A 452845-nucleotide genomic window follows, 5' to 3' on the forward strand; every position below is an offset into this window, starting at 1 on the left:
GTTACCTTGGACAATATATAATCGTTATAACGCAAAGAGGTTCTATTCTTGATTAATTAAAATTCAAGGTTATACAATGACCTCTATTAAAATTTATACTCTTGTTTTAATAAATTATAAACTTGTAGTATTTTAATTGTCATTCAGAATTACGAATTAATAACTACTACATAGGCAACACCTATAACAACAATAATACTACATATTCTATTTTCCATGTTTTAAAAAAAATTTATTGATTCATTATGGAATTTATGTTCGAGTTGAGTAATCTATAAATCTTAAATTTGCTCTACATAATTCTAAAAGATCATGTATTTCAATGACCTAAATAATTGACCTTTGAATTGAAAAATATATGACGCAAAATTTTATGATAAAACGTCAAGCAAGAGATGTTCGGTTTATTGAAACGTTGAAATTTCCTCTTTCGGTAATAATGATTATATTTTGTGATAAAAAAAATGAAATAAACCATGTGGCATAAAAATGAGTCCGTATATAGCTTTATACCTCTAAACCTAGATGTCGCAAAGTGTTTTGTTTTATCTCATAGACTCTAGATGTCGGAGATGTATACTTTAGAAATTTTACTGAATTTGCAATGTGAAAGTTTGAAAGGAATAAATTAAACACTGCATTTCTTTTTTGCTATTAATAATGTTGTAATATACTGGGAATATATAAATAGTTAAAACATTTAAATTTATTTGAAATGAAATATTTAAATATCATTACTCATTATCATCATAAAAGTTTTGTTTATGTTATGAATAATCAAACAAAAGACAAAATGTCTACAACAGGTTAACAACTTATTCAAGAAATGCTATAATCGATATGTAAAATTTGTTCAAGGAAATTTAGATTAAATGATAGAATTGAGTAATTTCTAATACAACTACTGATAATTAATATATTAATAAGTTAAGTATTTTCCAAATAAAAATATCAAATAGCAACCGCGCACGCGCGTTGAAATTGTGATTCTTACATTGTTGGGAAATAGTCCAAGTTTACAAAAGTGGATCCACGGACGTTTTACATTTACATTTTCAAAGATAGAAATACACAGAATTATTGAATAAATTCATAAAATGCGACCCAATTCCTTATTTCCAATGTACTTTATATTCATTTTTCAAAGGTGTTTGAATTAAACATTTCCAAAAGAAACGTTGTAACCTTAATGTATTAAAGAGGGGAATTGAGATATGATGACCGAAATAATTTATTTGGACATGAAACAATTAAAAGATTGCGTGTAGGTGAAAATCAATACTACCGGTGAAGGATTTGCGCACATTTTCCCTTCATTTTCACCCACACATCTTCGGGTATAGAAAACGACAACGTGAAAGAGAATGAAAATTGTTGGAAGCTAAATCGCTGATCATTGTGTAGGTAGGATTGTGTTCGTAGAATAGAATTTTTATTTGATGGGGCAGAAATCGAATAAAATATCACAATATCCATGAAAATCGTTTGATTATAAAAGTTTTCCAACGATTTTATATATCTTGTTATCTCATAACCAAGAAGTTGCTGTTTTCTTTTCAATGTCTCTGTTCATTTTCATAAATACTTAACTCATGTACATTACCTTCAACGATTGTTTAATAAATTTCTCCATTTGTATGTTCTAAATTTCTCTAGAGAGCAGACCATAAGTAAGTGTAGGTGTTTTCTTATTCGTATAGGTACCGTTGAACTGAACTGAACCGTAAGTACGAACTGTCTAAACACGGTCATCGGGAGTCACGACTGGTGACTTTTCTTGAGTAAATAAAATGCATCTCTCATTGTTTGTTACTGTTACATGATAAAAGTATAAAAACTATAAACCAGAACATCACTAATCCATAAAAGAGTCTTCATTTATCACTTTAATAAACTCAGTTACTAATATTTATTATTTCGATACAATAATTGCTTCAAAACCAACACAAATAAATAAATAACTTTTTAGTATTTTCTTGTATCAGTTATAATAGGGGAGGGTTGGATAATACCGAGCCCTTAAGAGCATAAATAAAGGAAGAAACTCAAACTGGTTTGAGAATAGCATGCATTCAAAATAATACGCTATACCTAGGTCAATAAACATTTATTTAGGCATAATTCGCAGCCATTGTAGGTACATAACTAGGTATAGTGGATTCTTTGTGGATCCAGATTGAACAAGAGCAACAACGAAACCAGACTTCATTATTACGTCCGAATTCACCACATAATTTACATATGTCATTAGTATTCTCATTTCCTTTGTCTGAGCTTATCTCATCTTCATCGTCGTCATTACATAATTGTGCTTTCTTCACACTCTTCTCTTCACAGATTTTCCTTTTGCCAAAGCTCAGTCGTATTATTAATCGCACGGTATTATCCAACCCTCCCCTACTCAAGATCTTTTTATCGATGAGAGGTATTTACATTCATAAGTGTATAATATACTCCCTCAACTTTGTATGTATGTTTAGAAATAGACGCTTGTACGAATAAAAAATAAGTATTTTATAGGAATTGATGCTTGTAGTTTGCCAATGACGTTTATTTTCATAATTTATAAAACAATATCCTTTATTAGAAAATTAAAAACTTCCAGACCATAAAAGTAGTTTCATTGAATAGTGACGTTAATAAAAAACCCGCAACGTGTAAACATCCTTAAAAAGCCAGATTTTAAATCTATAGCTGATTTAATCATGTAAATATTTTTTTTGTTTAATGCTTTATACCAATACCTAGGCCAACACTTAGCGGGTCATTCATTCGTCCTTTTGGCGCGAGAAGCATTTCTCTAGTAAGTGCTGCTGTCTATAGGACATAAACGCATTTACAGAGTGAAGGTTGAGTGCAGGCAACGTTGTCATATCAGAAAATGTATCGTTTATTCTCTGATAAATAGATAAAATTAAATATGTTTACCAGACTTGTCTGACTCGATTGAATGATATGAGAAAATATCCAAATAACAACTGATTCGTTTATTACAATCTAAAAAATGTTTTGATTGGAATTTTAATGTATTTTAATTGATTACGTGGTTTTTAGAGTATTTAAAAATATCACTTATAATAAAATTGTTGAGACGGTTGTTTCACTCATATCGAAGTAAGACATAATTAAGTATTGTTATCTATCGATAAACAGTAATCATAAAAGCTTAAGAACAACAAAACCCGTTTGTCAAAAAATTATATGAATGAAATGAATTTTAAACAGAATTATTTCTATTATGGAATGTTTATTTTGTTTCAAACCACTGGGTATCTATTTTTATTTACAAATACAGTTTATAACTCTTATTACAATGTGATCTCTAAATATTTGTAAGCGGACTATTTAAAAAACATGTACCTATAGATGATATGCTAATCGTGTAGGTATCAGCTTCAATACATTATTTTTTCAACTATTTTCATGAAACAAAGGATGTTTAAATACCATAAATATTTATATATATAGAAGGATCATCAAAAAATACACGATCGTAGTTTTACACGGTATTAAAGAATGTATTAAATTGGCATCGCTGGTCCTGCTAAAGAAAACAAATATTTAATCAAGTATAAATTATGCCATAATGCAATGATTTGTTGGTTAGAGTGCGAGAATCCGATTTAATTTCGTGAGGATGCTGTCCATATACTGGTATAAAGTAAATAAAATTCTAAATTTTTTTATATTCAGAATATATTTCCGTTATTTTGAACAGGTTTGTTGATATTTATAGAATAAGTTTAATATCAATATGAGTAGATAATTATTATATCTTAATACAACAAAACTATTGAGTTCATTGTGTATTCAAATTTTAGTGTTTATAATTTTATGGAAATTTTTTACCTACTTCACAGTAGTGTGCAGTGAATATATTATAGTAGTGAATTTAATATCCTTTCAATTTAATTTGGCTGACAATCAAGTTCAATAATTTTGTTTTTTTGACATATTCAAATACGTTTATCGTTACATGTCATTCATATACAGGATTATACGAATGTTTGGAAATAGTTTCTTTATTTTTCTTTTATTACTCTTATGTTCTTAAATTATTTATCAATCATGAAAATAATCGTGTATAATAATAAGTTTTCGTGTATATCATGACTTATGCCCCAGCTTCGTTGACCTTGAAGTACAGCGAGACAAACCTAAGAACTACAAACTGAAAAGCAAAAAACTAGTAACGGATTATGAGTACGCAAGCTCATAAATGAATTGATCTCAAGGAAATTACTTAAAATAACATATTTTTAACAGAAAAGTACTAGCTTCCACTTCAGATTTGTATCATTGTATTGCTTTTCAAAATATCCGAATGCCTAAAAAAGTAGCATTTAGGATAAGGATTTTTCTTGCTATTTTTAATATTACAATGTGATTATTTTAATATTCCAATACAATACATTCCAAGTGTTGAATTTCTACAATGAAAATTTTACACATTTCTCATCTAAATATTAAAATCTAATCACACTTGAATACATGAAGTGCTATGGTATTTAATAGATAAAACGTAACAATCGGCAACGCTGTCTGAAGTACGTCATAAACTAAAATTAGTTGATATAAACTCTTCGTACTAGAGGTATTTCCAACAACTAAGTAGGATTGAACGTGTCATATTTTCAATACGGGAAAAATTACATCATATTATTTCGGGTTAAAGTTGAATTAACGGATGATGACAGTAATAAATAATGTCAGGAGTCGTGATCGATTTTTACCCAAACATTTATTATGTAGATGTGATTCATTGGCATCACGATGAATTTGCAGATGTTTGGTATGACTAAAAGTACAAGGCATCTCAAAATTATTACTCCATCAAATTTTACCGTATATAATCTATCTACAATTTATTGTAGATAGTATTTATTATACGAGGACGGTAAGAAGTACCTTATTACAGTAAATTGCGTTCAGCATCATCCGTGTTCATTTCAAGGGATGAAGCACTTTCAGAATAATAATTACGTAACTTTGATTCGTTCCTTTCATTTATTTTTCACATGAAAATAATGTTTAATTAACACTCGAACAAGTTTTCATTTCATGAATGTTAAAACTCTGTCAGAGTTACGAAAAATTTTGACAGATGACATCAGAAACATGACGGAAAATAACAATATAATCACCGTATTATAATATATAATCCGCATTTTGAGCATCTCGGTATTTATCCACACTTCATATTGAATTAGAAACCGAAGGACAAACATTTAGCTTCTCCATTTTATGTTAATCATTATGTTCGTTTCTGGTTACTTTGAGGAGGTTCGGTTTCGAAAAGGACGATTATCCTGCTCAATGAACGTGAGATTTCAAATCATTCACGTATTTTTAATGATATAATTTAGAATCACCAGACTTTTTCCTTTTCAAAAAAAAAAATTTATCGACAATGTGCAAATCTTTATTTTTCTACCTATGTTTCAGAATCAAAATAGGTTCTTTTCCTCCGTTCAACAGATGACCTGGTAACTGCCTTTTTTAGAGTCGGTTCTTCCTTTTCAGTCTATTATTTTGATTGTTCTTTTGTTTCAGGTGTGAATTCGACTTTATTTCTGTGAAACATTGCCAAACACTCGATGGAAACATCTTCACGGCATTGTTTTGTTCCATTGTGAGCAAACGCGGCACCCATCTTGCACAGATTTCTCATGTCCATGTCCATACTATATATACTGCTGGCTTACTTTCAGTCTACGATCATCCAGTAACGCTTTGTGGATTTTCTCAATCGTTTCTGGAGTCGTCGCCTGATTTGGTCGACCTCGACGATGCTGCTCTTAGTACGACATCCCTCCTCGTTGAAACTCTTCCACTCAATATTGTACTGTTGATTACGAAAGAATAGAATGTAGAATCTAGTTACGCTTTTATATTGTTTGGACTAATGCCTTTCGTACATACTAAACAGGTGCGTACAAAATTTCGGAAGCTATATAAAAAATTAGTTCAACAGTGTTGTTAATTTTTGCAGCAAACGGATATACCTCGTAGATGTAAGTTCCTAAAAATTTCATTGAAACAGATTTCTAAGCCAAGTAATTATAATTTACAAAATATCGATATTAAATAGACTGTCTACGGCATAATATTCCATCAGCTTCCGTTTAGTAAGGCCACAACTACGAATAATAAATAGTATAATGTAACGGAATTTACTTAGTGCTTACGTGCATCGTCCAGTAGATTTATATATTCTTCGTAGAGTCACTCAACCATAACATCTTTTGTAAATATCCACGTTCTATTAACAACTGAGATAATCTCTATTTTTGTTTTATTGTTTATAAATAATTTATGTACAAAATGATTTTTCGTATTTTATTAATATTCAAGTGCATCCGTCAATCAATTCTGATATAACAGTACTGCTATTCTGGAAGTTTTTGGAAGATACGGAAAAAGACTAAAAGCATTATTGATTATTAGAAATATATTTAAATAATTTAAAAATATTATCATGGTGTACGTTGATTCATTTCTTATCTATATGAAACAGAGATTATACAAAACAATATTATCTTCTGATAAATTGAGCAAACAATAGATTAGATAAAAAAATATTGGCGTTTTCCCAAATAATTAATGCACGGATAAATATTTTCCTATTTTATTTTTTTATTAACACTTTTTGTTAGCAAAATGATGAAACAATTCATAACCTAAAAGGCCGATTTCGTCGGGTGATGGTAATAGAGCGAGAAATGCCATTCAAAAAATCTGGCCTATCGAGTTACCGGGTGAAACATTCTTTTAATGATACTCCACATTGTAGCTGAAAAGATCATTTAGTACCAGGGCAAAAATGGTGCATAAAACTGCTATATTTTCGTACTGTAAATTTTTATATATGAGAAGTACCAATCGAGTAACTGTTTGTTTGTTTAATTATAGTACTTGCTAACAAAATAATCGAACTATTTCGAAACTGATTAATAAAAGCTTTTTAAAAATCTTTCGTTTATGCAAAAATGCATAAATAATAAAAAATGAGGCCTCTTGGGCCTGAGGCTCGGAGAAATCTGAGAGAAACTGTTTGTTCATGATGTGAAAAGTTTTTCTGGCGATATTGACCGCGGAAAAAGATTTGAGCAACGAATTTTCTTAAAATTTTTCAATGTAATTACGGCTACGGAATCGATGAAAATTTGTGGTAGTGTTTCCTTTCTTAATGACCATAACATCAAACAAGGTGAGGAAATGGTGCTCGAAAATCGTCGTCGTGTCGGTATCCGAGAGATAGCAGGGGGTCTCAACATCTCTTATGGATCGGTTCAACATATTTTGGTTATTTAATTCGTATCAGAAGACTTGAATCTTTTATAAAAACAACGGCAAAAGAGAGACTCAACAACGTAACTGAGAACCCATCAAACCGAACACCCAAAAGACGTGAAAGTCTATCGAAGTAATTTTCATCGTTTTCCTCAATTACCTTCGATTCCTCTTGAACTAGTACCTTGGGGTCAAACGATCAAGACGGATTACATCATAATTGTGACTTTTTTGCCAAACAAGAAAAGAGAGACATCGCTCAGTCACTGTATTCGTCAGATTTAGCTTATTGTGACTTTTTCCTGTTTCCGAAATAAAAAAATCTGCTTTGGTGAACGCGCTATATCCATTAAAGTCATAAAAAGTGATTCGCTCAAAAGCGATTTCGGCCGAGATTTACCAATTTATTGAAAATTGGATTTAGCGTTGGTATGCTGGTATTGGCTCAAAAGGAGCCAATTTTTAAAGCAACAATACACATTTGTCCAGGTCTCATTTGATTACGTGATATGAAATTGAAAAGAAACAATAAAAAGCAGGGTTAATATTTTCTGATTTCGCGTTCATATCATTATTTTGGAATGTATTGATGATATTGATACGCAGATTTTTAATCAATATCTACAGGAGCAAAGATAGAGATAGAGATATTTGTATTTCGGAGTTCCCGGCATACCAAACTTTCGACGCAAAACAAAAATACAACGGACGTCGTCTCCTACTTTCGGTGAATGAGTCGATGAAATTTATTTTTAGTATTCAGTTGACGTCACCGCCGTCCCGACGAACGCTGTCCTATGCCCTTCGACAAATATAGACGCTACATGCTGTACGTTTTGGAAAGTATTTACCTCCTTCCTCCTCGCTCGTTTGTGTGCGCTTGATTTGTATATATATTCAACTTAGTCATAGAATTACTGAATCGTGTGTCATCATAATAATATTAGGATGCGTTGCTTTGTTTCTTTCTTTCCGTTTATAATAAAAAAATTTCATTTTCAATTACTATCCAAGTCTGAGGATGTTCAAACTTCGTCGAAATCTCTAAATTTTCATTAAATATTTATATATTTTTCCATTCGCTTTCCGGAAACGATTTTACTGGAGAGTGACTTCGGAAAATGACAAAACTTTCGCTACGGAGATTATATGATCAGTTTTCGAAATGGTCCTGCTGTCAACTATCAAAATTTCATATAAATCTGACGGATAGATTAGTTTTCATATGAATATAAAGAAAATGGGTTTCTTTTTTCGGTGAATAATAAATTTTTAAATACCAAACACCGATCTACTGTAAAAATATAATCAGGTGACTTGGCTTGAACCAAACATCGTGTAGGGTTGCCAGGTTGCCAAACCAGTTTGGCCGAACATTGAGGATTTTGTGTGATTTATTAATAGGTACGACAAAAAATTGTATGTAAAATACGGCAAATCTTGTCAAATAATAAATAAAATCGGATGCCAAATCAGACTTTTTTAACTGAAAAATAATAATCAAAAACTTCTCTTTGAGTTACACAATAAAAATAATTAATTAATTTAAGGGCTCAGGTTCATTCAAAATGTATTTGTAAAAATCTTTACTTGTCAAATTTCTTTAATTTAATTCTACAACCAACATTTTGGCAACAGTGTTAACATGTAATCTGTTGCGTTCTTTCGTCCATTGCTGACCTATCAAGAAAAAAACTCTTTCAACGTTTGCGTTTTATCCTGGGATAGCGAAGAAATACTGACGAATAGTTAGGAATACTGTAGAGCAGCCTTGACCTATCATAGATTTAAAATAGGTCATCCATATCATGTGTGCTAACAGCTTCTTAAAATCAAGATTTTCTTTGTTAGTGTTCAGATTTTACAGTTGGTCATAATATTTGCTATCGTCAATTTTGACTTTGTATTGTGATATATCGGAAACTTGATTCCATTCAGGAACATCTTTTAAAGTCATCCATGTGAATTGTGTCTTCGTATAAATTTTCAGTCCAATAATGTACATGTTTTTAATATCCTCTTTGAACGCAGGCAACTGTTGAGAATTTTCTTTGTTCTCTTTTAATTTCCCAAAATGGAAGTCACTTTCAGTGGGCAAAAGTCTTGTTCAATTCTTGCATTTATCTTATTTATTATCTTAGAAGAGTTTTGCAAAACAGAAACATCACATCCTTATCTGTCATGTAGTTTTGATGAATGGCCATAAAAGGATGAAAAGCCCACTAATAGCCTTTGTCAATGTCTTTTTCAAAAAAATCTTTCAAATGTTTCTTTTCCTTTTTTAGGAAATACGACTTGGGAGTCTTTGGCCACGCCTGTTTGCGAAATGTAAAAAGTCTGGTTCCTCATCAACGACTGCAGTTTCTTCACCTCCAATACACCATTGGTATTCCAGAGCGTCCGTGATGTCTATAGTATGAATGTGGCATCTCAGATATGACCGTATCTGGCTATAATGCCAGTCGTCAGTCGAATTTCGCGCAAAAGGACCGTCCATGTGTACCTTAGCTTGTCTCATGTCAGGTGTTTGTGGGCAGACTATTAAAAAATTACATCAAGAATTGGTGAGTGAATCAACCTCATTGCCCTAGTGAATGAGCTCGACCTTGCCGCTGACACTCACCAGTTCTTGTGGGACACTACAGCATAAGCCCATCAGCCGTTATGGCTTTTATGGCTAGCTAGTGTCGCCACATTTCTCTTCTATTACCTAAAGTAAAAAAAATATATAATATCAAAACAAAGTACAATTTATAATGTTTAAAAACATATTTTTGTCGTTTTTTGCAATTAGTATATCTATTGAACAGTCTTCACAGTCTAATTTGACTTAACATAAATAATTAATTCATTTATTATCAAATTCAGAGACGCTTTGTTTCTTTCGTCCCGCCATTTGCTATTCGTCACAGAAAAAACTGTTTTTGTGAATGCTGACGTGGCGGGAATTGGACAGTAGTCCAAGTGAAATCGCTTTATACATATGTAAAAAAACTATCATTACTCTTATTGAATATTTGCTGCCATTTTTGTGAAGTTGATAGTTCTGCAAACCCATCAGAAGTACAAATCTGACTTTAAAGTTGGTTTAATGAAACATTTCTCCATAAAGTTGCGAGATAAAGTATTTTCGCGTACTTTATTGTTCTTATAAGTATAGAGTACAATATATAACGTACAATACTTTATTATAAAGTACGGGTGACTATACTCCGGCTTGGAAGATGGTGGAATAATCTCTTAGCTAGCAATATTTACTTATTTTTAATAATCCTTCGCAGAAACCGAAATTTCGCATTTTGGCGGATAAGTTTGAAACGCCCTGTATAAAGTATCGATAAATTGCGTACATGTAATTAAAGGGCAAGTTTTTGTTGTTCATTTATCATGATTTCATGTTGCTATTCTTGTTCAAATGGAGATATCGCTATACAATGTGGACTGGGATTTTTTCGAAATTAAAAAACTCGAAATATCTCGTAAAACTTGTACTTCCCTTCGATTTTCTTACGAATAGATAAGAATTAAAAATTTTCATACAAAACTGTACAGAAATTCAATATTTTTTCACAGTATATACAGGGTGTGGCGCGAAAAGCTGCGATCAAGAGTGATAACGGATACATTTAATTATTATCGAAATTTTGTATTTTGGCGGATAAGTTTGAAACGCCCTGTATAAAGTATCGATAAATTGCGTACATGTAATTAAAGGGCAAGTTTTTGTTGTTCATTTATCATGATTTCATGTTGCTATTCTTGTTTAAATGGAGATATCGCTATACAATGTGGACTGGGATTTTTTCGAAATTAAAAAACTCGAAATATCTCGTAAAACTTGTACTTCCCTTCGATTTTCTTACGAATAGATAAGAATTAAAAATTTTCATACAAAACTGTACAGAAATTCAATATTTTTTCACAGTATATACAGGGTGTGGCGCGAAAAGCTGCGATCAAGAGTGATAACGGATACATTTAATTATTATCGAAATTTTGCATTTTGGCGGATAAGTTTGAAACGCCCTGTATAAAGTATCGATAAATTGCATACATGTAATTAAAGGGCAAGTATTTGTTGTTCATTTATCATGATTTCATGTTGCTATTCTTGTTCAAATGGAGATATCGCTATACAATGTGGACTGGGATTTTTTCGAAATTAAAAAACTCGAAATATCTCGTAAAACTTGTACTTCCCTTCGATTTTCTTACGAATAGATACGAATTAAAAATTTTCATACAAAACTGTACACAAATTCAATATTTTTTCACAGTATATACAGGGTGTGGCGCGAAAAGTTGCGATGAAAAGTGGTTAACGCATACAGTTAATTATTATTGAAATTTCGCATTTTGGCGGATAAGTTTGAAACGCCCTGTATAAAGTATCGATAAATTGCGTACATGTAATTAAAGGGCAAGTATTTGTTGTTCATTTATCATGATTTCATGTTGCTATTGTTGTTTAAATGGATACATCGCTATACAATGTGGACTGGGATTTTTTCGAAATTAAAAAACTCGAAATATCTCGTAAAACTTGTACTTCCCTTCGATTTTCTTACGAATAGATAAGAATTAAAAATTTTCATACAAAACTGTACAGAAATTCAATATTTTTTCACAGTATATACAGGGTGTGGCGCGAAAAGCTGCGATCAAGAGTGATAACGGATACATTTAATTATTATCGAAATTTTGTATTTTGGCGGATAAGTTTGAAACGCCCTGTATAAAGTATCGATAAATTGCGTACATGTAATTAAAGGGCAAGTTTTTGTTGTTCATTTATCATGATTTCATGTTGCTATTCTTGTTCAAATGGAGATATCGCTATACAATGTGGACTGGGATTTTTTCGAAATTAAAAAACTCGAAATATCTCGTAAAACTTGTACTTCCCTTCGATTTTCTTACGAATAGATACGAATTAAAAATTTTCATACAAAACTGTACACAAATTCAATATTTTTTCACAGTATATACAGGGTGTGGCGCGAAAAGTTGCGATGAAAAGTGGTTAACGCATACAGTTAATTATTATCGAAATTTCGCATTTTGGCGGATAAGTTTGAAACGCCCTGTATAAAGTATCGATAAATTGCGTACATGTAATTAAAGGGCAAGTTTTTGTTGTTCATTTATCATGATTTCATGTTGCTATTCTTGTTTAAATGGAAATATCGCTATACAATGTGGACTGGGATTTTTTCGAAATTAAAAAACTCGAAATATCTCGTAAAACTTGTACTTCCCTTCGATTTTCTTACGAATAGATACGAATTAAAAATTTTCATACAAAACTGTACACAAATTCAATATTTTTTCACAGTATATACAGGGTGTGGCGCGAAAAGTTGCGATGAAAAGTGGTTAACGCATACAGTTAATTATTATTGAAATTTCGCATTTTGGCGGATAAGTTTGAAACGCCCTGTATAAAGTATCGATAAATTGCGTACATGTAATTAAAGGGCAAGTATTTGTTGTTCATTTATCATGATTTCATGTTGCTATTGTTGTTTAAATGGATACATCGCTATACAATGTGGACTGGGATTTTTTCGAAATTAAAAAACTCGAAATATCTCGTAAAACTTGTACTTCCCTTCGATTTTCTTACGAATAGATATGAATTAAAAATTTTCATACAAAACTGTACAGAAATTCAATATTTTTTCACAGTATATACAGGGTGTGGCGCGAAAAGCTGCGATCAAGAGTGATAACGGATACATTTAATTATTATCGAAATTTTGCATTTTGGCGGATAAGTTTGAAACGCCCTGTATAAAGTATCGATAAATTGCGTACATGTAATTAAAGGGCAAGTTTTTGTTGTTCATTTATCATGATTTCATGTTGCTATTCTTGTTTAAATGGAGATATCGCTATACAATGTGGACTGGGATTTTTTCGAAATTAAAAAACTCGAAATATCTCGTAAAACTTGTACTTCCCTTCGATTTTCTTACGAATAGATAAGAATTAAAAATTTTCATACAAAACTGTACAGAAATTCAATATTTTTTCACAGTATATACAGGGTGTGGCGCGAAAAGTTGCGATGAAAAGTGGTTAACGCATACAGTTAATTATTATCGAAATTTCGCATTTTGGCGGATAAGTTTGAAACGCCCTGTATAAAGTATCGATAAATTGCGTACATGTAATTAAACGCGATTTTTGAAAGATCATTTTTTGGAGAGTTTGAATAACATATTTCGTAATATTAATAATAAAAAAGTGCGAACTTAATTGGACGTGCTGGATATTTTTTCAAATTATATAGTCGAATGAATCATCTTTATAGCAAGATACCCTGTATATTTTTAATTTGAATACCTAAATACGCGTAATATAAATAAAAATCTTATTTCAGCTGACCTAAATAGTATGGTTTTAAGTTTCCTGTACACACTGTGACATTTATAAAGGCATTATTTTGATATTTGAAGAGGTTTGTGAGTTAAATGAAATAACCTGTTTACCTTGGGTGAGCTCACTATCGAGTAATGCAGACAGCCCAGCTCACATCACGTTAAACTCGATTTAATTTGTATTCTTTCCTATAGAGGCAGCAGTCTCAAAAATACCTTCATCGACTATCTTAAACAAAACCAGTTCATAATAATTATTTAATTGCCCGATTGTTGTAGGATAGATATATGTATACACATCGAATCAGGACGGAACTGCGGGCACGAGCTAAACATAAAATAAAATAAATATAAATAATTTTCGTGTTTTTTTTAATATTAAAATGGTTATACGAGGTGTTACAGAAGTTATAAAAAAACGCTTTAAAAAATTATAAAATTTTTGTCGATATATTTTTATTATTATTATTTTATTTTATACGTTTTTAATGTCATAAAATACACTTAAACAACCAGTGGTGTGCGATAGGAGGATACCATTTTAATATATTGATTTGTCTCAATTTTGATTGATCACAATAACGAAATCACTAGAAAGTTTCTATTTTGTGGATAAAAAATCATTTAGTTTTCGAAAATACAAAGACATAGCTTTATCAAACAATAATTTGCGGCTATTTTACTCTCTGAACGTAGATTATAAGTTTGTAAAACAAACTAACGCACTTCTGGCTTATTTTGTTTTGGTAAAGCCACCGGAATATGAAACTAATTATTTTTTTGACGTAGTAGTATCGATATAAATAGATTGTTTTATTTTTATCAACGAATTACCGGAAAATGTTTGGATGGAGCGTACTTATAAGTCTAAAAATATCTCGTAGAAACGCCTTTCTCCGTTTTCAAATAGTTTACAAATGACTGGAGTCGATTTTATTTTAGTACGTATCCATATGTATGGCTCGAGTTATACATTTCATTTATTATTATTAGTATATACATATATATAATACGGGAAACGGGATAAAAAAATGAAAACAAACAATCGTTGCTATTTACAAAACTACCATTACAGGGAAGTTATTGACAAATCAAAAAATCATTTTTTCCATTGAGCATTAACTATCGTTTTTATAGTATTTCGAATATTATCTTCTGTCAATTCTTTTTTCATTTTTTTTCCAGCCTAAAATAAGCCATTGCATTACCTACCTTCTTCTATTGAATTTATAAATTAGCGGCGAATTTTTGATTAAGAACCTCCTAGAAACGCATCAGGATAACCCTAATTGATCTTCCATCAGGTTTCCCTGTCAATATTCCTCGATACTTCTATTATCAAGTCACTCATTTTACACCATATAATTGGAGCCTCCTATGAGTATTCTCATTTTACTTTTAAAAATTGCTTATTCATTTGTCTGTTGAATTGAATATCAAACTAAAGTGTAAACTACGAGAGGTAGTTCGTCAATAATATAGAGAGACATTAAGATCAATCTAAACCAGATTTGTTGATAGAGAAATTTGTTTGTGTGAAACTCTTATTCCCATAAAAACCATAAGGAAAATCTAATGGGAATATGTTAGGTGGTCGTGATTAGAATAATCCAAGCCAATCCTGATGAGGCCCATGTGAAGTAATCCTGACCAGCACAACCTTATAAAGAAATCGTGATAAGAATTTTATGAGGCCACTATTGGTGATCTGCGTTACATCTTCATCAGGTCCTTGTCAAGTTATCCTAACATTTACCTTATCAGGCTGCAGATTTACCTGATAAGGTCCTTATCAGGTCCCCACAAAAATTTTTATCGGGATTGGCGCATCTAGTGATAACAAGATCATTCCAGAAGAGATAACTAAATGCTACAGTTTCAGAACATTTCATTAATCAATGTCCATCCACATTTTGTAGAATTATCAAAAGATTGTCTTTGATTTCATGAATTCGCATCAGCTCAACCATCTGGAATCTGTCTTTGCGACGGGATTTGTTTGGTAATTGTCTTTTTTGTTTAACCACGGACTCGGGCTGTTTTTCATCGCTAGTAACAATGGTACTAGGTTGGTTTTCTACTAATTCCGTTGTGACCTCAATATCCCACGTAGGTGGTTGACCAAAACACGAACGATCCTCAAGCGTCAAATCTCCACTACTAAAACGATTGAACCAACGCTGTGCCTTTCGTTCATTAAATTATTTTACATGTTTTCCTTGCTACCTCGGTATCTTCTGTTTCCAATAACTTCTTGACAATAGACGAAGTTTATATTTATCATTTTAAAAACATACCGCGTCTTTAACAAAGAGAGTGAAGCAATTGTACTCTAACTTAAGATGTCAGCTTGAGGCAGAGAAGTTTAAGGTACGCCTATGGAATCAATACATTTAATATCCCATGTATTCGTTTTAAATACTTTATATTATATATGTTTTAAGTAACAAATAGTCGAATATTTTGTCAAACGAATAACTGCGTAGATTTCTAGTAAGACCCATTTTACCTACATTCAATCTAACAGAAACTTTACAATCTTCTATTATTAACAACAATAAGCCGTTACTTTCACCTGCATTTAGAAAATCATATCCGATGAAAAAAATTACGAAACTAAATTAGAAATGTTCTACGTCGGTTCAGGAATCATCTCGAATACCGTTTATGTGGACTTAATTTTATTCATTATACCTACTCGTCTCTTGAATAATGTCAAATTAAAATATACATTTCACTTCTGATTCGATTGATATTAAGATTATTTTAAACATAATATTCTCCAAGAAGGACTACAAAAATTCGACCTCTCGGACTGGATTCAAATAGTTGGAACATAAAGGACAATTCACAACTTCGTCTTTATCGGAAAAATTTCCTGTTGTCTCGAGAAGTCTTCTTCATGAAATTGTGTCTGAATAGTGGCAGAATTCTTTGATGACGGATTGGAAATTGTGTTATTCTGGAAAACGGTATTTACTTGAGTTGCTCCCTTAGATCGTTGAGATTTGAAGCACCCCAAAGAAAATAAATCGTTTGTACATGAATCTGATGATTTGTAGTATTGAGAAAAGAAATAAACAATAGTGGTTGAAGCTCAAGACTAAATTTACATTTTTCCTAATTTTTCACGGACCTAAGTATCCAGCTCAGACGTTCCACCTCTCATTTTGTATTTTCATCGATTAGATTGTATATTTAGATATTTTGTACATGACATCTCATTGTTCTGCCTCCAAGATATGAAACTCCTCCCTAAACGAGGTATTTTTCTGTTTTTTGTCTCACTTCCTAAGATATTACGCTACTTCATCGAGGTTCCTAAGCCTTTTGCTGACATTCGCAGAGTTTTGCTGTCTCTCTCGAAGTGTGAAACACTAAGAAACTCCAACTACACCTGGGTGCGTATGAAATAGAAGACGAAGCTCTCTGGCAATTGAAGCCATCCCACATTCTAGACTTTTTAAAAGGAGTGGGATTAATGGATAAGCTGCAAATAGTTGGCTCTCCAGGATTTCAGCAAGAAAGAGGGACACAACAGATCCTTTGAGTCGCAGTGTATACGAAACCCCAAAACTGCTTTAAAGTAGCAGAGTTTTGCTGTCTCTATGGCTCTCTAACCTCTATCCACATTCTCTCGAAGTGTGAAACACTAAGAAACTCCAACTACACCTGGGTGCGTATGAAATAGAAGACGAAGCTCTCTGGCAATTAAAGCCATCCCACATTCTAGACTTTTTAAAAGGAGTGGGATTAATGGATAAGCTGCAAATAGTTGGCTCTCCAGGATTTCAGCAAGAAAGAGGGACACAACAGATCCTTTGGGTCGCAGTGTATACGAAACCCCAAAACTGCTTTAAAGTAGCAGAGTTTTGCTGTCTCTATGGCTCTCTAACCTCTATCCACATTCTCTCGAAGTGTGAAACACTAAGAAACTCCAACTACACCTGGGTGCGTATGAAATAGAAGACGAAGCTCTCTGGCAATTGAAGCCATCCCACATTCTAGACTTTTTAAAAGGAGTGGGATTAATGGATAAGCTGCAAATAGTTGGCTCTCCAGGATTTCAGCAAGAAAGAGGGACACAACAGATCCTTTGGGTCGCAGTGTATACGAAACCCCAAAACTGCTTTAAAGTAGCAGAGTTTTGCTGTCTCTATGGCTCTCTAACCTCTATCCACATTCTCTCGAAGTGTGAAACACTAAGAAACTCCAACTACACCTGGGTGCGTATGAAATAGAAGACGAAGCTCTCTGGCAATTAAAGCCATCCCACATTCTAGACTTTTTAAAAGGAGTGGGATTAATGGATAAGCTGCAAATAGTTGGCTCTCCAGGATTTCAGCAAGAAAGAGGGACACAACAGATCCTTTGGGTCGCAGTGTATACACACATACATTCTTCTTCTCCAATGCTAAGGTGTTCACTTCTATCTTACGTAAACAAGTTTTATAATAAAAAATGATGAGTTTTCTTGCTTTAAAGCAGTGATAACTATATAATACTGATCGATTTCGATTCTAATGAGTAGGAGAAAGATTTTATTTTGAAATTTCCAACAGCCAATATTGTATAGACAAATGGTTGAAAGAAGAAGAATCCCGGTATAGGAATAGTTATATTATTAATGCAAAAACCTGCTTTGGTGTTTTGCGATTCAATAAATTGACTATCCGTGTATGGATTTAAACAATTTAAATGCGAGTCTCAGACATGAACTGATTCATAAAATTTTATCAATGTCACACGGATATGACAAATCGATTATTCAATATTCTGGAAGAGTATTAATCAGTTCGATGTGTGCAAATTCCACCGCAAAACGAATGTTTTTGAAATGAATAATTAACTCGAAATTTGATTATATTAGTAAGTCAAAAGGAATCAAAGATTACTTCTATAATAAATATTTCCCAAAAAAAATAACTACTTTAGAAATGAGCAAGCACAAATTATTTTTTAAAACTGATTTCAAATAAGTGACAATAAGTCGCCTCGTACTAGTTTGTCATCTTGGAAAGTAGTGTACAGTTTTATTATAACCAATTTCATATTCTACTTAGCGAGACTTGCCGTTTCACCTTTGATTTATTGAACAAAAGATAAGTTATGTGCATATATAAATATGAGAATACATGATGCAATATTATATAGTGTAGCCAGACAAAACGTTGTTAAGTTTTTACAGTCGAACAACAGGTGGCATTAATAAATTGTGGCACCACTGTATTTGTGAATACTGACGTTTGACATTGTGAAGCCGATGACTGAGTAGTTGTTAGCGAACGTTCAAAAGAAGCAACTTTGTGCGTGCAAAAATAGAAATCACGTTTGGTAATAAAACGTCATTAGAGAAGACTATGTACAATTGGTTTGCAGAATATCGAGAAAGTCGACCAAAATCGGCCATACCGAATAACATTATTAAAGAAGATCGGCACGTGACTTACGTTAAGGTGTGAGAAAGATGTATTCCATATCATTGCCTGTATTCACCCGATTTATCGCCAAATGACACTTTTTATTGTTTCTCATTGTCGAACAAAAGATGCGCGGACAGCGATTCTCATCACCTCAAGAAGCCGAAGACATCCATAACCATGTTTCTATACTATTACCTTAAGAGTGACAAAAATGCAAAAATCTGTTTCACTTTTTGTAAAAACTTAAAAGGCAACCCTTGTCCTGATAGTGGAAGATCTTAATCATTAATATGGATAACAAATTCAAAGTTATTATTTCAATTAATTTTGAGACATCTTTCACAATATCGATCCAGTAGATACAACTTTTTGCCTAAATTCGATAATAATCTGTATTCAATATTATTCTTTACTATCCACTAACTACTCTTAACGAAAACATATTTTAAAATAAACGATTTTTTCATTCTTAACAACATTATTTAGCAGCATTTATCAGCTAAGTACTACAAAACCAGTTGTAAACACATGATTATTTTTAAGTTGCCCTTGAAAAATTAATTCGTCGTACATGTCCCCAGCAATGCAAAGCAAAAGCGAAGCATTTACGCCATCGTCGTCATCGAATCGAAGAAGAGAAAATAATACGGTACCTGAACAATCAACCCATTCGCCAACGCCGGCACCGGCAAAAGGTCACAGTCCAGATCTTGATTCTCGAGCCGAAGCAGGACCGGCTTCTTTCATACACTTTGTAAAATTGGTGCAATATTGTTAAATAAATTAATTTTTGCAAATGAATTGAAAGCAACCAATTCAGACTATCATAATTTTACTTTTTGGACCAATCAATTATTTTCAAGCTCAGTATTTAGTCCAAATTCTATTTTTTTCTTGGAAAATATTCAATAGAAAAAAAGACAAGTAGTTCGAAGGTCACCAAAATCCGATTTTCGAAATTATGTTGTTGATTCTTCCCAGGAAATTTACCTATAATAATTTTCTTGAGCCGAAGCAGGACCGGCTTCTTTCATACACTTTTTAAAATTGGTGCAATATTGTTAAATAAACAGACTTGAAAAAAAAATTATTTAACGCGTCGGTACGTCAATTAATTAATTTTTGCAAATGAATTGAGAGCAACCAATTCAGACTATCATAATTTTACTTTTTGGACCAATCAATTAGTTTCAAGCTCAGTATTTAGTCCAAATTCTATTTTTTTCTTGGAAAATATTCAATAGAAAAAAAGACAAGTAGTTCGAAGGTCACCAAAATCCGATTTTCGAAATTATGTTGTTGATTCTTCCTAGGAAATTTACCTATAATAATTTTCTTGAGCCGAAACAGGACCGGCTTCTTTCATACACTTTTTAAAATTGGTGCAATATTGTTAAATAAACAGAATTGAAAAAAAATTGTTTGTTTGGTATTATATACCTTCGATTTATTTAACGCTGGGATGTACAATAATCAAAAGTTGGGGTAAAACTGTCAAAAAAACGTCGGTACGTCAATTAATTAATTTTTGCAAATGAATTGAAAGCAACCAATTAAGACTATCATAATTTTATTTTTTGGACCAATCAATTATTTTCAAGCTCAGTATTTAGTCCAAATTCTATTTTTTTCTTGGAAAATATTCAATAGAAAAAAAGACAAGTAGTTCGAAGGTCACCAAAATCCGATTTTCGAAATTATGTTGTTGATTCTTCCCAGGAAATTTGCCTATAATAATCAGATACATACGTACAAATGGTAATATGGTATTCTTATAGGAAAATTAAACTAGGGTATCATAATTATAGCTTTTCATTTCTTAATTGCAAGAACTGGAAATAAATTTAGATAAATATTTTTCATTTAGAATATGGGGTTATATAAATAAATATATTCAAATCAAACGGTATAGTTCAATCTTTGGTAGAACTCTCGATATCTAAATTTTTGTCGTCTCGTTTATTACTCTTCAAGTCATTAGATATTTTGGAATTAGTTTTTGAAATATTAGCATCAGATGGTAGTCTGAGAGTAAAATCAAATTCTTCTATTTCCTTGTAAGTTTCACTAGTTGTAGGGTCAATTAATGAAGGACCGCTTTCTGCAGAGGAAATTTCAATAGAAGTAGAAAAGTCAGAAGAATCGGGATCGCAGTAGTTCATATTTGATGGAAGCTGGTTGAGTTCATAAAAGCTGGTCTTTCGTCGAGGAATCACCCGATTTGGTAACGGATCCAAGGTAAATAATGAACCAAAGTAAATGTGTTGGACAAGAGGAAATCTGGACAAAACCTGTAAAACATAAACTAATATCGAAATTCCTTTAAAAATCATTTACTTACTTACTTCATCTTTATACATTTTCAAAAGACCTTCGTTAATGTTCGTCCAACTGGATACGGCGCTGATGCTCCATAGTGGATAAGAATGTTGAATAAATTGTCCACTCTTCACTATATTGATATATTGGACGCAACTAAGAAACATGTAATCGTATGCGTATTCATCAACTATTTTTTGCTTCAGAAAACAAGTAGGATCCCAAGAATCATTTTCTAAAAAAATATAGAATTCATTCACTAAGATCCTGGTTAACTGGTCAACTAACTTATGAATTGCGAGCTGCCCCATATAAAAGGAACAAATTGGTAGTCATCTAAGCGCCAAAAACCACGACATCCCGCGGTCTCCATATTATAAGTTACTTGTAGTTTTCTCACTAAATGTAAATACCTAAAATACACTGAATAATTAAATAAATTTATACCGTTCGCTTCACAAACCTGACGAATATTTTGCAAGCTGCTGGTACTAGATCATCAATGTCTAAATAACCAATTTTGAAAAGTGCAAGTAAAAACATAATGAAAGTCAGTTCGTGTTCTGTTCCATAGTAAATTCGGTTAGAATTTCCGAATGCGTTCACGAAATACTTTTCTATTTCTAGTAATGCCCTAAATAAATAATGCGGTAACATATCTGCTATCAGCAGCACAGCTTCCTGAAACATTTTTAGTGAGATAAACATAATTCATATTTGTTTGATTATAACTCTTTGAAGTCTTGCATGCCAGTCTCTGTATGCTTCAGTTGAAAAGCGTTTATCTTTGACCGGAGGAATTTCATCTATCCATTCATCAAGAGTATCCAACATACTGTAAATTTTATCAACACATTCTGAAGCATCCTCACTGCCCATTGAATTGGTCTTCCCTCTGATATAATTATTCACGTTACAGATAAATTCGAATATATCCTAAAATAAACCATTAAATAATAATTTGTATATAAATAATATAGAATACTAACTTTATATGCTGGCGATGCTTCCCAACGTTTCATGTCCTCTTTTTTTTTAACCATTTTAGTCGGGGTGGTAAATTCATGATCATCTAGTACTGTAACAGTTTAAAACATGATGTTAAAAGCTAAAAATACAAATACAACTTACTTAAACCAGGATAATAACGTCGATATGTCATAACTTTTAATTTTGAAAATTAGCCTCGGAAGTATAAAATTAATGACAGATATAATGACATATTCTAAATTAATAAGAGATGCGTTCTGTTGATAAGATACACTATCAAGTCTCTAGTTTATAGAGCAATTCTATGAATTAATAAAAGCCGGACCTGATCGGATTCATGAAGTATGGAGTTGGTCTCGCGCAACCGCGTGAGGTGTAAATATTTGTCGTAGTATGTATCTACTAGAATTCACATATGTATTATGGTCGCTGGATAAGAAAGAAAACGACAAACTTCGATCGAAACAATCTGGCATCGTGAGACAGTGGAAGATACTTAATTGGACTTGATTTTATATAGAACCGTTTTAGGAGCTTGCATAATGAAGTTTTGAATCATTTCACACAAAAAAATATTATCTATATTAAAAGAAAATTAACATGTCATCGCCACGACAAATTATTACTAAAGACACGATTTTGATGTGAAAACAAAAATTATTGAAACATATCAGATTAAGGTGGAGTTGTAATTATACTTGGTGGATGAGATGTGACGTCATTCCTGTGATTTTTGATAATTATTTTGTAATGAATATCGATGGAAATCATTTTAAACTTCTTTACTTAAATATTGTAGGCAAATATTTCTATTGGATATTTTTCTTGGTACCTATATAATTATATCGAGAGGGCTTTTCTTTACTAACGACTCAGTACGTAGTCGAATTTACTAGTGGCAAATATTCACCAGTCTTAACTTTAAATATCAGACGAACACGTGCATGAATATATGGCAGATGAACCCCAACGCAATGACGTCATTCGTAGGGAGGGTTTAACTCAATAACACCACTTCGGGATGAATACAAAAGGCAAATCTTGTTGATCGAAGATGTTAGGAAATAATGATCTTTTGTAAACATATATAACTACTAGGACAATTTAATATTTCTGTTGAAACGATGTTAATATGTTTTTTTTTTTCTATTTTACCGATTTTATAATTTTGCTCAATAATTGCACTTGGTGACGAAAACAGATCTAATATGATGGAAAATTAATATTAAAATTAATATTGTTATGGAGTGCTTTCAAAGAATAATTTGAATAATAAATGTGGGACTAATTTGATGGCTTCGATAGGTAAACTTGGTGACGTAACAGAAGGGATTATTTGTCACCTGGAAGAAATATTAATATATCGACTGTTCGGATATGCGTTCTTCCTTTGTTGTTCTTAAAATTCAAGGTAAATCATTTAGATAATATGTAAATTATGCAAAAATTTTCCAAGGTCCATTTTCAGTAATAGTACATAATATTCCGTTCATTTATCCAGTAGCGTAACAGGTAGTAGAAAGTTCGATCACCATAACATATTTGCCAACATCTTTATTTTTGTTAAAGGTAGGTAAGACCACCCTGAAGGGAAACTATTTTCAAACAAATCTCTTCTTAAGAAGATTTTCGGTTCACTTCCGAATAGTGCCGAATAAGGTCATTAACCTCCTGTCAACTATTGTGAGTTAATTACATATGTAGATTTCTTTGGGTTTAAATTATCTAACAATAGTTTAAAATATGGCAAAACAAAACTTTGTTAAGCAAAGAGAATATTAATATTAATATTGAGAGAGGAGAGAGAAAGAGGTTAGGTTGTAGTAAGTAGACAAATATTGGACAAACGGCTGGGTTACAACCATCATCAGCAGTTATAAATCTGTTCTTAAATGTTTTCAAGCACCAACTGGCAGTTTATAGTAGCTGATATAAGAAGTGAAGTGGTTTTTTAGAAGAAAGCAAAGCATTATCTTAATATCTACTACAACTAGCGACTATCACAAGGACAACGAAGATCACTTAGCATTCTAGTTTTTGTCTGTCCTGCAACATGGCAAAGGAAGTAGTATGCATGACTTGCCACAATGACACATTGGAAAATTAGTTGAAACCTTTATCTCACACCGTCTTAAATGTCAATGTCAAAATTTTGACATCAGTTCGCCGGAAGTTCTTGCTACGCAACCGCACTTCTTCGACTCTTTAATCTTATCATATATTTTCAATTCATTTTTTTTATTCATATCCCGTATGCATTATCGTAAAACATACAACCACACGTTTAATATTGGTGAATTAAAGTCCAAGGTCGCCATCTATAATTATACTTGATGATGACGAAAAACTAGTAACGAAGTGCGAGGTAAATTTTAATTTAATCTAGAATATGTTTATAGTTAATTATATAACAGTTAATCAAATCGTGATTTTATAAATGTCAAAATAGAGTAAGGATTTTGACGTTTCGGATTTTTAAATGATTGTGTATACGTATTTGTGTTCTATTATGTCGTAGAAAAAATGGCGTATGCACCAATATAAGTTGAAACTATCAAAAAGTCATTACTCTCAAGAAGAACCACTCAGGGATAGTTTGTTTGACTCTATTAAAGAATTAACCTCCTATTGGGAAAAGTCACACAACTTAGAGGTTTACTAATACAAAATTCTCGCAGTTACCAGTAAGAATTTTTAGAAACTATGATCGGGTCAACCCCAAACTGAATGATCGGAAACTAACCCGGATATTTCTATTTCTACCCTGATATATCTGCGGGTGAATGCTGTCAAGTCACTGGTTGTTTCATTTGTCTATGGATTTTCGAACTTTAAAAATTATTCATTCCCCTTAAATTGTTAATTCTCATGAACAACGTCATTGATAGGCCATTTAGAATTAAACTTTAGTGCAAAATCCGTTTAAGTGAGTAAATCGTTGATTATTGCTAAATAATTATTAAACATAGATCTAAATCTCGATCTGGGTTACGATTGGCAATCAGTTGATAGGTGATATATATACTTGAATCTGGGTTATAGTTGTCGAAAAGTAAGAATTAAATGTTCTCCCCAGGTAGCATTTTATAGTAAGTGATAGTTTCTTATTTACGAGTACGCACCCTTCAAGATGATTTTCATTTTTTGCCAAATCTTTGCTTGTGCGTTTTCTATTGTGAAACCTAATATATTTCATCGATTAAATATTAATCCCGGATGATAAATAATCAGTTTATTGTTTTCTATACGAACTTCAATATGTCTAATGATCTAAATGTAACTAACTAACTTCGTATTTGAATCTTTATATCTCATTGCTTGCTGTCGACTTGCCTTGGGCACAGATATAAATATAATTGACAGCTGCAACCGTATAAGGTAGGTAGGAGTCTGCTTTCACCGACCATATTTTCAACAATTATTTTTTTAATTCGAGTATTTTGTTAGAATACTCTTTAGACTGTCCCACAAATACAGTACAAGTCAAATAGACAATTTGAAGTGAATTTGGAACCAAATTAAGACGAAATAATAACAAATGGCTAAAGAAAAATGGAAATGTAGAAAATATCAATAATAGAAGTAAGAGAACATGAAAATAAACATATGGACCTTATGGAATAAATGAAAATCTCCTATTTTTCACCAGAATAATTAAGGGGATATCAAGACAAAAAATTGAATAAATCATATTCCTACAAATTGTCTTTTTAGTTGATTTATTGGAAATGATGTTACAACTTAATTCACTAGATTAACATTTAAGAATATACTTTTTTCAGTGTACGTATAAAAAATGTTGCGATGTCGCCATAGCATTCCATTAAAATTCGACCTTAATTTCTATTAAAGATAGCATATTACGTGACCGCAAAATTTGGTAAACGAATAAGGATGGCGTTATAGATTTTCGGCATAAATAACAAGATTTACATGTGAATAATATTCATAAAATCGCATTTGGTTACGCTTTCCACTTTTATCAATCCACTATTATTATTATCAATCAACAACACAATGCACTTCGCTTATTTGCTCTACTCGCCTTTCACTGTGTGTATAGAGGTGGGCTAACGCCAGTTACGGAAGGACCTACAACATACAGCGTGACCGGATAAAAATAAGGCGAGTACGTAAAGACAACATTTTCATAGAAAAAGTTGTCTTTTATTTCATATCACAAACACCAACATCCAAACTTTAAATTCGGAAGAGTTTTTTAATATAATTCCAAAAAAGTAACCAAAATTGGCAAAATACGAAGAAAATTATGAGAACAATATAAAAAATGTCCAAATATAAAAGGAAAGAAAAGTAAATTAAGAAATAGGTTCAAAGCAAATATACTAGGATATATTAAAAAAGAAATAATCAATTGGGAAGGACAACAAACAACAACAAACACTGACCAAGTCAAAAATAAGCTATTTTGTGAAATTATGAAAGTTGTGTTATAATGAAAAATGTATTTACAAAGAAGTAGTGTCTAATTGTATAGCTGTGTCTAAATTTTAATTCCAATTTGTGACCAAATGTTACTTTTTGGCTTGGTTAGTTTTGGTCCACGATGCCCACGATGTAAGCTCCGCTCAATACGAGTAAATCTCGAATTTTTTATTAAAAATCCGACTTTATCCATCAGCATTCTCATTGAATCCACATCTCTTTCCATTGAGCATTCTTTTGTGGTCTGTAATCATGGAAAGCCAGATCTGGAGAATTTAACTCCAGTTTTCATAAATATGTGACGCGGATCGATACGACGGAATTTTTTTCTTTTGCATTTGAGGACTATTTACTTCTATTACTGCACTTAATGCATCTATGCATCCAATAACAGTATGTAATATTAACTGTTGATGGTTTTACCTTTACCTACAAAATGCCACGCACGTTCCCAAATCCTTGTGCTATTACATTGCCAACTGATGTTGGCTATCCACAGTGTACTCTCCATTACTCATCCATTGTTACGTATCGTCGGTTTTTCATCATTTAAAGAAAAACTTTCCCATGACAAATGCTCATCAAAAACAATAAATATATTATTATATCTTCAACCTTCCAAATCTCTCAAGCAAAAATTGGTGATCGCTAAAACCCTTACAAATGTACTTTTTTTTATATTTTGCAGTTGACCAGAGCCTTCAGTATAGTTTGTAGTTTTTCGACCTCAATTAAAGACAGCATACCACTTTTTGCCAATGTATCTGATTCTGAATAACATTCATCAAGCCGTTGCTTTGCTGGCACACCAAAAATTAAAACAAATGTAGTTTCACTTAACCTTTAATATATCGATCCAAACTAAACAAAATATTGTAAAATTACAACACGCATCTTTCGAAGCTTGGTAACCAAACTGAAACTGAAAAATATAGAGCGTAATTTCTTTATCAAAAAACAGTTTTTGCAGATAAATAATTATACGTAATTGTAGTAACCATTCGGTATTTGTTTTACCATCTCTAACACTTCTCAATTCAGACCAAACTAATTTCCATTTATCCAAGTTCATTTCATTTCAACCTTATTCTATTCTATTATTTTCTGTACAGGTTTGTACCTGTACCGAGCGCAACTATATGCACTTTATAGATACAGAAGTGTATGATAACCAGTTTGTCTCGTTAAAAAGTGTGTTCGGTTACGACTTCACCGAGTTTTATGGGCGTTTGAATCGTTAACTTGTTATGAAATCTCACATGGAACTTGTGTAATTTGTATTTAGCATCATTGTGTTTTGAGCAATGGTACGGTTTTTTATTAAATTTGATGATGAATAAACAAAAATAAGTCGTTCAATTCAACTTTATCTAAATGTTGGTGAACGCCAAACTCGCGGACTTGGAGAAAATCGGAATTTAACATGATTTTCGTCAAGATAGTTTCCATGGACACACTAAATGACATTTGGAATTATTTTTGGTGTTTTATTTGGTAAACTATTGCTAAAAATTTAATAGCAATCAATCATCATCGTCATTGACAAGATTTTTCAGTCCTACGTTGCTTTCGTCGGATTAAACTAATTACCCATTTTTAAAGGTAGGTTACGAGGGTTAATAATGTGGTTATAAACACAAAATATGTATACCAGGGCAAAATTGAAACTTTCATTAATTTGTTTTTGAACTATTAATTCTATAAGTGGACTGTATTAACTGGATTTTTTATCTTTATTTGCTTTTCGTTTCGGGGGTTTTTCTCTTGAAAGTGAGGTAATAAATCGACGTTGGCCCACACAAGAATTTCTCCATGAATCTGAAAAAGTAGTCTGACAGTGCAAGTTCTGAACTGAATGCTGAATGCTGGGGTAGTTGGAGTTCTATACCACCAAGTTCTTCGAGCTCTTTCCGCGCAACTTTTGCGGTACGTGGTTTATCATTGTCTTGTTGTAAGAAAACCCGCTTTTGATTAACTAAACCTGGATATTTCCCCGATAAAACATTCACCTCAGCTGTCCACTATATACCTCGGCATTGATATCTTGACCATCTGGAATAATTTCGAAGTACACTAAATCCTCATAATTCCACAATACAACAAGACTTTCCGATCGAATCTACCTTCTTTTGCGACGGGTTCTGGTAATTGCCCTTTGTTTAACCGCCGGTTTTCCATGTTGGGGTTGTTTTGATAAAATAAAGGAAAAAAGCTGTTTATAAGATCCGATGGTACTAGGCTGGTTTTCTATTAATTCCCTTGTAACCTCAATACCCCACGCAGGTGGATGACTTGAGCTCGAACAATCTTCAACCGTGTACTTTGTCTTCCCCTCAATTTCGCATATTATCCTTACTGCCACGGCTGCTTTAAGCTTTTGTTTCCAATAATATCTTAAAAAATACTCATATTCCATATTTATCGCACGATAAATAAGTATGAAATAATTGCACTCTTCATAAAATTAGAGATTAGTCAGTCAGGTTTAAATCGAGGCGTACAAATTTGCACATGTGAAAACCGAAACCCCCTGTGTATTATTATTATCGTACCTCTACCGTATATATAAATATTGATGAGTTTCCATTTAAAAATATGAAGAACCTCTGCAGAAAATAGTGTAATTTTATATTTGTAGAAGCTAACGAACTTCCGAGGGAAGCACTAAGTTATGATCGAAGGGGCTGGCCTAGTCAAATGAAGGGTTCTAGCACATATTTAATAAATAGTGTGACCCAATCTGCATCGAATGTTTTATAAATTGTAATTATTTGTTATACCATCAGAACTTCAGCACCTATTCGACAACTTATCCAATAATTTTTTTGTGTATAAGAATTGTTACGTAAGACTTATCAACCTTCAGTTTTAACAACATCGCACTAAACAATCCAATCATCTAGGCGAGTTGCTCAAGAACTCAGCCTTTAGAAAATTCACTTTCACTTTATTTTTTAATTTATTCTCGTTATAGTTTGCCAATATCGCGAGTTCTGTAGCATTGTTTGGGTGTTCGTTCTTGGGGTTATCGTTATCAATTTCTTACGACACGGACAGAATTGAGTATTTTAGTAAAAAACGTCGAAATTTTAATAAAAACCCAACGAGGAATTTCTGTTTATGTGTAATACGTATAATAGCATACAGAAATGTCAGAAATTCCGCAATACATTTGTATAAACACTCTGGACATTTCTAATATACTGGATTGGCAAAAAAATGTTGGCACCTATTCATACAATTGGCAGACTCATTGATAAGTTGATCGAGATCTTTCTTTGGTTATTTATTCCAAGCTACCTCAAACGTGAGAGGAAGCTTTGCTGAAATTTGTAAAGAATGCTGAAAATTCAACATCCTGTGACCAATCATGTCCCAGATATGTTCAATTGGAGACATATTGAACGATTTTGTTAGCCAAGATCCTCTACTAATATGAGATCCTGGCAGGGCCGGATTAAGATTTATAAGGCCCGGGGCTAAAATAATGACGGGGCCCCCTTAAGGAATTCGAAAACCCGGAAAAATTCTCGAAATAATATCAATACGTTAGATTTGTGGTATCAACACATCAAAAAATACAGAATGATGGGGCCCTCTTGGACCTGGGGCCCGGGGCTATAGCCCCCCCAAGTCCCTAGCTTAATCAGGCTCTGGATCCTGGATTGTCTTACGTTATTGATATTTGGCCCCCCTTCCTGAACGTAGCGCCGGTCTGTCATGTTGCTTCTAATATAAACCCTGGATGATCTGGATCCATTGCTAGTCGCACGGAATTCTCTCTCTATCCAGTGTGGATGATAGAAATTCCGTATTTGAGGATACTCCGCTACTAATTTCTGATTGGCCGTGCTACTAAACCGGTTTCTAACAGTCAAGATCCTCCAACTACGATCTTGTAACTCTGTGATCGGTCTACGACGTCCAATTCCTCTGGCTCTATTATTTAGTAAAGCTGGTAGAGTTCTTGACATTCTGTTTGATTCAAATAGAAAGATTTGCAATGAAGTTAACTAATTTTTAAAATCAAAGTGATGATAGGAATCAGCAACAACGAAAACTTGATAGATGGTATTAGAGATTCAACATTGACTCTAGTTTTTATATTTAGCTCTTTAAACCGCGTATGGGATACTTTTTTGTTTAAATTGGCGTTATCTTATCTGTCCTTAAAACCTTAGGTATTTCTCTTAGTGATATACGAACTTCAACAGTATTTATTGTAATCTAATTCGTAATTTTCAGTTCCAGTTTATGCACACTGCTGATTACATCACTTGTAGCGAATTGCATAAATATTTAGTTCTTTTTAGTTCAAAAAGAAACACAAACTATATTCAACTAAGATGCAATGAATAAGAGATTATTTAACAATTTAGGAACAAAGATTAGGTCATTAAACTAAACTCTTCCATTTAACCTATCTTATAATATCCACTCCATATGAGCTGTAGCCAAGAGGTTTTCTAATATAGATGAAGCAGTATTTTAAACGTGTCACTTGTTGGATTTTCTTTCATTTACATAAGTTTCCACTATACTAAGATATCATAGTACAGATAATACGATGACTTCTTTCTATACGAGGATAGTCCCAGAAGTACCTAGCCTGACTTAGTTATGGTAGTAGTTGCTTGAAAAATACCACTGTACTAGAAAGTACACAATCTATACAGTATATATTTAAAGTTTGAAGATGCCACGTTGTTTAGTATTTGTTTGGCAGCCATCAGTGAATTTGTAAACATGGAATGAAACAAAAAGCGTCGTGAAGATGTTTCCATCGAGTGTTTGGCAACGTTTCACAGAAATAATGCCGAATTTTTGCGCCGTTTCATAACCATGGAAGGAATGTGGGTCCATCACTTCACACCCGAAACAACAGAACAATCAAAAGAATTTACTGAAAAGGAAGAACAAGCTCCAAAGAAGGCAAAGACCGTTCCATCTGTATGCAAGATCATGACGTCGATTTTTTGGGATGCGCCTGGAATAATTTTCATTTTCTATATTGAAAAAGGAAAAATTATCAACGGCGAGTATTACACGAACTTATTGTAACGTTTGAGCGAAGAAATCGAGGAAAAACGGTCGCATTTGGCTAATAAGAAAATGTTGTTCCATCCGTTATTGCAATGGTTAAAATTAATGAATTAATGAAGTTTGAATTGCTACCTCATGCAATTTAGAGTGATTCATTTCCGAAATATTTTTTTCGGTGCTTAATCAAAATATTAATCTACATATAGAAAATAAACCTCAACAAGTTTGAGCTCTAATATGATTTTCAACTACTACTCGAAATTTTTGTATAATTCGCACTGATTCACAAATAGGAGTCGTTTAAGCACAGTTTTTTGAAAAAAATTTTTTTCTCCTATTGGTCAACTAGTGAGGTTTACACAAAAAAACTCTTAAAGGAATTTCGAAGAGAATGAAATTCTCCACAAGATACATCAAACTGATTTTAATTATTGTAAAAAGTGAGTATTAAAAATTTCGGTAATTATATACTTTCACGGTCACCTGGTCTTTTGGCTCTAGAAAATCGAAAAATGGATGGATTTTAATGATCTTGGTCTCAAAACATTTTATTTTACGGCGGATTTAAAAACAAAATTAGTAGAAATAGCTGGAATGAAAATTTTTCATAGTTTTACTGTTTTAAATCGTAAAAAAATTAAAAAAATTATCTCATTATCAGATAAAGTTCTTATATTTTTTTTTGTATTCTACATAAATTAATAAACAATTTAAAAAGAAAAAATTCAAAAAGAATGATTTTTTCAGTTTTTATAGCTTAAAATGAAATCGATGAAAAACAATCAATTTTCGTGAATAGTTTCGTACTATATTCTTCAATGTTAATAGTTTTTGGACTATTAAAAATCGAAAAATAGATAAATTTTATCATTTTGGTCTCAAAATGTTCCATTTTACGACGAATTTATGAAAAACACGGGGGTAGTGGCTGAATTTGCGGTTTTTAATAGTTTTAAACCTTGAATAGTAGAAAAACTTTTTTTTTTATAAATCCACCGTAAAATAAAACATTTTGAGACCAATATCATTAAAATCCATCCATTTTTCGATTTTCTAGAGCCAACCTAACCTAACCTAACCTAACCTAACCAAAAAACCAAGTAACCGCGAAAGTGTATAATTACCATAATTTTTTGTAAAGGATTATTTTGCAAAACCGTTTTTTCTTACGATTTAAAACAGTAAAACTATGAAAAATTTTCATTCCAGCTATTTCTACTAATTTTTTTTATAAATCCGCCCTAAAATGGAACATTTTGAAACCAAGATCATTAAAATCCATCCATTTTTCGATTTTCTAGAGCCAACCTAACCTAACCTAACCTAATCCAACCTAACCTAACCAAAAAACCAAGTAACCGCGAAAGTGTATAATTACCATAATTTTTTGTAAAGGATTATTTTGCAAAACCGTTTTTTCTTACGATTTAAAACAGTAAAACTATGAAAAATTTTCATTCCAGCTATTTCTACTAATTTTTTTTATAAATCCGCCCTAAAATGGAACATTTTGAAACCAAGATCATTAAAATCCATCCATTTTTCGATTTTCTAGAGCCAAAAGACCAGGTGACCGTGAAAGTATATAATTACCGAAATTTAAAAAAAAAAACTTTCTACATGCATTTTAAACGGCAAAACTTCCTATTCAAATTGTAAGCACTCAAACTTGGTGAGAATATTTTTTTCCATATGTAGATTAATATTTTGTTTGATCACCGGAAAAAAAGAATTTCGAAAATTAATCACCCTATCATGCATCCTATTTGCCAGATTTAGCCCCCTCGGTTTATTTTATGTTCCCAGACTTAAAAAAATGGCTCGGTGATCGAAGATTGTCCAATAATGGAAAGGTGATGTGGGCAATTAATGACTATTTGGAGGAGCTTGACGATTCTCATTAGCCAAAGGGTATTGAACTTATTGAAAACACCGCTGGGAAAAGTATGGAGCTAAAAGGAAATTAAATTTTCATTTAATATGAATCTAAATTACACGTATCATCGCTTATGTATTGCTACTTGATCAATTACATTCACATAATTCTCAGTGTTGTGATACAAAATTGCTGATAATCCGTCCGGGTGAGTCACTCATCGGGGTATGATTCAATCACACAATAAGTCTATGGAGCAGGTCCCCTTACCCTATTCTATTCAAAATGCCTGACCCTTAACCTTGAATGACGGTCTGTATATGAATCAATATTTTGGTTTTGTTGCATGTCTCTTTACGTTACTGTTAAGCCATTTAAGCTCCATCGACATATCCTCCAATTAAAATTAATGCGTCGGTATTTATATACGCGTTTAATTTGATTCAGGAAGTTAAAAAGTGACAAATTCTATCTTTTGAAAGTTTCAAAGAACTTTGTCACGTCGTAAACTCTTTTCTAAACAAGGATGCATTTTTATACAAATTCGATCAAATGTCTGAACCGGAAGTGAGAGAATTACACCCACTTGATCATCTTGAGGATGATCTAAAAGAAGAATGTGTTCTTATAAAAAAATTCTTGGCGTGTGAAAACCAAATGAGGTTAAGGTAATTGCACTGCAGCACATTTTGAACATCTCTATCCACACTGTATATTAATTTTAAAGAAATAAAAGAATTAGCTTCTCCATTTTATTTCATTTTAAGAATTACGTTTGTCATGTTTTTCTTACGGAAGGTAACAATAAAAATAATAAGTTGAAGAAAACAAGAATCCGCACGCTAGTTTAACTTTCTAAAGTTTGGCGCCACGTGATATTTTTTTCAGGATATTATTTTTTTTTCTACAGATCAGATACGACCTTGTGTATTGTATCTATCAACCTATATTATACTTCATTATCTTTTTTTTTTTATATATATATATATATATATATATAAATGAATTAAATTTGCCGAGGAATAATCTGACCTTGAGTAAAATAACCAAACGACAAGTCATCGTATATGTAAACAAACTACAAAAAACTATTACAAGTCGATTTGTTTGATCTATGTAGCTAACCTTGTTTTGTAGCATCGGAACTAGAAAAAGACAATATGCTCCATATTCATATCAACGTTGAAATGTCTGCCCACATGGTTAATCAATAAACAATAAATAACCTGATTTTACCAAAGTTTCACGAGATTATGTCTATAAGTTATATAATATTTAGAAACATTCAGGTCTCTGATTTCAAGACGTCGATCGCAGTCTTTCACTGCTACTATACGGTACTGTTATACTCAATTACATCACCAACTTACTGTATGTACATACTTTCGAAGACATTTTAAAAGAGGAAGAGGTTATGTGTATATACATATTATACGTACCTCGCATTAATGTTCAAACGGTACTTAATATTTTTCTCTGTTTCAATCGGACAATAGAAACTACTTTATGGTGATAAAACTACCGATAATCTCTAAACAAAATACAGGGTGTCTCGAAGTATGGATGGAATGAATTACGTCCAATAGTTCGGTGTAGAAATGATCTTGATACGCTACTTTGTCTAGATAAAATTCTAATGCTACATGCCGTTGATCTGTCAAATTTGATGTTTACATCCTTGACTTTTTTGTAACTTTTCAAATAACATTGTTGAAAACATATCTGTTCATTGGATTTAATGTATGTTCTTTATAATCTCTTGAATCTTTGTTATTGAATTTATGTTTTTTTGATATTCCATTTTGCTGCTTCGCTAAATTAAAATCGAAAACACTTGTAGTAAAAAGTTCGTTTATAACCATCACCATTTTGTCAAACGTCAAATTTTAATGCTGTAAATCAGTATAAACTTGTATAAAAACTGACAAGTCAGTTGATCCATTTTGGGCGTTTAAAACACGATTAACTATCGATAGATAAAAGTTTTTGCGATGTTTTTAATTGTTGGTAAAGATGTTGATCATGATTAAGAATCCCTCTAACTTTGGCACCGGATTTAATTGTCTTGAAATAGTGGTGGAGCTGATCTAGGACTACACTAAAATCAGGACCGGATTAAGATTTATAAGGCCCGGGGCTAAAATAATGACGGGGCCCCTTTAAGGAATTCGAAAACCCGGAAAAATTCACAAAATAATATCAATACGTTAGATTTGTGGTATCAACACATCAAAAAATACAGAATGATTTCCAAATGATGGGGCCCTCTTGGACCTGGAGCTATAGCCCCCCCAAGCCCCTAGCTTAATCCGGCACTGACTAAAATGCTTAAATATGTATTTATCTGGAACTATATAGGTATATTTTCCAGTTTTACTATTCTATTAGTATTAGCAGTTTTTAATTCTTAATTCCAAATCTAAATAAAAAAAATCCACAGTGGCAATACTACTTGTCATTATATAAAATTTGTATTCTTATCACATCAGGTGGAATACAATGATTCTATCACGTCTTGTTTGATTTTGTAGGTCCGTTGAAACTCGTAGATCGAGATAAATAATATTCGTCCTTGGTTAAGTTCAGGTTGTTAGTATCAGATGGTGGTAGTACTTATACAACTGCCAATTGGTATGTACATACAGTAGCGTTCAATGGTTTTTATCCATTAATAAAATCAAAAAATTGTTGCTGTGAAAAGTTAACAGGTAATTTCGATTAAATATTCACACTTTTCAAATATAAACAAAAATATATTCGAGATTGTGTTAATTAGTTCTCATGATCTGTACCTAAGACAAATTAATAAACAATTTAATAGCTCTCGGATAGTATTTGGTTAGGTTCTGAGATCTGAGGTCTTAACTATGCTTTCCTCGTCGAAACAACAATAATACTTTGTACTGAAGATATTAACGCTCCACATATTGGGGCCAGTGCTAGGGCCAAGACCATTCGTCCTAGGTGTGGATGAAATAGAGTTAACGCCAATTTGGAATGACGTTGGTGCTCGTACTAGAATTTAATAGTTTTGGTTTGATATGCAGTCTTATTAGAATCAAGACGTTCAAATATGTAAAGTGAATGGCTTCGTGTTGAAGAAAAGACTTCTATTTTGCAAAATTAAATTCAAAACATAGTTGTTAGCAGTTAATTTCTTTTCACGCCTAAACCTCTTAACTTTGGCCTGATGCAGAAAGAAATGAGCTTGGGCTCTAAGTGTAGACACTTTATTAAAACGTTCCACGAACATAATTAAGTTCATAGTCGGCGTAACTAACGCTCTCTCTGTATGACATGAAATTCGATTATTGTTGAAAGCCGGCCTTACACCAAGACGACATCTAGCAACTAGTAGCCTACAATAGTCTTAGGAAAAGTCGCCAGTCACACAAACCAGTACTAGTTGAAACTGAACAGAATAGAAAACGAATTACAGCATATACTGAAGAAAAAAATGGAGTCAGTATTGAAAAAATTTCGTAACGGAAGAAGATAATACAAGTGACAATGATACAATACTAGAATATGGAGGGGAAACTGTTAGAAGTGGAAAATAGTGACATTATCAAAAAAATGACACACAAAAATACAGTCGGGTCAGACGAATTAGTGAATGAAGTAATTAAATTGGAATTTCTGGACCGTTAATGATGTCCACATTTACCATAGACTCCCATTCCACTTTTTCAGTACCTTTCGTATGGTTATAGGTACGAGAAGGTCTTCTCGGAATATTTTTGAACGGAATGTAACCGTTGCTTCAAGTATATAGAGAAAATAATTTGAAGATCATTTGAAATGGCTAATTTTTTAAAAAGTACGTTATTTAGTTCTAGGTACAAAACACTTCTACTTCTAGATCAATATTTGGAACTTTCTAAAAGCTTTTTAAAGTTCTTTCAGTTTCTGTTAACTTTGAGGAGACTTAGGTAAAGTTGTTGGTTGTCCTCCTTGATAAACGTGATCTTCGAAATTAATACTTTATTCAGCGCGGTCAAGTGGCCTCAAAAAGTACCAAATTTATCTCGGAAAAATTTTTTTTTTCGTTATTTATGTTTAGTAGTGGCCTCCGAACCCAGGGGATGATTTACAATAACAAAACACAAATCCTTGCCTACGCAGTTATGTGGTACGTTTTGTTTCGAATAATTTCTTTAATTCGATTAATATCGTTAAAAAATTTTCATTTTTTTACTGTTACCGCGTATATTTCCTCCTCTGTTAATCATCTCAAGTAGCGCCTCTGATTTCGTCAACCGCACACTGAGTGGTAGCGCGTTAAACAGGCCGTTTTGTTGCATTTTCACCTGTTGTTTTGTAGTCCCGATGTGCATACACACATATACACATCCACATATTATCCACTATCCACAACTGCAGGTGCCTTGTCCACATTCTCCACCTGCGCTTTTCAGTCTCGTTTCTTGTTTGTACCAACCGTCACAGACTTCTTTTTGATACCTTTTTTTATCGAAATTAACAAAGAAAACAATGTGATTTCCGAATGTCAACTATACGGGGTCGTATGATATATTTAATATTTACGTGAAAGTTACGAATATTAATAGTTTTAAAACGTATCGTTTTTTTTTTCGTGGTGGAAATATCGTTTGCCGTTGTGGTTATAAATTGAATTGAAATCTATCGAGGCGAGTAATTTATTTTTATCCACTTGTTAATTTCGACATGACAATTCGCAGTCGCCGTCTTAAAACATTTGGACAACCACATTCAAATAATTATTAGGTTTCATCGGAGGAATATCCAGGCTTAGTTGATCGAAAGAGAATTCACTCACGAAAATACAACGCTAAACCCCGTATGACGAAAGTCATAGGCAGAACAACTCCTACCACATCCAGCATTTAGTCCCGAGCTTGCACCGTCAGATTACTATTTATAGTAGAAGTATAGAAAGTGTTGCGTGGGAAAAAATTTAGAGTTTAAATCACACATCTGCCATTATCACGACGAAACTTTAGTTTATATATTTTCTCGTGAGATATTTATTAAAAAACTATCAAGTACATGTATAATTTAATGAGTTACAAATAGCCTTCGATATTAACGTTGAAAGAATGCGAATCAAGATGCATATCGACCGACCATTTTCTACTCTCCCAACAAAACTTAATATTTATTGATCTTGGACGTATCTCATTCCTATACGATGAGTGAATTGAACTGGCGTAATACGTCAAACAGAACGCATTCACAATACTTCCCTAATCTATTATTCAGGGCGTCCCCTTTTAGAATAGAAATAGGCCAAGAGCTACATGAATAATATGGAAAATGTGACATATCATTTTATTTATTCCTGAATAAATTCTACATATATCCTATATTATTTTTACATGTTTTTCTCGATGCAACTCTACTTTTCCATTCTTATATTCCCCTATACGTATAAATATAACTATTGTGAACCCACTGCTTAACACAGTTCACAATAAATTGCTGGAAAGTTATTTTTATATTATGTTGAAGTATCCTCCAGCTATGTATTCACAATTACACTAATAAATTTGAAAAGCAATCGTGTGTCATACAGTGGTATATTTACTTATTTGTCCCCACATAAATTTGAAATGTTTTGCTAAAATGGGGGGCAATAAATCACTCGAGTTTATCGAAAACGCAAAAATAAGACTTAACTCAATCATCAAACCAAAATAAAAAACCTACTCAGAGAAGAAACTATATATATATATATATATATATATATATATATATATATATATATATATATATATATATATATGATTAAATTTGTATTTTTACAAATGGATTACTCGATCGGCAGGTTAAAACACTAAATCGCACTAAATGAAGACACAAAAATAAATGGTACAAGTACAATACGCAGAAGCAGATAACTCGTATACTGAATCATAAAAGTCACCGGAAGCAGGAAACGTACAACTGATTATGATTAATTATAAGCTAGTCAGAAGAGCCTCAAGTTCTTGAAACAAGCTTGCTTATCGGACTTTTTGAAAATCCTTGTTAGGATCTGATGTACCAATTAATTATAAAAAAATAGCGCTTTAATCGCAGAATCTAATACAATTATATTGTCTGCAGGTTTAAATGAGATTTTAATTTCGTTTCTTTTTTTTTTTTTTGTAAACTGGCCTAATCTTCTGGGCGTCCCCTATTTAAACCGATCTCGCTCGGCTTCAATCGGCGTGTGATTCACTGTCTTTATGACGTTATTCCATTACCATTAAAACCAAGATCACCGGTTTGTGTGAGTAATATTTACAAGGATTGTTGTAATATTTACTATACACCATTATCAAAACGATAATATGGCGTTTTATATTAAATTATAAAGGTAATGCGCAATGTGACTAAATTTGACGTAATTTACGAATTAAATAATATGAAGTTGATTACTTGAATTAGTTTGATGTCAGTATGATGTTATACATGGTTATACAGTGAAAATTATTATCCAATTTAATTCTTCTAATTAAATATTAAAAACAGCTTATGTATTAGCCTTTATTGTTGGTTAGGTTGTAGGAAATTTAAGCATGTCTTTAATCGTATAATGAATCGAAAGTAAATATTTAAGAATCGTTTGAAATTAGTGGTGATATAAGAAGAATACAAAGTCGCCATTTTTCGTATATACGACTTGTAAAGTACTGGATGATTAGTTTCACTATACACCGTGTGTATAGTGTAAAATTTTACAGATTCCTTTCCTAACTAAATTGTTACAATAAAAGGACCATTCCGGTTTTTTGTTTCAACAATAAGTTTCCATATTATATTCATATTTTGAATTATGATTTTTTTGTTAAAAATCGATTTTGTAGGAGAAAGAAAAAGACGTGGTCACAGATGAAACCTGAAAAATAAAAGCGTCACTCTACTTCTGTCACCATGCGGGCAGACTTACATATTATGCTGTCCTATTTCGTTTCATTGCCAGTAAAATGAGCCATACATCCCTTTTTATAAATTAATAATTATCTCATATAAATAAGAAAAAGTTGCAACCTAACCTAACAATAAATTTTGGTTCTGACAAATATTTATCAGTACCTACAAATAGTCAGAGTGTATAAAAATCAATAAACCAAAATATTATATTATTTTCGTCAGTAATTTCTCCTCATGTACTACTTCCATACCTGTATTATTTCTCTTGTAAATCTTAATACTAGTAGTAACAAGTGAAGATTGCCCGGAGGCCGATCGGTGCGAAGGAGGCGGTTAATATCGAGTTCTTCTTTTCTTTCTTCATACGAGCGACGCGATCGGTCGTTGACCATTCGGTGACCCGATCGGTGAACCGCACAAATATACTCATCGTCGAAGCGTTTAAAACGTTTTACCTACGATGATGATGATACGAAAGAGGCAGGCACTTTCATATTTTATTTTGTGGCGAGAAAATGTTCCATGTCGCTTTTAGTTGTATAGGGAATGTTTGGTTTTTTGGAGGTGGATGTGCATCGGTTAAAAGGAAGTCTAGACTCTTTTGAACATGTGTCGAACGATATTTTTAGAATGGTTTATCAGACAGAGTTGTTTTTTGTTAAGTAAAGCTGAATAAAATATTGTAGTAGAGACTGACATTGGTAACAAAAAATTGAAACAAGCTACTCTTTCATACCTTATTAAAAATGTGGTATCTACTATACATCAACTATAGTTCTAATTTAACAATTCAATTATATATTTTTTTTTATTAAATATTAATTTTTTTCGGCCTCAACAAGCAACAAGATGAAAATTTGGAATTATTGAAATGACATATTGAAATGAATAAAACTTAACCTATTTTTGTTTAAGAACAACATTGGAGAATCCAGCTAATTCCCGAGAACTTGAAGAACGCATTTGTATTATCAACAGAATTCCGTTATTTATATGATTAGTAAACGTGAAGGTGTTCTAAAAATATTACTGTGTTTGGCACATGAAACTATTGCCGAATATATCGTGTTAATACCAAAGTCATTGGTCGGGGCACATGACCGACTGCCGCATTGTCGTTATGATTAAGACTAATCATACTACATCTGGATGAATAATACTTGTTCATAAATAAGGAGGGAGCTATTAGTCACGACCACTCTCAACGCAAAATTGGGAAAAAGGAGTGCCAGAAGAACATCGCTGTACATATTCTCCATTTCCGATATTGTAAACTAAAATTATATTTAAATAAAGTGTTTTAAAAATAGATAATCTCCTGTATATACATATATATATAACAATTGTTTCATCGAGTAATTATTAAATGGGATTTTACACAATTCCATCAATAGCTCTTTGCGGATTTCATATTTTGGAGATAGTCTTGGGGAATTTTATGTATTCGACCGTTCTGGTTGACCTTGAACCTATTTACTCGGAAAGGCCGTGACGTCACCGCTAGGCTCCGTCGCAGTTAAGTTGTTGATACAGAGTGATGTCACATATTAAAAAAAATGTACAAAATTTTTTTATCTCTTGTTTTGACGTCTGAGATACGATAGACGATAGAGATTAGTCAAGGTGACTGGTCTAAACTTATAATTTGTTTTTATATTAGATACGTTATCAATATGATTTATCTAAAATATATGATAAACTTTGCGTGGTTTACAGTTACAATCAATAATAAAGTATTCGTTATTCTTTTTCATTATTAGTTTGGGGGGATCTGAGAATCAAATATGACGTTAGTTATTTTTTCAATATACTTGTTTTTTTATAATTTACTTCAATATATTTTTGTTTATTACGTTCTTAAAGGAAATATACAATATTAATTTGAAGAGTCACGTAGTGAGGGCGATATTTTTTAAAATTACGATTAAAGTAAGTCCAGCATAGATTTCATGCAGAATATAGACAATTATCACCATAGTATATGGAAAAAGTTATTTTGATTGATTTACTGATAGAGATATCAGATCCTGGTGTTAGATACATTGTTTTGAAAATGTTTCAACTGCATCAAGAAAAAAATTAATGAATGAAGGAATTATTCATTTTGGTAGTCTAAAATCGAAAATACGGCAAAATAAGAAAACATACTAATTAAAGACCCTTGTAAAAATGCTTATTTACATATCAATGTTTAGATAATACACTGAAAAGTCATCAAACCGATTACGCTATAAAATCAAAAAAATTTTGACAAAAAATCATCCATTCACATAAAAATATGATACAAGTAATTATTAATTTGAATAGTTTGCTTATTCTTTCATCGATTTAGAACAAAAAATTGTTTAATGAGCAGATGTTTTAATAGTTAATTTATGGCAATTAGTTTATATTCATTTTTAAATACTTGATGGGATTTAAACAAAAAAGCCAATTCATGTTGAGACATTAAATTGCCGATGAGTTACAAAAATTGAATAACCGTGAAATAAACTTCATGATCATTATTGAAATATACAAAAATTCAAAATACAAAACAAATATTTTAAATCGTAACTGCATATGGCACTTTTCAGGTCAACAATTTTTTCAAATGTATTTTTATCAACAAAAATAATGTAGAGATTGGTTTAACAATTATTTAAATACTTTTTTCTATTAAAAGATATTTTAGTACCACTCAGAAGTAAACGATTAAAATTTAAATGAAATAATAAGTTTTATTCCTTGAAAATGTCACTTACCTTTCCTGTTTCTTTTTTTTTATTTAAAAATATCAATAAACGAAGAATAAAATTAATAAAAAAACAAATATTAATAAAAAACATGTTTTATTTTTTAAACATATAGGTACCATATAATATTAATATGTACAAGAATAGAGTACTCTTAAAACAGAGCAACAAAACATATATACAAAATCTGCGACAGTAACCATGAAAATTTTAAAAAACAAACCCCTATCCGCCCTAACACAAAGACGACCCCAGGTAAAAAAATCAACCTCTGTGTATCCGGTATAAGTATGAAATGGAATGTATTCAAAACGGCAGATGGTCCCTTTTCGAGACCGATATTTAAAATGTCCATGGCCATGTCGTTTTTTTTTTACATAGACATTTTTATTACAAAAATACATACATCTCACTATCACAATGGTCTTGGTATTTTATATACCTGGCTCAATTCTCTTTACAAAAAACAAGATATTTGATATCACAACCAAACAAATATTAAAATTGTGTCATACCAAACCGGAAATAAGCTCTATTTATTTAAACAATAAAAAATAAACTGACACCTACAAAATGTTAATTTGTACTTTGTATTTTTTTCTTCTTCTCTTCCTCTCCGCGGGTATTTACAAGTAAATTGCCGAAAATATCAACATTAGCTAACTTTTAATTGTTGCAGTTGTTATCTATCCAACAGCTCCTGTATCAACTAATCATTCAAATACGGTTAAATTAATAGAAAATTTGCAAAGAAAATCGGTTGTCGTTGTTAAGGAGATCGTTTTTTATAACACAAATTACGAGTTTCAAAATTTACCTAAAAACACTCTCTTCTACAGAGTTCATAGTTACACTGTCATGGCTATAAATTGTCTTTGTTGCAAAGTATCGGGATTGTCTTTTGCCTGCGTTGAACACAAATCGGGAGTAGACATGGACCTGTTGAGTTTTCCATCGCCCATGCTAAAGCTGAATATGGAGACTAACGACGTAATACGATCAATTTCCATTGAAGACCCACCATCATTATTTTCTTGTTGTTGTTGTTGTCTGTCTGCGTCAATTTCTTTACTTACGGCATCAGATAATAACGTGGCGTCATCTAAAAACACTGAATCATCACTATCATCGTCCTGCTTACTTTTTTTTGGCAGAATAGATTGGACGGCTTCCTCCGTTTCCCATTCAGCAACAGCACGTCGTCTTTTTAAAGAAGGAGAGTTACTTCTCTCTCTTAACACATTCGAACTCTTATCTAAATCCAAATAGGTAAGTTCTGAGTTGTAAGGAGGGTGATTTTCTTTATCTTGATTCTCGGAACACTTAACACAGGTTGGTTGTTGAATGAGCTCGCTGGCAGACGATTCTTGAATAGTATCAGATGAAGAATTAGCTTCCAAACAAGCCTCTTCGGCGGTGAGTCCAACGAGTTCCTCGTGTGGAAGATTAGAACGAGATTGGACAGGCGCAGGTGGCCGATAATGAACCATATTGTATGCCTCCTCCATAAAAATGTACCGCGCTTTTTGTAACACAGTAGCAACAAGTAAATTTTTATGCAAACTTACACCACCACGATGAGATCTGCTCTGCGCAATTTTCGTCAGAGAGATACCGATTAACCTTTCAGCCTCACTTGCCATTGTAAACAATTCGAAACTATCACACTGCGTCGTTTATACGGCGACAAAATACGACTGATCCGCTTCTACGAACCAACTTTTCACTAAAATGCAGAGTATTTGACAATGACTTGTACTTATAGCTTCACGCTGTGACGTCACAACCTACTTTCAACGTGTCGTTCACCAATGAGACGCGTCCTTGCCGATTCGTACCGGGGTGATCCGATCGTGCGATGAGAATGCTTATCTAAAAAACACTCGTCGCAATTTCTTTGCGACGTTGTCAAGATTCACTTATAGCACAGTAGATCATGATAAATCAAATTTTCATTACAATAGAAACATGAGTCGGTATTTACTATTAACTATGAAACAATTTTATCTATTATTAATTAAAAATAATGATATAGTCACAAGCTTATACTTAGCTGGAAGCTTTTCATGCAAAATTATCCCTAACTTTACAAGAAAGATGGAATTTGTAATTGCTTTTGTTAGAGAGGAATATTTTACAATTCTTTATTACCTATTAAATTGAAAATACTCAATATTTTTTCCTTTATTTATAGAGATAAAGATGAAATCCAGGAATGTTTTTACTAGTAATTTTTTCTTATTAATCAGCTGCACTCATTACTACCAAGGGTCACCTGTAGATTGAAAATGAGAAGGTATGAAGACAAGAGAATACAACTCTATGCAGTTGTATATTTTACCTATTAATATATGTTTTAAAATAAATATTTCATACTCAATGTCTTAATTTTTCACTGTGTGCACACAGTCATTGAAATATTTTAGCAAATAATTAAAAATATACTTTTAATAGTAATATGATTGATTATATAAAACTGTTGTGACAACGTCGCAATTTGAATTTATGTCTCCTTGCAACTAGACCACAATCCGATCGGGCGGTGAGCGATACTGGTTATATTCTTTGAGCTCGTTATCTATACACACTTGCTTCATTTTGACCTTTATTAACGGTTACGATAACGTTCAATAGTAGCGGAAGTCGACGTCAAAAAATACATCTTGTGTGTACGCAAACAACCAGATTCTTTGTCTGATATCTACCTACTTACTTAATCGTATTAACGAATTATTGTATATAGAAATGCGAAATAATATTGGATTTTTTTAAAGATTCATTACCACCGAATGCGTTAATGATGATTCATTCGAAAGATAACAATGCAATTGTTGTTTTGGATCATTTAATAAATATTTGTCATGAAATGGTAAACAAATTGTTTGAATAAATTGCACATAAAAAGTTAATCTTAATTAGGTATTTGAAAGATGGTATGTACAGTTTGCGTTGTTAAAAATTTTAAGGCTCTGACCATTACAAGAATTATCTATAACAACAAATAAAAGGAATAAATAAACATGAAATGACTTCATTTTTTACTATTTTCGTGTAAAGAACCACTATTTATTTAGGAATTATTTATAAAGTAAGAGATTAAGCCAAAAATTTTTAATGGTTCTGAATATTTTTTGATAACAAGTAATCCTCAATGAAATTATCAGACCCTTAAGCGGATGATCACATCCTGTAAAAACGGAACAAAAATATATTTACTTTTCACTAACTTCTCAAACATTTGATTTAGTTGAAAATTAAATGAAAAATAAGACACTGCCAAACTGCGTGATATTTATTAATAAACATACAGATCTGAATAAAAAACTAATATTAGAATTTCATAAATAATGGTTAGATTTCAATAAACAGAATCAGTTCAGTTTCTATCATGACATATGATAGTGACCTACAATATACATTGCGGGAAATGAATATACCGCAACACACCATACGTAGTAGTGTAATATGTATTGCATACCTTACAAAACTAAATACTTATTTTTAATGATATGTATTAGAACATACATTACAGTTTCAAAAGAAGAAGGAAAGAAGTTTTTTGTAGTAAATTTATATATTTTTTTCTCTCAGTAGCTGATTATTATTATTAGTGATTTCTTTATATTCTGGTCTAGAAATTTGAAAAAACCGTTTTTTTTTGTATATTGTCAGAGCTTACACCCTTAAACGTATTTTTGAAAATTCTCATTATTTCCAGAGATACAGTAGATTTTGTAACTTAGCGTCTAAGTGATTGATATTTCAAGTTCTACCGATTCTTTTGAAATTTGGTGGAAATCTTTTTTATACATTGCGTCTGCCTTAGATTTTTAAAAAAAAATCGATAAGGAAGTATTTTTAAAAAATTCGAGGTCAAAAAAAGGGGCAAAAAATTGTTATCTCATTCCGACGCTATTTTGTGATTTTTTTGGCTAAGGTCAAAGTGATAGCGACATCTTTACATATTAAGAATTTTCCAAATTTTTTTGTTCCAGATTACTATAAGGGCTGAAATCATGTCAACCAGGATGCACAGTTTTTTTGTAACCCGCACTTTACCGGCCTGTAATTTATCGATTTCTTTTACAATTTTTTTTATATTCTTAAAAAGTCAATAAATATGTAAAACAATGGATAGTGAAAATGTTTTTCATTTTTTTCAATTTAGTTTAAAAAATAAAAAGTAGAAAAAAATTTGCGTGTGCAGAATCAACTCACAAGAAGAACGTTATCAAAAGCATTTGCAGGCATATCAGAATTGTATGAATCTAAATGGTGTATTAGAATGGAAAACAAGGATGTAAAATAAAATATATATTTTCGGGAATTTTTTTACTGGTTTTTACTATTCAATTTTATTATTGGTAAATTGTCCATTTAAAGTTACATATAAATCAGTTCTTTTACTAAATATTTATGTTACTTTGTTTGTTATAAAAAGTATTAATAAATAAATTTTTACAAGGTGTAATGTAACATAACATTGTTCTTAATTAATATATTTTTGTGAAATATTGGTAACATTTGATATTTTTATCACCATTTTATCCAAAAGCAGATGGTTTATTTAATATTGCGAGTCACACCGTGTAACAATGGCTTTTTGTTGAAGCAAATAATGAATCACTAGTGAATTGAGTTTTTTAAAATGAACTATATAATTTATGCTACATAGATAAGTCCAGGCAAATTTTTCCAAGTGAAAATACATGTTATACGCTTTCCATTTTAAAAGAAATGAGTATAGAAAATATGAACTGCGATAGTAGAGCAGTCATCAAACACACGTGAAATGGATAATTGAATGAAAACACTACAAGTGGAAGCGCAAGCATCATAATTTCTGAGGATCTCAAAAAAGCAATTTTAGGAAAGAAAAACCAGGTAGTAAAACAACTTATAGGGAAAGTTATAGGTGAAAACATAGAGTTTAAAACAATGTAGCAAATCTTGAAAGAGAAGAAAAAAAATGGGAATTTTAGAAAAAACAAGCAGATTGTAACTAGACCAATGAAAAAATCTCATTATACAGACTTACGCATTGTACTGTGAGGAACCATAAGCAAGTAATAGAGCGAGAAGAAACAACAAATATAAGTGCTCAAAGTATACTTCAAAACACAAAAGTAAACATTTTTGCATATAGTTTGAAGGAAAAACATTCCACAGTTTTATACAGAACTAAAAAAGAAGAATATATAATATCAACCATATTAAAAAAATACTTTTCCCTTCCAGCTTCGAATTACACTTTCATGAAAAGAGTGAAGGCTCATTCAGTTAACATTTCCTTTTAATTTGAAACCAGATTTTTTCGCATGTTTTCTATTTAGGTGTAACTTCATAGCAATTTCTTCACTAGAAAATTTCTAAATTTCCAATATGGAAACATAATCATGAATAAATATAATACTTTTATAAACAAGCTATTACAAACAGTATGAGTAGCTGCTTGATAACATTATTTGTTGACATAGCATAGAAAAAATACTGTACATATTAGGTACTAATACCACTACAGCAACATTCACAATTACACTACCTGGTGCTTCAATTTTTCCATTGGTCCTACTTGTTCATATTTGTCTCAAAGAAACAGACAGTGTCATTGTGTTAATGTTATATAGTGTTAAGTGTGAATATAAAAAATTCAAAGATGTGTTTTCAACGTGCTTAGAATAAGTCATAAGTCACATGTAATACGAAAAAAATTTCATAATATTAAAGGTTTTATCATAGCTCTTCATGTTTTATTTTATTATTTTTACTGTTTTTGTGAGTAGGAAATGCCCAAAAGGATGAAGGAAAACCTTTAATGTCCCTCTCCCTTTTAACAAATGCACTATAAGTAGATATACAATTACCAATGAAATGATTTGATTTACCTAAAATTGCCAAATCTATATGAGGATTTGACTCTGGATATTTGAAAATCTTAACTTTCATTCTTTGAAGAGCAATTTTGAGTTCCTCAAGCATATGATTGCTATCTGATGCAACAAACACTGATTTTATTGTATGATCATTGTTGTTATTCACTGAGTTGTTGATATTTTTTATAACACGCTTCAGCTGTCTGATTATAGTTTCTTGACTAGGTAGACACATATCTGCAGTTGCCGGTCCTTTTTCACTTTGGTAGCCAAGACATTGGGGTGCTGCAAAAAGACTAGGACTTTGTGGTATGTGCTGACATGCTCTTACCCAATCTATACCATTGCGTAGATGGATACCTACAAAAGCCCCTTTAGGAAGTTTATTCTTGATGAAAGAATTTGCTTCTCTTTCAATGGAATCTGACCATTCCAAGTACTTCTGAAGATGAATATTTTCTTGTTGTACTGGAAAACTTGCTGGTGCTCCTATATAACAAGAGTGTTATTTCTACATTTTGATCGAAATATATTGTTGAATTTATTACTTTACCTGTGAAAGCCAAAACAGGCCATTTACTAGGGGAATATTTTTCTCTCCAGAGATTAGTCATATTGTGATGATGAGTATCGTAATGAAGAGGACCATAAAATTCTGAACCTACAAAGTCTACATTATATGTATCCCAAAAAGGTCCAAATGGATTTCCTTCTTTAGCACTACAAGTGTCTCCTGTACCTAAAATGATTAACTATATCTCAGTTTGTTCCACAACTTTTAATAATAATTACCTCTAGCCATATAACAAAAAGATATTCTTTGATTTTTTGGCCATTCGAAAGGAGCTACATTTTCCATAAAATCTTCCATAGTTATAACTTTATGAAACTTCTTCAAGGGTTCCACGCGAAAATATGTATCAAACGGCACTTGGACTGACTTTGATTCCCCATACCTATACTCTACCCAAGGAGGAAGAACTAAAGTTCTATTTAAATGATGGGCAAAATTGAGAGAACCTAGGAAATGATCTGCTTGGTTTCCAAATCGGCCTAAAAATCATTATATAAAATGCACACGTCTACTGTGTAAAATGGTGTTTACCCATGCATGGACAATACAATATATAACCCAATGGATCAAATTCAGTTGTTTCGAAGTTATCATATAATACTAAAAATACAACAAGTCCTAAAATTACTTTTTTGCTAATGAGTGTCATGATTAAATCATTTTCAAATCTCTGTTGATTAAATCAATATTGCTAATCAGCTGGCGTCTGACAAGTCTCTATCTGTCACATTTTGTTTACACTCAAAAGCCTCGACCAAATGCCAGCTAGTTAAAACTTAAAATACTGACATTCAAATATATGAATTTAATAAGAAGAAGAAATTTTTCCGAATTTAGTTTTTGATTAAGTTATATCATACGTATCTAACAAAAATGTCTCAAATAAAATTATTTCTTAACAAACAGAACCTTTTGCGTCCAGCTACCAGGTTTATGTCGGATTGGGTACCTAAGGAAACAGTAACTCATACTGGGCAGGTTATAAAATTTAATTCACCTGATATTATACATTATAAACATATCGATGCTTATTTCAGAAATGGAGCTCAGATGATTATAGATTATCCAGATTTATAGATAGACCTAAACACGTTAACAAAAATTTTGCAATCAATCTCATTGCTGAAGTTCCCCCAAAACCCTGTAAAGAGCGTGTAGTTTGGTGTGATGGTGGCAGTGGACCTACTGGACACCCAAAAGTATATATTAATTTGGTAAGTTGTTAAATTGCACTACTGGACTACAAAATATAATTGTGATTTTTTCAAGGACAAGCCTGGAAATCATAGTTGTGGTTATTGTGGATTAAGATTTTATAAGGAAGATCATCACTAAATGCTTGTATATAGTTAGAAATAAATTTAAATGACTAATATATCCTAAAATACAATTAGTTTTATTTTCTTTATGTTCACTTTGCATTGAATTATTACTAGTAGGTTTTTATATGCTGGGAACTAAACATTTAATAATCAAATAGGCTTAAAAAGTTTAAAGATATCTATTTGCATTTTTTCTTTCCTCTGTATTTCCAGCTTCTTTATTTTTAACTAGTTTACTCATCTATATCATTACCTCCATGATTCATTATTGCTTTTAATGCATCTCCTAGTCTCAAAAGTTTTTATTAGACATAGGCTAACTCAATTTTTTAACCACATTAGTTTTTCTCTAGTATTTATGTCTTCCTTATCATCCACCAATGTGTATATACATGTAGTTTCCACTATGATGATGCTCTTAAAATTGTCCCATTTGATCTAAACTTCACTTTACTGTTTTTCTTTAGTCCAATGATGTTAATTTAAATAGTTTGTGATTTATTTTCATTCATAAACTAATTCAAATGTTCAATGATATGCAAACGCCTGCATATATAGACAGCCAAGTCTGACGTCACAGAGACGGGTGGAGCTCCAACTCCAAACAATTTTGTTGATAATGGTAAATGCCCATAAACAATTTTTCATTTAGTGTTTTCGTGGTTTATGTGATAAAATAAGACTTTTCAGTTGAATATATTGTTGAAGGAACATACTATTTAAGAGGTTTTTATTAGTTTTTTACCAGGTGAGTTAATTTAACATATTAATTCTGCTTTAAAACTTGTTAAGGTTATGTCTATTTTATTTTTGCAGTACCTTTTTGTTTGTTTTTTTTTTGCAGATCCTATTGTTGTTAAGAAAATAATGGCTTTTAAACATTTCCTATAACTTTCCAGCATCAGTGCTTTTATAGATGACTCAACAAAATTATAAAAAGGGGTGAAAACGCATTAGAGTCCAGTTATGTGAAGAAAATGGACTTTGGCTCTGTTTTCCAGGTAATCAGACAGAAATTATTTGCTAGTATGAAAGATAAAAGCTACAAGGTATCTATATATATTTTAAAAAATAAAAAATGTTACGTATGTATTTATACCTTAAAGGTTGTGATAATTATAGACTTTGACGATTCATGAAAAGAAAAATTTCTATATAGAACAATACTTACCAAAGTTGTTACACAATTAAATAAAAATTTTTGACATGTTTTTCAATGTGATTTTAGGTTATTCTACAGTGTTAGCAGATAGAGTATACAGTTGGAAAAATCTTTACTATTTATTTTAGACTGAAAAGCCACTTCTATACAAATTTTTGTTTGCTGAGGACATCAGGAAATTATGTTTTTTAATATAAATGTACAATGCTATTTTGTCAATAAAGATTTTTGAAACAAACTTCAGCTATTTTAAATTGCTGTATTGAATGTACTTCTTTAATTGGGGGATATTGCAAGTTTGTCAGGGCTGCACATAGTTGAAAGATAATTGAAATTTGTGATATATAATATGATGGAACTTGCTACAAAATATTATAGCACTTTATTCTCCTGATGGCCCGTTCGACATGAATTCTAGCCTTTGCAATTTGCTGAGTTTCATATACTTGGGATTCTGTAAACTGTGGTATTGTTACTTAAAAATGGAAGTATATTTAATGGTACTCTTGCAGGGAGAAGTTCGTTAATCAAGAAACCTTTATCTGCTAATATCAAATCTCCAGCTACCATCTGATCTAGAACCTTACTCTCCTCAACAATTTTTTTTATTAGATGTAGACCCTGGATAAGCCTTGCTAACAAAAGTGATTACACCTACCAACATTTTTCATGTGTTTTGGTGTTTGTATGAAATGTAGGTCAATCTCTGGTTTTCCATGCTTGCTGAAACTGCCGAATAAATTTCGGTGCAATCCAAAATTATGTGACCTACGAGGTAAATTCATTGAATTTGTGGTAATATGTACATTGCAAACTTATTTGGTAATGCATCACAAATTCATAATCTTGAATTTAAAATCTGTTCAAACATATTAGCTTTATATTCGATTGAAATACTGCCATTTGTAGAAAAAGCATGTTCTACAGCACTAATTGTGGTTATTTTTTATGAACACAAATATCTACATTAAAGTGATCTCAGATTATCTTTTATGAAATTTAATTATAATTTTTCAATGACAATGTTCTAGAAATTTTAGCAATAAGTTCTCATGTAAATAAACCTTCCTATAGAAGTTTTATTGTAATTTGACACTTTAGTCTTACTAGTTTAAAATAGTAGCTTTTAAGCCACTTAAACGTAAAAATAGTCGCACGAGATCGATTTGAGTAGCAAATAGTTACCATTGGGAACCCTAGAAAATTTATTTCAAATTATAATTCCCAGTTACTTAATGAAAAATACTGAATACTGTTTATTATATCAATGCTCCCAATTACAGTGTCTAATCTTTCTCAGTATCATATTCGGCTCAAATGACCACACTGTAATTTATTCCAGCTTCTCAAGGTTTAGGTAAATAATCAGAATTTTAAAAAATTAATTCTCATTTATTCTCAGTAACTCAATCTTAGTTATTCTATTTTACATATACGAAATAAATGTATAATCATTTTTAAAAAAACGTTCAAATATGAATAAAAGCTTAATCTATCCTTAAACTAAAACTTTCAAGTTATCGTCCTTCAACTGAAAAACAAAAAAATAGAATTTAGTACACAAATAACCTGAATCTGATTACATTTCACAAAAAATATACTCACTGTATGAACTAAGATCAATTTCATCAGGTAATTCTGTAATATTAACATCAAATCTATCTTGTACTTCATTTAAGATTTTAGCATCTCCTTCTTCAGAAACAAAAGTTATGGCGAGACCTTTTGTACCAAAACGTCCTGCTCTAGCAACCCTATGTAAGTATGTATCGGAATCCTCTGGCATATCATAATTAAATACAATGTTTACTCTTTCAATATCCATACCTCGACCAAATAAGTTGGTAGCTACCAAGATTCTCTGTAATAAAATATACTATGTAATTTAAAACTGCCAGATGGTTAGGTTAGTGTTGCAATAGTGATATCAAAAACAATTAAGAGGTTCATTAAGTAATAATTACTCCTTAAAACAAATTACACAATTTGGCCCTTCAATCCTCCATAGGTCGCTAGTTATTTGTCTGGAAGGTCTAAGTGAAGTAATAGTGGTTGTTGGTTAAGTGGTATTAAAAAGTGTATTCGGTAAATCAGGAGTTGAATACATGGACATGCTTTAACAAAGTTTATTTTATGAACTGGATCATTTGATTTCAAGGCTTAAATTGAGAAACTGCTGAAGCATCAAAAGGTGTTGGATTATTCAAGAGACTGGGAACCACAAAAAGGATCTTTAAATAGTTAAAGGGGACTTCACATTTTATGGTCTGTTGTACTCTGGAGGCATAGCCTTGGAGTTAAAGTGTTGCATTGATTCTAATTAAGCCAACGATCATGAGACAAGACGCTCAATATCTGGATTTGTTACTACTTGCGGTGGAGCTGCCATTACATGGATGAGTCGCAAGCAACTGAAGCTGAATATGTAGCTGCAAGTGAAGGAGCAAAGGAATTTGTGTGGCTGCGTAGATTGCTGAATGAAATAACAAGCCTGTCTCGGTTACCAACATTGCTTGTTGACAATGAGTACTATAAAACTAATCTAGAACCCAGTGTTGAGAGCCTTCTCACATATTTCACTTTACTTCACAACTTTGTTGTTTGCACTTTGAAATTAGTCTGTATAATTCCTTCCTGTATTCCTCATACACAGTTTTATGTAAATATTTCAGGTGATGATAATTAGACATCTATTATACTCACTAACCTTTTGAAAGTCTTTGAATTGTTCATAACGAGATAATCTTTCTTTTTGATCCATTCCTCTGTGAATTCCAATTGCTGGGAAATTCTGTTCGGTTAATAGTTGAGCTAAAGCTACACACCTCTGAACAGATTTTACAAAAATGACGACCTTAAACAAAGTAAATTCATTAGAAAATAATGAAATGTAATCAAATATTTTATATTAATTAGTTTTAGTCAGTGAGAGAGTTCAATTATTTCATTAAAATCAAAACAAAGTTATCATCATATAAAAAAATTAAAAAGTACCTTTTAAAAATCTCGTAACTTAAAATATAATTGACAAAACCTACCTGGTTGAATTCCAAGACATCGAGTAATTCGAATAATTTTTTATTCTTTTCATTTTCTTTAAGTTTTACATAATGTTGTTGGAGACCGTGCAGAGTTAATTTAGTTTCATCATCAACATACACTTCCATAGGCTGAATAAAAAAAAGTCACAAATATCACTAGAAAATTCCAACAAACTTTTAAATAAATCTTCAACAGGCATATTCTTCCAAATAAGATAACTAAATATATTGAGACTATATAGGTATAAATATGAAAACTGAGTCTTTGTTCATCTTACAAAAATTTTTTGAAATATTTGAAAACAAACACTCATGATATAATTAAAAGAAAATTTACCAAATGGGATCAAAAAGTCCAAAATTACATAAAAAGAGACAAAAGCCTGAAGAACAGGCCAATGGACATGAAAAATAACTAAAAAAAAGTATGAAACAATTCCCAGTTTCAAATTTTTGGAAGAATATGTATATATAGTCTCACATGTTTTTTTTTGAAAAATTGAATGAATGAAAATAACAGCTTCTTTCCAAAATTATCAAAAATTGAAATAAATTTGAACTTAACTAAAAAACATGTAATTTGTAAAATCAAGATTTCTACTTATTGAAAATTTGACACATGGACCTAACACAGTAATTAAAGTAAATTAGTTTCCTCACTTAGAAAATCGCAGGACACATCAACTTTTGAATTCAATTGTATGCTGTTATATAATTAGTGAAGATCCAGATGGTATAATTGTGTTTATTATGAATATCAATAATGGTGTGAAATTTTATTAACAAGAAATATCAACTACAAAATTGTGTAAAAATTTATAATAATTCCAATCCCACTGAATGAAATATTTGTTTATGCTTTAAATGTAAGAACTTTCCGAATGAACCATGAATTTTTTTGTGAGTTATATGGTGTTTTATGAAAAACTAACTAGAATGATTTGCATCATTCAACTAATATTTAAATAGTGCACAATCAAATACTAAAGTTGACATGTTCTAGTGTATGAAAAATTTATTCCCTTTATTATAATTCTATTATATTCTAATTCGAAATGTTCTCGTAAAATTATTCAAAATAAATATATCGACTTGAGTTATCACAGATGATTGTGGTATTGAAATTCTTTAATGGTATCAACAAAAAGATTACTGTGTAGAAACCAAATTTAGTCTAAAATTTATTAGCAGCAAATTTTTTTTGTTGTCACAAAAATCCCTAGAATTTAATATATACATCCCAAACTCAACTAGAAACAGTACATTATGAGAAAACATCTCACTACTAAAGCTGATAGTATATACTTTTTCTTCTAAAACCAAACAAGGAAGTGAGTAACTATTAAAGGGGTAGAAATATGAAATAGATATTCAAAGCACAAAGATAATAGGATAATTAATTTCATGCTATCTTTACATAAATTCATATGAATATCAAGTAGTTTTAAAGGGTAAGTGATTATTATTCTGTTTTAAGAAATGTTTTTAATTCAAACTCGAAGGTATACATGTATTTTATTGTAATGGGATGCTGTGAGGGCATGAAATTAATTTTCCTGATGCCATATATTCAATCAAAACCATTTGGAAGGATAATTGAAACAATAAAGTTTCTTAATTTACTCAATCTTGAAAGGTAGCCTAACGAACCATCAGTTCAAGAAACTAATGTAAGTACTTCTAGAGCACATTGTACATATATTAAGACCATTTAGTTGTTGAAAATACTAACATCCCACAGGAAAGTAAAAATAATGATGAGAATATAATTAAGAGGGAAAGAGAGATTGAAAATTCTTAGGTAGGATAAGGAAATTTTTTTATAGGAGGAAGATTTGTTGGAGTTGGTCCTCTGCAGGTCTGGAGAGGAGGAAAGCTATGAGTATTGGCCAGAAGAAAACAAAAAGAGAGCTCTAGTAAGTAAAAACGGCTCTTCTCGGTTTGGGGATTTTTTGTTTGTTTATTAAAAAATCTAATTGGGGAGCAGGTTACAGGGAAACTGTGGAAAACCTTAGGAAGGAAAGCCTGAAAAACCTGGATGCATATTAACAGAAATTTAGACAAAAATGGTGAAATTTGTAAGAGATCTGAATCCTATTAGACAAAATATTTATAATATGCAAAAATCATGATTTTATGTAAATGGAAAATAAAAGAGAAGTAATTGAGGTTCAAGAAAAATGTATCAGTACCTCAATTACTCTTATCTACTATACAAACAGACAATGAAATAAGATCTGCAGTTACGAAGGTCTTGGGTGAATCCATCGTACATACAGTTCAGTCGAAATCTCGCATCCCATCATCGCTGCTTCCATTGAACTATTTCCAAATTAAGCTTAGCTTCCAAAATAAAGGAGAACAGATCTCCCAATGGCATCAAAAACCCGGTACTGGATCTAGATTGATGTGTAAAATTTTTGTACATTGTAGCTCGGCCAAAACAACAAAACGCGAATCCCTTTAACGAAAAATATTAATCTTCACTATCTTGTGTCCTCTTCTTAGCCCAGCCCTCCCCAACCTACTCGTTGGGCTACAATGCGCTAACCGGACGCGAAACATCTTTATACAATTTTAAATTACAGTAGATTTCTATTATTTGAAAACTTTGATCCATTTTATAAAAATAATTTCTCGATCAAACTGTGCGAGTGGGTGCGTCATTCGAATGTTGTGTAGAAAAATAATTTAGAATTACATCTTGCATAAATTTCTTGCAAACTGGCCGAATTTCCTTGCTGAGTGTCGCACTAAACATCATTACTTGTTTTCCATGGGGCGTGTTTCTATATATTTCCTGGACATCACGTCGCATATCTACAAAAAATATCAACCACTTAACACAAGAAAAAAAAGATTTCAATACTTTTGTAATTTGAAAGTAAATTTGCACAAAAAATTTTTACTGTATATAAATATAGCTAAATATGGAAAATGGATAATACATAATCAACCATAGTCAAAATAAGTACAGTAATATCTCCCTATAACACTATAGATTGGGTCTGTGTTGCAAGAGGATCCCTGCACAACATGAAACAGTTTCCAATTCCTTTATTATGATGATTGAAAAAATTTAGGGGTTTTGCTTTTATTAAACAACTACTTATAGGAATATTATTTTGAATGCAATCTTCTATCTAAATCATGAAACACTTTTTTGTTTTTGTTATCAACGAATCTTATACACATGAAGATTTAATTAAGGTCTGCAACAATCTAGACATTACAGTACTTCTTATTTTACAAAATTGCTGACTCATTTAGTTTCAGATCCTTTGCTATTATTGTTTATTTCTTACAATTATTTAGCTGATCCAAAATATCAATTTTTTTGTTGTAGAGAAATAAATTTCTCTTTGAGTCACTTAATATGAAGATTGGTTATAAGAGTATTGTGTTATAAAAGGGATTACTGTATATATGTATAATCCAAAAATATCTTACCTAGGAGCTCCAACATTTTATCACATTCATCAAGGATGAAATGTTTCAGGTGTTTCAAATTCAATTTCTTTGATCTGACTAGAGCCAAAATACGTCCTGGTGTACCAACCACAATGTGTGGGCAATTATTTTTAAGTATTTCTTCATCTTTCTGGATTGGTAAGCCTCCAAAGAATACAGCGACTTTGATGTTTGACATGTACTTACTAAAACGTTCATATTCTTTACTAATTTGGAATGCCAATTCCCGAGTATGGCACATAACGAGTACATAAACAGCATTTTCAGTAGGTTCTAATTGTTGAAGTGTAGCTAACACAAATACAGCCGTTTTTCCCATACCAGATTTAGCTTGACACAGAATGTCCATGCCAATAACAGCTTGTGGTATACACTCATGTTGAACTACAAAACATATAATTATTAGTACAGAATATAAGCATACTTTCATAAATATTACCTTCTGAGGGATGTTCAAAACCGCAGTCAACAATAGCCCTAAGAATTTCGGGCCTCAGTAGGAAATCTCTAAACCCGGAACTGTGAATAGATACATAAGTACCCTTCAAACCTTTTTTCTGAACTTCAGTATTAGCTGTGTCGGGTGTAGTTTGTTCAGTATTTTCTTCATCTTCGTAATCCAAAAGATCATCAGCATCGGCCATTTCGTTATTTAAGTCTGAAAGATAAAGCGACATAATTATAAATGTTGTTGTATTTACAAACGTATACGTTTACAAATATGGCTGTTCATTCATTCACATTCTTTTGTTTTATCTGCACCGGCTTCCATTTTAATTTAAAAATATGTTTGTGGAATGAATGTACAGAAATCATATTTCATTTAAATTATTTCAAAAATTGAAATAACTTGAAGATTATATAAATAAAATCGGCTTACATTAAACTCACACGCAACTACACAATACAACGATATAAAGCTGGTAACCGGTAGAGGTAAAAAAATATACGTAATTGGAAAAGAAGAGATGTTTGACTGAATAGACATGCGTGTTACGACATCACTGGTGATGAGGTACAATAACGAAACGTTATTTAATCACTAGTAGCAATGGGAACCATCATCACATTTCATAAAATATAGCTAAAAAACTCATAACAATAGCTTCATTTATGGTTTCACCATATTTTCCCTTGATCTTTTTTTTTCTTATTATGCTTGATGTAAAAAATTCGGAATGGAAATGAAACCATTTAATATAATAGTTAATACGATATGTTGATTTCCAATTGATGTATAAAAATATTTATGTTAAAAGAAATATTTTTTCCTTGTCACTTTAGGGAAATTCGGTGTTATAGTTGTAGTTTTGGTACACACGCATGGTGAATTTGAAAAGTTATTGTGATGTTTTGGAGGAGTTATGGAAATTGCTGTTATTCTTGTTGTTACTTAGACTTATAACTCATTTATTCTTGTTTGTTTCTAGCATTCACGTATTATGTAAAAAGTGATGTATCATGAGCCACTTTCCATCAGCTTAAAGTTACCAGCAAGTTTTAAATGTTTTCATTATAAATAGCATAATTTTAAGTACGTGCTTTACTTACTATCAATAGAATTATCAAGGGTAAATATTAAAAAATATTAGAAAAAGTGTTGTGGTATTCCATTTAAATAATTATCTATATCTAATTAGCTTTCTGAATAGAAAACAAAATGATCTAAAATTTATACATTAATAGCTTACTCAAGTAAGATAGTAATGTTACTAGGGCAATTTTGGACTTTGTAACTACTATTAATCATTTCAAGTTTTGTTGTTGCTTGAAAAACACAGTTATACATAATATATTTTGCAGGCAAAGGCATTATTGGATGTTTTTATATTATAATGTTTGGTTTTCTTGTGGCCTATTAAATTCATCAATATATTTTTATATCAGGTTGAATTTTAATACATGACTTCAAAAATTTAGAGACTTTTCTCTACTATCTTCATGATTTTTCAGTTTTGAATTATTAGAGATTGAAATAATCAATTTTTTTGTAAATTGTAGGTAGATTCATCTATTTGGAATTAACGATTCTTCTCTACAAACATATGTTGGAAAAAGTTCTTTTGGTAAAATACATAGAAAGCATTGATCCTGAATTTTACAACTTATGAAAAAGTAAAAACAATATAGACAATGGAATGGTATTGTTTAACAGTTTTGACTTAGGGGATTTGCCAAAAAACAAATTCACTTATAACAATCAAAATTCTGTTACTAGCTTTCCTCTTGCTTCTTTCTCATGATATTTTTGTTTCTTGCTTATCCCCTTTTCATAACTTTATGTCATGCATTTTTCTAATTATTACTTCTCTTATCTTACTTGGTTCATTTCCCTGTATTCATTCTATAAACACAATTATTCCATATTTCCCCTTTATATTCTGTAATACGTATCTAATTGTACTATTTTTTCAAAATTTATTTTCTTGTTACCACTTCTATTTGGTAAATACATTATTTAATAATAAAACATACATTGTGTAACAAGAAATATGAAAACCGATGTTTTTAAGTTGGATAATGAATATTATATCTTGAAAACAAAATCCAGGAACTACAAAAAAAACTGACAACCTTTCAGAAATATCAATTCAATATAGTAAAACTGAAACATACAAGAACAGAGTTGTCAAAAAAAAGTTACAAATATGTCAAAATATGTGGGAATACTGTAAAAAATTGGAATAAAGAGGAATGTATAGAAAAAGGGAGAAAAGGTTATGGATATTAAAAGAAAAATGGTGTACTTTAATAGATACTCTAACAATGGAAACAATGGAAAATGTGGGATTAAAAACTAAAACAACCAATTTAGAAGAAGGAAATACTAAAGTGAAAAATTGAAGGATGAAGAAAAAATAACAAGTACGGATATATATACCAACAGATTATCGATAAAATAAAGAAGATACTATAGATGAAAAAAGTGAAAATAAAAAGAGATGGAAAAAATACTTCAATGGAATTTGAAAGAATATACAGAGAATTTTATCCCAAACAACAGAAGCTCATTGACTGTGGCAAATACACTAATAAAAGAAAAAAATAAGAGTTAATTACAGTAAAAAGGGACGAACTAAACCGATTCCAGGCAAATGTTGAAATAACAGCAGTGGAGTATGGAAACAGTATTATCAGAAAACATATAATGAAATTGAAATAGAAGAAGACGATATTAATAAAGTTACTTAAAACTATGAGAATATGCAAATGAATCTAATAAGCAGCGAAGAAGCGATAGAACGAATAAAGAAAAATAGAACATGCAGAAAACTGCTAAAGTAAAAAGACTGATATTGCCAATTACATATGAGGAAGAAATAAGAAAACACTAAATAAAATAAACATTATGGAATGAATGGGTTAGTGAAAGCTGCAAGAAAAAAATCCAATATTTCATGTCGTCACATGCTTCTCAGTAAAGCTCAACTCAACTATTTCTCTAAAGAATTTAAATACATTGTAAATCTATTTCTTTCTTCTGTTACTTAGGACTCACTCCAGGTAGTTGAATCTAATATAGTAAATGTGTTTGATAATATAAGAAGTCAACAGAATGACTTTCAATCAAATTTAGTTTTAATCGTGAATGATGAAAAAATCATTGGTGCATATTATATACAACATACTATAATAAATAGTGATTTATTCCAATGTATAATGATTCTTTTATTTAAAAAACCTATCAATTTTTTCAATTCAAATAATTAAATGCTGATTAAATTTCTGCTTGATAAAAATTTGACACTTGAACTAAATATAGTAGGGAAGCTCTATTAGGATTCCTTATTTTAGAAAGTCATAAAAAGTGCCAGTATAGGTCAACAGTTGTATATCTTATCTACATACTTCAATGGCAAGGAAATAGATATAAATGACAAATTTTTCAGTTCTCCCAAATCAGATTTTTAAGAATATAAATTGATAATTTAATTTATTATATAAAAATATTGTTGTCCCAATATTTATTAAAATTTTATATATAAATTACTAAATTGAACTGAATTAAATCGAGAGTCTATATTCCAACATGAAGAGCAAAAAAAGAATAATATATAGAATTATACAAAATAAAATTAAATATAAAAAAAACCAGTTCAATATCCCACTAGAAAAAGATGTTAATGCAATATTACTGGTTTTGATTATTTTTTAATTAAAATAACTATTAATTATTGTAGCTAACATCAAACTTTCGAACTAGTACTCAATTTTTTTTAATCGGATAACCCTTTGGCTGAAAAGCTAGTTATATTATGGAATAAAAAAAGAGGAGATATTTGACAGATTAAACTTCGCGTGATACGCACGAAATCGCTAGTGATGCGCTACACACTAACGTGATGTTATCTAATCACTAGTATGAGAGGAAACTCACATTTTGATCATTATTTTTCGCATAACAACTTACTATTTAATATTATAAATTTAACAATAATAAGAAATTATAAAAAGGCTCCATTTATCGCCCCTGTTATCGAATATCACCTTTGTTTTAGAAAATTCACTGATCTGAAAAAATACTATGGAAATTTTAAATTAATTAAAATTTTCAAAACGATAAAAATATTAAAATTTTGTGAAAATTATAACTGATTAATGCATTAGATAGAAAAATATGTTGAAAACCAATTGATGTTTGAGAATATTTAGGTGATAAAAAGAAATTTTTATCCTTATCATTTTAGGGAAATTCGTTGTCATAGGTTCAGTTTTGGTATCAATGTTTAGTGAATTGTGAAAAATGTCGGATACATTTTGTGTTTTCAATATATTTCCATAAATAATTGTCCGTATTGTTTTAATAAATCATCAAAATCGACTAAGTTTGATGAAATATCTATTCTGCATTTAAAGTATATTGATAAGCTACTTGAAAATACGAATTTTTATTGTGTAATGAATCCCTACGTCAGCGTTTGGTGAGTTATCTTTTGTTTTTTGTTATCCTGTTCCGCTATTTATCAAGACGTTTATTTTTTTGTCATCTCAGCATATATCAAAATAAAAAACATACAAAATACGTACTATTGAGCTACTTGAAATTAATCAACTTATACGATTGAATGTATATGGAAATTCACCTTAAGAAGAAAAAGAAATTACTTTAAATCAAGTTACATCATAATTTATTATATGTCTATTCAATCATTTGTTATTCATTTAGAATTTGGTTTCTAGTTTGATTAGTTGAATTCTTACAATGGATCAAGCACAAAGTAGTGCATCAGGAGCTGCTTTCCACCAGTTGAGCATTACAAGTGAGTTTTATAACAAATTGTATAACATTCAAGTATTTTCAACATTTTAGATAGATATTATTAAGCGAGGTTATTAAATAAAATATGTTGCTAATATCAGTGAGGCATAATTATGAATTGAAGTATCAATTTATTTTCAGTTGAATCAGCTCACTTGAGACCCAATACTCTACTGAAACCAACACCTTATGTGGAGATTTTAGTGGATGATAGAGCTCCGCAGAAGACAGAAACTGTCAAAACAAGCAGTTTACAACCCAAATGGAATGAAACATTTACATGTTTAGTTACACCACACTCAGAAATAGTGTTTGCAGTTAAAGATCATAATAGCTTTAGGAAGGATACAATCATTGGAGAAAAAAAGGTTGATTTGTTCATGTTATTGTGTTATTTTAATGGAAGATGTGATAATCTTGATGTAACTCTGGATTTGTTAAGTGAAGCTAAACAACCTGATTCACCAATTAAAGTTGGAGAATTGAAATGTTTCATACAGGTAAATAGTACTTCTATTCTATCTATTTTTTTTCATAACAATAGTAGTTAGTATTTATTCTATCATTCTAATACATTTTACTATTGCTGAAATTGAGACATATTTTCTTAATTATAATACAAATTAATATACATCATAAATATTTGTTTTGTAGGGATTAATAGTTGATATGGCTCAGTTGCGCTCAAATGAATCTTTACCATTGGGACAGAACAATACAGAACCAAGAAATGTTTTGAAAGGTATTAGGGCTCAAATTAGAAATCAGGGATCTGAAAATAGGATGCCGACATCAAATTCTTCAACATTGTCAGCTAGAAACAGTACAGAAAGATTAGAAGCAAGAAGAAATCAAGGAGTAGCACCAATGAGTTCTTTATCTGCATCCAACAGTACAACCAGTATACCTAATGGTAAGACTCCTATTCCGGCATATAACTTGTCTTTTGAATTACTGTATTGTATATTAACTTTGGTATTTTATATACTTTACCATTGAATGGATGATTTTTTGTTATTTTAAATAGCACTGGGTACATTTTCTTTATTTTGCTGAGTAACATGGAATCGGGAAATTTTTATAAACAAATTTTTTTGTAATAAAAACTAACCTCTAAGTCGAGGTTGACGGCGTGTTTGATTCATAACAGAAAAATACTGAAAAAAAGTGGAAAAATATATGATAAAGAATAGGAATTCTATAAGTGAAGTTGAGTCTTTCTATAATAATTGAAAGCACTGTGGAAATCTGCATATTTGGTGGTAACTTTTAATTTTCATGAAAGATAACCTCAAAAATGAAATGCGAGATTTGTAAACAAATCAAAGTTAAAAATAAGGACCTTTTTGATTGTGATGGATGTAGAGATGCAATATGCAAAGATTGTGGAGGGCTTACAGCATCAGAAGTAAAAGTTTTACAGCTTTCTTCCCGAGTAATGAAATTATACTGTCAAAAATGTAATAATCAAAAATCCTTGGAGTTATTCAATAAGTTATTATTGAGTAAGGAAACAATAATAGATGATAAAACAACAATAATTAACCTTCTACAAGAAGAAATTGATGAATTAAAAAAGAAGTTAGCTAATGGACAAGGTGATTACAGTCTGGCAGTGAAAAAACAGAAGGAAGAAGTCATAATAGTGAAACCAAAGGATAGTGCCCAAACAAGTGAATCTACAAAAAAGACAATAGAAGAAAAAATTAATCCCAGTGGTCTTGGAATTGGTGTATCAAAAATTAAGTACATACGAGATGGAGGAGTGGCAATAAAGTGCAATGAGAATGGAAAAGAAAAGGTACAGAATGTGTGCGAAAGCATTAAAACTTCTTTGGGTCATTCATATAAAGTAAATATACCCGAAAAGAAAAATCCTAGGATAATAGTATTTAATGTAGATCCAAAAGAGTTAGAAGATGAGGACAGTCTCATAGAGAAAATTATTTTACAGAATTTGATAAATACTGAGCTAGAGGAGAGAGAATTAAAGATAGTGCATAAAATTAAAACATACAGAGGAAACATGAATGTCATTCTGCAAATGGATGTACATACATACGAATGCATTGAGAATAGGAAAAAACTACATATAGGATGGAAAAGTTGTTTTTTCAATGACAGTCTAAATGTAAAGCAGTGCTATAACTGCTGGAAGTTTGGACATCTCGCGAAAGAATGCAAAAAGGAAACACCTACATGTCAAATATGTGCAGGAGAACATAAAGCAATTGAGTGTAACTCAAGAGATATATGTTGCGCAAATTGTAAATATGCAGCAGAAGTATTAAAAATACCACACATTGATAGTAAACATAAGGCATATGAAAAAACCTGCGAAGCGTATAAAAGAGTAGCAGAACAGTTACAAGAAAAAATAAAATATCCTGAAATACATAGAAGAAACAACATAATATAGCAACCAGGAACAAGTATCTTATATTTAAATATACAGGGATTAAGTACACACAAAACAGAGCTAACGTGGATTGCAAATCAAAATAAACCAAATATTATATGTCTTTCAGAAACTCACGTTACTCAAGATTTTACCTCAAATGAAATAGAGATTATAGGATATAACTCGGTAATTAGTTTTTCTACAAGTGCTCATACAGGAGGAACAATAATATACATAAAAAAAGGATATAGGTATAAAGAAATTCTTAATATAAGTGATAATAGAAATGTATGGATAACAGGAATTGAAATTGTCTTGGAAAAACAAAAATATTATCTATATTCTTTATATCACTCACCGAGCACAAGTGATGCAGAGTTCTTAAATAAACTTGATAACTTCATGGAAAACCTGAACCAGGATGCAATTATTATAATTTTGGGTGATTTCAATATAGATCTGGCAAGTAATCACTTTTATAGTATTAAACTTAATGATCTAATCGCAAAGCATGGTATCTACCAGCTGATTGATAAGTATACTCGAGTAACAAGGATATCATCCACAAAAATTGATCTTCTTCTCACAAACCAAAAGAATATTAACTACGAAGTACTAACAACCCCTAAAATTACCGATCATTCAATTATTACAGTAGATCTTAAAAGTAAATATATTGAAAAACGTAAAGAAAAAAGTTATAGAAACTACAAATCTATGGATGTAATGGGATTCCAACTTAAACTTATGGACATGGCATGGCCTCAGTCACAAGACACAAACAAATTAGCTGAATGTTTAATCGATAATCTACTATGTGCACTAAATCAGTTTGCTCCAGAAAGAACAGTGGTATATACGGAAAAATTTGGAGATAAGAAGTGGTGGAATGAAGAGATAAGTAATGAAATTAAACTAAGATATCATCTATATCAAAGAGCCATAGTAACAAAAGCTGATGAGGACTGGAACAATTATAGACAACAAAGAAACAGAGTTGTATCAATGATCAGAAATACGAAAACTAATTATTTCAATGATAAGATTGACTTGTTGAAGGACGACCCCACAGAAATGTGGAAAATAATAAAAAAACTTATAAATTCCAAAACAAATGAGGGACCTAAACCCGAAATAATATTTGATAATAAACGAATCACAGGTAAAGAAATAAGTGAACAATTTAACATATTTTTCCTAGACAGTATTAAAGAAATAGTGAAAAATAATAATCAAAATGAAATTGTAAGTAATATAGAAGTTAAATGCGTAATGGAAAAATTTAAAATTTTAGAAATGGCAGATCTACGAAAAATAGTAAAAAAGATGAAAAATAAAGAAAGTAATACTGATGGTATCACGGTACAAATATTAAAATACGGGTTTGAAGCAATAGGAGACAAATTTCTTAAAATAATTAACAGCAGCATAGAGAAGGGAATTTTTCCAAACTCTTGGAAGAACAGTATGGTCATCCCAGTTGAAAAAGTTAAGGGTACTATTAAATGAGGAGTTCAGGCCTATTAATATGGTACCACCATATGAAAAACTCCTTGAAATATGTGTTAATGATCAAATAGTGAAATATATTGAAGATAATAAAATCTTTACTGACTATCAGACAGGTTTTAGGCATAAAAATTCGTGTGAAAGCGCTTTACAAACTGTGATGTTTAATTGGAAAGAGGCATTGGAAGAGGGTCATCTTGTCGGTGTAGTTTTCTTAGATTTTAAGCGTGCCTTTGAGACAATCTCCAGGCAGCTACTATTACACAAAATGGAAAAATATGGGTTTGGATCATCCATTCTCAAGTGGTTTCAAGATTACTTAACTGATCGGACTCAAGTAACTAAGTATAATAATATTTCAACCGCTGCTCAAACCACTTATGGTGTACCACAGGGAACGGTGTTGGGACCCACTCTATTTATTCTATATATAAATGACATTGTTAAGGCTGTAAAAAAGTGTAGAATTCAGTTGTTTGCTGATGACACTATGATATATACTGTGGGTGATAATGTTGATGAAATAATACAAACACTAAATGAGGAATTCAGTAATTTATTTGAATGGTTGAATAACAACTCACTCAGACTTAATATAAATAAAACTAAATTGATGATTCTGAAAAATAAAAATAAGGTATTGACTCTCAATGCAAACAGTGTAGTTAAAATAGACAATGAAATGGTTGAAAGGGTAGTACAGTATAAGTACCTAGGTTGTATAATAGACGAAAATTTATCGTTTTCTGAGCATTATAAATTTATAACAAATAAAATTGCTAAAAAAAGTAATGTATTAGGACGTACGTCACAAAACTTGAGTTGCTGGTCTAAGTTAACTATTTATAAAACTATCATTGCTCCACATTTTTATTTTTGTTCCACATTGTTATTTTTGATGAATAATACCCAGATAGATATTTTACAGAAAAAACAAAATAAGGCATTACGTATGATTCTGAACTGTGACAAATATACTAGAATAACTGATATGCTAAAAACAACAAATCTTTTAAGTGTAAGGCAAATTATAACTTATAACACTATGATATTTATTTACAAGATGTTGAATGATTTAGTACCTAAACACCTACTCCAAAACTGTAAATTTGTAAGAGATATACATAAATATGATACACGGTCACAAAATAATTTTTATATAAATAGGGTATCTACTAATTTCAGCCAGAATAGCTTATTTTACAAAGGTTTAAAGCAATACAATAAACTGCCTGAAAGCGTCAGGCATTCGGGTAGTCTGTCGCAGTTCAAGAATTTGTGCAAAACATTTATAAGAGAGAATATTGTTATATAAGTGGTAGCTATTTTTCTGGAAGTACTGTATTTGATTTATTTATCTTCTTTCTGTGTGAATATGGAATTTTGTATATGTATATGTTCTAGCCAAGTGCTATTAATAAAGATTATTATTATTATTATTATATACTATATTGAAAATTCACTAGGATTCATTAAACTTTAGTCACACAAAAATCATAACTAGGTACAGCAATTACTAAAAATTAAGAAAAGATATGATGTAAATTCAATGGGAAACTGTCCATTAACATAGTTCAATTCTCTGAAATGAAAGAAAAACTTTAATTTCTGTGGTAAATTTACACTGGCAATATAGTATTTAATTTGTTTATTAAACTTGAAATTATTAATAGAAATATGTTAGTTAACAATCTTATCTATTCTTTTTAATCATTCGATATTGATAATGATTTAATTAATTGCCTGTTTAACAATTTTTATTGCCATAACTTACTTGAATAGAATTTTAAATGTTATCAACTTCTATTAACTAGTTCTCATTTATTCTGTTGCAATCTGTCTATTTTTTTAATCGATTTTGACTGTTACGGAGTTAATTTAGAATATTCTGATGTTATCACTTGAGTATTCATTTATTTTTGTATTTACAGGGAGTATTGGTCCTCCGGTGACAGTACCAAATGGAAATATTGTTCAGAATGAGTCTGAGGAAGCTAGATCAGATTCAGATCCTTTACCACCTGGTTGGGAACTCAGATTTGATACTTATGGTCGTAGATACTATGTCGATCATAATACTAGGTAATTTTTTGAACTAAAACAAAAAAAAAATAAGTCAACACATAAATTTCAATCCGTAGATCAACATCTTGGGAGAGACCTCAGCCTCTTCCACCTGGATGGGAATTAAGACGAGATCCTAGAGGTCGTGTGTATTATGTAGATCATAATACAAGAACAACAACTTGGCAAAGACCAAACTCTGAAAGACTACAACATTATCAACAATGGCAAGGACAGAGGCAACATATAGTTTCACAAGGTAAACATTTTCTTGATAGTTTTGCTCTTTCTAATTCAGAATATAATTTAAAAATTTTAGGAAATCAAAGGTTTTTGTATCCTCAACATCAAGCTGGACCAGTTGCAGGACCTTCAGTTATTGCTGATGAAGATGATGGCTTAGGACCTTTACCATCTGGATGGGAACGCCGTGTTCAACCAGAAGGTAAAATATTTTTTTTCCAAAAATAAAATCAAATGATTAATTTTGATAATTTGTAGGTCGAGTATATTTTGTGAATCATAAGAACCGTACGACACAGTGGGAAGATCCTAGAACTCAAGGGCAAGAGATAAGCGAAGTAGAGGAGTTACCTTTGCCTCCTGGTTGGGAAATAAGGTATACTGAAGATAATAAAAGATATTTTGTGGATCATAACACAAAAACTACTACATTCGACGATCCCAGACCTGGAGCTCCTAAGGGACCTAAAGGAGTCTATGGAGTACCAAGAGCTTACGAAAGATCTTTTAAATGGAAGATAAGTCAATTTCGGTAAGGTTTTCTTTATAAATTATAACATTTTCCTTAGTTATGAGTGCGTTTTCAGATTTTTGTGTCAAAGTAATGCCCTACCAAGTCATATAAAAATCCAAGTTACTCGCCAAACACTTTTTGAAGACTCCTTCCATACTATCATGCGATTACCTGCATATGAACTTCGTAGACGTCTCTATATCATCTTTAAAGGAGAAGAAGGATTGGATTATGGTGGAGTGAGCAGAGAATGGTTTTTCCTAGTATCTCATGAAGCTCTTAACCCAATGTACTGTTTGTTCGAATATGCAAACAAGAATAACTATAGCTTGCAGATCAATCCAGCTTCATACGTTAACCCTGAACATTTGACCTATTTCAAATTTATAGGTAAGTAATGACATTTCTATTATTTTTTTAAAACCTGTGTTATTATTTATATTACCAAGGTTGAATAATATCACATAGCAGCAATTCTGACATATTCCTGATGATAAAATCTTCAAATATGTTACTTTTACATTTACAAAGTATTTTTATCGCTAACATTTTGAATTTTAAAGTTACTGTTTCAATCACAGGAACAGGAAGAATTTTTTGTAGTGCCATGAAGTTAATGGATAGGAAGAAACTACAGAGGCCGTTTTGTGGCTTTTTTAATAATACTTTTCACATATTCTCTAGTTTCTTGTACATTCATCTTTCAACTAATTATAAGGAGAATTTTTAGTACCATTTGTTTGCCTTTTATCTTTCAATATCCTAGTGTTTTATTATATACTTTTTTTATGACTGTTAAAATTAAAAGGCTTCTTTTCATTCTCGTTTTTTTCTGTATCTATTAGTTTTGGATTATCAATGATTCTGTGATTAGAATGATTTAATTTCTTGTCAATTACAGGCAGATTCATAGCAATGGCCCTTTATCACGGTAGATTCATCTACTCAGGATTTACGATGCCCTTCTACAAACGTATGTTGGGGAAAAAACTAGTAATGAAAGACATTGAAAGCATTGATCCCGAATTTTACAATTCTTTGGTATGGATAAAGGAGAACGATATAGACGATTGTGGCTTGGAATTGTTCTACAGTGTCGACTTTGAAGTTTTAGGTCAGATTGTACACCATGAGTTGAAGAAAAATGGTGATAAGGAAAGGTGAGTATATTAATTGTTATTGTTAGTTTATGCATAACTGGTCTTCCTCTCAAAATAATTCATTGTACTATATTCTAGAGTAACTGAAGAAAACAAAGAAGAATACCTGACTTTGATGACTGATTGGAGAATGACTAGAGGTATTGAACAACAAACTCAAGCTTTTCTAGACGGTTTCAATGAAGTAGTACCTATTGAATGGCTAAAATATTTCGATGAAAGAGAATTGGAATTGTTGTTGTGTGGTATGCAAGAAATCGACGTCGAAGATTGGCAAAGGCACACCATCTATCGCCATTACACCAGAAACAGTAAACCAGTTGCATGGTTTTGGCAGGTGATGTATGATTGATTGATTAGATGACTCTTATAGTCTTTATGAAATATTCTTAACATATATTAATAATAGTGATGTGAAATGCCCAGTCAATTATAAGATTGACGAATTTGGTTCAATTTTTTTACTAAATCTTTATTTCTAACCCCTAAACAGTACAATGCTACTGGCACCAGGGCCTAAAATTTAACAAAACAACTAAAATATTTTAAATATAACAAAAAATAAAAATTAAATTAACAAATTTCTTATAATTTAGTAAATAAATATTTCAGTCTATGCTCAGGAAATAACTTTTTAAGTCACTGCACATTCTTTACACAACATTTTGTTCTGTTACTGTCAGCGGTATTCTGTTGTAGATTTCAATACTTCTGTATAAAGGCGAGTCTTGGGCTTTTTTTGTTCTTACAAATTTGTTCACTAGCTCTTCCTTTTGTATTGTGAGAGTGACAGTTTTTTAATTGCACTAGAGTTGTTTGTGTTTTTAGGTGACGATTTTTTAGTTGATATATTAACTTTACTTGTTCAAACTGTTTTAGTTTCTCAAAATTTAAAATGTTCGAGTTTCTATACAAATTTTCCCTCAGGGTGCTATATGGTAGTGAGTAGATTATTTTTGTACACTTATTTTGTAGTCTCTGTAATTTTTCTAATGATTTCTTAGGCAGATTTTCCCAACATGGTAGTTAAGTATGTAAGGTGTGGCACTACAAAACTATTATACATATAACTTCTAGCAATAGTATTTAATGAGTAGGCACATCTTATGGCTTCCAGCATTGGTACTATTTTATTTACGACTTTATCCACATGGGCACTCCATGAAAAGTTGTCAGAAGCTAATAATCCTAAATATTTATATACATTTGTCTTCTTAAGCTGAACATCTTCTAATGCTAATTTTAACTCAAAGTCTTTCTTCTGGTTGTGTTTTTTTAACATATACTCAGTTTTATTTATATTTACATTTAGTTTATTATGACACAGCCACTTATAGTATAACTGTAGACTGTGAACATAGAGTAGGTATTGCAGTGGTCCAAGTACTGACCCTTGTGCCACTCCGACACTAAATTTTTTCTTTTGACTTTCAGTTTCACCTATTACGGTACAGTACTGTCTATTTGTAAAGTAAGTCCTCATTCACTCATGACGAGTTCTCTGGAGTCCCATTTTGTTTAGCTTTTCCAACATTAGCTCTCCGTACACTGTATCAAACGCTTTCTGCAAATCAATATACACAGCCACATACTTATTTTTATCAATTTCATTGCTAACGTATTTAAGTGGGTCTATGGTGGTACTGAATGTGTCACTTCCTTTCTGAAATCCATACTGCTTTCTATCAAATCCAAAACTGCGCTGGACAAAAGTCACCAGTCTTGCTTTGATTACCTTTTGTACTATTTTTCAAAATTGTACTCAGTAAGCAAATTGGTCTGTATTCAAGACATCATCATTGGGACCCTTTTTGTATATAGGGATTATTTTTGCTACTTTCAGTTCTTCTGGAAATTTGCCACTTAACAGTATTTCATTGGTTAGTTGTACTATTTTATTTCCTATTTCATTAATCAAGAAGATCTTGCAGATCTTTTCCGTTTTTCCATTCTCAATTTTTTTAGACGCCATACCACAAATAATATATAATTAATGATATATTATTGATAAAATTTTCTGTACAATCTTTACATATCAAGTCTAATGACCTAAATTTTCAATAAAAAACCACAAATACAAAAAAAGAAAAAATTGTTTTGGATTGATATAATACGTTTTTTCAGGAAAAAAATAGGAAGTACAAGTGTGAAAATTAGGCAAATACTATTAATTATCAACATAAAATAATTGTGGTTGATTTTTGTTATGTTATTTATTGTATATTTTTGTTTTTGTAGTCTTATCTTCATTTGGTGGATGAAATATTTTGTTGAAATGGTGTGTTGGAATTTAAGATATGTGTACAGGACAACATCTGTCGGGTCTGCTAGTATTATCTGAAATCAAAATCGTACCTCGGCATCTAAAGATTTACTACTCTTGATTTCTTCTAATTTTTTTTAATGAAAAGAACAGAAAAATACTGTTAATTAACTCAAATAACAGGTTGCAATATTTTGTTTAATTTTAATCTTGATATTTTCAGTTCGTCAAGCAGTCTGATAACGAAAAACGAGCCAGATTGTTGCAGTTCGTAACAGGTACATGTCGAGTACCAGTAGGTGGTTTTGCTGAATTGATGGGTTCTAATGGGCCTCAACGCTTTTGCATAGAAAAAGTTGGCAAAGAATCTTGGTTACCACGTTCCCACACGTGTTTTAATCGTTTAGATTTACCTCCTTATAAGAGTTATGAACAATTGGTAGAAAAACTGACGTACGCCATCGAGGAGACCGATACGTTCGGTCAAGAATAATCATTCTTTCTTCTAATAACACTGTATCTGTACCTGATTCCGACATATAAGTCTTATTTCCATCTAAAAGTCTTTTGTTTCTGAACAATATTTTTTCATTGGGCGGGGAAGTATGTTTAGAAAGTGCTAAAGAGTTCATACAAAATAAGTAATTTATCTATGAAATACTTGAAAGATTTTAAAAAAATTGTTTAATTTATCATTGGTACATTAAAGGTGAATTCTAGTGAATTGGTTAAAATATAATAAAGAAATTAAGAAGCATCTATTCAAATAGAATTTCATATATAGTAAACCACAGTCATAAGGAAACATTTTTTATAAATGTTGTCCAAAAAATCCGAAATTCGTTGAATAGCTTTATATTAATACAAAATAAATTTATTGAAATCCTACAAATTCTTCTCCATGTTTTTGTAAATTAATTTTAACCTCAAAAAACTGGTAGACCCCACATTACCTCAACTTCTCTTCTATTTTTTTAAACGTATTGTTACTACGAATCCTTCTTCTCTTTTCCATTAGGTCATTTACGCATTAGATTCGGTTTGTCTCCCAAGGTTTCAATATCCCATTGTTTTAAATGTTTTGCCCTAAATTTTTCCGCTAGTGTCATCCTGCATTTTGATTATTAACCTATTTTTTCCATTTTTTTATGTGGCGTAAATTCACTAAATTTATATCCTTTGTTACTCTATTAATTATTCCTCTATATTCACCTGTCAATTCTAATGGCCAATATTGCACCAATAATTTTTTGATGTATTAGAATTGAATTTATCTTCCGAGGCTTTCTCTTTCTCCCGTCCTTTGAAAAGTTGAATGTAATAGTTTTTATTCAAAAAAATTTCCTCCCAGTTTTTTATGGTATCCTTTAAAATATGTTACATTTTTTCTTATTTCCTCATTTTTTGATTTTTTCTTATATACTTTTTGGTAAAAGAAAATGTTTAGCTCCACATAAATACAATGAACAAAAGAACAAAGGAAAATTGTTATCATTGGAAAAAATGGTATAGTTTCATAGAAGAAAGTGGAGACAAAGAAGAATCATTAAAAGAATTAGAGATACAAGAGAAAAATATCTGAACAGAATGGATAAGAATATAAGGAGGATTCTATCACAAATAGCAAAAAGAGGAAATTATTGCAAATGAAACCAATTCTTCGTATATACTGAAGTAATAGCAAGAGTATGGAAATAGTATTATCAAGAAATAAAAGATGAAGACAAAAATAAAGTTACTTATAACTTCAAAGGCACTTAAATGAATCTAATAAACAAAAATATGAAAGAATGAATGCAGATAATAAAATTATATTTTTAAATATACACATTTGTAATCATTTGATAGATTGTATGAATTCTTGAGCATTTAAAAATTTGGGTTAATGACTGACTTAAAATTATAAAACAATATTTAATATAATCTTGTTTTGTTTACATAGCAGAAACAAAACTTGGTGCCACTTATTATCACATATTGTTGGAATTTTTTTGTCATACTTTGAACATTAGTGATTTTTCTGTAGATCCTAATACAATCTCAACTATCTCGTAAATTATAAAATATTATATAGTGAAACAAAAGCAAGTGGAACAGATATTTACTATTCTGCTTATTTATTAAGCAGTTTTATTAATCTCAGCTGCCAAATATTTCATTCCATTCAAACTTAATCAAAAGCTGAGGATAATGTGTGGATTGAAAAAAATAAGTTTATCGAAATTAGATAACGACTGAAAGTTGTTTAAAACCTATGACTGATAACGAAAATCTTCAAGACTAAAAAAATGGAAATAAATAAGATCCGATAATTTCCACATGTGTTTCAGACTGGCTCAAGCATATCAGGTCAGGATGCGATTAACCAAAATGTATTTCATAGTTAATTTAAAATTCGGCTGTAAGAATAAAAAAATTGAAGGCTAATTTTTCTTTGATCTCACTGTGATTTTGCATATGTCGTAACAGCAACATTATTTTAAGAGTCTATGGTTTGGTTTGGGGTGTTTTCAAAAATGAAGGAATTTAAATTATTAAATTTCTTTTACTGCCTGTAGAATCAATTATACCTTATATTTTTGTCTTTTATCTAGACATGCTTGAATCTGGGCCAGATGTTAAGCAATAACAACCATTAGGATAGTTAGTTGTGACCTAAACATTAAATTCCTCTTTTAATCCTTTATGCAGAGTATAACACATTTCAGATATCTTTGAGTTGCCTACCATATAGAGTAATGAAGAAGTATAATTTTTAGTTTCTAAAAACTAGAAACTAAAAGGTCATTAACTCTTATGTATCTTAGTACAAATAGAATTGTTTGAATTGACAATGGAGTTGATGTTACATTCTCAGGGACAAATGTAACTTGTTATTCGTCGTCGTATATAACCAAGAATGTAGTTTTTCCATCAAAATACGTCACAATCCTGTTTAGAAAAAATTTTGTTTGTTTTCAAATATGTAAAAGAATCTCACATCTATACGGTAGAGTTTAAACATTATAGGTCAATCGGTAAAACCAAGCATTACAAAGTAATCAATTCAGTGACATACTTTAGTGTAAAAACATTACCATGCATAAAATATAAGACTGATCCTTACCTTTTACCCATGTGAAACTCTGTATTTAAGGTATTTTCTGATGGAATTGGGGATCTTTAAAAAATTATCAACTTTTGATTGAGTTCTTGTGTATTAAGCTGACTATAAGAATAATTTATATGACGGAACATCTTTGGGAAAGACTCATTGTTAAATGTGGGTTATTTCGGAAGTATTTTCCTTTTATTTTAACTCAGGATTCACTCCATTTAGCTGTTTAACTGTATTTACTTAAATGTGATATCTAGTAATATATTGGCCTATCTTTGGTAGTGAATGTATTTGTTACTATGAAAAAAGTTAGCAGAATGCTAAAATGTCGACAAATTTCTGGATAACTAGGGGTAATAAGCAGAATGACATTAGAATTCTACATCAGATATTATTTATGGAAATATTTCTGTCGTCGATATTTTGTAGTAACAAATTTTGATGTAAATATCAACTGTCCAAAAGTATAAATAGCGATTATTTTTTCAAATTATCATCATCATTATATTATTCAACTCAAAGCAAAACATTCCCGACTAATAATATTGAACTGTAGAGTACTTAGACTCGATGGAGAAGAACCAAAGGTTTTTATTATTTGTTTTCTATATACTGTATTTTCATTTATCGATATTTACTGTATATTATTTTAAACTCTGATTGTATAGTATGTAAATGATAAATTGTATTGTATGTAAATATCATGAGTGTATATATAGAACGTACTATAATAAATTATGATTTATTTCAGTGACAATAGTTCTTTTATTTTTAAAAAATCTAGTTTTACATTTTGATCCTAATAGTAGAAATGTCTGCAATCATCTACGTTTCTTCCATTTGGGTAGTAAGGCCCATTATGTAGAATGCGTTTCAAACAAGAATATTAGCAGCACAATTAAAAGTAAATATCAAAATAGAAAAAAGTATGCAGCTAATAGGGAATAAAAAAAACAAAGTAACAAAAGTTTTTTAACAAACTGTTGTTGACAGAATTAAAGGAAAAAGTGATAAAATTTGATGCTGGAATGTGTAAGTAAAGATGGAATTGAATAATAGGATGACATTGGGAAACCTATTGGTGAAAAGATGCGTATTTTCTTGACTAAATTATCTGTATAGGAAAATCCACAATAAAATATTATGGACACTAGGAGAAAAATTGCATACTTCAAAAGATACTCTAAATAATACAGCAATGGAAAATGTAGGATTAAAAACCACAAAAACCAACTTTGAAGAACAATATGCTTATGTAAGGTTCTAGATCTTGTGCCATTGTAGCCTGAGTCCCTCAAAATTCGAAGTTAAGTGAATAAAAGGCAGCAACAAAATTTACAAACTAACAAGAACGTTAAATTTATCACAAAACAAAATATTTACAACAGTGTTTAAAGCAATCAGCTGATACGATTGACATTAAGTTGGTTGCTAAAGTAATTTCTTCCTGGAATTGCAGCTTTCATGAAATAAAAATTTTACCAAACTTTTAAAGTTGCAGCTGAGCTTTTTATAACGATATACTGCATCTTATGTATTGCTACACGTCAAGTAGCTTTTATTAATTAGTACCAATGCTGTGCAAGCAATTCCAAAATACAGAAATAGTCCAATATTCAATTGTCGATAGCCTTGAGATTTTTCACTATAACCTACACATTCCAGTACTACCATTGATTATGCTTAGCTTATGAAAGAAGCATAACACTAGCTCCTGTATTTTAGTCTAAGTCATCTTTTACTCTAGATTCAAATTTCAGGTAAAAAAAAATAACTCAAATTTTAATATTATTTATTAAAAGTTGGTTTAGAAAATTAAAATTTTCTATATAATAAAAATTTCTGGGGTTAATTTTAAATGTTATAAAAATAAATGAACACAAAATTAAAACTGTCATCGTTACATACTATGTAAGTCTTGTCAAAATATTGGCTTGAAAATTAAAACGAGGAACATATAAATGTGTATAACAATGGTTGAAAGTTTGACATCTCCTGGTTAAAATATCTGGATAATTACTTCTACTCTTTGGAAGCACTAAAATTCAACTTAATTCATAAAATAATAAACAAAAATATACGAATCTAATTGAAATAGTAATATTGAAGAAATATCATAAAATATATATGAAACATAGAAAGAGCAGTCAGAAAGTACAAACTATAAATCAATATACTGAAAAACATCTGATGCATTATGAAAAAGAAAAAACAGCTACGACCTGAACTATATGTTCCAACAAGCATTCAACTTTTAGAATGGATCTAGAGCAAACTTGATTAAACGATTCTAATTAGGTAAATAGAGAAATAATCTATGGATCGACGAACGCTATCATGATGTATCTTGTCCCTTTGGTGACTGACAAACCTTCATGGAAGTGAGTTAACCTACCGGGATGCATCAATAACCAACCTTGTTTAGTATCAACCACACTACAATTATAACGAATGAATCTACAGCCGCCCCCTTCGTAATCTATTCCTCTCTTATTGAGGGCGATGTTGATAGTATAAGTTGAACTATCGTGATGTGGTCTTAACGAAGGTTGTTCATCTGGTCTATATCTGGAAGAATAAAAATACAAATAGGATATTTGAAATAGCTGCCTTCTTAAATATATTTTAGGTCACTAAATATAATTATGTCTTACACAAATATTAGACGACAAATTTGAAATTACCATGTCCATATAATTAAACTACATATTGCCAATTGAATTATTGTGAAATTAAATAACCAAATAACAGGGGCCGAAAGATCAACAGCAAAAATAATAATGAAGGCAATGAAATGAAAACGTGGTTGGGGAAATCATGTTGAAAGAATGCCATAATGTGAAATCAAACACACGGAAACCACTAGGTCCTCCACCAAGAAGATGGTATGAGGCCTGAAGCTCAGCGCCTCAATAGGAGGTCAGGAGAAGGGTAAATATTTGGAATTAAAAAGATATTATTTTCGCTGGCTTGTGAACTTTATCACCATTACAAATAGCTCTACTTAATACTGTTTGGTTTTTTCCACCCGGATTCTGATTTTTTAAAGTTTACAAATTTGTTAACGATGTGACTCAATGTTTTTAATATTGTAAGGAAATTTTTGACTTCATAGGGCTTTCAAATTATTGTTAAACTCGATAGTATACTTAGTGGTATGATTTGAAGCCTCTGGCAGCAGACAGGTAGGTGCAAACCTTCATATACTGCAACTAACTAGATGAAAGGAAAATATTCTGGTAGGTCTAATCACAAAATGATGGAGAGCCCAGATAATTAGTATTTTTAGTATAGTACTACAGTTTATTTGGATTACTTACCTCACAACAAAATTCATGAGGGACTTAGGTGGATCATGGTAGTATCCCAAGAAAACTTTCTCTTGCAACGGTCTGACGTACTTTTGTAAAAAGTATAACCAATGTCTTTCCCATCCAACTTGGTTCATGTGGATATCTCTGGTAGGTACAGCTTCATATCCTCCAGACAAACGATCATCTTCATTTTTACCCGACGACCATTTTCCAAAACTCTCCATCATATTAATAAGAGCTTCACAGAATCTAGTCGAAACGATGGGGAACCAGTAAACATCTGGACAAGGCTACCGGAAATAAAATTGAATAGATGTTAAATTATCAAAATATATTTTTACCTGTGCATCCTTTCTTTCGGGATTGAAATTATCTGGATATTCTTGATGTATGTATCTCTCTTCCCAATCTCTCTCATTTTCGAATATTTGATACATCTCAGGTTCTGTTCTCGTGACATCGAATGTATCAGCGTTAATCAAATGACCAAATTCAAGCCTGTTTGATACGTACATAAATACGTCCAAGTGCCGCAAAGTACTACAGAACGCCATGTCGGCATCTAAGTTAGGTCTGGTGTAGTTCAATTGAGTACGATCGAATTTCCTCAAGAGCGTGGAGTTGATAATGTAAGCATTTGAGATGAAAGGCACGTTCCACAATCCCCTGGAAAGTTAAAAATATATGAAACATAAAAAATTGACGAGTTTCTGTAGTTATATTTTTGTATATTATGACAGCATTAGTAAAGTTAGTCCATTTTGGAATGTCTAACACTCCCTGAATCCACACATGGCTCTCCTGGCGGATAGGAATACCATAAAATGGTATGTATGTATAATCATTTATTAGTATTTTAGAAAGAATATGATGTCCACCATTATTTAAATTTTCTAATGTTTTCCGCACGATTATTAATTGTTCCGCCTTTTTGAAAAATCGTTCAAGCATATGTGGCATTCAACGAGTAACAATTTTTGATACATACTCGGTAGGACCTTTTTTAAAATCGCTATTCTAGCTCGCGAAGGACTTTCATCATCAAATGCGCGTTTTAACCGTTAGGGGCGACTCAACTACTTAAGGATCGTGGCATTTAAAAATGCCAACTCCTTTTGTTTCGTGGAATGTCAAAATATACAGGACAAATACTCTAGAAATTATCATAAAAGTTCACCCTAATATTGGGACTGTCCTCGTAAATAGCCCACGATACACACAAATTGTTAATGGAATAAAAATTTTTCAATTTGCTGGGATAAACAATTTAAACTCGACATCCTTGTTTTATTTTAATAGGTCATCTAATTAGGTAATAATACTTGCAATTGTTGACCCCTTTCCATGGTAGAAATAATCAAAAAATCATTTGAATCGAGAACGATTTTGGCACGTCTACATCGCCATAAGATTTTTTCGCGTTTACTCGGAGATTTCTAAATCGCCACTTTATCATATAATTGAGTCCAATGAAAGGCAGGAGTACATTTGCAGTAATTGTGTGCGTTTGCATTTGTGTACATATTTGTGAAAGTGCGAGAGGAGCAGCCAGAGGTAAGTACAAAGGCGGAGCACTTAGTCCAGCGAGTTTCAAATTTTTTCCGACGATCCAAAAAATCATCTCCCGTGAAATATTCGTTTCCTACCATGCATTTTCTTAAGAAAAAATGACATATGTGAAATCCCAAAATTTGTGACCACGAACCTATTGGTTAAAAGAAAGACTCTACTGTGACATATCGACGAAACAATTGACTTGGTTTTCTGGAGTAGGCTTCAGAGTATCATCCGTGTTCATATAGCAGCTTTTGAAAGCAGACAACCACTAACAAATCATTCCTTGGAACCTCTCACCCTCAATGTCGTACACCAAATTTATTTCGGTTCAAAAATGAAGTTTTCTCATTTTGTACTAGATCGATAAAATAGCAAAGTGGATTCTTATTCCGAAATTTTACTATCAGGATGAATTATTTGAAATAAAATTAATTTTTCAGGTAAACTGACCAGAGGTAGAGGTCGTATTTACAGCTCTAGTGTTCCTGTTATTATCCAACACAGAAATCCGGCCGCCAAAAATTATTACGAAAACAAAGATGTGAGTGTCAAATGAAAGATTTCTTGATCATTTACTTTGTGCGATTTTTAGGGAGCAAAAATAATAAAAGCCAGTCATTTTGAATTGGATTATATGCTAGGAAGAAAGATTACGTTCTTCTGTATGGCTTCAGGTAAATTTCAGATTATAAAATATTTATCTGTAAAACTTGGCACAGGGAAAATGGATTTTCTCTGTATTGCTAGTTTGGTCTACTTTCTAGTTTATACGTAACTCATTAGACTATATCGGAAAAGTCAACATTAGTGGAAGTTCTACCAAAATAAACTAAATTTTAAAATACTTTACAGAAATAAAATTTTCTGGAACTTGAAGCAGCATTCAATTATGCTACTCAAAACAATTTTCGCATATTCAGAAAACCATGTACGAAATCCAAAATTTTAAATATCAAAAACTTTAATCTCTTTTATGCAAATTACCGCAAGTTTAAGTTTAAGGGAAATTGAGGCGTAAGGTTGTAAGTCCACAATTTAAACACAGGTTTTTATAATTACAAACCATGCAACTTCTACATCCATATAAAATGTACTAAGAAGAACTTAGGTTAGGATCAATGTATTGGTCAGCAAAGTCACCTGATCTGAATTCAATAAAAATACTTTGTTGAGCTGTTGGAGGTAGGTTGAAAGCACCGGAAACTTTGGGGCAAGGTTATCTAAAATGCCATCTCCACACATGGGCACCACAGGCGATCCAGAATACCGCTGGTGCATAGAGGAGGAAGAAAATGCAGAGAATGTCATCAATGAGTGCCCAGCACTCACACGTGCAAGGTTGTTTTTCCTAGTGAAACACGACAGGATTATCAAAATCCCTAAATGCTCAATGATTCTTGACCGCCCATTTTGGGGCAATAGAATGGAATAAAATTTATGAACAGTATAAGCAAAATAGAATTTTAAGTACGGGGATTTGTAGCGGGGTAGTTGTAAGGGCTAGAGGGGGTAATATTCAGTATTAATTAAAACACAAAATTTCGTTATTTGGTATAAATTCTACACCACTTTTCAAAATTCCAGTATGTTTTTATTCTATTAGTTAACGAATTACTATATATATATATATATATATATATATATATATATATATATATATATATATATATATATATATATATATATATATTATAAAGCCTCTAACTGACTATTTTTGATAGGTTATCCTAGACCAGAAATTACCTGGTTCAAAGATGGAATTGAGCTACTGTATCATAAATTTTTTCAGGTAATACATTAGTTAATGTAATAGGAAATATTTTTTATTATATATTCCAGCTTAGATCAACGTATACCGGATGTATTTCCTGTCATCTCAATACTTATATAATAATAATTTTTTAGTTGTCATAATGATAGAAACTCATTCTCACTCTTCAAATGAAAGACAATATTTCTTTCCTCAATCAATGTTTAGTTGAAAAAATTTTGTAGGTTCACGAATGGCCAATTGGAAATGATACTGTGAAAAGTAAAATGGAAATTGATCCTACAACTCAAAAGGATGCTGGGTATTATGAGTGCCAAGCAAACAACAAATATTCTATTGATTCTAGAGGATTCAGAACGGATTTTGTTATGATTACATATTAATTAGAATGTATAAGTTTAATTTTTTTTTAAAGTGTTTTTCAGATAATATAATATAAACATTGCGTTGATTATTTTCCTTTACCTACAAAACACAAATATTACTTTTAACATCTTCTAATTGATAGAATATTACAAAATATTTTGACTTTAAACTTTGAAATAGAACAAGTGGAAACGTTTCAATATTTAGGAGAAAAGTGACAAGCGGATAAAGAAAACGTTAATAGTCAGACTAATTTTTAATATTAAGCAAAAGACGAATAAAATTAAATCCAAACAATGGAGATCATGTATTTGAAGTCACAAAGATAGATAAAAAAGTTAAGGTGAGGATATTTATTATGAATACACAATACAAGACAGACATGAAAAAGGACGATAGCAGGAATACTGAAAAAGAAAGGAAGAATGACAAACAAATATTAAAAATTATCATTAGGCTTTATTTAGATAATAAATAAATACTGATAATATTTATTACCTAACACCACAAATGTGGTATGTATATGAGTTGATATACTTGATAGGAAACAAAAAAAAATTACATATAATCTTTCTTTTTGTATAATTTGAATATTGGACAATTGACAGACAAAAAAAAAGAAACAGAAATTTCATCTATCTTTGCATGTTAACATTAAGTCAGTCGAAGGGAGTGTGAAATGAATGAAAGCTTTGAGCAGGAATTCTGTAGAGCGGGGCTCACCATTATCAACGGGTCCAAAACAAAATACATAATTACTGTGAAAACACAGAAGAACTCCTCAGGGGGCTTTCGAAGTAGGCCGGTATAAGTTGTGTGGTGACAACTTGATATAAATAACAGAAACCTGTGAATACTTTAGTCTCCAGCGATTACTAAATTGGAGAACGAAAAAACGCACAATTCTATATTCAATATATGTACCCCAGTTTGGTGACAGAAGTCAAGAGGGCCAGACTCAAATGGTTAGGCTTGGAACGTATGCCCGAAAAGCTAGAATAATGAATAAAAGAAACAGAAAAGGTTATACGAAATTAATAAAGCAATAGAACACATAGAAAATACATTACTTCAAGTGTTATTATAAGCTAGTGAACAAAATAAATGAAGGGAACTCAAAAAAAATACCGCTGATACTTAAATACCTGAATAGTATAAAGGGCTGAGATGTTTTGTAGTGTAGTACAAAGTTAAAAACATATTGTTTCAGTTTTTTAACCTCTTTAACATAATAGTTTCGTTTTCCCTGTATATTTTCAGCATTTGAATAATTATCAATTAGGAAAACAACAATAATAATAATATGATTTATTATAGTGTGAAATTTATTTACCGGGCATAAAAATAGTGACCGTAGGGAATATGCCAATTAAAAATTTATTTATTTAATTTTATTGGATGAAATTGTCGCCAATCTGTTTTATAGCAAGGGGGACACTGTGGTTTCTTAACACCAAAACTACTTCTTCCATCTATGTCAAGAAAAGAAGATCACACGGGAGATGTATATTGAAAAGTCCGTTGTTATTTTGATTCTGATCGCTATTTTTGGGATCATCGAAGCTAGAAGAAGTAGAGGTAGGAGTAGAACTAAATCTAAAGTGAGTATATTATCATTAATATACAAGTTTATTGGGATTTTTCGTGATAAAACTATATAAAAATGGATAACTAAATGATGAATCTGTTTTTATGTTTAGTTTCAAATTGGTCTACCCATCACTGGAAAATACAGGGATCCCGAATCTGATCAATATTATAACAATAATAACGTAAGTTATTGTCATTTATTAATAATATTATTCACTTGATTTGTAACTAAAATTTCAGGGAGCAAAAATAACGTTGGCTTCACATTTTGACTATGAATATGTACTGGGACATAAAATAGCATTTTTATGTGTAGCTAGAGGCAACCCTCGGCCGCATATTACTTGGTACAAAGATGGCAGCGAAATATTCACACACCAATACTTGCATGTAAGTAAATTGTCACATAATCTGATGGGAAAAAAATTGACTCACATAATTTAATTGTATTTAGCTAAATATTCTCACAATTCGTTGAAGATGGAAATTTTATATAATTTTTTGTGTTGTAGATACACGAATGGCAAATGGGAAGGGACAAAATAAAAAGCAAATTAGAAATAGATCCAGCAACTCAAATGGATGCAGGTGTATACGAATGTACGGCAGATAATATGTATTCCATAGACAGAAGGTCGTTTAAAACTGATTTCAGCATTGCTTTCGATTAATATATTTATTATTTCAAGTAGAATATTCAATTTTATATACAGAAAATATATACTGTATAAAAATAATTTTGTGTATTCATTATTTCACAGAGGGCGCATATTATATTTAAAGATCAGATCATCAACTTCACTTGAAATACGAAGGCTGTTTTTTTTTCAACCTCCGATCGCTTTGTGCAGACGCTACGCGTGCACAAGGAAGCGGGCATGCGCTGTAGGCGACTGCGAAGCTCTCGCACTACACACTCCACCATTGTTGACATTCAGGCGTGCGAAGAAAACCTCAGATTCACCATTACTGATTTGTCTAAGGAATTTCCAGAAGTTTCAAGATCTGTTTTATACTCTACACTGTTACTAAACGGTTAGGCTACATTGGCGGCAACTTTCTTTAAAGAGGGTATTGAAAAGTTTGTCCAAAGATATGACAAATGTCTCCATCTCTTCGGTGATTATGTCGAAAAGTAACCATAAATGTACCAACCTTTTGGTAATAAAATTATTGTTTTATATGAACTTGTCTTTTATTTATAGCCTATCGGAGGTTGAAATAAAAACGGCCCTAGTAGGTTATGTCAACTGATCCCTTTAACAAAAGACACTTCGGCAAATCTTCCAAGATTATTAAATAATAATACAAATTATTTTGCTTTATTATAATAAATTAGGAGCTATTTGAAAAGTTTCACTTCTTTCTACAGTGAGATTGTCTCAATACTTTTCTTGTGTTTAATTGTTTTGTCCCCAGTAAGGGACCGATGCATAAATGTAATCTGCTGCTTTTGTATCATTTCTTGTACAATTTAGAGGTACTACCTTTTATAAGAAAGATTTAATGGGAACCCTCTTCCATTCAGTTTCAAAAGATATTAGTGTTTTTATTCTTAATCCTACAGCTGATCCAGTATGCTTCCAGTTGTCAACCCTTCAGAATCTGTAATACCTTGTATCAAGCAAATTTGATAGATATCTCTTCTTCTAATTTGCAGCTGCCTTTTCCCACCAGTTTCTCAATTGATATTAATTTGCTCTAATACATTTTTTCAACCAATAGTGGTCTTGGTGCCCATTTATTTTTTAGAAACTTCTTCCAGTATTGTGCTGGACTGGTATTTGGGTCCCTTTATTTAGCCAATTCATCTCATATCCTTCTACTATAGTATGCTCTGATATCGACAATAGGGTAACTATGTATTTACATTTAGCTCGTTAGCACATTTAAGCATTCCTAAATTTTGGATCTGATTCAATGGTATTTTTTCCTTGTCTGTTTTGATCACACTTCCAACCCACTTACTTCATTTTTTTATTATACTGTCTTTTTACCATTGAATGGTATTTTTTTCCTCGTTTTTTGATTTCAGTCAATTATTATCAATAGTATATAATCTCTGCAAGAAGCTTTACTTTTTCCGTATTCTGTGGAATTATCCAGTATAGCAGTAGAGTGGAGAGGTTAACAAAACCTCATGTTTTCATTGCTCCTGTTATACATAGGCAGGTTCTGCTACTCGTTGAGAGGGTTTATATAAATTAGTAAACAGTCCCAGAATTCTAAACCATATATGCAAATTTGGATTATAACCATGTTATGCAGTAATTTTGTTAAATTTGTCTCATAACCAATTTAAACAAATTTTTGAACAATGAAAAATTTTTATAACAAAATAATTGAGATTTTAAATGATAACAACACTTACTGTTTCTCATTATGTACAATATCCATGTAATCATTGGACCTGGAGTAGAAGCCGTCTTTGGTCAGTGCTCCCCAGAAATTGCTCCAAGCCTTGCCAGGTCTGGTTAACATAGGAGCTACGACAGTACGATTTTGTTCAATAAGAAGTTTTAACGTGAACGGATTGTCGATGTGTGCGATGGAATCTACAGAGAAGTATATCTCACATTTTTTCTTTTGACATATATCCCTGAAAATGAAACTCACATTTAAAGATAAAATTTGCGTATTTTATAACAATTTTTCCTGTTACTGAACGTAATAGCAGTATCCAGGGTGAATAGTACAAATAAACTTGATTGAAAACTGGGCTTGAGAGTTATTGAGAACTAATTTATTGAACTCCACAAATATGTGGATGAATATGACTAAAAAACCAAGGTGGTCTAATATAAAGAGCACTAAGAAAATGTTTAAAGCATGTAAATATTATTGAAAAATAATGAAGGATACTAGTGTTTGAAAAAACTTAGAATTTCAATTTACATTAAACTATTGCTAGTAAACGGATTTTAAGAAATAATGGTTACATCTTAAGACTATATTATGAAATTATGATTGATCCCATCATAATTTCCAAAAAGTTTAATCAATCACTTTATTTGAACGACTGAAATTACAAGCAAATACTCACAGTGATAAATCTCTTGCTGTCCATTCCGGTATACCATCGTCAGGGGTAATTTGTTTGAAAGATACATAATCTTTGCTAAATCTTTCCACAAAGCTTTGAACAATGTTTGTATGGAATTTTATCTGAAAAATAAAACAAACCACTAAAATCATCACAAAAGATATGATGATAAAGGGCTTATATTCTAGTTGGGACCTTTTCATGTTATAACAAAAATAATTTACAAAGTATTTAGGAATAAAAGGATCAATTTCAACATCCTAGAAATAAACATTTTTTATGTGTCAAGAAAATAAGTATACAGAGCTCAGTTAGGATTTAGGAAGAAATTTTAGACGTGAATTTAAAGCAAAATAAAAAAGCACAGTTTTTTTTCTTACATAAATGTTTCTTCTCAAAAAATGAGCAATAACAGAGTTAATAAATGAGATAGTTGTTTAGAACGGGTGTTAGAAGGATAGTTTCCAGAAGTAAAAGGTTCAATTGGGTTTATGATATTTTAAATATATCAGCTTGGTATAAATTTTTTTTTATTTCAAGGTACTGGATCAAAGTATTGAAAAAGGAGGATACTTTAAAATAGTTTAGTTAAATAATTTACCGAATTGTGGATAAAGAGATGCGTCCTATCTTTTGGATAATCCATGGAATACAATTTCTGTAACATTTCTTCCAAAAATGGAGTATTTTGCTCAATAAATACGGAAATAAGAACAGTAGGCCAATCTTTGGTGGAAATAGCTGAGAGATCAATCTGTCCTTTTTTACATAGTTTGCAACCTTCCAACGAATTCCAAACATTAGGAACATAGTTACCAAGATAATTTAGAGTATATTTTGAGTGTCCATTGCCATGTAAAATCAATGGTTCTGTACGAGAAACTAAATTTCTGATATAATATGTTTCTCTCTCATCTTCTTTTTCCTGTTTAGAAGCAATCTCGATTTCAGCTGAAACATAAAAAACGATTTACCAGGGATAAAAATATCTAATGGATGAGGACTGCTGGCACTCGTAAATTTAGAGGAATGAAAGAAGGTATAACTAAACAAAAAGAAAGAAAAGTTTTGGAGAAACTAATTTGATTTTGAATCTAATTATTCTCCTCGCAAATTCAGCTGTTTCCTTTTTATATGTATATCAACCAAAAGCCAAAAAAGTGTGACATCAGGTAGAGAGAAGTTTGCTTCAATACATTTATTCCATTGAAATGACAGTTAAAATTTGATGGTACAATTATACCAAAGATAAAATCAAATCTATTTGAAGAAAGTAGATAAAAAAATCACATACAGCAGTAGTCCTCCATTTGGTAAATAGGTTTCAAGTCGCTGTTCATTGCTTACCTGCTACCCCATTCAAATTTTGGAAAATTTCACTTTTATGATCCAGTTTCATTTGAATATCTTCCCTGAATTTTTTATCTAAATATGCTTTTGTGCAATATAGTTGATCATCATCGTCATCTTGAATATCTTCTCTTGTTAATAACTTGTAGATTTCAGGGGCATATCCAATGAACATTCCAGAGTTTAAAAACCTTTTACCCTCTGTCACCTCTGGATATTGGTCAGCTAAACTGGTATCTGGCCAACAATATGGTTCTGCACCAAAAAGAACTTTTGCACCTAATAAAGATGGACAAATCATTCTAAAAATAATGTAATTCAAATGTTATATATATATACCAGTTTTCTTGAATCTCCTAATAATATCATCTACTTTTCCTAAAAATATCACATCATAGGAGTCTGTGAAGAGTACCACTTTGTTACTATTTTTATGTTCCTCCAAGGCATTTTTGAGTAGATTAAATTTAAATCCACCCCCAGGATGTGTTCTAATATTTCCACCTTTCCATTCATGGCCCAGACCCAATATTTTCGGTTGTATGTTAAATTCATTGGCAGAATTTAAGTATCTATCAAAGCCATTGGTTTCTTCTGTTGCCACTGTATAGACCAGAATATCTGGAAAACGATTACAGATTGAGAAATACTGTCATATCTTTTGTTATGATATATTAAAAAAGTTATGATGAAGGCAGATAAAGAAAATTTACTACATATACACAAGACATGGAAAAAAAAATAAAAAATAGCAACCTAACCATATCAACAAATTTAACTTTTCAGACTAATTTCTGGAAATGGTTATGAATAATTGATAATTTATATCAAAGATTTTTTAAAGTGTGAATAACTAATCAACGCATGGATAAAAAAATTATGAACTGAAAATACTAAAGCTTTGATCACCCTGTAAACGAATACAAAATTGAAGATCAGTAATTGTTCCCACTTAATGAATACATATGATGTGTACAATTTCATAGATGGACTATTCCGATCAATAAATTAAATCTCTTTTCGACTTGTAAAAGAACATTCCAGAACCCGTAGCACAGATCGGATATCCAATTATAAGTATGCCGCACATATGTTTTTAAATGTGTACAATTACATCATTGGGTCGTTAACTTAAAAATAACAATATGATTAGAGAAACAGATCTGTACAGTTTCTATATTAAAATAAGAACATGTTTATTAATTTTTATCACTTTTATACGCACTATCATCATTCCTATCATCATTCGTTCTACATAAAATTGTGAATATTTCGAATTCTGATAACTTGGTGAAACATGATTATATTATCTATGTATTACATAGTTTTAATGCATACGTGACCAAAAGGAGAAAACTAAATTATTGAGTGTAAAAGGAAAAAAAAAACATTGAAATAAAACGTTCTTTTGTTCTCGGTTAAATTTGATACAAAAGTTCGTAACTATAAACAAATGTTTAAGAAAACAGTATACTCACCATTACTTTCTTTAGACCAAACATTTGAAAATACAAATAATAAAGTAAATACAAAACGTAATAATACCATTATGGTACAATTTTGATATGTACAAATCTACTTTAAATAAATAAAAATATTTCAAACTAATGATTGGCACTATAGCACAAACAGCCCAATACCTATTGGTTCATCTCGCTTACCGAATATGTAATCTTTTTCGCTCACTGTCTTTCTTTTGCCAGTATCAAGAACCTAGCGCTGTTGTCATAGCTTATATTTTATATCTGAGAATTTTTGCCGGCATTCTGTAAAAACTAGTTTTTACACTATTTCAGCTTTTATAAAATTTTTTTGAATCTTACGCAGCAATGTATTTTGCTTCTTCAATTCATTCCCTTTACTTTTTGGATCTAGTCTTGTGAAATATTTATTTTTGATGTATCATGGATAATTCACTTTGGTTGATTTTTACAATCTTCTTATATTAGATTCTTAACCATTTTGTTTGCTTAAATTCGCAATATAATTCTCCTCGCAGAGAATTCATAAGATGTTCATTTTCAAATAAAAAGTATTTGAGACGTTCTCAGATAAGATTACGGTATTTTGTGATATATTTTAAAATACGGCAACGTCTAGCATTATTTTGGTAATAAGTGAAAAGTAGGCAATTCCAAATACATATTTGAAATTTTGGTGGAAGAGAATGTTATAAAACTAAAGTAGGCAACAATATATACAATATACATGAGACGATTATATTATAGTTTTTATTAAATGATATACAAATCTATTAGTTGGTTAGATCTACTATGAACAATTAAATACATTTATATAGATGGTTTATCAACAAGTGTACTAAAATGTACGTAAAATCATCCTATACCAACTATTATTTTGATTTCTTTTTTAACATTACTTGAATTCACTAGTTTTTAATTTTTCTGTTCAAATATTGTGCAGCATACTCACCTTTATTTAAATTTGCAAATAAACTTGTATTATTCCCTTCTGCGCATTGTAGTTTATCCGCCTTCGTACATTCTAGTTCTGAAAATATTTTCAAATATTGATGTTATTTCAGCTATAAGAAAAATATACTTAATTTATTAAAACATGACTTAACTTCGAAGTTTTTTTGACAACCTTTTTCCTTAATCTATAATTGAAATTGGAGATATCAAATCTCGTGGTAGATAAGCTATTTTATTTACATTATTGATAAGAATTTGAAATGCTGACACAAAGCATTTATATTTGTTAAATTGTGATATATTCCAGTAATTGGTATAGCATGAAGCCACAGGAGTTGTTTCTTCCTCAGAAAATGTTTATATAAGCATTTTTTAGTTTGCCTTATCTCACCCCAATTCTTTAAGACGTAATAAGATGTTACCACATTTATGTGGAAGTGCAATGGTTAATGCACTTTGAAGATATTTATGAATTGGGAGCCACTTAAATAAATGTGTACCAATGAATTTACACTATACCTGAATGAATATTTGTGGAAGTGAATAATGAAATTAACATAATGCGTGACTCCTGCCTTTATTAGGATTGCATGTATGAAAAGAGTAAAAAAGTTTTTACGAAATCTGTTTTTTCTCACCTGCACCATTAGAAAAATAATTCAACATGCAACAAATCATAACAATGATTCTGTACATGATTCTGGGATGAAATTTGACATGCAACTGATTTACGTTGAGTAAAGTAAAAGTTTTAATCCACCAAAATCGTTCAACCAAAAAATTGTGCAACTCTGCAAGTTCATTCGATACGGAAATTAATCCATAAAATGAAATTTTGTTGAATTTAAACTAATCAACTTAAAACTAGAAACCATCGATACAATTTCTTCGAATTCAAACATAGAGATTTTACTTTCACGATTAAATGAATATTTCTATAATTTTTTTTAAGCAAATATTCAAACTAACTAATCACGTTCAGATTACATTTCCTCATATTTTTATAGAAAGTTTACACTTTCTTTCCTTTTACAGTAATACAGTTATACCGGTATAAAAAGGAAAATATTATGTTCATCTTTCGCAATTTGTACGCCACTGTACTTTTAACGACACTTTAATAAAATACAGTCCTAGCGACACAACTTTTGCATAAAACTTTTTTCAATTTAAGGGCAATAACAAAAGGTGTGTAATTAACGATAAATCACTCTATAGAAATGGACCTACCTACTCTTTCTCCCTTTTTCTGTGAAAACGTAGTAGCAGATTATTTACATTCAGGATGATGATAATATAAATTTGCGATTTTTTGTTACCAACTAACGAATTTTGTTTTTCCTGTCACTTAAAATATATGCATCATTCTGTTAATAATAATAATAATAATAATATTTTTGTGTTCCTTTGTCTACATTTATAGTACATGCTACCTACTTAAGTTTTGAGCTAGACAAATATTCATAATATTGTTTTGTTTTTCGAAATATTCTCCATTAATATCAATACATTTTTGCATGCGTTTGCATCAATTGTCGAAGCGTGAATCGCGTCTTCAGGTGTAGAAAAACGTTGACCTATTGATCTCCTTGAATAAGAAGATATGATTGGGTGCCAAACAGGGTTCAAATTGTACGGCGGATGACCCATCAATTCGAGATGTTTTGAGAGTTCAAAAAAGTTTTTCTTTGTATGAGAGCTCGCTTTGTTGTGGTGGAGAATGATTCGTCTTCAGAAATTGGTTTCTGGCAAACAATACTCGTGTGCCATTCAGAATTGACCGTTCGACGTTGCTCTAATGCAACGTAGCAAACTTTTTAGCCGAAGAACCAAATATGAACATTATAATAATTTGAAAGAAAATTGGTAGACAATTCTGCTTCTTTAGTAAACTTTTATAAAACTAAATTTCATATTCATTAATGGTAACAATGCTTGGATCTCTTTGAAAAGTTTGAGTAAGTCAGGTTTGTATGTTGTTGTTTTTAATTTTAGGGATGATTACAAGTTCTCATCAATTAGACGACTTCTCAGTTTAGTCTTGAAGATGTTCATACTTTCAATGATCAATGATCATGTCTTCCTTTTCCAGGTCATTCAAATCCAATCTTTTCAATTCAACTCAACGACTTTCGAATATTTAAAGTGCCCTATCTCCTTGTTTTATAAATCCACCAATTGAATTTCGAAGCAACCATGTCAATTTCCAAAGGTGTCAAATTTCAATACTGACATAAGCTAGAGTTGCTTTGCTCAGAAATGGTTACCTCATTTTTAAAATGATGTTTATCAAACAATGTTTCCCTGTCAAAATCCTGGGGAAAAATGGATAATTTGTTTTTGAATACTATTACTTTTTCCTTTTAGTTTACGATTAAGATGATATTTAGATGAGACTTAATGTCTACCATGAATTGGATCCTATGTATGATGATCTGTTAGTTCTGGATAGTGAACGCTTTTCTTTAGGACAAATGCTTTAATTAACAGAAAAAAGGTTGCAAAACGTTTTAAACCGTTCCTTCTTGATAACCAACGAACCTTGTTATGAAGCAAAAGATCAGCCTACTCACTATCCATTCCTATCCACTATCCACTTTCCTACTGGAAATGTTTGATACAGTGGTAAACAAGTATCTCGTCAATAATTTTTTCTTTAAAAATAGTAACAAACTCTTTTCTTACACCGGTCATACAAAATTATGTTTTTTCCGTGGATATTTGAGCCAGCGCCACACTTTAAGAGCTGAAGAGCCACATGCGGCTCTGGAGCTGCACTTTGCCGGCCACTGCTCTAATAGAACGGTGGCGACATGTCCAGTTATTTTGAAAAAATAGCTCGTATTGAAAGACCCACACAGTCGATTGTTGTTCATGCATAGATCCATGATTCGATGTCTGTCACAAACTACAAAAACAGTTTTCGAAGCATCGCGTTTGAGTTTTTTTCAATGTATGCGAGTGAACTAATGCCCAAGTATATTTTATATTTCTAATATAACTTTTGGGAAGAGTGAAAAGTCGTATTGGGCTAATTTTGATCAGTAAGGCAGACATAGAAAGACATAAAGCTCAAATCGAAAGCATACAGCGCGTTATCATCATATCATTAAAAAGAAAGCCGTTGGTCCATTTTTCAGGGGTCTCTTTTTACACATTTTCTTCATCCTCAACTGACACATTATATACTTGAAAATTATTTTACAAATTTCTATCGAACTCTATTAAAGGCATAGCTAATCAACGAAAATTTAGTCAACAGTTTATGAAGCAAATGATGATAATTATTTTAATTAACACTTTTAGTTTGTGGGGTTAAGGCTGAAAAGTAGAAGGAAGTATTTTTATTAAAGGCTATGAAATATAATATTGAGCAATGTGTGCATTTAACAAAATATAAGCCTGCGTAATCATTGAAAATAGGAAAAACGGAAAAACGATAACGTATTTTTGTACTTCTTATCAGAATTTCGCTACTTAAATAGCTTTCTGATTATTAATTGTAATTAGGAACACGACGAAATATTATAGTGTTTGTTATGTTTGTATTGTGATTAGTCGATTTCTTTTGAACTGAAAACTATTTATTTCTTAAAAAAAAAAGTGAGTTTTATAGTATTAAGGAAAAGAAAATATCCTACAATATTTTCCAAAATATCGTTCCCTGATTAAGACTATTTTGAGACGTAGAAAAATTAATGTTATAATAGAGGATAATGTGGCAATTTTATAGTACCTTCTATTAAATCAATTTATTAAGTTGAAAAAATTGTATTTTTGGCTTTCGGCTTCAACTTTGAACCATAAATAAAGTTTTTATTAATAATAAGAATGAAAATGCCTTGTCGGGGTGATCCTTTTACAGTCCTCTTGGTCGCCGTCACACTAGACCACGGAGACTCTTTAAAATTGAAGATTCCATCGGACGTCGCTGCCTTGAAAGCAGGGCTTGTTCACAAGGTTGAATCATAGCTGCAGGAACTTTTTATCGTGATTTTCTCCTCTATTCCACAAAACTTGCTGTCTATGTCATCTGTGTCTTAGCTGCAGTCTGATTTCTTCCTTCCTTTTACGTGTCTGCAGTCGTCGGCATCTTCATTGTCTCTAAGTCCCCCACGTCAGGTCGTGATGTAATGCTTCGATCTGTTTTGTTACAATCAGATAATGACATAATATCTAAAAAACTACGTTATTTTAAGACGCTACACTGTATTACATCGACAGCTGCGATTCAAGGTTTCGAAAATAATGGTTGAAATCATTTGCCTAATTTGATGTCTCTTTTAAGAATCAATATTGTATAAATTGGGTCAAAACATGCACTTAAATGGATTCTCCTTAATGTCTATGTACTTATTAGATTACAGTTAAACAGATTAGTAAAACTTACAGTATACCATGAGATTTCTAATCGAATGTAACGGCGTGCTTGTCTTTGTTTCCAGTAAAAATTTGAAAAAATGCCTCCTAAGAACGATCCAGAGATATTAGCTTTGAGAAAGGAGTTGGAGGAACTTTATAAAAAATTACAGGTAAGCCTTTACTTCGAATCTAAACAATTTGTTAAACTGAACTGTTTGTATTACTATGGTTTATATGGAACAAACGCAAAAAATTATTTATTATCTCAAGTCAAATAAGGTACAAGAATGGATTCAAGTTTTGCAAATTGATTCGATTATTCTAATAAATTGTCATCTCCCTACAACTTCTTCTAATAGCTTCACCTTCTTGTTCTATTGCTGCAACTTATATTTTTTGCTATTTTCTAATTTATCTGTGCTTCTGAGAACATTTATTCAATTTATCAATCTAACATAATAATGGTTTTGATTTTCTGAGTATTTATTTTACGCGATGAATCTTTTTAAATTTTTAAACTAGATCTAACACAACAGCACAGCCTGCATATGATAATTTTTAACGTATTTTCCAATATATTCAATGGAACTTTTCTTATTCGCAATAATCAATGGCTTCATAAATAAATAACAAAGGTAATAACTTATTTTCTGCGAATATTTCTCATTATGCTTTGGACAACTTGAACATCTATTTCATGTATTTTTCCAAAAAATCTACACCGTAATTGTTCCGCATTTTAGGCTTCCAGCCTCCAACATGCACTTTGTGAGATAAATTAGTTAGTAAATTAGGGGGTTATCTTGTTTTGGTTGGTAGAACGTTAAGGTCGAAATATTCTGTCGCGATCAGCGGGATTTTGACGTACAAAATCAACTAACTTAGTGAGGTAGTTGTTAATATACCATTCAGGATCTACAACTTTCCCTCTTAAGCTACCATTATACTAGGATGCTAGCATCCGGGATCCCGGACTGCTATTTTATTTCAATTTTTTGCCAGTCGTCAACGAATGAAGAGATGTTGTTGCTGATGTTACTAATTAAGAAAAGAAGGCGTCGTGCAAAAAAAAAAGTTTAGTGTGGACCCCTTTTAGCTGTCCGTCGTGTTCAAAGCCTGTATTTTACATTGTTTGATGAGTTGTGCAATAGTGAAACAAGATTTTTTTAAAGAGCTTCTAGGCTACATCCAAAGAGACATCTCTAAACAAGATACAAGATTCCTCAGACCAATTTCACCCGAAGAGAAACTAGTCATAACCCTGATTAAACTGCGTGCGCGCGCATATGTCAAATAGAGCGGCAATTACTGACTGATTTTTATTTTTTCTATATTTTTGTCGTTCTAAACCTGTTTTTGTTTTGGCGTCTTCACCATTTACATCTTCTCTAAGATATTTGCTATCTATGCTACTATTAATAAGTGCCTATTTTGTTTTACTATTATAAAGTTTCGGATATATTATTTTGCTCTTTTCATAAATTTTCTTGAAAATATATAACCAATTATTAGACATACACTTATTTTATTAGCTTGCGTTTATTATTTATTAAAGGAAGATCAAAAGAAAGTCGAAGATACTTCATTGGAGAAAGCATGCGAGAGCGTAGGTGCGGCCCCCAAAGTAAAGCTCACCACCAAAAAATTAATGAAGGGTCATTTGAATAAAGTTAATTCTATCCATTACAGTGGAGATAGTCGTCATTGCGTTACTGGTTCTCTAGATGGAAAGCTCATCATTTGGGATACTTATACTGGAAATAAGATGCAGATTATACCGCTAAGATCAGCTTGGGTGATGAGCGTTGCTTTTGCACCATCTGGAAATTACGTGGGTGAGTTTAAAGTGTCAATCAAACAAATCGGAATAAGAATATGATGAAGAAAACAGATTGATACAAAATAAATAGAGGAAATGCAGCAGTTTCATAGTTTAGCAGATAAAATCTCTATTTTTTTATAGCTTGTGGTGGAATGGACAATATGTGTACTGTATATGATTTGAACAATAGAGACTCGAATGGTGTTGCAAAAATGGTAAGGGAATTAGCGGGGTACGATGGTTTCCTTAGCTCTTGTCGTTTTTTAGATGACAAATCTATTATTACTGGTTCTGGAGACATGAAAATGTGAGTACCATCAAGTTGTTATTGTAATTATACTGAGATGTTTATTAGTATCTATTCGTGTGACCTTTTTTTACACTCACCATATGCCCACAACGAGGAAAGTAATTCGTAACAATATGACTATACTTTAGAGACAGTAGAGTCAATTTCTCACACTCAATATCTTTCTGGCAGTGAAAATAATAATAAAAATTAAATATTCAATTTTATTCCAAACAGTAATTCAAATGTATATTTGTAGAATTCATTGTTTTATCCCCTACAAGGGGTGTTACTCAACTAGGTCTTGAAATTTTAAATTTTAAACCGGAGATGTTCGTACTCCACCTGTTTAAATTCATCGTCGCTATCAAATCTTTCACATCTTAATTCGGTATTCAGCTTTGCGAAGAAAAAATAGGCAGACGGGGTCAGATCAGGGCTATATGGAGGGTGCTCAATATCTGTGGGGCCACATTCGTGTATAGTGATCTTGCCACATCTTTTTTCAATAATTTTAAACGCAAATTTGTAACTTTTTCTACAAGAAGTCGCGATGGTGAGTATGACTTGGAGTGGGTTTTGAATTTTAATCGATAAAGCCACCTTGAACTAACGAAATATGTCGGTTAGCTTGAATCGCTGCCGGAATATGTTTGTATCGCTAGCTTCCTCCGTTACCACACTGGGTTACATTAAGTAAATATTACGGTGGGGAACCACGCATTCTTTGGGAAAGGATGGAGCAAAAAAATCAATTATCAAGAAATAAATTAGCAACAAATTATGAGTCTGGTCCGAAACATGTTCTCCAAAATGGTTCTTGCAGCTTAATACACGTGAGACAAGCGACTAACGTCTTTATTGGCATAGTCATTGGGGCTTCGAAAACTATGAACTGAGGTTAGGTAGACAATCAATCAGCTATACTATGAGCGAGTTTACTATTGCAACATTGTGTCAATAAAAGACTTGGTCAATTTTTTTGGTAACTCAGGTTAGTGGTAGTGTGATCGATGTTAATTTTTAATAAATAAAACGGTCGAAAGATGAAGTAAATTTATAATAAATGGTGTCGTTATTTCGATATATTTTAGAAATCTGTTACACATCTCTATAATTGGTTCATCGTTTCTAAATGTTTATTATGTTTAATCAAATGATCTGGCAGACGCTGGAAGTGTTCTCGATAAAAAAAATCTGTTTATGAAATAATTCAAAAGTCTATTTGGATTTTACAAAAGTAAAGTGGGTCAATCACCGCAGAAACCAGACAATTAGCTAAATATTTTCGTGAACTTTTCGGTTATTTAATAGATATTTTTTTAGGCAGTGTGAAGTACGAATACCAGATGGAATACCAAGTGGGTGTTGAATAAAACAGATCGTTCTGATACATGCAATCGTAAATTTCGTAATATGTCGACAAAAATTGATTACATACGGTTTTTAGGATATTCGAAACATTAAATTTTCATACATAAAATATAAACTGTTTTTAATTTGAAAATTAAAATATTTTTTTAGTTGATTTATATGAATCTCAGACCATATTCAACTTTCTATCTATTTTGAATGACCTGTAGTACTTATTTTCAATAAAATTCGTCTACGAAATCGATTTTTAATGTAAAAATTTTTGGTCCAATATTTATATCGATTTTAAAAATCACAAAGCACTGAAATATATAATTATGTAGATTGTGTGGTTGATACAACCGCCTATTTGAAAAACTTGTTTTTAGATGTAAGTGGGATTTGGAAACTGGTAAAAAAATATCCGATTTCATTGCTCACAATGGCGACGTAGTCTCTATTAGTTTGTCACCTGACGGCAAGACTTTCGTAACAGGAAGCGTGGATAAAACTTGCAGATTATGGGATATCCGAGAAGATAAACCCAAACAAACTTTCTTCGGACACCAATCCGATGTAAATTCAGTATGCGTGAGTATTTTTTACGCTTTTATTCAGACGAAATTGAAAATGATTTGTATTTGTACTAAGCGGAAACGAATAAGCGTGTTTTGTTTTCAGTACCATCCAAGCGGACATTGTTTCGCAACTGGTTCGGAAGATAAGTCAGCCAGGATGTTTGATATAAGAAGCGACCAGCAGATAGCCCTTTATAAACCACCCACAGAGAACAGTGGATTCACTTCATGCGGTTTATCACTAAGTGGAAGAATTCTTCTTTGTGGCTCTGACGATAATAATATACACCTGTGGGATACCTTGAAGAATCAGCATAACGGTAATAATATCATAATAAACATCATAAAGCCCTATCATAATCTATTGGTTATGCAGCATCAGAAAAACCTCATTTTAAGATGGATCAATATTTCATTTCGATTTTTGTTAATTTTCCAATCATTTTCTTCTTTTTCGCGCTAATGGTATCCATTGAGCTATTCTATTTTATGATTTCCGTTAGATTTCTCTTCATCATAGACCAATTTTGTTATATTTTCCTTTCTAAATTCTTGGTTTTTATTTGCTTTCCTTCACATTCGAACCTGGATGTTGTTGCCTGTGTCGTTTCCATAGCCGCACAAAATCTTCGATCAAAACTGCAGTTAAACAGTTTTATTACGTTTAAATGAAGAATTTTTTTGTCGAATCTACTAGTTCCAAGAAAAAAATTCAGACTAAGAAATGTTTTTAAGCAAACAGGCATACTGAGTAAGATCAGATATTAAAATTTTAAGTTTCTATCTTTTTAAATGGACTAAAAAAGGAATAAAATCAAACTTAATTGGAAGCATTAGAAGTCTATATATAGTACCAACCTAAATAACGTCAGAACACAACATGAAAAACAATAATATTTGGAAAAAACAACGAAGTAAGACTAGGTTGCATATCAAGTCCGCTGCTATGCACGATAATCCTCAATGAAGCTATAAAAGAAATAAAAACGGGCACTGCACAACGTTACACTGACAGAAATATGCTACGCTGTTGACATGGTCATATTTACAGAGGTCGAAGGAACAATCACCAAATTGAGGTATTTCGGGAAGTGTTTTTCCCATCATCAAGGAAACTGCTAATGTCTTTGTATTTCTAATGTGACACCTGATTGAAGATTAGCGTTGTTATAGGACCGGATTGGAATTTTGAAAATTTTCGACGTTTCAGCCCGCACTTTGAAGCATTATCAAAACGGGTAATGATTATTGGTTGATTGGTAACAAGCGGTCCGATTCCGTGGTCCCATGCAGCCTAGTCCATCCCTTTTTTGGTTAATTCCGAGGCTTCAATCTGCCTACTCCTTGGAATCATCCAAAAAAGGGTGATCCGTTACGTGGAGTAGGCAGATTGATACCATGGAATCGGACCACCTTTTACCAATGAACGAACAACCACCCTATCTGCTTCCTCCCTTGATAAAGGCTTCAAAGTAGGAGCCGAAACGTCGTAAATTTTCAAAATCTTTTATTTTACATCTGCTTCATTTGTTTATTCTTCTTTCGAATGTTATATCTCATTATTTTTGTTTTTTCTTTTCAATAACTATGCAACTAAATTTCTAAATTCAGGATTTAATAGTTGTATTACTCTATCAACGAAACTAATAATCACTACTTTTATTATATTCGCAGTATATTTTGTTTGCAGGTACTCTTTCTGGGCATGAAAATAGAGTTACATCGATATCGGTTGCAGATAATGGAATAGCTGTTGCTTCTTGTAGTTGGGACCAAACCGTTCGAGTTTGGGGTTAATTTAAGTTTAAAAAATTTGGAAGAAAGCTGGGTTAGGTTTATTAATACTTTTTATTATACATTTCTAAAATATTGACATATGTTGTACGAAATACTTGGAATAACTAATAAATAAATGTTAATGTGTAATTGTTTCCATCCTATTTTTTCCCTCTCTTAAAAATTTCTTGTCCTTTTATTTATTTTTACTCACCTTATCAATAGTAATAATTTTTTTTATTGTGTATATAGATTTTTAAATCTATATACTAAAGCCATTGTAGAAAATTTTCTAATTTTGGAAAGAATAGTTGAGGATTTTTACGTTACTTTCAACATTTTATTACATCTATGTATTATTTTTTAATTGAAACAGCAACTTGCATAATATCTCGTCCTAAAAATCTATTTTCATAACTTTTTTCATTATTCTAGAAAAACTAAATTTACTTGATCAAAAATATAGTTGTTTGGGGATAGATAAAGAAAATGAAAGTCTTTCATCGATTTTCGATTTTAATACACAAACAACGTAAACAACTTATAAATTATTATCACAAGTAGTATCTTGGTAAATTACAACAAGAAACAAATGCAGTCTTTTTTAAATTGATTTGTTATTATCGATATCGGTTTTGGTAATATGACCCACCTACATTCACAGCTGCACCTTCTTGAATGTTTTCTGGAAGAACAGACAATAAAGCCTAGAATATGAAAAAATGATATGTATCAATTATGAACCAAATGAATCACGCAATTCATTTAGGAAACTTTTTCCAACAAAAAATAGTATTCTGCTAAATGAGCTATTTTCAGAATTAAAATTAAGTAGATAAAATTTAAACCTCACGATTTTCTCCTCATTCCTACTAAAGGATGTAATTTCTTGGAATTTCAAATATTCCTTATGATGAATCTGGTATATTGGCTGACAATATGCTAGGCTATTGCCATTACATCATCGCTGCCACTAAACTTTTTTCTTTTGTGCCCACTTTCCAGTATAAAAGTGAAGTAAATAAATAATAGCAACAAACAAATAATTAACCAAAATAGATTTAACGATCATAAATTTTGTCTGAGTTGAAACAACTCAACTAGCTCATATATTTTTATTTATACTTGAACCAAACAAATGATATGGATATAACATTAACAAGATATTGGATAAATTTTATCTAGCTTCATTATAATTCACAAATTCGATATTCTTATCAAAAACTAAGTATAATGTTCCTATCCCAAAACTCAATTTATTCCACAGTCTAATATAAATAGACATAGAATAATGAAGTAGATGAATATAAGAAAATCACAGAAATGTACATTGAAGTATTGTTAGATACATTTGTAATTACCTTTGACTCTTCATCTTCTGTTCCCATATATCCAACAAACATAGAATGGGTGCTATGTCCCCAAAGCAATACTACATCACCTGTAGTTTTATCTTTATGCAAAACCAGTGCTCCAGCTAACTTAATCCGCACATTTTGCAAATGCTTTGATCGTAAAAATTTATCATTCATAGTCTGATGAAGACACTCTGTTAGATATGTACTACTTTTTAAATCATCAGCAATTTCCTTGGCAAGAAGTGTTTGTACTAAGTGTTCACCACAACCTGTAGTACAAACAGCTACTGAATGTTGTTTGGTTTTTTCAGAACTGTCCGCCCAAGTACCACTAGCATACAAAGCAGCTTGCCCTACTCTACCAGGACGCTTTAAAAGTATACCACCTGTAAAGAAATTTGATGGAACTACTTATAGTATGTTTTATATTTTTTATAAAATACCTGAACTACAAGCAGCTGCTACTTCTCCATATTCATCAACACATACAGCTCCTACTGTATCTAATTGTCTCTGTTGTACTACCCGATCTAACATATTTTTATATCTAGTGAATTGTCTTCTAGCTTTTCTACTTACCAAATCTTCATGATTAACAATTTGCAAGCCGATTTTTTTTGCATATGCTAATCCTCCGTCACCTACAAGCAAAGAAGGTGGTATAAGGCCCAAAGGTAAATCTATTGTTTGTTTAATGCATAAATCATATGCTAAAGCCACGGGGTTTTTCACTCTTTTGATTGAGCCACAGCCTCCAAAGCTGAGAGTTTTACCATCCATTACTGACGCATCGTTTTCCACTATACCATCTAATGTTAAATTAGAACCAAAGCCAGAATTTGTTAAAGGATCATTTTCTAAAACTTAAATATGGATTGTTAGTTAAAATTCTGCATGAAATGATTGAGTCTTACTCATAACTGCTTCTCTTACAGCTTCTAAAGAAGTTCCACCATTGTCCAGCACTTGTATTGCTTTTAAACAAGCTTTATTGGTTAATCTTTTGTATTCTTTAAAAAGATCTGAATTATGAGTACCAGCTCCTAAGATAATTGTTGTAATTGACATTTTAACAATAAATATAGAAACTTACCGCAATGTACGGCTATAATTCCAACCATTTTTATTGAAAAAAATCATCAGCTTCAAATTTTTCCAATTGTTTTTCTAACCTTACTTTCTATGATGTTTAAATACTTTTCAACTTCGTGTATGACAATGATGTTTATGGTATTGCCTATGTTCCAGTTGACGGTTATTATTTTTTACAATTTTAAACATATTTTTACTATAGTACGATTATAAACATTTTTGTGACAGCAGTTATGACTCAATATTCGCTTGGCTGTTTTGTAAAATCAACATTTATGTTCCTTTGAAAATACTGGATTTATGATTTTTGATCTAAAATAAAATTATAACTATAACATTTGATGTAAATTAGTAATTTGTATTTTTAATGTAATTTTTAATTTTCTTGGCAGTGAATATTTCGTTTGATTATTTAGGCTATTAAAAAAATAATTTCACATGATTTTCTAGACAGGACCGGCTTAAGTAGCCAATTGTCAACACTGCTTGAGTTTTAAATGGACTTTACATTAGTAATAAAATAAATGCTATCATAAGACAGTACCGTTTCAGATAGTTTTTCCATCCATATATATGGATCACATATCACATCACGAGATAATAATTTTATATCTATTTACGTTTATAAACAGAAAAAATGTTATTGAAAAAAATGTAATCAATAGTATCTCAGTATTAAATTAAATTAAAAAAATATATGAAATATGGAGTGATAAATATAGTGGAACATTTTTTGATTGATATAAAAAACCGTGTCTCCTCGTTATGTTTATGCATAAAAATCATAGAGATATTACAAATAGAGGCAACGTCTCGTTCTAGTATAGGCACAGAAGAAAAAAGAAAAATCTCTGACCCTCTGTCTCTATGTAATATCTTTATGTTAAATAAAACTAATTTTCTCTAAACTGTACCCTTATCATATCACTATATTTTTGATTAAACTATTTTTAATGACTTATTACAGTGCAATCTAGTTTATTTAGACCTTAGTGCCATAATCCCATATAAATATAACGCTTCTTTCTACTTCCAAAATCGCTTTCTCATTCTTCAACTTTCCAAATCATAAGATTCAACAAGGTTCAGATGAGAGTTGAACGTAAAAATGATATATTCTGAGAATCTACCAAGATTTTATTTATTTTCTTTTCGTTATTTTCGCCCTCACCAAGAAACTAGTATCCCTTACCGACGTTTATGGGTCTTCTTAATTTGTATAAATAGATCACTCAATAAAACTGTCAACGATAACATTAGCCACTCTGTAATAATAGCGCATAAGTAGCACAATAGGGTACATTTTGGTGTCGCTCTTCAAGGGATGTTCCTTAAGCCACGCCTCTTATTTGCCTCCGGCTCCAAGACCACGTGTTCAATTCTAGAAAAAAACTGATCATGCTGCTAAATTGAGCGATCGGCATCGTTTTTAAAACAAATAAAATTTATTAATAGGAAAATAGGTTTATCGTGTCCAGCAACGTTTGTAAAAATAAAAATGATATCACAGCATGTTCTGAAGTTAATTTGACCGGTTTTACGGTGTTGTCGCATTCACAGAACGCAGTAACCATTAAGGATACGAAAATGACTATTTTAAAATAATTTAAAAGAAATCTTTAGTTATAGACAAACGTTACGAGCAGTTTTTACACCTACATACAGAAACAAGGATTTAATTTGGTTATGATTAGGCAAAATAGTATATTGTATTTATATGGCGCGGCAATACGATACAGAAATGATGAATGAAATGAATATATTCTCGAGATGTGGATGAGAATAAAAAAATTTCCTGTTCTATTTATTCCATGGCAACTTAGCTCAGATTAAATATTTGCAGTTATAAATGGATTTATTCCTATGCCATTCGGTTTTCCATTCCAATACTTTATCAAAAAATATTTTATATATATATATATATATATATATATATATATATATATATATATATATAAATATGTGAAATGTTATTTGATGTGGCAACACCGTTAGCTATGCGCAATAGTTGTATATACAATTATGTGTGATTTTTTATGTCTCGGATACTATCTCGTGAGCCAAATAGTTATTAGTAGTTTCCGTGAGAGTTTCTGTTTGATGCGCGAATTGTTCAACTATATTTCAGAGAGTTCACGCTGAACGAAAACAAAACTGTAGAACATCGCGCGCTAACTTGGCCATGTGTTCGCTTTTGAAAAGTTGACTGTCGTTGCGGCTTGAGACACAACTGCCTAGCCGCTCGTCGTGTTATTTCATCTTTTAGTGCAGCATCTGCTGGAGCAAGTACGATCGGAAAATATTTCAAGTGCGATGACATTGTAAGACTTCGCGAAAGAGAGAACTATTACATTTGTTTCCGAAGATGGGTGGACCAAACACCCCGAAACTTTTCAGTTTATTCACTTTGATGGTGATATGTTTCTTTGTGGGAAATTTATATCAAATTTCTGCTGATTCTAAGGTAAGATTTAGCTAGCGTTAACAGTTTCGCATTTCATGGTAACGCCGGCTAGATATAGAAAAACATTATATTTACTTTCCAAATATTTCTTTCTTGATATGGTATGTACTTATTCATAATTATTTTTTAAGGAAATTTTCGATTGAAAATATACTTTTATGAAGTGAATAGTTTTATTTGTGCAGTTTTTTTCAAATTGTTTTAATATTTTCCAAAATTTCAATATTTTTTTTAAAACGTGAGCTATATAAAATTTATCAAGTGTCGAAAAAGCAGGTCCTAATTTATAAAATGTATGTGAAAATTGCATATTGTTTTAATTTTTTCCAATTATTTTTTATTAATTTACGAGAAAATTTTTCCTAAAATGATTTTGACACGAATATTTTTGTAACTCACAAAAAGTAATATGCAAAATTAAAATGAATTTAAAATGTATGTTTATAATGTGAATTTTTCAAAAAATCAGACAAAATACATTTTTTGTCTTCAATATTTCTATAATATACTCTAATTCATTTTTTTGTTCCATCTTATTTGACAAAATTTCAGAGTGAAATTTTAAAGAACCACATCTTCCCAAAAATTTCTCTTATATATGAGATTTTTTAAATTTTTCTTAGATTTATTCTAAAATCACGTAAGTATATCATCACATTCGATATTACGTATAAATAAAATATTCATTAAAAATCTGTCTCATAAGGTGATACATTTTTCTTAATATAAAAATTTATATTCATAATTTCATCCGATTCTATTTTTCCCAATTCACAGTATTTTTTACCATGTTGATAATATAAATTTATATTGAGAAAAGAGGATTTATAATTAGATTATTATTTAATATTATTTTTGTCGATACTAGTAAGATCGAAATATAAAAAACAATTATATAATTTATTATAATTTGGGTTATCTCTTAATCACATTGACATTACTTTAATTTGAGGTCAACTGTTATATTTTAATAAATAAAAATTAGTGTTCGAAAATGTTGCAATTTGTCATGATAACGACTGATATTAACAAGATTATTAGTTTATTCATTCACGTTTATTTTTTATTACCATTCAATTTATCGAGACGATGAACTTTCCCAAAAATTTGTTAATTCACTTAACATTTTGTTTTTTTCTCTATATTCTAGAGATCTCTAAATACCAGATTTTCCATACACATTCTTCGTTTCTATACCGTTAGACATTTCCTGTATTGTATATATACAGAGCGCGACTAAATGTATGAATAAATTCATTATTTTGTTAATTTAAATTGGTGACATCAGCAGTTATGACGAAATGTGTAATTTTTCATTTGAAGGGTCTTCAGTACTATTATACCAACTAATTTTCATACGGGGAAATATAATATGCTTTTTTCCCAAATAAAAATAGAAGATTTTTATCAGCTATAGTTTCTGAGTTTGGGATGGTATAAAACAAAAAAAAAATATGAATTTTTACACTCTTCTCTGATGTATAGACTTTGCAAAATAATGTATCCAAAACCAGCAATAGTCAGATATCATATTCTTATCCCAGAATCCCAGAAACCCTATAAATACGCTCTCCCGTCTTTATATAGTTATAAACTGTTTTATGATGCCCAGTTTTATATGTAATGGTGGAAAGGTAATTTTGTTACAAGCTACTAATGAATTCTGGACTATCTTTTACTTTCTAGGCTCCATATTTTCTTTCAAAGGCCAGTTTTAGCTCACCCAATTCCTTTGTTTAGCTAGACCGTTCCAAAGACATATAAAACAGGGAAACTTGTGTTCGCCATTTTCAAAACAACATAGAGTTGCCACTATTTCAATTTCATCTCATTTCTATCAATAAGTTTTTGATATCTGAACAAAATATAATTTGAAAAAATAACGCCTTCACTATTAAAACTTATTCTAATGTCCCGAGGAAAAAAATTGTTTCAGTATTGGTGCTAAGAATTTTGAAGCATGTTTTGAATCTATTACAAGATCATTTATTCATTTTGGGAACAGCTCATTTGACCCACCTCCAAAATCTGAGCTTGGTCTTTGATGTCTTGTTCTAAAGGTTCAGGCACTAAAAAGTCAATTGACATTGGACGTTGAACACAACTGGTACTTGATATTGCCATTTAGCTCGATTTTTAGTGTTTAAACATAGTTTTCGGATAGATTGATAGATCTGGATTGTTCGAACAACGTCTCTTAGAACTACTTTTGACGCAAAAACTAATCGTAACACAGTAAATTACCTATCTGTAGCTGTTCAAAAAGTTTTAAGGGTAGATTCGATAAAAATAAGTCGTAAGTGAACTTCATAGATAAAATAATACTTTCCAAATGAAAGGCTTCAGATGACATCTACCTTGACAAAAAACAAATCGACGAATACATTCGTCTTGCACTTACGAATAACTTCCGTAGTAATTCTATTAACTTCGCCTTTAAAAGTTGATACCAAATCAAGCTGATTTTGATCCTAGTGCCCTAAACTTTTCATTATGCAGCCTTTAGGTAAATGAAGCATTTTCTGGAGATATTTCGGTATTATTAGAATTTTCTAAAATGTTCTTTTGTTGTGTTTGACATTGTGGTAACAATTAAGTCATCACGTAATTACATTTTTCGATACCTAGTTGTATTAATTGTATTTTCTTTTTCACACACATTTTACGATTTATATTATTTTCTATCATTTTGATTCATTTTTTTTGTCCACTGATACATTTCTTAGTTCACTTTTTTCATCTTTAGCATTTTTATAATTTTGTATGAAGACATTTCCATATATTTATAACGTTTCATATAGTTTTTTCAAAACAACTTCACCGTAGATCTTTTGGTTTTACGCACTTTTACAAAACAGTGTACAATTACAGAAATTCCAAGAATTAAATAAAAAACCAAAAGGTTTTGAAGTATGTACACAGATGAAACAGCTTCTAACTACTACCTTAGAAGATTGAAATACGTTTTAACAATAAAATTAGTTTCTAGTGGCGCCTATGAAAAATCGGAAGTTTATACTACATAAAAAATACCACTAACTATAATTCTATACGTTTTATTGTTTAGCGTAATATCAGCAAATTTTTTATACAAAAAAAAAAAGGATAAATCAGCTAATAATGAGTATTATATTATACCGTAATTTAGATACTCAACGTGTGAGTTATTGTATATTATTATCTTATCGCCAGAATTTTAACCCATTACGGTGTATGCTGCAAATTATCATTGGCGTTACTATATTGTTTATACCTATTATATAAAATTCTGAATTAAACTGTATCATCTCGGATCTCGAATACCGTTTCCAGATATACTTAACGGAACAAAACAGTGAAAGTAAAAAATAAGGATTCTGCTGTCGTCATCGTCGTTCTGCTGTTAGAATTGGTAGAAGTGGGGTATTACAGTAGATAATAATGTTATTTAAATATCATCTTTATATTGGAATTCTATGTAATGATTGAAGTTTTTTCCAAATTACTTTAGAAAAAGTTCGGGAAACAACCTTTGATAGCGAGGAAATATTAATAGATTATGAATTATTGACAATCACATTTTATTTGACAGATTATCACTTCATTGCTTTAAATCCATCTACGCTTTAGTTTCTTATGTATAATTTCTTCCCTACGATATAATTTATCAAATAAATCTTTGCATAGATGACCTCTGCAGGTCTTCTAGACCATTGACTACACTATTCTTCTCCAGTTTTTTCAGTCCCGCTGGACTTCTCATATTCCCCGAGCGCCCTCTTCGTATTCTCCTCCCTCCAGCCCCATTTAAAAAATCCTCTGCTGTGGCAATCTGGCAATGTGTCATCACCATCTTATTCTTGGTGCTCGAATTATTTCAGGCTTCTTTCTACAATATAATGTATTATATAAAATTAATTAAACATTAATATTTAATATTATTTTTGTCGATGATAGTAAGCTCGAAATATAAAAAAAATTATATAATTTATTATAATTTGGGTTATCTCACAATCACACTGACATAACTTCTATTTGAGGTCAACTTTAATAATTCAATAAATGAAAATAAGTGTTCGAAAATATTGCAATTTGTAATGATAAGGATATTAAAAAGATTATTATTCTATTCATTCACTACCATTCAATTAATCGAGACGATAAACTTTTCCAAAAAGACTAACTAACTTAATTTCTTAATTTTTTCTAATGACCTTCAATTCCAGTGTCTTAACCATCTTAATCTTTGGGCTCGAACTATTTGTGTTATTTTAGATTTTTTGTATATCATCATTAGTTCTCAATTTGTACTACTTCACTATATATGCTCTGTCATTTTCACACCGCATTATATTTCTCGTTTTCTCACGTTTCAAGTTTGTTTGCTTCCACTAAAATTAAATTCAAAAATCGCAAACTAAATAAACATTAAATGCAACAGGACGAACCGAAACATTTTATTTAACGCGAATAAAGGAAAGTTTTCACTCGCCCCTGTATATAATTTTTGCGGTCGGAACTCCCCGATACTTTTTATAGTCCTCCAAGTAAGAATTTATAAAATATATTCGCTTCTGCGTAGAGAAAATAAATCTTTTCGTATGCTTTAGTGATTAAATGATTCTCTTGAGACGTCTGGCATTACAGGCATTCCCGTATTAACTTTAATCTAATTTTTTTTTGCATTTTTTTGTCATTATTTTATTTGATTGTTGGTGAACGTCTAAAGAAAAGTTTGTATAAAAATTGCTTTCAATTATGCTATGCACTAGGAAAGGATCGGATAATTTAACTTTTAAATATTATACATAATTTAATATATACTTTAATATAGGTTTAATAAATCAGAAAATATAGAAAGGAAACTTAAGGGATAGGAAAAATAGACATCATCAGACATCGAACATCAAATGACAGTAGAGGTCAATTGACGTCAATTCACGTCATTCGAGGTTAGGTTAGGTTAGGTTTTTTATTTCATAAACCAAGAATTGTCAAGAAATAGTGAGGACAAAATTATTAACTAAATGAAATTATTAATATTCTTCTTGTTTTCTTTTTCATGGAGATTTTTGTTAATATTGTTTTTATTACTTCCGTTTTATCTGTCATAATTTCCTTCCTTGACAGTTTCTGCGTTAAATTTGTTACTTCTTCTGTACTCACGGCCATTCATTCGTTTGTAGCTAGTATTTACGGATTATGATAATCATGAATATTTGCAACAGTAGATCCGTTATTACATAATAGTTTTTAGTTTTTACGTAAGCAGGTAAGTTGTAAATAATTATAAATATTTATTTTGGACTATGAATGTGTCGACCAATGTATTTTAGTATAATAATATTCGTTTTTAGTTTTATTTTGTGTGTACGTGTGATGAGTATTCCTTACCCATATATTATGTAAATTGGACACTGTTATTTCAAACCACCAACCTTGTGAATTCAAGAACACACATTTTATATTCAAATGAAAAACATTATGAATATAATAATCCTTAAATTAAACGTTTATTTCTTCTCCACTGTTTTATAATTTATGGTTTTCGATATCTGTCGGCTAATGTTAAAATTCTACTGCAAAGGTCGAGTTATTCTTGAAGTAATTTTTACAAGGAAACCAAATCCAGCCTCACAATTTCTTCTGTCTATACAGTGTTTCGAAATAGGTAAAACGACTCTCTAGACGCTCTAGAGTTGAGATCTGCTTGGTCAGAGACAAATTTCCAACATAATTTTAGTTTTGAAAAAGTCTTGGGACACTTTTAAAAAAACTTTTCTCCTCTACTGTAAAATGCTTTTTTCGTGGTAAATTCGACGAAAAGTTCTTCATAATCAACATTTATATCACTATATTTAAATTCAAAATCATCCGTCAACAATAATTTTCAATTTTTTTTTTCACAAAATGAAAATTATAGAAAATATAGATAATAGTCATAATTAGTATATATAGTCCATAGCAACATGTCCGGAATCAAATATTATTATTGGAATAGAATAGAAAAGACACTTTCCTCTAAATATGTCTTCAAATTATTGCGAAATGCAGAAAAAGATTATTTTATTTCAATTGGCAAGTGATTGTACATTTTTTTGCATTGTAAAATATTGAGCCCTTAATTAACTGAACTGAACGTGGAGTAGGTAGGTAAAGGCCGTGCTCCGCGTTCCTAAGTGGATAGCCGTGCAACGTCCTTTCTGAAATTGGAGAAGCCTGCAGTGAGCCCTGCTGTTTAGTCCGAGTAAATATCTAACATGTTGGCCTGCTAGATCCTCAGACTAACAATAATGGATTTTTTGTATGGGGAAAAGTAAAACAAATAGTTTATCAGAAAAAAAATCCGAATGATAACGGAATATTAAAAAATTTTATCAGTTCGACAAATTGCAGGCAGTCTTTGCAAAATTCCAAAAATGTCTTGAAAAATGCGCAGAGATTAGTGGATCCTTACATTTAGAAAGTATTAGAATACATTGTTTCCGTCTTCACTCTTTCCTCAAAATCATGGACATCATCGAAGGCCCGATGCACAGAGCAGCGCAATATAACCGTTTAAAGAAACCTCAACGCACCGACACGGGTTTTTTAATGCTTTGGTCTTTTTTCCGGGTTCTGGTTATTTCACTTGCTTCTTTTTGGATCTTAAATTAGTATCTGGATAATTTTTTCGAAGAACTAGTCAACTTATAAGCATGTGCATCGTCGTGACGAAATCAAAGTTTTTTTGCTAAAAATGCGGTATTAAAAGATTACACCTTCGATATCCCAAAACACTGTGATAATGATCCTCTTGGCCAAAAAAAAAAAACGGAAGAGTAACTTTTGAATGAAAAATCAATCGTCCAGTGTTTAAACAAGAGTTGTGGGATTAAGTAGAAGTCTTTGATGTTTGTCAATAATTTTCTAACAACCTTCTGTTAACTATAATTTTTGGACACGATTTACTGGATCCGAAACTAGTCGATTAGCAAGCATCATATTGAGAGAGAATGAACCACCTTGATGACCAAGGACGTTAGTGTATTATAAAGATTTGTGGTGTTGAAAAAGTAATAAATTCATTTTAATATCATATCCAATCATACTTTTATCAAGTTGTTTGAATTGTGATTATTTTGTATGAAATAACAAATTCAAAATGAAATTTTAAGTAATTACATTTCTATTTCAAAGAGTAATAAATTCGCTAGTTTAGAATTTTCAGTTTCAAACCAATAATAGTTAATTTTTTTGAATAATCGGTTTACTACAGTTGAACAATGAACAAAATTTACGGCAATTAAACAAAAAATTTTTAGTACATAAGTAGATAAACAAAGACAGTAACGTTTTAAATTACGTATTTTTGGTAGTCAGCGGTTGCAAATAAACCCAGGTTCCAAAATAAAAACAAGGTGATAACGATATACAGCTGAAAATATGAAAAGTGTTGAAAGGCTTGCTTTTGAAGAATACGATAATAAGGAAACACAATTCTGTCATCAAAAATTAGAAGATATATGCTTAGAGGAACATAATCTGATTAGAGATATAAAGGAAGAAGATCTATTAGAGGACCTGCTGATTCCTGAAGATTAGAAAGGTCTCGAGTAGTAGCAAGATGTTCTTTTTAAGGTCTTTTGAGATCCTAATAAGTCTGCAAAATAAGTGGCTCTACTTTGAAGAAAATAGCCGCTTCTTTGAGGGATGCATTCTGGAAGTGACGGTTTGGATTGAGTGTGTGTGTATTGGAGGAATCAAGGAAAAGGTTTAGTATTTGTACATTGCTTACTATCACTACATCAACATTCAGCACTTGGACGTTTCGAGAACCGAATTATGTCCTTCGCACGAATAAAACTTGATGTTTTTCTCTACATTCTAGAAACCATTAGATATTCGTAGTTTCTATTTATGTTGAACTATGTGCTTCGTAGTCATTCAATTTTTGATTACGTATTTAAATACAAACAAATTGGTAATTAATTATTGAAATACTCTTGAGTATCTGACAGAGACGAATTTAAACCAACCATCCCATTTATTTTCTAATAAATAAAGTTAATTTAAAGAACCTATTAACAAGTGATCTACTAAATTGAGACAAATGTACTTTCAATGTCGGTATCAATGAACTCTTTCGGAGAAGTTGATTGGATTTTGATGAATAATAAGAATTAAATCTCAGTCTGGTTAAATATAAAAAATGTTTATGATCGAATTATATGAATCGGTCATCAACTGGTTATTTTTATAGAGATTTATTATACGGTTTATTAAAAATATGTGAGGAAAATATGTGAAATTGAAGAGGGAAGACACCATTAATGAGGGGACACCAGTGCGTTGGTTTAATCGTTTTAATACTTGAGATTTGACGCTTGAACATCGCTCGCGTTCAGGTCGTCCATTCTACCAGCAATCTCCGATTATCAGACACCCTTGGACCACCTTCTAAAGATCACCATCTAAAATCATTGGATAGTGCCACAAAAATTAACAGAAATTCAAGCAAAACGTCGAGTAGAGGTGTGTAAACATCTTGAATATGAGAAATAAGTGGTTAGACAAAGTACAATTACCAGAAGTCTCATTGTGTGTCTGGTGGAATTATGAATTCATTTAAAATAGTTCGAGATATCAGGTTTAGTTAACCGAAATCAGATTGTCTTATAACAAAACAATGCTAAACCATTATCGAAGAACTTGGAAGATGTTGAAAATGCGACAATTTTTTCTATCTAAGCCTAAAGAAAGTTTTTGCAAAAGTCGCAAACAACTATGGGTACTGTACTTCGAATCATAAGTCTTGTTTTGTATGATTATTTGATAAACAAAGCAAAAATTGGAAACTGACATTCTATATTCTATATTTTCTTTGGGGTCACTTGAAATATTTGCCAATATTTTTTGCGTTTGGTTCGCTGCAGCACGAATTTAAAAAATCATTTACTGCACTGGATCCTTTACTAATTTATTAACCTTGTTACGAATTTCTGCATTGAAGAATTATCAAATTAATGTTCCTTATTCAATAATGGTAGATATTACAGATGTAGCAAGAATATTCTATATTGAGTACGAGAACATCATATTAATGATATTAAAAACGAAAGATCTGACAACAAAATAATTACTCACGTCCATAATAAGGGCCATATTACTCAAGAAGTGATATAAATCTCTTCTCGATGACATTATAAACAAAAATTTTAGTTTTATATGTATAACATAACAATTCTCGTGAACATGATATTTTTTGCACCAAATATTATTATTTTGTGTGCAAATATGATATTAACTACTTCATCTTCTTTAATTGTAGATTCTATTTGGCTAAAATTCTATACATTAATAAATTTTAATGTGTTCGACTACCTTTGTTTTGAATATATTTACATAATTTAACATAATTTCTCTACTCAAGGAATTTTATATTCAAGTCGGTTTTGTTGAATACATTTTAAATACCGGTCATAAAATGCATAGAGATTTGTTTGAAAATAACTTATGACCACTATCAAAAATCTATTTTCAGTTTTCAAGTGATCAAAAAATGAATTTGAATCGAAGTTTGTTTTCTTTACTTAGATTATGCTAATTTAAGTTCATTTTACATCAGATGTATAAAATAACATCCTTAGCTTTTTTTTTTATAAATTTTTTCGTCCCATGAAATATTATTAATGGCCATGGTGATAATTTGTACAAATATATTGATTGCATTAAATAATTGACTGTGACAAATGGTCTTAGTCTTTTTTTAGTTTAATGTATTTATTAGATAGACATTACAAGGACTAAAAATAGATAATATCGATATTTTCGTAGGAAATTAAAATGCAAAAACATCAATAGTGAAAGTGATATCGCATATTGACCATTACGTTTAGAACATTATTTGGTAGGGCACAAACATAATTTCAAACTACACAACAAAAGAGAAGAAGAACGATGACACAAATATTCCATTCTCTCTATACGTTTGTTTAGAAATAAATTTTAAATGTAAATATGTTTTCCTCCTACGATACCAACAGTTTAATTATTTTGGTTGGATAATTGTTTATAAATCTTGCTTTTGTGCGATTGGTAGAAGAGTAATATGAAATTTCAACGAGGTGGTTCACTCGGATGAACTTTTTTAGTCCAGTCCAGATCGTTTGCCACCAAATTTACGAATAAAAAAAATCGGAGATAAGAGTGGACAAGATGAATACGGTAGACCAGATCGTAACGCACTTCGCGTAATTTTTTCGCAACAAAAACTCTTATCGTTTAAAACTTGCCCGCAAATCAATATAAATTTGATCAGTAATCATTTGGGATCCCAAAACTGTGTGCTCGAGATCTTGTTGTCCGGAACAATGATTTTCGCTTGCTTGCCTCCAATGAACTCCATTGTGTCGACTTTATTGGTCTTTCTCGAGTATAATGGTGTACCCACTGTAACATATCGACGAAAAAATTACTTGGATTAAGTTTTTTTGATGTAAGTCTTCTTTTGATCAGAATTAAACAATTGCGTCACCCAATTTGAACAGACAGTCACTAGTCGAATTTCTCGCTTATTTAAGTGGAGCAGTTGTTTGGTAAGAAAGCAGAACAGTGGGCCTTACCTTGTCTCATCTCATATGTCTCTATCCACCCCCACAGAAATAGTTTTTGAATAAGTCAACGAAATAAATATTTCAATGTCTTAACCACAAATATCGGCTGAACTCAGTGAATTGGCAAAAGAATATTTTTCGCCACGGAAAATTTAGGATTGACACGGATTGAGTATGTTGGTCATACAGGGTACAATGAAGACGTTCAACTACTAGTACTTATTTTAAAAAAATGTTTAATTGTAGTTTTTGGAAACTCAGCAATGAATTGCCTTTATTAAAAGTTTGTATCGAGCAGTTTTCACTATTAAAAAGTTCAAAACTAAAATCGCAAAGTTCGCAACGTTATTATAGTTTAATTTTATGCCAACTTTTGATATAATTACTCACACTTAATGAATCAAACTAAGCAAGTAATACGATACATAATTTTAGTGTTTCATCAAATTATAAATTCGACGAACATCGGCTTTGATTATATACCTGAAGCTTTTGCGTACCTGTGAAGTTTGCCATCATTCGATTAGGTTACAATTTTCTACCTTTCCTTTTCCATACGTTTTCCAGGCCAGTCGAAATCGGACGCGTTGCGAAATTACGGGATCCGGCAAAAACAATTCATTAAGAAATCGTGTTCATACACTAAATTGAAATTTTTAATTACATATATTGATCCGTGTTTATTAGATGATCCTTTTATCTGTTCTATTTATTCTTTTCAAAGTCATTGGCAATATTGGTATATCGAAATTAATTCTGCTAAATTAACAAGTTCATCGAACGAGTTCATAGAATAGAAAGCTATAGAACTCATTATTTTGACACTGCTGTCAAAAAATTTCAAAAAATTACCTAAATAAAGCCCTAGATAAAGCCTTATTAAATTTACACGAAGTTTTTCTTGAGTGTATATCCATAATTTAACAACCAGATTTTACATATTTAATAGTTTCTCACTTATTTTGATTTATTCTCACTTAATCTAATTTTATAATTATCCAAAATTTATGCAGTTCAATTGCAGCAATTGAAGTATTTAAAATATATCATTAAAATTTTGCTTTAACTACTTTATGGTGCAAGGACTGTACTAATGTTGATTCTATCAGTTATAATTTTCCTTCCAAGCTATGTCATGTGAAATATATTTGAATTTATAATATTTATCAAGCAGTTGAGGATGTTCAAATTAATATTTATACAAAAAACGATGGTTTGAACTGAACCAAATGTCATTTGAGCTTGCTTGCACAAATAGTAACAAAACGTTTGGAGGAGAGAAGAAGACTGGACCTTCTACGTATATCATGTATGTGTAAACCGAAAATTAGAAATAATTGGATGTTAAATGCTTATCATTCATAATTTATGAGTATATACTGCAGAAACAGTACTTTTAGTCGAAATACTTTGTAGATAAACCTTTCAAAACCATTTCCGAAGTTTCCGAAGAAAAAAAAATGGAATAGTCATTTGAGTAGACCATCAGCATTTTCCTTGTTATTTCACTGATTGTTGGTTTAATCTCCTTCGCCTTTCAGCTTAAATAAGCCACGTCGGCTCGTGGTTTCATAGTTGATCTTCCTAGACACCTTCATCAAAATTAATTCCTCTATAATTTATCTTAATGTTTTCTTCTATTAAACTTCTAGTTTATTTGTAATATACGTGGCTCGGAGCAGTTGGACGAATGACTGTTTTGTAAATTCTATCTTTCGATGATCTATTTTGGAATTCAACACTGATTTTACGACTGCTGCTTTTTTTCCCTTTCCAATTCTCTGTCCCACGTCTTGAATATCATTTCCAATTGTTACACCCAGAGATTCAAATTGGGTTACCTCTCCAAAACAGTATTCTTTTCCATTGTCCACTTTTATTGATGAACGGCTTTTTGGTTTTGTGGATTCCCTTCCATTACCATAATTAGTTCCAAAAAATTTTTTATTAAAAATCACTTGGAATAAGTAATAGGGGGTTTAACATAAACATCGAATGAAAGTTTACAAAGACGATTTACAGCAACATAATTTAGACAAAACATTTATTCAAAAATGAGATACTTGTTTTGATTATTCTCACTTAAAAAAATATACGACAAATTGATTTATATTACGACAGTGACCTAAAAACAATAATACCAATCATTTGTTTTCCGATGTGGATTACATAAAAAGTTTATATAACTAAAAAAATATGAGATCATGCTAGGGGCAATCTGCGTAATATCGCCAACCGTAATATACATCTAAAATAACATTCATATTCCATTTATTATCTACACGTATAAAAACATGACTGTACATTCTCATGGGAATTGGAGTCGCATCCTAAGGGGATGTCCTATCGATCCACTTATCATAGAAGATCATTCCGTTGTAGCCTTTTCCTGATCATCTATATTTTGCTATGCCATTTCATCTTTTTCCTATATTCGTTTCCTTAATACCTCATCTTTCCTTGCTCTGCCTACAATTTCCATTCCATTATTTTCTGCAAGTAATAATAGCGATATCTCACTAAATACCAGCGGTACAAAAAGTTATGGATGGTTTGTTTTTTATTTCACAACTAATTCGTGTCCTAAGATATGTTGGGATAAGAAGAATTGAATTGTTATGAGGTTCCCATCTTATTTGCAAGAATAGACTAATCAGATATATGCCGATTTGTGATTAATTTTGGCAAATGCTTAACTTTTGTTACCGTTTCTTTGAAATGAAAGGGCGCCGTACTTATTGGGACACCCGGTACATTTAGGGCGGAATTGTAGAAGGTTAGGTTCGGTTATTTATTGTTGGAATCTTATTTAATCGTTATTAATTATTTTAGCGCATATTTAATAATAATAATAATTTGAATAATTTTATTTCCAATTGCCCCCAGCTTATTAAATTAAAAATATATGTATTGGCATTTAAAAAGTGAGAACATTGAAGCACTTAAACAACATGTGGAACCTTGCAGACGTATTTTAATGGAAATTAAACAGTTTCCAAAAATGACCATGATCGAATACTTGTTAATATTTACATAATCTGTAATAATAAATTAAATGTCAATATTGATTGCATGTCGAATCTTTGAAAATAAATATTAATAAGATATGGTTATAAAAATATGACACGATTATTTTATAATAAACAAATTCGGTGCTTTTGTGGAATTTGAAAAAGATAAATAATTGATAGGATTATTTCATTTTGTTTTTTTAGTACAATTTAGATTAATCAGTTTGCGACAAATTATCGTTTGTCTTCAATAATTTAGTTTTGTCGGTTTTAAGACTACATAAAGTTTAAATATAAGCATGACCCACATACAACCTAATATAAAACAAACTGCACGATTAAATATAATTTTATTCTTGTATTACACTGTGAATAATGGTATTAATTTTGTTGATTATTATTCGACAATGTGTTAGTCAGCAAAGGGATTATTTTATTTTAATTCACAATTGACCCCTTTTAGATACTTTAGATCGGTCAATTGAAAGTGACATTAACTACTGGCTTATTTTGAATATTAATATATATGACAAATTGGAATATATTAAGTAAGAATTTCATTGCATTTTCAATTGACTTTATTAAGTGGATCGTTAAAAGAAATATTTCTAACATATTTCAACACAATCGAATAGATATAAAATATTAATTACCAATTGAAAATTCCAATTCTCGAAACGTTATTATTATTATTACCCTTCTTTTACACTTTTTTTTCTATTACAATTTTTATTTTTTCCATCGTTTTCTATAATATATATATTTATTTTTTTTTTATTTTTAGAATTCTGCTACTATTTATTAGATACTTTCTCGGTGCACATCTTTTTTTCCTTGCCCTTGATTTTGTTTTCATACTCTTTGAGGTACTGTATTGAGGTGTCCCAACTTTATCAATTCTTTTATTAATGGTCATTCTATACTTATCTATCGTGTATTGTAGATCTACTTTTCCCAGCTATGTTTAGTAAGTTCGATACCCTTTTTTTTTTTTTAATAAGAATCGCCAAGCTCCTCAAAATTGCCATCAACTGCCGACATCACCTCCTCATTTTTGGAAAATATTTGACCACCGAGCCATTTTTTTAAGTTTGGGCACGAAAAATTGAGGGGACTAGATCTAGCTATTAGGGTACATGAGGTAGCAATTCAAATTTTAATCCATGGATTTTGTTAATTGCAATAGCGGATGTGTCAGCTGGTGCATTATCTTGAGAAAACAACACTTTCTTCTTCGCTCAAATGTTGCAATGAGTTCGCATAATACTTACTCGCCGTTGATAGTTATTCCTTTTTCAAAATATCCCACGCGTATCCTAAAAAAGGGCGCTATGACTGTGTCTGCTGATGGAACGGTTTTTGCATTTTTTGTATCCGTATTTTCCTTTTCCCTCCATTGTTTTGATTGTTCTTTTGTTTCGGGCTTTATTTCTGTGAAATTTTGCCAAATAGTTTGCAAACATCTCTTGCTCATGCCGAAATTTTCAGTTGATATGTTATTCACCGTACTTTTTGCTACAATGCCTACAATGTCTGTTAGCTCGCGCATTTTCATTCGACGATCATTCATTGCTGTTAATAACATAGGAGCAGTCTCACCTAGACTAGAATCTAGTTCAGCTTTTGTATTGGTTGGGCTGATGCCTTTAAAATAAGAGTATTGTATCATTTAACGATGACCAATTTTATCTATGTTTACAAATTCACTGAAAACCTATTCACTATTGATGAATACCAAACAAATAGTAAACCACGTGTCATCTTCAAACTTGAAACATAGACTGTATAGATTGTGTACTTCCTTATACGTCTTTTTCAAGCAACTAATGTCATCTCTAGGTCAGATCAGGTACTTCTGGGACCTCTATTAGTGATCAATTGTTGGTCTCTTCTTTCTAAAGATTGTGTATTCTTTTGTCACTTACTCTTAATTTCCAACTTCTTAACCGAAAAGACAACACTGCTTATTTGTTTTGCTCTCTATCTCAATCTACTTTAACATTTCCAATCCCAATTCTAACTTCGACATTGAGTTTTTCGTGATTTTTCACAAATTCTACTCGTGTATCAATTTCCAATACTATACGTCTACTCATCAGTTCTAATACGTACTATTACAGAGGTTTCTAACCATTTTTATTCTCTAAACTAAAATTCTTCGCATGTTTGGTCTTCATCCGCTATTTTTCTATACTGGGATTAGTCCACCATCCGCGGACTCCCATTTTGTCCAGATCATTTGTTACTTGATTATCCCATTGGCTTTTTGGTCTTTTTCTGAGCCGGTTTCTTAAAGACTGCCTTCGTTGGCCCATATATTCGTATAATTTTTTCGCTTAAAGAATGGTTTTACGAAGGTCTCAAAGAGCTTGCTAACTGTTGGGTTGAAACCATAGAATACTATGGCCTATACTTCGAATATCTTGGGAGCGGTATGAAATGGAAGACGAAGTTCTCTGGCAGCTACAACCATCTGAACTTTTTGATCAGCTATAAACACTGGACTCCCCAGTATCGCAGCAAGAAAGGGGGACACTATAGATCTTTTGGGTTAAAGTGTATATGATACCCCACATACATACTTCGAATATTGAGGATTTCTTTTTGTATGATTTTTTAATATTCAATAAACAAAGTGAACATTGAATAGACATTATTCATGAGACACCCTCTATATAACGTAATTATTAGTTGTGAGATACTTTTCAACATCTTTCCTACGATTTTTATTTATATCCAAATCAACTTTGGGATCATAGGATTTGATGCATATATTTCAATAAAATCTATTTTGTGTAGTAATTGATTCCTCCGCCATTGATTTATTCTGCCAGGAAAGAGTTAAAACATCTCTAATAATTATCGCCATACCAAAGAAATTTACTTGTAACCTTTTACGTAGGTACACCATCCTATTGATTTTAATCATTATTTATTTAATGCAATCGTATACTTACCATTTCCATTTAATTAATGGATTTTTAAGTATTAAAAAAATATCTTCAAATATACTATTTTAGTTGTTTGTCGTCATTGTTAAATAAAGTTACACTTTCTGCTCAAGCTTATCTTATCACTGTTTGAAAAAGTTCAATGCCTTCTTTCACATAGCAAAATTATCATTTCTATTATGATTTTTTTCATTAATACGGTTTTTTAACTTTTACGATTACAATTGGACCTAAACGAGATTAAGAACTGTTTATTAAAATACTATCAAATGTAGTTTTTATTTAATTGTATCTACTACATCATTTAATATTTAAAAAAGATCTACCATATAGTTTATATTCAGTTTAATAACAAAAAATGCGGAAAATATATTAAAATATAATAAATAATATCTCCCTAATATGTCAGTTATTAATAATATGATTCATAACATACATAACTGAGGTGTTTTGGGTGGATTCAAAAAACCAATATTTTTATTTTTAACGCAGTCATTACAATTATAAAACAATTGTTAGAAAAAAGCAGGTTTTTTATGTTTTTTAACAATTTCGTTATGTGTATTGTGAGGATTAGAACTTGAATGCGTATAGACGCGTCTAGAATAAACGAAAGTTTGAGATTCTATTATTTTTTCATCGTTTTTTGAATTGATTTCGGTACTTGCGAATAATTGTGTGGTTGCGCCCCTGTATTCAACCATTGGGTCTGCCAATGAACTCTGAAAAGAATAGCTTCTCGCGAATAAAGACTCCGGGAACGGTACGACAGAAAAAAAAAGAATTACCAAGTGCAATTCCCACACACGCACATGCCGTTCGCCGCCGGTATGACGTTAAAAATTACTGAGAGCAAGAATGACAGTTAACTGCATCTTAAAACAGAATTTCTTGTTCAGTTCTATTTATAAACTTAATTCGGTATGAATACAGGTAAGTTATTAATATCAGAAAAGAGTTTTATATGACAATTGCCTTGGTGATCTGTTTCGTAAATGAATATATGAAGATAATATGATAAGATGAACCGTTTGAGATTTGGATGATATAGAAAAGACTGAGAAGAAGGGCTGAAAATGTGAATAAAAATGAAAACATATGATGTGGAAAACACAATAGTAAAGGAGTGAAATAAATAATTTGAATAACTTGATACAGTCCAGAAAAAATATTTTAATCTATTCAAACAACGTTTTCCTAGCGAGAGGTGTGTTGAACAGACAAAGAAATATTAAACGGCGACAATATGGCTGAGAAATTCCTCAGTCAGTATATGGCAAATGCGTTCTTTTGATATGCCTCTAGTCTCTTTTATCTTTCTAACCTTAATACGACGGGCGTCCAGTACGATTTGGTGAACTTTTCGATGATATCGCTGGTAGTCGCAATTTTTGGCCGTCCCGAACACCCATCGTCAGTCGAACAGATACGTTTGAATTGAATCAAGTGCTGCTGCAGAGTTTCTGTCCACAGTGTCTTCTGTTCCATTCCATTTTTAGAAAAATTTTCATAACTACTCACTAATATGATCGTTAAACAAAAACTAAGCGTCCAAAATGGCTGAAATTTCAGATAATCCTTGTTACCAACAAGAGACATATAACTTATGAAGAAGTCTTTCTTACCCCTTGTATTTTATACATAAGAAAAAAGAAAATTTTTAAAATTTTATTTATTATATAAATTTTTGCTTCAAAGTTGCTTTTGTTTGAAGTTTTTAATTCCAAAATAATCTTTGATTGATTTTTCTAAATATTTCCAAAAAAATTATTGTTTGTTTGTTTGTTTGTTTGTTTGTTTGTGAGAAAATATTTTTACTTACACACAAATATCATCTCAAGATCGAACAATTCCTTTGTTTTTGGCTGGAAAGTTATGTTGAGTATAATGAGATTATTTCAACAATCGTATAATTGAATTATGAATTATTTCAATAATCAAATTATCATAATCGGAAAAATATAATCCGTATTGTATTTTATTCCTTACCACATGCAACCTAATATTCATCGAATGTGCTCCACGACTTTCTTAATCCAGCGAAGCAGTACGATTTCGATTTTTGGATACTTATTTTTTATGGCAGTGTCAGACTACTCACCCTATGTGAGAAACTAAAGTGAATCATTTTTTAATTAAGGGAACTACCTTGTATCTAAAAACTGTAAGGAATTCGGTTTTGACGACAATTTATTTAACTTGATTCTGTTTGTCTCTTCATATCTAATCAAATTTTTAATTAATCTATTGACTTGAAATTCCGCATTTTCGCTATTTAATGCATGATTCAATAACAAATTGTCGAAATATTCACTAATATCTCGTTAATAAATTAATTTAATTTATATATAGAATGTTCTATAAAAAAAGTCAATTTTTCGTAAAAAACTCTCACTCCAAAACTATTTTTTATCTTATCTTTATCTTAATTTAAACTCTTCTCTCTATCAAAAGTTCAATTGTTTATCTTTCTTTCAATTCCTTCAATTATTTATTCAGATCCATGGCGAAATTCTTGCGTGAACAAAAATTTGAATCCAAAGGAGACGCTCAAAATGCAGGGAGATAATTTTTTGCATCAGGCTTTTTTTTGTATGATGTATGAAGTAAAGTAAAGTCTTTAGAATAATTCAAATGATGATGATGATGATGATGATGATGAAAAAGTATATTATAAATATATATGTACGGAAACATAAAGAAAAGTCATTTAGGATATATTAAAAAATCTACTATAGAGTAGATAAAATTATTTGTCGTGGTATACTACTACAGTGTGATGAAATTCAAATTATATACAAATAATTGTAATGCTTGAAAAAATAGTCGGAGAGAATGATCATAGTAAAAGAGTTGAAAGACATTCGTGCATTATGGAATGGTCCATTAGTGTGTTGCTTAAATGATTTGAATTGGTTCCAGATAAAACTAATTTCTAAAGACTGAATATCTATTGCTTCGATCATAATATACTTGCCAGTAAAATCGATTCCGGAATGAAGTGATGGATCCATTGTCACATATCGACGCCAAAAATCTGATTTATTACGTGTAAACATAGCCAAACACTGCTCTAAATCATCCACACGTAGTTGCTTCTCACACGATTTCAATCTACGATTATATATAACCAATTTATGGACTTTTTTGATGTTTTCTGGAGTAACTACCTCAATTAGACGACGATGGTTTTTTTTTTCGATGAAGCAGATAATACTTTTGATACCATTTCCATCAAGAAGAAATGATGAATTGACACCACAATAAAAAAATCCGATAGTTCACTACATTCTTTTTTCGGGATTTAGATTTGAACAACCGATTCAAATACCTATATCGTTTATATCAATAAAACTAAAGATTCTGCACGAACTATGTGGAGGGAGAATCACTGTTTGAAACTATATATTAGTTGGATGTTATGAACTCCAAATACATCAACATTTGAATGTGGAAATAATGGCAAAACGGTATTCCACAAATTACAAATTAAAACTTTTATACATACCGTTTAAACTGATAACAACAGAGATTATTCATTGATTTGTGTAAGGGGTCGGGGAGTGACGTTTCCAGTTTTTGTATCTAATTTTTGAGCTGGTAAAATAGAATATCCTTTACCAATCTAAGTTATGTTTGAAACTGATATAAATAAATATTCGTTTATCCATACATATGCAAAGAGGTTGAGAGCTGTAACCAAAATTTTTAGTTCATAAAAAATAATTAATTGAAAAGTGTCTCAATAGATTTCCTAATAGTACGTTTTTTTTAGAAATAATGCAGATTTCACTCATTTTATTATATACCCTGCATCATTGTGTCCGGTATCTAATCATATATGTCTGAGTTGAAAAATCATTTCAGGGAAAGCCATTTCTCATTAGGACATTAGGACAGGATCCTTTTCGGTGGTTATAGTTACAAAATTAATTTATTTTGTCGAACACTGCATATACAACAATGAGTTCCGTAGTAACAGCTACGAACTGTCAAGTCAATAGCCGCTTCCACACTGCAAAATGTATAAAAATTGTGAATATCTTTTATTTAAGGAATGTTCATAATTACACATAATTTGTATTCATTATATTCCACATCATTTACTCCCCAAGCACATCTAGTTACTTCATGAAATATTTCATAATTCACCCCAAATAAACTTTTAACACCATTAAAGCTTAAAAGTTTTGCAAAACAGTGAAATAACAACGCCCCTTTTTCATTTAATTTGTGGGTTTTGTACGATGCATGATTTTCAACTATTTAATTTTGATAAACTTAATAATCTACAGGGGCTGATACAAGCAAATATAGTCTCTAAAAACTATAACCAAAGAAGATACCTTGAATGTATAAACCTAGATAAAAACAATCTAGGAATATAATCAGGAAACTCCTCAACATACTAGATTCAGCTGCGTAGACGACGAAAATTCTATCCACATTCCCTCGAAGAATGAAAAACTACGGAAGTTCACAGCATTACAATTCGGAGCGTATGCCTTAGAAAATGAAAATCTATGTTAGCTAGAGTCATCCCACGTCGTGAAATTGAAATGGAATTAATAGATTAGCTGTAAACAATGAGCATCTCCAGTGCAACAGCAAGAAAAAAATTAGGTTGCAGTGTATGACACCCTACATACACATGTACTAAGTGTAAAATACAATGAATTCAGTATTTATCGCATTGAAAGAAGTGATTGAAAATAATGGTTAGCTTTTAATATATTTATCCTTATCAAAAATCTATATTTTAACTCATTATTCAACAATTTTGATACATTCACATTTTTATAATCAAAAAATATTTTAATCTATGAAATGTGATCACAAATTGATATTTATTTGTTTATGAAGCTTCTGCGATTAACAAACACGATACTGTTTCTTGAATTTGTCTCCTTCTTGAAATAATTTTAACCAATTTATGTCCTGGAAGATCATCAGGATGTACCTGATGTACTGGTACAAGCTCACGTGTATTTTCTGCATTATATTTACTTATCCATTTCTCTGCGTTTCTAAACATTTCATAACTTCTAAGAGTATCAATTAGTGAATAATTGATGACACATAAATTAGTTGTACTGTGTACTAACTAATGTATTTTCAAGCTTTCGAATACGTTTTTCTATCAAGCGTCAATTTGAATATTGAATTTTGAAGTTGATGAATCTAATGTTTTTTAAAACATATCAAATTTAACACACCGCAATTCTTACCTAATTAATTCTTAAAAAATGGAAATATATTAGAGTTAGTACACTTTGGTTAGGTTAGGAAACATAATGTTTCCCATTGGTACATAAATTTTATATTATACATGTTTTTAGTGTATGTTTATATTAATGGAGGGACTTATTTTCCGATTATTCTAGAAAATGTTATTTCTCGGTTAAAATAAACCATATTTCTCTCTGGTAATAAATACGACGCCAATTTTAGCAAATTTTCGTTTCAGATTTGGTCAAACGTAATAAACAGCATCAGACGTTTACTTACCTAAATATCCCTATTACTTTTTTATGTGTGTAATTTGTTTCCTGCGCATAGTTGACCGATAGATATGTCAGAAACAGAAATTTTCTTGGAGAAATTGTGAAATTACTTATCAATCAAAAGATACTTTGAAGGATCCATTAATGTTATAGTACAATAATGTCACAAAATATTTTAAGTTTTCTTTCTACATGGTTAACTAAGATTGATGTCCGAAGTTATAGAGATTTATTTACTTCTACTCGTCAGCTAATTTTCTCTTCTTGGACTGACTATTTCTATTTTTACATGGTGACAAATGAAATGTTTCGTTATATATATCCAATGGGAGTATTCTAGTGGTTCAATATTAATTTATTCAAAATCCACTAAAACACTGTTTTACTTTATTTTACGATGCTAGTTGTAGACAGTCCATATTCTGGACGGTCGATTCACAAGCAACTAACTAGTTTATCTTCACGACCGTACTTTCGTCAATTACTTCGGACCTATCACTAGTATCATCTATTAATTCATTTGACTGTGGTGATAAATCGAAAAGGTTTCTTGAGCTATTCCACCCATCCAGAGGATTACATAAAAATTTAACCGACTTGATTTATTCCAATGCAATCCAGATCACTTTGTTGCTTCTTTAATTTTAGTAGCAAGCTTGTGGATCTCAGCATGTTACCAGTTCATTAAAATTGTCTTAACCATCACTCAGTTAGTCGTGTGACTAAGAAAACACATTTTTTTACCAAAAATCGATGCCGTGCTTGTAGAAGGATTTGTCTTTCGCCTCAAGCTAGGTTTCAGCTTCAACAATTGCTTCTTCATTTGAGATGAACTTCTTACCGGCGAGCATTTTTTGAGATCAGCAAATAGTAGTCACTGGAGTCCAAACCTGGACTATCAGGTGTATGAGGAAGCAATTCGAAGTGTAATTCGTTCAATTCAACCATCGTTGCCATCGACTTGTGAATCGGTGAAACAGTGGTTTTTTCTTCGACATATGAGGCCGTTTTTTTCTTCATTTTTCCATTCAAACGATCCAACACCTTTATGTAGTATTCGCTATTGATTGTCTCTCCCTTTTGGAGATAGTCGATGAACAATATTCCATACGTATACCAAAATACTGAAGCCATAATCTTCCTAGTTGTCTGTTGTGCTTTTGGATACTTTGGACGTGGTTCACCGGGTGCAGTCCACTCAGATGATGATCGTTTCGATTCCGGAATGAAGTGATGGATCCATGTTTCATCCATTATCATACATCGACGCGAAAAATCTGATTTATTACGTGTAAACATAGCCAAACACTGCTCTAAATCATCAACACGTAGATGTTTCTCACACGATTATATATAACCAATTTATGGACTTTTTTGATGTTTTCTGGAGTAACTACCTCAATTAGACGACGATGGTTTTTTTTTTCGATGAAGCAGATAATACTTTTGATACCATTTCCATCGAGAAGAAATGATGAATTGACACACGAAATTGTTTTGAATCCCTTGTTTTGAAAAAGTAGCTTCACTTAAAAGGCTGTCACTTTTTTCTGACTAACCGAAACGTCATGAAATTTTACACATAATCTTGGTTGGTACTTCATAAATGTCATATAGATGTGAGAATGGCGGTGCAATCTTTGTGTTAGTCACACGACTTATTGAGAGATGTAATATGTGTATAGGATTATTCATAACTTTGTTTTAATTAATTATATTTCCATCACTATTAATGTCTCAGTTTACTGAATAAAGGAGAACAATTTTAGAAAATATATCTGGTCACCTTGCCTTTTTTTATTCCTTCACATTGACTTTAACCTTTTTTTTTTCTGATATTACAATATTTTAGTTGAAATTGTGTTAAAAATATTTGAATGCTAACCTTCGTTCTAATCTGTTTTTTTTACAGGTAAATAAAATTGAATATTTCGTCATAGTTGGTAAGTTATTTATAATTATTTATCACAATGATCAAATTGGAAATTGATGCTTTGAATATAAGATTTTTTGAAATATTTCTCGTTATTTGTTGTTGATAATGGGCATGGATAATGTCAACAAGGTCAATCTTCTCTCCCTCCATGAGAGTTTTGACTAACGGCCTATATCTCCAATTATGTGGCTTTACTATAGTTTTATCGAAGGGAGACTAACAAAAAGTACTTCGAAAAGTGAAATTGGGAATAATTAATAGATGACGATCATTCAATTCAATATTGTTAAAAAATATACTTTATTCCAATTATTTAAAATATTTTTGATGAAATTCATTCAGTTATTCTCTCTATGCTGGATACTATAAATAGCAATCTTTGGACTGAAATGAACATTTATAATCAAAAGACGGAATACATCTTTAGTGTGCATTGTTTTTTTGCAATCAAACTCGATTGAAAGCTGAATATGGCAAATATATGAATCCAGGCTCGGCTTGCAATCTACGAATATATTTAGAATAATATTTCAGAAAATGTTTGTTCGATTTGCTTTAAATGAAATTGAAGAGCTCTACAGAGTCTTGGACTTCTATATATCGTGAGCATGGACAAGAAGGACAAGGATGTCATTATCAAATTTACCTATAAGAAGATAAACAATCTCCCACTAAACCATAAGATTATCCCATATAAGAAAACGGCAAATATCTAGGACTAGATCTGGATATGAAACTAAAGTGGCAGGAACGCGTATCAAAAAGAAAACAGTTTCAGATATAAAAAAACTATATTGGTTACTAGGAAGAAGCTCACAAATATTCTTACCGGTATAGACTTTACAACTATGAGGCTGTACAAGTGAAAGTAATTATGCTTGCCTGAAAAGAGTCCGAAACCAAATACTAAGGAATATAGTTAACCCCCGGGGTATATCCACAATAAAGGTCTACATCGAGAACTCCTTATAAAAACAATCCGAAAAGAGATAAAAATATTGCTGAAGGTCACGAATAACGAAATGTTGGAACTTCTTGATAATCAAGACACACTCCGCAAGCTTAAACGCACCAAGCCTTTTGAACTTGTGTGACAGTTATAACCCAGTCCAACAGTGAAGTGCGCATGTTTTTGTCATTGACATGCACAAATAATCACGATTGTTAACCTACTACCAAAATATGGCATTTGAAATTATAAATCGTTGATTTCAGAAGTTTAAATTCACTTCCATTATTTAATACTGTTATAAAAACATTTTGGAAGATATTCTTCTTTGTTAATTCAACTATTGGGACCTAAACTACATTTTTTTTTTGTAAAGGCCATCAATCTAACAACAACTGAATACTATTCTTTATTATACCGAAATTTTTGACATTAAATTTGGATTTACCCATACTCTAGCCCATCCCTGCTAGGATTTGAAATATGCTTTCAAAGGAACCGAACTTCTTGCAATTTACCTGTTACATAAAAAGAAATTAATGTTTTTTCTGAGTATTCACAAATGTAGATAGGGCTTGTGAAAGAAGTTTTTTTTTTTAATTTCACGTAATATGTTCTCAGTGGTGCACTTACCAGTTTCCTTTTATTAAAAATTAGAAAAATATGATTCCTTATTTTGAAATGGATTGAATTACGTTGCAAATCAATTTCCTTCAAAGTTGCCTTCGGTTGTATTTCTTTTTGAAATTGATAATTATTGAAATGTTCAGAGAGAAATAATGGAACATGGAAAATGAGGAAACTGCACATTTCTTATGTATGGTATATGTAACAATTTTGTGAAAGCTCCTTTTGAAAAGAGTGCTGCGTTTCCCCACGATGGAACAACAACAACAACAACAACAACGATGATTTATCGCACTTTAAAGATGTTTTAGCAAAATAGAATGGATTTTTCACTCGGTGAAAGAAGTCGATTTGGGAAAAACGGTTAACCGTGATTACCACTGTACATTCATGAATCGATTGAATTAGAAAATTACAAAGAATCGGTCTCGTATGCAGAAGAAGTAATCTGTATTTATAAAGACAATGAAACCGTGCCACAAATTGATCGGATTGCTACTGCAAAGATAGCTTGGAAAAACATTGGCCTGATGATTGATGTGATCGAATTCTGTTTAAATCAATTTGTTTAACACAGAAATAGTACTCCGCGGCTTCAAACAATCCATTAAAAAACCACCAGAAGAATATTGTTTCTTGCGGGTTAGATTTATAGATAATAATATGATAACTTGTGATTACGCTCCTGTTTTATAGATTTATTATATATCTTAAATTATTCCAATTCTACTACCAAAACATTTGTAACATCTGAAAATTTTGCAGTAAATATTCCAACAAACGTTTGTTGTATTAAATTAATTCATCTAGAAATTAACTGCATATACATGCTGATCATAATAATTTAATTAGTTCGCATTGGCTCTGAATTAATTAACATCATGGCTCTCCGTTTCTAAAACACAAACGAACGTTCACATAGAGCCGAATTCTATGACTCTATTTATTCCACCGTACGCTAATTAAAAATAATAAATGCCCTTTTTTTTGCCTTTCCTTGCGGTTGGTTTTAATGGAAACTAAAATAAAAAATGATAACAATTGGTTAACGACAATATTTTTTGTAAGGGAAAATGAAATTACTACATAGCTTCGATCTTATTAGGTATTTGAGTAGAATTTACAGATTTAATTATTATTGCCATTATACGAAACTTTTCTCTTCAATAAATTGTAAATTTTCTCTACATTGTACAAATATTCTTATCGGTATTAGATAATACATGACGAAGTAATTATTAATATAATTTGCTTGTGCTATAGAAGGAACGACAACATAGTTTCTTCATAGTAATAGAAGATAAGCTCAAATCTCGAGATTGTGCTGCTCAAAACATACATTTTCACATCGAGGTTCGAGTTTGAGGACATCAAAGAAAACTGAGCTCGAGCGCTTGTGTTTTATTGACCTTTTCCCGGTAATGTTTTACTTAATTGTATGTGTTATTTTTTATATGCAACATTACTCTTTGCTTGAAGTATTTAGCTCTTTGGTAAATTTATTTGTCATAAATTTTATTCGATTCATTCTTGTCAATAGTACGTACATTTTGAATAATGCATTTCACTTAATTAAATATTTCGTGTTTGCCCAATTTCATGGTTTCCGCATTTCATTCATCGATTGATCGTTCACAAAATGACTTTTAACCAACACAATAATTGCGGACTATACAATATTTTTAAATTCACATTACGAGCTTGTGATTATTCGGCAGGGGTGAATGGTAATAAATGAAAAGCCTTTTGAAGAATAGTTTTTTTATTTTTTATAAAGACAAACAATAAATGCGGGATTCAATTTGCAATTGTATCAAAGGTCTATTGAGAAGTATTATTTTATGATAACCACATCTTCAATATTACTTATATATGTAAATATGTATTTCGACATTTTATATCACTTGACCGCGATAATATGCACCAATGCCTAGAATTAGGCAACTCAAAATACCATATAAAATGTAATATACCGCCAATTCAACAATAGTTCAGAACGCTGGTGCAGTGTGGAAAGTATTGATATTATTTTGATACATAAAAAGTGGGAAAAACCAACTTCTGTTCGAATTAAAACTCCAAAGAAATATAGCTCAGTAATTATTTGATACCTAAGTTTTTCATGTATGTAAAGGAAAGTTTGTATCCACTACAAAAAGTCGAAAGGAGTTCGATGATTTTATTACTGGGATTAACCAGAATTAACACGTTTTACTTGTATGTTTGTAACGGAAAATTTTCTACACTTCAAAAGGTGGATTAATTTGAAATTTTGATTCTTTCACTTAAGGACTTACTATATAAGGATTTATATTTAAATTTATATTCATACCATTATCCTTAACCTCAGGATTATTGTGCGAATCTTTGGACACGACTTTTTGTAAAGACTTCGAAAACATCGAAGACCATTGATAATACACTAATTTCATTAAATTAATTCCATTGTTCAATCATAGTAATTTAGGTTTAATTTTTTTCTTGAGGAAACGCAGCCTGAGAGTTTCTGTACGGCGTTAAGTTGATAGAAACATCTAATGATTAAGAAATTGGGATTAAGTTGGGAATCAACTTTTCATAATATGCTGTATGGTGCTAGACAAGCTCATGTAGTAGCACTTAGTCCTTGGAAGATATGGATATAGTGACATAATTCAAAGACCATCGTCACCAAAAATGAGTAAAAATGGGAAAAGGCAGTTTAAGAATAGTTTTGAAATGAAACGTATTTAATCGGAAAAGACAATTCCTACATGAAATCATTTGAAAAATATATTCAAACATGTGACAATAATTAAGGAAGTTATTAAGTATCCATAAATAAACCAGCTTGTAGGAAATTTTAAACGTTTAAGAGTCTTTGAGCGTTGTTGCTAAAATATTCTATTTATTTGCATCAATTAGGCCAACAAAGCGAGCTTCTAAACTATAATTATGTGTAAAGGGAAATTATTGAGAGGGAATAGTTATCTAGAATCTTATAAAATCACCCCTGTATCCGTATTTTGTGTATACTACCGAAAAAAGGGGTTCAGTAACCCCTCTTTGTATTCATTGATACTCCCGAATCACTCAATTCAATAGTAGGTCATGTCTAATCTATTTTTAAAGAATTTATATTATATTTAAACTCTTAAAAGTTTGTTGATACGTTGGAGCCAAATCTTTGATACTATACAAAAATGTAAAGTACGACAGATAAGTAGGAATAAAAATTCAATTCGTAATTTATTAACACCAAGGTCACATGTGTAGAAGATTGCTTGGTGCGAAGTGAGTAGCATCAAATTGAATTTTCAAATTCCACCTAAACCCAAATCGTATCTGAGATAATAAGAATTTTCTCCTCATACAATCAAATCACTGTTTTTCTAATCATCTAATCATATGTTGATATGAATTATTGTTATTTGGAATACCGATAAAGCAGGAAACTTATCATTACATTGAATAAGCTTTTGGCGGGAGATTTTTAAATAAAATTTGTGGAAAATTTATTTTTGGTCATTATGTTTTAATATGCTAAAGAGCTTTCCTCAACCCAATATTCTTTCTTTTTAGTATTGATAGCTTAATAATAAATATCATTTTTATTTAGTACGTTTTTCTATGATAACGTCTCTTTTCAACTTCTGATTTAGAGGATTGCTTTTTGTTCATATGATTTGCATTTATTTAAAAAGGTTATTTACAATTTTTTGCCGATATTTTTCATATATACATGAGATAAAGAAATATCTGATTGTTTTGATCTTACAAGTGCCTCTACATCATCGAAATTACCACAAAGACGACTAAAAAGCTTGGTAACGTAGCACACGTGGGCGTGATTATGTAATTTGATATAATTAAGCAAAAATCAGAAATGAATATAATCGACAATATCGACATATTACAATTGTATTCAATTTACCAAAAATAAAATTATTAGAATTGCTAATATGATGCTAATGTGTATTTTAAATAATCATTTGAAGGTGATTTTATGAAATAAACTTTCGGTTTTTATTATAAGGGGTTTTCCAATTAAAGGTGTTATTTTGATATTCATTTTTTGAGATAAATGATCGGATGTTTATTTCATTATAAAGAGGAAGGAATGCTGTTAATAATGGAACAAAATGGCCGCCACGACTGCGCTTACAGGACCATATTATTTTTCATGAAATTTTCCGTAACCAAATTGCAAAGCGGCTGCCCTATGTCCTCGATAGCCTCACCAATTCCATCTTTGAGGTCTTGAATCGATGTTGGACTGTTGGCGTAGACCTTATCTTTCTTTGTTGGCCCCAAAGGAAAAAGTCGCAAGGTGTTAAATCATAAGATCTCGGTGATCACCTCTTCGAGAGATAACACGGTCCGGAAATTTTTCCCGTAAAAGATCGATAGTTTCGTTGCTTGTATGGCACGTAGCGCCACAGTCTTGTTGAAAGTAAACGTTGTCCAAATCAATACCATCCAATTCCGGCCATAAAAAATCATTAATCATCTCTCGATAGCGCAATCCATTCACCGTAACTGTTGCTCCGGCCTCATTTTCGAAAAAGTAAGGTCCAATGACACCGCCAGACCATAAACCGCACCAAACAGTCACGCGTTGAGGATGGAGAGGATTTTCAACAATAACTCTAGGGTTTTCCGAGCCCCAGATTCGACAATTTTGTTTATTGACGTAACCACCAAGATGGAAATGGGCCTCATCAGTTAAGATGATTTTTCGATGAAATTCCGGATCATTTTCATGCATTTCAAGGACCCAATCAGCAAAGACACGACATTGTTGACGATCGGCCGATTGAGTTCTTGTGTTAACTGAACTTTATAGGTCTTAAGACCCAAGTCTTCATGCAAAATACGGTGTAATGACGTTTGTGGAATGGCTAATTCCAAAGAACGACGAGGAATGGACAAACTTTGGGCTACAGCAGCAATATTCTCAGTTTTTCTTGAGCAATGTGCACGGGTTTTATTCTTCACATCACTAACTTGTCCCAACAGCTCAAAATTTTTCCACCAATTTCTATATTGCGGTCCGAGAAGGTGCTTCACGTCGACCCAAAAATGTTTTAGTTTTACGAACCGTCTCTGCCAAACTTTCACCGTTTTTATAGTGAATTTTAATAATTTCAATGCGTTGTTGAAGCGTGTGTCGTTCCATTTTCATTAATGGCGTAGTTTCTACTTGTCAAATGTCAAAAAATGACAGCTTCAAAAGTGACATTTACCGAAATAGCGGGCTGTTCAAACTAACACCTCTTATTGGAAAACCTTTTAGATACTATTCATAATTGAAAATAAGAAATTCTATCATTTATTTGGTAGATGTAGCTGAAACCAATCGTTAAGAAGATTTCCTTTATTATCTATTATAATTATTTTGAACAACAGAATATTTATTTTTGCTAATCTAAAAATAAATTCTGAATATAAAGTAATCATATATTTTTCATTATACTACTAGTTACCTCATGGGCAGCACACATGGCTTGAACCATTTGGTTTTTCTTGGATTGGCAATCGTCCAGACCATTAAAAAATTATTTACCATTGTTCCTTATATAATTTCTGTACGTTTGTATGATATATACACATTCTTGATATTTTGAAATGCTTCTAATTTTTTTCCTGCACCTATTCTAATAATATTAAGCAAACGCGTCTCTTTGTGGGTACGCAAACAGTTCATTGTCAATATTTGGTTTCTTATCTGTTTACCTTGTACGTATGTTAAATTTTAGGAAATATTATTATTATATTAAATAAAAAATAGTGATACGTGGTGATATCGAAAGGTTAAAGTGATTCAAGATATCATATATCACTTCCGATTGGTTTCTTGAAGGTTATCAAACTTTGGGAATTTCAGCAAATCAGTCTATGTAAGAATTCTGAAGTAACTATCAATTTTATTTCTAAAAATAAATTGTACCGACAATAACTATTAATCACGGATAAATCTTATAACAACAGAATTAGTTCTACTTGTTTTTGTTAAAATTAACATTGAATATGAAGTGAGTCAGCATTTGAAACCTGGATCAGAATTGCTGAATGAAATCATGAATATTTTTTTTTCTTCCCAACTTTTATCCTTTTCTCAAGAATTTTTATGTTACCGACATATCGATTTGTAGTTTTTATATATATATATATATATATATATATATACAGTGCTACTCAAAAGTCGACTTCCTCCTTTTATCTTTGGAGAACGATTGATTTTATATAGTGGTGAAGTATTGAGGATTGTAATTTATTAATTAAAGATAACGTCACTAGTCATTGTGAACCAATAATTTGAATGGAACCACCCAAACTATTGAAAAAACAATTCGATGATACTAACCCTGTCTACGTTTGTTTCTCTTTCACAGAATGAAGATGTGATTTATTATTAATTATTATTAGACCGATAAAATTGATTGCCATCAAAGCTGGTCTTTATGGGGAAATATTGTACATCCCATATTCTCACTTTAAGTAGTTTGATTGAACCATATTCATTCGTTCAAAGCGTATTTTTTCAGAGATATTTTGCAAACAAAGATAGTGTTACAATGAGAACGAACGCACTGATAGATATATACTAATCTGAGGAAGTTTATGTGTGATACGATTTTAGACATGAGATTTAAATTACAAATTCACAAAATGTATTTCCTTGTCATCATCTCGTATTTCGTTTCCTGTCACAGTAGTATTTGCATTTAATAAATATCTAATATGTTCACATGATTCTTTGATGAACATAATATTCATGTCTATATACAGGGTCGGACAATAATATTGAACACGAAGAATTTCTTACTAATAGAGAAGATCAAAGGAATTCTGAACAAAGCAGATATATAACAACTCGTTCTACTACAATCTAAATTAGGTCGCCATCGTAATGTTCTTTGCTGGTGATATCGTATCTTCGTACGAGGTTAAAATTTCAGTTGATTTCCATCCCAATGCATTTTTTTAATGACACAATTAACAAATGATGTCCATACTCGAACAGAATGGAAACACTGTATATTTATTTTGAGGACGAGTCATTTATGCAGTCTTGCTAGTCGTGTTTCCGAATTAAAAAATTATATTCGTGAAATGATTAAAGAAATAGTATGCTTCGCACGTGATATTTTGAATATATTTATGTATCCGGTGCTAGTTGAGTTTTTTTGTTGAGATATGGTATATTTTCATTGCAATTCTGATTCTATACCCGAAAAGTAAACGTTAATAAATTAGCCGTTCTTCCGACAATATAATGAATAATTTAGTTACCTTATTCAATTGAAAATAAATTTCTTCATTGATTTTGACAATATGTCGCCATAATTTGAAATACATTGAATAAAATATATATTTTTTTTTGATTTAATTGGCATTTTGATAAATGTAGCTGGAGTGAAAATTTTTAAATTAAACTTAATATTTCACGGTTTTCTATTTAAATTATAGTCGATCTGTCTAACCATATATGTAGTCGGCTGGTTACTTTTATCATTTTTTGACCCACATTCTACCAGTTTATGTTATTAGATAATATGCAAATTCTTATATTAGTTTTGAAGTAATTTTCAAATGTCGTAATATTAAATATTAAATATAATAATGAGACTAGAAGGTATCTTGAGACACAATTGAGTAAGTCATCAAATGTCAATGAAGTTTATTTAAATGGTTTATTTGAAGAAACATAATCAACAGCGGGCGGGGAAATAGAAGCGATAAATGATTTAAAATATCAACGAATGTCCAACTTTCATTGTTATTTGATATTTTAAATGTAGTTTGCATGTAGTATCGCCAATAAATGCATTAATATAGACGTATTGACTTCATAATACTATCAAATGGCTCAAGTAATATGTATTAATCATATTTCGATTGAAACACTCTAATATTTCGAATGAATTATATAGCACCGACTATGTTGGATTGTACATCATGATTGTGAGGCTAATAATAATTTAAGGAACCAATCGCATGTCGAAGCAACACCTGAGAAATGCGAAAAGACAAGCACGTATCTGCATAACAAAGATTTGTCCAGTAGGTCGAAGACGGATTTAGGGAATGAAGAATTACAAACACGGAAGAATGGGAGACCCTTTCGAGAATTTACGAAAAACATCTCAGTGGTAAATCTCAGTGATACCTGATACCCTAAAACCACAATAGAAACAAGGATAGATGTATATGGGCAAATAATCAAATGCTCTAAATCAATTGCTATTGGAGGGTGTATAAATTTCAATATGGATAGAAACAGATTAAATAATTGCTAAATTAGCAAATTTACTATGGAAAGAAAAGTGGCTAAGAATGCAAACAATTTAGCGAGCAATCCACATAAGGCTTTCCAATGGGAACACTTGTGAGCACAAAAGTGCTTTGAGATTGTACAAAAAGCTATAGCACACATGTCCAGCCCAGCTTTAGTGTGTGGAACCTTAACCAAACTTTTTCTATACTTTGTCACTCATTCAATAAACCTGCTTTGTAGGTTTTCGCATTTTTTTCATGCTGTGAAATTCTGCATGGTTTTTTAAATAAGTTCGTTGTCTTTCTGCGGTTGAAACTTATTTCTATGCTTAACTGCTTTCCTCGATATCTTTAAACTGTTGGCGGAACTAATAATTTTGTTTGATACTAAGAAATCTGCCGCTACATCGTCGCTAGCGATCTCTGGGGTTGTTATCGTTGTAATACAAAAAGTAATTAATCCTTAATCATTGTTTGAAATGTGATTTTTTCGATAAATTGATATTTATAAATAGAACCGAGTAAAGATGCAGTTTTCAAGTTTTTAATATATTCTTAGAATCTTTTTTAAACATAACTCAACATTTTTAACAGGACCATAATTATTTAGTACGATTATTATAATTATAAATATTCATTAGCTCCTCAGATACTGGTTTGCATTTTATCTTATACTAGCAATATAAATTTTTTAAACATTTTGGTTCAGTTAGTTTGCTGTTTCAACGTGAAATCTCCACGAAAACCTCAAATTAACATTAATGACATGGAAATAAGTCAAATATCTGTTAGTAGCTAACCGACGCCAGACAAACAACTTCGTCTAGTTGTTAGGATTATCGTAAGATATTCAATTTATGCGACATCTGCGAGATGTGATGGCTTTTTAATCATTCTTTTATCTACTTATCCTGTAGATCAGACTGAATGAATTTCCTTCTCCAATAAAAATTATGTTATTCGTATTACAACCTAATTAAAATTTCGGTTTACTTATTATATTACATTAATATAATTATCTAGGAACATTTGATCAAAAAACTAAGCTCGCATTCAGTAAGTTTATAGATAGGTAAGTGGTTTGCGTTCGTGGTACATACGAGATTCAAAATGAACTACATTTCAAGGTCTTTTTCAGCTTTTACTTACACTCATGTTCTTTCTGTTTTGATCCTAAATTCTGTAAGTAATGGTTTGTGGCTATAGAGATTTGTTGACAGCGAAACAATTGTCGAAGTTTATTTGATTATTCTCGTTCAACTTTTTAAGTATTATGAAGACGATTGTTAATCATCTAGAAGATAAGTTGGTGGATCAACTAGTAGAAGTTTTGACTGCTTTCCAAAACTTCTTTGGTTATTTTTATATTAAATTTAATATTTCAGGAAACCATTTTCGATTCGAAATTTGGCGATTGACAAGTACCGGATTTCCTGCAGTACGAATTAAACTATCTCTCGACCAATAATCTTTTGCATTCTCTTTATTCAATGAATTTAAAAAATAATCCAGTTACAGAATTTTGACATTTGGCATTTAGACATTTAGATCACTACACTAGACCATTTTCCCCAAGCTATTTCAAAATTCTAAATGTTCTCTAAATCGTCAGTACTTTCTTCTGCCAGATTATCTTCTTGGCTTCCTCATTCCTCACTTTTAAATCAGTTAATCCACAGTTGGTATTGAGGTTATTTTTAGTCCTAGCATAATCTTCTAAAAGCTAGCGAACTAACCTTCTGACATTTTAAAACATACTAGTGTGAAAAACTAAATCTGTCTCACTAAACTCATTTTGACCCGCCGACAAAAACTTTCCACTGTGTAACGAGTACATTCCTCAAGTCTCAAATAGAAGTTTGACTGTTAAACTTTTTTTAACAACTTTAGGTTTTCGTACAATTGTGACCATTACCTAGTACCTCCAGCTTTACTATAAGGGAGTCAAAGTTTTGTGGTGTTGGTAGATGATGCAGCATTATTTTGAATGAGCGTATCTATATAAAAAGTTTCGTGGATTTTTTGAAGGTAATAGCCCAAATAGATTACAGCCAATCTGTCTAAATCGCAGAATGTTGATGTTGTATCATTATCAAGGATATGGAATTAAAGATGAGGCGTTTTCCTATTCTTTGTAATAACTTGTAATTGTTCTATTTGAGTTAAGGTCTTCATCAATAAATGTTCGATAAAATCAAGTGCTTCTGTCCCAGTTGTTGGTTAGAAGATGTTTTTGGAGAATTTTTTTTTGAAATTTTTATTAAGCTTTCAGTACACGTCTACAATTTTTCAAATTCAGTTTTTTAGAACATCTAATAAAACATTTTTTTCTATTTATTGTTACTTAGTCATCATTTAAAATATTTAAACTCGTCCTATATATAAAATAGTATTTGTTTGTAACGCATTGGCATATGAATTGGGATGAACAATGAAACGGCATTGACCCTATTATTGTATTTTTAATGCCGTAGAACACACATGTGGCATAATAAAAATTAGTTCACAGCTTGCAGTGTACATAAATTATCACAAGATGTTGAGAATTTTCCATTCAAACTCTCGAATAAAATCGAATCCAATAATTTAGTTTATGTATGCAGAATTAGTTTAATTTCAAGAAGTTTTTAGTTGATTTTCTATATTAACAACAAAATCATCAATTCACACGTTATTTAAGATGTTTCGTAATAGTTTCAGTTTATTGTAATTAGTTGGTAACATTGAAATGTTATAAAAATAAAAATAAATATCGTTTTTACATTTGTTTAATTAAATATTGTCATTTTATGGTTCAATAACTATATTGAAATAAAAAATGTTTATAATGTTTCTACATACGTAGGTTACTTCTCAATTCCAGGTATCTCCAATCGTAAATAAAATAGCAGGTCAAATTTCGAAGTTCACTTTGCGAAACATAAAAAATACATTTAACATTCAATTTATATCACAGTTTCCTATTTTGACGTATAAAAATGTATAAAAATTATCTTAATTCAAATATTGACATAACCGATTAGCAGGTTTTCATGAGGACATTTCATTGGCCAATCAACAAAAAAGTACAATTGAATATCACTCCAGCGTTTGTTAATAATGAATTGCCACCAGCTGTTGAATTCAATATTTGTCTAAACGATGAACACCTCTGACAAAATGAGAGGTTTCTTATATATTCCTATACAATTTATTGTTCTTTATTTATTATTATTATTATTATTATTTAGTAAACAGTTCTTGCAAAGTTAATTTCGAAATATTCGAAAAAAATTTTATGTATTTATTAGTTAGCAATACAGCGTTCAATATTGCTGAAAAAATCATGACAACAACTTTGAGTATGTTCCCACAGTGGGCGAAAATACTAAAACGCCGGCCATTTTTTTGAAAATTGGTAGTCGGGAGTTGTTGGGGTTGCTGATTATGAATTAGGCAATGGTTTTTCGGAAAATAAAATGGCAGACTCAATATAGCGACAACCAAATGAATTAGCACACTCTAATCGCTGGATGCGGAATAATCCGTTTTATTCTTACTGTCTCACAACTTGTACGTTACTCATGGTTATCGGAGAGTCGATATAACGGACGCAGTTTCTCGGAAACGTAATTTTTGACGATGTTTAACATGACTTATACTTACTTCATCATTTATATGTGTTTTCAATAAAGAAAACAGGCACTTCCAAGTCATTGACACTGTTTCAGCAGGACTATGACAATACTCAATTCAAAACACATTACTTTGTTAAAAAACTGTTAATAACAAAAGACTTTTGGTTATTTTTATATTGTAATGCAATTTCTCAATGAATAACGCCATAAACCGAACTTAACGTGCTGTAGATTTGACACCGTGGTACGAAAAGTATCGTTACACTCAAGGTTGCAAATTCTTCAAAAGTTGAACATTTATAGAACATCAACACAATAACAGAAAGAAAAAAAATCAATAAAGTCTTCATTTTTCGAATTTTGGCCAGTTTTTTGGCCTTTTCGCCCACTGTGCTTTGCCGTCAGATAAATATCTAGAGCAGTGATTTATTAAATTTGTTTTTACTATAACTATTCACTAAAGGAAGGAAGGACGTTTTATAAATTTAATTATAGCCTTTTGTAAAAGATGATCAAATTATAAAAAAGCTTATTAATATGCCCGAGCCAATGCTGTCTTCTGGTGAGAAAAATTTATACCTCCCAGTGGTTCTGACTGGAGAGATAAATTTATTCGATTGACATTATATTACAAATGAATCTAAATTTTTAATACTTAACTTAATATCGCCTCATATTGACTATACAAACAGAAGAAATAATATAAAAAAAGTTTATTACAGAAGCAAATTGAAAGTTGTTGGAAATTTAGAAAAACTAGGGTTTAATCAAAGTAGGATTACGTATTAAAGTTGCATATTATAAATTGTTCGGTTAAGGCAGTGGAAATGCAAAAATAATTTGATGTCAAAATTCGACAGAGTCAAAAAAGTTTAGTGACATTAAGCTGAAATAACTTTATGACTTCCCCAAACAAGTCTTTCGAATAGAATCTATGAAATTTGTCATTTGAATCAGAAATTTAAGACTAAGTAGATAATATGCATATCAATAATAAATGAAATAGAATTTGTTCACTGTAGACTAGTAAAAATGCTAGTCCCTGTATATTATGGAATCCAGATTAAATATTTTCAAGTTCAGAGTTTTATGAGGGGGCACTCGTATAGTTGTCAGTTTTTTTCTTGAACTATTGCTTTGTTAATTCTGTCACGTATGTTTTTCTGTATAATTAGTGCTTTTGCACTAATTGAAGATCATTCTTTCCATATATATATTATCTCATGGTACTTCCATCATTTTTACGTTATTAGATAAGCTTTGTGTTTGCTGGTGATCGACCTCACATAGCCTTGTTAACGAATAAAAACTATAAATTAGGAGAAAAATGAAACGTCTCAATTACTTTATTGATTTATTTAAAAAATCAATTAGAAGTGATATAGGGAAAGAAGCAAATCAAAATATCTATTTAGAAATGCTCAAAAGCCTGTTTAATATCAGATGAATCAGTGCCAGACAAAGGTAGTCTTTCACGGTGTCGGCGGAATGAACCTATTCAATCTACCCGTTATATGAATATTTATTTAAAATAAGATAAAAGTGAGAGTACTTCTAAGCGCCCCCGCGGCAATCAATAAATTCTTTTAGACCAGTTATTCGTCTTATAGTTTGATAAATATTTGGATACGGCTGACTTATGAAACTGATGTTCTAAACACTATTCATTGCCGACAGGTAATTTGGCAAAATGACATTTTATAATGTGCGACGATTACGATTACATATTTGTGCAGATAAAATGAATTCCACATACACACGGATGATTAAATGAAGTTTGTTTCAGATGAAATCACATCTTACAGACCTTCTCTCAATATTTTCAAAAAAATTTTGTATTACTATATACTATAATACATAAACTATAGCGGTAAATATTATACCTTACCACCAATTTGGTTTCAACACTTAACACGGTACAAAACACGGTTCACAGTCAAATATAAGTCAAATTTGGATAAAGTATATCCATGCTACAAGGTTAAACAAAGGCATTTGGGAAATTCTTTGATCATATTTGATTCTTTCTAATTCGACATAAATTAGAATTCACTGACCTGCATGGAATAAACTCTAGAATACCACAAGAGGTCTACCGGGACCAATGTTATGTTTATTGATCAATTCTGATCTAACATCTAACTCAATAAGTGTGTGACTAACTAAGAAAAACACATTTTTTTTGCCAAATATCGATTTTATTCATAAATGTAATCTCATTCAAGACCAATACAATCATTCCAACACTTGTCAACTTCTCGATACCGTGCTGGTAGAAGGATTTGTCTTTTGCCTCAAAATAGGCTTCAGTTTCAGCAAGTGCTTCTTCATTTGAGATAAATTTCTTATTGGGGAGCATTTTTTTGAGATAACCGAATAGCCAGTAGTCACTGGGAACCAGATCTAGACTAGGTGGATGAGGAAGCAATTCGAAGTGTAATTTGTTCAATGTAACCATCGTTGATATCGACTTGTGAATAGGTGCATTGTCTTGGCGAAACAGTGGCGTCTTCTTCGACATATGAGGCCGTTTTACCTTTATTTTTGCATTGAAACGATCCGACAATTCCATTGATTGTCTCTTCCCAGCCGAGTGTTGCGTATTTGGACGTTTTGGATCCATGTTTCATCCATTGTCACATATCGACGCAAAACATCTGATTTATTACGTTTGAACATTGCCAAACACTGCCCTGAATCATCAAAATGTTGTTGTTTTGATCAACTGTGAGTAAACGCGACACCTACTTTGAAAAAAGCTTTCTCTTGGTCAAATGTTCATGCATAATTGTAAACACACTTCCTTCTGATATCTTTACAGCGTCATCCATCTCAGGCAATTTCAACGATTTGGACTTTTTTGATGTTTTCTGGAGTAAACACCTCAATTGGACGACCAGAACGTTCACCATCATCAGAGTCTGTACGACTACGTTTAAATTCAGCAAACTAATATGAAATTGTTTTGAAAATAACAAAAGTAGCTTCACTTAAATGGCTGTCACTTTTTTCTGACTAACCGAATTGTCATGAAATTTTACACATAGTCTTTTGAAAGTTGGTACTATTGAGTGCATAAATTTAGACGAACGCTCAATATGACATGAACATAAATTTAACTAGAAGCTTCATACAGATTCACGAACAAGATTTTAGTTAAATGGAAACATTTATAATAGTTTTTGCTATTCATACAAAGCAGAAGCCAAAAAAAATTTTTGAGAGTTCAAAAATAGGATTTGTAATCCGTTTATAACTACCAAAATTGCTTTTAATTAATTTAATAATTTCGCCCTAACAAGATTGATAGAAAATCTCAGCTTCGAAAACTACTGTTTTTGCTTGCAGCAGACAGAACCGACACACGAGTGTATGGCCCTAGAATCAAACGAAAGATTGGGCAATACAACAACTATTTTTATGTGTGCAATTTAGAAATGTATCCAACTTATAAAATAATTATGAAAATCAGAAGATTACCCTCTTGTCCTACAGCCGAACAGCCATTAAATATCTAAGCTCCAATGCCTCCAATAATCCAAACTGGTTTGGGAAAGCCTGCACAAGCTAAATAAGCTAGGTATGTATTGTGGGACACACTGGAGTGGAAAGAAATGAAACAGCTAACAGACTTACTGAAGTATGGGCGGATAAACCCTTTTGTGTTGTCCGTTACAGAATAATAAAATAAATAAATAATAATAAAATCAGTTACTGAAACAATCTACAGGACAGGCAGGAAGACATGTTGAATATAAAGCAAGAATGATCTACGGATACTAACAAGAGTCTTGTCGGAGCATTGCCGATTCAATAGACGCTAAGTTTATCAGATTCTGTTACATGGAGGACCAAATCTATTCACATTCTCTCTAATTATGAGAGACTACGAAATTCCAGGACATTTCACCTGCGAGTGTATAAAATAGAAGACGAAGATCTCTGCCAGCTAGAATCATCCCACATCTCAAACACTGAGCAAAAAAAGAAGACTTAATGGACCCTTTGGGTCGCATCTGTCATCCATCATCAGTTATATCCGATTTGTAATTTGCAGTTTGAAATTTGATAACCGGATTGGATTTATTATGCAATTATGTTCCTTTATCAATAGAAATTGGAAATCTATTTACATTTATATTCAATTTGTAAATAAAAAAAGAATATATTATGAGAAGTTAACGTTATGTAATGGAAATAGGAAATCGTTTATTTCGTAAAAGCCATTTTCCAGTTAAAAGTAACAAGTATATTTAATAAGGATAATGTTTAAACATTCATGTTATTTACGATTAAATTGGATGACAAATAAGCAATTACAAATCGAACACTATCCATCAAACGGGTGTTTACATGTGACATTTTTTTTTTTCTATTTCTACAACTTTATAGACTGATCTATGAGAGATATCAAACTGCATTAAACAGTCTGAACAAAATAAGGACATAGAGAGAGTCTCGAACTTGAATATTCGCTCGGTTATAGATCAAATCAGGTTTGCCATGACCGCCGTCGTCGATCCCCTTTCCGCGCCGCCAACAGACAAAGGCACACTTGATGCATTTTTGTTAAATAATCCGTGTGTATCACTTATACAAGGCTGCTACATATAATGATGGTCGTATCGGATTATTTTAATTGTTGCTACCGCAAGTGCGGTTGATATCACTAGCGCCAGATAATTGGGTGCTCGTCTAGTTAGATTAAACGCAGTGAATGCTTGTCATCAATTTTCTTCATTAGACAATTAACTAGTGTGAAATTTTATCATATACTGAAGAAATCAGTATAAGATTTATAATATAGTTTAAATATCATTTTGGAGAGCAAACGGTCTACATTCTATTCAAATTATTAACAAAAAAATCATTAACCTTATTCTATTTTTTTTTCTACAAAATGTTTAAAAATAATCTATTTGCATCAAAGTTGTCATTTTCGTAAGGATAATTGAACGTAGCAACTACAACGGTGAAGTATATCGATAGATTTGTTGGAGGGGCGAAGCTATTGGATTGGGATCATTTGGGGCCCACGGATAAAGTGAAGGAGCCTTTGCCATTGGGTCTGGGGGGTATAGCATACCTCTAGTAAGGTGGGAGTTCGGCCGGAAACTTTTTGAAGATTAGGTGCTTGAAACCGTGTTATTACTCCATTTTAGCGATTCAGCTAGGTTTTTATACGCATACAAATTATGATTTGCGATTTATGTTGGCTATCTCAGAACAACACACTTCTACAAAAGTCATGTTGTCAAATTGCAAATAATTACTTACATTTTTTGAAAAATCCTGTGTAATAATGTTTTTATACTAGAATAGAAGGGGTTTGACTCACTTGATTCGACATTTTATTGCACTAGCTCTCAACTTTTCTCTTAATTACTTCATATATTATTTTATTTTTGTCTAAATACCGGAATAAATATCTCTCGACATTAATAAAAAGTAGTCTGGACATTAGAAAAAACTCGTTCATATGTGACTATGATGAAAACAAATTTAAATGCAATATAGTGGTTGTTAAACAGTACAGATTTAGTAAATTCATACAGAACAGAAAAAGCAAATGTCGAACAATATTATGAACAATAGATTTCAGCATTTTAACCCGCTTCTTCGATTCAGTCCCAATCGTCTTCTTCGTCACTGCATCTGTCCTCATAAGTCAAAAATGATTTTCGTGCATGTATTTTCATACTGCTAATTATTGTGCATATACAAGTAATAGAATTAATGTGAGTTGAGCAATCAATAAATATGCAGAAATTATTTATTTTCAATGTGTTAAGTTCAACACCTTCGGAATATTCATGACAATAAATTAAAAATTGATATATGTCGAAACGACACACCATGTCCATTGAAAATCAATTATTTATAGTTGAATTTCCCACAAATAAAGTGGTTATCTAAAATTTCATACAAATAACGCTAATCAAATTAAAATAGTTTTCACTTATTCATCAATTTTGACAAAAATTACATTCCAAACGATGATATCATCATCTTGTAGAGTTCTCACCGTTAAAAATTTGTCACATATTGTTAAGCAAACAAGTTGCATAATAAATATTACCAGAAAAGAGTTGCATAATTATAAATAAACAAAGGCTTACCACTTATCTCTTACGATGAACCAATACCTCTTAAAAAATGATTCCAAAAAGAATCTAGAAACTAATTTGATTTTCTTAACCTATACATTAAATTACTAATGATAATAATCAATATTCCTTAATGATTTTAATGGTTTTATAGTCAACTAATGTTAAAAAAATGTGTGAAATATATTAAACAATTTTGTCAAATACATTTACATTGTAACGAGGTTAGCTATGGTGGCTGAAAGTTCATGCCAAACAAGAGAAACTGCTAAAGGAAAAGAAGAATGAAATTCATTATGTAAAAAGTTTTCCATAAAAGAGAAAAAATATAATCATAGGAAATACACAAAAACTTTATTGCTAATAACGGAATAAAAGTATTGTCAAACCAACATTCTCGAAAACCAAATCCTCTCTGGAACCTCTCTTCGACGAAATAGTTCATTAAAATCCGTAAGAGATTACTAAAAAATGGAACAATTCAGAAGAAAAATCTTTACAAAGCTGTAAAATACTGACCTGCCCTCGTATACAAGGTTTTGCTGAATGTTTTTATATATAATTGATTTAATTCTTAACACAATTATTATTAATTAGCATCCTATTAAAACAAAAAGAATCTTGTTGAAAATGATAATTAAATATCAACTTTTTATCTGACAAGTAGGTTGTACCTGGTAAAGTTGATTAAAATTACTAGCAAATGTTTTACAATCTCTATTCAAATATTCAATAAACTTAATTTTCTAAACGAATATGGAAAGAACAGTTATATTTATACTTCGGAGAAGAAATGATGTTGAAATTAATACTGCTAATATTTTCAGTTAGTAAGTATGCACTCCCGATGATGTTTAAAACATTATTCTCATTGCCAATATTCTCTTCAATGTAGCAACTCGTCACAACCACCGATTTTCATTCTACACATCTACATGTCATACCACTATTCACCATTATGGTGAGGTATGTCGAAAATTTCTCAGGATGGTCCAAATTAAGCTAATTCGTGAGATCGAAATGCATTAATGCCGATTTGATTGGTGATTCCAAGGAAACTCGGTTTATACCTACATTTTGAGAGGTCGCATAGTAATAGTAATAATTTCTTCCTTGATGTTATTATAAATTACACAATTCACATCTTCTTCAAGTGCAAAATAAACCACAAACGGCTATCACCTTCAAAAATAAATGAGTAAAATTCCCGAAATCCACACCTTCAATAAATATGCCTCACATTAGCTTTTGTACCGACCTTTTAACGCCTTGTACTGATCAGACATTTTCCGAAGGTAAGCAAGTACAATTCGTGAATCTTTTGCTCTTCTATCTTTAACAATAATACTGTGGCCATAAAAATTGATCGAAAATGGCAGATTGCAAATTATTTTTCGTTTCTCTTTTGAATACAATCAACCAGAAATTTAATTTAATGACATTGTCGAATAGATTTATTTTTTTAAAAACTGCATTTACCTTGAAATTATTAGCTAAGCCAAGGATGCAGTGTTATAGCCAAAATTTCGTTCAATATCCACTCCAATAGGCTCTTTTCTACATATGTGGAAAAGCCTAAATATTTCAAAAGTTCCGTTAATTCACTCACGCTTCAATATTGGAATCTGAATTATTTTTTCAAATTGCTATACTACTATTAACATTTTATTGAATATTCTGACGAAGATAATGAAAGAGTGGATGAAGAATCGATACCTTTGGCGCATGAATATCATACGTTATGTTATCAACTGTAATATTTGAGCTCTAGGTTTCAAATAGTGATGCATATAGGTACTACTCAGGCAATATGCGGTCTCTGTCTATGGAAAACGAAAATTGTTGGGCCAAATCGAATAAATGTAACATTTCTCTTCTGTACTGGGATCGTTGTTTAGCAATTTGTTCTTTATTTTGTTCACAACAGCGAAAAAACTTTTGTTGAAGTTTCTCATATAGATTTCTTCTTTCCAATTTCGAACTAAGGCACGTTTTTAATATCGAAATTGTAAACTTTAATAACACTACTTTCTTAGGTAGTATTTTCCCTTCACAGTGTGAAGTATGTGAAAGTTGCTGGAACTCATTACTTTTTATATGTTTTTTGAACAAGGACAGAAATATTAGTTGTAGTACGTATTTGGTTATATATTATGCATCATTATATTATGTTTATTTCTTGGGAGTGTTCGAATCATAACTGAGAGTGATGACTTTTCTATATAAGGCTATGCCGCCTCATTGATCGAGATTTTCCTTTGGAAAAAATTATTGTTGATATATTTATAAATATAAAATATCATTAAATTTGTTCCTTATATAATATATGAGTCTTGAGAATAATATTTATTCACAGAAAGTGTCTCAGAAAGTAATGTCGGTTTTCATACGTGAAAATTCCTACGCCTCAATTTGAACATGATGGAGCGCGATAAATATAAAATTACTGTATTGGTAAGACATTATTAGGAACAAAACATTAAAGCAGCTTTGGTAGTAAGAAGAATATGTGGAATTGAAGAGAGTTTTAATACTGGAGATTTGACCCATGAAGGTCCCCTGCTTGGGATATTGGGGTTACAACGGAAGCAGTAGAGAACAAACCTAGTACCAGTACTCGTCGATTACCGGACTGTCTTGAACCTTATAAAAATACTATGGATGGCAATTTATAGTCATCAGGTGAGATATATAGAAGTATAGTACCACACGAATTAATCAAGATTCAATCGAAACGTCGAGTAGAGTTGTGTAAGCAGCTCTTTGCCTTGCCGAAAGATGATTTGAATCAAAAGTAGATGTTAAAAATGCAGTGAGACAATTTTTGCTTTTATGCCCAAAGAAACCATAAGATACGTCGAATATTAAGAATTTATTTTTGTATGATTATTCAATAAATAAAGTGAATATTGGGAGCAGACATCATCCATGATGTGCCCTCTATAATTGATTATAAATACCAACCCGCGATTTTTCACCTATTCCTGGTTGATAATTGAGGATATGATCTGAAATAGCCCTCATATTTTGTTTATCAGATCTATTTTGTTGGATATGCCATATTTATCATTTATAAAACCAATTACCGTCTCGATTTAAAGCTTTAGAAACTCCCCAACGCAATATACATATTTTTTCTCACTTAATCAAAACTTTGTTGTTTACATTTACTTTTTCTTGAATCATGTCCTGAATCCATGTTCATGTTTGGCTCTACTATATAGCCCGGTCAAATGGTAGTTTTGACAAAAAATTAGGGAATAAGGTTTTTCGATGGATTCTTATGTTTTTTGATTTGCTAAATCCGAATCTAAAGTTTGCCAACAAAAAAAATGACGGCGGCACAGTGAAATCTAGTTTTGAGTAGATTTTTATTTTGGTCATTAAAGATACATTCATTTTTGGCTTGTATCATTATTAACATCAATTAGTCTGTATCTCAAAGAACAGATGTCATGAAAATAAATAGAGAGTACAAGGTAAAATCACCTGTTGAATTTACCTCACATTTTAGCCTATCTAAACAACAGTGTTGTACTTATTACTTATTGTACCTTCATTATAAGCAAGCGGTATTTGGGCATTAAGATACTTGGAATATACAGAGTAATTTCTGCATTTTCTATTTCTTCAAACGAAGAAAGCAGCAGTCAGTCTCTAGAGCTCCTTCTAAGGTTGAAGGATATCAAAACACCAAAAGGTACACTCATAGAGAACTTATTCGTCTGATCCCTCTAACAATCAATTTCAAAAATATAATTATTCATAGTTATTTAGTTTTTTTCATAACAGGATCTGAAGGGAAAATTTTGGAATCGCCTATCTATCGACGATAATTTGGCAGTTAGGTAGCTCTTTCTTTTTAGTCTTTTCTACTTATTCAGGAGGATTAAGTAGGCAGCTAAAACTTGAATGTGACAAGTTGTTATTTTTACCAGTATAAACTGGGATATAACTTCTAACTTGAAATAGTTGTCCAAGAGATATAAAACCTACTAGTGAAACAGGATAATGAGTAATACTATTTGTAGGTATATGAAATAAAAAAACGGATTAAGGAAATATATATTTGTCCACAAAAATCTCAAAAGTATTACGTTTTGTTTATTATAATTATCAATATTGTTTTTCAATCTCATTAACAAGAAGGTGGCAAAAATAATGTGTAGGTATAATATTTTTTATTAAACTTATGTCATCGATGTTTGATTATCACGTAATTACGTTATTGATATTCACAAGGTTGCCAATAATTTTTAAATCTAAATGTTTCCATTTCAACAGATCGAGTCCCGTTTTAAATGAAAAATCATTATGTACATTTTCATAAATAGAGATATTTTCTATCAACCTTTTTTTTATATTGAAATCTTATCTTATCAAGTCTTGAATTCCATCATCAAAGAACTCTACTGCCTGACTGTTAGTCATTGCCCTAGCGCTTCCTGACGAGGAATTCCTTAAATTATGGAAAGACATAAAAGTCTGATCGTCAGGACTGTAGGTTAGATAATCCGGTCTCTTCAATAAAAACTTTGTATTTCTGAATGTTGAATTCTAGCACACCTAAGCTTTAATAACAACTCAGAATACCTCTCAGCATTCATAGTTGCTTCTTTTGACAAAGCGTAATATTTTTTTACTTCTAGATCGACGCCTTTATAACAACTCTATTAGAAAACAAGTATGATGTTCACTGCTTACAAAATGACCAAGGAATAAATTCATTTGAAATATCCTTTCTATTATCTTAATTTATTTGATCAGTCGATCGAAAAGAGTTGCATTTGTAAGAAGCGTCAAATCTCAAGCTGAAGTTGTTTATTACTTCGTAAAATCTGATTCGGCTAATCTGAAATGTGGAACAAAAGTACTGCCTTACAATACAAATTCTTATTAAACTGAAACGTGCAACATAAAGTTATATACCACCGCAAAAAAACATGTTTAGAAATATTGTAGATATTTAATGTTTGAGTACAGGAGCGAAATTCACAAATTTCTCTCGACACATGGTATTTGAAAATCCTACTATCTCAGACCGTTCACTGTTTTTTTTTATATATTTCCTCCCGGGACCTAAATAAAAATTCTTAGCTCCCACCATGGGATTGTCTTCTGTATGAAATATGTTTAAAATTATATTGATAGCGTTTCGGTTAATACAATTCTGGTTTTATTACCATAGTAACAATGACAAATTTTACACCTCCAGATCAGTAAACAATAAAATAGAATAATATATTACTCTAATTCTCCACATAAACACCATAAATTTAAGTCTATAACACGTAAAACTTGTGAAATAAATCTTGCTTAAGGTACTTATTACTTTTTCGGTGTATTTATGGTACCACCTACTATAACTTTAGTACAAATTGGTGGGTCACAGATGTTATTTCGAATCTCACATTACAATTGAAATCAATAGAATTTTCAACTAACTATTGCACACTTAGGTCTTTAAGGTGTATTTTAACGCGTTTAAGTCCAATGCACTATTTAATATATTACTTTTAATTGTTCTACTGATGGGTTTGTGTTTAACATTTCCTTCAATAAATATATTAATTTTCATCTTTTCTAAGATAAGATTAATTCCTCTATTAATTTTAATTAAATCAGATAGATTGAGGTAAGAGGTGAGTGAAGGATGAGAAGACGAATTTAGTTATAACTCGGAAACTGGCAACACTGCAGCACTTTATCCACATGTGAATAGCAAATAGGCTTGTGTTTTGCATGAATTTTTCTAGAAAAATTATTTTGGAGAAAATTACTAGTTACAAACAACGTGACCGAATTTTTAGTGAAATCTGGCAGTTTAAGTGTTTAAAGCGGTTTAAAGAGGGACTTGCATCAGTAGAAGATTGTTTGATCTGTTGAAAATGAACAAAGATTTTTTCTCTCCAAATATTACACTAATATGATGCAAAACCATCAGCCAAACACAATTATGGGAAGCGGTTTTCTTGCATTTGTTATGACATATTGAAATAGACGACAGAAGCTGTATAAATAAGATAATCTCGGGAAATGAGACCTGGATATTTGGGTGTAATCCCGAGACTTTTGAACAAAGTCAGCAGTTGGTATAAATGGGTGTAAACCGTAAAGGAAACGGAGAGATATTTAAGTCGCGACTGAAGGCTATAAAGTAGCTATAAAGCTCTATGGTAGCGCCCCAAACGGCTAAGAGGCTGACAAACTTGGCTTCTTATTGATTGTGCAAAGGATATTAGCATCCCAACGATGCCGCACCCTCCTTATAGCCACGTATTGGACGATTCTTCTTAACCAAAAAAGCTATGACCTTGGTTCACGTTATTACCTAGGAGACAATAACGTTGAAATCGTTGTATAGAGTGAAATGTGAAGGTCGATAATGAAATTTTGTTTAAAACTTCATTCATTTGTTTTTATTAACAAATTTTCGGAAGCTGCTACACCTCGTATCTCATTATACAGATACAGATAGTAACTTTTTAAATACAACCATTATAGGGAGTTATAAATAAATCTGCAATTGGCAATTGAGGCGAAATATAAGGTATTACCGATTCCTTGAATGTTATTTGTTCTGACCAAACTGTCGCCGAACCTGAACTACTAATATGAAATCCTTAAAATACTGGCACATTCGAATTTTATCGAAGGCGCAGGATTTGAATTATTGGTGGTTCATAATGCTACCTCAGAACTCATAAACGTTTAAATTATATTTTTGTTCATAATATATTTATCAAAAAATATCACAAAATGTGAAACTGTTTTGAAAAAAAAAATAATTTGGGTACTTTTCTAGGATAAAAATATAAGTTAATGTAAAAGTAGTTTGTTGAAAAGTTGAAAATATATATTTCCAAATAACATATTGCCCACATAAATCGCTAGTTAGGTAAACGGACCTAATTTTGATAAAGTTAATTACTTTAATTTCATAATAAACCCCTTGCAGTTGATTTAGTATTGTTAATAACCAGCAGACTCAAATGAAACGTTCCCATGACAATTTGGGAATAAATACATTTCATTATTTTTAGTCATTTTGAAAAATTAACACAACAAAACGAATGAAAATGAATCATCAAAAGAAAAATCAAGAAAATAGGTTATTTGAAACTATCAAAATCATTTTTAAAATTTGATACACGATATTAATTGATCTGTTGTACTAAAAAACGTTTTTATTATTTCAGGTAAGAAACATTGAAGATTTTTACGAAATCGGTAAGTTATTGGTAGATCGAATTTCAAGGCAACTATACTTTTCAAAAGTCTGTAATTTGTAAGCGTAAAAATGTACATTCACCGAACATATATATATGTTTTTATGTTGAGAATTTTTTCCTGTCGTGGTCACGTTCATGCGTAACATAAAACACCATAACAACTACAAATTAGATTTAAAATAAATGGCAGTAGAATGACTTCATTTCTAATTTGTGATTTTATGATCGAAACGAATTCATTTTACGTTTCCTAATTTATCTAAAGAATAATAATTTCTCTGAGTCATGGTTTAATTAATTTGATTTTTAAAATGTATGTACGGTTTTCATCAATTTTAATATAAACCAAATCAGATGGCACTCTACGCGCTATCCCCATCGACGTAATTAAACCAAAATACAAATACTTCACTGGTTACTTTCATTGATTCTTTTTAATAAATTCTCCCTATAGTTCACTCCAATCACTTGTTTATTTGATAAAAAAAGTTATAACAAACCTTCCACTAGTACCTAACTCTTTTCAAATTAGTTGAATTTCATCATTGTCGCTGTTAAATAGTCGGCAACGTAGCTTTTTTCACGCTCGGAATTTCAAAATCTCTCGCAGGCAGATCTGGAGAACAAGCATGATGGTAACAATTTAACTCCTCGTAGAGTGGAAGATTCGATAGTTCTTGCAACATTTCGAACGGGAGCATTGTCATGATGTGTCAATCTCCCGAAAATCTATTTTTAAATAGATTTTTAAATACCGTTTTTTTTTTCATTTTAACGAAAATTCCCGATACACTTTTTTATGATGTAACGTTTCAGCTGCTTTTTGTGCTTCAGTTAACAAATGTCGCATCCATCTAGAACATCGTAGAATTGTATGTGCGGCTGCCGATCCAATCTCTAGAGTTTTCTCAATTTTGTCACTCGAAGATCTTCAGTAACCAGTTTTCTCACTAGTTCTGGGCTAACCGCAGTGAGTGGTCTGCGGTCAAAGTTGATGACATTCCTTTTGTTTTAGTCCTTTTCTAGAATAATAATAAATGACGATGATTGTTTATCGCGGTAGCGCAATCTCCGTTAATTTGCAACGACATGGTTAAGCTCGTCCTGAAATGATTAAATTAAGTACAAGTAGGGGTTTGAAAGGCGGTGTTGTCGCGGGGTAGCAAATTTTTCACATGATATAAATGCTTTTTTCCAACAAAATATAATTAACAAATAGTTTTGTCGTAGATAGTTCAAAAGAATAAGAAGATATAATACTAATATGTCCAATCAATATTTTTGAATAAATTTTCAACTGAATTAAGCTTTCATTGATGAGTCATGTACCACCACATGAGCCATAAAATAACGGAAGGAAAAACTTCTATCTACTTCACAAACAAGTTTCGTAATAGATGTGTATATATTTTATGTTTTCAAAATTATTATTATGAAGTGAAGTCACTTTCAGTGGAAAAGTTCCAACAAATATAAACATTTTGGATGCCAGTTCGCTTTCCGGGTTAAATTTTTCATTCAAAGCACATAAACTTCCTTTCTATTTTTTTGTGATATATTGATAGAAATGGGAGGTATGCGGATTGGAAGACTGTGACCGATTTTGTGGCATAAAGTGCAAATCAGTGGAGGCACATTAAACCACAACTGAAGCTTAACAAAGCGAAAGAATATAACGACAACGACAGTCATTACTACGCATTCAAATTAACCGACACTAATCCCCTCCACTTTTCTTCTTCTGTCTCCATTTACTACAATATTCATTTTTGTCTGTAAATGGTCAAAAATAGGCCAGTAGGCTTCGATTGCAGAAAACTAGAATTATTGTATTGCAAAAATTTCATTACAATTTTCCCAACAAAGTATGTCTCAAGAAGTGATTCTTTATGAAACCACATTATTATAATCTTTCATCCTTGCTCATGGTTTCTCACACTCTTCTATTGAATTTTTGAATAAAAATGTTGTTTTGAATACTCTACTTTTTAGACATCTGCTGTATTAATAATTTGCGGAGTGACTCTCAAAGTTAATTTTGGGTTGAAAGATGTTGTATTATTTATGTTACTTTTTTCATTTTTAAATTAAATTAGGAATATTTTTCACTATATTATTATTTATAACTCTTATTTTATGGATGAAAATATATCTAAAATTTTCACATTTCAAAAATATTTACGAAAAAGGGCATAAAATTACTGGCCTAAAGGGCCATTATCGGGCTTTTCAATACATCTATTTGGGTAACATTGTTCACTGGCCATTATCGACCAAATGGGGAATGACAATGTGACAAATGTTAACCGGAAGTGAGTCTCTTAGATTTTCATATGGCTATTTCGATCATAATAGTTGACGAATTATTTATATACTTATAATTATTGTCAGAAAGGGTAAATTGTGTATACGGAAAGCCTCGTCATGAACTCTTCAACTTTTTTAAAATACGAGGATATATTGAAAAATTCTTATCCTACTATAGAACCAAACGAAATTTCAATGTCAAAATATTTTATTACTCAACATATTCTCCTCTTAATTAGATACATTTATTACAGCGAACCTGAAACGTCTCTAGACCCTTCCAAAAAAAAATGTTTCTTCTTGCTCTACAAACTAGACCTCCACAGCTTTTATTACCCCCTCGTTGGAAGAAAATTTACGACCTAGAGTGGTCAGTAATGTCGATTGATAATCTCCAGTTATTGTTCTACCCTTACACAAAAAATCAATCATGATTATTCCATAGCAATCTCAAAAAACTGAAGCAAGAACTTTTCCAGTAGATTTTTGGACACGAAACTTCTTAGGTCTTGGAGAACTAGAGTGTAGCCATTCCATCGATTGTTGCTTTGCTTCTAGATCGTAGGAATGTACCCGAGTCTCATCCATAGTAACAATTCGGTTTAAGAAGTCAACATTCAAACATTTAGGGATCCATTTTGCAGCAATTTTTCTCATGTTCAAATTGACGTGAACTATATGATGAACGCGTTCGTATGAAATATTAAGTGCTTCAGATATGCGTTTTAGCCCAATTCGACGGTCTAATAAAATCATGTCATGAATTGCATCGATATTTTCGGGGACTGACACAGAAACTTGCCTTCCCGATCGGTCATCATCTTCAATGGAAAATTCACCTTTTTTGAAGCTTGCAGTCCAATTTTTTACGGTCGCATACGAAGGACATTGATCACCAAGGGTGTTAAGCATATCTTCGTAAATCTGATTACCTCTTAACCCTTTTAAATATAAGTAGGTACTTGATGATGGCTCGATACTCCAATTTTTCGATTCTCACAATTTCGGTGGTGGACATCTTTTTTCTTTTAATTTATTGCGTAACAATGGTTTACTTTTTTGACACTTCTAATGAGTTATTGTTCATTGCTATGGCTATGGTAACACGATGGCTAGAAACTATGCGATTTTAGATTCAATTTCAACACTTATTGCTGAACTTTCATTTCTCTCGTTATTCGGAAAAATGTTTTTTTTTTCTATAACTTTTTTTGGATTTGTGAACGAAAATAGTGAGCAGATATTGATGAAATATTCAAAATATAAATGATGTATAAACATAACAATTACCTTAAAATATGAGGAAAATCTGCTACACATCACAAAATTGTTTATTCGAGTGAACGTGCACTAGAAACCCACTTCTTCATGTAAATTTGGAAAATTAATTGACATAATACAAACAATTTATACCAAAAAATTCTATCTCTTTGAAAATTTATTTATCTGAATATAAAGATATTTATGTTGCTACGCTTGCGTCATGACTCTCAGACAGATACAGGAAAGAATTGGGAGTATCATATTTCTGGTTAGGTATCACGTTCCATTAATATTTCTCTCTCCGCCGCATAAGTTTTAATAAATCTTGTATTCCGCTAGTTGCATTGTCAAGCCTTTTAATGAAACACCGGAAGATACCAACTGAGTAAACGGAATTAAAGGTACTTTGATGCCATTAAAAATATTTTAAATCCATAATTGTTCAGTATAAACACAAGAAATTGTGGACAAATTTGAAAAAAACGAAAAGAGAAATTGATTTGGTGATTTATAATCCCGCCTTTTCTATTCCACAAAATTTAGCAATTTTTTTCCGGTGACGGAAATCCATTTATGCACAGAGAGTTCGACTCTGAATTTCATCACTCTTCCACCATTTAAAACCTATGCCTCTTCTTTCCAACACCAACTGTTTAATATATTACTTCAGGCCGTCATTTGCCGGTCTATGCCAGCGTTTTTGGCGCGCAGAAATCCTTGAATGTATCTGGAATCCAGATTCCGATGGTTATCTTCTCTCAATATCTTCATCAAGATATAGGCTACTGACAGTTCGCTTCGTTCACAGTAGAAACACGTTTGCATAGCTTTTTAGTGCACACCATCCCAGTAGTGGCATTCAGTCGAATCTCGAGGCTTAGTACCAATCACTTCATTCACCAATTTTGTTGTTCTTGTATTGTGCGAGTCCTTTCCTCATGTGATATTCTCAATCCCAATACCTCTACATTATCCCTGGTTTCGAGAACGTCCGATAAGCTGAAGCGACTCTCACTGCAACTCTTGTCAGCACCTGTGCAAGTCTTTTTTGATCCTTATGTATACTCGGGACTTCGGCCCAAATTTCCGCAAAATACAAAAGTATCACTGGATTGTGCTCTTCAGCCGTTCCTTCTTACTCGTCTACCAACGTTGGCCATTAACCTGTGTTTAATGCGGTAACATTCGTTGAGGGTTTGTTAGGTGCTAGGCGAATCTGCTCCCATAATTTCAATTTACTATCGCTAGTTATTCCAATATACTTAGCTGTAATAATGATCCTCTTTTCTTGCCAAATGCAATTTGGAGTTCCCGTAATTATACAATTGAAATTATATAATACAAAATTTATCTGCCAGCGTATCTGAAACAAACTTCCAACAAAATTATGTTGTTAAAATATCTTAGAGCAAGAAAATTATTACAGATATTATATGTTGCAAAACAAGTTAGTTTACTTTATGTGATAAATTCACAGTGAAACTTCTATCTCAAGTCATGTTGTGCCAAATTCACAACAAACATTACTACAAAATTTAATACATTGGAGACGCAAACGCTACTCTTCTTCAAACTTATAATTTTCTCTTCCTTCCACCCAATTATCAGCTTTACACGATTGCTGACGTGTAATCGTGAACAGAAAAATGAATATTGTTTATAAAATCAGAGGAGTATAATTTTACTTAGAACTTTGACGTATACTACCGGTCAAAATTTTTTGCCCAACTTTTAATTTGCGATTGATTTTGATACATATATCTATAGATAAAAATATAGTAATAATAAAATTACATTCAGTAACTGTTACTAATTTAAATTTTAGATTTAACGATGCAACCCCCTTTTGCTTTTATTATTTCGGTACACAGTTTTGGCCTTCTCTGTAACAATGTCGAAAAATAATCTCCGTCTATTTGGTTCCATTCCTTTTTCAGAATATTCCAAATATGAAAATTGGAAGTAGGACTCTGGTTTCTGACTCCCCTGTACAATTTGTCCCACAACAACTCAATCGGTTTCACGTCGGGCGACTGTAACGGTCAAATCTTTACTTTTAGTATATTCTTCTTCTCCAATTCCTTCATGTACTCTTTCAACAGCTTCGAAGAATGCTGTTAGTCAGAACATACTACATTTTCCTTTAATATTTTTCACAGCCTTTTTCTTGCATTTTTACCAATCGCTCTTCCTCAAAACATCCTCAAACCATCACCTAGCCTTCGCCGTTTTCAACAGTCAGGATAACACATGGATCTAGTATCCGTTCTTCCTTGGACCTGCGCCTAAACACTTAGACCCGAAAAACTTTCAGCTTCAGCTCCAATTTTTATGTTTTTTAACCTATTGCAACCTCTTAATTCTATTTTGATGCCTTAAAAGAGGTTTCTGCATTGCCACCCTTCTAAAAAGGCTTCTTAATCTCCTTTTCAATGTAGAGGTACTCAGAAGCTAACTGGGTCTAAACTACAATCACAAACATACGATCTTATGTGTAAATAACTGCTACTTTTATTTTGGGTTTGTAAGATCTAAGCTTGACAATATGAAAAAGAAATTTGTTAATACATATTTTGAAATTTGATGAGTGGATTATGGTGTGGGCAAAAACTTTCGACCGATAGTGTATAATTCTAGACTTGATTCTGTATTATATGTAAACATAGGTCATAATACAATTTTATTCATATTACCCATAATTGGTAATATGATATTTTAATGAACTACGCATTTTATTATATAGAACAAATGGTTACAATTACGTCACTCGACACCTCATAAATCAAAACAATTGAATATTTTGTTTTTTAAAATCAGCATATCTTAGAAAATATTTTGTCTATGAATATTGGAGTTGATTAGTTTTTGTCACCACTTGAATCATTTTTTACAATATTATTGAATGTCCCTCAATTAGTAATGTAGTCATTGTAAACTAATTCGTCGATGATGGACGCGAGCAGATGTTGTCGAAATGTTGAAATTCCAACCTTCCTAAGTGGTTACGAACCAAAGTATTAATAGAATTACTAGCGATTAGAAACTTACACCAGAAATCTATTTTAAGTAGTTAGTTAAACTTTTTATTTCGTTTTATTTCAACAACAGTGTAAAAATACCGGGAATTTGTAATTGAAGCGTAAAATATGTACTCAATATGTAATTTTCAAAATATACCGCTTCTAAAATATTACATTCCTCAAAACAGCTTTGGTAATTGGAAAAAAACTGATATCTCAAACAGAAATGTCTTGACAATTATCGACAGTAGTCACAAATTATGAAAAATGTGGATGGAACGTATAATACAATAAATAACTAAAATGAAATACGAAACTAATGAGTAATTAACCGTTTAATATGATGGGGATTCTACTCTACCGAATAAAATTTGAAATAAGCAGAAAAAATGCAATAAATTATGTGGGGGTTGTGGCATATATTTTTCTCCGTGTCTTTTATGTTTTATTTAATCTTGTATTCTTTCCTTTCACTTATCTCAATGGAATCAGCTACCACATATTAAATAATTATATAGGTTTTCTTGATTTGCCTATTCAATTTTTACCTTATATAGTCAGTGGCGTATTTACCGTAGAGCAATAGGGGTCATGGTCTGGGGCGGCAGTACCAGTGCTGTCTTCATAGTGGCGCAGGGAAACAGTAACAAAGCCTACACAGAATACGAATTTGCGGGGGCGATCGTGTTGACTGCATACGCGATGGTCAGCCCAGGACGATGCTTGTGCTAGCTTGATAAAAATTGGAACCAGATAATATCGGCTTTTAAAGATATAAAAAGTGACCCACAAAAGGTTAAAAATAAAGCTATAGGGCTATTGGCCCAAATAATTTGTCTAGAAACGGCCATATTATCGGAAAGTCGGAGATCCGTGTTAAAATAATTTAATATAGTCTCTAAACTTTTACAAGATGTCAACGCAGATATATAGAGATAGTTTCGAGGCTCTACGAGTCACTCATCACTTTCAACGAAGGAGAATCTTTTGTTGCTTTTGAAGAAGCTGGTAAAAGAAAATGCTCACAAGAATACAGAAACATAAGAGAATAATTAAGAGGAAGAAATTGGGAGGGAGAAGTGTTGTTACAAGGATGTGACCATTTTAGGGTTTATACCTTCTTCCCAATATGTGACCAATTGTTGCGCGAGTTGAGAAGACGTAAAATTTCTTATAGACGGGAAACGGGAGCTGACGGTATAAAAACTCCAAGAATTATACGCACTTGATCTTGCGGATGTGTTAATGAAGTGTGGAAACAAAATGAGTTTAAGGCAAAACCTATTTATTAAGAAGTGGTATTACGCATCGCAAAAATGTGTTTTTTCTCATTATTGAAAATTTTTAATTTCGTTTAATTTATGAAGCGGCAAGAGCCGTCGGCCCAGGGCGTCAAATTTTAAAATACGCCACTGGATATATTGGATTCTAACGTTAATCTTAATTAATTAGGGTTCATATATTTCATCTCCAACTGGTTTTATCTAAGATTTCTCTCTATTTTTTTTTCTTGTTATAACTCTTTTTGTTCTATTATATTTACACAGGCTATTTTCCTAAAGATGATTGAATTGCATTTAATTGTTTTACCAACTTTCCTTGCTTTTTCTCTATTTCCTGCTCCAGTTTTCAATTAGGTCGTATATATCATTGAACCTAGATATTTATAGCGTTTTTATTTGTTCTATTGCTTTTCCCTGTATTTGAATATTATATACTTCAATTTTCATGCCCTCAGTTTCTGTTTCAGTTTTAATTACGTCGTCCAGAAACTTTAATTATGATCTTACATTTTCTATTTCTAATTTTTCTGGTTTCTTGATCTACTTAGTTAAAACGTGTTTACCTCTATTGCAACGAATTTATAAATAATATAAATATTAAAAATAGTATGGAAATATGGTAATAATCGAGAAATGATCACTTAAGTAATATATTTATGCGAATTTGTAGAGTAATCAACTAATTCCTATACGCTAATAAACCTTGAAGCGCAACGTTAACTGCATTTACATAACAAGACTAATAAAACGACTCGTGCAAAGTCACTGAACATTTTACTGTAATGAACAATAGAAATCAAAACAAATTACTTCATCCTTTGAACTCATTGGTTTAGATGACACTATCGTCGACAATATTTGAAGCCATTTATACGTAGATATGTGTTTTGTTACGAAACACGCGTGCTTATAAGCGGGAAAACTAAAAATCTAGTAAATATGATCACTGGAAGCATGTCGTGTTTTGTTAGTTGTAAAGAGCGTTTTAAATAATAATATTTATTTGGATTATCTCAATTTTCATTAGTTTTTGTGGAATCATAAAATTAGAAAAGAATCAAATATGGAAAATAAAATTGTCTTCCCAAGATTATGCTTTTTCAGTTTTGGTGTCTCTAAGAATAATAACTTGAAGGTTTACGTCGTACTAAAATTTATTATAATCTATCAAAATGGTTGTAGGAACAAAAAATTTTTATTTCCAAGCTTTTATTTCTAGCTACGATCAAAAAAAAAAGAATGAATGGAAGACATCAGGATCATATCTGAATAAAAATGCCAAAATGTAAAATATTATTTATTAAATCTTACGTGAATGCTTAGAAGAAAAAAGCGACGCGTTCACATGAACCAGAAGAGAAAAAAATAGGGAAAAATTTGATAAACATTTACTTATAGTCCAGGGCTTCTTAAAGTGTAGGTCGCGACCCCCAGGGGGGTCGCGAGACTACTGAAAAAGGGTCGCAAAGATCTGATACTTTTCAATCATTATAAATAAAATTTTAAAATTATTATACACACTACGTACAAATATAAATACAAATAAAAATCATACAAAATACTATTGTAGTTTTATTATAACTATTTTTTGCAAAAAAATGGCAATGCAAAACTGTTATGTAGGGCCTATAAATGGAAATATGGAAGTAGCATTTAAAATAATAAATACAACGCGCTCCTCGATTTTAAACTGAACGTTTATATGGAGGAGGGGGTCGTTTAAAATTTCCTAAGCTTGAAGGGGGTCACTATATAAAAAAGTTTAAGAAGCCCTGTTATAGACGATAGTTCGGAACTTCCAGCGTTCATTATAATCCCAAAAAAGTACCAAAAAAAATATTGCAACGTAAATAAAATTGGGGGTACTCATAAGAATAGAGCTATGCCATTTTTTATAACATATACGTCGATTCAAATTACTTTATTCGGGTTTAGAATAATATGTTTAAAGTTATTTCAGTTTTCAAAATACAGTGATAAACTTTTTTAAATGTAACACTAAAATTATGTACATGTATAAGATACAAAAACTGATTTTATTTGTATTATAATGCACCCCGATAATACCGGGCTTAGGTCCGGGTAATAATAGATTTCAAATTTGAAAAAATATCTATTTCGATGTTGCATTGCAACGGTCAAGAATTTGCGCTACCTAATATGAGTATAATGTTTTAATACAAAATACACAAAAAAGGTTTTTCCTAACCAAAAGATAAAGACATACGAGTAAAAAAAATATGAAAAGATTTGTTTTTCTCGGGTCGAGGGTCCATTGATAAAATTCAAATAGATTTAATAAACGTGAGCTTTTCACTTGGTTTTCGTATTGAAAATAGCTTAAGGGCGACTGAAAACTTTAAATATATTCCAAAAGTATAAAGCACTTTTTGATACATACTCTTTTGTATTCCAAATACGTTAAAAAGTTATCTCTATATATCGCTCTATATTTTCTTTAGGGATTGTTGGAAACTGCTACTTTTTTAAATTGTTAATAGGAAAACAACGATTCTCTATAAATTCGGTGTTTCGTTTGTTCTATATAAGTAGTTATATCGCGAGCAGCTGCTCAAACCTCAAAATACAAGATACAGATATCGACTTCCATGACAATTTTGAAATACTCTATATTTAATCACATTTGCAAACATTCGATAAATTATTACTCTAGATTCCAACAACTTTGAGCAGAGAGAGAAGCTCGTTGAGATTGATATTTTTTATTTAGATAGAAATTTTTAATATTTTATCGGGTTCACTGATATAGGATTTGTTTTCTCTGTAGGGATTGAGTTGGAATGCTTGAATAAGGTAGTTTGGCATGTGTGTGCGTCTACTTTCACTCAAGTAAAGTATACATGGGATTGTTGTTATGGGGAAGTGTAAAAAAAATCATTCGAAAGCTAGACCAGTTTAATAGTTCAATCAAAACAGCTCCGAATTTAAATATACCTCATTCGCCTTAATGGAACTTTTAACACTCAGGAGCTCAGGAGTTCGTAAAATTACGCTGTTTTTTTGAACTTTTGCGATATGCGGCTCAAAAATATCAGATTTGAATTGTGAAAAATCAGAAACTCTTATGAGTGCGGCTTATTCCGAGTTCAGAGCTTTTGTGACCGGATTAACAGTTTAGAAAAATAACTTGTGCGTCTTGTGGAAAGATGAAATAGACAACGCTATTCAATGAAATTGAAAAATCTGTCCGCCGATCATTCAAGTAAATATCAAGGCATGTAATAGGGGTAAATTAGAATGTTACAAATGTCAATTGCTTGAATATTCTAATTTGTATTAACATGCAATGTTCAATAATAATTTTTACGAGTATTAACCATTGACAAAGTACGTATTTCCAGTTTCAGCTAAACTGTAATTTCCTCTCTGTCTCCTCTGCTTAACTTTTCGACTCCAATTCTATCTTTCGCATAATTTACTCTCAAAAGATTAATGTATTATTTAGTTCCGGTATTATTGTGTTTAATTCATCGTGTTATCATTGTATACCTTGCATAAATCTTTATATACACAAAGAAAACATCGAATATTCAGTTGTGTATGAATTATTTTGGACTAAATTGAGAAAGGGGTAATCGCAATTTGAACAAGCATTGTACATAAAAGTAATTTTATTTTTATCTCATCATGCATATTCTCGAGGATTTCCATAAATCACAATTAAGCAATATCAGTAAGTTAGAGTGCAAGAGACATTATTGAGATGTTGATATTATTACGAAAAAATCACGTGGTTAGTTTCAAAGATACTGCCAAAAGAAAGCTAGGAAAACATTTGAGTGAACCATTATTTTAGTTGAAACAGAACTTGAGAATGCAAAGACTAGAAAGACCAAAATATCATACCATCATACATTATTATTTCATAGTATGTACCATTATTATTAGAAGCCCGTAAACAAAACAAACTGTTTCTAAACAATATTTGTACTTCTTTTATAATATTTTCTCAATTCACCTTTCCGAGCGTGAAACTTAATTTTCATATATATTTTTTCAAAATATTCAGTCAAGCACCAGATGTTATCTGTCAATGGATGGATGGAATACTAATCTTTTTCAAAATCGAATCTGAAACCATTTTGTTTTCCTCATTTTTCAAAACGATCTTTATCTTTGCTTGGTGTTTTCAGGCAACGATAGACCAAGGATTAGATAATTTTGGTAATAGAATGTTTAGTAGTTCGGTAAGTGAAGGACATCCCGCGCATATACTCATGTTTTATGTAGATTCAGTGTTGGCCCTTTTCTGATATTTTTAATTAAGTGGAAATGTGAGAATATGTTTTCTATCTGTAGAAAAATTCGGCTAAAGAAGCTTACGACTTTATTTTTATTATCTAGAACATTAAGCTAATACTTTGACAGAATAATTTTTTGGTACATTTAGCGCTCGACAAATAAAGAAAGCAATGTTTCAGAAAGCGAATTTTTTTTCCACGCAGGAAGCTAGAATTCTGTAGACATCCACATCAGCATTTTCACATGACAACTAAACTTTTTTCACATGACTTTCATTAAAATGTGATGCAATATAGTTTTTTATGAGAGGTTCTGAAGACCATTAGGGGTTACGTATATATATATATATATATATATATATATATATATATATATATTATTAATATCAAAATAAGAATAAAATCAAAGTGGAACTTTGTTTCAATAAGAAAAATTAATTTTTTCCTAGTTCCGACATCATAGCAGTAGTCAATTAAATTATTTGTAGTTTTATTGGAATTTTTTTAGGGTTTTTTTTAATTTCTTATTTCTTAGACGTTTTGATATATTGAAGCATCTAAATGTTATTGATTTTAGGTCTCTTCTATTTTAAAATTAGTTTTTTTGATCTTTAAAAGAATGATAAATTTTGACGTTTCGACTTTTCTTTTATTCTAATAAGAAAGATTAATTTTTCCTTGGTCCCCATGTCTCAAATATATAGCAGTAATCAATTAAATCATTTGTAGTTTTATTAAAATTTACAAAATAGAACTATAAATTTTACTTAAATTATTTACACCTTTTTTATCATTCATAGTTTTTTCGTTCTTATAAATGTGAACCATTTCTAAAAATTCCCTTTTTCGTGTATTCCGTTTCAAGAATTTTTGAATCTTTATAACTGAATTTATGTTTTTTTGATATCTCATGATTCGTTAATGCAGTTCTATTTTTTTATCGTATTGATGACCTTTTAATCTGTTTTCTAAATATTGTGATGTCTGCCCTATGTAGACAGCGTCACAATTAGTACAAGGCACTTGGTATATAATGATTTCATTGATTACTGCTATATATTTGAGATATAGGGACCAAGGAAAAATTAATTTTCTTCTTAAAACAAAGTTCTAAGTTGATTTCATTCTTATTTTGATATTCATGGGTGATCTATAAATAAATATAAATAAGCAAATTATTAGTGTGAATATCATATTTTGATAAAGACTTAAAGAAAAGTCGAAACGTCAAAATTTATCTTTCTTTTAAGAATTATCAAAAAAAAAAACAGAAGAGACTTAAAATCAAGAACATTTAGATGCCTTAATATATAGGGTTTTTGGTAGCAAGTCCATGTCGAGCATTCTCCTTGTATCCTGATTATTAGGATATATTATGGTAATGTAAATCTTATTTAGTTATAATTGGTTCCCAGAATGATCTCATACATCATTTTTTATAAGTGAAAATTTATTTCATATTGTCAGCGATATTATTAATATAATTTTTTTAAAAATTTTTTCAATTGTACAATACGACTATTTATAAGTTCACAATAAATAAAATTATACGATTGGAATTTTTAAACAAGGTTTTGCTTTTGTATCATGTTTATGAATGAAACAGCTAACAAATAATAATGAATTCCAATTGGATTATGCAGAAGATTCAATTCATCCGTTATCAGTTTAATTGAAAATAAATATATAACTTTTTTGTGATAACTTTTTACTGCTCTGTGTTTTTAAAACTTCGGACTCTATAACCTCTGCTTTTTGATGTAGCGGAAATGCAAAAACTATAAGAAACAATTTATTTTAAATTCCCTTCTAAAGATACGCTCTTCATTTAAAGAGTGTGTCTCATAAATAATGTCGTTCACTTTGTTTATTAAATTATACAAAATATCCGAAATATAGCCCATCGTATTCTACAGTTTTAACCCAACTTTTTGAACTGCTTTCTGAATGTCTCCTTCATATTCAATGTTTCCCATGCCATAATTTCGTCGTGGTTTTGAATAAATAGTAATCTGACGGTACAAGATCCAGACTATATGCTGGATGTAGTAGGAATTCCATAGCATTGTCTTCCGCTTCTGGTTAACTAAACTTGGTTATTTTTCCGATAAAACCCCATACATTCGCATCAGCTGTCCACTGTATACCTTAGCATTGATAGTTCGACCATCTGAAATGATTTCGAAGTACACTAAATCTTCATAACACTTCCCGCACTGGTAGTTGTCATTTATCTAACTACTGATTTTCCATGTTCGTTAACTGTGTCTTCACTTTCACATATTTTCCTTGCTGTCACAGCTGCTCTACACTTTAATTTCCAATTATATGTTAACAATACACGGATTTCATATTTATCGCACTCCATACTATTTATTATACAAACGTCATCAATAAACAAAAAGATAATTATCAAAGAAAACTAAAGCTATTGTACTTTTCATAGAATTTGTAATTAGTCTTGAAAATTTACAACAAATTGAAGCGTAGGCATTTTCACATATGGGTGATTCCGTTCTAACTGTGATTTTTTGTATTCAAAATTTCAAGATTTTAAAATTTAACTTTTCTAACTTTTTTATGCATATTATTCATCTATTTTACTGTAAAAATAAAACTCTAAGAGGAATTTACTACAACTTCAAAGTATCACGAGCAAGACACAAATGTCGGATTTTGAGTTCCACGGTACTGACTCATTTATCGACGGTACTGACATGGTAACTTAAGATATTAAACAACAAGTGCATCAATTTTCCTCAGTTTGATCATAAACATTAGAATTTATAAGGTAATTAGTTTAAATCATTTGTTACGACAAAAAAAATTAATAATTTATCGGTAAATTCTAGGAATGGACATGACACGGTACTGACATGGTAACTTAAGATATTAAACAACAAGTGCATCAATTTTCCTCAGTTTGATCATAAACATTAGAATTTATAAGGTAATTAGTTTAAATCATTTGTTACGACAAAAAAAATTGGACATGACACGGTACTGACATTCAAGTGATGTAGTATAAGTTTTCTTTAAGTGGCAAGTTATATTGTATAAAAATAATGTTTAAATATCTTAAGAATTATTCAATTAACACAAAATTTTTATTAATTGATTATTAATTAATGACTAGTACAAAAAAACAATACAGGACATTGAATATCACAGTTAGAACGGAATCACCCATATGAAAATCGACATTACAAACAAATTCTTGTGCAAGCCATATTTATATCTCCTGGAGGTCTACGAGACTCACCGTGAAGGGCCGTTTGTAAGCGTCCAACGTTTGAAACTAATTATTACAGTAACTATTCAGAAAATAGAAAGAAAATGTTAGTGATTAGTATTAGTGCTGTGATGAAAATGCATTGCATAATGTATATAATATAAAATAAATAATTGTATCAAAATTCGACAACATTAGCTGAACATGATGAAAGAGATGATTCATTCAGAACTTTTTATGTATATTAATTAATAATAAAACTGCGAATTACATTGTGAAACACATTATTCTTCCGACTATGGTAATCACGTAGAAACATTGGTTTGCTTTTTGCTAATTTTACTCAAGTTGTTACTAATGTATGAAAAAGAAACAGTCAATCTTGATTTAGTTCTTCAGAGAATCAAGCACAACAAAAATTCGCCCTCGTGAATAAAGTATGCAACAATTTCTTGATACTGTAAAATTCACTATTTAGCATATTCTTTACGGCAAAAATACGATTCAAAATTATCTGTCAGTCATCCTTAAATTACTTACGTAATTTGTTATGACATTTCACAACAGTTTTTTATTTACGAGCAAGATTTAAACAATTTTTCCTAGTTAAATGTACTTGAAAATTTTTTTATCAGATACTCAAACTTCGAAATATGTGTTATTTGGATCATTATCAAATAATTTTATGTATATTTGTTGATGATGTTAAAAGTTTCAATACGCTTTGTATAATTTGGAATCAAAGATCTACCTTAATTTATCGGAAACCAGTCAGAAGTGGCGACTCTCGAGTTAAAAAGAGAAAAAGTACAAAAAGGCGAAGAGAGAACTGAGAATAAAAAGTTGCAAAGACGCGTTAATCTTAGGTAGATTATTTCGAGTGGGATGTAAACCGGTGAAGGTACAGGGACTGCTCTAGTGATCTTTTCGTCAATAAAATTTCACATGGCGCTCACCAATAGAATGAAAATTCAAATTATCACTTCGTAATACTGCATTTTTGATTGTGATTTAATTTTACCATACATTCAAAGGATTCATACATACAAAAAATGTTTTTATAGCGTTCATTTTTCATTTCATTAAAAAGGGCAATGCGATCCTGTTTTCTCTTTCGAAATACTCGCAACTTCTAATAGGCAGTATTCAGATGCGATGCCCTCTTGTATTTACTTTAACACTTGCTTTTTGTGGGTGTTGTTTGTTGTTCATCTTGTACTTATTCAATACATTTGATGTTCTTCCAGTGAGTGTTTAATACCAAGATTAGAGCTGTTATGTACTCTTTTGAACTTGTATTTGTTTGCGTGGAATTCGGACAGCTATAAATCTCGAATATATAAAGAACAGATTCTCGAAAAAACTTTTGAATCTAATATTCTGTAAGAAAACCATGTCCACGTATGTACAAAAGGGGATTTATGATAACAATGTTAAGTCTCTTATTATTTTATAAATACAAAACCAATGCTGTTCTAAGGAAAATAGTCTGGTTCACTTTTGAAATGGATCGATAATGTCCTTTATTATTGACAAATATTTTATGTTAGAAACATTATTTTATTCATCAACAACTAAACACTTCTTATTTGCGGATAAATATCCATCAGCAAAGTATAAAATTGAGTATTCTAAGAGTGGTTTTCTATTCTTCACAGACTCGTGATTTAATTTAATAAAATTTGAGAAATTCACATAAATCTAAATACTGTTTATTTGCATCTGCTTCGATTTTGGTAACTTCATGCTTCCAGACTTTTATACTTTGAATCATTTGCACAATAATATCCACAAAGTGGATTCCGCGAAAGTAGAAGTTTAACAAGATCACGTATTTCCCATTTAACAAATTATAGATAGAGCTGGCCGACCAAGTACAGATGCAACCTAATTTCTGAGGCTTTCCTAACCACAGAAGGAGTAAGACATGGTGGGGGATTGAGTCCATTACTTTCCAATATATTTCTATATGATATAATAAATATCTGCACAGCCAATTCAAAGAAAATGTGCGTGCTTTGGATACAAAAATCTGCAAATAGTGAAACTATCTATGACATAGTCGTTATTGCAGAAAACAATCAAGATCTACAGACAATTGGAACAACACACTGAAGCAATTTGGCATGAGAATAAATATAGAAAATACTGCAGCAACGGCACTCGAACAACAAATGATAAACATAGAAATAGAGAGACGAAGAATTAAAATGGTGAAAAAAATTTAAATACCTTAGAACGGAAATAGAAAATACAGGCAATGAAGATGCAGAAATTGCCAAGAAAATTAGAAACGCCATAAACACATTTACAGCACAAACAACTGCCTGATAAATAAAAGAGTACAAAACTAAAAGTTTATAAAGCAATTCACTGATCAACGTTAACCTTTGGCTGCGAAACATGGAGTCTCACTAGTTGACAAAAAAGTGTATTGCAAGCAGCAGAGTTGAAATATTTAAGAAAAGGTCTGTAAATTATGACACTTATGACACAATTCATTGAACAAAGGCAGTTGAGTTGGTGGGGTCATTTACAAAGTCAAGAACAATGAAGAGAGTGTGAGAAAAAAGTAAGTAAAAACAAAATAAGAGGGAGACCTAAAGCGACATCATTTCCACGACTATATTCAGAAAGATCACATGTACAAGACCAAGTCTACGACTCACCTGGTCTCGGTTTTTGTCTGATAATCAACTTTTCTCTTTTTTTTATCCATACTTTTAAGTCACAATAATCCAACAGCTCAACCAAGATCATACAGTATCTTGGTTGAAACAAAAGTAATGGTAATTTCGACGGCAAAATATCTTCTACTAGAAACTGCTCACCGTGGCAACTAATATCAGTTTTAATGAAATTTGGTAAAACATTTGAAATTATTATTACTTCCAAAACCCACCACTTCCGCTTGCAAAATAAACATTTTCTCGATTTAGATCTGATTCAGTTCTAGTGGAAACACACAAATGCGATATTTAATATTGGTTTTTATTATTTATGAAATGTTTATTGGTCTTCCGCAGAATATCCGACGTAATCGCTAAAAACAGTTCCTATAAACATATTTCTTAGATTTAAGAGATATTAAATTATTTTTAGTACTTCGTTAACGATAAAATAATATGCAAATGTAATAATGATCTTAGTAACTTTATTTTAAAACTATCTTGCACAAGTATGTCAATTGTTGGCCTGTGATTTCATATTAATGGTAACAGGTACTTTAAAACTGTAAGACGCACAATCCAAAACAATTAAAATTTATTTCTGAAAAATTATTATAATTTTAATAATTATTCTAAGTAATGGAATATTGTTGAATAAATCACTGGAAAAGTATAGAACAGAGAAAATAGATTCCCTGAAAAACGAGAAGGAAGAAATGTTAATAGAAATCAGGGATATAGTGAATGAACTTTCATTACCGAAAGAATTTCTCATCCATTAACATATATTATAAACTTGAGTATAGACACTGGCAACTGGGCTAAGCAATTTAAGGAAGCAGTAGTTTCTGTAATCTATAAATTAGGAAATAAAACAATAGCAACAATCTATAGACCCATATCTTTAATACCTCGATGAAAAATGGCATTAGAAAAAAATTGACGAAATTCATGTATAAATTCAATTAGAAAAGCAAAATTTATATTAATTTATTATTATTAATAAAAAGCTACAATTTGTTTTCGCGGAAAGTTTGTTTGTTTGAACGACTGATTGGTGATGAATAACTGACTAAGAACTGGTTATTTAAAGTGTTGAATTTCATATATTTATAAAACATAATTTTAATAAAAGGAAATAAAATACTTGTAGGGATTAGATTTGACAATTAAAATAAAAAACCGAATAGGTATTTTGGAAAAAACTAAGAACAAATAATCATCAAATAATCGAGTGATTATTAGAATCAAGTTTCTCCACTTTTTTCAATACATTTGATATATTCAAAACACTCATTTTTTAAAATAATATAGTCTATTGAAATTGAAATTAAGTATTCTTAGATGATCCAAAATTAGTAGAAGTAATAAATAATCTCCTTTCAGTATTATGTCAAAAATAATAAAGTGAATAGATTATACGATCCCATATATATAAATTTCACTTTTTGAAGTTGTAATATGCCAAAAAACATTTTCTACATTCTACATTAGTCATAGTTTTAAATATCCAAAATCGTTACTAGTGTGACATAATAGTTTTCGCGGTATTTATAACTAATCATAATTCAATTTATTAATATTAGAAAAAATATTTATTTTTATTTCTTATTATTGATTAGATATCATAATATTTGAAATTTGTTAAAAATAGTTGAATCAAATGTTATTAGAGATAAATGACATAATTATATTTATAAATTGTTATTTAATCTTATCATTCATAGGATTTAAAAACACATCAATCAACCTACATTTACCAAATTATGACCAACATGAATTTTTCTAATGGCATTTGCTTAAAAAAATAAAATTACAAGACACGTCACGTTATCTCTTAAAATTATACGAATTATACAGTTTGCGAAGTAATATTAGTATTTTTTAAAACACTTCTAGTATCTTGTAAATCAAAATCGAAAGTCTTGTTCTCAGAAAAATAAGAAAAAGCAGTAATAAAGTTATAGAATTTACTTTTTGCTCAATTCCTTATTTTTTCTCAGTTCTTTTCGCAATATTATCTAATAGCGTGTATTTCTCGTCTGCCACGATATTTTCAGCCATCGAAGAAATAAAATTGAACGTACTCCACGAAGAGCAATTTGGTAACAATTCTGATGGTATGTGGACGAGCATTATCGTGCATCAGAATCAATAGGTCCCAATAAATGAAGCAAATGGAATCAAAGTCTCTAGGAGCATTTCCTCGATGTACCAAGCCGCCAGAGCCCCATTTATCCATAAAATTCAGTTAAGTCTGGACGTGGAAATTAATTCTATCCCAAACCATAATTGATCTACTTTCAAAAGGCCGAAGAGTACATTGAGCAAATCGATCCCCTGATTTCCTTGAGTCTCGATCGAGTGGTATAGACCAAATCGAAACTCATACATGAATAAAGTAGTTCCCCATTACTCTACAGTGAAATAAAGAGCAATTTGAAGGACTTTAAGTTGTATGCAAGATTATTTTTGAACGAGAGAAACAGTGGATTCGAAATTGGACGGAAATGTAGCCATCGAGAAGACACTGTATCTATGAAAATAGTGGCTGATGAACAGATTTTGTGAATGTTAAAGATGGAACCTGTGTTCATTTACTTTATATCAGGCAATGTGCGATTCGAAATATACTCCCGAAAAATTATTGTAAATATAATTTTATTTATTTCTCTATTTTTACACCAACGCCTGCAGATTTACATGGTAGTGAAAAGAAAACACTAAATATGTTTTCCCAAGCTAAATTTTCTTTTAAAAGCAATTTTCGTTTCCGATTGAAAAATAATAACTGTGATAAATGATATCAAATGAAACAATGCTGGATGCTTACAGCTTTTTAATCTTCTTGAAACTACTTAATCTCGTTTCTGAGCTTCATTGACCATTTTTTTTTTTTTTCTATTTCAAATTCAAGTGTCCATTTTGAAACAAGGGAATTACATACCGATGGATAATGTCTGATAAAATTTACTTTATTAAATATGATTTTACTGTATTCTATACTCATGTATCTTTTTCTTTATTTTTTATAATGACTAAAATTTGATTATCTGAGAAACATTTTTTACAGTTTTACAATATATATTAATCATAATAATTGAAGTATAAACAAAATTAGAATTTCTTTGTTACATTCACTTCTTCATTATTTATTAGTGAGTAAATCTGCAATCTTTACACTATTGTTATTTAAATTTTGACTTACTTACACACTTCAAATCCATCTGAAACTTAAAATACTTAAGATGGATATATTTTTCAGATCAGTAATTATAATGTTTTTGCTGATAGATCTATCCAACTATCAGATCCTGAACTTAGATGTTTAGCTATTCAAAAAGCCAAAACTGCATTAAAAGACAACAATTATTCTGGAAAAAGATAAACAGATACTATAATTAATTAAAGATTAAAGCAGAAACTAAACATCAAAATATACAAGATTTTTCCTCGCCATATGTGTAAGGACTTTTGCAACAACTATTTAATTATTTAGATAAATGGGTGATTCCGTTCTAACTGTGATATTCAATGTCCTGTATTGTTTTTTTGTACTAGTCATTAATTAATAATCAATTAATAAAAATTTTGTGTTAATTGAATAATTCTTAAGATATTTAAACATTATTTTTATACAATATAACTTGCCACTTAAAGAAAACTTATACTACATCACTTGAATGTCAGTACCGTGTCATGTCCAATTTTTTTTGTCGTAACAAATGATTTAAACTAATTACCTTATAAATTCTAATGTTTATGATCAAACTGAGGAAAATTGATGCACTTGTTGTTTAATATCTTAAGTTACCATGTCAGTACCGTGGATAAATGAGTCAGTACCGTGGAACTCAAAATCCGACATTTGTGTCTTGCTCGTGATACTTTGAAGTTGTAGTAAATTCCTCTTAGAGTTTTATTTTTACAGTAAAATAGATGAATAATATGCATAAAAAAGTTAGAAAAGTTAAATTTTAAAATCTTGAAATTTTGAATACAAAAAATCACAGTTAGAACGGAATCACCCAAATATGAAATAAGTATAAGTCATAAAGGACATAATATATTATCGAAATAATTCACTGAACTAAAATCGAAAACACCCAAAAACTGAAGTAATATTCATATCTTGTAATGATTGTAACGCTGTTTACATATGACATACAACTCAGTATTTAGAAAATAGATTAAAAGGTCATCAATACGATAAAAAAATAAAACTGCATTAACAACCATGGAATATCGAAAAGCGTACATTCAATTATAAAATTTCAAGGAGTTTTGAGATGAAATCAAATAAATAAACGGGAATTTTTCATTTCTAGTTATATTTCAAATAGGAACGAGAAAGCTGTCAATGATGTTAAAGACCTATACAATTTGAGCAACATTTATTTATTTATTAGATAAATTTTAATGAAACTACGAATATTTTAACAAATTGTTGTCACATAGTTTTTAAATGTAACAGATAGTTTTGTGGTTGAAATATCATTATGATAAAGAATGGAATAGGTCGAAACGTCAGTTTTTACCTGTGTTTTGAAACAAGTTTTTTATAAAAAGAGCCCTAGAATTTTAAATACTTTATCTGTATATGGTGATGATCAACACTCATTTTCAAATGGGTTTAATTTCCTTTTAGTTGCAAATATCAGAGCTGTTTCGTACAATTAACCGCATCATGTGTTCGATACCATTAAATAGAGAGTTTAAGCATCATTTGAGTTAATACTCATATATGTATACATAACTAATCAAAGTGTATCTTTTTCATTTGTGGTTTAATGTAATAAGATCCATTTGAAGTTTTTCCGCCACATCAAATTGATGAAATGGAAACAAAATAACTTCTTAAAATATTCCAGTATTGGCGGCTTCCGATTTGATCCACTAGTTAAAATAATTTCTAGAGGTAGAGGAGTGATAGCTTCAGACTGTTTAGATATATTAAAGCGGATTAATTGAGAAATATTTTGTCATTCGCATCTACTACTAAGGTTATGAGTACTGTTTAAAATTCAAAAATGATTGACATTCGATAATTTTCTAGGGAAATTAATGTTGGAAAAGTGTCAAAGCATCTGGTATTTGGTATTAAAGCTGTATGCTGCCCACACTGCTCCATTTTGAGTAATAAATACATCCAGAAACGGTCCTTACTTTTGTTTTGTAACAACAGAATACTATTGTTATAACTGAACTTTCTTTTGTTAATCTTTTAAGTTTTTAACTCAATTTTCAAACACACAGTATAAATACATGCCTTGCTATATATATTGGATGTCAGTTTATGTTTTTGTTGGATTTAAATATGTACGGATGATGTAATTATTGGAGTGTTTAGGAAGGATGTAGTTTTTTGAATCATAGTACAATCTGATAAATCTTTGTTGAAACATACAATTTATTGAGGTCAATTCGTGATAATTTTGATCTCGGAATAAATGATGTTTATGTTTTTAGTATATTATGCAAGGAAATCTAGTTGAATTTTCAAACAACACTTATCATACTGGAACCTGCCTGGTTTTATCAGCTTTTTATAGTCCTGGTAATCGTTTTTTATGGTCGGACCGATTGATTGAGTATTTGCTAATGAAGTTGATTACGCTGTGTTGGTAAACCATTTTTAAACCAAGGTTAAATTAACAAATTCGGAAATAATTGTTCTATTTCCACAAGTATTCACGTTAGATCGATTACAGACATTTGCTACACTGAAATGGACAGGTTCCAATAATCTCATTCCTTTGAGCACCTTTTTTTAGCAAATTTTTAATATCAAATGCCGAATATGTCAATATGATTACTATAATTTGAGCAGTATCATAAACGAAAAACATGAAGACTTAATTAAAACCATTATTTATAAAATAGTCATAAAAGTAGTGGAATGTTGGTAAAAACATTACTGCAAATAATTTTCTTGTATATAGGTAGATAGATTTTACGGACGGATTGATTGTGGCTTATTCCACTGGGATCTTAGAGAGACCTTAGAGAACTTAGAGACTTACGTCTCTACTCTCTACTCATAGGTTTGAATTGTGGCTATTTTTTCTCTTATTTTGGACCTTGCAGCTTTTTTAGTCATATCGTCTGCGTTTTCGTTGCCCTCTCGATCTTCGTGTCACATTATCCAGGCTACCGTGACTTAACTACGGTTATCCAGCACGCACACAATCCTATATTAAAGTTTAGCGCTATTTGGATACCTGTGAAGATAGCCATTGACTGATATGTTATTTTCCATTTTTCACTTTGTAATTAATTTGACATAGTGGTGGATGGATCTCCGGAAATTGTGGTGTCAATAGTTAGGTTTACTGGGAAGCTATCATTTGCTAGTTATGGCCAGTTTTCTCTACTTGTCACAACATAAAGGTTCTAAATTTTTTATTAAAGCTAAATGACCGTTACATCAATGGGTTGCTCCATTACTTTGTTAGCTTTAAGCTTCGCGTCACATTAAATACGGGACTGCTATATAATAACTAGAAAATTACACTACACAATATGATTTGGGCAGAGATTTTTTTATCTATTATATGATATTCTGATATAATCGCTCAGTTATTGAGAACTAGAGGACTTACTTATTAACTTCTACATAAATTAGAACTAGACGAAAACCAGTTATAATTTGTTACACGTTGTATTAAACGTGTGGTACGATATAAGATGTTTTGCCTCTTCGGTTTCCTTTTCGTGTAATTCCTGAAAAAGGGGAGTTACACGCTTCTGCACAATTTCTATTCAATTAACAATAAGCTATTCAAAATCGCGACCTGGTCTATCAGACGGCGGCGGTCGTAAAATTCAAGGATTGTCTCAGGCATGAGTAAGTTTGTCATTACTTTCTTCTACAAACAATAAAATTATCGCACTATATCTGGTATTGTTATGCAAATGGAATGACATCATTTGTTACGAATATTTTTAACACATAATAGTTATTTATAATATAAATATGAGACAGAGAAAGAATGATAATGTGTAACTATAAGTTGCACATTACTTAGAACATGCATTGTATTTCTAATCGAAATTTTACTACCTCTTCGGCAAAAACAATTATTATATTCAATTAACCGAGTTTTTGATGAGTTTAAAGACCTTGGGTATTTATTTTTCAAAACAAATTTTGTAATCGTGTTTATTTTAATTCATAAAACAAAGCTTTGTTCAATTTAATTGACGGCTTAAACAGCGACAGACACTTAATATATCTTTTACATTGGTTACATTTCTATAATCAACTTTTTCATTGAAATCCAATTATGTATTAAGAATACTAATTATTTACTTTCGGCTAGACAATTTTCTTAATTTTTCCGTGCTTCGTTGCCAACATTTCTATATACAGTAATAATTTTTGCTGAGATACATCAGGTTGATCTAACAAACTTGAAAACTGGATTAGACTGTTAATATCTGGATATCAGGAAATAAATAATGCAGAATGGATTCAGAAAAATTATGTATATTGAGTTGGGGAGCTTTTTAGAGCTTTAAATCGAGACGGTTTTGATAAATGCTAAATGTGGCATACCCAACAAAATAGATCTGATAAACAAAATATGAGGGCTATTTCAAATTGTGTCCTCAATTATTAACCAGGAATAGTTGAAAAATCGCAGGTTGATGTGTGTAATCAATTATAAAGAATGCTTAAAATTTGATGATAAGTAATGTGAAAATTAAATAAATCCTGTTTCAATGAATGAAGAAAACGATAATTGTGAATAAGTGTGTGTCATTTACATAATGTTTATGTTAAAAACTAAATATATGGTTAATTATAAGTTAGGGTAATTATATTGTTCAGTCAGTTATATAATGTAATTAAATAATCGTAAATACACGTATTGTAAAAACTAATACGAAAATCAAAATATTATTTTTCTTCGCTCCTTTATTTAAAAAAAAGAAAATATCAAGTCACCTTTGATTTTGACATGACAGCACATAAACTTATTTGACTTTAATCAGTAATTCGATTAGTCTTAATTTAATAGTAACTTTCTATTATTATTATTGTTAAGATGGAAAGTGAAGTTTCCGAGTTTGAAATATGTAGTCCCGAAGAAATCGTAGAAATGGCTAAAAATTGCAACATTAAATTTTTTGCCTGACAAACCCAAATCCAAAAATCTTATATGATATGGCGAAATCTGAATAATATTCACAGCTTTACAGGACGCGTGCTATTGGCTTGCTTTGAAGAGAGGTCTTAAAAATTGACGTCCTCTACAGTGTGGTCCAGCTATTGTAAACTAGAAGCAATCTTATTATGAATGATAATGTAGATTTAAGAAAATATGCCAAATTAATAGCAGTTCTGAAAATCCGAAAATCGGTTGGGTACAAACTTAGAAACTCTAATACAATTTTAACGGAGGACAACAAATATTTAATATTTTAGGTAAAAGTTTTAAATTTTGATTAGTCTATTGTTACTTTATTTAACAATTCGTAGGTTACATCAATACTGAGAATAGTTGGAGGTCCTCGATGAGGAGAAATGTATAAAAATAAAATTGATGATATTGAAAATAAGGGGGAGTTTCTACTCATCACGATTTCAGATTCAAAAACACATACAAAGTCGGCGGAATTATAAAGTTATTGGAGAAACCAGTTCAAACATGAATTTATGACATTGATATGAAAAATATGCTAATCTGATACCGAACATCGCAACCAGCAACCATTTCTTCCTCATATAGAAATGTAATGTACAAAACAAATTGTTGGTATAAACACTTTTCCCAAAATTCCATCGTTAATTACGCAATATTTAAGTTTAACGCATCTGGAAGAATATACGGGTCATACGGATTCAAGTAGACATTCTTCAATTAAAACAACATGGAATGGAAATTCACTGCTGTTGCCGAAGGATATTTGAGCTTCACAAATTTTAAAAGAACTAATAACAGCATATTTTTAAACCAACCTTCTATATCATATTATGGGACTGAAGAGACCAATTTGAGTGTTACAAATAATCACCTCTTTAAATGTAGCTAATTGTATCTAGAAATAAGCGCGACCGGATCGAAAATTCAAATAAGTCAATCCAACAATTGCTTTATTAATATCCACATTGCGAAGTGAAACAAACATATATCATTTAGTTGTTAGTTTTTCTTGATTTTGTTGTCTACAATTAACTTCCAATTCAATTCTAAACACAATTTTTAAGTCCTCAAGCTCCTCACAATTAATTATTAACTGCCTTCTATCATCATCTATTCATTGTTGGAAAGTTTTTGACCACCGAGCCATTTTTTCAAGACTGGGAAAAGAAAATAATCCTAGGGGGCCAAACCTGACGAATAGGGTGCTTGATGTTGCAATTCAAACTCTAATTCATTAATTTTGGCCATTGCAATAACGGATGTGTGCGCTGGTGTATTGTCTTAAAGAAACAACACTTTCTTCATAGCCAAATGCTGCGGCCGTTTTTGCTCGATTTCTTCGCTCAAACGTTGCAATAAGTTCGCATAATACTAATAAAAATTATCCCAAAAAACCGACGCTATAACCTGGCCTTCAGATAACCAAATACTCGATGGAAACTTTTCACGAGGCTGTTTATGTTCCATTGTGAGCAAACGCGGCACCCATCAGGTCATACGGCCTTTTTTAAACTCTGCTACCCAATATTTTACTTTTGATAACGAAGGAGCAGTCTCCAAATTCACTGGAAACGTTCACTTGTGTACTTTTTACTACATTGGTATTTTTCAAGTAACTACCTCCATCTCTAGGTTAGGCCAGGCACTTCTGGAACCATCCTCGTATCCCAAATTTGTATTTGAATTTTATTTTTTGTTTAGGGCCTTAGAAAAAATAATGTATGCAACATTATTAGCAAGAAGTACCGCATATCGCAAAATTATAACAATGGTACTTCCTACTAAAATAATAATTATTCTTGTAAGAAGTAGGTACACGTAAATATGTGGAACAATAGTTTCTTGAATAGGAATTTTTATTATTAATTGATTTCAACATTCTCAACAGTCTACACCTTAACCAATTTAAGAGCTGCATCATAACTGCAAATAATTGCTTGTCGAACTCCAGTTGTCTGTGCAATAACATTCCTGGGAGTTTGAATTTCTTCATTTCTATATATGGATATAAAATTAATATTAAAATGCAGATGTAGTAAAATTTTTATAGTCTCTAAACTCCTTTATATAAGCGAATAATTCGTCTTCTTTTTTTATAATTTTTTCTCCAGTATGACTTTTTTTATGATAAATAGTTACTGAGAGATGGTACAATGTTTGTTCAGATCACTCTACATTCATCATTTTCTATTTCACCGTAACTTGAGTTGCGTGAAAATTCTGAACTTTTTTCCCCTCGCAGAGTCGGTAAAGTTTTAAGTGATAGCACACAAGGTGGCGTCCAGTAACTGGTTATTTCTCGGATGAAATTTACAACTTTTCTTATATCAGCGATGACAACACGCTGTTGATTCAAGTTTTTTTTGTAAAGAATTTGATGTGCATCATTTTGAGGCATTTAATATTTCACACTACCGGATGTTACATTAAGTTGGACTTTGAAAACAACATTAAATATTTTATCAAGGTGATATATATAAGCCGCTTTCCATGATCATTGTGTATCATTTATTTAGTGTAACAGTTCAAAATGATTTTATTATAGGTAGTATTAACATTGTATAACAGAAATATTGTGCAAAAAGGGTTAATAATAACTGGTTTAATTATTAACTACAAATATCGACAGTCTATCGCACCTTGTTTAATTATGCTGGATTAATTTTTTAAATCCTAGTTTTTATCACGGATACGCCAAGAAAAGTCAACATTTCGTCCTTACCATACATATTAAAACTGTGTTTGTACATCTTGAGTATTCTTTGTATCAAGTTGATCATCAACTTTGGATCCACATCAACTATTTCAATTTTGAATGGCAAACTTGTGTCCATTATAGTGATGGAACCTTTAGAAGTAAGATCTAATATTTTCAGACTATTGCTCAAAAACATCGCCGATCGTAATATTTGAACTGATATTGTAGATTTTAGACATATATCTGAATTTTTTGTTTATCCAAAAATACAAGGTGATTGTAATAGCTGCTCTAAACTAGAGGAACTTATCATTGATCAAATATATTTTTTGAAACTTTGTATATACTCTTGACGGAGCTAATTGATTGATTTATTATACACCCCATTAATGATTTAACAACTGTAGCTCCACCATATTTCCATTAGCTTGCGAGAACGATTTTTGTAGGTTTTCGTGTTTTGTAGGACTCGAAGTGAAAATAAAAATCTATTAACTTCAGTTTTACTGTAGCTGACAATCTGACAGGACAATCGGTATATATTTTTGTTTATCTAATTGTCAATCTAATCTGATCTTTCCACATGCTAATCAATAAGGCAGAGAAGATAGCCGTCAATTCAAATATATATAAATACATTCCATTAAGTTACAAAGGCTGTCCGCCATGTCCTAATAAGTAGTTCTACTTGTTCTTCATTTATTTTTTTTCATACTTAGAAATAGAGGAACGATTATTTTGAAAGTCTTGCTCGCCATTTACTTTTTTTTATGTACTGTTTATAATCCATTAATAACATGTACATAAAACGTGTCAGTTGGCAACGTTTTAAAATCGACCAGAATGTACCTGACGTTAAAATATCAATTCAGTAATTTATAATATGATGTATTTAATTCGCATATTAACTGTTAATTTGAAGACTTTTCAACACAAACTAAGTATTGCGTAATGCGTACTTAAGATCATGTAAAACGACTTGCCGTGAAGTAAACAAAAGCAACAGGTAAAACATGAAATCTATATAACCTGAAACATGCATTTTCCAATACATTTTATCATAACAAATATGGGAAAAAAAGTAGAAATAGTTTGTTTGAATCGGCTTTATCGATGCGTGGTTGATTCAATTCATAGCTTGGTATCATTGCTTTTTGTGAAAACTACTCGGACATGAGCTCTCTCAACCTAAGACTTAATTAATTCCGAAACTTAGCAAACCTCATCAGTAGTAAATTTTAAAAATGGGTATTTTCAGTGATTCGATTCAACAAAAGATATTACATCTGTTCTTCTTACATTTCCAGCATTTATCTTAATCAACAGTCTTTTCTTATTCCCTTCTTTCACGGAAACAAACTTTGTATTTGAGCTTGAGTGAAACTTTTGAATGTATCCATTGAAAAAACACTTTTCATTTTTTACTAGAACATTCAGACGAAATAATTATTTTTAATAGTGTTCAATCTTAGGAATATATTTAAGAATTACTATAAAATCAAACGTTGTATGTGTGAATATTGATAATAAGATATTTATGGTGTAAGATTTGAGCGCCTTGTGGCGCTTTATACTAAGCAGACCAATTATAGTCTAGTTCAACGTACTTAATCAAATGGAAAAAATATTTATGACAATAAATATAACGAAAAAACTTGTTTGATGTTTCACGTCGGCTGAAAAATCCTTTCAGCTATTCTTCATACGTTGTTTATTTAACGACGACGAGATCCTCTAAGAAATATGTATCCAACAATCAAATTAAAAGGAAAATTAAGGCCCAAAACTTTTTTTTTATTTGCCAATGTGCCAGAATCATAGAAAACTGAGCAACTGGAAAGTGACAGGAAACCAGAAATTTTTCATATAACAATCAAATCAATCAAATTTAAATAAACGTTGGAAATGGTAGAATTTTAACAAAATTAACGACGAAAAAAGGATAACGAAAGAAGAAGCTACAGAAGCGATCAAATGGCTAAAAATCGAATGAGACAGAATACCTGAAATGTTAAAAGCTATAGGGAAGAAAAGCTGGGAATATGGTAAAGATCTCCATATTCTTATGCGAGGCACTCAAACATATTGTATTGTCATGCCCTATCAACAGTTGAAACCAAATTACATATTTTATTTAATGAAAAAAATGAGAGATGAGAATTCTTTGAAAGAATCAGCTAGCGTTTTGATCAGAAAGCTTTCGGGAGCACCTGTTCTTTGGAAAATTCACTAGTTTTGTCGTGCAAATGGATGTTTTTAGCACCAGTATATCAGTTTTGCAGTCGGAAGTTTTTGATAATGTTTATAGTCCTTCAAGTAAAATGGACAAACTATACAAATCACAACTTTCTTGAAAACAACCGTTTTGAAAGTGCTACATCCAACTGGGAATATTCGCCATAACCGACATAATCCGCGTAACAAATAATACGAAAAAAGAAATATTATAAAATTAACACTGGATGAAACTAAGAGAGAATACAAGTGTATAGAATTTGAAACAAGCAGAAGTAATTTCAATTTCAAGAGAAAGTAGAAGCACGAGAAAAAGATGAAAAGAAAAAATTAATTTGGTGAGATGAAGAATGAAAAAAATGGTAAGAAACATTATAAACATAATATAAAGCATAAACGAGTTCCTGATAAATAATCCCAAGAAACGGTAAAATCCTTTCTACAAGAGATTCACGTTGGCAGTTTCTTTTAGTCTAATATTCATGATACCACCACACAATGTTTATTGTATGCTGGTCATGTTAAAAGATTAAACGAAATTAAAACATCAGTTTTTACGTTAACGTATACTCATCTCACGAAATCTGTGACATGTTTTGGTGTGACACATACCACGGCGAATGAGTTATATGTATGTACATGGGACCATCTTGAAAGTTGACGGTATGAAATTCAACTCTTGTGTAATCTGAACATGTATGAGTCTCGTGTTGTCAAAACGACATTATTAATGGATGACCACTCTTATTACTGGTACACAATATACTTTTGTGATTTCAAGAGTTCATATATATGGCATTTTATTGGATTGTATACTGTTATTGTTTTATACTGAAACTTCAATAAAATAACTCTATTAATACCACTAGATTAGTTTTAATCCATTTTAATCATTTCATTTTCTCGTTTTCATTGTTTCCATCCACTTCTGTTCTAATTTTGATTTTTTTCGAAAGTTTCACTTGAATTTTGAGTATTGTTATCGGACAATTACTTCTATTTGCATGTAGACACTTTATGATGATTGCTTTCTCGATAAGTTCTATATGTATTGGTACTTTGATTATGGTTGTTGTTTTATATACTTCCAGCTACCAGGTATTAAAGGTACCATATCCAGATTACTCGTAGGCTTTCTGTCACCTCTTCTATTCAACATCTACTTCGAAGAAATATTTAAAAAAGGACTGGCAGAACTATCAGATGGCATTAAAATGCTGTAAAAAACGGAAACTGGAGTATTTTGGCCATATACTAATACCATGACAAATACTGTTTTTTTGGAGTTGATTCTCCAAGGTACCAAGTGAATAGTAAGAGGGGACCAGGGAGAAGACGGCATTCATGGTTGCACAACCTGCCCCACTGGAGTGTCATATGCTGATCTGTTTTTTTAATTATATTAATGAAAATTTGACAATAAATTTGAATTTTTTACTTGGTAGAAACCACATTTTAAATAATCAAAGTGTTTTTTATAATAGATAGGCGCGGGTACCGTAATGATTTAATAATGGATTGAATTGAAATATTACTATAAAAAAAGGTTTGGAATGATGAATAAAATTGCATAACACGTTATTTACATCTATCACAATTCATTCTATATTATCAATTTGTTCATTGGTAAAAAAGTTGTGAAATAACAACGTTATAACCTAACTACTAGCCTTGAGATAAATATAATTTATTGTAATTGAGTTGAATGTTTTTGCCGCTATTTAAAGCATACGTAAATTCTATTTAAGCAGGATCTTTACGTTATTTCATAAAACACTATAATTTTGTTCATTACGTTAGTATGTAGATAGGCCTTATATGTGGTTGGACAGGTGTATCAGAAATCTTTTAATATTCCGTGAATATAATGACGGCTATTGTTAGAAGGATTAATGAAGAAAAATACAGCATAACTGGAAGAACAAAGCGTCTTTTGTTGGAGCTTTAATTGATTTTTTTCTAGAGCTAACTGTTTTATCAGATGAATAAAAACCAAATATAACGAAATATGTTTGTTCGGAATTCCAATGGAAAGGAAAATGAGAGGAATATTTCGAAATTTACAATCGAATAACAACCATTCAAACAATAACAAACATTCAAAGAAATACCGAAATTGATAATTTGAGGAATTCTCTAAACTAACACAACTGTCCTCTAAACATATACGGAGTTTGAGCATCATTTGTCTTTTACTTGGTTATCCGTTTTATTATTTCAATTTAAGTGTAAAATGAAAAATATTTCTTATTATTATTAACGATTTACAAGAAGTTCCATATGCTGGGAATGTTTCAAAAGCCTAAGAATGGGTGGTACAACATATCGACCAACATGTGATAGAAATAGAGTAAAATTGTAACCGTAATGATGATTGTTATCAATTATTGCAGCATTTTTGATGTTGATATTAATGGTATAGTATTTAACTCCGACTCAAAATCTTACAAATGTGAACGAACCAAACGCTTTTATTTAATGGAGGTAGCCAAATGATCCCTCCAAATACGCTTAATATTATATGTATTGAATTGTTTTGGAGGAATATTTTTTTAGATTGCGAACCAATAAAAATGAAAAAGTCGACAATTGGATTTGATATTTCACCGGGAAAATTCCTTTGAACTAAACAATGTTGTTGGGTTTCAAATTACCGAAGTACTTTATTTGTTTTAGAATAACGATATGTTGAACAATGTAGATTTGTTAAAACATAATTCATGGTTTTCTATTTTCAAAATCTAAGAAATTTTTATCAATTTTCATTGCATTTTGAATATCATTATGAAAATACCGACATACGGTAACTGTATCTGAATAACAAAACTGTATGATGTAATTGCAAACAATGCAAGTAATGAATTCAAAAAAATTTCTGTCTGTAGAATATAAAATTAAATATTCAATTGTAATTTTGAGAACAATTATATTCCAAGTCACGATATCTGAAGTCATTCACCAATAAGTAACTGGCGTTAATCCGAACGTCCTTTATTTGGTCGAGAATTATAAAATTTAAATTGTTTATTTGGTTTGGCGTCCGCGAATTGGTCATTTAACAGTCGCTTCCAGTATTAACAACTACATTTATGGGACGTTTAAACACATGCAAATCGCTTTTTAAGAGCCCATAATCTACTTAATAAAAATTGATTTTATTTTTATTGTCATCATTATAATATTATTCCCACTTGAATAGAAAACAATAATTTATTAAACCCGATTTTCACTGATTTAATCGCCGATGAAAGATTATTTGGAACCAGTCTCCAATTAAACTAATCGACTGAAGAGTAACTAATTTCTACACCGCAATACAAACATGTCGAAACTTCTTTTGGAAACAAAAGCTTAGAGCGGCCTTTGCACCAAGAAAAATATATGAAATTGAAGGGAAAGACACAGTTAATGAGCGAACGCTTCACTGTTGGTTTAACCGTTTTAATATTGGAAATGTGACGCTGATCGTTAGAGCTGAGGTCTTCTACCTGCGTGAAATATTGAGGTTACAAGGGAAGCCGAGATGAACAAACCTAGTAAAATCACCCGCCGATTATCGGAATTCCTTGCACCTTCCAAAGATACCATAAATCGCTACTCAAAATCATTAGGTAAGATCTATACAAGTTATATATAATGCCACATGAATTAATCTAGATTCAAGAGAACCGCCCAGCAGATATATGCAAACAGCTTCTTTAGATAAACAACTCGAGCATGAAAAATCACTGGTTAGATAAAGGACAATTACCAGAAACTATCGCAATGATAGGTCGATTCCAGCGGAAAGTCTTGTGTGTCTGGTGGATTATGACGGTTTCGGACACTTTGGAATCATTCTAGATAGTCGAAATAAACTAAAGTTCAGAGCTGATATGAATGTTTGAGGTTTTATCGGAGGAATATCCAGGTATAGTTAACCGAGAGCAGGTTCTCTTACAACAAAACAATGCTAAACAACATACTCAGAATAAGATCTGGACAACATTTAGTCTGGACCTTGCACCGTCAGATTATTATTTATTCATTCATGGTGAGATTCTTGCGAGGGTTAAAACCATAAAATACGTGTGTCAAAGCTTTCTTTTCGTATAATTATTTCATAAACATGCCATTATTTATCTCCTGGGAAAAAATATATAGATTCCACCAACCAGGTAACACAAGAAAAAATTATTATGGACGCACCACGTATGAGACATTTTATTTCATATTATCAGCGACTACGGCCCGAAATACACTTGAATGAGTATGGCGTCAAATAGGGTTTGGTGGAGCGTTTTTAGTAGTACGAATCACATAGCAGCACCGGCTGCTCAGTTTGAATTAGAGACATCAAATAAGAGATGCATCAGCATCGAAAGCGGCCAAGCCAACGGATTACACGTTTCTTTTGCGATCCATTAGAGATCTCTATATAAACATTGACGTAGATTGGCATTATCACGTTCTCGGAAAAGACATGTCGTTTTTTCCTTATTAAAAAATAGAGGAGAAAAAAACTGATACTTACTCATCTCCAAATAAGATTTAGATTATTTTCCTTTAAGAAAGTGCAAGCAAAACTTCTTTTAGAATTAGGTAAACAATTCTTGAATAACCCAATTCGCTGTATTATATAAACAAACTTCCAAACATTCCGTTTCTATATTTCTTGGCAGAAGCAAGAAACTAACAATGGATTGATGTTACTCAAAACATTTTTTTTTTTTTTTTCATTTAATCTATTTGTAGTTTTTTGTCTTTATATTTATTATACATATGTTCAATTCGATATATTATTTTCAATGATCATGAATTCATCATATAAATTCGATTACATAAAACTAACAAATTGGTTAAGATTTGGTAGGGCTCTTCGATGGATTTTTTTAGTAGACATCGTAGGTATACCTACTTCTCGTGATGAAATAAAAAGTACATCAGGCAAAAGTGGCACACGTTAATGAAAAGTTGGTTAGTTTGTTTGTGTTGGCTTTTCAGATTTCTGTGGATTTGAATTCGTTTCATTCATTTTATACAATTCAATCGCGTATTCGATGCTTTTTGATTTACCAACACAAATTAACTGCTTAGATAACATTGTTTGTTAACGAAATGGCATTTTTGCCTATCAGATAGATCGAATATGGATAGGAAAAATGAACAGTTTTTCCTCCGATGTGTTTTTTTTTGAAATCGTATATTTATATATATGGAATGAAACAAATTGAAAATATGACTTATTTTAATCAATTAACTCATCACAAAAACACATACACAAACGCCACCGTGTTATGTTTATTACTTACTAGCAATACGGTAAAATTTATCCTAACATAATCACTGAAAATATTTTTTATGTCCTTTATTTATCATTGAATTCAACGGAATATATCAGATATTTCAATATGTGTCCTAATAAGTCATACCAAATAGATGATATCGAAACAATCGTTTATGTGATAATTAATTATCGATGAAATATTGAAATAATTTAGGCACCAATAGTTTCAATAACGCTTTCAATAGGATGATACAATGATACAACAGAGCCGATGGCAAAATATTTATTTCATTGAAAAATAATCATACCAGGGCCAACTCAAAACTTTTTCGTACGGTTTAACGAATCATCAAGGTATTAAGAGCAAAAGGGATGAATTATAGTAGAAATCCTCGAATCAACATTGTTTAAGGAAGTTCGTACCTAACCAAAAATTAGTATCCGTTAGGATGAACTAACTGCTCAAAATTCATGGTTGATTCGCATACTCGACTAATTTCTATCTGTTAATATCCCCAGCAACTGGTGACGACAAATATGTTCTAATAAAAATTCTAATTTATAACAGATTCTCGGAGAAAAATAATCCACCAAGCTGACGCTTTTTTCCTCACGAAAAATAACCAAAAAAATTTCAGCCAATTTAGAACTGAAATTGAATATGTATATTCTGAAATTTACATAAAATGGAGAATTTTATTTGTTACAGAGATTTATTTTTGAAAAACCCAAAGATAGACGCAGGTTTCTTTCTTGATGACCGCTGCTAGAGGCTACTACATACTAATATTTTTTTCATGGTTTCTTCACATGTAAATAACTTCGATAATTCTCTAAGAATTTGTATTGATTTTATATAATAGCTCTAGTTTCAGATCACCAAATAAATTCGATTATTTCTATATTATATTATATTATAAAACGATTCGATCGATCGACAGATCATACTGCAAGTGATGCATCAGTTTAAATAAGATGGAAATTGTTGTAATGTGGTTGTACTATTAACCTTTTTAGGAAACTGAGCAAATTTGAGTAATCAATAAAATGTAATACTTGAAAAAAAATCAAATAGAAATGGTCATTTGGCGTTGTTGTTTTTATTCTTATATTTCAATCTAATATACTACATTTCGTATTAAATCTGTTTTGACGTTTGCATTATTTTATTCAATATTTGTAGAAATTATTTTTTCTAAATTGAATCTTAAGCATAAAGAGGTAATTGAGCTTACTATGGTATTACTATATAACATTCAGTGTCTTCATACTACGATTTCTTAGCATTTGAATCAAAATTCGATTAAAATAGAGATGGATGATGATTTATAAATGAATCCAGTTACTAGTATCGACATTTGCACTCCATTCCATAGAGATATTTTGTTGAACGCTATTAAATTATTTAGTAAATGTCTATTTGTCTTTGTTCCAAACAAAGCCCGTATTTGAATTCTCAAATATCTTCGATTAATAGCGTTTTTCTGTTTTCTCTGTGGGCAGAGAATTAGTTATTCAGTTTTGTACCTCAATTAGCTAAAATAATTTCTTATAATGCAATTATGAACTTGCCCTACTTTTTAGAAACATATACATTCTTAACTCTATAAACAAGAACTTATTACGAAGAATTTAAGACTGTTGTTGAATGGTTACAGCACGATAAAACTGAGATTAATTGAAAATAGGTCAAAAGAGGTCAATTTGATATTATTTGGATTCATCTTTATAATAAGATGGTTGCATATTTTAATTTGTCACTATATTTTTGTATTTTATTCGTGGGAATTCATTCGAAGTAATCTTCCTCAATTTTCCCTTTCTAAAAATCATATTATAACTGGTATCAACGTAAGCTTGTCCTCACCTCTAAATCTGATCTGGTCAGTATCCAATTCTGAAGGATGCATTAGTAGAGAAATCTTTCTTAAATTCCTGGCACGGTTATATCAGAAAGGATTCATTCACATAAATACACACACATAGTTAGACCGCCGAGATGTTATCATTTATAGAGGACGAAACGATAGGATTATTGAAGTTGAGTCCTATGATGAAATACGCGTCTCTGGCAACTTTCTAGTAACGATCGTAACGCACTGATGCTTCAATTTATATATTAAACATCAGTATTATTTCTATCGATAATTCATTATAGGAGGATATTCAATGCCCACATGAGATACTTGCGAAATTGCACGTTAGCAGAATTGATCATTTTTTAATGAAACCAAAATATTTATCTTTAAATATATCAACTGGCCCATATTTTGGGATGATGTACCGGAATATTTAAATAGAGTATAAAAAGCTGAAATTGATTTTAACAAAATTATAGCAAAAAGAAAATAAGCGAATTCACCCAAATAAGGTATAGGTACATGTACATATGTAAATTTATTATTTGCTCCATAAAACGCGGAGAAAAAAATGATTGAGTTATTTGAATTAATAAAAACAATAAAAGTTCAACCAGTTACCGTTCGTACCAATTAAATACCGTATCAATGTATAAGGAAGGTGAAATTGAAATGTTTGTTTTCGTAAGTGAGAAACAGATTATCTAGTTAATCCAATTGAAACAATTTATGCATCGATTATGCAAAGCACCTAATCGTTAATAGGTCAACACATGGGTTAGGAAACTTATACATACAACTCGGAAAAATGATAAGTTTTTTAATATTATTAGTTCAGTGAAAATTAACCAAAAGTGAAAGAGCAACTGTTTTCTTTAGATTGGATATTGTATTAAAACATATGGGACAATAACCTTAATGAAAACATTTCTCTTCTAAACGATAACATACTTTTTTGTCAGAATTTATAGAATTAAAAGACAAAAATCTCTTTTTGAGTCATTCTGATGCTTTTCCAGATTGTGTTGGCATTAGTGTAATAATAATAATTTGTGTATACATCTCTTAGAGAGAGAGTTATTGAAAATGAGGAACAACTTCTATATTATTTTGATAGTCTTGAAGTACTGAATTTGCCAATAGAAGGTGACTGAAGAAAAGGGAAAGGTTACAAAAAAAGTACACCGGAGCACAAAAGATTGTGATTAATACCGGGATAAACCCATTTGTATTATTGCCTTTGTATTTTGATTCATATTTTATTGAGTTCATATCCTCACATTCAAGAATTATCATATTGAGAATGTAGTTCGCCGTTGCCTGCTTCATTTATTTATAAACTCAATGTTTATTAAAAAGGTGCGAAAAATGACGTTTTGGGAAAAAATATTAATTGTCATATTGCTATTGAGAACTACAAGAGAGATTTAACCTGTACAACTGAACCTCGTTCTAAATCTAACTTCACGAATCCCCTCAACACGACATGATTATTTTCCTAATTGTTTCTCCTGTTATTTTTTTATAAAATTTAATGGTGATTTTCATATAACTACTGAAATTTTACTGTGTTTTCTATACCATTTTTATAGAATGATTTTTCTTTCTTTACCCTAGAAATATGCTTCTGTTTTAGCATTTATTTCCTCAAGTAATGGGTGTTTTGTTCCTTAGAGCATTCTTTTCGGGTCTGAAAACAGCTACTAGTCACTGGGGACCAAGTCTGGAAAATATAGTCGATTTGGAAGTAATTCTTTGAATTTGATCATCGTTTTTATGCTGTTCTGTATATGGAGACGTTTCTTAAGAATGTTAATTGTTTTTCTCTTTTCCAAATAGCCAACGACCAAAATACCGTGTGTATTCCAAAACACAGAGGCGATTTTTGCGTTTTTGCTCATTCCGGCGGTCCAATCCACTCAGATGTCTGTCGTTTTGATTCAGGTGCGTAGGGGTGAATCCAGTTGCATTCACGGTTACATATAAATGCTTTTTATTTTGCCTAAACAGCTCCAAATAGTGCTCGGAGTAATGAGCCGAGGCCCCTATTTTGAAAGTAGTTTTTTAAGCTCAAACGCTCGTGTAAAATAGATTTTATAGATAAAACTTTCATATTTTATATTTATTATGTCCCTCATTACATAATCGGTACGTTTAAACTCCGCATAACAGAGAATAATGATTGATTTTCTTGAAGAAGAATCACCATAATTCTTTTTTATCTTAAAGTTATTTTTCTTGTTAAATAACAGTGCCAATGTCAATATAGTCGACGTTAGACGGATGTAGAATTTGCCCCAAATTTTTACCCTATTTCACAATCACAAACATTCACATGATGATGATACCTATTACTAGTAATTGTATGGAGTAAAGCTCCCATTCAGAATCGTATAATCTTTTATTCTCATATATTCTCAGAATCTTTATTTTGAGTTTCTTAAATGTCTAACACTCGGCCGGAGTGACTACAAATTGATAGGTGACGAAACACAAGGAAGAAAAATCCTCCTTGGGCTATTTTCACAAAACATCTCGACAGATATCCCCTGAGTGGCAAGCAGTGTTGGCTTACGACTAATCCATCATAACTTTGGGCCGGAGGATGCGTTTGAACAAACAAAGGCGTAGAAAAAAAATCTCCTATCATTACCAAACGTACGGTTTGAAACTATTTTCGGTTTGTTATTCAGAATTTTGGATGTATATGGATTTTCGTCACATTTTCACATTTTCTTCGATATTTTAGGTTAATCGGAAATCGACACTTTCAGCTAATTATTTCGCTTCATTTTATCTAAATAAAATCGGGTTCAAAAATCATCATCAGTATAAATTATTTTCAATATATTTGTTATTCATTAACATACAACAATATAATAAATTGAAAACACTTCTATAGTTAATGAATCTAAAAAGTTGAAACTTACTATTAATATAAGAACAATGATAAATAAAGAAATGATGGTGTTAAAGACAATGACTTGAAGTTATTAAATGAACAACTGTACGAAATATTGATTGATTTAATGTGGCTAAAAATAGAGGCGAAATATTCCTTATCAATCTTTATTTTATTATTATAGGTCCTCAATAAAAGTGCAAACTTTGAAATTGTTCCTATGTTTTGAAGTTGCTCAAAAATCGAGTCCATACATACATATAAGTGTAGCAATCAAAAGAGTACCGACATTGATATCTAGAAATACAAGAATATCAATAATTATTTTTAAATAAAACAGAATTGTTTCAAATGAGTCTTTTTCATCATAAGAATATTTTTTTTTTTTTCGATAAACAGTTAGATACTGAACACTGAACACTGATACTACAAAAAAATTCACAATCGCATATTTCAATAACCAAATTATCGTCTTCAGATACTGAAATTTACCTTATTCGAAGTGGAAATATATATATATATATAGGGTATAACTGTTTGAAAAATACGTTGATCAATTATTTTGGAGTAACGGTGCAATCTGTATACTTCAAATCGACCGGCGGCCTGAATTATTTGAAAAAACTTTTATTCAACTTTTTTTGTAAACCTAAGAGAAATCGAAATCTTAGCGAGTTCCTTTATACACACTGTATAGTATAAAATTTTTAGTACACACTTGTAGTTGTTCTTCTTGGTCTTTTCCAAGTATTTTTGTACTACTCCAGATTATTAGTACTATCTTAGGTGCACTTATTTTGACTTGACAAAAATGAAACCTTTTTTATGTTACATCAAATTTGATCTACGCTCATGCATGCACAAATGCAAACAGCTTAGTATTGCGCTTTTCTTGATCCATTTATCTTCTAGAACATACTCTTCTTCTCTCATTCCGTGCCTAATAAAAATGTAAAGCACTACTTTTACATAATTTGTTTTGGTATTAAGGCTTTCATATGTAAGTTCACGGAAAGTGACATAAATTTTATCAACTTAGCCTTTCGGCTCTTTTTATTGAGAAAGGCCCCGGGACTTTTGAAAAAGTGTTGGGTCGTTTAACTATAATTTAAGCGCCCTCTTTCATTTTTATCGTTAATACTTTTATAATAGGACCAAGCTTTTTGTTTTTTTTTTTTTTTCTAATAAAATCATACAAGGTAACCTGAATAATAAAATTTTATTATCAGGTTTCTTGAAATATTTAAACCAGCAGTCCCGAGGATCCAACCTTCCGATTGTTGGTAATATTTTCATACACTAGAAAAAATGTCAACATTTTATATTAATCTGACAGTGAATGTCAGTTTGGAAAAACGCAGCGGATAGTTAAGGATCTGATAAAAGATTTAATGTATATTCTGTTATCCAGCAGATGTAGTGAACTCGCTTGACTTTTTTCAAAATTATCTCCTCATTAGAGAGATTAGTATAGCTTTCGAGTTCATGGTAGGCTTCAAAAGACAATTTTTCGCACTAACGTCGCGTCATATTCAGTTACAGACTGTTAATATAATTATTGTTATAACGAAAGATATTAGATACATGCCATTAGAAAATATTCTCATGGTATATTCAGTTACATCATTAACATAGATCTATTTTTATGACTTGATATTATTTATTATTATGTGCTGATTAATTGATTTTGTTGTTAGTAATACTATGTGATTAATATCTCAAACAAAATCCAGAGTTACTAACTTTCTGTATACATGAATCTAAAAATACAATTTCAAAAATATCTACTACAAATTCCGATAAAAAATTACGTGAATTGTTAGAGTCATGATTTGCTAGAAATGTTTTAATAACAGTGGCAGCTAAAGGATAGTTTCGAATTCGGCTGGTAATTATTTTTCAAACATGTGCATCCACTTTCTCTTAAAGTAAATCCAATGGAAATTCTAATTCTGAAAACCTCAAACTTAAATTTGTATCCGGTACATTGTGCCATCATTTAACTATAACTAAAAATTTAACAAGAAGAATTGATGCATTCTAGTGTATGAAATTTTGAAACGAGTCAAACTTCATGTAGCATATTATTTATTTTTAGACTATGTTTTATTGCATATTCTCGATTTTTTGCAGGAAATGCAAATTTATATTTAGACCGTGATGTCTCATTGAACTTTATATTATGCGTTTGCTTCATCCCGAAAATTTGAGCTTTTTATACTAGTTTGGTTCGTAAATATATTCACACTTTCAATGGCAGAAATAACAATTAAATGGTAGTGAAAATTTGCAACAATTCGATTAATTCGTTCACGATTTGAATCATAAAAACAAAAACTTTCGTGACCGTCAATTTATAAATAAACTATAATGTTTGCACCACAAAATTAACCATCATCAACCCAAGAATATACTAATTTATTGCACACCCAGAAATTGTATAGAAAATTATGTACCTTCAGATATTTCACAATTTTTCCGGCGTAATTTTTGTACTTTTAATTATTGTTTTTTGTACTAGAAATATAGCGCATGAGAATAATTAAAAATTGTTTACAGTGTAATTTGATACAGCTAGGTTAGGTTGGTATGGGTTGCCCATAATTGCCCTGAATGGAGCTTTTGACTTTTTCTATTTCTATTCTTCTATTTCTTCGAGACAATCTACTATCCAACATTTGACGTCGTCTTTCCGCTAAGACAGTGAACCTTCTGAGCACATTTTCACTTCTTCGTTGCTCTTTTTGATTAATACGTAGCTAAATCGCTTTGGATATCGTGCAATCATTTCTGTTTGGTCATTTAATATCTTAATGTTTGGCTCTGATTCCTGTGTCAATAGCATTCAACAATTTCATCGGTAGTAGTAGTAACTATCTCTTTGGCATCCTCTTCCTTGGTCTCACTTAATGCAAAGCTATCTGCTATAGACTTCCGTTCCACTTCATAATGCCCGGGTATCCGGCAATGCCTTTTTTTTATGGAAAATCCTTCCGACGCTGGATTTCTGAGCTAGTTATCCTATAATATAGTATTATCAATGAATAGACAAATGCTCACTGTATAATCCTGTGTTTCCAAAGTGAGTAAAGTGTGTATAAATAACTATTTTTTGTAAACACGTCTATCGAAGAAAATGGTGTTTATTTTTCTATTCGACATGACTACTTGTTGGGATAATAAACTAAATCTACCAGCAAAGCAGATATTCTAGTCTGATATTTTTATCTTTACGCTCAGTTCACTTTAATATAAACATACTTTATAATTTGGAACGGATGCCTTATCCGGATTCGCATTGAGTCATTACAAAAAAAGTGATAACTGTATGTTAGTAACTACTGCTATTTCCAAGTTTCGGTTTTTATTATTATATGATTTGTTGAAATTTAAAACGTATTTACTCGGAGCAATAAACTAGACTATTCATAAAAAATTTGGAAAACTTGCTGGTGGATATGTTTGGAGACAAATTTGTCTGAAACTTTTATTAGATTGACTGCTCATATATTGTCATGCGAAGTGGAATTCAGAATGTAATGAATCCTAGCTCATAAGGAGCTAGATATAGATAGCCCAGATATAGAAAATACCAAAAACGCAAAGGAATAGTTGTTAGAAAAAAAGATAGGGTGTCTCATGTTAAGATATTATTGGAAACAAAAGTTTGAAGCTATTGTGACAGGAAGGAAAATATGTGAAGGTTTGAAGATCTTTGCGCTCAGATCGTCCACATGCGTGGGATATTGAGATTACAAGAGGAGCAGTGGAAAATCAACCTAGTACAAGCACTGCTGGTTATCGGACACCCTCGGGACTTTTTAAAGGCAACATACATCGCCATTTAAAATGATTGGGTCTAGTAAAGGTGTGGAATTAGCTTCTTGCCCTGTCGAACTTGGAAAGTCAGTGGTAAGACAAAGGATGATCACCAGAACCTGTAGCAAAAAGAGGTCGATTCAAGCGGAAAGTCTTGTTTTGTTCTGATAGATTTATAAAGGTTCAGTGTACTTCAAAATCATTCCAAATGGTCGAGCTGTTAGCGCTGAGGTATATAGTGAACAGCTGATGCGAATGTATGGGGCTTTATCGAAGAAATATCCAGGTTTAATTATCAAAAGCGGCTTCTCTAACAACAAGACGAAAGTTACGCGGAATAAGATCGAATAATTTGGTGGTACTCCGGATCTTGTAATGTCAGATTACTATTTATTCAGATTCATGGCGAAATGCCAACGTGGCAAAAATTTGCATCCAAAAGAGATGCTGAAAATGCAGTGCGAAAATTTTTTCCATCTACGTTTAAAGTTCTTAAAGAGCTTGCTGAGCGTTACGTTAAAACCATGGAATACGATGGGCTGTACTTCGAATAATAAGACGTGTATGATTCTTTAATAAACGAAGTGAAAACTGGAAACCGACATTATTTATGGTATGAGGAATTCATATTATCTACATTTCATGATTAAAATTGTACTGGAAATTGATCTATATCTGGAGGTTCTTGAGAATAGGAGGAGGATAAGATACAACACAAATGTCAGAAAAAGATCTGAACGTAAATACAAAACACCATCAAACCCGTTAAGGATAGTAAGTTAGACCTGAAGAAGCAGGAATGTACAAAATCTAGAAGGAAAAACCAAATGAGAATTAAATGTAAGAAATAAATACTAAAGGTAGGCGAGGGATAAAGAAGCAAACGAAAACAGAAAATTTATTGTGACAAGATTCACCTATAACAGATCTACGAAAATAGAAGGACATTAGAATTGAGAATATTTAGTGAAAGAAGAAATCATATAAATCACATTTTTCGCATTAATATTTTAGAAAATCGCAGTATGCTGAACGAAAAATATACATATGTAGTCGCAATTCCGTTTGTAGAACAAAAAGACCGAAAAAACCCTAAATATTCAGAAGTGGTTATTCTTTTATGTATGTATACGATATTATTCTCAAGTCTGTTTCATTTTGGCCTCTTTATCTTTCTTTATATTATAGGTTCGCGCCATTTTGACACATGTAGATTTCAAAACATTGCGTATACGTGGCATAGCAAATAAGCTACGAATTTTGGGGACTGCTTCTTTGTTTTCTGAGCTTTCTATAATGTTACCGATAGTATGTGAGAAAAATTTTATCGTGGAAAACTTGAAACTTGAAGCCAATAGAAGAGTGATGTTGTCTTATATTTTCATAGAGAAGTGGAATAAAATTAGAAACAAATTTCGATGACACGTATTTTTAATGAATCAGAGTATCTCATGAAAGTATGCTGAGTAATTCGGAACTCCTACTTGTTCCATTTAACATTGGAACCATATAGAAAACACTAATTAATTATAATATCTGTTTATATTAAACTAATAACGGATAATCACATTCCCTGAAAACTATATTTTATCATATGTAAATCTAAATTCTAAATATAAACAAAAATTGAATTTATCTATCCGTTTTCAATTATACTTTCGTTTATAAATAAATACATTATACATTATCTGTTGGATTCTAATAATCAAATAGCTTGGATAACAAAAAATCTTTCCAAAATAATACTGAATGTCATTCAGCTCATTCACTTTATATTCTATACTGTGCTACTAGAAAAACAATCACCTAACCTGTATAAAATGTATATAAACGTACTCGACAATAAGTCTTACATTTCGAAAAGCAGATGTCGTTGTCTTTGTTATATATTATGGCTACGATGGAGGTTGTAGAATGCCACCAAAGACACGAACTTAATCAACTGACTATTGTGTAGGACGACGTTATTTCATTTACAGTTTTATGGATGTCTATAACAATTCAAATAGTATATGATTTCCTATTTTTTTTTTCTACTACGATCTTTTTTCAACGTGGGTTTACCTTTTTATCTTAAATCAGTGACAATTATTGGTCTTATCTAGATGGGAAATCACAGATTCTATAAATGGCGGTGATAAAAAAAAAACATTTAAGTCGTGAATTAAAATCTTATTGAATAAATATTGCTGATTTTTGAAGGCCAATTTTCAACCATAGTGTCAAACTTGTAGATCCACATGAAGAAACAGTAATAATATAAAACTTGGAGAAAAATGGAGAATATAAATAAAAAATGGACAACATTTCGATCGAGGAGAAAAATGAGAAATTAATCATATGAAAATGAAAGAAAATCGTGTTTAGAGATTGGGGTTTAGAGACGAAATATCATTATTATATGAAACAAAGAATCCTTTTCTTACAAATGTTATTATAATCATTATTGGTGGTTTGCAGTTTTAAAATTATGTGATAATTGTGAACAAATACGAGTTTCTCATAGTTATAAATCTGAAAATATAAACTTATGAACTCTCTCAGTGAATCGTTATTTGCTTGAGAATGATCTTGTTCGCATTTAGTCTTCCATACCTCATAAATCACGCTTGTCCTAAAATTAAGTATGATAAATCCCTCACTGCAGCTTTAAGTGTGGAAAAGCCGCGAAAAGTGTGAGAAAATCAGTATGCCGGTCACGACGATGCTATTTTCCAACAACTTCACACTCCCGCGACCGAGAAACGGATATAGAGAGGGTTTTTACATGGGGGCAACCAATTGAGGGGCAAAGTATCGGACCGCCTCCTAAGAGACGTCTTGATGCCTATCAATGAAGGACTTTGTAAGTTAATTGGGAAATATTGCTAGCGATTTAGAACTCGTTCAAGGATTTTCTTTTATTATTACCGGTCGTTCATATAGAATAGATACAGGGCAATCAGCTAGAAAAGAATAAAGTTACTTATCGCAATTAATATTTCAATAAACTCTATATATTTATCTCGTAGTGATGGTCTACCAAATATGGCAATTGAAAAACAGAATTTGTTTTTTTAAATAATAAATGAATTAAATAAAATATTTACTGTATTATTGAGTTTTAAAAAACCTCAGAAAACTACGTGTTGGCGAAGGCTACTAAGATAGTACATATTAGACATGATATCTACGACCTTTTGGACAGAAAGGTGGTAGTTGCACTAATTAAGATAATTCGAGGCAAACCCTTGTCTGAACAACATCGAAAATGCGATGAGCCACCTTCCGAACTGTTTTTGAGATACGTTATTAAACTATAAGGCTCTAACTGATTGTTTAAGCACTTCATTTAAATCATTTTGTAAAACTAGTATTATCTAGACAATTACTATCTGCATATTGATTCCAGTTAACGTAATTAGGTTGATAGCTGTTTATATTCATCCCATAACCATCAATTGAGCTAGTGACTAATATAACAAACTGAGAATAAGTAGTTCATAATACAATAAAGGAACAGAAGTCGCAAATTTGCAAATACATAATAGACAATAATAATGTTTGAATTATGTCTATCTAAGTGACACGGCTATATATCATCAACGGTTATACAACATTTTATTAACAATGTAATTATTGCGCATAATTTAGTTATTTGATGTCAAGACACTTTATAACTTGATATATTTTGTAAATAAAGCTTTCTCAATCTACCAAACAATACATAATTTATTACCCAAAAATGCAAATTATATCAATACAATGCTCTTCACAACAACCTTTCATTTTTTCAGACGTTTCTGAAAAATTACGAAAAGTAGAATGATGACAGTTTGTATCAAAGGATTTTTCAAATTATTATGATTTTCTCTTATGTCCAGTTCATTGACTTATATAGTATTATATTTTTGAGGTTACTTGAAAACGTACTTTTTCTCAAATTTCACAAAATATTTGTCAGAAACGGATGAAATACATAAACTTTGTCCAACATTTCTGCTTCCTACTACACTTGTTATAAAAACATAGCAAAGATTTAATTTATCGAATAATTAATTACTCAATAAAATTGTTAGAATTTATCATGTATACAAACCGATATAAAATTCCCAGCAAGACAGCACGGCACGTACTTTACAAACTAAACTACATAAAACTCAACTGAATAGTCTCTGCTTGTGAATATTCACTTTCCTATGGGATCCTTCTTTTCCTCATCCGCATGTTATATAAGGAGTAAACTTTTTACTTGTTACCATTTTGAAAATATGATTATAGTATTCAATATAATCAAAACTAAATGTTACACTTTATTTGTTTAAAATTACTAAAAGTAGTTTCTAATCGTTCTCTTTAGGATCATCAATCTTCAGGCTCTTGCAGAGGTATTTTGAATTCGTTTTATGACTTCTCTTGATTTTATAATCTTTATATTATACAATAGCATTTGAATTTGATTGCTTTTACTGTATTATTTTCTTTATAAACGATACTGTTAGATCGCTAAAAGGTCAATTTCAGCAATTATGTCCCTTCTTATCATAATATTATTTTTTATTCTTCACAAAATTGAAATATATATTGTTATCTTCGCTTTATTTTCAGCACGAATCAAAGTATAATAGTTACGAAGTTCCCATAGATGTATAGAACGTGTTTCATCATCTAAATTATTCTGGAAACTTTTCTAAACGATGACTTTGATTCTGGAGTCTGGAGTGTTGTCTCTTTGCTTCAGGGTATATAGATATAAATGAAATTGTATGTTGTGTATAGATGATTCCACCGGCATTTATACCATATAAATATTTATATATTTTTGATAGAATCATCACCTTGGCAGTATTATTTTTCTTACCTCCATCATATAAACTAACCGTTGTTTCGAAGCTTTAATGACATGGACACTACGCAATAAGCTAACATGTCAGCGGACATGGTGGCATTGAATTCTAATTTTCACATAAAAATTAATTACATTTAAACACGAAATGAATTCCGCACATTTAAAAAACATTAAAAACATAAAATGGTACCATCAACAATATTGCCTATCATCGCTTTTTATATTTGGATGACGTAATTTTCGTCCACCCAAAATAATGTATCAATATATTAATGCTGAAAAAGATATATTCGACTGATAGTTATTTTCAATAACTTTTCACAATATTAATTAATTCAATAGATATTGCGATACAATATCATCTTATAGAACTGTGGAAACTGGAATTTGAATTCAAACGTGGCAACGTTCACTGCAGGACGGCTCCACAATATGTCTGTGCTGCCCGAAGATATCAAACTCATTACACAAGATTATCAAGTGACGTATTGTAAGATTGAGGTATTTTTGAGTATTATTATTGAACAATATTATGGAAAATCCAAACAGTCAGAAGATACAGTTGATTGACCTACATCTTTCTGCTCTGATCTGATATCCAACGTCGAAAAGTGCTTGTTCAACGATTTTTGAAAAATATGTTATTGCATTCAAAATGCATATTTTGAAGCTACATCCCAAGACCAAGTGGGAGAATATATGAATAAAATAACACTAGTAAAAAATATAAATAACAACCCTCGAACATACTCAAATTATATAAGTAGTAGGCATGTTGTTGATATAAACTTCCAATACCCGTACCTGTATTCTTTTATTTTAAGTGTTCTGATAAAAGAAAACTAGCCAGAATAATTCAACAATTCGTTAAATATCTTATGGTTTTTATTTCTTCTTCTTTCATTCGTGAATTTACTCACGCAGAACTCTCTCAATTTATAATTTCATTCTGCAGGAAAATTGTGAAAAATAGTCTGTTCGTATCTTCTGTACTCTCGCCCTCCAAACGAATTTTTGGTATAAACATTATTATCTAAAAAGCACAGATGGCCCGTAACGTGTTTCTTGATAACCCAATTTTCTATTAATGTTACTCATAAAAATTGGGTTAGTCGCAAAAATTTCTCTTATAATGGTTCAAGTGTAACGTAGGAAACGTCTTGGGTGCATTTCACGCTAACAAAAACCCCCTTAAGTGCCGAAAATGATTGAAAAATATGTGCTCAGCTTAACTCTGAAGTAAATTAAATATGTAGGATGAACAGTAGAAAGGAAAGAAATTTCTAACCGGTACATAATAGAAGATTATAAAAAAGTAGCAACCAATAAATCCTTTTTACACCATGGATTTTATCTGGAATATCAATTATAATTATTACCAATATTCTCCCACCCCATCAACCACTTAAATCTTAAAATATTCAAATACTGCGCTTTACAAACAGACAAAAACTACATGGGAAACAAAGGACATTGATGCTAGACCTTATACCTTGATGTATAATAGAACTCCAAACACATTTGAGATGAATCGAGGAATTTTTGCATTACAAACGAGTTATTATACAAGATAAAATGGAATTTTGACAATATCTAACTAAACCGCACCTAATTCAGACAGGAACAAGAGAAGCCTTCCATCCATCAGCTGATTGTGGATAATAAGCTAGAACGAGAATTAGATCACAGTCATCACATCATATTCAAAAACAAGAACCAGAACATTTGACTTATATATGAGCTATTTTTATGTTGAAAGGCTGAAAAGTATTAGGACTACAAACATCAATAACTTAATAATGACCCTAAATAATTTTTAGAACCATAGACATAGAAAAAATCCGTCAGCGATCTCATTTACCCACCGGTCTACGACCCTAGTACGACTGGATCACTTTCCGAACAACATTCAGATCATGATCGGGTCAAGAATTCACATAGAGAAGGCATAAGCAACGAACGTACGTTTACTGCGCTGTTTTGTGTTTTAGATCTTATATGAAAATCGAATTACGAACGGGGGATTATAGGAGAGGTTTTATAAGGATATCAAGAATACCAGGGATGGTGCAGGTTACTAATTGCGAAGTACTATAATTCCTAAAAAATAAAACATGCGAGATCAATAATATATATTTAAAAAAAGAAAATCGGAACATTTGGGTCATGTAACAAGAAGTTAGAATATCCATGCTAGTCACCGACATCCGGACCGAATTGGTACTACCAGAAGAAAAAGTATTATCTGTTTCCGGTAGATTTCCACAATCATTTTCGAGTATGATAACTCATTTGTATCAATTATACTAAATTTATAAAGAATCTTATTGAAATAAAATGAACAAAAGAAAATATAGACACCGCTTTTCTAATGTTTCCTATGAATTAAGTAAAGTTAAAAATCTGACTATGTAACAAAATTCCTAATTTCTCTCGCAGTTCTCGAACAGATCTTTTGGAAAATTCATGTAAGTGCCTCGCTCGAAAAGTTTTCATTTTAAAAGTTTATAAGAAAAAGGGAGAAACTCTGTACTAACCATATCATAGGGTATCCCCGAGGATGTAATTGCAAACAACAATTAATTTAAGATGAAACAAAATTAGCCGTGTAACAAAGTTAACGAAGAATAAGGTTTTCATTGTCTCGCGTAACATGACTCTCAATTATTCAAAAATTTTATTTAGTTGTATAACGCTATCAAGTGCCATCGTTAATTTCTAATTTTTCAAGAACTTTTATGTTATTAGGAAGATAATAAAAACGGAAATAGTACCTAGCTCGTTAAGAACGTATGGACTATGGACAAAAAGAAAGCCTTAATATTCAAAATGTAGCCCATTGTGTTTTATTCACGCAAGAATTTCGCCATGGATCTGAATAAATAGTAATTTGAGGGTTTAAGGTCCGGACTAATTGTAGAATATGATAGAAATTCAATATCACCAACTTGTTCGATCTTATTCCTTCATAATTCCACCAGACACACAACAAGATTTTTCGCTTGAAACGACCTCTCTTTGCTACGGGTTCTGGTAATTGTCCTTTGTCTATCAACTGATTTTCCATATTCGGGTTGTTTAGATAAATCCATTTGCCAACTTTTATAGATTTTACCTAATTATTTGATATGGCGATCTGTGGTATCTTTAGAAGGTCCACGGAATTCTGATAACGTTCTTCAAGTGTCAAATCTCGACTATTAAAAGTATGAAACCAACGCTGTGCCGTTATCTTATTAACTGTATTTTCCCCTTCAATTTCAAACTTGTTGTCACGGCTGTTTGAACCTTTGTTTCCAATAATATCTTAACTAACTAAACTAACAGAGGAAGTTACATGAAATGTATCAAAAATGCTTTATTATGCATGTCGTTATCGAGGAGGTTGGAACTGTTATTTTTGAAATTTTTTGAGTTTGATTTATTAGAAGGTTTTCAATGGACGCCTTTGGAATTAGTCGGAATAGCCAATTCCGGTATTGAAATACTGATTTCGACTAACTCGCACAAATTATATGGGTTTTTCCGAGTATATCATAAATATGAACAATGCATTTTTTAGTTACTTATGATATGAATTATGTTTACGCTTATTATCCATTTCGCTCAGATTAAAATGACTGTGAACGTCCAAGCTCACCCAGTATTAAGCGCCGTCTACTCAGCGATAAAGATATTTATTCATTTTTTATCTATTATAGAGATAGTATTAGCTAAATCATTTGACTTGATGAGGCTACTAGAGAATTTTAATATGGAAAAGATGTGACGGTAAAAAATTGTCCAAATTATACATTTTTCTCTGCTTCCTCCTAAATCAGATTCCAAATAAAATCTTATTTGATAAAAGTATGTTTTTGAATAAAATTTAATTATAAAAGTTAGATTAGGAGATTTTCTTCGTGATTCATATGTACATCCATTAACTATGACAAAGTTATCGACATGGATTTTTTTACATCAATTTGTCTGGATACCAAGTGTGAGGATGAGACACCTAAAATATCCTCCTGCGACAGCTTGTTATATAAGGATGACCTATGGCATAGAAAAGAACCTTAAAATTCTGAAAGTGTCTGGGATATTTCCTCTAAAAAAACAAATTTGCAAAACATGGTAGAAGTTTCTCAGCCTTCTCTTTATACTTTTTTTCAGTTAAGTTTGCTCCCATTCGCAAAGTTTTGTTTTTATTCGTTAGTTCGAAAATCTTTATTCTTTGACAAGAAAAAGAGTTTCCCTTCTTTAAAAATGTTGTATATATTATAAATAGGGGCGTTTATAATAATTATTGTTTCTATTTGTATATTTAATAAATGCTATTGGGAACCACATTAATATATCGAGTCAAGCATTCCTTCAAGATAGAGATCCTAATAATTTACAAACAAAAATAATTTTTGAAGTATTTTCTTATAATAATGAACGTCTTTTATTGCAGATCGATGGAGATTTAATATTTGATAGCAATGACAAACATCCTAGGTTACTTAGACATTTATACAAAGAAGATGTTGAATCTAAACCTCCAGTGGAAGAACATTGGCTTACTTCAACAGTAAATAGATTAAGGAGGAGTATAAACAGCGTTTTTTCAAAAGATACTCATAATGAGAAATTGGACCATCATCATCATCACGTCGAAAAGAAGAGTAATCATCATAGGACGAAGTTCAACGCTTTCAAAAAACCTAAGTTTGGCAGAAAACACAGAGAAGCAGATGACGGAGATAAAGATTACGATGATGTGAGTATTTATTAACAGTTTTTACAAAAGAGGAGTTTTGTTTCAAAAACCAACCAATCTTATCCTGGCTGCTGTATTTTCAATTCAGACTTATTAGTGGCGTGGATCGTCAATCTCCATATCTTCCTCTTCCTCCCTGTTCACTTCAACTGATATTTCTCATATGATTCCAATATTTTCTGGCTTTCTATCTAGTTAGCGATTCTCATAGTTTCCAAATTTTTTTCGTATTTACTATTTAAAGGTTCGTACTTATTCTCTTCAGTTCAAATATATTCCCTATACCGTTTATATCTATCAGTTTTTTATTCTATTAGTTTTACTTTTTTTGTTTTCCATTTATCTTATCCATAAATTTTCCGATGATCTTTTAATTTTAAAAATACATCTTTGTCCATTACTTGATAGTATTGATTCCTTTGCTATTTTCGTACATTATTAGTTTCATTCTCTTGCTTATTTTTGTACTTTCCTCGATTCCGTTTTATCTATTTTATCTATGTTTGTTCATATCCGGATTTCCTTTGTTTCCTTTGCATGACATCTCTGTTTTGTTGATTCTTCTATTGTTTACTTCTACGCACAGGCTTGTAATTAATACGATTTTCATATTATGAATTCGGTGATTAACATTATACCTTGTACGTAGAATAGTAAATAAGGCTGCTGAAAACCCAAAAAATTGATTCAATTTTATGGTTTTTGGTTACAAGCTACTTTTCAATCTGTTTCAAAGTAAACGAATATAAGATATAAGACAAACACCATATTTATTCCTCTCTTCTTAGTATATAACTTAAATCTTCTTCTTCTAGTGTTTATGTTCCATCTATTATTTTATTTTTTGTAATTAATCAAAGATTATATACAGTGGTGTCAATTTGTAACGTTAAGATTTCAACGAAAAAATTATTTTTACTAAAATATAGATTTAAACAAATAATTACAAGGTATCCACCCACCGTATGTAAAGAATGATTATTCTCATAGTTTCTGAATTTTTTTTTTAATTTGCTTTTCTTTGTACGATATCTTACAGTTCCTATTTAAGTATCTAATGTTCAATTTCACAATAAAAATTATATTGACAGTTTCCAGTCACTGAAGACTAAAAATTTCAAAAAATAACGCTGGGAAAATAGGCCATTTTAAATAAGTACATATTTTCGTTCCAAAATTGCCACACTGTATTTAATAAAGTAGTTTAGTTCCTATGTTCCTAGAGCATTTTCCCATTTTTTCTTTTTCTTTAATGGATTCTATATAAAGTTTCGCAGAAAAACAACTAAACCAAAAGAGGAGGTAAGATAACAAGAAAACATTACCATTATATACAGGAGTGTCTAAAAACTTATTTCGTAAGCAAAGGTAAACCTGGTTTATGAAATATTCCAAAATATATTAATAATTTTATCTAAAGAACAGAATCTTTAATAGTTACACAATAATCGATTAACCCACTACAATAACCACATAATTCTTTCACTTCAATCTGTCAGCCTTTTATTTCTGGTAGAGTGCGGCAAAGGACATTTCCTACTATGTGATTTGATAACGCGGCTTTCTGGTAGAACCTCAATAGAATATGGACAAATTGAGTTTTTCAAAACGAAAAGACACGTATTCAAAGTAATACCCAAGTATTATGTTTTATAGGTACAAAGATCTTGTCAACAGTATTTATAGCGAAAAATAACTTACCAAGAACATCATTTTCTCAGTTTAATTTCACAATTAAATAATGTACGCGATTCATTGTATAATTAAAATAGCACTAGGACATTACTTTCCTTTCGTTCTTGGGTTTTGGTATCAGTATCATTTAATTCGAAAATTATCACCAGTTTAAAGGTTTTCAATGTAGTTTGCGGGATATTTACATTGTCATTATTCAACACGTTAAGGCTGTACTTGATTAGTTTCTAGACACTCTGTATACTTGGGAATGTCATAAACTCATATGGTATGTAGGGCCAATCGCAATATCAGGTTTATTATGAATCTGGTAATGCTCAGGAAGGACAATTTGAAAACGAAGGTCAAGGCCAAATCGAACAAGACGAAGATGAAAGTGAAGGCCAGTTTGAGAATGATTTAACACTAGGAAATAACGATAATTACGCAGATAATGATGGGTTTGCACCACTCAAGATAGGTGAAGCTACGGAAGATTCCAATTACGTAAGTTTAGCTGGTCCAACGTTACTATGAACATCATCGGTCTTCACAACTGTGGTTTCATCGATCCATTATTTTTATACCATTGGTGAAGCATGCTGGACATCAAGGGATGGAATTTTCATTTTTTCCCGGAAAATTATCTATGACGACCTTTCGGGATTCAGATTGATCTAGCAATTTCATTACTTCCTTCTGTTATTCTTATTTTATTTATTTTTAGTAACTTCTGCATAAAATCATACTGCCTAGTAGAGTGTAATGATGCTAAATATTCGCTCTGTTATTATGTCATAAATTCAGTTGACAAAGTATTTATAGATAATACACTATTCATTTTGAGAACATTTGAGAAGACACGAAGTCCGAAAAAATTAGGTAATTTGAGTATTTGGAATCTCATCTAATATGTCTCAGTAACCCTACGAATGTTTTCCATACACTCAATACTTTTCCAAATATGGTTTAAGGCTAACCTAATGTTCCGGTTTAGGCAGTAATGTCAAATAACCCCAAATGGTTTGGGGAAGGTTTGAGCGAAGAGCAGAGATAGCTTATATATCATGACTTATGTCTGCCCATATTCCAAAGCCTAAATATCAGAGAAGTTTTGTAGATATCAATTACTGATTTTTCTTATGAATATATTTTTTTCTCTGCTCTATACCTGAGCCGAAACTAGAGTTGATAAAAATTATACTTTTTTAAAATAGCGTATCATTCATATGTACCCAGAAAAGCTAAAGTTTCTTCGGCTACAGATGTACTCTTAAACTAGTGTTATAGACTGTTTTTCTTCGAAGTATTATAGTATCAACTTTTGAATTTGAATATCGAAATATGCAGAAATTACTAAATTAACTGATATTCCTCACTTTTCGTTTCTGAATTTCTATTAATTTCTTTCTCTAACAACTAATTTAGTAAATATGGTGGTAGTATATGATTTTTAATCATTTGGTTATACGAAAAAGATGAATATAATTTATTGCAAGAAATCAGCTATGTAACAAAAAAATTTTGCTTACTATTGATAGTTTCTAACAGTTATTGTTTTTTTTTTTTCGTATAGGATTTGGACATGGAATACGATGTGAGTTAAAAATAATGATTAACTTGCTTGATGTCAGTAGTTTACGTCCGCTAATACTGCTTAAATATTATGTGGTATTGCAATATTCTAAACAGAAATCGGTTTCTCCTAATTATTTTTCTTAGTAAATTTACAATGCATTTATCTCATAGCGATGAAACGAATCGATCCTTTGTCTATTTGAACTATTCCCAGATTTATTCGATCCATTCATTAATTGTTGCTAACACTTTTTACAACATTTTAACGTGCTCTTAAGATATATGATTCGGAATAGACTTGCTTGGACACAAGTTACATTCAATTTTGCCAGCTTATAGATGTCAATGTGCACATAAAATGTACTTAAAACACGGTAACTACTAAAGAAAAAGAGAAAAGTGTAATATATGCTTGTAAGTGTAATTTAAAGAATTTGATTAATTCCATAGTCATCCTAAAGTTGTACATTCAAATTTGTTTTTTTTTTTAATTTGCAAAGTCCAGTTCAGAGGACACAGTTTTTTTGGAAGTTTATACTTTGCTTTCTGTCTCAACTAGGGCCCTTCAAGTACTGCTGGGTCTCTCATCTAATGATAGAATTTGAAACCATCGGTACAGCATACAGGGTGGACCAATTGGCCATGTAATAATCTGGACGCAGGCCGCGAGTGAATATCCAATTATTTTGATGGGCGGTGACCAAATGGTAATAATAATGACATGGAGGCACACATCACTGATAGAGAGCAGTGGACTGGAGATTCTAGGGCCGCTATACTAAATAATGAAGCTACCTGGTACATATATGGCTCTGGGAAGGATGGCTTGGTAGGAGCAGGATTTTCCAAGCCGAGGTATTCGCTGTGATGGACTGTAGACGCGCGATACTCATTCGAAGCCATACAACCAAAAGGTTGTGTTCTAGTATAGTGCTGGAGTGCAGGAAAGTCCTACAATAACTGGTGAAGGGTGCCTACAAGATCCAGTTCGTTTGGGTGCCCGTTCACTCCTGTAACAAGGATAATGACGAATCTGACTTACCGATGGAAACAGAACATATTCTTGGTGTAAGCAAAATTGCCGCTATTACGTGTCTCAACAGTCTACTCTACTGGATAGAGACACCTGGCATGAGATAAGCTAAGGCACACTGTTCTGATAGGCGCGAAATGATACTAACTGGACTTTCAACCGGAGACCGTCATCTGAGACGCCACGGGCACGATTCAAACAATTGGTCAACCTCTCAACTTCCTTATGTTTGCAAAAGGCTCAAGTCAAAGCGCCTAATCAGTTTTCAAAGGACATTGGTAATGTCAAGTGGAGCACGTCGGACCCACCAGGAAGCCCATGTGCTTAACGGCCCATGGCCGGCCACTATTCTATTATGACTGTAAACTTTACTTTCACTGGAGGCTCGTGTGAATTCATATTACTTTATTAGGAAAATTTGTGCCAATTGGTAGCAGTAAGGCAATTAACAATGAAACCATTGGATATGAGTAATTTTTACCTATTACGATTCAGGAGAATGAATTACTTTCTAGACATGCATTGCGTTTTTCTTCTTTTGACATAGATAGTCCTTATTATAATATGGGTGCTAAAATTTTTTTTGTTACTAACTATTTCCATATATATGCCTGAATGATATAACAAAAATGATAATCACAATATGGGTGGAATAATGAAAACAGTAGTTGATTTGAAACTATTTCCGATTAAAATTATCATATTCGGCTTCATGTCTTCGTCAGAATAGAAGTCATCGAGCTTTTCTTATTTATTTCTTACAATACATTCATCGGTAAACATATTTGAAATGTTCCTCTTTGAATCTCTTGTATTTTTGTATGAAATTTTACGTTGAGTCAATCAATTTGTAATTTTTTAAATCTTATTCTTTCATTTGAGTATTTGATTCCAAGACTATTCAACATCTCCTCTAGTTTTTTCTCTTATTTTTACATGTAGTTACGATTTCGCTTTTAATCTCCATAAAACAAATATTTATCATTCCAAAATCATAATTTTGGACCACCTAAATAGTTTTTAAGAGTTGCTATATGTTGTAGAACTAAACAAATTTAAGCATGATATGTAGAAACTAACCTATACTTTTGGTGATGGTTTTCTCACATAGATATCATTTAAAGAATACATAAAATGTTTATGTACATATATTTATTTTAGCCATTGTTCGCTTACTGTAAAGTTGATAAATTACTGCTTTGGTTTTTGAAAAAAAAAAAAAAAACAATAATTATTTGTGAAGTTATAATTGGCATTTTTCATTATTTTAGGAAAACGGAAACGACAATGGTGACGATAATTATTATAATAATGTAAGTATATTCAATTTTAATTAAATGCGACAATATACAAGTAATTGTCAAAAGTAATCGGTATTACCAGCTCATTTGTACAGAATATGTTTTCTAATGCTGCAACTTTGAGAAAACATAGACCTGGATAATTATTTTGGTTCGATTTGGAACGATTTCTCTAAGGTGTATTTTATTTGTTATTACCAGTTTATTTTGAATAAAATGTTAATAAAATTAATAAAACCATTTCATCTTTGGAAAGTTAGGAGAGGTCATAGTGGTTCCTTTTAGAAAAATAAGACATAATTAAACTATTGACCATATACAGAATATTAACATTCATATTTATATTTTTGTTCCAGGGCGAAGTTGATACAGGGTAAGTGTTTTGAAAATTTAATATGAACTATTTTTCCAATAAATAAAGATACCAGATTAAAAATATGAAAAAATAAGTTTGTCATATAATTTTCTAGTTTCAAATACGTCAATTTTATCGAGAATATTGTTAATAATATAAGAAAATTTATAGTGTTCCTAGTCTATAGTTAATACTTTAATCGGAAAAATTTGAATGTCACTGACCTCCTCTATATATTGTAGATCTTATTGATAAAATATGAATCTAATTCATCTAATCTCGTATTTACTACTGCTGCCAAAAAAAGATTTTTTTGGCCGGACCGTCAGATTTTTTTGTTAATTTTCATACGAATTTTATGATATCCTCGGGGTCGTTGTAAATATGAATCGTATCAATCTCTGGCTGAATAATTATAGGTAATTGCAGGTTTAAGGTTGTTAAACGCCATTACCGTTTTTTTAATTCGATGATGTGTATAATATTCCAATTCTAAATGTTAACTATTTAATTATTAGTTAGTATTTTTTGTTTATATCGTAAACTCATTCATCAATTCCACATTGAAGAATATTATTGAGAGCAGTCACGTTTTTATGTATTAAAGGTCTTTATAAATATTGAGTAATCACGCAAAACTTACTTAACTTCTACATTCTAACATAGGTTAGAGGGGATATTTCTTCTCTATTTGGTTCTATCGTCTGTTTTCTGTTTAGTCCATTTCTCTATTTTTTTCGAGGCTGTTTGCAAATTCTTTATCCCATTTTCTTCTGGGTTTGCCTCTTCTCTTCGTTCTATTTTTCTCAGTATTTTCATTCCACAACTTGTTATTTTCTGCTTCAATTTGTTGGTTAGCACCTAGGATTTGAAATCGTAGATCAGCATTGCCTGTATCACTGGTTCGATGATTCTCGTTTTGTACGTTTTGATATCTCTTTTTTGTCTTAAAATACTCTGTATGAAGAAATTGTCTTATTGAATCCTGCTGGACACCTTTTCGTCAATTCTTCTATCTGGTCTTATTCTTCTTATTGTCCCCAGATACTTTAGCTTATCCACCATCATCTTTTCCAGTTCTTCTATTTGCACTGTTATTTCTTTTAATTTGTTTGATATTTTCATTATTCCTGTTATTTGTATGTTCATTTGCAGTCCATACTGCTTCATTTCATTACCCCACATGTACTCCGTTTTGTAGCTCTTCTTTTGTGTTACCGAATATTAATAGGTCGTTTCCATATATTAGTCCGATTATGTAGATTGGTCTCGTCTGTTTTTTGTGTCCTGTGTGTTTTCTGCCCTTTTTTGTTTATAATTAAAAAGAACAATAACCAGGCTTAAAACGCTTCCTTGTCTCACTCCTCTGTCAGTTACAAAACTACCCGGTAAGTTATTTCTTCTCAAGAATTTGAATATTTGTTTTCTAAACTTTCGCTTTTTTCCATTTTAGAAATGTCGTTCAGAAAAATTTCGAACTATATGCAAAAATAAATTTGTGGCTTTATTGGAATTCTAATGACGAAATCTTTATTTTTATTCCTCTTTCATTCAAAATGTTGAATTTAATCATCTTTTTGTTTATCTCAATTTTTTGATTTAATTATATTTTATATACTTAGGTATTTTCAATTATCAATTTCCGGTGCTTCCATGGAATTTGTAAAAATTCATGAAATTATTCGTTTATCCAAAAAGCTTGAATCCAAAGTTGGGTATAAACATTATGGAATAATTCTAATTTCAGACCAACTGATGACGAAGATATCGGCGAAATATCTGGAGACAGAGATTCTGATTATGGTTCAGGTGATATCGATGATCGTGATTATGACAACGTTCCTTCGACCACTACGTATAGCGTTGATCAAGGCCATCCAAGTAAGTTAATAAATATTATATCTGCAAATAATATTATTACTCTATTTCCATTTCTATTTACACAAAATCAGAATATTGGAAGCATTCACAGTCCCCGGAAACGAATAAAAATATTATACCTCTTCCAAATTAATTGTCTACTTCCCAGTAACGCTATCTTTACTTCAAATTTAAATTTAAAAACAAGATGAAGTTTCCTATTTTAGAAGCCCCAGAAATTATTACTTTTTCATTTTAATATGGAAGGAAATTGATCATTTCATTCGAAATCACAAGAATTTAGCTGATTATTATGGTTTCTATGAAGATAAATTGAAAGGAAATGAAGAAATGTTAATAAATATGAGTGTAAATAGAGATGTCACCATGGATGTATCCAGCAATATTTAAAGTATCAATCCCAGTTTTGATTCAATAAGTTCAATCAGAAAAAGCATTATCATGTATCCAATTCAAGGCCACGTAGAAACCTCCCGGCTTAACAGTCCAAGAGATAATATAGAAGAAAAATTAGAAGTATCATGAATATTAATTACGTTCATTCCGATGCTCATATTAATTCACTGAGAATTGCAGATTTTGTATATTTGTATTAAAAATTGAATCCGATGTTGTTGAAAATGTTACTTGAAATTTTTGTTTGACTTTTCACCATTTTTTGTATTTCCAAACGATAGATGTTGATAAAATATCTAAATATTTGCTTCTGTATCAACTGATTATACGATGTTTTTTTTAGGAATATACAGGGTCGCCTTTACTATTCAAGAACCATATCAAAATGAATACCAAGATCGAAATAGCCAACAGTTCAAGACTTTGGAACAAAGAATCAAAAGATCACTCGAAAATGTACTTCAAGGCATTCCTGGAGAACTTTTTATATCTGTAATCAGCTTGGAGTAAGTCTCAAATAACTTAATAACACATTTTTCCAATAAGTTTACGAAAGTTTGGTAAATTTCGACAAAGACAAAGTCAATAAAAAATGCCAAGGGTTTATTTCAGTAAAATAATTGGAAATATTACCTCTTGATACTTGAATGGCTAACACTTTATCCAATTTATTTATTTATTATTCGAATGAATATATTTAGGTGATCAAATCATTTGTAATGAATTGTTTTATCCTGTTATGAAAAAAGAAATTTTAATTTTTTGTTGTTTTCAGGAAATCTCAGGATCTATTCAAAATTCGAGTAACAATCGATATCGATTTCGAAGGAAATGCTGGAAGTGATGATATAAAACGTGCCATCTTCGAACCAATTCACACTAATCATAGACTTGGCGATCTTACAACTACGAATCCAGAAGATCTTAGATTCATTGAATTCGGAGGTACTTCAGATAAAATAATAAATTCATTTTTCAACACACTCATTGTAAATGTTTTATTTTCATTATTTTTGTTGTTAAATTTGTTATATACATTTTTTTATTTTAATTTTATTTTTTTTATTAGCCGAAGGCCCACATTGTTCTGAAGACGAACTGAAATGTGGAAGTGGGCAATGCGTTGCTAATAGTTTACGTTGTAATGGCGTTAATGATTGTAATGACGGTTCTGATGAAGAAGGTTGTGTATACGGTACGTTACACATTATTAATATTCATTAAACTCTTTGTTCCAAATAAAAGTAACGATTTTTACTTCTAAATATACAGATTTTGGGTATTCACCAAATATGTCATACAATACTACGAATGTCTAAAATAAAGGTTAAAACTTTAATAAACTAAATAAATAGTAAATATATTTACAAATAAATTCATTATATTTATTTGAAACGCACTTTTCATCAATAATATTTTCTTATACGAAATCGCAGCAAATATGTTTTTGATTAACTAGTAGAAACAACATTCTGTATAACTATTCAACTGAATTTGTATTTGTCCTTTCCTTAAATCTACACGATGAGCAAAAATTCATCTTAGTCTTTATCTCTTCCTGTTTATTATATTTATGAGTGTATATCCAAGTCCTGCCTATATTTTTAATTTCATAAATGCCAAAGTAATATCTTCTATGACTTTTCATGAGTTTCAGAAACGGTAATTACCTAATCGTTCACGAAGTATACAGCTTTTGATATATCAAGTTATTTCTATTCTCGACACCCAAAACATAAAATTTGGAAGTCACCAATATCTTAAATAATTTTTCCACAATGTTTGAATTTTAGTTTTTGCATCCTTATTCTTAGTACTTATGCTCATTTTTTTGATTTTTTTGTCGTACCGGATATATTTTCGATCTAATCTATATGCCTCCCATCATTTCTGTATTTGTACTGCTGTTACCGTTTTTTGCAGTTCCTCTTTTTTTCCGGTAACTTTTATTCTTATTTTATTACTACTGATTTATATTTTGTCTCCTTAAATAAATGTTTTTGGGATTCTGGTGAATCCTCAAATTTCAAATAACATCAATATGGTTACTTCCATTTCTACAGCTCTATTTTTTGCTCTTTTCATATTTCTCTGTTGTTTATATTTTGTTATGAGAACATGTTTCTGTGATATGGGCTTAACAAAACTTTTAAACATATTTTATAAACCCAGAACCACCCAAAACGGAACCCCCTGTAACAGAATCCACAACACCGTACCAACCAAATGAGGTATTTGTTACTACAACGACAACTCAGGTTCCTGTTACTGAACCAGTAACTACAGCCCCTACTACTACCACAACTACAGAAAAACCTTCAACAACCACCACTACCACCGAAGCAACAACACCTTACGAACCACCTGAACTACAAACTACAACAACCACAACAGCACCAACTACTACAATTAAGTTGCCAGATGAACCGGAACTACCTTTCATTGATAGTGGTAGTGGTGCCGGAGAATGTCGTGCAGATGATTCTGTTAGATGCTCAGACGGATCCAGAGTTATTTGTGCTGATCAAGTATGCGATGGAATAGAAGATTGCGACAACGGAGCCGATGAAGATAATTGTGGCAGTGCCGGTATAGTTTTTACTTTTTGGTTTTAGTTTAATTTTGGGTTGTCGAAATCAAGTCTGGTGATGGTTATGGTAGTTTAGTAGAAAATTATTGGAAATTGTTGGTAACTACATACAAAACGAAAAAAAAATCTGCTTTTGTGCAGAAGAAAAATTCAAAAGTAACGCGTCAGCTGCTCAGTAGAGCTCCTGAATTTTCATCTTAAATTTTATTCTTATTTACGAAAAAGAACCTCGGCAAAAAATGCATTTTTCTGAATAACGTGTTCGTTTCATAAATAAACAACAAATTCCAACAAAGCAATTTCCAATTATTTTCAAAGTTTTGCAGAATTTCGAAATATTCACTTAAATAATATGGAATGACAACTTGGACCAGCTAACATACTTATAATACTCCAAGCATTGCTTCATCTTCAATTAGGATCAGAAATTAACGACGTCATTCAGCAATAATGGAAGGAAATCAGCTTTTCTAAGAATCATCAATAATATCTATTATTTAACCTCACATTCGATTTTAACGTTTTTTTTTTCTTGTTTATTTGTATTAACCTATTGTTTTTTTTATGTTTGTGTACATAAACTATTTCAGACACCTTTACATATTGCTAATGCTTGTTAATTTTTTATTAATTTATATATTGAGAAAAATTTTATTATTTTCGGTTATAGACTATGGCCTTGAACATTTTGAACAAGAACTGACGTTCCTTGTATTCATAGTCTAGTCTAATTCGAACTTGAACGAAGTTAACAAGAAAAAATAAAAAATTGACAGGCACTGATCATGCTTCTCTGTTCGTTTGTGACATAAATATATTTTGTCTCAACTATTTGATTGATTTTTTTTAGAGTGTCGCCAAGGCGAGTTCAAATGTGATGTGTACAGATGCATCCCAATATCACAACATTGTGACGGCAAAGCTGACTGCACTGATGGCACCGACGAACATAATTGTCAAAAAGGTTAGTAATTATTTTATCGTTTCAAAGGAAAACATATAACGATTTATCACGTTCTAATTAGCCGCTTTAACAAAATTTAGATTATGTACTCGAAGGCGCCATCTTTCCGTTAGTAGAGAAACCAGATATTTGTGTTTATAGTAGAAATCAAAATAGGTAACAGGAAACTGTGTTTTTCTATATATTTTCCAATAGGTGGTGTGCATGTAAGAAATTCACATTTTTGACGATTTATTAAATCAAATATAATATCTGTTTATTTTGAATTACTCACTAAAATTTTCGAAAAAAAATTCAAATACGAGAGGTGGTTGAAGAGAGAGCACAATAATAATTTTACATATCAAATGAAAATTTGCTAATGAATTTTAGGGAAAGAACATATATTCAAGTTTAATTGTACTTGTTGTCCTATTCTTTTTGAAACTCAATATTTTCAAAAAACAAAAATTCTGTAGAAATATTGAGGGGCTTGTTTTTCATAAAACATGTACTGAAATTATGTTATAGGTAATATTTCCGTACCCTTTCTTTTTATGAGATTCATAGAACTCATATTGATTTTAACAACTTATTGAGGCTGTTAGAATCGTACAAAAAAATTATCTTTCTACCATAAAACCTGTTAAATAATATTTGTCATCTTAATTATAATCACTTGACAACATCATTTTTTAACTAGTATCTAACAAATAGAAAAGAGGATATGATCTGTCTGTGTTTAATGTTATAAAAATAAAGAAATATCCTATATCTTCGAACATTTCTTTGAAACAATGTTCCAGAAGTTTCAATTTTAAATCTTTGTTCCAGAATGTAATGACCAGGAATTCGCTTGTGATGATCAATGCCTATCGCTTGATAGACGATGTGATGGTATCAGGGACTGCATGGATAATACCGATGAAACCAATTGTCCAGGTAAGCTCTAGAATTCGACAAGATATTCGCATCAAATTTATCTTAGTTGATGATAATAAATTTGTAATAATTGAATAGGTATTTCCATCGAGAATTAAATCGGGCTCTACTTCATTCTGTATCTTCTCTGTTTCTAATCGAATATAAATTGTGATCATATTATCTGGCAAGAACCACAGTAATGTATATATGAGACATTCAATTGAAGATAACTATAATCCAAACTCTTTCAGAAACATTATTTATTAACCTCAAAATTTTCACTCAACCCTTATTTCATGGGTTATTTTTCGAACGCCTAATCAAACATTTTAGAGCACAATCAAATGCTCAAAATAATATTATAAAAATAGATAAATGTAAGACCGAGTTCTGAGTTCTGAGTCCAGTAATACACGGTTTTTGACTTTGGAAGTTTAGATATTTCTACCAAATGTATATGTCGATATAATTTGAAAGTACATCATATACATAGAGTATCAAAAACTTGTCAATTTCGAACAGCCAGTTTGTCATTAACTCTAATTAAAACTAACTACATTTTGCACTACGGTGTTGCGTTACAGAACCATAGCCGTTTTCATTTTTTCATTACATTACAGACTTTTTATCAATCATTAGTATGGAATGTAAGAGATAGTATAATGTTTATAAAATTCAATGTAGTCGAAATTTCTTAAAGCATGTAATCGATTTCCCCAAAACTCAGTAATCTAATTAATCGCAGCACTGTACAAAAACGATACGTTATTTAATTGGGAAGTAATACTTGTATTTTTGAAAGAGGAATTGATCTGTTTCCGTTAGTTGCACTTCTTTTGATGAGCAACACATCTAGGGATTCAAACATCGATGTATCGTTCAGAAATATCGATGTTTTAACATCGATATCGAAACCTAAAACATCGATGTTACATCGTTCTTCATGATCGATGTTTTATGAACGATGTTAGGTACACACGCTGACACACAAACATATATATTTCTTAGTCACAACTGTCACAAGCTTAGATTTTTCTATTTAGTGTCTCGTTGGGGAAAGGGAAATGCGTTGGAGATGTGGGATGTGGGAAAAATCAAAATATTACGTATAACAGTCTCTGCTACGATAGATACACAAATAAAACCAAAAAAATGGCCGAAAACTGTATAGTGAATAAGTCAGGATACCGGATTCGTTCACATCCCTACTCCTTGATGATTGCTGGATGAGAGGTGACACCTGGCCACCTGGCGGGCATAACTGATCGATTGATAGTTGGTCAGTTGCCGACCGGCTAGGCTGGGATTTGATCAAATTGAAACATAATTAAAGAAAATTGAAATTATAAATCTGAATAAGAAATTGTACCTCAATTATAATATTCAATTGTTATCTTGTAACCATATTGCGGATAGAAATTTAAGTAGCTACTGTGACATTATGGGGCCCATGAAAAATTGAATTGTCCGCCGCTGTATTGAACACGGAGATGCGCTAATGAGGTTGAAAACCTATAATTAATCCAAGTGAGAAACTCAATATATATAACGACCGTTAAACAAAATCCCGCTCGATCGGAAAAAGTTAATTTGAAATTGTTTATATTAATGAGCGTTTTGGAATGTTTTGCTGGAAATCAATTAATTAACGACTTCACTAGGTACATATTGTGTTACAACAGGTAATATAACACCTATTATTAATAGTATGTAGTCATTAACGATTTTTTTTCATTTAGTGACATTCAGTGACTAGATAAATACATATAAGCCTAAATTGTAATCAAGTCATTATAAAAAATGAAATAAATATTGTTCGACACTTGAAAAAGTGTCTAATTTTAGACAGTAGAAAAGTACCAAAAATTGTTTTTTTAAACATCACAATTATTTACTACTGAACAGTTCATCAGTTAATTTGGGGGGTATTATCGATATCGAAGGGACGAGTTGTGAACAAAAAAATAGATTAATAGGTCTTTTTAGGGTGGGGTCATTGCTTTCCACTTTTTGATTTTTGATTTTTGTGTCTCGGGATGGAGAGGCCACGATTTTGTGTGTATACGAAATTTTAAGTTTCTCACTAACGTCTCCAATGGTGTTTGTGTTCGGACGGATGTCTGTACTTGTACTTTTTGTACATTTTTATTTGTGTTTGAGGTTAATCGTCTCTTGTTCTTTCATTGACTCAATTCCACTTTTAAATCGCTCATACCACTTATGAACAATACATGAACTTTTTTAGCAGAATGGAATAATGAAATAGATTCAAACTTACCACTGCTTATCTTAACACACAAAATGGTATACGGCATCTAGTTGAAATATATGATATACAGCTATGAAAATTCATTCACTGTATTTTTGGCAATATGAAAGGAATGTTTTTTCGATTAAAAATTTAAGAAATCATGAACTGGTTTTAATCACAAAATGCTAAATAGAATAAGAGACAAAAGTTTGATGTAATATAATAATTAAGGTTATAAAACTCTTCTTAATGAACTCAATGATATGTTAATAACAAACCAGAATACGCATAATGGCAAGTTTTGTTTTATAGAAAAGTACGTTATAAAATAATGGTAAAAATAGTGAAATCAAATACATTTAAAACATTACTTATGGCTATTTTGTCTGTAAAAGTCAAATCCACGAACATCAAATGTCTTTTTCGAATCCATTCAAATTGTATACAAGAAACTGATATTCTTAAATAGTCTAAAGACTTGTTGAGACTGTTTTTATTGTTAGCAATATACCCGAGGAATTTTCGAAAATAAATTCATTATTCTAATATGCAAATACATAATATTTTTGATGATAAATTTAACGAAATTACAATTCAAATTTTTCCGTGACGTTGTATAAAAAAAGTCGTAAATGTGCTTTGGCATTTAGTTCTTTTGTTAACTTCGGTCTTAAGTACCTAACTGCTGATGGCTCTTCATATGTAAATTTCTAATTTTGAATATTCATTTGTCTCCTCCGAGCAGGCTCGACATCAGTTGATTAACCCTGTGAATTGTGGCAAATTCATTTTTGTATAGTATAAAAAATGGCGTGTCTTATTTGAATATAACGATCTCCGGGAGAATTTCGCTTAAAAATATCTAGGATAATTCCTCAATATTACGGATATATATGTCCTTAACAATCTCAAATTTCTTTTCATTTCATTTTTTTACAGATTCGTCGATTTAAAACAGTTTCCATCCATATAAATCGAATCGAATGGAAAAAATGAAAATACAAGTTATTTCTGTGAAATAATGTCTCTGTGTGTCTCTAATGAATATTCTCACATTTCTTCGGTACGTGATGCATTTAGTCAAATTCATCATTTAAAAAACCAACACTGTATTATCCCCATAATTAAAATTATTTCTACCCTTGGATCAAATGTTCGTTTCAACATATTTCTCAATAACACAATCATACCCTTCCTAACATTTCACCATAAACTTCAATACTTTTCCCCCATCGGACCTTTTCATACCCATTACCTTTTCACTCTTCTCGTTTAATAAATCTTTCCTTACTAATTAATTCTCCAAATCTCACAACTCGTCAATCTGAATTATGAACAAACAACACTAGCTAATTTTCACAGACGGTTCCAAATTTGAAATCAGCGTAGGATCCGCTAACTTTTAAACAACACTTCATGTAATTTCAAATACATCCAAATATTCTTCTCTGTATTGCTATACGCGAAGCAGATTCTTCAAATGCCTCACAATGCATACCAAGAAAAATTAGGGAATCATTTCATCTCCTTGTGCCATGTTCATAATCGGCGATCTTACCTCTATCTGTTTCATGGTCTAAATTTTCCATAGGTTATCAAGGGTGGTTTTCCATTGCTTTCTGATAGATAGTAAATGTTGTCTGTACACGGGTCGACTTAGTTAACAGGGAAAGTACCAGAAGGCAATCCTAGAAATCGCAAAATTTTTGGTCAGAATTCGACGGTAACAACAATATTTTCTAAATTGAACACAACTTACTCAATTATCTGGAAAAGACAACTTTTACTTGAAAAGTCGGCTATAGACTTACATTAATTCCTCTCAAATTGTCCATTCTGTAGCTTCATATTAACAAAAGAACATGGAATCATAGATTATACTCACTCTTCAAAAACATTCTGTTCTAAATTTGATATAAACCAAGAAACACTGAAGAAGTAAATAAATTAAGATGGGTGTTGTTTCCCTATCATATACTCATCAATTAATTTTTTCGTAATATTATTTCGAATTATTATTCAGCCTTTTTCTTTGTGTAAAAATTTTTAGCTATTTCCACACAAATCTTTGGATGTTCTTGATCTTTTCCATATAATTTTTGGTAGTCTTATCCACGAGTTTCCGTGGAAAAAAATTATTGGTATTTTCTATGAACTGAATTTGAAAATATTGTCACCCTTCCTAATACTATTTATTTTTCCATAACTTCCGAAATTATTCTCATTCATTTCGTTTCCACTTTTAATATCTCTTTTAAATTGTATTGTATATGCGTGATTTTTTGGTTAACATTATTAATAATTTTACGTCCCTTCATTTATTCTATTCATCTCGAAATTTGTTGTTTCCTTCATTCAGACAAACATGTTTTCAACTAGCAAAATATAATGCAGGAATATCCAATTAGTATAGTTTCGAAATTCTTTCACAAATCTTGGTTCCATTTTGCCCTTAGTGTCCTTGAAAAGTAATTCTATCTACCATAATATAATATCAGAAATATATATATATATATATATATATAAACCGAGGTTAACTATTGTTGCGATTTGTAGGAGTAACAGACAATAACAACAAACCACATATTTTGTTAACTTGAGAGGGCGGATCTGAAGAACAGATGTACTTCAGTTGACAGCCGTCTTAAATATTTCTCTCATTGTTACCAAGGAACGAACGAACCAGATAATATTAAAATGTTTACTAGAGGGTCTTTGAATGGGAGATATGTACAATAAACTGTTGTATGTTGCTATATTTAAGAGTAACATAATCATTGTGTATAAAACATCGTATTTTAAGTATTGTACTTGTAAAAATAACCAAAGAAGGTGATTTTTCTTGGGCAGAGTTAGAATAAATAACTTCTAATTAGTTAAATCAGGCTTGGGAGAGTAAGAGGTTTCATCAAGTTATTGTCTAAGAAAGTGAAGCAACTATCAACTCAAATTTATTAAATAAAATTATAAACTTCGCTCTAATCGTTCAGGTCTTTTATGATTAATAGTTATTACAAGAAACCCCATATATTATATTATTAAATATGGAAACATCTGAATATCACACAAACGACAAAAAGCTAGAAATGTGTGTTGCATGGTTGCCATAAAAGTATAGTTTCACATTGGAATAAAACTTGCTCCTGGAAAGCAAAGTAGCTCGATTTTTAAAATGGAATATTTGTTTGCTCTATTGATTTTTTAGAAGGTATACTCAGTATAAATTTTATAATTACGCAGATCTAACGAACGGCAATTAAAAGAAAAATTATTTGATATAAGGGTAATGAGAAAGTTAGCAACAAAGTGTCAAAATTTCTATCGTAGTATTATAATTGTAATTACGAAAAAAGTATTAATCATTTGAAGATATGAAATGAGAAAAATGTTGAGAGCAAATTGTTTAATGAACTTGATACAAGGGCTTACGAATTCTAACCCTGTATAAGAAGGTCTAATAATTAAAAAGAGAAATTAAGTTTATTTAGTTTCTTTATTCAAGTTATTGATAAATGAAACTCATTTTCTCTTGACGGCTCAATTTTTTGGGGAAAGTATAAATTTAGTTTTTAATATATTAATAACAAATCTGCTCAATCCCATACGAATTGACAGATATTAATGGAACCATAACATTAAGTTTTATCGGCATGATTTGTGCAAATGTAATTTTCTATTCTTAAATAGATAGCGTGCCATTATTGCACACGAAATCCGAACGGTAATAGAAATTATGTTCAAAACCACTTTTCAGTTTTCATCACGGAATTGTTTGATTGAGTTTTATTATTTTTTAATTTATGAATACCGATATTTTTCCAGTAAAACCACCCTATACCACTGCAAATTTTTTATGATCTCTCTCACCTTACAGTTCAAATTATTTCTTCTTGTCCTTACTATTTAATAACAGACTAACTGCTACTACATTGATTTTGATCGCTCGAAGAACCAAATGAACTCTTCAAAGAGGTTAAATTTTATGCAAAAGTGTATAGATCTTGAAAGACTAAGTCGAGTAGAGATTTTAAAAAATGAATGATTGTCTAGCTAGACGAGGTCATGGTCTGCACCAAAACTTCTCAATGATTCTAAATTTTTGATGAGTCACTATGATTTGTGTGGTCTAGCGCTACACTGATGAAAGACAACACCCTTTCCGGTAATTTTTTTTTCAATTGCTGGCTTCAATGCCTCCAAAAATTTAGCATCGTCTTTGCAACTTTTTGTGAAATTACTCCGATTTCTCAGCACGAATTCACAAATGGAAATTTTCAATGTTGATTCATGTGGAGCGCAAATATCGGTATCTAGCCTTACGTGGATAGATCGAAACTGTTTTAACGTCAACGTTTAATTCTATAGCGATGAAAATAGTTTACATCATGTTTCCGATAACTTAACGATTAACATTTGTCCGGCGAGGCGACCTTTAAGATGCAAACTCTGATACTGGCCAAACACTCATCACAATTTTCGACGCGCCCCAAGGGGTTGCTACTTAAGTTTTGAGATAGACAAATAAAAACAAGTATTTAAAATTGAATATGGCTTAATTGTTTTTCAAAATATCCTACATTAAAATCAAAACACTTTTGCATCCGTTTGAATCAATTGTTAAAGCATTATTTTCTTTTTGATTGGGGTACATTCGAAACATGTGATTTGAACGCGCATCAACCGCTTCTTCAGGTGTAGAAAAACATTGACCTCGGAATTTATTTTTGATCTGCGAGAATAAGACGAAATCATCGGGTGTGAAACAAAGACTGTACGGCGAACGACCTATCAATTCGATGTTTTGACTGTTCAAAAATGTTCTACGTTGATGTAAAAGACATGTCCAGTAATTCCGGAGAAACAGGAGACCATTTGCTTGGAAGAGCTTCATGGAGTGGACCTACTGCTAAGTATGTCTATGTTTTCTGGCATAACAGCCGATTTTGGACGAACTTCACTGAAGCGAAATGCAATTACGATTGAATTGGGAATTCGGAATACCAGCGAAACACGATGGCTCGAGATGGTGTTTCATCACTATAGGTCGAGGCGAATTGATCGGCACACTGTAGTTGGTTTAATCTACGTCTGAAGTAATCGCAAGAAATTTTTTTTACCAACCTAACCTAACTCAAATAGCACTCGTATTACAACTGAGTACGTTCACCATTAAAAATATCAAACTTTATGTTGGCAATATTAGATTTAGCATATTCACATCAGTTTTGCCACATTTCAAAACTTGAGTAGCCAACCCTCGTATTATTTGACTGGGTAAACTTACACTAAAATGTATAGATTGTAACCTACTGAACATCTCATAACATGACATCACTTTATAAGCATTCCCTCTCCATTTGTTTGCGAAATTTTCAGATAACAATTTCGTATACATTGAAAATAATTTAATTGTATTTGTATATGTATATTTTCAAGTTCTATTTGTAGCTGCAATTCATCGTAACTATAAAATTATACACATAGCTTCCTTATTGTCATTTCAAGCGCAATAAATTAAAAGTAATCGACATTAGATTCGAGTTTCATATTCCAATTCATTTAAAATGTCCATAAGTATTAAACAAACAATAATAAATTAAAACCGAAGACAACAGAAATTGTTCGGCACGCGATCTACTAATAAAATGTAATATTACTTTAGCGATTGTTAACTTCCACAGAATATTCCATGCACGTTTGTCTACTTAAGATTCCATAATTGCTATTAAAACCTTTTTTCTCATATCTATTTATAATATAATAAAAATTGAAATATCTGATTTTTCATATTCAATATAATTTAAATATATATCCGCAAAGTGGAATAAAGACTCAAGCATATGGTTCCCCCTTCGATTTATTTTCAAACTCTCTCCCTTGGTGAGTGTTATATACTGTACAAAAAATTACAATAAAAATTATGGAATCTGGAAATCGTACGTTATAAAATAATTACTACACACAATACAAGAAATATAAATGTCGCTGAATGCTGGTGATGCGAATATTCAAAAATTGGATATTGTAAATTAATGTTAGTTCGACTTTTCAATTAAGTTTTGTTATTTAATAAGAGAGGAGTCAACTTATTTGTATCTTCTCATTGACGTACCACACTATTTTGTACTCTGGAAAAACTATCAGCAAAGATTGCTGGAGGTGTACCTATAAAGACTCTTCACATTCTATTCGAAAAATTCAAAAAGTATATTAACGACAGATAATTCAAGGTTATGACTACGCAAGAGAGATTTTGTGGTAGCCCTCGGAATCTCATTAGACAGCTAAAGAAAGAAACAAGAAGTCGACATGATTATGTGCCATGTAGACGAGACCACCATTATCCTGAACCAAAACAAGCAGATAAAGCGAGAACTCTTGACATATGATATGGTTTACACATGAAAAAAATAACAGTTAACATAACATAACATACCCCTTGAAACAGCGCTTAAGAAGCTACGATGAAAATCTCTGAATTAAAGTATAAAGTGTCGCAACATCCACCTTATTTGACAGATTCACTTTCTTGGACTTGATTTTTTCACAACTCGAATAATTTATTACCATTAAACGAAGAAGTAATAGCGTCCATGGATGCGTATTTCAACAGGGATGGAATCCACAATTTAAAACAGTAAAATCTCTTTAAAACCATAAAATCGTGTTTTTCGAATAGAATTACTAAACTCATTGAACAACCTTTGTAGATTGTTAGAGGTGGAAGAGGATAATGCAAATCGCTGAATGATTAAAATCTTTAAAAGTTTGTAATTTTTCAGTACATGTATTTCTTTATTTTGTCTACCTTTTACACGTCAATTTTGATAATTATCCATTCATCAATCTTCGCAATAATAGTTGGAATTCTTCGTTGGTTCAATATTTCTTTGCCTTCTAATATCTAATTATCTTATTCTTGTAACCATAGTACGTTTGGAAATTACAAATTTCATTTTGTCATATTTTAATAATCGGATATTGCTTCTGATATTACCAAATCATAACGAAAATTGGAAATTTAAACTAATCGCTTTTTGTTTTGTTCCAGGTATGTACTTCCATTTAGATTTATGTTTATTTCAACTGTAGAGGTAAGTTTTTCAAACTTAAATCTGATTTATTATATTCCTACATTTGAATATGCGAATTGGATAAATTCACGAAAATACCATTACTCATTTTGGTGAAGAAACAAACAACTATTTAATTAACAGCTAAATGTAGTTTTCTCACTAATACAATAGATTATCCGCTTCAAATTTACCATTGTTGATATAACAAAAATTTAAATGAATTTATTGGTGATCATTTATTATTGTTTAATAGATCGATAAAAATATCATCATACATTTCTTTCTTCTATTCTGGTAATCTAATTTTTCATCTCAATTTATAGCCAATGTCTTTTAGCGAATACGTTTCTGTTGTATCTAAAGAAACATAAAAATACAGAAACTTAAGAAAAAACATTCATCTCAAATTAAACATTGACGGCGGAATATACCTTAATAAAAAACTGGGTTCCGTGAAGGGATTTCATTTTCAACGCGAAGATTTTATTCATACCAAATTACAAACAATAGCAATAGGTTGAAATCAAGTCGGTGAATAACAGTAGCGTACATGTTTCTAGAAAAAAATATAATTCAGTATTTTATTTAGGGCGCAGTTATTAATAAATACATAGTGTCACAAAATAATATTTGCATGAATTTACGCAAATTTACTCAAGTACTTTCCCACTACCTTCCAAAGTACTGATTGTGGTGGTCTTTTCATTATATCAATTATATGATTTTTTTGCCATTCAAATTGTCTATTTCGGTTATAAACTTTTTCTCAATGGATAGAGATATTGAACCAAGTATAGTTAATTGAATTTGTAGATGTTCTTTTATTAAAAATTTTAGAAGTCGTAGTGGGCCATTCAATGCTCTGCTATAATTTCTTGAATAAATAACAGACAGATTATTTCCTGATAGTTCTTTATCAAAATTTAGAATAACATAACAACGTACTAACAAATTTGTAGAAGCAGATTCAGACATAGTAAGATTTAACTGGTGTGCATAGCAATGCAGGTAGTGAGCGAATTTTTTAATTAATGCTTGAACGTCTGCATAATCATTTTGTAGGTGAATTTTGAATTGAAGGATCTACAGAAGTTAAACTGTGCTCTGCAACACATCTTTCTTTGAAATTTTGCAACAATGTCCGTAGTTTGACACAGAATAATGCCAATATTAATGATATATTTAATTCAATTACGGAATAATAAAAATAGAATCGGTACCTCTTGAATACTTGCACAGCCAGTGGCCAAAAAGAAAACTATGATCTGGGTCGATTACTGTGTGATCGTTAAAAATGAATTTTTTTGCAACGCCCTCTAAAAACCTTTTTTTTTTTTAATTTTTTTAATTCAAAACAAAACGTGCGTTACATGATCTAAGTTAATAAAACGAATGCAAGAGTATAACGATTTGTTCACAAAATATGAAATAATTCGTCACTCAAATCTCAGATGGTTATAGAAGAGAAGCTATTAAAAATACGAAAGAAAGCTTACTCGAGGCTTTGAGTGAAGAAATCTAAATTTTAAAACAACATTTGTTGCTATTGTAATTTTAAAATGAGAATATCATTTTGAATATATTTCATTTCTTTTAATAGACTAAATCAACTGGGAGAATTTTTGTATTTAGATTTTTATTTATTGGTATTTTAATCAAATATTGTGATTTCCATTGATTTGAGTTCTATAAATATTTGTATTTCGAATAAAATTGTTTTTTCTTGAAAAACTTTTTGAAAAATTAACTTAGATCGTGTAGAGGTACGTGTTGTTTTGCAATAAAAAAAAAATACCAGTGTTTTTTCATCAAAAACAAGGTTTTTAGGGGGCGTTGCAAAAAATTTAATTTTCATCGACCACTCCATTCTACATAAATTATATTTTATAACGGAATCCATCTAAGTGAATACTATTTGAAAGAATATATGAGCAATAGATGAAGTGACTTATTGAGTCGTTTACAAAAAGAATTTTGACTTACGGCTATAATTTGTAGTGGATTTGGTTCCCGCCTATTTGGATGTAGAATGGCACAACTGTGCCGAAATCATACTCCGGAATTAATTAAATAATAGTAATGTGAAAATTCCCTAAAATACAAAGTACTTTGTATTGATGGCTGCGGAGGAAACTATCATAAGTAAATATAAACGCGAAGAAACATTATTTATTAAAATAGAACATAAAAATTGAATCCCACGAACTTAAATGATCCCATTGTCCATAACTAATGACATTGTATATCAGTTTGAAAAAGTGTCAGATTCAAATTAGATAACAAAATTAAATCGTATAGCATTTCTAGAGACAGTATCTAGGATTATTAAATAGTTACGCGTACCTACTATGAAGCTATTAATGCAAATGGTTCTGAAAGTTTATCAATACTTCCAGATTTGTTCGTCAATTTCGTTTATATTTTTCATTTTGGAGTGTTAATAATGGCAGTTGATATCGAAGTGTTGATATCAATTACATTACTACCAAATGCTTCATTAGTAGGCTTTTTGTTTGACCGAGTTTGTATTTATAACTTAAATTAGTAAAAGTGATAAACAATTCTGTCCTAATTCTATAATTATCGCTAACGTATATATTAATAAAAGTCACAAAAAGCAGCTTTTGTAACTGTTAAAGAAAATCATAGTAACAATATTTTTTTGTATATATACAGTCACATCGATTGATGATATTCCGATGTAGACAGATGCCATTTATTATGCCATAATCTTAAAACAACAGTTTCACATTATGCAGAACTACTTTTTCCAATTCTCTTACCTAGTTGCTCCATACATCTGATATCTTCTTTAATACCTACGTGGGAAGGAATCCATAAATGTTCTAATTCTTTTCATTAGCGGTATTGAATGTCTGGTGTAAAGTTGATTGATGATGTGAACTGAAATGAAAGAGTGTCTATTAATAGAGACATTGGATAGTTAAGTGCCTGGAAAACGACGTCCAATAATACTGAATGAAATTTGTTGGAACGGAAAATTGTTTAATATTTTTAAACAAAATTTCCCTCTTTGAAATATCCACCCCTGCAAAAATGAATAACTGAGCAAAATGAAACGCAACCTCTTAAATATTCTTGTAGAATGTTGCGTATAAAGATACTAACTGGTACGAGAAGTCAACTCGAGAACACGACAACTAAACAACGGTTGTAATAATTTATTTTATTGTTGATTGTTTGTTGCATCGTAATATTTCATTTGTCGAATCGTCTCTTTTTTCGTATAGGGTATTGTTTGGTATATTTGAAAATAAGAGTTTTATTTAAAGAAATATCAGGAGTACAAACTTGAAATTCTTCCCAATGTATATTCATGACATAACGTTATGAATTGACCCTTGCTGTAGTATAGAAAAGTATACGTGTGAGAAAGACCTCAAAGGGAAAATTGAATAGGGGATAAAGATGAGAAAATGAATCGATTCGCACAGAATTTTGAAGAAATACTAAATGACTGCGAGGAAAAACTAATGAAAATCAAAAAGGTTCAACCAACAAAAGAGAAAGTGGCGGATTGCTTAAAATGAAGAATAATGAGAGTACAGGAGACAACAATATTCTAATAGAAATTTTAAAATATGAAGGCGACGACTTAAATAGAAAAAAATTGGTTCTTGTTGACACAAGTATGGCGTGTAAAAAAGGAGGCTTTAAAGCAGGGTGATCGGCAACAGACCACATTTTTATTATGAAATAACTTCAAGAGCATGCTTATGAACAAAATAAAAAAGGTATGAGGCAATGGAAAAATTAAATATCCCAGATAAATTGAGAAGACTGGTGGAAATGACGATACGAAAAACCGGGACCAAAGTAATTTTGGAGAGCAGTACTTCCAACAAATTCATTATAATGGAAAATATGGCCCCCTGTCCCTTATTAGATTAATTCTGTAAAACCTTAGTTCACGAAGTTATACTAAAAGAAAGTGATATAAAAGTCCAAGGTTTGATATAAAGAAATAAATATAAATGTCTAGCATATGCCGGAAAACATGTCGGTACTCATGACGAGATCCAGGAAAGAACTTGAAAATATAATAGTTACAGAATGGAAATGGAAAAAAGAGTTAAAATCAAAAAATGTATGTACTAAACTATAATAAACTCACTAGTTATTTACGAATGTGATTCCTGGACAATGAACAAAAAAGAACAAAATAAACTAGAAATATGAGAACGTAAACTGATTATAGGAGAGAGGACAATTGATCTTGAGATGTAGTGTACAATCTACAATAATATATGAATAAATAAAATGTCATCAATACTTTTTTTCTGTATTTAACTTTTAAGTTATATTATTTCAATTGAGGAATTTAGCAGTTTGAAACTTCATCCACCGCTTGTACTACATTAATAATCGAAATTTAAATCGTGACATTTTTTTCTCTATTTTATGATTCATAAATAAAGACGCGGATTCGTTTTAATTGATACTAAAAATACTATTTTTAAAATTTAAAAATCTGATCTCAAATTTATTGTTTTTATATCCAATTTTTTTTCTATAACTGAAAGCATAAAATATACTTCTGTAAATACTAATAAAATTTACGATTGGTGTTAAAATTCACATTTTACAAAATCGTGCCAAATATTTGGGATCACTGAGAATGCTGCTGACTCAATCTTAGCTAATTTTAGACGAACGATTTTATTCAAAATATTACATTATTATTTTGACAGAAAAACACATTCTATCAATAACATTTCAGTTATTTGGAAAAGTATAGATACAAGGAGACCGAACGGTGTATAGCAATATTTATGTTCACTAATAAAATACCCCCCAGATTATAGTTTTGTTTTTCTGCGACCGATTGCGCAAGTATTCTGGACGGGTATTTTTTCAATCCTTGTATTCCTCATGTTCTTTTTCTAACCTTGAAAATATCAACGCATGCGTTAGAAAAGAACACTATTTACGACTTAAGCTACTATTATACATGCTGGCATCGTTATCAAGCATTTATTAATATAATATTCTCGAATCGAAGTTATTAGATATCGGTTGAAGTACCAATAGAAATCACTACAGAAAAAGAAATACATTAATCAATTTGTATAAACTCATATCACTAGTTTGTACACGCGGCTTTCATATCTCTGCCAAAAGTTGTTGATTATTGTTATCAAGGTACCAGTTAGCCAGAAAGTTTAATAAAATTGCTCTGTCACCTCTGATTCTAGAAATACTTTATTACTGAAGAAACTTGGTTAACTATAAACAAAATTGATGGGAAAATAGCCCTTTAAACATTTTCATATATCAGTACAATAACAGTACTCCCCTGCTATTTTTTGAAAATTTCTCTTCTTTAAAAACATAAACTGACCAAAAACATAACAAAAACTATCAGAACTTTGATACTCTTTGGACGTCGAGTAAGAATGAATGAATAAAACATGTGACCTGAGCATTTCTGCTAACACTTTTAGATTTAAAGAAGTAATGAATGTGAATGTCAAATGAATTATATAAAATTCGTTTCAAAAGATATTGTAAGTAAAATTTGATTATTGTTATATATTTATACATAAGTATTCGAAAGCTCAGAAAATATATTAAAGTTAGTCCACTTTGGTGTTTTCTTGCCACGTTCCCAATGAAAAATTACTCATTATATATATATATATATATATATATATATATATATATATATATATATATATTATATATTCGGTGTCAATGTCAAAATATATAAAACAGTGATATTCATTTAATTTGAAATAAACTGAAAATGTGGTATTTCTACAGAAGATTCCGATATTAGTAGTATTTATAATAGCAAATTCAGATATTTTCTTAATAGACAGCAACTCAAATCTCAAATGTTCATGACCTGAAAGATTTAAGATACACACATTACGAAATTATAAAAGCAGTTATAGAGAGAATTTCTGCATCCATTTTATACCGTAGATTTTTGCGTAATTCTCCCGAAATACTTTATAACATTATCATACAATTTTATGGGTAATAATAATTTAACAAGTTATTATTAAAACATGTTTGTTTATAAAACTGTAAAATGTATCTAAACAATTTCACAGTCGGTACTTTTGTATTAATTGATTTGATATTATAAAATTTGCTACTGTACGCTGCAAATATTTGAAAGCAGCAAATTTATCTTTATGGCAATTACTTAATTTTATTATCTTTGTTTCGTAACAAATGCTTTAAGAAAAACAAAAATGATTCAGATAATTGTTTGACACTAAGTGAGATCACCTCATTAAAATATATATGTATATCTTATTGAAAGACCTATAACCTCTATTGTTATCTCGAATTTATTGGAAACGTAAGTAGGTAAATCGCATTTAACATTTTAACTTTCCAGAATAGTAGTAGATAAATTTTTAAATTCAAGTTTTATGTTTACAATATTATTCAAAATTTACTACAGACTACTTATTTTTGTACTTGTGGTATAGATAAACGCAAAAATTGAGTGAGATAGCTTCAATCATTATAAAAATGAAACACAGAATGTACTGTAGTCGATGAACAAGGCTTGCGCTCCGATATTTCGATCTCAGATAGAGATAACAACGTTTTCTATGATAAGAGTCACACACGACATCGACGAAACGTTCATATATAATTTCAGTATTTATTTATTTATTTTTATTTTTTTTTTAATTAATGAGTCAAAGCTAAAGACCGACAAAATAAAACTAAATACTAAAGGAATGTTTAGGAACATCAAAAAATATTTACGCTTCAACTAATTTGATAGAAATGATCCTAGAGAAATTTGGCGATCAGCTATAATGAAAATAGAAATGTTTCCATAAGAGTTTTTCGCAAGCGGCAACTCTGAAACAGATGGATTACATATCACTGGTTTTTAACACAGTTTCTGAGCGTTGCGTTTCGTTTTCGGTGGAAATGTGAAATTCCATCCAGTTAACATCAAAATAACTAGTTTTCATATTTATGTCTAAATATATCTTCAATCTTTAGTTGTGGAACAGATTTTATTTAATAACACGGATTTTATACAGAATTTCGAAACCAATAAGCTATTTTCAAAGTCCAAAGTCAAAACGTACAAAAATCGCAAGCCTCGCCAACCTAAAGAATATAAAAAAATAATAGCTTCAGCTTCACATTGACCTACCAAAATAATAAGTTAGAAAATACTAGTAATATGTTCAATTTCTGAACTACCCTATGTACTGATCATATAAGCACTGCCAAATGCATTTTTCAGAGCAATAAAATGTATCTTTTACTAATTCTTTTCAGTTCAGTCGCTTACTTGATTCCTCATTTTGACCCTGTCTTCCTGGTATAATTATTTCGCAAACATCTTTACTATCTATTATTTCAGTTGCAGCTGGTCAGTATTCATTTTATGATGATGTAACCGTGCCACTCAATAAATAATCTCAAACACACCATTGAATCCCGTATAACATTAGGGTCATCCGATCAATCAATTAACAGTTTCGAAGTTTTTTAGTGGAATATGACGCTTAATAATATAGATGGAAAATACAATAACTTTTGGAGTTATCCGCAATTTTTCTAATGTAAAGATATCCTGTTCTGGCTCAGTTCAATTGGATCGTTAGAAATGTATATTTCATTCTTATTACGTCATTGTCATTTGACTGAATTTATTAAATAAAATTCAGTTCAATTGACTTCGTCGTCTGGCATTTTTAACATCTAGATATAGCTGTTATCAAGATTTAATAAAGTATTACAAATTTCTTATATCTATAATGAATATTCTGGTCTACAACATTGTAGCTATTACTAATATTATTATGCTGAAGTGAGTAGTTAATGTATTTAAATAGACTGCATGCAATTCAATAAATTTTATTTATGTCACCCTAAAATTGTAAATAACGTTAGATTATAATCTCGGGAGATTGTGAACTGTCGAAAGATTGTAAACCGTAATATATTGCTCACAATTAAACGCATTATTTTTCGGTAGATTGTAATCTATCGTAAAGAAAAAATGTTAAATCACAATCTTACAATTTTCAAATTGTCAACTGTCCGAAGGCTGATTGGTCGGCCTTACAGTAGACCGCTCTGTGTCTACAGCTAAAATGAAACAGGTGTTAGTAAAATGAAATAAATGCATTTCAAGATATCAAGTATATATTTATTATTTAGTAGGTAATCAAAAATTCTGGCATCACACGGTTATCAAAATAAAAAAATCGGAAACGTAAAATTATTTACTTCTCAAACACAAATCAATATTGGAAAAATAATGAAATTTCATACAAATTTAGGAATACTGAAACTGCAAATATTGGCACCGCATATCTATCTTTCAACCTAACCTAACCTAACCTAACTTAACCTATGGCGTCGCGGGGCATATGCCGTTCAACCAATTAGATGCGGTCTATAATGCGTTAAATTGTAAGCATTATGTTATGCTCCACATTCCACAATCTTTTTCCTTTTCTGTAGCTTCATAATAGAATACCATTATTGTTGATGAAAAATCTTGTTAATTTTTTGTATAGATACATTTCCAATTTGTCATTTGTCATTTGTCATGATCTCTCATTTCCATTGAATACCTCCTTATACCTCGATAAATATTTTCAAACATTCTAAATTAATCTGGCAAATTGTTAATATTGTAGGATGATTTTTTGTGAGTAGGTGTTCAACTGGCAGTTTGTATAAAACTAACATAAATAACAATCTTGAATCTGCTTATCTCACTCATAAATTTAAAGAAATTATAATTGGAATTCGAAAAAGTGGATGATCTGTTTATTGTTATTATCGGAATGATAACAATTTTAATGTTACTTCTCTTACTACTTTCCTGGAATTATGCCAGAAGGTGAGCTACATTACATATTAAATTATGAAATTTGTTTTCTGGTTTATTTTTAGTGAAAAATCGAATGTAAATAAACGTTCCCGATAGTTTCAAGGTCTCGAACGATTTGCATATAGACTGAAAAGTGACACGGACAGAATAAAAGATTTTAAATATAGAAATCACTTCATAATGTGATTGAATTGACTGTTGCTAAGACATTTAACTATTCTTAGGCATGAAGTTGTGAATGTGGATGTATTGTATATCTAGAAAGTAAAAAGCTGGTTACTCCTGATTCTTCTCCTTGTTTACATTAACTGCATAATTCACACCAACACTACACCAGCTCTAAAATATCACATTTTAAATAATTGTAATGCAAGTATATTTATATAGAATTACATAACAATTTTACAATGATTTAATATCATGGAAACAGCGAATGTAAGAATTATCTCAACATTTTTTTTTTAATACAATGAGTAGTTTATTGATCCGCGCTGCTTGTCTGAGCATCTACGGCCTTACGTAAGCATGTGAGAAAACAAAAACATCATCATCCTGCAATTTTCTTCTACTTCCCAAGGCGAAGTCAGTACTGTAGTGGACAGGAGTTTCAAGTGTGGAACCATCAAAATAGAAGCGAGGCACTCAACAAGCTGACAACATGAATTGAGAAGTGTACAGATCAACAAGAGAAATACATGTTGTATGAATTCAGTTTGATTCGGTTCTCTTATTGTTTATTTACAAAAAATTCAAGCATATTCGCCTTATTTCGGTTAGGTCATTCATTTATTTGTTACCAGTATTTACAATTTGATTAGAAACTTTCAATACAAACTGGAGACAGGCTGTACATACAATATATTATTTACCATAACCTACTATGTATATCAAATTAGAGGCATTTACTTGCGGTATTATGCTATAATAATAGTTTATCCTTTCGGGAAGCGCGTAGGTTGACGGCACAATAGAAATATTTTTAGACAAGGGAATTTTGTTAATTTTGAAAGCGTTACTGTAAATGTATGTTCAATAATATATTTTTCAATTACGATATAATCTAAAATGGAAATTACGTAGGTGAGTTGCGAACATGTTAATTATATTCTGTAGATGATACAACGATCTAAATTTTTTCAATTCTGTTTTAATATCTCCATTTTCTCCTTCGATAAAATTTAGAAGTTTTCTCAATCTGTTCTACATGTAGGATATATTTGTGTCTGAAATATCGACAAGCGTACTCGATAAATGACCTTTTAATAATAAGATCATGCCGGTTTCCGTCAAGGTTATGGTATTGTGGGCCTTGGTGAAGATTCTATTGATAACAATTATACAGTAAAAAACGAGTTACAGTTGTAGAAGTTCTTCGTCATTGTTGTTTCCCACAATGTAATTCTTGGCCAAAACGATTTGATTGTAAAGATTTCATCACTTTCCCTGAAATTATCTACAAAAGTTCTGGATAAATTGAAAAATTGTATACATGTGTCTAAATATACGAAAGTAGTCCTTCTCTCCATATCAAAAAGGAAGACTATTACTATCATGGTAATATTGAACAAATTTTGCTATCCACTAATTATTATCATAATGTTTTTAGAAATCTCAGCAAAGAAAACTTTGAAAACACTTAGTCTAGCGGGCTTTCGATTCTTTTTGAAACCTCGTTTCATCGAATACGCGATTTACTTTGCCATTACCTCTTCAGTTGTTTGAAATCACTTTCCACCGAACCGTTTTTTGAATTTTGGTTTTGGTTCTTAAGTTTGACATTCAAACAAATCAGCATAATGTGGCCACAATACAAAAAATTTAGAATTTAACGAAAATTTGCAATGATGAAAAGCCAAATAACCAACAACTACAAACATAACCTACAAGTAACAAAGAAAATAATAATAAATCAAGTTTGAACTTCCGCTGGCAACTAATTTTAAATTCGCAATGCTCATTCCATATCATAATGGTAAATAAAGAGAAACGTTCATTTTGAATATTTTGTAACTGGAATATGTATCCCATTTTGAAATTAGTCATTCTAATCTCAATCGAATTCGATGATCTATGTATAAATATTTTCTTTACAACTATTCGCATTTGTATTAAACACATATGGTATATAATCCAGATGAAATTCGACCTATATATCAAGTAAAATTATTCGAAACATCACCCGGCTTCAATATTATTTTAATATTTTCATTGGCAACACCTACGTCTCTGTCATCAAGACAATTCTGTATGTATTCGCAATACGCGAACCGAAATGATAATAATAATAATCGGTGAATAAATTTGCGTGAAATATTTGGTTTATACATTGCGGAAACTATAATCATAATCGAGAATTTTTATTTTTTATCGGCGGTAATGTAAAGATGATGCATAAGATTGCGGCAGCATCTGTTGCGATGAGATAATGCCTTAATGTAAGCAAATAAATTATGTCGGTTACGTGTTCCTTCTTCTCTGTTGAAAATTTATCATAAACATTTATGTACATTACAAATTGTTGTGAAGCTGCGTATTATCCTGTCAATTCAATTGTTGATTTTGAACAATATGTACACTAGAATTATGATTTTTCGGAACTGGAAAGTGACCGATCTAAATATTAGTAAAAGTATATATTTTTCAAAACATTGCAAAAAAAATAACAATATAGATTTATGACCGTTAAATAGGCATATCTCAAAACATTTTAAGTGCGGCTTTCTATTTACCAAAAATATGAAAACTGGTTACATTTAACTTCACTGTGTTTTCATAGAAAAATTATTTTGTGTCATCAAAGACCCGTGTTATATGTAAAAATAAAGTGCAAGCACATTTTCCACTTCCAAATATTTCTTTGTTCATATTCAAGCATCCATAAAAACTAATTTTTGAGAGCCCAGATTTACAAGCTTAAAATTCTACCATGGGCAAAGATCTCATTACTATTAAGTCCTGGTTTGACGCGAACGGTTTTTATTTAAACACTGAGAAAACTTAACAATGAATTAATACGATCCTCAAATTCTATCAAGCTTCTTGGTCTACATATTGAAGGTGTCCTTCAATGGTCTGCACTTTGACGAAAAAATTATCCTCTGCTTGTTTTTCCATTAAATCTGTGTCTAAACATCTCGTTTCTCGTACTGCTTCAACATCTTAACATGTACTTAACAATACCTATGATCTGGTAAAAAATTCCATCATCTTCAATGTCAAAAAATTATTCAGTCGAAATTCAAAAAGGTAATTACATTTAATAAGTTCCAATCTACCATAGATTGGCATGATTCAATTAAGTTTCAAATATACCCAGAAACTAACTTTTAATCTGTATAAATAAGATGGAAAACAATTGTATAATTATTATTATTATTGAGAAAAAAGATTAGCATACTGCGCTAGATTTGATTGGGAATTGAATATAAGACACACATTTTGTAGACAGGTCTTGAAACTAGAAATTTTATTAAAACCTTATGTAACGAAACAAATATACTCACACTTTGGCTAAACAATGCTTTTGTGTTCATGCGTATGCTGTCATCATTTAAATTGCATAACTTTGAAACTGAATAAGAAATGTTGCAGGAAGAGACAAATTATTTTTATTGTAGAGTAGATCCCGATTTGCTATGATCTATAATTTGCGTCCGATTCTACTTTACATACAAAACAATATAATCATAAAATAATGCAGTGTCGATAAATATTTTTCCAATGACGTGTTGGAAACAAAACGGAGAACAATTTTTTCGACGAAAGACTTTTCTTGTTTCGATGGTTCAGAGTAATATTCAAATTTTGATTATTACTATTGAATTGACTATTAAAAACTCAACATTCTGTAGCAAAATTTTGAAATCATATACATACAACAATTGAAGAAAAAAATTGATGCGTTCGACATATCGTACTGAAGCTGCATGCTTCGCATTCCATCGACAGTGCACAGTCGAAGAAGTCAACTTCAAGAGAACAGAATATGCGTAATAAATTCTCTCTCCTTGCGAGCTTATTGAGTTTCGGAAAATGTAGAGGACGAAGTGTAGAGAGTCCTTACCAAACCTGTTCAAACAGCATCTCATTGTACGTTTTTGTAAAGCTTAAAGCTTGAAATTATAAGTTGTCAATGATCAGAGAGAAGGACCAATTTTGTTTGTTAATTTTGTCTGTAAATTCGCAAAATAATCTCGTTTTAACTCGAATTACTAGTAGCTTTTGCTAAACTTTGGCAAGTAGTGCGTATTTCTACGGCTTTTTTCTAGCTAAATAGATATATTTTTCAAATATCTGTATTCATATATTTGATCTAACCTAATCAGAATATCTGTTAATTTTCTGTAATTCATTACCTAATGTTTGCTGCAGTTTAACTACGTGAGAAAAAATTATTTTCTCTTCATGCTGACGGTCTAATGCAATAAACAGCTAGAAAAAATTGGTATAGAGCAATTAAACTAGCCATGCAGACACTGTTAATTGCTAAATGTGCAAATGAGTTTTGATTGATAATTATGACAAAAAAATGGTATAAATTAGTACAACTGTAACAAGGACAAGCGCTCATCTCTATTCTAGACATGCTAAAAATAATCATTTAAACAAATCAACTATCAAACGATCCATCCTTCATCTTAAAGAAGATCGTGATCTTGATTAAAATGAATTAAATCATTTCAACAGTTTAAAAGTATTCCGCTTGTCAGTTCTTTGAATAGTTTGAATTTAAAAAAAATAGTCTGACGATGACATCAGTGACTACAACAAATTTAGAATATGATTTACCTAATTAACGTCCCGCATTTAGGAAAAATACTAAAAAGAACATTAAGTTTATTGAAATTGATGGCGTGTTCACAGCAGCGCTTATTTTGAGTCAACTGTGTTCATATAATTAATACATGAAACATATCGTACTCACTAGATAACTAGATAAAAATATTTCAATGATATTCAATTCGACATTATTCCTTGGTAAATTTAGGAAACGTACGCACGGCGCGTTTTAAGTATAGTAAATTTTGGATAAATATTCAAAATAATTGATACGCATTATGGAACAAAACCACACTATTAGATTTTCACATATATGATTTAATCCAATTATATTAACATGTGATTAAATGTATAATGTGCTCCACACTTAACCTTCAACTTTTCCTGAAACTTCAATGGGGCAGGCTTGTAGATTATGTTGTTATCAACTGGATATACCAAAAAGCTGACTTACTTACCGTTATTCATGGTGTTGTCTTTAACATACTAAATAATATGAAATAACAAATGTAAAATAAAGAGTGCACTCTTTAAAAAAAAATATACAAACCGGAATGAACTGATCTTCATGTTGTTTTAACACCCATCGTGAGGTCCAGATACATTGCCAGTGATAACTTACATCAAAAAGCTCAAGAGAAAAAGATTTGGCTCGCAATAAAATGCGATTTAATATGTTAGATTCTATTTTGGAAACAAAAACAAATCGTTTAACGAAACTGAACTTGTTGGAAAGAGATTTTCATCCTTAAATTGTTCTATTAGTTGTTTCCAGGATTCGTCAAATGATGTGTTCTTTGATAATTGAAGAACTTGTGAGAATGAAAACCTGGAATCACGTTCACACACTATTAAATAAATAAAGGTTCAAAAATATCACCAAATGCTTCTATTATTTGGATCATAGTGAAAAATATGGAAAATTATTCAAAAATGACAAAAATATTGACATTGACAGAATAGTTTTTAGTTCAATATTAGGAAGGGGTATACACTCAAAAACCCATGTATGGGTAGGGTCTATTCTAGCTCTATATAGTCTTCACTAGATTATTTTCATTGTCATTTAAATTCTGGTTTTTAATATCCAAATAGCACTCTCCAATTTCTTGGAGAAATTGCATATTTATTGTAGGTATTCATCTTATGAGCTGAACCACATCTGGCTTGAAACAAAAGTGGCTTATCCTCTTCTTGCCTATGAAATCACTTTTTGGGGACTGGAGAACTGTAAGCGAGAAAATATGGTTTTGATAACTGAGAAAACTAGTTTAACTCAAGTTACCTCGTCTTGTGGCATATCCTCTTGTTCCAACAATTTCTTGAATAAAATCTTATATTACTCCACTAAGCATTATAATTATTTGATTTCTCAAATACACTACTCAATAGTAGTATCCCTGTTGAGACGTCTCTCAAATCATTGAGCAAGAATATTAATATTTTATCCTCTGACTCAAATGGATATTAAGATAAAATATAAATGTGTGCCGACTATTCTGCTGTAATCCAAAAGTAGATGAAAAAAAGATTATGTTTATAAGTAAATAAAAAAATAATTGTTAATGGTATAACGTCTACATTGTTATAGCAATCTATAATGCCAATAAATCAAGATAAAGATAAGACGTATGTAAAACCACTGAATAACTATATTCCCTATAAGGAGGTCAGGATTTATGAATCCGCAAAGATAATAATCTTAAGATCTCAAACTTTGCTTATTACGAACATAACATATCTTAACCCGTATCAATAATAATTTGATAATAAAGCTGGAAAGTAACCCGTTTATTTTGTTGCAAAATAACTGTTATGGAGATCAGTGTTTTCTCTATAACTCTCCCGAATTGGATTATATAGTAGCCTGATTTATCGATAATTATTTGTATCACATCTGTATTGAGATACGGTACTGTATGTGTTTTTTCCTATTTATATGATCTGCTATTTGTTGTCACGTTTATATTTATAATTATTTCAGTTGTTGCAATAACAGCACTGCGGTTTTTTTCGTCGCTTTTATCATTTTCGATACGTTGCCAGCACTAATTTTATTGGCACAATGAACTGGCTTCACCAAAACCGAAATGATTCACTATTATGCAAATATTGGCATTTCGATTGATAAAATCGTTATTTTTATGTGTGATATGTCACGCATGTGTCACAACTCACGCATCTCAATTTTTCATTAAGATATGTGATTGGTGCTACTTTTCAATAGAAATCATTGTAATTAATAGTTACTAGGAAAAGCTGTCATTATCATCTTAAAGTTTGACATTTTGACAGTATAGGTATTTAGAACGTTTTGACTACAGTTTATAGTGGGTCCAAATCATATCGACCAATTAATTGACGTAACTCGTAAAAATCCTATAACATCCTTCGGAAAATATCAATACTGTATTAGGAAAATCATCATGTAATAAAATCTAGCCCTATCTGAACATAAGTATGATCAGCATACATATTATTTTGTCCAAGGATCCAAGGATTGTCTAAAATCTTATGTGAAATGTCTGCTATAAAGACCAAACTATCATTCTGAATATGCATATTTTGAATTGATTTCCTAACCTTACTTAGAGTTGCAAAAAGAAAAGCATTATCACTGTATATTTTTTCTCTCCTTATTTTCCTTGGTACTTTGATTAATACCTCATTATTCAGGAAATTATTCCTGTGAGTCATAACGTCGCATTATACGAGGATGTTTTGAAACGATTGCTATGACGGATCTGGTGTGTTCGGTCACTGGGTCGCCACATTATTGGGTAGTGCGTCTTATTCCATGATAACGCGTCTGCTCACTCTGCAATCCACGTTCGCCGCCAACTCTTGACTCAACGTGGTGATTGCTTTCTCATTCACCGTACTTCCCTGACCTGGCACCTGCGGATTTCTTTCTGTTTTTTTTTTTAATACCACTCACCGAACTTTTAGACCCACCTTTAATTCTATTTTGCCTATTTGTAGTTAATGTTTTTCATTTTCGTTAATTGTTGTTTCAATTTTATATTATTCCATTGTTTTTTATCAACTGTGTCGACTAGTGTATGTATTGAACAATTTTCTTCTATTTTTTTTTTCGCCATTATTCTAATTAGTCATATGCGAACGGTGTGTTTTATGTTTACAAAATTTCATTTAATCACGAAATTAGAAAGATAATTGCAATTACAAAAATTTATTTTTATAGTAGCAAATGCTCTAATTGCTGCGTCCCTATTTTTAAACAGTTATATAAATGTTGAAAAGCAATTACTGTGAGATTTCAACAAATATTTTTTTGTCTGTAAATTGCTTGTTCAATAATACAGTTCCAGCCAAGCTGAATTTCAATTTCAATTATTAATATTAACCTGCATTCAAAATAACAAAAAAATGCAAATAGTTTTTTGTATAATATTATTATTTCAAAACTTTATTTAATTTTTAACCAGAATAAATTTGCCCAAGTTAGAGTAATACGAATATAAATAAACTATGATAAAAGTCCATTTCACTCTAAAAGGAAACAAATTTATTGAATTTTTAATATTCCCAAATAACACTCCAGAATTTCACTAAATAAAAATAAATATTTTAGAAGGTTTATCGGCAAAACTTCAACAGTGATCCTGTGCTTTTCTTTTGTAGTATTTAACCCTGTTGTTTAAAATTTTTTACTTGTTCTTCCTCTTTTCATTTCTTAAATTCTCATCACATTTGGTATAGCGTTTTATTTTGACCAAGTTACATCCATGAATTTTCTATCTCAATATGGATTATTTGCTTGGATGACACTAATTCACAAAATTTAACTTTTCTTTCGTTACCGCGAATATTGTTGCCTTACCACTTGTTTTTATTAATATTAATATCTAAAGTTTTTGAGTCATGAGTAGTTCAAAGAGACATTGTTTTAACAATCCAATCATTTTTGGTATATATACGGAGAATATGTGTTAAAAAATTGTAGAAAACTTATATCAGAATTAGTGAAAATTATTTACTTATTTTGAAATGCTCTTGGATAATAAATAAAACCCTTGGGTCCAATTGTGTTTGTAAGTCGTGTGTGGAATATTCAAGATTAAGGAAAGTAGTAAAAGATTTAAATATTAAACATTAATCGACCTAAATCGCAGTATTCAAGTACTAATTGTGTTCAACGTCCAGTGCAGGAATCAGTTGACTCTTCAGTGCTTAAAAATAAAAGAAAAATGCGATGAAGGACCAAGCTCATCACAAAATGATGCTGATTTTGAAGATATGACAAATGATCCAAAATGTTTTTGGAGGAAACGGTACTACCTTTTGTTCAGATGTCAAAAATTGTTGATAAAAATGGGCATGAAACAATACGAGTTAGTAGGGCTAAACAAAAGCATTGGGTAAGAATAAACTTACCATTGAGAGAAAAATCATCGAATAAACAGAAACTGCTTTTCTTACAATTGCCAGAAATTTGCTCAGTTCACTATAGAAAAGACTGAAGCCGCTATTTCTTGTGGTCCTCAAATTAAACAACTTACCAAAGATAGTCCATCTAGAAATTCTATGACTTAGTTAGAACTAAAGGTTCGGACAGCTTTCGTCTCTGTGATGCATAAAAATCTCGTAAATAAAAAATTTGAAGTGCAATTCCACTTCCTCCATAGTCACATCCGGAAAATATGAGAGATATGAGCGAAGAGCAGGGAGAGCGTATGCATCAAGCAGGGTTTTCGAAATAGAAATATGTATTTACCTATTTGTGGTCTCCGATATATTTTTTTTTCCAAAATCTATACATCGAAAAGAGTATTAAAACGAAGTTTTTTAGAATTCAATTTTTTTATAACTACATAGCTGAAACTCAGTAACTAGAGCTGATAAAACTCTTCTAAATATATTTTTGAAAATAGCATCATACATAGTTAGCAACTTTTTCGCATCAAATTTACGTTTGTTTGAAAAAAAAAAACAGTTGAAGTTTCCTCCAAAGTTCTCCAAGTGAAAGGTAACAATAAAATCTTCCAACTAATTATCCCAACAGTTGATGATTTAGCTTCCGCTTCTGGATCAAGTGGTCCGTTACGAGCCGCGTGAATACCTGTGACAGTTCGTCGGCGGTGGCGCAAAACAAATACCTACGCGCGCCGGCGACCAACCACCGGCGGATCATATAGACACACATGCCTTAAAAGATTAACACACTGCGTTCTGTTTCATTCGGTCGCCAGCTCAACGTTTAGTCGGCTGTGGTTGGTCGGTGCTGTTGTTGTTACGATACGCGGCAAGCTTGATTTCAAGTGCGAAAGCTTCCGAAATTTTTAACGGTATAATTTTTTTATTATTTGGGCATGTGTTATGTGCATTGTGAATAGTTTTATCTTCCAAATTATCGCACTATTTTACTGGTAAATTTTGTTTTATTTCACAATGTTTTTTCGGAAAAAATGACTAAAATATTACTAAGAGCACCATCTTTTTCCTCGCGCTTTAGAAATTTCTTATAATTTTTCAATATTTGTGTTTTCATTGAATATTAAAAACATGCAAAATTTTTGTATATTTTTTTTTTCATTTATTAGATACTAAAATTTGGGTCTTATATCAATTCACTCTTATTTCAATGCCTGTTGTTTCCAGATTTCAAACTACAATTTTAGGTAGTTTCCAAAGAGTAAAGAATGGAAAGATTTCGAAACTTCTAATAATTTTCCATCTATAAAATACTAGATATGTCCTGCATCATGTTTTTTATCATTACAAATTTTTATTTCGTTAGGGTAAATTTGAAGATACACCTCTATGCTATTTTCAAATCGCACTAAAATTTGGATTTCTAAAACTAACATAATTTTCTCTACAACTTGCAAAGCTTCTCAAAAATAACTCATCATGTTTATATTAATAATAATAGTGAGGAAAAAATCGAAAAACTCTATTCATATTTTTATTATTTACGTTTTTTATTTTGTATTATTTTTTCGTTTTAGGCTTTATAATGTATATGATATATAAATCTCAGAATAAACTTAAAAGAATGGGAGTAAAAAATATAAAAATTCACATTGATATTTTAATAATTACTCCAATTATTTTAGATTATTTTAGACCACTTCCTATAATAAAGGGAGATGTTCTGTTTGCATTGTTTGTAATTGCGTTTGGGTGAAAAAACTTCTGAATGTAAAAAGAGTGAAAAATCACCACAACCTCAGTCAGTATTTCTCTGTCAATAAGAGAGACTATAAAAACTGTTTTGACCAATAAAACGATAGTTAATATACAGTATATCCAATACTTGTAGATTGGTTCTCCAAATATGTATTTTTTTATAATTGTTGTTTATGAGATATCCACAGAAATCACTGTAGAATATCAATCAATAATCAACCTATTTTTGGAGAAATCTTGGACTGTAGACGTCATTGAAGTAATGATTAATGTAGGAGAACTTTAATTTTACTTAAGGAGTGGAGAAGTATGCATTGTGAAATGAAGACTGGAAATCAACTTATTTTATCAATCAACAATTTTATTATTAGAAACTGTTCTAGCCATTATAAGATCCGTCACATAACTAAAGTTATAAAGTATGACGAAGATCTGTAGATAGAAATTGTGAATATGCTTCTCAAAGGTACCAATGCATTGTTGGTCAAGAATTGTTCTACAATGTAACTCTTGAAATACGAACATTCGTTTTTGGAAAACGTAAATTCAATCGAGAATATGAGGGCAGTATTTGTGCGATAGATACTTTTAAAAAGCAGTTCGTTAAAAAGCACTTTTGTAACCGCTTCGTCTTCAAAATAAATATAAAAAATAAAAAGATCAGTTGAACTTGTTGATTTTTCATTGATTCTCACAGTTGGATTATACTACTTTATACTAGTGGGATGTTGATAAATAACAATGGAAAATTAATTATATCACAACGCTAGCATCTACATACATTTCTCGATAATATTCTTAGTAACCTTGATTACACCTTCTGACGTCATTTTATTATTTCGTTATCTGTATCATAATTTAACAGTTAGCTTTCTATCAGGTTTAATATTCTTCCAACAACCCAATTCTGTTGAAACAAACGTGGATAATTATAAAGTTGAGAGGCTGATACAAAGATTAAATATAATGCGTTAAAACTCATTTGTGAATCTATTTCCTAGAAAATTTTCATACTACATGGTTTTATAAGTATATTTCGTTTAGTTCTATTTATCTAAACCAATAATAACGCATATCTCATAAAGGATTATTGTTTTAAATTGTGGGTAGGCCGAACGCAAATAACAAAGTGTAAAAAAACGATACCTTAATACCACGATTGTTAAAAAGGTAAAATCATTTTATAGTGGTTAATATCAATGTTAAAGAGTCGTTCAACCTCAAAATTATTACCAAAGAAAATATTCATTTAGATAAATATGATTTTTTTAAATTTAAAATTTAAACGTAAATACTAAAAGTTCAACACAAAAACTGAAGCAGTTGAATATTTTAATGAATTTTCTTCAAGTTTTCATAAATAACCGTTTTTAGTCATTTTTTCCGATTTATTTAATTGTTTTTTCGCGCACAACGTTTTTTCATCATTTTACTTTATTTTTTATATTCTCGTAAATGTATTACTCGTTTTATATGATGCAATGCTGGTTTCTTTCATAATTGTTTTGTAAATAAAATAATTACAATATTACGTCAAATATTTACTGTATGCGTAGCATTCACAAAAATATACGTCCAAGTTATCTTATCTTTTCACATTCGTTAAAAGACAGGTACGTTCAAATTAACACGGTACTTTTATAACTATAATTGTAATATAAAACGGTATATTTGATAGTCTCTATCATTCGATTAAAGACAAAATTTTTACCTATTAAAAATTGGTTTTAAATATTTTAACATATTTTAACCACTACCAAATTTTTTCTCTATATTTATAAGTAATAATAATTCGCAGTCTATTCCTGAGAAACTGTATAGTATACAGAAAAAAGTTTATTCAACAACTTTATTCATTAGATTTTAAAGAAATGCCCAATTACGTCGAGTTGTGTTCTGAGATGCATTACAGTCATCTGTCGTCTGTCAATTTCCATTTTCCAAAACCCTTTTTTTAGAACAGGAAGTTTATACATAACGCTCTTCTTAAAAATTAAATGCGATACCTATGTCACGTCAAAAGTAGGTAACTTATATCATATATATCAAAACAATATATTAATTAATCTTCTTCTTCGTCTGTGGGTCTACAGCCCGCTGCTGGCTTTGACCTCCTAAGATATCTTGCCTGCCTACCACCTTTTCCTAGGTCTTCTAAGTTGCTGCTGCCTTCAACATAAGATTCAAATACTTTTTTTGATATTCTTTATTGATCTATTTGCGCTATATCCATCGTGGTCTCTGTATTCTAACAAATTCCGAGGATCCACTTGCTCCATTCTCATATTTAGGGCCAAATATTTTCCTCATTACTTGTTCAATGATGTTCCATAGAATTGTCGCCGCTGGAAATTGAGTTGAACGTTCCAAAGTATTTGAGGGGTTAAAAGATTAGTTTTGTTCCCTACATAACCTCTCAATAGGTCATTTAATAAAATATATTGCCTAGGAAATTGTTCATTCAAAACTGCAGTATTGCTGTACGTTGACAAAGAATGTGTCCCCCTTAAAACAAAAATCGATATATTCTTCCAGCATTTCCTTGAAATCTAATATACTTCATTTTCTGTGAAAAGTACTGATTCTTCAATATTGGAACCGTATTTCCATATCAATTTTTATGTAAAGTATTGAAAGAGTGATTCAGTTTCTATATCCAATTTTTATTCACGATCTACAAGTTGGTTAACGATTCAGTTTTAGTTTGATATTTGATCCGTCTCATGTTGAGATCCACCCTTAATCTGGAGGAATTTGCCTTCCTTCTGTAACTGTTATTCAAATTTTAGTTGGTAGCAGTCAACTCCTTTATGATGATAATTAGTTTTTCTACTCTCAGAGATTTCTATTTCAACTCTGTTTATTTTATATTATCTCGTAATAATTTTATTGATTTCATTTACGTAGATGGACTTGTTCATACTAATAGTTGACTATGCTTTTATTTATAAAATTGAATGAAAAACTTATAACATTATTCTTTTTTAAATATAACCTGATAAAACTAAAACTTATTAGAATGTTGAACATAGGTCTCTTTTCCGAAATATATCCCCGTTGATGTAATTATGGATCCTGTATAGAATACAAAAATCGTTGAAGCAAGCTTTAGATGGGATTCCACTCACATCTTATCCTAATCAAATATTCTATTTTTCAATTTATCCAATTTTCTATGTTATCAAAAGATTTACAAAAGCGATCTGTGATGGATATTGGCAGATGAGCCCATGCAGATTTTTTTAAATAAAAACCTCTTATCTTGTATCAATCTGTCAATTAAAGACACAAGTAATTAACACATTCTCGGTCGAATTTGTTGTTGAGGAACGAAAATCTTTGATCCCGGTTCGTCAACAATTCGTCTCGTTCTTTCATTAGTGAATGTTTAGAAACGTGATTGACTATTCACAAATCTTTCTCTCAAATTTGAATTTCTACAGTCTAGTAATGTCAGAATGGCACAAATCTTCCAATACATCTCCCAACTTTTAATAAAGTCATTCCACTAAAAGCCGTATGTTATCAGATTTTCACCTAACACACTGGAGCAAGTGAAGATCGGAGTGCTGGAATAGAACTAATCAAGGTATTTTGGAAGACATAGTGAAAGCTCAAATAACGAAATGGCTCGGACATGTGGGGATGTAAGACCAGAAATTGTAAGAGAAGATATGCTACAATAGCAACGACAAAAAATGAAAACAGTAGAAGAAATGTAGATAAATTAACAAATGAATACAATTATAAACTGAGGTTGAGGATTGATCTACCCGTTAAATGGATTTACAAAGAGGAAGCGGCACAACCTTCCATTTAATATTTTTAGCAATTTTTATAATTTATAATTCAGAATATGAGACAGATTCATTGTTCCATCTATATATCGCAAAACATACTTGAGATGTACGAAAAAATGGATTACTGTAAAAAATTGACACTACTGTATGTGAGTTTAGATGACGATGATGCTATATTAACGACAGAAAGAGGTTGAGAGCGTCGTTGAGCGGGTTTGGGCCATTATTATTGTTGATTTGGTATTCCCTAACGAAGTCGCAATACTGTTCAAGCTGATCATTTTCATCCCTTTTATACATAAGCTATTGTAACTTTTATCGATAAGATGCAATTCATTTATTAATTCCACATTTCGTCATTCAACAGTAGGAGACGAAGAGTTTCAATACATCAACAATACAGTGTGTAAAGGAAAATCTGACTATCAATAAATTATTAAATATTGAACTGAAATAGATATACCCTCATACTAAAGAAAAACCCACACATTTAATATTAATTATGTATGATGAAGACTATAAAAAATCAAGTCAATAAAAAAGTCATTACTAAAAAAATACATATTGTGAGCTTGGGGCACTAAACTAATGTGTGAAAGTTTCTATTTGAAGTATGGTGATTATAGACACTTGAACTAAATATAATACAAGTGCTATACGGTTTTATAGCTTTTGTGAGTGATTGGTTATTTTTAGACGCTCGATTGGTAATATCAAAGTCAATATTACTAATTTGTACACCTACAAACATCAGGAATTTCATTTTTTTTTAATACGTATCGTGCAAAAGCATCTATTGACCTTCGAGTCATTGAGAAAAGTTAATTACTAGACTTGCAAATAATTCAAGATTTCTCTTATGACAATAACAGTTATATTATTATATTGTATAACAAATTTATTATTATCGAATTAGATTACGAAATATTTTATTTGATGTTATAATTTTGTTTAAACAGTTCTAAAATAGAAAAATGATTTTGGAATCGATAGGATTGTGCAAAATGCTGTCGGGCTCATGATGATAAAGGAATCAGAATTAATAATTTTCTCTCATATTTCGTAAAGCGTGATGAAAAACTTGATTTTGAGTAATTTAACAAGAATTTAAAATATAACATTTCATATTAGAACAGCTTTCATTTTATAACAAAACATCCGAAATCCATTAATTCGGTGTTGAAATGCGTTTAATAACAATAAACTTGTACTGGAATATATTATAAACGCAATTCGCAACCCAATGTAATATCTAATTGATCTATCCAATGTCAGCCGTGCTAATGTCAAGGTGACATTTATTTTTAAACAATGAATCCTCATTGTATCCTAATTAGTGTTGGATAAATATCACTAAAATGTATCCACAGATGAGATGGAAAAATCTAAATAACGGTAATGATAATACTCACAAATATTAATTGAAAATTAAAAAATTCGGCGAATTATTTTATTAAACACAATTATTAAAATCTATTAAAACGACTACACTAGACTAGTATTGTCCTTGAGCCATATACATAATACTCAATTTTCATCTGTTTTTCATATCGAGGGAGGTCTCTACAGTTCCTGGTCTTCAACTCAATATTTTTCACTTTTAAATACAGATTTTATAATTTCGTAAATTGTTTTGGCTTTTTTTTTTTCAACTTTAAACAAAACTAAATGATAATGCGTTGTTCTAGAGGAGTACTGTAAACGGGACCTTATTAAAACGCATATTCAAAAGCCGAAACGAGATCAAATTTGTCACTACTTGTCTTAACACATAAAATTCATTTAACGTACATTTTGATTATACCTCGTATATCTTCAATGATGGAGAGTTCGAAGTCGAAATGAAAAAATAACGAACAGCGTTGGTTGTTTTTAGTAAGAAGCAAATATTGAAGCAAAATAAGATTCATCCATTGAAACAAAAATTCATTTATAACGTTCCAAGATTTTAATGACTCTACGACTTTTATATAATAATTGAATGATCGGTAATCATACTTATCATTCTATTTTCTGATAAAGAAACGGACATATTAAACGGAATCGCTAGATCATGAAGTCATGATGGACATATCAATTTGTATGAATTTTTTAGATAAAATTATTGACGCTCTATTAGAAAATAATACTCTTTTTTGCAGGAGAACTAAGTTCCGAGAAGGATCATTCACGCCTCATTTCTATATTCGCGTGAAAAATTTTCTGAACCATCGTTTTCCGGATAATTGATTTGATAGAAGAAATGGATAGCCGAATCATTTCTTTAGATCCTCATCTTCGATATATCAAAGTCTAGTTGAAATTTTATGTTAATAACAAAAACTATATTATTTTATCAAGATTCTAAATCAAAAAGGAAAAAAAGTGATTCTAACAAGGAGACATTTTTTAAAATTGGTTCCTAAGCGAGACATATTTTAAACTCTCCCATTATTGCTTTGAAAAATTAATTTTTTCTAGTCTATTGATTTACGTTAATTTTGCAATAACACGAAACTTGATACTACTGATATGTAATACTTTAAATACTCGGCCCACATTACTGCCAAAATATAGCAACCGTTGCAGAACTTTTTCATCATAATAGAATTTGTTGTGTCTACATTAAGTCACTAATTCAATTGACTTTGACCAGGCATAAGATAAGATAATACGAAATATCCAAGTGTTTTATACAACAATAGCATGGCTAGAAGATATATCACGTTTATGAACAACGTAACGATAGATTATGCTCCTGTTGAATAACTTGTTGATAACTTGTCATAGTTTTCAAATAAAAAGCAATGCCAAAATACTGAAAACGCAAAAATTATGTATGAATATATCTACTACATGCACACAGCAAAGGTAACCAGAATGATTTTGGATCAGGTCCATTATCTATGATAATGCCATACATATATGAAATTACAATAGATGCAGATTTTTTTGACAAAAATTATACTATCATTGCGTATATCAATATGCCACAACTTTGATTGCCAAATCGATGTTTCATAGTCTTGTTCCTCAACACTTCATCTGGAAATTGTAACGTGAAGTTTAGTTGCATGTCCTTTGAGCCACCATTGAAAATTGTTTGTCATCAATATGCCACAACTTTGATTGTCAAATCGATGTTTCATAGTCTTGTTACTCATCTGGAACTTGTAACGTGTAAAAATTGTTTGTCACAAGAAGATTCCGTTAATAGAAATATTCAAAACATTTTCATTATTATCTATTTCGTCCTATTTGTAGATTATGTTCCATTCCAATGTTTTTTTTTATGTATTTTGGAAATAAACATATTTTATCAAATGGAATTCGCATATTCCTTTTGGGCATTTATCCAAATACTTCACCTGTGGTTTTATAATGCGCCATCGCTCTTACGTTTAGAACTATTAGATAATATTATGAAAAAATATTATTAAGATTATCTACAAAAGCATAATCACAATTGATAGAAGATGTAAATGATTATGAAAATTCATTAAAGCATATTTTGATAAATAACTAACAACGTTTCAACTGAAACATTTCAAACCAAAACTTTATTCTCTTAGTTTGTGCATAAACTGCTTCGAGGAACACGTTTAACATCAACCAGTTAATGTGAAACATATCCTAGATTATTAAGAATTAAAATCCATGATAGTTAGTAAAACATCTTTATTTACATCCAATGTTAGTTTACCGTAGATGTTGGAAAAGCTGTTAAATTTCAAAATTTATATAATTCTTTGTGTTCAATATAAAAAGAAGGAATTTATTTCTATGCGAAATGAACTGCTAATTTTCTAATTTTCATAACTGTTAAATCTATCTTCGATCTCCTTGTTCAACATAACTTTTTCATTGTAAATTAAGTTAGTATCTGCAAATTGATACTAACAAGTTTGAATATATAGACGGTGCCTCATCAATAATGTGTTCACTTTGTTTATCAAATCTTGCTTAATATTCGCAGTATAGCCCATTTGAGATCTTGATTAAACCATTTTTTGGGATAAGATGCAAAAATTGTAGCACTGCATTTCCAACATCTCTTTTTGATTCAATTTTTTTCTCACGTAAGAATTTCTCCGTGGATCTAAATGAATAGTAATCTGACAGTGTAAGGTCTAGACTAAATGCTGGATGTTGAAGAAACACAAGACTTCCTGCTGGAATCGACCTCTTTGCTATCGGCTCTGGTAATTATCCTTTGTGTGTCCAATGATTTTCTATGTTTGGATTATGGAGATAAATCCATTTTTCATCGCAAGTAACAAAACCAACTTTCGGGAGAGCGAGGAGCGTCTAATCGACACATTTCGCTTGAATCTACAACACTGTGTCGTTCGCTCATTAAATGTGTCTTACCCATAAATTCCAGATATTTTGCTTGCTGTCCCGCCTGCTTTAAACTTTTGTTTCCAATAATGAATTTCATTTTATTATAAAAACTGCGTACTGCGTCCTCAATAAACGAAGTGGGAATTGATTGATTGAAAGAAAGTAAATTAATTTTACAATCTTCATGAAAAATTAGAAACTAGTCTTAAGAAGTTACGACACGTTCAAATTGAGGCGTAGGAATTTTGGCACCTCAAAACGACATTACTTATGAGATACCCTTCATAATTTACAAACACCTACTTTTTTTTAATTCCTCTTGCAGTAAATTTCTTGTAAATTTGTTTTGAATGTGCAAAAAAACTTCCTGTTTACATATTTTTCAACTAAATATAATAGTGCTTGCGTTAGTATCCATTTTACGCAAGATTATCTATGCGCATAACATATACATAAACCAGAAAAGCGAATAGTCCTTTCGTCGAGTTTAATTCAAACCGTGGACAATAAAAAAACAAATGAATAATAATTGTACGATAAAGTACAAGTTTTAAACTCTCTTTTTTTATTTTTAGCGGCAAATATCAGGCCAGCTAGAAAAACTCAAAGAAAAGTCATTTCCTTTCTTGTTGCCTCTCGTGAATAAAGCAAAAGGGATTAGGATTAAATAATTTTTATGCGTGAAATATCTGAAATCTGAAAAAAAATCTCATAGGAGATTCCTTTTCTTTTGGACATGTGCTACTGAATTTGTTCTAGCTATATAGCGTAGAGAGGAAAATACAGGTGGATTATCACGCAGCTACATGTACTTAGATAGAAAAGTTTTGAAACACCGAGCATTGAATTAGTCATGTTGATGATTATCACCTATTTTTATATTCTAGAGCTTTACATCATTCCAAGATGTATTAGATTATTCTAAAACGCTCTGAAATCAGTAGACTGGACTAACTTAGTTTATATTTTTAAGCTTAACCAGGCATCACCGTTCAATTTATATATACGACATTAAAGTCTTTAAGTAACACCTTCATGGGCAATTTAACAACAATAAAATGTGTAGTTAGAAATTTACTTTAGAACAAAACCAGACAAAGAAAAATTCTTATCAGTTCACCTAATGCAAAGTGAAAATACTTTATTTCTCAATTAATACTTTTATCGATCTATTTGTACGTACAACTTGAAAGACAGAAATAAAATGTGGAATGGTAATATTGTACAGAAAATCCACTGCGAAAATATAACTTGAAAATATGTTTCGTAATCAATTACATTTTCTTATAAAATAAAAAAAAGTTTATATCAGTTAACTAATTACTTCTGAAAATGGAATCAAAATTACTCTTAAGAACGCCAGATCGTTTGATAGTTTGTAATTTTCTTTAATAATATCTTCCTACGTTAGTGGTTATTTGTTCAACTTCATATAAAAGGCACCTAATTCTAGTATATAATATGTTGTAGATGGAATTGTGTAATGATACAATGATGGTAGGATTTGTTTGTGTAGTTTTAACAATTTTTTCTATAATCATAAGTATCTTTTGAACACTTGGGAGCGTAGAAAAGATTCGGTCCAAAAGGTTCTTCAGTAGCTTTTATATCTTACTCCTCATATTAGAAGTTGATCTTTGATTTGGTAAAAATTTGTTGCTTACATTAAAGGCACACTTCTCTTGAAGAAAATACATATGTGGCATCTGGACTTAAATTTCATTAGGAGATGAGCCTATTCCAACTAATTACTATTTAGTCCTAATCGATCTCTCCAGGATTTGTATCATAATTTGGAGAGAAGACCTCATTCACATCATATTCAATCACGAAACGCTTTCCATAATATTTCAATAATTATCAAATATACACCAACGAAATGATGGTGGAGGACCTTCGATAGCTTAAAGATATTTTATATATGCACAGTAGTAGTTTACTGTTTCAAATAATGACATTAAGTAGAGTATCATTAAGAAGAACTTAACTTAAGAGATACCGAAATTGTTCCCAAATCTAGATATTCAAATTCGGAGAAACATAGAATTCCAGTAATTGCTTACTAACTGACTTTCGTTCGCTTCTACAAATCGCATTTCATTTCTTTAGCAGCAGTATCCCAATCACCTGTTTGAATTAACAAGTTTTTCTTTTTTTTTTTGTATTTTCTCGACTGTTTTTAAGGTCGATTAACATCCCGATTGTTCTTTGTCCTTACCTGATTCATTTCCAATTTCAAATCGTTCATATTTTCAAAGAATATTTAGTGAGTTTCTTTGAGGGTATGTGAGGTACTAGTTGAAATAGATGCAACCTCATTAATTGTTATGTTCTGTTTAACACACCTCGTATAAGTATAGTAGAACGTGCGAATAACGACTGACAACGGATAAACCAATTTCCATTGATTCTACATTGGGATAAGTTTATTTTGCAATGTCATTCGAATTGTTTATTGACAAAAAAAAACGAAAGAAAAAACTTGTTAAAACATAACACGAGGTAAAGTTACATTTTATAGCCAACAAAAGTAAACAGTTACTAACGTTTTCGAATTGGCTACAAACAAAAATGATTATAGTTTGATGGAATGAAATACATCAGTGAATCCATAAATTCCTCGACAACAGTTTTTGATATTTGATATATATATATGGAAAATTTAAATAAAAAATGACGAGAACGATGTTGTCGATGAATAAAAGATGAAAGCGTTATATGACTTAAAATAATTACTATTACTAATACGATTTTTGATTATTTTCGCATCTAGTACACAAATTTTGCATAGAAGCCATTTCATTTAAAATTATTCTATACAGCGTGAATATCCAAACTGTGTGTCCTCTATCCCAAGGTTTAATATATGTTCCAACGGTTGTTTCTACAATCTCAGCAGTATATTCTTCCTGATGTACATCTGTCAAAGTTTTGAATATATTTCTATTCTAGAGATTATTAGCATTAAAAATACAAAACTACATATTATTAAACAAATTTTTCCACCACTTCCGTTTGTTTGTTTTTGATAAACTCAGCTCAAAAACTACTGCACGGTTCTTCGTCTAATTCTCACCAATGTATAGAAAGGTTTGGGTATGTGATGTGTCAGTTTTCATCGAAATGGCCTAATCTCTATGAGCCATAACAAAACAATGCATGGTGGTATATTCATCTTCTATGGATCCCAAAAAACTTCGTGAGGAAGCTGACGGGTGTGAAGATATAAATCATTAATATTGTTGGTACAATTAAAAATTTGAATCCATCCTCTGGAGGATATAAAATGAATAATATAAAAAGATAAAGGAAATCATCGTAACCGAAGCTGTTATAGAGAATTTCTCAGAGAAATGCTTTATTGACGTTGCTATAATGAGGACCATAATCGGAATAAATATTTTATTAGTGTCATAATAGACGGAAAGCACATTGTTTAGCAATGCGTTTTGTGTACAAAGAAAATCCTCATTATTCTGGTTTTGTTATTATGCGACATAGTTGTGTGTTTATTTTAAAAGTAATTGATAAATATTATGAGGTGATGAATGGAACAATGTTTTTTCTCACTAAATTTGAAAAAAAAATTGTAGCACCAGTAGTAGTACTTAGTACTTATTCTTATTATCATCCAATTTTTGCTTCTACACAAACTGTCTAAAAGTGACACAAGCCTAATTGAAAAGAAAACGAAAAATTAAACCACGGCTTAATTCACGAATGTGATTTTGATATTAAGAGATCAGGAAGGATCAGGAAAGTGTATTGAAGTAAATGGTGGGCATTTTGAGCATTTGCTTTTTTATTTTTGTTTACAAATTTGTTATTGTTACATATTTAAGGAATAATAAAATTTTTTTATGAAAAAATTAAAATTTCTTGAACTTTTTAGAAGCAACTAACTCGATAGCCGATTGAATTACACGAATCAAAGAAGAGTAACTTTTTTTTGTAGAATTTAACGCTTGTTAATATTGTTTTATTATTTTAGTATTAAGTTTAGCCCACAAAAAGTTTACTTTGATCTAACAAACAAGTGTAACTAGAGCCCTCACTTAGCAATGTTAAATTAGAGTGCAAAATAAGATTCCTCGTACCAAAAAACGTAAAATTGCCAATTTTCAAAGAGAAATTGTGAAAACACAGAAAATAATTGCGAAAATCAAAATTTAAATTTTAACTTTGAACACCCCGTGTCTCGAAAACTAGCAATATTTGCATAAGGCATGTTGAGCAGAATCATCATATTTTGAGGTCTAGAATCTACAGTTCAGAGATTGGACATTCTCAATGAATCACCCTGTATTGAATACAAAGCAGATAAAAAGAGTTTTCCATTTTCAAAATTCCATTGGTTTATGAAATGTGTACCAAAGGGTTGACGACTTTTAGATAAAAAAGTGACAGAACGTATAGGAATTGAAGGAATTAAATGATGTATTTTTTTATAAGAAAGTTTTCGAATGGTTAGAAAGTTTTGAAAGTAATAGAAAAGTTGTCTACCTTAAGATATGTCTCACTTTCAATTTCCCCTGTCAAATTATATCTTAAGAAATACCCACCTAGAAATAACTTCGAAAATACCTTCTTTTTTTTGGTATTTTTCTGGTATTTTTCTTTAGAGACCGTTACCGGTCCGGAAGATTGACATTGTTCGTTTTAATTTTGCATAATTCAGTATTTTGATGTAGCGCGCCCGGACATATTTTACCTTTTCTAAACATGAGCGTATCATCAAAATAAAGGAGCGTTAATTTCCTGAAATGTATAAAGCCTTGACACAATTAGTAAATACAGATAAATTTGCGTTAATACTGCCAAATTATCGAGTTTCTTTCTTAATATGGTGATCTACCTCAGGGGTTGAATACTGTGAACGGGTTCATTTAAATAAAATCTACACATAGTTTAGTAAAAATGAATGAATCAAAAACGTAATGCTGTAGGTATTTTATTTTTTGCCAATCTGGGAGTTCTAAAAAAAACTTTTTGAAATTTTTAGTTAAGAATAATATTCAATATTTTTCATTTATGACACTAAATGATGAAAAAAAGATCTGATAAAAAATAAGGTAACAGTTGCTAATCGTACCGACTTATGATATAATAGAAATGTTTAAAGAAAGTCGGTGTTGAGACCTTTGCGATTACACGGAATTTAGAAAATCTCAAGTTTCTATCTCTACTCCAATTTGAGAGAAAATAATACCCAATTCCACCAATTCTCTTTCAGAGTTGATTTATCTATGAAGAGTCTTAGTCATTATTATCCTATTATTTTTTTAAATTTTCAAAATGATTCTATGATTCTATTGATATGTTGAATGCCTTGATTGTGAGTCCTTTCCATTTCAATTTCATTCAAACGTTCCTTTCTTAGATAAATGATTCTAATTACCGCCTTAACATTTAATATTTGGCCTTGTTTTCTCTCACATTTATATACCATCTTGACCTTTCTTTTCATCTTTTTCAATAAAAATTCATTTGATAAGTTTATTATATGATCACATTGATAAATCATTTGCAATTTTTCATGAAAAGATAAACATGCAATATTTCGAATTCATAGCTACATAACAGATAGTTTTGAATTAAATCAGCATATAAATGTTCGAGCTAAGAGTATGTATATATGTATGTATGGATTTAGGGTCTCGTATAAACTGCGACCCAAAGGATCTATTGTGTCCCCCTTTATTTATGTGATAATGGAGAACCCTGTGTTCACAGCTGATCTCTTGCCAGAGATCTTCGTCTTCTATTTCTTACGCTCCCAGGTGTAGTGCTCTGGAGCTCCTTAGTATTTCACACTTCGAGAGAATGTGGGTAGAGGTTCCGTCCTCTGTGCAACAAAACTTGCACGCCACGCCGCATTATCTCCTAGGTATAGCGTCTTCAGGTGTTTGTTGAGGCGACAGTGCCCCGATAGAACTCCTGTTAGTATTCGTAGACTGTTTTTACTTAGGCTTTACATTGAACAGAACTTCTGTGGTTATAGTTTCCCACGGGAGTCTTTGCAGGGTAACATTATTTTGTTGTCTGGCTCGTTTAATTTTTGTAGCGATAACAGATGATAACACTTCCTATTGCAATATCTTTCACGCTTAAAAGTGAAAGTAATTCTAGATGTCTAGAGTCTAGAGTCTAATGTATTTTGTCGGTTTTTTTAATTGGGACTAATTTTTAAGTGTTAGTATTCCATTCATGATTGAATTCGTTCGGTGATGCCACTGGATTATCTCGATTCGGAAGTTGTGAGTTGGAGTTTGGAGGGAAGTTCCTACACTCGAATTTCCATTGTAATGAAATTAAGAGGAGAAAGTTAGGACAAGGTCAAAGGTTTTTTCAGATCTCTGAAACGAATTACGGACACGCTAAATTTGATTCTAACTGAATGTGTTTGTCACAGTTAATTCCAATTTGCAACGTAAATATTTTTAAAATACTTTCACATTAAATACTCTTATTAGGATTGTTGATTTGTGAGAAGGCAGTTGATTTTAGCGGAAGAAGTGTCAAGAAAAATTGTCGGAAAATGGAAAATCTTTGGTATCTTGGTTATTTAAACGTGCATCAGTGATGCTATTAAAGGGCACTCCAATAGGGACTTGACAATTTTGAATTTAGTTTGTGAACGCACCTTTTTACTTAACATCGAACTGTCACTGTCAGTTTATTCAGTAGACATGAACTTTTCATCATGGTGAAGTACACGAACGAACAACGTCTGCAAATCTTAAAAATTTACTACAGAAATTCGGAGTCGGTCGCCGCTACTTTAAGAGCGTTAACTCCGATTTTCGGTCGTAATTCTTGACCTGTGATGTTGCCGAGCCAGTGAGACTACGGGTTGGTCGAAGTGTCGAAAATATTGCTGCCGTTAAAACGTCCGTAGCAAATGATCCAAACCAGTCAATTCCACGGCGCTCTCAAGAGTTGGGCAACACTTTTTAACGACTTTTGCGTAAGGATCTTACTTTACACCCATACAAGATCAGGCTCACTCAAGAATTCAAGCCGATGGAGCTCTGAAAAACCACGTCATCCACAAAAGATAACTGTTTGGTGCGGTTTGCATGCCGGCGGTGGCATAGGGTCATATTCTGGCGTCGACGATAGTGGTCGCCACGTTACTGTGAATGGTGATCGTTATCGCGCCATGATTATCGATTATTTTTAGCCTTAATTGGAATTATGGACTTGGACAGCATATGGTTTCAATAGGACGGCGTCACAAACCTCACAGCCCACTTTACAATCGATTTATTGAAGAACAAGTTTGATGAGCGTGTTATCTCAAGAAATGGACCGCCTAGTTCGTGCGATTTAACGCCTATAGATTTTTTTCTTTGGGGCTACGTCAAGTCATTGGTCTATGCTAATAAGCCGACGACGTTGGAAGAGTTCAAAGCCAACATTGAATGTGAAATAGCAGCCGTTTCGGCCGAAATGTGTGGCCGAGTTAAATGGTTTTCATTTTATTTTGAAAAAAAGTTGTCAAGTCCTTATTGGAAAACCCCTTACAAATATTTAGATGGTCGAATTCGACACTATACTCATAAATCAAAGAGTACGTCACATTATTTCGATCTCTCATCATTCTATTGAACAATTATTAATATCCTCCACCAATATTTGAAAAGAAAACGAATTAAGATGAAGGCATTTGTTTTATGTTCATACACTTAGTAATTTATTCTCTTCTCATCAATTGCATTTCATTTTTTTTTTTTCATTTTCCCCTTGCTTAAGCGTTTCAGGTATATTTGCTTCTCATTTCAACCAAATTTATCTCTCATTTATTTTTTGTGATAGATTGTTTATTCCCCGATTGGTGAAACGACTTTTGTAATAGTTCAAAAATTAACGATCCAAATTTTCATTTTTTAGAGTCCAGCCCTGCTTAATTAAAGACTGATTTCTAACATATTTGTAGTTTTCAATAATTCATTGACTATATCTTGGAATTTCATAGTGCCTTTAAGTGGCAAATACGACAAAAAATAATTGGGTTTTTTAGAATGAACATTCAAATCCTTATACCAAACTTTGAAAGTTTCGGTCAATTTTAATTTGTTTATGTTTATTTCACAAATCAGAGATTAATATTTGTAACAAAGAATGCCATGGAAAAACAAAGTTTTGTCCATTAGAATTTAATCTGTTGAAACGAACTGCCAAACACTACTTCATTAGTCTTAAACGGTTTTTAGATACAATGTTAACATTAGAGGAAAAAGTATGTGATTCAGTGTTGAGGAAACGGCAAAATATCAATAAATATGGTTATTGCTTTACTGAAAGGCATCTAAATACTGTAATAAACAAAAGAACTGCTTTGCGTTTGATCATGAGATTTTTTACAACAGGCAGCATCGTTAGGAGAAGATTTCAAAAAGAAATAGAAGCGAAGTAAAGCACATTCACCGATAATTTATAAAACAAACAGAATTTATCCGTAAAAAGTGAATGTTTGGTAGGTTGTGTCATATGAGCTAGGAGTCATCGGACATTTATTTATTAAACCAACGTTATATCACAAATGCTTCAAGATTTATTCTTTAAATATTTGACATACTTATTTCTTTCAACATGACGGCTGTCCTGTTAATTCTAACAACATTTGTTGGAAATTTCTGTCGCATACTTGATTTGTCAGAAATTATGTTAGAAATTATATGATTTTGTCAAGCTGGACAAAACATCAAAAAACAAAAATTGAAATCGGTCCCGAATATGTAAATTTTGTAATGTTTATTTGATGTTATACATTTCAAATATCGATCAGTATTTTCTGTGCTATTATTTGTATAAACTAAGCTATCATCACATATATTTATATATAATTAAGCGTATGATAATGGGTTATGAGTTATACCTTGAAAGAAATAGAATACATAAGCAAAATTCACACTAGCGCAACTAAACATTATTCTTATCTATTCAGATTATTAACAGTCTAATTGTTACTTTAACATGTATCTAGATTCTTATGTATCTGTTGTTTAGGCGAAAAATTCTAAAATATACAAATATTGCAAGTAAAATTTCATTTTACAATAATTTTAAATCCTCACTGAAGGACAATGAAGGTGATTTATCGCCTATAACTACTACAATTGACGTTTTTATATGTGCCCGAAAATAGAACAACTATTTCCCAAATAACTTTCGAACAATGTAAAAATAGTTCACAAACTGAAAATAGGATGATAGAAATTGGAAAAGGTGATGGCAAAATTTATTTTTTATAAGTCAAGGTTATGAAATTAGTGAGATCGATTCTTAATAGCCCCAAACGCATTGAAATGTAGAAGAATTGATACATAAACTCTCCATATATAACTTAAAATATAATCTGTCAGTAATGTTTTATTCTAATGATATTTTATTACTATTTTCATCGTAAGAAGTTATTCTAGTTAATGGAGACCAGCATTGCATGTACGACATCAGTGTTTATATTTTGATATTATGGATAATCAAAGATAATAGTTGTTTGTTTTTTCAACAGAATGAGCTAACATGTATACTGCTCTAATATAAACTGCGTTACAACATAGAATATATTAAAGCAAATCATCTAAGGCCGAAACTACACGATGAAGAGAGGGCCGCTTCTAATTTTGGCGGTCTTATTGACTTCATGCAAGCAATCAGGTAAAATATATAAATTTGTTGATTTATTTTTCGGAAATATTATTTCTTTTGAATAAACCCGTGAAAATTTTCCAAAAATTGGTTAGATCTCAACCAAAAACTTATTTTTTACAAAAGTGTTAATGTATGTCTTAAGAAGATGTCCAATGAAATAATTTTCCACTGAATCTTTTATTACCTCGCGGCACTAAATTTTGGAAAAAATGATTGTTGAATCTGAAAATCGTTTATCGATAAAGAAAACGCAATCGGTATTCATTTAATTATGATAATTAATAGATAAAAAATATGAAACAACAGGCTTTAATAGCAAACCAAGTGTTTTATTACAGCCCGGTAAATTTTTCAAGAGACTAACAATACGAATGTCTGAGCATGTCCTTTAATATTTGGTAGACACTACCAGAAATCGGATGTAAGAAAAAATCTAATCTTGATGATCTGATCTTGAATTATAGCATGAATTTTTGGAAGAATTTTATTGTCATCGATCCTTAATATGTGTGCAAAATTTCAAATAAATTCGAGTGCTCAAAAATCGACTTCAAACATTGTTATATGTAAACAGCTAATGTAAGCGTGTTATAAAAATTGCTCCTTTTGTTTATTTTCAATGTTGCACTAGTCAGGTAATTCGAAATACCGTAGAATTTTAAAAATGTGTTCAATATAATATAATAACAAATTGGGGAAACTCTTATACGCAAAATACTGCTACACTGTCAAATACCAGACAGAAAAATAATAATGAACTCGATCACAACATAGAAGATCAGGAAGATCCTGCGTAGATGCAGTTTTTCTCATACGACAGCTGGTTGAGATAGAAGATAACGAACCAGTATTCATATTCTTCATTGTCCTAACACTACCAAAAAAGCCCATTAGATGAAAATTAGAACTAGAAGGTCAAATAATACATACGAAGTAAGAGGACAAGTAGCCGAAGCAAATAAGGTCGCGGGATGTCTTCAGAACGTAGTATTGTGAAAGAAATAGCTGAGACAAGAAAAAAAGGGAATAATGTCTATACATCAGAAGAAGGGTAAGAAAAATCTAAAAGGAAGCAACTCTTGGAGGCCACAACAAAGAAAATTCTCAGGCGGTATGATATATGTAATATATTCAGCTATTCGTTCTGGATTGTTCGAGCTACACTTTGTCCTCAACATGATAATATTTTCAATGGATATTGGTAATTATTCCTTTTAAATTCAAAAAAATATTTTCCGGGCGGGTCTTTGGGCTTAGCTGATTTTGCCAATAAAAAACAGAATTTGAAAATTAATTTTCATATCTTTCAATTCAAGTGATAAGGAAATTATGTATTAAAACCGAACTTGACATTGACGTTCTTCCTGAATAATTTTCCTATATACTCATATGTGACACAACGCACTCGGTTTTCAATTTTTATTATACAATTTTTATCTAAAACCAGCAAAGATCTTATTCAAATAATACTTATGTTTACTTTTTTTTACCTTGAACTGATTCAAACACAGTAATGAACAGATGATATCTTGAATAATAAAACGTGTTGGGAGAAAATACAATTACAATTGTAATATTTATACGTTTTTTATATTTGGTCATAAAAATGTTCTTATATTCTTTACTTTGTTAATAGAAATTCACATGCGCTAACACTACACTTCTCTTAATGTTTAGTGTATTTCCAATTTCAAAATATCTGTACCACGTTAGTAAGATTATCTAATTCCATTGCGCGCACCACTAAATTCTCTCTGTATACCAGATCAATGCTGCAAATAGCAACTTACAGTATGGAAAGTAAAAGAAACATCTTCTCTAAACTACTGTTTTCATCAAACCATATATTGTTGTCTGCAAAGTCTTGGAGGAGTAAGGATTATAGTCTTTCATACCAACCAAGATTATATCCGAAAGGGACATTGGGATTGATGGAAATATTATTCCGAGGTAACAACAAAAGAAAATCCATTAGATGCCTCCAGTCTGCCGAACTATAATGCCAAATTTAACGTGGTCTAGGTGGATCCTGAGTTTCGATTTCTAGTTCATACATTGCTGTTATTAGTTTTCGATCTGATGGTCTTAGCGGTGCATCTAAAGTCGCGCTGTACAGATCAGGGTCTGATGTTAGAAACGGGTCTAAGATGCTGGGAAAGTCATCATCTCGATAGGGGTCTCTGGTTGGTTCATCGATAAGTTAGGCAAGTCCGTGATTATTGACAAAATCATCAGATTTTCGTGCGATAAAAATTAAATTCATCTATTGGAAACAAAAGCTTAAAGCGGCCATGGCAGCAAAATTGGAGGGAGACACAGTTAATGAGTGAACCACACAGCGTTGGTTTAATCGTTTTAATATTGGAGATTTGAGGTTTGAAGATCGTTCGCGTTCAGGTCAGCCACCTGCGTGGAGTAATGGGATTACCAGGGATTCAGTAGAAAACCATCAGCGTTCGATTATAAAACTTGTTTGGACATTCTAATGATACCGTACGTCGCCAATAGAGTGAAACTTGGATACCGACATTATTTATAAGACACCCTCCATATTCTGGATACTTGGCTTTAATAGTGAGAACATGCAGCGAAATTCGATTCAAAAAATCTTTACTTGTACAATGTTCACCATAAATTCCTTCAATTTCTCAATTATCTGTTAAATATGTATATTCAGTGCCAAACATTTTTAATTAAATTCTCAAAAGATGTATTAGTACTAGTAAAACAAAATTTTTTTACATTCTTGCAATATTTGTGACAAAAGGGGGCCGGATTAAGATTTATAAGGCCCGGGGCTAAAATAGTGACGGGGCCCCCTTAAGGAATTCGGAAGCCCGGAAAAACAAGAGTAATAAAAGTAATAGGCATTTTCAATAATATAATATTTTAAAAATAATATCAATACGTTAGATTTGTGGTATCGAAACATCAAAAATACAGAATGTTTTCCAAATGATGGGGCCCTCTTGGACCTGGGGCCCGGGGCTATAGCCCCCCCAAGCCCCTAGCTTAATCCGGCCCCGGTGACAAAGCAATTTCTCTAACGTTAATTCATTTATATTTTGGAACATCAAATTCCAGCTTGACATGAGACAAAGAATTGTTAGATGGTATGATTCTCTCATGATGCTTTTCGCTACATCTTTCAGTATTCCTCTTATAACATGACTCATGACTAAGTTAACTTAATCGACAACGAAATTATTTTTAATTCACGGTATATATTTCCAAAAAAAAAAAAATTGTTTGTGTAAGCTATTGAATTCATTTATATAACTTCCTTCTGATTAGGAATACTTCGTTAAGAATGTCTAACACAGATTTGTCATAATCAAACAATCGGTTTTATGATTAGTATTCCATACGGTTAGATACCCTGTGATCTCATCAATGTAGTATCATTCCAAATTGACCGTTTTCAGTATTCAATTCCTACTACAATGACAATACGGACAATTCGTGACATTAATCGCTAAACAGAATTGCTATTTTTCTTTTTTTATTTAATTTTAATTTTAAGTGTGTATTTACGTGTGTCCGTATCCTAATGGTAATCTCGACCTTTCATTTGACTCTCAGTAAATTAATACAAATTTGAAGTAATAAGAAAGAAGGTTAACAAAAATTCTTTTATTCGCGCAGAAGAATTAGAAAAGTTTGAAATAAGACGGCAGACGTGAGCATAAACAAAACTGTTATCTACATTATTCTAGATGGTTATAGAAAGTAGACGTTTCGAAAATAATTTTGATTATATCCCGTATAATTAATAGATCTTCTCAAGAATGTAATGATCAACTAACAGAAAATATCAGTTTAACCTAAATATTATATATACTTTGTCAATATTTCAAATATAATACACAGAGAAACATTATCAGTGAAATTTTATAGTGGTTGTAATAAAGTAGGTTCATATTTACTTATGCTTAATGCAAAATCATGAACAAACATTGTAAATATTTTAATTACATTTATTTGGCAATAATAAATAACGTGGCATTTCTAATTGTTTTATTCTGTTTCGAATACCAACTATATTTCATCATCCAGTTCCTTTTATAAAGCTGACAAGGAATATTGGAAATTTTTCTCTATTATAGCATCTGAATACATTGGCCTTTTGTATCTTAATAACTCAAGTTACAATGTTGATTACACATAAAACGGTCAACTGTGCATTATTTCAAACTCATACTTTGTTCTGGGAAACCCTACAAAACGATGCTTGTTGATAATACGTAAAGTTTAAACTACGTAGTCAAAATAAAAGGTACTTACATCGGCAGAATAAATAATGCCATACCATTTCATTTTTTATTTTGTCTTTGATTAGAATAATGAAATTTTTTCATCTGAAGGTCTTCCTAAATCTACAATCTACAGAGGGTGTTTCATAGGTAATGTCCTACGCCTCAATTTAAACATGTCGTAATTTGTTATAACTAGTCTCTAATTCTAGGAAGATTAGAATTGCTTCACTTTCTTTTAATCATTCTCTCTTCATTTTTTGACGAAGTTTTTATAATAAATAGTATAGAGGGCGATAAATATGGAATTTATATATTGTTAAAAGATGGAAACAAAAATTAAAAGCAACTGTGGTAGCAAGGAAAAGTCTTGTTATGTGTCTAATGGAATTATTAAGGTTTAGCGTACTTCGAAATCAATGCCGAGGAATATAGTGGACAACTAATGCTATTGCATGGGATTTTATCTAAAAAATATTCCAGGTTTAGTTAACCGAAAGCTGGTTCTCTTACAACGAGCGAAGGTTCCTCGAAATATCGAAGAACTTGGTGGTATTGAACTCCTACCATATCCAGCATTTAGTCCGGATTTTCAACCGTCAGATTACTATTTATTCAGATGCAAAAAATTTGAATCCAAAAGAGATGTTGAAAATGCAGTGGAACTATTTTTTTACATTTATCACCAAAGATTGGTTTTACCAAGGTTTCAAGAGCTTCCTAAACTTTAAAACCACATAATATGTTGGGCTTTCTTTTCGTATGATTGTTTAATAAATAAAGTAAAAATTAAAAATTGATACTCTTCTTAGAACATTTTTTTCAGATCTAAAAACCGCCTGTAGTCGCCAGGGGTCAGATCGGGAGAATGTAGTGGATGCGATTAGATTAGGTAGACTTCATTTCATTGAATTTGACCATTGCTATTATCAAATTGTGGCACAGTGTATTTTCTTAGTAATACAATTTTTTTCTTCTGACTATAGGACCTTCCTTTCCTTTTTAAATCAGTTCAATCATGTCGAGTAGTAGTTTTTTTCTTTTTCCAAACAATATTCCGAGTTTATACCATAATACAGTCGCTATGACTTAGCTTGCCGATTATTGCGTTTTTGCTAGCTTCGGACGGTTGCCGCTCAGATGACTTAATTTGGCCCACTCCCACACAGCTCCCAACATCGCTTTGAATCAGTAATTTGTTGTCGTTTTTGTTTATGTTCTGAGAAAAGGCGATACCCATTTGGAAAGAACTCTCTCATGCTCATGTGAAATAGTGCACATTTTCATGTGATATTAATTCCACTTTGCAGTTTTCCACTACAATTTTTTATGTTTTCTGTTTTTATCGATAGATTGTCTATACTAATATTTCTTTAGAAGCAATTTTCGATTATCCTTCAATTCTATAATCCTGTAGTAAGAAAAATAAAAGTGAAAACTGATGTTCTATTCAATTAGGTGATCAAAATTTTTGATTTTGATTCGATTTTTTACAAGTAAATACCATTATTCTGTTCCTAGGTTGAAATGACACGTTAAAAATATATAAAATCATCTGCGAACCGAACGTATCTTGACAAAAGAGACTAATTATGATTCTTAGCGATTAATGAAGCTTCATATCAAGTTATCTACGTGTGTTGGTGCGATTCATTCTATTATATCTACTATCAGAAGTAAATTAAACCCGGTTAATTTGTCAGCCCGCGGCGGTAACGCGGCGTACTTCATCTCGGAAATTATACGCGACACCCATTTGTACCAATTATATGATGCATTACCTTAAATGACAGTTTTGTTAAGCTAAAGTCTCCTGGTTATTCATTGCTACTCGCTGGTGATGCTGCCCCAGGACATCTAACCCCTCTCGTTTTCTCTCGCGTTTCAGGTATTTCGTAATAATTTACTGTACGTACGGATCTCAGCGGTTGAAGTTAATCTTTTTGGTTATTCACATCTTTTTTTTCGAACAAATAATCGTGAATGAAAAGTAGGATTAGCATACTGCCGGTTAAAGTAGAAAAAATGTATGTAAAAGAGAAAAGGGATTGTGTACAAAATGCTAAAAACGGTGTAGGGTTAAACGACAATGTTTATACCACATGATTCCTTCTAGATGAGCCTCATTTAAATAAACGGAATAAACATTAATAAAATTAAGTTCCAAATATAATCATGTGTTTTGGAGATATTTGAGAAATATTCAGTATATTGATGAAAATGATGCAGTGGATCCCAAATCCCAAAATCAAATCTAAATTCTGGGCATAAACAATGATAAGTTACTTATCAAATAGAAATATATTAAATTGGAAGCTTACTTTTCTAAACTATTAGCTAAATTAAATGCCCTTGATTGTAAGTTTAGGATTAATTATGTGGTTATTCTACATGGATGCTCTCTTTGGAGCTCTCTTTCAGGTTGGTTTTAGTTACAACACATGATAGTTTAGAAATGACGGAATCGAATGAGAAATGAAGTCAATTAACATAAATTCGTTCTCCACTTCGTTCTATGGAAATATAACTGATTTTGTGATCGAATATATGAATATTTCTGTAACTAGTTTCAAGGTGGCAACTTCAAATAAACAAATATCAGAATGTGAGGATAAATATACTTCATAAATGAATATCACGTCACAACTACGCTAGATATAACTCTTATTAGTACATAAAACAATATTTAACAACCATTTTTGTTTGAGTAGAACTATAAACCGAAAACTAATTTTATTTTATCCATAAACTAGTAGCAATAAACTAGGTTGATAAGAAAAATGTATTTAGAAGTCGATGCATAAATCCCAGATCTTACATATATATTTTAAATATAAAGAAAAGATTTATTCCACTAGATACGTTTCTGGAAAACTTATTTACATTATTCATTGTTTTTATAGTGTGAACCACAAAATTTAGTATACCTTCAAGCACTACAGAAATTATTCGTAAAATATATCAAAATACATCAAGAACAAACTAATATATAAGGGATATTCAAAGATAAGAATGTTTGCGTTATCGTAATTAACTGTTAATTAGACTCAACAGTAAATGACTCTAAAAGTTTTGATTAGATCTTTGAAAATAATCTCCATTTAAATAATAATAAGGAAATATTTCCGCTGTAAGTGCAGGGATGTCTCAAGTAATTGAGACTAAACTAAATTAAGTGAAACGAGAAATTATAATGAGAAAAAAAAAAATTATAAAGATTTATTATAACATTTTAAAATTGATGTATACTTCTTGTACCAATCTGAAGTAATCTCAACAAGTACTTTTTCTGGAACTTAGCAGGCGTACATCAAAAATTGAATAATAAAAATCTCAAGCATAAGTGGGAAGAAATTAACGAATGGGAGAATCCTCCTGAAATATCAATGATTACAGGTGTAAATGTATGATGTGCCGATAATAAATTTCATAATTTTTGCTTGGTAAAAGTGCTTTAAAAAATCGCTTATCCTCAAGTTTAACATTTGTGATCATTCACTGCCACTTAAAATATGTACTTCAAACTTGTTTGTTATTAATACACAACCAAACCAATTGAACAATCAGGCAAATATTGAACTAAAGACTAAATATTTAACGTGCTTTCAACGTATTTTTTTTTTATTTCTGTAATGTATATATATATATATATATATATATATATATATATATATATATATATATATATATATATATATATATATATCAAAGTATCGCTTGCAAACAAATTGTTTATATATATATAAAATCATCATCCAGAGTTCGTGCGAGTACTTTATTTTATGAATTTCAACTGTAGATTTCATAACTTCTAGTAAGTGGTGTAACATTGGTAAGGTTTCAACACATTTTTTAAATAAAAATATAATTTTTTCTTACAGAAAGTCCAGAACTATAAATGTTTTTCAAACATTTCTTGAGACTTTTTTTATTTTGTTACTTAATACGTCCAATAATTTTCGAAGAACTGTGGCTGAAATAATGATTTTTATAATTAGAAATAAATGTATACCTATACCATAAAATAGTTTTTAAAACAATTTTTTGTATCAATAGATTCATATTTATCTTTTTGAGTAAAACGACTGTCATGAGTGTCCAAGTCAGTCAGGACCTGATGTTTGTTTACATTGGCCAACGAACCTGTCAAGTTACATTCTATGAAATTCCACAGATTTCAGAATGGCCAGAGGGCAGAAAAATGGGAAAAATCTGTTGTGTTGGAATTGAATACAAATAGCGCAACATTATCAAGACAGTTTAGAATTTGAGTAAGGTCAAACAGTAGTGTCAAGATAATTTATAAGCATTTTATGTTAATAGAGTTGTTTCAAGAATATAAATTGGAAATAAATTTGTGAAAAAATAAATAATGGTGACATTGATGTCAGTATTGAATTGTGTAAATAAATAGTGAGTAAAATTTTAAAAAACTGGAGACGACTGTAAATTAAAAATGACAAAATTATTGGGAGCGGCTCGATGAGCAGTTTTTAACTCCTGAAAAGTGTTTCTTCTTCTTCTTCTACAATTTCCTCTAACCGTATTAGAAAATATCACTTGACATGTTTGAACAATAGAAAAATTGGACTGGCTCGGACGCTTTTTACGAAATAGCTTAGTGGAAGCAACTTGCACCTGTGCATCCTTCTTTCACGATGCTCGCCGCCTAAAACTTTTATTATTACATATTCAATAAGTTCAATAATAGCATCCATTCATAGTCTCATGAAGAAATTTGTATTGCTAGATAGTGACAGTTCGGGTTTCGAAAAATGCTGTGTAAGTCATTTCCAGTTAATTTTTTGATAATAGTCACCATTTTTGAATTACAAAACGGTTAAGTCAATCCCTAAACATCAAATTGACGCATAGAAAATCTATATATGTTAGATATTAGAGGGAAAATCTTATATTTAATAAATGTTGGAGTCATATGAAACAAATTTGACGACATATTTCTAGTAAAAAAATGGCTCAACCAAAAGGATCACGTTACTGTCGAAATATTTATTCACAATTTGAAAAATATACCATTCTGTAATGTAATTTTAACATGATATCATCAAATTAATGCCATCAACTATTATATTCCAAAATATGTTGAATAATGTAGGTTTAGATAAAACACTTTTCCCCCAAACTCATAAAGGCCCAATATCGATCCCATATGTCTATTTGTATTATGACTTTGGTGATAAATAAGTATCTCTTCATATGAAATTAATATTGTATCCGCCTATGGTTTTGAATTACATAAGACGTTGTGTTTTTCGCTATCAGAAATTTAAATTACGTTTTCAATTCTGGAAATCTTCTCATGTATATGTATACTTTACCTTACCTAAGGTAGTCGTACGGTGTTTTTAATTTTGCAGTCTAATTTTCGCGGAACAAATGTTGGAGCCCTTCGGCTTAGTTTTTGCTCTCTCTAGATTTGCACTTATTATTTTTCTGGATATATTTTGTTTCAATTACTTTTTGTGGTGGATTTTGAAGAACTCTTTCAAAAATTGAACGAATCCGTTAAAAAAAAAGATAGAAATATGAATAAATCGAATTCCTTTGAACGTGTAACAATACAAAATTAATGTACGAATAAGAATACTTTCGACTACATCCACCCCTGCTTTATATATCCAAGAACCTATTTTTTGATGATCATGATTTCTTTAGGCCTTTGGTAAATTCCATCCATTATATAATAGCAAATCAAGTTATTTTTTTAATTCTATTTGTCGTGTGTTTGTGCAATCTTGCGACACAATTTTAATTTGAATTTTGAGATACTCAAAAACCAAAAATTATTCTCAAATTTAACACATTTATTGAAATGGATGTATGTTTTCTTTCTTCAATTCTAGTTTGATTGAAAACTTTATTTTCGCCAAAATAATTGATTGAAATAGATAAAATAAATATTTTTTGCACACATACATACTTTTTAGACTTGACATTAAACCTTTTATATTTGATAATTGACACACATCATAATTATGGATTAATTTCACTTGGATACCTTAATTTTCCACTAAACACAATTACCATTTCGTGGCATTGTGTTAATCTGAGCTAAGATTTTACTCAACTCAACAGCATCCTTAGATTTCACAAATTGACTTCACTAACTCGGAAGGTTTAATACTCTGAGGTCTTCCTCCAATGCTGGGTTACCTCAACTTTGGGGCGTTGATCAAATCGTAGTTCATGAACCGTGGAAAATTTCACAACAGTATCTATATCCAGATCATTGTGGATACGAATGTTTCAAGGGGCATCCACGATGTTTTTTTTTTTTCAATATGAGCTATCTAGCGAAGCTTAGCATCGAGGGTTATACACAGTATTTTGCTATATTTGTGGATGAGATTTCTTTCACTGCAAAAAAAATATTTCACTATAAACAATAATAGCATACAAATGTTTAACTGTGCTCATCCACCAAAATTTATAATTTGTGAATTCACCATAATTTAGTCTCACTAATTTGGATTTCACATTTTGTATAAAAAGTAATGATATTGTTTTCAAATTGATATTTTTGACCTGTGATTTAGCTTTCAATCTATTGCAATAATTGTAATTTAATCTAACATATTGGAAATTGGATTCGATACAATTCAATGATAAATTTGTGATTCCATTCTCTAAATATACCTTTTTGATTTTGTCTAATTTCGATTTTATTTTGTTCCAGGTAAAATGTTAAGAATTAATACTAATCTTTGGTAAGAAACCACTTAACTTGATTTCGCTTTTTATTCTGTCAGACAGAGAAAAGTTGAAAAATAACGAATCACTATTTTCTCTAATTTATCATTCTCTCTTATAAAGAGAGTAAAAAAGTTAATGCAAATACAGAAAAACCGTTGTAGTAAAGCTTTGTGTCTACATAAGGCAAGAAATCCTGGATAATGTAGATGCTATTTGCCATCTTTCCAAGAAAAAAGAACATTCACGAGATGATGAGACAACGAAAAATGAGTATTATACGTACAAGGTGGTTAGATAAATCTCAGTTTGATGTCACTGTAATTAGAAACGTTTCTTAGTTGAACTTTCTTACATAAAGTAACTAAGCCTTGACTTTTATTTTGAGTTAATAAAAATACTCGGAATAATGAAGAATGATTACATCAACGTTTGAATCAGTTCACTGACGTTTTTGATTTTAGTTTATTTCTAACAATAATCACTTCATATTTCTGAAGCATGTTTCAGCATAATTACTATATGTCTAATAAGAAATTAACTTGAATTAAGTATTCAAACTCCACATATTATATTGTCGAGGGTTGTTATTTTACTTAAATGAACTTTATGAAGCATTCTCGATATAAATGTCTTTAAAATCAATTACATATTTATCGCTAAATATTTAAATATTTCTATATAAGTAATCTATTTGTATAAATTACCTTTGGTACTAACCATACATAGAAATATTTTGAAAACCAGATGCCCTACCTCCAATTAACTTGTATTAGAATAAACGCAATCAAATAAATAAATCAATTATTTAATGAGGTTTTTCAATATTTAATCTAATACATATTTATTATTGAATCACCTTACGCGAGAAAATAGTGATGTCATCAATAAAGCAATGATTTATTCATTTTTTCATTGCAGTTGAAAACGTGCGGTAAATAGTTGATAAGAACAGGATTTACTCATAAAGCAAATATAAGCTTAACTTTAAAATTGGAATGTGTGATATATTTTGTGATTAGCATATTTTTCAACCAATGATGAATGAATATATTGTGAAGAAAGAGTGTGCTCTTTCCTTCGTTTCCTTGTACCCGTTAACGTGGTTCTCAAGATCTCATAATGGAAAAAACAAGATATGATTATAAATAACTAGATTGACGGAACGCATTCGCCAAACGTGAGACCTTCTGTTACGAATGCAGTGCCTGCCTCTCGATAGTAGAAACAAAACATTATAGCCATAAGTCCCCTTTCACGATAGCAATATCTATTCTTGCGATTATTGAAATTATAGAAATTGATAAATCCATCAGGCAAATATCACATATGTCTCAAAAAAGCACAATTGACAATTAACAAGATCAAAACAAAGATAACTGAAGGTTGAATTATCAATCAATACTACTATTTATAAATTCTTGCTCAACTTGGTGAAAGAGAACGGAAAAAACAAACCTGCCTGTGCTTGTGATGGGTTCTCCACCAAGATAATGCGCCGGTTCATTTCGGCTTTCAAGTGGTCTCTAGCCAAGTCGAGTCTGTCGAAGTTATTTAATAGCCACACCCCGTAAATACCTACTAGGATGTCCGTTGTTATACAAAATAGAAAATTGCTGGCTATATACCGTGAAAATTGGTAATCAAAGCGACTATCATCTGCAAATCATCCTACATTGATCAACATTCTCTCATATTCAGTGGCACTGAATTTTGAACACTTCTTATATTTAAAAGATTTCTACTAATTTTCTTTCCTGAAAATGCCAAGAAGCGCCATTTGTCCTCTACGTGAGGAAGTATTCAGTGAACGACAAATTGGATCTTACGAAAGTGTGTACTGCACCCTCGCTTGATAACACGAAAATGGGAAAAATTGCGATAGAATAGAAAAACTTATGATTTTCGTATTTGGCATCGCTTTTCGCGAAAACTGAGGTTAGAAACAGGATAACCAGAAAACTAGACGAGTATTCTTGATATCCTTTTAGTCAGGGGACTTTAATTTATGACTCCTGGGCCCATTTTTCATCAGAAGTTTTAATCTTAACCATACAACCATATAAGAAAGAACTATTGAATAAGAAAGCCGACGTTAATATTCTAATTTTAAATATCAACTATCAACTTCCCGACAAATAATTAGTTTTTATTTGATCTATTATTGAATTAAATTAATTAAAAATGTATTACTACAACATTTGACTTTCGCAATACAATAAATCTTGTTTTTTGATTTTGAGATAATCATTCGATCATTTTGTTAGTGACAGCTAGTTTCGCCCAACAATACTCGATAATTTACAATATTAATATGTAATGACTGTGACTTTTGTTCAGTTGGGAAATTGTGTAATCATTTCCGAAACCAAATCTGACTATGCATTATTCACAGGAATGACAAAATTTGTAATTTAGTCTCGTATTCTGACCAATTGAAATATTCATAAAAATATACATTTCAGTTAACTAAAATAACTTTCATATATTTTTACGCTGTCAAAATTTTTGTCAAATGCTCTAGATCTATAGATTTCAATTATGCATGTGGCTGATCGTAGCAGAAGTACGGCGATAGAATATAAGGGTGTGAAAAGCTTGGATTGGTAACCCGTAAATTGTAAATATTGTGATACTAGAAATTCTGAAACTTTATCAAACGCTCGCTCAATTCATACTGTTCAAAATTCACTAAATGATAAGAGGAAATTGACTATCGTTTGTTGCGATCTGTGGAAAATTTTCTTGATGGACAATAAAGAAAACGTTACCAGTCATATTTTTTGACTACTACTACAGAAAATTCTTTTCAAAATTAAAGTAGATGACCTTATATAATTGTCTCGTTACACAATTATACTTAGTTCTCATTATATTCTAATTAATATATGTTACAAAAATATAAATGCATAGAAAGGTGACCTTGCAGAAATATTTCCTTGATAATATGATTTTTGTCGAGTGGGTGTCACTAATTTTCAATATATACACATACATTATGTTTCCTATAAGCTAACCCACATCTATTAGTATCTTGTTGTAAATCGAACATCGCGCATAACTGTATAATAATCAAATTATTTCATTGTCAATTTTCGAGGTTAACAAGATTAATTTTATTTCGGAGGTTTATTCAATGAGTTGCATCGAATGTCATACAATACTAAATTGAATACATTTTACAGGGTGCCTAATATAAACAGAGGAAGGAGAGTTTGAGAAAAGTTTAAGCTTCATAATAGTTCAATATTGTAAAATATTTTACGACTTTCACAATAGATAATGGTAGAATAGAAAAGGCTATAACACAAATTTGCAGAGTTTGTGCTGTTTGGTTTTATTTTGAAAGATTTTGCTTGCTTGCTTCCGCCGGCTTCTCACTGAAAAATACGATGGCATTTTGAAACTGGTAGATCTCCATATAAGCAGTCAAGACATAGCTGAAACACTGGACATAACCCATCAAACATTTCGGAATTATTTATAAAGGGCGTGTGTATGTTGGGACTGGAAGGGAATTAAAACTATGTAATTCTGAAATATGGTCAAACGGTCGATTTCTACGGTCAAGAGTTGATCAGATTTTAGATTTTAGAAAGGAAGTCGCGAAATAATCGTCCAAGTTGCTCAACTCATCTAGCCTTTTTATCCTCAATGACAACGCAAGGCCTTAACTAGCCAAAAATTAATTTAGAATCTAGATTTTTTTACTTTTCACCTTGTTTCACGGTCTGCTATTAAACCTCGTCAAAATTTCTGAATTTTTTTAAATAAGAATAATAATTATGTAAGTACTATTTATAAATATGTATTTCGAGTATTGGATACGTAAAATTCAAATCATTTAGTATTATGATTTATTCATAGGTATGATAATTGACTACCCACATTCCGTAATAGCATGCCAATTTTTTTTTTTTTTTTCAACCAAACAGCGAACCATTTTCAATAAATATCATTTATTATATCAATCTCGATAATTTTTTTTAAATGAGCAGTAATACTTCCGTCTCTGTGGTACTCTAATAATATTTGGTAGTTTAACTACAGTCAAATCTCGAATTCAATGGCCGTTGAGACTGCTTCTATTTGTCGGTCACAGTTTGAGTCTTCGATTGTCAGATATTTCCTTTCTTTCATACCTTATTTTCATCTGTTTTGGAAGAATTGAATTGGTCATTAAGTATCTACTCTTGAAATGGTAGACCTTTATATGCTCAATTTGTATTTGTATTTGGCTTATCTTCATCACTTTTTCAATAAATCTACTATTTTACTTAGCAGTGGTACTGCATGGTTAGTTATATTTGGATTTCTATTTCTACTGTGTTGCTTTTTCGATTGACTTTTCAATTCATACAAAGTTTTCTTATCTCTTATTTGGAGTTTCTTCAAACAATGCTTTAACTCCATGATTAAGTTAGTTGTTTATAACAATAGCTCTCAACTGGCATACCTACCAATGCCTGTGCATTTACTTTTTACTAAAGATTTTTCTTCTTTGGCCCCTTATTCGCGTTTTTACAGCTATTTTTAAACTGTGACCGATCTCATAAATTTTTGGTATTAGTGGTAATAGAAATAAATTTTAACAACTGTTAAAAGTTAAACAATATTTTTTACGATATCTATATTTATTATACAACTAAGAATGGATTATTTTAGTTTTGATAAAATTTCACGTTATTTTATCCAACTCACAATACTCTCGAGTGAAACTTCCATGCTAGTAAATGAATAAAAGTTTCCGCGTTTCCTGTAGAGTGCATAACCTCGTGGTTTTAGAAATTGGATTCGCTATAACAATATTTTCTAAGGATGTTTGTAGGCGGTCAATTGTAAATATGTTTTCAATCTAATTTCAAAAACAATTCCTTCCAGATCTGTGGATATTTATCAAGTTAGGTTGTGTCCCTGTTTGGATATATACATTATTTGCCCAAACATGGGTCCAACTGGTTATCTTTATTTCCGTGATTCAATTTAGGAGCATTGGATTCTGTAAGCTTGTTACGCGTTAATATCCAGAGGAAAATACCTAAACTAAATTTCGTTTATCTCAAGTTATGGAACTTCACCTACAATATTTTAAAATATATTTCGACAAAGTGGCATTGACAATTGTTTGTTAGAGGTGGAAATCGGTTATTCATAATAAAATTAATTGTTTCTAAACATCACGGTAGAATAAGAAACAAATTCGAAAATGATATAGACAGGACGACGCGGTTCGGTTTAAGAAATGACCTCGATACCAGAAAAAAAATGTTTGCTCTGAATATTTTTCGCAACCATCGTAAGGATGTAGGATTACAGAGTTTCAGAGTTTGAAAGTTTTGAAATATTTATTCAATAGTATAGTTAGGATTTTGAAAAGAAATTTACTTACTTGTCACATTCATTTTGACTAGATCGATATGTTCTGAAGGTATGATTCTAACAGGATAAAACACATACGAGATTCCGACACATTTCACTTGAGGGTTGTCTCTCTCAAAGTATTGTTAGAAGTCTTATCTATATGTCAAATAATTGTCAATATACTAGTGTACAATACGTAATGATTCATTTAAACCATAGAATATTAGGACGCTTTGTTTTTCTTTCCATTTTTCATTGTACTAATTGTACGTTTCACAAGAAATGAATTTTGCAAATAAATAATAACCCGGATACAATCTGGAACAATTAATACGCCAACTTCGACGTAACCACCTGTCTGAACAAGTATTTACGACTTTTACGAAAAATTGACCCGTTGTCTTTCACACCTTCGGGCTTTTTCATTTTCCTTTTTTTCCAGTTCCTATAGAGCTTCTCGCTTCCGACGTTCGCTTTATGCCGGAAAGCAAACCTTTCGACGGCTTTTTTCATTTTAATCTTCGATATTTTTTCAAGTTTCCTTAATTGCTCGCCATTGTTATGTCATGTTTATATGTAATCTACGCTTGTAATTATCTTTCCGTTTTCCAACTAAAAGAATTTCTAAATCAGCGGCTGCTGTATTTCCATACTTGTTTTAATTGTGATCAATCGACGACAATTATGTTGTTTTAATATACAAAGGAGAAGAAACAAATTGAACAACATTGTTTTCGATGAAAAACATCCACTGATTTTAATGAAAACAAGCATCTGAATTTTCCCATTATTTTAATTTAGTTTCCTCCTGTGATCCAAATATTCCTCTTCTTCCTCCAAATATAATGTTACATGTTACTCTAAGCACCTATTTACTATTGTTTTGTTACCTCTCTATTTACTAAAAGAATCTCAAAAAAGTGTTTTCTCTTCAAAGGAACGTGATGACGTACCAAATCGAATAAAAACACATCGATACATCACAGAGACTAAAGGGTATTATATTATACATTGCCACGCGGTCCGTAGTATTATTTCCACCATCTAAAAGAACACAAAGATGAGATTTGCGACAACTGAAGACACATACGGGTCGAAAAATAAATAGGCCGGTTGGCAGATACAAGATGGGAACTTCAGAACTTCAAAAGTTCTAGCAACTAAAAATAAAATAAAGAATAGGACCTAGGAATATCAAGGAAGATCACATACGTCTAGTCTCTAGATAGTTAAGGTTGTAACAGTGTGTTTTGATGTGAGTTTGGTACCTTGGGTCCCATATAACAGAGGCTAGATTTGGAAAGACTAATGCATTAAAAACAGATAGAGATATAGTCTTAACTTCGGGAAATTGCCTAGAATTTCTCTCTACGAAATCGAGGTTTCTAAAGGCTCCACCAGGGACAATATTAATATGCTCGACAAAGTTTTATTCACTGTCATAACCAATGTTGGTTAGCTTAGTGAGAAGAATGCCCTTATCCAAGCAATTAAAAGCTTTGGAAAAATCTGAATGTGCTGCCCTTTAGTATGTTAAGCAGAAGCAGAAATGTTGGTAAACCATTACGACCAGATAAAAAGTTTAGCTCTAATTTTTTAAGGCTAGTTAAAACTTCAGACTAAAAGAGGAAGTAACACAGGGCAAGCAATTCATATTTGAATCAATATTATCAAAATTAGGAGTAGATGATGACTGATGACTGAAAATAATCAACAGAAGCATTTACAATGTTATCTGGTTGGTCAAGAAGTTGGCTCTTATAGGACATGTTACTAAGTATGCTAGTAGCTTCCCTATTGGTATTTAGTTAGGACCAAAATATATTAGGATCACTTACTAGCTGTTCTTCAACATTTATCATGTAGTTATAAAGAGTATATCTCTTTCAATTTATTTTGGCACACACAGATTACGTAATTTATTATTATAATTGGTACTGTAAATTTTTGTAACAGACGTTACTTTTTTGTTGCGAATAATATCGTCATTAAACCATGAAAGCACTTACTGTACAGACAGATTTCCTGTAACAATATTCCCAATCGTGTTGTTTTCATTGTTGAGATTAACTCATTTGAAAAATTAATAAAGGGCTGCTACTCTCCTTTTCATAATTTCTGTAGATATATTAGACTTTTGAAGCAGCTTTAATAATTTACATCTTTACATTCGGGTTTCTAATATTTTTATAATTTCGAATACAACGGACATGTCTTCATTTCCGTGGATCTGTACTAAAAGTATGAAGAAGGCTAAAAGCCTGGCAATCTTCTTGAGTGACATTTGAGAGCACTCCAGTTAAATTTCAGTCCAGAGTTGTTCGGAATTTTTTGGAAATATTAAAACAACCTCATGTCCGATGGATGAGTTATTTGAGTAATTATATATCAAACACAAGTTGTATGGACACTATTTGTTCGAAATAAATCCAATTCAATATACTTTTTCTACTACGTGTTGCTCACAACTGGCCTAAGAAGAAAATCGAGTGTGTCAGAAGGCGAATTCAAGGGGGAGTTAGTAAAGGAATTGGTCGAGTCAGTTCAAAGGTTGTGCTCGGACACGTGGTGGTTTACTGTAATTGAGTTTGTCGCGCCTAACATTTGTCGGTCTCAAAGGGCCAGGATGAAGATTTCTTCTGAGAAGCAGAAGTGGCCTAACGGTTGATTTTGTGATCTGATATAAAAATATAACAATTTTATAAGGAAAAAATAGAAAGAACCGGTTTTATTATTTTAAGATTGGAACTATAAATTCATCATTAGTGAGAAAGTTATACTCATAAAATATAAATAGATGTAGTGGCTACACATATCAATCGATTTTTACACAAACATGTTTTGGATATGTGTGATATTCAGCTGTCAATAAATGTAATGCCCAAATTAATGAACAGTTTCGAGATTAGGCAATGGTAGAAAGAATATTAAACACATAGGGACTGAGCAATATCAGCTATCCACATTTAATAATAGTAATGTAGCCAAAATAAAAGAGAGTAGTGAAGTGTAATGTGAGTTTAGTACTCTTTTATTCAGTTTTAATTTATTCTAAATATAACTCAGAAGGACTATATTTCCAAATGACAGCCAGGCAAGCAGATAGGCCGTCCGGATGTTGGTAATTCAAGCTTTGTACAGAACAACGATTTGTACGATAATTTACATTACATAGATAGAACAACCGTTTGACTAGCAAATAAACCGATGTTTGAATTTCATGACAGGATGTGTTTATAAAGGATCGGACAACTTGATGTTATTTTGGACACATTCTCTAACCCTTTAAATTCAATTAACTACAAATATTTATTTGTTTAAACAATAATTTCTACCAGGAAACCAATATTGGATGGAAGGTTGATGAGGAGGCTAACATTCCATTTAATGATGTTATCACACTCATTTTTAACGCATTGTGCCCTTTTCTTACCAATGAATCAATATAGTATAAATAAAATTAAATTTTGGTAACTTTTCAAGGAAGCAATTGAAAATTAATTATGTGACGCCCCATTAAATAAAAATCCGATATTGAGCAAGAATGAAAGAAAAGCCAGCAGATTTTTCAACTGTTTGTATCAAACATACTTTTAAATATAATAAATGTAATAAGAAAATAATATATTTTCCAGTTAATTTTATTGAAAAAGAATGTAAATAAGTAGTAGGGTCTTGTCTATAGATTCTACAATCGAAGCATTGTAATAAAATTAAAATATTATTAAGATTGAGATCATTTCTAGGTTTTTTTCCGATTTTTGACAAAGCTGCTCTGAAATAATTGACCTCATGATGGATGAGCCAAATTAAAGAATTAAAATTCCATTATAACTCTTACTGGATTATTAATTAGCGCGGTCCGGCACGAAGCAGGAAATTTAGCGAAAAACTAGGTAATAAAATCTTGACAAGCAGAGAAGCAGCTAATACATACAGGGTTGAGATGAAGTAGAGAATTTTGAGATACATTGAATAAGCCTCTTTTGTGCTATGAATAAATTGTCAAAAATATTTTAATAAATTGAAATATCTGATTGAAATAAAATGGAATACTCCCAAAACTTTTGAGAAACAACTAAAGAAGAAAATGTGGAAAACTTGTTCTTACTTTTGACTGTTTTAATTTATTCGTGACTGGGAAATTTGAAATTTAAGAAATAATTAATGGATATCGCGGAGATGAATATTTAAATGCGATAAAGTATTTTTGTTGTCATGATAATTTTTGAAAATCAAAAATAGATTAGGAAGCAGATAGAAATTCATATTTTAAAATTCATTTTCTATCGTACTCTAAATTATTATACATTGTTCCTTTCGGTTGTCATAATTATTTTACGATGAAATTGTAAAGTAAAAATAGCTAATTTTTTGATTATATATTTTAAAAATCTGCTGAACCTTTTGTGATATTTATTCTATCATCAAAAAAATGTACAATTCAATTTCAAAATTATTGAAACTAATCTTGAGTCAATAAATATTTTGTACCCCGGCAGTACCAAAAAAATATATATGTATTTCAAACTGTTCAATCTCTCAAACTCTATTTATAACTATGAGTAATTTTACTCGTTTTATCCAACAGGAATTTTTCAAAAAGGATTATACATGTAGATTACATCAACAGCTCTGATATGAAAGACAACTAATACATTTTTGAATAATTCAATCAATCTGAGTCATTTTAATTATCATAATGTTGCTATTTACGAAACAACGTAACCACCCATTCTATTTATATTGTTTGATATAGTGCATTTGTCATAAATAATCATAAATAGCTGTTACGTAAATAAGTTATTTCCAGCAATTTGTTTATTAAAATTTTTTATTTATCATCAAATTACAATTATTAAATTTATAATTTACACGCAACAAAAACAGCACGACTTGTTATTTAAATGATATAATCTTATATTTTTAACTAGTTAAATTCTAATGATCGCTTTGAAAAATTGTCTTTTGTACTGAAATAATTTGATCCGCTCCTTAATTAAATCCAATAAGTTTCTAACGTTATGTAATTTATGCATTTATCACTTTCCGTATTGATTTCGTGAAATTATCTCAATTATCTCAAAAATTCTATTATGATAAAGCCGGAGACCGTTAAACGTGAGTCAGCCTGCTATTTCCAGAGATTGGTAACTTTCATCGAAAGTTTCGAGAGTCCAACAAGAGCTCACAGAAACGTAAGAAGTGCCAGTGAGGGGGTGGACAATCAGAAGACTTAAGGCTACTAACTTTGTGCCAAAAAGGCCGCTACTGCTTTCTTAATTAAACCCAGCCCAATGAGAATGCAGTCTACGATTTGTCAGAGAACACGTTAATTGGACTGACAAACAATGGGGCAAATTCTCTTCTCAGGCGAAAACAAGGGAGCACGAATCTATAGGAGATCTGGAGAAAGATTTGTACATTGTTGCATAATAGAAACTATGGCTTTTGAAAGGGGATCCTAGATAGGGTATTTCAATGGAAGCACAAACCAAGTTGGTTTTTATTGAAACTGGCGGTGGAACGGAGGGATTAACGGCGAACCGATACATACATAAATTTTAGAGAATCTCGTCGATCCTTCTACTACATCCTAATGCGGGACACATTCCGTCCAGTCTTGATTCCTATCGAGCATTTATGCGATTAATTTAAGAGTAGAGTTCGGGTTAGAAATCCTTCACCAGCCGTGAAATGGGACCTCAAAACTGCGCTTACTGAAGATTGGGTTAGGACAAGAACAAGGGAGGTTAATAGGTTAATTTCCAATAAATTATTATTCTGATGAATTTTTTCTTTGCCAGAAAAATAACTCGATAGCAACATAGACTACTCATTATAAAGCTAAGATTAATAACTTTGAGATACTGAAACAGAAAAAGAATGAAATCTACAGATTTTTTGCTCACTAGTGTAGTTCATTCATTCATTCATTATGTGGGATTGTGTTCATTATATCTTCACATCTTAAGGCACTGCATCTTTTCACTTCACTTCACACTGTTTTCACTTTAATTGCGCGTCCAGATTTGTATGTGAATTGACCACATTTTCGCTAGGGTGATTGTATTGTTAGGTTTCGCTATGTTTCATATGTCTTATGCCATTATTTTGATAATTACACTATATATATATATAGTGTCCGTTTTGTAATCACAGGCTGCTAAATAATATCAAGGTCAGTTCACTTCGTTATTTAAATCTTCTACTTGTTACGAACCAGTCGCCATAAACAATTAAATTTCTCAATTTTTAAGCGACATTTTATGATATATATATATATATATTGAGAAAAATCTTACATAAAATGTTTTTTATACTATTTATGTAAAATTTGATGTTTAACAGTGTCACTTCCTGTATATTTTAAATAAACGTTCTGCTTTCATCTCATGAACGGTTTGAATGTTTATTTCAACCTTAGCATGACGATGTGATTAGAGTATGTTGGTATTTGGTTTTAGGCGCTGAATACAAAATTACAATAGAGCTCTGTAAAGAATCGGTAAAATCAATCTTACAAGACTTACAAAGAGGCCGATGACCACATACGTTACGTAAACATACATAATTTTCTTATACTAGTTGTCTCTCAGATTAGCTTAGAATAAAAGTATTCTATTCCCTCACTTCTATCGGTAATATTTTAATTATGTTTCAATAAGTGTCATCGTTAAAGATAACAGTGATTTAAAAGCAAAAAAGTCAAAATTGAAGAAGGATGCTACGCAATTTATGTAAAAAGGGCATTAAATTTTTAATCAGCAAAAAGCTCCAACTGTGTTTTTAATTACGTGCAATCACAACTGAAATTGCTCATAAAATTAATTGAAAATAATAACAGCAGCTTAAAATCTGTATGCGATGTTGGGATGGGCACATTTCTCCGTAACTAGGTACTAGTATTTGGATATTAAAGATGATTTTTTCCTCCTATTGCATGCTTGTTATAATTAACTTTTTACCACTAAACGTTGTGAATTTGGTATTTTCAATATTATTTGGAGCTAGTTCTGCAAGAAAACTAACTAGGTTATTAATTTTTAAATGGATGATCCTACTTAGAAAAATCAAAATTATGGGATAACAAACGACTCAATACACATAGAAAATACTATGAAAAAATAAATGGACGAATAATTCTGATCGAAAAAGTTGGGAAGTAATAGAAAATTTCGTTAGTGAGTGAAAACAAGTATAGTAGAAAACACAGTCAGATTTATTTCAACAGGAATCTCTCAGCATCAAAATAATGATATATACAAAGAAAGCATACACATGGTATTTTCCTGTTTTAAATCCAATATTTTTTTTTAATAAAGAACGAGAATAACTGGAGATAGCAAAAAATGCAACTATCAGCAAAAATATAACAAAAACAAATAGCAACTCTCTACCAGGTGTTGATAAATTGGAATAAATATGATTTTATCCAAATACCCAAAGGGATTTTTCAAGTACTAATCTGTCTAAACGGAATAGTATTACAGAGAAAAACGAACCAAAACCAATAATAATTTACAACGAAATATTAGTTGAATAGAGAAAACACTGGAAGGACTTAATTAAAGGGATTAGTGTTAAAAATAAAATGTATACGTATTCATCATTCAAGATAGTTTAACGGAAGAATCTTAAGAAGATATTAAAATAATTCCCTGTTTTCCATACTTTTATGATGACAATAGCATATTATATACATTTTTGCCACTGAATCAGGTTAAGTACGATCGATTATTATCAGGGGATACTTTCTAAAATAATCAGCTTGTGTATTAATGCAACATTTGAAATATTTGAATATCAATTCAAAGTGACGACAGTATATAGTATGATCAAATGATTTTCCTCATTCCAATTTACGTTTGTGAAGTTAAATTGATAAGAACAATTTAAGATAATTTCTAATAAAAATTGGGGACGGTTACACATTGTGAGATTATTACTCCTAATTTTATAGCAGTAATTTACATCGTTTACAAAGACATCGGTGCCGTCTCAATTCTAATAAAATGTTGAAATATTGATTCAAAGTGACAGGAGTCAATTGGACTAGCGGGGATGTCAAGAATGTATAATGGGTTTGTTTGTGTACTTATTTTACTTTATTAAAACTTGTAATATTGAAGAACCGTATGTAACTTCAATCGTACTAACAAATATTGACACTATTGCAATAAAAAAGTAAAATAAATAGTTGGAATGAAAAATTTTTCCACGCAACGCTAACAATAATATGGATTGAATAAAACATAATGAATGAGTTTATGAAAAATAGTCAATCTGATGATAAAGTCTGAAATAAAAACCTTCGCTTCCTGCTTTAATGTTTTCGTGTCGATAATTCACTCATACGAAATTTTTCGGATGAAGAAATACTAATCGGTAACCAAATACATCGCAAGACGTTGGATTTCAAACTATAACTTGTAAGAACACAGCAATACAATATTTTCCTGTAAATATTATAGGTAGAGAACAGCAAGTTTCAGACGTTTCATATATTTAATTTCTTATTTACAATTTTCATTTCGAAGGAGTGAAAGATTAATAGAGTGCTTGACATAAATTAAAAATGATAAACAATTTTTTTTAATAACTATATACCAGGGCCGGATTAAGATTTATAAGGCCCGGGGCTAAAATAATGACGGGGCCCCCTTAAGGAATTCGAAAACCCGGAAAAATTCACGAAATAATATCAATACGTTAGATTTGTGGTATCAACACATCAAAAAATACAGAATGCTTTCCAAATGATGGGGCTATAGCCCCCCCCCCCCAAGCCCCTAGCTTAATCCGGCCCTGCCGGATGTGGATATTATTCTTGGTTTTATAAATGAGAATATACATAATTTCACATTATGAGCATATCTTGAAAAATAAACTGAGTTTTGCTGATTTTTATTAGATTTCTTATACCAAGAGTTATATAAAATATATATAATTATTTCGTTACAATTTTTAGATAACCCCCGTATATTTGTGAATTTTATTAATTATTATAATTTAATTATTGCTTCGGCTAACTCTATATTATTTAATTCGGTGGCATGAGATTTTGTTTTCTTTTGAGTTCGGACGTTTTTATTTGTTATAAATATAAATCAATTATATTTGCTAAATAATTTCGTATTATATTTACTGGAAAAAGTAGAGAGGAATTTTTTAAGATATGTTATTTAACTATGAAAAGTTACATAATATTTTTAAATTTAACTATATATATATATATATATATATATATATATCATACAATAAAAATTATTCATTTAAACTTAACAGAATCAATTATCTTAATCTAATTCTAATTTTTTATTAACATCTCCACATACATGTAAAATTATTCTTTTTTTAATCGCACCAATAAATAAAATTCACTAACCTTTTCAGGAATTCAGGAACCAATCGATACATAATCATAAATTTTCCAGTTTTTATAAAAAAATATTAACCTAATAGGTAGGTTTGGTACCCTACTTATTAGTCATTCGTATATTATTATATATACAGGTAAATATTCGATACATTTTATTATAAATTTTTTTATAATGAAATTATTTATATATAATGTAAATACATCGTATTATTAACAAATACAGCCAATCCGTAGATTTGAATAACTTTTGTTTTACTCATATTTTCTATTTAAAAAGGGATTCGCAATATTCTTACTAAAAAGTAAATTTGGAGATATACGATTACAGAAACCCTCTTCAAAACAAGTTTAAATTAGTGAAATAATTCAATTTACTGTGTTATGGGGCCGGAAAATTTGCGCTGCGTTAAAAACATCCCTCGTTCGTTATTTAATTTTCAACATCAGATCGTGGCGCTATAGTTTGTATTTATTGTCAGTTTCTTGAATTATTTTATCCTTCCTCGTATATAGAAGATGAAAATGGGTATATTTCCATCTGTTTAAACGTATATTTGTTATTATAAATCATATTCCGCAATCCCAGGGCTTTCGTGTCCTCCATTAGAAAATCATTATCCAATATATAACAGCTATTAAACACGAAATAATGAATATAGAGTTTTCGTGAAGTTAACCCCAATAAAATATATTTACGTTCCAACATTATGACATTCACAATGTCTGCGTAAAAAATGACAAGACTTTCCACGATACAAAAGTAAAAGGGAATATCACCAGGAGACACGGATCATCATATTGTCGTTCATTAGCATAATGGCCAGTGTTCTTTTCTGCGAACCCCAATACATTTTCCTCGATTTTCTGTATCTATTTGTGCTTGTATTTAGTGCTTTTACGCCCACCTTTCCACTTTTTCGTTAAAGGGCTTAATACTCTTGCTAGGAAAATTTTATAAATGTCGCTTGAAATGATCTTGTGTTATTACTTCGATTATCTCGTTTAATTTCGATAAAAATGCTAAAGATGAAAGGAAAATATCGATTACTTTCTTAATTGAAGCAACAGTAATACCAATTTTTTAAAATACATTATTGGCTGACTTATTGTTAGTGATCACAAATTAAGGAAAAAAATTCAGTGCAGAGTACAAAATGCAAATGATTTAAAAATAAATTTGGCAATGCATGAGAAGCAGAGATTTCGGCGTTAAATTTTCGGTAGCGAAATCAATATTTCACAAGTTATTAAAAGTGATTTAATCATTAAAAGAAAACGAAAAATCCAAATTTCTCGTTCCGATCTATTACTTTAACTTACTGAAAATACACATGTTGAAGGTAAGGTTTATCAACTTTTGGTAATTATACACTTTCGCGGTCACCTGATTTTTTGGTTAGGTTAGGTTAGGTTAGGTTAGGTTAGGTTAGGTTAGGTTGGCTCTAGAAAATCGAAAAATGGATGGATTTTAATGATCTTGGTCTCAAAATGTTCCATTTTACGGCGGATTTATAAAAAAAATACGAAAATTAAAAAAAATAAATATTTTTTACAGTTTCATGACTTTAAATGCAAAAAAAAAATGACTTTCCACATATAATCCTTCGTAACTGTTTCTGACGTCGTGGAACCAAGCTCGTATATTTTTTTTCGCAATTTACATGAAAAAATGAATATTTTGACAAAAAAAACCACAAATTCAACCAGTACCCCCGTGTTTTTCATAAATTCGTCGTAAAATGGAACATTTTGAGACCAAAATTATAAAATTTATCTATTTTTCTAACTATTCACGAAAATTAATTGTTTTTCATCGATTTCATTTTAAGCTATAAAAACTGAAAAAATCATTCTTTTTGGATTTTTTCTTTTTAAATTGTTTATTAATTTATGTAGAATACAAAAAAAAAATATAAGAACTTTATCTGATAATGAGATAATTTTTTGTAAAGGATTATTTTGCAAAACCGTTTTTTTTTACGATTTAAAACAGTAAAACTATGAGAAATTTTCATTCCAACTATTTCTACTAATTTTTATTTATAAATCCGCCGTAAAATGGAACATTTTGAGACCAAGATCATTAAAATCCATCCATTTTTCGATTTTCTAGAGCCAAAAAACCAAGTGACCGTGAAAGTGTATAATTACCCAACTTTTTGACAATATAATAATTTATTTACTTTTCTATTCTACAAGCGACATTGTCACTGATTAGCGCGGCCCTTTTTCCAAAGTTCGTAGTTAATTGAGCGCTTGCTGTTGTTATTTTATAAATTCAATTAACGATGAGTGCTGAACGATTTTAATGTCAATATCTTTATCTGTCCATACCTGTTTGATTTATTTCATCTACAATTCTAATGGTTACACAACTTATGGCTGACATTTATGTATATAAATGAGTTTTGTTTTAATGAAAAATAAGAATTATTCCATCAGAAAAAAAAGCCGACAATTGGTAATACAAACAATAATTTTTGCAAATGAAGTTTGATTTATCAAAATTAATTTTCGCTTGCATTATTATAATTCATATACTTCTCAAAGTTATTACTGTAGTTGGTAATTACTATTTTTAGTCTTTATCAAAATATGATATCGACACTGACAATTTGCGTATTTATATTAATCAATAGATCATCTACATCATGAATATCTAAATAGAAAATGATTTTTACAAAAAAGATTAATTTTTCCTTAGTTTTTACATGTCAAATACGTAGCAATCATCAATTAAATTATTTGTAGTTGTATTAGAATTTACAAAATATAAATTATTTAGATCTTTTTTATCATTTATAGCTTTTTCGTTCTTATGAATGTGAACCGTTCCATAGATATCTACATATCTACATATCCAATTGGTTATCAAAATAATCATTACTTAGTTTGTATCTTAAATAAAAAAGAGCTGAAAGTGTAACTTTTATGTTAATATTGTTTTCTCATAGGAAAAGACTTCAGCTTTTCTAATATATAAACAATATACTTTTATCTTACCATCAAAAACAGTTTCTCTTATAAATGGTATGCAAATTCAAAATTTGTCGTCTTTAACAATATCACAACAGCTGTCTACCGTCAAGCCTCTTTAACCTTTTTTTGCCGGAACCTTTAATGGCATATTTGAGCACATTTAATAAAAAATCAAATCTAAACATTTTCCAATCTTTTTCGATCAGATAATATCAAACTGAACCTTTGAGAACGTTTTATTTTCTTTTCCGGCTTTTCGTTTCAGTTTTATCCCAAATGAAATTAGGTCAGTTGATACGATAACGCAGAGGACAAAATTAGTATATCTGAATAGTGTTTCTTCACTTTCAACATAATTTCTTTGATTATATGATACTACAACACCGTATTTCTTAATAATATATGAGTTATGGGAAATATGCCATCCTAATAATATTAGACTGATATTTCGAAACGAGATGGTATATGTGCGTGTATCGGGCCACTGAAAAATCGTCAAAACAAAAAAATTGTAAGAGAATCACAATCACAGTGTTTAGACTATCAGGCCTAAACTGCTGAGTAGGTATTGAGGAACAACCAGAGACAATACTACACATTTATTGTACTTGTTCGGATCGATCATTGAAATGCAGAACAGGCAAGTATTAAACAAATCCGAGATAAACAAAGCAAATACTCGATGAAAAGATTTTTTTAGTGATAAATGAAGTCCTAGCAATCGTCATATGGGAGGGATTATGACAAAGTGTTGAACCACACATTACATACTTTCCGAAAAGGTCATCAATATAACATGTCACTTTTCTCGATAATTCGATTTAGACCGGCCTAAAACATAACACGGAGCGGAAGAGAGAGAAAGAGGCATCGGAACATTATTGCGTAAGAGTATGAGAAATTTCTAGTAAGATGATTATCAAAGGCAAACAACTATATCGTGTTACAATATTACGTTAAATCGAGTTAAGTACGGCCTTTGTGCCATTCTATATGACATCGAGAGCCACGCTAGATTCCATCCCGAAAACCGTGATCGAAAAAGGATCTTCCAACTCTTTAGAGGGATATTTGACACCTTTTAAAACGCCGATCAAATAGTTCAAGCGTTTATATGTTTATATACAAGGCGTATTAGTTGTATAATAAAATAAAAGAATTTGGGATGTATTATAATGTAGAATATTTAAAATAATTGAAAATATATTCAGAGTCAGAAGTAATTACTTAAAATGTCTTCAGATAGCGTACTGTAATTGTAACTGTAACTTGTAAATTGGCAACAAGGGCGGATGCAGGGTCTTGAAAAAGGGGGGGTCACTAGTCTTAGGGCGAGTCCTCCCCAAAATATATGGCATTTTAAGCCTTCTACCACAAAATATAAGAACTTCAATCCCTCATCGACTTTGAATCATATATGACAACGTCAGTCAGTATACTGTATATTTTATGTTGTTTTGTCTAGGGTAGTTCTCCTTTACAGTTGAATAACTGAAAAAAAATGCGAAAGGTTTTTATTGAATCTATTTTGACCTGTTAAATAATTCCAACTCAAAATTACATCTTATTAGGTATTTGAAGGTAGACGGACTAAGGGTCTAAGGACTACAGACAATGACAATACATACAGAAATGGATATTAATCAGGGTTTAGGGCCCCCATGACCCCCCCTCCCCCCTGGATCCGCGCTTGATTGGCAAACTGTATCGCTTGTCTACCGCGCAAATGTGAATTCTTGGCATACACCGACGACAAGATCTGCAGTTTCTTCCTTCCCCATGCACTAACGGCATTACCGATGATCTGTGATGCCTATAACATAATCGGTAACAAGAAAGCTAATCGATAAAATGAGCTGGTCATGTAGTAAGATAAGAAAACCAGAGAATAAAAAGAATGATATTTCTCAAGACAAGACAACACAGCAAATGATCAATAGACCGACTCTGAAATAGATGAAGATGTAGAGTAGCAGATGTAACTGTCCTTTTCTACTTGATCTAAAAATCTCTTTTTACAATTTCAGTTCCATCAACCCTATATCAATAAATTTGAGTGAGGATCCCGTTTTTGTAACGTAAATCTGGGCCTAAATACTCAGTTGGATTTGGTGCCTAGTACATGTATTCACCAACCGAGGACAGGCTATTTATTACAGGGATTTTCACAAAAAGTATTTTTCGATAAATTCGAATTTACCATGATGTATTTTATTGAGAGTATGGCAGGCGTTAAAATCGACGATTAACACCCATTAATTGACGCTGATAACTAATAACGTTAAGTTTTCGTATAAGATTCATTAATAATCTTTCAATAACAATGTTCAAGAGTTAGAGCTTGAAAGTTTTACTGTGATTGTCTGGGTTATACACATGGTATAGTGATCATAAATTATTTCAAGAGGTGAAATTTTTCATTTTATATTGTTATAAAGAACTTGTTTTTTCTTCAATACATTAATACACAGTCTTTATCTAAATAATTGATTTGTTCATTCATTTGTTTCAGAACAACAATGTCTTCCTCCTTACTTCTACTGTGGAAGAGGAGATATATGCATTCCCGATTACTTAGTTTGCGACGGCCGTTCAGATTGTAAAAATAACGCAGATGAAAGCAATTGTACTTCTGCAGGTGGTAGGTACAATTTTCTATTTATTTTGTGTACATATATTTCGTTCCGAATAAATTCTAATTTAAATTTGATTAACATAAAACAAATGCTTGGGGAAATTTACAAATTTTTATTAAGAAATGTGAATAAAAATTTATTTATTTCTAAAAGACAAATTTTCTACAGGAAAATATCGTCAAAAGATTGAATCAGTTCATATTAATTAATAAAATTATATATTTTTGATAGTTTTGAATTCACTTGAAGTAATTTTAGTGTACGAAATACAAACAAAAAAATAGTGAAAACTATTTAATTAGTTGCGTTGAAGGTTTGAGTATATTTTCTGGCATTTTGTTATTTAACATTATCTGAATTTTATTGAAATAAGTTGTCTGTTGATTACAAAATGCAATTCCTTCATATTCAATATATTTGTGGGATAACGTGGATTTTTGAAGTTTGAAAAAATCTGTTCACTCAAAGGTTTTATAAAAGTATTTCACCATTTTCAACTCAAAATACGATTTCAAAGATATAATATAACTTCCAGAATGACGAGCTTAGCATTCAGAAAAAACCAATTTGAGCTTTTTGGTATTTTTTCTACCTATGCATACATTTGTAAAATAAGAAACTTCAAGTGCTTTTAAAACATCTATTATTGTAATATAAGCTTCACCTTATTTTATTTTTGTGTGTGCTCTAACAGCTTAATTTTGCCTGGCTTTAAAAATGCATCTTGAAAAACATTTCGATATTTTATTCTTGCATTTTGAGCATCCCATTTACTACATTTCGGATTACTTTAAATATTAAAATAAAAACATGAACTCATTTTGACTTGTTATACATATATATAAAATGAAAAATTCAAAAATTTTTTACCTCCGGAAATTAAAAACTTTACACAGAGATTACACTGAAATCGTCACCAATCTTAAGGTAATAATAATAAATTCAACACGAACCATGTAGTAATTTAATGAATCATTCCCACACTTTCGGAACCATTAGAGAATGATAGATTTTCAGCCATGTAATTTACCAAATGTTTTGGGCCCAATGCAATATGCCTTCTCACTGATGTAAATAGATTAACTGATGGGTACTTTATTTACATTTATCTTCGATTATTTCATGCATAATATAATGAACTATTCAATTATTTTTAACTATGTATATATTGACGAATATTCTGTCATGATAACTGTGTAAACTTTTATTGTTTGGAGGTTATCAAATTATTATTAAAATATTATTTTGTCAGAAAATACTTCAAAAACATCACCAATATTTTTAATTAAATATAAAAACGATTCTTTCAAAATATTTTTACAGGATAAATTTATCAAATTCTATTCTTCATAATGAATAATATTTAAAGTTTCGCTTGTGTTAATGTACATATTTATTCTACTTCTAATACCCAGAAATATAAACAAAAGTACCTAATGAGCGCGAGAATTGTGAACAATATTTAAGAATTAACTATAAGCGCCCACTGTATATTTTGTAAACAGTAACATTTTTTATTCATAGTGCTCAATCCGAATGTCCTTTTTGTAATTTAATTTTGGAGGCACATAAAACATGGAGTTTATTTTCTGTTACCTTCTGTACATTTTTGTATATAAATATATATATATATTTATGTCCTTATCCGCCATAAAATATATCATGGGTCCTTAGGGAGAACCACTAGAGTCCAAAAATTCCTCTTGTATTATATTTTTTCAATCACTTTCTTTACTTAAATTCGCTATTGATAAAAAAGGATAATTTTCACGTAAATAGTTTATGAATACGATTGTAACGGTATGATGATATTCAGTGTCGGCACTTATTTCGATTCTTAGATATATATTGAGAGTTGCGAGAAATAACATAATTACATGTTGCATGTTACGCAAAAAAAAAACACAGATCGATGTAGAGCTGACCAATTCAGATGCGGGAACGGCCAATGTATACCGAAATCCTTGGTATGCGATCGAAAATACAATTGCGAAGATTTAAGTGATGAAAGAAATTGTCGTAAGTGTTTATATCTAAAATGTCTTCTCCAAATCCAGACTTATCAACATCATTTTCAAAATCGTCTTTTCATTATTTCTTTCCGATTTAAAAATAGGTTGTGAAACGTTTCGTCGATTTTACAAAAATAACACGAATACAAAAACAAATATATTAGAACACCTGTCACTCTTAACTGAACAACTTCAATATTTCACCTGTTATTTTTGTGGAATCTTTAGCGATGCAACCTTAATTCTTCTCTTCCCTTTTCTAATTCATGGCTCCTTTAAAAATGATCTTAAGTATTTCATCCCTAAAACTACTTGTTCATTTCAATTTCCAATAAAAAAATTCCCATTCTCAGTGTTCTAATATTCATCAAATTTCGATTTCTAACCAAAATCATTCCTTACAATACAAATAAGTCAAAAAAAGAAGACGTTATTTAATATTTACAGCATGTCTCAAGGATGATTTTAGATGTGAAAACGGATTCTGTATCCCACATGCTCAAAGATGCGACGGTATTCATCAATGTCAGGACCGTTCTGACGAAGTAGGATGTAACGAAAGTATGCTTTTTACTGCTTATTTTATATTACAAATACTTCCAATGAAAACTGGCAATATTTTCGTTGGAATGGCTTGGTTTTGTTTGGAAACACATATTTACAAGCTGGTTTCTTCAAAAAATCAAACTACAGGTTTCACTACTTTGCACGGACTAGTTCTGCCGAACCATAATTCGCAAATGTTGATCTTTCACTTGTTAGCAATTTCTATAATTTTTTTTAGCGTTCGAAGAAGTTATCGTACGTTTTCTAGAAGCTATTAACCAAATAACGAAGATTTTTTTGATATTTATCTCAATGCTGGCGCATCTTAAAAGCTTTGGGGTCGAGGAATGTAAAAATCTAAAAATTTTTTTCTATAACTAATCATGTTTATGTCAATTATCAGTAAATAACTCATAAAACAGCTCATATATTCTCAGAATTTTTTCCTATTGATCCCAGACAGTTTCTTTTCGATTCTCTCGATCTTTATTTTCAGTGAGTTGTCATCCGTTTTGCACTGTTTCATCTCTCACACATTCACGGATTTTTTGCACATACCGATATCCTTTCTCACACTTAAATGAAAGCTAATACCACAATTTCGTGTAGTGTTTCTAGACCAGCTAATTTTTATACTTGAATTTTGCCAGTTTTCACAAATAATAATAATAATAATAATAATAATAATAAGTAGTTTCAATTTGTCGATATTTAGAGTAGTGATTAGATATATCCAAACGGTTCCTTCACACAAAACTTAACGCAAATATATCTGCATCACAATATAATTAATCAACAAATGTATGACTCAAGCTTGCAGTAGATTTATGAATATATAGAGAACATATTTGAAACAGAATATTGTACTCACGCTTTCTAATTTGGTGGAGGTTATTATTAAACCTGAAACGGTGTTTGGTTATTTATAAATAAACAATGCTGAAGTAAATTATGTACAAAGTTATTACTTATCATGATTGAATTGGAATATTTATTTCTATTTGAAATAAATAACAAAATCGTCTATAGCAAAATAGTCAAATTAAAAAAATAGAAACTACTCTCGCCAAATCTTATAACTGGAAGTGATCTTATTATTATGTTGAACAATTTTTGATGATTCAGTATCTTTATACATTTTGGTGCTTGGATTTTGTTTAGTTTTCGAAAGATTTCATTCCATTTGGACACACCAAAGTATGTCCAAATTATTCATCTATAAAACTATGCTGACATTTTCGCATTTCCTTCGATTACATCGATCCTCAGTTTCACTGAGTTTTTTACTTGACCAAACTTGTTTACCAATAGTGAAATAAGCTCAAAATAAACTTTGTCTCCCCCACCAAATATCAGTTATTTAAAATACTTAAAAGTCAAAAACAATCAAAACAATGTAAAATTGAAAAAGCGAATATCCCATTTGATATAAATTTAATGATCGTATCTTCCATTTCACACTTTCGCAACAGTTATTGAAGACATCAACTACTTCCTCTTTTAGCCTTTTGGAATTTTCACAGCTTGTTCATAATCAAATAGTTCCGTATCAGTTGGTATCCATAGATTTTCTTAAACTATTGCTGTATTATCAACGTCCTCTCTTATGTTAATTCAAATAAATCTATCCACCAATATGTAAAATGTATACTGTATATCCACAAAAAAAAAAAACACATATATTAGTTGAAATTATTTTCACAGCACATTGCGAACCACATCAGTTTAGATGTAATGACGGATCATGTATAGATCAGATTTTCCGTTGTAACCTCAAACATGAATGCCCGGACGGTTCCGATGAAATCGGTTGTAATCAATGCCTGCGTGATCAATTCAGGTGTAGTGATGGCACCTGTTTGAATTTCGATAAAATATGTGATACTGTTTCCGACTGTTTACACTCTGAGGACGAGGAGCAATGTGGTTAGTTTTCCATTTGTAGTTGTATCCTCTTCGCCTTCTGTACAAAATTACCTTGAAAGTATTATGTTTCTTCCAAGTGCGTACATCTTATAATTTTTTTTTAAAACGTTGATATCGTATCCATTTTCGTACCGCAAACTTTTGACTGGCTATGGCTTACTTACTCGTAGCGGCTTCTCTTTATATATACTCAGTGTCATGAAAACTCCAATACATAGTAAATAATACTGACTAATAATGTCAAAAATATGCCACGTATATTTGTATCATGAACGTCTTGAAAAAAAAATTTGAATTTCAGCTCTATTCATTGAACATTCCTGTTTTTATCCAATTATATTTTACTGTAAGTACTGGACGAACCGATATCAGTGATCTTTGAGAAGCTGGGAAGTAGCTCCCAGAAATTGCTAATAGAGTAAACAGAAGTGTAGATGCTATTGTCATTTCTTATCAGGCATGGCACCAGGAAGACCAAAAACGAAGAACCAGATACACAAGATAGTCGAAGGAGAGATCATTAATAATTCTTATCGAATAACGAGTGCCATAACAATTCAGTGGAATGCAGCACATAAAAAGATTCTTAAAATGCGAAAAGCTTATAAAGGAATAGGAGAGTTTGGATTTTTTTATATCATTCTTAAACTCTGCAACATAAAATAGACTTTGGTGGTACCAAGAACGACTACCATAGATTCAGTACCATGTATGAGAAGAGGACTAAGCGAACGTTGTATAATCCTCAAGTTTTTTATTAGAGGACATATAAATCGCACTGTAGGATTTACAGTATGAGGTGTCGATGGCTCAAGGTCACTTTTAGTCTGGATCAGGGGTAATATGAATTCATATCGATTCTACAATATCGATATTACAAATCACATGATACGTATGGCAAATATCAACGAAATAAAATTATTTTACCGGGTTTCTATGTCACTGACTAAGAGAAGCATCGGCACAAAAAAGTTTCGTGACAAGGTATTGTCCTATAAAATTGTTGATCTTTATACTGAATAGATCACAAAAACAAGGATAAATTGAAAACTGCACTTTTAGTAGATGTACATTGTAAGTTTTCATACAACTTTTAAGAAATCTTGTACAGAATTTGTATTTCTGACTAATTATCTATTTGTAGAACATTCTTTCGTGTTCTGTCTCTATATGTTGTAGTTAGATGTTGTTAGTAGTCCTACTAAAACTGCGTCAGTATTCTTCATCGTTAGTGTCTTTTAAATATCCCTTTTAATAACAATTTTCGCAGCTTCTTATATCACTAAAACCTCTTTGAATTCTCAGTCCAATATCAAACTTCGATTACAGCAAGAGTTTAACGTTTTTCACTACTAGATACTTAATAAAATAGAAAAACTAATGTTGCCATCAAAGAATCACTTAAGATATGTCGTATAGTTTTCCTCAAAATAATATTTTGGATCAAACGGAAACTACGATAACGTTATTGTGTCAAAAAAAATGAAGCGCTATTTGAAAAACATTTTGGAAATAGTCTTACCACCATTGCCAGAGGATTCTATCAAAAAAAAAAAAACATTGAAATCTGTAAAATATTGTTTTCAAATAGAATTTTCGTTCGAAAAAAATCACAAAATAGAACTGATTCTATAAAGACAAAATACTACTGCTTTAATCAGTAGAAGTATCCCGAGAAATGGGTCCACTTTCCATGAGCAAGTATATTATTACGAAAAATTTCTATCAACCAATAAATCATCTGTTCATCAACATACAACAACTCATAGTTTGAGAAAATGCTTGAAAAAAAGTTGATGGAAATTACACATCAATTGACAAGTATCAGTATGATGATGTTCATTTTTCTTCTTCAATTGTGACACTTTAAGTAGAAAACTGGTTGAGGAGGAAAAAAATGCATGAAGTAACTTGTTGTTGTAATGTCTTCTCACAACGTGACGATAGCCTTTACAAGAAATTTATGTAAACTACATTTTATATAAATAAAAAAAAAGAAAATTGTGTAAATTATATGGGATTTCCACTCATATATTTATAGAACTAATTTTAAACCATTAAGAAAAGAGGTTTAAGTAGATTGCTATTTTTAGAAGCACTTTAGAAGATAAATCAGTATCTAATTTATATATGAGACGAGACAACAGTACGAACAATGTACAGAGTATAGAAAATAATTACTTGGAATAGGTAGAGAGAATACAAATAAAATAATTTTGAAGATATTATCATAACGATGAAACAACACTGCAAAGTGGACCTATGAGCTGCTACTAGACCAAAATCTATTGCTGGAGAGATGGAGAAAGGGATTTACACAGCTCTTTAGATTACGTTTAGCTTTTCATTCTTTTTTTCCTCTATCGTGTATGTAACAGTAGTTTTTGGCTTTCCGTTCTTTAAAACTCCCTTGGCCGCTTTATTATTACTTTTTTCCATGTACCTACAGGACACTGCAAGTCTGATGAATTTTTATGCGCAAATGGACAATGTATCGATTCAAAATTGCGCTGCAACAAAGTTTATGATTGTTCTGATCAGTCTGATGAAGCAAATTGTAACGGTAAGATTTATATATCATGCTCTTATCAGATATATTTCTTTCTCTTACTACTACTCTGTAGTTCTTCCTTGAAATTCGTAGCTCACTTTTGATACCTCCGATATAGACTCTTTATAATCAATTAATATAGAATAGGAGTTATAGTGATATTTTAATCTTGGATTGGAACTTGTATTTTGTTTCTAGAAACTGTGCAAAACATATGAATGACAAAATATAGAATCAGTACAACTTTTATTCGAAAGGGTATTTGTTAGTAGTTTTTTCTCAATCTATTCAATTTTTTGGTATATAGAGACCCATAAATGGATTGAATTAGATCGGAAATTAATGATTTTTAACCAACAAGAATAATAGATACAGTTTCTAGATTCTCATTATACAACTAGCATATTTATTAATCAAAAACAGATTAATTCCAGAATCTTATTAAAACTGGGATATAATTGAAAATAATACTAGTGAGTACAAGTAATGTATCTTTGGGTACTTATTTTATTCAAAAAGTTAACGATTCCTAATTAACAATTTTCAAAATTGTGAATTTACAGATATATGATGTTCCGCTACTTTCTATTTCAATTCAAAGAAATATAAATTTGAATATATTCCGAATAAATAACAATTTTTTGGTTAATCCTCGAGCTTAGACAACAACTATGTCAGTTCTTCATTATTTCTCATACAATCAACTCAACTTATTTATAAATATAACTATATTCATAATATTTTTAAATCACTTCATTATTTATTCTTCCAATATACTCGAAACGTCAAAATTTAATGTGAATGCACTTAAACTGCATGAAAAATTTCCCTTTTTGCACTGAAATTAATTGCATGTGGTTTATGGCTGATATCATTGTCAGGACAAATACTAGTTTGCATCCCTAACACTTGGAAATGTAAGAATCAAAGAAGGTGTGTGAAAATAAATCAGGTTTGTGATGGAAAGTATGATTGCGAAGATCGTAGTGATGAACAATTTTGCGATGGAGCCGCATATACCAAGAAAACGGAAGGTAAAATATACTTTCTAAAATTTCGCTCTACGGGTTAATAACACATTCAACTCAGGTGTTACTCATTCTTTTTTTTTTTTTTCTTTACAATATTCAGATCTTTCCAATAAGGATGAATTAACAAATTGGTGTGCCTTGGTGCCATTTAAGTTTTTTGTGCTAACTATTCATCTTACTCGTTGGTTTTCGTAGAGGATGTATTCAAATTCATGCGAAAAAATTCATTTAGTTGAAGATTCAGGCTTGTGAAAACCTTTAAATCAATTTACTTAGCGACAACAATATTTTACAATTGTTCTTCACATATTTCTAATATTCATTCATACTCTTATGTTATCACCACTTAATAGTAGCATTTCATTAAACTGGTCCAGCCCAACTGATGCTGCACAAGCTAGTGACTTGCTGCAGGCTGCAAGCACACATCCAGGCTTTTGTCATTGTTGTATATTCTGAAATTCAGCTAAATGCATCAGTTATGGAGAGTACTTACTTAATTCTGTCATAAAAAGAATCATTGGGTACACGATATTTTAAGAAGACTTAAAAACTTCAACGAAAATTTAGAGAATGAAACACACAAAACAACGACTCTGTCACCCGACTCACAGCAGGCATGTCATGTCTCAAGAAGCTCCTATTGGTTGGCTAGTTTGTCAGATGCCTAAAAATTCAAATATTTTAAAAGTAAACGAGGAAAGCCAAAAGTTGAGCAGGTGCTAGCCTGATATGCGTATCCTGGTTCATGACAATGCATTTCATATTCGGTTTGTTCAGTTGGGCGGTACCAGCCTCAATGAAATACGGCTTTTATTGTCGATGATAAAACTAATTCAATTGATTTAAATTCACAATAATATGGAGACAAGCGTGCGACGACAAACATTCTCAAATTATTGAATTCTTCACAAATACTATAATCATTACTTCAAATACACAATCATTTATTGAATTCTTTTGCATACATTCGGAAATACCTTTTTTATTTTTGTCGCTATGTTTTATATAAGAAAATACTTTTTATATAGTAAATTACCAAATTCTTCTACCACGAAGATGTTGTTAATTAATATTTTTATAATAATTTCATTCTGTATATTTGATTCTGGAATGATTGATATTTCCTCCTAATAACCTATCAATTCTTGATCACTGTATGTTTAAAAATGTAAATATACTTTACAGTGTGTACGTAAACTAACGTATTTTGCTAATATTCCGGTTTACAAAAAAATATCGAACCAAAGTTTTTTTAGATAATTCAGGCCAACTGTATAACTTGATTGGCACTATATAAGGTGGAGAAGTATAACAAAATATATGTTGAAATTGTTTTTTCTTTTTGACAGTACCAAATGATAAAAAGCTGATAGGGAATAACGCAATTGCTGATTTGTTATTTGACGGACTGTTATCAGTATTCTGTTTCTGGTTTTTTGTACATCTATCTTTTATATCATGTGATACGGTTTTCAAAAAGAGAAATACAAGATTATTTTTTTTTTTTGGATATTTTCATATAAATCTACTTCTTCTAAAAGTTTAGTTATTTATAATGTTGAAAAGTTTCTAATTAGAATATACACAAATAGTGTCAGAACAACCTACTACTTTTCTAACATAAACAATTTTTTTAACAATTTTAAACTTAGGAATTTCTCAATATAGAATTATGTGGTCTTAATAATTGAATATTACATAATGAGAAACTGAAAATATGTACAGGGTGTTGATAAATTAGGTTGAAAGAACGTTAAACCCTATATACTTCCAATCGACTCACGCAGATGGCCCGAATTATTTGAAAGAACGTTTATTCATCGTTCAACTTAACAGAAATCGAAATATTAGCAAGTTACGATAACTTATGAACACACTGTATATCCTCACTATTTATTATTTTGTTTTTGGATGTACGTTAACGATGTTTATTAACGAACCTAATCTGAAATGTATAGATTATAGTGTAAAAAAAACTTTTGTACATATTTTCTAATTCGGTTTATGGAAAAGAGCATATGAAAACTAACAGCACGTATATTTTTCAATATCAAAAAATACAAATCACTGTTCTCTGCTAGTTTATGGACAAAAAATGTGTTGCTGTGATTACCAACATAAAAAATCCAGTGGAAAGGTCTGTCTACTCAATACACCTTCTATGCTCGATCCATTTTTTGGAAAATTTTAGAGGGTGTCTCATAAATAATGTGTGATGCCAATGCTCACTTTTTTTAATTAATAATCAAATGAAAAGAAAGCCTTGAGATTCGAAGTACAGCCCATCGTATTCTATGGTTTTAGCACAACTTTCAGCAAACTCTTTGAGACCTTGGTAAAACCATATTCAACAATCTGGAATAATTTCGAAGTATACTAAATCTTCATAAATCCACAAGACTTTCCGCTCGAATCTTCGACGGGTTCTGGTAATAACCTAACCTAACCAATGCTATGTGGTTAGCTCATTAACTATATATTCCCCTTCAATTTCACATATTTCTCGTTCTGTCACGACAACAATTATAAAAATGTCATTAAACAGAGAGATAATGATTTAAAAAATGTAAAACAATTGTACTCTTTATACAATTAGAAACAGATCTTAATAAGTTAAGACATGTTCAAACTGATGTGTAGAAATTGTCACAAATTAAAACCGACATTAGTTATGAGACACCCCCCCCCCCTTGTAATAATATCGTATTATTTATAAAAACCATGTGCTATAGCTCATATTATTACAAAGTTTCAAACAACGCGTTTTTTTGGGACTTTCCAAAATAAGGATAGAAACAATGTTATTTGATTACACATTAATGTTGTTGCTGATCTATAATTCAATACACTCTGTGTAATGAAAATACTGCACTGTAGTGCAAATTTGTACACAAAACAAAAAATTCGCAACTAAAAATTAATGAGATCTGTACTATATCTATTCATCTCCTAAGCTCCACATTACAAAATGAATTATGGTAGATATATCAAATTATGTTCTTGATTTCAAAATGTGATAATAATTTTAATTACACTTTGTAAAATGAACACCGTATGTTGATCATTTCCCGTACAGCAAACACATTTTTTTCGAAAGTGACAACATGCAACATATGAATATCAAATTTGAGATCCGATATTTCGAAATTTGAATATTTTGAATTAGGTTCGTGTACACAAGGTTACATTCAGTGTAAAGAAGGTAATTGCATTGAAGATTACAAACGATGTAACGGTTATGTCGATTGTGAAGAAACAGGCAGTGATGAAGAAAACTGTGCCATAGACACTACTAGTCCTACAATCACTACTACTACACTTTCATCAGTTAGGGGTATGTCATTTTCCATGTCTTTTAAAGCACGTCTTTGGGAATCATACTACTAACATTTTATTTTCGAAATCTAAAGGTAGCAATATTAAAGTATAGGTAAAATCATATAAAATATTATTTTTAGAACATTACACGTTTCATTATTTCATTCATTTCATTTCATTTTTTCCACTTTTCAATTATGAGTTACGTTTATATCAAGAACAAAATATTTTAAAAAATATGTGTTACCATATTGCATGTTACTCTTCTTTTTAGTATTTATTCCAATAATTACTACTACCGGGCACACAACTATAGTCGATATAGTCAATAATAACAATAAGATAAGAAATTTTAAATTGCAAATTGTCAATGTAAGTCGTATTTTTATAAAGACTGACAAAAGTCAGTCGATACGTCAATTATTAACTATTTTTTAAACTAATTTTCAGAAAATCAAGTATGTTTATCGAGAAAAACATATAAAAAGGGTCCAATAAAGTTAAAGAAACTTGCTAACACTTATTTTGGAGGTTGGTAGAATGATATAACACGTTTTACGTTTGCGCAACTCTTTTCATTAGGGGTTTGAAAAGGGAAGAGAAATTGCTTTTCCAAATTTGCGGAAAAACTAAACATCCCTGAAAAAAATGTCTAACAATTTCATAGAAAACTTTTTTCGTATAACCTCTAAATTTGCTAAAAAACAACATTTTTGTTTTTTATTCTTGAATAAAAGGTCCTTTTGTAACGGAACATTTCGGAAAATTCAGCATTTTTCATGAGAAATCTGTAAAAAACACTCTGTCCTCAAATTCAATTCCGTTGTTGAGATAGGTACTTGGTTTTACAGCGAAAAAATATTATTTTCAACTAAAAATTTTTTTCTTATTTGAGACTTGAAAGTATCTACTCATTGCTCATTAGCTTTTTAATGTACTTTTCATTATGGAAATGAAATGTATCGGTTTTAATTCGAAAACATGTTTAAAAAACAAATATAAATAATAATTCAAGAAAGAAATTTCCAATTATTGTAGAAATTTTATTTAAATGAATGAAAATTTGAAAAAAAACATATACACCAATGAATCCTACGGAAAAACAACATGAAAGTATGATTCATTGTGGCTTTTTGTGGGTTTACGAATAGAAAAAAATCAATTGTTTTATATTTTAAAAATGAAGACTTTAAGAAGAAATTTTTGCCTCAAATTCCTCATGAAAAATTCTGAATAGTCTGAAAAGCTTCATTAAGAACCAAAAAGTTGGTTTTCGAGGATGTTATGCTATTAATTTTGAAACTTTCATAGCCCATTTTTTTTTGTCTAAAAAAAGTCTTTTATACTCGTACCAACCTTCTGGAAAAGTTTCAGCAGTAAACTTGCAGGTTGAAATTCTCTTTATTTCTTTGATCTTTTTCCTATCTTGCCTCCACTATATTTCGTTGACAATGTGACTTCTAGAATACTGAAGAATGAAAGAATGACCTATTAACACATTTCTTTGCTTTATAACATTATCAATGTTAAAATTTAAAAAAATTGATCACGCCGTTTTTTGTAAATATAACACCAAAATTAAAGCCGAATACACTACTACAAATTTATTTTTCAAAATAATCGTTCGGTAATTTCATGTTTTAAAGTACGTTTTTCTGGGTAAGTAGATAATAATACAAAAATATTTGTTATGAAAGAATATAAAAAAAAAAAGAAATTTACTAATTATTCGTCCATTATTCATAGCTTGCATTCTTAACTTGGCTTCATAAACTAACACGCTTTTCTAGCACATGCTTTTTTTCATTGCACAGACGCAGCTTGCACTGCTAACGAATTTCACTGCAATGATGGTTTGTGCATACAGAAAGAATATTACTGTGATGGCATCAACGATTGCTTCGATAAATCTGATGAAGCTTTTTGTGACTTGGATGGTGGGTATTCAAAACAAAAATTAAAGCAAATTATTGTGAAATCAATAATTATCAAGAAAAAAAAAAAAGAATTATAAATACATTACAAGATATCGTAATGCAATGACAAATTGGAATTCAATACAAAATTCGATTTTTTGGTAATAAGTTTTTTCACGAGTATTTGCTTTCTATGTTATTATAATAAACCTACATGTACTTTTTGTCTATTAGCATAATTTGTATATGTACTACTTTGTGTCTACAGTTATATGTACTATAAATTAGAAGAAATTACTATTCTGAATGAGAACTTATTTAAATTCAATACATATATAAATATATACAGTATGCCAACCTAAAGCTCAATCTCTTTCCTTAATAGAATTAATTCATTCCAACGATTTGATTCTGTTTTCCTCAAAGTAATACCTTTTTTCGCGGGTGATGTTCCGAATCATGCGATTCAAAATTGAGTTTCAATAGGTCCATAAACTGATTCGGAATTTGCCCTTCGAACAAAGCTAATATCAGTCTTTCTCAATCAGATATAATGATCGACAAAACGATCATTACCCAACAGAATCATATTCAAGTTATCTCAAATCATTTTGGTACATTTAAATGATGCCATACGAAAATTTTCCAGCTAAATATTATTTAAACATTTATAAGCTCAAAATTATCAATCATTATGAAACCACCACAAAGTCTTCTAATCTCTAAAAATTGTTTTCTCCATAGATATGGGGTTGTTTTTTTCAAACTATTTTCCTATAGCAACGAATAACTATCAATCGCAGCTTTTCCCGGGAAATTTATTATATAATTCCGTGGATAATCAAAGCTACCAGTTTTCTAAGTCATTCATCTTCATAACTTTTTGATTCAGTTTCCTATGTGAACAATGCATGTTCAGAAATACTCATAAATAGTTATTGAAAATTTGTTTTCCAATTTGATATATTTATTTTACCTACCTGTTCTAATTTTTACAATATTTTACATGTTTAAAATCCAAGTCTTTATCAGAATACGTCAACCAGATTCAGCTCGAGGATTTATCTATATTTATACTTTATCTTTCTCGCTATCTACCCTTATATTTTCCTGTTCAATGCGGTTTATCTATTACTAACTGTAATTGCTCCTCCACTCGCATAGAAAGAATCTAGGGACCGTTGTCTCGTTCCGTAAATTTCGTGGCCATAACATCCCATTAAAGAAAAATCAAACTATCTTTTTCATGAACCGTTTTCTCATCACATATTGAAGTGCGAATTGTTCTTTGAATGTTAGCAAACGTATTTTGTTGTCATATTTGTTTCAGTTACTAGAAAAAAAACGAATGGCACAAAATTTGCTATCTTCCATCAACCAGAAGTACTGTATATGTAACTTATAGTAATTTCTTCAATCATCTGGTTTACGGTATTAATGTTCCTATCACCTTATGTGTATTGTTTTGCTTATTTTTAAACGTTATACAGTTTGTCAGCCTGACGAAGTACTTTGCGCCGATGGGACCTGTATATTTGGTAAAAAATGTGACCGAACTATAGATTGCAAAGATCGATCAGACGAAATGGGTTGTACCGGTTTTTGTGATATCACAGAATTCCAATGTGGTAATGGTTATTGTATCTCGGACAAATTGCGATGTGACGGTCTCAAAGATTGTCTTGACAATTCCGATGAAGAAAATTGTGGTATGTTTCTGTCCTGCGCGGTAGAATAGAAGCTTGAATTATATTTCTGCTTGTGTAACAAGTGCGATGGATGGAGGCCTCTTGACTCCACGATCTTACACATATAAAATTGTTATCATTGATTAGTTACCAAAGTTTCTCTTCTTATTCATAAAACTTGAATCTATGTTGTTTCTACTTCATTTCTCCTTATGACTTGCTACGATTCAATCTATTCTGTTTTAATAATCGCTTGTCTCCAGCTCCGATGTTCTAATGAAGTTGATATTGGTACCAATTAGTGAACATAGATCTTAATGTGTTCTTTAGGCCTCTCCCGATCTAAATATTGTCCTTGTGCATCTTAATTTGTTCTATAACTTCAAATGGATCCGTAGTATTACTGAGATAAATCCTTTTAACGTGTTCGTTGAAGAAATCAATTTTAATATTTTTATATGTGTAATGATAATGGAATAGAGTCAAGTCAAGCTGTTATCTTTTTATCTAACGCCGTAGATATCTTCTAGATGATTTTCGACTGATTATCTGAAAAATCAACAAGTCTTTGCTTTTATTAGGTGTTTGACAACATGGTTTCGAGTCAATTCTAATTTAACTTGACTAACTTTTTTCCACTAACACCTTTGACATCAATTATTTATTAGATAGAAATTAAACACTAATCAGAAGAATTTAAATTCAAATCAAATATGTACATAATTCGATTATCCTATATAGTGAGTTTGAAATCGGAGTGATTTCGAAATTTTATTGAATTTTTGTAATATGAAGTAAAACTGCAGTATTTCCATGGAAGTAAATTAATTTATCAAGATAACAGGTTTTGTTCTTGAAAAGTGAAAAGTGATTTCTGAATAATATCTAGCATAGAAAGCAAATTTAGAGTTATAATTGGCTCAAAACGTCAATATTCGGAGAATCAAGGCTTATATACTCAAATCTCCATCCTACCCTATTTGAATTTTTCTACTCGATTTGTGATTCAAACTCCAATCGCATAAACTTCTCGAAACCTAACCTATGTCGCCTGAAATAGTTCGCATTTGTCAAAATCAAAATATTTGTCAAATGTCAAAAAGAAATAATACTATATGTGAACCTCCCAAAACCAAGAATTTTTACTTGAGAAAGAGGCGAAACAATGGTTAAAAGAGCAAAAGACAGAGTCGGGGCTTACGTAAAAAAATTAACGTTAATAACTAACAAGAAATGGTGAAAAGCACCCTAAAAGACTTAAATGTCCTGAATAAACCCCAAACCAATTAGAATGAATCCCAAGATGCTGACGTAAACTAAGACTGATCCATTTTGCAAATGAACGAGTCATTCGTTGGATTCGTTGGAAAATTTTTAGGTAGGATAAGGAAAATTTTTTATAGGAAGGTTCAGAGTTGGCCCTCCTTTTCAGGGAAACGATAGTTTTTATACGGACAATTAATATAGAAGAGTTCCCAATAGTGTAAAATATAGAGAAAAAGCAAAATTCGGTGATAAAGTTTTCGTCTGGTATATGATTTCGACAAGATTTATGTGGGTGGACAGGTAAGGGGGAAACTTTAGATTCTAACAGGTATATTAATAACTGCCTCACTTAATTGGTTGATTTTCTACAAAAACATCACGTTGGAGACGATATACTGTTTTGGTGTCCTGCCGTTATGCAAGGACAACTGGTAACAATTGGCTACATCAAAATAACATACCTTTTGTACCGAAACGAGATAAATAACCCCCCTAATTTACATAAGGCCTGTCCAATAGAAGATTGTTGAGCCCTTTTATCTCGCAAAATGTATGAAGGAGAATAGCAAGCCGAAGGTGAGGAACAATTACAACGAAAAATATGCGAAATAGATATTCAAGTCGACCAAGACCCAATGAGAGATGTTCGCTGAAATTATTCCTGGTTGAGAAGCACGGGCCCCTCCATTTAGTTGAAGTTATTATCTTTGTTAGTTACTAAACTTACAAACTTAAAGTCATGTTCAAATATCCATCCATTGAAGAGAAAAATGGATTTTATAGACCAGAAGAAAATATTTTTAGAAATGTAAGAATATGTATGATATGTATTTGAGAGAAAAATAATCTCTATAAACGAGTAACCACAACCACGTGCTTTGGTTATCTCAAAAAGATCGAATTTGGACTCTGCTCAGGAAATTATTTTAAAGACAACTTTTGGCTTTTCAATTACAACTACATTTTGTACGACCTGTATTTGACCATCTGAAAAAATTCAATAACATTTGGTGCATCCGATAAACTTACTACTAAATTTAATCATAATATTTGTAAATTCGAAAAATACTGCTTCTTAGGTTAAAACTCGAAATCATTTTTATCTGCCTCAAAAAAAATTGTCACACCACAAAAAAAACGATTTCGTTCAAGATTATACCGGATACTGGTAGCAATCATCTCAACCTAAATAGCAGTATTGAATTGAAAACTTTGAAACACAGTGAAAGGTGGTTTTTGTAATAAAGGAAAAAGGTGTAGCATATCGTACGTCTATTCTTACAGTTAATACCTGCCCTAATGGTCAATTCCGTTGCGAAAATGGTATTTGTTTGGATTCAAAAAGACGCTGCGATGGTTATCCAGATTGTCCTGAAGGATCTGACGAAGAGGGATGTTCCGGTGCTCAAAATAAAACGTCCAGTATGTGTGATATAACGTTCAGGCTTTCTCTATTTGCTGAAATAGTTTTTTCACCTTGTTTAAGTTTAAGTTACAGCTTCTTTTAGTTTAAAGGTGATGGGACATCATCATTCATTGTAATTGTGCTCAAATTGTTTTGATATTTTTCATCATTGATAGATTTTTTCATTTTTATGTATATAGACCAATTCTCAAAAATCTCTTTTTCATACTTGACTTTCCTCCTTAAGATTTATGTATTTAATAATGCGATATCCATCAATGATTGAAAAGACCTGAACAATTTGAGCAAAATTAATATTCCTATGTTCTAAATTTCATTGTAAATGTGAATAATTTGAAATAATATTTGTTTATTTTCGTATATTAAAATTTGATAATTAGGGATGGAAAATCTTTGTATGGTTAAAACAAATTTTATTTTAGTATTGATTAAAACAAATATATATCAGTTGTTAATGTCACAATTCGCAAGTAGTTTTTATCAAAAAATGGCGAAAATAACAGAACGGTTAATGTTTGTCTTCATTTGCATTTTATAGGGATTACGTTACCGATGATGGTGTGGTGGTATCATGATTGATTTTTTATATAACCATAAATGTCATGTTACGCCTCATTTGAAAGTGATTCAAATTCTCTATTCAGGGACATCAAACATTTATTAAGTATATTGTTGATGACTTCTGGAATGATTAAAATTAATTCACATCTAATTCTATTTTGTTTTGTGCTCTATTTACATACTTCTTCCATCCCAATATAATGACAGATGTCAAATCCAGCGACCTTTTGGACTAATCTATATATAATCTCGTCGAAAACCAAATACAATATGTGGAAGGACTTGGAATCAGATATTGGAGGTAACTTAGGTGAATTGTAATTTGGAAATAATTGCTCCTATGTAAGTTTGTTTTCGAATATAAATGGACCAACGGTTTATCCCTGCCTACATATTCAGTTCCTGAGGACTATACTTGAATCATCATTGCATAAGTCATGCATTCAACGATCTTCTTTATTTAGGAACTCCAATATCTACACCAATTTGTTTTGAAATACTTTAAGGATTGCCCTGTACTTTTACATTTGTATACATTACACTTTTCTTAAATTTCAGAACTTACAGTAATTTAGTAACAATCTTTAGATTTTGCTAGTTCTTTTTTCTTCTTTTCGAATAGTTTCTCTTGGTCTTCTTGTATTAGCTTCTGCAGTAATTCCTCTTTCGTTCGTTGTCGTCAATTGAGAAGTATTTCATAATTAACTCGAATGTGAAGACTGGTAAGCTTCACTTTTTAACTTCTAATAATGTTGTTGAAGCTCCAGTCGTGATAATTTCTACAACGGGATTCGTAGGATTTGTGTTGGTTATGTCTTGCTGCTTCTTGACATTATTCTTGGATTCTGCTTTCGAAAATGCTTTGAATAGATTATAATCAACGTGTACAGTTTCTTTTAATTAATTTTCTTTTGATTTTACTTACTATTTACACAATTGATGTGCTAATGGGTCTCTTTGACCACTTTACATTTGTGTTCTGGTTTTATATACGCATTCATTAATTATACGTAGTGCTGCTCTAATTAGGAGCCATAATTTACTGCTGATTTCTTCATTTAGCCAGGAATCAGTTCTTGGTATCATAAAGTTTCATTTATTATAAAATTTTACTTATGATACCAGTGCTACTACCGTTTATTAATAATTGACACAAACATTTTATTCCACATTGTAGCTATGAGCTGAATATCTTTATAAAATCATGCAGAGATTTTCTGTTTCAGTATCTACCAAAAATTTACAACTTTAACATTTCTATAAACTATTTCTATTAACTACTTTTTTGCCTGATTTGGAATGGCCTTGTTTTTATTAACTAAATAAGTTCTTTATTTACACTTTATAAAATACTAAACAAAATTATACTTCGAGATCTAAATTTAGAACATCTTCCATTCTACTTTTTTCTATAATATGGTGTGTCGAAATTTAATATTTTTAAAAAAATGCTAAAATACCATTGCTTAGAAAAAAGTAAGGAATCGGTTCTAAATTCTATTTAAATCGCCATGAGGAGATACTACGTAAGTTGCCCAATATTTGTCTAAGATGAATTCAAAGTTGGAATTTAGTAGCATTGACCATAATAAATTATTTATTGACGAACTAGTAAAATTGAGACTTTTCTATTTGAATTTTTTATTACCAATAAAAAAATCAAATAAAAAATTAAAATGTATAGTTAAATGTCAATTTTACTACGCTTTAAGTAAGTAACAATGAATTTATTATAAATATCCATTATACTAACAATATGTGGTTCGAAAAATTTTCTACTCCTGAAAATTTTTCTGTTATTTATAGTTTTTTTTTTTCATTCGTTGTTTTGTTATGGTATGTATCATATATTAAAGGTATCCTAGCTACAAAAATTAATAATGAAACTTTATTATTAAGAATCTCTATAGATTATTAATCAGTGGAAATGGTATTTTTTAAAAAATACATATAATGGTATGACCCATTTGAAATAATAGTTGCAAAATGTTAATATCGACATAACAGGCGTTCAATAAAACTTATTGAACAACCAAGTATTTACCAAACATCGAAAAAATCAAATCAATCTACCAATTTCAAACTATTCCTTTTTTGTAAAGTAGTAAATTTGATAACGTGTCTTTTTGCAACTATTAATAAAGAATAAAAGCTATGGAACAAATAATGTTAAATTACAAAAATTTTCTATATACAGGCTGCGACAGCAACCAATTTGATTGTGGAGACCATTGTATACCTATCACTTTCCGTTGTGATACTTACCCGGACTGTGTAGATGGATCGGATGAAGAAGGATGTGGTAAGGCTTAAAAACGCATTTAAATTCTGGCTTGCTTGATGATTTGCTGCATATGCTCAAATAAGCTTAATTTATGTTTATAGCGATTTATAGCAATAGCAATTGTTCACTAGTTAGTGGATGCATATTCAATAAGTCATTATAACTCTAAGAACTTCTTGTACAACTGGACCTTATTACAGCAGTTGGTACTTTGTATAGCTCAACTAATTTTCCTTTTTGAAAAAACATATTAATGCTCTATATTATTTTGAAGGTAACTGCAGAGAGAGTGAATTCCAATGTTCTGATCACACCTGCATTCCTAAGAGTTTACAATGTGACGGTAATTCCGATTGTGCTGATAATTCAGACGAAACAGATTGCGCTGAACCAACAAGTCCTCCCAGATGTAACTCCAGACAGTATCAATGTAATGATGGAAGCTGCATTGACGATTTTAGACAATGTGATGGCAATGCTGACTGTCCTGATAATTCAGATGAAAGCGACTGTTGTAAGTAAATAATTTTTACAATTGTTAAATTAAGAGACAACGTAGCTATCGACCTTTCTATGTAAGCAGCAAAAGATCAATGACAAAAATTCATTCATCAAGGTTAAGAAAAGTATTAAAACCAGTGTATTGTAGATTGACGGTAGTGGAGTCTCGTACAAAAGAAATAATTATCTGCTATTAGTCAAAGGTGGCTGCATAAAATAGTATCGATAATGTATAAGACAGAAATCATTCACAGTCACGGAAATTCCCATGAAAAAACCGATAAGGTAGTGATGAAAAACCTTTCTCTGTAAATTGTAGTGCTGAAGGAAGATCGGTGCGCTAGTGGCAGAAAATTAGCAGATTTGCAAAGGAAGAAGGAACTGAGATTCAAGAGAAAACTCCTGTGCTCCTTTTGAGCGAGTGAGCAAGTTATTGTTCTGAGGAGAGTTCGAGGTAGAAGCTAGCCAAAACGCTAGCTTGATATGTTAACACTGTTGCTATAACGTACAATTAACCGCGTATTCAATATTAAGTTACAATGAAAGGTCAGTGAAACTATATTGTCTCTTAATTTCACAGATTTAATATAGATCTTTGATTGAATTAAAATACATGCTTTGTTGATATTGTAAATATCCGAAATCGTGTCTAATTAGGTACATAAAAATAATTCTTAAAATCCTCGACCCACTAACTTAATATATTTTAATGCCTCTGCCTTGGCGACCTACCCTATCGGCTAAGAACATTCCTAGTTTCAATATGATTTTTCATAATAAATAACATTATTTTTTACATAACCTTAATATTATAATCGTAATAACAATTAACAATTGCTCTTAACTCATCTTTACTGCATTACTTGGTTCATTCATAGGATTGGAAATGGACAGATCCATTTTGATACTAAAGCGGGATTCTTAACCTTCTTTAACATTATTTTCCAATGTGGAAAAACCTCTTGGAAGATATCGTTGCAGCAAATGGAATTTTTGAAAGTTCTTTTCGAAAAATTGTGATATATAATACCTTCGATCGTAAGATTAAGAGGCAATAAAATATATCATGGTAACTTATTTCCAATTTAGACATGGTTTCTGATTGATGTTCATAATTTATTTTAAACAATGTTGAAAATGTTCGTGTTCTGGCCTTTTTGGCCAGGGAGTTGCATCAAGCCTGAGTGGTTCCAGTGCGACGACGGCGCCTGTGTCGCCGCGGCGCTTCGCTGCGACAATTTCTATGACTGCAAGGATTTTTCAGACGAGCAAAACTGTTTCGGTTAGAAAAATTATTTTTTTTTTTTCTATATTTATGGTATTGTGAATATTTAGATGTTTTATATGTCAGTGTTAGGGTAGATAATAATAATAATAATTATGTAGAAATCAGATGTTTTCGAATATAATACTCACTGTTATTGATAGGTCATGCAGTGTAGTATAATATATACAATATATTAGTTCTATTCAACAACTGACAAAAGTAAGATCCATAATATGAGTATTACTAGTTTAAAATCTATGGAATTAACCTACAATTAATACCGTCTAACCTATTAACATTCCTTATTATCATCACTTCAACAAATATAAAACGCTGGTATGACAAAACATTTTAAATGGATAGAAAGTATAAAGTATATTCGAGAACTTCAAAATCTATGTAGCTCCGTAACTGTTTACCGACATTCGTATAAATAGAACATTTGTAATGTAATATTAGTAAGTATTTTGACCCATATTGTCGTTAATTTATCCCATAGTGGAATTTGGTCAAAACGTTCATATTTTCTGCATGGATTATTATATTTTCAGTCGTACTTATGTTCATTTATTCCATTAGTGATAGTTTAAGTGAAAAAAGAATGCAAACCAAACCTTACACCACTTCTACACCAATACTCCACAGAGGTCGAAAGTTAACTTGAGTACTGTTCATTTATTGGTTTCAAAATGTCTATGCTTTACTAGTTTATCTTAAAAAGCCGATACAGATTTATAACTCACAAACAAATATACCTTTGCAATATTTATTATCAGTTTGTTAACAGATTTTTTAAAAAAAAATCATTCCAAAAACACCCATGTTTATTCCAATATTTTTTTAATAGTTTCATTCATATTATAAATGGATATTATTTATTGCACCGTGTTTTTAAAATCTTAGCATGTATTTTTTATCTTGCACTGTTTATTTTATGTTTTATTTATTTTTATTTTTTGTTTTTTTTTTTTTATTTATTTTGTAGCAATTTGTCCCAGTAATCAATTCCAATGTAATAACAATTTCGACTGTATTCCCATGAATTTACGTTGTAACGGCAAAAATGATTGCAATGATGGTTCTGATGAATATAACTGTCCAACTGAACGTCCTACTTCTCCTCCAGACACAACACCACGCGGTCTCAACTGCCCATACGGTATGCAACCATGCAAATCTGGAGATAATTGCGCTAAATATTGCGACGGAAGAGTCGAATGTTACGACATGTCAGATGAAACGGATTGTTGTAAGTTACTGTTTTTCTTAAATAAAAAATCTTTTATAAACAAGATTTATATTTAGAAATGTTTGTGTTGTTTTAAATATTCAACTATAAGATAGGTCACAGAAACAACAAGTGGCCTTATTTTCCTGCTCCGCCCCTGACCCAGACAAAAATCGTTTACCAATCGTTACTCAACTAACTAAAAACTAAAACTTCCCTGAACTAAATTGGCACAATTAGTGCACTTGCAGGTAATCTTGTGGAATTGCACCTTTGATATCCCAAAATACGGTTAGCATGACTTCTCTGGTAAAACTTACATCATGTATTTCTTCGACGGCTGTGAATCTCCATGTTTTCACTCCTTACTCTTCATTTTGATCTCCACATCATATAAATGGATCCGTAGTAAATAGTATTGTACGAAAATTTTCTCACGTCTGGTTTATACTATGGCAAAAGACTTTTTTTGTTTTTTTTTTTTTTTCGAGTTTGCTTCTGTGCATCTGTTTACATTCGTGGAGACATTTTTTTCATGTTATTGTTGTGTGTGTAGTAGCTTCAATAGTCTATACATAATAGTTTACAAAGTGGCGTGGTGATAAGTATTTTGATTTATAAATAACTCAGGGGCGGAACAAAAGTATTAGAAATTGTTCAAATAATGGAATATAAAACTAGTTGTTTATTTACTCACTGACCGCAATTTTAAATTGAAATAAGAAGCTTTACCACAATTTGTATTGGATTTTAATAGAATTATGTTATTTGGTAAATCTATATTTATTATGCTTTCAGCTTTCAACCCTCAAGAGCTTGATTTAAGAACTTATCCAAACGGCACTGAAGAGAGAGAACGTAAGTACGAATTTTATTTTGATTTAATAATTACCAACTTTCTATCATACGTAAAAATATTGAATTTCACTTTTTCATCACAACTGTTTTAATAAATTTTTTTGGATGTGAAAAGATGTAGTATTTTTCATTATTTGTTCAAAAGCTAGAAAATTATGCCAATTAGTAGACATTTTTGTAAAAACTATCTTACACATCCTTTTTCAAATATTTACAATTGTTCAATATAATAAAAACCAAGGGCTGGAACAAAATATCGAATATCGAAGTTTAGAATAGAATCAACAAGTAATGTAATTGGACAAACAAATAAACGAGTGGAATGTAATTTGGTATCAATCGGGTACCAATCGAAAAACAGAGAAACTTGGGGAAGCTGGAACGCCAAAATATAAAGAGAAAGATCTAGACACACATAAAGCAATGATTAGAAGATGTGAGGTGTGGATAATAACCCAAATAATAGCAAAAATTAAAGTAAAATAAATATGAAAAAAAAAAGTTTTCTTCTCGGCACAAATTGACAAAAAGATTGCAAAGAAAGTAAACTTATAGCCAAAACAAAAATATAAGCAGTAAGTGTTTTGATAAATAGTGGTTTGTTATGAAAAAGTAAAATTTTCTTTTGTGTTTTCCCTTTAACATTTGTGAAATTCCATTGTTTTAATTAATTATATGTTTTTGTGTTTGCCGTACAGACATGTATAAAACTGGTGAGTACTATTGGGTTCGTGTGACGATTGACGCATCATTCATTCCATATTTTTAATTATAGAAATTTCATTCTTCCCCAATACTTTCTAAAGCTATATTAATATTTTCATTCTGTCGCCAGTAAAACAAAAATTATTTTTTATAAAGATGGGTTAAAACTAATTTTATAAACCATTTGGTTATTTCTACTCCATATAAATTTGAAATTAAATATCTTTAGTCTGTACTAATAATTTTCCGTATTTGATAGATTATTTGATATCGGTAAAACGTAGCTCTGACAAAATTAAAAAATTTTATCCGAACAATAAGGCAATTTGTGACTATTTCTCATCCATTGGATAATAATATTGCCGTCCCACGTAGATCGTTGCTATCAATAAGTGACAAGGGAGATTTTATTCATGTTTCGCGGCTGTTCACATTATCAAAAGCAAGTGTTTTAGAAATAGATATATGTACAGCATTGAATGTTTTTTAGAAATGAATATACACTCTTCCAATGAAATAATATGCAGCGTCTTTTCCAGTCAAATTAATGCTCATACAAATTTATTAACTCCAGCTACCAGCAGATTTTTATTATAAAGTTTAGAAGTGCTACAAGCATATTTTTCACAAAAGAAATTTACAATTGTTGGTCGTCATTCTTATTTTCTATTGTTTTTTTCTCATTTTGTGTAGTAAGAATTTTGGAGCTCGATAAAAATTAAATATCCCTAGTTTTAACCTATCTGATTACCATACAAAACTACAGTCTACAGATTATCACTTTTTATCGGGCATTTCATTAATTTCTACATGCTGAAAAATAAAAATAAACAACATTCAATAATTATTCTCACTCCATCTTTTATAACTGCTGTAAAATTGACCGTTTTACGTAGTCAATATCAACTACATAATTCGAAAGTAGAAAAAAATATTTTAACCAAATCTTCATACACATCGGAATAAAGTGTCGTGTAACAAGTTGTTAGTTACGTAGTTGTTTGAAAACGTTACAGGAGAAGTTTTAGCGTTAAAAATTCTCAATTTAGTACGGAAAGTTTTATTTGAAAGGTGAAATGAAACGAATTCACAGGAAGATATTTGTCTTTTATTCGAAAATAAGACATAAGAAATCTGACATGAAGATGCGCGGATTATTTTATTGTAACACATCGGAGCTATAAAAGTGATTTAAACCCTAACGTATCGAAGCTATCAAATAGAGTGACGTTTCATATAAAAAATACCAGTCGCTGTGAAAGTATTGAAGCGACATTGGTTATCACTATAAATTCTATATCGGTTAGGTCATGTACTTCTGAAATCATCCAGTTAAAATATCATGTCGCCTGCTTAAAGTGGTTATTAATGTCACACTTAACCAAACAAAGGCTTTTATATATAACGAAAGTGTACAAAATCATCTTTTTTCCTTAATTCCACTAATACTTAACCACCGATGAAAATTTTATGCAAGATAACAGAACAGTATCAATAGTATCAATATAGTAAAATATTGTATACATAAACTTCATAATACGAGCGTGTCTGTTACTTCTATGAAATTATCAACACTGGGTTAAATGGAATCTGTAGCTGTGATTAATTTGTGTCAAAGCTAATGCTGCAAGTTTCCTTGTCAAATTTGAGCACTAAACCATGTCAAAATGTATATATGTAAACGATATTTGTAAGAAGCGAAATATTTCTTTTATTTCACCATAAACTTTCACTATAAATGTTCCTGTTTTGCATCGGTTCATTTACCCAGAAGCAAATTTTTATGCTCAGTTTGCCATATTTCAGGTCGATTTTAATTACTGCAACTTTTCATTGCCAAACAAAAATTGACACAAATATTTATTGTTATATCGGTCGGTTCCATTGAAAGGAACTTACTAAGAGAAGAAATGAGAAGGTTCTAGATCTTGACTTTAGATAATTCACACAGAAAAATAACTGATGAATAGCTGTCAAGTAAAATTAAATAATCAAATATATTCTGTATTCAATGTTAATTTGGAAAAAGGTCATAATAGCTATTTCTTTGAAACTATCAACACTATTGTATATAGTATTTAAAAAATCTTATATGTAATATAATACTAATTTAGATACTTTGAGGTTAAAACGCAAAACAATTACTACCCTGTATCATATTAAAATAAAATTACTGTTTCTGATTAGTCGCAAAATTCCCCGTGTTTATGGATTTTATAATTAGTATTAGTAGGAATCATTACTCCGAATTTTTGACTTTGTGTTTTAACCTAAGAATCTTTTGCATGCTTAAAATCGAGGTTCGGGAACGCTCTCAAATTATCTTTATCTAATTACGGTGTTGTAAATATTTTTGGACTTTTCGGTTATATAGGGCAAGAAGTTGTATTAACGTGCAGAGACGAAGGTCCTCTTCGAGCTAAAGTTCAATGGACTAGAGCTAACGGAGCTCCATTACCACCGGGTTCAACAGATATTAACGGTCGTCTTACTATTCCCAATATACAATTAGAACATGCGGGAACATATCTTTGCGTTGCCGTTGGATTCCCAGCTGACATTTCAAGAACAAGAGTTGCTGTACCTCTCACTGTACTTCGAAGTAAGTATAAACATTTTTTTCTAAGCTTACCTCGTAGTAAATTAGTTGAAAAGTTTATTTTTTACTTGTTAAATTTGTCGATTTTCGCAATGCAGCACGATATGGAATGGACTTTTCTCCATCAAATTCCAAATTTGGTATTTTACCTCCACTTCACTTTAATTATAAAGGACCAGGTATAATTTAGAGTAAATCTCTTAAAATATTTAATATTGACATTACTTTGTTTTCATGCTTATGAATAATTACTCTTTTATGGTAAGTGCTTTTATACAACTAAACTGGTTATTATTTTTCCAATTCGTGTATGTGACAAACTGATTTGTTGGTCAAATTTAACCATCTATATTTTCGTTTTATCATATTTAGTGTTTAGAAACAAGTACTTTCGAATTTATAATAAAACAGATATCCTAACACTTTGAATAAGTTAAACAAATCGAAACAGTGCATTGATGTGGAATTAAAATACTATTATTAAATTTCAGGACCTCCGCGACCAACACTTCCACCTTCAGGATGTAGTTCAACACTTGAAGCTACTTGCTCTAACGGCGATTGTATTCCAAAATCGAAAATTCGCGATGGCCGATTTGACTGTACCGATGGTTCTGACGAAGATGGATATAGTGAGTAGAAATATCTACAAATTAATAAAAAGTAATGATAAGTTGTTTTATTATATTTAAACATTATTTTGCAGGACCAGAAGGGTGTGAACCGAATGAATTCAAATGTAGAAACGGAAAATGCATCTACAAAGCTTGGACTTGTGATTCAGATGACGATTGTGGTGACAATACCGACGAAGAAAACTGTGGTACCAACCCACCTGGCTCAGTATGCCAATACCATCAATTCTCTTGCCATTCCAATAATCAATGCATTCCAAAAACCTATCACTGCGATGGTCAAAGTGATTGTGTAGATGGTAGCGATGAAGTTGGTTGTGGTAAGTGTTAATAATTAGAAACTGGACCAAACTAACTCCTCATCATACTTCACAATCACATATTTTCCATTCCTTTTCAGGTAAACCAGTAATATCAAAACCACCTCCTCCAATGGTTAACCTAAACGTAGGTGATATATTCCAAATATCTTGCACTGCCATAGGCATTCCTACTCCAGAAATAGTGTGGCGTCGTAATTGGAAACACGTTCCCTCGAAATGTAGAATGACAAGCAGTAACGGTGTTGGTACCTTGATTTGTGAAAATATTCAGATTGAAGATCAAGGAGCTTATACTTGTGAAGGACTTAATATTAAAGGCGCCATTTTGGCTGTACCTGATACTATTTTGGTTGTCAAACAAGATAATCCCTGCAGGCAAGGATACTTCAATGCGCAAGCTAGAAGTGAAGGAGAATGCATTTCATGCTTCTGTTTTGGTCATACTAGCATCTGTAGATCCGCTGATCTATTCACATTCCAAGTAAGAATTTCCGTCTATAATTAGTGGTTCACTCCATCTATTACATGTAATGAATTTTTTCCAGTTCCAGCCTCCCTTTGATGCTCTCAAATACGTTGGAGCACGAGTAGATCCTTCAGGATCCGTGGATATAAGAGACGAACCTATATATACTGCAGGAGAACCACAATTATCTCCTTATGGACCTCAAGGTGTGCTAGCCACAGTACCTGAAGGCTCCCAGTTGAACCAGTTAAACGTTATTCCATATTTTGCCATGCCAGAAAATTATCGTGGTAATCAACTCAAGAGCTATGGAGGATATCTCACCTATTGGATCAGACACTCTAATAGAGGAACACCACTACAAGGACCTAATGTTATAATTACAGTAATTATTATGGCTTAGTCAGGGTATTTTATTATAAATAATAATGTCTTTTTTTTTATAGGGTAATGGATACACTTTACTTCACGTATCTACTCATTCTCCTGCTCCAAATTCTGATGAACGGATGCGAGTACGCTTCTTCGAAGGTGAATGGGTCGAAAGGTCACCCAATTCCCGTGAAAAGATCGCAACTAGGGAAGAAATCATGATGGCTCTTGAAAACGTTGAAAACATTCTCATCAAACTCCAATATAATGAAGGAACTTTGAATACTACCTTAAATAATGTCGAAATGGATTCGGCCGGTTTGTCCAATGTTGGATTAGGACCAGCTAATTATGTTGAAGAATGCAGTTGTCCCGTTGGATACTCTGGAACCTCTTGTGAAGTAAACGTGTTAATCAATAAATGATTTTAAATCAGAATTATGTTTTTTCATATATTTCAGAAATGTTCTGCTGGTTATATAAGACAAAGTAACGGACCTTGGTTAGGACTATGTACCAAAGAACCTGTGAAATGCCCACCAGGAATGTATAATGATGGAAGAGAATGTCAAATATGCCCTTGTCCTCATACTACTCCAGGAAACCAGTAAGTATGATTGAAAATAAATATTTTTACAATAATAGAGAATGAAACTAATATATGAATAATACTGATTATGAGTGGTTCTTTAAGGTTTGGACGATCCTGCCAACTCGCTCCTAACGGTGAAGTAATATGTAATTGTCCACCTGAGTATGTAGGTAATAGATGCGAAAAATGCGCACCTGGCTACCAAGGCAACCCGTTGGTCTCTGGTGATTATTGTAAACCCATACCATCACCAGCACCTTACTGTGACGTTGCCGGTTCTCTCGATTCCAGACCCGACCAATATGGACGTTGTCGTTGCAAGGTATTTCGTATTTTTTTATAAAGTATTCTTCCTGCTAATAACATCTTGTAATACACTTTTTCTCAGACAATAACACTATGAGCGTTTTTTATAGTACAAAACGTAATTAAATTTTCTCTTTTTTTGCTATACATTTGAAAATAACTTGGTAAGTGATATCAATAAAAAACACGTTATAATACCATATGCAATACCAATATAAAAATTTTAATTACTTCTAGAATTTGGTTGATGGTCCCACTTGTAACCAATGTAAGGCAAAATCATTCCATCTGAGTAGCTCAAATCAATTTGGTTGCGTCTCCTGCTTCTGTATGGGTATAACTTCCCAATGTTCCAGCTCTAATTGGTATAGATCACAAGTGAGAGCTGAAACTCTATAGTAAATGGAAGAGCGATATGTTCATGTTTATGTTTTAGGTTTCAACAATTTTCGTCTCATCCCGACAAAATTTCGCACTAGTCGATAACTTTAATAGAGAAACTCCAATAACAGAAGGCATAATATTAGATTCACGAGATCGACAAATATCGTATAGTGGTTTTAGAACTTCGGATGTTTATTATTGGTCACTACCTTCACGTTATCAAGGAAATAAACTGACATCCTACGGCGGTTATTTAAGATACTCTCTACGTCACAAATCAATACCAGGTGGTCAAAGTTCTAGAAATAATGCGGCAGATGTGGAGCTTGTCAGCGTAAGTACCTACTGAATAAATATATTTTGTGATTTAAGTCAAAATTGGAAATACTAATATTTATTAATTACAGAAAAACAAAATCAATCTATTGTATTACAATCGCAACCAAACTCAACAAAACCCCAACGGCGCGCAAACTTTTGCAGTTCCAATTTTAGAGCAGTACTGGCAACGTATCGATGGTCAAATCGCTGATAGAGCACACCTTCTGATGGTATTAGCTGATCTTGAAGCCATTTATATCAAAGCTACATACTTTACTAATACACAAGAATCATCGTAAGTATACTCACCTCATTTGATAAAAGAAATTTTACTAAAAAAAAAATTACAGGTTGATTTCTGTATCGTTGGATATTGCCACCGAACAAAATACAGGTTCTAATCAAAGAGCTGTCGAAGTTGAACAATGTCATTGTCGTGAAGGATACACAGGTTTATCTTGTGAAAATTGTGATGTAGGTTATACCAGAACACCAAGTGGACTTTATCTCGGGCTATGTGAAGCTTGTGATTGTAACGGATATTCTAATGAATGTGATCCTGATACCGGAATTTGTTTAGTAAGTCGAATTAATCTACAATTCCAATATTACTTGAATTGTACATGAAAAGATATTATTGACCTTTAATATTTTTTTAGAATTGTAAAGATGGTACCACGGGAGACTACTGTGATGAGTGCTTGCCTGGATACACTGGAGATCCAAGTAATGGAGTACCCTGTAGGTACAGAGGAACGCCTCCACCGTGTTACTGTGATCCACGGGGATCCCTCTCGTCCGAATGCAGAGATGGCAGGTGTTCTTGCAAAGTAAGTTGATAATCTTATTATTACCGATTACCAATCATTGTTGAGAAAATAAAAGTTTTTCAGATGGAATTATGCAAAAATTTATAATTTATAAACGATTTGCTTGATTCCAACAATTAAGATCTAATATTTTTCAGTAAATAATATAATTTCATGGCCTTATATCTATGAGAATTTTTAACTAACTACCTTTATTATGACTCAGTTATACTTCAAAATGGTTTAGAAAATATTTTATTTGAACTGACACCCTTTTAGGTAAATGTAGAAGGTAACAACTGTGACCGATGCCGAATCGGTTCTTTCGGTCTTAACGCCAGCTCCATCGATGGTTGCGAATTCTGTTTCTGTTCTGGCATATCCTCAGAATGTATCGAAAGTAATTTGTACCGTGAACAAATCCCTTACCAAATCACAGCAGGAAATCACGGTTTCACTATCACTGATCAATTCTTACGTCATAGAATAACTGAAAACTTCGACATTAACGAATATATGAACGAAATCAGCCACGGATTTTTGCCTAGTAATAGAGAAACAATGTATTGGTCGTTGCCTGCAACATTTACTGGAAATCAAATTAAATCGTATGGTGGAAATTTGGAATATTCTCAGAGATATACTCAGAGACCACAAGCCAAATACATTCCTGACAAGGACGTTATCATTATCGGTAATGGAATCACAATATTCTGGTCTCATCCTACTGAACAACGTCAAGACATCGTTAACGTGAGTATAATTATACGTAATCATTACTTTACGCATATTATTTTCAACATTTGTAAGGATGTAATCTAAAGATATTGTGTTAGTAGCCAGTTTCAGTTAAATTGCATCCAACAGCCAATTGGTTCCGTTTAGATCGTAATCAAGGCTCTAGACCAGCTTCTCGTGAAGACATTCTTACGACTCTTGCTAAAATTGATGCCATTCTGATTCGAGCAACTCAATCCAGTGATACTGGTACAGCATATTTGAGTGATATTACTTTGGATACTGCCGTGGAACAAAACACCGGTAACGCTAGAGCCAGCAGCGTCGAAGTGTGTAGGTGAGTTGAAAACTGATAATCTATATAATAATGTAAACTATAGATTTGAAATAAAAATGATAAAAATAGGATTGAACTTTTTTTGTTGAACAACTTTATATGAATGACATTCGTCGAGTTCCGTTTCAAAATTAAATAGCATTCAAATTCATTCAACATTCAAACGTTTACGGAATTTTTTTCCTTATTCTCAAAGTTCAATATATGCCATTTTTTATTTGTTAACCATCATCCACAGCTACTCTAATTTGTAATATTGACTGTTTGCTGCATTATTCAAAAAAATATTTTTGAATCATTTCATTTAATAGGTGTCCTCAAGGCTACGAAGGTACATCCTGCGAGTCGTGCGATGCTGGGTACTATAAAGATAGAACTTTCGACGAATCACGTCCATTAGGATCTTGTACAAAATGCCCTTGTAACAATAACGAAGAAAGTTGTGAATTGGGACCTGATTACCGGGTGATTTGCCAATGCAAACCGGAATATACAGGCAGAAATTGCGAATTTGAGGGTAAGTTTTTACTGAAAGATTTGTGGCATTATTCATTTTGCATGTTTATTCTCTGATGTCCTCTGAAGAATAACTAGAATCCATTTGATTTGTTTTTCTATAAGTAATCATTATTCATGGTAGGTATGAAAATGAGTATGTGTATTGATGGCATCAGTTTCAGAAGAGAGTGGAACGGATTCTATTTTGTCCTACTTCACATTTAGAAAATACATCATCATCTTGATGGGACGAACATTACAGAAACAGTTCCACTCGACTTTGAAATATGTTAATGTTGGGATCTGAAATGTTCACATCTTTAGTATTTCCTCACATTTTATTGTCTGTCTAAAATGATTTGTGGAGTAATAAAGAGTGGAGTCAATTAAAGAAAAAGATGTGACTACTTTCAGATATCCTTATGTAGTGTTATGCATGTTATATACAATAATTTACATTTCGACAACATGTTCTCACATGAAACAAGCCGCCACATCCTCAATAAACGAAACAAGGTAAATATTCACAATCCATACCAACAATCAACAATAATCACTATTCGTCATAATTCGCAATGATACAGGTAGTTCAAAAACTCCATATTTAAGTTAACTGTAACTAGGAGACAAATAAGTAACATTTTCAATTAAATTTGGTTCAATATGAGAATATATTATGGTGCTTTATAGAGAATAGAAACTTTGTATATTTCAATAGCCGTCCTCACAATAATATCTCGATCTCCCCCACTTAAAGTATCTCCTACTTACAGTAAACGTTGCAAAACTTCATGAGACACTTTGTATAATATTATTTCTCGAAACAGTAAATATCACAACGACTGGTATCGAAATGGAAATATCACCCTCTGAAGTAGTGGCTCCAATCGGCAAACAAGTAAATTTTTCTTGTAAATTTCGAAAACCATCTGCTCCGGATCTCTATATAACGATTGAAGGTTTAAACGTTTACGATATCGAAATCCGAAGGTACTCAGGAGGTGCTGAGGCAAATTTCACGAATATCGTGAGTTTTAACAAGGAAATTATAAGATGCGTTGTTAGGAATGCGCAACGAACGGAGATTGGCAGTATAAACGTCTATGTTTCTCCATCAGGTTTGAAGATAATCACAATTGCGAAAAATGCTTACTGTTTTTTAAAGGCGTAAAGTAAATACGAAGTCAAGCGGTTTTCGTGTTTACTCAGCATTGTATACTCATATATTTTGTTATAAGTTCACATTTTGTATTGTGTTTTACGTGTATCGGAAAAATAGCGAAATGACCTTACAAAATTTCAATGTCAAAATATTTTATTACTCAACATATTCTCCTCTCAATTGGATACATTTATTACAGCGAACCTGCAACGTCTCTAGACCCTTCCAAAAAAAAATGTTTCTTCTTGCTCTACAAACTAGACCTCCACAGCTTTTATTACCTCCTCGTTGGAAGAAAATTTACGACATTTCAAACTTTTTTTCAGTTGAGCAAAGATGATAGTCGGACAGAGCCAAATCTGGTGAATAAGGGCAGTGTTCTAGTAATTAAAACCCTAAATCACGAATTTTTTGCATGGAAACATGAGATTTGTTTGCAGGGGCGTTGTCCTACAAAAACAAAACACCTTTGGATAACTTTCCGCGTTTTTTCTCTTTAATTTTTTGCCGTAGAGTGGTCAGTAATGTCTAATAGTAATCTCCAGTCATTGTTCTGCCTTTATTCAAAAAATCAATCATGATTACTCTATGACAATCCTAAAAAACTGAAGAAGAACTTTTCCTACAGAATTTTGAACACGAAACTTCGTAGGTCTTGGAGAACCAGAGTGTCACCATTCCATCGATTGTTGCTTTGCTTCTAGATCGTAGGAATGTACCCGAGTCTCATTCATAGTAACAATTCGGTTTAAGAAGTCTACATCGTTTTCAAATCGAGCACAGATCGAACGCGATGCTTCTACCCTTGCACGCTTTTGGTCAACATTCAAACATTTGGGTTCCATTTTGCAGCAATTTTGTCCAAATTGACGTGAACTATATGATGAACGTGTTCGTATGAAATATTCAGTGCTTCAGATATCCGTTTTAGTCCAATGCGATGGTCTGATAAAATCATGTCATGAATTGCATCGATATTTTCGGAGACTAACACAGAAACTTGCCTTCCCGATCGGTCGTCATCTTCAATGGAAAATTCACCTCTTTTGAAACTTGCAGTCCGATTTCTCACGGTCTCATACGAAGGACATTGATCACCAAGGGTATCAAGCATATCTTCGTGAATCTGCTTACTTCTTAACCCTTTTAAATACAGGTACTTGATGATGGCTCGTTACTCCAATGATTTTTCGATTTTCACAATTTCGGTGGACATATTTTTTCTTTTAATTTATTGCGTAACTCTGGTCTACTTTTTTGACGTCAAACTTTACACTGACATTTCTAATAAGTTATTATTCGTTGCTATGGTAACGCAATATTTTGTTTATGCATTATAGTGGCAGTAATCTATGGTATAGGCAACCAAACATACATATATTAATTTGCTAAAACATTTTATCGAATAGATATGTTAATACTCTTAATCTGTCATTATTTATTTTACTATTCCTTGAAATTTAGAATTCGAAAGATGGATATTGACGTAGAGTTGAAGTTCTCTAGAAGTGACGGAAACTGCAAAAAAGTTTACTACCTGAAAAAAGTCACGAAAACATACGATATGTGATATTCTGAATCTGTGCTGTTTCTCTCAAGTCGAATATTGATATGAATAAATGTAATGATTATGTTTATACAAAAAAAGGAAAGAATAAAATAAAAATCTATAAGAGACATTGGAAGCACTTGAAAAAGAATAAGTACAGAAATTCATTGCTGATGCTTCTAATAAAAACTTATAACAAAAATTTCTTCTACCATGATGCTGTATGGTAATGGATCAGAAATTATGATCTATTAAAATATATGATTGTTGAAAATCTACTGTAATAACAGAAGGTTATATAATATCTTTGCAGTTTAAACATAAGATGGCTAAATCTCAAGGAAAAATACCTCAAAAACTTGTCAAAGTACTTCTATCAGTACTGCCGCTTCTTCTATCACAGACGTACGGTCGACGAAAAAAATTGTAACGAACACGTGCATCAAAATGAAACTTTTTAATCGCTCTTATTAATACATATTTATTCGTTAATAATTATTACATAATAAAAGAAAATTCTCGTTTTGTGTTCTGCTGGTTTTTAATTTTTATCTAGTTTGATTGTTTTAGGTTATTTCCAGTCGTTCGAAATTTGAACATCTAGAATCTTTCATCTGTTATATTAAAAAACCAATATTCTGATAGAGATTCAAGTATAAGTATGCTTTAGTGAAAAGTGATTTTCACGTGCTTTCCAAATTTTTTTATCTTTTCAACTATGTTGTAAATTGGTTTTCTTACAATCATTCCATGATCGGGATTCGTGTTAATCCTGAGAGCTTATGATGATTATGTAAAAACTCATTTTTTATTCCCCCTATTGCGCAAAAACTGAATAGTATAAATTTTCCAGAGTGATTTTTACTAGAATTCGCTGTTCAAATATTTTATTTTTTTAACGATTTGGTGTATTCTATGTAGAATACATAACAATAATTGAGTATACAATGTATCCTTGTTTTCATTGTGTATCAGAGTAGATATAATTTTATTCGAAGGTTAAAAAATTGTTAAAGGTTGGTATGAAACTTAAAATTATGGTTTTTTAACAATTTTTTGACATGAATGTCTTTGAGAACTCTAGAATCTATTTAGAACTTCTAGGTAGAGGTAGTAAGTATATAACCAGTTTGATAATATTATTAGTCTTTTGTTTCCGTGTGCTTTCTAACAACCATCCGAATACGTAAGCATCATTTTTATGTAAAGATAATGCTTGATAAAAATAAGATTTCTGGATACCGGCATGAATAATAAAAAACTATTTTCATTAATAATGCCACTGAAATCGGTCTTGAATAAATTTATTTGTTAAAATGAGGTCTTGAGAATAAGAGTGGGCACAATCCTATTTTCTTTAAAAATATAATTTAGCAAACTTATAACAAACTCGTATAGTGCAAAATGTATTTATTTTTAGCTCAGAAAATAATCAAACTTTTCCTAATTTACTAGATATTTATTTTTTTACGATTTCTTATATACAGTTACACCTAGAAGTGGTTACTTATTTGGTAAGCCATCAATGGGCTTCAAATCTAAATTTTTCTCATCAGAAAAAGTTTTATTCACTGATTGCCTATCAAGAAATATTATTTTCACAAGCAATTACCAATAACTAACTTTGTGTTCTAAAAAGGTTAAAGGTATGCAAAGGTGTTTTTGTTAATTCTTCCCACATGAAGTTTCTGCTATTTTATTTTACAAGTAATCATAAATTCCAAAGATATATATATATATATATATATATATATATATATATATATATATATATATATATATATTACTATTACGTGAAATGGAAAAATATTTATTGAATAATCTTAAATAAAAATAGCGTTACTTCAAATATTAAAAACACCTCACTCAATATGAAGTTAAATCTTACTTAGTTATTATGACTTATACTGATACGCATTTTTTGCAGTTGGATTTGTGACTACAACGGAATATCCAGACGTACCAACAACAACTATGTCTAATAGAGTAACAATAGACGTTACCATTGAAGATACCAACATTGGAATCTATGAAATTGGTAGCACTGTCAGATACAATTGCTCAGCTAGATCTCTTTTATCAGCAAGAGTAAGTGTGACTTTTTTCTTTGTCTTCATTACTTTCCTTCTGTTTCCTTTCAAATTTAACGCTCTTTCCTTAATCTTATTCGAAGTTTTCCTTTTGTTTCTTCACAATTCGTTTATAACGGGATATATCCCTGCCTGGAACAATGTTGAGCTCGTTGCATTGGTTAAATGGAGACAATTATGAAGGTCAATTACAAAAGCCTGTGTGAAACTCAAATTGCTTGTTTTTTATTGCAAAATTATCCGGAACTTAATTGCCACATCTGCTAGTTCATTTCTTCTAGCTCTAGGCGGTTCGATCAACTGTTATTCGAATGATTCTGGACTGGGATCTCCTAGGTATTATTATTAAGAATGATTTCATGCAGCCTTAAGGATTTATCTTCTTTAATATGATTTTTGGAACTCTTCAAAATATTTTTATGAAAATACTTAATGTATCTGCCTTACATTCATTGTTTAAATGTAATTATACAATTATTAACTTTATATGATGAAATTAATTCAATCTCTCAATATATTTTTTCAGCCTGTTCGAATAAATTGGAGAAAAGCTGATGGAGACTTACCATCTCGAGCTATTGACGAAGGAAACGGTATTTTAGTAATCACCGATCTAAAAGCATCAGATTCTGGAAGATATGTATGTGAAGCAAGTGATGGATATACCATAGTTACATCAAGTGTGGATTTGAATGTGGGAGGTGAGCCATCTAGTTTTTATATAAGTTTAAGATAAGTATAAATGTGTTATGTTACAATTATCAATAACGTACATATATTAGTCACTCTATGTAAACCATTTTATTTGTGCATTGCAAGCTTCCCTCAGGAACGCTTTCAAATATGGAGGTAAACTTTTTATAGTTATTTTTAGATTTGTTTTCATCATTCTTCCGATTTCACTGATTGCTTCAGTACTGAATAGACACCTTATCTGAACATTCCGTTTTCAATAAAGACTGAGTTTTAATTTTTAAATTGTAGTTCCACGAGAACAAAAACCAAGAGTGGCAATATCACAACCTTACGTAGATGTGAATGAAGGACTTCCTGTAGAAATCCAGTGTGTCGGAACTGGAGTGCCCACTCCCGACGTTAGTATCGTTAGAGCAGATGGTCAACAACTAAGCCCAGGACAGGTACATATTTTTATATTTATCTATTTATTTCTAAGTTTTATTGTTAATTTAGCAATGTACAAATATTACTATGACTACATATTTTCCACATTTTCAGCGTTTCGAAAACGGTGTATTCCGCATTTACCAATCCCGTTTATCAGATTCTGGAGACTACAACTGCATAGCTTCGAATCGTGTAGGCACTGACTACGCTAGATTTACTGTAACTGTTCACGAAGTTCAAGATCGTATAGTCCAAGTAGACATATCTCCTTCATCTTTCTCAGGAGCCCCTGGAGATACGGTTATGCTGAGATGCTCAGGCACACCTTTCGGACAAATCATAAAGTGGAGCAAACAAGGAGGTGATCTTCCTTATAATTCCGTCGAGGAGAGAGGGAATTTGATTATTCGTAATGCTGCACCAGAAGACTCTGGCGTTTACATTTGTACCGTTACAGCAACAACAGGCACCAGAGGTTTTAACAGGGCTACAGTTACAATTACCGGGAGCCAAGAGGGGTAAGTTGAATCAAATACTATGGAATTTTACGGAAATTTGCTACAGAAGCTGTATTAATTATAATTATTGTATAATTGCAGTCGTTTCCCCACTGCTGCAGTTTCCGTTGATAAGATTACGTTAAACCAGGGTGCATCTTCTGAGATACAGTGTAACGCTACAGGCGTACCACCACCATCTGTACAATGGACAAGACTTGGAGGGGAACTCGGTCGTAACGCAAAACAATATGGATCCACTCTCCGCATCACTAATGCCGAAGTAGAAGATCGTGGAGTGTATGTTTGTGTATCTACCAATGTCAACGGACTTGCTCAAGCAACTGTCGTAGTAGAAGTTATACGTAAGTTCGTTAATAACCTAATGTAATGAGGCCTGACATTATCTTACAAATCTTTAGGTTTGGAAGCTCCTCGACTTGAAATTTACCCAAGTATTAGTCAGACCGTGATTGCTGGAAATAGTGCAGTTTTACAATGTAGAGCTGTAGCTGGAATTCCAACGCCGGAAGTATTCTGGAGTAGAGAGAATAATTTACCACTGAGTTCAAATGTTGAAGAAATGGCCGGAGGTGCTTTGAGGTAAACAGTCGATATCTTTTTCGCACGTTTACTTACAGTGTAATGTTTTTATTTTCAGATTCACACAAATTACTCTATCAGAACAAGGTGAATACATATGTACTGCTAATAACGAAGCAGGTTCATCGACTGCTACAGCTCAAATTATCGTTCACATACCTCCGGATGTTATAGTTACTCCACGACAAGAGGTGATTACCAGGGGTATAGGAGACCAATTACGTCTTGAATGCGAAGGTACTGGATTGCCATTACCTGCGGTTTCGTGGATTAAACAAGACGAATATAGGTAATTATTGTTTCACTCCTTCACACAGATTGAATATATTGGTTTTAATAGATTTTCAAAAGTATTTTTCTCCATTTACTCTTAACACTGATGTATAATTGTTAGTTCTAGTCGTTCATACGGGATACAACCTCAAGCATTAACAAATAAAGCTTATCAAGAATTTACTCGTCTCACTAAAGAAGATGAGGGTGTGTACTTATGCAAAGCTGAAAGTAGTGCTGGACTTGCTTCAAGACGTGTTCAGTTAGTAGTGGATGCTTTACCAAGCAGAGGTGACATTACCGGTACGTATTTCTTTAGTGAACTTGAAAATGACTGAATCTCACATAATATGAACAAAATTTTATTTCTTAAATATATTTCCTATTAATATTGGAAATTTGTATATTTAATTTGGCAGGATATAGAAGTGAATTAGTATTTTTTTTTAATTGAATATTAGATTTAAAATGTAGATAAAAACGAGAAGAATATTACATGGATAATTTTGTTCATTAAATAAGAACATGACTATTAATAGTTACTAAAGGGAATATCCTTTACTAAATAATCATATTTGGTTCTTATTTTCCATTATTGAGTAGTTATAATGACAGAAGAATATTTTATAGTGACATTTAAGCGAATTACTATTCGGTTTGTGGAAATAATACTTAATTTTCATTACTTTAGAAAATACGGACCAAACTCAAAATTTAACAAATAATGTAGGTTGATTGGTTTTTTTACATATTATTTAACTCTTTTTGGTTTTTATTTATCGATGTATTCTTTCGTTTAACCGATAATTTGTTCATTACAAAATTGATAAATTAAAAATAAAAAAATATACATATTTTAATTATTCAAAATCATAACATTACCAAACATTTGATCTATTTCTATGATATTATGTTTATTATATCAAATATCTACACAAAAAATATAAAGTATAGATAAATTCAAATTATTTGTTAAACAGAGTATAGTTATACTAGAATAATACATTCTCATTTATTTGTTTATAGTTTTATCCATTTCCTAGACTAACTATTATTAAATTTTTGTTGAATCAGTAGCTTTAAAAGAAATGAATAAGTAAGAATGTATAAATGTTCTTTTTCTGTTATTTAACATTTTAATAATAATATCTAATGCTTTTTGTTTCATTCACCTACTAATTGGACTTTAGGTCGGCCATCAACAGGTAAGCTATCAAAATTAACCAAATTATTTTTTCATCACTTTTAAAATGTTAACAACAAAATATTTATAAGTAGTAAAAAGAACTGACACTAAAATAAATAGAAAACTTTATTAAATATAACTCAACATAGTCGAAAAAAATTTTAACACAAATTGTATTTGTATCCAGATGAATACTTATAACTTAATTAGATTTAGGCGTGGTGAAACATTCTAATACAAAATTGATATGTCAACCAGTTTTAGTTTATGACAGTATCTATAAAATATCGATATATCGATAATGATCATAATTCAAAAATCATATTTATTGAATAGTTGAGGTAATGATTGAAATATTTAGGTGAAGATGCAACATCCTCTGGTAATGGTGATTGGAGAGATAATGAACCATCACGACCTCATTTCACAACAACATACAGACCCCCGTATCCCACTCATGATCAAGAATTCACAGTAGCTCTAGGCGGAAGGGCCGAGCTAGAGTGCAGAATAGGAAATGCAGAAGGTAACTAATACTAAAAATATATTTTCATGATAAAAAATTGCTCATGACAATTATTGAATTATCACAATTTTGAATTGTCCAAGGTTATTTAACTTTATTTTTCTCTACCATATTTTACATAGAAATAAAAAATATGAATAAACGTTTTGATCGTTCAAACATTGCGAAATTTTGTAATCTAAAAATTTGACTTCCATCATGACCATAATTTACATATAAGTTGATGCTCTATTCAGTTGTTTCATATTTTCAGGTTCCTCCCTCGATATAAGGTGGTCAAGAACTGATGGTAACCCATTACCCAGTAGATCTATTCAACGGAATGGTGTTTTGTACATTGATAATGTAGAACAAGAAGCACAAGGAGAATACAGATGCTCCGGTTACGATTCATCCGGTCGAGCCATATTCAGCGTTAATCCATATCTTACGGTTATCTGTAAGTATTTTCCATTCATATATGTATGAATATTTTAGTATAAACTAGTGCACCAATGTACACACTCTAGTTCGAACTAATGTGAAGATGACGTTGATTTGAATTTTCTAGAAAACTAGTGAAAGAATGATAGTTGTAGAGTACACTTTATAGTATTTTTCTATTTCTATTCATGTTATTGTTCATAACATTGGATTCTGATAAATAAATTGAAAATATGATACGAATAAATTATGTAAAACTTTTTATATGAATTTGTAAGGGAATTTGTGCCCAGAGAAAATTATTTTTAAACCTATTTATATATAAATAGAAACAAATCTTTTTATATTTTTTTCTTTAACAAACAACTTGGGCAATATCTTGGTTTACTGGTTTATACTTACTATGTTGTGTGTTTTGATATGTTAACTATATTTATTTTCTTATTTTGTTTCTTCAGCCGCTGAAGACATTATTTGCACATATTTAGGTACTGTTATTCGTCCGTATAATTTTTGTTAGAATATTTGTTTTGCACGCAGGTATACATAAAGTATTTCGTCTTTATAAATTTGTATTTTAATGAAAGATTATTGTGTTCCATTGTCATCAGTAAAACAGTTATTAAATTTCTAATTAATCATTCAGCGGTCGATTTTCAGAAACTTTGAGAGAGATTTTGAACATTGTAGGTTTGTATTCTCTAAATATGAATATCAACATCGTATCAATATCGTATATTTTCTAAATTTGATTAAAGCTGCAGCATCATTAATTCATTTAATTATAGCTATATTTTATGCTATGCCATTGTGCCCTTATACATTTTTTAATGGAACTATGTAATAGTAAAATATTCCAAACTATTTAGTACTTCTAGCAGTCAATATTAACTTATAAGGACTTCTTTTCGCTGAATCTAATATTGCCTGCCCCTTATTTGAAAATTATTAATGATAACAATAATACACCCAAATGTTATTTCCTCATGCCAAATATTTACAATAAACATAAAAAAATTGGAGTTTTTATAGCTAACCGACACTCAAAGTAAAACAAAAAATTTAATCATCTATCAATACAGCATAGTGTACAATTAAAGATAATTGTTTTTGTGCTTGATATACCCTAACTGAGCTTACTTGAAACTTCAAACACTACTGAAAATATTTCTTAAAATATCAATACTAAATATCAATGTTCTGTATGTAAATACAGAAGAAATTAATGACGTTGAAATTTAAAATTTCACTTATAGGTTCAGCGAAAAGAGAACGTACATAATTCGATTCAATACAATTGAAAAAATTTTATATTTTTTTCTAGTTCCGCCAAGAATAACGTTGGTTCCTCAACGTCAAGTGGTACATCCTGGAGAACACGCTTACATAAATTGCAGCGCTAGTGGAGATCAACCCATTGAAATATCTTGGTCACCTATGGGTCGTGATATGCCTAACTCAGTTTATACCAGAGATGGTTATATACGTTTCAATAATATTCAACTTCAAGATGCTGGTCGATATTTGTGCACGGCCATCAACAGAGCCGGTAAAGCTGAAGCTGTAGCTGATGTTATCGTTGAAGGTAATATTTCCAAATTGATAGTTATAATGCTACCAAATTATTGTATTAGGATGTGAATATTTGATTCTAATAGTGAGGAATGTGTAGAAACTGCTTTTTTATGTATGGTACTTTATGCTAGCAACTGCAAATTTGTTATTCAAGACATGTACACAAACATGAGAAGGTGAATGGTTTTGAAATGAAAACATGGAAAGGAATCCCAAATGGAACAAGAATTGAATAAAAGTTTGAAGAAGATAAAGTCAAAAAGATACAGATATATCATAGAACATATATAAAAATCTGAGAAGTGGAATTTATGGAAGAATTAACATTTAATTATTTGATCTTAGCAACTCAGCATTACATTCTAATATTTGAAGTAACAACGAACAGTATCAGACTGAAAATATGTTACAGTGATAGTCATGAAAATATATATCTCCTAATATATAAATGACTCGTGATATCACAATGGAATCGTATTTTTTTGTCACAGAAAACGTTTCAAGACCTGCCATTAAAGCCGAACAAAAACAACAACAAGCTCCAATCGGTACAAACGTTAGCTTACGCTGTAGAGTCACCAATCCTAATTTCGCTAACACTGTGAGATGGTTTAGAGCAGGACCCCAACTTCCCTATGGTGCTCGAGAAGATGGGGAACTCTTATATCTCAGAAATGTGAGACAAGAAGACCAGGGAAGGTATTATTGTGAAATCCAAACTAAAAATGGTACTATCAGTGACTACGTTGATTTAATTTTAACAGGTTAGTTTAATTTCGTTATCGCCGGAATTGTTTTTGTACAGTTTGTAGTGAATTGGAGGTATGTACTAATTCGTAACCACGTTTTATTTTATGTATAAAAACATAATTATACGAATATTATCATTTTATTTATATTATGAATCATCTAATCAATTATCTCATTATAATTATTTTTATCTTCGAATCTCTTTATCCGATATTCAATTCTGTGATTCTCTAACTTAAATTGAAATTCTAAATAATGGAAATACAATGAGAGATATTTAAAAAAAAAAGATATAAAAATTGGTTACGGAATGGTTCAACTGCCAATTTAATACAATGTAATTTGTTAATGTTGCACATTGCATGTATGACAGCACGTCGATGGAATTGCCAAGAGGGATATTGGTCATGTAAAAATAAGATTTGTATACCGGAATATCTCTGTTGTGATGGGAAGGACGATTGTGGAGATTACAGCGACGAAATGGATTGTTCAAACAGGAAACGACGGGGTTTGTTCAATAATCTAGCTTATCTCTAGTTTTTTTCACCTCTAGCCTCTTCGTTGTCTAGATCTAGCTCTTCGTGATGTCAAGTCTTCAAATGTAGACGATGTTTATTTTTATGGGGATGGACAAAATCTTGTTCCCTTAATCATCAGATTTGTTATTTACATTTCCTGATAGAGCTTTAATAACTAATTTTGTAGAAACCTTTTTATACCAAAAACTGATTTCGTTAGTTCAAGGAAAAATTAATTTGTCATTGTTTCTGTTCTGTCTGACTTTGTCATCAACAATACCCATAACTTCTTCTTAATTCCAATTTTAAAAGTTATAACGAGATATATTTTAGTTGGACTCCAGTTGATTTGTATAAAAAGGTTTTAATAACAAACATCAAATGAATTTACCTTATTTTCAATAGATAAAAAAACAACAAATTCACTTCCACTATATGAATTGCTGATATAAAATAATAAATTCATTTAATGTTAACTTCTGTATAATCTAAGACTCTACCAGATATAAATCTTGTGGCTTGAATTTACCATTTGGGAAAAAATGTTGCTTAGAATTCACTAACAAAAACTGTCTACATATTTATAATAAGCGGATTTTCTGAAATAGTTTATACAAATTGGAATTGGAATCTTTTAAAAAATAAACTTATAAGTTAAAAGATCAATCTTTGCAAGAAGTTTATTTAAAGATATTTGTAAAAAGTGTATAGCAAAGAATTTTGAAGTTGATCAATTTAGAAAAGTACTTATTCCTTAAGATGGTAGTTGGGACAAAAATACTGTGATAAAAATTAGAACGTGAAATAGGTATATATTTTCTCTCTACATTTCCTCTAACGGGCTTAACAAGAAGAGATATTTCGAAAATTTTTAATTTTTCAACGATGGCCGATTGTAAATTAATATATCATTTTATTAAATTATAGTTCCTCTCTCTAAGGCATTATTCGTTATTAATTTTATCAAATACAAGCAAATAAGTATCTAATAAATTATAATTTTTCTGGTAGAGACAGTTCAGCTAGAAATAGAAATTTATACTTTTCTATTTCTAGACGAATAATATTGCGGACTCTGTAATAATGTAATAAAATATGTTTAATCCATTGCTATTTTATGTCGTACCTACTAATTAAAATGTATGTTTCCTTCATCTTTTCTTTTATATCTCTTATAAATTATAAAACAGTGGCGCAGTTATCGGGATTTTAGGGTCCAACTCATAGAGAGTAGAGAGTTATTTTCTAACAATATTGTAGATATTAACACTCAGCAAAGAACGCCATAACAATCGGTGCTCGAAAAAATTTGATAAAATTGGTTAGATTAGGTTAGATTTTTTAAAAAATCGTTAAGTTTTATCAAAATTTTTCGTGAGAACGAGAATATTGAACAGTGTGGTTAACTTTTCTGAGGTGCATCATTTTAGGAACAATAACTACGCCACTGATTGGTTTTTGTAGCGTATCTGTGTTCTTGAAATAGTTTTTACTGTTTGGTAGTTGCGATATTCCCAACGAAACTAGTCTTCACAAGATATTACATGCATATAGATAATTCATCCTGATTACAGTTTGAGCAGTTCTTCCCCAATCCAGAATTCAGTCATTTGAAGTGTAAAAATAAAAAATAATTGGAATATTTCATGAAATAATTTCCAAAAACATTTTACACACTAGATATTTCACAAAAAATTATTTTTGTTCCATAATTTTTATATATAATCAATAAATTTGGATCCTATCAGTTTATATTAACATGTGAAACAAACCAAACACAGATACTCTATACATCTACTTTAAAATTAACCCAGTACCTACTTAACACGTAAACATTTCAGGACCTGCACCACCAACAAGACCACAAGAACCTCAATATACAATTACTTTCAATCCACCAGAAGCAGAACACTATGTAGGTGAAGATATTGAAGTATACTGTCAATCCTCTGAAAGAGGAGCTATCACCATGTGGTCTAAAATTTCGGGGCCTTTGTCGGACAACGTGATCAGTGTAAATACTGTTTTGAGGATTGCTAATTTGAGTCCCCAAAATCAAGGTGTTTACAGATGTGAAGCAACTGGAAGACTATCCACTTATTACAAAGATTATAACTTAGTTGTAATTGGTACGTAGTGACAATTTTTTTTGCTATATTTTGTGGGAAGATGTTTGTTGAAATGTTTCAATATAATTTCATTCTATTTCAGATGATCAGTTTAAAGACCAACCTCCTCTACAAACAAAAGAAGCAGCAAGAGGATCAACAGTTCAGTTAGATTGCAAAGCAAATTTCGACGCTACTGAATATGTTTGGACCAAACAAGGAGGAGAATTACCAAGAGATGTCAATGAATTTTCTGTAAGTATTTATGTTTAATCAATACCAATACAGGACCTACATTAAATTTTGGATTTTTTCAGAAAACCATCCAACTTAACGACGTAGATAGCTCAGACGCTGGTGTGTACACATGTACTGCCAGTAATAGTGAACAATCTATGGATATCCCAGTAATTCTTGTTGTTACTGACATAGTACCATACTTTACACAAGCTCCCAACAGCTACATCACTATTCCAACTTTATCAGATTCTTACATGCAATTTGTGTTCGAAATTTCCTTTAAACCACAACAAGACACCGGTTTAATTCTATACAACGGAGAGAAAGGAAACGATAGAAGTGGAGATTATATAGCACTCTCTTTAGTGGGAGGAATACCTGAATTCAAATTTAATTTGGGAGCCGGCACCACTATAGTTAGAGCAGAAAGGCCTATTACTATTGGAGATTGGCATACTATCAAAATTTCAAGAAATAGAAGGAAGGTTACCATGTACATAGATGGAGACGGTCCAATTGTAGGTGTGGCAGAAGGCAAATATACTGGATTAGACTTAACAGAGCCCATGTTTCTGGGAGGAGTACCTAATGTTAATGGTATTTCACGTGAAGTTTTAGGATATGAACAATACCACGGATTTGTAGGTTGTATTAGTCGTTTAAAAATAGGACATTCTCATTTGGACATTTTGCGGGAAGCCTTGAATAAAACTGGAATAACAACATGCGAATCTTGCAGTGAAAGTAAATGTCAAAATCAAGGTGTCTGTCAGGAAGCTTTATCCAAAGAAGGTTACATGTGTATATGCTCATCAGGCTACAGCGGTCCAACTTGCAGTAAACTGAAAGGAGAAGCTTGCTCACCACGTAAGTATAAAACTGTTGCACCATTAAGTTATTCAATTTCAAATATTGTTTTGGTCGTCAATTTCACCTTCCGGGATGTAAATTTTAACGTTAATACTCTTTCCTATAATTGTAAACCTCGATATTTTCTAATCCTGCTTTATGAATCATTTCAATGCAATGCCAAGAGTTCGTCCAAAATTAATATCACCATACTGAATGAATAAATCATTCATTTTTCAGATGCATGTGGAATCGGAAGATGTATTGATACAGATAATAGTTTTGAATGCCAATGTCCCCTTGGTCGTGCTGGACGTAGATGTCAAAGAGAAATCACAGTAATAGAACCAGCGTTTCAAAATGATGCTTACATTGCTTACCCCACACCAAAACCGGCAAGAAAATTAAAACTAACATTGAAAATAAAACCTAATACTTTAGAAGATGGTATTCTGCTCTACTGCAGTGAAAGTGAAGAAGGATACGGCAATTTTATAAGTTTGGCAATCAAAGACAGGCACTTGGAATTCAGATTTGATGCAGGAAACGGTGAGAATAAGGACATATATATATATATATATATATATATATATATATATATATATATATATATATATTAACGGTCAACTCATATTTTGGAAATTAATTTGTATGAAATAAAAAAAAAAAAATAGAAACGAAATACGTTATTTTTTTGATATATTTATTTTTCCTAGGTGCAACGGTAATAAGGGATGAAACTGACCTAAAACCAGGCGAGTGGCATGTTCTCACAGCAACTAGGTCTCTCGGTGAAGGCCGACTCATGATTGACGGACAAGCACCAGCTATTGGAAGGTCAACAGGTAACTACAAGACCATAAATCTCCAAACGCCACTATTCGTCGGAGGTTACGATAAACACCACATTAAAATAAACGATGGAGTACAAGTTTATTCTGGATTTAACGGATGCATTGGAGATGTACGTACAAATCGACCAAACGAACAGTAGAATATTTACTAACAATAATTCTAATTTTCAGATCAATCTTTCGGGTATTGATGTTAACTTGATTCAAAACATAACCGATTCCGCCAACGTCAGAGATTGTAACGCCGAAGAAGATATTGATAATAATATCTCTGATAGTAACACGGAAAGACCTTTCAGACACGTCAGTTGTTCAAATAATCCATGTCAAAACAACGGACAATGCTACCCACTCTCACCAACAACATACCAATGTGCTTGTGCAGCAGGTTTTACTGGACAAAATTGTCAAACTGCCGAAAATGTATGCGAACCGAACCCATGTCAAAATCAAGGTACCTGCATTTTGAAGAATACTCACTATGAATGCGATTGTACTCTTGGATTTACAGGACGCAACTGCGATCAAGGTAATTAACATTCATGAAAACGAAAATTCAAAAACCAAGTAATATGATACTATTATTTGCGCTAATTTACCTTTATTATTTCAGTAACGGAAATACGCAACGACGCCCATTTTGATGGAAATGGTTATCTAGAATTTAATAGAGATCTTCTAGCTCATCGCGACGGAGAACAGGAAGTAATCGCATTAGAATTATCGACTAACCAATCAAACGGACTCATTTTCTGGCACGGACAAACTCCAAGCTCCAGTGGATATGGAAACAATTATATAGCTTTATCAAGTAAGTGAAATTTTAAAGGTTAAACGGCTCATTATTTAATAAAAAAATTGTTTTGCAATGCATATTTTTTTCAACCCGTTCGGATATACTAATAAATATATCGGATTGTCGTATATCAGAATCTAGAACTTATCAGGGATTGTTTACTGACTATCCATGAACATTGCGTAAAATATTTCCTTGCTAATTAATATTACAGATTAGTTAGGAATTTGCTTAGTTCTTTAACATATTAATTATCCCATTTCAGTTGCCAACGGTTTCCTGGAATACAGCTTTGATCTAGGGGACGGCCCAGCCATCGTTATAAACAACAAACGACGTGTCGACGACGGGAACCGACACAGTGTCATCTTGAAACGTGACGGTAAAAGAGGTTCAATAGAAATAGACAACAGTTGGACTCAAGAAGGAGATGCTCCTGGTACATCAACATCGTTGAACGTCGAAGGAAATATCTACATTGGAGGAACGCCGAATATCTCCAGGATGACGGGCAATAAGTTTTCACAAGGTTTCAACGGATGCATCCATGGTTTTGAATTGCAAAATACCCAAAGATTAGATTTAGGAATTAAAGCTATCAATGGTCTGAATGTCAGGCCCTGCTCTAGGTAAGTTTCATTATCTAATCAATAATCTTTCGACATATTATGACATTTGGTGTACTTGAGGATAGATTAGTTGACGTTTTTCAATGTCAATGGAAATTTTAGTGCCACTACTGATAATCTGCGTAAATCCTTTGACATGTTTTCTTAACCATTCAATAAGAACTATAGTTAATTTTTAACATTTTCACGCTGCTCTTGAAACAGACTGCGTTGGATTCCGTCCTCATTAATTTTCGCTGATAGTGATCAATTTGATGAAATTATAGAACCACCTCCTGTAAATATAATTCATCCTAAACCTTCCAGTTGTGCTCAAACCATCCACACTATTAAAATTTATTGCATAGTCCAGTTGAGTCATACAATATTAGATATATTAAGGTTCGTTTGACCTACATCTAAGTTGTGTGCAACTTAATAAGTACAATAAATATATTTGGAAAATTTCAAAAAAAAATAGTCGAAACATTTTGTTACTTCATTATATGAAATATTTTTTGTTTAGAAAAAATTTTTATTTTGACAAGCCATTTATTTGTGACTAACATAATGAATACTGGGCTGGACATAAAAGTAGAGAAATTATAATTTATCGATATTATCGGGCAGAAACCTGAAAAGAATTATATGTAGAATATATTTATGAATACAAGAATAAGAGCTTCAGAAAAACTAGAAACTTGCTTACATCTCTATCACATTGTTCAAAAATCAAAATAATTGGATTTAAAAGAACTATTAATAATTATTTTGGATAATAGTTTTAGTAAAATAAAACACAACAGTCTGATATTTAAATTTGATATGGTTAAAGTATTTAAAGATTTCTTATCAAAAATATTGGTGTTGAATATTACAAATCAAACATTGGACGAAATCTAAATATATGATTGCACTTCCTTTCTGGACCAGTATATGCTAAGAAAGCTTGTCGATAATAATAATTTCTAATTATAACTTTAGGAATATCATGATTCCATTTTTTTGAAATTTTCCGACGTTTTGTGCTAGACAATAGGTATTTTTATGTTATAAGATATATATACGTATATATTGTATCATATCATATCAAAATTTTTATTATTATGTTGAAAAATTTGTTTAATTTATGAGGATGTAATGGAGAAAAGTATACCTTTTGTTATACCCCTAATTTGTGTATTGGAATAAACTACACACTCGCAGCTTCTTTAACTTTCGTAATCAAAAATATTTAGAATAACCACAATATAATGAACGATATTTGAAAGCCTAAAATCTACAATGAAAACATATTTACACATTATTTGATCATGCTGCGTCAATATGAAAATCTATAATTATATAACCTTTGGTGAAATTGAATATAAATAGAAATTCTGTTATTCATTTCTCAACTCCATCATCTACCTTCTTTGTCCAATGGTATATTTGTCAACAATAGAATTAAAACAGCTACTATAACGTTATTTTCAATAACCTGATTTATTAGGTTCGATACCGAACATGAATAGTAATCATTTTATGTTATAGTTTACATGTTGCGTTGATCAGTACAGAGTACAAGAACTGCTACTACTAAAATGTATTTTCATCCACAATATATCTCTATGTATGCGAGTTTGTTGAAATACACAAATATAGGGTTATGTTAATTTGTGATAATCAGTATTGTATGTATATAAAAATTGATATGCTAACGTTATAAATATTTTATTACCTTTATAATATTATAAAATAGACTGATGCTTTTTTACTAATATTGCAATTGTCCATGGATATTTGCTAAAGCCAGGTAAGATTAATCAAAAATACACGAAATTCCCCATTATTTCATTCTCCTCATAATTAGAATTGTTCGCATTAGAATAAATATTCACTTCGATGAATAGATATGCTATTATATCCAGATGCTTAGGGATTTTACTATAAGACAGATTGAATAGTTTTCTTTGTAGTTGTCTATTATATCTTTAAAATGTATTTATTTTACAGATAGACTATAATTAAATACAGTGTATAAGACTGGCTTTCATTTACGTACTGATTTCCTGCAATCTTTTTGGTTTCTTGCTTTTAGCTAGAATCCAGGTTATACCTTCTCTTATTGGATCATTTTATATTATATTAATATTCAGTTTATCCCGTTCTAACTTGCTATATATGTTTTACTGTTTCTCCATTTTCCTGATAAACTCTTCTAGTTAACAATTTCGATTCTCTTCCAACTTTTTCTTGTCATTACCTTACGTGGATTTATTTTGCAACTAATTTGTTAAACTGTACTGGAGATTCAGCTACTTTGTATATCCTGTAAGATTTTTTCAACTATACCTAAATCTTTTTTACTAAAAAATCAATATAAATAATTATAATGAATAAACCCAGGCCACCCACATAGAGCATACACTTTATCAATTCATTCTTTAATTCATGACGTTCAAAACATTAGTTTGTTGTCTAGATATATGAAAATAATTTATGTTTTTGTTTTTCAGCTTTTCAGGCCGAGACATATGGTTGAATGATCTGGTAAATTGAAGAAAGAACCCCTAGATTAGATAAAACGCTGTCGTCGTTAATAAATACTTAATTTTGTATATTTCACACCCCATCGTGTTCACTATTTTGTGTTCATATTAAAGTTGCACATATAATATTGAGATTATACTAATTTGAATAGCTCGATATTATAAAGCTGTATTTCACCATTTCCTGCTTCTTGTGTTAATATTATATTAGCTTCAATTTCTTTGGAATACAGCCTTTGTACATTTTTTATATGTTAATACTGCCATTTTTCCAGTTCGTTTACTTTTTTTACCGTTTTTTATGTTTTATTTTTTCATATAATAGTTGATGAGAAAAATATCGTGCCATTTTACATAATAGTCTAAGTGAAAAAGAAATTTATGACTTGAAGTCAATCCAGTAAATATTCCTTTTTCTCTACTTTCATTTTTATGGTGCTACTGCTTCGAAAAGAACTACATGCAAAACACAAATAAAATACCGGTTATTAAAATAAGATTTCTAATCAATTTATGAAACAACTTCATCCGGCTTTTCTTACCACAATTATTTCTATTTATATCTTTAGCGGGTTTTATTTCGCCATAAACGGAATTCATATTTCTATGTTCACTTCTATTTATGTAAGACTTAGAAACTAAACCTATTCCATTCACTAGAAGCTTTGCTAAAATTCTAGTTTCTAGGAAATTGTCTACTATTGGTTCTCATTCTCATTCTGTCTTCTGTTGTTAGTTAAGGGAGCCTTCATTGAATTTGAAAATTTTCCATTCAAAAAATCCGTTATACATTGTTTTTAAACGTAGTTTTTTTTTATAAAATCCATTGTATCCGATATCTTTCATAAAAAAAATCGATTGTTACACAACATAAAAATAAATTCATTTCAATCTTCCCATACTTATGTTGAAGTTATATTTTTTGTGTTTTGCAAGTTTCTATGTTCGAAATACGTTTTTGTTCCGCGTATGATGATAAAATTATTTAGTACTTACGTTTAAAAGAAAATTTTTACAATGTGATTTCAAAAACGAAACGAAAACGTATCAGCAATGGTGATTAACAATACAGAAGTAGGTATAGGCTATTAAAAAACAAAAAGATATTTTATAATTGCTTATTATTTCTCTCTAGATAACTCATTGTTCTTAAAAACATGTATATTACTCAAAAAAAAAATAATATAAAAAAAAAATGTCTAAACTTACATTCAGAAATTTGGAAGAAAATATTACCTGAAAATGCAGTCTTTTAATTCGTTGTTCGAGAAAAATGCATTCTCAATAAATACAGACAATAAATATGATAAATGAACATATTTTTTTGTGTTTTATTTACCGAAATTGATCCCCGAAAAATATTCCACAGCAAATATTACCGGTAGACAATTCTAAATAATAAAGCTAATATTCACCATTAGTACTAGAATAAAAGATTTGGTTGTCATGATAATTATCTAGCTACAATATACAAATAAAATATGAAAAATTCAACTGAAACTAGAAGAAAGCGAAGTGAAGAGCTACGAATTCCATCAAAATTACGACTAAAATAATTTATAGAAATGACTCCGACTGTCTTGTATCTGAGATAACTGACTATCTTCTACTTAGAAGCACTATTTCTGTAGCCCAGTCGGAGGGGTTTATCTCATGAATGAGAGTTCTGGTTGTCAGCTTTCTTATGAGTGGAGCCATGTCTTTACTTATTTCTTTTCCCACAGTTTAACCTGTGGCTAAGGGATTTCCACCGCAGGTTCTAGTCCTCTCACAAGTTGAGTGGCTCTAACCTTGGTCTGCGCGAAAACTAACCTAACCAGCTTATTGAGTACCTTATAGCATTTCATGCACAGTGGTTATTATCTTGTGCGGCAAGCTGGGCTGAGATAGTAATAGTTACTAGCCCGGTCTGATAACAGATAAAATTATCCTAATCTTATTTTGATCATCCTGTCCATCCTGGTGGGAAAGTTGCCCTAAATTTTCCTGTCAAGTAGATTAGTTCGTTAAATCTATTCAAGGGGGATTATAAGGATTCCATCCGCCTTATATTGTCTAAGATATTTCATGGATTGCTTATTGCTATGAAATATTTTAGAAGCGTCGATAATATGAATAAGGTAAATAACTGCTTGTCAAGTTATGAGAGAAGTTAGTAAAATTAGAGTGAATCAGAGAGACGCTTCAAGACAAAGCTATTTCGGTGAGACGTAGAAACTCTGCGCTGATTGTAACAATTCTCAGGTTCTTCCTTAGGAAGAAGTCCTGCTAACTAGCACTACTTCAAGAAGTTTCTTAGTGTACCACACTTCATGAAACTGCTTCTACTAACAGGTTAACAGGTACTGAAAAGTTGGTAACTGCTTTTGATATAGCTGCTCGATATTACGTATTAAGTAAAATAAAACTACATTTCAACCAGTGTACCGACCTTAGAATGTTATAAGAGGCATGTAATAAGTTGACTTAGGTTTTTTATGTTATATGGTTAATCATCCACTGGAATATATACAATTTAATTTATTTGGTATATCGTGTTGTCTTTCAAGGTCGATACAGTAGTTATAATATTGTATTTTCATTTTAACGATAGCTCAATGTTACCGTATCCTCTTAAAAACGCCCACTAGATATGAGTGAATCTTCAAGTTATTCTAATTCGGAAATAAATTTAATATATATAAATATATATGATTATGTTTATCAAATTAGTGAATAAACTCTTCTCCTAACATAGCCCTCTTAATTATAAATTTGTTTATTGGATTCATTTCGATAATGAATTTTTGAGATTTAGTGTATAATATAAAATTACACTAAACCTACTTATTATAGGAAACACAACCTAAAATTTCAATTTGTCAAAAAGTATTTAGTTGTCAAAGAAAATTATCTGTAATAATCAAAATAGAAATTTGCGATGGACAGACGCCTTTACAATATTAGTGAAGAAGATCAGACCAGTGAAGTAACGACAATATCCCAAGTGAGTTCACCGTTATTATTGAGTCAAGAATATCTTATAGGAATAATAGCAGATGAAGATACGTGCGTGGGCTATCTTCTTGGCGGTATAGGTGAACTAAATGAAAATGGCGAACCTAATTACTACATTTTTACGGAAACTACAGATCAAGAGGAACTAATAACAGCCCTGTTTGATTTCTTACAACGTCCAGAAATTGGGATACTGTTAATTCAAAAAGAGGCCTTTGATAATATACATTACCTAGTAAAAAATCACCAAATTAGTAAGTTTTTACCCATAATAATTGAAATACCAGGAAAAAATGGTCCCTATGATATAAGCATAGATTATATTCTTAATATTGCTGATACCCATGAAAAAGTCAGAGAAGAAAAACTTAACGAAAGAAGGCAAAGCTTAACAGATAAGAAGCTTCAAAGAGAACACTCAGATAACAAAGATATACATAAAAATATAGAAAAAATTTCAAGTGATGTGGCTAGTTCATCTTCGGTTGGACAACATTCCAAGCGATGAAAATTCCAAGAAGCATTTTAGTTGTTCTCTATAAATTATGAGCACAAATTCAAATTCAATAAAAATTTTGGTGAAAATTGTGTGATATTATATAGTTAGATGAAAAATTTGGTTTATCATCTACTTTCAATTTCAATAGTTTGTAAACTATATACCAAAAGTTGAAATCTGACTTAACAGAATAAACGAAAACCGTACAATTATCTCAATGCCAAGGAGCACATTAATCATTTTTCCAGGTAATAAAATGAAAATAGCGTAGATAGCCTAGGCGTATGAGACTTCTTTACTAAAAAGAATTCACAATTTCATTATATCATAAGGTTGTTAATTGTTGAATGTTTAAGAATGAAGAAATGAAGTACTTAGGAAACTTTTTCTACATATTTATTTACATAAAAATAAAATCTCAAAATTACAGTTTCTAAATCTGTTTACAATATCTGCTTCTCATTTTCCTAGAAAACAGTAGAAACCCCTTAAAGGATTCCAAATATAAAAAAAACATGTGATAGCAAAATAGAATTCTATTTCGGTCAGATAAATGAGGTTTCCAAGGCGCAAGAAATAGTACGGTGTCCAGTTTCTTATCTTATCTTATCGCAAATCGATCGTCTATAGTGTGAGATCAAAGACTACTCGAAATTCTCTGTCTTAATAGTTCCAATAGTTTGGATCCTACACCATCTCAATTATCATTCAAAAACACATTCTAACCAAAAACAAATGTAACCGAGTAACCGATCAACCACAGGGTTCTTGTGTTCTGGCTCCAGTTGACATTTTTCTTTTCTCAAATTACTACTATTAAGAAGACATCAACTAGGATTGGAAAAATTAATTACAGACACAGATAAGTAACTGTTGTTCAAAAATATTAACGATCTTTTAGATCCTTTTTTGTGTTTTCCAAGACATTGAAATTTGCCTAAATTCTTTTTTTAATATAAAAACTTTGAACACGTCATAATTGATAAGTTCTATTCTCCAATTCATCCGAAACAACTGTCTTTCTTTTAAAACTGTCTGATAAATAGAATAAAAGGAACAATTAAAATTTATGAAGAGCTTATCACGAATATAATCGTAGCAAAAGCCACCTTTATTAAGACTGCCGACTTTCTCGCTGAGATACTGGATCCACAATTAATTCAACTCAATTGTGAATGTTTCTTATGATGTACGATAAATAGTGAAAGACAGAGACGCACTACATGAGAACAGATAGACTTATTTTACAAAATAATACAAAATTTACCATTTGTCAGTTGATGGCTTTAATATGCGACACATATTTTTGAGTATATTGATTGTATGACCATAGTAAGATTCAATTTCGAATTATTACAAGGAACGGCTCTTTACAAAAACACTTTAGACCTGACCAAAAAGATTAAGACATTCCACTTTGTATATCTAAATAATATTTAAGTGCCTCAACAAATTTATGAAAAGTCTGATAAATAAGTAAGTTTTCTCCAAAAATTCATCGCAGTACTTCCTTTTTTTTTTCTCCCAATTCCTCAATTTCTGATGGCTATGGACATATGAAGCTTATATTCTTCAACAAGAGAAAATATTCGAAATTATGTTAATTTCAAATTGCACAATTGATCATCGTATAATTTTCTAAAATGTCGCACTATTATTCCAGTTATGTGAACTACATATATGAATGCCTGTCCTGTTACAATATCCGTTTCTCTTTGTGGCAAAATATTTAGTAAGCAATTGCGCTACGAGTTTTGTAATTGTAATATGAATAAAGTATGATTGTGTTTTGAGCATATCATCCTCTCTGCATGGGGTGATAGCAATAAGAGGGTGGTACGGCAACAACAAATCTCTGTCTCCCCTTTTTTCTCTCTCCCACGTCCCTTCTCTACCCTTACGGATTAATACAACAGTGGAAAAAATTGAAAATATCCCCGTGCTGTAAAATATGTGAATTGCTTAATTTTCGAGTAGATGGAAAATTGCTGTGCTATTTTTTCGTCTTCATCGTTTGTAATCTACCAAGCATATATATATATATATATATATATATATATATACAGCGACAGTTTGAAAATTATTTGCGGAATCAGATGTCACAACAAAAGTCTAATTTTCTAATTGATTATTTTTCACAAAAAATTCAAATGAAATTTGACCTGCAATTATGCCGAACTAGCTGCTTATCTGACTGCTTTATTTGTGTGAATCTTAATATTACAGCCCTTCACGAAGCAAAACATTCTTTGTGGAAATATTATTGTCCTGCACATATTTACTTAAATTGTTAGTGTTAGTGTCGATGATACACACTGTTTACACCACCACTACACTAACATTCGCAATAACAGTGTCTGACGCGCGTTTCGATAACCAAGTAAACGTCTTCAGTGTGTTCGGCATTGGGGATAGTGGCCATGAGCTCGGTAATGTAACTTATAACAACAATTAATAATTTTTGAAATGTATAGAACATAATTGTAGCTAATGATTATTAATGTGGTACTCTATATAATTTGATGAAAAAGAAAATATTATATTCAGTTTTCAATTTTGGTTTCCTTTTCATTTTACTATACCTGATTCATGGATAAATCGGATTATTTTAGAACTCTTCTGTTTTCACTGTTGGGCAAGGTGTAATTAATTTAATCCATAAGGTCATATCCAAATTTGTAATTTTAGTCCATCAGAGCATATCACTCAATTAACAATTATTCAATTTACGTGGATGCATCAAAAACCTGACAATGGACGAGAAGGACGAGTTGTTATTAATGCCAATTAAAACTAACTACATTTCGCACTTTGCGTGTATGGAGTTTTGTTACAAAATCATGGATGTCCTGAGGGAATTACACCCTGGCCTCTAGTTTGGGATCTCTTGTCATGTTTATTCCCAAACGTACAGTTTCAGTAAAATTCAAGATTGATATTTGCACTTAAATTTAAAATAAATTCCCACCAGTTGGATTTATACAGACACTAATGTCGAATGTTTCGAGCAATATTTTAAATACTCGTTTATGCTCTCATTTAAATTCAAAATAGGTACGCAATTTTGAAAATATTTCCAGCAATTTCTGAAATTCATGCTTCTACATAAATTTTTGGATATATTTGAACAAAAGTATCTCTAAATTTGTAAAAAAGTTATTTTTCTATCACCAACAATGAGAAGCGGAAAAATATAATAGGACAACCAGTATAATTATTTAAATCTATCAACATAAAGAATTTTTTTTTAATTTGACACCTGCTCAAAAAGATAACAGTTTCATTTATTGTGATTTATTTTAATAATCTAATCAATTCACCTTCTACTGTTGTAGTTACTATTTTTTATTACTTTCAGCATTTTCCCCAATAAATGTTATATGAATACCGATTTAACAATTTGGTAACTTTTCTGGGTTTAAAATAATGTGTAGCTAAAATATTGTATAGGATTCAAAGCATCTGATATCTGGTCTGTAAACCGAAACATATTTTACGATCACCATGTCGCACCATCTAAAGCTTTGGTCGCCAAGTGCTGGACAAAATGATTCTCCAACATTTTCCACCTCCAACTTCCAATATGCAATATTATGTACCCTCCACATCTCAAAAAGCTGTTGAACTGGCATCTTCTGCGTATAAAAATGATTTAGAGACATCATAGCATAACACATAACAGACTATCCCTAAATATTTTGATTCGTTTAAAAATCTATAACCCCCATGGCTACGACACTGGCGATGGCGTGAGTAATCCCAGCTGGCAAATCTGTCTACAACAGAATCACTACACACAAAAGAACCTCGAGGCGATCCTCATCCTCGTTATTTGAAAAAAAGAGGAACCCGAACCACACGAAGTGGTGGAACTAGAGAGAAGAGAGAACCACCATCATCAGTCGTATCAGTACCACAAACGGTAGTATTATTCTAATATGCCGCTGTTCCGTTTCGTAAAACTTTTATCAAACAAAAATAAACACCGAATCTAAATGAAATCACCTCAAATGTATAAGAATATATAAAATTACTTTATACGTGTTAATTAAATTGATCTGTGATAGAATTTCGTTACTGTTTTGTGATATCATTAACATTTATAACGAAAACCTGATTTATTACGTATTTATGTACGCGAAAAGTTACATGAATTTGTTTAAATAAAGTGAAGGTCGTATTAAAAAGATAACCAAGTCAGTTTTCGTAAGTAACAGTGTTGTGTTACGTTTGATGTTTTTACCACTGTGTTAAATCGCAGCTGAGCCATATACCGCCCTTATTTTAAAGGATAACATCAACCTACTTGTCCGTATTAACTACCTGCTTAGATACTATAAAATGGTGAGTTAAACTACATCATTTTTGTTAGGAGGTACCATAATATTCAAAATCTTTTCACAAATAAGTTATTGTTTCAATGCAATGGTTTTTAATTTTGATTCTAGTATGCCGCATGCGTAATTAATTTTAACATTGAATCCACGAAAGCTATGCTTAATTAATACTTTATGCAGTTTTTATATATATATATATATATGAAATATAAAAAAGTAAAACTAATTTGTTATTACATAATTTAATTAATAAAATTAAAGGACCCAGATTAAAAAGAGAGAGGAAGTAGAACTAAAGAACGATATATTTCTAGTAGAAACACGGTATAGTTTAATACGTTAAATCATTAGAATTCATCAAAAAGAATGTACTGATAGTGACAATTATTTAAAAAATTCAACGAAATAAGAAAATTTGCAATAGAAGAAAGAGAAACCTCGTATGAATATGTGAATATGCAACTAGAAGAATAAATCTAGATATATACTAAAAAGTTGATATTGGGACACAAAGATATCGATCTGGAAATGTTTCCAGTGAAATCGCTTAACAAATTAAAAGTATTTTGATGAGGCGACGGTTTTAAAAGGTGTCTTAAACTTTTTAGAAATACCTGCATAACACTCTGTATTTAGCAAAAAGTGTCGTTAACTAGATTTTGAGCTTCTCTCTTATTATTTGCACCTGTTAAAATTGTCAGATTGGTAGATATTGTAACGAAAACATTAGTTTTGAAGACAACAAAATAGTGGTACAATGACTCATGTCGACAGAACGTGGTTATCGTTAAGCCGCGACTGAAGAATTCAAACTATTTCGACTAGTTCACGACCCGATTTGATTCTTCAAACATTAATATTTAGTTATTCTTTATGTTCTGGCATTACTTAATACGTAGTCAGTAACGACTCGTGGAGTAAACAGCTGTTCAAAAGTTGAGATAATAATTTAATTCGATTTTGAAAGATAGAACAGAAAATTAAATATACATATTTGTTCACTGTTTAATGCCAACAATAAATTCTGAAACCTTTTTGTCTTATATTAAAATATTGAAAATAAAATTGTAGTAATATAGTATTATAAAACATAAAATTTATCAAGGAGTTTAATAAAAAAGCATATTTGAACACCATCTAATGTTCTATGTAACCCACATTAGAATTTATAGTAGCAGCACTTCTTTTTTACTTACTTGTAACCAAGTTGTAGTTTGTTGTTTTTATGGTTGATTTCTTGTCGTCGATTGAGGTCGTCAATGGTTTGTTACAACTAATCCCATACATACTCTGTGGGATCTAGCAAGCGTGAGATGAAGAAAACCTAGATTATCACCAATAAAAATGAACTGGGGACTATGTAGAATGGAATTGTGGCAGTATGTTAGCCATAAACCCATTCTTTTTTACCTATTTTGTCCTATTGTTATCCAATAAAATCAACTCAGTGCGACTATTTGAATAAATTCCTGCCCAGACCATAATTGTAGCTCCTCGTGTTCTTTCGTTCATTTGGCCAGTGTTCCTATCCAATATACCCAATCCTATGCGCAGGTCTCAATGGTACTATCTTTAATAGTAACCTGGATCTTAAGTTAGCATTATGGGCTCTTCTCCTTATTGTTGGTGTCGATACAAAACGCCTCTGCGAATTTAAAGTCTTTTAAAGAAGATTCTGCAGGTATCACGAGAATTCCTAGGAACCGTGAGTTCCAGGTAACGATCATCGTGGCGATTGTTACGTTGGGTCTTCCAGTTCTTTGCATATTGGCAACAGGTCCAGTTTCTTGAAACCGATCAAGTATCCTCTTTCGGCACACATGTGTTGAGTTCGTTTCTGGTAATCCAATAACCCAAGAAGATTCTTCGATTGCTAATTATCTTATCTTCATTTGGCCAGAAACTGAAGAAGACTAAAGTATATTATTAGTTAGTCGGTTCGTTAATATTAGGTACGCCCTTGGAATGGTCATATAAAAATGAATTATCACTTTCTGTCACTTTCAAACGTTCCTTAGAAACTATCTTATACATAGTCGTTAAACTATGGTGACCTAAGTGGTACCCATTACGGGTTCAACAAAATGAGTCGATTGTTGTGAATAAAACGAATTGTTTCTTGATAAATATTTTTTTTTTTTCAATAGAACTTATTTTTTAAAGTGATGTCATGTGCTTGGCAATGTTATTTGCACATATTAGACGTGACATTGGTAATAATAAAAATCCGTTGTTATTGTTTCCTACATAAAAATAAAACAAATAATCATTTTGTCGAAGTATAACCAATTAAAGATGTTGGTGTGGGCGTATTTTTAAAGACGATCAGACAAAAACAGGGACCAGATGTATGATACCGTGCACTAATCTCCGTATGGAGCTATATAAAATTTTAATTATATCTATTGAAATTCTGTTTAAAAATACACCTCGAAATAAAACAAAAAGCTTCGATGGATTGAAAGAAATGTTCACATTAGAATATAGCACATTTGACATGAAAAAATGAATATAGGACAGGACCGAACCCAGATTTAAAACAAAGCAGATTAATTGTATGTATATACAAAATTTGCAACTATTAAGCTCACTGTTTCCGCATCCTTATGTACACTGTATTATCAACATTTCATTATTGAGTATATTACGTTTTTCCAAACCACTAGCCCTTGGGCTGTGGGGTGGTGTGAATAGTTAAATAGTTTTTCTCTATAAAGCGGAATAATAGTTTTTAAATATAACAATAGGTATATGTAGAGGAAGAATCAGAATTCGTAAACTGAAGTATCTGGAACAAAGTTTATAGAAGGAAAACTGTCAACTTCTTCTATTGATATAAAATTCAAGGCTAATGCTGTATGAACCGAACAATGATCTCATAATTGTAAAAACTGAGAATGGTTCAGATGTGCAATTCTTACCGACTTTGCAGACCCAGATCTAAAGATTATTTATTGTAAAGAAGCTTTGGAGAGATCACCCAATCGAGACAACTGGAATGTTTAAATGATTGAGCAAAAAACTTGAACAATAAATAAAATTGTTGAAATACTACACGGTAATGTTCGAGTGCACTCCGGATGAAAAAAACTGATGATGTATATGAAATAGACGTTGTTGAAGACGAAATTTGGTCATAGATTCTAGAAAAATTGACAAATGGTTAAGATATTGGACAATGTGATGGCCAATCTGATAACGGCTGATATTTATTAAGGAGTACAAACCACAATTCCAGCAAAGTATGAGGAGGTTTTAAGGATCAAGTTCCTGCGGTGCATGCATCTGGTGAGTGAAATGATGAGGACCACTAAAAATAGAGGCTTCTGTTCCCATAAAATTAAAAACAAAATCCGGGACTGCAGACAAGAAATATCTCTCCAACATATATCTATATTCTTCTCATTTAGAATGACTTGTTCACTGTTCACTGTGAATAATAAAATCTCGTATTGCATTCCGTTGTGAAATGGAAAGAAGTGGTACACATCCGAAAATTTTATACTCTCGGTGTTTATTTAAACGTATTAGACTTTCATAAATTCCAATTGTATTTTACCAAGTTTAAATCCGTATATACGAAAACTCCTAAGGTAACTTGATGATCTTAATTCGATCGGATTGTATAAGATTCCAATATTAAAACAACGTCACTAAATACGACGGATTTATTAGCAAACCAGTTTTATAGAAATTTAAAAATAAATATACACAACACGGAGAGTTGCTCAATAATAAATAATTTTATATAGATTTACAAAAACATTAATTACGTAACATTTAGTAAGTCTGCTCTCGGTTACTTATTTATTACTATTACTTGTTTATATATACAGGTATTGTTGCTATAGTAAGAAAGTCGACTGCCGTTACAATAACTATAATGCTTAATCATGGGCGTCGATGCGGGTACTAGATAATTTAGGTTTGTTAACTTATTAATATTTGATTGATGACAGACAGTTCGTTCACAATGTACGAAACAAATTATGTATCATCTGATACGAGATGTGGCTATATTAAATAAGAAAACTGACGTTCTAAGATATTTTATTGTCAATCCTTACATTTTTGTTTAATAAAATCTTCAATATATAACTAACTCTCTTCTACTGCTGACACGCACCTTGAGAACCTAAAGCTTATTTCTCTACCAAAGCTTTATTGCACTCAAATCTCGTTTCTTCTCATGTAAATTCCATCTTAGGAGAGAGACGGATGGTCGAAAACTGGGATGCTGAACATTACCATAAAATTTTTGTCCTTGGCTAGTCCACAGTTCGGGATAATTATTTATTATTTCCAAAGTTCTACATGACCGTAAAAATAGTGATAGTTTAAGCATCAGTAACCCAGTAAAGGTTCATAATCCCATGAATATCGATAAAAAAATAATCATCATTGATTGCTAAAAACCACGATTTGTTATATGTTGTTATTATTTCCGATAAGTTTGGGTTATTTTGCGAACTTCTTATAGATCAAACGTGAGAATCTTTGGCATTAATTTGGCACACATGTTTTGCAAGTTGAAATGGTCATGTAAAACTTTGAGCAATATGAATATCGATGCTCAGATCGAAATAAGATAATCGTTCTTTAATATCATAAATGTGGAAGAACGACCTGGACGTGAATCACCTAGAACATGTTCTCGCTCATCTTGAAGACGATTAATCCACTGAAAAACATTCACTGCCAAACACTTCGGCAACAAATTAAAAGTTTCAGTTGCGATTTTTTCAAGGTTCACGTGAAAATTCATTTTTCCACTATTGCACCATTTTCCGACAATATAAATAAACTCTTAAGCGAATGAAGGCTATGGCTAACTTGTAGATTAGCAGGAATAGAGGGTTTCTTGATAACAGCTATCGGTTATAGGTGTTAGGCACCATAAACTTAATTGTATGATAGCCATTCCTTATATATCTCTATAACAAACTGTATGTTTTATTTATTTGATTATAATTTTGAGGAATAATTAACATTATGGATGTTTAATACATTCATATCATCTTAATTTATCGTGAGGTTTTAGATACTTTATACTAGACATACAGACCTAAAATATTTTTAATTCCAGAGACAGATTTACAACTCATCATTATCTATAAAAAACCATACTTATACAAAATTGCAGGAGTGTTATAAATAAACTGTTCTTCTTCAAAAATAATTATAACGTTTTATATCAAATAATCCCGGCTGTAAACTATCGAGACATGATTATAAAACTAATAATTGTAGAATTTGCTTGTACTATAGGCGATAGGTTTGTTTGTATTGATGTTTGTCTTTACTGAGAAAGAACTTCAATTTTTTGAACATTTATTTCAATTTCTTTATATTTGACTACTTTGATCATTTCTGCGTTCCTGTAAAAACTTGAGTTGTTGCGCTTATGAAATAAATTTCAGTTGAACAGGGCAGGAAATGAATTATTCAAAACCGTGTTTACCTAAAGGCATAATATGTTCGCGATAAAAAGTTTATACACAACGGGAAATCTTTTTTGGTACAAATGAGAGGTGAGGGATAAAACTATGTGGATGGAATCGTTACATCGCGACAAGATTAGTGTAATGAAAATTAAACCTTCTTCTTCTTCTTCTTCTTCTTCTTTTTTTTGCCTCCACCTAAACAGTTTTCGCTTTGGTTTATTTTAAACCAAAGCTTATACTTTTTCTGTTTCTTTTTTGGCGATTTCTGTTCTTCTTGTGAGCTAGACATGTTAAAAAAACAATTACAACAAAGGTTAAAACTCTTCTCGCTCAGGGGCAACGGCCGAGATTTCACACATTTGAGATCTTTCCTCGGTTAAGAAAAATAGGACCAGGGTCTTGATAGTAGGAACATAATTTGAATATAGCATTCCCTATATATGTATATAATCAAACAATAATAAATATTAAGTTAGATAAAAAAACCCGCATCGCTTTTTTATGATAATTGCATATTAATTGCTATTATTTAACAACAATTTTCGAACTAAACCGTTAATTATACACAAAGTCAAGCTGACAAAGCAATATCTATGAAGTAAAAAAGTGTCCTACCTATCTGGATTTTTATTATCGATCGTACGAAAAGGCTGCATACTGCATTTACTTAAGCTAAACAAATAGTAAAGATAAAAATACAAGTGGTGATAAAGGAGATAACCGTCGATAATTCGTACTTTCCACGCAAGCCTTAATCAGTACTACGCCCATCGTTGTTACAAAAAAGAATGTTATTTATGTGAAAACATAATAATAACAATAATCTGTAAGTACCATAACAATAGATAAAAATTTCTTAAGTTGTTCAATTCCGTACAATTAATAATCTTAATCAGTAGACCACCAAAGTGTTTATTATTATTTTTCAAAATAAGCTTATGAATATATTTTGCTTATAAGCTGTATTGCTGTCAATATAATAATACATAATATTTATAGTATTAAAAATATAAAATATTTTCGTGTAAAACTTAATATTTTGTTAATGATTTACCGTTATTCAAATCCCCACAATATACTTATTGAATAAACTTTAGCTTTATATTCAAAAATCAAATTAAAAAACATTTCTAAGCTTATAATTCACGGTTTAATCAACATTTGTTTTAATTGTATTTAGTAGTTTGATCAAATCAAATTCCCTGCAAATTTTTTTGTCTACTAAAATTTGTTCTTTGTGCACGTCTGTATACTAGAGATTTGGGCTTTGGAAGTTATCAACCTTTTAAAATGGTTTAGGAAAGAGAAAGATTTTACCTTCAATAGTTGTGATTACTCTTTCCTAAGCTCTGGTTAGATTAGGTTAAAGCGATTATATCTTTTTCGTGCTTTGGGCTATTCTTCTGTTTTTTTATTTATGCTTGTTTTTATATATATTCAAGATTTGATCACTTCGCGCCGCTCTGCCTCACAAAAAAATAAACAATATTGTCTCAAAGTCAAGTTCTAATGCATTTCGAAAAAAAGATTGTTCCACCAATCCTAAATCTAGAGGAAATGGCAGACGCACAATTAATTTCGAAGTTGCCTGAGCGATTGCGGACTTCTGCACCGTTCTCCTGGAGTCTTTCTTGTGCTTTTTTCATGTTACTTTCAGGTAGTTAATATGCTACTATTTCCATATCTAATGATCATTTTTCCTGATGCTAACAATACCACCCTAAAAATAGGTAACTAATAACAGATAATCAAAATGAAGACTGTATAGCTCAAAACGCAACTACAGGACACTAATTCCCTTCTATGTGAAGTAATTTGTATTGTCACCTTTCTTTCCAATTACTGAAAAGTCATGTCTCTTGAATCTATATTAATCAAGAGACAACCTGTAGATTATTTTGTTGAAATTCTACCTCTGCTCACAGCTGTTCTTGTTTCACTGATAGAGAATAAACACAGTAATGTGAATGGACTTGAAGAGACGAAAACTGTTTATATTCTCGACGATTTTTTTTTAATCTATCGTTGAACGACTAATTTTCAGTCCACCTGAATGTTGAATGAAAGACTAAAAATACCGGATGCGCATAAAAGTTTTTCATGGAAGAAACATATGTTTACTACATGTTTAGATGGAAAAGTAAAAGAAGAAATAAGCGCGACTGATGTTTCATATATATATATATATATATATATATATATATATATATATATATATATATATATATATATATATACATCTTTGTTCAACGAAATTGTGTGTGTAATATTAGATGGAGGTGTTTTAAAATTTTCATCAGAACAAAATTTTTAGTTTGAGCATTGTCTCAATCATTTAATTTACTTACCTCGAGTACTTGGCGAATTTTACAAGGTAGTTTTTAAAATGTCGGATAATTTATGTTCAGTAACGACAAAATAACTCTGTGCCTGCGTCTGGCACAGTCATGTACGCAATTTTTTTATCCTCCAGCCACAGATCAAGTCGACTGCGCCTCGACATCTCGACGTTGCTTTTTTTGTAGCTGACTTGTATGGACTACAAAGCAATATCACATACTAAACTATTGACGGAATCATTCGTCAGGAGCTACAAAGTAAACATACGCGCTATCCTATACTAAAAACATAGAATATCCTGTGATTAACTGCAAACTTGTAGCTATGTTAACCGTAAATAGTGGCCCCCCCTGTGCAGCCGCACTTATCGACTTCAGAATTCAGTTTATTACCAAAGTTCATTATTCTGCAAGTACATATAGAGATATTTTTATAACGAAGATTCGCAGAACCTTTACTTTTTTACTAATAATAAATTCATTTTTCGTTAACTCGGTTCAAATAAAAAAATACAAAATTAAACATTAAATCATATCTTTAAACGTGTATGGCAGTAATTTTTCCTAATGATATTCTGATCGTATGTATCATATAAAACATACTTGTACATGCTGTATAATGGACAATGAAATAAGAGGTAGACGCGTGACTTTTCAGAGTTTCCAGTCCACCCCCTTACCTCCTTCCCGGTATCTCGAGCGGATACCTTACTTTACTCTTCTCTTAAGCCGCTTCCATGCGCGACTACGACATGACTTAAGCCATTTCATAATTTCTTTCAGTTTCAGTTCAGTACAGTCTGTTTTATTCCTCTTCTTGAATGCGAAATGTTTCAGCGGTGACTAATCGCGCGATGTCGGGAGTTCTTTGTGAGCCTGCGAGTGATTTCCTCGGAGAATTTATTAGTTCATGTAATGAATGCGGTGTTCTTACTGTTTTTGAGTAAGTTATGTTTCAATAAATATTCACAAATATTGAATTATATACATATCAAACTTTATGCCAATGTTTGTTTTTAAGCGTCCTCCAAAATGTTTATCAACGTTAGGTTATCTATTTTGCGCTACCGTTGATTTTTTTTAATTAACCGTTATTAAATGTTATCATCAACATTTGAAAAAAATGAATCGCTAGAAATGTACATTTTCAGTTGTTATCAAATAAGATATTTTAAAGTGAAAAAATATTAAGCTTGAAAAACTGATTCAATTTAACATCGATTAAAACGCACACAGAAACGAGATTCAGAAAGTAATATTCTGAAGATCTACTTACTGAGCAAAATTTCAAGTCAATAATGATACACTTTAAATTCTTGAGTTGTTAGGACGCATTTTAATATTAAAAAGAATATATAAAACGTTGAACTGTTATGAGTTTGGTATTTGCAATGAAAGGCATCGCTTTTTGTTAATACATCTTTAAATTGGAGAAACTTTTACTAATATGTAGTTGAATTATAATAAAAAAAACGTTGCGAAAAATTTCATATAGTAGTAAGAAGTTATCAGGTATTTGTTACACTCGTATACAAAACCGCCTCTAAGTTCTGGAGCTAATCCCCCAATCCCCAATCACAAATCCTCACAAAAACTCGATATGTTCTAAGAAAATATCGTGAATAAAGTTTTCTAGCCTTATTTTTCCGTTCACAAAAGCAAATTATCACTTTGAAGGTACCTGTTTTTAGTCGGTAGTAGATAGTGTATTATTTCTGTATAACTGGTAACGTATTAATTGGATTATGTGGTCTTGGAATTGGTTTCAAAAAGTTGAACAAACAAATTTTTCGACTAACATGATGCATTCTAAAAGACACAAACCAGAGCAGAACAATCCGCCTACACTAAATAATTATCCACGTCTACTTCAAAAATAATTTGAAGATAAACTCACAAAGGGCGTTATTTCACTGAACTGAATAAGGAAAAACCAATTAATGTCAAGTCAACATATGATAATATATCACCACTTTTCTATCGTTTTAAATTTTTACAGGAAATGTGAAAAAAAATGATTAACCAACCCATTGAAATGACGTCTGATATTTAATCACGGTGCACTAAGATTTAAATATTTGTTTAGTCGTCGTACTGTATAAATTCATAAACAAATAAGTACTTTTCCAACGACTTCCATATGTACTCTTTTCTATCCAATAATAACCATGGGCCTAGTTAGTACTTTACTGCCTGTGTTTATTGCTACATATAAAAGATATGTTTGTAAATAGTGAGTAAATTGTTGACATAATATTCCTAATTGCTACCGAAAAAAATTCTCATATGTTCGCATGTTAAGACGTGCAGTTGAGACGCGTTTAAAAATAAACTTGATGCAGTTCAAGCCAGGCGGGACTAATGAATACAAATTGAGTCTACTAGGATGAACTTCAATATCTCTATTAATATTAAACCAATTTTATTCCAAAAATTATATTAAAACGTTTAATATACACCATAGTGGTGGGAATTTCCATACAATTTTTAACTTAAGAGTAGACATTGCTGTTATTAGTCTACGAGGTGTTGTTTAGGAAAACGAAAACATTCCTGGAAGGCTTCTTTCGGAATCGCTTGCATCTCCTTTATCGTGGTTTACTCGGTAAGAACCAGGAGTCGTTTGGTGCCAAATCTGTTATGTAAGTAAGTACTTCCAGTATGGAAATTCGGAGCTTACAGTTGCTTCCCTTGGAACGAATTTTGGTTGTATTATGCCTTCAGAGTTCGCTACGACCTTGACGATTTTTATTTACGGGCTTTTTAGGGCGAGACGTTTCACTGAATTTTTTCTTAGGGTCATAGCTATAGCCTCAATGTTCATCTTCAGTAACAATTTTGAATATTAAATGTGGATCCTCATGAGGATGGTTTAATTCAATGCAAGATAAAACATGTTTTTCTTTTTGTTTGCCAATCGAAAGTCGGGATCGGTTTAGCACTCTTACAAGATTTTCGGATCTTCACTCGGATCTCTCGAATAGTCAATCGCTTATTTGACTTAGCAAGTTTGTCATCCGTTTTTGAAGTCAAAGGACAACTGACTCAACACCGACATATTTTAACATTTCGTATGGTAATTGACAAAAATGCATTGACTGACAAGTTTGATCGGGTTGAATTTTGTTACTACTCAATACATGAGAATTTTAGGCAAATTAGTTGACATAGATGCGACGTGAGTATAACAATTCGTTTCAGGTTTTTTATTATCGATATTTTTCACATAAAAATAATATTTTTTAAATGTTGCAGACACAAGGAGAAAATATACTTTAAACATAATAGTACATAGGATGTAATTTTCGTGGTCTGATAAACAAAAATAATAGTAGATTAACTTATATATGACAATTTTAGTTATTTCATCATAGATAAACAATCAAACATGTGTCTATTGCTAAATTATTAAGTAATTTATAAGATTCCGGGTTACAGAGGCTGTTTTATTTCTTATTAACAAAATATTTGACTACGTTTTTGATGAATCGCCAGTTCTACCTCTAGAAATCGTCAAGAAACTGATCATAAACTATTCCGACTATTTTTGTGTACAGGTCGAGACGTTTATACGCGATCATGAAAAATGTCAAGCTAGAACGATTCAAAACAATCAATTTCCAATTGGAACACATTTTTAGTATTGCGCATGTTAAATATTCAATAATATAAGGTAACATTAGGTCACTCACAAATTGATTTCGGATTTGGAAAAATATTTAGCAATACTTAATAGTGATTAATCATTCGATATGTGGATATTTGTGGTTCTCAAATTGATTCTGTTATTTGATACACCTCCTATAAAAGAACCAACAAATTAAACAGAAAAAAATCGGTACGAGATTTAGTATATGACACGCATCCGTAGATCAAATAAATATTGAAACCGGATTTGCCTTGACGAGTAGGTGGGGGATTAATGAGAAATGTTTATTTTAAATGCGATGACAAGAACAATATTAAACATAAAGCAGTTTTATAACAGAACCGTATGAACCCGTGATCCATTTCGTACTATATTTAGCTCAAGGTGTATTCGAATTACATTTATGAACTTGAATATCAATTATTCAAAGCTGTACCGATCGATGTTTCGTCAAAAAGTTATTTTAATTTGATTCTTTCGATTGCCCAAATCTGCATTCCACCCATTTTTATCTACTACATATAACCAGAGGACTTCGGATTTTGTTCGTTTTCTATACAGTTCTTGAAAATTCGAATTATGACATGCTTCGTTTTTACAACATAATTTTGATTTAAATTTTGAGGAGATATTTAAACAGCTCAAATCATTTTCAAAGTTGAAACATTTAGCTACATATCGTATGAGAAAAATGTGCAAAAAGTTTCTTCGGCAATTTTATTTTTGAGCATACTTTTTCTATAACTATGTTTATTCTGATTAGAAAAACTTCTTAGTTTAACTGCTTTATTTGTACGTGAACTGCTAACCAACGTTGTGTAAAAAAGGAAGAAATAATTGTAAGTTCTACATTTGGTTATGTAAACAAACCTTGTACTTATCCGTCTAGCCGTTACAGTTGTTGCGACACATTCTTACATACATTCTCGTTCTTCGGCTTTTACGTAGGCATATAAACATTTTCACAATCTTCCTCAAGAAGAATTTATTGTTTAATTTAAGTACGTAATACAAGACGAAACAACAAAATAAAGTGTGTTCGTATCGGCTATATTGGTTTTTAACGATCGCTGTAATTAAATAAGTGATTACATTTTCTTTAATATGATTAGAAAAAAGTCGGTACATTTGTATTCATAGGACATGCAAGGGCTATTCAGGATAATGGATGTATACCGGTTGTCCTATTAACAGAATAGAAAAACTTGAAATTCTCAGCAAGCAAATGAAGGAAACAGCTCTCTCATTGGAGGATTAAATGATAGTAAATTTAGCCTTCATATAAATATCCAACAGAGAGAACAAAAGGTTCACTCTGAGATAATATTTTTAACTATGTATCGATAGTTGCTTGTCTCAAAATAAATCTATTGTAAGCTGGAACGTCGAACTTTTGGTTAAAATATATCTTGGATATAATTTTAAGTATCGCCTAGCTATTAACAAATGTTTGGAAGTGGGATCCACCCTATTTTTGGTCATAAAATATCGAATAATTAATATTTCCGGCGCATTTAAGTAAAAATAAGATTCAAGTTTAAAAATCACAATTTCAACACTTTTTCGGTTGATAAAAAAATAAAAATCATATTATTACTTTTATTAACAAGAAAAAAATTATATACTAATGGAATCATTATGAAATTCACACAACGTTACAAAGAAACCTTGAAGAAAGAGAAACCTAACCTAACTTGAAAAATTTTCTATAATTTATAAAAATGTGTTTGTTTCTTTTTTTATCAAATCGTCGTTTTTTTAGGATATAAAATAATAAAAGATTCTTCGGAAAGAAAATATAGTTTTCGGAGAAAAGTCGACGAGCTAATGGTTTTTTATTATCCAAAAAATTAATGAAATTTTGGTTTTCAAACTTTGATTCCCTTTTTATATTGAATGCGCCGAAAAAATTAACAAAATGAATAATAATAACCCATTGCTGGATTGGGAAATTTGTAATAATACTATTTACTTGTAATAATAAATTTTATTAGATACTGACGCTATAATATTTCAAACTGGCAGTGTCAGTAATTTATCATTAAATGATAAAATTATGTAGTATAATAATAGAAAAACTATGTTATGATTATTTTCATCATCTTTTCCTTTTTCAGGAGTCGAAAAATTCCTATACTACTCTTTATTAAGTAACATTTGATGGTTTCATTAATTCTTATTGTTTTCTTATATCTTCTTTTTAAGTTGTAATATTGTAAATTATCCTTCCCAATATGTACGTACAACCTGTTTTTCTCGGTGACCGCCACTACTATCCTTTCGTATTTTGATTTAATCTACTAGACTTGCACAACACATCGAAATAATACAAAATTTAGACTCGACCACCAAAATTAGAACGATAAATTCTATAGCATTAAATGTGAACGTTAACTAACAATATTAATGATTGCTAATAGTATTCAGTATAAAATGGAATTCATTTACGTATTTAATTCACTCGGCAATCGTTGGGACTGATTACGATGAATCAAAAAAATTACCTTCTTTATCCAGTCCTCGTTTGGTCGATAAAAAGTGAAAATATGAAAAAACGTATTGTTTCGGTGAGAAAGTTATTTTTCTAATTTGAATAAACAAAATTGCAATCCTTTAACACTACATACGTACAGGATGTTTCTACATCCACATCTATGCGACGAAATTTAGGAGGTCAGTATCAATTATCATGGGTTGTTTCTGTAACAAAATTTCCTCAGCCCATTCTCTTAGAAGATATCACTTTTACAAGGTGGTAAGTGAAATTAAGTTTTTATTTTTCGTTTCTCGTATTTAGGTAAGGGTATAAACTTGAAATTTTGTAAATTATGGATTTAGCAGCCCTTAAATTAGTAGTAAATGTTTATTTACAAACATTTCTTAATTGTGAATTTGTTAATGGAATATATTGATTCGGAAAAAATACGAGAGACTAAAACAAAAGATATTGTAGGTATGTTTCCTTTCTTCCTGAATTTTGTCGCATGATTTCAGGAACACTGTGAATATAGTCACTTAATGAATTTATTTATATCTACTATCTACATAAAGATGGTATTTGATCTCCAAAAAATCTAAATCTAACAATTCAAAGCAAGACAAAAAAGGAAAAACTTGAACAAATGAATTAAAAAGTTGTAATAGTAGTTAATAAATTATTTGAAAAAATAAATGATGATAATAAGGAAGACAATGGAATAGTACGAAGGAAAAAGGATTAGAAAGGAACTAGACGAACACAAAAGTAATGATGGTAGTGAATAAAAAGGGAAAAACAGTAATATTTGTAATGCGTTCATCAAAATATTTTTTAAATCCAAATGAATGCACTTCAGTGGATGCGGGGATACTTTTTTAAGTCTTGTACACTCTGAAAAGGGACGACTCGAAGTAGTAAGAGAGGAGCCTTGTGAGTACTACGTTATTCTGATTTCTGAAAAATTATTTTAAATTGGTTCATGAGACACTATGAAAACTTAACAGACCGCAAGTATAATGAAGGGAATAGGAGTTAAACAGATGAAGATGAATCAAAGGAACTATAAAATCATTGATACATATCTAATAAAAGTTTCTCCTTGTAAAAATTCGAAATAATCAGCAGTTTTTCTATTAATATCCGATATATTTTGTTTGTTTCGATATTATTCTATTATCTGAGTTTACTGCTAATTTTCTATTTCCACTTCGGAAATATTTTGTAATATAGTTCAGTCACGTTTTAAATATCACGAAAAATGTTTAATCTTATGTATTTTTATTATTTGGTGTTAATGGAGTATAGGATGTGAGAATAATTGTTGTTTAATAGCCCACGATAAGTAAGCAGTGTCTACAATCTGTAACATTGACTATGTCTTTGAGAAAATCCCACAAAATCAAATTTGGGATTTATTCACATATCTCAAATGATTGTAACACTAGCCAGAGTTCAATAGTCTTTCAGCTATTCACGAAAAGATGCAACATGCAACAAAATTACTTGAACGACCCGAGGCCGAAGAATTCTACTGAAACTTGACCTACATTAATTAGCCTGAAGATACAGATAATGAATATATCAACCATCCTCTAATTGCTTGCTGTCTACCACGTTTTTCGAAAATATTCCATATATTAACACAAAAAATTTTTTATTTCCAATTATTAATAAACATATTATTTTTCCATATTTTATCTTGATCCCAAAACCAAAGTTTTATTGACCTCTCATTCGTATTTGATTCATTCTACACGATTTTTTAGTGCAGCTGGATATACTACCAATGGTGGTCTGAAAATTTTCTGACCTCAACGTGAAGATGTCAATCATTATCTTATCAATATAAATTGAGAAATTTCCGTTTGACAATCGTATAAAATGAATCGTTGTGAAGATTTTCTTGAAAATTGAATATCGAGCTGTCATTGACGACCGTAAAATGCTGGGCAGCTGAATTCAAACACGTAACGTAACAACTTGATTGATGACGAGCCTTCGGGACGGCCAAAAACTGCGGCAACCAGCGATATCACCGAAAAAGTTCACCAAATGCTACTAGACGGTCGTCGGATTAAAGTTAAACATATAGAAGCTATCGGCATATCCAAATAACATATTTGCCATATACTGAGTGAAGAATTATGCACGCGTAAGCTAGCCGTGTGTTAAGTGCCGAATTTGCTCAATTTGGACCAAAAGGAAAAAGACCATCTGGAAATGTTTGATTCTTTAGTAGATCGCGACTTCTCAGACAACTCTCGTATTGACCTTTCGGCAAGCGCGTTTTGCTGCTTATTTGTTTTTATCATTTCGTGTAAATATTTGATCTTTGCCTTCCTTCTTCCGGATAGTTTTGGTAATATTAATTTGAATTAAACTTTTTCATATGCAATAACAACGATGCTAAAAGCTAAAAAGAAATGTAGTTCCTAATATCAACTAGTACAAGCTTGTAAGATTTGTTCCAGCTGTATAATCTATTACGATCACGTACCCAACTGCTGGAACACCATATTTAACAGAGGTAGAGAAAAGAAGAAAATCACCATTTTTATTTTCATATAGTTTGACTGGACTAGTCACTTTCATCTCCACTACCGACTAAAAACTCTTAAACTCATCTTAAAACTGTTTTACAACCTAATAAGGGACGATATGTAATCTAAAATGTGCGGATCCAAACGTTCCAAAGTTTATTTAAAACATTTTTGCTTGACTCGAACTAGTACTGAACGAGTTCAATTTGTTGTTAGAACGTAAGATAGACATAAGACAAATAAATAAATCATAGGCAAATAAATAGTTCAGCAACTAAAAACCTTACAAACTATTTTTGTTGTATAATAAATTATATATGTATTAAATTTATTTTTTTTTTTTTTTCTTTTAGGAGAATCTAAGAGAGAATCCAGTTTCACTCCACCGACATGGACACGGACATACTAGTAAGGCAAAACGCAGTTGAAAAACTAGACAACCCAAACCAAATAGACAGCGGCTGCGAAACGAGCACTACAAAGTCGACAGAGGAAATTTTACTAACAACTACGATAGTTACGGAAGAAATATGTACTGACAATAACGACGTGTTAGTTTTGAGAACGACACCCGAAAGTAACAGAAGAATTATCAATAAATCAGCTTATGCTAAGTTACACAGATCTTTATCCCCAACAAGACAGCTCGATTACATCAAATCTAGATACGAAACAAACGATATCGAAATAAATAAAAGTGATACCGAAAAATCTAAATTGCATCGAAATTCGGATATCAAGCTAAACAAACAAGAAGCAGATTCGACCAGAAATAAATCGAAACTACCACTTCCTAAATCTAAAGCAACGATAAAAAACGAGAACAAATTACCGGTACAGAAAGGAGTAGAAAAATCCAAATATCGGCACAGCCTTATTCTGGATAGAAAATCGAAAAAAAAAGATGAAAATTCGAATGAAGTATTCAGAAAAAGCAGCTCAAGTTCAGGAGAATTTATTACTATAGTACCCAGATCCGAATCGATTGAAACCGTCGATAAATTAGAACACGAACTTAGTTTATTCACAATGGATAAAAAACCCAAAGATAAAAAACGCGCCAACAGCTTTAGGAAAATATTCACCGGTAAAATTTTTAGTAAAGAAAAGAAGAAAAAAGATGATACTGAACAACAAAGGAAAACTGTTAATACCGATAACATCCAAAATGAAAACAACGCTTTTTCAAGACAGTCTCCTTATAGACACAGCATGGGAAATACCAATATACCAAAACCAACTAAAATACCACAAATAGAAGAAAAGCACCAACAACCTATAAATATTGAAGAAATAGAAAAGAAATATGCACAAATGCACGTTAAAGAATTCAATAATATTAAACACAACTTCGAAAATCCAAAAAGTCCCGAAACACCTGATAAACCTGTACAAACTGTAAACCCTGGTCCCATGGATTTCAAAAAAGTAGCAAATATAAACAAATTTATCGATACTAGTTCTTCAGCAAGTACGATGGAATCCGATAGGGAAAATTCTATTAAACAATTCAATCAAGACACAGAAAATCCGTATAGATCTCTGAGATTTGCAGATAATCAAAGGAATACGCCTCCGAGAGCACAAGAACTCAGACAAATACAAGACGTAAAACTAGTAAATCCGAAAGCCTTAATCCCTATCAATTCAGAAAGACCTTTACCTAATCCTTACCAAAACATCGCTTCAAGCAAACCAAAAGTTAGTCCCAAACCACAATTAACTCGAACTGCTCATCATAGTCCTTCCCCAAAACCAAATAATACTACTCACTTCAACTATCCCGAACAAGAACCTAAACCTGTATTTGATGAAACCTATGGCACTGTTTTCGATAGTTTGGAATTGAAGAAAGAAGTTCCAGTTCAAAAAATAATACTAAAACCACCAAGATCACCTTCACTAGAACCAACCAAACTAAAATTGCCACCAAATAGAGATGTCGGTCCGATGTCTCCAAGAATGAAATCACCGATTCCTCAACATCATGTTAGTGCCGAAAAGCTAATAGCTACAGAACTACTAAGAAGCTCTAGATCACCGACACCAACTAAAAAGAGACCAAACCAAATCGTTTCGAATCAACAGAGACAGGAGACTAATATAGATTTTTCAGATAATGAAAGTATGCGGCCAATTTTATCAACTAAACCTCCAATTTCTAGAATGCCTGAACATGTTTCAAGAATCACTTCACTATCGTCAAATTATGAAAATAAAAATTATCGATCTACGGAGTATATAAATATTCCTAGACAACAAATGGCTACATTTGTCGGTTCACACGAAAAACTTTCAGCTTCCAAAATCCCTGAACAAATTCAAAGAACACCGAATCATGAAAATAAGCTTCAACTAGCCGGTTCTCAAGGGAAAATTTCTCCGCGAATTCCACAACATCTAAACGTACAAAGATATAGTCAAGTATCGCCTATTTATGGTTCCCAAGAAAGAATGTCACGTTCAAGAACACCGGATCATATAAACATTCAAAACCACGCACAAATATCTCCGCATTACGATATTAAAATCAATGCGGATTGCCACGAACGATCTCTAAATAGTACAAGGAGATCACCAACACCGAATATCCTATTACAAAATACAGAGCTATCTACAGTTAGACCACAAAGCTCTCGATCATCTACACCTGTAGATTTACGAATACCATCACAGTCTAATAAGCAATCGCCTCAAAAAGAAGAGATGAGAAGAAGCGTGGAAGCTTACTATTGGAAGGAAATAAAGAAATTAAAAGAATTAGAAAACAGAGATTTGTATTATTACCAAGTACAATACATGCCGTTCGGATATAGCGAGGAACCTATAAGCATCAGAAAGTCTAGAAGCTCTTCGCCGTCTCAAAGAAATGGTAGAAGAAGTTTAAGCTTACCAAGAGAACCAAAATCACATGTACAGCAAACAACAGAAGTAGATGGTTACGGAAGATTTCAACCTATGCCTATCCCAGAAGGTAGAGCTGTCGTCAATTATTCAAATTACTATAATCAAAACTTGAGAAGAAACGCTCCCGAAAGGCGAACCATAGACGCTGTTCCAAGGAATGGTAGTAATTCGATGAATAGACCAATTTTTAAGAGAGGCAGTCTCACAGCTCCCGTTAGGGAGATGATAGAAGATCAGCAGTACAAAAAAGTTAGTTTTGGTAACAGACAAGACGAAGATGCGTGGCCTACTAGGAATGGATATACACAATATCCGCCTCAAAGACCAAAACGTGTAGAAAGTACAGATGACGATGTTTTCTTGCCCAATTCACAACAAACAACTAAACTAATTGTTGATGGTAAAGAAATATATGGATATACCAACAGACCCTACGATAATTTAGTAGTTAGACAGCAGGAGTCACCATACTACCAAAATGCCAATTTTTATCGACAAATTCACCAAGAGCTACCACCATCAGAAGATCCTAGGAGTATGCCTAGATACAATACCACTCAACTTGCAGAGCCCACATATATACAACACCAAAGAGTGTCTAGAAGGATGTCATTCGATAATGTCCAGCCCCAAAGAAGACAAATATACGTAAAAGACGACGTATACGGATACTTCGGAGGATATGTGCCAGGAGATCAACAAAATGTCGTGTACGCTTCAAGGCAAAACATAGATGAATCTTTGTACGGTTATAGCCGAGGTGTTCCTAAACAAATAACAGTTAGAGATAAAGTTTGCGATATGTACGGACAAATCCATGATAGAAACAGTCCATCATTAAATGTAAAAAAATCTGGTGTTATACTTGGACAAGTACAACAGTTACAAAATTCTTCTTATTCCCCGTTGCCGAATCAAAATTTTGTAAGAAACTCTAGATTAACGGCAAGTGCTAACGATATGTATAGACGCTATCAAAACGGTGATCCTAGATATACTAATAATGTGATATATGACATAGCCCCTTCTAGACCTTTACCGCCTGTTCCTACGGAAAAAAAAGTGCATGTACGACATAATATGGATAATGGGGCTGAAATTAATGATTTAGGGATAAACAATAATGCCGGGAAAACTAAAAAACGTGCAGTTTTTGGTAAGTGAGTGTCAAGATATTTTGAGAGTTTGAGAGATGGTTTTATTATCTTCTTTATGTTACATACTAACTACTATCCTTAATCTTTCCCTTGCCCTCTTCAAGTCTTGATCAAATTTTCTGTGAGTCTTTCCTATTCCAATTCGAACATGAGATTCTTCGAAATTAGTAGAAATATCTCTATATAAGTAACTTTAAGAAGCATAGAAAACGAACAATAAGATGATATTGTTATATTTTCATTTATATAACCAACATAATTAATACTCTATCGAAAAGTACGTATAATGAGTAAAATTGAGGGTAATTAGATTCATTATACGTGAAATAATTTCCATATTTCCATTTATTTTTGTATTTTCTAATAGTAATGGTTTGAGACATCTTGTATATATCAACAAAAATAATAATATAGACGATAATAAACACTACAGAAACTCAACAACTTATGAACTTTTTTTCTGTAATTTGAAGGTTTATAATTAAGACAAACAAGTTACAGTATATGAAAATTGATTATTATGATTGCTGGAATAATGTTAATATTTTTTATAGTTCTGTAATGAGTACCGATATTCTAAAAAAAACTCCAGAAAATTCCATTAAGACCCTAGATTACCGACTTGTTCCTAGTCAGAGCAGTTGAATCGTTACCTATATAATATTTATCAATAAGGTGTTTCGGAGAGATAATGATGAACAGTTAAGCTCCATGAATCTAGCACGACATTTTCCAGGAAAACTTTTGATCAACAATACACGAAAATACTGAACACACTGTTTACACTTTTACTACATCACTACTCATAATTACACTGTTTGATGCGCGTTACGAAAACCAAATTATTGTCTTCAGAGATTGAAGGTAAATCAAGTTAGTGTAGTTGTGATTGTTGGTGTAGTGCTAGTGTAAACAGTGTGTCCAATATGAATGTCACCAACTTTTACACCAAAAATCATGATTCATGCAAAAAGTCAACGCATGCAAGGCAATATAAAAATAAAGACCTATAATTGAAGCTTTAATTTAAAAGAACTTAATACAGGAGTTTAATAAAAAGTTGTTCGTCCCAATATTCACAAAACGATTTTTTTCAGTATAACGGAAGAGTAGTTATTTGTTTCTGTTTTTGATTGTCAATTTGGAAACAGTTCATATGTTAATTGAAAACCTACTTAGAAGCCACAAAAAATAGATTACGAAGAATTTTTTGGAAATAAGAAAGTAGAAATTATATATTAATCATATATTGTTGTTTCTTTCCCAAAAATGTCCATCAGGTAAATTTAAATATGTAATTTTTTCCTGATAGCAACATTTAAATACTTTCAGTAAAGTTAATTAAGTATTTTTTTATGAAAAAGTGTTAGTAAATTACTCTTGGCTCGTTAAAAGAGAAATTTTTCTACAGAAAGGCAGAAATTAATTAACAACTTTCAGATGTGTTATAATTTTTATGTACCCTATACATAACATAAAATGTACCAGATGTCCTATAATTTCTAAAAAAAATGTAATGGAAAAATACATATGAGTAATCTTATTATTAAAAAGATGATAGTAGTAATGATAAATTTGGAATAGGTGGTTTCGACAAAGTAACTAATTTAGTTTATTTGTTTTATGATAACATTAATTAGAGAAACCTGTCCGTGTGAAATTGGATTGTTATTCAAATATACGTAATTGATGTTTGTTGAAATTAAATATGTTTTATCAGAATTTCGAATACAGTCATATTTTTAGAACCCGTTTAGGATCAGCATTTTAAGAATAACTGTAGCAATTTTTTCTAATTAATCAATTGCCATTTCTATTGTTTAATTTGTATCATAAATTACTATGACCTTTCTATTAATACCGATTTGAAACGGATGCATATTTTCTGATTTTATTTTTAATTCTGCCTTTATTTTTCTTCTCTAATGAATTTGGTTTCCAGATTTAACATGTATTTAATATAAATTTGATAGAACCTTCATTTTTCTTTTATATGTTTTATTCATTCAATCCTCTGGAAATTGTATTTACATATGTGTATAACTAACATAAAACGTAAAACCCTCTTTCAAATCTCAAAATCTTGAATTAAGACTGCACTTGAATAATTTTTATTCTGTGTAAAAATATTATGTAGACTTTTTTATATAAATATAGCTTCTATGTATAAAATATGTTTACCAGTGCTATTTTTTATGTTATCGAAATAAATATAATACAAAAAACTTTTGTTTTTGTTTTTCGTGTATTCTACTCTAATTCCAGATTTTGGGAAGAGAGAAGAATTTTACTTCCTTCTTTGATGGTTTTCTGAACATTTTTCGCTACCTATATTAGCAAAAAAATTCAATTTCAAAGATATATTTTAAGGAAATTCAAATCTGTCTTCCCAATCAACAAAGAAAGAATATACAAAACGTGAGATATAAATTTTTATTCTTATATTCAATTGTAACCTGCTAGAGTGTCGCTTAACTTTAATTTATCAAATATACTTGCAGCGCCATCTATTTTGAAGTAGAAAAAGTTGTATAAGAAAATAAGTAGATTTCTTTGTATTCATAATATGTTCAGTTGTTATCAAAACTATATTCCTTTTTCATATTGATAATTGGAAAAACTTTAACATGGAAAAGTGAATACTAAATGAATAAAACATTTTAGGAGAATGGCAATCAAGGCAAACTAAGTATAAAACTGAAGACGAATATCGCCGTTTTTGGCTAGAAATTAAAAGTACTGAAAATCTGTCCACGTCAGATATAAAAAAGCTTGTACTCATTGAAGAATTGAAATTAGTGAAACTTAAAATAAAACTGGAAATTGCTCATTTGGAATAAATATAAAAGATTAATTATGAATATAGTAGTTTTTATCTACCTTCTAGCGATGGTGTAAGGTACACTACACCGTCCTCCGAACATATTCTGAACGAACGTGTCAGACGTGAAAGAAGTTCGTTCTATTGCTATCATTCAATGCTATAAAAATAATTTTAAATATAATTTATTTAGAACAAAAGTATGAAATTGACGATAGCTAGATTATTTTACTACTTGAGTGAAAAATTTCTTCTATTTCGATAGATAATATCACTATTTCCTCTTGTGCTATTTCATTAAATATGAAATCGAACGAACTGACAGATGTGAAGAAGTTCATTACACATATTACCAAGGTACAGCTGCCGTAACGAACAAAACACATCGTATAATTCGCGTTGTTGATGATTCTTGTGTTGACAAAGTATTTAATTTTTGAAAAATTATATGTTTCTTCAAGTAAATTATAAGTAACAATATTTTTGTTTCAAATTCATTTTCATTCATTAAATTGACTATTTTTGCAATAATGGGCCGCATATCAATTGTGTCTTTTTTGTTCAAAACTCGTTTAAAATTGTGGTTATTGCATATACTTAACTAATTAGTGTTTAAACTCGTTGTTTGTTATGTGTTAGTGTTTATAAATTGAAACAAATTCTAGAAACAAGCTTTCTAATAATGAATGCACCAATTATAACCTTACTTTTATCAGCTTGAAATCGATGTAACTAAGAATAGTGAGTACACACTTTTAGCCACTTTGTACGTCCTTCTCATTATTTTCCAATAGTATAAAATATTCTATATTTTGTAAATCCATCCAAAAGAGAATAGATTTTATAGAAACAACTTGCCTCATTAACTTCCATTATTTGTCATTAACTTAACTTTATCAAAAAAAAAAAAGTCATCGTCATTCAATTCACCTGCAAACTTAAATTTCTCTGAGGAATTCGAAAATCATTTAAATTCCGTCGCAATTTTGCTGTAAATTGCCAAGCATAAACAATGATCAAAACATAGAGCGATTGTACCCGAAAATGTCCGAAGATTTTCATCATGAAAATAGTTCAAAATTGTCGAAATGTGCAAAACCCTTTGAATATTATAGTGAGGTAAATAACGCAGAAACAGATTCAAGCGAGGAAGAAATAAATGTTGTCGATTATATCTACCCAACAAATGTCGTTAATGGTAGTTTAATAAATGTGCCAGCAAAAAGTCCGCCATTCAACTGTCAAATACCCGCCGAAAGTGAGGTTAAATTTATCAAAGAGTGGTTAATTTTACATACTGATTTAATTCAACAACAGAACGATGATATTATTGATAAAGATCGAGAAATTTATATTTTGCGAAAAGAAAATGAAATGGTAAGTTCCATTATTTACGCAAATAGTATAAACATAAACCCACGCTTTTCCACTTTTTAGATTCTTGATTTACCATAACGTTTTATTTGCATGTTTCAGCTTAAAGAAAGAATAAGCTGCATTGAAAAAGGAATTTCGCATCAGTTTGAGAAAGCAGGCAACCAAAATATTCAAGAGGTTATTGTGGAAGATATGACCCACGGCCCTATAAAAGAGGAAGTCAATGATGATGATGATGATCAATTTGTAGAAGGGCAGTATTCCCCAAATAATGACTGTTCTCTTGATATAATAAACTATAAAAATGAAAACTGTGTAAATCTAAGTGACAGTGAATCTCAAATAAACATTATTGAACCAGTGTCTGTCAAAAACTATGATGAAAACATTGTAAATACTGTGATTAAACTTGATAGTGAGGACATACTTTTAAACAATCTAGACCATAGCTGGAAATCGAAAAGTGATTATTACAATAGTACAATACCTAAAGAAGTGTCAAACTATAGTTTCACTATAAATAACATTGGTGAATTTGATCCTATGAAAAATTTAAGGATGAGCATTAGGAGGAAAAGAGTTACGAGCAATTCTTCCAGCTTATCACACAATGAATCCTTCAATCTCGAAGAAAAAGAAACATACAGAAAGAGGTTCAAGAAAAAAAAACGACGTAAGTATTTTATAACCTATATTTTAATTATCCCGCCATTGATTAAACAACTTCCTTCTTAACTAATAGAGTGCGCTGTATGATATTTTGTATTGTCTCCATTTTTTGTCCCATAACTAAATTGTAACTAAACATTGAAATATAGATCTTTTAGTAATCAGGTGTATTGGAACTTATTTTTCTAAGACAACTGTTATTTCCTAGTGAAAATTTAATCAAATTACATTTTATTAGAAGTAAATAACTACAAATTGAATATTTGTTGTTCAAGGTCCAACCAAAGACACATATAATGTGTTAATGTCTACAGAAGCTTATGTAACTCAGTCACATGATGTGAGTTTGGGAATAGTATCACCATCAGAATTAGACATTGGGGAGTGTCCAGCTGCTTCATCATTAGAAGTAAGATATTTTAGAAAAATTGTGTTTTTCACTAATACATTAACTTACTTCAGGTACCGAGATGGCGTCACAAAATATATGCGAGCTGTTATACAATGGAAGGAACAGAAAATTTAGATGATGAGGTGTTTAATAAAAGACATATGAAACTTGAAAATGATGAAAGGAGGAGAAAAAGGTGAATAGCAGTGAAATCATTGTAGTGGTATCTACTAGTTCATATTTATTTTTTTAGGTGGGATGTTCAGAGGATACGAGAGCAAAGGGTAATTGAAAAATTAAAACAAAGACAAGAACGGATTGCATTAGGTTCTAAAGGTGAAGGAAGTGAACCAATGATGTCTTTATGGCCAACAGTAGAAGATATTAAATATTTGGAAGTTGTTGAAGAGTTACCAGTTGCAGCCTTTGGTCATCCTATAACCAAATTTACCCCGAGGTATTTCATAAAATTTGCAATAATAACAGCCTTTTTTCAAATATTTATGTTCTAGTGAGTTTCAAGTACCTTGGATCGATAATCCAACTCTGTTAACCAAAAGACCACATGCCCGTAAATCAAAAATGAGGAGAAGAGCATCAAAAAGATGAAATTTAGAATAAAATGAATAAACAGGTACCTGGACTTGGTTTCATATTAAACAAAAAAACGTGAAAAACTTTAAATGTTATAACAAATTTTGTGTAAATTATTGTATATAAATAGAAACAAAAAGTTTTCTGTTCTATTTGTACAAGTTCAAATAAATGTGTGGTGGTCTAGCCAAAGTGAAATACTTGCGTTCAGAAAAGTTTTGTGTGGAATCTGGAGTTTGTTCTGATTTCAATTCTAATTTTGAAATTTCGTTAATCAAAATAAGGCTGATATCTGGAATAGTTTTTTAAGTCTTGAACAGTATTAGAAGTCCTATGAATAATATATCCTATTTTACATTGATTACTGAAATATAGATGTTTTATCAATTCTCAACTTATTTTGATTCTCAAATGACAGTTGTAGATATGAACTGTTTCATGGGAAGCTTCTAATGGCAGTAAATTAAATTTCACAATCTTCAGTCATTATATCTTCTAATTTAATTTGAAAAATTTAATCACAATAAATTCATCTATAAGATAATACCATACAGTTTGAATTCATTGGGACAAATTAAAAAAAAACATTTTCTAAAAGTATGTCCTCCTTTAGCAGACACCTCAACAACACGTTTTGACATTGACTCTATTAGTTTATGGCACATTTTCTTGACCTCATCATCAAGGAACCACAATTTTATAGCAATCGTTATCATTTTTGCAAAACAGCTAAAACTTGATAATATGCCATAAATTCATAATTGGATGCAGGTCTGGTAAATTACCCGATGTGAGATTGTCATTAGTTTTAGAATGTAATTTGATATTTCTTCTAAAATTTAATGAGTTTTACAGTTGTTTTCCATTTGCGACCACATTTTTCTTTTTGGTGATAATAAATTATATTTCGAAACCATCATATACATGTGTTTAAAGAAATTATTTTAATACGCTTCTTATGAGAAATGTTCATCTTTGAAATAACACCTTATTACACAGAACACCATCGACTGATACGCAGATACAATCACAACTGAACTGATGACCTTCAAAATCTAGTCAAACGCGTTTTTAATGTTCAAGTTCAATTCTGAACACTGCCTTTAGAGGGATATAAGCAGTTTGGGGAGGTTCGGGACGTCGAAATCTAAATTAAAATATCCCAATTAATTCAAAATAGTTTTGCATAATCGAGTCTTATCCTTTTGTCTGGCTTCCCTCGTGCATGTGATGTTCATTTGAAAATGTGGCTCCTTTACTGTATTACTGATTTTGTTGATAGTGTAAAGTTAAAGATCTATGAATTACGGGGGAAATTCTACACTTTTTCTAATTTTCTCTCTATTAGAGCTCTTAAGATGACTTTTGTGTGTTTTTCTATGTTTTCCAGTATTATCATATAATTATTAGTCTTTCCTAAATGTGCTATGGTTTTATTGAATTTTGCAATATATATATTGATAAATTGATTGTTCGAATTCTTAATTTATTTTCATTGTTAAAAATGAAATTGTATGAGATTTTTTTCATGGGAAGCATATAATAGAAATGAATCAAAAAATTTCAACATACAATTCATTAAAGTTGAGTTTAAATAATTACTGGTTTAGTTTGAATACTTTACATAACATTTATATTTTTTGGTATATTTAAAAACACATTTCGAAGTCTTCATTAGGAAAAATATTTTTCAACTTATTCACAGATATTTTATTTTTATTATATTAATTTGATATTTAAAATATATTGTATACAGGGATGACATTTGAATTGGAAGTGTTGAAAAAATCATTTCCCGTTGATAATAGTAACAAACAAAGTAACAACATTAAATATTGAATTGTACATTAGTAACTGTGAAAATTCTGGGTTTCTTCAACTGAACACTTTTAATCAAGTGAAAATTGATATTTTTTTTATCGAAACGGAATCTAATTCACCAGTTTGAAAACAAGTGAAATGATACATAACATTTTCCAGTTTTTCGCTTGTATCTAGATCACCATGATTTTTCACTGTCGATTTTATATATGGAAAGGTTATTTCTATCATAACTTTACTTAATATACAAAATTCACATAACTTTACACATAAATCAATTTTCTTAAGAATAATTTGGTATATAGTCCAGGCTACCAAAGAAGAAATGAGGTATTACTTCCGATTTCCATGAACCTGCATCGATTTGCATGAAAATTTGGGATTACTTACTCATATCATCAAAATCTACCATAGGCCAATATGTGCTTATTACTGTTAGGGGTGAAAACTACCCCTTATTGCAAAAAATCAATAAAATCACAAGTGTAAGCATTTAATGAGTAGAAAAATACTTTTAAGGTTTCAATAAACGTTGTTTAATGCCTTAATATAGTATTTATATTTTTTCAACCCTGCTTGATGTATTTCATCCCTTATAAAGCACCCTCAGTTAATATAAAAAAAAATAGTATTTAATTACTTAGTGGTTTCTTACTTATATTGAGTTGACTCTTTTTGTTTGTGTTCAACTTTGTTTGCTTTCCAAATGTTCACCCTTATAAATCATTTCTTATTTTGAAAAAAATTGAAATCAAATGTTTATAGACGTTATTCCTTTTAATTATTTATTTATTTTAAATGGACTTTTTTATCTATTTTGTATTTATAATTTTCAACCCTTACGGTCATTCCCTATTTCGGCTAAAATTGAAAAAATATGTATACAGATGTACTTATAGTTTTTTCTCTTTTAACTTGAATATTATGTATTTAAAATTTTCTACCCCTATAAATCATGAATGAAAAATTTATTTACAAGGTTTATACAATGTTAATATGGTTAATTTTTAAGCAAATTAGTCGCCCAAAACGTAGATTTATAAGGAATTTTATAACCTATAAGTTTTAAATTTCTTTAGCCTTCTATTTTTTAAAGAGCAACTCTTAAAGGGTTCGACGAAAATGGTATCAATCATACTTTATGGTATGATTGTAACTTTTTGTTCCTTATCAAGTATAATTTTCCAGATATTTTGAAAAAAAGGCATTGCATTCTAAATCGTTCAAACTTATAATTATTAGTATGTAAATAAAGTACACTGGATAAATTTTATTTATATTTTATTTCGGCCACAACTTTCTTAGTTTCTTAGTTTTTATGCTAGAGAGTTCTACGAACTCTCATTTTAAAGGTTTTTAAAGGTACTTTGAAAAAGATCTTATGCAATTACCTAACCAAGCAAGTTCATGAAAATCGGAGGTGAAAACCTTGGTAGCCTGGATTAAGAGTATTTTTGTTTAAAATTAGCACTACTTGTACATGGTTCTAAAACGGAACCGAGAATATTTATAATTTTGAGTTTTTTTTTTCATGACAAATATAGTATTTATTTAGTGTTCAGTATCGAAACCACATTTATTTAGAATAGAATTTTAGATTGAAAAATATTGTATTTTGTGAATAGTGTCTCAAATATAATTTCGAATGTTAGTAATCAAATTTCGTTTTTTTATGGGGTAACTGTGACTGTAACAAGTTTTCATCAAAAAGTTAAGATCTCACAAATCAATCTTCAGTAAAAGGGGTTATTTTTATTATAAATGCATTAATTTTAATTCAAATTAATATATTTTTGAGACACTACAGGACGACTTGAGAATATACGCGCTTATTTATGAAGGTTTATACCTAAATGTGATCTTAAGACGTTCTATGTATAGAAAATTATTATTCACTTTCGTTTTTAGTTTCAATGTGATAATATAAAAAAATTAGAAGGAATTTGATATTATTTTTATATTTAGTCGATATTGTATGTTCAGGATTGTATTGTACTTAGACATACTACATTTACTAAGAATATATTTTGTTTTTTAATACACTCTTAAGAATGATTTTTTTGTTTTTTTTTTTAATTTTCCTAATCTTCCTTCATTCTTTCACCTACTTACCAGGGGCGCATCTTCCGCTGTATCAAAAACAGGGGACCTCGAACCCATGTATCACTAAAATTCGAAATTCAGAAAATTTATTTTGTTAAGTAACTCATGTAATGAATACTAATATATATCAATAGCCTTTCAATTTCTGACCCTTTCTACAACTGATTAAAGAAGTTTATCAAAATCAAAACTTATAAAAAATTAAATAAGGACCTCCATGGAACAAGAACAAGTTTCAAATGTGTCCCTATTATCTAAAGGCCAAACATCTCAATAAGATTATTCTTATTCTTATTACCAGTGCTTTTGCTTCTTTGTGAAAAACTTTACCCTCCATTTAGGCTTCTATGCAGTTAGGTTGAAGGGCGCCCCAAAAAATTTTGATACCGAGTTCATCTAGGTCAAGCTACGACCCTTTCAACTATTTTATTAAAATCACTTTGCAATACATAATTGTAGTAGTAAATAAATTGTACCGTATTATAACAAATAGTAACATGTCAGATATATGAGTCAACATAAAATCCTATACCATACATTATTAATATTCTTGCAGAATATTTATTACCATACTATACTACAAATTTCACCACTTATTAATGTATTCAAAAATTTACTTCTGAATTGAATGTTTAATATTTTAGGTAGGTCATATTATAATTATACATACATACTGAGAACTCTAGTTCTGATCTTTAGTATCATTAAATTACTCCAAATCTGGGTACCTTTCCTAATTTTTAGAAACTCAATAGTCGTACAAGCTTATGAGACAGAAGGCAATAGACGTAATATTAAGGAAGCTAATTTAAAGGATTTTTTGTTCTATGGAACGTTGGATTTATTCTATTTTCATAATAATCATTAGATTGACAAACTAACCAAAAGAAACCTAGCACGTTTCCACATATGTTGTGTGACTCGACTGTCCATCTTGCAAACATGTATAAAATCTTTGCAAAGTTGTTTGATCTTGTTTGTTTATAAGCTATTTGCATTTTTGTCCATTTGTTGCTAATTGTACTGTCGTTTTTACTTAGTCAATTATATGAGTAAACGAGTAAAGGCCTACTGTGTACTAGGATGCACGAATAAGCAAGCGATAAGTTGAGAGTAATATTTACTATTTATCAACATAAAAATATTTAAATTGAAATCAAGTTCATATCTATAAGAGAATAACTCTTTTTTTCCTAACTTCCTTAATTTGTATTTAGGAAATCATTTTGTTAAATGGTTAAATACGTTCAATGATTTTATCCTTAATTTACATTTTACATTTATCTATGTTGACACATCAGTGACGTGTCAAGATGTCATGCAGGACAGTTATAAAATACTAAATAAAGGTTTGTGATTAAATAAAATTACCCTTTAATTGAATACGATAAAAATAGATGTTTTAATGTTAAATTAGTGGTAGTGTGAATAAGACATGGTTTTAATTTTCCATTAAGTTAGAAAACCGACTTAGTTTGTATTGATAAGATAGATTTATCTCCACTACCGGCTATAACCTGCAAGCTTTTCTATCCACGTAAAGATGTTAGGATTTGGGAAGAAAAATCCATTGCAACCCCAAAATGCAAATAAACAAAAAACTCTTCTTACTTTAACCATACTTGCCTTAGCCGCTGTTCTTTGTAAGTTCTTTATGTGCTGCTACTCATGGTTATTTATAAATTTGATAATTTTTAGCTTTTGCCACCAGGCTGTTTTCCGTATTGAGGTTTGAAAGCGTTATTCATGAATTCGATCCTTATTTCAACTATCGTACAACCAAATATTTAGCAGAAAAAGGGTTTTATTCTTTTCACAATTGGTTTGACGATCGTGCGTGGTATCCCTTAGGAAGAATTATTGGAGGTAAGTCGAATATATCTACAAATAAGAAACCTAATTTCATAAAGTATGAAGGTACATTTTGTGATTAATGATTAATCATTTTTAGGTACTATTTATCCTGGTTTGATGGTAACATCGGCAGCAATTTATCACTTATGTTGGTTGCTCAATATTACTATAGATATTAGAAATGTATGCGTTTTCCTAGCGCCTTTATTTTCATCTTTTACTACTATTATAACATATTTGCTCACTAAAGAAGTTAAGAATTCAGGAGCTGGTTTGGTAGCAGCAGCTTTTGTTTCAATTGTTCCAGGATACATCAGTAGATCTGTAGCTGGTAGCTATGATAATGAGGGTATTGCAATATTTTGTATGCTTCTTACATATTACACTTGGATAAAAGCTGTGAAAACTGGGACTATTTTTTGGGGAACCCTCAGTGCTTTGGCATATTTTTATATGGTAAGTAATTAATTTATTGAATTATATGATTTTGTTATGATGTTTATTTAGGTATCTTCATGGGGAGGTTATGTCTTTCTAATCAATTTAATACCTTTACATGTGTTAACTCTTATGGCAACTGGTAGATTTGGACATCGCATTTATGTGGCATATAGTACTTTGTATTGCGTGGGTACTATTTTGTCCATGCAAATATCTTTTGTAGGATTTCAACCAGTTCAGAGCTCTGAACATATGTTAGTAAGTATATTTTAATTTAATTCATTTCATATGTTACATATATTAATTTTGTTTCAGGCTTTGGGAGTATTTGGCTTATGTCAAATAATAGCATTTATAGACTACATTCGTAGTAAACTATCTAAGACAGACTTTGAAACTCTATATACATTCTTAATATACACAGTTGGAATTCTCACCATATTAGTTGGAGGTATTTTGACAGTATCTGGAAAAATATCACCATGGACAGGAAGATTTTACTCGCTGTTAGATCCTTCATATGCCAAAAATCATATTCCCATTATAGCTAGTGTTTCAGAACATCAACCTACCTCTTGGAGCTCTTTTTACTTTGATCTGCAAATTTTGGTGTTCCTATTTCCAGCTGGTTTATATTTTTGCTTCAAACACTTGACAGATGCTAACATTTTTATGATTCTGTATGGAATTACTAGCATTTACTTTGCAGTAAGTTACTACAAATAAATTTTATAACTGAATAATTGTGAAATATTTTAGGGTGTAATGGTACGTTTAATGTTGGTACTTGCTCCAATAATGTGTATCCTCAGTGGTATAACTATATCTCATTTACTTTCTAAATTTATGAAAAATGTAGATGTTCCTAAACAAACTGAAAATAAAAAATATAGGAAAATAGAAGCAAATCAAGGCTTCAAAAATGAAATATCTTCAATATTTGTTGGCATTGTTACTGTCTTGTTGATTTCCTACACATTCCATTGTACTTGGGTTACATCAGAAGCATACAGTTCTCCAAGCATAGTATTAAGTGCTAGGTCACATGATGGAGGAAGAATAATATTTGATGATTTCAGGGAAGCTTATTATTGGTAAATAAGAAAGGTTTCAATATCACACATTTTTTCTCTAATCACTTTTTTTAGGCTAAAGATGAATACACCTGAAGATGCTAAAATCATGTCTTGGTGGGATTATGGTTATCAAATAACAGCAATGGCTAATAGAACAATTCTCGTTGATAATAACACATGGAATAATACTCATATTAGTAGAGTTGGTCAGGCAATGGCTAGTACAGAAGAGAAGGCATATGAGATAATGAAAGAGCTGGATGTAGATTACGTGTTGGTAATTTTTGGAGGCCTTACTGGTTATTCATCTGACGATATTAATAAATTTTTGTGGATGGTTAGAATAGGTGAATGTTAGGAATATAAGTTCTTTATATTGAAAACATCAATTTTTATGTATTTTTAGGTGGTAGTACAGATCGTGGTGCTCATATAAAAGAATGGGATTACTATTCTCCCAGCGGCGAATTTCGGGTAGACAAAGAAGGTTCTCAAACTTTATTGAATTGTTTAATGTATAAAATGTGCTATTATAGATTTGGTCAAGTATATACAGAAGGTAAGATGTTCATCAAATTTTTAGCATTCAGTTTCCTAAATAATAAAACTTTTTAGGTGGAAAACCGCCAGGTTATGACCGTGTGAGAGGGGCTGAAATCGGAAATAAAAATTTTGAATTGGATGTATTAGAAGAGGCGTATACAACTGAACATTGGTTGGTGAGGATATACAAAGTTAAAGATCTTCCAAACAGAGGGGTGTAAATCTACATTTATATTTTACATTTCTTTTTTTATGTAACATATTAAATAAACTCTTATTTCTAATTGAGTGTCATTTAATTCCTTCAATCAATTTATTAATTATTTATATTATGTAATCGTTTTTATGAGAGTTGGGTTTCATAATAATTGAGAGGAATAAAATTCAATAAAGGACTGAAAATTCGGTTGTGGGAAATAAAGAAGAGAAATAACACTGACGATAGGACCGTGGAATGTAAAGAGTACATACTGCAAAGAAGCACTGAAAGTCTTAACACGGGAAATATAGAGCGAATGTGTTACGTAGAAATAAATATACATAAAGAAAAAATAAGTATAATAATAAAAGAAGTGTTTAGCATGATGCCAAAGGAAGACATCAAAATAGGAGACTTAAATGCAAAAATTAGCTAATTTACAGATAACAATCATCCTGAAGGCAAATGGTTTGATTGAAATTATACAGGGTGAAGAAAAGTATGAAGATATTACAGATGATAAGAAAAAGAATTATGAGATATCTGAAAAATACCAAAGAGGATGGAATTGTGTATCAAAAATGCAATAACAAGATGGAAATAGAGGCAAACAGTGATTCTGATTTTGCGGGTGACAAGACGACTCGAAAAAGTACCACAGGATAAGTAGTCTATTTTTGTGATGGACCAGTTAATTGGAGTTCACTAAAACAACCTGTAGTTGCCTTGTCAAGCACTGAGGCAGAGTTTATTGCAGCTGCAGAATGTGTAAAAGAACTGTTATATTTAAAAGTAATGATTGAACATTTGACTAACTTTAACATGACTGTAACTTTAAAAATTGACAATCAAAGTACTATTGCTATTATAAAGAATGGTCATTTCAATAAACGCAGTAAACATATAGATTTGAGATACCATTTCATTCATGGAAAGATCAGAGAAAATCTAATCACAGTGGATTACCTACCTATGTACAGAAAATATGATAACAGATATTTTCACAAAACCTTTATGTAAGATTAAATTTTTAAAATATAAAAATGGAAGGAACTTACAACTTATAGTAACGGAAATATAATGTCACCATCGAAGAAGGAAATACGAGAAACAATACATGGACTAAAAAACGGTATACCCACGAAATAGAATCATAATTATCAAATACGGTAGAACTCCTCTAAGACAAGAATCTATCATTTAAGTAATATATAGGAACAAGAGATAATGCCAGAAGCGTGGATAATGATACCAATACACAAGAAAGGGAAAAAATATTGGCTAAGATCATAGAAAGAAGTTTGGAGAAAATTTGGACAGATACTATCAATGCGGGATCAGATCGGGAAGATCTGTTACAGATCATATTCCCACACCAAAGCAAATGCAAAGTATAAAGTATGGATATGATGGGTAAATTTGCTCAGTTCGAAAAAGCTTACGATACTGTCAATAGACATTAATTGTACAGCATTATGAATGATCTTAACATTTCAAAAAGCTAATAAGTTCACCAAACCAAAGGATATCAAAATGTTTTCAGACCAATACAGGATTAAAACGCTGTTCAATGTTAGTATTAGAATGTAAAATCGGTTTGAACAGAGAAGGGGCACTAAAAATAAAGAGAACCCAACTACTGGCATACGCAGACGATGTACTAATCCTTTCAACATCAGAAAACGATGTTAAGATAATTTGCAGATCCAAATATTATTTACACCCTGGAAAACTTTTCACAATTTTGTACAACGTAAGTTGTTGAAATTTTCAATAATGAGCCATGATATTAAATTTTATTGAAGAAATAAAATAAAATCACTCTAAGTGTACGTTCTCTCACAATAATTCTTTTAGGTTTTATCTTTTAACTCGGTATACTTCAATTTATCTACAATTATTGCTACATTCATACCACACCTTTCGTTTACACCAGCGCCATTTTGGAAGGTTTTTGAACTGTCATTTATTGTATAGAGCTGGATACTTTTTCAACTTTTTGTTGAATTTCAAGTTTTTGATCTGTTTTATCGTATACAATTGGACTTTTTCCACTTTGCTTCCAAATAAGATACACTCCGGAAACTATGATCTGTAGATCACCTATCAACATATCAGGAGAATCAGATTTTTATCACAGTTTACGAATGTCACGTCGCGTTGGATTTTTGGCGGACAATCAAATTTGCACCTCGACCTAGAAAAACCCCTCTTTTTATTATTTTAGTTTCGCGTTTTAATTTTTCCATGAATTTCTTGTTTTTTCTGATTTCATACCTAGATAGATTCTAGGTGTATAATAATTGCTGTGGAGGAGTATTAGTTATTTACCCACTCACAGGAATTTGACACTAAACTTTAATAATATAGAGCTATTTTTATTTATAAAACGATAAATTATATAAACCATGAGCCTCGGTAGTTTGTCAAATTTTAACCATATAGTGGAATTGTTCAGTTTCGTTAAAAACATTAAACGAAATAATCCGTTAGCTGATGGTGTTTATCCATTCGTATTTCAGGACAGAAAAGGTTCTATTCAGATACGGATTACTTTCAAAACCTTTTCCAAAAATTCGGGATTATACCGATCATAGTCTCTGAAAAGCCCCATAACAGAGTCTTTCATCATGATTAAGTCAATGTTTTTAATCATTTTGAAGACGATTTATTATCTTAGTATCATTTTCGCTATTAATCAAATTTATTATCATCACGAATTATTCGTTGCATTTGCAATAAATATTTTATCAATATGAAAGTCTATATTTCCTGCATAGAAAATATTTATTGAAATTCAATATATCGATGGAGAAAGAAATCTTCAACAGGTAAGGAATGATATAATAAACGGATTGGAATTGAATACATAGTGCGAGTAATCTTGAAATAATGTAGCGCCGTTCATGATACTTGTGCAGACATATGCGGCGTTGGAGCAATTTTATAAGGGCCCCCAATAAATTCTATAATGCTGTTTTATTTACAATTTATTAAATTGAAAGGTTATTAATGCGTTGTCGTCATTTATCTCAAATAAATAAGCTCAATAATTTGAAAAGTGTCGTCTTAGACAACAAATAGAGTCATCGATCATAATATTATTTCACATCAGAAATTGGAGTACTTTATTTGATCATTTTAGCGTTTTATTACATTAGCATATATTTTTTGATGTTTTTGTTTCATTAGGCATACCCGTAACTAAAAAATAAATACTTTCCCATAGTAAAAACTGTTGTATAAGAATAATGCCTCGGTATAACTTTTAAAGTATCCAAATTTATAATAAAAGTTTTAAAATATCGTTCCACGTATATGTGTGTAGTAAAAAACCACCTATGTACCTACTATTCAATAATATTCTTTTATTCATTCCTACATATATATATGTGTAATTAGATGACCTTGGAAACATAATAGTATCAGTCGCGATATATTGATTTCGGTTTTAATATATTCACTCTATTTAAATTCAAATCAGTTTATAAACAAAATATACGATTAAGTCTAAATACAAAGAAAATTAGTTCAGTTTTATTCAATATTTTATTCATTGAACGTATTAATTCTTGTTCCCATATGTGTCCTATTTTATTTTTAGAAACATCGAATTTCGAAATGTTGGTAAAGATAAAAAATCTTTTAAATATCTCGCTTGGATCTTTATCGTTTATATTCCAAATTTATTAAGAGTATAGAAATGATTACTGTATTATAGGGTTGTATGGTTGTTATTATAAATTTGGTTTCCATAATTAACTGTTTTTTCAAATAATTTTTTGTTTGGAAAATAAAGACAGAAATAAAGCCTTGTGCAGCTATTTTTTAGGAAAGAATTAGGGTTGTATAAAGACTGGTTTGCATATGTTTAATCTGGGCCATGAGATCATTCCCAACAGCTGCACTAGAAATAATTCTAAATATTGAACCTCTCCATATAGTATTGTAAAGCGTGGCGGAAAAATGGCAGAGAAAGAATCTTTTTCTTCTTCTACTTCTTGGAGATCTGTCGATCTGTTAATTCTGAAGCTGCCTCTGCATCTTTTTCTGGGAGGTGGATTACCAACTATCTTTCCACCTTTTAGGTGGTCTCCTGGGAGGACTTCAGCGGGGCGGGTTGTTTTCTAGGACTATTCTCGGAAGTCTGATCTCGTCCATCCGTCTTACATGGTTGTACTACTGCTTTTTACGTTGTCTTCTCCATCTCACAATGTCTTGTATCCAGCATTCCTCTTTGACATCTGTATTTCTTACTCTGTCTTTTCTTGAAGGATAAACCGAAAAATTTTAGCTTTGTGAAAAAATTTACCTTAAAAATGAGCTGTAGAACTAGAGGGGATCAAAATATCATGGTAGAAATGAACAGAAATTTCATCAAATGGAATACGGATGTCTCCAAAGCAGTAGAAATATCGGGTATAAGAGTGTATAGGCCTAGAACCAAACACTCTTGAATGAGGTGCAACATTTAGGAATGCCTGGATGAGCTGGCTAAGAAGACTCGCTAAAGTAGGAGCGGACAAAACCTTCATAAGACCTGAATCATTTTGTGGTATCAGCTATAGAACAAAATAGAAAGCACCGAAAAAGAAGGTAGATAGGGGTGAAATCAGTTATTGAGACAACAGAGTTTGATACAAGTAAAGACACTCCAGGGAAGCTATGACCAGAGAAGATGAGCTGGTTGTATCAAGACAATAGCAATCTACGAATACTAACAGGAGTCTTGTCGAGAAACTTTCGCCTCAATAGACACCTGAAGATGCTAGATTTAGCAGATAATGCAACGTACAGATTCTGTTGAACAGAGGACGAAAACTTTATCCACATTCTCTCTAAGTGCTTTGTAGGAGATATTAAAAACTTCATGTTATATAAGTGCATTGAATTCATAGAATGTCAGTTGTTAATATGCACCAAAATGTTTGAGCAATAATATCTTTTGATTATGTACCATCGGAAATCAGATGTATTGGACATCGGCCTTATGTCCTTATCAAAAAAAGCAAAAAACAAAGGATGTGACTTGTAGATTCAAAATAATACATTCCATCTGAATCAAGGGATGTAAGAATAAGAACTGATGCATAGTTGAGATAGATAAGATATAATGGCGAGACTAATATAGAGAAAAATACAACCATTTATAATATTAAAAATCGCTGTTATGAATCGAAAAATCATTAAATAACCTACATAAAACTATGAAAATATTGACCAATCTATAATTTTAACTGCGTCCTTCCCTGAATAGGTACAATATCAATCTGTAATTTAAATTCGCCGCCTGTGGATCTGACGAACAAGGTCATGGTTTCCTGTGCCAAAACTGCGATGCGCTTAGGTTCAATATTTCGCTTTTGCTCAGATCGATTCCGATTTTTAACGGTACGAAGGGGATTGGGAACTTCTTAGTGAATCTTTGTATCGTTTTAATCCGTTTTATCAGAATTGAACACATGGTGAGTGTATGTGGTAGTGAGAGCACGTTGGAAATTGCCGATGCGCAGACGAGTCAAGAAATGAATTCCATAATATATTAATTCATTTATTGAAACGGTTACGTTACGATTGGAATATTGCCATTAACTTACGAGATTATAATTAAAAGTGAGTATATAGTATATCCTATAATGTGGGGTATACCTAAAAACTAAAATATTTAAAGTTAATTTTTTATTTGCTTTACTATTTTTTTTTTCGGTTTTTTATATTCCAACAATTTTAATTATTTTGGACTCTCAGTAGACTAATATATGATAGAAAGAAATATTTAGAGAATCCCTAATATAATATTTATGTAAAATGTGTTGTTAACAAAAACTACAAATTTTATTATAATTTTATGAAGAATACGCAAAAAATACATTTACAGGGAAACTAAATTGTTTTCCTGTTTGTAATTTTATTAGAATTTGTATGTATCTATGAGATATGAAGTGTTTAATAGACAAACTACAAAACTACAAAGTCGGCATTTCATACTTGAAAATAATTATAGGAGATAGGTGTTGTGATGTATCAAATTATCTTCCTAATGTTAAAGGCGTACGAAAGGAGTTGTTTTTGTAATTGAGTATCTACGAAATACCTGATCTATTATTTATACAATAACTGTTGAATTTATTATTATTTTTTTTAATCAACTGGTATATTTTTACTCAAGAAAATTTATTTGCCTGCTAAATTTATTTACGGAAAAGTGATTTGTAGGATTCTAAAATGTTTAGGTGCGTAGTATTAACCAAATATTAGAGCCTAATAAAATATAGTGGAAAAAAACCTTCAAAAACACGCTTTTAGAGTTTAATCGAACTAAAAAGTAATAAATAGTTCTTGGGCACAAGACTACAGTTACTGATGAGAAATCTAATTCCACTATTATATAAGCGTGGGGTGCAACTTTTGCATATACCTATTATAGACGGCTTTAAAAAAGCAAATTAATAAAATACACTGAGAAACATGCTTTTAGAGTTAATTATACTAAATAAAAAGCTGAAAGTAAAATTACCGATGAGAAAATTAATGTAATATTGTAATATTACAAAAGCGTGTTTTTTAGTTTTTTAAACTTTTTAAATATGTAGTATTCAGCTAATGGTCAGTCGGTTTTAGACTAACAACTTGAACATTGCCCATATTTTTAAGCTTTTATATACATACATAGGTATATTATGTACTTTTGGGCAGATTACGATGTGGTGAAAATAATAAAAAAATCCAGCACCCACATGCTTTAAGAGGTCGAAACTCGAAACTATGGCTGACATATTTTAACCTCTGTAAAAAACAATTAATCAAAAAATTTTATGTCTTTAGATATGAGAGGTCGAAAGGTCAATTAAAGTATTGATGATTTTCGTGACTTTAAAGTGACTTTCTCACGTTTTCGTCTATAAGAAACATGAAAAAAATAATCAAAAAAATTATGCGTTACCCTGTTTTTGATATATTGAAAGTTGGAAGTCAAAAATCGAGATTCCTCGACTTTGTTGCAGTCAATTTAGGTTAGATAAGATAAATTTTTTCGTGTTTCTCAAATATTGAAACAGAAATGACGTTGAAGCTTCTATATATCGAAACGTAGGGGTCCTGAATTGTTTTTCTTATTTTCCCCATACTCCCAGGGATGGAATCTCATCATAATCCATGGTTAAATTCAGGTGCCACAGAAATCGTAATCACGCGATACTATTTATGTATTTTTAATTTTTTCCCGTTTTTTTGCACCCAACTCGCATAAGATGACGTAAACGTGCAATTATTGATTACATCGACGAAAGAAAGTGGGTCAAAAGGAGATCATCATAATATTCATTCGATTTCGATGTTTGTCCTGTTACTTAAAAAAATAGAACTTGTTTATTATATATTTTTTTCTTCTTCTATATAATCCCAGTTAGTTTTAGATAAATATTGATATTGGCAGTATTTAATTGATATATTTCCCATTACTCACAACTGAACGAATTAAATATAATTGACAGAATAAATAACAACTTATTGAAACTAAACAACACTAATATATTTTCGTTATCAGAATTACGATAATTTACCTATATAAGTATCACTATTCTAGGTCGAAGAACCAAAAAATACAATGCAAGTAAAAATAACTAAAATAACTCAGTTGTATTATAATAGGAAATAACTACTTGGCATACTTTTAAAAAGTGCTTTTATCACGTTCAGCAAGTTCTTTGAGACCTTGATAAAACCAACTTTTTGTGCTTGGATACCGATAGTTGTGGTATTCAATTTTTAACATCTCCTTTGGATTCGAGCAAGAATTCAATACCATCAAGTTCTTCGATTTTATTCCACGCAGCATTTCCGCTTTCGGTTAACTAAACCTGGATATTTCTCATACATTTGCATCATCTGTCCTCTCTCTATATATATATATATCTATACTTCGACATTGATAGTTTGACCATCTGGAATGATTTCAAAGTATACTAAATTCCACCAGACACATATAAAAACCAAACCACTGATTTTCCATATTCGGATTTTCCGGCAAGTAGCTGCTTACACAACTCTACTCGACATTTCGCTTAAAACTCAGTTAATTCGTGTGGTAGGACAACTTTTATTGATCCTACCTAATGATTTTAAATAGTATCTTTTCTACCGCTTCCCTTGTAACCTCAATATCCCACACAGGTCTCTACTATTAAAACGATTAAAACGACGCTCGTTAATTGTGTCTTCCCCTTCAATTTCACATAATTTCCTTGTTGCCGCGCCTGTTTTAAACGTTTGCGTCATCAATAAACAAAGGAAAAACGATTAAAAGAAAATAAAGCGAATTTACTTTTCATAGAATTACAGACTAGTCTTGACAATGTACATGTTTATATTGAGGACTAGGAATTTTGTCAGATGAAAACCGAAATTACTTATGATGATGATGGTGATGATGTAGATGAACTACAGTTAGAATTTCAATGTTCGAAAGCTGTAATGTGAGTGCATGCACTTATGGACATACGCGTGAGTCCATTTCGGTATTCAAGGTCGAAACAATTCAAATATTAAGAAGGTGAAAAAACTATTACGGCAAAGTCTTAATTCACAAGTTTTTTATTTTTTATTGCGACTGTTTCCAGTAATAATTACCTAACAAGAAAGTGTTTATTATTAATAATGTTATTGTTATTATGTTTACCTTATACAGGTGTAGGTTATAACATACTTAATTTTCAAAGAATGTTATATTGATAACATTTCTGATAAAAACCTGTTAAACCTTGATTTAAAAGGTCTATTGAGCAACTTGGAAAATAAATGTATTTCAAAACAAAATATCGGCTGAGTTTTAGGGAAAAAACTACTTACGTGGCTACGTGTGATCTTGGAGAATCATTATTATTTTTAATTGAATTTTATATCACTTTTATGATATATTTAGTATCATTTGATGTTTAAACAATAAAATCTTTATTGTTAGAAATTATCCTACACGTTTTTATAAAAATTTGAAAGTGCTTCCTTCCATGGAATGATTTACTTGCTCGCATTTTAAATTTTAACGATTGTTTAGACATCAAAAGGAAAAGAGGCAGACCTGTATGAATATATAAAAGACCTGTCGAGAAGGAACTGCATCAGATAAACTTAACATGTAACGCGATGCTACAGAAGTAGCCAAAAAATAAGGAAATGAAAAGCTGTCGTCAAAAAAATTGGACGAAACACACAAAACGACGTATGAGGATAGCGACATTATCGTTTTACCCAACTTTGCCCAACTGGGAGCTTTATGGCGATGATTAGTGAGGTTTCAGCTACAGTTATGAACCGACGAAAAATATGTGACTCATTTTGCTCAAACCGCGTCAATAAGACCTGGGGAATGTTAAATCGAATTTGCTTTTAGTCCAAAGTGAGCGAACGTGCCACCCAACGCACTCATAATTTTACGAAATGTTGAAAGCAAAATTTTGATTCGTCATAAAACATTCCTTTGGTGTACTCCATAATATTAAAACTTATAGATCAAGTAATTGAAGAACCTCCAATTAGGAAGTCTCATAAACTTATGGGGGCTATCGAACCGGTACCATCATTAAGTATAAGCTATAATATTGAATCCAAGATTTGAAAAACTTTCTTTTTAAGATTCCTTAGCTTGCGCAAATGCTATAAGTAAAATTAAAGATAGCATAAAACAATCAGGATGAATTATTTACTTCTGCGGCATCGTACTTGAATAATTCCGTCAAAATTAGTTTGTAATCGGATTATATATAGTCTCTGGAGTGATCACCACAAATTTTTCCAGAAGAATTGGAAAACTAATAAAACAGATGAAAGTGTTTCAGATATTCGATAACGAAGTACAGTTTCCAAAGTTGTATGACTTTTTTCAAAAGCCGCACTGATTCTAACTCAGCAGAGAAGACTGCAAGACTGAAAAGAGTAAATATGTTTTATGCTCAGCTCAAAATGATAAAAATGTCAATGTTGTAAATCTTTTAATATTAGTTGAAATAGATTGAAGGTCATAAGTTCAATAAATCTTGTATTCGTTGTTCTATCCATCATTTTTACGTTTTTGTCAGTTTTTAATCTTCAAATCCACAACTTCCAAGTATTTCTGTACTCTAAATACAGAAGTTAATTTTGATTTCCTTTATAGCACTTTATGACTGCCCTGTAATGAATTCTTTGAAGGTGATTGAGCCTTCCAATAATTTAATTTCTAATTTTATTAAAACTATTTGTACGTTCAAAATATTCAGTATCTTCTTTCAATAGTAAACTTTGAGGTATTTATTTCACATTTTTATATTATTTCTGTTTTAAATAAATGATTTTCTGACGAGAATTGATCTGTATTATGAGCCGTAGGGCCCTTTCACACCAAACGAATCCGAATCAATAAGAATCACTCCGAATCAAGTTGAATCTGATTGACCAAGATTCGGCTTCGAGCGCTCCGTTTAAATGTGAAGGGACTCTTTTCCCAACCTGTCAGATTCCTCGTCCGGTAAGTGGACGTGTGGAGGAAAATTGTCGGTCATGATGTAAATGATCAAACATACCAAAATCCGGCCTTTTCCTATTTATGTGATGTATCCACACTTTTCTTGTTTTCTGTTTCCGCCGTTGCCTCCTACGAAACACTATTGCATTTAAAACAACTGCGTCCATGATGATAGCTCAAAAGCAACTAAAAGAAGGAAAACAAAAAGAAGATGGAAGGATTTTTATAGATTCAGGTTGATTCAGCTGGTGTTAAAGAGTGGAGATGACGAATCAGATTCAACTTGATTCGGAGTGATCCAGATTGATTCGGATTCGTTTGGTGTGAAAGGGGCCGTACACTCCATGTCCTGGCAAGTATTGTAAGGCTGAGAGATAATACAACACTAGTCAGGTCTTTACAATAATCGTTTTTTATAACTACGGCATGTGATTTATATCAGTGTGGAACTGATTTACCTTGTACTATTGAACGATTACATAAATTACAAAAATGTTTGGTTCACAAACACCATAAAATGTGATAATACAGTGAATACACTAAATCAAATATAGTAATCGCAGATTATTACGATTATTACGAGCGATAATTTGTTTTTTGCTAGACATCTCGAATGGAAGCTTTCGTTTTTAAATGAAAAACTAATAGTTTGTATTTCAAAAGAAAATGTGTCAATTAGGATCTTCATTTTATTAATAGTATTTATTGATTTATCATTAATCATTGATAACGATCTTAATATAATAGTGTCAACAATTTTTATCTGAATAATTTATAAACTAAACTAGATTATCTAACTATCATATAACATAAGGCGTTTGTCATGGAGCTTGATTATATTTGGAAACATTCTGATTTATTGTATATTTATAAATTTCCAAAACATCAATTTAATTTCGATTAATTATTGCCGCTGATATTTTTGAATGATCTCTTTTGTACTATGGAATTATTTGAATGGCGATGAAAGAAATTTCACAACCAGTATTTAGATATACGTAATTTATTCAAAGATATTTAAAATGGACTATCTGCGAACCGACAATTAATTACCTTTGATATCTGGAACATTTTCTGTTGTGATAATTGTAGTTGAAATAATAACATTATTTATGAATGTTACGAGAGCTCTTCCGAAAAAACGAAATTTTGATATTAAAAGAAACAAAGTTATTAAAAAAATTAGTTACGTCTGAAAAATTTCATTAGTTATTGAATTGTACCACCACCCGTAGCTCCTCCTTGTCGTCAAAGCGTTCCACGGTGGTTTGAACGGCGAAAAATTAAATTTTTTTAACTTCAAATTCCACATCACCTTTTAACCTTTTATCCTTGAATAATAAAATGTTGGAATACGTAACGAAAGTGCTAAGTTAAAGGTAAACATCCCACCAAACAATTTTGAAAAAAGGTTCCGTCATTTTAGAGAGATCGGAGGCAGGAAAACTAACAGACAAGTGACAAATGAAGATAGAAGACTTAGACAAAACTGTGATACGAATCGATGGACACTCCACTTTTTTAAATAAGAAAACTGTACTATAATGACATGTCTAGAGAATCAACGGTTGTGACGTGTAAGCTTCAACATTGTAATGAATAAAAAAATGTTAGACCTGTTATTGTTTTGAATTCATTTACAAGGTTGAGCAAAGTTTATTAGTACCGTTCAGTTTATTGTGACACTAAAAATCAATCAAAAACACACCTAGTTTATCCCAAAATGTACTCACCGTAATCTTGGTGACAAGGTTTGCACATATTTTCTTTCTTTTCTCTTTTTTTATAACTTTCTAAATAGCCTTCGTATATTTAACGGAAAACTAAATTTGTAATCCCGCTTTAACAGATGTAAAATATTTTTCTTGAAAAAATTATCAGCATTTGGTATAAAGTATTTGTATAATCTGGAAATTACGCGTATTAACGAAGGAAATTTTCTGATATAATAAATAATTCAATTCATAATCTCAGGAATTTCTTTGAATCCTTAAAGGAGGTCAATAAAATTAGGTTCACTTAAAACGGTCTTCGATTTGTTTGTTTTACAAGCGAATCATTTGAAATGACTTGTACAAACCAGCGCGTGTAGATACACGCTACACGACTAATTTATTTGTGTTTCTCTGACTTAATTTCAAACGTCAACTAATGTTTGACCCAAAAGAAATACGGAAAACCCGATAAGCATCAGTTATTTATAGTATAATGTATGAGTATAATAATGTTAGTTGAAAAAATTAATATTAAATATTATTTGAAAAAAATGAACATATAAGATAGATACGTATAGAAATGTTTGAAATAAGTACTTCAAACTTTTTAAAAACGAACTTCATTTACAAAAGTACTAATACAATATACAAAGCAAATTACATAAAAATAATATTATGCAATTGAATAAAAATACTAAAACAATCAACGATGACAAGTTTAGAATATTATTTTTCTGTTGACTTTGCGTCTTCTCGATGTTCACACGATTATATTAAATGACTGTACAGGATGGGCTCATATGATGTTTATTATCTCTTATCAAAGAGTGGTTGAGATACAGAAAGTTTTATTAATCAAAATGAGTTGCCGAATTGGTTATATACAACGAATGGGAGACAAGACAATGACGATAATAAACACACAAAGCCGAGCAATAATTTTTTTGAATACGTGTCTATCCACGTTTTGTTTATTGTCATTATTGCACCGTCATTTCAAGTTATATTTTTCTTGTTTATCAAATAGGTGGGATTATCTCCATTTTCCAGTCTTCCCATGTCATTATTTTACCCTTATCTTAAGTAGTTTTATATTCGTTTTCATTTTAATTTCTTACTTTGATCCTGGAGCTTCACCACTACTCAGACTACATGTGGCTTGTGCAGGGCCGGATTTATAAGGCCCGGGGCTAAAATAATGACGGTGCCCCCTTAAGGAATTCGAAAACCCGGAAAAATTCACAAAATAATATCAATACGTTAGATTTGTGGTGTCAACACATCAAAAAATACAGAATGATTTCCAAATGAGGGGCCCTCTTGGACCTGGGGCCCGGGGCCATAGCCCCCTCAAGCCCCTAGCTTAATCCGGCCCTGAGCTTGTGCAAAATTTTTTTATTTATTCTCCATGCCGTTGCCCATTTTTTAAAGAAACATTCACTTAACAGAATCACCAGTGTGTATAATTTGTTTTTCCATTTTTCTACACATTAAAAAGTAGAAATAATATATTTTTCTATAAATCGATAGTCCTGCTAGAATATTTTTTTATTTTTTAAACATATCCAATTAATCTCTCATTTAATTAACAAAATATAAACTTGTATCAATATGTTTACAGTTGATAACGTATTACCCCTTGTACTTCGGTATTAAATTTATGATTCTGCAACAACATAGAGCTACGCCACATATTTTCTTCCAGTTCAATAGTAGCTAAATGACAAAATTTATAGTTTGGTCCAAGACGAACAAAAGAAATTCTACCACAAAACGCCTCTAGGGACATTTTGCGTCTATAGAGCTTTTTCGAATTATGAGAGTTTGAAGGTTTCCATTTGAGATTTTAGGGATTGCGATGTCGTACCTAGAGGGTTGATATCATTTAGACTATAAACTGTCTGCCTCGTGTGACGCGGCTTTGAATATTTTCTATTATTCTATAGGGGCTGAAATATCTAGGGTGATACGTTTTCAAATTGACCCAGTATTATAATTCTATCGTTAACTAGAGATATTGTGTAAGAGATATCATTTCAATACACACCTATTAATAATATGTATAAACTGAACGGGTAACTTTATATGTTAGTAATTCATTCTATCCTTATCACTCACTCCTGACCAAGCATTTTTGCTGACATTAGTTTTATCGCAAGTTGTTTTTCAAAATAGACATGTAAGTAAGAATAAGTTTTAAAAATCGGGTTTAATTATAGATCCATAACTATAAATGCACACTTTAGTACTTCCTCAAATTATATACATTGTGTACACTGGTACTTGATACATACGAAAAAATATATTTATAATTAGAGTTGAAATTATATTTGTGTCCAAGGTCATAAAAGATACTGAACATTTTCAATGCCAATAATCTTGCTTCAAACATTGAATTTGGTACAAAAAAAATAGAAAAATGACTTTTTAAACAGGTTTAATATCAAGCCTCAAAAATATGTTTTTGTGCACAAAATATACAGTTTCACGTGAAAATTATAGTGCCAATATCGATCTTCGCTAGGTTGTAGTGTTCGGATGGCTGGTTCCAAATGCTTGCGCTTCTCCAAGGAAAGGGTACCGATAAATTGACGCCTACCTGTCGAGTAGATCTTGCAAATACTGCTCTAGGGGTGCATTCCACTAAGGGTTCACGGCGTCTAAAATACTCTTTAGGGCGTTCCACGTAGCGACTACGATCGTTGTGGTCACGGCGATAACGTCACTCATGACGTCATGATTAACGTTCACAACGACTCTGGTCAAAAGATGAGTCGAAGGAAGCGTTGAAAGAATTAGCGCAATTTTCAAAACTCAAGCAACGCAGATTGCCACCATGAGAATCTATCTCATCATTTGATGCGGTATAAGCTTTCGCTTTATTTTTTCTATTTTGCTATTGGTTAACATTTATCTCAACGTTCAAAACGCCTCGTAATCCATTCCACTTGGGTTAACGATTATAATACTCTGGACTAATTGTAGGTGGTATTATAATTGAAAGCTCGGAAGCTGCTCAAGTTTCTGGTCAACTCTGAATCATCTATAATAAATAAATAGAATATTAGAATCAGAAAATACATGCAGTGTTTTTAGTTCGAAAAAGATATGATGTGATTAAGAATCTCAAAATTAAAATCAAAATTGTCTCTCTTGATTCCGGATTTGTCTACGAACCATCCACGTAGCAAAGTGAATAAAGAGGATTTTATACTGCCCATTGATTGGAAAAAAGAAACTCAATACTACACAATAAAATATCATATTTGGAAAATGTTGCCAAATCGTTAAAATAGTATAAAAGAAGTTTTCGAAACTACATCAAAGATTCGTAGAGTATATTTAACCAAACTACGTACAGCAACAACAATGAAGAAACTACGAAACGCTGCAGCTGAAAATCTAAAGATTCCACCTAGCGAAAGAGCCTTTCTTACAAGCCTTCAGTTCTGAAAAACCTTCAAGGGCTAGAGCGACCAATGGGCCGTGAAGGTATTACCCAGACAAATAACATCGTAAAGCCTCAACATTCTTTTTTTTATATTTACGTAGCAAGGTATCTATCAATTCATGTATTTGTTAATTTCGAGAAATATTTTGTAACACCGACGTAAAATAGAAATATTGAAAATATTTTCTACAAACAAAAAATATTTATTAAAGTAGACCTAAAGTCTTTTAATCGAATCTATATAAAAAGTCAACGCAGTAAGATTTTGTTTTTTAATTTAAAATTTGGAAAAGAACGATTCCGACATATTATATTCAAATGAAATCCTCATATATGCGATATAAGTAAGTTTTATTTATTTATCTGACTATACTTGTTGACTCCAAAATAATACCTAACTGTTTCGAAAATGTCTCTGTCTAAAAATTACAGCGCTGATTACAAAAATGTCACATAAAGGTTATATTATATACAGTTCTTTCAACAATGTGATGCAATTAATAATTTAATTTCGAAAAAAAATGCTATACTGATCCTCAAGTCACTGAACGTTTATCTCTTCAGTTTTGACCTTAAAGGTTTCGTAACTACCGAAAAAAAATTAACTAAACTATATTTATAATCACCGTGAAAAAAAAAAAATATATATATATATATATATATATATATATATATGTAATTAATTATGGTGATACAGGGGTGTCTTATGTAACCAATCCTGTTTAACATTGTATTAGATTGGATAATGAGAAAGACAGGGCATTAAAGGTCAGGAATCAATTCGAAAAACTGGAAAAACTTGAATTAGCGGATGGCATGTTTAAGCAGTAGAAATCACATAAAAGAGAAATCTAATAGGCTACATAATAACTCAATACCAGTTGGACTAAACAACCAAAAATCAAAGATATTACTACACAGCAAAACCTATACAAAAAGCGCCATCTATTTAGATTTAGATGAAAGAAAAATAGCGCAAGTAAAGCAAGTTCGCTATTTGAGTAGCATAAGTTCAAAAGGAGGTCCTGAAAATGATATAGAAGGAAGAATGGACCTGGCAAAAATGCTATATGAAGTATGAACTTTGATAAGTATCTCAAAAATAACAAAACTGTTTCAGAAAATTGAATCGTTTATGAACAGATGCCTACAAGTTATATGCAAAATTTTATGGGAAAATGGAGAAGAATTACGAGAAAGACTTGTAACAGATGAACTAAACATGGAAAGAGGCTACAGTTAAAAACAGAAAGAAGTATAGAGCCCTCGTCAACAAAATTAGAGGTAATTCACAAAAACGACGCAAAAGGATAGTGATTTCACCACTTTTCCCGCAGCTGTTGAAACACCGACCCTTTGCTCCACTGAATGAATGAATCTGGTGAAATGTTTTATTGTTTTGGGGTATAAAAAAGTACTAATGCTCTTTTTAACTGCAAGCCCAAATCGACTACACTTTTTCTTTCGGAAAACTGTCAATATTTTATTCGAAACTCAATTATTTTCAAACTTTTAAGGGTGTTAGTAGATATCCCATCTCTACAAGTAATTGTTTTCTACATATCAAAGTGATTACTATTTTTAACTGTTACATTTAATTATTAAAGTCAATTTAAAAAAACCGGTAAACTATTCCAACTTTTTATTGATTCATGGTCATTTTAATACTGCTAATAACTTACTAACTATAGATAGCTTCGTATACTTATAAATAAGCAAATTAACAGGTTCTTTCTCAGTTATCTGAAATATCTATGGAATTATTTGAAAGAAAAATCGATTCTCTATTAATAATAATCATTATTTTTTCAGAAAACTTTACTTTTATTGGATAATGGACGGTGCTACCAAGAAAACCAGAAAACCAAACCCTAGAGAAAATGCATTTCCTTTATCAGCAGCTACTTTCAGGTAAAATAATATTCAGTAGATAAGGTTCGGAATTGATAATACTAATCAATAATAAAATAGGTACTATATTCAATTAACCATCATACCATTTATTTAGACCGTCATTCAATTCTGATTGTTGAAACGTTCATTCGTCGGATCGAAAACATTTTAAGGGAATTTATCAAGTGATAAATTCTTCATCCCAAATTCGGAGAAGACTTTTTTTCTGCTAGAGTTCTACGATTATCAAGGCCAGGCCAGGTGGCTCGATTTAAGTTCATCTTTTATATCTGTTAGCCCGTCGTTTGCAAGTTTTTTGTTTATCTGTTTCTCTTAGTTCTGATGGTATGTTAAAGTTGAGGCGTATCATGAAGCATACTTTTATTTTCAAGATGATTAATTTAATTAATTGTTCATCAGCTTATGGTTGTTATCAATTTTTACGCTTAATCGTTTTGTCTTGGTTCGGATTTGTAAATTTTTTTTCGAAGTATAAAAATTTCAATTGATTTCAGTTATATTATCCCTACTTTCATTGAAGGATATAAAAGAGATTTAGAGGAATCGGATTTAACAGAAACTTTGTCAGAACACAGATCAGATTATTTAGGAAACACATTAGAAAATTATTGGAAACAAGAGGAACAAAGAGCAAAGAAAAATGAAACACAGCCTTCTTTACAAAAAGTACTTCTCAAAACGTTCGGATGGGAGTATCTTTTCTTGGGAATTATTTTAGTAATTGCAGAGGCTGTCAAGTAAGTAGTCAATTCGTGATATAATACTAATTTGTTTTCAATACTTCATTATTATTTCCATTTAGAAATAGAGAGAAGATATAATGTCATTTTTTTTTAGATTAGCGCAACCAATTGTACTTGGTAGGCTGGTACGATATTTTGACATTCAATATCAAAAAACTTCGATAACATCCAGTCTGAATGATAATCTGAACGTTACGTTATTCAATACCACTGATGAGTAAGTATTAATTGAGAAAACAACATGCAACACGACTCTAAACTTACCTTTGTTAAAAATTGTGGGTCAAAAGACCTCTTTAATTTGATTGGGTACCACTTTTTTGACGTCACTTCCAATCTAACTTAATTTTATTTTTGCTTGTATTTTGACGATAGCTTCAGTTCTTTCAGTTGCGCGCGCTGCTAGTAGTTTTTCTGTTAAATTTTAATCAGTAGATGTTTATATTTTTCAGTTTACGTCTTTCTAATCATTTTATTAAATTTTTTGAAAATCTTTGGGCACATTTGTACGTTTTTGGTATGTATTCACCATTTTCATTGATTCTACATAGTTAAAAGTAGGAAAATCCATTATTAATATGTAGAATTTTAACTCGTTAAGCCCTTTTCTTTGGGACCGTTTCAAGTAACAAATTTTCTTGTTTAAAATGATCCAAATGACCAAAAATGTCATCCTACAGCCAATATTCAAAATCGAGCTCCAAATTTTCGTTCTCTCGTTTCAGTCTATCCTATAGTCGTCTTCATTTAGATAATTAGGGTCAAGACTTTTCAAACATTGGTAAGTTCTTTTTATTTATGAATAAAAATGTAATTGGTTTGAAATATTATCAACTCCCATGTTTTCTGATTCAATTTCTTGTATCCTAATATTTTTTATTCTTTTTGTGATCATTTTTTGTTGTTGAACTAAAATATTTTTTTTTAGTTTGCTACGCTCACGCCGGAACGTAGATCCGGATTCTCAGTACTCCTTCTTACAGATTGAAATAACACATGAAGAGGCATACTACTATGCTGCTGGTGTGGTACTGTGTTCCCTAATTTCTATTTTATTGAGTCATCCGTATATGTTCGCAGTATGTCACATGGGAATGAAAATTAGGGTAGCTTGTTGTTCATTGATCTACAGAAAAGCTCTAAGACTCAGCAAAACAGCACTAGGAGATACCACTGCTGGACAAATCGTGAATCTTTTATCGAATGATGTTAATAGATTTGATTATGTTGTTATTTTTGCTCACCAGATGTGGTTAGCGCCTCTCGAGACTGTTGTTTGTACTTATTTCATGTATCAGGAAGTTGGAGTTGCTGCCGTTATAGGAGTTTTAGTTGTGATTGCTTTTGTTCCCTTACAAGGTGAGTAAACATCCGAAAATATTGAATATGTAGTTGAATAATTTGTTTTTCAATTTCAGCTTATTTGGGTAGGATGATCTCAGTTCTACGTATGAAGACGGCACTAAGGACCGATGAAAGAGTTCGATTAATGAATGAAATTTTATCAGGTATACAGGTTATCAAAATGTATGCTTGGGAAAAACCGTTTGCAAGTATGGTAGCAAAAGCTAGAAGGTAAAATCTTGAGATTTTACGGAATATTTAATAAAATATACATACATTTATTTTATCTGCAGGTACGAAATAAAATCCATCCGAAGCAATTCATTTTTAAGAGGTATTTTCCTATCATTCATTATGTACAATACAAGAATGGCCTTATTCGTTTGTATATTAGCGTATGTGTTGGATGGCAATTCGATTACAGCAGAAAAAGTTTTTGTACTTACTACCTATTACAATGTCCTCCGCCAATCCATGACTGTATTTTTCCCTCAAGGTATGTGAAAAAATTTATATTCTCGTACAGATTTAAGTATAACTGATTTATATTGGAACTGTTGTATATTAAAACATTTCATGTTGTAAGTTTGTAACCAGCTATTCAATAAGAGATGGCGCTTTTAAATTCGTCGATTTAGTTGTACTATATCTTTATAAACATGTGGAGTTTCATGTGAATTGGACAACTCATTCATATATACTTAGTTGTTTAAAATTCACTCTTCACACAATCAAAAAACTCAATATCATGCAGTAACAGAATTCTTTGTTTTGGAAGATTTAACACAAAACAATTGTTAAAATTTCTTTCACAATCCATCCAAAGAGTAGAAACATCGGCTGTAGTATTTGAAAAGGGTCATACAAGTCTTGAAGATGATCTCACTAAAGAAAGACATTTACAAGACATTATTTGCATCTGGGCAGTGTATTTTTCCTAAATTCTTGGGTTACAGGGAGAATAGATACTTCATTTACTAACACCGGAACAGTATCACACTGATATGTAATTTTCTCAACATTTAGAGTGTTTAGGGCAGAATAAAAGATGTATTGTGCTTTATAATTGTCTAGATCAAGCTCGGGTCTACCACCATGATCCTCAAAACATCCAAAAACATGAGGATGTAGAGTGGTAAAACCTTAGTGCTTCTTCTTCAGAGTGAGTTTTAAGCTTCAGAAGTTTTATAAGATGGTGTCACCTACAGCTTTTTTATATAAAAGGAATTTTGCTTGTGCATGGAATTGTTCGGGATGTTCATACTGAAGACATTCTCTCAGTATCACTACAGAATCTACACTGTTTATATTGTGACTAAAGTGTTTTCATTAATAGAAGGTGAAAATAAGATATTTAAGAGTTTTATTTTCTGTAGGTATCGCTCAAATAGCAGAAGGTAGAATGTCTGTGAAGAGGCTTAATAAATTCATGTTGTTTGAAGAAATTGATCTGGTCAAAAATAGAATGTCGAATCTTCTAGATACGAGCGGTAGTTTAATGTCTGCGCCTTTGAATGGAATTGAAAAACCAGAAAAAGAGGAGCTCGGAATAAGTTTAACTAATGTTTCAGCCAAATGGAGTGAAATGTCTGTCGATAATACCCTAACAAATATCAATCTAAAGGTAATAGACATTGAAAGTTGTTCACAAATTACATACTGAACAAATAATTGATTACTGCGATAATACTTGTGTATAAAATAGATCATGACATTCAAGCTCATGCATTTAAAAACCTTCTGCTCATTTCAATCCTACATATATATTAGCTTCATTATTTATTTAGTCATTTTTCCTGCTAATTATTTTTCAGTATATATTCTTATTTGCTTGTTCCTCAAGCCCCTTTCTACAAAAATTCCTCTAACTTATTTACGTTGCCACGATTTTCCCAAAAATCGACCTTCACTTTGAAACCAATCTACTTCCGATTAATCTTTAATCTGTTTTAGATTAAACCTGGGCAACTTTTGGGTGTAATTGGCCCGGTAGGCAGTGGCAAAAGCTCTTTACTTCATGTCATACTCCAAGAACTGCCTTTAGTGGAAGGAAACCTTAAAATAAATGGTGTTATTAGTTACGCTTCCCAAGAACCGTGGTTATTCGCAGGAAGTGTCAGACAAAATATTCTTTTTGGCCAACCCATGGATAAATTGAGATACAAGACTGTGATAAAAAAATGTGCCTTGGAAAGAGACTTTACACTCTTGCCTTACGGAGATAAGACTATAGTTGGAGATAGAGGAGTTTCTCTCAGTGGTAAATACTTATTCTACAAAAGAAAAATGTATATTGGTTCAATTGGATTTGGACAAATTCTAACTGCTTCTGGAATTAAAATCAAATTTGATTTTAGGTGGTCAAAGAGCAAGAATTAATCTCGCCAGAGCAGTATACAAGCAAGCAGATATTTATTTGTTAGATGATCCTTTATCTGCAGTAGATACTCACGTAGGAAAAGAACTGTTTGAACAGTGCATTATCGGTTACTTAAAAAATAAAACTGTGATATTAGTTACCCATCAAATCCAGTATTTACAAGATATCGACTCTATATTATATTTAGATGATGGAGTTCCAACAACAGGTATGTGTTTAGTTATGTGACCGTTAAAATGAATAATCAATTTGATTTTAGGAAGTTTCCGAGAATTGCAAGCCAGTGGTCTCGATTTTACAAAATCACTAGGAGATTCTGTCAAAGAAAAAGAAGCACCGCCAGAAGCGGAACTATCTCGTCAGTTGTCAGTGAGAAGTACAGTTTCTGTTGAACAAGAAGCACCCAAACAGGTGGAAGAACAGAAAAGCACAGGATCTATTGGAGGATATGTGTACAAGTCGTATTTTAAAGCTGGAGGAAATTGTTGTGTCATATTTTTCATCTTCTTCTTTTTCATTGCTTCACAATTATTCGCCAGTATTTCTGATTATTATTTGTCTTATTGGTAAGTATTTCAAAATTTTTGTAGGTCAGTAACAGGATCAATAAAAAACTTGAGGTTATAATTCTAAAATAACTGGCATTTTGCGTTCATGAAATTATTTATTTTCTTTTGTTGGTTTTTCATAATATCTTTTAAACAGTCATGTGATATCTATCTTATCCGATTCATACTAAAATCAATGTTTCTGCCTACTTCATCACTGCATTTGATAAGTTTGTTATATAAATTTCTTGAACTTTTCACATCTTAGGCCTTTTTTATTTCATTTTTTGAATATATGTCTACTTAAAAATTGAAAAGGATAAAAGAAGGATACACATTCTTAATTTTAAGCAATTAAAATAAACGGACGTGTCCCTAATTAAGCTCTCTATACCATATGTTTCAATATAGCGTTTGAAGGTAAATGATTTTGAAGTGTAACATTAAAATTTATTTACTTTTTTATGTATATTTTAATTTTTTTTTTTTCAATTTTCTATGTTAATTAGACTTTACTTTGCTATAAAATACTTTTCAAGATACAGAGTGAATATTTGAGACATTGATTCGAATCGATTGGGATGTGGGTGAAAGGCATGTTGAAAAAATTCCAAGCTGCCAATCCTTCACATTTCTCATTTGATTTTGTTTCGCAAGTACATTGGAGAATATTAAGATTGTTCGTGTGGACTAGTTTTGTTGCATATTAATATATATTTGTTGTGTTATAGAGACTTTACCAGCTGAAGGTTTTAAATTTTTTTAATTTTAGGGTAAATATAGAACAAGAAGAAAAAACGGCGAAGTTAACAGGAGCATCAAACAATACATCAATTACTAGCTTTTGGCATTTTTCTCGAGAAACTTCCATTTATATCTACACAATTCTCATAGTACTTTTAATTGTGGTGACTATGATTCGTTCTTTTACTTTTTTCATCGTTTGTATGCGTGCTTCTACCAGACTCCATGATAACATGTTCAACAATATATCTAGAGCCACAATGAGATTTTTCAACACCAATAGCGCCGGAAGAATTTTGAATAGATTTTCTAAAGATATGGGTTCCATTGATGAATTATTACCAGCTGCTATGATTGATTGTCTTCAAATTGGATTATCTCTTCTTGGTATTATTGTTGTTGTAGCAGTAGTCACACCATGGTTGATGCTACCTACCTTTATCATTGGTGTTGTCTTCTATTTTGTTAGAATATTTTATTTAAGAACCAGTAGAAACGTTAAAAGACTGGAAGGTGTTAGTAAGTAGATTTAATGAAGTTTTAAGATATCAAAATTATTTCCCTGTTTTTTTTTTAGCAAGGAGTCCAGTATTTTCTCACCTAAACGCATCTATTTCGGGATTAACTACAATTCGAGCATTCAATGCAGAAGATATTTTAACTGTGGAATTTGATAATCATCAAGACTTGCATAGCTCTGCTTGGTTTACCTTCATAGCAACTTCTAGAGCTTTCGGTTATTGGTTAGATATACTATGTGTTGTTTACATAACACTTGTAACTTTCAGTTTTCTATTGATTGGCAATAGTAAGTACTACTCTAGATTCTAGTTTGAAACAATGTTTTTTTAAGCTAAATCTTCACTGAAGAGATCTATATATAGGTTTAAACTAATAGTATTTATTTTTTTAGGCAGTTTTGGAGGTAACGTAGGTTTGGCTATAACACAGGCGATAGGACTTACAGGGATGTTCCAGTGGGGAATGCGGCAGTCGACAGAATTAGAAAATCAAATGACGGCCGTGGAAAGAGTATTGGAATACAATGACATAGAAAAAGAAGGCGAATTAGAATCAAAGCCAGACAAGAAACCAAGAAGTTCATGGCCAGAGAATGGCAAAGTGGAATTTAAAGATGTGTATTTGCGATACTTTCCAGATGATCCTTTCGTCCTTAAAGGACTAAAATTCGTTGTGCAATCTAAAGAAAAAATTGGTATTGTTGGTAGAACTGGAGCTGGAAAATCGTCCCTTATAAATGCTTTATTTCAATTAACTGAAACTGTTGGAGAAATATTAATAGATGATGTCAACATATCTGAAATTGGACTACACGATTTGCGTAGAAAAATTTCTATTATACCACAAGAACCCGTCCTGTTTTCTGGTACAATGAGAAAAAATCTGGACCCTTTCGACGAGTTTTCAGGTGAGTAAATTTAATTTTTTATAAGTTTTGAACTGTATACTTATTATATATTTCAGATGCCGATCTTTGGAAAGTTCTTGAAGAAGTCGAACTTAAAGAAGCCGTAGAAAATTTAGTTTCAGGCTTAACTTCTAAGATGTCTGAAGGAGGTTCAAATTTCAGTGTTGGACAACGTCAACTCGTTTGTTTAGCAAGGGCTATTCTTAGAAATAATAAAATCTTAGTTTTGGATGAAGCTACCGCAAATGTTGATCCTCAAACAGACGCCCTTATACAACAGACCATACGGACAAAATTCGCAGATTGTACAGTGCTCACTATTGCACACAGATTGAACACTATTATGGATTCTGATAAAGTTCTAGTCATGGACGCCGGAACACTGAAAGAATTTGATCATCCTTATCTGTTAATACAAAACCACAATAGTATATTTTACAGTATGGTACAACAGACTGGAAAATCTATGGTAGAAACTCTGTTTAACGTTGCCAGAGAAAGTTATTATGAGAGATTCGACAAAAACGCGTAATATTTTGTAGGAAAGTATATTTCTTACAGGGTTTTTTCTTCATTGGTAAACGGTCTTTGCGCCAATGAAGTAAATCTTAGAATGTGTAACACTATTTTTTTATTGTTTAATTACTGAATTTATTCATATGAATTCGATAATTTTTACCTAAATGCATTGCGAAAATAACGAGTTTCTTTACAAATTAATTGTAAAATGTTTTTTAGAAAATAATTTTATAACCTAAAAAAACTAAAATGAATGTGTCCAATAGTCCATTAAAATGATTATTTGAATCATCATACGAAAGTTGAGGCTACAATTTTCAATATAAGTTGATTTATAGTGAAAAAATGTTTAATGTCAATTTGGGGGATAGAAAATGAAAAAAGTAAAAATAACCCAAAACCAAAACATCTTTCAAACAAAAATGTGGATATTAATTTTTTCTATAAAATAAAAGTGTTGAGAAATAACTTCAGAGATATACTTTTTTAAATATAATCAAAAGTTCAAATATTTTTATTTTTAAAAATGTTTTTTTTTTCGAACATCTAAAAAAATTTATTTATGTTTCAACATTTTTACCTTGGACACGATATTTTTTTTAAATTTTAATTAAAAAAATTTCACATTTTTGAAAGATACACTATGACTTTTGAATAAATTTAATAAAAAAAATATATCTGTAAAGTAATCAACATTTTTTAAACGATAAATTCTTTAAATATATGCTAAATTCACGAGAAAAATACTACGTGAAAATTTGAATTTACATTTTATTAGACTATAATCTGACAAGTGACAAATTACTATTGGTTTTTGGAGTTTGCTACTTGCTCATATTTTCTGTTGGAATTTAAGCATAAGATCACTAGAAATTCTCAGTTTATTTTAGTGCTATATCACCATACTAAAGTGGTTGTGCTGGATTCAACGCTATAATATATAATTCTATTGAACAAATGTTGAATAAATTTGAGATATTTAGTATATTATATTTAATCATTATATTAATTTATTGCACTTTTCAATGTTTATATTGGTTGATCCAAAAAATAGTTTGTTGAGAAAAGCGTTATTTTCACATACATATACAAAAAATAGTAGAAGTTACATTTAGGACTGAAGTGATAAGACAATTCAAATATCCAGATTTAGAAATATAATTGAAAACAGGACAAGTCTATATTTTTATTATGTTATGAGTAAAAAACCATTAATTTTGTTACGGTTCCGAAAAATATCGGAAATTTATTTATTTGTTTCTAGAAATTAGGTTTACTGATTAACTGTTCACCAGAATGCCTTAGAACTAAGAAAGAGCAGTTTCGAAAAATATTTTGAAAACTTCAACTTGTCCGGTTTTTCACCAGTCTTCATTAATTGAAATTAACATTAGGATGTTTTACACTAATTTTAGATTTTGATAGTGACTCTTTTTTATTTTATATTTAACTAAAGCCGGATTTCATTCAGTATTACTTGCAGAATTTTATAAATTTTTAGTCAAATTATTTCTATTTTTAATTGATCTGTGGAATTCAAGTTCCTATTAATAAACCAAATTGTTGTTAAAATGACTTCTTTAGAAAAGTCAGTTAAATTTAGTTTGCTAAAATACATTATTTCTATTTTTCCGAGTCACTTTTGTTTTTATATATGTATATGTGCTGTTTGTTAAATTTTCAATCATATTATATTTGTAATAAAAAATGTAAAATGAAAAAAAAATAAATAAATATATTTCATGTATTTTTTTTCTTTATTTTATTATACAAGGTGGTTCGGATCTAAGTGGGTTAACTGATGGTACGTCCCAAGAGTTATTTTCTTAACGTACACTATAAAACTGAAAGTAAATATTCAGAAGTGGGACTCGAGAGCCTAAATTTACTCCAAAAATTAAAAGGAGAATTGGAGGAAGTTCAAGGATGCCGAAATGGATCAGGGCTTAACGGCGGCTCTGGATCCTAAAGTTGCCTCAACCTCCAACCCTCCTCTACCCAGGGCTTCCAACGCGGAGGTCCAGGTAAAGGCAGTCAAGAGGCCAAGGACGCCCATTGGACAACGAGTTTGCTCCAAAAGTCGTAAAACTGTACCCTCAGTAGGATCTGGTGCTAGCTACGAGAAATAGGAGGGGCGATCGAATCTGCAGCTGGACGTAAATCGAACGGGAAAACCCGTTACCAGCTTTACGGAAAAACAGTTGTTGGATTTCATTGATGGGGTGTCCATCCGGTAGTGGAACCAAGCCAACGCAGTTTCTACCTCTTCGGTTGGTTAGGAATCATTTCCTAAAGCGTCAAAAGGTTCAAGCTAAAGTGCCTGATCGGCTTTTCAAAGGGCATCGGTCGTAGATTATTTTAAATGAGGCACGACGGGCCCATCAGAAGACCTCAAAACTTTTGTCACACTTTAAGGGTTGTTTTCTAGTAGTCCTATTATAATTTAAAGATTAAGAAGGCAAAGTGCAAACAAATTAATGACATTTCGAAGAGGTGTTCAGAAACACCGAAACGCGCACTCGTGCCGAAAAAAACATTTTACTTATAAAATAAACAGGTAGTAAGAAAACCTAAAAGGAAGTGCCATAGGAACAGGACGATTAATTAGGACAATAGGACCATATCAACTGAGTGGCATGTAGATCATGAAAAGGACTTTGAATGCGAATCATAGATGAATAAGAAAGATTGGACTTTTTTCATACTCTCCTCAGTTGGTGTTACTTTGAACTCTAAAACATCGTAGAAATTGATTTCAATTCTCCAGGGATGACTACATTGGATAGAAATCTATAGTTTCCAGTTCTGAATCCCGATTTTATGTAGACATGCATGATGATCAAGTGAGCGTAAGAAGGTGAGGCTAGAGACCCAAGAATTTGAATTTTTTCTGAATAATTAAAATGTGAGACAGGTTTATAAATGAGTTATTTGAATTGAACGGTTAATTTCACCCCCGTAAACATAGCCATAGGAATGCTTTAGAATATTGTAGACAAAGTAGTTTAGTTTTAGTAAATTCAAATTAAATACAAAATTGGAATGATATCAATTTACAAATTTTCGAATTATTCCAAGTCGTGAATCAAAGCAGGAGAAATTATTTTAGATGTGTTGAATTGCCCCCTTCACTTTGTGATAAACAAACACTTTGCACATTTTGAAAAATAGAGGAGAGAATGCGTCTCAATTTAACCGACACTTAAAGCAAATTAGCATCTATTCAATCAATAATGGGCTTTTAATGCAGTTCCCGACGATTTGCTCCCATGATGAAGTGGAATGTTTTTCGGTAGGGTGTTCCAGAGACGTAGCGCATTAGAAAATCCAAGGGGTCCAAAAACTCGTTAATCAAACTCAACATTATGACATTTCGGTTATGGAAATACAGAATCACTAAGTGCACACATGGCAAACAAACAAATTCAAGTCTAAATTGATTTCAAAATGTAATTCTTTCCAAAAATTCAATATCAATGAGGAAAACGTTAAGTTTATAGGTACTGAACACTGAACATTGAATCAAGAGGATTTAATATTGTTCCAAGTGATAAGAAAATAGGTTTTGAGAAAATCCAATGTGGGGATAAATTATTAGATACACGATTCAAAGTATATTGAAAACTGGAAGAAATACTAGTTCATACCATGAGCAAATGTGGGGCTGCTTTAGACATACAATTGACGTTTAAAAGGTAAATGTAGAAATAACTTCGGCCGATACGAAAAAACGTTTTTTACGTTGACTAAGAACTATGAAAGTTGGCAAGTAATACTATCTGATACTACAAGTATAGATACAAATTTGGAAACTATATATTTATGATTAAATTATCAAAAAAATATAGTCTTTATTACGGTCATAACTATATATGATCAAATATTTGAAATATGGAACTTTCATTCATTTTCACAGAAGAGACAAATCTGAAAAGAGGTTTTGCCAAGTTTTGAAATGTGTTTAACTTTCACTGTCGTGAATGGCTGCATTTTTCAAAATAAGTTGAGTTTAAGATATGTGGAATTTTATTTAGGTGATTATGTTACCTAACTAATTTAGGTACGACGCCGACGTAAAGTAATTTTGGAAATAAGTGGGAAATATTTTCTTGATATTTATTAATGACAATTACTTCTTATTAACATATTACATACTAGGAAAATTGAGTTATAAGTGCTCTGCTCAAAATTATCGTAGCTCTTAATATCCCTATATATATATATATATATATATACAAATAAATATTTTCTGAAAGATTTTGAAACTAGGCGTCAATAGAGTGCATTTTAATATATTGCTTAAATTATGATATAATTATTGAAATTGTGTATATTTCTACTTTTAATAAATAACTCAACATTGAAAACATTAACTAATATCTATGTGGGTGTAAGTATCCCTCGGATATCCCGCTGACTACACCCTTCAGACAACTGTATGATACATATGTTTCTATCTATTGCAGTCTCACGGGGTGGGATTCAGGGTGAAATATATGTGGATTTAGGGGTTGGACGCGCTTACGAGGGAGGGTGAAATTACTTGTCAAACATAGAGAGCGTGAAGAGCGGATTATGTAACAAATTGCAATTGTGCTTTTAGATTGAGTTGTTGTTTTTTTGTTTGAATTGTTTTTAAACATCTATCAAGGAAAAGTTGATTTTAGTCTACTTTATTATATATATTTGCTTTACGTTCTAAGTAATAAAACTATTAGGAATTGCGTGAAATGGCACACTCTCATATTTTTAAAAGTGGGTATAAATTTTCTTTCATATAAAAAGTTCGATAACAAAATTTCGAAAAATTGTACAATCATTTTGGAATCAAGCCAACTAAGTATAAATAATCCGGTGTACAGTAACTTCTCTTTTGTAAACAGAATTATCAATACCAAAACACACAAAACATATTTGTATTACGGACCAAAAGCAATAAATAAAACGGGAACATAAAACTTAACACCTGTGTTATTAAATCAGTATAGGTATTACAGAAGATAAGAATTGTATCACATAACATACAGAACGCTTATTAGAATGTGCATAAATTATGTCGAATATTTTTAAGCACGCACTTCAGAATATCTCGAACAAAGCTGAAAGTCGCATGGTGCTAAATCTCGTGAGTAAGGTGGGTGGATTTTAGTGGTCAGAAACTTGCGAAAGGAAAGCAATTGTAGCACAGTGAATTGTTATGATGAAGGTTAACATGAATACGATCTTTAAATTCCTTTCAAAATTTGAGCACAATTTTTATTTTTTCAATCAGTCAAAAGTTCCATCTATTAAAATGCTACTTTACACAGACCCGAAAAGACTGCTTGATGGAACAATTGTATGTGTCCACGTTTCTCGTCCAAATCACTTGTAAACAGTCTGCAAGTTACTGCAGTATCAAAATAAACAGATTTTTCCATTTCGTCAATTTACTGGTCCCTTTTTCCAATTTGAGGCAGAATTTAATGTGTTGCCGAAGATCCATGCTTCACTTCAGAAAGTAGAGATTTTATAGAACAGAAAACTTACCGACTTTTTAAACAAAAAATCTGAAATTTTGTGTTTAGGATTTTTGATTGAAAATTAGATTGATTTTTCTATATTAAATCCAAATAAGGTGGAATAATAAATATTTCAAATCAAATAAAGTATATTTGGGACATAAAAAGGTAAGTTTCCACCAAATTTCGATAAAAATAAAAGACCAAAAACTTTTGAATTTTTCACATAAATTTTGAGGTTATTTTTTTGCTATTTGCTATTTTTTGCTTTGCTATTTGATTTTTTTCCATAGGATTTCAATGGGTTTCATCCTACTATAATTTTTTTTGGTTTCAAAAATTATCGACCCTGATCCAAATGTACCGGGCGTTCCAATAAGAATGGCTCTCGGCTATATCTCGGGAACCGTTTATAGTACAGCTTCGGGAAAAAAAAAAATTCATAACAAAAGTGACCTCGAGAAAAACCTGGAAATTATTTACAAAGGTCCATAACGCAGTTTCTCGGTGACAGCATAAGTAATAATAATTGGAACTATTATTAATAGACCAAGAAAAGACAATTTTGAGGAGTAAAAAAATGTTAAAATCCGTTCAGTCAACCCGGAGTAATTTATGTTTAATAGAAAATGCTTAAAATTTACAAATTTCTTAAGATGTCTCTTAATACGAAAAAGATATCAATATGCGGTTTTCGCTATTCTGTTGCTAATTTGGTCTACTTTTATATTCCTTAATTAAAACTGCATGTTTCCATTCAACATTTTTGAAGGATAGCTAGATTTAAAAAAATAAATAAATAGCGCCCTCTAGCGTATACGTTACTCATTAGGTTGTTTCGAAATTATAACTCTTACATCGGTAGAAAGGAGCTCTCTTCAAAAAGACTAAGTTTGCATAGATAGGTTAAATAGAACTGGACTTACAGGCGATAGACTAAAACTTGTAAAATCAAATATACACTTAATTTCTTAAGGAACACGATAATCATAGTTTAAACGCATCTTAATTATACAAAATTTGTAAATTATTCATTTTATAATATTTGTTATTTAATTACGCCCTCTAGCGGTGTACCAACAGCTCTCGATGTCACTTTTGTCATTAATTTTTTTTCCCGAAACTGTACTATAAACGGTTCCCGACATATGACCGAGAGCCATTTTTATCGGGACACCCAGTACATATAACAAACTATTGTTTAAAGTAAGATTGAAAACACATATATCGTAAATTAGAAGCTGGTTTGGTTAGGTTAGGTTAGGTTAGGTTAGGTTAGGTTAGGACGCCAATTATTAATACAGAACATTTTTTCAATTTTATAGATCGTAACAATACACCTGCGTTTATATTTTCCTCAACCATATTGCAGGAAATAAATAATAATATACAATCGTCTATAACTAAGTAGTGATGATACACTCACACCGCTTTCTTCACGGTTCAATAACTACCCACCTAAGGACCGGTATGATTAACCCCTACATGAACACGTGTCACAGTATCTCGCAAATTTATCAGAAATATTCATATTATACTAGATTTAGATAAAATTTCACTTTTGATATCGCACTTCAATTCATTAATTCTATACGGATTTAGAGATTTAAAATTAGTTTTGAGAAGATTAAATCACCATGCATTGAGTGCATAACAAAAATATAAATATACTCCAGAGTAGTTCGCAACAATTAAAAATCATCAACAACAACAAAACATTGAATAAATAATATTTAATAATAATAGAGAGAGAGAGAAATGCTTTATTATCGAAAAATTGTTACAATTTGTAGACAAAAACTTGTAAAAACTAAAAAAACAAACATAAAAATAACTAAATAAAGATAAAACAAATAAAATAGAATTTCAATATACAGAAAAAAATCACCATCAGTATCAAAACAGCAAAAATTAAACCAGTATGCAGTATGTCCGGAATTAAATATTATAATTAGAAGTCGTTTATAGAGTAGAAGGCACTTTCCAGTAAATATAACCTCAAATTATTACGAAATGCGGGAAAAGATGATATCGATTAGATTTCAATTGGCAAGTGATTATTCATTTTTTTTGCATTGTAAAATATTGAGCCCTTAACTAACTCTGAATGTGGAAGTAGGTAGGTAAAGGTCGTGCTCCGCGCTCCTAAGTGGATAGCCGCGCAACGATCTGAACTTGGAGAAGCGTGCTTACGAATTAGGCAAACGGATTCAAAGATGAATAAGGAAGAAAGAACCAGAATTTTTAATCTTCTCAAGAAGTCCCTGCAATGAGCCCTGCTGCTTAGTCCGAGTAAATATCTAACAGCTCTCTTTTGTAGTTTGAAGATTCGCTCAAATTGAGTCGTACCACACGTACCACCAACCAGCCTTAAGAATTTTACAGATTCGACGACGCAAAATGTTGCAATGTATTTTTATATGATAAAACTACCATCACCTTAAGTTTAAACGAACGAAATCATATGATACCCCTCCCAGTTCAAGTAATTAGTTGGTAAGAATTAGTAGACTTGATGGTTGGTCTGCAAAGACAAGTTTTAATAGAGAAAAAATCTAATATTGCAGGACTAACTTGAGCCAGTGCAAATAAGACACAATTACATTGAAAGTAATAGGCAATCCACATGGGGATCGATTACTAACTAATTGGCATTAACTTTGAAATTAATATTTATTACATTTTACATTTACAATATAATTTATATTGACTTTAATAAAGATAATTATGACATCGTTTGAGGTGTTATACAATATATGCATTGATGACTGCGACAGGTATATGAGTAAAAAGGAAACATTATCATTTTTATAATTGTATTTCCCTGTATATTTTCAATATCAAAAATAAATCCGAATTATCCTCGGCGGTCTGCACGCTAATAGAAATTTTAAAATCTCCTTACAGGGGCGTGAATGTGTGGATAGGGAGTCTCTTAATACCACTTAAAATTCTCCCTGCATTTATTTAAAAATTGTACAAATAAGTCCCTATGCGCAGCTGGATATCATACCCATTATATTGCCCCTTATCATAATATTGTCATTACAACTAGTAAGCACCTGTATATATTTCCCGAATTTGGCTCGTGCTCCTAGAAAGAAAAATAGGATAGTATGTGTTGTTTCCGCGTTAATATATATGAGGGTTTTGCAAAAAAAATCATCAGTTAAGCTTTTTTACAAAATAGTTGTTAAGGTAAAGGAATTTTCGTTTGAATTAGAAACAAAGAAAAATTAGAGAATGAAAATATCCAGCAGAAATGGAAAATTTTTTGAGTTATAAGGAAATAGAATCTAAAGAAGAAATAAAAAGGCAGTAGATCGATCGTATACATACAAGGAGGTACCCAAAAGTAACCGGAATAGCATTGCCATGGGTGGAGCTTTTGTAGTACGGATTTCAGCCGCTAGTGCCTACCTAGCGCAACTCGTCGCCAGTTCAGCGTCGCGCGGGCGTTTGACCTACCACGTTCTGTTCGTCACTAGTGACCGTTTTTGCTAGTGCTGTTTCACTGCTGCTTCGGTTTTTTTATGACGGCAAATTTAAATGAACAACGTGCCGTGTTTTGTACTCGGTAAAAACGCTGCTGAAACTGTTTTAATGCTGAAAACTGCTTACAAAGATTATGCTATGGGGAAAACTCAAGTGTATTAGTGGCTTTCTCGAGTTAAAAATGGCAACATGTCGATTGATGACAGACCTCGCTCTGGACGTCCATCAACTGCCCGAATCGATGAAAATGTTGAAAGAATTCGAGAGCTTGTGCGCACAGACAATTGATCAACCGTCTGAAATCAGTGGAATATCTTGGATCTTAGTTCAGCAAACAGGTGACTGGTTCTTCCACCATGACGACGCCCCTGCACACTCAACCATCACTGTTAGTCAGTTTTTGGTTAAAAATAACATGATTCCGCTGTCCCATGCACCTTACTCGCCTGACCTGGCTCCGTGCGACTTTTTCATGTTTTCACGCATGAAAAGTGGCATGGAACGACGGCGATTTGAAAATATTGAAGACATCAAGAAAAGAACGAGACAGGAGCTTGCAGCCACCTCTAAAGATGAGTTCAAACAATGTTTCGAACAGTAGAAGCACCGCTGGGACAGATGTATTACTTGTAATGGAGATTATTTTGAAGTGGATAAGGTTGTTTTGTAAATATTTGCAAATATATAGCATTTAAAAAATAATTCCGGTTATTTTTGGGTATACAGCCTCCTATACAGTAAAAGATAGTCCCCGCTTGACATGAAACAAGACGCAAAGCATGCACAGATCAATTCAAATCAAACGCAAGTTCATTGCAAGTTCATCAGAATAATGCCATGAATGTCAGCTACTATTCTTCTGAATTAATACAGAACTAACTGTCAGTCAGATTAGCTGATGGATTAGATCACTTTGGTAAAATTAACTCCTCCTTCATCTGTGTTAAATTCAACCTTCTTGTTTATTCGTGATTTTTCTTGCTGACATTAATTTGGAAGTTTTTCTATTTGTGTTTTCTTTCATGTGACCAAGTAAGTACCGTTCAGAACGTTGGTAGCAGAATGAAAAACGGTTAGTTATAGTTAGTGGCAGCCGTGATAAATAATGTGAAACAACGTACAAAATTACTCCCACAATCCCAAAATATTATAGCCATCACTTTGTTGGTGATTTTCGCGACCTTTGCTTTTTTTGGCACGGGCTCTCCGTTCCGATCCTACTCCATTGAATCTTTTTTAGATGTCAGTTTATAGTAACAATTGTTCTGATTACACTTTCTCGGTGCTCTAAAAATCGCTCAGAACGTTCTGCTCGATGTTGCTTTTAAACTGCGCTGACAATTCAAGGCATTTTTGTCATATTTAAATACTAATCTATGCCAGTCCGTGATGCAATTTCTTTTGATTGGACCGCACTAATTCAATGTTTTCTTGGTGAGTAGTCACCATCATAGGACCTTCCACACGTGGATCATCTTTAAATGATTCACATCACCAGCGATACAAAGTAGACCAATTTTTAATTGTTGAAAATGATGGACGCGAGTCACGGTAAACAACTTGCCTCCATTCTGTTTTTCATTTTTATTAGTGTTTGAAACATTTTGCGAAAAAACTTGATTGAGTGGTTATTCGAGCTCTACTATAATAAAAGCTTGTTGAGACTTGTTACTCACGCAATGATTAGTGTGTTGCATTCTTTTCTTGACTATGCTTCGTTGTTTGTGAGAGTGGATCCGCAAAAACACTTAAAATTGATTCTTTTCGAATATTATATTTTGATTAAAAAAGCTCAGTTCAATCATGATAATAATTAAAAAATGTGAGCATTATAATTCTATTTATTAAATTAATTGATATATGTCATATGTTTTAAAGGATTAATTTTACTGATCTGCTTGAGTCGATTTAGCTAGATGCTTCGGAAGGAGTCAATAACATATAGAATACGCAATTAAGTTGTATCTAATTGCAAACTTATTAAATGTATTTAACTGACCTATTGAGGGAAAACAATGTCGAAAACATTCTTTTTTGTATGGTGTTATTTGAGATACTACTATCATATATCATGGAAAAACCTGTAATATTTTCACTAGATTCATTAGTTTAAAAAAATTACTGATAATACTTGTACAATATAAATAAACAGATTTAAATGAGGAAATTTTATGTATCGTTCATCATTATGGCGTTCAACAAACATTTAGCTCTAAAAAAAAGCCATCTATTACCATTAAATGTATACTTTGATTGTGTTGATCATAAAATTCTGATTAACAAACTGGAATATTATGGTATCCGAGGTATTCCAATAAAATGGTTTGTATCTTACCATGAATGTCGAAAACAATTTGTACGAGCTAATGGTAAAGTTTCAAGTAAATGGTGTGCCTCATGGTTCAGTTTTGGGTCCAGTTCTTTTTTTGATTTTCATCAATGATTTCACTGATCTATGGATCAGTGGTCAATTCACTTTATTCGCGGATGACACCAGTGTAACGGTCTCTGTTTATACTACACTGAGAAAACTTTAGTTTTATCCTATAAAGGAGCTTTAAAACCTCTAAAACTCAACGATGACTTAATACGATTCTCAAATTCGATGAAATTTCTTGGTCTACATATTGACGGTGCCCTTCAATCTTATTATTCTGATGCTGTATTCTACAATTTACCATAGACTCTAGAGACTGGCATAATTCAATTTATGATGTAAGATATTATATACATTATAATTATTTTGTATTATTATATTATATAATATAAAATTATATAGCTTTGTCCAAAAAATTGTAAAAATTTTCTAGTGACAATAAAGCTTGTCTTTCTCTCTCTCTCTCTCTCTCTCTCTCATTAAAGTGCCACTTTTTCGCAGAAAAATGTTAATTTTCATTTTCAAGGACGTAAATATTGAACTGTGTTTATTAATAAAACTGATCTAATCAATAGATGCATCAATTCATCATTCAGTTTTTGCTAAGATAATTTAGTATTCTTTCCCATTTACCTATAGCTACTTTACTTATCAAATGTTTCATACTAATATCGACCATCAACAATTTCCGAGACAAACGTACCTAGATACTGAAATGAAGCAACATATAATTGTAGAAAAACACCTGGAAATTCCCAGTTGCGACGACGACGGCGTCCCGTATTCCGTGCGTCGATATCTTTGAAGCTTTCCCATTGGCTGAAGCTGTTTCTTCCCACGATAATCAAGATGGCGAATTTATAGAAAGTGATGCGTGATATACAAGATATTCCTGCATCTAACATTGACTTTTAATCATTACACTTGTAGCTGGTGAAAGAATTTGTGACTACTATGGTCTAATATTTATAAGAAAAGAAATTTCAGGGTATCTATACTATATGGAGTTTGAAACTATCAAATTTTTATAAAATATACATTATTAATTTGATATATATTTACGTATTGTTAATTTCCATACCTCAAGAAGATTAGGCAGCGTTATCGATCAAAAAACTCTCCCGGGCGACTTTTTCTGTTACTTCCAATAATTACCGACATTTCCAAACCATTTTATAGAAAATTTTTATAAAGTATATACCTGAAATTTCTTAAGAATCACTCTATCTATTGGTAAAACTATGAAAATTTGAAGAGTAGTTTTTGAGTTTATCTCAAACAGACAGTGAGATTATTGATATTTCGACGTTCTCTGTACTGAGGAATGGGAAGAATTAGGTTAGGCTTGGCTTCAGATATATCCAAAAAGACGAGCTGGCCGAAGCAAGGAATACAAAGAGGCACATGATCGCAAACAAGCCTGAGATACAGCTAAGTGAAGAAGGAGCTACGTGGAAGTTTCATTATTTATTAATATGATTCCAATTGAAACAATTTCTTTACATAAATTTCACAACTGTATTGGAAAATATTCAATTATTTTTATTCGAATAATAGATAATTAGTTTTTTCTTGATAAATATGTTAATTTGAGAACATGATGAATAGATTTCGCACTGTAAGGGTTGGAACAGTAACTCATTTTAGACAAAATATTGTAATAAATTAATTGTAACTACAACATATGGAACAATTATTAATGTGTCATCCCCATTCACGGCAACACCGGAAGTCTTTAAATCTTCCCCTGTTAATTCATTGTTCATTTCCCATCATAACTTACATTAAGTGGACCCAACACAGTTAAAAACACATATTAGATTTTGTCCCAAAATTTATATGTTCATTTTTCATTTTTGGCGTGAATATGATGCATATGCTTGAAGAAAATAATAGGCCAGGTTGTGGATTTGTAGTTTTTATTCATTGAAAATATAAGTATTTTCCATTAACCATAGCACACATACCAAAACTAGGTCAATTATAAATTCCATTTAATTCTTATTGGGTAGCTGAGAAGACAGGAAAATACTTGTCGGACGGTGTACTATCTGTAATAACTAAAACATTCAGGAGTCTGGGGTTGGGAACGGTCCTGAAAAGGAAGCAGATAGGTGGCCGTGGGACCAATCCCGTAGATTGCCGTGTCGGATAAAGATTTAGTGTCATCTGCACAATCCCTCACTAAAGAGAAGTTAGCGCATTACCCACTCTCCCATTGGGAGGTGTGTAGAGCTTGATCAGGAGGAGCTGCAAACTTTGAACATTTACAGCCGTGGTATCAAAAACTTGGAGTTCAATAGAAAAGGTCCCCCGCTACAGTTCCTAACCCAAAAGGTTCACAAAATTAGCCAAGTCATCTATTAAATCTGTTTTGAACGGAAAATTACTGAATAGGGTATTAGCTTCTAGTGTATTTTCCGTATTTCTACAATTAGCCCTTTGTTACAAAACATTAACAATTTGATTTTCATATTTCATTACAAATTTTGGGTTTGTGACTCTTCATTTTGACTATTTTCTTCTAGTCTTATCCTTATTCGGATTGGGACTCCGTCTCTCATTCCACTGTTTCCAAGTTTTCCATACTTCTTGATCTCTGACTAGTGTCATTCCTCCAGAATTTTCCCTTTATTTCGTCCAATTTCCTCCATCTGGTCCATCCATTATCTTCTTGGCCTTCTTTTTCCTTTTTTATTTGTTAACCTTCCTCCCTAATTTACCTGGCTATTCTTTGTTGACTGTCGATTTAATTCCGGACATGGTGCGTACTGGTTTAATTTTTGCTATGGACTTATATACGATTAATTATTACCTATTACTATTTCCTATAATTTTGTTACTAAGTGTGGTTTTCTTCTGTATATTGGAATTTTATTTTATTTGTTTTATCTTTATTTAGTTATTTTTATGTTTTGTTTCTTAGTTTTTACAAGCTTTCATCTACAAATTGTAACAATTTTTTGACAATAAAGCACAAAAAAGTCAAATAATAAGTTAGAAAGGTAATAATACTCTTTCCAACAGGTTATTAATGTTTGTAACCTATTATTGTATTGTTTCAGTTCACATATTTCATATTCTATTCTATCCTCTTCCTTTATCACTTGACCCATTTCATAATACACTCTTCAAAAAGCTGTTTGGTTCTTCGAGTAATTTTTTGGCTTCCATTATTTCAGTTGTACCACACGATACCTCTCACTATCCTCTAGTATCCTCTTATAATCCATCACATTCCTTACATAGTATTTCTTTGCAATTTGTTGAATTTGTCTTATAATGGCCATTCTATTCTATGATCCGTTGCTTTTGAGAATTCCAAATTTATTTTGCCCATTTGTTTTATATTTATATATTTTTTCCCCTTTCTCTGTATATATTTTACAGCTTGCTATCTTACTGTATTATTTTTTTCTTGTATTTTTCAATCTGCGGTTTGATCCCACTTTCGATTCTTTATTAGATCAATTCTATGTAATGTATTTTGCTCTTTGTATTGCTCTACACCATATTTATACTCTTATTTTTATGTGTTTGTTCCCATTTTTTCTTGCCTATTATCAAATCATTCCTCTTACGAAATTCTAAGACTTTTCCCATACATCCCATTCCTCAATTCTGGTCTCGTCCTACTCTAGCATTTTAATCTCCCTTTATAATTGACGATGTATTTTTGTGAAAATTTGTTATTTATAGACTAGACTGTAAAATTTAATAAAATATTCATTTCTTTTATTATCATGTTTTCTTTTTTTGGTCTCAATTTCTTCTCTGCCTCCTCCTGAATAATATGATTGCTCAATTGTTACAGAAGCGAATTCTAAGATCTACAGATATTTTTAAAAATGATTTATCAGAATTAATAGAAAAAAAAAAAAAATGAAATGATGATTTACTTCACAATAACAAAATAGTTTCTCCATAGTATACCACGTGCAATTTTTGCGTCACTTAGGAATTCGTCGTAGCAAAACAACCAAATAAATTGGTTAGGTTGTACGTTATCTACTTTTTATATGTACACGTATGTATGGAAACATATCGTGAATCACTTCAAAATATTTGTCTGGCCTATATAATACGTCATACATGCATGTCATAAACAAAAACGGAAATGCTTTTGTATCAACCTCTCTTGATATATATTTTTAATGATTTTTGAGGGGGACACCCAACAAATTACACCTTCGACCTGAACTTGTGCATCAGAAACAGACACCTGGGACAATAGGCCTAAGGGGTGAATTATGGTTCGATATATACAATTCATGGGGAAATCGCAATTTTTCTTTTTATGTCAAACTTCTTATATTATGTTGAATGAATGAAAAAATAATACACATCTACTTGTTTTCATTTTGTACTTGAAAAATTATATCTTTGATAGTTACTTACGTAGTGCGGCCGATGAGTTTTTGGCTCAACAAGCTTTATATAAAGTTACAACTTGCTGCTTCGATCCATTTTATTATGGTAGAGTTCGAATGACTACTCAATCGAGTTTTTTTGCAAAATGTCTCAAATTGAGTTTCGCTCTGTGATAAAAGTTTTCAATAAAAAAGGATTCACACTATAGTTTATTTTAAAAAGGTATAGAGCAATAAAATCTCATTAGGTATGCAAAGGGACCACAGAGTGACCCAACGAATATTTAAGCCATTTTCATAGTTTGGTATTGATTTCATTGTGAAATTTTTTTTTATCAAGTGCAGGTAGCACCACCCGGGTTGGGGTCAATATATGGGTTTAGCCTATTGTTATCCATTCACAAACACTGAAAATAGTGTACCAAAGGCGTGCCGGTAGGATTCTCGTAAAAAGGAAAGAATTTTATTTTAACAGAATAACATTATAAAATAAATACATTATACATCATAATATTATTCGTCATCTCCTCTTGAAGTTATAATTAACGGGTCGACGGTCCGGTCGATCAAGTAGTCAAGATCCCACATTTTCCTCTTCTTTAATGACATGCTGGACTGCTTTCCACCAGTTCTCTGGTGTCACCTCCTTAATGGCTTGTTCAAACAGTAGCTTAACGTCTTTTATTTTGAATGTAGTGTTGTGTCTTGCTACAAATCCTTTCAATTATCTTCAAATTCAATATTTTTGGTGGTTAACCAGACAATAATTTCTTGTTTTCTCCAAGATGAAGCTGGAGTCTTCTCTATGCGTCGAGAATGATTACGTTATCCATAACTACTACTGAATCAGTCGGAAGATATTTTACCATTTCACCAAATCTCCCGTATGGAATGACTGAAAGGTTAGCAAACCTTCTTTTAAAAATCCCTCTTCGCTTCCAATATGGACGATTATTAGTCTTTTCCCTTTACCTGAAGGCACCTTAATACCCGTTGACATGAAAGCTTGGTGTGCACTGGTTATATTTTTGTCTTGCCACATTTTTGGTACTGTATAACCTTCATTAATCCACGTCTCCTCAAGATAAAAGATTTTCTTCTGCTCTGTTATGTACTGCTTTATACTTCTCAAGTATTTTCGTCGCCAACAAACAATTTAATCGCTTTCCAGTAAAAGTGCTATACGATTATGCTTTTCCCAGGCAAAATTCATATTTCTCAAAGTGGTCCATAAGTTTTTGAGCCGAGCTGGACGGAATTCCCCATTTTTTTACTTCATACCTTTATGAAATAGACTAAAACAAAGCTATTGTACATGTATATAGCCTCACAGAGATTGAACACCCACCATATAGCCCTGATTTAGCCCCACCCGCCTATTTTTTGTCCGAAAAGCTGAGATAAGAGGTAGAAGTGACGATGAAATTAAATAGGCAGTGTAGAAGCTTTAGTCAGTTATTCTAAGAAGTGTGTGGTAATGAAGAGAGAATGTATTGAAAAATAATTACAGTTTTTTTCTTTATTAATGACATTTCTCTATATTTTAAGCTAAGAACTCATAGAGCGCGCTACGTATATATTAAGAAAACTTTATGGTATTGGCCATGATTATGTTAAGTTGGAATTTTTTGAACAGTTGAAGATGTTCATACTGAACACATTGTTGGGATTATCAGCTGATTTCTTAATCTCATTGTTTTCGTAATGTCCAGGATGTGAAATGACTCTAGCCGTCGAAGAGCTCAATTTTCTATTCCATACGCTCTCAAATGTAATGCCTTCGGGCTCCGTAGTATCTTACACTTTGAGAAAATGTTTTATCCTACACACATCTCATTCTGCTAATCCTACCACAACTTTTCTCCTATCCACGTTTCTTTCTAGTATTTTCTCTATCGTCCTGTAGCCTATTCCACGTGGTTCAGGTCCTACAAACGGTTTATCCGCTCCTACTTTAGCAAGTATGTCTACTGTTTCATTTCCCTTTACTCCATTGTATCCTGGAACCTATTGGGAAGTAACTTTATTCTATTTGCCTAGCTCATTCAACATAGATTTTATGACATTGGAGATTAGAGCTCTAATGGCTGCTTGGCTATTGGACAAAATGATTATTTCTTATTTACACTTTTTCTTCGATTCAAGAAGCACTCTTGTATGAAAAAGATTGATGTAATATAAGTGTTAAGGCCTGATTGATTTCAAAACAGAACACGTAAATTCTTACAAATCTGAAATGGAAAAGGATCATCGATAATGTTATTTAATTCTAACCATTTTTTTTTTTTTAATTTTTACTCAGTTTTTCATATTTGTTGAATAATATATCTAGATATTTCTTCCATATATTCCATAGATTCATCGCGCTCTGGTTACCCATTAACATCTTCAATCAAGCTCAAAATCGCTAGAATAAAGGAAATTTCTGGGTTTTAAGAATCAATATTCTCAATGAAATCGTCTGATATGACGAGTTTATCACAAATAATTTGTTTCTCTAAAATATTGAAAAAAAAAATTAAACAATCTATTTGCATACATTGAATCATGCTTCGTTCATAATGCAGCTGATATATTCAAAAAATCCGAAAAAAAATGTTCTCAAGAAGTTCCACATTGTTATGATTACACGAATAAAGTGTTGTTCATTTAGTTCAAGTCCTTTATTTAACAAAATCCTTTGAAGGATCGATGCTAAAAGCAGCCCTAACAACGGAGTAGGAGTGGCTATCCGCCCTCTCCGATTCGTCCGCGGTATCCAATCGCGTCGGTCCTAAGCGTTTTTGTAGAGGATCGCAGGAAAGTCCTGATAACGTTCCAGGATACTTTTCAGTCGTCCTTTGCTGTTGACACGTGTCCCATTCAACTACACACGTGACTGACACGTTTCAACGATTAGTACATAATTTAACAAGTGTGCAGTTACAATGGAAACATAAAATTTTGATGTGGACGATGGATCATTTAGATTTGGATATGGTTAATAGACAATATTTTTTTGAAGGCAATCACTTTATACATTCTAATGGAAATAGTAACGGTAGCACAACGGGATCTTCGAATAGTAGTGATTTGTTTTTGTATGACGAGAACAGTAGTGATTCGGCTGTATCTAGTTTTTCTTATAACAGTGATCAAGAGAACCTTTCTGAATATAAAGAGTAAGTGAAACATTCTTTTTATTTTCATATTGAATGAAAAAAAAAATATATTTATATATAATATGTATCAATAATTAATAATATTAATAAACAGAAATAAGATGACAGCCATTACGGATTGTATCCAGATAGAAAAAGTATTCGTTTATGCTTTTTTCCATAGAAAAATTATAATATAAGTATTTTCGAATTATGTAAAGAAATACGAGGGTTAAATGAAGTGTTTAAAGTATACACTATCGTAGAAAATCATATTCCAAGTCCATAAAAAGATATCTGATTTTTAAAATCTTTTCTGTTCCCGATACGTATAAGATCGTAGGTACCTATCTAATATTTGACACGATCATTTGAGAAACAACATCATTTTTGGTAAACATTTAAAGAACAAAAGAAAACTTTATGAAAAAGTGAAGGCTGAGCTATTAAACTCTTAGCTTTTTTGGTAATTTAGTAAAATGAATAAAACATATAACACCAGTTGTCATTTGGAGCAGAATTTTCAGGTTAAAACTTGATAATTTATGTTATTTCTCAAATTTACGGTACTAAACATCAATAAATTTAAGTATTTTGACGAATAAGGGACAGATGATACATAAATAAAATGAAGGACAAACAGAGCAAGAACAGTAACTAAACCAAGAAGTGGAATACCAAAATAACCGAAGAAAAAATTGGAAATGAACGCTCGAAGAAGAAAAAATAGAACATCAAAGTTAAATCGGGTCAGAAATGACACGAAAAAGAGCAAGTGGACCTGGAGGAATAAAATAATATTTGGTATGTGCACGTGTAGAGGATGGGGCAGGAGAGGCTGTCAAAGAAATAATTAAATAGATCTCACAAGAAAATAGAAAGCGGGGAAGACCAAGGTTATCATGGATACATGAAATAAGAAAATCAATGAGTGTACGAGATCTGAACGATTAAAATTTGCAGCGAAAGGAAAGAGTGGCAATTAAATAATACAATTAGCACTTAACATTAGCGGTGGAGGTGCTTGTAGAAGGCCACTGAGATGTTGTGTGTAAAATTCTTCAATATCTTCGTGAAGATACGACTTCAGTTTTAGGAGGTTATCAATTTTGTTTTTATTAATCGGTACCTTTTATCAGGATAGACTGAAGCAGTAGGTAGAGCGAACTTTTCCTTTGATTCCATATTAATCGAAATGTATTTTTCGTGACTCCTCCAATGAAAGATTTAGCTATAATAATACCATATTATATAATAATTTCGGAACGACATTCCTGGATATTTCTAACACCTTTCTTTTTTTTATCATTCGCGTTGAAAGGATTTATATTTTACTACAATATCTTTGACACATAAAATAACTCGTAGAAGTCTTGAACAAGAAGAATAACGAAGCAGAAGATTATTGCGTCTGCAGCAGTTTATCTTAAACGCCATTACTCCGTTCATTTGAGAAACAACATGAGTTGTTTCTCAAATGAATGAAATATTCGTATCGCAAATTCGCTAGCAATATATACAGACAAACTTCGAACAGCCAGTTTTCTGTCAAACAGCCCTCGTATTACTCTAAGCAACAAAATACTCATTCGTATCCCTATAAATTCATAATCACGAATTGGTCCGAATAAAACAATTGGGGAGTTTAATATTTTTATTTTTTTTTTTTTTTTCATTTACAGTCGCTTGTACAGGCATCGAAGAAGAAGCAAATGTCCACAACAGCAGATCCAGCAACGACAAGCCGCCAATTTACGAGAAAGAAAGCGTATGCAGTCGATAAACGATGCGTTCGAAGGTCTAAGAGCACATATTCCTACTCTTCCCTACGAAAAGAGATTATCGAAAGTGGACACATTGAAATTAGCTATAGGATATATCAATTTTTTGAGTGAATTAGTTAGAACTGACAAGAATTCTAACACAGAATTTTTTAACGGGCACAATAGGAATTTGAGGCACGATGAACCCAAAAAGATTATAATCAGAGGTAAAATTAAAAATTGTAAGTAGAATAATACGATAATGTTTCTGGCAAAGATGAAACTATCAAACTGTGATCACTGTCTTATCTTCAATAAATTTAGAAAATGATGAATTTAATTCAACATTCAAAAACATTTAAAAAAAATAAAAGCTAAAGAATCTAATCTGAGAAAAACTTACATTTATCTGTCTTCTTCATTTCGATGTGTTCTTCCCCACTCCATCCGGAGAGGAGCGCAGTGGAACAATGGGTATAATGGAGTCGCCTCGTTATCTCTGCATCTTGCGTGATACCTATCGTCTTTAGGCTCTTGCCAATCACCAGTGGCCAGTAACCAACCCGATGATCAGCTGATTTCTTTCGTGTCGAATTAGACTATCTTTCGGTAACTTGGATAGCCTTCTGAATAGGGTTTTGGAGCGTCACATGCTGTTGGTTCCTAGTCATGCGTCAGGAAATCTGTTTCCAATACTTATTTTGATAAAACCATCGGATACGGGAATTGGGAAGACCAGAGTAGCGTATTATTGACTTCTACAGTTACTCAATATACTTTTGTACTAAGTACCTTAGAAGCGATAACCACCGCCTTCAGTGGTTCGAGAGCTTGTCGGCTGTTGCAGCAGATATACATATGTGTTTGTTCCTGTGCTTTTCATTGATTATATTACATATATATTTGCTTCCATAGTTTTATGGCAGTTCTGTCAAATTCATCTACTTAATTTCTCCACGTATTTCTAGGAATCTAAAATCTGAGTTTGTTTTCCTTTCTTTAAAGTTATTATTTAAGGTTATTGAGCAATTTTTTTCAGATTACAGATACAAAAATATCGGTAGTCATTTTTTATCAACAGAAGCCATCTGAATCATTTTAGTTGGTAATTTGAATTATTACTTCGTCATAAAAAATTTTATTCGAAAAATATTAAACATAGCATGATGTATGAAACGAAACGCGATCAATAGTTTAAATCAGGGGATACTATGCTTATCAAGCAGTATCTGACACATCCGTTGACTTATCCAAGGCCAAAGAAAACCACTCAACATGTCTATTTTTATGAATCAGTTGAGAAGATATATTTTCAACGATGTTTTTCTACCCTTCGAGCCACAGTGTTCGTTGACATACTGACAATTTTTAATAAATTTACCTTTTCGGGGCACATTTCTTCGGCTACTGCAATTATGCATTCTTTGATCATTTCTCCATCGGTGAATGGTTTTCCACGTTTTGCAATTTCAAGAGCCACACGAAAGCTGGCACGAGTTGCAGCCTCTTGTTCACTTTTGAGCTTTGTAAATGAAGATTGCTGCGATTTCAATCCGCGCTTCATAGCTTCGAATTTTTCTGTCCGCAAACTTCCTGTATATTTTAAGTAATTTTGAAAACGTTCTGTTTCATAATGACGCTTAATGTTATATTCTTTGAGAACAGCTATGATTTCATTGCAAATCAAACATAGCGCCTTGTTACTGGACTCAATTACGAAATACTGAATGTTCCACTGATCTTTGAATTTTCTGCTTTCACTATCAATTTTTTTGCTTCTTTTCCATACTACTAAATCACACACAAAAGCAACAATTCAAATCAAAATACTGTTACAAAGATGTCTTAAACTTAAACTTTCTCGAACCAACGAGATTATTCTGTACGTGCTATTAGCGCCATCTGTTAACGAGAGAAGGTACTACATATTTCCACCAGATGTCGTGTCACGTTACTCCTCATGGCTCGTACTCTACGACTAATCTAGAAATTACAGATAATGACAGGAAAATTAATAATAAGCAGTGTTGCCATTTTGCGGACTTTAGTCCGATTTGCAGCCTTTTTTAAACGTTGCGTACTTTTTCGGACTTTCTTTTTTCATCAGTGGGCTATTTCACTTTTTACCACCGAAATATTATTTAAAAATGCAGATCCCTCCGCCACCGTAGCTTGTGTTCGAATATTTTTATAACAATAAAGTAGTTGATTAATTTTTTTTTTAAATTTTTTAGATTATAGAAACTAAAGCTCAAACGTCAAACCAAGAATCGTATCGACCAGTGTGATTAATTTTGTTGATTATGTTTGCTAGAATTTAGTCTTAAATCTTACTAAACTGTTTCCAAAGATCAAAGTAATAAACATATTTCTAAAACTATTTATTGCTAAAATAAGTAAACAAATCCAATTTTAATTGCTTGTTTTCACATGTATCATTTACGTTAACCAAGTAGATGATTTATTATATCCTCCATAAAATTAACAAGCAGTCGTTGCCAAATGGATCTTTTTGATATGCAATCCCAAGCAGATGATAATTACAAGTTTATTCTTGTCTACCAAGATCATCTTGCGAAATTCGTTTTTTTGCAGGCACTGCAAAGTAAAACAGCATCTGAAGTCGCATATTATCTAGTTGACATATGGAGTCATGTTGGAGCTCCATGTATTTTACACACAGACAATGGGACTGAGTTTTGTCTTTTTTCCATATAATTCCAGTTGTATTAAGATATTTCACTGACAAAATTACCAAGTGAAGACTGAATTGAAGGAGTGCCTAATTGAGTAGGAAATATTTCAAGGCATCATTCCATAAAATTACTTTATTTATTCACGTACTTTAAAAACTTAATGGCTACCACCATCAGTAACATGAGACCACTCATTTAACCTCAACGGAGTAATCTAATTATCTCCCCAGATGTCAAAAGTCTTAGATTCTTCAAGGTTAGTCGTCTACTCCTTATTGTATGTCCAGGATAGTGACGGAAGACCAGGAAATCCTCAACGAATTCCAAGATCCGTCCTTACGATCGTAAATTGTCTGTCTACATTATTGTATGTTTAGATTTCTCAATATTTTAATATTTTAAATCAAATTACGTTGCTTCATCAAAAAACTAATACATTTGTTATTTTTTGTTCTGATTATTATGGAGATATTAAGGATCATTATAATTTTCGATAATTATTTTTAAATGGACAATAATGTCGCTAGCGCTCGTGGCAGTAAACTTCATCACGTGGATAATAACCTTAATTATACACTCGTGAATAATATACTATTTCTATTTGATGATGACAAAGAGAGATAACAGTGGAATCATTTTTTTTTCGTACTAAGTTATATGGATCAATTCTAATATACAAGGTATATTATTAATGATATCGATAAATATATAAAAAGAGAGGAAGAATATGCAGCTGTATTTCTTGATTGCGTAACGAATGTTCATTGGGGATGTAATATCTACCATCGATAATCAAATTCGGTAAACCACCATCGAAAAAAGGGTACAAGCGCCCTCTGACCCTCGCGTAATCAATTTTAAATACGTTGATGATTGTTCTTCGATCTCACAGTGAGAGTTTTGTTGTTGTGATGGTTTGGACGATAAAACCACCCCAACACTTTTTGTTTTGAGTATTAAATAGTAAAATAGTTTTTCCAAAAAATTGCAACGTCATCATTAAGAGGGTAAGAAAATAAAAAAATAAAAATCGAATTGAACGTATCAATTTTTTTCAAACTTAATAGGACATTTTGCAATTAAAAATTATAAAATAGTACCTATAACCGAATCAGTAATTGTTATAATTTTCCATCAAATCCAATTGCAACTAATCATGTACGAGTATATTTTAATTGAGGATCATTTTTAGGTGGAAGCGGGGGCTTGTATACTGCCCATTCATTGTCTTGGTCAAGAATAAAAGAACCGAACGCGAATGGTATAATGCACGCCAAAGTTTGGGTTCCAGAAGACCCTAGAACCAATAAAGATGGGGCTAGTAGTTCGTCGTCTTCTTTTAATTTATCGGAATAAAAAAATACTGATTTTCCGAAAAGAAATGTATTCAGGTAGTATATTAATGCCGGAAAATATTCTTTGGTAATTAAAGTAATTGAGTGATTAAAATATAGAATCAAAATTTCACTTTTATCACTCATTTCTGTGATATTCCATTATGAAATGGACGACAAGGATAGTTATAAAAGACATGTATTTAAAAAATACGACACAATCCTCAAGTGTCTTAAGCATTATTTTTTCAACCCCTATATAACTAATTTTGCATTATTTTTTTTATCTAGCTGGCACACTCAAGAAGTACAGTTGAATGATAAGACTAGAAAAAATTATAATTGTTTGATTTTTGTGTGACCTTTTCAATTAACTAGAAGAATTTTTCATTTTCTATCATTATTCTACACAAAAATTAGGCATTTAGAATGGTTGTGTCTTAAAAATATATTTTGCATCACAATAGCTATAGTTTATATATATATATATATATATATATATATATATATATATATATATATATATATATATATATTAATGGCTACCACCATCAGTAACATGAGACCACTCATTTAACCTCAACGGAGTAATCTAATTATCTCCCCTAATTTTGCATTATTTTTTTATCTAGCTGGCACACTCAAGAAGTACAGTTGAATAATAAGACTAGAAAAAATTATAATTGTTTGATTTTTGTGTGACCTTTTCAATTAACTAGAAGAATTTTTCATTTTCTATCATTATTCTACACAAAAATTAGGCATTTAGAATGGTTGTGTCTTAAAAATATATTTTGCATCACAATAGCTATAGTTTATATATATATATATATATATATATATATATATATATATATATATATATATATATATATATATATATATATATATATATATATATATATATATATATATATATATATTGGACTATATCAAACTAACCATGTCATAAGAATTCGTCCTTGAAAAATGTCATGAAGTAATATTTAATCTAGTCAAACTCTAGTCACATACTAATAAATTTATTTTAATATATTGTAGTATAGTAATTAACGTGCAACTATATTCTATAGAGTACAGTCAAGTGCCCATACTTGGGGCAGTTATGAGTTTCAAAGGTAAAAACGCGGTACAAAAATTTAAAATAAAATAATAATAGATAGGTATACATATTGGTATTTTCAGTTTTTCATAGAGACAATATTTTTTTTTATTTTCTAAAATGATCTTTGTCCCAATAAAGTTAGGGTACTTTCCCCCTAACTTGGGACACTATTTATTTTATTCTTTGCACCATGCTAGGACTGCTGTTAGCTTACTTGGGACATTAAAAGATTTACATATAAACTGTTACTTTATTTACAATTCAAAACAACAAATATTTAAGCTCAGAAAACTAGTTTTTTAAGGCTTTATTAACAAAAAATGTCACAAATATATAAAAACTTGACAAAAGAAAGAAAAAATGAATATTATTATAAATACAAATAAAACTATTTTCTATAAATTAAAAGTGTATTTTCCTCTGGACTCGTAAGTTCTTTCATGCGATCTTCCAAAACATTGTTGTCAATGACCTCTATAATGGGAAAAACAAAGACATTTTTGAACCCCATATGGTTTCGCATAAAACTGACTTTGAAACAAGAGTTGCCGTTTTCATCACTTATGATTTTTCCTATGAATGTTTTTTGTTCCAGCATCATAAATAAATTCGACTAAGAATTTAGACATACTTTAGACTTAATCTAAAAAGAAAACCATAAAAGTAAAGGCAATCTATGAGGTATGTAATTGAACATTATTACATTATATCCTAACTTGGGACAGTATCCTAATTTGGACTATGTCCCATGTTTAGAAACCTTGAACAATATTTACAATCCACTGATTTAAAAAAATAATCATTTATGATTATAAGAAAATTGTAGTTATAATATTGAGCAAAGATAATTCACATAAGATCCTAGTAATCTAAAAACTTATAAAACTACTCTCATAGTGTGGGTGAATTAAGTTATTTTGATTATAAATCTTACCGGATTTTAATGCCGAATTTAAATCGTCACACACTTTACAAATACCAGATATTTGTGACTTTATGTCTCGTAGTTACACGCCATACACTTACTTGTTTAACATAACCTAGTTGCAAACGCATGAAGTACAATCTCAAGTGCTACCAACCACTAAAAAAAATGTCAAAATGTACCAACTAAGAGCACTTGACTGTATATAATAAATGTAGAGTAATAAAAAAAATTTTATTGTTATATTTATTAATAGACTGATACTCTAATATACGGGGTGTAAATATAATACCATTTATATGATCAGCATCATCTATTTCGATATAAAAAAGGTTTTGTTTTCAGCGCCAACTAAAGTAAATCATTTCATATTTGCGATGATTTTATTTTCAGAAAAAAATATTGGTACGAATTGCATTTATTGTTCCGTGTATATTATGACCACTTGGACCATAAAGTTAATAGTTTAACATTGGCTTAATTCTTTTTTTTTAATTGCACCCGTATGTTCAACAAAGTTTAAGTCTTTTCAATTATTATTAAATTAAATCCCCGAAAATAGCTAATTATGCGGTTTTTTTAGTTTTTTCTTTTATGTTGGGAGAGCTACTTCTGCCATGGTATGTGGATACCAAACGTTTAAAAAATGAAGTCCCCTATGCCGAGTGTTTTTCATGATTTGTATGTTTGTTCGTTTCTTTGTTTTCGAATTATGTGATGATATTAATTAGATGTATTTTTTCATCATTAGAAAAATTTGATGATCTTACGCGTTTGCATTTATTTCATGTCTAATAAAACTTTCCCA

General features: G+C 31.1%; 17 protein-coding genes and 2 long non-coding RNA genes across 57 annotated transcripts; 11 read left to right on the forward strand and 8 right to left on the reverse strand.

Annotated features, from left to right (window-relative positions):
* Window positions 1-20914: 20914 nt before the first annotated feature.
* On the reverse strand, window positions 20915-22640 carry LOC130893705 (serine/threonine-protein phosphatase 2A activator-like). The gene is made up of 7 exons (XM_057800022.1): window positions 22550-22640; window positions 22408-22496; window positions 22151-22354; window positions 21882-22099; window positions 21707-21831; window positions 21445-21653; window positions 20915-21390 (listed from the first exon to the last, which is right to left on the reverse strand). Exons 1-7 carry the CDS (start codon window positions 22578-22580, stop codon window positions 21013-21015), a joined length of 1254 nt encoding a protein of 417 aa, XP_057656005.1. The 5' UTR covers window positions 22581-22640; the 3' UTR covers window positions 20915-21012.
* A 20847-nt stretch (window positions 22641-43487) lies between these two features.
* Window positions 43488-45139, reverse strand: LOC130898016 (uncharacterized). Its single transcript, XM_057807042.1, has one exon. It carries the CDS (start codon window positions 45049-45051, stop codon window positions 44257-44259), a length of 795 nt encoding a protein of 264 aa, XP_057663025.1. The 5' UTR covers window positions 45052-45139; the 3' UTR covers window positions 43488-44256.
* A 1543-nt stretch (window positions 45140-46682) lies between these two features.
* On the reverse strand, window positions 46683-50588 carry LOC130891243 (GDP-fucose protein O-fucosyltransferase 1). Its single transcript, XM_057795862.1, has 4 exons — window positions 50387-50588; window positions 50074-50334; window positions 49835-50020; window positions 46683-49770 (listed from the first exon to the last, which is right to left on the reverse strand). Exons 1-4 carry the CDS (start codon window positions 50502-50504, stop codon window positions 49142-49144), a joined length of 1194 nt encoding a protein of 397 aa, XP_057651845.1. The 5' UTR covers window positions 50505-50588; the 3' UTR covers window positions 46683-49141.
* Window positions 50589-50595: 7 nt separating this feature from the next.
* Window positions 50596-51245, forward strand: LOC130891287 (NADH dehydrogenase [ubiquinone] iron-sulfur protein 6, mitochondrial). Its single transcript, XM_057795931.1, has 3 exons — window positions 50596-50833; window positions 50893-51069; window positions 51125-51245. The coding sequence occupies exons 1-3, from the start codon at window positions 50729-50731 to the stop codon at window positions 51188-51190; spliced, it is 348 nt and encodes a 115-aa protein (XP_057651914.1). The 5' UTR covers window positions 50596-50728; the 3' UTR covers window positions 51191-51245.
* Window positions 51246-53710: 2465 nt separating this feature from the next.
* Window positions 53711-59833, reverse strand: LOC130891232 (ATP-dependent RNA helicase WM6). The gene is made up of 8 exons (XM_057795850.1): window positions 59732-59833; window positions 59291-59509; window positions 58831-59235; window positions 58082-58200; window positions 55378-55509; window positions 55047-55193; window positions 53945-54200; window positions 53711-53870 (listed from the first exon to the last, which is right to left on the reverse strand). Exons 2-8 carry the CDS (start codon window positions 59493-59495, stop codon window positions 53857-53859), a joined length of 1278 nt encoding a protein of 425 aa, XP_057651833.1. The 5' UTR covers window positions 59496-59509; window positions 59732-59833; the 3' UTR covers window positions 53711-53856.
* Window positions 59834-63533: 3700 nt separating this feature from the next.
* LOC130891216 (E3 ubiquitin-protein ligase Su(dx)) lies at window positions 63534-78119 on the forward strand. Its single transcript, XM_057795826.1, has 12 exons — window positions 63534-63773; window positions 64033-64112; window positions 64253-64611; window positions 64766-65024; window positions 69953-70103; window positions 70163-70344; window positions 70405-70530; window positions 70587-70860; window positions 70916-71232; window positions 71744-72002; window positions 72081-72339; window positions 74489-78119. The coding sequence occupies exons 2-12, from the start codon at window positions 64055-64057 to the stop codon at window positions 74756-74758; spliced, it is 2514 nt and encodes an 837-aa protein (XP_057651809.1). The 5' UTR covers window positions 63534-63773; window positions 64033-64054; the 3' UTR covers window positions 74759-78119.
* On the reverse strand, window positions 77444-92096 carry LOC130891224 (procollagen-lysine,2-oxoglutarate 5-dioxygenase). Its single transcript, XM_057795839.1, has 9 exons — window positions 91832-92096; window positions 90693-90974; window positions 90351-90632; window positions 89605-89954; window positions 89004-89125; window positions 88332-88559; window positions 81018-81342; window positions 80683-80966; window positions 77444-79930 (listed from the first exon to the last, which is right to left on the reverse strand). Exons 1-9 carry the CDS (start codon window positions 91899-91901, stop codon window positions 79678-79680), a joined length of 2196 nt encoding a protein of 731 aa, XP_057651822.1. The 5' UTR covers window positions 91902-92096; the 3' UTR covers window positions 77444-79677.
* LOC130891269 (immunoglobulin domain-containing protein oig-4-like) lies at window positions 81877-84449 on the forward strand. The gene is made up of 5 exons (XM_057795909.1): window positions 81877-82230; window positions 82674-82774; window positions 82826-82907; window positions 83955-84022; window positions 84229-84449. Exons 1-5 carry the CDS (start codon window positions 82146-82148, stop codon window positions 84385-84387), a joined length of 495 nt encoding a protein of 164 aa, XP_057651892.1. The 5' UTR covers window positions 81877-82145; the 3' UTR covers window positions 84388-84449.
* Window positions 85798-86697, forward strand: LOC130891278 (immunoglobulin domain-containing protein oig-4). The gene is made up of 4 exons (XM_057795919.1): window positions 85798-85971; window positions 86071-86142; window positions 86201-86350; window positions 86473-86697. The coding sequence occupies exons 1-4, from the start codon at window positions 85873-85875 to the stop codon at window positions 86629-86631; spliced, it is 480 nt and encodes a 159-aa protein (XP_057651902.1). The 5' UTR covers window positions 85798-85872; the 3' UTR covers window positions 86632-86697.
* A 4157-nt stretch (window positions 92097-96253) lies between the features above and the next one.
* On the forward strand, window positions 96254-103118 carry LOC130891248 (guanine nucleotide-binding protein subunit beta-2). 2 transcript variants are annotated; one of them, XM_057795884.1, is made up of 7 exons: window positions 96254-96391; window positions 97234-97320; window positions 98706-98985; window positions 99114-99279; window positions 101004-101205; window positions 101296-101512; window positions 102883-103118. In XM_057795884.1, exons 2-7 carry the CDS (start codon window positions 97249-97251, stop codon window positions 102987-102989), a joined length of 1044 nt encoding a protein of 347 aa, XP_057651867.1. In that variant the 5' UTR covers window positions 96254-96391; window positions 97234-97248; the 3' UTR covers window positions 102990-103118. The 2 variants fall into 2 exon arrangements, with proteins under 2 accessions (XP_057651867.1, XP_057651858.1); XM_057795875.1 differs by having other exon boundaries at window positions 96264-96391; window positions 101296-103118.
* A 355-nt stretch (window positions 103119-103473) lies between these two features.
* LOC130891259 (threonine aspartase 1) lies at window positions 103474-196950 on the reverse strand. The gene is made up of 6 exons (XM_057795896.1): window positions 196902-196950; window positions 105420-105730; window positions 105241-105369; window positions 104770-105189; window positions 104330-104712; window positions 103474-103675 (listed from the first exon to the last, which is right to left on the reverse strand). The coding sequence occupies exons 2-6, from the start codon at window positions 105445-105447 to the stop codon at window positions 103589-103591; spliced, it is 1047 nt and encodes a 348-aa protein (XP_057651879.1). The 5' UTR covers window positions 105448-105730; window positions 196902-196950; the 3' UTR covers window positions 103474-103588.
* LOC130891028 (basement membrane-specific heparan sulfate proteoglycan core protein-like) lies at window positions 107604-359128 on the forward strand. Of its 35 annotated transcripts, none has more exons than XM_057795511.1 (64): window positions 107604-107882; window positions 212881-213186; window positions 215158-215367; window positions 218743-218784; window positions 219129-219145; window positions 220875-221008; window positions 221748-221910; window positions 222180-222349; window positions 222474-222599; window positions 223577-223993; window positions 224845-224958; window positions 225772-225879; window positions 303953-304081; window positions 305985-306095; window positions 306536-306649; window positions 308339-308560; window positions 311010-311123; window positions 315312-315479; window positions 318870-319088; window positions 321618-321755; window positions 324518-324622; window positions 324879-325118; window positions 327358-327621; window positions 328399-328458; window positions 329157-329171; window positions 331538-331765; window positions 332254-332394; window positions 332469-332717; window positions 332798-333201; window positions 333266-333571; window positions 333633-333959; window positions 334020-334165; window positions 334253-334472; window positions 334694-334834; window positions 334893-335174; window positions 335248-335456; window positions 335512-335740; window positions 335821-335991; window positions 336250-336723; window positions 336810-337045; window positions 337357-337562; window positions 342182-342342; window positions 342871-343045; window positions 343329-343483; window positions 343581-343987; window positions 344069-344331; window positions 344389-344569; window positions 344628-344858; window positions 344964-345145; window positions 346033-346047; window positions 346390-346554; window positions 346808-346993; window positions 348302-348562; window positions 349044-349316; window positions 349676-349813; window positions 351665-351952; window positions 352035-352186; window positions 352249-353038; window positions 353261-353569; window positions 353737-353984; window positions 354046-354403; window positions 354488-354685; window positions 354936-355299; window positions 357777-359128. In XM_057795511.1, exons 1-64 carry the CDS (start codon window positions 107784-107786, stop codon window positions 357817-357819), a joined length of 13317 nt encoding a protein of 4438 aa, XP_057651494.1. In that variant the 5' UTR covers window positions 107604-107783; the 3' UTR covers window positions 357820-359128. The 35 variants fall into 35 exon arrangements, with proteins under 35 accessions (XP_057651494.1, XP_057651552.1, XP_057651520.1 ...); XM_057795569.1 differs by lacking the exon at window positions 215158-215367 and adding an exon at window positions 216437-216457; XM_057795537.1 differs by lacking the exon at window positions 349676-349813.
* LOC130891296 (uncharacterized) lies at window positions 235474-238030 on the reverse strand. Its single transcript, XR_009058878.1, has 3 exons — window positions 237972-238030; window positions 237172-237280; window positions 235474-235744 (listed from the first exon to the last, which is right to left on the reverse strand). It is a non-coding gene; the product is annotated as an uncharacterized LOC130891296 (long non-coding RNA).
* Window positions 359129-362847: 3719 nt separating the features above from the next.
* LOC130891194 (uncharacterized) lies at window positions 362848-389018 on the forward strand. 3 transcript variants are annotated; one of them, XM_057795814.1, is made up of 4 exons: window positions 371849-371912; window positions 374209-374368; window positions 382447-386156; window positions 388822-389018. In XM_057795814.1, exons 3-4 carry the CDS (start codon window positions 382484-382486, stop codon window positions 388995-388997), a joined length of 3849 nt encoding a protein of 1282 aa, XP_057651797.1. In that variant the 5' UTR covers window positions 371849-371912; window positions 374209-374368; window positions 382447-382483; the 3' UTR covers window positions 388998-389018. The 3 variants fall into 3 exon arrangements, with proteins under 3 accessions (XP_057651782.1, XP_057651791.1, XP_057651797.1); XM_057795799.1 differs by lacking the exons at window positions 371849-371912; window positions 374209-374368 and adding an exon at window positions 362848-365649; XM_057795808.1 differs by lacking the exon at window positions 374209-374368 and having other exon boundaries at window positions 371817-371912.
* Window positions 389019-389127: 109 nt separating this feature from the next.
* Window positions 389128-395885, forward strand: LOC130901545 (male-specific lethal 1 homolog). The gene is made up of 6 exons (XM_057813001.1): window positions 389128-390355; window positions 390455-391028; window positions 391300-391433; window positions 391487-391611; window positions 391669-391872; window positions 391928-395885. Exons 1-6 carry the CDS (start codon window positions 390023-390025, stop codon window positions 392022-392024), a joined length of 1467 nt encoding a protein of 488 aa, XP_057668984.1. The 5' UTR covers window positions 389128-390022; the 3' UTR covers window positions 392025-395885.
* A 962-nt stretch (window positions 395886-396847) lies between these two features.
* Window positions 396848-400131, forward strand: LOC130901549 (dolichyl-diphosphooligosaccharide--protein glycosyltransferase subunit STT3A). Its single transcript, XM_057813016.1, has 9 exons — window positions 396848-397576; window positions 397632-397799; window positions 397885-398243; window positions 398295-398486; window positions 398544-398936; window positions 398988-399322; window positions 399377-399651; window positions 399711-399863; window positions 399920-400131. Exons 1-9 carry the CDS (start codon window positions 397477-397479, stop codon window positions 400066-400068), a joined length of 2124 nt encoding a protein of 707 aa, XP_057668999.1. The 5' UTR covers window positions 396848-397476; the 3' UTR covers window positions 400069-400131.
* LOC130901555 (uncharacterized) lies at window positions 397632-402177 on the reverse strand. The gene is made up of 2 exons (XR_009060296.1): window positions 401967-402177; window positions 397632-397814 (listed from the first exon to the last, which is right to left on the reverse strand). It is a non-coding gene; the product is annotated as an uncharacterized LOC130901555 (long non-coding RNA).
* A 3228-nt stretch (window positions 402178-405405) lies between these two features.
* LOC130898882 (probable multidrug resistance-associated protein lethal(2)03659) lies at window positions 405406-427078 on the forward strand. Of its 2 annotated transcripts, XM_057808481.1 has the most exons (16): window positions 405426-405659; window positions 411971-412121; window positions 417523-417621; window positions 418119-418361; window positions 418462-418584; window positions 419296-419726; window positions 419786-419942; window positions 420005-420207; window positions 421088-421335; window positions 421665-421971; window positions 422069-422299; window positions 422351-422657; window positions 423412-423902; window positions 423961-424191; window positions 424297-424812; window positions 424869-427078. In XM_057808481.1, exons 3-16 carry the CDS (start codon window positions 417545-417547, stop codon window positions 425342-425344), a joined length of 4041 nt encoding a protein of 1346 aa, XP_057664464.1. In that variant the 5' UTR covers window positions 405426-405659; window positions 411971-412121; window positions 417523-417544; the 3' UTR covers window positions 425345-427078. The 2 variants fall into 2 exon arrangements, with proteins under 2 accessions (XP_057664458.1, XP_057664464.1); XM_057808475.1 differs by lacking the exon at window positions 411971-412121 and having other exon boundaries at window positions 405406-405659.
* A 16942-nt stretch (window positions 427079-444020) lies between these two features.
* Window positions 444021-450114, forward strand: LOC130893552 (pancreas transcription factor 1 subunit alpha-like). The gene is made up of 3 exons (XM_057799803.1): window positions 444021-444235; window positions 445897-446204; window positions 449866-450114. Exons 1-3 carry the CDS (start codon window positions 444021-444023, stop codon window positions 450027-450029), a joined length of 687 nt encoding a protein of 228 aa, XP_057655786.1. The 3' UTR covers window positions 450030-450114.
* The last annotated feature ends 2731 nt before the right edge of the window (window positions 450115-452845 follow it).

This window comes from Diorhabda carinulata, chromosome 1, assembly GCF_026250575.1.
Source record: "Diorhabda carinulata isolate Delta chromosome 1, icDioCari1.1, whole genome shotgun sequence".
NCBI lineage: Eukaryota > Metazoa > Arthropoda > Insecta > Coleoptera > Chrysomelidae > Diorhabda > Diorhabda carinulata.

Coding starts and splice junctions, on each gene's coding strand:
- LOC130893705 (XM_057800022.1), bottom strand. CDS start 22,580: ATGACATATCGACGTTATTATCCTGGTTTAA. Junction 22,497..22,549: donor ACGTTATTATCCTGGTTTAA/GTAAGTTGTATT, acceptor AAACTGTTACAG/TACTAGATGATCATGAATTT. Junction 21,832..21,881: donor GCTTGCAAAATATTCGTCAG/GTTTGTGAAGCG, acceptor AGTGTATTTTAG/GTATTTACATTTAGTGAGAA.
- LOC130898016 (XM_057807042.1), bottom strand. CDS start 45,051: ATGGCAAGTGAGGCTGAAAGGTTAATCGGTATCTCTCTGACGAAAATT.
- LOC130891243 (XM_057795862.1), bottom strand. CDS start 50,504: ATGACACTCATTAGCAAAAAAGTAATTTTAGGACTTGTTGTATTTTTA. Junction 50,335..50,386: donor ATTGTATTGTCCATGCATGG/GTAAACACCATT, acceptor AATGATTTTTAG/GCCGATTTGGAAACCAAGCA. Junction 50,021..50,073: donor TTTTTGTTATATGGCTAGAG/GTAATTATTATT, acceptor TAATCATTTTAG/GTACAGGAGACACTTGTAGT.
- LOC130891287 (XM_057795931.1), top strand. CDS start 50,729: ATGTCTCAAATAAAATTATTTCTTAACAAACAGAACCTTTTGCGTCCA. Junction 50,834..50,892: donor CAGTAACTCATACTGGGCAG/GTTATAAAATTT, acceptor TGCTTATTTCAG/AAATGGAGCTCAGATGATTA. Junction 51,070..51,124: donor CAAAAGTATATATTAATTTG/GTAAGTTGTTAA, acceptor GATTTTTTCAAG/GACAAGCCTGGAAATCATAG.
- LOC130891232 (XM_057795850.1), bottom strand. CDS start 59,495: ATGGCCGATGCTGATGATCTTTTGGATTACGAAGATGAAGAAAATACT. Junction 59,236..59,290: donor TTTTGAACATCCCTCAGAAG/GTAATATTTATG, acceptor TATGTTTTGTAG/TTCAACATGAGTGTATACCA. Junction 55,194..55,377: donor ATGTCTTGGAATTCAACCAG/GTAGGTTTTGTC, acceptor ACTTTGTTTAAG/GTCGTCATTTTTGTAAAATC.
- LOC130891216 (XM_057795826.1), top strand. CDS start 64,055: ATGGATCAAGCACAAAGTAGTGCATCAGGAGCTGCTTTCCACCAGTTG. Junction 71,233..71,743: donor GACCTATTTCAAATTTATAG/GTAAGTAATGAC, acceptor TGTCAATTACAG/GCAGATTCATAGCAATGGCC. Junction 72,003..72,080: donor AAAAATGGTGATAAGGAAAG/GTGAGTATATTA, acceptor ACTATATTCTAG/AGTAACTGAAGAAAACAAAG.
- LOC130891269 (XM_057795909.1), top strand. CDS start 82,146: ATGAAAGGCAGGAGTACATTTGCAGTAATTGTGTGCGTTTGCATTTGT. Junction 82,231..82,673: donor TGCGAGAGGAGCAGCCAGAG/GTAAGTACAAAG, acceptor TTAATTTTTCAG/GTAAACTGACCAGAGGTAGA. Junction 82,775..82,825: donor ATTATTACGAAAACAAAGAT/GTGAGTGTCAAA, acceptor TGCGATTTTTAG/GGAGCAAAAATAATAAAAGC.
- LOC130891278 (XM_057795919.1), top strand. CDS start 85,873: ATGTATATTGAAAAGTCCGTTGTTATTTTGATTCTGATCGCTATTTTT. Junction 86,143..86,200: donor AATATTATAACAATAATAAC/GTAAGTTATTGT, acceptor CTAAAATTTCAG/GGAGCAAAAATAACGTTGGC. Junction 86,351..86,472: donor TCACACACCAATACTTGCAT/GTAAGTAAATTG, acceptor TTTGTGTTGTAG/ATACACGAATGGCAAATGGG.
- LOC130891224 (XM_057795839.1), bottom strand. CDS start 91,901: ATGGTATTATTACGTTTTGTATTTACTTTATTATTTGTATTTTCAAAT. Junction 90,633..90,692: donor TAGGAGATTCAAGAAAACTG/GTATATATATAT, acceptor CATCTTTATTAG/GTGCAAAAGTTCTTTTTGGT. Junction 89,955..90,350: donor AAATTTGAATGGGGTAGCAG/GTAAGCAATGAA, acceptor TTTATGTTTCAG/CTGAAATCGAGATTGCTTCT.
- LOC130891248 (XM_057795875.1), top strand. CDS start 97,249: ATGCCTCCTAAGAACGATCCAGAGATATTAGCTTTGAGAAAGGAGTTG. Junction 98,986..99,113: donor ACCATCTGGAAATTACGTGG/GTGAGTTTAAAG, acceptor ATTTTTTTATAG/CTTGTGGTGGAATGGACAAT. Junction 99,280..101,003: donor GGTTCTGGAGACATGAAAAT/GTGAGTACCATC, acceptor ACTTGTTTTTAG/ATGTAAGTGGGATTTGGAAA.
- LOC130891259 (XM_057795896.1), bottom strand. CDS start 105,447: ATGGTTGGAATTATAGCCGTACATTGCG. Junction 105,370..105,419: donor AATTATAGCCGTACATTGCG/GTAAGTTTCTAT, acceptor CAATTATCTTAG/GAGCTGGTACTCATAATTCA. Junction 103,676..104,329: donor CAGAAGATGAAGAGTCAAAG/GTAATTACAAAT, acceptor TTCATATTCTAG/GCTTTATTGTCTGTTCTTCC.
- LOC130891028 (XM_057795511.1), top strand. CDS start 107,784: ATGGGTGGACCAAACACCCCGAAACTTTTCAGTTTATTCACTTTGATG. Junction 304,082..305,984: donor CAATTGTACTTCTGCAGGTG/GTAGGTACAATT, acceptor AAAAAAACACAG/ATCGATGTAGAGCTGACCAA. Junction 343,988..344,068: donor ATTACCGGGAGCCAAGAGGG/GTAAGTTGAATC, acceptor GTATAATTGCAG/TCGTTTCCCCACTGCTGCAG.
- LOC130891194 (XM_057795799.1), top strand. CDS start 382,484: ATGGACACGGACATACTAGTAAGGCAAAACGCAGTTGAAAAACTAGAC. Junction 386,157..388,821: donor TAAAAAACGTGCAGTTTTTG/GTAAGTGAGTGT, acceptor AAAACATTTTAG/GAGAATGGCAATCAAGGCAA.
- LOC130901545 (XM_057813001.1), top strand. CDS start 390,023: ATGTCCGAAGATTTTCATCATGAAAATAGTTCAAAATTGTCGAAATGT. Junction 391,612..391,668: donor GATGAAAGGAGGAGAAAAAG/GTGAATAGCAGT, acceptor TTATTTTTTTAG/GTGGGATGTTCAGAGGATAC. Junction 391,873..391,927: donor ATAACCAAATTTACCCCGAG/GTATTTCATAAA, acceptor TTTATGTTCTAG/TGAGTTTCAAGTACCTTGGA.
- LOC130901549 (XM_057813016.1), top strand. CDS start 397,477: ATGTTAGGATTTGGGAAGAAAAATCCATTGCAACCCCAAAATGCAAAT. Junction 397,577..397,631: donor TGCCTTAGCCGCTGTTCTTT/GTAAGTTCTTTA, acceptor GATAATTTTTAG/CTTTTGCCACCAGGCTGTTT. Junction 398,487..398,543: donor AGAGCTCTGAACATATGTTA/GTAAGTATATTT, acceptor ATTTTGTTTCAG/GCTTTGGGAGTATTTGGCTT.
- LOC130898882 (XM_057808475.1), top strand. CDS start 417,545: ATGGACGGTGCTACCAAGAAAACCAGAAAACCAAACCCTAGAGAAAAT. Junction 417,622..418,118: donor TTATCAGCAGCTACTTTCAG/GTAAAATAATAT, acceptor AATTGATTTCAG/TTATATTATCCCTACTTTCA. Junction 424,813..424,868: donor CCCTTTCGACGAGTTTTCAG/GTGAGTAAATTT, acceptor TATATATTTCAG/ATGCCGATCTTTGGAAAGTT.
- LOC130893552 (XM_057799803.1), top strand. CDS start 444,021: ATGTGGACGATGGATCATTTAGATTTGGATATGGTTAATAGACAATAT. Junction 444,236..445,896: donor AACCTTTCTGAATATAAAGA/GTAAGTGAAACA, acceptor TTTCATTTACAG/TCGCTTGTACAGGCATCGAA. Junction 446,205..449,865: donor CAAAAAGATTATAATCAGAG/GTAAAATTAAAA, acceptor GATCATTTTTAG/GTGGAAGCGGGGGCTTGTAT.